The sequence below is a fragment of the Argopecten irradians genome, chromosome 10 (assembly GCF_041381155.1).
Source record: "Argopecten irradians isolate NY chromosome 10, Ai_NY, whole genome shotgun sequence".
Classification (NCBI taxonomy): domain Eukaryota; kingdom Metazoa; phylum Mollusca; class Bivalvia; order Pectinida; family Pectinidae; genus Argopecten; species Argopecten irradians.
In genome coordinates, this window is record NC_091143.1 from 5,613,259 (window position 1) to 6,138,838 (window position 525,580).

The window sequence follows — 525,580 nt, forward strand, 5'->3', positions numbered from 1 at the left end:
ACGTCTTACATAAGACCGTGATAATCGTCAGCACATACTGATACCAGTGTTTATAAAGTTTCCTGTATACTATATATAAGGCGTGCTGACGATTCTCACGGTCTGACATAAGACGTATATCCTACTTTACTGATACTGATTTCCTAAAGTTTCCTGTATACTATATATAAGGCGTGCTGACGATTCTCACGGTCTGACATAAGACGTATATCCTACTCTACTGATACTGATTTCCTAAAGTTTCCTGTATACTATATATAAGGCGTGCTGACGATTCTCACGGTCTGACATAAGACGTATATCCTACTTTACTGATACTGATTTCCTAAAGTTTCCTGTATACTATATATAAGGCGTGCTGACGATTCTCACGGTCTGACATAAGACGTATATCCTACTCTACTGATACCAGTGTTGTAAAGTTTCCTGTATACTATATATAAGGCGTGCTGACGATTCTCACGGTCTGACATAAGACGTATATCCTACTTTACTGATACTGATTTCCTAAAGTTTCCTGTATACTATATATAAGGCGTGCTGACGATTCTCACGGTCTGACATAAGACGTATATCCTACTTTACTGATACTGATTTCCTAAAGTTTCCTGTATACTATATATAAGGCGTGCTGACGATTCTCACGGTCTGACATAAGACGTATATCCTACTCTACTGATACTGATGTTGTAAAGTTTCCTGTATACTATATATAAGGCGTGCTGACGATTCTCACGGTCTGACATAAGACGTATATCCTACTTTACTGATACTGATTTCCTAAAGTTTCCTGTATACTATATATAAGGCGTGCTGACGATTCTCACGGTCTGACATAAGACGTATATCCTACTTTACTGATACTGATTTCCTAAAGTTTCCTGTATACTATACATAAGGCGTGCTGACAATTCTCACTGTCAGACATAAGACGTATATCCTACTCTACTGATACTGATTTCCTAAAGTTTCCTGTATACTATATATAAGGCGTGCTGACGATTCTCACGGTCTGACATAAGACGTATATCCTACTCTACTGATACAGATTTCCTAAAGTTTCCTGTATACTATATATAAGGCGTGCTGACGATTCTCACGGTCTGACATAAGACGTATATCCTACTTTACTGATACTGATTCCTAAAGTTTCCTGTATACTATATATAAGGCGTGCTGACGATTCTCACGGTTGACATAAGACGTATATCCTACTCTACTGATACCAGTGTTTAAAGTTTCCTGTATACTATATATAAGGCGTGCTGACGATTCTCACGGTCTGACATAAGACGTATATCCTACTCTACTGATACTGATTTCTAAAGTTTCCTGTATACTATATATAAGGCGTGCTGACGATTCTCACGGTCTGACATAAGACGTATATCCTACTTTACTGATACTGATTTCCTAAAGTTTCCTGTATACTATATATAAGGCGTGCTGACGATTCTCACGGTCTGACATAAGACGTATATCCTACTCTACTGATACCAGCATTATAAAGTTTCCTGTATACTATATATAAGGCGTGCTGACGATTCTCACGGTCTGACATAAGACGTATATCCTACTTTACTGATACTGATTTCCTAAAGTTTCCTGTAGACTATATATAAGGCGTGCTGACGATTCTCACGGTCTGACATAAGACGTATATCCTACTTTACTGATACTGATTTCCTAAAGTTTCCTGTATACTATATATAAGGCGTGCTGACGATTCTCACGGTCTGACATAAGACGTATATCCTACTCTACTGATACTGATTTCCTAAAGTTTCCTGTATACTATATATAAGGCGTGCTGACGATTCTCACGGTCTGACATAAGACGTATATCCTACTTTACTGATACTGATTTCCTAAAGTTTCCTGTATACTATATATAAGGCGTGCTGACGATTCTCACGGTCTGACATAAGACGTATATCCTACTCTAACTTATACTGATTTCCTAAAGTTTCCTGTATACTATATATAAGGCGTGCTGACGATTCTCACGGTCTGACATAAGACGTATATCCTACTTTACTGATACTGATTTCCTAAAGTTTCCTGTATACTATATATAAGGCGTGCTGACGATTCTCACGGTCTGACATAAGACGTATATCCTACTTTACTGATACTGATTTCCTAAAGTTTCCTGTATACTATATATAAGGCGTGCTGACGATTCTCACGGTCTGACATAAGACGTATATCCTACTTTACTGATACTGATTTCCTAAAGTTTCCTGTATACTATATATAAGGCGTGCTGACGATTCTCACGGTCTGACATAAGACGTATATCCTACTCTACTGATACTGATTTCCTAAAGTTTCCTGTATACTATATATAAGGCGTGCTGACGATTCTCACGGTCTGACATAAGACGTATATCCTACTTTACTGATACTGATTTCCTAAAGTTTCCTGTATACTATATATAAGGCGTGCTGACGATTCTCACGGTCTGACATAAGACGTATATCCTACTCTACTGATACCAGTGTTGTAAAGTTTCCTGTATACTATATATAAGGCGTGCTGACGATTCTCACGGTCTGACATAAGACGTATATCCTACTTTACTGATACTGATTTCCTAAAGTTTCCTGTATACTATATATAAGGCGTGCTGACGATTCTCACGGTCTGACATAAGACGTATATCCTACTTTACTGATACTGATTTCCTAAAGTTTCCTGTATACTATATATAAGGCGTGCTGACGATTCTCACGGTCTGACATAAGACGTATATCCTACTCTACTGATACCAGCATTATAAAGTTTCCTGTATACTATATATAAGGCGTGCTGACGATTCTCACGGTCTGACATAAGACGTATATCCTACTTTACTGATACTGATTTCCTAAAGTTTCCTGTATACTATATATAAGGCGTGCTGACGATTCTCACGGTCTGACATAAGACGTATATCCTACTTTACTGATACTGATTTCCTAAAGTTTCCTGTATACTATATATAAGGCGTGCTGACGATTCTCACGGTCTGACATAAGACGTATATCCTACTCTACTGATACCAGTGTTGTAAAGTTTCCTGTATACTATATATAAGGCGTGCTGACGATTCTCACGGTCTGACATAAGACGTATATCCTACTTTACTGATACTGATTTCCTAAAGTTTCCTGTATACTATATATAAGGCGTGCTGACGATTCTCACGGTCTGACATAAGACGTATATCCTACTTTACTGATACTGATTTCCTAAAGTTTCCTGTATACTATATATAAGGCGTGCTGACGATTCTCACGGTCTGACATAAGACGTATATCCTACTTTACTGATACTGATTTCCTAAAGTTTTCTGTATACTATATATAAGGCGTGCTGACGATTCTCACGGTCTGACATAAGACGTATATCCTACTCTACTGATACTGATTTCCTAAAGTTTCCTGTATACTATATATAAGGCGTGCTGACGATTCTCACGGTCTGACATAAGACGTATATCCTACTTTACTGATACTGATTTCCTAAAGTTTCCTGTATACTATATATAAGGCGTGCTGACGATTCTCACGGTCTGACATAAGACGTATATCCTACTCTACTGATACCAGTGTTCCTAAAGTTTCCTGTATACTATATATAAGGCGTGCTGACGATTCTCACGGTCTGACATAAGACGTATATCCTACTTTACTTATACTGATTTCCTAAAGTTTCCTGTATACTATATATAAGGCGTGCTGACGATTCTCACGGTCTGACATAAGACGTATATCCTACTTTACTGATACTGATTTCCTAAAGTTTCCTGTATATACTATATATAAGGCGTGCTGACGATTCTCACGGTCTGACATAAGACGTATATCCTACTTTACTGATACTGATTTCCTAAAGTTTCCTGTATACTATATATAAGGCGTGCTGACGATTCTCACGGTCTGACATAAGACGTATATCCTACTTTACTGATACTGATTTCCTAAAGTTTCTGTATACTATATATAAGGCGTGCTGACGATTCTCACGGTCTGACATAAGACGTATATCCTACTTTACTGATACTGATTTCCTAAAGTTTCCTGTATACTATATATAAGGCGTGCTGACGATTCTCACGGTCTGACATAAGACGTATATCCTACTTTACTTATACTGATTTCCTAAAGTTTCCTGTATACTATATATAAGGCGTGCTGACGATTCTCACGGTCTGACATAAGACGTATATCCTACTTTACTGATACTGATTTCCTAAAGTTTCCTATCTTATACTATATATAAGGCGTGCTGACGATTCTCACGGTCTGACATAAGACGTATATCCTACTTTACTTATACTGATTTCCTAAAGTTTCCTGTATACTATATATAAGGCGTGCTGACGATTCTCACGGTCTGACATAAGACGTATATCCTACTCTACTGATACTGATTTCCTAAAGTTTCCTGTATACTATATATAAGGCGTGCTGACGATTCTCACGGTCTGACATAAGACGTATATCCTACTTTACTGATACCTGATTTCCTAAAGTTTCCTGTATACTATATATAAGGCGTGCTGACGATTCTCACGGTCTGACATAAGACGTATATCCTACTTTACTGATACTGATTTCCTAAAGTTTCCTGTATACTATATATAAGGCGTGCTGACGATTCTCACGGTCTGACATAAGACGTATATCCTACTTTACTGATACTGATTTCCTAAAGTTTCCTGTATACTATATATAAGGCGTGCTGACGATTCTCACGGTCTGACATAAGACGTATATCCTACTTTACTTATACTGATTTCCTAAAGTTTCCTGTATACTATATATAAGGCGTGCTGACGATTCTCACGGTCTGACATAAGACGTATATCCTACTTTACTTATACTGATTTCCTAAAGTTTCCTGTATACTATATATAAGGCGTGCTGACGATTCTCACTGTGTGACATAAGACATAAAGATACTGATTTCCTAAAGTTTCCTGTAGACTATATATAAGGCGTGCTGACGATTCTCACGGTCTGACATAAGACGTATATCCTACTTTACTTATACTGATTTCCTAAAGTTTCCTGTATACTATATATAAGGCGTGCTGACGATTCTCACGGTCTGACATAAGACGTATATCCTACTTTACTACTTATACTGATTTCCTAACGTTTCCTGTATACTATATATAAGGCGTGCTGACGATTCTCACGGTCTGACATAAGACGTATATCCTACTTTACTGATACTGATTTCCTAAAGTTTCCTGTATACTATATATAAGGCGTGCTGACGATTCTCACGGTCTGACATAAGACGTATATCCTACTTTACTTATACTGATTTCCTAAAGTTTCCTGTATACTATATATAAGGCGTGCTGACGATTCTCACGGTCTGACATAAGACGTATATCCTACTTTACTTATACTGATTTCCTAAAGTTTCCTGTATACTATATATAAGGCGTGCTGACGATTCTCACGGTCTGACATAAGACGTATATCCTACTTTACTTATACTGATTTCCTAATGTTTTCTGTATACTATATATAAGGCGTGCTGACGATTCTCACGGTCTGACATAAGACGTATATCCTACTTCTACTGATACTGATTTCCTAAAGTTTCCTGTAGACTATATATAATGCGCGCTGACAATTCTCACGGTCTGACATAAGACGTATATCCTACTTTGCTTATACTGATTTCCTAAAGTTTCCTATATACTATTTATAAGGCGTGCTGACGATTCTCACGGTCTGACATAAGACGTATATCCTACTTTACTGATACTGATTTCCTAAAGTTTCCTGTATACTATATATAAGGCGTGCTGACGATTCTCACGGTCTGACATAAGACGTATATCCTACTTTACTGATACTGATTTCCTAAAGTTTCCTGTAGACTATATATAAGATGTGCTGACGATTCTCACGGTCTGACATAAGACGTATATCCTACTCTTCTGATACCAGTGTTGTAAAGTTTCCTGTATACTATATATAAGGCGTGCTGACGATTCTCACGGTCTGACATAAGACGTATATCCTACTTTACTGATACTGATTTCCTAAAGTTTCCTGTATACTATATATAAGGCGTGCTGACGATTCTCACGGTCTGACATAAGACGTATATCCTACTTTACTGATACTGATTTCCTAAAGTTTCCTGTAGACTATATATAAGGCGTGCTGACGATTCTCACGGTCTGACATAAGACGTATATCCTACTTTACTTATACTGATTTCCTAAAGTTTCCTGTATACTATATATAAGGCGTGCTGACGATTCTCACGGTCTGACATAAGACGTATATCCTACTTTACTTATACTGATTTCCTAAAGTTTCCTGTATACTATATATAAGGCGTGCTGACGATTCTCACGGTCTGACATAAGACGTATATCCTACTTTACTGATACTGATTTCCTAAAGTTTCCTGTATACTATATATAAGGCGTGCTGACGATTCTCACGGTCTGACATAAGACGTATATCCTACTTTACTGATACTGATTTCCTAAAGTTTCCTGTATACTATATATAAGGCGTGCTGACGATTCTCACGGTCTGACATAAGACGTATATCCTACTTTACTGATACTGATTTCCTAAAGTTTCCTGTATACTATATATAAGGCGTGCTGACGATTCTCACGGTCTGACATAAGACGTATATCCTACTTTACTGATACTGATTTCCTAAAGTTTCCTGTATACTATATATAAGGCGTGCTGACGATTCTCACGGTCTGACATAAGACGTATATCCTACTTTACTTATACTGATTTCCTAAAGTTTCCTGTAGACTATATATAAGGCGTGCTGACGATTCTCACGGTCTGACATAAGACGTATATCCTACTTTACTTATACTGATTTCCTAAAGTTTCCTGTATACTATATATAAGGCGTGCTGACGATTCTCACGGTCTGACATAAGACGTATATCCTACTTTACTTATACTGATTTCCTAAAGTTTCCTGTATACTATATATAAGGCGTGCTGACGATTCTCACGGTCTGACATAAGACGTATATCCTACTTTACTTATACTGATTTCCTAAAGTTTCCTGTATACTATATATAAGGCGTGCTGACGATTCTCACGGTCTGACATAAGACGTATATCCTACTTTACTGATACTGATTTCCTAAAGTTTCCTGTATACTATATATATAAGGCGTGCTGACGATTCTCACGGTCTGACATAAGACGTATATCCTACTTTACTGATACTGATTTCCTAAAGTTTCCTGTATACTATATATAAGGCGTGCTGACGATTCTCACGGTCTGACATAAGACGTATATCCTACTTTACTGATACTGATTTCCTAAAGTTTCCTGTAGACTATATATAAGGCGTGCTGACGATTCTCACGGTCTGACATAAGACGTATATCCTACTTTACTTATACTGATTTCCTAAAGTTTCCTGTATACTATATATAAGGCGTGCTGACGATTCTCACGGTCTGACATAAGACGTATATCCTACTTTACTGATACTGATTTCCTAAAGTTTCCTGTATACTATATATAAGGCGTGCTGACGATTCTCACGGTCTGACATAAGACGTATATCCTACTCTACTGATACCAGCATTATAAAGTTTCCTGTAGACTATATATAAGGCGTGCTGACGATTCTCACGGTCTGACATAAGACGTATATCCTACTTTACTGATACTGATTTCCTAAAGTTTCCTGTATACTATATATAAGGCGTGCTGACGATTCTCACGGTCTGACATAAGACGTATATCCTACTCTACTGATACCAGCATTATAAAGTTTCCTATAGACTATATATAAGGCGTGCTGACGATTCTCACGGTCTGACATAAGACGTATATCCTACTCTACTGATACCAGCATTATAAAGTTTCCTATAGACTATCTATAAGGCGTGCTGACGATTCTCACGGTCAGACATAAGACGTATATCCTACTCTACTGATACTGATTTCCTAAAGTTTCCTGTATACTATATATAAGACGTGCTGACGATTCTCACGGTCTGACATAAGACGTATATCCTACTCTACTGATACCAGTGTTGTAAAGTTTCCTGTATACTATATATAACACGTGCTGACGATTCTCACGGTTAGACACAAGGCGTGCAAACAATTCTCACGGTCTGACATAAGACGTATATCCTACTCTACTGATACCTTTTTCCGAAGCCGTTTATGATGAGAGTACACTCAGATTTTTGTGTGTGTTATTCATATATATTACAAATATGTGAGTTCTAAAATATCCTTGGGTGTAAATATGAGACGGACTGGCGATTCTCGCGCTCTGGCATAAGACTATGGCCTATTGTATTATCAATATCTGAGTTCCAAAGTTTCTTCGAGAGTCGATTTGAGACATGCCGACAATTATCACGGTTATAATATATAAGAAGGAAGAGAAATTAAGATCAATTTGATAATAAGCAGTAGTCATAATGAATGTGTGACGAGGAAAGTCTAGTTCGGTAAAGGATTTGTTAAGGTAAAAGTACCGTACGTACAGTATATATGTAATCTGTCCTTATATCATTGGTAAGTCAAATCAAATGATATAGCAAAGTTCATAATTACTGATGGTATCGTTTATCACATATAGTTTTACATGCAGATACGCAAACTTTGGTAATTATGACGAAATGAAATGTTTAATGATGTTTGACGTCAATATGTTCTTTATTCATACTTCGTAAATCCATTTGTGAAATATCTGAAGATGTAACATAAAATATCTCTCGAAATAAGCTCGACGTTCACGCGAAGATATGGGAAAGCGAACCATAATAAATATCAATTAACTTTGTAAACAAAGTATAAAATAAATAGTATAAATATGGTGTGTCCGGTCTGTGTACGTCAGTGGTAATGTTTTCGCTAGTTTAGTTAGCTTTCTACATGTATATTATATATATATACATTTATATATATAATTACCTACACGTACATGTACTTAAATAATCTAAAATATTTTCCATCTTTATCGAGAAATTGTTCTACACATGTAACTTTTATGACGCCGTTTTAAGCTTAAGCTGGTCGTTTACAAACTGTGATAGTTAGGGCTAAGTTAGGTTTTATATTTAAAGCATAGCTTGTAATTTAAATAAAAAAGAAGTAAAAATGCATGCGATAATGTGTCTAGTAAAAAACATGTATGAGGTATCCAAGTACTTTTATCCACGTAGAAGCAATCACAATAAATATTTACATAATATTAAGAGAAACAATCTACATATTTATTCAGGAATTAGTTAATAACTAACGTCACATTAAAAGTACAATTCATGAAATATTGCCTACATACCATAAACTTTTTAATATACCAGAAAGTTGGAGCACTGGCATAATTAAGCCAATTTTTAAAAACAAATGTGATCGTAAAGAATTAGATAATTACAGAGCTATAACGCTAGTCTCATGCTTGGGTAAAGTTTTTACGTCAATAATAAATTCCAGACTTTACACACTGTCAGACGAAATTAATCTTATTAGTTGCGCTCATGCGGGCTTTAGAAAAGGACACTCGACCATAGATAACATTTTCATTCTACATGCTCCGACATCTTTGTATTTGTCTTTGGGTAAAAGCTCTATTGTGCCTCTATTGATTTTAGGAAGGCCTTCGACTCGGTCTGGCGTATATATAGGTTTATGGCAAAAAAGATTACAAAAAGTAGTATAACTGGGAAGACATTAATGTTTTATATGGTATGTATTCAAACACTAAATCTTTAAATAGTGAATTCACCTCCAACATCGGTTTGAAACAAGGGGAAAATTGCTCTCCGTTTTTGTTTGCCCTGTATTTGAACGACTTAGAAACTTTTTTTATTAAAAAAACCGTTGATGGTTTGTCTAACATTTATGAACTGTGTTGCGACAATATTGATATGTATGTTAAACTGTTTATTATTCTATACGCTTACGACACTGTTCTAATGTCGGAAACAGCTACTGGTTTACAACATATGTTAAATATGTTGGAAGAATATTGTCAAAAATTGAAACTTGAGGTTAACACAAAGAAAATGAAAGTCGTAATTTTTGCAAAACGAAAACCGACAGGAAGAAACCGATTTTTTGTGTTCAATAAGCAACTTCAGATATTCAAGATACTTTCTCATCCTTAGGTGTACTATTTAACTATGTTGGAAGCTTTACAGCTGCCAAAAACAATTGTGTATTCATATATTCAAGCCAATAAAGCACTTTTTGCTCTTTACCGTAAGATAAGAAATATTAATTTACCTGTTGATATACAACTTAAGTTATTCGATTCATTAGTAACCTCAATATTATTATATTCATGTGAACTATGGGTGTACGAAAATACAAGTATGTTGGAAAAAATACATCTGCAATTCTGTAAAAGAATTCTTGGTCTACCAAAAAATACATCTAATTTCATGATTTACGAAGAAACCGGCAGGTATCCTATTACTGTTAATATTAAACTAAGAATGATAAAATTTTGGTATACTCTTCTATCCAATGAAAGCAAACTGTCTAGTTTATGTACAAATTGATGTATACTCTCCATGTAACTGGTCAGATTGATTTTATATGGATGAAATATGTTAAAAATATTTTAGACAGTGTTGGATTAAGTTTTGTTTGGATACATCAGAGAAACTGTTTACCTAATATTAAATATTTACATTCAACTATTACTCAAAAATTGCACGACCAATTTATACAAACATGGTTTAACCTAATCCCTATTGAGATTCCTCCTCTAGACTTGTATCAAACGTCCGAATATAAAAGAGTCTAGAGGAGGAATCTCAATAGGGATTAGGTTTAACCAATTAGAAAACGCGCCAAGAGGACAGACATACTCTATATTTAAATACCATTTTGGCTCGAAGATTATCTGGTGCGACTAAATGTAAAAGACAGGAAAACAATATGCAAATTTAGAACATCTAATATAAAACTTCCGGTTGAAACTGGAAGATGGACTGGGATACAACGTCAAGATAGAGTACATGTATGTCCACTTTGTAGCGCTGGTACTGGAGACGAGTTCCATTTTTTATTTGTGTGTAACAACCATATAATGTAGCCCAGTTGCGTAGTAAAATATCCCAAATTACTACCATAGAAATCCCAATTACTACAAAATGAACGGAATGTTCTCAATATTTTATAAAAAAAAAAAACCTATATATAAATGTCAGTTTATTCATCCAAAAAATAGTCAAGTTATTATAACAGACTTTTATCACCCAGCATTGTGATTATGTAGTAGATAAGTTTATTATATTTATAACTACAATTATGAAATGTTTAAATGTATTTTTCCATATTTTCTTTGCATATGATGTTACATTTTCCCTGTCATGCATTAATTCTGTTTAAAATTGTATGACCTGTTACACACTATATTGTGTGTCTGAGTGAATAAATACAATCTTGAAATCTTGACGTCTAATGTCATATTTTGAATTCAATTTACAGGATTTCAATGCCTAAAATTTTAATATTATAGAGGCACAAAGCAAAGAAAAGGTTGGGGGTCTGGGGGCCGCCCATTTTAGGATTTCATAGGACCAATAAAATGTATATGAACTTTTTTAAAGATACAAGATTTTACTTTTATGCATTATGTCAGATTAGATAATTTATTTTCCCTTGCTTACGCAATCTTCATAATTCGTGTAATAGACAAAAAGAAGGCTAGTGGTCTGTCTATGGCCAGACGCTGCCAGGAATCATTACTATCATCTGTTTTCAAATAGGAACACTTTCCAAAAATCAGAAAACAATCATGAGCCTTTTGTCATGTACATTACTTTTAAACATTGTTTGTAATATCATATAACATTATCGTTAAGGTATGTTTTGTCAAAACAAGAGGCCAAGAGGGCCTGTATCGCTCACCTGGTTTTTTGTTAGTAATTATCACAAGACTCTGAGTCTCTGACAATTGGAAAAATAAGCAAAATTGACTCCCAAAGTTTAATTTTGAATCACAACCATACAATGATGCTATTGATACCATACAAATATGCTATCCAATACATAGGTTCAGAGACAAAGTAATTTATATAAAAGTAGTAGCCTAATTGACCTTTTTGACCTCGCATCTATTGCCGTCTAAGGCCCCGGATGCTACCATTGCATTATAAGTGCTCTTCCATTATTAGTTGCAGAGAAGAAGTCGTTTATATGGAAATAGCTAAATTAACCCCTTTTGACCCCACCCTTCAGGCCCCCGGAGGGTCAGCCCCATCATTTGCAAAATTTTGAATCCAAACCCTATACGGATGTAACCATTGCATTATGAGCGTAATCCCATGTTAAGTTGCAGTCATTTATATGGAAATTGACCACTTTTGACCCCGCCCCTCAGGCCCCCGGGGGTCAGCCCTATCATTTGCACAATTTGGAATCCCCACACTATAAGGATGCTACAATTGCATTATGAGTGCTATCTCATGCTTAGTTTCTGAGAAGAAGTCGTTTATATGGAAATAGCCAAATTGACCCCTTTTGACCCCGCCCCTCAGGCCCCCGGGGGGTCAGCCCTATCATTTGCACAATTTTGAATCCCCACACTATAAGGATGCTACCATTGTATTATGGGTGCTATACCATGCTTAGTTTCAGAGAAGAAGTCGTTTATATGGAAATAACCAAATTGGCCCCTTTTGACCCTGCCCCTCAGGCCCCCGGGGGTCAGCCCCATCATTTGCACAATTTGGAATCCCCACCCTATAAGGATGCTACCTTTACTGAAACTCAAAATACTACCAGACCAACTTATACCACCATACGTGACACCACGCTGAATATGACGAACTGGTTGTATCTGCTGTCTGGGGTAATTTGTCCCGCCACAGCTCTGCAACAATTAATTCAGCACGAATAAACTGGGGATTACTGCCTCCCCTTTTAATGTGTTAAGTGACATTATGTCATATGTGAATATGTTCTTAAGATTGAGGAGAATGACAATTAAATTACGTTTGGCATGGAACCATGCAAGTCAAAATATATAAATGCTACCAGTACTTGTGTAAATAGGCTGTACAGTTTTTAATGCTATGCGCAACCGGAAGTGAAGTGACAGTTGAAACTGTAACCAGTAATTAAATGACCACGATGGATCTTCACAAGCTAGAACTAGCTTACAGCGATCCGACCACAGCGATACAGCGATACAGCGATTGCATTATGGGTGCTATACCACGCTTAGTTGCAGAGAAGAAGTCATTTGTATGGAAAAAGCCAAATTGACCCCTTTTGACCCCGCCCCTCAAGCCCCCGGGGGGGTCAGCCCTATCATTTGCACAATTTTGAATCCCCACCCTATAACGATGCTACCATTGCATTATGGGTGCTATACCATGCTTAGTTTCAGAGAAGAAGTCGTTTTTTATGGAAATAGCCAAATTGGCCCCTTTTGACCCCGCCCCTCAGGCCCCCGGGAGGTCAGGCCCATCATTTGTACAATTTTGAATCCCCACCCTATAAGGATGCTACCATTGCATTATGGGTGCTATCCCATACTTGGTTTCAGAGAAGTCGTTTATATGGAAATAGCCAAATTGACCCCTTTTGACCCCGCCCCTCAGGCCCCCGGGGGGTCAGCCCCATCATTTGTACAATTTTGAATCCCCACCCTATAAGGATGCTACCATTGCATTATGGGTGCTATCCCATGCTTGATTTCAGAGAAGAAGTCGTTTATATGGAAATAGCCAAATTGACCCCTTTTGGCCCCGCCCCTCAGGCCCCCTGGGGGTCAGCCCCATCATTTGTACAATTTTGAATCCCCACCCTATAACGATACTACCATTGCATTATGAGTGCTATCTCTTGCTTAGTTTCAGAGAAGAAGTCGTTTTATGGAAATAGCCAAATTGACCCCATTTGACCCCGCCCCTAAGGCCCCCGGGGGTCAGCCCCATCATTTGTACAATTTTGAATCCCCACCCTATAAGGATGCTACCATTGCATTATGGGTGCTATCCCATGCTTGATTTCAGAGAAGAAGTCGTTTATATGGAAATAGCCAAATTGACCCCTTTTGGCCCCGCCCCTCAGGCCCCCGGGGGATCAGCCCCATCATTTGTACAATTTTCAGTTAGTAGCCCAACAGGATGCTACCAGTCAAAATTTTGTTGAAATCCGACTAGCGGTTATGGAGAAGAAGTCCACGGACGCCGGACGCCGGACGCTGCGGTATCCCATAAGCTCACCTCGGTCCTTCGGACCAGGTGAGCTAATAAAAAACAAAAAGGGAAGGGAATTGGCCATTGGATGCATCCAGACCACTATAAGCTCTCAAAGACTTCTAAAAAACACCCCCAAACATCATGTATTTTATTACCTTGAAACCATCTTTTGAAAATCTAATAAGGTCGACCCAGGGGGTCAGCTCGACCGATATGGATGCTAAAATGCTATATCTCAGGTTCATAATTCTATTCAAGTTTGACTCATAAATGAAAATTGAGCAAATAATGTTCATAAATGTGTTTTTTCATATATAACCTATAGTAAACTTGACACCTCTTCCAGGGGGAAAACCCGAGACCCCAGGGTCACAGAATTCACAAATTTAAAAACACTAAAGACTTTTCCATTTAAATAGAGAATTTGATTCTACCATTTCCAGACCTTTAGAAGGTTTTTGAAGTTTTAGCCTATTTGACCCCGCTACCCTGTCCCTATGGTGTTGGCCAGGACCAATATAGATATGATGTTAAAATGCTATATCTCAGGCTAATAATGCTAATCAAGTTTAACTCATTTCATATGGAATTTGAGCAAAAAATGCTCACAAATGTTTTCCCTATATAAACTATAGTAAACTTGACCCCCTCCCCGGGGGGAAACTTGAGACCCCAGGGGTCATATAATTAACAATCTTGTGAAGGACCTTTCCATCTATGAAGAATATTTGATTCTAACAGTTCCACAATTTCACAAGAAGATTTTTGAAGTTTTAGCCTATTTGACCCCTTTTGGCCCCACCCCTAAGGCCCCTGGGGGTCAGTCATGGAAAATTTAATTTCATGATTCAATGGCCATCTCATAGGGATAATTCTGACAACATTTGACTAATTTCCTATTACAAATGACCAAATAATACTCAAAAATGTGTTTTCCCTATATAAACTATAATAAACTTAAAACCTTCCCCAGGAGAAAACCCCGAGACCCCAGGGCCATTATATTCACAATTTTTGTAGAGGGCGTTTTCTATCTATGACTAGAAAGAATATTTGATTCTACCACATTTGTGAGTAGAGAAGGTTTTTGAAATTTTAGTCAATTTTACCCCCTTTTTGGCCCCTTCCAGAGCCCCTTGGGGGTGGGGGTTAATAAAATTCACTATTTTGATTGGCCTTATACCTTAGAAATTTTCATTGAAATTGCTTCTGTGGTTTTGGAGAAGAAGTCGAAAATGTAAATTGTTTACAAACACACGACGGACGAAGACGGACAAAAGGTGATTACAATAGGTCACTTCGTCTCAGGTGACCTAATGAAGATGGGAGTTTACAGGTATTTTTAAAATTTAAGTAAACGATGGGGATAAAACCTTAATAGAAAAAAAAATGAAAATAATTATTCCATTAAAGGTATAAAATGAAGCTTTCTGTCTAATTCTCACTCTTTATCTAATTCCTTCTTTTTTCGCTTTCCCGTCCTCCCGTCTTTTTCTCTTTTCTGCCCCCCCCCCCCCCCCCCCCCCCCCCCCCCCTCCTATTTCAAGGGGGGGGGGGGGTACGCTGGGTCAATCCCCCGTAGATCCGCGCCTGAAAATGCACTAATTTTAGTGTATATCTATTTGATTAGATTACATAATTCGATCACTAATTGTTGTTTTATTAGGGTACTTATCATCAAATTTTACTTATCATCGCCTACAGGTAAATCTCATTGGTTACAGTTTAGCATTTGAAAAGCTACTATCCCTGATTTCTTTTTTTAAATATCTTCTTAAAGATAATATCTTTGGCCATTTTTTTAAAGATAGTTAAGTGTTGACAAATATCATTAGCATGTCAAATATGTGAAGCAACCCCAAAACCTTTAACATTTATCCTGTCAAAAATTTGAAATGTTTTGATTGAAAATCAGTTTGTAGTCAAACTAATTAGCAAATATATTAAAAATGAATATAATATAAAGAATGAATCCTTTTTCATTAGCAAAAATAATTTTAAACAACATTTGCAATTTACTGAACATTCTCACTATGGCATTTTTCTTGGTCCTATTTTTATAGATTTACATGAATACAATTTATATACCAAAGCATCTTGTAGGTATATGAAAGTAGATGTATGAGTACTTGGAATATGGGTGTGTGCTCTTTTTCTATACTTTCTACTCCTTATGGAATAACACTACTGTTTTGCAGTCACTGCGTCAATTGTATAACTTATAGAATTTGTGTGTATATAAATCTGGTATAAATAAATGGTGACGCATGCATGATAAATCTGGTATAAATAAATGGTGACGCATGCATGAGTTTGTACAAATGGGAATATGGTCCTACTTGTTATTGTAATACCTATTGTGTGAATCAGATGGGTTACAGTATGTAGTGAATTTCTTGTAGATAGTTATGATAATTTGTAAATTGCAATGATGAAAAACCTGAATAAAAAGAATATTATGGAAAAAAACTATTTCTGTTAATGACTACATTTTTCTGACATTAAAGGCCCACTACCTTTTTAAAAAAAATCAAAAAAAATCACAAATACGTTCAAAACGTGTATACAAGGGGTCCCCTGACACATACCCAGATTACTGTTAGAAATTATCATTCAGGCAAAAACCCGGAAAAAAAAATTGCACATAAAGGAAAAATACCTAGACCTTTATCACTGCAAAATTTGAAAGAGCTCCACTTTTAAAGTGAATAGCCAGACAAAGAAAACCAGTCTAAATGCATTCATTGGCGTTCCAAAAGTCCTTGTATATAAAAACAACAGTCAAGTTCTGCTTATGTTGTTCTGTGTTGACCATTGAATTTATGGAAAAGCCCAGTGTAAATTAAGCGCAGTTATAAAAATTAATTCGGCTAACTCTTTGAAAGCGAGGCTACCTGGAAATGTCAACATGGACGTTTTAGGATTCCTATAATATAAATGAATTTCTTCGTGTGCAGATCAATTTTGACAGGAAATTCTATTTCATAAGAAATTATACTGGATATATTAACACTACATGTATTATACAGACTTTAGTTTTCCTTGGCGAGACTATTCACTTTAAAATTGACAAATTTTGTCTCAAAGTTAAAATAAATGATGATTTTCGTAATGCGGGTCGTCTTTATGTTTCCCATCGTCATCCTAATTAACGCTTTAGTTTACTCTCACTGCACCAGACGGTAAAACAGGGAGATGAACTGTTAACATGGATTACACACGGCATTCGTTAAAAGGATCAAGATTATACCGGATGCTTATAAATAAATGCCTTTACTGGCAGTAATTATAAGATCCAAATTCATTTTGGCCAAAGAAGTTACTCCGACAGTGTAGACAAGATATGTATATACTGCTTCATATACCTTATCCGAAAAATCAATTATTTCATTTCTAAATATTTTACCTGAAATAAAAACACAAGACTGACATTCTTTTGAATGCTGTATTAAGCTGCTGGATATTTATTAGATGTGTAAAATGTACATATCTGAGTCCTAAGGGCTTTTGTGAAACCAAGCGAGCCACCCAACCTGAAAAATCCTGCAGTGCAGGTTAGCAGGAGGTGCACCAGCACTCAATGCTTAAGATTTCAAATGCTGGATTTTAGAAGGCTGCAAAAACAAATATATGACCGAATAAGATAGTCGTTATTAAACATGACCGAATTAGAAAGGCTTTATTAAACATGACCGAATATGATAGTATTTATTTAACATGACCGAATAGGATATACCGGGTAGTCTTTATTTAACATGACCGAATAGGATATACCAGGTAGTCTTTATTTAACATGACCGAATAGGATATACCGGGTAGTCTTTATTTAACATGACCGAATAGGATATACCGGGTAGTCTTTATTTAACATGACCGAATAGGATATACCGGGTAGTCTTTATTTAACATGACCGAATAGGATATACCGGGTAGTCTTTATTTAACATGACCGAATAGGATATACCGGGTAGTCTTTATTTAACATGACCGAATAGGATATACCGGTTAGTCTTTATTTAACATGACCGAATAGGATATACCGGGTAGTCTTTGTTTAACATGACTGAATAAGAAAGTCTTTATTTAACATGACCGAATAGGATAGTCTTTATTTAACATGACCGAATAAGATTTAGTCTTTATTAAACATGACCGCATAAGATTTAGTCTTTATTAAACATGACCGCATAAGATGGTCTTTATTTAACATGACCGAATAAGATTTAGTCTTTATTAAACATGACCAAATAAGATTTAGTCTTTATTAAACATGACCGAATAAGATTTAGTCTTTATGAAATATGACTGAATAAGATGGTCTTTATTTAACATGACTGAATAAGATTTAGTCTTTATTAAACATGACCGCATAAGATGGTCTTTATTTAACATGACCGAATAAGATTTAGTCTTTATTAAACATGACCAAATAAGATTTAGTCTTTATTAAACATGACCGAATAAGATGGTCTTTATTTAACATGACCGAATAAGATTTAGTCTTTATTAAACATGACCAAATAAGATTTAGTCTTTATTAAACATGACCGAATAAGATATAGACCGAATAAGATATAGTCCGAATAAGATTTAGTCTTTATTAAACATGACTGAATAAGATTTTATCTTTATTTAACATGACCGAATAAGATATAGTCTGAATAAGATTTAGTCTTTATTAAACATGACTGAATAAGATTTAGTCTTTATTAAACATGACCGAATGAGATAGTCTTTATTTAACATGACCGGATACGATTTAGTCTTTATTTAACATGACTGAATAAGATTTAGTCTTTATTTAACATGACCGAATAAGATAGTCTTTATTAAACATGACCGAATAGGATTTAGTCTTTATTTAACATGACCGAATAAGATAGTCTTTATTAAACATGACCGAATAAGATAGTCTTTATTAAACATAACCGAATAAGATTTAGTCTTTATCAAACATGACTGAATAAGATTTAGTCTTTATTAAACATAACCGAATAAGATTTAGTTTTTATCAAACATGACTGAATAAGATAGTCTTTATTAAACAATACCGAATAGGATATAGTCTTTATTTAACATTACCGAATAGGATAGTCTTTATTAAACAGTCTTAAAACAAGGAAACATCCAGTGGACATCTAAGAAACATCTGTAGACACTGTATAAACACTGTAACCTCCACCTCCAAATGGGACATCTCCGTAAAGTTTAAGGTCCAATGTATGCTGGTCCTCTAGAATCCTACACCAAGTCTAGAACATTGCAATTTATATGTACACAGAAATCATTCCAAATTCTACAACAGAGAAAACATCATTAGTTCCTGCACAAATTATCTATAAAAGTAACTAAAACTGATAAGGGAGAAGACTTATACAGACAACACCTGCTGTCTAATCACTTTGATACTTGTCAATAAAAGTGTTTGAAATTAAACTCGAACACTTGCAACTTCCTATAAAACAAACATTCTGAAAAAAAAAGCATGTCCATATATAGGTTGATAGCAATCTCCTCGATTTGAACCCTACAAATGCACACTTACTGCATGTGCCTACCGCATACATCTACCCGACTCAATAAATTTCATTTCGTTATATTTTGAATTACAATGACTTTATAATAGAACTTGATATTACATCATACATCTGGAATTTAAAAAAATCCAGAAATTTGCCATGTGTCGGAATCCCATTTTTTCACAGACGTCAGACAACTGTCATTCTAATCTTACCATGATCTGATAATTATTGAAATATTTAAAAGCTTTTAAGTAAAGTTGTTCTGTTGAAAAGCCATTTTTTTCCAATGACTTAACTTTTTTTCTAAAATAGATTTCTGGAAATAGGAGTTCATATCAAAGTTGAAAATGGAATAAAAAGAATATGATAGTGTGTTTGATTTTGAGCAATTACAACATTGTATGTATCGGATACTTATTTGATGGGAACTGTGGTGGTGGCATTAAAAGTTCATTCTATACTGAAATATTATTAGGGAAGATTTAGCACGTTTAATTTTTTAGAACTTAAACAATCCGAATACAGAAAAAGAAATTGAACTTGTATATTGCCCCTACCTGCTAAATTTTGAAGATGAATTTTCAGATTCAGCGCTTCACAGAAAAAAATTGCAGTTTAAAAGAAAACAAGTCGCTGTTTCTAAAACAATCATGAAAATCGAGTGTCAGTGGGCTTGATTTTTTAAAACCAATACAATTTAAAAAAAAAAAAAAAAATTCAGCTATTCCTTCTGAAAATCAAAATTATTTTTAACTTCATTAAAATGTAAAAATGAAAACCAAATAGTTTTGAAACAAAATAATAAGCTTTGTGGACTGTGGGACAGTACTTTGACAAAATATTTTCCAATTTAGAACATTTAGAATTTGTATAATATTGTGGAGACAGTATCAATTGTACAAAATAGTTTAAATAACAAGAGGCCCAGAGAATATGTACCACTGTGAGTGAAATTCCTATTTCAGATACTGTTCTAGTATTGTACGGAACCAGCCTCAAAATTCTCACTCATTGCCCATCTACATTAAACTACCATAATACTGTCTCGCTCTAAAGAAAATTGAAAACAAATAAAGTTTTGATTCCTTAAGATGGCAGGGTCATGATAAGGGAGACAACTTTGTTTTGTGTAGATGCTTGATTATTGACAGATGCCTCAATGCAAGCTCTACAAGCGCTCAAATGACATGCATGTAATTATGCTGAACAGGGTCATCTTTTGAAATTATTCATAAATTAAATGTACTTATTTCAAAATAACAGTTATAACCTCCATAATCTAATTTTGCGATTTTTTTGTTCACCATATATTGATTAAATGCTGTTATAAATTTAGGATTGAAAATATTGACATCTAGGTGATATATAGAAGGAAGATAACTTCTTAATTAAAAATTGTTATCAATGACATAATATAATAATTCTTGCTACATCTTGGTCTTTTATCAAAATTCCTATCATGTTGATAATTCAATGACTATTGTATTACCATGATTTTCTTGGAAAAAATTATTTTAGCATAAAAACAAATCTACAATTTGGTCTACAAGATAGTGGTCATAATTAAGCTCAAACCAGTATTTATAGAAGAATAAAATTTAAAATTAGCACTTATTTCCAATAAAATATTTTCAATCTATTAATTATTCTTTTTCAATTAACTTACTTTATTTCATTAAAATCTAAAATTAATCATTAAATAATAATATATACAATTTTGAAATTTATGGTAATATTATTACTAAAGAATATAGGAAAGAAGTCCTTTGAAGTGAGAATGTGAATTAGTAGTTTTAATGATAGGGTCAGTTCGTACGCGCCTCCCAAGTCAGTCCTGTCTAGTCGTTTGTGTCCTGTCAGTTGGGAGGTTTTTTGTCAATGTCTTGCAAAGTGAGTATAAGGATTAAAGAACTGTACTTTTCTATATTCTTTAATGGAATACTATAAAAAAAAATCTAGAAAACAAGTTACTCAAAAAACAGGGCATGATACCAGATAGTTTGTTTACTACACTGGTTATCTTTAAACTTTGCATAAGATAGGTTATGAGAAGCATTATTTTGAAAAATATACTGGTTAATGCAAGAGCAATAATGATCCTACTGGCTCTCATAGACTAAAACATAACATTAACAAACGTGTCGTTATTATTATAATCTAAAATTCTGAATTATTTGGAAAAAAACTACTACATAATTTAAAACCAATAGCAGAGAAAAGAATTTGGAATTTTATCTTCTGCAATATAAATATGATTTATTATAAAACTAAACCCGATTTGAAAATTATGGAGGTTTCTGTTTTAATGAAAAAGTAGGTTTTCTTCTTTTAAAGAATAAATGTGCTACAATGCTTCTTTCAGGTCTTCCTTGATAATAGTCAACTTTTGATCCCTAGCCAAGACACCATAGTCTGTAGAGTTGTAAAGAGAGTGGGAGGACTGGTTTGCCGTTGTCAGTATAATGTAAAAGGCTGAGTATGCCTGTTCGGTATCTTTAATGACATGCTCCAGTGAGATAGCACTATAAAAAGTTCCACAATTACTAAACGGCACAACATTTAACATACTGCAGCCTCCCAAAATACATGCGCTGTTCACACATGCATCACATTGTTTACATGATAGACTGCTCTCAGATGATTCTGGCATAGGACATAGATCTAATCAGACAACCAAACAACTAAAATTTTTGAAATGCAGCGATACAGATCCTCTGGACCATTCTGGATCTCTTGTTCCTAACTTGACAATATGTTACAAAAATATAAATATAAGTTGTTTTTTTTGTTTTGTTTTTAAATACTGGGAAATTCCATCTTAATCTTAATTCCAACTTAAGTCTCTTTATTTTCACATAAATCTATGAAAATAGTATTCTCTCTTGAAGAAAAGAAAATTGATAATGTGCATTGAGACCTCAGATCCCTATATAAAAACTGCAGTTTAATTTTAAAATTCAAATATAATCTTCATGGGAGTTTTATAGTAAATGATTACAGAAGAAAGATTTAGAAAATTTTAGAATTGTCTGTGTTATAAATATTTACAACATGTTTTCTGTCTTCAATAACTGATCTATTAAATTGTGAATGTATATCATTAACGAAGTTATTTATTCACCAAGTACATGAATATTCATTTGTCATGCCTGAATGTAACATAAAACAGATGTACTTACAGTTGCATGTTTAATAAACAAATTGTTTTGCAAAACATTTTTCTCATAATTTTATATAAACATCATTATAATGTGATGTTGTAATCTTTAGTTTAGAGGAAAGAAAGATTATCATTATTACCTGAATGGAGCTCTGTTCATCACTAATGGTCACTACCAAGGACCGCCTGCCACTGGGTGTCACTATCCTGGTGGTTGTCTCTTTCCTGTTGGTTGTCACTATCCTGTTTATTATGGTGAAAAACATATGATATGACAAATAAAACATATAAATAACAAAATTAATAATTTGGAAATCATTGTCATAATATAAACAAGGAGCTGCAAAGCATGACATATATATACCCCCACCCCCCCGACTTGGTATACAAAATCAAATACATCAAGGTCAAAGTAACAATTATTTAAGGATTGAATCTTGCTTTGGTCGATTTCATTGGGTAATGAATTGAGTTGCTCTTGAAACAAATTGAATGAACTGTGAAGCGGTTCATGTTGAATTTGTTTCAAGAGCAACTCAATTCATCACCCCATGACATCGACCAAAGCAAGATTCGATACTTATTTTTCAATTCAATCGTATTAGATTTTTGTTGATTTTTGTTTAAAAAATTGCGAATTTCTGGGCTTGTGCAAGTCTACAACAAGAGACGTAAGAAAATAGTGCGTCATTAGAATACAACTAATTAAAAATAAATAGCGCAAATATTACAATTTGTCATATATTTATTTAGAGCAGCTTTATTATCAATATAATCCAGATGAAACATAAAAACATTTACAATAGATTTAGAAGTGATTGCAAAAATCGTCCGCCAAAGACGAGGAAGGATAATGTCTAGACTGTGTGATACGGTTGTCTCCCACTTCGATTCAAAATGGAGAGTCACCGTACGCAACGTGATGGGAACGGTTCTAGTGGTTTATGTAGCCTTTAGCCTTGATACAAGTTAAACAACTGATTAAAGGTAAATCAACACTCATTGACTTTTATATAGAATTTCTTATCGCCGTTTAGGCTTCATGATTTGTTTGTAACCGAGACGTTCTAACTCAGTTTTGACATGCGTCACACAGGGACAATTTTATTGGCACAATACACAAGAGTAACGGAGTCAGTAAAACAAGAGTTCATAAAAATGCTTTTAAAATTGTAGAAATCTGTCCGTAATATTTGCATTTTTTAAGCCATCACTGTTTAGATCTATGCCTAGGCCTAGTAGGAAGCTTCTTAGGCAAAAGTAGGTCTAGATAAAATATTTTCTTGCGCGAAAACCGATGTAAAGATACCAAATTCATACTCAAGTTCATGAGTAAATGAAAGCGGATTTTTTAAGTAGTTTCATCGAGTCCAACTTCAGTGAAAATTGAAATATTCAAGTATAAAAAGTATAAAATGTATGTGAGTATTGTAAAACTGAAATAATAACAGCAGGTAATAAAAAGAAACAATAATTTGGTATCTTTAACTGGGTTTCCATGGAAACAAAAATAATCAAAAAATGGAAGGTCCGCAATAGAAAAACGCGCAACCTAGGCCACTTGTCTGATATATATATACAGGAAGTTTTCAGTTATAGCCAGCAAACAAAAACAGTAATTTGGTACATGTATTTTGACTAAGTTTCCAGTTTCAAAAAGGGTATTTGTTTGAAATATTCAGAAAGTTTAATGGAGCTGCGTTGAACGATTTTGGAGTTATAGTCTGAAAACAAAGGAGAGAGTAATTTGGTATTTTTGACCAAGTTTCCATGGTAACAGAAACAAGAGGCCCATGGGCCTTTATGGTCACTTGAGTTCAGATATAGAATGAAACAAAGACTAGGCCCTTGAAGTAGATCAGTGATTTTATAGATTTGACTTTTTAATTCAATGAAGAGTATTTGCTTCCATCAAACCTGTGAACTCAGATAAAGATTTTTTTAAATTTAGTCATTTTGACCCTGTTTGGCCCAACCCCTCTGGTCCCCCAGGGGATCAGCGAGGACCGATATGGATGTGAAAATGCTATATCTGAGACTAAAAATTCTAATCAAGTTTGACTTATTTTGAAAATTGAGCAAATAATGTTCATAAATGTGTTTTTTCTATATAAAATAAAGTAAACTCCCCAGGGGAAAGCGTGAGACTCCAGGGTCATATTGTTCCCAATTTTCATAAAACCCCTTAAGACCTTTCCATCCATAAAGAGTATTTGATTCTACTATTTCCAGAATTTTAGAAGATTTTTTTAAGTTTTAGCCTATTAGACTCCTTTGGGCCCCGCCCCTCTGCCACCAGGGGGTCGGCCGGGACCAATATGGATATGATGTTAAAATGCTATCTCAATCAGACTTATAATTCTAAGCAATTTTTACTAATTTCCTATGAAAATTGAGCAAAAACTGATCATAAATGCATTTTCCCTATATAAACTATAGTAAACTTGACCCCCTCCCCAGGGTAATTCACCAAAAGAGGTCCATAAGCTGGAGCTGCCATTGGGGAGAGAGTGAAATCAATCTGTATGGTGGAAAACATATGGTATACTGATTTAAACCAGCCAATATATTGTTTATTGTTATAGTTTCTATCAAAATTCTCAGTTACTATTAGAATCTGTGTCTTAATTCTTTTTGAGAAATAACATTAACAATAGTTATAATTATTTTTAATTGACAAAAGGACGAACGAACGCTGGACCACAGATGAAAAGTATAAATCTTGTAATCATAGCAACATTCTCCATAATAAGAAATAGAATCATGTTTTAAATGACCACATTACAAGTGATGATTAGAAACAAAGCAAAGACTGAATAAAATAACAGAATATACCAATATGGAGTTCATCAAATCTTACTGTAATTAATTGAAAATGATAATTCAGTTTTTACATCAGAAGTAAAGTACATCCTACCTGTAGTTTTAGAATTTATCTGTTTACCAAATTCTTCTAGACTCAAATATCAGCCTCAAACATCAAGCCGCGAACAAACTGAAAAAAAAAGAAAAAGACATAAAAATAGTGAATTGACAATGAAATCAGTTTATTGCAATTATCATATATGAATTACTGAAATACAAATGTAGTATTGATAACTTTTTGTTTTATATTGAGTATATATTTGATAATCTCTCTGATCAGAAACAGGGAGTATTGATATTATCAAGGGGAGCCAATCCCAGACAGAAACAGAATCACCTTGAAGAAACATTAGTGTTGCATGGAGGAAACCTCCACAGCCCTTTTGTTTACAAACAAGAGGCCCAGAGGGCCTGTATCGATCACCTGGTTTGTAAAGCCAAGTAATATTCTGAATACAGGTTCATTGTTTCTTTTCTGAAGGAATTTGAATATTTACCTAAAAATGTACACAAGTTCTGTTCCCCTTCTCCAAATGGATGTTTGTGGCCAAATTTGGTAACAACCCATGCAGAAATCTAGGACAAGTAGCAATTTATAGGGTTACCTCAAATTCCCCTGTTGGGCCCCGCCCCTCCTGCCCACAGGGGGTCAGAGCCAAAATTTATACAAGTTCTGTTCCCCTTTCCCAAAGAATGTTTGTGGCCAAATTTGGTTACAATCCATGCAGAACTCTATGACTAGTAGCGATTTAAAGGAAATGTTGACGGACGGACGGATGACGGACGCCGCGCCATTACATAAGCTCACCCAGGTGAGCTATAAATTGCAATATCACTTCTTCAACTTAACACATGTAAGTAAAAAATGTTGACGGACGCATGATATGATTTAAATTCTGCCAAAATCTCTCCTTGAAAATCTGTCTTGTAGTTAAGATTCACACTAATCCAATGATGAAAACATCGTATCTGGTTGTCATCGCAAAGAGACTACAGAACCAAATTATTTCTCATAGATGATAATGTTAACGTTTGCCACTGTCCAGGTTTATCACTAATTTTTAAGAAGGTCATCACACACACCAGTGAATAAATTTTTTTAAAGATATATCATCTTGCTAAACTTTTTGGCAGGAGATGCCATCTTGTGTAAAATTCCCCACCAAAAATTGACCAAAATTTTCATAAAATTCCAACCTTGATTACCTCCCCATGTCAGAAACAAATATTCTATATATGTAATGAGACATAGATTCATATCTTAGATAACCACATTGCAAGTGATTCCAAGAAACAAAACAGAGACTGAAGAAAATAACGAATTTTAACCAGAAATATTATGTTCACCAAATCTTACTGTAAATAGCAGAAAACGATAATTTAGTTTTTACCAGTCAGAAGTAAAGTACACTATTTAAGCATTAAATTGCCTTCTTGGGGGATATATGGTCCTATAATTCACCCAGGATAGCAGACATACTGAATAACATGCGTTAGTATTTGATAACTGGACCCAAACTTTGTGTCAAACATGCTTATTTCCTTTAATTTTCCCTCCATTTTCACTTGTGCTTTGTTCATTGACAATCCTTCATTAATGTAATTTTCACATTTCCTAACTCATTCCTCCTCATTAGCAAGATCTGACCTACCTCATTTTGGTATCAAAGGATTCTTGTTCATTATTTTTTCTTCCCTTGAGTCTTCATGTGTTCTCCATTGTTACAGGCCACAGGCTTGTCTTCTTCGCCATCTGATAACCATCTTCTTGTTCAGTAGATACTTATCTTATCGAATAAATGCTGTGTTGCAATTTTTGCATCTGTGTTTTCCACTTCATTTAGCACTGGAAGCCAACTTATGCCCACTTTCCAGCCTTGGCTTGTGGACTTTGGTCACAGGTGCCCCAATGGTAATCCAGGCAGGCTTTTTGTGATGGTACTTTCATTTTCTGATTGAAGGACAAAGGTTCTACAGTAATCGCACAGTCAAATCAATGCAGTTGACCCCAACAGCACAGCAGTACCCTTTTAAGTGTCTACGTTAACTATAAGTCGGAAAGGTTGCCGATAATTACGGGGACGAATTACTTATTTTCTGTCTTTCCGTCTAGAAAAGTAATCCCGCCCTATACCAGTACACTCTAGTCTTTGTTGATCCCTTTTGGAGTTGTGCACAGCGGTTAGTGACAAAGCGGTGAAATCGACTGGGATTGTAATAGAACCATTCTTCAATCAAATGAAATAACCATCAACAAGCCTGCCTGGATTATCGCTGTGACAATGATGATCAAGGTGGGCTTTCTGTGATAGCAGTTCAATTTTTTATTGAAGGACCAAAGTTCACCAGCAATTGCACTGTCAATTCAATGCAGTTGTCACCTACAGCGCAGCACTACCCTTAAAGTGTCCACATGAACTATAAGTCGGAAAGGTTGCCGATAATTACGGGGACGGATTACTCATTATCTTTCTTTCCGTCTAGAACAGTAATCCCGCCCTAATCGGTACATCCTAGTTAATGTAGACGCTTTTGGAGTGGTGCGCCGCTGTTGATGACAAAAACAATGAAATTGACTATGAGATTGTCATAGAACTTCTGTTCTTCAAAAAATTGAACTGCCATCACAGAGCCTGCCTAGATTATCATTGTGGCACCTGTGACCAAAGCTTTAATCACAAGTCAAACCTAATGGCCAATCTAAGCAGAAAATAAGGAGGCAAAAATGGCAACACAACAAATATTCGCTTAGATAATTTCCTACGTCACAAGAAGAGGCATCAATAGGTAGGAGGGGTCCCCTGTCTAACAGAAGAAGAGGCAATGTCATCTTTGCTTGAAAGAATATATGTGGCCTTATGATTTAAAGTGACAATTATTCCTTGACATCTTAAGACACAAACATTAAAATGGTGACAAATACACATATTTTGAAGCAGATGGTATAAGACAAATTCAAGCAGCAGCAGCAACAGCTGTAACTCAATGATGAATTTACATAGCAACATCAGCATCATCCTTTTGTATTTAACTCTCTTACTGAAAATGTATCTGGTACCTTCCTTTTTCCAGTTTTCAAGACCTTATTGCAAACCGAATATTCTATATATTTTGATAAGGCAAAAAAAGACAGTCTGTTTAGGGTTTTAAGGGCAAAAAAATAGGGTGGGTAGGTCGGATTTATTATTTTTTTTAGTGTCTTTCTCTGTAAAGTAATGGCTGGTGTCATATAAGATGAAGTATCCCCCATAGGATATGTACCTAGATACTTATCCTATGCATAGGATTTGTATCCGAGTACATATCCTATGGGGATACAAATCCCACATGACACCGGAACGGAAGTCTGAGATCGAAATCTCAACTTTTATTTTTTGTTCGTAGGAAAGCGGAAAAAATTAGGGTCAAGGGTAAAAAATTTGGATCTCGGTCAGGTAACCCTTAACAGACACATTTTTGTTTCTAGTCTAATGGATATTTTTCCTATAAAAGACATTAAATTTTCCTATTCTACAACATCTCTTCCTGTTGTCCTGGATTTAGATGGCACTGGGTGGGAGTGGCGGTGTTGGAAGGGCAAATGGAAAATATTTGAAATAATTTAACATGATACTTTATTAGGTCAGGATAACCTATATTGATCGTGTTTTTCTGAAAGAACTTTATGATTCAAATACAACTTTTCATGAGTCTTAAGTGAATGAGGTTTGCTTATCACAAATGGTCCCTATCAAGGAATGCCTGCCATCAGTTGTCACTAGTCTGATGGTGTCACTATTCTTAGAAGTTATCACTAATCTAATAGAGACATTCTTCAGAGATATTTACCATATGCCAGCAAGAGTCACCAAACTAAAACCTAGGTAGTCAGGATCCTCACAGGTCACCAAAAGAGGTACATGTACATATGCTGGAGCTGCCATTGGGGAGAGAGTGAAATCAATCAGTATGGAAAACATATGATATGCTTATTTAAACTTGTCAATACATCGTTTATTTTTAAGTTTCCAAATTCACAGTTACTATTAAAATTCTTTTCTTCTGTTATGAGAAATAATGTTAACAATAACTGTTAATGGACAAAAGATTGGAAGATTGCTGGACCACAAATGAAAAGGGAATTGAACAGCAATCATCTGATAATTGTTTATAAAACCTGCACATTTGCAATAGAACTGTAGTTTAATTTTACAATTTTATAATTAAAACGTTTCATGGTAGTTTTATAGTGAATATACCTTAATGAAGCTCTGCTACAATGTAATTACTAATGGTTGTTTATCAAGGATTATCTGCTATCGGGTGTCACTATCTCCATGGTATCCTGGAAATATGAAAATATATGAAAAAATTATCGTATGACTTCCTGATTTTTTATTTACAATTTTTTTTTTTTTATACAATTTTTTTTTTTTTTTTTTTTTTTTTTGTTTTTTTTTTTTTTTTTTTTTTTTTTTTTTTTTTTGGTTTTTTTTTTTGTTTTTTTTTTTTTGTTTTTTTTTTGTTTTTGTTTTTTTTTTTTTCCATAAAATTTTTTTAATACCCCAGAACATTTGAAAGCTGCCAAGGTTGGGGCCTTGGGGTCAGCCTTTTCAATATAAACAGATGTCCCCTCGCAGGGGGGCTTTCATTCAACAAACGTTGTTACTAGAGACTTTCTATCTCTCTTTCTTTCTTTCTCTCTTTCTTCTTTCTTTCTCACTTTCTATCTTCTTTCTTTCTTCCTTCCTTCCTTCTTTCTTACTTTCTTTCTTTCTCCCTTCCTTCTTTCTTACACTTTCTATCTTCTTTCTTCCTTCCTTCCTTCTTACTTTCTTTCTTCCTCCCTTCTTTCTTTCACACTTTCTATCTTCTTTCTTTCTTCCTTCCTTCCTTCTTTCTTACTTTCTTTCTTTCTCCCTTCCTTCTTTCTTACACTTTCTATCTTCTTTCTTTCTTCCTTCCTTCTTTCTTTCTTCCTCCCTTCTTTCTTTCACACTTTCTATCTTCTTTCTTTCTTCCTTCCTTCCTTCTTACTTTCTTTCTTCCTCCCTTCTTTCTTTCTCACTTTTTATCTTCTTTCTTTCATTCTTCTTATTTCTCTCTCTGTTTCACTCTGCCTTTCTTTCTTTCTTAATTCTACAACTTCCATCTCTTCCTGTTGTCCGGAATTGAGGTGGCACGTGGAGGAATTGAGAATGGGGGTGGGGCTGGGGGGGGGGGGGGGGGGGGTTGGAAGGGCAAATCAAACATACTTAAGATGACCACCATCTTATAAGCAAACTTTGAACTTCTTCTAAAGTTCTGTTGTGGTGGGGCAGGGCAGGGAGGGGCGGGGCGGGCCTGGGTGGGGCGAGGGGGTTGGAAGGGCCAATGGAACATATTTAAGATGACCACCATCTTACAAGCAAACTTTGAACTTCTTCTAAAGTTCTGTTGGGGTGGGGCGGGGCAGGGAGAAGTGGGGTGGGGGGGGAGGGGTGGGGCGGGGGGCTGGAGGGGCAAATCGAACATATTTTAAGATGACCACCATCTTATAAGCAAACTTTGAACTTCTTCTAAAGTTCTGTTGGGGTGGGGCGGGGCGGGGGCGGGGAGGGGCGGGGCGGGGAGAGGTGGGGTGGGGGGGGGGAGGGGGGGAGAGGTGGGGGTGGGGGGGGGAGGGGCGGGGCGGGGGGCTGGAGGGGCAAATCGAACATATTTAAGATGACCACCATCTTATAAGCAAACTTTGAACTTCTTCTAAAGTTCTGTTGGGGTGGGGCGGGGGGGCAGGGAGAGGTGGTGGGGGGGGGGGAGGGGCGGGGCGGGGGGCTGGAGGGGCAAATCGAACATATTTAAGATGACCACCATCTTATATAAGCAAACTTTGAACTTCTTCTAAAGTTCTGTTGGGGTGGGGCGGGGGGGGGGGGAGGGGAGGGGCGGGGCGGGGAGAGGTGGGGGGGGGGGGGGGGGGGCGGGGGGCTGGAGGGGCAAAATCGAATATATTTAAGATGACCACCATCTTATAAGCAAACTTTGAACTTCTTCTAAAGTTCTGTTGGGGTGGGGCGGGGCAGGGAGGGGCGGGGGGGGAGGGGGGGGGGGCGGGGCGGGGAGAGGTGGGGGGGGGGGGGGGGGGGTGGGGCGGGGGGCGGGGGGGAGGGGCATATTCTATTGATTTTGTTCAGTAATGTTTGTTTGAAAGCTCTCTTTTTAGTTTTTTCATCCTTTTAAGTTGTTTTGTATATTAGAGGAATTTAAACTAAGTGCGAGTCATATCTTGACTTTTTAAGTTTACTACCAAAGACTATTTACGGTTTTTCGAAGGCTGAACAAATCCTTATCAGTCCAAAGCGTCCTTTTAATTCGCTCGCTTGCATTTATCGTTTTTCCTAATGTTAACAGACATACATCGTTTTGTAGCTTTTCATACATGTTTGTAATTAAAGAAGTCGCGTTCTCAATTCCTTAAGGTATATTCATAGTTAGTAGTTGCACTATATCGTCTCTAAATATTACATCCCCCAAAATTTCAATGAGCTTTCCATAATACATAATTTTAACAATTCCTTCCATTATGTGATTTCATATCTGTATTTTGTAAAGGTAAATATTACATATGATTGAAAAAAATATATACGAGGAAAAACCCAGGATTATCTGATATTTTACAATCCAAAAACGTAATTGTTTGAACATGATAAATTTTGTTTGCAAATTGTGTGAATCCGCGGATTCTCACAAAAGTTTGCAAACACAATTTATTTCATACCCCGATGAAATTAAAAAATAGTGACTTCAATACTTATAATTAATTTCCCAGGCTACTTTATAAAATGAAATACATTTACACGTACGATTCCATTGATTTTTTCCAAGGGATTATTTTTTCCAAATCAATACGCAACGTCAATGTTTCTATTGTGACGTCATGATAACGTCGGGAATTCCGCGCCATTCAGCCGCCATCTTGAAAACACATTTTGAACTTCTTCTCAAGTTCTACCGGTGCGATTTGGCTGAAACTTGCATGAAATGATCCTGACATGGTCCCGACAAAGTGTTGTTATTTTTCGGGTCAATCCGAAATCCAAGATGGCCGCCAAAGCCGCCATCTTGAAAATACATTTTGAACTTCTTCTCAAGTTCTACCTGTGCAATTGGGCTGAAACTTGCATGAAATGATCCTGACATGGTCCCGACAAAGTGTTGTTATTTTTCGGGTCGATCCGAAATCCAAAATGGCCGCCACAGCCGCCATCTTGAAAACACATTTTGAACTTCTTCTCAAGATCTACCAGTGCGATTTGGCTGAAACTTGCATGAAATGATCCTGCCATGGTCCCGACAAAGTGTTGTTATTTTTCGGGTCGATCCGAAATCCAAGATGGCCGCCAAAGCCGCCATCTTGAAAACACATTTTGAACTTCTTCTCAAGTTCTACCGGTGCGATTTGGCTGAAACTTGCATGAAATGATCCTGACATGGTCCCGACAAAGTGTTGTTATTTTTCGGGTCGATCCGAAATCCAAGATGGCCGCCACAGCCGCCATCTTGAAAATACATTTTCAACTTCTTCTCAAGTTCTACCTGTGCGCTTTGGCTGAAACTTGCATGAAATGATCCTGACATGGTCCTGACAAAGTGTTGTTATTTTTCAGGTCGATCCGAAATCCAAGATGGCCGCCACAGCCGCCATCTTGAAAATACATTTTGAACTTCTTCTCAAGTTCTACCGGTGCAATTAGGCTGAAACTTGCATGAAATGATCCTGACATGGTCCCGACAAAGTGTTGTTATTTTTCGGGTCGATCCGAAATCCAAGATGGCCGCCACAGCCGCCATCTTGAAAACACATTTTGAACTTCTTCTCAAGTTCTACCGGTGCGATTAGGCTGAAACTTGCATGAAATGATCCTGACATGGTCCCGACAAAGTGTTGTTATTTTTCGGGTCGATCCGAAATCCAAGATGGCCGCCACAGCCGCCATCTTGAAAATACATTTTGAACTTCTTCTCAAGTTCTACCTAAGCAATTGGGCTGAAACTTGCATGAAATGATCCTGACATGGTCCCGACAAAGTGTTGTTATTTTTACGGGTCGATCCGAAATCCAAGATGGCCGCCAAAGCCGCCATCTTGAAAACACATTTGAACTTCTCCTCAAGATCTACTGGTGCGATTAGGCTGAAACTTGCATGAAATGATCCTGACATGGTCCCGACAAAGTGTTGTTATTTTTCGGGTCGATCCGAAATCCAAGATGGCCGCCACAGCCCCCCATCTTGAAAACACATTTTGAACTTCTTCTCAAGTTCTACCTGTGCGCTTTGGCTGAAACTTGCATGAAATGATCCCTGACATGGTCCCGACAAAGTGTTGTTATTTTTCGGGTCAATCCGAAATCCAAGATGGCCGCCAAAGCCGCCATCTTGAAAATACATTTTGAACTTCTTCTCAAGTTCTACCTGTGCAATTGGGCTGAAACTTGCATGAAATGATCCTGACATGGTCCCGACAAAGTGTTGTTATTTTTCGGGTCGATCCGAAATCCAAAATGGCCGCCACAGCCGCCATCTTTAAAACACATTTTGAACTTCTTCTCAAGATCTACCAGTGCGATTTGGCTGAAACTTGCATGAAATGATCCTGCCATGGTCCCGACAAAGTGTTGTTATTTTACGGGTCGATCCGAAATCCAAGATGGCCGCCAAAGCCGCCATCTTGAAAACACATTTTGAACTTCTTCTCAAGTTCTACCAGTGCGATTAGGCTGAAACTTGCATGAAATAATCCTGACATGGTCCCGACAAAGTGTTGTTATTTTTCGGGTCAATCCGAAATCCAAGATGGCCGCCACAGCCGCCATCTTGAAAATACATTTTGAACTTCTTCTCAAGTTCTACCTGTGCGCTTTGGCTGAAACTTGCATGAAATGATCCTGACATGGTCCTGACAAAGTGTTGTTATTTTTCAGGTCGATCCGAAATCCAAGATGGCCGCCACAGCCGCCATCTTGAAAATACATTTTGAACTTCTTCTCAAGTTCTACCGGTGCAATTAGGCTGAAACTTGCATGAAATGATCCTGACATGGTCCCGACAAAGTGTTGTTACTTTTCGGGCGATCCGAAATCCAAGATGGCCGCCACAGCCGCCATCTTGAAAACACATTTTGAACTTCTTCTCAAGTTCTACCGGTGCGATTTGGCTGAAACTTGCATGAAATGATCCTGACATGGTCCCGACAAAGTGTTGTTATTTTTCGGGTCAATCCGAAATCCAAGATGGCCGCCAAAGCCGCCATCTTGAAAATACATTTTGAACTTCTTCTCAAGTTCTACCTGTGCAATTGGGCTGAAACTTGCATGAAATGATCCTGACATGGTCCCGACAAAGTGTTGTTATTTTACGGGTCGATCCGAAATCCAAGATGGCCGCCAAAGCCGCCATCTTGAAAACACATTTTGAACTTCTCCTCAAGATCTACTGGTGCGATTAGGCTGAAACTTGCATGAAATAATCCTGACATGGTCCCGACAAAGTGTTGTTATTTTTCGGGTCGATCCGAAATCCAAGATGGCCGCCACAGCCGCCATCTTGAAAATACATTTTGAACTTCTTCTCAAGTTCTACCTGTGCGCTTTGGCTGAAACTTGCATGAAATGATCCTGACATGGTCCCAACAAAGTGTTGTTATTTTTCGGGTCAATCAAAAACCAAGATGGCCGCCACAGCCGCCATCTTTAAAACACATTTTGAACTTCTTCTCAAGATCTACCAGTGCGATTTGGCTGAAACTTGCATGAAATGATTCTGACATGGTCCCGACAAAGTGTTGTTATTTTTCGGGTCGATCCAAAATCCAAGATGGCCGCCACAGCCGCCATCTTGAAAATACATTTTGAACTTCTTCTCAAGTTCTACCGGTGCAATTGGGCTGAAACTTGTATGAAATGATCATGACATGGTCCCGACAAAGTGTTGTTATTTTTCGGGTCGATCCGAAATCCAAGATGGCCGCCATCTTTAAAATACTTCTTCTCAAGAACCAGAAGGCCCAGGGTACTGATATTGGGCATGAAGCATGCTGGGATAAAAGGCTACCAAGTTTGTTCAAATGAATGACCTTGATCTTCATTTTAGGTCACAGAGGTCAAATAGGCTAAAATCTTTAAACGACTATGTTGTATTGTACTAATAGTCAGATGACCGTTAAGGCCCATGGGCCTCTTGTAAAACTTACTTTTATAATATGTTATAAATTTTGTTAATGAAAAAGTGGACTCATTTTTGTTGAACAATATTCATTTTTGTCCACACAAAATTGGATTTCGTGTTCAAAATTACAATGGTCCCATTTGGCGCCTGCAACAACTGGGTTTTTAGTTGGTCAAGTTGCAGCTCAATATCTCTCTCTAAATTTGGTATAGATCTGGGTACAAGATTTGATTCCCCAAGTTTTTGTAATGTGCAACAAACTCTTGCCAATATTAGGAGGGATCTTCACAGTTATCATTGTTTTTTGCATTTTAAGTACTTGCTGCCAATAACTGTTTAGAATCATTAATTGATATTCTATTGATTTTGTTCAGTAATGTTTGTTTGAAAGCTCTCTTTTTAGTTTTTTCATCCTTTTAAGTTGTTTTGTATATTAGAGGAATTTAAACTAAGTGCGAGTCATATCTTGACTTTTTAAGTTTACTACCAAAGACTATTTACGGTTTTTCGAAGGCTGAACAAATCCTTATCAGTCCAAAGCGTCCTTTTAATTTGCTCGCTTGCATTTATCGTTTTTCCTAATGTTAACAGACATACATCGTTTTGTAGCTTTTCATACATGTTTGTAATTAAAGAAGTCGCGTTCTCAATTCCTTAAGGTATATTCATAGTTAGTAGTTGCACTATATCGTCTCTAAATATTACATCCCCCAAAATTTCAATGAGCTTTCCATAATACATAATTTTAACAATTCCTTCCATTATATGATTTCATATCTGTATTTTGTAAAGGTAAATATTACATATGATTGAAAAAAAATATATACGAGGAAAAACCCAGGATTATCTGATATTTTACAATCCAAAAACGTAATTGTTTGAACATGATAAATTTTGTTTGCAAATTGTGTGAATCCGCGGATTCTCACAAAAGTTTGCAAACACAATTTATTTCATACCCCGATGAAATTAAAAAATAGTGACTTCAATACTTATAATTAATTTCCCAGGCTACTTTATAAAATGAAATACATTTACACGTACGATTCCATTGATTTTTTCCAAGGGATTATTTTTTCCAAATCAATACGCAACGTCAATGTTTCTATTGTGACGTCATGATAACGTCGGGAATTCCGCGCCACAGCCGCCATCTTGAAAACACATTTTGAACTTCTTCTCAAGTTCTACCGGTGCGATTTGGCTGAAACTTGCATGAAATGATCCTGACATGGTCCCGACAAAGTGTTGTTATTTTTCGGGTCGATCCGAAATCCAAGATGGCCGCCAAAGCCGCCATCTTGAAAACACATTTTGAACTTCTTCTCAAGTTCTACCTGTGCAATTTGGCTGAAACTTGCATGAAATGATCCTGACATGGTCCCGACAAAGTGTTGTTATTTTTCGGGTCGATCCGAAATCCAAGATGGCCGCCACAGCCGCCATCTTGAAAACACATTTTGAACTTCTTCTCAAGTTCTACCAGTGCGATTTGGCTGAAACTTGCATGAAATGATCCTGACATGGTCCCGACAAAGTGTTGTTATTTTTCGGGTCGATCCGAAATCCAAGATGGCCGCCAAAGCCGCCATCTTGAAAACACATTTTGAACTTCTTCTCAAGTTCTACCGGTGCGATTTGGCTGAAACTTGCATGAAATGATCCTGACATGGTCTGACAAAGTGTTGTTATTTTTTGGGTCGATCCGAAATCCAAGATGGCCGCCACAGCCGCCATCTTGAACATTTTGAACTTCTTCTCAAGTTCTACCGGTGCGATTTGGCTGAAACTTGCATGAAATGATCCTGACATGGTCCCGACAAAGTGTTGTTATTTTTCGGGTCGATCCGAAATCCAAGATGGCCGCCACAGCCGCCATCTTGAAAATACATTTTGAACTTCTTCTCAAGTTCTACCGGTGCAATTAGGCTGAAACTTGCATGAAATGATCCTGACACGGTCCCGACAAAGTGTTGTTACTTTTCGGGCGATCCGAAATCCAAGATGGCCGCCACAGCCGCCATCTTGAAAACACATTTTGAACTTCTTCTCAAGTTCTACCGGTGCGATTTGGCTGAAACTTGCATGAAATGATCCTGACATGGTCCCGACAAAGTGTTGTTATTTTTCGGGTCAATCCGAAATCCAAGATGGCCGCCAAAGCCGCCATCTTGAAAATACATTTTGAACTTCTTCTCAAGTTCTACCTAAGCAATTGGGCTGAAACTTGCATGAAATGATCCTGACATGGTCCCGACAAAGTGTTGTTATTTTACGGGTCGATCCGAAATCCAAGATGGCCGCCAAAGCCGCCATCTTGAAAACACATTTTGAACTTCTCCTCAAGATCTACTGGTGCGATTAGGCTGAAACTTGCATGAAATAATCCTGACATGGTCCCGACAAAGTGTTGTTATTTTTCGGGTCGATCCAAAATCCAAGATGGCCGCCACAGCCGCCATCTTGAAAATACATTTTGAACTTCTTCTCAAGTTCTACCTGTGCGCTTTGGCTGAAACTTGCATGAAATGATCCTGACATGGTCCCAACAAAGTGTTGTTATTTTTCGGGTCAATCCAAAAACCAAGATGGCCGCCACAGCCGCCATCTTTAAAACACATTTTGAACTTCTTCTCAAGATCTACCAGTGCGATTTGGCTGAAACTTGCATGAAATGATTCTGACATGGTCCCGACAAAGTGTTGTTATTTTTCGGGTCGATCCGAAATCCAAGATGGCCGCCACAGCCGCCATCTTGAAAATACATTTTGAACTTCTTCTCAAGTTCTACCGGTGCAATTGGGCTGAAACTTGTATGAAATGATCATGGCATGGTCCCGACAAAGTGTTGTTATTTTTCGGGTCGATTCGAAATCCAAGATGGCCGCCATTTTTAAAATACATTTTGAACTTCTTCTCAAGTTCTATCGGTGCAATTGGGCTGAAACTTGCATGAAATGATCCTGACATGGTCCCGACAAAGTGTTGTTATTTTTCGGGTCGATCCGAAATCCAAGATGGCTGCCACAGCCGCCATCTTGAAAACACATTTTGACCTTCTTCTCAAGTTCTACTGGTGCGATTTGGCTGAAACTTGCATGAAATTATCCTGACATGGTCCCGACAAAGTGTTATTATTTTCGGGTCGATCTGAAATTCAAGATGGCCTCCATCTTGAAAACACATTTTGAACTTCTTCTCAAGTTCTACCGGTGCGGTTTGGCTGAAACTGGCATGAAATGATCCTGATATGGTCCCGACAAAGTGTTGTTATTTTTCGGGTCGATCCGTAATCCAAGATGGCCGCCACAGCCGCCATCTTGAGAACACATTTTGAACTTCTTCTCAAGTTCTACCAGTGCGATTTGGCTGAAACTTGCATGAAATGATCCTGACATGGTCCCGACAAAGTGTTGTTACATCTCTGGTTGATCCCAAATCGAAGATGGCTACCATGACACTATATCTAATTAACTTCCTACATGTTAAGGCCCTTTGGCCTCTTGTTTGAAAGAAAATTTGTTGAAAGAAATTGAAAATGATCCTGACATGGGCCTGACAAAGTGACACCATATGAAATTAAATTTACTATTGCCAAGGTAGTCAGATGACCGTTTAAGGCCCTTTAGGCCTCTTGTTGTAATTAAAAACAGAGTAGTTCCATACTTAACTTTGTACAAAATATTTTAAACGAATGTGGTCTGATGTATATATGGCACTCTCAGTTCCAACACAATTTGAATCCAAAATGGGTGAAGACTCAAGTTAAGCAAATATTATGTGACCAATTTTTACAAAAATGGAATAATGACATTTTTTTGTTCCTCAAAGTCAATTTGCTATTTTGGCGTGGTGTCAATCGGCGACTTGATAAACATCGAGGCCAGCAGTCTCGATGAGGAATGTGTATATGGCAAAAAATGCGAGGCCATGTATGGCAGGGATAGATATAAAGTAACTCTAGTGTACAGAGGTAAGTGCAACATTTCGTTTTTAGGTCATCTGACCCGAAGGGTCAGGATGACCTATAGTCATCATGTTTCGTCCGTCGTCGTGCGCTGTCCGCCGTGCGCCGTCCACCGTGCGCCGTGCGCCGTCCGCCGTGCGTTAACTTTTCACATTTTGAACTTCTTCTCAAGTTTGACCAGTGGGATTGAGCTGAAACTTACCTGAAATGATCCTGAGATGGTCCCGACAAAGTGTTGTTATTTTTCGGGTCGATCTGAAATCCAAGATGGCCGCCACAGCCGCCATCTTGAAAACACATTTTAAACTTCTTCTCAAGTTCTACCTGTGCGATTTGGCTGAAACTTGCATGAAATGATCCTGACATGGTCCCGACAAAGTGTTGTTATTTTTCAGGTCGATCCGAAATCCAAGATGGCCGCCACAGCCGCCATCTTGAAAACACAGTTTAAACTTCTTCTCAAGTTCTACCGGTGCGATTTGGCTGAAACTTGCATGAAATGATCCTGACATGGTCCCGACAAAGTGTTGTTATTTTTCGGGTCGATCCGAAATCCAAGATGGCCGCCACAGGCGCCATCTTGAAAACACATTTTGAACTTCTTCTCAAGTTCTACCGGTGCGATTTGGCTTAAACTTGCATGAAATGATCCTGACATGGTCCCGACAAAGTGTTGTTATTTTACGGGTCGATCCGAAATCCAAGATGGCCGCCACAGTCGCCATCTTGAAAACACATTTTAAACTTCTTCTCAAGTTCTACCGGTGCGATTTGGCTGAAACTTGCATGAAATGATCCTGACATGGTCCCGACAAAGTGTTGTTATTTTTCGGGTCGATCTGAAATCCAAGATGGCCGCCACGGGCGCCATCTTGAAAACACATTTTGAACTTCTTCTCAAGTTCTACCGGTGCGATTTGGCTGAAACTTGCATGAAATGATCCTGACATGGTCCCGACAAAGTGTTGTTATTTTTCGGGTCGATCCGAAATCCAAGATGGCCGCCACAGCCGCCATCTTCAAAACACATTTTAAACTTCTTCTCAAGTTCTACCGGTGCGATTTGGCTGAAATTTGCATGAAATGATCCTGACATGGTCCCGACAAAGTGTTGTTATTATTTGGGTCGATCCGAAATCCAAGATGGCCGCCACAGTCTCCATCTTGAAAACACATTTTGAACTTCTTCTCAAGTTCTACCGGTGCAATTTTGCTGAAACTTGCATGAAATGATCCTGACATGGTCCAGACAAAGTATTGTTACATCTCTGGTTGATCCCAAATCGAAGATGACTACCATGACACTATGTCTAATTAATTTCCTATATTTAAAGGCCCTTGGGCCTCTTGTTTGAAATAAAATTTGTTGAAAGAAATTGAAAATGATCCTGACATGGTCCTGACAAAGTGACACCATATATAATTAATTTTACTATTGCCAAGGTAGTCAGATGACCGTTAAGGCCCTTTGGGCCTCTTGTTAATATTTTAAAGCCGATCGTTCAAAATTTACAGATTTATTAGGTTTATAGTGATAATGTACGCAAGGTTTACTATCGGCTTAATTATTTTAAAAGTGTTCTAGTAATATTACATATTTTTTGATCTTTTATTCCTGGGATCGATTCTTTTTCATCCAATCGTAACTTGATTTTACACACATTTGCACGCTAATTTTACACACAATTATCGATCAAATAACTAAATATCACATACACGTAAATGATGTCCCAGGTTTGAATATGTATGCATTTTCATTGCAATTTCGTTACTTTTATATGTAGGCCTATATGATCGATGTATATGTTCCAGGTTCAGATGAAGATCCATTGTTTACGTAGACCAATTACGTAATGCATTGTGTAGGAAACAAAAGAATACAAAGGTTCAATAAGATTCTAATTAAAGAAGATACACATATGATCTTAAATGAGCTAGCTTGTTTTTATGAAACAAGTCTTATATAATTGTGCGTCTGGGCCTCTTGTTTTTTTTTTTGCAAGCTGTATGTCAAGACATGTTCCATAAACCTTGTATGACAGCACAAATTTAAGACACTTTTAATATCACTCAAAAAACCTACATATATATATATGTGCATTATATTGAAATCTTATAATAATGTTGCAACAATGAAATGGAGACAATTAACCATTTTGATAATGCGCCATGGTCTGCATGCACTAGCTATAGCTTCCTGATTGACCTCACCATGGGGGATTGGCTAACAGGCGGATGATTTGATAAATATTTTCAGAAATATCGGCACAAATAAAAAATGGAGACAATTTTTTATGATCCATGCCCTGACCGTACTGTGTTGACATTGGTATTTATTGCTTTACTTATCTCGATCTATATATAGGTTCAGGCAAAGAAGAGACAGACCAAAAAAAAGAGCATGGGGGATGACTTTGTTGTTGAGTCAGATCATGACTTACTGCCTTCTAATCAAGTCAAAGTCAATAGCTGTAAGTACTACCTAGCTATATGTATGTGGTGATTGCAACATTACAACAGTTTCATACCTATAATATTGTATAATGTATGCAGTTCAAGGAGAACATTAAACCATTAGATATCCATTTAACTGTCAAATATATTTTAAAAACTTTATATACATTAATAATAAGTGCATTTTTTTTGCTTTTCAAAGAAAACTGGCCATAGATAATATTAAACTGGAGAATCTGTCTGTTAAGTATAAAATGTTGTTCTTATTTTTGTGCAATACTTTACATATGCCAATAGCTGCTCTGAACTTTATATGAAATTAAATTTAAGTTAAATTTCATATCCTGAATCAACAATGGGAAATTATAGTACTTTACCTATGTGCATGGATATTATACAGGGACTTGTCCCTGAGGCGAAATATATTGATCAGTTTAATTAATTTTCATTTAATGACTGGATTAAGGACTTACACTGTAAATCACAAATATTTCACCATCAAGGTATTTATTTTCATGTTAATTTGTGAGGAAAGTCTATTGCAATTATGAATTCATGAATCCCTAATCTACAAATGAGAACTATGGACGGCGTCCATGTTGATTTCATCTTCATTGTTTCTTTTTTTAGCCCACCATCATCAGATGGTGGGCTATTCAAATCGCCCTGCGTCCGTAGTCCGCCATCCGTCGTCCGTCGTCCATCCGTAAGCAATGCTTGTTATCACTATTTCTTAAAAACTGCTGCAGGGATTTTGTTCAAACTTCACATGGAGGGTCCCCTTGGTCCATATTTGTGCCATACAGATTTTGAGGCTGATCGGAAAAACAAGATGGCCGCCAGGCAGCCATCTTTGATTTTGCCAGTTGAAGTTTGTTATCGATATTTCTTGAGAACTACTGAAGGGATTTTGTTCAAACTTCACATGGAGGTTACCCTTGGTCCCTAGTTGTGCCATACAGATTTTGAGGCTGATCAGAAATACAAGATGGCCGCCAGGCAGCCATCTTTGATTTTGGCAGTTGAAGTTTGTTATCAATATTTCTTGAGAACTACTACTAAAGGGATTTTGTTCAAACTTCACATGGAGGGTACCCTTGGTCCCTAGTTGTGCCTTACAGATTTTGAGGCTGATCGGAAAAACAAGATGGCCGCCAGGCAGCCATCTTTGATTTTGGCAGTTGAAGTTTGTTATCGATATTTCTTGAGAACTACTGAAGGAATTTTGTTCAAACTTCACATGGAGGTTACCCTTGGTCCCTATTTGTGCCATACAGAATTTGAGGCTGATAGGAAAAACAAGATGGCCGCCAGGCGGCCATCTTGGATTTTGATAGTTAAGGTTTGATATCCCTATTTCTCAAAAAGTGCTGAAGGGATCTTTCTCAAATTTAATATGTAGGTTCCCCTAGGGCCCTTGTTGTGCATATTGCATTTTTGGACCAATCGGTGAACAAGATGGCCGCCAGACCGCCATCTTGGATTTTGATAGTTAAAGTTTGTTATAGATATTTCTCAGATAGTACTGAAGGGATCTGTCTCAAATTTCATATATAGGTTCCCCTAGGGACCTAGTTGTGCATATTGCATTTTGGGACCGATCAGTCAACAAGATGGCCACCAGGCAGCCATCTTGGATTTTGATACTTAAAGTTTGTTATCGCTATTTCTCAGAAAGTACTGAAGGGAATTGTCTCAAAATTCTCAGAAAGTACAAAGGGAATTGTCTCAAAATTCATATGTAGGTGTCCCTAGGGCCCTAGTTGTGCATATTGTGATTTGGGACCGATCGGTCAACAAGATTGCTGCCAGGCTGCCATCTTGGATTTTTATATTCAAAGTTTGTTATCGCTATTTCTCAGAAAGTACTGAAGGGATCTTTCTCAAATTTCACATGTAGGTTCCCCTAGGGCCCTAGTTGTGCATATTGTGATTTGGGACCGATTGATCAACAAGATGGCCGCCAAGGAGTCATATCTTGGATTTTGATAGTTGAAGTTTGTTACCGCTATTTCTCAAAAGGAACTGAAGCGATCTGTCTCAAATTTCATATGTAGTATGTTTGAAAAAGTTTAAAAAGTAGAGAAAAGATCCATCTTTCCTTTGTCAGATATAGATCATTCTTTGGTGGGCGCCAAGATCCCTCTGGGATCTCTTGTTATTCATGCTATTCCTTTATATTGAATTCTAAATGCTATTCTACACAGCTTCATCATCAAAATCTAAAAAAAGTGGAAGAGAGTGCCCTGAACAACAGCCTGCAAAAAAGAAAAATCAGGTGAGTATATTAAAAATAACATCTTACCTATTATTTATTTCAAGTAGAATTCCATAATTTTGAGATTGTGTTGATTGATTGATTGATTGATTTATTTTAACTATGAATAAACAACATTGCTAATTGTTATATATATGTCTATATTACAAAAAATGTCCTAGCAAACTGTTCACAAAGATATAATTAAACAATTTAGTTATGTTTGTAAAATATGTCATCTCTTTTCATTCAGTATATTTTAATGCTTTCTCCTTTCACAGAAATTGAAGCAGAAAAGAGACAAAGGGAAGACAGTCGATCACTGACCCTGCAGAATGCAGAAAGCTTAAACTAAAGCATGTTGCGGTAACAGAACCGCAGTTGAATGGTATGTTAAACCCTGTAACTTTAGATAGCTTCACTCCCCCACTAGCTCTGAATTCAGTACCTAATACCCCACACCACAATTCTGTGTCTGGTAACTCTAACCCAGCACCTCTACCACTCATGCATGACGTGTCTCGATCTCATACCCTGTCAAGTCCCCCACACCACAATCCTGTGTCTGGTAACTCTAACCGGCAACTCCACCACTCATGCATGACGTGTCTCGATCTCATACCCTGTCAAGTCCCCCACACCACAATCCTGTGTCTGGTAACTCTAACCCAGCACCTCCACCACTCATGCATGACGTGTCTCGATCTCATACCCTGTCAAATCCCCCACACCACAATCCTGTGTCTGGTAACTGTAACCCCGGCACCTCCACCACTCATGCATGACGTGTCTCGATCTCATACCCTGTCAAATCCCCCACACCACAATCCTGTGTCTGGTAACTGTAACCCGGCACCTCCACCACTCATGCATGACATGTTTTCATCCCATACCCTGTCAAATCCCCCACACCACAATCCTGTGTCTGGTAACTCTAACCCGGCACCTCCACCACTCATGCATGACGTGTCTCGATCTCATACCCCGTCAAATCCCCCACACCACAATCCTGTGTCTGGTAACACTAACCCAGCACCTCTACCACTCATGCATGACGTGTCTCGATCTCATACCCTGTCAAGTCCCCCACACCACAATCCTGTGTCTGGTAACTCTAACCCAGCACCTCTACCACTCATGCATGACGTGTCTCGATCTCATACCCTGTCAAGTCCCCCACACCACAATCCTGTGTCTGGTATATCTAACCAGCACCTCCACCACTCATGCATGACGTGTCTCGATCTCATACCCTGTCAAATCCCCCACACCACAATCCTGTGTTTGGTAACTCTAACCCAGCACCTCCACCACTCATGCATGACGTGTCTCGATCTCATACCCTGTCAAATCCCCCACACCACAATCCTGTGTCTGGTATATCTAACCCAGCACCTCCACCACTCATTGCATGACGTGTCTCGATCTCATACCCTGTCAAGTCCCCCACACCACAATCCTGTGTCTGGTAACTCTAACCCGGCACCTCCACCACTCATGCATGACATGTTTCCATCCCATACCCCGTCAAATCCCCCACACCAAAATCCTGTGTCTGGTAACTCTAACCCAGCACCTCCACCACTCATGCATGACATGTTTCCATCCCATACCCCGTCAAATCCCCCACACCACAATCCTGTGTCTGGTAACTCTAACCCGGCACCTCCACCACTCATGCATGACATGTTTCCATCCCATACCCCGTCAAGTCCCCCACACCACAATCCTGTGTCGGGTTATTCCACGTCTCTGCATGATATGAATTCTGTTAACAACTCCACGTCCCTGCAGGATATGAATTCTGTTAACAACTCCACGTCCCTGCATGATATGAATTCTGTTAACAATTCCACGTCTGTGCATGTGTGGAGTCGCACACCTTTGCACAATAGCATTTCAAGACCTACACCCTACTACAATTTCCCTTACATTGATCAATGTCCAATTCAGTACTCTAGACCCACTACTAATACATATCACCCCAGTAGACCAGAGTCAGACTCAGTAAACCCCTCTAGTAATGCATGCACTGATTATCATCTTCCTAGTACCCCGGAGAGATCTTTCCAAGGATGTGAAAAAAGAGACCAACAGATAGAAAGCCTGAACATGACGTTGGATAGGGCCATGTTGGATAACGAAAAATTGCAGAGGCGAATCAGACATTTGGAGGAAGAAATAAGTAAGTCAAATTGTTTTATGAATTTTTTATTAAGATTTTTATCAAAAAGAAAAAAAAAATATGGCCATCTTAGATTTTGATAGTTAAAGTTTGTTATTGGTATTTCTCAGAAAGTATGGAAGGGATCTGTCTCAAATTTCATATGTAGGTTTCCCTAGGGCCCTTGTTAGGCATATTGTGATTTGGGACCGATTGATCAACAAGATGGCCACCAAGGAGCCATCTTGGATTTTGATAGTTGAAGTTTGTTACTGCTATTTCTCGGAAAGTACTGAAGCAATCTGTCTCAAATTTTGTATGTAGTATGTTTGAAAAAGTTTGAAAAGCAGAAAAAAAGATCCCTCTTTCCATTATCAGACATAGATCATTCTTTGGTGGGCGCCAATATCCCTCTAGGATCTCTTGTTATTTATTCATATGTGCTATGGCAATTGAATATAGATTATATTTCACCTTTTTATACTCTTTGCCTTAAGAACATAAAGTATATTGAGATTAAGGTGTTTGTGTAAAGTGAACGTCTTATCTACAGAATTAATTCACATATATAGTATAACTATGAGTCAATGGAATATTTCTTCTTTGTAGAAACAAGTTCACCCAAACAGCTACAGAAGACATTTGCCGCGATCACTATGTGCCATCAAGAGGCATTCAAGTAGAATTTGCAAATTATGTAAGTAAATGACTTTTACTATACTTTGATAATATTAACATAATAAATGATGATAATTTATATATATGTGAAAATAAAAATTGCACAGTGTCAGGTTTAAAATATGTGTGGTTCAGTTTGAAGACACCTATTAGTATCAGTTGAATATGTAAACACACCAAATAAAAGATCAGCACAGCCAATTAAGTTCTTTGTTCATTTTTTTTCAAGTTTTGATTGCAAATGCAGATATATAGGAATTGTTGGAATTAACTCTGTCTTAAATAATCGTGTATTGACCAAATAGGACTAATAAGACTATTGTATGAATTCAAAATTCATTTCAAATTATATTTTTATGTTATAAATTAGTAATAAAACTGTTTTTTTTTTTAACAATGCAGCGACTTATTGATATTGGTACCCCAACACCAGAAGGGTATGAACGACTGGATGAGCATTCAGAAGTGACAGTGCCAAGAAGTTGGATTGTGCAGTTACTGGCCAAATGTAAATCCAAGGGCCCTGTATTTACAGTGAAAAAAATGCTAGATGGTTTCTTTGAACCGGAGGAGCTTTCGGGACAGTTGACTCAAAGCTTGCTCAATCACAATAAAATTGTGAGGGCCATAATATGTAAGTTTGATTAACTAAATTTATCTATAATATGGGGCTGGTTTTTCACTTAAGTTAATGCAATTGATTTATATTGGTTCAAAAAAGATCAACAAAGCGTGACTGATGGGTAACTTATACTATGAGCATTAGGCATTGCCCTATAACTTGCAATTTTTCAATTGAATTTCTTTGGAAATGTAGCTGTAGTTTTGTAGTATTATCCTCTTTGTTTTCTTTTGTTCTTAAATACAAAATTAAATGCAATTTGTTTGCATTTTTCAGTATATGCTATCAACAAACTTTCAATGAAAGATTCACTGTTCAACTCTGCCCTCAACTCCAAGAGAGCAAGTCGGCGTGCGGCAGCATCAAGACTGCATAAAAAAGACTAGTCAAAAAAACAAATGTTTACAAACTGCATATATTTTGACATACATGTATTTTGATACATTTTCTTTCAGTTCATTAAATCGTAACTCGAGTAATGTCCATTTCCGAACTAATTGACATCGTTGTTCATGTCCATTATCAGCAGTATAGATACCTTTTGTTAAGTTAATATCAATTTGATGGGTAATGTTATTTTAATAAATATGTGTGACTTAACAGACACAAAATCTTGAATACCTCGTATTGATCAGCTGTACAAGTAGTCCCTGTCAACTTTATCAGTTGTATATATACACTGATAATTATAGTTTTTTTACATTTTAATATAACTGCATGTGTTTGTTCATATGTGTGTGTTGTGTATATATGCATATATGAAATTTAGTTAAATTGGATAAGGAGCAACTTTAGCTCCAAGTTTTTATGTTCCTACCACATTAGTGGAACATAGGGCATTAAATGTTAACTTGCTCTTTCCATCAAGTTAGAAATTTTCTAGTAACTGTAAAGTTTAAAGATCCCCCCCCCCCCCCATTTTTGTTGTTGTTAAAAGATATAGTCAATTATAAATTTGTTCTTATTCAATTTCATATTGTGATATACCTTTTACCAGAAAATCTAGACCATATTTTGCAAATATATAGAGCGCTTGCTTGAATATTTTCCTGAAAAGCTATTGTTTATGTTTTTGTCCCCTCTAAAATTCCAAAGCATATCTCAGAAAAGTATCATGCACAGACAAACACATCATTTTCTTATTACGTTTGAAAAAGAGGTCACTTTATTTGACCTTTAAATGAAGCACTGAAATTCATTACATATTAATTTCTGGAACATATCTGCATATTTTTTTTATTCTTGTTATGCACTGACATACATCAGCTGCAATTTTTAATTAATAATTCCTGCATATTGATAATTTTTTAAGGTGTTTTTATATCAACAGATATGCTGGGGGTGATCAGGGTATCCATTGTTAAAGTCAAATGTACTGGTATTTTTTTTTATTAGCCCACCATCATCAGATGGTGGGCTATTCTGGTATTTTTTTTATTAGCCCACCATCATCAGATGGTGGGCTATTCAAATCGCTTTTTGTACTGGTATTTTTTTTATTAGCCCACCATCATCAGATGGTGGGCTATTCAAATCGCTTTTTGTCCATGGTCCGTCCTTCCGTCCGTCCGTCCGTTAACAATTCTTGTTATCACTATTCCTCAGAAAGTGCAAAAGGGATCTATCTCAAATTTCATATGTAGGTTCCCCTAGTGCCCTAATTGTGCATATTGCATTTTGGGACCAATCGGTCAACAAGATGGCCACCAGGCAGCCATCTTTGATTTTGATAGTTAAAGTTTGTTATCGCTATTTCTCAGAAAGTACTAAAGGGAATTGTCTCAAAATTCATATGTAGGTTCCCCTAGGGCTCTAGTTGTGCATATTGCGTTTTGGGACCGATCGGTCAACAAGATGGCCACCAGGCAGCCATCTTGGATTTTGATACTTTAAAGTTTGTTATCGCTATTTCTCAGAAAGTACTTAAGGGAACTTTCTCAAATTTCATATGTAGGTTCCCCTAGGGCCCTTGTTGTGCATATTTCGATTTGGGACCGATCGATCAACAAGATGGCCGCCAAGGAGCCATCTTGGATTTTGATAGTTGAAGTTTGTTACTGCTGTCTATCAGAAAGTACTGAAGCGATCTGTCTCAAATTTTATATGTATAAGTATGTTTGCAAAAGTTTGAAAAGCAGAGAAAAAGATCCCTCTTTCCTTTGTCAGACATAGATCATTCTTTGGTGGGCGCCAAGATCCCTCTGGGATCTCTTAGTTTTTTTTATTGTGCTTCTAGTGCATTTATATGGATCAATGTTGCTCATAAAAGTATACTAAGGTTGTATTCTAGATGAGTTACCTTTGTCATTTATTCATCAATGGTTGTTGATTTGATTTAAACTTTTTACATTGATCTGTTTTAAATGAATATTTCTTATCTGTAAGTAATCAGTGTTCTCTGTTACAAAGATTCATTAATATTTGCTTCACTTAATAATTTTCAATAATGTGTATGATATATATGCAGCTTAATTTGACACAAAAAATAGATGGGCAGCCATTCATTTTTACATTGTCCTATTTGAGTATGTATATATTAACTTATTGTCATAAAAAGAACTGTGATTATATGTACAATTGTTATGAAAATGGTTTTAAATGATAATAAACTGACAGAAATGTAATATGTTTAAAAAACCTTGTCTTTCTGCGTTATTAGTGTATACCGGCTGTGTACATCCTAATTAATACATGTGCATGCATTATGATGCTATTTCGTTATATACGATTATAATCAACATTGCAGGAAACTTTTTTTCAAAAATGGCTGCAGGTTTGCGACAAGACTGATCCAACCTAAATTTGAAGCAGGTTTAAGACAAAGTTTGAGGCAAGCTTGCAGCAACTGTTTGCAAGAAACTAATTTGCATACGAAATATGAGCTTGTCGCAAGCTTGCTGCAAATGGTTGCGGCAAGTTTGCAGCAGGCTTGCTGCAAGTTTACTGCAATCGTTTGCAAGAAGCCCTATATTTCTGTAAGGGGCCTTTTCTATCTATGATTAGAAAGAATATTTGATTCTACCACATTTATGAGTGGAGAAGGTTTTTGAAATTTTAGTCAATTTTACCCCTTTTGGCCCCTCCCAGAGCCCCCTTGGGGTGGGGGTCATAAAATTCACTATTTTGATTGGCCTTATACCTTAGAAATTTTCATTGAAATTGCTTCTGCGGTTTTGGAGAAGAAGTCGAAAATGTAAATTGTTTACAAACACACGACGGACGAAGACGGACAAAAGGTGATTACAATAGGTCACTTCGTCTCAGGTGACCTAATAAACATGGGAGTTTACAATTTTTTTTAGGAATTTAAGTAAATACTTGAAGGGATTTAGCTTTTAAACCATGGGGATAAAACCTTAATACGAAAAAAAAATTAGAATATAATTATTCCATTAAAGGTATAAAATGAAGCTTTCTGTCTAATTCTCACTCTTTATCTAATTCCTTCTTTTTTCACTTTCCCGTCCTTCCCTCTTTTCTTTTTCCCCCCTCTCCTATTTTAAATGGGGGGGGGGTGTACTCCGGGTCAACCCCCCTTGGATCCGCGCCTGAAAATGCACTACATTTTGTAATTTTAGTGTATATCTATTTGATTAGATTACATAATTCGATCACTAATTGTTGTTTTATTAGGGTACTTATCATCAAATTTGAATTTAATGTCACCTACAGGTAAATCTCATTGGTTACAGTTTAGCATTTGAAAATCTACTTAATTAAGTGTTGACAAATATCAATAGCATGCCAAATATGTGAAGCAACCTCAAAACCTTTAACATTTATCCTGTCAAAAATTTGAAATGGTTGATTGAAAATCAGTTTGTAGTCAAACTATTAGTAAATATATTACATTAAAAATGAATATAAAATAAAGAATGAATCCTTTTTCATTAGCAAACAATTTTTTTTTTTCAAATCACAAATATGTTCAAAAGGTGGATACAAGGGGTCCTCTTGACACATACCCATAATACTGTTAGAAATTATCATTTAGGCCCTTTCTTCCTTTTTAAAAAAAAAAAGAAAAAATGCACATAAAGGAGAAATATACCTAGACCTTAATTTAAACACTGCAAAATTTGAAAGAGCCCCACCTTTAAAGTGAATAGCCAGGCAAAGAAAACCAGTCTAAATGCATTCCTTGGCGTTCCAAAAGTCCTTGTATATCAAAACAACAGTCAAGTTCTGCTTATGTTGTTCTGTGTTGTCTATTGAATTTATGGAAAAGCCCTGTGGAAATTAAGCGCAGTTATAACAAGAATTCCAAGGAAAGCGAGGCTACGTGGCAATGTCACGTGTTAGGATTCCTACAATATAAATGAATTTCTTCGTGTGCAGATCAATTTTGACAGGAAATTTATTTTTCTATTTCATAAGAAATTATACTGGATATATTAACACTACATGTATTATGCAGACTTTAGTTTTCCTTGGCCAGACTATTCACTTTAAAATTGACATGGCAAATTTTGCCTCAAAGTTAAAATAAATGTTGATTTTCGTCACACGGGTCATCTGATGTTTCCCATCGTCGTCCTAATTAGCGCTTTAGTTTACTCTCACTGCACCAGACGGTAAAACAGGGAGATGAACTGTTAACATGGATTACAAATGCCTTTACTGGCATGAGTAAGATCCAAATTCATTTTGGCCAAAGAAGTTATTCCGACAGTGTAGACAAGATATGTATACTGCTTCATACCTTAGGCCAAAAAAATTATATGCATGTTTCAGGTTACATGACTGAAAAATATAGGGTAGGTCGGTCGGGATTTTATTTTTTTTTTTTTTTTTTTTATTTTATTTGTTTAGGAGAGCCGGGGGAGGGGTTACAAAGTAATTTGTCATTCAGGGTTTAGGCTGGCTGGAGGTCTTTTATTTCTCATTACCGTATTCAAAATTGAACTTTATCTGGATAAACTTCAAGCCTGCTAAAAAATCTAAGCTGACAACTTCACACACAACATTGTTGTTTTGAAAAAGTATGATAAAATAGCTAGGGTCGGAAGTAAAAACTAGGGTAGGTAGGGGTACCTGAAACATACATATATTTTTTTAGGCCTTATCCGAAAATAAATTATTTCATTTCTAAATATTTCAATTGAAATAAAAACACAAGACTGACATTCTTTTGAACGCTGTATTAAGCTGCTGGATATTTATTGGATGTGTAAAATGTACATATCTGAGTCCTAAGGGCTTTTGTGAAACCAAGCGAGCCACCCAACCTGAAAAATCCTGCAGTGCAGGTTAGCAGGAGGTGCACCAGCACTCAATGCTTAAGATTTCAAATGCTGGATTTTAGAAGGCCGCAATAACAAATATATGACCGAATAGGATAGTATTTATTAAACATAACCGAATGAGATTTAGTCTTTATTAAACATGACCAAATAAGATGGTCTTTATCAAACATGACCGAATAAGATTTAGTCTTTATTAAACATGACCGAATAAGATTTAGTCTTTATTAAACATGACCGAATAAGATTTAGTCTTTATCAAACATGACCGAATAAGATTTAGTCTTTATTAAACATGACCGAATAAGATAGTCTTTATTAAACATGACCGAATAAGATTTAGTCTTTATTAAACATGACCGAATAAGATAGTCTTTATGAAATATGACTGAATAAGGTAGTCTTTATCAAACATGACCGAATAGGATAGTCTTTATTTAACATGACTGAATAAGATTTAGTCTTTATTTAACATGACCGAATAAGATTTAGTCTTTATAAAACATGACTGAATAAGATAGTCTTTATGAAATATGACTGAATAAGGTAGTCTTTATGAAATATGACTGAATAAGATTTAGTCTTTATCAAACATGACCGAATAAGATAGTCTTTATGAAATATGACTGAATAAGATTTAGTCTTTATTAAACATGACCCAATAAGATTTAGTCTTTATTAAATATGACTGAATAAGATTTAGTCTTTATCAAACATGACCCAATAAGATTTAGTCTTTATTAAACATGACTGAATAATTATAAGATTTAGTCTTTATCAAACATGACCGAATAGGATGGTCTTTATTCAACATGACCGAATAAGATGGTCTTTATTAAACATGACCGAATAGGATAGTCTTTATTTAACATGACTGAATAAGATTTAGTCTTTATTAAACATGACCCAATAAGATTTAGTCTTTATGAAATATGACTGAATAGGATGTATAAACATGACCGAATAAGATAGTCTTTATTCAACATGACCGAATAGGATAGTCTTTATTTAACATGACTGAATAAGATTTAGTCTTTATTTAACATGACTGAATAAGATTTAGTTTTTATTAAACATGACCCAATAGATAACTATCTTTATTAAACATGACCCAATAAGATATAGTCTTTATTTAACATGACCCAATAAGATTTAGTCTTTATTAAACATGACCCAATAAGATATAGTCTTTATTAAACATGACCGAATAGGATAGTCTTTATTTAACATGACTGAATAGGATTTAGTCTTTATAAAACATGACTGAATAAGATTTAGTCTTTATTAAACATGACCCAATAAGATATAGTCTTTATTAAACATGACCCAATAAGATATAGTCTTTATTTAACATGACCGAATAGGATAGTTTTTATTAAACATGACCCAATAGGATAGACTAGTCTTTATTCAACATGACCGAATAGGATAGTCTTTATTTAACATGACTGAATAAGATTTAGTCTTTATAAAACATGACCCAATAAGATTTAGTCTTTATTAAACATGACTCAATAAGATATAGTCTTTATGAAATATGACTGAATAAGATTTAGTCTTTATCAAACATGACCAAATAAGATATAGTCTTTATCAAACATGACCGAATAAGATAGTTTTTATCAAACATGACCGAATAGGATAGTTTTTATTAAACATGACCCAATAGGATAGACTAGTCTTTATTCAACATGACCGAATAGGATGGTCTTTATTCAACATGACCGAATAGGATAGTCTTTATTTAACATGACCGAATAAGATAGTCTTTATTTAACATGACCGAATAAGATAGTCTTTATGAAATATGACTGAATAAGATTTAGTCTTTATTTAACATGACCGAATAAGATAGTCTTTATGAAATATGACTGAATAAGATAGTCTTTATTTAACATGACCGAATAAGATAGTCTTTATTTAACATGACTGAATAAGATTTAGTCTTTATTTAACATGACCGAATAAGATTTAGTCTTTATAAAACATGACCGAATAAGATAGTCTTTATGAAATATGACTGAATAAGGTAGTCTTTATGAAATATGACTGAATAAGATAGTCTTTATTTAACATGACTGAATAAGATTTAGTCTTTATTTAACATGACTGAATAAGATTTAGTCTTTATAAAACATGACCCAATAAGATTTAGTCTTTATTAAACATGACCCAATAAGATTGAGTCTTTATGAAATATGACTGAATAAGATTTAGTCTTTATCAAACATGACCAAATAAGATATAGTCTTTATCAAACATGACCGAATAGGATAGTCTTTATTAAACATGACCGAATAGGATAGTCTTTATTCAACATGACCGAATAAGATAGTTTTTATTTAACATGACCGAATAGGATAGTCTTTATTAAACAGTCTTAAAACAAGGAAACATCCAGTGGACATCTAAGAAACATCTGTAGACACTGTATAAACACTGTAACCTCCAAATGGGACATCTCTGTAAAGTTAGGTCCAATGTATGCTGGTCCTCTAGAATCCTACACCAAGTCTAGGACATTTTACTTATATACACAGAAATCATTCCAAATTCTACAACAGAGAAAACATCATTAGTTCCTGCACAAATTATCTATAAAAGAAACTGAAACTGATAAGGGAGAAGACTTATACAGACAACACCTGCTGTCTAATCACTTTGATACTTGTCAATAAAAGTGTTTGAAATTAAACTCGAACACTTGCAACTTCCTATATATGTCTATATATAGGTTGATAGATAGCAATCTCGTGGATTTAAACCCTACAAATGCACATGTACTGCATGTGCCTACCGCATACATCTACCCAACTCAATAAGTTTATTTTCGTTATATTTAGAATTACAATGACTTTATATATATATAACTTGATATTACACCATACATCTGGAATTTATAGAAATCCAGAAATTTGCCATGTGTCCGAATCCCGATTTTCACAGACGTCAGAACACTGTCATTCTAATCTTACCATGGTCTGATAATTATTGAAATATTTAAAAGCTTTTAAGTATGGATGTTTTGTTGAAAAGTAAATTTTTTCCCAATGACTTAACTTTTTTTCTAATATAGATCTCTGGAAATAGGAGTTCATATCAAAGTTGAAAATGGAATAAAAAGAATATGATAGTGTGTTTGATTTTGAGCAATTACAACATTGTCTGTATCAGATACTTATTTGATGAGAACTGTGGCGGTGGTATTAAAGTTCATTCTACATGTATACTGAAATATTATTATGGAAGACTAAGCATGTTTAGTTTTTTAAAACTTAAACAATCCGAAAACAGAAAAAGAATAAAGAATTTGAACTTGTATATTGCCCATACCTGCTCAATTTTGAAGATGATTTTTTTAAAAACAATTTTCAGATTCAGCGCTTCACAGAAAAAAAATGCAGTTCAAAAGAAAACAAGTCGCTCTTTCTAAAACAATCATGAAAATCGAGTGTCAGTGGGCTTGATTTTTATATACCAATACAATTAAAAAAAAAATTTAGCTATTCTTTCTGAAAATCAAAATTATTTTTAACTTCTTTAAAATGTAAAAATGAAAACCCAATAGTTTTGAAACAAAATAATAAGCTTTGTGGACTGTGGGACAGTACTTTGACAAAATATTTTCTAATTTAGAACATTTAGAATTTGTATAATAATATTGTGGAGGCAGTACCAATTGTACAAAATAGTTTAAATAACAAGAGACCCAGAGAATATGTACCACTGTGAGTGAAATTCCTATTTCAAATACTGTTCTAGTATTGTACGGAACCAGCCTCAAAATTCTCACTCATTGCCCATCTACATTAAACTACCATAATACTGTCTCGCTCTAAAGAAAATTGAAAACAAATAAAGTTTTGATTCCTTAAGATGACAAGGTCATGATAAGGGAGGCAACTTTGTTTTGTGTAGATGCTTGATTATTGACAGATGCCTCAATGCAAGCTCTACAAGCGCTCAAATGACATGCATGTAATTATGCTGAACAGGGTGCATCTTTTTTATATTCATAAATTAAATGTACTTATTTCAAAATAACAGTTATAACCTCCATAATCTAATTTTGCGATTTTTTAGTTCACTATATATTATTAACTTAAATGCTGTTATAAATACAGGATTGAAAATATTGACATCTAGGTGATATAAAGAAGGAAGATAACTCCTTAATTAAAAATAGGATTGAAAACATTGACATCTAGGTGATATATAGAAGGAAGATAACTCCTTAATTAAAAATAGGATTGAAAACATTGACATCTAGGTGATATAAAGAAGGAAGATAACTCCTTAATTAAAAATAGGATTGAAAACATTGACATCTAGGTGATATATAGAAGGAAGATAACTCCTTAATTAAAAATAGGATTGAAAACATTGACATCTAGGTGATATAAAGAAGGAAGATAACTCCTTAATTAAAAATAGGATTGAAAATATTGACATCTAGGTGATATAAAGAAGGAAGATAACTCCTTAATTAAAAATAGGATTGAAAATATTGACATCTAGGTGATATAAAGAAGGAAGATAACTCCTTAATTAAAAATAGAATTGAAAATATTGACATCTAGGTGATATAAAGAAGGAAGATAACTCCTTAATTAAAAATTGTTATCAATGACATAATATAATACATCTTGGTCTTTTATCAAAATTCCTATCATGTTGATAATTCAATGATTATTGTATTACCATGATTTTCTTGGAAAAAAATATTTTAGCATAAAAACAGATCTACATTTTGGTCTACAGGACAGTGGTCACAATTAAGCTCAAACCAGTATTTGTAGAAGAATAAAATTTAAAATTAACACTTATTTCCAATAAAATATTTTCAATTTATTTATTCTTTTTTAATTAACTTACTTTATTTCATTGAAATTCAAAATTAATCATTAAATAATAATATATACAATTTTGAAATTTATGGTAATATTATTACTAAAGAATATAGGAAAGAAGTCCTTTGGAGTGAGAATGTGAATTAGTAGTTTTAATGATAGGGTCAGTTCGTACGCGCCTCCCAAGTCAGTTCTGTCTAGTCGTTTGTGTCCTGTCAGTTGGGAGGTTTTTGTCAATGTCTTGCAAAGTGAGTATAAGGATTAAAGAACTGTACTTTTCTATATTCTTTAATTGAATACTATAAAAAAATTCTAGAAAACAAGTTACTCAAAAAACAGGGCATTATATCAGCTTGTTTGTTTACTACAATGGCTATCTTTAAACTTTGCATAAAACAGATTATGAGAGGCACTATTTTGAAAAATATACCGATTATATTGCAAGAGCAAAAATGATCCTACTGGCTCTCATAGACTAAAATATAACATTAACAAATGTGTCATTATTATCATAATCTAAACTTCTGAATTATTTGGAAAAAAACTACTACATACTTTTAAAATAATAGCAAAGAAAAGAATTTAGAATTTTATCTTCTGCAATATAAATATGATTTATTATAAAACTAAACCCGATTTGAAAATTATGGAGGTTTCTGTTTTAATGAAAAAGTAGGTTTTCTTCTTTTAAAGAATAAATGTGCTACGATGCTTCTTTCAGGTCTTCCTTGACACTAGTCCACTTATGATCCCTGGCCAAGACACCATAGTCTGTAGAGTTGTGAAGGGAGTGGGAGGACTGGTTTGCCGTTGTCAGTATAATGTAAAAGGCTGAGTATGCTTGTTCGGTATCTTAAATGACATGCTCCAGTGAGATAGCACTATAAAAAGTTCCACAATTACTAAACGGCACAACATTTAACATACTGCAGCCTCCCAAAATACATGCGCTGTTCACACATGCATCACATTGTTTACATGATAGACTGCTCTCAGATGATTCTGGCATAGGACATAGATCTAATCAGACAACCAAACAACTAAAATCTTTGAAATGCAGCGATACAGATCCTCTGGACCATTCTGGATCTCTTGTTCCTAACTTGACAATATGTTACAAAAATATAAATATAAGTTGTTTTTTTGTTTTGTTTTTAAATACTGGGAAATTCCATCTTAATCTTAATTCCAACTTAAGTCTCTTTATTTTCACATAAATCTATGAAAATAGTATTCTCTCTTGAAGAAAAGAAAATTGATAATGTGCATTGAGACCTCAGATCCCTATATAAAAACTGCAGTTTAATTTTAAAATTCAAATATAATCTTCATGGGAGTTTTATAGTAAATGATTACAGAAGAAAGATTTAGAAAATTTTAGAATTGTCTGTGTTATAAATATTTACAACATGTTTTCTGTCTTCAATAACTGATCTATTAAATTGTGAATGTATATCATTAACGAAGTTATTTATTCACCAAGTACTTGAATATTCATTTGTCATGCCTGAATGTAACATAAAACAGATGTACTTACAGTTGCATGTTTAATAAACAAATTGTTTTGCAAAACATTTTTCTCATAATTCTAATTTAGCATATTATGTCTTTATTTATATAAACATCATTATAATGTGATGTTGTAATCTTTAGTTTAGAGGAAAGAAAGACTATCATTATTACCTGAATGGAGCTTTGTTCATCACTAATGGTCACTACCAAGGACCGCCTGCCACCGGGTGTCACTATCCTGGTGGTTGTCTCTTTCCTGTTGGTTGTCACTATCCTGTTTATTATGGTGAAAAACATATGATATGACAAATAAAACATATAAATAACAAAATTAATAATTTGGAAATCCTTGTCATAATATAAACAAGGAGCTGCAAAGCATGACATTTATATACCCCCACCCCCCGACTTGGTATACAAAATCAAATACATCAAGGTCAAATTAACAATTATTTAAGGATTGAATCTTGCTTTGGTCGATTTCATTGGGTAATGAATTGAGTTGCTCTTGAAACAAATTGAATGAACTGTGAAGCAGTTCATGTTGAATTTGTTTCAAGAGCAACTCAATTCATCACGTACCCCATGAAATCGACCAAAGCAAGATTCGATACTTATTTTTCAATTCAATCGTATTAGATTTTTGTTGATTTTTGTTTAAAAAATTGCGAATTTCTGGGCTTGTGCAAGTCTACAACAAGAGACGTAAGAAAATAGTGCGTCATTAGAATACAACTAATTAAAAATAAATAGCGCAAATATTACAATTTGTCATATATTTATTTAGAGCAGCTTTATTATCAATATAATCCAGATGAAACATAAAACATTTACAATAGATTTAGAAGTGATTGCAAAAATCGTCCGCCAAAGACGAGGAAGGATAATGTCTAGACTGTGTGATACGGTTGTCTCCCACTTTGATTCAAAATAGAGAGTCACCGTACGCAACGTGATGGGAACGGTTCTAGTGGTTTATGTAGCCTTTAGCCTTGATACAAGTTAAACAACTGATTAAAGGTAAATCAACACTCATTGACTTTTATATAGAATTTCTTATCGCTGTTTAGGCTTCATGATTTGTTTGTAACCGAGACGTTCTTAGTTTTGACATGCGTCACACAGGGACAATTTTATTGGCACAATACACAAGAGTAACGGAGTCAGTAAAACGAGAGTTCATAAAAATGCTTTGAAAATTGTAGAAATCTGTCCGTAATATTTGCATTTTTTAAGCCATCACTGTTTAGATCTATGCCTAGGCCTAGTAGGAAGCTTCTTAGGCAAAAGTAGGTCTAGATAAAATATTTTCTTGCGCGAAAACCGATGTAAAGATACCAAGTTCATACTCAAGTTCATGAGCAAATGAAAGCAGATTTTTTAAGTAGTTTCATCGAGTCCAACTTCAGTAAAAATTGAAATATTCAAGTATAAAAAGTATAAAATGTATGTGAGTACATGTATTGTAAAACTAAAATAATAACAGCAGGTAATAAAAAGAAACAATAATTTGGTATCTTTAACTGGGTTTCCATGGAAACAAAAATAATCCAAAAATGGAAGGTCCGCAATAGAAAAACGCGCAACCTAGGCCACTTGTCTGATATATATATACAGGAAGTTTTCAGTTATAGCCAGCAAACAAAAACAGTAATTTGGTACATGTATTTTGACTAAGTTTCCAGTTTCAAAAAGGGTATTTGTTTGAAATATTCAGAAAGTTTAATGGAGCTGCGTTGAACGATTTTGGAGTTATAGTCTGAAAACAAAGGAGAGAGTAATTTGGTATTTTTGACCAAGTTTCCATGGTAACAGAAACAAGAGGCCCATGGGCCTTTATGGTCACTTGAGTTCAGATATAGAATGAAACAAAGACTAGGCCCTTGAAGTAGATCAGTGATTTTATAGATTTGACTTTTTAATTCAATGGAGAGTATTTGCTTCCATCAAACCTGTGAACTCAGATAAAGATTTTTTTAAATTTAGTCATTTTGACCCTGTTTGGCCCAACCCCTCTGGTCCCCCAGGGGATCAGCGAGGACCGATATGGATGTGAAAATGCTATATCTGAGACTAATAATTCTAATCAAGTTTGACTTATTTTGAAAATTGAGCAAATAATGTTCATAAATGTGTTTTTTCTATATAAAATAAAGTAAACTCCCCAGGGGAAAGCGTGAGACTCCAGGGTCATATTGTTCCCAATTTTCATAAAACCCCTTAAGACCTTTCCATCCATAAAGAGTATTTGATTCTACTATTTCCAGAATTTTAGAAGATTTTTTTAAGTTTTAGCCTATTAGACCCCTTTGGGCCCCGCCCCTCTGCCACCAGGGGGTCGGCCAGGACCAATATGGATATGATGTTAAAATGCTATCTCAATCAGACTTATAATTCTAAGCAATTTTTACTAATTTCCTATGAAAATTGAGCAAAAACTGATCATAAATGCATTTTCCCTATATAAACTATAGTAAACTTGACCCCCTCCCCAGGGTAATTCACCAAAAGAGGTCCATAAGCTGGAGCTGCCATTGGGGAGAGAGTGAAATCAATCTGTATGGTGGAAAACATATGGTATACTGATTTAAACAAGCCAATATATTGTTTATTGTTATAGTTTCTATCAAAATTCTCAGTTACTATTAGAATCTGTGTCTTAATTCTTTTTGAGAAATAACATTAACAATAGTTATAATTATTTTTAATTGACAAAAGGACGAACGAACGCTGGACCACAGATGAAAAGTATAAATCTTGTAATCATAGCAACATTCTCCATAATAAGAAATAGAATCATGTTTTAAATGACCACATAACAAGTGATGAATTAGATAGAAACAAAGCAAAGACTGAAGAAAATAACAGAATATACAAATATGGAGTTCATCAAATCTTACTGTAATTAATTGAAAATGATAATTCAGTTTTTACATCAGAAGTAAAGTACATCCTACCTGTAGTTTTAGAATTTATCTGTTTACCAAATTCTTCTAGACTCAAATATCAGCCTCAAACATCAAGCCGCGGACAAACTGAAAAAAAAGGAAAAAGACATAAAAATAGTGAATTGACAATGAAATCAGTTTATTGCAATTATCATATATGAATTACTGAAATACAAATGTAGTATTGATAACTTTTTGTTTTATATTGAGTATATATTTGATAATCTCTCTGATCAGAAACAGGGAATATTGATATCAATCAAGGGGAGACAATCCCAGACAGAAACAGAATCACCTTGAAGAAACATTAGTGTTGCATGGAGGAAACCTCCACAGCCCTTTTGTTTACAAACAAGAGGCCCAGAGGGCCTGTATCGATCACCTGGTTTGTAAAGCCAAGTAATATGCTGAATACAGGTTCATTGTTTCTTTTCTGAAGGAATTTGAATATTTACCTAAAAATTTACACAAGTTCTGTTCCCCTTCTCCAAATGGATGTTTGTGGCCAAATTTGGTAACAACCCATGCAGAAATCTAGGACAAGTAGCAATTTATAGGGTTACCTCAAATTCCCCTGTTGGGCCCCGCCCCTCCTGCCCCCGGGGGGTCAGAGCCAAAATTATACAAGTTCTGTTCCCCTTTCCCCAAGGATGTTTGTGGCCAATTTGGTTACAATCCATGCAGAACTCTATGGCTAGTAGCGATTTAAAGGAAATGTTGACGGACGGACGGATGACGGAGTACGCCGCGCCATGACATAAGCTCACCCAGGTGAGCTATAAATTGCTATATCACTTCTTCAACTTAACACATGTAAGTAAAAAATGTTGACGGACGCATGATATGATTTAAATTCTGCCAAAATCTCTCCTTGAAAATCTGTCTTATGTTGACGGACGCATGATATGATTTAAATTCTGCCAAAATCTCTCCTTGAAAATCTGTCTTGTAGTTAAGATTCACACTAATCCAATGATGAAAACATCGTATCTGGTTGTCATCGCAAAGAGACTACAGAACCAAATTATTTCTCATAGATGATAATGTTAACATTTGCCACTGTCCAGGTTCATCACTAATTTTTAAGAAGGTCATCACACACACCTGTGAATAAATTTTTTTAAAGATGTATCATCTTGCTAAACTTTTTGGCAGGAGGTGCCATCTTGTGTAAAATTCCCCACCAAAAATTGACCAAAATTTTCATAAAATTCCAACCTTGATTACCTCCCCATGTCAGAAACAGATATTCTATATATGTAATGAGACATAGATTCATATCTTAGATAACCACATTGCAAGTGATTCCAAGAAACAAAACAGAGACTGAAGAAAATAACAGATTTTAACCAGAAATATTATGTTCACCAAATCTTACTGTAAATAGCAGAAAACGATAATTTAGTTTTTACCAGTCAGAAGTAAAGTACATTAAATTGCCTTCTTGGGGGATATATGGTCCTATAATTCACCCAGGATAGCAGACATACTGAATAACATGCGTTAGTATTTGATAACTGGACCCAAACTTTGTGTCAAACATGCTTATTTCCTTTAATTTTCCCTCCATTTTCACTTGTGCTTTGTTCATTGACATTCCTTCATTAATGTAATTTTTACATTTCCTAACCCATTCCTCCTCATTAGCAAGATCTGACCTACCTCATTTTGGTATCAAAGGATTCTTGTTCATTATTTTTTCTTCCCTTGAGTCTTCATGTGTTCTCCATTGTTACAGGCCACAGGCTTGTCTTCTTCGCCATCTGATAACCATCTTCTTGTTCAGTAGATACTTATCTTATCGAATAAATGCTGTGTTGCAATTTTTGCATCTGAGTTTTCCACTTCATTTAGCACTGGAAGCCAACTTATGCCCACTTTCCAGCCTTGGCTTGTGGACTTTGGTCACAGGTGCCCCAATGGTAATCCAGGCAGGCTTTTTGTGATGGTACTTTCATTTTCTGATTGAAGGACAAAGGTTCTACAGCAATCGCACAGTCAAATCAATGCAGTTGACCCCAACAGCACAGCAGTACCCTTTTAAGTGTCTACGTTAACTATAAGTCGGAAAGGTTGCCGATAATTACGGGGACGAATTACTTATTTTCTGTCTTTCCGTCTAGAAAAGTAATCCCGCCCTATACCAGTACACTCTAGTCTTTGTTGATCCCTTTTGGAGTTGTGCACAGCGGTTAGTGACAAAGCGGTGAAATCGACTGGGATTGTAATAGAACCATTCTTCAATCAAATGAAATAACCATCAACAAGCCTGCCTGGATTATCGCTGTGACAATGATGATCAAGGTGGGCTTTCTGTGATAGCAGTTCAATTTTTTATTGAAGGACCAAAGTTCACCAGCAATTGCACTGTCAATTCAATGCAGTTGTCACCTATAGCGCAGCACTACCCTTAAAGTGTCCACATGAACTATAAGTCGGAAAGGTTGCCGATAATTACGGGGACGGATTACTCATTATCTTTCTTTCCGTCTAGAACAGTAATCCCGCCCTAAATCGGTACACCCTAGTTAATGTAGACGCTTTTGGAGTGGTGCGCCGCTGTTGATGACAAAAACAATGAAATTGACTATGAGATTGTCATAGAACTTCTGTTCTTCAAAAAATTGAACTGCCATCACAGAGCCTGCCTAGATTATCATTGTGGCACCTGTGACCAAAGCTTTAATCACAAGTCAAACCTAATGGCCAATCTAAGCAGAAAATAAGGAGGCAAAAATGGCAACACAACAAATATTCGCTTAGATAATTTCCTACGTCACAAGAAGAGGCATCAATAGGTAGGAGGGGTCCCCTGTCTAACAGAAGAAGAGGCAATGTCATCTTTGCTTGAAAGAATATATGTGGCCTTATGATTTAAAGTGACAATTATTCATTGACATCTTAAGACACAAACATTAAGATGGTGACAAATACACATATTTTGAAGCAGATGGTATAAGACAAATTCAAGCAGCAGCAGCAACAGCTGTAACTCAATGATGAATTTACATAGCAACATCAGCATCATCCTTTTGTATTTAACTCTCTTACTGAAAATGTATCTGGTACCTTTCTTTTTTCAGTTTTCAAGACCTTATTGCAAACCGAATATTCTATATATTTTGATATGGCAAAAAAAATGTCTGTTTAGGGTTTTAAGGGCAAAAAAATAGGGTGGGTAGGTCGGATTTTTTTTTTTTTTTTTTTTTAGTGTCTTTCTCTGTAAAGTAATGGCTGGTGTCATATAAGATGAAGTATCCCCCATAGGATATGTACCTAGATACTTATCCTATGCATAGGATTTGTATCCGAGTACATATCCTATGGGGATACAAATCCCACATGACATCGGAACGGAAGTCTGAGATCGAAATCTCGATTTTTTGTTCGTAGGAAAGCGGAAAAAATTAGGGTCAAAGGTAAAAAATTTGGGTCTCGGTCAGATAACCCTTAACAGACACATTTTTGTTTCTAGTCTAATGGATATTTTTCCTATAAAAGACATTAAATTTTCCTATTCTACAACATCTCTTCCTGTTGTCCTGGATTTAGATGGCACTGGGTGGGAGTGGCGGTGTTGGAAGGGCAAATGGAAAATATTTGAAATAATTTAACATGATACTTTATTAGGTCAGGATAACCTATATTGATCGTGTTTTTCTGATAGAACTTTATGATTCAAATACAACTTTTCATGAGTCTTAAGTGAATGAGGTTTGCTTATCACAAATGGTCCCTATCAAGGAATGCCTGCCATCAGTTGTCACTAGTCTGATGGTGTCACTAATTCTTAGAAGTTATCACTAATCTAATAGAGACATTCTTCAGAGATATTTACCATATGCCAGCAAGAGTCACCAAACTAAAACCTAGGTAGTCAGGATCCTCACAGGTCACCAAAAGAGGTACATGTACATATGCTGGAGCTGCCATTGGGGAGAGAGTGAAATCAATCAGTATGGAAAACATATGATATGCTTATTTAAACTTGTCAATACATCGTTTATTTCAGTTTCCAAATTCACAGTTACTATTAAAATTCTTTTCTTCTGTTATGAGAAATAATGTTAACAATAACTGTTAATGGACAAAAGAATGGAAGATTGCTGGACCACAGATGAAAAGGGAATTGAACAGCAATCATCTGATAATTGTTTATAAAACCTGCACATTTGCAATCGAACTGTAGTTTAATTTTACAATTTTATAATTAAAACGTTTCATGGTAGTTTTATAGTGAATATACCTTAATGAAGCTCTGCTACAATGTAATTACTAATGGTTGTTTATCAAGGATTATCTGCTATCGGGTGTCACTATCTCCATGGTATTGCTATCCTGAAAATATGAAAATATATGAAAAATTATCGTATGACTTCCTGATTTTTTATTTACAAATTTTTTTTTTTTATACATTTTTTTTTTGTTTTTTTTTTTTTTTTTTTTTTTTTTTTTTTTTTTTTTTTTTTTTTTTTTTTGTTTTTTTTTTTTTTTTTTTTTTTTTTTTTTTTTTTTTTTTTTTTTTTTTTTTTTTTTTTTTTTTTTTTTTCATAAAATTTTTTTAATACCCCAGAACATTTGAAAGCTGCCAAGGTTGGGGCCTTGGAGTCAGCCTTTTCAATATAAACAGATGTCCCCTCGCAGGGGGGCTTTCATTCAACAAACGTTGTTACTAGAGACTTTCTATCTCTCTTTCTTTCTTTTTTCTTTCTCTTTCTTTCTTTCTCTCTTTCTTCTTTCTTTCTCACTTTCTATCTTCTTTCTTTCTTCCTTCCTTCCTTCTTTCTTACTTTCTTTCTTTCTCCCTTCCTTCTTTCTTACACTTTCTATCTTCTTTCTTCCTTCCTTCCTTCTTACTTTCTTTCTTCCTCCCTTCTTTCTTTCACACTTTCTATCTTCTTTCTTTCTTCCTTCCTTCCTTCTTTCTTTCTTCCTCCCTTCTTTCTTTCACACTTTCTATCTTCTTTCTTTCTTCCTTCCTTCCTTCTTTCTTTCTTCCTCCCTTCTTTCTTTCTCACTTTTTATCTTCTTTCTTTCTTTCTTTCATTCTTCTTATTTCTCTCTCTCTGTTTCACTCTGCCTTTCTTTCTTTCTTAATTCTACAACTTCCATCTCTTCCTGTTGTCCGGAATTGAGGTGGCACGTGGAGGAATTGAGAATGGGGGTGGGGCTGGGCAGGGCGGGGCGGGGGGTTGGAAGGGCAAATCAAACATACTTAAGATGACCACCATCTTATAAGCAAACTTTGAACTTCTTCTAAAGTTCTGTTGGGGTGGGGCAGGGCAGGGAGGGGCGGGGTGGGGGGTGGGGCGGGGGGTTGGAAGGGCAAATCGAACATATTTAAGATGACCACCATCTTATAAGCAAACTTTGAACTTCTTCTAAAGTTCTGTTGGGGTGGGGCGGGGCGGGGAGAGGTGGGGGGGGGGGGAGGGGTGGGGCGGGGCGGGGGGCTGGAGGGGCAAATCGAACATATTTAAGATGACCACCATCTTATAAGCAAACTTTGAACTTCTTCTAAAGTTCTGTTGGGGTGGGGGGGGGGGGGGGGGGGGGGGGGGGGGGGGGGGGGGGGGGGGGGGGGGGGGGGGGGGGGGGGGGGGGGGGGAGGGGCAAATCGAACATATTTAAGATGACCACCATCTTATAAGCAAACTTTGAACTTCTTCTAAAGTTCTGTTGGGTGGGGCGGGCGGGGAGGGAGGGGGGGGGGGGGGGGGGGGGGGGCGGAGGGGGAATAGGACCAAAGGATTGCGGGGGGGGGGGGGGGGGGGGGGGGGGGGGGGGGGGGGGGGGGGGGGGGTGGGGCTGGAGGTGGGGGGGGGGGGGGGGGAGGGTGGGGGGGGGGGGGGGGGGGGGGCGGGGGGGGGGGAGGGGGGGGGGGGGGGGGGCGGGGGGGGGCTGGAGGGCAAATCGAACATATTTAAGATGACCACCATCTTATAAGCAAACTTTGAACTTCTTCTAAAGTTCTGTTGGGGTGGGGCGGGGGGGGGAGGGGGGGGGGGGGGGGGGGGGGGGGGGGGCTGGGGGGCATCGAACATATTAAGATGACCCCATCTTATAAGGAACTTCTTCTAAAGTTCTGTTGGGGTGGGGCGGGGGGGGGGGGGGAGGGGGGGGGGGGGGGGGGGGGGGGGGGGGGGGGGGGGGGGGGGGGGGGGCTGGAGGGGCAAATCGAACATATTTAAGATGACCACCATCTTATAAGCAAACTTTGAACTTCTTCTAAAGTTCTGTGGGGGGGGGGGGGGGGGGGAGGGGGGGGGGGGGGGGGGGGGGGGGGGGGGGGGGGGGGGGGGGGGGGCGGAGGGGCGGGGGCAAATCGAACATATTTAAGATGACCACCATCTTATAAGCAAACTTTGAACTTCTTCTAAAGTTCTGTTGGGGTGGGGCGGGGCGGGGAGAGGTGGGGTGGGGGGGGGGGGGGCGGGGCGGGGCGGGGGGGGGGGGGGGGGGGAGGTGGGGGGGGAGGGGCGGGGCGGGGCGGGGGGCTGGAGGGGCAAATCGAACATATTTAAGATGACCACCATCTTATAAGCAAACTTTGAACTTCTTCTAAAGTTCTGTCAATGCTTAAGCTAAAATATGTCTGAAATAATCCTGTTATGGTCCCAACCAAGTGTTCTTACTCATTTTGAATTTCAAGGATGGGTGGAAGAGTCACCATCTTGAAAAACATTTTGTTTACATCTTTTCCGATTTTACTGGTGCCAGGATTGTCCAATGACCATTAACTAAGGGCCATTCAATTTTTGGGCAGTTGCCAGGTACTGACCTCTGGTCGGCGATTTCATTCCACCTTTGACCCTGGCATGTACATAAATGACCCTTGCTGTTAAATAAGACATAAAACTAATCAAATCAAATAATTTTTTTGCAATGTTTTGGAACAGGTCAACTGCGAGTGTACATGTAGAAAGTAGTTGTTAGAATGTTAAAGATAAATGTGTGCTGTGTTTGTGCTAGGGTATATGGGCAGGGTAATGTGAGTATTGTTAGGGCCAGGGACAAAAAAAAACAACCTATAGACTACTTTCTGTACACTTCAGTTGAGTCAAAATTATAACATTGAACACAAGTACTGATTGTAATTTGAACCATTACATACACACTGTATGTACCTCAAATAACACCAAAATAACCTTTAAAACCTTAACTACTAGTTTTTGTCTTTTTTTTCAGCGACGTATAAATATCGACCAATTAGAGGCCTCCGTATATCACCATGGCGGCCGATCTATCTGGTAACATAGACATACTGGGGGGGGGGGGGGGGGGGGGGGGGGGGGGGGGGGGGGGGGCGGCCTGTCAAGTTTCTGGATAATCGCTCAAAACCTTTTCAGATATAATGTATACCTCAAACAACCTCATAGTCGTATTACTGCATGTCTTATTAAGAGACTACATTTTTGGGTGAGGGATTGGGGTTGGGACAATTATTGAGGGGTTACCACATCCTCAAGCAACATCAGTCCATGGACTTTACAAGGATATTACAATACATTTGATTTTGACATCACATGATGTAATCCTTGTGCCAGGCTGGTGCCCTCCTCACACGGCCAGACCTTCGGACAGACGCAGGGGCCGGAGCGGGTGGTGTAGCTGGCTCCTCGACATCTGCAAGGCTAGGGCTATCCTCCCCTCTGCAGTCAAACGAAGCGGTGAAGTACACAACCTGTAGGAAGACAAGCTACATTTCAGTAAACAAACAAAGACGCATAATGCACAATATCGGTAGACATAGAAGTGAGAATCTGGCCTAAACAATGATCTGATATGTTTATGTGCACATGGTTAACTCATATCACTAATATATATATGATTATTAAGATTCTTGAATATGTTAATATAATAATTTTTATTTATTTGCATAGCCCATTGTATAACAATACATACATTTTGTGATCCAGAGTTCAGAATATCCCTATTCTTCATGTATCCATACAGTACATGCTATATGAAAGGGTATGGTTTCTATATCATACCTTGATTGACATTACTTTTACAGTACATATCAATACTATGACATTTTCGAAAACCACGAAGTCAAATAAATTCTCCAAACATGAAAATTGTATTATATTTTAAACATGAATCCAAATGATTGCCTACTTGACAATAATATCAGATTGGTGTCAAATCAATGTAATTAAAATACAAATCCTGTTACATCGATAGCTTAGAGAAAATTCACTTCCCAGATTCTGGAAGCAGCAATTTGACTGGACAATTCGAATGGTTACCAGAACGTGACCCCTAATGCGATGTTCCCAGATCCTTATTAAATGGAGTGATACATGTAATAAAGATATGCATTTTAATTGTATTGGTCTGAAATTGGAGTTCCAATTATACACAGAAAACTGTATATGGTATATGTATATGTACGTACCCAGCCTGACTATACGCTTTAAAGATGATATCATTATATGTCTAGAAGTCTTTCAAGCTACAATATTACAGCTGAGAGAAAATATTTTCACGGTAGAAAATAACATATTCTACACTTTAGAGTTAAAATGTAACATCTTACCACGGCCTCCGACAGAGACAGACGCTGGCCAGCCGCAATAGCAAGCGATGTTGCTACTCGGCTCACCAGGCTAAAGCCGCGGAAGGACACAGCCTACAAGAACAAGAGTGACAGAAGTTCAGTAAACAAATAAAGACACACAATATTCTGCAGATTTTTTAGTACGCTGAACAGATTGATCAGATATGTTCGTATGGATAAGATTAATTGATATCAATTACATAAGTGGATAGAGACGTTGGGGATAATCTACCCTATGATCATATTTTAGATGTGTACCAGAGGGTGGAATATCCCCATCATTCATATACACAGATAAAAGAGTTGTATAATCCTTCATTTCCATGATCAAATTGTTTTCAAATTAACTTCACGCTGAGAGATTACTTGAGATGAAGTCACATGATTCAGCTTTAAGAGTATCATAAGGAAAAAAGAGCATTGGGATATATAACCATATGGGAGTTTTTTTTTTGGGTGGGTGTAATCTCTCAGCGTGAGGATGATTTGAAAAAATTTAGATCAAACTTCATGTCTTTGTTTAATCTGTCAATTTTTTCAAATTAACCACGCTGAGAGATCCCACGAGATTTTAGAGTCAATGCATTTTGTTTTTTAACAACAATGCAAACATTTTTAAGATTCATCTGATTTTAGTATGTGAAATGTATCCAATAAAATCTAGATAGTTGTTACAAGTAATGCAGAAGTTTACAGTTAACAACACAAACAAGTACTTTCCTGGCTCCAACCTGCTGCTTCCATTATGTTCTGAACACCTTTACTAGAAGCTGTACTTAGTGGTAACTGGTTAATTGATTTGAAACAATAGGCCCATGGGCCTTAACGGTCACCTGATTTCGGATACAGAATGAAACAAGAACATATAAACACTATATAAATGCCAATCAGGCCCTTGAAGTCAGTCAATGATTATATCAATTTGACCGTTTAATCTTTAAAGAGTATTTGATTCCATTACACCTGTTACATTTCCTATAAAAACTGAGCAAACAAAACTCATAAATGTGTGTTCCCTTTAATAGGTAAACTTAAGTAAATTTGGCCACCAGGGAAAAATCTTGAGACCCCAGGGCCACAAATATGGTAGAGGGCCTTGAGACCATTATCATATGGAGAATTTAGTTCCATCATATCTTTGAATTCAGAAGTTTTTTTTTTTAATTTTAGCCATTTTGACCTTTTGGCCCCACCCCTCTGACCACTGGGTGTCAGCCAGGGACCTATATGGATGTGATGTTACAAGTAAAACATTATCTCAGGCTAGTAATTCTAATAAAGTTTAACTCATTTCTTATGAAAATTGAGCAAATAATACTCTTAAATGTATTATCCCTATATAAAATATAGTAAATTTGACCCCTCCCCTAGGGGAAATCTGAGACACAGGGTCTTGAAATTCACAATTTTTGTAGATGACCTTGACACCTTGGAGACTTTCAAATATATGAAGGGTATTTGATTGTACATCTGCAAGTTGGGAAGGTGATTTTTGAAATTTTAACCATTTTCACTCTTTTTGGCCCCAACCCTCTAGCCCCTGGGGGTTAGCTATGGTGAATATACAGCTAGATGGATATGATGTTAATACTATCTCAGGCTAATAATTCTGAACAATTTTGACTCATTTCATGTGAAATTGAGCAAATAATGTTCATAAATGTGTTTTTCCTATATAAACTATAGTAAATTTGACCTCCTCCCCAGGGCCAAGAAGAAATTTTTTTGAAATTTTAGTCAATTTTACCCCATTTGGCCCCTCCCACAGCCCATGGGGGTGGGGGGAGGGGTGGGAGTTATATAATTTACCATTTTGATTGACCTTGTGCCTTAGCCGAAGGTTTGTGCAAAAGTTTTGGAGAAGACAAAATTTTAAGACGCAAGACAACAGACAAAAGGCGATATAAAAGTCACTTTGAGAATTCGTTTCTGGTGACCTAAAAAAAGTAGTTTTAACTTATAACTCGATCAACAGACCACTGGGTATGAGCCAAAAATTATACAAACTGTGTTCCCTTCCCCCAAGGATAATTCTGGCCAAATTTGGTTTGTATCCATGCAGAACTCAATGACTAGTAGCGATTTAAAGGATTTAAAGGATATTGTCTACATATATACTTGTAGCTCCCATTCATTTGTGTAGTATGTATGATTTTTTTTGTTTCTTTTTTGTTTTTGTTTTTTATTTTCTCTGTCTTTATGGCTGCTGAGTAAAGTGAATCTGGGTTACCTCCCCTTACCAATATTATTATTACTATTAGCTGTTCATAAATCAATCAAAATACACGTACAAGTACTTACTTTTTTTCTTCTTTTTCTTTTATAAAGATTCTAATGGCCTCTAATTTGCCTACTGGGCCCCACTCTTTCTGCTGGAGAAGGTCAAAGCCAAAATTAATACAAATTCTGTTACCCAAAGAATGTTTCTGGGCCAAATTTGGTTACAATCAATGCAGAACTCTAGGATAAGTAGAGATTTAAAGGATTTACCTTTATTTCAAATATTGCGCCCCGCCCCTCCTGCCCCAAGGGGGGTCTGAGCCAAAATTTATACAAGTTCTGTTCCCCTTCCAAAAAGGATGCCTGTGGCCAAATTTGGTTACAATCCATGCTGAACTATAGGACAAGTTGCGATTTAAAGGATTTACCTTAATTTCCCCTATTGGGGATCCCAGGGGGGTCAGAGCCAAAATTTATACAAGTTCTGTTCCCCTTCCGCAAAGGATGTTTCTGGCCAAATTTGGTTACAATCCATGCAAAACTCTAGGACAAGTAACGATTTATAGGATTAACCTTTATTTCCCCTACTGGGCCACGCCCCTCCTGACCCCAGGGGGGTCAGTGCCAAAATTTATACAAGTTCTGTTCCCCTTCCTCAAAGCATGTTTGTGGCCAAATTTGGTTACAATCCATGCAGAACTATAGGACAAGTAGCGATTTAAAGGATTTACCTCAATTTCCCCTATTGAGCCCCGCCCCAAGGAAAGTCAGAGCAAAAATTTATACAAACTCTGTTCCCCTTCCCCAAAGAATATTTGTTGCCAAATTTGGTTACAATCCATGTAGAACTCTGGGACAAGTAGCGATTTATAGGATTTACCTCTATTTCCCCTATTGGGCCCAGCCCCTCCTGCCCCCAGGGGGTCAGAGCCAAAATTTATGCAAACTCTGTTCCCTTTTCCCCCAAAGTCGCATGTGGCCAAATTTGGTTACAATCTATGCAGAACTCGAGGACAAGTAGCGATTTAAAGGAAATGTTGATGGACAGGCGGACGGACAGACGCCACGCCATGACATAAACTCACCAGCCCTTTGGGCCAGGTGAGCTAATAATGAATTTAGAAAAAATAGTAACACTCAATCAAATATGTCTGATTTTATTTTCATACATTAAGATTATGTTATATGTGGAGACTTTAACATGATATTTGATCCTAAACTAGATTGTGATAACTATAATAAGAACATAAACAACCTCAGTACAAGAAAAAATGTTTTGGAATATAAAGACACTTTTGGACTAGTAGACACATTTAGAGAAAAGAACCCTGATACTAAAAGATATACTTGGCATAGACAAAATCCACCCAAACAGGCCAGATTAGATTATATACTGATTTCAGATTGCCTTTTACCAAGTCTCACTTCTTCAATAATTGAACCAGGTTATCGTTCAGATCATACTTTGTCAATAATTAACTTGTCATTTAATAACTTCAAACGTGGAAAAGGTCTATGGAAATTTAATAATTCTCTCTTATTTGATAATGAATTTTTAAACCTTATTAAATCTACAATAGAAATATCAAATCACAGTATGCAGTACCCATATATAATATTGATAATATAAAAGATATATCGTCAGATCTTATAGTATTTACAATAAATTACCAACTTTTTTTAGAAACTCTAATGATGGAAATTCGGGGTAAAACTATATCCTACTCAAGTCATATAAAAAAAAAAGCTAACGAAAGGGAAAAAACTTTAATTAATGAAATTAGGGCATTGGAAAAAACAGGGCCAAATAATGCATCAGTAGACAAGTTATAAGATAAAAAGAAGGAATTAGAAGAAATTAGAAAGCAAAAAATAAATGGCAGCATGATAAGATCTAGAGCAAAATGGATAAGGGAGGGAGAAAAACCAACTAAATATTTCTGTAACTTGGAATCTCGCAACTACACCAGTAAAATTATTCCATACATAACTAAAGAGGACGGAATGGTAATCTCTGATAAAAAAAAATTCTTGATGAATCTGAAAATTACTATAAAAACTTATATAAAGAAAACACCACACTAAATAATGTTAATCTTGAACAACTGCTAGGATCTTTTACTGTTTCTAAATTATCTGAGCAAGAATCTTTAAATATTGAAGGACCCCTTACTCTAAATGAATTAAAGAATACACTGCTAAAAATGAAATATGATAAAAGTCCTGGCTCAGACGGTTTTACAGTGGAATTTTTTAAAATATTTTGGAAGCAATTAGGACCATTTGTTTAAGATCACTAAATTACAGTTTTAGCACACAGAACTTTCAATAACCCAAAAACCAAGGAATAATTAAATGCATTCCAAAAGGCAATAAACCTTGTGATGAATTAAGTAATTGGAGGCCGATAACACTTTTAAATAATGTATATAAATTAGCATCAGGTGCAATTGCAGAACGATTCAAAAAAGTAATCAGTAAATTAAATAGCAATAATCAAACTGGATTTATCCCTGGAAGATATATAGGCGAAAACACAAGGTTAATATATGATGTTATGCAGTACACAGAGGAAAATAATATACCTGGACTTCTACTCCTAATTGACTTTGAAAAAGCTTTCAACTCGGTATCCTGGAACTTTATTGATAAAACTCTCAAGTACTTTAATTTCGGTCCAACAATAATCAAATGGATAAAACTATTTAGAAAGAATATACAGTCAGCAGTAAATATTGAGGGGAAATCTATTCCATATAGAGCGTGGCTGTCGTCAAGGTGACTCCGTCTCTTCATATATCTTTATTTTATGTGCAGAAATTTTATCCATATTACTAAGAAATAATGGAAATATTAAAGGTATACTTATACATGAAGATGAAATTCTATTATCACAATTTGCGGATGACACGTCTTATTTTAGATGGCTCTGAAAAATCTTTAGATCAAACTCTCAAATCACTAAATTTCTATGCTAATATATCTGGTTTAAAAATTAATTTCTCCAAGACCCAGGTAATTTGGATTGGCAGTATGAAATACAGTAATAATATGTTTAATGCTAATCTTAACTTGAAATGGGGAACCACCCACTTTAATCTATTGGGAATTGAATATGATGTAGATCTTAGCAGAATAATCCAATTGAATTTCGACAAAAAGCTTGCAAAATTAAAATCACTACTTTCAATTTGGAACAAAAGAATACTAACACCAATTGGCAAAATAGCTGTTATAAAAACTTTACTAATATCCCAGTTCAACCATTTATTTATATCGCTTCCTAATCCTGATAATTTGTATATTAAACAAATTAATAGTCTGTGCTTTGATTTTTTATGGAATGGTAAACCAGATCAAATTAAAAGAGATGTAATTATTAAAAAATATGAGTAAGGGGGGCTTAAAATGATTCATCTAAAATCTTTTATAACTGCTCTAAAAGTTTCTTGGATTAGACGAATTTATTGTAAAGTAGGAAACTGGGATACTATTTTAAGATCTCTATTTGACAAACAAAAATTAGCAAATACTGGAATTGAACACTTAAAAAAAACAGTCTAAAAATTGCAAAAAAAATGTTTTGGAGAGATGTTCTAGAGGCTTGGTGTATGACTTTAAGTGCAAGTAATATTTACAAAACAAATATTTCAGAAAACCCTATTTGGTTTAATAGTGAAATCAAAATAAATCATAAAGTTATTTTCAAGAAGTTATGGTATGAAAAGGGTGTACTTTTTATCTATAACATGTTGAAAGCAGACAAATCTATATATAGTCTAGAAGAATTTGGTGAAAAGTACAATATTCAGACCAATTTTCTAGAATATCAAGGAATAAAAAACGCCATTAACATTGTCATAGGAAACAATCAACAAAATTTTAACTTTGAAAAACAAGCCTTTATAGCTCTTCCCAACATACCAATAAATCTCAAATTAATTTTAAATTGTAAAAAAGGTGTTCAAAATATATATACTGTTCTTATTAACAAGAGATCCCAGAGGGATCTTGGCGCCCACCAAAGAATGATCTATGTCTGATAACAGAAAGAGGGATCTTTTCCCTGCTTTTCAAACTTTTACTACATGCTATATATGAAACTTGAGAAAGATCCTTTCAGTACTTTCTGAGATATGTAACAGTAATAAACTTCAATTATTAAAATCAAAGATGGCTACTAGTCGATCATCTTGCTGACCAATAAGTCCGAAAATGCACTAGACCCCTTCAGGAACCTGCACATGAAATTTGAGAAAGATCCCTTCAATACTTTCTGAGAAATAGCGGTAACAAACTTTAACTATCAAAATCCAAGATGGCCGTCGGTCGGCTATCTTGTTGACCGATCGCTCCCAAAATGCGATATGCACAACTAGGGTTCAAGGGGAACATGCATATGAAATTTGATAGAGATCCCTTCAGTACTTTCTGAGAAATAGCGTTAACAAACTTTAACTATCAAAATCCAAGATGGCCGTCGGTCAGCTATCTTGTTGACCGATCGCTCCCAAAATGCAATATGCACAACTAGGGTTCAAGGGGAACATGCATATGAAATTTGAGAGAGATCCCTTCAGTACTTTCTGAGACGGACGGACCACGGACCACGGACGAAAGGCGATTTGAATAGCCCACCATATCTGATGATGGTGGGCTAAAAACGAAGTTATACCTATTGCACAAAATAAATGGAATCAAGATTTTGAAATTGATCGAGATGAATAGGGAAATATTTATAAACACCCTTTTAATGCTACTACTAGCTCCAAACTTCAATGGTTGCAATTCCGAATTAATCACAGAATACTAACTACAAAATCATTTTTATAAAAAATTGCTAAATTAAACAACAATCGATGTACTTTTTGTAACACATATCCAGAAACAATCACTCATATATTACAAAATTGGTTAAATATATAAATAGTAACATTTTAATAAAAGTTCTTGAAATGTCTCTGACCTAGGTTTATCCCCTTTTTCTGTCTTGTCCTTGATGTACTTTCTCTGATTTATCAAGAGTTGTCTCCCTTATTCACTTTGTCACTTCATTGTAGGAAGGGAAACAACTCCCGATTGGTAGTCAATGTGTGCAGTCAATATGTGTGTACTGTGTAATGTTTAATAGGATAATTGTAAGTACAACTAAATATTTGATTTTGAATAATTTTCATAAGTGACATTTATTATATTTGTCTTTCATGTATCTCTTGTCAATGTTGTCTTGTGTATATTATTTGAAAAAATGAATAAAAAATAAATTCAAAAAAAAGATTATGTTTATTTATTATGTATAGGAAGGCTAGTTAAGTTATTACTCTATCATATATTCTTGCCAAATTTTTGAAATTCTCATGGGGGTAATTTTGCATGTTAAAACTTTTAACCTCAATAAAGTCTTAGCTTAGTAACCCTGTATGAAGAAATTAAAGGTTCATGTTTCCATATTTTGATGTGGTCTTTCTGATGGTATAGTGAGATTTTTGACATTTTGATATGAAAGAATTTGGACTTGTTAAAATGGGGGTTCAAAATCAGGAGTCGCAACCCTCCAAAATAGGGAGCGTTTGCAATTATGCTCAGTGAGTCTATATTTCAATAGTGTAATTGAATTCTCTGTTGTTAATTACTTTAATAAAATTAAATGATTTAATGAGATAAGCATTTATCTTCATAATATAAACACTATCTTATAAGATTTAATAATTAACATATCAAATGCTGATGAGTCCAATTTGCATGTACTTTTATTTTATTGATAGATATTTAAACCAGGGACTCTCCCTTATAATCTCTGTTTAAACACATAGTTCTACACAAATACAAAATATCTCATCATAACATTTGAAATATATTTTGATTGATATACATTTAATCTTGATTTATTCATTGTATTGTCATTTTGGGTAATTTACTTAAAGCATAACCTATATAAATTGAAATCAAGCAAAAATTAAAAGTTATAAATGTAAAAGATTACCTTAAAGCAATGATACAAATGGAGTGACATATATAAATCAAGGGACACTTCCATCATGTAACAGAACAAGTCTCTGCTTTGTTTTTGCATGCATTTGGTTCAACAAGCTTGCCCTCTCGACAGTCATGTATAAAGCTTACACATGTACAAAAAAAGTTTTTTTAGCAAGAATGAATAGATTAACTTCAAATCAAAAGTCTTGGTTGATGTTCTTCAGCTTCATGGCAGACTGTGAGACACTAGATACAGCAGTTCCTGTCAGCTTCCATTTTAGGTAAACATGTTTTGCTTAATTTGCATATTACAGATTTATCTGCCACTGCCCTTGAGACAAAAATCCAGTGCGAGTTATTCCCCTTAAAGTCAGATCTAAGAAAAGTTTGATTTATGAATGTATTCGTTTACTACGCATAGTAACGTGTACTATAAACAGTTTGTACATGTATATCTAAATTAAATCCACCGTGTGTATTTATTTTTCAACATTGTTTTCGGGAGATGTGGCGTCTGTAGAGGTACTAGGCTACAGACCGGAAAATTACTAAAAGATGGGAAAGTTTTTTTTTCTGTTTTACACTTATGACCTTCATAAAATGTTCAGGTAATTCATTTGATAACTTGATGTAGCCCTTCATCCAAACATGCTCCCAATCACAGGGACCTGGCACGATTTTTTTTGAAACTAACAGTATACATGGTATGAACTCCGCGGTCTAGAAAAACTGACCTATTTTTTTTAAAACCGTGATTATTTTAATAAATTGGTTCTATACAACATTGACGGATATCTTACATTAAAGAGAAATAATTTATCTTTCCATTGAGTGCTTGATGAACAAAATTGGCCAAGTATTGACGAAGTTATGACTTGATGAATTGGGAAATTTACGTCAAATATGCTAGGTAGACATTTCCCTGTCCGGTCGAAATGTCGTCTCGGCTCTAATGGGTACCTCAAAAACCAAGCCAAAATCACAAAATCTACGCTTGTGGTGGTAAACAGTACCCATAACTGTGTTAATCCACAATCTCCTTTGGAGGTGTCATGACCCGTACTTTGTAAAAACTTCATTTAAACATCGTGTAGCTCTGTTACTTAAACCGTCACCGCCATGTTCATTTGTTTTTCGGAACGCTTCTAAAGTTTACTCACAAGCACAACACTACATAATTTGCATAATGTAGTCACGATATGTAAATTCGAGGAGCGTTCCGAGAAAAAAAAAAGTTCATACCTTTGATACTATAATATATATATGTATACTATTGGTTAAAAATTTTCGTGCCAGGTCCCTGTGCTCCCAATTCATCTGATTAAATCGTCTGTCCATGGCCTCGTTTTCTAAGTATTAAATTCAGGGATTTTAACCTCAGAAAGATATTTTTATCAACATCAGTCCTGAAAAAATCTTTCTTTAAAAAAATCTTTGTATGCGTGTTTATGCAGAGAGCAACAAGACAACTTTGAACTTAGAATGGATCTAGATTTAGACCCCTAAAATGGCCACTTATCGTTAAAGAACGTTTTTTTTTTAAAAATAGTTTAAGGACACTCATTTTTACTATGTATAACTATGTATCTAACTTGTAAATATTAATTAACATGTTGATTGGAGAAAGCTTTGAAAGTTGTAAGAACTTGTGGCTAATCCCATGATTTTCTTATTCAGACAATAATTTTAAGACTAGGAACAAAAACTTAGATTACATACCTTGCCACGGACGATAGCATTGCCGATGCTATGGAACATCAGTTCCATGGCGACGAAGAGAGCGGTGAAAGACTCCATCATGATGATTCTTGGATCGATGCAAAATGCGTGTGTATGGTTGAGAGTATCTCGGAGAAATGGGCAGAGATTTGAATGGAAATTCGAAATGTGAACCAATAATAGTCTTCGTTTTCTGTCATGTGACCAGTCTAAGCGTGCAAGGGCACATACCGTCTGTGAACAGAAATCATACCACCACTTCACGCCTACCTACATTTGTATCACTTGTATCCAAATCTAAATAAAATAGGACACACATCCTCGACATTCCAGGGGATACTATCACAGTCGTTTTAATATGTATTAACGACAATCTACATGTAGTAACTCCTGGAGTATCGAGGATGGAGGGCACTAAGATGTAACTATAACTTAAACAAACGATTATTTAGATTATCATTAAATACGGGGCTCTTGGAGTCCACATAAGTTACTTTCTGATTTCTATTATTTTGCTTATGTTTTAATTAATATGACTTGAGCTAGGTTTACTCAATGAATTATGCATGCGTCTGTGATAGAGAAAAAATGTCTATATATATATAGAGCCAAACGCCTGTGATTGTACATACATGTGTATGCAACACTAAATAAAGTTTCATGTATCTTGTAACTAATAGCGATTTGATTCAGTTCAATTTATTTTTCTCTTAGCTGTGCCTTCAAACATCAAAGTTAATTATATATCTTTATAATGTACATGGTATAGAGAAACACAGACAGGTTGGGGACACTCGAGCTCCCATACATGTATATGCGGGATAGTCCTGCATTTGAGCAACAGTCCTGTATTTGAGGGATAATTTTGTTACAAAAATGCACGATTCTGTCAAGGATTTATCTCATATACGTCCTTTATTCTGTGAAATCAAAATTGAATAAGTTGTTTATAAACTTGTATTTGTATATAGACAAATAGAAGGGTACACGTGTAGAGATCGTAAGTGATCGGAAGCCCTGGATTATCGAGGGTGATAGGAGGACAAATTGTACAACCTTTTATACAGAACTTTGATAAGTTTTGTTATGTAAATAATAATTATAATATTTGAGGGATGAAATAATTGATTGATTATTGATTGCAATGGAAAGTTCCACTTGATCCAATAGGAAGGTTGATATAATATCTGATCGAATCTTGCAATAAGTTTACCATGCCGCTAACTGGCAGCTAAAGTTTAGTCAACATTTCAAGATATAAACTACGAGAACGGCTTCAGTATATCTAAGTTAAAAGATTTGTGTGCATGTTAGGTGTAATGTGTTTCAAGGAGCAATTTATGTTGATTAATCCATATACAGCCTCGTGTAGCTACCATAGACGCTGGTACTCCTGTACATAGACTCTGGTACCCGTACACTCATATAGACTCTGGTACTCCTGTACATAGATTCCAGTACTCCCGTACATAGACTCCCGTACATAGACTCCCGATATAGACTCCTGTACATAGACTCTGTTAATCCCATACATAGACTCTATTAATCCCGTACATAGACTCTGGTACTCCCGTACATAGACTCCCGATATACACTCCCGTACATAGACTCCCGATATACACTCCCGCCACTCCCGTACATAGACTCTGTTACTACCGTACATATAATCCCGTACATAGACTCCCGATATACACTCCCGCCACTCCAGCACGTAGACTCTGGTACTCCCGTACATAGACTCTGTTAATCCCGTACATAGACTCTGGTACTTCCGTACATAGACTCCCGATATACACTCCCGCCACTCCTGCACATAGACTCTGTTAATCCCGTACATAGACTCTGGTACTTCCGTACATAGACTCCCGATATACACTCCCGCCACTCCCGTACATAGACTCTGTTACTCCTGTACATAGACTCTGGTACTCCCGTACATATAATCCCGTACATAGACTCTGGTACTCCCGTACATAGACTCCCGATATAGACTCCCGTATATAGACTCCCGATATACTCTCCCGCCACTCCCGTACATAGACTCTGGTACTCCCGTACATATAATCCCGTACATTGACTCTGGTGGCGTAGGAATTAGAAGATGAAACGTAATGCCCCCCCCCCTCCCCGGCGCCCAACGCCCACATGAAGAGATTAATTCAACACATAACCTATACACATCTATAGACAGTAACAGAAAGTTGATGAATACGGAAATTGTGGTGTTTGGGGGTCCCCCCCGGGAAAAAATATCACGATTTAGAATGGCTGAGATGAGTTTTACTATATGTATTTTAATGATTTTGCGAGCGCCGAATGCTCGAGATATTGCTGAGTTTGGGGGGTTCGGGGATTTTTCCGAGTTTTACGATTAATTTGATGATTTTAAAGCGTTCTTAACATGGTCAAAAAGGGCAAAAAGACATATTTGCCCCCCCCCCCCCCCCCCGCTTCCTACGCCCCTGTGTACTCCCTTACATAGGTTCTGGTACTCACGTGTATCCACATCATTTTCATGCTCATTTTAGAATTAATACTGATTATGTTGGCCTAGAACGAATATACGTACCCGGCCAACTATATATCTTTCGGCCTGTGGCCGGATACGGAATGGTGCCTATGTGTCCTACTGCAGCAGTCCTCTCGGAAAATCACTCGGGCACAATTTTCGATACTTTTTTGTAGTTTTCAAACTATTTTGTTGTTATACCTGCATTTATATATTAATTTTGTCCAAAACAAACATAACTACCATTCTTAATATCTACCGTCCCGCTCACAAGACGTGAAAATCACAATTTGTAAACTTGCCGTATAAATTCCCTTCAGAAAGACCTTCATATGTATATGTAAAAAATAATGTCTCGCTGAGAATTTGATATGTCACACGGTTCAGTTTCATTGCCTAGTAGGTAAAAGATATAAAACAAGTATAATAAAACGCTTTTACACATTTCAATTGTTATGTATGACACTAAATACATGTAGTTATGAGATAAGGGAGATAACTCCTATAGCTTTATTATCAATACATCCTATAAAGGTCCATATCTAGGTTATAGAACTTGCTAGAATATTATCATGTATAAACAAATATGTTTGTAAACATGTTGATTAAAGTAGAGATCTAGAATGATCTATTTCCAGAAAGTTCTGTGTGTTTATTTGTTTACTGTTTTTAGTTAGATATTTCTAGAAGTAGAAGGTTCTCCAATATTCTTGAACTAGGGTTTAGCTATATATACTCCAACTGTCCAAAGCTAATCAGAACTGTAATGAGAACTGTAATGAGACCTGTAATTAGACATATCAAGAATTGTACAGCGCCATATAAGATTCTATTGGGAGAGCTATTGTGACTTTATCTGTGGATTATTACAACACTTTGTGTGGATTTATTCATATTGCCTGGAACTTTACAAATTATCTGTGGACATTCATTTTCCTTGTGGATTTGTGATTATTGTTAATTTGAAACCTGGAAGGATCAAGGATTATACCAGGACATTCACATACAGATAAGTAACACTTTAAATCATCGTATTACTCTTGTACCACCACCAATTACTTTAGATATTGTAAACCATCTCTGTATAATATTGTATATATAATTAAATTGTGTTTTGAATTTAGCTGCTGGTTTCTCATTTCTGTTGTTCGTTCATGTAACACAATAATGGTTTGCATAATCATTGCTTTGCTCCATTAGCAGTAATAGGCGCCAATTGTAGCTCTATTTAGACGTCAACATTATCTGTCCAAAAGTCTTTTGAGCTACAATATTGCGGCTAATGTTGGCCATCATTATCGTTTAGGTAACTCCGTCGAATACAACCCAGAATGAAGTATATCGAACTAGTGATCATATGATTTATGGTCTGACTCTACCAATAAATTAAATGTACATAAATATGTATAGAATAATATATCCAAAACCACATACCTGGGTGCTTGTACACAAACTCCTGATCCCAGCCACCACTCGTAAACCTACAGCATTACAACGCACAACGAGCACGGGTTACTTACCTGTTTGGAGCACGTGCGCGAGTCCGTGCATAGATATATGAGATATAGTACATAACCGAGACCACAGGGGCTTGGTACATCGCAAGAATAAATAGAAACGAGGGTTAATCACACTGGTACATGTTTTAGCCTGGGCTGTCGCATCAAAACCGGGCGCTTGTTTTTCAAACTCGGGGCTTGGAATATTGACTAAAATGTTCTCTTCCATTTACTTATGTCAATCTCATGGATTCGACTTTTAATAAATCTGAATCAGTACACTGAAATCTAGGGCGACTTTTTGTTACATTGAGCATTTCAAACATCTCGATCATTTCAGTTGTTTCCACTGTATCGTGGCTAAATATCGCTAGATTCCGTCTTTGGCCTCTGCTCGCCAAAGGGTTTATTATGTTAAACTTTATTGTAATACTTGTTTTCTTTCTATATTATTTACAGTTGATTTTATATCATCTAACGGCGTTTATTTTATGTTTGATAAAGGGACAGACAATATACAAGGTCAGAATTACTACCTTGTTCCGCAGTCTTTTCTAGCAATACACTAAATTTAGGATCTTATCTCTTTCTTCTTCCTAACGTCTCCCATGACACCACCTCACTTTCAGTCTTTAGTTGAGCGCTCGCCCCTGTGAGGAAGCTCTGGGTTCTGTCTCATGCAAGACCTGGCCGAGACACACCATAGTTTTTAAAAGTGGTAGTTTCTACTCCTGCTTAATGCTCATCATTATGATACAGGGATTGGGACGACTGTTTCGCTTCTTGTCAGTATAATGTGACCGGGTGGGTAGCTACTGTTGTAGAGGAAAAGACCAAAACACGAACCTCGCACACATACACGCAACACATCTAATACATGAGAGGCCGTCCTTACATGACCCTGGCTGTTAATAGGACGTTAAAGATGCTCCACCGCCGACAGAGCACAAATGATACTCATCATTTGAACATTAATTGGTGTTTAATCGTGTACATTTATGTCTAATTAACAAAAAAAAATGTATTTTACTTTCAGTGCATGCACAAACAGTACTTTATTCCATATAGGACATAGTGCCACAGATTTTTTTCGGGATGCAATTAATTATTTTTAATATTTTTAACTTGAAGTAAAATTAGAAGCTCAAACTTTTCAATGGTGGTAATAGTGTAAAGTAAGTAACTTTTGTAACTGAAGAAAAATGCTAAATCGTCTGCTCCTGTTTTTGATAGTGAAAAAATACCATTTGTCAGCGGTGGAGCATCTTTAATTAATCAAACAAACAAATAACCACTCACTTACCTGATTTTGTGCTAAAATGCTAAGTACGGTCACGCTAAAACTTAAAACCTAAGTCAGTTTCAATCAGCACATATATTATTGTGCAAACATGTACATGTATGGTGCTAAAGAATTGTCCGATGACACGAGAGCAAAACATGTATCCTAGTATTTTTAACTTCAGGTAAACAATGGTATTATACAATATAATGTTGTTACCTGTTCCTTGAATTTGGCGATTTGTAATTGCCATGTAAATCTAGTAACGAAAAAAGTAGTTCATATTTAAAGAACGGAAACAACGTGCAGTTTTTAATGACATATACATGTACCATATTACCTATATTATCACAAATCATTGTCTTTTACGGCTTCATTTTCCTCACGACTAACACCAATGTTCACACATACATAAGATAAGATAATATTAAGATAAGATTTATTCTGGTTCAGGACAATCATGAGTCCTCTATACCAGACTCGTAGATACATATTACATAAGTCATAAATGCATTTATAATCTGTCCACATCATACAAAATTGTGATATTATGATATTGTTGCTTCGTAATTGAAAAAATGTTCCTGATTCTTCCAGTGATTATCCAACTTATTCTTATACGAATTTACATTAATTGCTGATACAACATGTTCTGGCAGTTCATTCCAAATATTTACAGTTCTTAATAAATAGTTCTTTCGTATGTCCTCTAGTACTATTGCGGTCTGATGCATCTTTCCAAAGTAATATGGCATTGAAACATTCTTTATCGTAGAAATGACTTGTTATCTTATATAGTTCGATCATATCTCCCCTGATTCTCCTGAAGGCTAGCGTTGGTAAATTTAGTTTCTTCAACCTGTCTTGGTAGGTCATGTTTTCATTTCTGGGAGACATCTAGTTTCTCTTCTTTGAACACACTCTATTTTTTCAATATGTATTTTAGATGTGTACCCACACAGGCCTGGCATAATCGAGCTGGTATCTTACTAAAACATTTGTATACGGGGGAATAAATACACTTCTTTATCCATAAACTGGACAAGTTCTTCTGAGGAAGTGCGAACATAGAAATTTGCTTTCTTAACTTTTTCTGATATGTGTTTCATCAAAAGTTAATTCCGAGTCTATAGTTACTCCATTATGTCATTTTACATGGATGGTTGTCTGCATGTTGTTTCCGTATTGAGATGATATAAATTGTTCAGTCTTCATTGTGGTTCACTGCCATCGTCTTCTCTGCCTATCCTCATTTTAGCAGCCAGGTGTCCGCTCCCCACATTACACAAATGTCAAGGTCCTCTTCTGATGATCTAGGCTTTCTTGATTACTTTCAATTATTCGAAATATCTTAGTATCATCAGCAAATAAGAACATATCCGAGTCTACTGTTTCAGGGAGGTCATTCACGTTAATAAGAAACATTAAAGGGCCTAGTACAGAACCTTGTGGAACTCCTGATGTTACGTTGGTCCATTCGGAATCTACGCCGTTTACCGATCCTTTTTCCTGTCGACTTATTAAGAATGACGAAATCCTAGAGATTATTTGATTGGCAAAAATTATAAGAATGTAGTTTGTTGATTAATCTGTTATGAGGAACCGTATCGAAAGCCTTCTGGTAATCCATATAAATACAATCTATTACGTGTCCTTTATCCATAGCTTCAGTCCATTTATCGAGTACTTCAAGTAGCTGTAAATATGTTGATCGCCCTGATATAAAACCATATTGCTTATCCGAGAAGTAGTTATTTATCCTCATGAATTTAGTTATATGTTCTCTTATGATGGATTCTAGAACTTTACATCTATTACATTGTTTCACGCACAAAATAAGGAAAAATCAATCAAGCGAGCGCCCGTGGTTTGGCAAAAAGCGAGAGCCCCTGTGTTTGACGCCTTATTATGAACGCGAAAACTTCACTGAGTAAGTTGATCAACAGCCTGATACAAGTATTTATCTCTTATACATTCCAAGAATTTAGAACTGGCATCGTCCTTTGAATTTCAGTTTATATCAGGAAAATCAAAATCATCGGTTATTGCTATGTGCGAGAAAGATTTATTACACGCATTTGACAACAACTTGTTCAGATCCTAGACTCATTCCCCTTCTAGCATAGTATTATCGAGGGTGATAGGAGGACAAATTGTACAACCTTTTATACAGAACTTTGATCAGTTTTGTTATGTAAATAATAATTATAATATTTGAGGGATGAAATAATTGATTGATTATTGATTGCAATGGAAAGTTCCACTTGATCCAATAGAGGAAGGTTGATATAATATCTGATCGAATCTTGCAATAAAAAAATATAAGTTTACCATGCCGCTAACTGGCAGCTAAAGTTAAGTCAACATTTCAAGATATAAACTACGAGAACGGCTTCAGTATATCTAAGTTAAAAGATTTGTGTGCATGTTAGGTGTAATGTGTTTCAAGGAGCAATTTATGTTGATTAATCCATATACTGCCTCGTGTAGCTACCATAGACGCTGGTACTCCCGTACATAGACTCCGGTACTCCCGTACATAGACTCTGGTACTCCCGTATATAGACTCTGGTACTCCTGTACATAGATTCCAGTACTCCCGTACATAGACTCCCGTACATAGACTCCCGATATAGACTCCTGTACATAGACTCTGTTAATCCCATACATAGACTCTATTAATCCCGTACATAGACTCTGGTACTCCCGTACATAGACTCCCGATATACACTCCCGTACATAGACTCCCGATATACACTCCCGCCACTCCCGTACATAGACTCTGTTACTACCGTACATATAATCCCGTACATAGACTCCCGATATACACTCCCGCCACTCCAGCACGTAGACTCTGGTACTTTCCCGTACATAGACTCTGTTAATCCCGTACATAGACTCTGGTACTTCCGTACATAGACTCCCGATATACACTCCCGCCACTCCTGCACATAGACTCTGTTAATCCCGTACATAGACTCTGGTACTTCCGTACATAGACTCCCGATATACACTCCCGACCGTACATAGACTCTGTACTCCGTACATAGACTCTGTACATACTCCCGTACATAGACTCTGGGTACTACCCGATATAGACTCCGATATAACTCCCGTACATAGACTCTGGTACTCCCGTACATATAATCCCGTACATTGACTCTGGTGGCGTAGGAATTAGAAGATGAAACGTAGATGCCCCCCCCCCCCCCGGCGCCCCGCCCACATGAAGAGATTAATTAACACATAACCTATACACATCTATAGACAGTAACAGAAAGTTGATGAATACGGAAATTGTGGTGTTTGGGGGTCCCCCCCGGGAAAAAAATATCACGATTTAGAATGGCTGAGATGAGTTTTACTATATGTATTTTAATGATTTTGCGAGCGCCGAATGCTCGAGATATTGCTGAGTTTGGGGGGTTCGGGGATTTTTCCGAGTTTTACGATTAATTTGATGATTTTAAAGCGTTCTTAACATGGTCAAAAAGGGCAAAAAAGACATATTTGCCCCCCCCCCCCCCCCGCTTCCTACGCCCCTGTGTACTCCCTTACATAGGTTCTGGTACTCACGTGTATCCACATCATTTTCATGCTCATTTTAGAATTAATACTGATTATGTTGGCCTAGAACGAATATACGTACCCGGCCAACTATATATCTTTCGGCCTGTGGCCGGATACGGAATGGTGCCTATGTGTCCTACTGCAGCAGTCCTCTCGGAAAATCACTCGGGCACAATTTTCGATACTTTTTTGTAGTTTTCAAACTATTTTTTGTTGTTATACCTGCATTTATATATTAATTTTGTCCAAAACAAACATAAATACCATTCTTAATATCTACCGTCCCGCTCACAAGACGTGAAAATCACAATTTGTAGACTTGCCGTATAAATTCCCTTCAGAAAGACCTTCATATGTATATGTAAAAAATAATGTCTCGCTGAGAATTTGATATGTCACACGGTTCAGTTTCATTGCCTAGTAGGTAAAAGATATAAAACAAGTATAATAAAACGCTTTTACACATTTCAATTGTTTATGTATGACACTAAATACATGTAGTTATGAGATAAGGGAGATAACTCCTATAGCTTTATTATCAATACATCCTATAAAGGTCATATCTAGGTTATAGAACTTGCTAGAATATTATCATGTATAAACAAATATGTTTGTAAACATGTTGATTAAAGTAGAGATCTAGAATGATCTATTTCCAGAAAGTTCTGTGTGTTTATTTGTTTACTGTTTTTAGTTAGATATTTCTAGAAGTAGAAGGTTCTCCAATATTCTTGAACTAGGGTTTAGCTATATATACTCCAACTGTCCAAAACTAATTAGAACTGTAATGAGAACTGTAATGAGACCTGTAATAAGACATATCAAGAATTGTACAGCGCCATATAAGATTCTATTGGGAGAGCTATTGTGACTTTATCTGTGGATTATTACAACACTTTGTGTGGATTTATTCATATTGCCTGGAACTTTACAAATTATCTGTGGACATTCATTTTCCTTGTGGATTTGTGATTATTGTTAATTTGAAACCTGGAAGGATCAAGGATTATACCAGGACATTCACATACAGATAAGTAACACTTTAAATCATCGTATTACTCTTGTACCACCACCAATTACTTTAGATATTGTAAACCATCTCTGTATAATATTGTATATATAATTAAATTGTGTTTTGAATTTAGCTGCTGGTTTCTCATTTCTGTTGTTCGTTCATGTAACACAATAATGGTTTGCATAATCATTGCTTTGCTCCATTAGCAGTAATAGGCGCCAATTGTAGCTCTATTTAGACGTCAACATTATCTGTCCAAAAGTCTTTTGAGCTACAATATTGCGGCTAATGTTGGCCATCATTATCGTTTAGGTAACTCCGTCGAATACAACCCAGAATGAAGTATATCGAACTAGTGATCATATGATTTATGGTCTGACTCTACCAATAAATTAAATGTACATAAATATGTATAGAATAATATATCCAAAACCACATACCTGGGTGCTTGTACACAAACTCCTGATCCCAGCCACCACTCGTAAACCTACAGCATTACAACGCACAACGAGCACGGGTTACTTACCTGTTTGGAGCACGTGCGCGAGTCCGTGCATAGATATATGAGATATAGTACATAACCGAGACCACAGGGGCTTGGTACATCGCAAGAATAAATAGAAACGAGGGTTAATCACACTGGTACATGTTTTAGCCTGGGCTGTCGCATCAAAACCGGGCGCTTGTTTTTCAAACTCGGGGCTTGGAATATTGACTAAAATGTTCTCTTCCATTTACTTATGTCAATCTCATGGATTCGACTTTTAATAAATCTGAATCAGTACACTGAAATCTAGGGCGACTTTTTGTTACATTGAGCATTTCAAACATCTCGATCATTTCAGTTGTTTCCACTGTATCGTGGCTAAATATCGCTAGATTCCGTCTTTGGCCTCTGCTCGCCAAAGGGTTTATTATGTCAAACTTTATTGTAATACTTGTTTTCTTTCTATATTATTTACAGTTGATTTTATATCATCTAACGGCGTTTATTTTATGTTTGATAAAGGGACAGACAATATACAAGGTCAGAATTACTACCTTGTTCCGCAGTCTTTTCTAGCAATACACTAAATTTAGGATCTTATCTCTTTCTTCTTCCTAACGTCTCCCATGACACCACCTCACTTTCAGTCTTTAGTTGAGCGCTCGCCCCTGTGAGGAAGCTCTGGGTTCTGTCTCATGCAAGACCTGGCCGAGACACACCATAGTTTTTAAAAGTGGTAGTTTCTACTCCTGCTTAACGCTCAGCATTATGATACAGGGATTGGGACGACTGTTTCGCTTCTTGTCAGTATAATGTGACCGGGTGGGTAGCTACTGTTGTAGCGGAAAAGACCAAAACACGAACCTCGCACACATACACGCAACACATCTAATACATGGAGGCCGTCCTTACATGACCCTGGCTGTTAATAGGACGTTAAAGATGCTCCACCGCCGACAGAGCATAAATGATACTCATCATTTGAACATTAATTGGTGTTTAATCGTGTACATTTATGTCTAATTAACAAAAAAAAATGTATTTTACTTTCAGTGCATGCACAAACAGTACTTTATTCCATATAGGACATAGTGCCACAGATTTTTTTCGGGATGCAATTAATTATTTTTAATATTTTTAACTTGAAGTAAAATTAAAAGCTCAAACTTTTCAATGGTGGTAATAGTGTAAAGTAAGTAACTTTTGTAACTGAACAAAAATGCTAAATCGTCTGCTCCTGTTTTTGATAGTGAAAAAATACCATTTGTCAGCGGTGGAGCATCTTTAATTAATCAAACAAACAAATAACCACTCACTTACCTGATTTTGTGCTAAAATGCTAAGTACGGTCACGCTAAAACTTAAAACCTAAGTCAGATTCAATCAGCACATATATCATTGTGCAAACATGTACATGTATGGTGCTAAAGAATTGTCCGATGACACGAGAGCAAAACATGTATCCTAACTAGTATTTTTAACTTCAGGTAAACAATGTGTATTATACATGTAATTATATTTCTGTTGTTACCTGTTCCTTGAATTTGGCGATTTATGATATATTGTCTTTTTTGGCCTATACAGCCAAAGGAACAACTTCCATTTTTACTAGCCATGTAAATCTAGTAACGAACAAAATTATGTACCTTTAAAATACTAAATAAAGAATAGTTCAATTACGGAAACAACGTGCAGTTTTTAATGACATATACATGTACCATATTACCTATATTATCACAAATCATTGTCTTTTACGGCTTCATTTTCCTCACGACTAACACCAATGTTCACACATACATAAGATAAGATAATATTAAGATAAGATTTATTCTGGTTCAGGACAATCATGAGTCCTCTATACCAGACTCGTAGATACATATTACATAAGTCATAAATGCATTTATAATCTGTCCACATCATACAAAATTGTGATATTATGATATTGTTGCTTCGTAATTGAAAAAATGTTCCTGATTCTTCCAGTGATTATCCAACTTATTCTTATACGAATTTACATTAATTGCTGATACAACATGTTCTGGCAGTTCATTCCAAATATTTACAGTTCTTAATAAATAGTTCTTTCGTATGTCCTCTAGAACTATTGCGGTCTGATGCATCTTTCCAAAGTAACATGGCATTGAAACATTCTTTATCGTAGAAATGACTTGTTATCTTATATAGTTCGATCATATCTCCCCTGATTCTCCTGAAGGCTAGCGTTGGTAAATTTAGTTTCTTCAACCTGTCTTGGTAGGTCATGTTTTCATTTCTGGGAGACATCTAGTTGCTCTTCTTTGAACACAATCTATTTTTTCAATATGTATTTTAGATGTGTACCCACACAGGCCTGGCATAATCGAGCTGGTATCTTACTAAACATTTGTATAGGGGAATAAATAACTCTTTATCCATAAACTGGAAAGTTCTTCTGAGAAGTGCGAACATAGAATTTGCTTTCTTAACTTTTTCTGATATGTGTTCATCCAAAGTTAATTCCGAGTCTATAGTTACTCCTATGTCATTTTCCTGGATGGTTTTCTGCATGTTGTTTCCGTTGAGATGATAAAATTGTTCAGTTTCATTGTGGTTCCTGCCACGTCTTCTGCCTATCCTCATTTTAGCAGCCAGGTGTCGCTCCACTTACACAAATGTCAAGGTCTTTCTGAAGATCTAGGCTTTCTTGATTACTTTCAATTATTCGAAATATCTTAGTATCATCAGCAAATAAGAACATATCCGAGTCTACTGTTTCAGGGAGGTCATTCACGTTAATAAGAAACATTAAAGGGCCTAGTACAGAATCTTGTGGAACTCCTGATGTTACGTTGGTCCATTCGGAATCTACGCCGTTTACCGATCCTTTTTCCTGTCGACTTATTAAGAATGACGAAATCCTAGAGATTATTTGATTGGCAAAAATTATAAGAATGTAGTTTGTTGATTAATCTGTTATGAGGAACCGTATCGAAAGCCTTCTGGTAATCCATATAAATACAATCTATTACGTGTCCTTTATCCATAGCTTCAGTCCATTTATCGAGTACTTCAAGTAGCTGTAAATATGTTGATCGCCCTGATATAAAACCATATTGCTTATCCGAGAAGTAGTTATTTATCCTCATGAATTTAGTTATATGTTCTCTTATGATGGATTCTAGAACTTTACATCTATTACATTGTTTCACGCACAAAATAAGGAAAAATCAATCAAGCGAGCGCCCGTGGTTTGGCAAAAAGCGAGAGCCCCTGTGTTTGACGCCTTATTATGAACGCGAAAACTTCACTGAGTATGTTGATCAACAGCCTGATACAAGTATTTATCTCTTATACATTCCAAGAATTTAGAACTGGCATCGTCCTTTGAATTTCAGTTTATATCAGGAAAATCAAAATCATATGTTATTGCTAGGTGCGAGAAAGATTTATTACACGCATTTGACAACAACTTGTTCAGATCCTATAAATTATAACCATCTGACAATGGACTTTTATATGCATCCAAACAATAGTGACTCATTCCCCTTCAGGCATATCTTTACCTACACGCTTCCTCAACAGTAATTAGTCGGTTTGAGACATACATAACACGCAACACCTCTTTTACAATTTTATGGACATTTACTAGGAAACATTTCATATCCTGGTATCTGTAATTCGGATTTATCAATACTGTAGCGCACATTTTTATGGAGCACTTCCGTTATAGTTATAACGTCTGGCGGCTGATTTCCACATATAAATCTGCTTTTGAATTCTTTAAACAAATTTAAAAACTGTCAACACTTGTACTTAAACACAACAAACTTGAACTAACAAACTTATTTACACGTTTTTCAATCTTATCAGTATCTTCACATCCTTTACTTAATGCTCCCTTAGTGTTTATGAGAGAACTTTATTATTTTTCTGGTCCACAGAGGACCCCGTACTCTGTACTTGTCTTCCCCAAACGAGTTATCTTCCCTCTTTTTGCCTCATCTCTCGAGCGCACCAGCACAAACTTGCTCCTGGCTCCTACAACAATGTAAGTTCAGTAAAAAAGGTGATATTGCGAACTAACTTAAGGTTTAAGACCCTGTTTAAACTAGTGATTTTTGTATACCTATATATCACTTCTTAGGTGTGTTTGAAAATGACTTAGTTGATATAAAGTGTCTATGCATCCGTCCTAACCTTAAATATCACTGTTGACTCGTAGATTGTTGTGTTGTTTGTAAAGTTTGGCAAAATATGCAAGAAATAGTCCTTTTTATTGTTGCATGTCCACAGGGTTCGGTACATATTTCTGTCACCAAATAACCATGACATTATGTTTATTAGTGTTTGTAGCATGTAGTAGGAGCGCTGGTTTGATCGGATTCGACTTACATAGGCATACACACCGAGTCCTCTTTGACCTTGTCAGGAAAATAGCAGCTGTAGATTATATAATGCAAATAAATGATACAAAATTATCCAGGCAAAATTCAAAACAAAATGAAACGTGTTTTCGCCTTTTCGGAGAGCGAAAGGCACTGTGGTTTATATTTAATTAGTATCCAGTCGTATATCTTCAAACATATTCGGAGGTACCATTATTTCCTATCCCTAAACGGACCGAAGGTCAGGATGACCTATTTCTATACCCCGATTTGATTAAAGATTTTGACAACTCATAGCTTCATAAGGATCTACTCTAGTGAAAAGTAATTTTTTTTCAGATGACTAACTTCTTTTAATAGGATAGAGTTTTGGAAATTAGGAATTTATACCAAAGATAAAAATAGAATGAAAATGATATGGTGGTGTGCTTGATTTTGAGCTATTATGAATCAAATATAGCTATTGGACGTAAATTGCGATTTTACCGGAATTTCACTGTTTGAGCAAACACCCGACAAACTAAAGCAATGTGTTTGCAAATAAGCTGTCTGATAAGTGTGAATAAATTGACACACAAATATTTTCTTTATGAAACTAATAATACCAAACAGCCAACCAATTATTTTTGCTCAATACAGTTGTATATGTTACTCCTACCTCGTTTTTAACAAATTTTGACAGAATCAACGGTTCACAGAAAATGTTGTGATAACGAACTTTAAAAAAAAAAAAAGCAAAAACCATTATATAATTTGTTATTCTTGTGCCTTTCTTGCTAAAAATGCTTATCATTTTCATCTCAATCTACCTAAATTTAAGATTTACAGCAAAACTTAACTTGATATAGCTCGCACCGGCAAGTTAAGTAAGATATTGAAGTAAAAAAGGTGAATTTTCACCTCTATCAAGTGTAAGAATGCACGTTTACAAACTGGCCGCCAAATTGACCATTTCTTAAAATTCGTGTATAAAAATTTTACAAGCAATAAAAGTATTTTTTGTCATATTTCCTATATGGCAACTTGCTGCAAAATGTGATAATTAGTTTTTGAAAATTACGAAAATGTTGAAACGAAACTGAAAGAACTCACCAGAGCAGATCCATTGCTTGTGAAACACACGCGAAATTAAAATTTTGGTTGGTTTGTTTATTTTTACGTCCTATTAACAGCCAGGGTCATGTAAGGACGTGCCAGGTTTGTTGGTGGAGGAAAGCCGGAGTACCCGGAGAAAAAACACCGACCAGCGGTCAGTGCCTGGCAACTGCCCCACATGGGATTCGAACCCGCATCCCAGAGGTGGAGGGCTTGTGGTAATATGTCGGGACAATTAAAAAAACCCATATGTTTGCGGGTAATGAAAATTGATCACAAATACGCAGAAAATCATTTTGTTGGAGCGATAAGTTGTTAGTTATTTTAAAAACAAACACAACAGCCACATATATTCGTTTACATATGTATTTAAAACAAACAGAATGACGCAACATGATATGTCATATATAACAGAACTGAAAAGGTTAAAATAGATACATAATGACAAAGGCTATAGCCAGTGATCAAACTTAAAACATTCTTCATTAATCATCATATTATTTAATATATCACAATGAACTATACATGTAACAGTTATACACACTGAGCAAAGTACAACAATAATTTCAACTAAAATAGCATACCTTGGTCGCCAATACACCCCACTTTGTTATAGAAATTATCACAGACGATTTTCGATGGCACAACAGTACTAGTATCTGTACATTTATATTTGAAATTGTGTATCAAAATGTTTATCACGTTAATTAGTCCATATCACGTGATACATAATTCCAATACGTGTTATTTGCTCTGATTGCGACGATTCATATCTTCCACAGACATTTCTATTCGAGTCTCCTTTGACCTGTCTGTCGTAGACCCATTTCTCATTCTGGGAGGCAGTATAGTCAGAGACGTGCCACCGGGTTTTCTTCCTCCACTGAAACACGCATGTGGATTCATGAGGAATGGGTAATGGTACACATAGAATAGTGAATAGAATTATCTCTTCTGATAGAGAATCTAGGTGAATTCAAGGAAATGTGAACAAGAAAGGTGAAATAAGGACATATAATTACACATAACACTTGTAATGGGCGATAACAATATTCGGAACTAAGCACATATTCAATATCATTCTTGCATTTCTAATACATACGTGTATAATATTTTATTGTATATCCCTATACTAGTACATTGTTACATTTGTTCAAGTCAGTTATGAGTTTCCTGAGCTCACTTTTTTATTTCTATACAATGTATATCATTTCCATACCAATCATCTAAAATCCTCTAAATTCAGAGATTTCAAGTTTGCTAAGTTTCAGTGAAGAGGAAAATCTTCCGAAAGAAAATTATAGACATACATAGGCCAGTGCATGGTAACTTCCTAGCGTGATCCAGAAGATACAGCTATTTGTAGATGGTGGAACAACTTATATATAATCATACTATCTCTATCCTTGAGCCCGCATCACTAACAAAACGACAGCATTGCTTTAAAATATTAATTTGCGTTAAAAAAGAATGACACTTACACAAGTTCCACTTCAAAACGTCCGCCTGCTCCGAAACGGTACCTTCTTATTACTTTGTTCGGCCAGCGTACCTGTAATATGGAGGACATGGGGATGTAATGTAAACGACCTTCAGTCAACGAATGGTTCATTAACATAATACTGGATTGACATGTAATTACTACGGTGGCTGATTTGTGCCATTTCGTCTTTCACCCCGAAAAAGACGAAAATTGAATAACTTAACTCTCTTTTTTTGTCTTGTTGGGGCGAACGGACGAAAATTAACAAACGTTAGATTTCGTCTTTTTGGCTCGAAAAGACGGAAAGTCAAACACGAAAAGACGAAAGTTATGCACGCTAATTAGCGTCTCAATATTCTCCCGAAATTGCCCCAAAAAGACGAAAATTAAGAAACCTTAAGTTTCGTCTATTCTGGGCGAAGAGACGGAAAAACGAAATTTAATTTTCGTCTTTTGCCCGGACATGACAAAAAAAAGAGAGATATTTTTGAAGGCGAAAATACGAATATTTAAGTCGCTAATAAACGTGCACTAATTTCGTATTTTCAAGTTTTATTTTTCGCCTTTTTGTACCGAAAACACGAGATACAGAAATGGTTAATTTTGGGGCGAAAAGACGAAATGGCACAAATCAGTCACCGTAAATTACTCCATAATTTATTTTCATGTCATATTTTTGCTAATCAGCGACAGTTGATTTTCTATAAATTCTCAATGTTTAATAAGGATGATTTGGTCGTATAATGAAAACTTTGTCAACGTTGTTATAGTGCCTTACATGGACAAACTGTGCGGAACGAGTTCGACACACCACCCCTATGTTTCCTTCACCCCCATCCTGATCGCCATGTAGCCAGTCCTTGCCTACAATGTAAAACACTTCGTGTACTTAGTCCATAATCATGATTATAATGATCTAACAATTGAATATTATATTAGTTTTAATTTAAATTTCTTTATGTTCTACATTGTTTCCAGCAATGATCACCCTCGGAAACCCAGTATGTAAACTCCATTACGCTCGTAACTTAGTATAGGCTGATAACGTAACATTGGTAACCGACGACCATCAATGATTTATATACTCAAATTGTTGGCGAAAAGCTACAGGAAATAACATGGGTTAGAACAAATGCCGAAATGCGGACGAGGATATATCCATAGAGGATGAAATCTGACAACAGTAAACAGTTATACACAGTTATGTTGAATATGCATGTTTTTTTCGGATACAATTAAAACAATGCAAGTTCTAACAACTAGAGCAGGCATACCTCGTTTAACTTTACACCCCACTGCTATACGTTGGTGCTCCGTAAGTTCCCGCTCCTCGTCCACGACCATGACGTCATGTATCCCAGGGATGTAGTGGTACGTGTTCCGGTCACCATTGAGATCCCACTCAACCCACACCATGCCTAGGTACAAATAAAAATAAGTATTCTGTGGTCAAAATATTTCGCAGTAAGATATAATCTATAGGCCAGCTGTATATAGCTGGAGGTTCAAGGCGTTCGTTTTTATCCAGGATGCAATTTTAATTTACAAAAATACAGTATATATTAAAGCCCACCACCTTTCCGAAACGACTTCACATCTTTAAAATGGGAATGCAAAATGAGATTGATAATTTTATAGACTCCCAAAAATGATTAGCTTAACATTATTAATACTACACGTATTGTCACCTTCTGAACAAATTAATCAAAATAAATTAATTGTGAAGCAATTGCATACTATAAAATAATTCCAACTTCTACCATGGCAATTTATCATTTGGATTGAAAATATCAACAGCTCCTCTGAAGAAAACAAGAAAATGATTATGGATTTTCAAATTATTTGGTATAGAACAAGTACAAACAAGTGAAGATGTCATGACAAACTTACCTATAGAACAAGTACATACAAGTGAAGATGTCATGACAAACTTACCCATAGAACAAGTACATACAAGTGAAGATGTCATGACAAACTTACCCATAGAACAAGTACATACAAGTGAAGATGTCATGACAAACTTACCTATAGAACAAGTACATACAAGTGAAGATGTCATGACAAACTTACCCATAGAACAAGTACATACAAGTGAAGATGTCATGACAAACTTACCCATAGAACAAGTACAAACAAGTGAAGATGTCATGACAAACTTACCCATGAACAAGTACAAACAAGTGAAGATGTCATGACAAACTTACCCATAGAACAGTACAAACAAGTGAAGATGTCATGACAAACTTACCCATAAACAAGTACAAACAAGTGAAGATGTCATGACAAACTTACCCATAGAACAAGTACAAACAAGTGAAGATGTCATGACAAACTTACCCATAGAACAAGTACATACAAGTGAAGATGTCATGACAAACTTACCCATAGAACAAGTACATACAAGTGAAGATGTCATGACAAACTTACCATAGAACAAGTACATACAAGTGAAGATGTCATGACAAACTTACCATAGAACAAGTACATACAAGTGAAGATGTCATGACAAACTTACCCATAGAACAAGTACAAACAAGTGAAGATGTCATGACAAACTTACCCATAGAACAAGTACAAACAAGTGAAGATGTCATGACAAACTTACCCATAGAACAAGTACAAACAAGTGAAGATGTCATGACAAACTTACCTATAGAACAAGTACATACAAGTGAAGATGTCATGACAAACTTACCCATAGAACAAGTACATACAAGTGAAGATGTCATGACAAACTTACCCATAGAACAAGTACATACAAGTGAAGATGTCATGACAAACTTACCCATAGAACAAGTACATACAAGTGAAGATGTCATGACAAACTTACCCATAGAACAAGTACATACAAGTGAAGATGTCATGACAAACTTACCCATAGAACAAGTACATACAAGTGAAGATGTCATGACAAACTTACCCATAGAACAAGTACATACAAGTGAAGATGTCATGACAAACTTACCTATAGAACAAGTACAAACAAGTGAAGATGTCATAACAAACTTACCATAGAACAAGTACATACAAGTGAAGATGTCATGACAAACTTACCCATAGAACAAGTACATACAAGTGAAGATGTCATGACAAACTTACCATAAACAGTACAACAATGAAGATGTCATGAAACTTACCATAGAACAGTACATACAAGTGAAGATGTCATGACAAACTTACCCATAGAACAAGTACATACAAGTGAAGATGTCATGACAAACTTACCATAGAAAGTACAACAGTTGTAAACAAGTACATACAAGTGAAGATGTCATGACAAACTTACCCATAGAACAAGTACATACAAGTGAAGATGTCATGACAAACTTACCCATAGAACAAGTACATACAAATGAAGATGTCATGACAAACTTACCTATAGAACAAGTACATACAAGTGAAGATGTCATGACAAACTTACCCATATAACAAGTACATACAAGTGAAGATGTCATGACAAACTTACCCATAGAACAAGTACATAAAAGTGAAGATGTCATGACAAAGCAAAGACTATAAGATTCTTTCATATGTGGATATGATGAATAGAGATATGCTACACTCGGGACCATAAAAAAATGTTGTAAAACCCTCGGCAAACCTAGAGTTTTACAACTTTCGGGTAGAATATCCCTGTCCTTCATATCCGCACGTGAAAAAGTGTTTTTCTTCCATACTTGACAGGGTTATCATGTGGTTGCTAGGGGAAAATATAAGAATATATATATAATGTATTGTACCTGTGTAAGAAGACGGATAAGATGCGCTTTATACTGGCATGACGTCATCGATACACGTGAAGACTGTTTTCAAGGACGTTATTAATTTTAACGCATTGCAACGTCTCTATGAAGTTGACGCTATAACATAATTCTAAACTGAATTTTAAACTGAATCTTTAAAGTATGGGAAAACAATTCTCATGAAAGAGTTTGGTTGTCAACATTCGGCAAGCCTCATGTTGCCCAACCAAAATCTTTCACTCGGGTTGAAATATCCCTGTCACTTGATAGTCCCACAAGACAGACATTATATCATAAGAAGAAACAGACATTATACTATAAGACACACATTACATAACACTTACTTTCTGAATCATGTCCGACCACGGTCCCAGGACCTCCACTATCCTGGTTACCCCAGTGCCAGGTGGGACCCCGTCGGACACGTGTTCCAATACACGGCATGTACGAATTGACCTCATCCATGACGTCACCCTGACCGGAAAACATCAAGCTCATTTCCCGACGTTTCGTGTACTTCATTGCAAGTGTTAGGGTATCCATCTGATTCAGCAAAATTTGATATCTTTAGTGTATTTACTCGGGGGAAATATCTTCAGTGCATGTACGCGGGGTTGCTATCTAGTGTATGTACGCGGGTTGATATTTTCATAGTTTGACACTATGGTAGCGAAAATATGATTCTCGTAAAATAGAGAAATGAATGAAATTTCTGTATCTGCATAGCCAAAGCGCGAAATTTCAAAATCGATAAAATCTTATATGAAATTAATGGCGAAAATTTAAGATATACATTATTATATCATTTCTAATTTTTTTTATGAAATTATTAAACATTTCTGTTTTATATGCCTTGCTCTGTTCAAAGTTTGGCTCTCCTGGAGTGGTCGACTCCACGCCTATAATGGCCTTCAGGAAAGGCTCGCGGTCTACACCGGGCTCCAGATCTTTACATTCATGGACGTAGTTGGCGGCCGCGCTCTGGAAATGTTGAATAAATAAACAACTGATATGACCAACAAAAAAACTCAATGCCTACCGTATGTATAAAACATTTTGTGGACTAAATTTTTTCTCAATCCTTGTATTCCCATAGGCACATTGCTTGGGATTTTGATAATCTTTGCTCAAGATGTTACAAGTGGGTTCTGACTAGACTTCATTGCTACTTCGGACAAATGTGTGTGGGTGATGCGACATCATATATGTAACAGGTTGGCTTTGTTAAAGGATGAGTGTCAATTTGTGTCCTCTGGCGGCCATGACCGATAAGCATTATTTTTGTTTACATGGGTTAGGACATAGGATTATGGTCAGGTCAGCGTCACTTATGAGTTATAGGTTGGAGGTAAACATGGAAGGGGTCAATTTGTCAAATTTCTGTTTTGTCCAGTTTTGTTAGAACCAAATGGCATTTTTATTGATTTGTCATGAATTACAATATTATGCATTGATATGTTGAAAATACAACAAATTGGAAAATATACCTTTCTATAAAAAAAATAGGACAAATTTTTATTTTTCAAACTTTAAAACACCAAAAGATGTTTTGCTCTGTTCAGAAAAAGTATATTAACAGTATCATTGGTACAGTCTTGTTCTCCTGCGGTAGTTCATGTTATTTACATCGATTAATGTATGTCATTAAAGGGACAATTCGGTTTAAGAGTACATTTAAACATGCACATATTTCGAAAACAAACTAGTTCTAAGGGAAATTAGATTAGTTTGTTTAACTGTGATATGTCAGAAAAGCCCACTGTAGTCAAATGTAAGTGAAAAGTTCAATCGCCATTACACAGAGCCTTGTATGCCGAACCCTGACCCTTGCCTGTGTAGTAAAGAATTTTTTGTCTAGAACTACTCAAATCGCTCTTGCAGTTGCGTTAACATTATAAGATGCATGTTCTTGTCTAAAAATAATTTCATCAACTCCTCAGTGGTTATGTATTGCATTTGTTTAACGTGCGTGAATTTGACTCGGGTAAGGTTACAGCCTACATGTTGTACCTGTTTAATCGTATTGATCAACGATTTGGAATTTCAATGGTATTAATCAAAATACTTAGCCATGTTGTGGAATTTGTCACTATTTCTTGTTATATGTTTCATAAGGAATGTAGAACAATACATTTATGCCATATTTTGCTTCTTTGTTATGTAAAAGAATTAACCTGAGTGAATTGTCCCTTTAATTTTCTTGAGAATCTTATTTTGTGACATAAGTACTCTCAAAACAAAGCTAATAACATTGTAAATCTACTCTTTACGGCATAGTATACATTCTTTCTAACGAAACGAAAATTAAAAAAAAAAACTTTTATGTTAACAAAGGTTAAATTCAATTCAATTTCAATTCATTTTATTCCGAATGCAAACAGCATATAGGATTACAATAAACATACATATGACAACATATCAAAAATGTGCAAGATATCGGAGAACACAGCCAATGTAATACAACACAAAATATGATATATATTACAAAATGTAGGTGTGAATATTAATAAGTTATCAGGTTAAAAGGTTATCATGTGACTTAAAGGTCAAGTACCTACACTTCATCCCATACGCCATAACTGACCTGATGCTGTGCATGTTGTACAATTCTAGCGTGTATGTCACTCTTAATTAGATCCCCTCCAGACAGCCTCGCGATTAGTTCCAATGGCCTCTATAATGGTTAATAAAAGGAATACCGTTTATTTATGTATAAATGGCAAATGTCTTACAGATATTTTTGTTCAGAATTAACAATGACATAGGAGACATTTCTTTAGTGTAATAAAAAAACCACATATATATAAAATAACAGGCAACTAGGGCAACTTACTTCATCGTAATCTCCGACTGGGACACAATACAGGGTATTACCTGAAGTTTGCAGCAGTTGACCCGCGGCGATCATATTTGAATTAACCTAAAATGAAATCATCTTTATAGATACAAATATATGCAAATTGTACAAACAGGCAATGATAAAATCATTCCAAGTGGTAAGGAAAAGCACGTATTATTGACAAGGATCTTTCTTTGATCATCTCACCAAAATTTTGGCCTTAGGGTCATTCGGTCTGACAGTATCTCCGGAGAGACACCATTGATCGGGCGTCCCTTTACCATCTGATATAAGGATAATTCTGGAACCAACAGGAATTCCTCTCATGGTGACTCGTCTTCCTGAATATAATGACAAAGGAAAATAAAAAAAATCATACAAATAAACGATATCTACAAAGAATTATTAATTGGATACTACTGGAACCAGACGCTACAGAATCTCACCATTGCCTTCGCAAGCGCCATGTGTATCCCCTCGAACAATGGACTTGGACCTTCTGGCTTTAGAGACACTATCAAAAGAAGAACAATTAGGAAGAAAGAAATAACATTTTAAATATATGATGACAAAACTCCCCTAAATTATGGCACATACATCTTTAAAGGGTAACGTAGAGTATCGTAGTGGTGCGGAAATACAAGTGTAATTTTAATTAGATTGCCAGAAGAAGTAAACGACTACTGCTTTATCTCCTGATATCGATATGCAAACAAATCTCAATCTCGAATTAGTACACCACTGAACGTACTGTAACCAGCACAGCTAAATAGCGTTGGTGTGACTTGTGTGACTATGGGGTGATAAGATGGACATAGATACTCACATAAAACGTCCTTCACCTTGTCATATCGGTTGGTGAGATGAAGTGGCACGCATGGTTTCTTTCCAAAAGTTGCTATACCAACGTTTTCGTCAATGCCAAGGACGACAGATACATGTTGAATACCTAAAATAATTCAAGCATTCTGTAACGTAACATACTATGTCAAGCTTGTTCCAACGGCTGGGCTTTGCGCCTGGTTCATCGTTCTAGGAAGGACAAAACACAGTGTTTCTCATGGTGAGTATCTATACCTGTTTTGCTAACAGTAAGCATTCATATATGGAATATGGACCCAAACACTAAACTAGTGAAAATAAACAAAATATAGATTTTAACGAAAAATTCAAAGGAAATAGATAATGTACACGGGGAACTATCATGAGCTTAATATATTCCATTGGATATATTCGGCATACATGTATATTCTCCTACAAACCAAAGAAAAGTATTACAGAAGTTAAGGATGGTGTAAGGGTCATCTACAAACCAAAGAAAAGTAGTACAGAAGTTAAGGATGGTAAAAAGGTCATCTACAAACCAAAGAAAAACATTACAGAAGTAAAGGATGGTAAAAGGGTCATCTACAAACCAAAGAAAAACATTACAGAAGTAAAGGATGGTAAAAGGGTTATCTACAAACCAAAGAAAAGTATTACAGATATTAAGTCACGTTTTTCTGTGATACTTTCCTATAGAAGGTACAATGTAGTATGTTTGTGAAACTGAGCCCAGGGAGGGTTGATGTTTCAAGCTTCATCGCTCACCAAACAAATCAAAGTCAATCATAAACCGTAGTTAAATACTTATCTATTATATATATATCCTGACCAAGAATAGTAGTCCATGGGAATGCAGAAGAAATGCAAATTGTGTTAAATCCTTTAAAACGTTTTTTTGTATCTAAATAATATCAAAACAACGTCATGTTATTATAAGATTAACATACCTTCGACAAACTGTAACGCTAATACAATCATATCCCGGAACGCTGCACCTTCCATGCTGCCCGACGTGTCTAAACACAAAACCGTGTCGGGGCCAATGCCACGTGGTAGCTTCTCAGCTTCTCCTAAAACATAATTAATCTCTTAAATCAGCCTTGATTACATCGGATACAAAATTTTTTTTTTTTTTTTTTTGCATATTTCATTAATGTAATATAACTTAGATTTTCATTGACTGGAAATGCAATAATGCATTATTACGCCAGTAAACAATGAAAAGACGTCAGAAGTCGAGGACGTAGTGACAAAGTGGCGGACTCCGCTCGAGTTTTACGACACAGTTGATATAGACTTCATGTGATGAAAGTATGTAACACGCAAAAATAAAAACTTCTTAGACTAGTTTCATAAAATCTTATTTGGAATTGAACACTAATGTGTACGGATATCTATTGAAAATATACAGCATGTCTATTTAAAAAACAACAACAACAACAAAAAACAAAACAAAAAAACCACACACATCTTGGTCACAGTTAACTATCTGCTCTGGTGAAATTTCAGTCTCGTTGAAGTTTCATCTAAACATTAATCAAAGAGTTTTTGGGATTTTCAAATACTAATTGTCTCAATTTGTAGCAACCGGGTTGTCATTTAGAAAATATGTCATAACATTAGATTCTATTGTTTGTAGAATTTGTGTACACAGATTTCAAGAAATGAAAAAGGTGCATTTCTTACAGTATGTAGAGAGGTGAAATTTCACATTTTTCTCTTCAATAATTTTAATTAACTCGCCGGTGCAACAACATGTTTATCTATATTAAGTTAATTTTTGCTGTAAATCTTTTTCGGGTTATCTATTAATAGGTTAGCTATATATTATTGGTTTTCTTAAAGAAAACTTTGGGTTTTGTCAATTATGCGGATTTCCATACTTATCAGATAACTAATTTGTATTGGCTTCGTTTGTCTGATGTACGCTCAAAACAGTGAACAAATAACAATTTACGTCCAATAGCTATCTTTGATTCATAATAGCTCAAAATCAAACACATTACTATATTACTTTTAACATTTTTAACCTTGTTATGAATTCCTATTTCCAAAAATCTATATTAGAAAAAGTTAGTGATCAGAAAAAATAGACTTTTAACTTTTTTTTTCTCCATCTACCTTTACGTTTTTCTCTCTCTGCTCTTTCTTTAATCTCCTCAATTACTTCCGCAAGCTTCATATGGTCCTCCATCATAGTGTCAACAGCTTAAAAGGAGATATTACAGTAAATGAATCATCGATATCTATACTAAACAACATCAGTCAAGAGAGAGTAGTGACACGATCACAACATCGTAGATAATGACATCTATGTAGACGGGAACTACTGATCAATTCAAAGAACATGAAATCAATTTGACCGTGAAATTCCCTATAGTTTGCTAAACAGATCTGTATGTTTAAATTATTTTCTTTTGCGAGTAAATAAATACGTTGTATACAATCGTAAAGATGTATTGTACACTACCTGTTATCGAGCAATGATTGTTTGTTTATTTTACTTGTTATCGAGCAATGATTGTTTATTTTACTTGTTATCGAGCAATGATTGTTTATTTTACTTGTTATCGAGCAATGATTGTTTATTTTACTTGTTATCGAGCAATGATTGTTTATTTTACTTGTTATCGAGCAATGATTGTTTATTTATTTTACTTGTTATCGAGCAATGATTGTTTATTTTACTTGTTATCGAGCAATGATTGTTTATTTTACTTGTTATCGAGCAATGATTGTTTATTTTACTTGTTTATCGAGCAATGATTGTTTATTTTACTTGTTATCGAGCAATGATTGTTTATTTTACTTGTTATCGAGCAATGATTGTTTATTTTACTTGTTATCGAGCAATGATTGTTTATTTTAAAAATAAAACTTTATTTTAAAAATAAAACTAAAATTGAACATGTGTATTTAAATGTATCTTTCAGATATATGATATAGCGTAAATATACATACTGAGTTGTCCTTCTTGATGAACAAAATGTCCTATAAGGTCTGGTTCGTCCAACAATAGTTTCCACGACTCATCCAAACTAGTTCTTGTATATGAAACACATACAAGTAGCAAAACTATATATGTAATGGATATTTGTCAATCAAACTATTATATTCCAGAACTTGATATAATTATAATGTAATTATAGCTGAACTTTTACATCGCTGATTCTAACTTTGTATTGGATTATAATCATATACATTTCTATATAAACAAAGGCGTCAATATGAAGTGGATCAAATTCGCTAGCCAATGGTATAAACAATTTAATCATCGCATGACAAAATTAGAATCGGATGAAGATATATAGACAAACATGAAGTGAGCTGAATCCATATCATCATCAGACAAAACAAGTGTAGATAAAGACATATTACAGGTACCGCTACCTTTCCTGGGCAAAATTTAAAGGTTTCTTAAAGACATTAATAACAAAAGGAAATATATATCGATGGCCTAAGAGGAGATTACAACACCAAACATATGCAATATTTTCTGCGTAATATACGATAACAGTGGAACACTGTTTTGCCATCTGGCGCAGTAATAGTCAACTACCACGCGGTATTTAGGACATAAAATGACCCGTGTTATGAAAATTAACATTTAATTATGATGAATAAAACTGTTCAGAAGGTGATGATAGGTGTTGTAGTAACTGTAAGTTGATAACTTTTGCGACTCTAAAAAATTATTGATCTCGTTTTACATTCCCATTTTAAAAAGCTATTTCGGAAAGGTAGTGGGCCTTTTAAATGAAACACATGTGGATTAACCAATCAACGAGTCCATCAACAGATCAATGTTTCAAATAAGTCAGCAATATAGGGGAGACAATCCAAATATGCTAAAAAGACGACAACAAATCGCTCAATACGTGTATATAGATACAAGACATTTTTTTATAATTAAGATTGTTTACGAACGAGCGAGTCATTCAACAATCAGATAAACTCAACGTTGTCATGGTTACGTAAATACCTGACCATGTCCTGTCCTAGTCCATCCGTAGTCAAGCCAGCACTCTTCATCATATTTTGAGTTTGACGTGTCATTTCTTCTTTTACTTTCTCATTTTTCAACAGATCTGCAAAATTTCTTAAATCAAAATTTTCGTCTGTTTCCACTTCAGTCTTTTCACATAAACTGATGTTGACTGTTTGTTTCTTATCTCTTTTTTTCATTTCAATTTTTTTTGAATAGTTGAGTCTGTTATCATCTTCAGGTTTCGTCAATTTTCTTTTTAAACCGCCATGTTGTTTGGCTGCACGATTCTGCCTTTCACTACCAGTGGATGTCTTACTAGTAGTGGGTTGTCGCGTGGTATGACCTTCGGTTAGATTCTCAGGTTCAACGCAGTGTTGATCGGCGTCGTCAGCAAATCGGACTTTCTTTTTGCTCTTGCGTTTTTCTGTAGTATAACCTTTGATATTCACTGTTGATTCATTTACTTGACGTCCCGGATTATGTTTGGTGATGTTTGTCTTGTGTTTGCCTTGCCGAAGAGGTAGCTGCGAGCCTCCGTTCTCAGGTGAGTTGGATTGACTCTCTGTCCTTTTTAGATCGCGTCCTTGTTTCGAAGTGTGTGTATAATCACTCATTACTGTCGCTGCCCGCTCGACCTTCGATCCTAGATTACGGACCATGTCCTCTAACTGACGAAACTCATCGTCTCCTTTCCGTATACGACTCTCCAGACGTTTGAAGGAAACGTCTAAATCTAAAAATATGAACATAATGGATTAAAGAAAATAAAATACTATAAATATCACTCATTTTTGCGGTGAATTAATTTCGCTATTTTCATGTACCCACATAACAACCTCGCGGTATAGTGCGAAATGATTCCTAAATGAATATACACGGGAAATTATACCATATGCGAAAATAAAATGTTTTTTAATAATTGAAAGTACACATTTAACACATAAAGCGGTAAATTGATTTTGTATTGTTACGCAGAGTTATCAATTCTTTGGGAGCGATTATATGATCCACAAATCTATAGGCAAATGGAAATATGTCTAACCGTTTATTCTACGACTCTGATCTTTGTCGGCGGCCTCACTGGCGTCCCTACAAACAATGAAAACATCTGTATATGCCTCAACATTTCCACAATGCATATGTTGTGGTACAAAACTTCTAACGATTTCTCGTTCGACAAAAATGAGATTTTTTTTAACAAATTAATGTTACTACATTTAAGGTTTGATGGTTTATCTGGAGTGTTTGTGTCATTTTTATACGTTGTTTGTAAACAGTTTTTCAGCAATCTTATATCAATGCAGGCACAGTCATTTATCGGTAGGACATTTCGTGTAACATGTCAATGTAAACAGACAGTTTATACTTGGGAACGTCACACGTACCAACTCTCATCAACCCTTACCATTGTTGTAGGATGTGTAGCACCTTGTCATTGGTTTCAAAAAGACATGAAAGTTTTTCCTTCATACAGGTAATCTAAATATTAAATAGATACTTCAATGAATATAAATTTATAAATCAACATCCTTAAGCACAAAGTATCTCAAAATAAATAAATAAATAAAATATTGATAAATATAAACATAAAATACATGTGTGCGTCTCTTTATTGCCATAACGTAATTTCACAAACTACTTCTCATTTCCGATTCTATTATATCCCATTTATTTATCCAGTATATAAAGGTGCAATTTAGTTTTTATCCAGCTTGAATTTGTGGTCCATACAAGTTCGTTCTAATGTTTATAAAATATTTGCATTTTCAGATATTAGAAAAAAGCTACTGCATAGTGAAAAACGGAAAATCATTACATTTAATATTCTCTTCTCATTTTTATGTATTAAATGTGTTGAAAAAATTCTAGATAGAGAATTTATATATTATATGATTAAGTGTTGATGTTTTGATATAATACCTCTTCCATGGTGTAACTGATAACGGTTGTGTATCACACTGTCAGGGGAAACAACTCCAACATCTTATATGGTTTTTCCATCACTGTAATACATTTAAAAAAACAACTTAAAAACAAATCTTTAGGGCTGGAAATAACAATTAAATAGAATGAAGTTATACATCACAGTATGAAAAAATATAAAAGAAAAATGGAGATCACATGTAAAATATGTTGATCTACTTTCGATTTCCGTATTGTATACATAATGTAGTTATTGGCATTTCTACTTTCGGTTTGTCTAATCCATGTAATTATATCAACACTTTTCATAGCAGTGAATGCGTATAATGCAAATATCCCTTCAGGCCATGATTTTATATACACGATATAACAATATTAAACAATGGATATGATATAAAACATACCTTAATCAACCTGAACGACATCGGACACACAGTCGCTCCGGTTAATACCATAGTACACCATGACGTCAGATTTTGTAAACGGAAATAAAAGGATCAAAATTGTGAACGATTAATGAATGTGTCTTCATGACATTTTACATTTTAAAATATGCATAGTAGCATAATTACCCAAGATCCTACTATATCGATGTGACGAGGTACAGTGCACTGTTATAGTAACTGTAAAATTACTTCCGGGTCGAAATTAGGTCAGGTTCAGTCTATATAATACACCGATCAATAAGTAAAGTAGAAAGATCTTTGTTGTGTATTTGTCCACACATGTTAATGTGCACAAAGAGATATTCATGAATGGTGAGTCACGGACGTTCATATAATTATAGTATGTATGTATCGAAATGATACATGCCCTTTAATTTTCTATTTTTTTTTAGAAAAATATCATACTATATAGTTCGCGATGGTTTAGGTTGAGAATTACCTTTGAAACCTCTGAAAGCGTTATTCACGTGTTTCATGATTATAATTTTTTGAAAAAGATAATCTCCACTATTGGGGACTTTTGGATATAACGCCAATCATATAGAGTGTTTTATCTCTCTCTACTTTGTGGCCTAGTCGTCCCCATGGAGTAGTCAGAATGTAAACTAAATATGGATATCAGTTGTCACCGACTGCTAATTTGTTTTATTCATTTTAGAGTCCCCGTGTGTACATGTAAAGGTATTTATTTTTTCTCTTCTTGCAAAATCGAATTTTTAAGATTGGTATTTATTCTGTGATATATTAATTTTATATAGATGTAAATTACATTATGATGTTCACATAACATACCATCAACATTCAACTGTTACTACATACTTGTCAATAAATATTCGAACCATAAATATTTTGTCTATGCTTGATTGCCTATCTAATGATTTAAAATTCAATCAAATGTAACGCAGACGGAGTTGTCCCTCCCCAAACCAATTAGCATCGTTTGACTTGTAAATGTAATTAATCTTGAAGTAGGACTCCATGGTCTGTATCGTATTAGCAATAAACACATATTAAAAACGTAATATTTGAAAGGATTGTGATATTACTGTTTCGCGATAATTTGGTTGGTCATGTCATTTTATGCTATCAATACTATTCTAACGTTACTAAATCAGTGTTTTTTTCTGATTATTGCAGTAACCTCTATGGTAAAGAGTGAACGTACTGTTAAAACACAGTACAAAAAGGACAGTGGACAAATCATTATCCTCTTCATAGGACGCAGGTTAAGATCGATAATAATGTAAAATACGTAATGAAATATCGCTTTTAATTTTGTGAAATCGTTGATTTAAAAGGTCCTTAGAAGATGATGAAATATCGATTGACTTTGAAGATGTTTTATCCATTTTATTCTTTAACAAGCGCTTTTTCTATATCGTTTGATGGTATATGTTGTAATCACTCATAGTGTCATTATCATTTACCATAACAAAGATACTAAATAACTATGAAATTGTTATCTGTTATAACCTGTTATCTGTTATAACCTGTGGACTATCAATATTGTGGTAATAGGGTCCATGGTGGTATTCCATTATAACCAACATACCAAAACTTGATCACTATGGTAATGAGGTCCATGGCGGTATTCCATCATCACCAACATCCCAAAACTTGATCGCTGTGGTAATGAGGTCCATGGTGGTATTCCATTATCACCAACATCCCAAAACTTGATCACTGTGGTAATGGGGTCCATGGTGGTATTCCATTATCACCAACATCCCAAAACTTGATCGCTGTGGTAATGAGGTCCATGGTGGTATTCCATCATCACCAACATCCCAAAACTTGATCGCTGTGGTAATGAGGTCCATGGTGGTATTCCATTATCACCAACATCCCAAAACTTGATCACTGTGGTAATTGGGTTCATGGTGGTATTCCATTATCACCAACATCCCAAAACTTGATCGCTGTGGTAATGAGGTCCATGGTGGTATTCCATTATCACCAACATCCCAAAACTTGATCACTGTGGTAATGAGGTCCATGGTGGTATTCCATTATCACCAACATCCCAAAACTTGATCATTGTGGTAATGGTCCATGTGGTATTCCATTATCACCAACATCCCAAAACTTGATCATGTGGTAATGGGTCCATGGTGGTATTCCATTATCACCAACATCCCAAAACTTGATCGCTGTGGTAATGGGGTCCATGGTGGTATTCCATTATCACCAACATCCCAAAACTTGATCACTGTGGTAATGGGGTCCATGGTGGTATTCCATTATCACCAACATCCCAAAACTTGATCACTGTTGTCTATGGAAAATTATTTAATTAGATGGTCTGTATACAGTATAGCTCCACTGCTATTGGTCTTTCAGGACGTTTAATGACCATGGCTGTTAAGAGGATGATAAACTAATAAAACACAAACCCATTCATAATGTTTTTATGAAATCCATTTAATTGTTAAAAAATAACTAAGCAAAAAAAAAAAAAAAAAAAAATTGTAGAAATGGTCGATGATGATACAATACTGTTAGTGAACATCGTGTAAATTAGAACTGAGAAAACAGTTCTTCATGCATCAATAAAGCTTCAACTTCAAAATTGTAATTGTACGTCTATGTTGATAAAAAATTGTATCATAAAGTCCCATAGTAGACATTGGCTCAGTCAGTGCTAATACATATAAAATCCTTGTTAGACATAATCAGACACCAAAATCGAATTATTCGCAATTCTTTGTCTATAACACATTCGTTCCAGCTCGGGTTAGGTAAGTACAGAATACGCGATCTTCAGTCTTTGCATAACTTACTATTAGCTATAGGTACACCATGTATTGGGGCTTATCACAGAACTAATTTCTCCGTCGATTTGTTCACAGTTATTGTCTATTCGGTACATTTTGAGTGGCCCAAAATACCACAATTCTTTTTATCTACATTAAAGGGTCAATCTACCTTCTCATGTTTGGTCGTACATAGAGCCTTCATGTTTGCTATGAATTATTCTAGGGATATATATAACGACAGCAGCAGTAACCTCTGAAGCATCGAGGATGATGAATATATAGGCAGCCAACAACCAGTCTGTCTGTGTATGTACAATGATTAAAGGGAAGTAACTCTGAAAACCTTGTCAAATGTAATCAGTTCTCGATCAGATCTGTTGACATTCTCAGAGACGATTTTGTCGATCGCAAATCTAAAATAATCAAAAATAAAAAAAACAACCCTGACTCTTACTCTTAGTCTTAAATTGTTTTTTTTCTATCATGATATACAATATTCGCAGAGCATATAAAATTCCTTCTAGACTTGTCCTCTTCAAGATACAAATGTACACGTATCTGCTGTATTTGTGAACAAATTTAGTATAAGCGATTTCAAATAAAACGATACACTTCAAAACTATATATCCTAATTAAACGTTATTTCACATCGCCGTGCTCAAGGGGCAGGGACATTAATGTTTTCCAATTCACATGATTAATATTCATTTAAAATTAGTACATAGATGATAAATGGATGGTTCATGTAAATGTTTTAATAGTAAAGTCATATAAAACTTAACAAAATCTTACGTAAGTATTGTCGACAATTGTAAGTTAGCTTAGATCTTTTCGCTAATTTTATAACGAACCAATGGTCATGGATAAAAATACATTGTATCCAAACAATGAAACAACAAGCATTTGCATCCTCTAATCTAAAAAACCGTTACGATGATGATGGTGATGGTGACGACAATTATGACGACATCGACGAGGATGATAATCATGCTGACAAAAATAAACTAATGATTTCATATACAAATTAAACTAAGCATACATTTATGTAATCGAGAGAATCATCCGCAATTTCGTAGCCGTTGGTAAAAGCTCTTAGCTTTAGCCACATCCCATTTATGAATCCATTTTATACTGTTTGAAACATTGATAGCTTACTGACATAACTTTCTCTCACCATGCATTGATTTGTCACCGGTTTAGCTGTGAGAGATTTCTCTGTCAATATGACAGATTGCGATAAACTATTACATGTCGTCATAACTTCATCCGGTGTAGCCGTGGCGTGCATTGGCGATGATGTCATCATCAATTCTGACGTGCAATCGGTCGAACTATGTTCATGAAGCGGTGATAATGATTCTCTTTAGGCTGTTACTTCATCCTTTATCTCATCTTTTTCTTCTGTATATGGAGAATAACATCATTCCCTACCTATGAGGATGTAACAACGAAATTACAGCCCCAGGAAGATTTCTGAATGACCAGTCCTTGTAAGCCTTGGGTTGGACGTTCATGAATTACCCCTCGGTTTGTGATTTCGTTATCACACCCTCTAGGTAGGGAAAGATTCTTTTAAACTCCACATACTACTCCACACAAACATCGTTGCAACACTTCGAGGTTTTCAACGAAGGATGACTATAAGTTTTGTTTTACAATAAACATTAACTCCTATGTGACAGCTATAATTCCGGTTATGTTTCCATACGTCTATCTAATCATCATCCTGGATTTTATCAGAGGTCTAGGGAAGTACCACCAGTACTTTAATCCATTGAGGTCGGCTTGACTACAGGCGGTGAACCACCAACCTCCTTTATGGTTTTTAGCACAGTTGCCACCAAATTCATCATTGTCTTGGTCGAAAGTGCTGAAAAGCTTGCCGTTATGACTTCTCATCCCATCATCTGAAAATAAAAATTTCATGTCGTCATCAGAAAATATTTCATGCCATCGTCTGAAAATAAATATATCATCCCTTCTACTGAATATACACAGTTCATACGATCATAGCCAAATTCAATTATCTATGTTACGAAACTCCGCCCTTTTTAAACATACTTAATGCCTTAATCTTTGTTTTAGAATTACATGCAGTCAAAATTTAAATCCGCAATTTACGTTTTCAACTAATCGTATTCATTCTAAATACATCTTTACCTTAAACTTGTAAAATAATGCACTTACGAATGTCTCCAGAGAAACCTTGTACGAGGAGTTTGTATTTCTGATCTTCATTGGCCACTTGGAATTCCGAGTATTGGACAGATGCTGATCGTCCATCCCAACCCTCTAACTCTACACGAAGGATTTTCGGGGTTTTAGTCAGGAGATGCAGATTGTCATTTCCTGCACAAAGGAGAGCATTTGATGGCTAATATAAAAGCCAGATTGATGTCCTACCGAGGCGTGAGACTTTGGTACAGTTCATATATAAATATTGACCTATCTTCGAGTCCACAGATTCTGTTCGGACGTGTATATGTAGAACAATCAGTCCCGATTTCTGATCTAGACCCCTAAAACGTCCGACAATGATCTGTGGACACTAGGATCGGTTTATAAATTGTAAATAGTTCTCAGTTTGTTACTTCTCTGGTATTGTCTTTATTGATAAATAACTAACAATCTGACCTAGACAAACCCATACCAAGCGTCAGGGTCAGCCAACGTCACCAAGGTGAGTGTCGCGATTATTAATCATAGAAATGTATAAACCCGGATTTCCGTTTTACGTTTATATGGAATTGTTTTTATATTTTTTTTGTTTACTGGTGTGTAAACTGCATTTTTTGTACAGATATTTTAAATAATGCGCTTAAAAAATCCTTATATTTATATTTCGACAGACCATTTCATTAATATTAAATATTCAAATGAAATAAAACTCAATTTTTTCTATGTTATACGATTGTTGGAACAGCCGGTCGATTGATGGAATCCCGGAACAGCTGGCTTCAATTTAGCGGGAAATGTTGTCAAATTCAGAGAGTACACACAATATAGTTACACATCAATTAGTTCTTTTTATCATCCCATTGAAACAATATTTGTTAAATATTTTATTTTCCGATACATAATTTAATATTTACATTACATGCATACTTGCATTATATTGAAGATTAGTCAATACAGATACAATAGGCCTAATCGGAGCCGTATTCACACTACTTGCGGAAGTCAATGTTCATGTGTGTGTATTCTTGCGTAGCAACCACTGCGTTTACACAAGTGTAAACGATTTCGCAGTTGGTAACAAGGTTATATAGCAAAGAGAAAACGGAAATGTAAATATTTATGAATCAATGATAGTATTAGGATTATGAAAATGAAAAAAAACGTCAATCTTTGAATAGAAGAAATGCAAACATATATATATGGTTAAACGCATCAATCCTACTCGTACAACCTGGAGAATGTGTGTATCAAAAGATGACTTTAGAAGTTATTCTTGAAATTTAATTTAGTATGTTAAATGAATCAAGTAGTCCAAATTAACGTGATTTGTCGATACACATATTTTATTTATTTATTGAAAAGTTGTGGATATATTTGTGCTGCTCAGAATAAATTAAATTCCAATTAAATAAATAAATTTTCTCGTGCTCCACAAGACCTACCTATCCAAAAATCTCCGAACAGATCTCCAAAACCATGCTTGTATTCCGTCCAGGTGCGAGAGAAAGTTCCATTAGTTTGTCTTTGTATCACCTGAAGGGAATGTAAAGCTGCGGACATTTAATTAGGGAGAAAATGTTGGTAATGGTAGATCAATGTAATACATCATATTGGTATAATCAAGACATCATGATACCAAAAGATACGCTTCACGCAAAGTAAATAAAAAAAGCAACTTGGAATAACAGAAAAATGGCTAAATCAAAATAAACGTCTCCCAAACGATGGGTAGGTCAAGGTCATGTCGCGATCAGGCCTGGGACTAGCATGAATTCATATCAAAATGGGGACGAATAGAGGATTTTTTGAGTAGATAAGAAAATTAGAGAAATCTGAAAACGTAAATGTTATTAAAAGAAAAAAACAAAAATCTATTAAATAGAAATCGTTTATTTATTTCTTTTAGTTGACGGCCCATCGAAAGGGTTAGGTTATTTGCCAAAAATCTATATCACAAATTATTATCGAAATACAAAAACGAAATGGTCTAAAAAAAAATCGCCCATAAGTATATGTATTCCGATGAAAGCCATGATTTCCTCTGGAGACGTTTCATACCATCTTCCATCTGGTCTTTTCTGTTGAGCATACAAATTGGTCAGCTCGGAAATACTTTAAAAATGCTTCATATAGTATCAGAAAGAAATAATGAAGAATCGGGGAACCAGGGTCGATGTTGTGGATCACTCCAGTCGTCATTCTGATTAAACTCCGATCCATCTGAGCCTTCCACTTTGTCACTGCTTAAATCTTCTCGAAATTCTTCATCTGTCAAATCACTGTCACTCGAAACGCCCGCCATTGCATTTTGATCAATTAAAATTCATCACGTGATCATGATTTATTCTATTTTTAGCCAACCGGAGATGCTACATGTAACTTTCTATTAATAATCCAGATAATCATTTCCTGTAATTTATAAGTATGCTTTACTTAACCTGGTAACTCCGAAAAACTAAAGCCTTTAATAGATTTTCTTAATCACGTATTTTTTTAAACGTGATAATTGATCGCGCGTTTTACTTTTACACATAGTATGTGTGGAACACATGTATAAAATATACGTACACTATACGTGTACATGGAAGGACTGTGTACATGGTATTCCGATTTTCGATCAGTGGATTCTGTGTGTTTTACATATGTGTTTTTGACTATGAGTTTTTTCATGAGTCTGAAATATAGATAGAATACAGATATAAATGCACTTATACAGTAGTGAAAGTTCTGGTATGATGATAATGATTGAAGTGCATTGTTTTACGGCAGCAAAAACAAGACCCCAAATATTTTTCTGGATCGATTATCATGGAAACGGATGTGGTAAACTGTTTGTAAACTTTGTAAATGGTGTTGAAAGTGAGATATTTGCTAGATATTTAAGCATTGATGTTATTATTTTTAACTTCATAGAGGTATGAAAGAAATTTCGTTTGCAAACTGTGTGTAAAATGTGTCACAAAAGTTTGCAAACCAAATTTATTTCATAACCCTATGAAGTTCAAAAATAGTTACCTCAATGCTTATAATTAATTTTTCAGACTACTTGATGACATAAAGTACGTTTAAACGTATGATTTTCCAAGGAATTATTTTTTTCTAAATCAATACGCAACGCCGACGTCTCTATTGTGACGTCATGATTACGTTGGATTTTTCTTCGTAGTATAAAAGAAAAAGAATCTGCCAATCAGAAAGTTGGATTTAGTGTGAAATTAAATAAAAATTAATTATTGTGTAATGTGGGTAAACTGTGTTGTGTGTCATATAATTTAATGATTGTTATCGTCAAAATGCAACGTTATTTGACGACGTCACGAATAACGACCAGACAACAATACTTAACGAAAATAAAATAATATTGACTACGGTGATGAAATAACAAATCGTAATATAATGCTAAGAATTATAAATACGCTAATAATCATATCCGAGAATAGATTAGATAGAGAAGTAAAAAGATATAATTCCATAACGTCTACAAAGACCGCTTTACTGTGTTTCTATAGAAATTGAGATTCTCATTTACTCACCTAAGAAACGTTTGAAATAAAATATATTTCTTATATAAATATAAATCTATATGTTGTACGAATGTCTGAAATACCTAATTACGACTCTGACACTTACAGTCCACGGACCATCCTCAGTGTCCATATAACAAAACATACTAACAGTCCACGGACCATCCTCAGTGTTCATATAACAAAACATACTAACAGTCCACGGACCATCCTCAGTGTTCATATAACAAAACATACTAACAGTCCACGGACCATCCTCAGTGTTCATATAACAAAACATACTAACAGTCCACGGACCATCCTCAGTGTTCATATAACAAAACATACAGTCCAAAGACCATCCTCAGTGTCCATATAACAAAACATACTAACAGTCCACGGACCATCCTCAGTGTTCATATAACAAAACATACTTACAGTCCACGGACCATCCTCAGTGTCCATATCACAAAACATACTTACAGTCCACGGACCATCCTCAGTGTCCATATAACAAAACATACTTACAGTCCACGGACCATCCTCAGTGTTCATATCACAAAACATACTAACAGTCCACGGACCATCCTCAGTGTCCATATCACAAAACATACTAACAGTCCACGGACCATCCTCAGTGTTCATATCACAAAACATACTTACAGTCCACGGACCATCCTCAGTGTCCATATAACAAAACATACTTACAGTCCACGGACCATCCTCAGTGTTCATATCACAAAACATACTTACAGTCCACGGACCATCTTCAGTGTTCATATCACAAAACATACTAACAGTCCACGGACCATCCTCAGTGTTCATATCACAAAACATACTTACAGTCCACGGACCATCCTCAGTGTTCATATCACAAAACATACTTACAGTCCACGGACCATTCTCAGTGTCAACATCACAAAACATACTGACAGTCCACGGACCATCCTCACTGCTGTCCACATCACAAAACATACTTATAGTCCATGTACCATCCTCAGTGTCCTCTTCACAAAACTTACTTACAGTCCACCGACCATCATCAGTGTCCATATCACAAAACATACTTATAGTCCACGGACCATCCTCAGATCATCAGTGTCCATATCACAAAACATACTTATAGTCCACGGACCATCCTCAGTTTTCGTATCAGAAAACATACTTACAGTCCATGGACCATCCTCAGTGTCCACATCACAAAACATACTTACAGTCCAGTGACCATCCTCAGTGTCCACATCACAAAACATACTTACAGTCCACGGACCATCCTCAGTGTCTACATTACAAAACATACATACAGTCCATGGACGATACTCAGTATCCATATCACAAAACATACTTACAGTCCACGGATACCTAAGTGTCAACATCACAAAATATACTTACAGACCACGGACCATCCTCAATGTCTATATCACAAAACATACTTACAGTCCACGGACCATCCTCAGTGTCAACATCACAAAACATACTTACAGACCACGGACGATACTCAGTATCCATATCTCAAAACATACTTACAGTCCACGGACCATCCTCAGTGTCCACATCACAAAGCAGAGTGAGTCTACTACCATCCTTTAATACACTTCTACGAATCACTGATGGAGAGTCTGTTTCAACCTCTGAACAGTTCCTTATAGCTGATCATAAAATGTAGTTTTGTTATCGAAAAGGTTTGTTGTAAAATAACGAAAAATCAAAGATACAAAGAAGAGATAAAAACAAAACCTAAGGAAATCAAGTTCGTAATCGTTTACAAGGATATTATCTTCATTTTTCTCTAATTCATCCCGCCAATTCCAATTATCAAAACATCTGTAGTGTGTTTTTATCAGAATTTCTTATAGCAATGTTTTATGCAATACCAATATTCGTAGGAAAATAGGAGTACCATTTATAAGTTATAGAAATTGCTGAAGGATTACATTCTTTCGTCGATAAATTTATTTTTTACAGCAAACAGTACAGATCCGTTCAAGTTCTTTTAAATTATTACTTTCAGCCATCTGGCTTATTAGTTTAAACATATATACAATCACGTAATACAGGTGTGAAACAAAAGCGAAGACAAACTCATCCACCCACCCATCCACTCACCACCTGGCATACACTGCAAAGGAAATCGCTATTATATACTTATCAACTAATGGTTAAGTTGCTGTCCCTGCGATCTAATTAAAATAAGACTTGTAACTCCTCGCTCGGGGTCATCTTGTACTGAAGAGTAACGTAGAGCGGAATTACAAGTCTAACAACCCCTCGCTCGGGGTCATCTTGTACCGGAGAGTAACGTAGAGCAGAAATACAAGTCTAACAAGTCCTTGTTTGGGGTCATCTTGTACTGGAGAGTAACGTAGAGCGGAATTACAAGTCTAACAACTCCTCGTTCGGGGTCATCTTGTATTAGAGAGTAACGTAGAGCGGAATTACAAATCTAACAACTCCTCGTTCGGGGTCATCTTGTATTAGCGAGTAACGTAGAGCGGAATTACAAGTCTTACAACTCCTCGTTCGGGGTCATCTTGTATTAGAAAGTAACGTAGAGCGGAATTACAAGTCTAACAACTCCTCGTTCGGGGTCATCTTGTATTAGAGAGTAACGTAGAGCGGAATTACAAATCTAACAACTCCTCGTTCGGGGTCATCTTGTATTAGCGAGTAACGTAGAGCGGAATTACAAGTCTTACAACTCCTCGTTCGGGGTCATCTTGTATTAGAAAGTAACGTAGAGCGGAATTACAAGTCTAACAACTCCTCGTTCGCTATCATCTGGTATTAGAGAGTAACTTAGAGCGGAATTACAAGTCTAACAACTCCTCGTTCGGGTCACCTTGTATTAGAGGGTAACGTAGAGCGGAATTACAAGTCTAACAACTCCTCGTTCGGGGTCACCTTGTATTAGAGGGTAACGTAGAGCGGAATTACAAGTCTAATTTTGATTTCTGTAAACCAACTTTCGATTTCCATTTCAAAACAAGTTTGCGAAGATTAACAATCTCGCATTCGAAAAATAACTGTAAATTCCTATTAGTATCAATGATGTAGATGTGAGATCGCGGAGATAAAATATTTGGATTACGAAATGCACGAAAGTAAATCGGAAGTGAACGAAATTTGGTTTCAGTAGACGGCTGTCCCTGTTTACTAAAAATAACATATTTCCTTTGTTGTTTTCTGATTTCATAAATTCTAAGAAGTTTAAAATGAAATTCGTCTCCAATGTCAGCGGTATTACAACATAAACAAATTTGCGCATTTCTTTCAGCTGTATCTCTCTGTTTCTATGTTTAGTTTTTGTGATGATAGTCTAGTTTCGTTTTGATTCCAGCGACCTATTGGTTTTGTCAAATAATGATTTGCAAACAGAAGTTCTCACATAGATACATGTATATCGAACACTGTTGATTCTCAATATATTTGAATAAAAAAAATTAATGAATCGAACGTTTTTGTGTAAACTCAATCTTTGTATTCGAGATATATAATGGTACCAAAAGAATAATTCTATTTTTTTTTAGATTTTAAATGATATAATGTTGTTTCCTTATTATATCTAAGATAACAAAAACTTGAAGCATTTTTTCCTTTAAAAAATAGGGGCATCTGATATATCTTGTCGTAGGCTATTCTCGATTGTGTTTAGGGTTTACATGAAGTATTTTCAAACACCTAACATTACATTTCCTCCATCCGTTCGTCATTCAAATGTTTATACATTTTCATTTCCCCTCTCACATTACGTTTTGTCCAAATTACTTAAAACTTTAATTAAATGTGCTGGTACCTACCTCTGGAGAAGAACTTTTGTGACATAGATATATCATACTCCTTCTCGTTTATCATCATCCGTGAGTAGGTCTCACATCTCTTGGTGGCCTCCGTGTACGAAAAAGACAGACATTCCTCAGTATTACACAGCTTGGCGCACACTTCATGATTAGGGATTCCAGTGTTAGAACTTAGAGTATACGACGAATGGTTCGCTGGGGCTACACGTAATTCCTTGTAGAAAGACGCACATTTGCCATTTACTATGTCAACAGTTATAGCAACTATAACCAGACAAATGATTTTCATTTCTTTTGCGAAGAACGGTTGAAGCTACGGTTGATGTTGAATAACTTGTTTGAATTTGCACTGTTCTACGAATGTTGTACTACTGATGTGATTAAAGATAGTGGAATGATTGCTTTGGACAATTTTTGTCACAGTACATCGCATCCAATCGATGGCATGGCCTTGAATTGTTAATGAAAAGAACTGTTATTGGTTCTAACTAGAGACATGAGTTCAGAATTCATATATAAAGATATTAATTACAGTGTTATGAAAATTAACATTAAATATGTTTTAATTAAATTGTTCAGAATGTGATGATAGGTGTAATATTAACGTTAGTCTTATTAAATTTGCTACTCTATTAAATCATTAATCTCGTCATTGCATTTTCCTCTACCTTTTAAACATTGCAATCCTTAAATGACCCTGGATTTTAAACAAAACAAAACCAATCAACTCTATATAAATAATGTAAAACTTATAAAATTGATAATAGATTTTTTGTGGAATCACATGGGCAGAAAAAGGGTCATTCCCTACCTAGAGAGTAGGACAGACTAATATATATCCTCGGAGGAGATTCACATCAAGCAAGCCTCGGGTTAGACAGTCGTGATTTCTCCTCCTCGGGTAGAGATTTCTCTGTCCTACCAAGCCTCGGGTTAGACAGCCGTGAATTCTCCTCCTCGAGTAGAGATTTCTCTGTCCTACCAAGCCTCGGGTTAGACAGTCGTGAATTCTCCTCCTCGTGTAGAGATGTCTCTGTCCTACCAAGCCTCGGGTTAGAAAGTCATGAATTCTCCTCCTCGGGTAGAGATTTCTCTGCCCTACCAAGCCTCGGGTTAGACAGTCGTGAATTCTCCTTCTCGGGTAGCATGTTAAGGTCAAAAACCTTAGTTGTACAGTTTGGAAATAATAATAAGAAGAACAAAAAATCATATAATTAACAATCATTGATTCATTACAAGTTCCTACGTTTTCAGATGACTGTATTATTACTTTGCGCTAATGGTTATTTTGCGTATCACTCATTGTGATGGCAATGCGTTTGCTAATTACTGCGGTGTCGGTTGTGATCTCCGTAGATATACTAAGTATGATTCACCAGTTCGTTGTTAATTTAGAGGTTACGTGTACGTCAGCATCAGTAATTATATGTTAATGTTAACATTAGAGTTAAACTGAGAAACTCATCAAGTGTAAGATATATACTATCAACTTGGGAAATCAAACTCGTCATGTATGATACATAATTTATGGACCTATTTGTGTGATCATTGAATGGATGAACAGTAAGACATTAATGTTCATATTTGATGAGAGAAGACGGAAGATATTAACTGTTTTTTAATATTTGGTTCGTGACTTTTAAATAGTGTCTATCAGTAAATGCAATAAAGATCAATATTGGTGTATATTCAATATGTAAATGACAGGGCACGTGCACATATATTGGTATTTTCTTAATGGTTAATTTTTCCGCTTTTAACTATCATTAGCTGACTTTTGGTAATATTAAAAGAACATCCCTTATTAGAAATAGCTTAACACCTTCCCGTTCTCATCGGTACATTTGTAGAGATATGACTTTGATAACGTCATCGACCAAGTTGGAAGGTATTACCTTTATTTAATTCACCTTTTTATTCTTCGTAAAAATGAATGGTCATATAATTTCACAATTTGATTTGCTATAATGATAAAATCTTTTCTAGATTTCCGTCGAAAAAAAAGTCCGTTAAAAATGCCTAAAATGCCGTGAAATTTGGCAACGTTATTCGTAAACAAACCACTCGGAACTTGAAAATAGCATGTCGCAGCGTTTACTTTGGTTAGATAGCAAGCAAGAAAAGAATGTGTTTTTTATGTCTATAATTTTTTTTTCCTCAAAATTATCTAAAATGAAAAACACATGCGATGTTTTTCGTTACTTATAAAAGCGTTTTGCGTGTGCAGGACCGAACAATAAATATTAGTTTAGATTGCATTTTCATGAAAACACAGTGTGTTAAAGTCACACATACATTCTTTACAAATCAGCTTTAAATTTGAACATTGGTGACCTTGAAACGAAATTAAGGCGAATTCACTTTACCGTACTCAAACGACAAATCGTCACGTTACTTACTGAAATGTAAAATTATGCCCAAATGGAACAAAGTAGGAATACATGTACGCATTTTCCCTAACAATAAAAATTTTGTATGAACTCATTTGTGAAACGTCTTAAGAAATACATGTACAAACAAAAGATTTCATTACAAATAGAGCTAACTATCTGGTTAAGTTTTACTGTGATTCACAGTTTACATGAGATCTTGTTTACCTTGAATGACGAGGATCAAACCAGCTTTCTCACGGGGGATCGAAACAATGTAGATATTAGACGAGTGTGAGTGGAATAATGTTTTCTCTCATACCTGCACGTGTAATACTGGCTGGCCTCGGCAATACACTAAAGTCGCCTGAAGCTGTATTGCATGGCTACCCATGCAATAAAGCCTCGTGACGTCATAGCGATAACAAAATTACTATTCGCTCGGTGTAATTTTAACATCCTTTTTCAGAGAGTAGGCTGGATTTACTTTAAAAGATACAAACAGCAAAATTTCCGTTGAAAATATCACGCATATTTTCATGTATGGAGAATTGACTTGCAATCGCGTTTTTTCGGATATATTTCAAAATGGTTGACAATTATAGTAAAAATGCAATAAAGCGTCGAGGAATGAGAGAAAAATACTCTTTCATACGCTGATATGAAGGATATGGATATTCTACCCTTGGGATCACAAAATGTTATATAACCCTCGGCAAGCCTTATGCATATGAAAGAGTCTTACAATATTGACGGTAGTATTAAGAACATCAAACTGCTATTGAATAAAATGAACTCTGCTCTCCGATTCAAACTTACGACGCGTAAATAGTTCTCTCATTTTAGTAGTATTAATTAGTTGTGGTATCATATGAAAGAGGAACTAAATTATAATGAGGGTATCTATCTTTCTACACGTGCAACTGTTTTCAGATCTGTTAAACATAGATCTAAACTAGAAAACTATTTATCTAATAGTCATTATTGAAAGAAATTATATTTGATATTATAATATCTAAAACAGTATTTTTCGACATTTATAGTTTTACCAGAAACATGCTGTGTAAGTTACAGTATTTTTTTATCAAAACTTTATCACAGTTTAGTCTAGTAAACAATATCCTTGATAAACATTGTCACTGATTTTTTTTTCAAATACGATTTGTTGATTAAAGACTTAAAAAAAGAATATTTTACTTTCACTTGCCGAGATAACATGGTTGCTCGAAGTTGGTATGTTGGCGTTTTTCAGGGCTATTTTTATGTCCAAATTGAACAATATGTCTCACAATGCAAGAATTATTATTCATGCGATACCATGCGTACGTACTGAGATAGTTATCCATTCAAAAAGAGACCACTACAGTAAGATTTACACAGCTATAACAGACGTGATGTCGATCCAATCCTCACCTAGGGCACTTTATGCTAAACTTCTCAAATTGGCTAAGTACATTGATTGAAACACCAAAATTTGGAATATCTACCTTGTGACCAAATTTTGCCACTATATTGAATATATCTTTATTACGTATTTGATTATGTTAATGTATGTCGTGATCACTCAAAGTATCATTTAACATTGAGACTAAATAACTAAGAAACTGTTTTCAGTAAAAAAGGAATGGGGTCCATGGTGGTATTCCCAATATCACCAACATCCCAAAACTCCATCGCTGTGGTCTGTGGAATGTTATTTAATTAGATGGTCTCTATACAGTATCGCTACTTTTATGTGGGTCTTTCTTTACGTTTTTATTTATTCCAGTTCATTGAGCAACACTATTGTTTATAAAAAACAATTGCAGTAGAAAATTTGACAATGATGATACAACATCGTGTAAATTAGAACTCGTTTTTCATGTATCATTTAAGCTTCGTATAAAAGCAACACCGTATTTGTATTGGAATTTGTATTATAAGGTCTTGTTGTAGAACTCGGTTCATTCAGTATTGAGACATATAAAAAAGATATTCTTGTTAGATTTTATCAGACACCATTTCGACTATTCAGCAACAGTTAGTACTGCACATATATTTTTTGTAAATATGCTTACAGTAACTACATGAGGACTACAGAAAATCAATTTTTTCACAATTGTTTGTATATAACACATTCGTTCCCACTCTGGTTAGGAAAGTACAGAATACGCGACTTTCAGTCTTCAGGCTTTTACGGTTGTATACTGTTTATGTTAGCCTGTGTTATTTTATAAACAATATATAAACGAACATTGTTTTTTTCCTACTTAATATATTGGATAGCAGAACAGATTGCTCTGTCACTTTGTTCACAGTTATTGCATATTCGTTAACAACATATCGAAATGAAAGTACGTAACGCTCAACACACTCACTTTCAATTACAAAGGAGACATACGTACGCCGTTAGGCACTGATAACATTAATAAAACTAGGCTAATATTATAACTGATAACATGGCAATAGGATTTCTGTATACCACTTCCGGAGTAACCTGGACAATAACAAACATTTTGAGCGGCGCACAATACTACAATTCTTTTTATCTACATTAGAGGACCAATCTAACTTCTCATCTGTGATCGCACACAGAGCCTTCATGTTTGATATGAACTATTCTAGGGGTGGATATAATGGCAGTGATAGTAACCTCCAAAGTATCGAGGATGATGTATATATAGACAGACAGCAATCAGTCTGCATATGTGCGAAGACTGAAGTAACTCTGACAACCTTCTCAAATATTCTCGATCGTAAATCTAAAATAAACTGAAGTAAAAAAAAAAAAAACATAACACTTAGACTAGAATGTTTTTTTCCTTTTATTATATACAATATTCGCAAAGCATTTAAAATCCCTTAGACTTGTCCCCTTCAAAATCCATGCATTTGTTGCATTCGTGAACAAATTCAGTATATATAATTTCAAATAAGATAGTATTCCTCAATATAATATTTATTGATTATGTCTAATGTCTAAAATTGTTCTTAATCTGTACACATTGAATGTTGTTGATGGAACCTAGTGGGTTGTTTTATTCTTATTCCCAGGGATGTGGTTATTAATGTTATTCACACAATGATACATACATCATCATGTTTTTTTGGGTTTTTTTAATACTCATATATGTAGTTGGTTCATCGTTGACAACAAATAGTCAAGATATCATAGATGTATGAAAAATCATTTTGAAATATATATTTATGCTTCTGTAATATTACGTAAAATTGTTTATAAATCAAATAAAAAGTTACAATTGTTTTCATCCTGATTTAACACAATCCTAACTAAACGTTAATTCACATCGCCGTGCCCCAGGGGTAAGAATGATCAACATTTATTTAAAATTAGTACATTGATTATAAATGAAAGGTTTAGGTCAATGTTTTTTCTCAAATTACTCATTGTAAAATTGAATAATACCTAGAGTGTGTATTGTAGTCAAATGGCAGTTATTTTTTATCTTTTAAAAATCACACAAACAAACAAATAAAAAAAAACCCTAAAGAAATACCAATTTAAAGCCAATGGTCGTAGACAAAAAAATCCTTACACGATGAACTCCCAATTCAAACCCTCTAATCCCAAACACAATTGATTGTAGACAGTATGATAATGATGCTGCTGTTGTTGCTAAAGATAATGAAGCTTGGCCATTACGAACTACGACGTCAGTTTTGATTTACAATAAACAGTATCTCCTATGTGACAGCTATAATTCCGGTTCATCTGATGTTTCCACACGTCTATCTAATCATCATCCTGGATTTTATCAGAGGTTTAGCGAAGTACCACCAGTACTTTGATCCAGTGAGGTCTGCTTGACTACAGGCGGAGTACCACCAACCTCCATTCAAGTCTTGGGCACAATTGCCAACATACTCATCATTGTCTTGGTCGAAAGTGCTGAAACGCAAGCCGTTATGGTACCCCATGCCATCATCTAAAAATAAACATTTCATACCATCATCTGAAAATTTACATATTATCTAATAATTAAAAAAAATCATGATCATGTTATCTTCTGAAAAAAGCCAAACATTTCATGTTTATCACCGGAAAATAAACATTTGACGCCTTCGTCGGAAAATAAACATTTCATGTTATTATCAGAAAATAAACGTTTCGTACCGTCATTTGAAAATAAACATTTCATGCAATCATCACCAAATTCAATTTTCAATGTTACGAAACTCCACCCATTCAAAATTCTTAATGCCTTAATAATTGTTCTGAAATTGACTACAGTCACTTTTCAAGTCTGTCATCAACGTTTTCAACTAAACCCTTTTCGCATTCATTTATTATTCTTATAAATCTATAACTTAAACTTGTAAAGCACCGCACTTACAAATTTCGCCCGAGAAGCCTTGGACGAGAAGTCTGTATTTCAGTGTCTTACATATCAAAAAACATACTTACAGTCCACGGACCATCCTCAGTGTCCATATCACAAAACATACTTACAGTCCACGGACCATCCTCAGTGTCCAATATCACAAAACATACTTACAGTACCAGTCCACGGACCATCCTCAGTGTCCATATCACAAAACATTACTTACAGTCCACGGACCATCCTCAGTGTCCATATCACAAAACATACTTACAGTCCACGGACCATCCTCAGTGTCCATATCACAAAACATACTTACAGTCCACGGACCATCCTCAGTGTCCATATCACAAAACATACTTACAGTCCACGGACCATCCTCAGTGTCCATATCACAAAACATACTTACAGTCCACGGACCATCCTCAGTGTCCATATCACAAAACATACTTACAGTCCACGGACCATCCTCAGTGTCAATATCACAAAACATACCTTACAGTCCACGGACCATCTCTCAGTGTCCATATCACAAAACATACTTACAGTCCACGGACCATCCTCAGTGTCCATATCACAAAACATACTTACAGTCCACGGACCATCCTCAGTGTCCATATCACAAAACATACTTACAGTCCACGGACCATCCTCAGTGTCCATATCACAAAACATACTTACAGTCCACGGACCATCTCAGTGTCCATATCACAAAACATACTTACAGTCACGGACCATCCTCAGTGTCTATATCACAAAACATACTTACAGTCCACGGACCATCCTCAGTGTCCATATATCACACAAAACATACTTACAGTCCACGGACCATCCTCAGTGTCCATATCACAAAACATACTTACAGTCCACGGACCATCCTCAGTGTCCATATCACAAAACATACTTACAGTCCACGGACCATCCTCAGTGTCCATATCACAAAACATACTTACAGTCCACGGACCATCCTCAGTGTCCATATCACAAAACATACTTACAGTCCACGGACCATCCTCAGTGTCCATATCACAAAACATACTTACAGTCCACGGACCATCCTCAGTGTCCATATCACAAAACATACTTACAGTCCACGGACCATCCTCAGTGTCCATATCACAAAACATACTTACAGTCCACGGACCATCCTCAGTGTCCATATCACAAAACATACTTACAGTCCACGGACCATCCTCAGTGTCCATATCACAAAACATACTTACAGTCCACGGACCATCCTCAGTGTCCATATCACAAAACATACTTACAATCCACGGACCATCCTCAGTGTCCATATCACAAAAACATACTTACAGTCCACGGACCATCCTCAGTGTCCATATCACAAAACATACTTACAGTCCACGGACCATCCTCAGTGTCCATATCACAAAACATACTTACAGTCCACGGACCATCCTCAGTGTCCATATCACAAAACATACTTACAGTCCACGGACCATCCTCAGTGTCCATATCACAAAACATACTTACAGTCCACGGACCATCCTCAGTGTCCATATCACAAAACATACTTACAGTCCACGGACCATCCTCAGTGTCCATATCACAAAACATACTTACAGTCCACGGACCATCCTCAGTGTCCATATCACAAAACATACTTACAGTCCACGGACCATCCTCAGTGTCCATATCACAAAACATACTTACAGACCACAGACCATACTCAGTGTCCATATCACAAAACATACTTACAGTCCACGGACCATACTCAGTGTCCATATTACAAAACATACTTACAGACCACGGACCATACTCAGTGTCCATATCACAAAACATACTTACAGTCCACGGACCATCCTCAGTGTCCATATCACAAAACATACTTACAGTCCACGGACCATCCTCAGTGTCCATATCACAAAACATACTTACAGTCCATGGACCATCCTCAGTGTCCATATCACAAAACATACTTACAGTCCACGGACCATCCTCAGTGTCCATATCACAAAACATACTTACAGTCCACGGACCATCCTCAGTGTCCATATCACAAAACATACTTACTGTACAGTCCACGGACCATCCTCAGTGTCCGTATCACAAAACATACTTACAGACCACGGACCATCCTCAGTGTCCATATCACAAAACATACTTACAGTCCACGGACCATCCTCAGTGTCCATATCACAAAACATACTTACAGTCCACGGACCATCCTCAGTGTCCATATCACAAAACATACTTACAGTCCACGGACCATCCTCAGTGTCCATATCACAAAAACATACTTACAGTCCACGGACCATCCTCAGTGTCATATCACAAAACATACTTACAGTCCACGGACCATACTCAGTGTCCATATCACAAAACATACTTACAGTCCACGGACCATACTCAGTGTCCATATCACAAAACATACTTACAGTCCACGGACCATCCTCAGTGTCCATATCACAAAACATACTTACAGTCCACGGACCATCCTCAGTGTCCATATCACAAAACATACTTACAGTCCACGGACCATCCTCAGTGTCCATATCACAAAACATACTTACAGTCCACGGACCATCCTCAGTGTCCATATCACAAAACATACTTACAGTCCACGGACCATCCTCAGTGTCCATATCACAAAACATACTTACAATCACGGACCATCCTCAGTGTCCATATCACAAAACATACTTACAGTCCCGGACCATCCTCAGTGTCCATATCACAAAACATACTTACAGTCCACGGACCATCCTCAGTGTCCATATCACAAAACATACTTACAGTCCACGGACCATCCTCAGTGTCCATATCACAAAACATATTTACAGTCCACGGACCATCCTCAGTGTCCACATCACAAAACATATTTACAGTCCACGGACCATTCTCAGTGTACACATCACAAAACATACTTACAGTCCACGGACCATCCTCAGTGTCTATATCACAAAACATACTTACAGACCACGGACCATCCTCAGTGTCCATATCACAAAAACATACTTACAGTCCACGGACCATCCTCAGTGTCCATATCACAAAACATATTTACAGACCACGGACCATCCTCAGTGTCCATATCACAAAACATACTTACAGTCCACGGACCATCCTCAGTGTCCATATCACAAAACATACTTACAGTCCACGGACCATCCTCAGTGTCCATATCACAAAACATACTTACAGTCCACGGACCATCCTCAGTGTCCATATCACAAAACATACTTACAGTCCACGGACCATCCTCAGTGTCCATATCACAAAACATACTTACAGTCCACGGACCATCCTCAGTGTCTATATCACAAAACATACTTACAGTCCACGGACCATCCTCAGTGTCCATATCATACACAAAACATACTTACAGTCCACGGACCATCCTCAGTGTCCTATATCACAAAACATACATTACAGTCCACGGACCATCCTCAGTGTCCATATCACAAAACATACTTACAGTCCACGGACCATCCTCAGTGTCCATATCACAAAACATACTTACAGACCACGGACCATCCTCAGTGTCCATATCACAAAACATACTTACAGTCCACGGACCATCCTCAGTGTCCATATCACACAAAACATACTTACAGTCCACGGACCATCCTCAGTGTCCATATCACAAAACATACTTACAGTCCACGGACCATCCTCAGTGTCATCACAAACATCTATCAGGACATCCTCAGTGTCCATATCAAAAACATACTTACAGTCCACGGACCATCCTCAGTGTCCATATCACAAAACATACTTACAGACCACGGACCATCCTCAGTGTCTATATCACAAAACATACTTACAGTCTATGGACCATCCTCAGTGTCCATATCACAAAACATACTTACAGTCCACGGACCATCCTCAGTGTTTATATCACAAAACATACTTACAGTCCACGGACCATACTCAGTGTCCATATCACAAAACATACTTACAGACCACGGACCATACTCAGTGTCCATATCACAAAACATACTTACAGTCCACGGACCATCCTCAGTGTCCATATCACAAAACATACTTACAGTCCACGGACCATCCTCAGTGTCTATATCACAAAACATACTTACAGTCCACGGACCATACTCAGTGTCCATATCACAAAACATACTTACAGTCCACGGACCATACTCAGTGTCCATATCACAAAACATACTTACAGTCCACGGACCATCCTCAGTGTCCATATCACAAAACATACTTACAGTCCACGGACCATCCTCAGTGTCCATATCACAAAACATACTACAGTCCACGGACCATCCTCAGTGTCCATATCACAAAACATACTTACAGTCCACGGACCATCCTCAGTGTCCATATCACAAAACATACTTACAGTCCACGGACCATCTCAGTGTCCATATCACAAAACATACTTACAGTCCACGGACCATCCTCAGTGTCCATATCACAAAACATACTTACAGTCCACGGACCATCGTCAGTGTCCATATCACAAAACATACTTACAGTCCATGGACCATCCTCAGTGTCCATATCACAAAACATACTTACAGTCCACGGGACCATCCTCAGTGTCCATATCACAAAACATACTTACAGTCCACGGACCATCCTCAGTGTCCATATCACAAAACATACTTACAGTCCACGGACCATCCTCAGTGTCCATATCACAAAACATACTTACAGTCCACGGACCATCCTCAGTGTCCATATCACAAAACATACTTACAGTCCACGGACCATCCTCAGTGTCCATATCACAAAACATACTTACAGTCCACGGACCATCCTCAGTGTCCATATCACAAAACATACTTACAGTCCACGGACCATCCTCAGTGTCCATATCACAAAACATACTTACAGTCCACGGACCTTCCTCAGTGTCCACATCACAAAACATACTTACAGTCCACGGACCATCCTCAGTGTCCATATCACAAAACATACTTACAGTCCACGGACCATCCTCAGTGTCCATATCACAAAACATACTTACAGTCCACGGACCTTCCTCAGTGTCCATATCACAAAACATACTTACAGTCCACGGACCATCCTCAGTGTCCATATCACAAAACATACTTACAGTCCACGGACCATCCTCAGTGTCCATATCACAAAACATACTTACAGTCCACGGACCATCCTCAGTGTCCATATCACAAAACATACTTACAATTACGGACCATCCTCAGTGTCCTATATCACAAAACATACTTACAGCCACGGACCACTCAGTGTCCATCATCAAACAAACTTACTACAGTCCACGGACCATCCTCAGTGTCCATATCACAAAAACATACTTACAGTCCACGGACCATCCTCAGTGTCCATATCACAAAACATACTTACAGTCCACGGACCATCCTCATGTCCATATCACAAAACATACTTACAGTCCACGGACCATCCTCAGTGTCCATATCACAAAACATACTTACAGACCACGGACCATCCTCAGTGTCCATATCACAAAACATACTTACAGTCCACGGACCATCCTCAGTGTCCACATCACAAAACATACTTACAGTCCACGGACCATCCTCAGTGTCCATATCACAAAACATACTTACAGTCCACGGACCATCCTCAGTGTCCATATCACAAAACATACTTACAGTCCACGGACCATCCTCAGTGTCCATATCACAAAACATACTTACAGTCCACGGACCATCCTCAGTGTCCATATCACAAAACATACTTACAGTCCACGGACCATCCTCAGTGTCCATATCACAAAACATACTTACAGTCCACGGACCATCCTCAGTGTCCACATCACAAAACATACTTACAGTCCACGGACCATCCTCAGTGTCCATATCACAAAACATACTTACAGTCCACGGACCATCCTCAGTGTCCATATCACAAAACATACTTACAGTCCACGGACCATCCTCAGTGTCCATATCACAAAACATACTTACAGTCCACGGACCATCCTCAGTGTCCATATCACAAACATACTTACAGTCCAAGGACCATCCTCAGTGTCCATATCACAAAACATACTGACAGTCCACGGACCATCCTCAGTGTCCATATCACAAAACATACTTACAGTCCACGGACCATCCTCAGTGTCCATATCACAAAACATACTTACAGTCCACGGACCATCCTCAGTGTCCATATCACAAAACATACTTACAGTCCACGGACCATCCTCAGTGTCCATATCACAAAACATACTTACAGTCCAGGACCATCCTCAGTGTCCACATCACAACACATACTTACAGACCACGGACCATCCTCAGTGTCCATACCACAAAACATACTTACAGTCCACGGACCATCCTCAGTGTCCATATCACAAAACATTCTTAGAATTCACTTACCATCATCAGTGTCCATATCACAAAACATACTTACAGTCCACGGACCATCCTCAGTGTCCACATTTCACAAAACATACTTACAGACCACGTACCATCCTCACTGTCCACATTACAAAACATACTTACAATACACGGACCATCCTCAGTGTCCATATCACAAAACATACTTACAGTCCACGGACCATCCTCAGTGTCCATATCACAAAACATACTTACAGTCCAAGGACCATCCTCAGTGTCCATATCACAAAACATACTTACAGTCCACGGACCATCCTCAGTGTCCATATCACAAAACATACTTACAGTTCACGGACCATCCTCAGTGTCCATATCACAAAACATACTTACAGTCCACGGACCATCCTCAGTGTCCATATCACAAAACATACTTACAGTCCACGGACCATCCTCAGTGTCCATATCACAAAACATACTTACAGTCCACGGACCATCCTCAGTGTCCATATCACAAAACATACTTACAGTCCACGGACCATCCTCAGTGTCCATATCACAAAACATACTTACAGTCCACGGACCATCCTCAGTGTCTATATCACAAAACATACTTACAGTCCACGGACCATCCTCAGTGTCTATATCACAAAACATACTTACAGACCACGGACGATACTCAGTGTACACGTCACAAAACATACTTACAGACCACGGACGATACTCAGTATCCATATCACAAAACATACTTACAGTCCACGGACCATCCTCAGTGTCCATATCACAACACAGAGTGAGACTCTTCCCTTCCTCTACTTCAGTTTTATGAATCACTGATGGAGATTCTGTGTCGATATCTGAACAGTTGCCTATTGCTGATCATGAAATGTAATTTTGTTTATGAATAGCATGTGTTGTGAAATTGAAAAGATGAAAGATATAAATAGGAGATACAAAAAAAAGAAGAATCACGTTATTAGATCTCATTTGATTACCAACTCATTCTATGAAAATAGGTGATGAATTATGAACCACATGTAGTTAACTTTTAATCAAACTCGTAATGGTTTACAAGGACATTCTAATTATTTTTCCCTTAATTCATTTCGATCGTCAATTCTAATTATAAAAAATACATGTAATGTATTTTGATAATGATAATGTTTATTGCAATTCAAATATTCGTAGTAAAATATGAACACAATTTACAAAGGAGAGGTATCAATTTGAACCGTTTTACGGCCACCAGTGATATAAAAAATATTTTGACATGAAGATACATTTGGGTGAGCTGCATATTGTATGCAATTGAGATTATGCGGTTTTTTCTGGGCTCATGGTAATTTCATAGGTCAAATGTCAAGGGGTGAAAATTCACATTTTGATCGTTTACGTTTTGATTAATTAGATATTAGAATAGAGATAACATTTTTGCAAGTTTTTCCTGTAAATATTAGGTTTGTGATGGTTGGTTCAGAAAACTGATGAAAAATTTAAAAAGTAGGTCACAGTGACCTAATTGCATTTGTTCTCATTTAGCATGAAAAACTTTAATATTTCATATTCTTAATTTCGTGGTTACTGAGATGAAAATATTCTAAATTTTCAACCATTTCAAAGCTTTAGAGTAATGTTTAGCACTTGATCAGCCTCAGATCCTAGGGTAACATCAATGTTTTTGTTTGTCAACTTAGTATCTTCTGGATTTTCCATGTTTAAAGCAAAGGTTTAAGCTATTTAAGTTTGCTTTAATGCTAGGTTTACACTATGTTCCCGGCGGCCACGGCAGCCCCGTTTCGGGCCACCGTGGACAAAACGTGGTGACCGCGAGACAACTTGAGACAACGCAGAAGGACGTGATAGACAAACGTGAGCGGTCGTGATTACCGTGGATGCCGTGCCAGATTTTTAAACTGTCAAAAAATTTGCCACGGCAGTCACGGTACAGATGGTAAACGCCACAGGACGTCATAAAACGGGATTGACGTAACAAAACGTAACAATGCGTGCGAGGCCGTAACAAAACTTCCAGACGGTCCGTGGTGGAACGGGCAGCAAGCACGTTTCCCGGAATCTAACGGTGATTTCAAGTTTTGTGACGTTCTGTTGCGTTTTTTCCACGTTTTATCACGGTTGATGCAGATTGGCTGCACGTTTTGTGCCGTTTTGTCAAGGTTTGTCAAGGTTTTGACGGCAAGCCAAGGTGGATGATAACCGTTTCGATACGTTCTGTCAAGGCACATCACGGCTTGTAGCGATTGAAAGCCCGACGTGATACGGCGTGTTACGTCTTATTACGGTCTTACGTTGCAACCAATTAAGCATTGAACGTCTTTAAGTTGGCATTCATAACCAATATGAATGCAAACTGGACAGAGGCAAATTCCATGAAGCGCGCTAGCGCTTCATGTTGAATTTGCCTCTGTCCAGTTTGCATTCATATTGGTTATGAATGCCAACTTAAAGACGTTCAATGCTTATATTTACATTTGGTTACAATTTTATGATGAAATCCCAAGGAATTTTGCATATATCATGAATTAATCATTCGTTATCGTCATGGATGGAACAGCCATTTGAACAGCCGTCTGCCGTGATCGCTGGCACGACAATTGTGACGTCACAATGATAATGACGTCATAATAAGCGCTTGAAGTTCATTGTCTATATGACTGCCAACTGCGCTTGGTAAGGTTACATAGTGGGACTGCAGTGAAAATGTAAATATTATCTGATGAAGTATCATTGCCTGGCCTGGTACATATTTGCTACTTCATGGATTATTTGTATTATTAAATAGAAATAGTCATTATCAAACACATTAAAACCATCAAATTATACAAAAGCTATTATTGCAAAAGACAGATTAAGTGCTTAACCATTACAGAAAAAAATGGCGTAAAAACACTTGGCTATAATAATTAAATATTCATACCAAATATAATTTGTAATTAAAATGTGTTTGAAATGACATTTTCGGCAATAAATATTGTTTCATTTGCTTCAAAATATCCCGGTATCAGACTTTCATCCCTAGTAAGCCTTGGCGGACCGTGAAAAACGTATCGTAGCTTGATCAAAACGTGTAAAACGTGGCAGACCTCATCAGATCGTAACAGGCCTAGTGAGAACGTAGTGGTATCCTTGATAGACCGTGCTAAAGCCGTAGTGTACCTTTAACCTCCTGGAACAGCACTTTCCCGTATATCCACGGTCCATGACGTAATCCGTAAAAGACCGTGGCAAAACTTCACAAGACCTAGCTCAATTTGAATACAGAGACAAAAATAGCCAAAACTCCACGGCGCACCACGTTTCGGGCAAATGGGGCTACCGTGATCGCCGGGAACATAGTGTAAACCTAGCATAAGAGAAAATATTAAGCAACACCTACATTGCAAGCATAATGTTAGAATTGCGTGATAGTAAAGGCGACCAAATCTGGGATCTCAATTCTAGTGGTTACCTAGATCAAAATATATTGGATTTTTGCCTTAAATATCATAAAGGAGGTTTCTATCTCAGAAAAAACTTTCCTGTCACTGTAAATCAGTTAATAGTAATAAGATAATACGCTCTTGTGGTGAACACTTTATGTTAAATACATGAAATAGTGTGCTAAAGCCACGAGATAAAGGTTCCATATTTAGTCGCCTTTTACGATCATGCAATGGAGAAGCAGGCCAAATGCTAACAGTATGATTGCAATGAGAGGCCGTAAAACGGCCCAAAGTGATACCCTCTTTTGTAGAAAGTTTTGAAAGTGTTTATGAATTACTTTCTTTCCAGCTATGACACAATGGTATAGGCAATACTTTTAATTGTTTAACTGTTGTGAAAACTCAATCTTTGTATTCGAGATATATAATGATACCGAAAGGACAGCTTTGCTTTAAAATATGATATTATTTAATATATATATATATTATGATGTTCCTTATCATATCTAAGAGACTGAAATATAAAACATTACTAGTTTAAATAGGAATATCTTATATATCTTGCCGTAGGCTAAATATCGATTTCGTTTCAGGTTCTTCATGTGGATATTTCCAAACTCTTACCACTGTCCCTTCCCTACTTCGTTCGTCGTTCCGTACGGTCATCTTCCGTTCCCACATTACGATTCGTCCAAAGTACTTAAAACTTAAAGAGAAGAAGGATCTTACCTTTGGTAAAGAACATTTGTGACATGGCTATATCAGAATCTTTCTCCTGAACGATCAACCGTGAGTAGGTCTCACATCTCTTGGTGGCCTCCGTGAACGAAAAAGACAGACATTCCTCAGTATTACACTGCTTGGCGCACACTCCATGATTAGGGATTCCAGTGTTAGAACTTAGAGTATACGAAGTGTGGTTCGCCATGGCTACACGTAATGCTCTGTAGAAAGAGGTGCGTTTGCAATTTACCATAGCAACAGTTATAGCAGCTAAAATCAGACAGATGCTTTTCATTCCTGTTGCGGTTGAAGTTACGTACGGTTGGCGTTGAATAACTTTTGAATTTGCACTATTCTACGATTGTTGTGCAGCTGACGTAATCGCGGTGGAATGAATTATTTTGACAACCTTTTTCGTTGCACATCACATCACATGGCCTTGAAGAGTTAATGAGAAGAATTGTTATTGGTTCGAACTAAAGCGATGTATAGATTAGCGTTATGAAAATTAACATTTAATTAGTTTTAATTAAGTTCTTGAATAGTTATGTAGTATTAACGTTAAGCTAATATTAGCTTCTGTGACACTAGCAAAATTAGGAATCTCTTTTTACATTTCTATTTCAAACATTAAAAGCCGTTTTCGAAAGGTATAGATAGATAGATAGATACATACATAGATATTCTTTATTTCCTCATTTTTATGAGATTACAACTGCAAGGAACATAGAAAAAAATTGCAGTGTAGAATCAGTTCATGTGAAATACTTGGACGTTAATATTTACAAGTTCGAGCAACGTTGCTACGTTATGTCTGGTTTACTTATTGTTCATATTCTAGTTGTTTCTTAGATTCGTCACTGTCTTTTGTAAATATTCATAAATTTTTGCATACATTTTTGGTATCAATTTTGAGATGTATTTCATCATTTATGTCCAGTTTTCGTCTGACAAATCGATATCTTGTGATCGCCTGCCAAGGATAAATTTTGTTTGATCAGTTTCACTCATGATCGTAAATGTAACATAATCATTAACACGAAGAAAATTAACAATGATTTCCAGGATTAGATCCCTCTCAGCAAACAGAATATGGCATTCTATCAGAAAATGTACTAATGTATCAGTTACCGTTTTACCACGTAATTTGCAAATAACAGGAATAACTTCCCAGACAAAGGATAAATGTATAAGGTCACTCATCTGCCATGTATCCTTTACACTTAATTTAGAGATCTTCCACAGTGGATGTGTATCCAGCTTAGTATGTATGCTAGCAAAAATGTGTAGACTTTCTTTAGCAGCCAAAGATTCTCTCAATTTCTCCTCCTCGCGATTTTGTACTATCCGTTTTATGAACTGTTTCCATCGTCCCTTTGAATGAATATCGTCGTCAGGGTTGTTTAATCCAAAGAAAATCTCGATATTGTAATTTTTCATTATATTGTGCACGTCCGGTATAAATCCCAAGGAATTGATGTTGTTTGTCGTATATGTTTTCAGTCTGACATCAAATAATTGCTTCCATAGAAAGACGCCATCCCCTGTATAAAGCTTATTCCAGAAGAAGAGCTTGTACTTCTGAATTTCTGCATTTATCTCGCTAAGGCCTAACGATGATAGAGTTACAGCTTTCGGAGAGCGGGTGTCGAATCCTTGTATTCTGCGAGCGGCTTGACGCTGGAAAATTTCCATATCGTTTAACGTGGTGTTGGAAAAATTACTCCACAGTTCACATCCGAATAAGAGAGATGGTAAAATCACTTTTTTCCATATTGAAACACTTGAGATAGGGTTCATTCCATTTTTGTGAATTCCTATCGAAATGAAGCTGTTCAATTTCCTCCTATTCTTGGCAGTCGACTCCTGCATAGCGAGGTCGCTTTTGAGGTTTTCGTTGAAAGTAATGCCCGCGTATATTTTTGATCTTTCCATAGGAAGTTGTTCTTCACCAAGTGATACTTTACATTTTCCTAAATCGACTCTTCTTCTCTCTGTCCGAAATATTACTGCTGCACTTTTAGTAGAATTGTAGTTGAGCCTCCATTTCCGTTAGTAGTTGTATACGATATCGAGGAGTCGTTGCAGTGTGGTATTGCTTCCAGATATGACACAAGTATCGTCCGCAAAAAGTATACATGGAATATGTATATTTTCCACAACTATTCCATTTCGAGAGACGTCCAATTCATGCGCTAAGCTGTCAATCATGACGAGAAACATCCAGGCAGATATGATGCGGCCTTGACCGACGCCTTGTTTGACGAAGTAGGTTTCCGACATTTTCCCGCCATAGCTTTCATATTTTGAAAGGAGTTATACAAAAGTCTCCATGTTTTCGAGTTGACTCCGAGCTGGTATAGTTTGTAGAAGAGGCCTGCTATCCAAACACTGTTAAAGGCTTTTTGATTGTTTAAAAATGCTACACATACCGGAGACGACGTTTCCATATAGCTAGATATACTTTCATTTAGAATGAATCCTGCCGTAATACTACCACATCCCCGGCGAAATCCTTGTTGGAATTTAGAGGGAAAATTGTTAATCTCCGAAAATATAAGTAAACGTCTGTAAATTATTTTCTCGAAAAGCTTTTGAATTACCGACATTAAGGCTATATCCGTATAATTGTTGACGTCAAGTCTGTCTTTATTGTTTCGTTTATAAAGCTTTATAACTATTCCTAACTTGAAATGATCCGGGCAGACTTCGGTTCGTATAATGTTGTTAAATATTTTTGCCAATAATTCCACAATAATGTCTGACAAACATTGAAGATGTTCAACAGATATCTTGTCATGTCCAGCTGCTTTTCCTCTTTTCATTGATTTCAGTTCAAACAAAATGTCTTCACTAGTAATTGGTGTATCCAAGATTGTATCAACATTATCAAATGACTGCACATGAAGATTTGCCACTTCTGATTCAATATGGGTTTTAAACTCTTCATCAAAGTGAGCCCTGCTTATAGGACTACTTAAATGCTTATAGTGTTGGTACCAGATATCTCTGAGTGTATCAGGATCTCGTACTATCTCGCCATTAACACGCAGCTCGTTACATGATTCTTTTCGGATATTCTTTGAGCGCACTACCTTGAAAAATGTTCCGACGTCTAGTTCTGCGGCCGTCATAAGGTCTTCATATTGCTTGTTTAAGTAAGCTTCTCTTGCCTTATTCATCTCTTTCCTAAAGTTTCGTTTTGCTTTTTTATATTTAGCGTATGATGCATAGCAGAATCCGCGCGGTTGACCATGTGTGATCCATATGATACGTTGTTCTCGCATAAGCTTGTGTACTGATTTTACGTTACCGTCTTTCCAATATGGTTTCAAATAAGGTCTATGCGTCTTTTGCGGTAAACACTCCTTCGCAGCCTTACCAATTTGTTTACAAAACCTTTTCAGAAGTATATCATTGTCACTGAGATCAGCCGATACAGCGTCGTCTAGCGCTTTGACTTCTTGTTGCACTTGTAGACGAAAAGTGTCGAGTTGGTCATTTGAAACTCGTTTCCAGTTAACAACAAAACTGTCTGATCGGTAAGGGATCGCGTTTGCTCTATAATGCGGAAGAGTAAGTGTCAAGCCAATCGGCAAATGATCGGACGTATTTAGAACACACTCATCGATTACTCCACTTCTGTTAACCATATCCATTTCGTACTTTGGAAACAAGGCGTGGTCGATAAATGTTCTATAAATTCCATTTTTTGTCATATATGTGTAATCAGGTCCGAAAGACCATGTTTGACTATTTATTGAACACAGTTGTCTTTGTTGTATGAATGATTGAATAAAATTCCTTTTCCGTTTGCACTTTTATGGTTTTTTGTCCCAAAATCTTTACTGACGTGGGCGTTGAAATCTCCTATTATGAGTACGGTACCGTCATTTATGTATTTGTCGTAGCGACATTCTAGCGTTTCGAGAGCATTGATGTAATCGGTTTTACTACAGTTTGATGACGGCATCAACACACCAATTATATATATATTCGTTTTGTTACATGGAATCACAGCACATATTATCCGGGAAGTACAGTCTATGGAGATTGATCACTGAGAGACCTAGAGTTTTTCTCCACATTATGCCAATGCCACCGTAACCCGTCACTCGCGTCCGTTCTTCGATATCAGTAGGTATTCGGCTATCTGTCATATTGTAACTGCTAAATCGGTTATCTATGGTATAAAGGAAGTCGGATTGTTCAGGTAGTAGCCATGTTTCTGTGATAATCACGATGTCATTGGAATTTAAGAGTTCGCTCAAATACGGAGCACCATACATAACACCGCGTGCGTTCCAACCAACTATGTTGATACTTGTAGCAGTGGCCATCACTAACAACATCAATAAGAACATGGCAGTTGTGTTATCCATATCACGCAAATCCATCACTAAGTTATGTAGTATTAACGTTAAGCTAATATTAGCTTCTGTGACACTAGCAAAATTAGGAATCTCTTTATACATTTCTATTTCAAACATTAAAAGCCGTTTTCGAAAGGTATAGTGATCCCTTAATCTAAAGAAGTATATTGTTGATAAGGTTATCAGGTCGATTCCTATCTAATCCCATCCTATACGTTACTTTTATTTAATATAATGATTGTTGTCCGATATTGGTATAGCTTTGAACATATTAGGCTTGATATTGTGCATGAAATATGCTTAGGTAGTTGACTATTTAGTTTGAAACAATGAACGAGCTTGACCTTCATCCGAGGTCACAGAGTGCTTGTGATTTTAGAGCTATGAAAATGATCCAGTGAAAATACAGCTCATTGAGACAGCCTTAGCTCTTTATCCACAAAGCCGATTTCTATTTTTGGGGGGATATGTTATGTAAAGTAAAAATTGAAACAATTAACTTTGTTACCACTTTTCTGTAAAACGTCAACTTCCTGTTACAATTAAGGGTCAAAATTCAAAAGTGCAATTTTTTGACAAAACCGTTGAAAAATCTTTCTAGATTCTAGAAGGCCTAGAGACCTAATATTTAGCATGTAGCATGCTGACTTAAATGCCTACTAAGTTTGTTAATATGATTGACCGTCATCGATATTCAAGGTCGCAGGGGCCAAAAAACCTAAAATCTGCAAATGACGTTTACTGTTCTGCAAGGCCTAAATACCTCTTACAGGCATGATACTGAAATAAATGGCCACCAATTTTGTAAATATGAAAGACCTTGACTTCATTCAATGTCACTGTGGCTAACAATCTTAAAATCTTCGAATTACTTCTTGTGAAATCCTAAAATGGCAAAGACCTGGAATGGGACGTGTAGGACGTAAGACAAAACGCTACCAAATTTAATAATATGGATGACCTTAACTGGATTACTTTTTAGGTAAAAAGCCCGTCAAATTGTCCCGGTGACAATTTCTTGTTTAATATAATGATTGTTGTCCGATGTTGGTATAGCTTTGAACATGTATTCAAATCAATTTTGTTTAGAATACCATCGTCCGTAGAACAGGTATGCCTATCACAGAAGTGGACGAGTAGGTTACACTTTCGACACATTACCACTGGTTATCTAACTGGAATTACTAGTTCAAAAACCGACATTAGGCACTTTCTGTTCGTAGCCAAGTAGTTTTTCATTGTAATTGGACTTACCTTCACCTTCTAAAAAATGCACATTCTTAAATGACACTGGATTTTAAACAAAACAAAACCGATCGTATCTAAACAATAAACTTATTAAATGGATAATTTAGACACTGACGATAGAAACTCCAAATAGAAAACTGTCATTAATGACTTTAAACATATTTCATTTACCAAAAGGGAAAAGGTATCAGCCACAAGTTATAACAACTTATGAAGCCATCTCTTTACAAAGTTACATAGACAACAGATGACAGCATAGACTGACATACATTGACATCAAAAACGATAAGTTACATTAACATACAGATATATATAGTATATATATATATATATATATATATATATATACAAAGTAAACATGTTAAAATCTTCCACTGGATCTAATGAAAATATGTACTTCACTTAGAACATCTCAATTCGCTTCAAAAGACATGTGTTCATTTCCAAACAATAAAGCAATAGCAAATCAAGAGATTGCGGTACATTTAAATCTAAATTATATAACAACGAATGATCATGTTCCCCTGGCCGAGACACACCAAAGTCTATATATAAAAGTGGTAGTTTCTGCTCCTGCTTAGCACTCAGCATATCAGGGAGTAGGACGACTGGTTCGCCCGTTGTCAGTATAATGTGACCGGGTAGGGTTTGTTGCTTGGTGTCTTCGGCGGCATGCTTCAGTGATATAGCACTATAAAAGGGCAACAGTTCCACTATACAAGAAGACACAACATGAATATACCACAGTCTCCCAAAACACGCACCACGCACAACATACACGCAACACACCGCATACATGGGAGGCCTTCCTTACATGACCATAGCTACGTAATTAAAATTAGGACTGTTAATTAGATAGGGAGTTTTTATCAAAAATTAATTTCTTGCAGCTTCCTAGATGCATAACTTAATTTGTAATTAAAATTAGATCTCCACTGTCACTCTCCGTAGATAGTCCACTTCTACTTATATCGTCTACGTAATTAAAATTAGATCTCCACTGTCACTCTCCGTAGATAGTCCACTTCTACTTATATCGTCTACGTAATTAAAATTAGATCTCCACTGTCACTCCGTAGATAGTCCACTTCTACTTATATCGCTACGTAATTAAAATTAGATCTCCACTGTCACTCCCGTAGATAGTCCACTTCTACTTATATCGTCTACGTAATTAAAGTTAGATCTCCACTGTCACTCCCCGTAGATAGTCCACTTCTACTTATATCGTCTACGTAATTAAAATTAGATCTCCACTGTCACTCCCCGTAGATAGTCCACTTCTACTTATATCGTCTACGTAATTAAAATTAGATCTCCACTGTCATGTCCCGCTAGTAAAAAATATCTCCACTGTCACTCTATTCTACTTATATCGTCTACGTAATTAAAATTAGATCTCCACTGTCACTCCCCGTAGATAGTCCACTTCTACTTATATCGTCTACGTAATTAAAATTAGATCTCCACTGTCACTCCCCGTAGATAGTCCACTTCTACTTATATCGTCTACGTAATTAAAATTAGATCTCCACTGTCACTCCCCGTAGATAGTCCACTTCTACTTATATCGTCTACGTAATTAAAATTAGATCTCCACTGTCACTCTCTGTTCTACTTATATCGTCTACGTAATTAAAATTAGATCTCCACTGTCACTCCCCGTCTAGTCCACTTCTACTTATATCGTCTACGTAATTAAAATTAGATCTCCACTGTCACTCCCCGTAGATAGTCCACTTCTACTTATATCGTCTACGTAATTAAAATTAGATCTCCACTGTCACTCTCTGTTCTACTTATATCGTCTACGTAATTAAAATTAGATCTCCACTGTCACTCCCCGTAGATAGTCCACTTCTACTTATATCGTCTACGTAATTAAAATTAGATCTCCACTGTCACTCCCGTAGATAGTCCACTTCTACTTATATCGTCTACGTAATTAAAATTAGATCTCCACTGTCACTCCCCGTAGATAGTCCACTTCTACTTATATCGTCTACGTAATTAAAATTAGATCTCCACTGTCACTCCCCGTAGATAGTCCACTTCTACTTATATCGTCTACGTAATTAAAATTAGATCTCCACTGTCACTCCCCGTAGATAGTCTACTTCTACTTATATCGTCTACGTAATTAAAATTAGATCTCCACTGTCACTCCCCGTAGATAGTCCACTTCTACTTATATCGTCTACGTAATTAAAATTAGATCTCCACTGTCACTCCCCGTAGATAGTCCACTTCTACTTATATCGTCTACGTAATTAAAATTAGATCTCCACTGTCACTCCCCGTAGATAGTCCACTTCTACTTATATCGTCTACGTAATTAAAATTAGATCTCCACTGTCACTCCCCGTAGATAGTCCACTTCTACTTATATCGTCTACGTAATTAAAATTAGATCTCCACTGTCACTCCCCGTAGATAGTCCACTTCTACTTATATCGTCTACGTAATTAAAATTAGATCTCCACTGTCACTCCCCGTAGATAGTCCACTTCTACTTATATCGTCTACGTAATTAAAATTAGATCTCCACTGTCACTCCCCGTAGATAGTCCACTTCTACTTATATCGTCTACGTAATTAAAATTAGATCTCCACTGTCACTCCCCCGTAGATAGTCCACTTCTACTTATATCGTCTACGTAATTAAAATTAGATCTCCACTGTCACTCCCCGTAGATAGTCCACTTCTACTTATATCGTCTACGTAATTAAAATTAGATCTCCACTGTCACTCCCCGTAGATAGTCCACTTCTACTTATATCGTCTACGTAATTAAAATTAGATCTCCACTGTCACTCCCCGTAGATAGTCCACTTCTACTTATATCGTCTACGTAATTAAAATTAGATCTCCACTGTCACTCCCCGTAGATAGTCCACTTCTACTTATATCGTCTACGTAATTAAAATTAGATCTCCACTGTCACTCTCCGTAGATAGTCTACTTATATCGTCTACGCTGAGTGACCTGGAATATCCATATATAATGTAATTATATATTTTGTATTTTGATGATTTTTAAGCGTTCTTAACACGGGAATATTTCGATTTAAAGTCATCTGCATTTAGAAATGATAATTGTGAGTGTCGTCTTACCATTATGCAACCCAGCTCGATCTGAACATACCGGATTCACTAGGCACACCATCGGCACATTATTGTGTAACTCAAAATAATAATGAATTGATTGTCTTGCTAAGACATGTAAACAAATTATTTTTAAAGAAGCATTTTTAAAAATAGTATAATCCCTTGATGGACATTTTAGTCAAGTTCGTGTGTATTGAATTTCATTATTAAAGGTTTGAACATTACGTGTTGAACGTTTTAGGAAACGCGCCGCGCAGCGGAAAATTTTCTAAAATAAAGTACAAAAATGTGCAGTATGCCCCCCCCCCCCACTTCCTACGCCCCTGTGTACCAGTGACAATATGCAGGTAATAACTGTCTAATAAACGTTAGTATAAAACTTTTATCACAATAACCTTTCCGAAGTCTACTAATGTAAAATTTTGTATTTCATTCCGAAATTGTACTTTTTAATTCAACTATTAATAAGGTTAAAATTAATTTTATATATATTTACATAAAATAAAACAACAGTGTTTTTACACTGTGACAGTTCATATAATACAGCCAAGGATCTTGAATACAGCTAACTACCTTTGTCACCTTGTCTTGAAACCATGATCACATGTAGCTACCCGATAATTGCGACACGTTTATATGAAGCGTTATGAAACTAGGGTAAAACTGGAATGGTACATTGCGCTATTGAGACGATATTTAAAACAATTTAAGGATAGGTGACCCAACTACATGATTGGTAGAGAGTTTTAATTGTCATCCCTTATGTTGGTATAGTGCCCTCTGAGGTAAAGTCGTGTGAGATCATTATAAGATATTAGCAAGCGATCACTTTCCAATACTAAGCATTCGAGGTCGTCAACCAGAGTCTCTTCATTAGTAAAACTTAAATCTTATGTATAGATGGAAACGGACCTTTTTTATATCTGGTGGGTTGTTCTTCATTTGGGCATTCACGATACTCCAGTGATTACTCTCATTATCCAATAGCAAAACTGAAGGCAACAGAGTTGACACAGGTACATATAATTTGATCATTCGATGTACATCAAAGTAATTGTATAACGGTACACTGTGGTTGATTGATGTTGCTTTGAAATCGGGCGTCGCTCTTTCTATAATCTTCAAAAGAATATCTGTAGGCCTGTTATTGGTCAGTTGTTGTTTTTACCTCCTGGTCTGCATCCAGTTTTACTATGATATAGTCCAGGGGTGGATATAACATCAGTGATAGAAACCCCTGGAATATCGAGGATGACATGTTGGTAAATGAAGCAGTCTCGAACAATCCCCAAGAAAAGTATGTCAAAATGGTTTTCAGATGTGGACTGTTTCTATTTCTGGAATGTTCATGTCATTCACCTTAGTGATTAAGTTGAGAATTACAAATAAAAGTAAACCTAATTAGAAGTTCTTATCTGTAATGGCGATCGTTCCAATGTTCGATTATTATTACTCACAATAATGCCAAAGGTTTTGCTAATTACTTCAGTCTCTGTTGGATGTGTCTGCAATTCTCCACAGGTATACAATGTATAATTAGCCAGTTCATTGTTAATTCAGTGGTTACGTGACCACCAGTTGTCTCCAGACAGACATCAGACGGAAAATCTATAATATAACTTGGGAAATCAATATTTATATTAATTTTTCATGAATTATTCCTATGTACCATTTTGTTATGTAATTACTGCGTGACAACAGTTAATTTGTGTTAGATTTTGAAAGTTGTGTCAACGCGCCAAATTTCAACGTCGGGGTTTAAAACGTCGATTCAATGTTAAATTTTAGTGTTGTTGAAATGGTTACCTTTCATTAGTTATGTAACAAAGTTTGAACACGTCAGTGTTTCACGATTCAAGTTTCAAGAAATTTTAAGATTTAAAGTCACATATATATCAGAACAAAGAACAGCATTTACACCGCAGTGCTATTCTTGCAAATATGTATATGTACATATGTAATTTATAAATAAATAAATTATAGACACCATCATCTGACTCTAATGTTATGGTGTATATTGAAAGCTAGTCCGCTAAACATTCCTATAATGTATTATTAAGTTAGGGGTTTTGGCTAATATAGTAGGAAAACCTAATGATACAGGCAGGTTTAGGGATTAATATTGAATGCATAGTCACGGGGAATAACGATAGATTATAATAAGTTAATATTGAACACTTGTGTATCACACTGGTGTTACTTGTACATGTAACTTAGTAGTGTACATGTATATACCATAGAAATGTCAAAGGGGACAACTCATGGATCTGGTAATTAGTTACAGATCATATAATTATGGACCCACCAGAGTATTCTAAGACCATTTTAGGCGTCTTATGGGTCTAGATAAAAATCAGTAAAAATTATACTCAACATAGTATTATATCAGTAAAAGTTATCTCTACGCTTACATAGTACTCTAAGAAACACACAACGTATGCATGTACGTATATTTTTCTAGTACTCTAAATACGTATATAACACATAGTATGTACATTGAGTATGATTTTTACCGATAGACTACTCAAAAAGTCAATGATAGGGGATTTATAGTACATATTCTCTGACAGTACAAATGTTATATATTAGGCTAATGCAAGGGCCGAGACTAATATGGGATCGGAACTGGAGTCCGGATTGTCAAACCGGAGTTTAGTTATAACATTGAGTTTCCGGTTTCCACGCAGGCAAGAAAATCTGAAAACCGGTCCCGAAACAAACATCGAAAATGCGTAAGATTATCGTTATTGTTGTTACTCATTATCGTTCATTTATAGTGAATGTGTATTGTTTGCTTAACATTTGTTGCATTGGACACTAGACATACAGGGAGGGAGGGGTTAAAAGACCCCTATCGGTCATCGCATGCACGGAGCCCCATCACTGCCTCTCTACAACAGGTTGGGGACACTCTAGTATATGCAGGATAGTACTGAATTTGAGTAACAGTCCTGTATTTGAATAAAAAATTGTTACGCAAATGCAGAATTCTGTGAAATGAAAATGGATAAAGTTGTTTTAAAACTTTGTACCACAAAGGGCGTCATAGTTTTCAGGTAGCCATATAGCTGATTGAAGAATTATGTTTTTGTGTATGAACTATTGAATTCTATTATCTCACTTTGTAATAAGGCCATTCCAATTTGATTTCTTGTTCTTCGGATTTTGGAATTTTAAAATAGGACCGAGCGAGCGAAATTTTTTTAATTCTAAAAATATTTTGAAAGTAGAAAAAATTGGAGCGAGCGAATAATTTTCACATTTTCTTTTAGAGTTTTATGTTTATTCGTGAAATAGCTCTTAATTACCGAGTTTTTATGTAAAAAAATTAGTTTTGTTGTTTCCTTCAGTGTTTGCAACATTCATAACAGTATCAAAGATGTGAAAAAACCAGGAAGTCTACAGTAGTATTTGTGCAGCTATTGAAAATATGCTACACAAAATGCATTCAATACTATTGTATTGACAGAGTATCAGCGATTAGCATTAATTGAAAATCTTTTAAACCAATAATATAACCTCATCCGACATGCACATTCTTTTTTAGTTGTCACATAATAGATAATATTGTATGGAACCGACTATTTTTGTTTAGCATGTTACTTATTTAGTTGCTCATACTTAAAATTAGATAATGTTTATAATGTAACTACCAAAAATATAAACACAAAAATTATTCATTTTAATAATATTCCTTCATTAAAAAGTATATTTGTATAAAATATATGGACAGTATGGCTCAAAAGTTTCACTACATGTATATCAGCATTCATAAAAAAAATATTCTAAATTCATTTTTTATGATTTTCTCATGAAACAATTTTGGTAAATCAAACGCAAACTTTCATAACCAATCAACACAAAAATGAAGGCAAATGTGCGTGATAATGTTGTAGAAGTCAAAATGAAACATAAGTAACACTACGTTTGGATCCCAGTAAAGTTTGTAATTTACTACCGATATTTGACCGAATAGCAGACGAATCGTCACCTAGCTGTTACTAAGTCATGCAGTCAAAACATGTTGGCAAATACAAGCTATGTGGGCCACGTGTCAAAATACACACTTACCGGGTCTTAAAATATAAGGTAACTGAGGTGTTAATTAATTAGCGATTGCCATCAAATAATTAACATGCCTCATTACCTCATTAAAGAAATTTATAGAAAATAAACCACTTGAATGATAGAAAAAAAAAATCTGGGTGATAAATAACTGACTCACGTACAAATATGTAGAGAAATTATTCCTTTAAAGAATATAACGAAAATTGATGAAAAGCCATCAAGTTCTATATGGGGAGCTGTCATTTTTATTTCCAAATTATCTATGTCTCTGTTACATGCAATGCATTTGATTAAGAGAAAAAAACATCGAGGAAGAAAAATGTCTGCTGTTAAGAAGTTGACCCATGTCCATCTTTAGCTAATTATGATAGCATTTTCATCACTTACATTATGTTCTATACCTAAGCCATTAAATAAGCACCCAATCAACCGCTACATGACAACGTGATTTTACTACAAACAGCTTACGAGGCCTACAACAACGACGCTGGCACGTGCCAGTAAGTAAACAACAGTTACACCTATACTTATAGAGACTATGTAGTTTCTTAAACTGTATAATATATAGGTCTGTAATTCCCTGAAATGATCAAAAATAATGTTGTTGAACTGGATAAGAGTAATATGTATCAATGAAATATGTAAATGGAACACTGAAAACAAAATAAATGACCCGATTTTTTTCGGGATTAAAACACCCGGGCAAAAATTCTTGGGTACAAAAATGTCTCCGGTATGGAAATGTTTCGGTACGAAAATTCCAGACACCGTTCGAATATAAGGAGGAATTCCAATAGGGAATATTACAATGATCTAGGCCTAGCAATAGGATAAGTTAGTGTTGGGAATCGTTTGCAATTTTATGATCGATCATCCATTTTGTGTAACCAATCGATGATCGATCAAACACAATGCCTTCTTAATTTATTCCTCTGATTTTCTTAGTTTTTCTATCTAGTTGAATGGTACAAAATTGGTGCTATAAAAGATGTTTTATTATATTTGTTTTAATGATTTTTACAAAAAATAAGATTTTAATGTGCTTGCAAAAGTCTTTCATTTGGTTGACTTTGCGAACTACATCTGTTGCAATTACTATATGCTCTCTTCCATCTAGAGATGTGAAATCTCGAGTTGCCTTCCTTTTAACATCATTGCTATTAGGCTTTCAAATGATGGCTTTGACCCCTCCCGGGGGCAGGAGGGGCGTGGCCCCAATAGAAGAAGTTGAGGATTTTGTTTTGAAAAATCTAGCAGTCATACACTGTATAAAGTATAAACACATCATAAAATTTTGGCCAAATTTTATGAAACAACCTTTTGGGAATGAGAAAAGATTTTGTATAGTGACTTTGCCCAACAACGTTGTTTTTCTGTTTCTATTTCCCCAAATATTTGTTTTCCTCCCTCTTGTTATAATTTATTGAAATAATTTTCAAATGACCGTTTAGGCCCATGGGCCTCTTGTTACTACTTTTGGAAATATGTAAGCACATTCGTACAAGGAAATAAATAAGCACATTCGTACAATGCTTGCCTTAAACTAAGATAAAGATGATACCGCAACACAAGATTTTCGATATAAACTACTTGTAGTAAAAGTGATGCATTCCTGTGAATGTGACATAACTTTTAAGCAGGACTGAATGACGTTTCCTTCCAATTCTGGGTCAAGTTAGAAAAAGTTCTGTCAGATGTTGAACAAATTCATGTGATCATATTGACGGATAAAGCACAAGTTTATCCAGCTGTAGTTATCCATCAGTATGCACGGCACTTGCAGGATAATAGTCTATATACATTTTGTATCTAGCTTTTGCATATGTGGATAAGTGTTAATTCATGTTGGAAAGACAAAAACGTTGCAGAGGACAGTGATGTATGCTAAGTGACAAGTAGATCAAGTTTTATCAGACCGAAGCCAGGTCTTGACATATTAGATTCATATAAGAATTTAAGAAAGATAAGTCCTATTATTGAACTTTTAATTTCTAACAACATTATTTCTTTGTTTTACAGCTGTATCCAGCTCCGTCTCATCAGTGTTATCACTCACCTTGGGCCTCGGCCTGTTCGCTGGCATGCAGATGTTTAAACAACAGCTAGCAGCCACAGAGTACATGACAGTGATTGGAGGATTCATCGGCAGCTGGTTCTTTGTTTTCCTGTTAACTGTATCCTTATCATTTCATCAGTATCATAACTCCTAAACTAAGTAGGTCCGTAAATGATACTGCAAAAATAGGAAAATAAAAACAAAATGTGGTACCATAGCAAAACAAATATGTCATCACAGGAGACATTAAATTTTAAAACATTCATAGGCCATTTGATCCCTAAAACCTTTAAACAATATTTTTTACCTTGTATGTGGTAGATGAATTACAATACATATGAACGGAATAAAAAGATGTAGAATTGTCTTACAGTTAAACTTTCAAAAATGAATTCATTAATTTTATAATCACTCACTGGACTATAAACAGCTACATTTTGCTGTATGTACAATGTACATACAGTAGTACAGTATATGTACTGAGTTGAACTTTTTCACATAGATAATAACTTTACTGCATTGTTTGTTGAATTGGTTATCGAGAAATGATTGCAGCAGCAAAAAAAAATATATCTGAACCAAGTTGAGTAACATTTTGTAAATTTAATTTAAATCTTGTTCTGTAATAATATAAATCAAATATTATGCATCACCAAATGTATTAATCTTTTTTTGTACAGAGTGGCAGTACTATGACTAAGTGAGTAAGTCTCATAATTCTGCATTAGTACCATCTTGTGTTTACCACATGCATCATTAGTCAGTGCTCCAGATAATTTTTTGAGGGATGGGTAATTGTACTTGCCCTTTTGAAAGAGAGGAATGCAACTCGGACTTCTGTGCAAACCCAAAACCTAAGAGATATTTCATTAAAGTTATGTGGGTATAGTGTAAAGTAATCGATGATAAGCTAGCAATAATGCAAATATCTATCTGAATCAAGAATACAGTTGATGCAGACTCTTAAAAATAGCTGGAATTCATCTGATTTAACTAAATTTCTATTGATTCTATTTCTGGATGTAAGTTATAACAAGTATTGTACAGGTAATTTGTACACATTCATATAATTTTTACGGGTAATTGGCTGTTGACATAACACTGGAAATTTATAAGCTGTTAAATAAGTTATGAAAAGTTATTGAGATTGTTTCCATCAATCAAAATTTATTGAGAAAAACTCAAACTTTTTAATTATAAATTCACATCTTAGTTTTTGTAATGAACAAACTCCGACACATTATTTTATATTCCTTAATGTCAATCCCAGGGTGTGAGTAATTTAGAATCATCAATGTTTGGCCAAGGATTCCAAGCAAAATTATTTCCTGAAGGTGAGTTCAAAAGCAATATACTTTAAGAAATAAATCTTTAATTTCCTGGTACATTGTAGTTATAGTTACTAATTAATTACTAGGTTGTGTCTCGCCGACTGAATTCAGTGTTAATTCTGTCAGTGTGTTACTAAAACCAAAACACATTGTATACCAATCGATTTAAATATCATAGAAACTTAATTTAACAAAGTATAACAATTTATTGACTTGTGCCCTATCCGGGCCTCAAACTCACGATCGATCTACAGCACCCAATCTCTTAGCCTAACATACCTGCGCCTTCTACCATTGCGCCACATCCACATCCCCATCCTCAAAAAGGGATGTTTCTATGACGAAGTAATAGTCGGTTCGATATGCTGACATGATCATTGTGGAAATTGTCAAATTAAATCTTTGGATCAACAACACAGTGAGTATGACACATTGTGTTTAGTAAATATTAAATATCATAGAAATACAATTTAACAAAGCATGACAATTTATTGACTCGCACTGCCCTATCCCGGCCTCCAACTCACAATCTGTGGCACCTAATCGCCTAGCCAAACATACCTGCGCCTTCTACCACTGTGGCACATCCACATCCTCAAAAATGATGTTTCTATGACGAAGTGATAGTCGGTTTGATATATGCTGACATGGTCACTGTGGAAATTGTCAAATTAAATCTTTGGATCAACAACACATGGTGAATGATACATTGTGTTTAGTAAATATTAAATATCAAAGAAACACAATTTAACAAAGCATTTTAGCAACAATGTAAAAAACAGTCATGATAAATTCATTTCTTTATTTCTTTGTAGTTGTATTCTGTTTGGTGGTGGCCATGTTTGCCTCTGGTCTGGTCCACAGAGTCTGTGTAACAACATGGTGAGTACAGAATGGTTATATCACTCCTGGTATTGTGTAAAAACATGGTGAGTACAGAATGGTTATATCATCACTCCTGGTATTGTGTAACAACATGGTGAGTACAGAATGGTTATATCACTCCTGGTATTGTGTAACAACATGGTGAGTACAGAATGGTTATATCACTCCTGGTATTGTGTAACAACATGGTGAGTACAGAATGGTTTATATCACTCCTGGTATTGTGTAACAACATGGTGAGTACAGAATGGTTATATCACTCCTGGTATTGTGTAACAACATGGTGAGTACAGAATGGTTATAGCACTCCTGGTATTGTGTAACAACATGGTGAGTACAGAATGGTTATATCACTCCTGGTATTGTGTAACAACATGCATGGTGAGTACAGAATGGTTATATCACTCCTGGTATTGTGTAACAACATGGTGAGTACAGAATGGTTATATCACTCCTGGTATTGTGTAACAACATGGTGAGTACAGAATGGTTATATCACTCCTGGTATTGTGTAACAACATGCATGGTGAGTACAGAATGGTTATATCACTCCTGGTATTGTGTAACAACATGTGGTGAGTACAGAATGGTTAATCACTCCTGGTATTGTGTAACAACATGGTGAGTACAGAATGGTTATACATTGTGTAACAACATGGTGAGTACAGAATGGTTATATCACTCCTGGTATTGTGTAACAACATGTAACATATCATTGGTGGTGGTGAGTACAGAATGGTTATATCACTCCTGGTATTGTGTAACAACATGCATGGTGAGTACAGAATGGTTATATCACTCCTGGTATTGTGTAACAACATGGTGAGTACAGAATGGTTATATCACTCCTGGTATTGTGTAACAACATGGTGAGTACAGAATGGTTATATCACTCCTGGTATTGTGTAACAACATGGTGAGTACAGAATGGTTATATCACTCCTGGTATTGTGTAACAACATGGTGAGTACAGAATGGTTATAGCACTCCTGGTATTGTGTAACAACATGGTGAGTACAGAATGGTTATATCACTCCTGGTATTGTGTAACAAACATGCATGGTGAGTACAGAATGGTTATATCACTCCTGGTATTGTGTAACAACATGGTGAGTACAGAATGGTTATATCACTCCTGGTATTGTGTAACAACATGGTGAGTACAGAATGGTTATATCACTCTTGGTATTGTGTAACAACATGGTGAGTACAGAATGGTTATATCACTCCTGGTATTGTGTAACAACATGGTGAGTACAGAATGGTTATATCACTCCTGGTATTCATTCTTTGAAAAAGGGTCCTAAATGATGAGAAACTAAGATTCCAACAATAATATAATACAGTGCGCCTTAACGGTCACCTGATATTTGATACAAATTAGTTTATGTAATTTACTAGCAAACTGATATCTTTTGTTCACGAAATAGGAACATACATCCTACAGGTCTTCAATACAAAGGTAATTATTGAGCTTGGTGCTCATAGCTACTTCACGATTACCGTGTTTCAATAAGGTTCAATAATTATTATTGCAAATATACTCCATAAAATAAGTCGAGTCCAAGCACTGCTGATATTCAAACTTTTCAATGTTAGTCCTATATGCAAAGTTTCATTAAGCTCGGACCATATTTACTTAAAGATTGCTCCACCGCGACAGAGCATAAATGATATTAATCATTTGAACATATAATTGATGTTTAAATCGTGGATATATGCCTTAATTATACACAAAAAATAATATGAAATAATTGATTTCGACCTTTGGTGCATGCGCAATCAGTACTTCATTCAATATATGTATTATAGTGTCACAGAATTTTTTCGGGATGCAATTAATTATTTTGATATTTTTAACTTGAAAGTAAAAATTAGAAGCTCAAACTTTGAAATTGGTGGTAATGGTGTTAAAGTAAGAAACTTTTGTAAATAAGAGAAAATTACTAAATCGTCTTGCTCCTTGTTTTTTATAGTTAAAATAATACCATTGTCTCAATGCAGTGGAGCATCTTTAAGTTATCATGTTCACAAGATTCAAGATAATTATAATTGCAAAGGGCAATAAATGCCATAAGTTACCGATTGAATCAAGGTGTTTTTTCATACTCTTTCGAGAGCTTTCCATTGTTAGTCTACCTACATGGTTTCACATTTATGGCGCGAGGTGGCATATTTTACTCAAGTTATCATTGTTCATAAAGGATTCAATAATGATAATTGCAAAGGAATAATAACTTTCTTAATTTACGACCTATCAGGTTGCTTTTCAAACTTGTACTAGATCTTTTCAATTTTAGTCTAAATACAAAAAATCATGAAGCTGAGTGCATATTTATTCAAGTTATTGTTTTCAACAATTGGTGCAAAGGGCAATAATGAATTATCGTTATCTGATTTTTGCAAAGGGCAATAACTCTGTCATGTGTTCAATCATTATTATGCAAAAGGCAATAACTCTAGTAAGAATTACAATCGAATCAGGTCGATTTTGGGAACTTACGTCCTCAAGATCTATTGATGTTATTCGTACATACTAAGTTTTCATTGAGCTTGGTGCTCATTATTTACCCCAAGTTATCGTGTTCTACAATGTCCAATAACTAAATTATAATGATGTAAAGAGCAATACACCAGCGTTTTTCTGGTATTTAGCCAAACTTTGTTTGAGAGCACAGGATACTAAAACAGATATGTGGATATCTTTGTTAGTAAAACAATGTTACTTTGCTGTAAAACTATTACTTTGCTATAAACTAAAACGATAAATTGTAACTTTGTAAGGAGTCTAGGACCAGTAACTTTCAGTCAGGACCAGTAACTTATTAGGGTCAGGACCAGCTGGAAAATATACATTAAAGATGCTCACACGCTTAAAAGACTCAATGATAGTTTTTTCACTATCAAAAAACAGCAGCAGACGATTTAGTATTTTTCTTCAATTACAAAAGTTACTTACTTTTACACCATTACTATCGTTGGAAAGTTTGAGCTTTCTAATTTTACTTAAGGGAGAACAATGGCAATAACTCCGTAAATTACTGTCGAATCAGACCAAATTTTCAAAGTCATCTGAAATCTTTCCATTGTTAGTCTACACACAAAGTTTCAATAAGCTCGGTTAATATTTACTTAAGTTATTGCGTACACAGGGTCCAATAACTACATGTATTATCATTGCAAAGGGCAATAACTCCATAATTTATAATCAAATCAATCCAATTTTCCGAACTCGTTTGAGATCTTTCCAATGTTAGTCTACATACAAAGATTCATTAGCAGAGAGTATATTTACTCAAGTTATCATCTCCACAAGGTCCAATAATATTTTTCATTGCAAAGGGCAATCACTCTGTAATTTATTGTTGAATCATGCCGATCTTTGATCTCTGAGATCTTTCCAATATTCTACAGATAAAATTTCATTTAGCTCAGTGAATATTTACTAAAGTTATCCCACTCACAAGGAAATTTTAATGGACGTCACATGACGTACGACTACGGACAAAAGACTATCGCAATAGGTCACCATGATGAAATCAAGACGAAATCCGAAACTTCTTTTTTTTTTGCAAATTTATTATTTTTTTTTTAGCAAATTAATTATGTTGAACTTTGCAGGTTTTAAAATAAAATTTATATAGAAATTTAAATTTTCATTCCTCGTCTCTTTGAAAATTAGTTCTCAATTGTTTTCATTATTTTACTAGTAATAACACCCACAAAAACTTATAGACAACAAACATTTTATGTATGTCATACAGTATATATAATGATAATAAATATCTGACTTGTTATCTCTTTGTTTCAGTTTCATTTTCTCCATTGTGGCACTATACTACCTCAACAAAATAGCCCAGTCACGATTTGCTCCAGTCGTACAAGCGCCAGTAGTGAAAGCCCACCAGCAAAGAAGAAGAAATAGATGTACATTTAATCTCATATTTCATCATATTCAGTAATGCTTTATATTAGGGATAATTAATAAATATATATTTAAAAATTTATACATGTCTATAGTTATTTCTGATACTATCTGTGTGTTAAATACATCACATCCAGTTCTCCTGATTTGACTGCCTAGGTAGTTGTCGACCATCTTGTATTTGGATTGGTCCCAAAATAGCAGATGCATAACTAGCTACATATCATCCTCGACTCTCTAGGGGTAACTATCACTGTTGTGTCATATCCACTCCTGGACTATCCAGGAAAAAAACCTTACCTTTCCTGGTGACTTCTTTTAATAATTACAGAGAGAGCGGCACCGAACTTCCAAGCAACACAAGTAAAGTCAACCACAGTACATGCAACATTATATTATTTCATTGATGTACATGAAAGGATCAAATTTCGTGTGTCTTCTGATGGCTCCAGTTTTACTAGATGGTCCAGGGTGAATAACGTTGGTGATAGTAACCCCTGGAGTATCATGGATGGGCACTTATTAGAACCTTTGAAAAATCCTCTTTGTACATTTTTAGAAATGGGTCAAGATATTTAAGGATTACTTACAGATAAACCACGGATGAAATGTGATTTGAATAAAACTATTAAAACTCAGGCTATTTAATCATGAAACAATTAGTCTGACATCACTGTTTGCATCAGAATTATTTAATTATCTCTAGATGATTTGAAATTTTTCATGAAAACATTTTATGTTCTTTATAGGATAGCGTTTTATGACCTTAATAGGGAAAATATTTGATGATCTTGGAAAAACGCCATGATCTTGGCGAGCTGTTTCATGATATTAAAACCAGATTCTATGAATGCTATGCAAATTCCTGGATTGGGCAGGAAAATGATGTTAAAGATTGCATGAATCTCTAGACTTTGAAACAGCCCATCGCGACAACTAGGATATTTAGAATGAAAACATATAAAGGGACATAATCACCCTTGTCTCGCATTACAACAAGAGGCCCAAGGGCCGTAACACTCATCTGACTACTTCGCAATAGTGGTATAGGAAATTAACTTGAGAAGTTCAAAATATGTTTTCAAGATGGCGACTGTAGTGGTCATTTTGGATTACAGATCGACCCAAAAAATAAACACACCTGGTCAGAACCATGTAAGGATCATTCCATGCAAGATTCAGCTAAATTACATGGGTAGAACTTAAGAATTTCAAAATGTGTTTTCAAGTTTGGTGGCAATGACAAACAACAACAACTTATCTATTTGGAGCATGTCAGTATCATTTGAGGCAGGTTCCAAAGAGGCCCAGAGGGCCTGTATCGCTCACCTGGTTTGTAATGCCAAGTAATGTTCTGAATATAAGTTCATTGTTTCTTTTCTGAAGAAATTTGGATATTTACCTCTAATTCCCCTATTGGGCCCACTCTTTCTCCTCCAGGGGGGTCAAAGCCAAAATTTATACAAATTCTGTTAACCCCAAGGATGTTTCTGGCCAAATTTGGTTACTCAATCCATGCAGAACTCTAAGACAAGTAGAATTTTTTAGGATTTACCTCTATTTCCCCTATTGGGCCCCGCCCTTCCTGCCCCCGGGGGGTCAATGCCAAAATTTATACAAGTTCTGTTCCCCTTCCCCCAAGGATGTTTCTGGCCAAATTTGGTTACAATCCATGCAGAACTCTAGGACAAGTAGCAATTTATAGGATTTACCTCTATTTCCCCAATTGGGCCCCATCCCTCCTGCCCCCAGGGGGTCAGAGCCAAAATTTATACAAGTTCTGTTCCCCTTCCCCCAAGGATGTTTCTGGCCAAATTTGGTTACAATCCATGCAGAACTCTAGGACAAGTAGCGATTTATAGGATTTACCTCTATTACCCCTATTGGGCCCCGCCCCTCCTGCCCCAAGGGGGTCAGAGCCAAAATTTATACAAGTTCTGTTCCCCTTCCCCCAAGGATGTTTCTGGCCAAATTTGGTTACAATCCATGCATAACTCTAGGACAAGTAGCAATTTATAGGATTTACCTCTATTTCCCCAATTGGGCCCCATCCCTCCTGCCCACGGGGGATCAGAGCCAAAATTTATACAAGTTCTGTTCCCCTTCCCCCAAGGATGTTTGTGGCCAAATTTGGTTACAATCCATGCAGAACTCTAGGACAAGTAGCAATTTATACGATTTACCTCTATTACCCCTATTGGGCCCCGCCCCTCCTGCCCCCAGGGGGTCAGAGCCAAAATTTATACAAGTTCTGTTCCCCTTCCCCCAAGGATGTTTCTGGCCAAATTTGGTTACAATCCATGCAGAACTCTAGGACAAGTAGCGATTTATAGGATTTACCTCTATTACCCCTATTGGGCCCCGCCCCTCCTGCCCCAAGGGGGTCAGAGCCAAAATTTATACAAGTTCTGTTCCCCTTCCCCCAAGGATGTTTCTGGCCAAATTTGGTTACAATCCATGCAGAACTCTAGGACAAGTAGCAATTTATAGGATTTACCTCTATTTCCCCAATTGGGCCCCATCCCTCCTGCCCACGGGGGATCAGAGCCAAAATTTATACAAGTTCTGTTCCCCTTCCCCCAAGGATGTTTGTGGCCAAATTTGGTTACAATCCATGCAGAACTCTAGGACAAGTAGCAATTTATACGATTTACCTCTATTACCCCTATTGGGCCCCGCCCCTCCTGCCCCCAGGGGGTCAGAGCCAAAATTTATACAAGTTCTGTTCCCCTTCCCCCAAGGATGTTTCTGGCCAAATTTGGTTACAATCCATGCAGAACTCTAGGACAAGTAGCGATTTATAGGATTTACCTCTATTTCCCCTATTGGGCCCCGCCCCTCCTGCCCCTGGGGGGTCAGAGCCAAAATTTATACAAGTTCTGTTCCCCTTCCCCCAAGGATGTTTCTGGCCAAATTTGGTTACAATCCATGCAGAACTCTAGGACAAGTAGCGATTTATAGGATTTACCTCTATAACCCCTATTGGGCCCCGCCCCTCCTGCCCCCGGGGGGTCAGAGCCAAAATTTATACAAGTTCTGTTCCCCTTCCCCCAAGGATGTTTCTGGCCAAATTTGGTTACAATCCATGCAGAACTCTAGGACAAGTAGCGATTTATAGGATTTACCTCTATTACCCCTATTGGGCCCCGCCCCTCCTGCCCCCTTGGGGTCAGAGCCAAAATTTATACAAGTTCTGTTCCCCTTCCCCCAAGGATGTTTCTGGCCAAATTTGGTTACAATCCATGCAGAACTCTAGGACAAGTAGCGATTTATAGGATTTACCTCTATTTCCCCTATTGGGCCCCGCCCCTCCTGCCCCCGGGGGGTCAGAGCCAAAATTTATACAAGTTCTGTTCCCCTTCCCCCAAGGATGTTTCTGGCCAAATTTGGTTACAATCCATGCAGAACTCTAGGACAAGTAGCGATTTATAGGATTTACCTCTATTACCCCTATTGGGCCCCGCCCCTCCTGCCCCCAGGGGGTCAGAGCCAAAATTTATACAAGTTCTGTTCCCCTTCCCCCAAGGATGTTTCTGGCCAAATTTGGTTACAATCCATGCAGAACTCTAGGACAAGTAGCGATTTATAGGATTTACCTCTATTACCCCTATTGGGCCCCGCCCCTCCTGCCCCAAGGGGGTCAGAGCCAAAATTTATACAAGTTCTGTTCCCCTTCCCCCAAGGATGTTTCTGGCCAAATTTGGTTACAATCCATGCAGAACTCTAGGACAAGTAGCAATTTATAGGATTTACCTCTATTACCCCTATTGGGCCCCGCCCCTCCTGCCCCCTGGGGGTCAGAGCCAAAATTTATACAAGTTCTGTTCCCCTTCCCCCAAGGATGTTTCTGGCCAAATTTGGTTACAATCCATGCAGAACTCTAGGACAAGTAGCAATTTATAGGATTTACCTCTATTACCCCTATTGGGCCCCGCCCCTCCTGCCCCCAGGGGGTCAGAGCCAAAATTTATACAAGTTCTGTTCCCCTTCCCCCCAAGGATGTTTCTGGCCCCAAATTTGGTTTACAATCCATGCAGAACACTAGGACAAGTAGCGATTTATAGGATTTACCTCTATTACCCCTATTGGGCCCCGCCCCTCCTGCCCCCTAGGGGGTCAGAGCCAAAATTTATCACAAGTTCTGTTCCCCTTCCCCCCAAGGATGTTTCTGGTGAAGAAATTTGGTTACAATCCATGCAGAACTCTAGGACAAGTAGCAATTACGTATAACGATTTACACTCTCTATACCCCTATTGGGCCCCTGCCCCCTCCTGCCCCAGGGGAGTAGCCAAAATGTATACAAGTTCTGTTCCTCTTCCCCCAAGGATGGTTTCTGGCCAAATTTGGTTACATGTGAAGAGTCCATGCAGAACTTATAGGACAAGTTGCTAAATTATAGATAGGAGTTTACCTCTTTTTTTTACCCACAAAGTTGGGGCCCCATCGACCTTCTGCGCCCACGTGAGGGATCAGAGCCAATAATTTTACACCTTTTCATGGAATCCTCTTCTACACGCGAGCGATTGTAGTTCTGTGTTAGCTCACAAGATATTGGTATCTAGACCGATCGCATCAGACGCAGGATACTGTCTAAGGTCGACAATGATAGGCACTAAGAATTGTTATATCAGGACGCTTACACCTTAGTGTTTGCGCAGAAGTAGTACACACCGTATGTTGTGGGCCCCGCCCCTCCGTGCCCCCGAAGGGAGTAAGAGTCTCACGAATGACATATGCTAGATTTCCTCTGTTTCCCCGCACTATTTCTCCCCTCACGGATGTTTCTGATGGCCAAAAGTGGTTTTCTAACGAGTCCCAGCCGGAACACTACTAGGATCAAGTTGTGTAGCAGAGTCTTAATAATATGATTTTACCGTGTACTATATTCACCGTATTGGGCCCCGCCCTCCTCCTGCATCCCTGGGTGGACTAGAGAGCAAAATTTTAGCAACAGAGGAGAAAGTTCGTATCCTCCTTCCCCCAAGGATCAGTTCTCTACGCCAAACTCTTTGAGGCGTTACATAATTCCATGCAGAATAGAACTTAGGACCAAAGATGTGATGTTACAAAGGATTTTACTAACTGCTACTAAACCCTATTGGGACCCCTTGACCGCTCCTGCCTAGAAACATCAACGCCCGAAGGTGAGTCAGAGCAAAATTTTTGTAAACAAGTTGTCTGTTTCATCCCTCCCCCAAGGAGGCTACTTTCTGGCCTCAAAAGTTTGGTTTACGAGTTCATGCCTATACATCAGGTCAGGACACAGCTACAAGTGATGTTATGTAGGAGACTTTAGACCTCTGTTGAATACCCCCCTCCCCCTCTATTGAATGGGCCACTGCTACCGCCACGCTCTATTGCACCCTGTTGGACGGTCGCAGCAGAGACGCGCACAAAATATATATACAAGTTCTTGTCTCCCCTTACCCCCAAGGCTGTTTCTTAGTGCCGCAACATTGGCCTTAACGTAGATTCCATGCAGAACACTAAGCGGCACCAGATCTAGTCGATTTGTACAGACGAGTATTTACGCTCGTATATTCCCACGTGATTAGCGGCCGCTAGCCCCATCCTGACCCCTGAAGGCTGCAGAGACCAAACATTTATAACAAAAGTTCGTCGTTTCCCCTTCACCCAACGATGTATTTCATAGCCAAATTTGGTTACAGAAGCGCCAGCAGAATAATCTTAGGCAATAGTAGCGCTGATTTATCTATGTGTAAGTATTTTACTCTTCTATATCCCGTAGTGTGCCCTGCGCCGCTCACGAACGTGCTGCCTACTGTTTGGCGTCATGAGCCGCTAGAGAAGTTTATGTACAATGTTCAGGATTTCCCACCTTCCCCCAAGGTTCGTATTCTGCGCTCTCAAATGATTGGTTACATTCAAGTGACTATGAGAACTCTAGGACAAGGATAGCGGAGATTTATAGTGGATTTTACCTTCTATTGTTTAGCCCTCATCTATTGGGCTCCCCGCCCTCCTTGTGCCCCCAAGGGGGTCAGAGGCCCAAAATTTATTACAAGTTCGTGTTTCCGCCATGTGGATAATCCTGCAAGAGATGTTTCTAGGGACAAATTGTGGTTACGAATTCCATGCACGAAAAATCTAGGACTCAAGTAGCAAGTTGTTATAGATTACCTTTATTTACCCCTATTGGGCCCCGCCCAGTCCTGCATCCTAGGTGAGAAGGTCCAGCAGCCAAAATTTATACAAGTTCTATGTTTCCCTTCCCCCAAGGATGTGTTCTGCGCCAAATTGTGGTTACAATACCATGACAGAACTCTAGGACATAGTAGCGGATTTATAACGAATTTAACCTTCTATTACCCCTATTGGGCCCCGCCCCTCCGTGCCCACAAGGGGGTCACAGAGCCAAAATTAGATACAAGTTCTGTTCCCCTTACCCCCAAGGATGTTTCTGGCCAAATTTGGTTACAATCCATGCAGCACGAACTCTAGGACAAGTAGCAATTTAGAGAGATAGAAGTATTTACCATTCTATTACCCCTATTGGGCCCCGTCCCCTCCTGCTCCCCAGGGGCTTCAGAGCCAAAAAATTTATACAAAGTTCTGTTCCCCTTCCCCCCAGGATGTTGTTTCAGGGCCAAATTTGGTTACAATCGTTATCAGGAGAACTCTAGGACAAGTAGCAGATTTATATGATTTACCTCTATTACCCCTATTGGGCCCCGCCCCTCCATGCCCCCAGGGGGGTCAGGGAGAGCCAAAATGTATACAAAGTTCTGATTCCCTCTCCCCACCAAAGGATGTTGTTTCTGGCCAAAGTTGGTTAACAATCCATGCAGAACTCTAGGACAAGTAGCGATTTATATGGATTTACCTCTATTACCCCTATTGGGGGCCCCGCTCCCTCCTGCCCCCTGGTGGGTCAGAGCCAAAATTTATACAAGTTCTCGTATCCCCTTCCCCCAAGGATGTTTCTAGGCCAAATTTGGTTACAATCCATGCAGAACTCTAGGGACAAGTAGCGATTTATAAGGATTTACCTCTATAACCCCTATTGGGGCGCCCCGCCCCTCCTGCCCCAGGGAGTGTCAGGAGCCAAAATTTATTACAAGTTCTGTTCCCCTTCCGCCCAAGGATGTTTCTGGTGCCAAATTTGGGTGTACAATTCCATGCTGAAACTCTAGGACAAGTAGCGATTTTATAGGATCCGCTTACACCGTATATTTTCCCATATTGGGGCCCGCCCCTCTCCGTGCTCTCCAGGGGGGTCAGAGAGCCAAAATTCCTATATCTGGCGTGTAAATGTACTGTGAATATAAGGCTTGCACAGTCCAAGGATGTTTGTGGCCAAATTTGGTTACATTCCATCGCAGAACTTCTAGGGACAAAGTTAGCAATTTTAGGGGATCTTTCTCTCTATAAACAACCCATTATTGAGGGTCCCGCAACATCCTGCCCCCAGACGGGGTCAGAGCCAAAACGGTTATACAAGTTCTGTTCCTCCATCCCACAAGGATGTTTGTGGCCAAATTTGGTTACAATCCATTCAGAAGACGTCTAGGAACAAGTAGCGTGTTTATAGGATATTTACCTTTTTTTCCCCCTATTGGGCCCCGCCCCTCCTGCCCTACGTGGGGGTCAGTATCGCCAATCATACTTATATACACGTTCTGTTCCCCTTCTACCAAGGATGCGTTTCATGGCCTGGCAATCTTGGTACCAAAACATGCAGAACTCTAGGGTCAAGTAGCGTTTTATAGGATTTACCTTTATTTTCCCTATTTGGACCCGCCCCTCATGCCGCCCGGGGGGTCAGAGCTCAAAGTTTGACAGCCTGCTTTTCCCCTTCCCCCAAAGGAGGGTTTGTGGCCAATTTTTGTGGTACCAATTACATGCAGAACTCACTTTGACAAGTTAGCGAATTTATAGGATTTACCTCTATTACCCCTATTGGGCCCCGCCCCTCCTGCCCCCTGGGGTGTCAGAGCCAAAATTTATACAAGTTCTGTTCCCCTTCCCCCAAGGATGTTTCTGGCCAAATTTGGTTACAATCCATGCAGAACTCTAGGACAAGTAGCGATTTATAGGATTTACCTCTATTACCCCTATTGGGCCCCGCCCCTCCTGACCCCGGGGGGTCAGAGCCAAAATTTATAAAAATGTTGTGTCGGGATAAAGATGTATACGTAAAAAAATGAGGTCTATGATTGAAATAATAACATATACATTTATATCTTGTTGAAAGTTTGATATGAAAAAAAATAATTAATATATTAATTAAAGTTGGCACTTATTGCAGAATCAGTGTACACTGTACTACAGATGCATCAATGAGGTATATATGGGTATCATGACATTGATCATCATGGCTATCTTATGAAATTACAACGTACAAACATAGTCTATTCCATTCCAAAGGACATATAATTTATTCTAGTACATATGCATTTACATAAAGCGCAATATATTATGCCAAGTGTATTTATCTATAATTGATATACATTCATGCATATATATACCTGTATACAAAATAAGGTAAAAATACATCAACCTTTTACAAACATTTTTGGGTTAGTTTTGTAAGTGATAGTTTATCTGACTGATGCAGTCTCAATTCATCTGAAAAAATACTGCATCACTTATGCCACTAGCTAGTAAATTGTCGGTAAAATACAATCACAATACAAAAAGTCACATTTTTCTCTCTCAATATTATGAAGAAATGAAACACAGCTATAAAGAAACACTACATCCTCCACTCTTTTGGTAAATTAATCAGAGTTCATACATCACTCCTAATACATTATTTGGCACATTACATTTGATATGTCCACAAACATTTCAGCACTTGTACAAAAAAGACATGGGTCGTGTACATTTTAATTGGTATCTCTTAATTACAACATGAACATTTCAGTGTACAGGTACCTACATGTAGTATAATTAAGGACATTACATTGTAAATTGTTAACACTATCACTTCGAGTGACGCTTATTGATAAAATGGTTTCAAAAATCATAAACATGACTTAACATTTAATTGTCATAACTAATTGATTGAAAATAAAATTTGAAGTCCATCACAAAAGGAACATGCTGTAAGTCAACTGGTTTTTGGATTGTGATTAAATTCCGCAAATAATCAGAAATCATTAGAATTCCAAGTATATTAAAACAGAACCATATTATTACAAATCGTGAAACTAAATTGCCATAAAAGGTTGTAAGGCATGAAAATATTAAACAAAATGGCCACGAAAATAAGTCACATGTAGTTTTAATATGGTAAGACTGAGTAACCTGATGACCATTTTGTACATTTGGTGTTGTTAATGTTATACATGTCACAGTTCCTTATAATGGAATCAATACTACTATCACAACTGCAGCAATTCCTTATTGATACAACATAATTATTAAAGGTAGATAAAAATATGGGAGTTCAGACTAGAGAGCTAGTATATATCGTGACTAATACATGCTTTTTAAAAAGGACTTGAATTTATACATTGAGCTAAAAATCTATCAAGTATATTTCAACAGATGAAAAATATAATTTTCTTAATGTACTCTGATACACATGGGTGCCCTGTCTTATGTTTAAATGGCAAGACTTGATCAAAAACTGCATACCTGGTATAAATGTTTCATTTGAAAGTCCATATATGTCTATTTAATACAAATTTTTTTTAATTTATTTTGCTTGTGGCACATGCACAACCAATACTTCTTTCCTTTAACACATAGTGCCACGGAATGGTTTCGGGGTGCAACATTCTACTTAAAATGAGACTTGTAATTTCTCTCCACTACGATACTCTACATTACGCTCCAATACAATATCTAACAACTCCTTGTTTAGAGTCACATCAGCATGACCTCTATAATTAGCCAATCAGCATGTCACCCACGAAATCTTCAGTGTGGTTGATTTATTCACAAGTGTAAATGGCTAAGAGCACATCCCGAGGTGTTCCGATTCTAAGCCAGAGGTCATACTGAGGTGATCCAGACAGGGAGTTGTTCGATCTTGTATTGCAGCATAACGTTCAGCATCATAGTGGAACGGAATTACAAGACGTCTAATTTTGATTAGATTGGGGACGCAATTAATTATCTTTTAAAATCTTTATCTTGAAGTAAAATTAGAAATTCGAACTTTTAAATGGCAGTAATGGTGTAAAGGAAGTAACATATGTAACTGAAGAAAAATACTAATTTGTCTATGTTTTATTGAGAAAAAAATACCATTTGTCAGCGGTGGACCACCTTTTAAATTTTATATATAGGTAGTCTTAATTATAATAGTTTTTTACGATGAAATAATTAAATAACAGTTGTAGTCAATGGATTGCCTTTCACTTTATATTACTCTGTATATTTTGAGGCTGTATGTAACTTAGCATAAATTCAGAGATAATATACAAGCTCAATGAGGTGACTTATTGATGTATTTATCATTATTTCCAATACTTATGTGACAACAAAGTACCTAAAGCTGATTTTGTGCATGCTCTCCCATACCTTATATTTGTGGCAATGTTCTGGGAGTAAACATTCATCACATGCAAGCTACCACATGAATATCAGCAGGAAGTGCTCCACTATACACAGTGATTATCAGCTAACTTTACTCTGCCTTGATGTTCTATAACATACAAGATCCTACACAGTGAACATCAGCTGACTTTGTAGAAGTTTACTCTGCCTTGATGTTCTATAACATACAAGATCCTACACCGTGAACATCAGCTGACTTTGTGTAAGTTTACTCTGTCTATGATATTCTATAACATACAAGCTCCTACACAGTGAACATCAGCTGACTTTGTGTAAGTTTACTCTGCCTTGATGTTCTATAACACACAAGCACCCACACAGTGAAAATCAGCTGACTTTGTGGAAGGTTACTCGGTCTATGAACTTGTATAACATACAAGCTCCTACACAGTGAAAATCAGCTGACTTTGTGTAAGTTTACTCGGTCTACGATGTTCTATAACACACAAGCTCCTACACGGTGAACATCAGCTGACTTTGTAGAAGTTTACTCAGTCTATGATGTTCTATAACATACAAGCTCCTACATTGTGAACATCAGCTGACTTTGTAGAAGTTTATTCGGTCTATGATGTTCTATCACATACAAGCTCCTACACGGTGAACATCAGCTGACTTTGCTTGCCTGTATTTGAGGAAGTTTACTCTGTATAAAAGCAGCTACTACACTTATATTTCCATCATCATGACGCTGTATAAAGGGGTGAGTCTGGAAAGATAAAAAAATAGGATCATAATAAAGTCCAGTCGACATTTGTTTTTTTTACTTACTGCTTCATATAACACCTTATTAGAATAGATAAATTATGTAATTTTACCCTACAATTGTTCAGGGTCCAGTTTCAAGAACATTCCTTAACTTTAATATAAGGACTTTCTTAACTTAAGATTTCTAATAGGAAAACATTACAGAAGTTATCAATAAGGAAAAATCTTAAGTTAAGGAGCCTTCCTTTAAATCTGCAATGCTTTCCTATTGAGAATATTAAGTCAGATTAACCATTGTTTCAGTAATAACCCTTAATAATAAATCAACATGTTTAAAATCTTCTGTCAAACCTAAAGTTTAGTAACACAAAACCAAATTGATTTAAATAATTTGAACATGATAATATCTTGAAAGTCATAATTGTCTTTAGCCGTAAAAAAACTATTTACTTTCAGTAGTTCTGTTGTCAGTCTGTGTGCTGGGGACTTTCTCATGCTGGTGAAAGATGGAAATAATACACATCAATTACAAAGTACCATAATATCAAATAACAATATTTAATAAATGTAAATTTCACTTGAACTTGGATGACTCTAGAGATTCCAACAGTAGAAAATCTACAAATCAAGTGATCGAAAATGTATTCTAGAAGCAGATGAGAACAAAATAAATCAAGCTCTGAATGAGATGTCAATATTGATTTTCCTGCATTAGACTAATGATTAAAAAACCTCCATAAAAAGTTAAATTTGTTATAAATAAGAGCTGTTGGAGAACAGCAAAGCTCGCCTATTCAGAAGAAGTTGATGTTCAAGTATTTACTATTTAAAAATATCAAGCAGTGCCCTCAGTCTATATCATTTTGCCTCCAACAGAAGTTGAAATGTCTTATTTTGCAGTATAAATTTTTTTTTTAATTTTTTTTTATGGTAAACACAGACAACATGGATATATGACAAATTAACAGACTCAAAAAAACCCTAAAGGGCCCCAAATTGGTTGTATTATCACGTTCAGCATCCATACACATTAGGAAAATAAAATCATAAACATTGATGATGACTTAAGCTTAAACATTTGATGAAACAGAAACTTGCTCAAAAACTTTAATGTGAAATGGGACGCCAACCCTGACGCCGACGTGACAACATTAGCTCCCCCCATTCTTCGAATAGACGAGCTAAAAATGAATAATTAAAGTATTATTTGATTAACTTTAAATAATTTATTACCAGTTTGCCACGAAATGTACAAAGTCAGGGGAGAAGTTAGCAGTTGGCAATTCTGGTGGCTCCTGAAAGAAAATCAAACATTCAGAAAATACTTTTTTATTGCATAGACTTTTATATTTCTTGCAAATTGACAAAATTAACGACAGAAAAAAAAAAAGAAAAAAAAAAGAAGACATTTGTACTGTTTGAATTATAAATTTTCTCCCTTTTGAGGACTGTTTGAAAGAAATTATGGTAACAGAAAATCCAAATACGATTGCTGACAAAACGGTGAGGATGACTTTAACTCTTTTGTATAAGCATGCTTACCTCTGATACTATCACGTTTAGGAGGTGTACTGGCTGAAATAGAGACAAAACTAATTTATACAGTTTCACAATGTGTTGCTTATAAATTATGTACACATTGTAGTAAGTTGAGAATATGTGCTTTGTCAAGAATGATCTATGACTAAATGAGGTAATTAAGGTAATAATAGTGTAATTTGAAGTACAGTATATACTTACGGTAGCATAAGATTTTGGCTGAAAAACAAAGATATAAAACAGAATTAATTTGTAATAAACACTTTCAATAAATTTGATAGTCATTTTTGTATAAAACATTGCTTTATTGATGAATATAGATGTATGCATAACATTATATTATTGACTGATTGCTAGGATGGTAGTTAGAGAGGCCCATCCTTTAACGAGATACCTTCTACTAAATCATTCAATTTTAATAATGAGACTTTTCACAAATTTCAAAGTAACAGTCAAACAAAAGGGTATGATATACTTACATTTCCGTAAGGTATTTCACCAGTAGCCAGCTAAAACACAGAAAACACAATATTAAGAACTGAAAGTAATTCAGGGAATTAAAACTAGAGAATAGAGCAGGACCTTTGCACACCACATTATATACCGGGGTATTGTTAAAATAAAACAAGAGGCCCAGAGGGACTATATCGCTCACATGTTTTGTTTTTTTGAGTTATTCTCTATTTCAGTAATTAGTGATTAAAAAATTACAAAGAAAAATTGACGCCACAATTTTTTTAATTTTGAATCCCAACCATATAATGATGCTATATATACCACACAAATATGCTATCCAATACATAGTTTCAGAGAGGAAGTAATTTATATGAAAATAGTAGCCTAATTAACCTTTTTGGCCCCATGCTTAAGGCCTGAGGGGGTCAGCCCCATTATTTTTACAATTTTGAATCCCCATCCTATAAGGATGCTACCATTGCATTATGGGTGCTATGCCATGCTTAGTTTCAGGAAAAAGGTCATTTATATGGGAATAGCCAAATTGACCCCTTTTGACCCTGACCCTTAGGCCCCTGGGGATCAGCCTCGTCATTTGTACAATTTTGAATCCCCACCCCCTATAAGGATGGTACTATTGCATTATGAGTAATCTCCCATGCTCAGTTGCAGAGATGAAATTGTTTATATAGATATAGCCAAATTGACCTATTTTGACCTTGCCCCTCAGGCCCCTGGGGGGTCAGACCCATCATTTGTACAATTTTGAATCCCCACCCTATAAGGATGCTACCATTGCATTATGAGTGCTATCCCATGTTTAGTTTCAGAGAAGAAGTCATTTATATGGAAATAGTCAAATTGAACCCTTTTGCCCCCGCCCCTCAGGCCCCTGGGGGTCAGCCCCATTATTTGTATAATTTTCGATTAGTAACCCATAAGGATGCTACCAGTCAAATTTTGCTGAATTCTGACCAGCAGTTATGGAGAAGAAGTCGATTGTTGATATACAGACTGAAGACGGACAACGGATGACGGACGCCACGGTATGGCATAAGCTCACCTTGGTCCTTCGATTCCGACCAGGTGAGCTGAAAAATAATGTATATCTCTTTAAAGAATGGGGCCAGTGGTTGAGTGATTTTGTAAGATATCTTGAATATTACGACAAGTCCCCCATCTCTGAATTCAATACCCATATGAGGCAGTTTGACAGGTACTGATTGTAGGCCAGTGGTTTTTCTCTGGGTACTCTGTGTTTCCTTCACAGCTCGCTCACCTGGTATATCCTTAACAGGCTGTTAATAGGACTTTTGAAAATTCAAAAACCATGATCTTTAATACTAAATTAAGCGAAACAAAAAATAAGTTTAATACCTCAAACAGCATAAAGCCAAGACTCCAGACTTCTGCTGAAGAGCTGTATTCTTCTCCTCGTATCCTCTCTGGCTGTGGAATAGGTAAAAACAAAAATATATTTCTATTTCTCTTTTTTTTTTTCCAAAAACAAACTTTCTTGTTATGCAATTTACTTTTCAAGTTTTGCAATCAATGAAGAATTTGCGACTCCACAAACAAATCATTCCCCGACTTACTCCTCAATTACCAACATTTAATGCAATTAACATATACTAAAGTGTAATATATGACAGGTACATATCTGATTATCTTATTGCATTTTAGCTGGATTTTTATACAAATTCTCAATGAACAACTTACTGCCATATAAGCATTGGTTCCCACATAGGTCCTTGTAATGGATTCTATCAGCTGAAATCAAAATGGAAGCTGAGGTTAATTACACATTTCTAAACAAACTAATGACTACAATAACTTATTATACAAATTCTGCAAACTTAACATAACATACTTTGTATTTCACACACAAAATCTATAGGACTTTGGTATTTCAGAAATTTAAACAGAAAATTTATGACATGTTGTGCAATAACTTTGCGTTAACTTTCACTGGAAACATGTTTTTTGTAAAACTGTTGTTTGTTACATTAACCAGGTACAGAATCATGGTTGCAATACTGTGATACCTGGATAGTGATGTAAATCATACATATAATATTACAGATATAAGTGTTGTCCTGCTTCCTTCATTGAACAAGAAACTTCAAATGCATATTAATCTTATCATACATAAATTTCAAGAATTCAAGAATTAACTGTGTTTAATCCTCTTCAGGTCATCTTCACACTAACCTGAACACTAACACCAAAATCACAGAGTTTTACTTGGCCAGATGTATTGACTAGAATATTGGACGGTTTGATATCTGTAACAAAACAAATAATGATAAGTAACACAGTATGGCACTTCCGTAAATACTATACTAGAAGAGAGTTTAAAAGTGATGTACTTGTTATAAATAATCTCACATGAGTTGAAAGAATGTAACAATGCTGTGACATCAGGATTCCAGAAAGTCAAGACAACATGGCGGTTCAAGCTTGATATTTTGCAAAACATTTTTGATGTTGAAGTTTTCTTTGAAACCTAGGCTGTAGTAGTATTGTGATAAAAAGTATCTTGAGTTTGTGTGTCCTTGAAATTTGTCTAAAAGTTTTTATTTTTGCATACCATGACTCGTTAAAAAGAAACTCATATGACATTACTCCTTTAAGATGCTATATGTATATATACCTACCTCTATGTAGTATTTTGAGACTCCACATATAACACAGGCCTTGTATAATGTACACAGCCATACGGCCAAGAACCGGTTCTGGTATCCGGCCATAGCGGTCCAAAGAACCACCTGTAAATAATGTTGGCATTAGGTTGTGAACCTTTTTTTATATTTTAAATGAATAAGACTTAATGTTTACTTTTGACTCCAGATATTTCTAATGAGCAAAGTTAGCTGCCATTTATCCTAGAATGCTTACTTACCTGAGTGAAAAGTTTTTAAATACTTTTTTTGTTTTTGAAAAGGCATTTAGAGTCTTGAAAAGAATTCAAACTGATAATGGAAAAGAATCGATATCTAATGGCACTGCACTTCAGCTACTTACCATCCATATATTCCGTACAGATAGAAATTCTATTTTCCACAAAAAACGCTTTGTAAAAGTCTATGATGGCTGGAGAATTGCACTGTCAACAAAAGTGATTTATGTGAAAACATTTGTACATCAAAATCATTTTTTATATTAGTTCTGATCAAGTATATAAAAATAATGATATACCTTTGAGATATTCATATTGTAATTTTGGAATAAATTCAAGGGATTGTGTATGATTTTGAATGGAAAATTACCCAGTATCATTTTTTCTAATGGTAGTAGGTATTAAATAGTTTTTGTAAAGACCAATATAATTTGTAAGTCACTGTAAAGCTAGGTGGGTCAATTTTTCATCTTGACGAGCTTTTTCTCCCTTTTCCTATAATATAACACAGCATATTTGTGCATGTAGAGTAAGGTTTTTTTTCAAGTTTTTAACTAGACCCCTAAGACCCCTAAAATGTCTATGAATGGTTTAAAGACACTCCAAATGTGGGTCCAAATGTATAAAGAACTTAAACTAATTGTTAGATCACTATAAATTCCTTGGGATGCCTTAGCTTTTTCTCTGATCCCTAACCAAACCAGAAATCCTGGAATTCAGATACATGATCTGTTGAAATATGTTGGGGTAGATGTTTTGTGGATACATCCCACAGCTTATCATTTTCTGGCATTACCTTACTGAGTATTTCTAATTCTGAAATGATTTGTCTCTGAACGTCCACATCTACATCCAACTTCATCACCTGTAACAGAGGAACAACTATAAATACATTTTGCAGGGGAAACAATCTGTGATCTCCTATTTGATACAAACTAACAGGGAGAAATTTCCAATTCCAAACATTAAGTTAACAAGCTTTACAGGTCATGCAATTCTTTTCCATTAAAGCAGATTTTTAAGTCTGCTGAAATTTACTTGGCCAAGGATATATTGATATTAACTCCTCCCCCCAAAAGTGTTTGTGGCATTATTAATTTAAGGATTTTATTTGATCAGTTACATTCAAGGAATTATCTTTTATTAAATGTCAGCATCTGATTTGAAAATGTGATGTACACAGTATCTTTTTCCTTTCAGCAATTATAATGTCAGTTAACATGTTATACACATAATGATAGGAAAACTTACCTTGACCGCCATAATTTGCCCAGTAGGTTTATGGTAAGCCCTGGAAGTCACAGTAAAAGTTTTCATTGCATTTGCCACTACATTTCAAGAATCAAATGTCATTCAAAAATGAAAATATCATCTACCTGGTACTTAATTCTTTTTAACCTTAATTTGAAGTTTATTAATTCCTATGACTTTAATTATACTCTCAAATATTCTGATAATGTGAAGATGAAGTATGATATAACAGAGTCCCATTAGCTAGTTCACTTGTCACATTACATTCCCTTAACAGATAAGAACTATGATTTACTTTCCCTCGAAACTGTAATGAAGCTGAGCGTGTAAGTTATAAGCGTTCCGCTACCCTAGCCACACTGCAGAGTTAAATGTTAAAGATGCTGCACCGCCGACGGATCCTAAATACATTCATCATTTGAACAATAATCAGTGTTTAATCGTGTTTATATATGTCTAATTAACACAAAAAATATTAATAAAATAATTCATTTTACCTTTGGTGCTTGCAAAATCAGTTTTTCATTCCATATAGGATATAGTGACATTAAATTTTTTTGGGATGCAATTAATTATTTTTTATATTTTTAACTTCAAGTAAAATTAGAAACTCAGACTTTCAATGGTGGTAATGGTGTAAAGTAAGTAACTTTTGTAACTGAAGAAAAGTACTAAATCGTTGGCTCCTGTTTTTATAGTGAAAAATACCATTTGTCAGCGGTGGAGCATTTTTAAGTAAGGTTTATTATCTTACTTGTGCACCAAACCTCCATTGCCTTTGCCCAGTAGCTCCAACACTTGGAGATCAGAGTCACTTATCTCCATATTTGACAGTATCTGACGTAGACTTGCCCCACTTTGTTGCTGATAGGCAACAGGGTTTGTACGTTGTTGGTATCCCGCTGGCTGAACCTGTTGTTGTTGTTGTTGAGCCTGTGGTTGTAGAGGTAGATGTTGTTGTTGTTGTTGCTGTTGTTGATACTGTTGTTGATTATTTACTTGATTTGTGTTCTGTCTAAAAAATATGCATTAAAATACACCATAATTAATTCACATACGTGTACACAACTATCAAATTAAAGGGGAAAAGAAATCAATACAATTGTGTAATAGTAGTGGCAATATTTATGGGTACAGTGTAATAAGGGATATATAATATACCTAAAATGTAGGTTTCTTCAATTTCATAATCACTCCTACCAATAATGTTCTTTTTCTCTCTTTTTCAAAATGTAACCTGAAATATTATATGTTACCAGTAAATAAGGATTTAACAGAGCATTGACGTGATCTTGACATTTTCTTCTGAATATGCTTAATTATGTGTAAACCTTGAATTTGACAAAAATCTCTAAATCTGTCAACTTGTCACAGATAATACAAACTAATCGTTCATTCTCCACTAAATGTACAAATTCCATTATTAAGTGTCCTCTATCAATATCGGGACTTAAAAACCATGTTTGTATATCATGTTTGTTTCACACGTAAAACATATTGATTGATCTTCGAAAATAATCAAGTGTTGTTCCTCTGACCAATTATGATTTTTCTCAACATCACATTAAGTATGGCCCTCGTGACGAATTTCGACTGTCCTCTTAAGCTATAGTGTATTTCATAAATCATCTGTGACTGAGGAAATGGTAAATGTTACATTTTTTTTCGATCATATCATAGATATTAGCATACACAATGAGAATAGACAAGTATTGGCACACAAAATGCTTAGATATTTTTTATATAATTTATTTTATCATTGTCACAAACTATGCTGGCAGATACGTTACAAACAAATAAAATCATGTACACAATTGATATATTATCAAATGTCCACGTTTTTTTCGTGATAATGAACTTTAATATGTATACTTACTTTTACCTTAATGACAAGGACACATCCATTAACAATTAAATGGACAGGTGCGATCTAATCTTGAAAATATACATGTTACGCAAGGACATCAACAGATACGTTATTACTATGTACTTGATTACCTAAGATGCCACTTTCCCACAGAGATAAATTCACATCACAGTTTGAAAAGTATATAATACTAAGTGTTACAATGTTTGTGGTTTGGTCGACAAGTCACACGGTGTCATTTAAATGATGAGAGGGGTTAGTGTTGGTCAGTACGTTACCGACAGATACGTTATGGACAAATACCCATATCGACAGAAATTCTCACGCTTGTCATAAAACATTCGAAATAAGCTTAACCACGTGGCAAGAGTCCGAGAGTTTGTCAATAGTTTACAAGTGGGAAGATTCGTTGTGTTGCCAGTCTTGGGAAACTCGAAAGAAGAAAAACCTTTACTTTCCTTTAGTAATTACCTGTACATAGTAACATATATATTAGTTTCTGATAATAATCACGTGATTTCTAACACTAGTTAGCTGTATTGATTAAGCTATTAGGTATATAATTAATTGTTTAATGTATAAATAACATACACTGTATCAAAATAGTAACATATCTGGTATAAAAGATCACGTATCTGTTTGATGAAAGATGTACCTTTAACTCTAATATTTAGTGTAAAACCCTTAAAAATAGTGTTACATCGACTAATTCAAATACATTTTATAGCCAGATATTGTTAGAATGTTTGTTATACTAATGATACGGTAATGTGATATATAAACATAAAATAACGTATCTGTTTATTTGGTAACGTATCTGTCATATTTGGTAACGGATCTGTACTTTTGTACGTAAACCATAATTTGAGTGAACTTGGTTTCATTTGTAGCAATTTGTTTCAGACTAGATATGGTCAGAAAATGTAAGTTTAGGGTTGTTTGTGGCAATCAAGTATGACGGAGACTGATAGTTTCTCAGGTGAAGGAAGGCGAGGACAATGAGAATGAATTATTCCTTTTCTTCATGTCAAAAAACATCAACAAAGGACGAGTGAGGTTTCGTTGGCCAATAATATCATAGGAACTGTTTATCCTGAGTTATCACATCTACCTGTCAGCCGTGCGAGTCGTTTTTTCCCCAATTAAATGACAAGAACGCTGAAACCATCCGCAGTCAATGGGAATCGGTGTAGACAAATACGATGCCAATATGGTACAAACATAATCATCCCTTCATCGACGCCGCTTTCAATAGTTTTGATCTATCGTTTGATAATTTTGATGTTGTAGTTTTGACTACAATTTTTGAAGCAGATTGGTGTTATTGAATTGGTTTATTTTCTAATACTTCATAAAGACATATACCATATTGACGAATTTATGAAACACAAAAACATAATAATCCTGTCAGATTTCTACAGTCATATATTAAGCATGTTGTAACATATACGTTACTGTTTAAAGCAGGATTTTAATATCCTATACAGTAATTTGTGATTTATACAAATACAAAATTACTGACATGTACTGATGCAGATAAAGGTACAGTTTGATAATAAGGAAAAATATAGAAACAGAATACTTTTTTACTATTTTTATATGAAACTATTCGAACAGACTTATGAATCATACGAACCAATATTCACAAATGAACTTTTCATAACTGCAATTGATAAAGACAAGTTGTTTTCGAGACAGAAAAATGGCTTTGAATGGAAAGAAAAGTCCAAAACCAAAGCAAAAATTCAGTTAAAGTGTATATTTTGTGGCATTTCTAATGACAAACCTCAATTTAGTTCATTTTAACAAAGTCACGTATCTGTTCTTTACCAAAATATGATGGTTGACTGTAACAATTATAACTTTTCTTTGAGTAAAGATAGGAGCCAGCCCTTTTGGATTTAAAAAGTAGAGATATTTGCCAAACAAATGACAATACATAAGAACTTTGTTTTCAATTTTCATATTTTATGTTTTCATTTTGGAAACATGCATATTAGTGGAGAATGAACGTAATACTGATGTTGTACTGGTATTGATGTCTGTGATGACTTACCCTACACTAGGTTTGACTCCTGCCACAAGTTTGGCTGGTTTACTGGTAGATTGTTTGTCTGTTTTTATCTGTAACAAAAGTCCATAAAGCAATCACATTACAAAAACAATTTTAAAAAAAAGTTTGATAATTCTAATTAAACTATGGGCAAAACCAAGTGGGAATTCATTTCATTTCTACTCCTTTGATCCTTGTACAGTAAAACACAGTTATGACAAAGCTATGTGGACCTTTATAATCACAGTTCATTATAAAGCATAAACAAATAACAAACATCTTATGGGAAACTTGAAATAACGTCAAGCCAGAGAGACCATCAATAGTTGTCATAGGTGTATCAGTCTTCTTAGAGATTATCATTAATTTGTGACTGTCTGGTTCCCTTGCAGTCAGTATAATATGACAGGGAAACTTGAAGTATATCTCGAGACACTATACGTACATATTGTGACATGACTGGTTCAGTGTCCTGAGCAGTATGCTTCAGTGATGTAACATGTTTAACATGCAACAAATACACTTAGATACAGACTAATTACTGTTGACGCAATAATAGTGTGAACGGTTTCAGTTGATCACTACATCAGCCATCTGTTGCTATTGCCTGGCAGGCTGGCGGTACACTCTCGATACCTTGGTCACAGGTGTTGGTCATGTTACCTTGACGGTGCCGGCAGATGGCAGTGTTACGTCACACACACGTGTTGCGGGAAACACGCTTGTCAGTAGCTGAGCTACTGTCAAAATGGATGACTTTGTTGAGCGTGTTAACCCGGTACTGTCATTAAATACATTGAGAAGTTAGCCGTTGTTGTGTCCACTTATCTATATTTACGACCTGATACCAGTACAACAACTTGGTTTGATTGTTTTTGTCATATTTATTTGATCAATCAAGAGATCGAGGCAACACATTAGCTACAGTAGAATAATAAGCATCTGGCGTTCGTAACACGAACTGTACAATACGTCCTTGCTTAAGATAACTTTTAAAATATGTAATCATTATCTGATAAGAGTGTTAACATTGAATAGTTTGATATTTGAGATTTTGATGTCATATGAGTGTTCTTTTCCATTATATAGACTACGATAGTTGTTTAGGCATATTAAGCCTACTCCTTTTCCGGCAGTTCCAATATCCAAGTTAACAGTAATATAACGCTGTAGACAAGTCACAGCAAATTTAAGAAAGAGGTTTAAAACAGATACTAACATTAAGATCATTACTTGTATTACATATTATGTCTAAATCGGCAACACGTAAGCACTGATGTCAACATTGACTGTGCATTGTCATCTGAATATTGTTGATTCGGTTAATTTTTATTACAGCTGGAGATCACCTTTAGAAAGTTGTCTGCAGCACGATCTAGTTAATGTTATACGTGTTTCATCTCGGAAGTATGGTATGGAAGCACAATGTGTTGCAAACAATACAAACTGTCATACTTTGACAATACAGTATGTAGACCAACTCCTGTAGATATATGAGCATGGTTTTCACGAAAAAACCCCAACAACATTCCTACCATTCCAAATATTTTTGGCGTCGTTTTGAGATTAAATAATACTTTATTTGTTTAAAAAATCACCGAAAGCCAACTCACAGAAATAGCAAAAATAATGTACCTATAGCTTCTGTACATGAAGTCCGGTTTCCTAATTCATATGTTTAGTATTTTTTGGGTTACATTTCAGTCTTTGATTTCTCCATGTGTACCGACAGCCTGCCAGGCAAAAGCAACAGATGGCTGATGTAGTGATCAACCAAAATTTTAAACCGTTCACACTATTATTGCATCGACAGTAAAGCCTGGTATTCTCATAATTATTCATGATTCTTGAATAAACAAGTTTTAGGGTTCTGAAATAATAAAAATCCAAACAAAACTAATGCTATACTTAAATGTGGAGTTGAAAATGAACATTTTCAGGAGTTGAAAACCTAGCTTGCAACATAATATGGTTCTTTGTGTTTATCAAATATGGCTTCAGTTATATTGGAAGGTGGTTTTGAAATAAGAGCTAGATTTTCAAACAATTGCTGAAAAAATGTCTTTGGGGAAATATAATAAATAATGGAATTCTCAATGCGAGGATTTAAAAGCTGATAATCCTTATTTAACTCTAAAATGATGGTTGGTTTATCTTAGTGGAGGTATATGTTTTGAGAAGTTTACCTTTAATCCATGGATGTTTCTGTTTTTTGCTGTCTTCCCCACTGAAAAAATCACAAATAACTTTAAAGATAAACAGAAACTAAATCAGCTAAATCTATGAAATTCACATCAAGTGATTTACTTATAAATTAAATAACTTCTTTTATACATATATATTCATATGTTAATTAATTTTTCATCTCCTATTTAGATGACAGATATCGATGCTAGCACATGATCATGTCATGACACCGAAACAATCTGTTTTTATTTTACATTTTAATATCACTTCCTTGGCTGAAACAATAAACCCATAATTTACTACCAGACATAATCAAATATTTACAATTGCCACTGTTTCTGTATTGATAAACTACGTTGGGGCAGATCTGTTTATATCCTAAAATACTTGAGTGCAGAACGTGACCCGATTCAGTGTGTATGGATACATGTAAATATTGGCAGACTTCCTTTGACATTCCAAAAAATCATGTGTCAATGTTTACAAATAACACATGAACGAGACAATCGGAGACATGCAATAACACACATTTATTTTTTGAATGTATTATTGCTATTTGACGTCATCGAAAAAAAGGGCGGGATTAAGCTATCAGTCAAAGGGGCGCTTTTTTGAATGGCTGTTGTGCAGTATATATATATATATGACAGCAGTATAATTTTGATGGCGAATAACACAAGGTAAATGATTGTATCTGACATTTTGCTTGATTTCATTGTTTAAAGAAATATTGTTCAAAATAAGGATTAATCTCTTACTTTGTTTAGTTTATGAGATGATAAACCCAATGGAGCAGTCGGTAAATTGTACATGGGTTTATCATCTCATAAACTAAACGAAGTAAGAAGTTAATCCTTAAATAACAAACCTCTGGGGTAGATGATAAGTGGCGGTAACAATCCTCGAACCATGTCCTCTTCACTAAGTAAACTAAAGTACTGCAAATAACACACATTTTCTATTAGATGGAAAAAATATATATAGATGAGTAGTATAGGCATGCTGTGCTTCAGTGAAATACACATCAAGGTGAAATCTTGCATCAAAGTCCTAAAATACCACAAGGTGTACAGGTGTTTGAAATGGAATCTAAACCACATTTAAAATGATTTGAGTTATCTTTTCTTGGTTGTAAGACTTCAGTACAATGTCATTACTGGTACTTGTATGAGAATATTTTAGTGTGTTCATCAGTCATAAAAATGTGTGGCAGTAATCTATATATATATATAGCAAATATATACAAGAGTCCATAAATGATTACAAGGGCAGACAACTCTTTAATATCAAGATAAAAAGAAAATGAGATGATTACCATTTGGAACATTGTGTTCATCTCCTCATCACTCCTGACTGTGATTCTATCTCCTTCTTCATCTTCATCTGTTTATCATCAATTATAATAAAAACATTAACGTAGCAATCGACGAAATAAAACATTCAAATTTATTTTTTGTCTGAGCCTCAACCTTACAGATGCCATAAACTTAAACTGTATCTTGATCATGAGTCTTTTAGAATTAAAAGTCTGTAAATTTATGTTCAGAATTTCAAAAGGAACAAAAGAATTTATAGAAATTGGTTATATTAAAACAGATCAACAAATTATCATTTCTGGGTATATACTGTATGAATGAAAAGGATCCATGAAAATAAGATGTAAAATAATCACTGTATCGCACCAGATAAAATGAAATGTACATAATTAGCTTAATTATATATATATATATAGTTACATGTAATATATACTACTAGTAAACAATGTATCTATAGATATGCTAGATCTTTCAAACTTTTAACAAAATAAGTTATATATGTAAATGTATCTCTTTAATTCATGTCCATTTGGTCCTGAAGACATCAATTGAAATCCTCGACTTCACAAATTATATATAAATGTGTTGAACTTAATCAATTTGGCAATTTAATGATTATTGATAATATGTGAATCAATTCTCATGATTAAGATATGTACTTAATTGCAATAAAAGTACTTACATTCAAAAGCGGTGATAGAAGCTTGGGGTAATACTTGCGAAATTACTTCCTGAAACACATTTGACAGATGAGAGAAATTTGACACGATAGAAAATTATTTTTGGTTCTGTAAAGGAGCCAAATCATATCAAGGATGTAAATCAAATCTTATATATAAGCATCAATAATTGATTCATCCTATTCCTTTATCATATCAAGAGAAACTGCATGAAATTACAAGAGATCCCATAAGGATCTTGGTGCCCACCAAAGAATGGTCTATGTCTGACAAATGACAGACAGATATTTCCTCTGCTTTTCAAACTTTACTTTCAAAATACAAGATGGCGGCCAGTCGGCAATATTGAAGACCGATGTACATGTCTACCAAAATTCAATATGCATGACTAGAGCCCAAGGAGAACTTACATTTAGCTACATATGATGTCTACTTTATGTAATCATATATGTTTTGTATGTAAATGCCCTGTGCAGGACCTTCATTAGTTTGATAAACATTGTCTATTGTCTATGAAATTTGAGACAGCTTCGAATTCCTTTAGTAATTTCTCAGAAATAGCAGTAACAAGCTTCAAACACCAAAATCCAAGATATCGCGAACGGTCTGCCATCCTGTAGACTGATCAGTCCTAAAATTTTGCAATATGCACAATTATAAGCACTACGGAAACCTAAAAATGTAATTTGAATAAATTTGGTAGCCCATCATGAATTCATGCATGCTCATGATCACCATATTTCAGCCAATATGAGATCGCCTACCTATGCATGTACTTTCATAGTTAAAAATCACTTTCAAAGATTTTTGTCTTTTTGAATCCTGAATTACCACATTCAATATCATAACCGTTACTTAATTATAGTGAAAAGAGAATACATTTCATGGAAAGATGCATTATATGTCAAAACATATAAACGCTCTCTTTTAATATTTATACAAGCGTTCTAAGCCTGTCGTAAAACAGGTCTTCATCATATGATATGGGATATATTTAAAGATATACTTTATTTCGTCCAATGAAAATTATGCGAAATTTTGTGCTGAAGAGAACAACAAAAAATCACAACTTCCGGCATCATGTCGGCCGCACCGGTTTTGTCATTTCTGCGACGTTCATCAAGGTATCGGACGTGGAATCTACTACAGAGACTTACAAAAAATGTAAGTTATGACAACGTTTAATTGTTACGTACCTAAGCTTACTCAAATGTTAAAACATTCACAGAGGATGCCATACAAGACCTAGTAGCCAGACAAGTTGGCCCAATCACAGGGCCATACATGTATGTATTTCTGGCTATTTTTTCACGGAGAAACTATACATGGTCCTCTGGCCCAATGGGAGAAATAAATGGAAAACGGCTTTCCATCCTGGGAAATGGCAAGTCCTCACTGTCACTATGTACTTCATGGTCAAGAACCAGAGCATGTGACTGAGGCGAAATACTTGGGTGTCACTATTTATTCATATCTAAAATGAGACATATCCATACTAACAATGTCAGTCAAAAAGCTAATTCCACCCACAGGGCCATGTATAGTTTCTATATGAAAAAATAGCCAGAAATACATATAAAAATTTTCATATAGAAACTATACATGGCCTACTCCAACAATGTCAGAGGTAGGCCTATAGCACGCCGAGACACTTTTGATCATTACGTCTAGTGGTGTGCGGTATTATCGATATACCGATATATCCAGGTTCATTTTGAAAACGATACGTATCGCGGTACGATTTAGTCGTATCGGTTCACTCGGAATCATTCGGGGATTTTCCGTATATTTCAGTGAAAATTTCGTTTTTGACGGGAAATATTTTTAAAATGAGAATTTGTATAAAAATTAAAACTAAAATATATATTTTAACAACATTTCAGACAAATGTACAGGTTAAGATGGATTTTGGGATGTTATCATACGTAGATTATGATTGATCTTGTGCTTAGTAACGTTTCAAAATGGCTGCCTTCATAGGCACGAATGATAACCTCGTAAAAAATCCGAAGCAAAGGCGGTTGTATGGCAGCATTTTGGCCTTACAGTACGTAAAGGGGAAAGAAGTAACGAGGAAAGCATCGCTGGATGTCGATTGTGTACGGCAATCGTTAAATGTAGTGGCGGAACAAGGAACCTGACGACTGTCGCCATCACCCAGCTACTGAGTCCCGTCCAGTAGTAACGTTAAGTGTTTGCAAAACATCGAGCGGAAGTAAAACAAACATTATCTTGCATTTTATAGATAAAAACAAGAATAAAAGTGATATATTGACAAAACATTTATTTCATACTCTTTTTAGGTGATTGACAGAAAAAAAAACCATGTAATTCTTATTATACAAAAATAATACCAAAATATAATGATATGTATCATAATACACTTATGATGTATCGTGATATATCGCGATATAAAATTTTTCGCGATACCCATCCCTAATTACGTCGTGTCTAACCTCTAACAATCGAGGCAGGATTCACACGGTGCAGAAATGGGCTCGATATAAATTCAAAATTTCAAGGTGTGTTTACACTAACCTTTCATATCCTGAAAGAATTATATGAGCGCAGCTCTCTGCGCGGCCGAAGGTGTAAGCATATAGAATCCAATACATTCCAATACCCCCTTGGACTTTGAAATCGTGTCCCACGGGAAAAGTCTCGCCTGCGGGAAAAGTCTCGCGCCTCCATGCAGGCAGCCATGTTTTAATTCTCGTTATCAGCACAACGAGATTTAAATTTTTCTCTGTAGGCAAAACTTATCACCAGGATACACTTTGAAATTACTGTAGGTATGTTTAGATAACTACGTATACACAAGGACAAGAACGACACGATAAATGTACTGGTCAAAATGATATACTGTCTGTGTGTTGTCAAGCGCACGGCACCGTCAGCCGTGACGTCAGGTAGCTTGGTGATAAAGATGACGCCACATATTCTTGCGCATTTTTGATACATGGCATGTTGCCAAGTTTTCGGCATTGGAGAGAAACAAGATCGAAAAAAATGAAATAATCCAGTTGAATATTTCTTTCTGACCGGTATATGACGACTGCTAGACACAAATATTGAAGAATAGCATTTACTAAAAATCAATGATCGGACTACAAGTTTAAACAGTTTTAATCTCATTCTGAGGTTATAATCCTAACTATATTTACTTTTTTTATACGTAGCTGCATTCTTCTGAGGCTTTGCCTTAAATTCATATTCCCAAATCATGTTAAATCCAAAATTCAAAACGACACTATTGCACTTTTATACCGAATTTAGACATTTCTTTCCCCCACCACTATTTGTAAGTTTACCCGGTCGCCATTTTTACTCGGTTGTTACAAATTACGGAATGGTGACGGAAAGTAAAAGGATCATTATCTATAAAATATCTTGCAGTATTTCGACTAAAATGCATTAATTTATTTAAATATTTCCAGAATTAATCAGAACTGATAAAAAATACTTGTTTCCGTGCATATAAACACTCTTGGTTACCACTATTAATATCATCTTTCCACTTGATACATTGTACTATAATTTGATAAACCGGAAGTGACGAAAATTTGAATAGGAATTAACCTAGATTATACAGCAATGCACATAATTGCTATGGGTCAGCTCTTAAGATTATTCCATGGATTAATGTTATGTCATACATATTCTTATACCAGGATGTGTTCATGGATAACTTCTGATTCACGCTATACATGTTTTTTGACATTCTGGTTAGTTTTTCACTTCGTGATTAAGCGTCAAAGTTCCGCTCTAATTCGAGGGCGTAACTTACGAAGACTCATATAGGGGTCGGGCATTAGATCTCGGTATTGCACATCAGAAGTTTTTCAATATCGAGATCTAATATTATTGGATTATACATGGCCCTGTGTTCCACCCTTGTCTTCCTGAGGCGGAACCTCAAAGTATCATTGTGTTCCATCATAGAAAAGGCCTATAAGTCCCTGGTCTGCCCTCAGATTGAATATGCTAGCGCAGTATGGGACCCCTATTTAAAGAAAGATACAATTTTATAGATAAGGTGTAAATGGTACAGCGCCGAGTTGCCCGTTTAGTCTCCAACCAATTCCTTACACATGTAACTGTTACATCTAGTATCAGAAGTATTAAATGTTGGAAGTACTAAACTGGTGCAGTCTCGAAGATCGCCGTAAAGACCAGAGAATGACAATGATGTTTAATATCATCCACCAGAATGTAGCTATTACAACAAAGCACCTCATTCCAATAAAAAGACCCACAAGACACAACCACCACTTATCATTCCAATTAACATCATGCAGAACAACTTCAAGAACTTCCCAAGAACAATAAAAGAATGGAACCACCTCCCTACACAAATTATATCTTCTGAAACTGTACCCTAGCTCATTCAAATCCGCAATCTCAAAACACAAATATTAATTTCCAATTCCCATATTTCATGCACCATAACCACTCGACATAATCTTCAACATGTTGAAGTAGGTTGATGACCATGCAGTAGAAGTAGAGAAGTAGAAGGGGCAATGAATCGAAGGGAGTCAGCTGTCAGAGTCTGAGAGAGTAACAGAGAGAAAGACAATAGGATAGATATATCCAGACTTATGTTTTATCTTCATTTTTCCTGAGACATATGTTGGAGGCACACTTGTAAATTTCAGCTAATGTTAATAAAGAAGGCCTAAAAACATTCAGATTTGCTGCATTTTTGTAATATATAATCCCAACCGAGGCGTTAGCCAAGGTTGGGATGTTACAAAATCTTAGCCAAAGAGTGAGATACCTGATCTCGATCACTTACAGGTAACAGAGTTTTATTAGTCAAAATAGGTTTGTAATGCCTACTTAGGTAATAGATTTTTTTTTCTTGCACCTCTTATATATAACAAACCCATCTGTATGCGTTCATTAGTAAAATTATCCCGTCTTGGGCCTCCTGGTTCAAAGCTGATTAACCATTTCATCTGCGCTTCGAATTCAGTCATTACGTGCACGTGTAAAGTATAGTTCAGTAATATCAAAGAAAAACGATAAACTAAACAGCAACGCAACAACCAAACAGTGCATGGTAAATGACTGAATGCACATATTTCCTTAAAGTTTTCTGAAGGATGTGATTAACGCAATCTAAGTTTTCTATCTTAGATGTGCAGACGTATCGGGTATTTGGTTAAAGATGCCCCATCGCTGACAAATGGCATTTTTCGCTATCAAAAACAGGAGCAGATGATTTAGTATTTTTCTTCAGTTACAAAAGTTACTTACTTCACAGCATTACCACCATTGTCTAAAAATAAATGTTAGTAGTGCTGGTCAAAGCATCCATATAAAGCCTCTATTATGGATGTCTAATGTTAATGGACATCTTGGGGCCTCTTCTATCCTTTTTTTCCAGTTTGGATGATCATATTTATACCCATTACGAAGAGATGGTATATATTCCACTGAAGTAGCCTTGGATCAATCTTCTACAGTGGCTCATAATGTGATAATATAATGTATCATAGCTTCATTTCTAAGCATAATGGGATGATTACATGTATATACGTATATGCTTTTGCAAGATCTGTCATGCACAATTGGGATCTTGTTTCGATACTTGGATACGTCTAGTATATTCTAAGAATCCTGCGATTCAAGGTATTCCTCCTTTCCCTATGGATGTATCAATTTACTGGTTCTCTGTCATGTCAACCCCATTGCTAGAACAGAGAATATCTTCCCGTCTACATTCAGTAATGAGATGGTACCAAACTGTTTTATGCCCAAGACTGACTTTGTTCTTTGGTGCAAAATAGCCCACAGTCGTTTGCCATCAACATATTTCCTTTCCGTCGTATGATTTGAGTAACTTCTACAGAAACTTCAAGATCTCCATCCAATTCTTGTAAACTCTATACAGGATTTCATTGGACCCGGATGATGAACGAGATTTAGGCTTACTTGATAACGTCTAGTGACACTGACTCCTAGTTCTGAAATTGCTTCTGTCCTTTAACATGCCCTAATGGTCTTCACTGCTGTTTTAATATCTCTACGAGTTTTTTATAGATAGCTGTCTACCTCTTCTCGACACTTTCTACTTTCTTTCATGGTTTACTGTATTGTTTGGCGGTAGTACTGTTTTCCATTTGAATATCTTCGTGTTAGCACTTTTTGAGTGTTTCTTGCTTCTGCCTCATGCGTTCACGTCTATATATAACTGCGTACACCATTGCTGTTTGCAATGTTACCTTCATGTGTAACAGCGACCATTACAAATGCTTCCCATCGTTTGTCCTTTGAAGACAACTACTGTACTGCTTTCTTCTTAGTATTTCCGTCTTCCTACTGGTAAGTCTGAGTTCGGATATGACTACCTGCCTCCGTGTCAATATTGGCCTGATCTGTTTCCATGGGTAGAAGCTTTAAGGTCTACAGCAGTATGGTGTTCTGAAGTTCTCCGTCTCATCAATAGTAACTGTGAAGTCCCCTTCTGGCTCGCGTCTTCATTTGACTTTAGATCAACGAATCGTTAAACAATTCAGGTTCTTACACTATTATCCACAACACTCCATAGGGATGCATTGCAGAAGTTCCTTAATTACGGTTGTTTGAACTAAGAAATTTTGATGAATCTGGGCCTTGATAACGTACCGATCGAATTACATTGACATTCTGCCGGTAGTCAGTCTAGATAGTTCTGTCAACTCACGATTGCCTCCTGCATTTTGAATCTGATTAAAAATTGTTTTCAGCCTACGCTGAATCTATTCATATTTCACTTCCAACAATATGAGTTGTAGGAAAAGAAGATAATTTTCAGTTAATAGTGGCAGATGGAGAATATGCATTGGAAGTGAAGTCGTTTAGTATAAAAGTCACAAAAATGCGACCTCTCATGTGAATCGGATGATGTCGGACCGTCTTTATTGAACATAATGAGAATAAACAGATAAGGAGAATATGTATTCTAATCGGATTGCGACTTTTAAAATGTTTCTTTAAAAGCATAATAAGAAGACCTGATTTGTAAGACTTACAAATTAGAAACATCTTTAAATCATGTGTCTGTACTTAGGTATATGTATGTTTGTATTTTTCAGGTCAACAGTGGGACTATTTGTGAGATTACATCTACCAGTTACACATCGAACATCAGAAGTCTCCAATCTTGTTTCAGTGTCGGACACAGGGGCATCAGACATCACAGGAATTACTGCACAGACAGGTGGGATTTAGAAGTATTTTTCTCCCATACTTGACAGGGGTATCCTGGCATACCCATTGTTATACCATAGGTCTGTCAAGTGGACAGAGATGTCCCAATCGGAGTGGAAGATTTTGCTGGTCAACAAAAAGCTTGCCAAGTATAGACAGCTAAAATCTTGCTCCTAGGTTATGTACACAAGACAGTTCCATATAAAATTATATTATCGAGTAATTTATACAAGACCTGGATCATGTAGTAAACACTACTACAAAGTCGTGTTATACAAATTTTCACATATGGTAAAAGATCTAAATCAGTTCGATTTTTGTACAAAAAAAAAGAAGAAAAAGCTATCATTTGTTACTGTCAAATCGATCATGAATTGTTAACATCGGTATCTATTAAATTAATCGAAAACATAGTTCAAACTTTTGAACTACGGTGTACCTTCTTGACAGTTTTGTCTATGATAACTAACAGTATACCTGATCAGGTATAAGACTGTGATATTGTTTTGCAGTTTATCAGAGATGAAGTTTGAGGAGCTAGCTGAGGAGACACTTGAGCGACTTTCAGAAAAGTTTGACGATATAGCAGAAACTGTAGATTGTGATGATGAGTATGATGTCTCTTATGGGGTAAGTGGAACTGATCATGGAAATGTAGATTTTGATTAATGTAGTTCTACATGACAGAGAATGAGTAAGCAGTTATGATCAATGTGATTCTTGGTGGGCATTATCATTTAATATGTATTGTTTAAGTTAACAGACTAATCTGTGGTGGTGTTCAATGTTTTATGTGGAGTGAACATGTAGAAACTCAGCAAGCAATTAGGATTAATTGCTTTTGTAAAGTCTAGATTTCAACAAAGAGTCGCTTAAAAACTTTTCATAGAATGACAAATTATATTGTACTGAAGTATTTAATTCCTAATATATATTAAAGCATGTAATATTCTCATTCGACACTTTTATAAGTTGCCTATTTAGTCTTGAATAGGAATGTTGACTTTTTGTTTCAGAGTGGAGTATTGACGGCCAAAATCAATCCAGAATGGGGCACGTATGTTATAAACAAACAGACTCCAAATAAACAGATCTGGTTATCTTCTCCAGTCAGGTAAGAATAGTCCTTAGAATAAAACAGTTGATAAATTATATGTGTCACAAAAACACACTGCAATTACCATTGTCATCGTTAGGAGTGGCAGTATAACTGTTCCCATTGGCCGAAAAATTATACGGTTATTACCAAGAAAATTATATCGTATACAATGTCTTTAACTGTCTTTTTCAGTGGGCCTAAGAGATATGACTACGTCGATAAGCGATGGGTTTACAAACATGATGGGGTACCAATGATGGACTTACTAACCCAGGAACTGTCTGAGGCTCTGTCTACAGAAATAGACTTTAAATCGTGTGAAGTGGAGGACACATAGTGCCAATATCTTTTAGTTACATTATTGTCATGTGTAAAACACTTTGTTTATGATTACTTATGGTATATAATATACTCACAAATAAAAGATACTGACTATTTATCATGTTTAAAAACATGTTTAATGTGATGCATTCATTTGAGTATTACGTAAACAAGTTTTGTTTTGTTATAGCATAACAATGTATGAACAATTACACATGTACAAAAGTAACATCACCTCCAATAGCCTGGTTAAATAAGTACTGTACAGTATTATAAAGCAATAAGTTGCAGTTTCATTGTTCCCATGGACAGAAGCCAATTGCATTGGTTTATGAACACATTTATGAAAATTTACAGTTACATAGTACGGTACTTTCAATAATATTAGACAATAAGGAATTACTATATCAATAGTATTAGACAATAAGGAATTACTATATCAATAGTATTGGGAACATAGTTATATACAAATGTATGTTCACCCTAAAGCCTAATCGTTACCACTGTAAAGCTTTGATATATGAACCAGATTCAGTTGAAGAAATCTGCTAATACAATTTAAACAACAACGTAAATGAAAATGGGAAATCACAATAAAAAATAGAGAATGATGATGATGATGACGATGATGATGATGATGAAATGAGATATTTTTTCTGTATTATTCCACTTCTGAATACTAGATATACACTATACCCAACACTGTTTATGTCTTTCTAAGTAAAAATGACACCATTCTATAAGAATATATGAACTTTTACTTTGATACAAAGGGATCATATCCTTGTAGTCTTAATACTTTAAGTGCACAAAACAGCTGGTCTGAGGGTGGAAACTTCTCCCATTCTATCCACTGCCATCCTACAAAGAAAACAAATTGTAACAAGAATACAATGAGTTATTTGCATCGAACAAAGCATGATGTAATTCTTATATATGTTCAACTGTATGTCTATTACGTGTGTGCAATCATGAACTGATATTAATTTTCAATATATGTATCAAACTATAAAAGGGCAATAACGGTAATTAAAATGTACTATTTTTAATAATTTGACTTCATAAATTATAGAAAAAATATAATTACAGACATTGTAATACATGTACCTCTGAAAACTACATATAAGTTGTAAAACGTCATTTAAACTAATGTGATATAACAAGATGTATACAACTGTATCAGCACCAGTTAGTGAGTAACTATGTAAAGATTACCGACCTTCACAGAACTCCGGTTCGAGATTTTGTGGTTGTCCATTGTCCACCTCACCACGGACGAATAGAGTGATGTAATGGTAATCTTCTGATGGGTTTACGGCGTTCACAGCCCGACAAAACGACATGTTTTTGAGGACCAATCCCGTCTCTTCAAGTGTCTCACGTGACCCACATTCACACCAGTTCTCTCTATAATAGAAAATTAGGTTAATATTATATACGTAGGTTGAAGAGCAACCTTGTCATGTATGAGATTGTGCAGAATACACAAAACATTTTAGTACGAGAGTGGTGGACTGGTATTTGAATAGGTATTTTTTTCATGGAGAGTGGTGGTAAATGGGATTTCACTTGAACCACAGGTCTAGTATTTTTTAATATTTTTTTTTTGCGCGTCGTAAACCTGTGCTTGAACGCACAGTAAGGCTGTGCTTTTCAGCTCTCGCATACAGTACATGTTGCCATATTGATGCAATTATTAAATTGGTAGAAAAGCCTTAGTAAATATGGCACGAATATGAAACACAAATAAATGATTAAAATCAAGTAACTGTTACTCTGTCGAAAATCCTAACTAATTAAAGTATTTAGTTGGTTACAGTACATTAACCAAAATTATGCAAGTTTTCTTACATTACAAGATTTATATTGACCCACTTTGACGGGAAATGGCGAATTCAACCTACATTGTTAACTTTAAAAAAGTGGAATTTTTGGTGGCGTGAATTTTTCACTTATGTTGTCTTTGTTCAATCTCCGTAAAATTAGGAAAAGAACATTTTGATACGTGATCACTATCACTATAGTAACACAGAGCTCTCGAAAACGACCAAATCACTAACAGTTTGAAAGCTGAATTAGCGAAGACATCCACACAAATATATCCTAATTCACCCGAATTCTAGATGTCCACCCGGCAATGCGAATGTGCCACTTCCTGTGGACCCCTTCCGGACTCCCAGCAGGACACAGCCGGGTTTTGAGGGATCCGTCACCAACACGCCGACACCAACTCCGGGACGTTTGTGATGGTTAGGGATCCACGTGGATGGTCTGTCGGTAGTTTGTGGATAAGGTTCATTAGCTCCATTGAAAGGATGAAAGCCTTGGTTGATGAGGAGACGTAAAGGTAGGAAAAGTTGATCGTGTGGAGGAAGACTGTCCCAATTAAACCAGTCCCACCCTGTAAAGAGAAAAAACAGCATGTCAGGAAATAAACGAGATATGTCGAACTACAACATCAATTATTTTTACAAATTTACAAATTAATTCCTAAAACCTAAATAAATTAAGACACTGACAGTTACAGCAAATGAAAAGAAAATACCATTAAAATAAATCTTCAGTAAAGTAATTGGAACAGTGAAAGAAAAATAAGAATCAGTAGATCTAGATTATAATGTATAGCACTGATCGAAATGGCATGATAGAAATTTATTTTAGTCTAGTAAAATCCGGGTAACATAGCTACATGTTTTATGCAATGTTTCAGGACGGCTAGGAGCAATACAATGCCAATTATTATGTGCATCTTAAATAATTTCTTAAATCGTTTGTTATGGTTGGCCACGAGATTCATACGTTTTTCTTTCACAAATATTGTCAAAACTCATGAAAATTGGCCCGTCTTTGTAAATACAAGGAGTGAAAATAAGGAGAATAATTCATTCATTCAACACAACTAACAGACGTGCCAAGCTATGGTTCAATGTTAAATTATCAAATTCAAAATGAATGGCTGTTAATAATCCTTTGTTTGGTCGAGATAAAAATTGAATTGTAACACTTTGGGAAAACTACAAATAGTTTATTTAAAGTTTACAGTTTGTTGTTGGTGCCACAGCTTATAACTGGGATGCCGATTTCATTCGAGCTACTTGATTGTTGTGTACGACCATTGACCTTCGCATTTCTGTGGTTCCCGGTTTTCAGGTTCCTCCAAGCGAGTGATGTCCACTTCCCCGAGTACAAACAGGTCAATGTAATGGAGGTTCTCAGTGTCCATGACGGTGTTGACCACTCCACAATTACTCATATCCTTTAGGACCAACCCGGTCTCCTCCATCAACTCCCTGGACCCACACTCGCACCATTCCTCTCTATAGAAATATAGGAAAGTAATCGTCTAGCTACTTTACAACAACATAATATATGGTCTTATGGTCGTTTGTAAATTTTATGGATACAGAAAACTTTATTTTTTAAGCTTAAAGCCATTGAAACTTCAGTATTATAATGCCTATCATTGATATAGTCTACGCAAATCTGAATTATCTATACACATGTTTGTCATAATGTGTACTACATAATATTATGTATTTAAATATGTTATATTTTATCAAATTTTTTAAGTTTCTGTTGTGAGTAATTTTGTTTCCTCGGTGAACGCGTCTATGCTTGATTAGAGTGAAATTATGTGTTTCAATGCAAGCTTGAAAAAAAAAAGAAAAAAAAGAAGATTAATGCTAAATAAAGGCCGCGAAATGAGACCGACACTGTAGAGGTGTATAACTACATGCATATGGAACAGAGAACCCAGACTACTGTCTGTTTAGTATACAACGAAAAATACAGAGCCTAGATTTGCCTTTTTTCTAAAACCAGTTCAGTATGACGAATTTACGTTGTTTATTTATGCTTCAACTTGGCAAAGTTATCATAAGTCTAATCGTGTTATGTTTTAGATTAATATATTATCGGAAATGTGCTTTTAGTCTCTCGTGACGTATCTATACACGTAAATTGTAATGAATACTATATGATAAAAAATAAGCGAAACATCGTTAAAGGCCCACTACTTTTCCAAAACAAAAATAAAGAAATTCTTAAAAATAAATATTAACCTAAGATGTATCGATGACTTTAGATGAGTTTAAACACCAAACAAATACAAGAATACAGATTTAATTGTAACTTAAATAATGAAAGAGGAAGTTTGAATATGTCCAAATTTAGAGCAATCCAAAATTATGTGCAGTCTGTTGCCTGTTTTACGCCAAATAACCTGATAACATATAGGGATTAGCTCCCTTGTACCGTTCTAAGAGACAAACTATTTACATAATATAATCATGGCCAAGAAGTCTAGTTTCTAGTTACAATCAATATCGTCTATACACACTGATAATTGTCTATTTTAGGCATTAATGACAACAGACCAACGTGATATATATTTATCCTTCAAAAAGTGCAAAACGGAATGCGGACCTACCATTACTACGGATCTGTAATTGGTCACTTACCCAAATTCTAAATGACCCCCCGGCAACGCATACATCCCGTCGCCTGTCGAATTTTTCCGTTTACCCAGCAAAACACAATTTGGATGCTTTTTGCTAGAAACTATTACGCCAACACCGACTTTGGGACGTTCACGTTGTTTATCCATGGGCGCCGCCATATTGCTTTCCGCAGTAAATAACACAGTCTTCTTCCATTGGTTTCTATTAACTTCCGATTTCCTTTTAAAAAAAATCGAATTAATTCAATGTTGCCTTCGAAGGTCCTTTTTGATCCAAACTCATGTTCTCAAAAGTTTTATTTACTGCAAATATTCTGACTTAAAATGTATTGATTAAGTTTTTTTAAATTACAGAATTATACTATGTAACAAAGGTAATGTTCAATCCCATAAAAATTGCCCTCAGCCCATTTCAGTCTTGAAACTTTGCTGCATATCGAAATCATTATTATTTGTTCCTTTAAAATTACACTACTTCCTATTGTGAGACGGTTTTGCTCCTGCTGATAGAATAAAATATAATTCGTCAGAATCTCGAATCTTTTGTGTATTCCTTTTTATGAGACACCAGAAGAAATGTTAGATCTTATTTTGTTCATAGCCATGCGCGAGGATTTCACGAGTGTAAGAAATAAGATGATTTTGTCTAAAAGTTTCCAAATTTGGGCCTACAATTTATTTGTTATTTAATTTTGAGAATTGATGTTTGATGATGATTTTAAAGCAAATACTTTCTTATATTTGAAAAACAAAGCCATTCATTAGATCTCCATGTAATTTAATTGTCTTTATTTATCTCGATTTGTTATCTCTATCTCTATAATGATCTGCCTATCACAGACTATTGACATAAACCCTATGATCTGTTTGTGTGTGATGATAAGATACTGATGATCTATTTACATATTTATCGATAACAGTCACTTTGTCCCTCTGTGTTTATCATCAATAAGTCTATGTCATAATTAGTCAAATTTTTCTGTCCCGATCTTCTACTGCCTTTCTTTTCAAATTGTTTTCGTTTTTTGAATCACTTCCCTGGTCTCTAAATCAATATTGCTTGCTCGTTTGAAGTGTGATTATGGCCGCATTCAGGTCCTTCATTGTCCCTCATTGTCATGCATTTTCATTCTTTCTTTTTATTGTCCTTCATTGCCTTTCATTGTCATTCGTTGTTTTCATTGACTTTTTTATTGGCATCCATCGTCTCTCATTGCCTTTTATTGACATACAATGAATGAAATATGAATTAAATCGTATTTCATTTGCTCCCATTGTTCTTTGGTGTTCATTAGTCTTCATTGTCATTCATTATTTTCACTATCTTTGACTGTCTTTCATTGATCTTCTTTGTCTTCATTTACCTTCGTTATTCTTAATTGTCTTTCATTAGTCATTATTTTCTTTCATTGTCTGTCTTTTATATACGATGTTGTTAATAGTTTTTTCAGTGACCTTCATCGTCCTTCATTGCCATCTATTGTCTTTCATGAGCTTCAATTTGATTTCATTTTTGTTCACTCATTGCCCATTTCATTCACAAGTTATAGGTAAAACTTCTTAAGATATTAATTGAGAAAAATGATGTCATGTTACAAATAGCTAATATAAAGTATGTCCTCTGATACCATATAAAGAATATACTTATCACAATGGCCATTCAGGTTTATTGTCAGTAAGTATCGATGTATATATAACTACACGAACATATAAGCCTGGGTATGTGAATCATGTGAACATATTGATTTGTTTTATCCAAAGTTAACTGGCACTAAACTGTGACGATAAGTCAGACCTTGAAATGTTTTCAGTCGTTGATAAAACGTCTTTATAATCCGAATCAATATGTACGTTCTGTGGTACTTGTTCTCTTTCGGTGTACGATATAATAAATCCTTGCAAGGACTTCTAGTATTTTTTATCTATATATGTAAATGCATAGTAAAAAAAAGACGTGAATTAAAATCTCTAGTTCATGTGTACATTTGCCTTTTTCTGAATTGTCACTCAATACAATGATATAGTTTCATATAAAGATACGTCTATAATATATAATCATAATGTATATCATTGTAGAAAAGAAGAAAGTCAATACTTAAAAGTACCAGAGTAATACATGGCAAGTAGAAAATGAAGAATCGAACCTTTACAAGTTTCTTTCTGTTCAATAATACATATTATAAGATATCATGGATGTGTTGAGTTTCCTGATTTTAGCAAAGGGGGTATGGTAAATATAAGCTTTTGTACTTAATCTAAAAAGCGATGATAATAATAATAATAAACAAAATAATTAATGAACAACAACAACCCACTTTCCTTCAAAAAGAAAAAAAAAAAATCCATGCATGCGTATTAATAAAATCATGTGCAATATGGGATTAGCTATACACATCAGGAAGCTGACAAAGACCAATTCAGTATTTGCTCTTGTAAGACGAACATTTCAATCTTTAAACCATAATTCATTTATATCTCTCTTTTGGATCACAACTAACTGAACTACATACTATTTACATTGGACCATAACATTAGAATATTATTGTTAATTATAATTTTAATGGATACAGCGATTCCCTGAATGCTGTCCAACAAGTCAGCATGCAGTCAGAGATTATAATAAAAACTTTTAACATCACATAATATTAATCTACTAAATACGAATAAAGTTGACAATGAACGGTATGTAGTCACACTAGTTGGGAGAGGATGGACAAGCTGGATGTTTAGTATTATTACACACATATACTTGTTAAGAAATGCGTAACTTCAATCGCAACCAAACCGATATTGTATTGTAATCGAAATGAATATATCAAATGTAGTTTTCCTTGAATAATAGAAACATTTGTTGTATCTGGTAGTAAAGATTTGATACAGTTGGTTATCTGGTGTGGATGACGTAATGAGAGACCTTGCGTATCCTGGTGTACCCGGATGTAAGTACAAAAGCCGAATAATTTATGACAGATACTCGAGGCATACAGTGTAGGTAGATATACTCTAATGTTTCATGTGTGTGATATGTTTAGTTTTTATAATTATATTCAGATTTTATTTATGTCGTGTATGTTACATTATACAGACATTTGCGTGCAGTTGGATGTTTTATTCAGCAATTAAATATCCATGAAACGAAACCCAGTACTAGGTCACACATCACGGCAAATAGTTTGAAGCAAACCGAGGACGATACAAATGAGCAGATCTTCACTACATAATACATTTTGCAAAATAAACAAAAAATATTGTTCATTGTATAGTGATAATATCGGTAAAATGAACAACAGGGATTATCGGGGATGGCAATTCAGATTCATTCTACAATGTCGTTTTTTCTTCTTTCACGTCAATTTAAATTTTCTGTGGAATATTTCAGTGTGATGATACTATATTTATAAAACGTTCTCTAATGTATTCCAGAGAAATCTATAAAAGGTGAAACAGACGTTGACCTAAGCATAAATAAGCCGTTCCTTCCTTATGTAGGTACATTTAAATTATGAGTGGGTATTTTACAGAAGGGACCATTGTTTATATAATGGAGTAACTATGACAAAACACGTGTCAACGTTACGCTTGCGGTTTTATTGTTATACATTCTGAATAATAAAACTTTTTAAAGGTTTTTAATTACAAGTCATAAATGATGGATTTGGGGATGTTGGTGAGTATCCCTATCTAAGACTTTTTTGATAATAAAGAACTTTTTTTTATAATGATTAAATGTGTTTCTATTACTCTTGTATAACAAGGTAGCTATGGTAGTGGTACTCTATTATTAACTCTAACGTCATTTCACCCAACTTGATACTGTACCAAAATTGATACCCTAATTGAAAAAAAATACCTAAAACATTGGTGTTGTTAGAGTTTACCTCATTTCTCAGTGGTGATACCAAAGATGCATCGTTTATTGATAATTACGCTTCGTTGTATGTAACTATTTCTGTTATTTTCTCGGAAAGATAACTATGTCTGAAACGTGTTAGTCCCTAGAAATGTGGCCGTGCGACAATTACTATTTGTACTATAATAGTGTTTTTTGCAAAGCGTAAGGCCTCATCAAAGAAAATTTCTTAAATAATGAAATTTAAGATACAAACACTTAACAGAAATAGATAAAATATAATTACACATTATTTTTTTTATTAAGTCACGTGCAAATTGCTCTTTGTATAGCGTTATTTCTCCATCTTAATTTTTACTAAAACTGTTACTAGATTCAAGTACATGTATTTTGTAACTTGATTGATTCATAATTATTTTTGTAGTTTTTTTACATCGATATTTTTTTACAATCATTAAAAATGATTGATAGTGGTCTTTTAACATATAAACCACATTGGAACTATATATAAGCTTAGGTGAATGCCACAGAAAACTGAATTTAAATCATTGAAATATCACAAAGTCATTACGTGGTGCTACCGGGTACCAAATTAGCACAGGTACTGTTGTGAAAACACTTGTACAATTCTTACAGTAAAATGTATAACTGTATTCAGTATAACTTGGTATGATAAATGCAACTACGTCCTCTTTATAAAGTAAAATCACAAAATCTATTTTAATTAATTTTTCTTAATTTTATACATTTTTTCTTGCTGGGTATCAATTTGGGTAAACATCATGTGACAAAACTAGAAATTTCGAGACATGATATTAATCGTTCCAACAATGAAAATAAGCACTGTAATAAGAAAAACAAAGCATCAAAATAAAGTTTGTAAGCTCTTTTTGAAACAATCTAAACTTAAACACCAATACAATTTTCTTTCGTGTATTACGTATGTTGACTTAAATATATTAGATTTTGAATTATAACTGTTTTTATATGTTGTCTACAGCGGTGCAATACATTTATGGTGATTGATTTTTATCTAAACTTAAACACCAATACAATTTTCTTTCGTGTAGTATGTAGGTTGCATTAATTGATTGATTTGCACTAACTTTATCATCGGCCGATTCTCCTTCAAATCGAGTCCTGGTAGTTCAAAAGTGATAATCTCAATCACATAATTATTGATACTCTATCTTTTAAATTTATTTGCTGCAAAATCTGTTACTATATATCTGCTACAAAATGGCATACTTCAGAATACTTTTTTTTTTAAATTGTTTAAGTTATATGTGTCATAAGTGAGTGAAAAAAATTACAGGTTTTTTTTCTTCAGTTATCTATTAAAAACCATAAGGCTGGTGACTTTTAAAGCAGTAAAATTCATTCATACGGACAGTATCATGTTTGCTGCTTTATCAACATTAGTTAGAACACATTATGCACTATGATATTCTTGCTTTCGATGCTTAATGTAAAATTAGTTTGAAACATACATACAGGAATCACATGCGAAATATGAAATGAAACTGTAGACCACAACTTTGCTTCATGCTTCATGACTGTATATACTCATTTTACTGTACTATGGATGAAAATATAATGATTTTTGGCAGTAGTGATATAAAGAAAAAAATATTGACATAAGCCATAAAGATATAAACGATTCAGAATGGACAATAAGTGAAGCACACCAAGCAACAAATATCATATAATAGAAATGTACTTGTATGGTATCAATTTGGGTACAATGACGTTATATCATAACTAAGAAATAGTTTACATAATAAATGTGTTATAATATTAAAAAATAGGTAATAACTTTGACTTATAATTCTGTGCAAAAGCGTCATCAAGATTATTAGGTAAGGCTATTTGCGTTGACTGACCAGGTAAGCGGAATCCTAAGGTCAGTTCAGTTGACCTCATTACAAAAGTGACCATGAGTGTAAATATACTATCCTGCGTGATTCAATGACACAGATAGACCGTCTTTTATTTTATCATTTTATCTATCATCAAATAGACATCGCTTGTGTAAACTCGTCCAAACAGTTATGTATCATGCAGTTAATAATGTGCGCAGAAATCGGAATCTGACGTAAGTGATGCTATTTGAGCCGCTGCCGTAAATAATGCCGCAAACTTTTCATTGGATAATATGAGGATGCTGAAATGCTTTTTCTTTTGTGACCACAACGGAATAAAAAAAACCCAATAAAAACCTTGTAAATATTTCTTGTTAAAAGGTACACGTTCATACCCTAAAGAACTCTGAATTTCTAAAATGTGACTATAAAACAACTTGGATAATTTTGTTGAGTTAAGTACAGGCGTTATTACTTCCATAACAATTTAAAATAGATAAACGAAACTTTGATTTTCATATCGCGGGTCTCTCTGTATTTTCCGGCGTCTTGGTACATTATAATTACCTCGCGTTAGTTGGCTCTTATCACTGCACACCAAGTGGCGAAACAATAAAATGAACCTTCATCGTAACTAAGATTTACTTTTCTTGGTGCTCCATATTAGGCCATCGATATGCGTGCTCTGAAGTTGTAAAAGTTATTCATAAACATTTTTTTCTGAAATGTAGCGGGCCTTTGAAAATAAGAAGAAAAAGAGTTTTATCCGAGCTGTAATTTATCGTTCTGAACTGGTTTATATTGATATTTATAGTTCATTTGTAATATTTTGACAACAATCTAAACTTAAACACCAATACAATTTTCTTTCGTGTATTACGTATGTTGACTTAAATATATTAGATTTTGAATTATAACTGTTTTTATATGTTGTCTACAGCGGTGCAATACATTTATGGTGATTGATTTTTATCTAAACTTAAACACCAATACAATTTTCTTTCGTGTAGTATGTAGGTTGCATTAATTGATTGATTTGCACTAACTTTATCATCGGCCGATTCTCCTTCAAATCGAGTCCTGGTAGTTCAAAAGTGATAATCTCAATCACATAATTATTGATACTCTATCTTTTAAATTTATTTGCTGCAAAATCTGTTACTATATATCTGCTACAAAATGGCATACTTCAGAATACTTTTTTTTTAAAAATTGTTTAAGTTATATGTGTCATAAGTGAGTGAAAAAAATTACAGGTTTTTTTTCTTCAGTTATCTATTAAAAACCATAAGGCTGGTGACTTTTAAAGCAGTAAAATTCATTCATACGGACAGTATCATGTTTGCTGCTTTATCAACATTAGTTAGAACACATTATGCACTATGATATTCTTGCTTTCGATGCTTAATGTAAAATTAGTTTGAAACATACATACAGGAATCACATGCGAAATATGAAATGAAACTGTAGACCACAACTTTGCTTCATGCTTCATGACTGTATATACTCATTTTACTGTACTATGGATGAAAATATAATGATTTTTGGCAGTAGTGATATAAAGAAAAAAATATTGACATAAGCCATAAAGATATAAACGATTCAGAATGGACAATAACATGTTAGTCTTATTATAATGCATTCAGAAAGCTTTTCTATTTTACCTTGGCTACTCAGGTTTGTAGCCAGTGTAATCCCTTTGATTTCCGGATAGGAAGTATACATCCTGCTCCATAAATAACCATCGCCTTAACGGATGGCATTGCTTCCTGAATAAGCGGGGCCTGATAAAATAAGCAGAGTAAATGGAATTTATATGCTGTGCACATATTTAAAGCACCAATACTCTTATAGATATATTAGAACCAAGTTCATATGCAATTCATTTTGTTATTGCAAAATACATAATTTGAAAGGGATCAAGGATCAACACATCTGATTGTTGAAGGCGATTGAATCCAAAACTTAAAAAGATCAAAGATGATGTCGAGATAAGTCATAAAAAGATACACTCACTGAAAACCATTCATTGTATTATTACACTTCTATAGAGATAATTTCAGAACCTCATAAAAACCGATCCGTGTTAATACTTACCCTTGGCAATGAAAAAAATAGTAAATATATATATATATATATATAAAGAATTAAAAAAATCTGCTGTTAGAAACTTATGGAATATTTAAACCAACTGTTTTCTGTGAGAATTATATGGATTATTGATCATAATGTGTTTATAGAATAGGTATACCACCTTTTTCTGTGTGAATTATACGGGTTATTGATCACGATGTGTTTATGGAATAGGTATACCACCTGTTTTCTGTGAGAATTATACGGATTATTGATCATAATGTGTTTATCGAATAGGTAATACCACCTGTTTTCATTGAGAATTATACGGATTATTGATCATAATGTGTTTATGGAATAGGTATACCACCTGTTTACTGTGAGGATTATACGGGTTATTGATCATAATGTGTTTATGTAATAGGTATACCACCTGTTTACTGTGAGAATTATACGGGTTTTTGATCACAATGTGTTTATCGAATAGGTATACCACCTGTTTACTGTGAGGATCATACGGATTATTGATCATAATGTGTTTATGGAATAGGTATACCACCTGTTTACTGTGAGAATTATACGGGTTATTGATCACAATGTGTTTATGGAATAGGTATACCACCTGTTTACTGTGAGGATCATACGGATTATTGATCATAATGTGTTTATGGAATAGGTATACCACCTGTTTACTGTGAGCATTATACGGGTTATTGATCACAATGTGTTTATCGAATAGGTATACCACCTGTTTACTGTCAGAATTATACGGGTTATTGATCACAATGTGTTTATGGAATAGGTATACCACCTGTTTACTGTGAGGATCATACGGATTATTGATCATAATGTGTTTATGGAATAGGTATACCACCTGTTTACTGTGAGCATTATACGGGTTATTGATCACAATGTGTTTATCGAATAGGTATACCACCTGTTTACTGTGAGAATTATACGGGTTATTGATCACAATGTGTTTATCGAATAGGTATACCACCTGTTTACTGTGAGAATTATACGGGTTATTGATCACAATGTGTTTATCGAATAGGTAATACCACCTGTTTTCATTGAGAATTATACGGATTATTGATCATAATGTGTTTATGGAATAGGTATACCACCTGTTTACTGTGACAATTATACGGATTATTGATCACAATGTGTTTATCGAATAGGTATACCACCTGTTTACTGTGAGAATTATACGGATTATTGATCATCATGTGTTTATTAAATGATCAATAAGCAGGGGACATTTTGCTGAGGTTGGATGATAAATAAATTATGTTTTCATTTTTATCAAAACCAGTTATTTTATCAATTACTACTATAAAGAGTATGATGACGACAATTAAATTAGTTTTCATTATGCATGGATGAATTAATATTTTTATCGTTTGTGTTTGTTTACTAATGTTTCATCATTCAAAGTTCACAAAAATTATTGTCTTTTTAATGAGTTTCATTTCAAAACATGTTTATTGTATTGTGTTTTCGCATGGATGTAATACCTATGGCGCATAGTTTTACATGAATACCTGCATATCACTGCGTATCTTCACATAACATAGTACATGTAAAACAGTATGCACTTTAACCTGTGCACTTTATGCCACCGCTACGTAGGTGAATCATCTTCCCCGTCTATTGATGTTACTGCCAGACAGGTTATGCCCTATGTTCTTTACGTAGCATGTTACCTACCTACCTATGCAATGTTAACACTCAACGTCTGACTGACAACATAAGCCACATGGACTGCATCAGAATCTTTAAAATAGACATAAGTGTTAATTTCTTATTCAAAGTAGCAAAACTTGCAGGTAATTATCTAATTATTAGGTATTTGAATGACTACGTCTTCAATATTTCCTGTAACTTAAGAAGTTCATTTCACGAAAGGAAAGAGATGTAACTCCCTGATTGATCCATCCTCGGTACTCCAAGGGTTCCGATCACTTAGGATCTCTACACCCCTGAACTATGTCACAGTAAAATTGAAGGCAGCTCAGGGGAACAAATCTGAACCAATCATAGGCCCGCAAAAATCTCCTTTGAAGAATTCAGAGACAGAGACGCCCAACTTCAAAGCCACACGGCAGCCACAGTGTATCGTTAACGACTCTTTTAATGTACATCAACGGACTAAATTACCTGTTCTCTTCTGTTGCCTCCAATTTTACTATGAAATAGTCCAGGGGTGTAGATATCGTATGTAATCGGAACCCCTGGAGTATCGAGGATGTGATTGATCTGAATGGTCCGCCAGTAAAAGAAAGAGATGTTACTCCCTGATTGATCTAGATGGTCAGTCAGTAAAGGAAAGAGATGTTACTCACTGGTTGCTCTGGAGAGTACGTCAGTAAAGAAAGAGATGTTACTCCCTGGTTGATCTGGATGGTCCGCCAGTAAAAGAAAGAGATGTTACTGCCTGGTTGATCTGGGCGGTCCGTCAGTAAAGGAAAGAAGTGTTACTCCCTGGCTGATCTGGATGGTCCGTCAGTAAAGGAAAGAGGTGTTACTCCCTAGTTGATCTGAATGGTCCGCCAGTAAAGAAAAGAGATGCTACACCTTGGTTGATCTGAATGGTCCGTCAGTAAAGGAAGGAGATGTTACTCCTTGGTTGATCTGAATGGTCCGTCAGTAAAAGAAAGAGATGTTACTGCATGGGTGATCTGGACGATCCGTCAGTAAAGGAAGAGATGCTACTCCCTGGTTGATGTGGATGGTCTGTCAGTAAAGGATTAAGATGTTACTCCCTGATTGATCCTCAACTAGTGTGTAATCGTCTTAGCTTCGGAGTTTGAAGTGCGGGAATACATAACACCTGAGCTCGTTTTTGATCCGCTGTTTTTTGTGTGTAAAGAGATTAATTATATACGTCTCACCAGGATAGACAATGCATATTCAACATTACTAAATACATTTTACCTTCGACACCAGATGAACCGCTGAACCTCTTAAGGAATAACTACTTTCATTCCACTAGTTACATCTCAGTGGCGATTGATTACACGGATATTTGCTTAGTAGTTCAGACTTTTTGGACTGTATGGACGCTATAGACAAAATAACATTAATATATGAGTATAACCAATATCGAAATAACACGCAATACTAACTTTAGATTAATGGTATGTAAACATTCAGTCTTGGTTGTTACAGGTACTCCTGAGGAGTTAGCGTCTTTTACTTAAATCCACCTGTCTTACAAATCTAGGATAAAATAGTAAGAATGTGTTTTAACATAATGAGAATATTTATCTTCGTCATATGAAAAAGGAATATGATTGAGCATAGTTATGATGTAGCCTGTTTCATTTACAATTTATAACTCCATGCTGAATATACTCAAACCCAGACATGTTCTTCTGTGCATATATGAAACATTTCAACTGAAACATGATTAAATTTTAAACTCCCCTCCCCCCGCCCTTACAAAACAAACCATTCCAGGTATTTTGCGATTTATCAGAATATGGAAGCGTCGTTGACAATCAGAGACGTCAACCTAAAGAACACGATTGGAAGATATCTCACCGTATTACGACATGTATTTCGCAAAATTATGATTTTCGAAAATTTAAATTTTAGTGGAGTACTAGAATGAGATTTCGTAGAATATCGTATATTTTCAAATGAAACCACAGGTTTCGTTCGTTTATCTTATTTGTTGGGGTTTACCAACAATGATGTTGATGTACTGTCCGGTGAGTCATTGGATTTCGAAACTTTGTCGACCCTGTCACACCCCAGCAGTCTATCATGGTGGACAAACAGTGATCGGTCTATACATCCGGACAAGTTGATTGGTCAAACCAATAATTTGTCTAGCTCAGAAATGCGCCATGCTACGTTCACGTGGACGTGGGAAGAAGCACATTTGATTTGGCGATTTAAGTCTTGATAAGCTATTTATCTGCAACAATTCATGCCAAAATGCGGGTATTAGATGGTATCCCACGACGACGATCAGCTCTGCATTAACCAAGAGGTTGATGTTCTCATCTTATTCTCTGTATATGGATGATATATATGATTCCAGGTTTCGAGTTTGTTTGCAATAAGTTATATACGCATATTAGACTGACTATGATTTATGCATAAAGTAAAGTGAGAGTATAACCAAAAAATACCATTGTGTGAATTATCCTGAAGAAATAATTTCTACCGGCCACACCAGAACCTTTAGTTGGTTAATTACATCAATAATTAGAAAATCTAATTTACAAACAATTCATTTTGATTTGTATGCTACCGTTGTTGTGTTATTTACTCAGACATCTGATCAAGATGTCTACACACTTCTACAGCGGACGGCAAATTTTCCTGTCTCACTGGCTATTGTTTTCCTTGTCATATTTGGAGTTTCCTTTTTCTTTTTGCTTTCGTTGTTTTTTCACTTAATTTTGGTGAGTTTCATATCGGAATTATTAATCTGTTCTAAGCTACATTTTAATACAATTCAAAAAATTTCTTTAAGAATGCCAGATTAAATTGTTGTGAATTTTTTCGACTCATGATTGGTACCATTCTTTATTTCAAATTTTTGACACCAAATTATACTAAACACTCTAAAAAATGGCACGATTTATTCTGAGTTCAGTATATTGGTCATTTCCGTTGCTTATAAATGCAAAAAAAAAAAAAAAAAAAAAATCGCCTAGATACTAAACATCGTCACCAAATACATTTGAGGACAACAAGTGCAGACAAATATCACAATCCTAATACAAACACGGGATAAAATCAAATCTCTGTGTACCAGAAAATCACCTGAAACAATGACCTAGTTGATAGATACCAACACCATTGTGATTAAAGTACAAAAGTTGATCATAAAGTAAGCTTAGCTTCGTAAGCGAGAGCAATCATAATAAGATATTAGTTTGAATCTAATTTTCTAATTATCACTATTACTCGTAAATTGTCAAAGTTTTTTACCTTAGATACTTCATGTAATTACGATGATTCTTTGTCAACGCAAAAACCCACAAAGATGCCTTTCCTTGTGTATCTGGCTCAGCAATGAAGAAAAACAAAAGCTAAATATATAACATCACACTAAACATCTTCTATCAAGCGTTTATTAAACAAGACCATGAAGTCATTAAAATGGCAAATCATTCTGGTACGTGAGAAGTCATGTTTACCATCTCAAATAAGACTTTTGCTCAACAGTGAACGATATGGAAGCATATTTCAGTCGTAGCAACCACATTTTTCAATGAGCTTTAAATAATGACAATGATGATCACGTGTTTTTATATGTCTTCATAAAGTATCATGAAACGCAAATTCAAGTACAATGTTTTACAATACAAAGAACAGTTACGCTCATGTAGATAACCCATCGTCAAGGAAACCAATTCCAAACAGAAAAAAACTCGTTGCTTGCTGTAGTAAGACATATATTATCCTGGACCTACTTCAGGCACGATCATGTGGGTTTATAGAATTTGTTTCAAGAGTTCGACTGGCAGTGTATGATGATTCTATACTTACAGTTTTAGTTTAAAGGCTGAGCTATAGTGTGTTTTATCTGTGGCCAACGGAGTTAACCGAAAAAGTATGTCTATTTGTTCTATTATTACATGTGAATAGATTGTTCTCTCCGTTTGAATCCCTGCCAGCCGACACATCGGAGTGCATATACTAAAGTGAATGTATAACATTGTCAATAATTTACGAGTTCTGTTTCCATTCATGAATCATTCCCTCGAGTCATTGGGTTATCTACGTTTAGAATCCTCTCTAGCCTCAACACCATCTAAATGTTGTACAATGGATGCAAGAATGAGTTACACGCATCTTATACAAAAACATTCAAGGCGTTTGGCGAAATGAACATCATGCCTTTCAAGTCTTTGTCAATGGAAATACTACATGTATTACTAATGGATATATCATACCTAATTAGGATTATACAAAAGCTTCACAACAGTTATATATTTTATTATCAATAATCAGCAATGCAGCCTATTACCGACTCTTCACATCGGCGCCCTGATTGGGGGACAGGGCACGTCATTTTAAAGGTGGTTGAACTATCATTCTGCTTCAAAATTGTATAATACTATGGTATATATTAAACATAAATTTCATAGCAATCATACAAAAGTATGATTAAACATTTAGTGATTAAGGATGTCATGACCTCTATTTCACGTCAGTCCCCGATACTAAGACGTCATTGTAAAATAGCTGGTATGGTCAATGACAGTTTAGATCACGTGACCGCCTAGTCCAAGACGTCAACGTCACATCAGCGTCATCGAATGACGCGTCATTACTAGGTGACGTCATTAGCACAGAGTTGGCTCCCCGTGCTGGACTTGGCAGTGGCAGAATGACACTTATAAATAATTATTATAATTATAAATTATGAATACTGGATTTTCAAAGATTAAAACATCTCTATCCTTCAATTTAGTATGTCACTCGCATAACTATGGCAATTTGTCAGGAACTGGTACATACTCCCAACAATAAATCTTACAACATGATGTATCGGATTTATCACAGACAGAACATAGAAACAAGACACATTGTTTGGAAGTTTGTATAGAGCCCGTATTTGCATTTCAATGTATAGATATCAGAAACATTTCATTAACAAATCACCATTTACAAAATATGATATGTTCATTTTGTCACATTAACATTCACATGTCCCTCATAATGATGATAATACCAGAGTAGCATTATGATTATAACAGCAAACAACTATCGCAACCGTAACGTCATATACAAGGTTAAAAATTGTGTCAGTCACAGTATGTTATCTATGCCTTATTGATGCCGAGTATGAAATATCTCAACATTTGTTTTCTTTGAATCAGAATTTTTCCTATGCAAATCAATTCATGTGAGGCGACAATGGGAAGTCAATGTGAACAAAGTAGTCCGAATATCTCAGTATGGTTACAACAAAATAAGTACTGGCGAACCAGATCAAAGATTAGTAAGTGGCAAGCTATGGCGGTAATCAATGTTTTCTATTTTGTATCAGGTAGATTTAGCTATACATCTAAGGCACATTTGACGAAAGAGGTTTTATTCCCAATGTGTTAGGTCTTTAGCTTCGCTATGTTGGATTATTTGATTATACAAGATAATAATTCAAATCATTTTAGGCCAAATGTTTATCCTTAAAATCCCTTTGAATTTGAAGATGACAAAATTGGGTTACGGTCATTCCAAAGAAACGACAACTACGTTTTGTATGATTTGCGTTTGATTTTTCCTTATTTGTTTAAGATATTCGGACTAGCTGATACCAATAGTCGATCAATAATATACCTTAAAGTGTATCCGAGTAAGAACCGGAAGTGAGCAAAATATGATTATTCTTTTCAGCTTCATTTTGATCACTTCGTTCATTTCTTATTCGTATCAACTTTTAGCATAGCCTTTAAATACACGACCCCTAATTAAAGGGCCATTATGTTCGATGTACTATTTCACTGGCATTAATTGTACACAATGAATCGAAACCTAAAAATCATATACAAATAAGAGGTACTTATAGAACAATGTTCATTTTCTAGTTAAAATGCATATCAACTAATATCTGAAAAAAATCATCTTAAATTTTCTTCTTATCGTATAAACCAATGAAGCGTCAACATTTCAGAGATTAATCGCATTTAAAAAATCTTTTGATTGCATTTGATATCTTAAACGATGTCATGTTTTGATTAGCACATCCTAATGGCTTAACTTAAAGTTTCATATCTGAATAAGACTACTAGGATATAAGTAAGATATAACTACAGAATTAATTAGGATTTCCTTTTCCAAACACTCTTACTATTGTCTTTTATTGCTAGTATAAACATTTTGATTACAAATTACATTTCAAACCTGAGCATGATGGAAAAAAAATCTATCCAACATTCATATGGCCTTAATAACACATAGCAAAATCTACATTCAATACCAAATCTAAATATCACAAAATATGTAAATGTAAATAAAAACAGCAAACCTAACTGTAAAATAAAACTTGTAAAACTTGGCCATTAAAATCTAATTGTTATACACTACAAACGGGTGATGAAAAATAGAACATATAATCTATATTGAGAAATTAGGAATATCTAGAACATACCATTTAGAAATAAAACCGAGACAGTTTACCAGATGTTAGTCATGCCCTGATGGTAATGTTTACGTTAAGAGTGAAAACTAAATTAAAGGTAGGAGTCTAATCCATGGAACGTCATATTTGATCAAATATTTTGATTTCGAATGTCATATATATCATCCCAGAATATGTTTTGTTTAGGAGTAAAGTGGACTACAACGCCAAGTTTGCTTCCTTTGTATATACCCATAACGTAAATTTTGCAGTATTGAGAATTAGTTTTTACAAATGATTTAAATTATATGAGCCATACATAATATGAATTATGATGTTAAAATAACGTTTCATTATCAGAAATAGGTTTTATTATTAAATACCATACAATTATTTCTAGCTGAAAATTAGAAAATAATTTAAATCATTTAAAAGTTTTATCCAACGAGTTATATATAGTAGGTGGTAATTAATAATATTATATTAAATATATTCAGACATAGGTCGTTGATTGTATATAAAGTGGTCCTATTGAATCGCTTTGTCGCAAGGAATGCTGAAAAGTATATATACTAGGATTAGACCGAATAGACAACATCTAATTGTATTGGACAATATCATCTTCAATTTAAGATTTTTTGGATTGCATCTTACTTTAGACTTTTTCTCTAAATTTTGATTTCAATTCTAAAATCATTATCCAATGATAAAATGAAGCTTTAATGCATCACATGTTACGATATCTTCATATTAATATGTTTTATAGATCAATTCTTATTTTACGTATAATTTGTTATTTTCAGTTCGTTTTATGCCTAAGTTCTAGAAATCATTATCGATTGACAAATTCAAATTTTGAAGTACCTTTGCCTGTTTTAACTCATAAATTAACTACAGTTATATGAGACAATTTGTCTTTATGCAGCACAATAATAACTAAAACTCTAAGCACAACAGTATATGGAATTGAATTATATATTTATATATCGACACTGTAGAACATATCAAAACAAGACAGAGAATGGAATGACTAGCTGATTCAGATGCTCTTATTGTACTTAGTATCGGCTTTGGCAAAATCTTTGGTAAATCTAGGATGCTACAAAACTTAAACACAATATATGATACAATAGCTCGTAACAATAGATCGTATCTATGGGATACACATAAAGATGTTCAGAGCCTCTGTAATCCTAATAGTGAGTTAAATAAATTTAATTAATTAAATAAATTTAAAAAAAAACAATATAGTTACTCATTGTCTACCATGTATTCATAACACTGAGCATGGATCCACTTTGTCGCCTATTGTCTTATATTAGCATTAATGTCAAGAAAAAAAAACAGAATTTGTTGTGAATATAAACAAATAAATTAATTACACAATGACGTTTCTATGTAGAGGTTTTTAGAAGGAAAACATTGCCTTGAAACTCGAAAATATTGCCTTCCATTTCGACAGTACAACTTCTAACGCCACTGTTATTTTGTCATGTCGTTCTCAGTAACAGTAATGAGACAAACTTATAAAGATGATTGTCGGAGTTAGTTAATGGTATAACGTACTAGTAATTTTTGACGGATCTTTAGATATATATATATAATTGACATAATATTAAATAAGTCTAATTAACACTACCTTCTGTTCCTGTATTATATAAATCACTGTAAAATCTACAAAAAATTTCGACCAGTTTCTACCAGTATTATTGTTTGCTGTTGTTTTTTATTTTCTGATTACCAGATATCACTACTGTCTATTGAATAATTATATTTGAGGTTATTAATGAAATGTGAGTTAATTACTTCGCTTATTATATATATGTATATCTACAACACTTACAAAGTGTACTGTAGACAAACAGTTATACTAACGATATTATCTACGAAATTGTACGCCCATGTACATTCTCATAGTTACTAATGTTCCTTGTGATCGTTGTGGGTTGTTGTCTATTTTGGGCACTACATGCTAATGAGTAGATAGAGAAATTTCGACAGCCAATTATCTCCTACTATGTCTTAGCCTATACCCAGCAGGATAGCAGGCTGTCCATTGTTTCGTTTTGGATAATCAGGTTACAGTGGTCTGGAATTTTGGCATAATTTCGTGTGTAAATCACTTACATTACGTTCTGAAAATAGTGCTATTAATTTATAGTTCTATTTTAAGATCACCTAAAACTTTTCTACCAATGCATCCTTTCAAGTAAAACAGAAGAATTAACACACCAATTAAAACAAATAAGCGAAAAATATACTTGGATACACCATTACATAACAATTTCGGATTTTAAGTTATTGTATATTTCTATTGTAGTTCTTGTACTATTCCCTGTTGTAACGATATGACCTTATTTTTAGTACTATTCCCTGTTGTAACGATATGGCCCTAACCTCCAATGAAACATTGTCATTATCAAAATTTGCTCGAGATATAGTAATCGATCACATGCACCTTGTCGCGGTGCGCGCACACTTAAGATCACCTGATCAATAAGTCTACACGCTCGCGCGCACGTAGTCCACATATGTCCAAATATATCGCCCATATATATAGTCCAAAACGACCATTGCAATGGGAAGTATCGTAAGCTTTATCATAGATATTGATTGATAATTTAACAAAATTCATGTTGCATTTTAGACAGGAAGCATATACTTAATTATATCGTTTTTTCGTGGTAATGCAACACATGGCGGATAACGGATATCGAGTGATGTTTTTACAAATGTTACCAAACGGCAAATCAACAATAGGCGACAGGTGTTCAGTAACTCGCGTTACATTTGTGTATCACACATTTCTCTACAACATGCAACTCAGTATGTAAACTAGACGTGTATCAAATAACCCTCTACAGACACATTGCAGTAAATTGATTAACCAAACGTAATTTGAAAATACCCAAAACCTCTATATAACACATTTATAAGTAATAAGAAATTCTCAATACTGAGAAAATGTAAATATGGTTATAATACCTTGGTGAAGTGTTTTACATTATTTTCTTTGTTTCCTTGTGCTTTTGTTCATATTCCAAGAGGGATTTGGGCTTGACTCCTCCTGCTTGCATGGCTGGGCAAAACGTAGAGAACACCTTATCCCAGTGGTTGAAGAAAGGCTGAAAGTTGGTCATTGGCTTCAGATGGTGCATGTCGTGTTTTGGTGCACCGCCAATGACTCCGAAAGGGAACCAGTTGTGGAGACAGAAGGGGAAATCAAAGCCGATGTGTGCCTCCACGCTAATGATGATGCTCACAATCATGTAGGACCAGATCGTGAGAGGATGGCAGTTGAAGAACCAGGTGTTGGTGGTTGTGAGAAATCCAACCGTTATCAGCTCCCAGGGGTGCAGGTACTGTGTCACCCAGCAAAAAGGGCTGTGGTACCGGTGGTGAACCGCATGGATATGCTTGTACAGGAACCGGAAACGGTGATGACTCCAATGCCAGACGAAGTACTGAAAATCGAAAATCAAAAGACTGGCTACTTGATGCCATACGAATTCAAACACACTGGGAGCCAGCTCTGGTAATTCTGTATCCGGGGTCCATATCCACTGGGATACGGCGGCAGGGAGGATATACAAAACATGATTCCAAAATGTTAAACCCAAGGTGTCGAATATCTGCGACATTGTTACATCTTTGTTCGTCTGTAGTTTGAAACTTTGCATCCATTTCCATTTATTCCCAATTAAGTCGATGATCATAAAAGGTGTACAGAAACTGAAGTAGAAGCCAATAGAGAGAACAACCGGGAAGAGGGGAGAGCGAAGGAATTCCTCCCTGCCTAGCCGTAAATCCCAGATGGTCTGTAGTATCCGACTATTGCTTTTGCCGCTTGTGTTCCACAGCAATAGTCCGTCTGCTAGACTCTCGTTGATGTACACCCATGTTCTGCCGATATTTAGCAGATTACTGTCCATTTTGTTTCGTTTTTGTCCAATGTAAAACTACAAGGACTTCACAAGGAAGTAATTTCCCAATTCCTTTCCCTCTCTCCCGGTTGAAACCTTTAAAGCTTCGATACACACAGCATTGTCATTTTATACACCGGCTTCCAGCCGTTCGTCCTTGCCCTTCGTCATCATTAGTCACAGGGGCCCACGACGGGTTGGCGGAAAGATAATTTAAAATCCATTGATAAACTGTTCGACTTAGGCCCACATTTTGACCTCATTACTGCATAACAACAACAGTAAGTATGTACACTATGTGTATAAGATACACACCTCCACTACTGACACATATTTATCACAAAGTCAATGTTTGGTTACCCAAAAAGAATTATTGTCTTCCGTCTGACCAAATGGTCTTGTAGAATACGACTTAATTAATCAGCGTTGTTAACTTTCATGCAGTCAATTTAGCGCAAGAATTAAGACTTTAGTGTATCCATTAATATAAATTAAATGTGTGCACATGATATTGCATTGTTTGCCAGAGTGTTTATGAGATTAAAATTAAATACATTTGTATATTATATAATTTGAACTCATTATTTTAAAGTATTTTAATATTGTTTCTGTAACTTTGCATATATCTGCATCTGTACATTAAATCTAATTTCCGGGATAGAATAACTAGTCGAAAGATATTTACAAATGCGTGCACAGCTTTCGATAAAATGTTATCTAATTCAAATTAATTCTTGTATCCTCTCACCGTCAACCGCCCGCTCGTAGAAACTGTCGGTTTACGGGGAGCAACATAGAAAATGTAATTCAAACTAAATGGAAATAAATTGTAAATTAAACCTTCTCTCTAAAAACACGCATACAAACAAACAAAAATCACAGATTTATAATAAATGGAATAACAAAAATATGATAATAAAAATGAATAATCCTTCTTTAGTACATGCATGTAAGATTTTATCTACTTTTTGAACACATCAACAAGACTTTTGCTTTCTGATCCGTCTGCATATAACTTCTATCTAATATAAAATATTGGATCAAAAACAAGATAATGATAATGGTTATGTAGCTCTACTCTTCCCCATGTCTGACAATGGATTAGCAGTCAAACTAGTGGAGACATATAATTAGTTAATTGTTATCATTAACACAGTGAACTTGGTTCTTACATTACACTCACACAGAATGAAGAATGTTAACTACGATAATATTGTTAAAATTGTTGGTGCTGTTGGTAAGTATGCATGAAATAAAATAACGTTTAAAATATTAATACTTAAACTTAATGAAGTCTATTTCCTATTATGTTTCCAGGTCTTAACTATTTGATCTGAATTCCTTGTCTAAATACCAATGCTGCTGCCTGATAATTGATAACTTTATACTAATGTGTTAAATATTGATTTTTGGTCATGACTTGTCACAGAATTAAATAGTGCTACTGATCTGATATACTATGTTTGTAATATGATACTGTAAATAAAGTTATTTGTATCTTAAGATGTTTCTGTCTCCCTCTGACAGATTGTAATGGGATCTTATTTACAACATTTAACAATTGCTACTCGGTTAGTGTAGACTGTTTGTGACCTCAATGTTGATAGGCGAAAAGACCTTACGACCAGGAGCTAAATCTGATTATCTCCATTACCTGACTTAGGAAATAGCCTTTCCGCCAACCTTTTGACATGATAAATAGGGGTGCGATAGGGTTTTGAGGAATATATTAAGCTGACTGTCAGAAAGTCTTGTAAAAGGATCTAAAAATATGAGTTGAAAAATGATTTAAACTGTTCTTAACCTAATTACCGTTTGAGCAGCAATAACATGGCTTAGGGATTTACTGGTGTTTATACGCTATATGTACATAATCCTAGTAAACTGGGTCGTTATCGCGAACTTAGGAATAGTTTTGTCCTGATAATGTTTGGTCAGTGTACCGGTCATTCTGATAATAACTTGGTCACTTTATATGTATCTGTCAATGTTATTGAAAGGTTTATATCTAAGTATTTGTGTAGTTTCCTCCAATATTATTGGTAAAGAGAGGTTCACGTAAGGGTGCTAGGTATCTTTTCTGAAATGGAATCTACAGTGTATTATACATGAAGTAATAAAATGCATGTATGAATGTCTGAATGAAGGGAAATATCGGGACAACAACAGTAAATTAAAAAATTAGATGAGAATTATAAGCAACTTCCAAAATTTATATTCTCTTACATGAGTGAAAAAAAGAAGAAGTAAAAAATGATACCCAGCTGTAAAACAATACTTTGTAGGATTTTGGTAAAATTGCAATAGTTCCTTTTAAAACTTACTGATTATCGAGGATACCAATAAAGCTTTTAACAATAAAATTACAACCCAACGATATTGAGTGCATTTAACGTACATTAAATAGGAAAAATAAAAATCCTCATTGGAGCTCTAACATGTTTTCTGATACGGGGAGATTTGTTTATTTGATTCGTGGAGGTTCAGCTACCCGTATAGGAGGGATACAATAGAAGGACGCTAAAGGGGCGTAAGTTAGGATTTAGTATAGAAGGTTATCATGTATTCATTCATTACATCTAGGGTCCTATCGAAACAGTAACCGTTATGGTTAGGAAACAGCACACAGGGGTACCAACAACATCGGTTCTTGATGACACAGTACAGCTAAACAGATAACTAAAGTCATATTACTCTACTAGCGGCATGAAAGGACAACATCCTCCCCCGTTATATGTTATAATTGTGAGGTAAGGTTGGATAAGGAAACGCATATTTCGAGAGTAGTTCGAGGAAGCACTAGTGATTGCGGTAAAGGAATGCTGTGTAGACTACAATTCGAATAATAAAATATTACTTAGTATAAAATAGCATGCACAATAATAAAAAACTTGAGTTTTGGAAATTGCTATAATCACATTCAAACAATATACGAAATGAAAAATATGGTATTGTTTTATCAGAATGTATATATCAGAAAAAAAGTTACAAACAAAATATTTTAAACGACGCAGGGTTGTTTAGTACAGTGTTCACCTTAAGAGTTTAGTGACCGGGTACACCAACAGATAAATAACACAATGCTTGAAGTTTAACACGGCTTGATAGGTCGGTTATTGTGTTTGGTCTAATTGTACATGTAATAAAGGAAAACAAACTAAGATCAATATTTTGTCTTACTTAGTCGTGTTTTGTTTCTTTGTTTAGATGTGACATTGGGTACCCGTGCCTTAGTTACCGCTGTACACATGTCACGGAGTGAATTGACACACAATCTCTGATAACTTTGTAACAGAGGCCTTGACCTAAAACTCTAAATGGATTAGGGTTACGACAACAGATTTAACAATAATAAAATTTGAGAAAATTGATATTTTTAACCTGTTGCAAATGAACTCTTGTGTCTGTGAAGTTTATTGTTAGTTTGCTCATACTGTTTGTGCCGTTCAGAATATACGACACGTGTACTGAAACGATTTAAATCATCGTTTGTTGTTCGCTATAATGGTTTGCGGTTGTTGTAGAATGTTTTGAAATTCTTTTATGTTACGACATTGTGATACAGAATTATATAACAAGGACTAGTGTTTGACCTTGCAACAGCTATTCCAATATATGGCTATACAATGTGATAGCAATGACAAAACCAAACCGAATATCATCACCACGGCCATTACCACATGTTTGCCATGTATTTAAAGATAAAGTATGTTCAACTACACGAAAGGTTTTGAATTATTACATGGTAATAAAATTAAATAATAATTAAATTAGTAAATTATAACAGTATATTTTAGAAATGCAATGATGCGCTCTTTGACAAAATGAATTATAATTTTGGAAAACTCCTACCAAAAGTCGCAAGTTGCATGGTCATGCAACTTATTGCAATCAACAAATAACTCCTCTTTCACAAATTAAAAAATTATCATTAAAAAAACAAGAAGTAAGATAAATCATTAGAAAACCCAATAAACATCAACAAAATCACCGAATATACTATTCCGAACGCTTATATATTGACGTTAATGAAGAATGAAAACCTTCAACAAGTATTGATGAACACTGTGAGAAACATTTTGTCTACATTCTTTATGTGTTACTTCTTTCTGTTTTAAACCTCACGTGTGACACAGATCGATTGTGCAGTGTATCGGTTGCAGACAACTAATGTGATCTTTACGGTGTTATTGTGACATTCACATTAGTGATAAAAAGGTTAACCCTAGTTGTGTTATTGTCGGGATTAACTGAGGTGTCAGATACAGATAGAATCGTACTTCACCTACGTAACTTACAGTTTAAACTCAATTTAATCGGTGATCTTATTTATTTACCACTAACAACGAATATCATTTGGTGATTATGTATTTGGAATATTAAACTATACCTCCTATTTCTCTAGTATCTGTCAATAGTTTTTATTGACTTGCATATGCCAAAATGTGGAATGTTTGTTAGGATGCTGTTTGGAGAGACAAAATAAATACCAAATTTGTTGCTTCATTGGACCCCTATGACGTCCATCCATTTTCCCCAAATCATTGATGACAATCTCATTCAGAATACATTGTAGATGTATTGTTTCTGAGATCAGCGGTTACTTTGTTAGGTGTGTCATCAAAACCGTGTCCTATAAATACAATAATACGCATAATTAATTCTGTTATACTGCAATGACATTTCCTATTGCATGTCGTAGTAATTGAAACAAAGAAGTTGTATATATGCATTACCAATTAGCATTGTAGTTAGGTGGTCGGTTACATCTGTGTTAGATCTACGTCTACTCACCGACATTGTGGACAAAGACCCATATGTTACCTAGTGTCGTGATGTATGATAGACAGGTATAACAATCACCCGGACCACACTGTTTGTTTTAGGGGTTGTGGATCCCTCATTCTCATTACGCCGTCCGCAAGCTAATTACCGTCTGTGGGTCAGCTATATGTTAGATAATGTTTGTCTATGAACTATGACTGGCTCTATTTGTCATAGAAATTATAACTATAGTGTTCTGCATATTTGTTAGAGCAAAAACTACATGAGGTATCACTTAATAACACACTACCTTTCAGAGTTTAAAAATGGGAATGTAAAACGAATTTTATCATTACTACACTTATATCCATATGAAGCAGTTGATCAAATAAATGTAATTTTAATTTCCATAACGCAGGTCGTATTAGTATCCCGTTGTCGTCCTAATGACCGAGTGCTACATGTTGTTAACGCGCCAGACGGCAAAACAAAATGAAATGAACACGACTTGCTTTTGATTGGTGTGTTAACCAGACCTTAGACTATGACACACATTTTCTGATGTTATTATTCTTTTTAAGAAACTTTCACTTTGTTTCGGAAAGGTAGTGGGCCTTTCAGAATCTTTTTTAAATTTGTCTCTTTTTGTCGTTTGGAAGTTGATTTTGAGTTTATAAAGCTTTAATGACAGTTAAAAGCATTAAAACAGCTATATCTATCAATTTTCATGTATATTTTCCAAAATATATTTGCATTACCAATTTACATTTGAATATTTTTTTTCTGACGGAACGCATGCATTTGTAACGTATGAACAAGTTATAGTAAGTCCCAAGTGTAATGGACATCTACTGTTATTTGTACAAAATTGGCTTTACAACCAAAGCGCTGGCAGTCTATTCATATAGAAAGAAGGGTTTTTAATCTGACCACTTAAAATATATACCAACTGATCTAACCCAGGTAGAAAAAAGTGTTGATGATGTATGTTATTAGCTCAGAGTAGTTTTAAGAATGGTTAAGTTAAAAAATGTCATATATATATTGTATATAGACAGTGTGTTACCTTTCAGGATTTCATATAATGGAACGTTCATAGAGTAACTAAGTTTTTTATGTACTGATGCAAATCAAGGGCATTATGCTCGTGATAGTTTTTTGAGGATAAAAAGCCAGAATGCACATTTAAACACGTTGATTCTTTCTTTAATTAACATAATAATTCATTTAAGAAACTATACTTCAAAAATATATTTTTCATTTAATCTATCTGATATATATGCAATATAATATGCAGAGACAATTTTCATTTGCTCGAAATCCATTTTGACGTCATAGCTCGACGTCATTAAATATGTCGTGTATTGAGGAGTCGAGAAAGTTGTGAACAAATGGCGGCCTCCTCTGGAGATCACCGATGAGAAAATTATAAACACACCTTGGACTTTATATATTTTAAACATATGTTGTATTGAAATAACACAAAAAAATAACAAATGATATATGGGAAGACTTATCTAATTACGAAGATGTTAATTTGGAACTTATTCGACAAACAATCAGATATTCAATAACAGATAAATACGATATTCCAGTGAAAACTTATACAAAAAATAGCCAGCACAGAATATAAATATAAACAGATGAATAAATCAAATGACCTATGTATATTCTGCAAAAGACATTTTAACTAATTGATAGTATTCGTGTCCAAACATTGAATTAATGCGGCAAAAAATCAGAAACATCATCATAAGTCTACTTAACTTAGCCACAAACTTTGTTCTGGAAGAACAACCATTTTTTAGAAGTATTATCAGCTTCATTATAATAACAACAATATGGTGGATTTGTAAAAAAAATGTAACATTTAATATCAAAACATTGATCAAACATACGATGTAGCTGGTAATTGTAGTTATATGTCAATTATAATTTTAAGAAAACTTTGAACAAAAGAGGGATTCATCTATTTTGTTTCATTGCTAAAAGGCTCCTAAAATTAAATTAAGATATTTGACAATAAATATTTAAGCAATTGCAAGCGTGGGCCATAATTGTGTGTTTTGCTGTATAAATATGTCATTTTCCTCGCCCAAAACTAAAACCTTTTCACGTAGACTATAGACTAAAGTTTAACAGTATATTTCGCGAGAATTTACATGATGTCACTCGAAACGATTTCGGCTGTAAGAGAAAAAGTGATTTCATAAAGCTTAATATGTATTTTGTAACAATGATCTTAATCAGTTGGATCTTTACAGTATAATGGTATGGACTTTGTTGGTTAACCTTCTGATTACGCTGTTTATAGACTGTTGGCTGTCTTTAACGACATTCCTGATCGTTATCTCCACGTTACCTGACTGACTGTCTTCATACATATATCATTGTCTATTGTTCTACAGACATATCTTTAAATCGGTATATTATTGTTATTAATGACTTTGTATATTTGACCACATTAACACGTAGGTATTGTCCTGAACAATGATAAATTATGATAACTGAACTGCTTTAAAGTATGGAAAAAAACCCATATTTACTTATAATCGTCAAACGTATATACAAACACCATAATATGAACCAATGAATGACCAATCACTTTTATGTAGCAGCCTAAACTCTTATTTTCAGGAATGTGTCTTTCAAAATTAATTATTTTAATGGGAAAAAAAGAACTTCTTTTGCATGATTACACTAGAATTTGACGTTTCTTACACACATTTATCACATGAATTTGTCAGTTATTTTTTGTTGATAAGTTTAATCTGTTAATTAATACCGCTGTAATGCCTATTCTGAACATACTTCACTTTATGGAAGTTTCGATTGAAGCCATTTACGCAAATGCTCTTTCTTTCCTTTTTCTTTTGTTCTAATTTTGTCATCTTTAACTATTTGTCATACCTCTACTCTTAACTTTTTTCTGTAACTGCAGTAATTAAGAAGTTTGGGATATGTTATCTATATCAAAAAATGTTCTGTGTTGATGGTACAATGTAATCTAGATATGCATATTAAGATCAGTTGTAATATACTTCGAATGATTAAAACGTATCATTATGTGCTTATTTCAATGTAATCAGTCTGATAAAAATAGTTGTTTTCTTTTGACTAAGAAAGTGAAATAATACAAATGTGATTGGTTGTACACAACAAACCAATTTAACATAAAACGATGAATGAAATAAATAATCGTTTTGATAAAGTGGTCATCATATTGAGCTCATGTATACTATTATTTGTTTTATTTATGTCTTATTGTGTGAGTTCGTCACAAATGCTACATCAAAGGGCTTCTGTTAAAAGTTAGACTCTCACACATGTTGAAAAGAAGAATACCTTCAAATATGACAGAGTGGACTCCCTTTCATAGAGACGGTCCCTGTTCCCTAGCTATTACTATTGGGGTAACGGATGGCGGTCGATAAGTCGGGATCTGCTTCACTTAGAGTGTCCTATCAGGGGGAAACAGTAACAACAAACCAATTTAACATAAAACGATGAATGAAATAAATAATCGTTTTGATAAAGTGGTCATTATATTGAGCTCTTGTAAGGTAAGCCAAAGGATTTTATAATGTATACTATTATTTGTTTTATTTATTTCTTATTGTGTGAGTTCGTCACAAATGCTACATCAAAGGGCTTCTGTTAAAAGTTAGACTCTCACACATGTTGAAAAGAAGAATACCTTCAAATATGACAGAGTGGACTCCCTTTCATAGAGACTTGAACAGACATCCCGATCAGCGGATTTAAACAAGCAGTTAAGAGTAGTCTCCCTTTAATGATACTCTTGTCGACAAACGTTCTGTAAAGGGTATATAGACTAAAAGAAAATAGATCGTTTACGATATTTCACGTGTATAAAAAGCTGAAAACAAGAAAAGAAGAAAATAAACAGTATCATTATCAATAAGTTTGTGCATGACATTGATCATAAAGTCCATTGTTTAAACTCAAGAGATTTATTAATTTACATGTGGTTGCTTACAGAGGATTTCAATCATCCATCTTTTTGTAAGCAGAAGTAAGTAGAACAATCATTGTTTTGTAAAGCATAGATTGAACTGTAGGTTTGCTAGCCTAACCCTGAATTTTTGTTTTATTTAAAAAAAAAAAACACACAAAAAGTAAACAAACTACACTCACGCACATCACAGCATACTATATGACCTACTTATAAACAATTATTTGAAGTATCCTAAAATGAGTAACGTATTTTGTGACATGTAAATACTCTAGAAACAGACAATTCACCATATAGATATGGAACATTACAGCATACTGGACTGCGTGGTTGGAAAGAAGGATTAGCACTTACAGAAAAGTTATAGCGTTTGGTCGCTTTACAAAAATATCAGGTTTTGTTGGAACTTTTGATTCAAAAGATCAGTTGAAACAAGGATTTATAAGTCCTTGGTTGAAAGCTTGGATAAGGAATTATCGACTATGTTGAATAAATTATTTCATCAATATTATGTTTCGTTATTCTTAGGATAAGAAAAAATAGAGAAACCAATCAAATCAGAAATTGCACTTGTATATTGGCATTCATTCGTATGAATAAAATCAAAACATACTTGACAATTGACAGCATGCTTTAGTCGATGGTGAAATCGGTTTTCCAAATGCTACAATGTTACTTTCAATCATTTCCTGTTACATAATAAACATGTACCTGTCAATAACTGTAACCTAATCTACAGGAAGAATTATTTGGCGAATTACCTACATAAAGGGACAGTATACATATACGTATACAGATATATTACAGCCAGCGATTGCTTGTTTACAAAAAAGGATAGATAAGGTGTCTGAGATACTGGTAACTTATCAGACCAAACAATTACAGTATGCAACTAATATGTCGATATTAATTATAAAACATTTTCGCAATAACGAAACAACAACACTATCATATTGGACTTTATTTTTCAGTTACGTCAAGTTTTAAAGATAAATAAAGAATCTTACAATAAGTTTCTTAAATCACAAAGCAAATTAAGGATTGTTTCTGATACAGTATTGTATTGATTCGATGTAAACACAATGAGTATGACTGGATTATTGATTACCACGGCAATTTGATCATCAAATCATTAGAGACATTTTACGTCAAATACTCCAGTATCTGTTCCTGAATACTATAATGAATACTGTCGGTTTTTATAATTACAGGTGTCGAAACCTAAAATATTCTTTTTCCTGATCGTCTCCTTAAAAAATTACCAAATTACGGTAGCCATTCTGAAATCAATACTATACCTATTAATCAGATCATTATAAACGAAGTATCCGTGATTTTAAAACCAGAGAGACCAATGGTTTTAGGCGAATCTGGCTCCACCAGGCCGAAAACATTAAAAAACCACAGATCTATGTATTGCGATATATATTTCCCTTGATAACAAACGCTGCCTTATCGACTACTATTGGTATTTGGTACTGATTTCAGTGACAGACAATTTGTTACAACAGCCATACAAATCTATTCATTCACCATTTGTTGAGCGGCTGGAGCTTAGAATGTATAATTAATGGTTGGTGCTGATTTTAAGCCCTACTCCCCGTGGAAGCTAAAGACGGTCGCTGTTCCCTAGCTATTACTATTGGGGTAACGGATGGCGGTCGATAAGTCGGGATCTGCTTCACTTAGAGTGTCCTATCAGGGGGAAACAGTGACGGATGCAACAATGTATTATCCGGAGTGTTGATGGCTGAATAACCATGATTCATTTGGGTCTGCTATTGATCAGGCTTCCGTGTGTTCCGAATGTCTGGCCAGACACGGGGTAAGTACAGTCGTCTGGAATGGTTTTAATACTTATAGCCCTGTCATGACAGCCGGAAGTCAGCTCAGGAAACTCTCAGGTGAGTATCCAGGTATTCCAGATATACATATAAAAGAGATAAGGTGTTAATGATGCAGAAGACAACCAGGTGTTTTCTGACAGGTATGTGGGTAATGGTTTGTCTAGGAACGAGAAAATATTTTGTGTAAAGTCATTATCGATAGGTAAATTTGCATTCGTAATGAATGTACATGCATATAATACAAACACATACACATATTCTTCTTTTTAAATCTAAATAGCTTCAAAAGGTATGTAAGCTGTCTGTTCGCTGTCTTTAATAGTTACTTCAATATAGCATATCAATGGTTGGCCCTGTCTCTTAACATTCAGACAACTTCAACAACGATGCGTGTTACTGGTGTTAGATGTCCCTTGGTACTCTGTTATAACACAGTGGCTTATTCTAGTTACAGTACATCGTGTATGATGTTAGAAAGCATTTAGCCATTCCACTATAGTCCACATCCACAAAAGCATTCTACACCCCATAATTCTCTTTCAAAAGTCATATGTTGGGATGATTTATGTCTATAATTCTATAAGTATTAATCAGATATTATCACATCTACCTATCTGCAAATGTAACTTTATCAACAATAGGAAGTACATTTGTTGTGATATGTAATTATTAGGAAATGTATTGATAGATTCTGTAATATGATTCCTTAAATACCTTTCATCGACCATGGTTTTAAATATGTACTTGATAGCTATTCGGAATGCCCTATTGTATGATTGGTAAAGCTACCTCAGGGACGGATGGTTGATCGGTCTATGATCTGTAGCTCTTGTTTCCAAGCATTTTATTGGCTTAACAATTATCTTACAACCCATAACGTAAACATTTTTCAACGTCTATCGCTGGCTGAAACAACTGCGCATTGATTTTATAGAAAAAGATAATCTCTTATGAAAATTTGGAGTTTCACGTGCGCAGATTGTATGATAAGAATTGACCTAGACATATGCTCTATGTTTTAGAACATTAACACAAAATTCAGGATGTTCTCATATCATCTCAGCGGTTTATGGTGAGTGTACACTCAGAGTATTGTGTTATATCTCCTTAATATAAACATATATCAATAATGTCCTATTTTTAAAGATGGTCAGTAAACCAACATCGCGTCGCTCTCGTTTATATGCCCCGATTCCTAAATGATCATCTAGTTATTCATTAAACATTTACATCTGAGTAAATCGTAACTACAAGACGGTGTATCCGTGGTTATGGAACTAAAACATATCAATAAATTGAAACAATCGATCGGCTAGAAATAAAGGAAGCAAAAATCGGAAAACATTCAATGATATTAAATTGGACAGAGTACAGAAAATAACGTGTTTTAATTTCCTTAAACTGTTAACATAAAAGCGTAATATGATATATATGGACGTCATAATAGAACATATTTGTATGGTCTATACTGAATATCCTCGATTCTACGCACTAGCATAGAGGAAGAAAGTGAACGAATCAAACTCTAATCCATGTCTCTATACATGTATATATATGTTATTAGATATCTAGACGCAGGTAAAAGGTACTACTCGGCAGTATAATTAGTTAGAAATGATATAACTACTGGCAATTCATCACAACCTTAAAACAAAATTGTACAATAAACGTGGACATTAACTCAACGTGTATATTAACGCGAGCAGCAAATTTATGCTGATTCCATGACAACATCCCTCGTAATCTTTGGTTTATATATAAAAGTATGTTGCAAAGTCAATGAGTGTATTTATATCTATCGCGAATACATCGGCCAAAATGTTACCAAATTTATCACGAAAATGTTACCATAGTTATCACGAAAATGTTACAATAGTAATCACGAAAATGTTACCATAGTTATCACGAAAATGTTACCATAGTTATCACGATGAACATGTATCATCCTCTTATGGATAAAGGAATGGCAAATATGAACTTCTTGACTTCTTTTCATAGTCACAAGGATCAAATCGCATAAAACCTTGGAAATAATGAAGACACTAATGTGACCAAAGATAAGAAATAGGGCATGTATCATGCTAAGATAAACAGCTACCATATTTTTGTAAATGAATGATTTTGACCTTCACTTATGGTCACAAAACAAAATATGGCAACATTTCTAACAGCAACTGTGTTAAATGTAGTCATATGAGCGTTAAGGCCCTTTGGACCTCTTGTTTTTAATAAATTTTATTTGGAGAGTAATCCATTTGGTAATGACCTTGTTTTTCATACATGCCATATCGCAAACGGATAAACAATAGAAAAGGTAAAGTATGTTGTGTATGATTTTACCCAGTAATTAATTTTGTTTGACGACAGTGTTCTAACACTGATGACAAAGGTCAAAATGAGTTGGAAAGAATGAAAAAACTAGGGGTCATTTCGAAAGTTGACGAACCAACCGAATGGTGCGCGGGCATGGTTGTTGTATTAAAACCAAGCGGAGAGATACGCATTTGTGTTGATTTGACCACATTAAATGATTCAGTCAAGAGTATAATCATCCATTTGGTGGATGGGATTCAGCAAACAACTGGAACAAGTTGTTAAATCATGTCAAAAGTACATTGAAATAAATAATGATCAGGTCGAACCAATGATTCCGACGGAATATACTGGTCAAAGATTTGCTAAAGACTTGTTTGACTGGCGCTATATAGAGATAGCAAAATTGTACGAAATCAAATTCAAACACTGTCATTAACCATCTCCGTTCTATTTTCGCTAGACACGGGATACCTGAAGTGTTAGTATCGGACAACGGTCCACAGTACTCCAGTGCCAAATTCAAACAGTTTTTAAGAGAGTATGGATTTCACCATACAACAAGTAGCCCTAGATATCCACAAAGTAATGGGATGGCAGAGAGAGCCGTGCAAACTGTGAAAAAGATGCTGAAGAAAGCAAGCGATCCGTATATAGCTCTGTTAACATACAGATCAACTCCGCTACACAACGGATTCAGTCCGGCCGGGTTATTAATGAGTAGAAAAGTACCAGTCGCTCCAAACACGTTAGAGCCGAAACTTGCAAACGAGCGGAAACTCAGAACCTTCGAAAACGCCGGAAAACCCCAAAAGTCTTATTTTGACGGAAGACATAGGGCACGCGAGCTTAGAAATTATAACCCAAATGACCCTGTTTGGATAAAAGATAGCAAAACTACGGGACATGTGAAAAGGGAAAGCGGAAATCTGCGTTCGTATATAATCGCGAGTCACCGTCTATATGACTTGGCCTATTGACAGATTTGGCTCGTTTACTATCACGGTAATTATGTGATCTGCGTGATCATACTAAGTAGACGATGGGTATTTGTTTCCTCTGAGAGATGTGTATAACATTGCAGATAAACCTCTAGGGATTGTTTAAGTACACATGTACCCATACTGACAAGATTTTATTGGCCGTGTTGGCTATGTGTGGCGTTAGCCAAGTTAGAATATATGTATGTGCAATATGTTTTATTTTGTAGGAAATATCGACTGCGCATTTCATCAATTCCAGAATATTAATTTGTCTAGAAATAGAGCCCCGTTCATCCTACCGAATGTATTGAGACGCTGGGCAAACATGACAGTCCTGTAATTGAACAACACCTTTAACAATTAATTTCAAGCTAGACTTCATACATTTCAAATTATCTGTATGGACTTTTGGCCTACTTCATGGAGCTTTGATGTATCTTGTATGAGGAAGAGGTGCACAGTTATCCTCTAAGTTATAACGCATTAAAACAATTAGTGATTGGTTGGTTACTAAGTAGATGGAGCGCTTGAACCAGTACATTGTATACATTTTATTTACTTTGCTTTGTTTTCTCTACAATGCCATATTTTTAATCCCCGTGCATGTGCATCTTTTCAAGCTATAATATATCAAATCTAGATCCGCGCGCGTTCCGGAACGTCTGGATATTTTTACTATTAATATCAGTAAGTTTCATGAACATTTTTAATATTTTTTTTTTAAATTTGTAATATTGGCGAAATGACGCACTAATTAAAGGACCTGTTACACCTTCCATAGCCAATTTGGATAGCCAATATGAATACCAACTGGACAAAGGCAAATTCCATAAACGTGCTAGCGCTTCATGTGGAATTTGCCTCTGTCCACTTTGCATTCACATTGGCTATGAATGCCTACTGAAAGACGTTCAATGTTTATATTTACATTTGGTTACAATTTTATGATGAAATCCCAAGGGATTTTGCATATATAATGAATTAATCATTCGTTATCGTCATGGATGGAGCAGCAATTTGAACAGCCGTTTTCCGTGATCACTGGCACGCAATTGTGACGTCACAATGATAATGACATCATGATATGCACTTGATGTTCATGGACTATGTATATGAATCCAAACTTTGCATGGTAAGGTTATAATTACATAGTGGGACTTCAGTGTGAAATGTAAATACAGAAGTAAACATTACTTCTTGTGACATGATAAGAATATTTCACCCTATCAGATCATTATGACCACAAACATTTCTCAAAGTTGTTCTATTACGTTGTATTTTCTTTCTGGAACTAAATATATGTTAAATTCATTTCTGAATTTTAAATGTTAACACATGTTTTCGATGATTTTAAACCACAATATGCTCAATTTGCGAGCAGATGGCTAAAGTGCTTTAGACTTTGTCAGTTGGGCATAATAGCCCAGGTAATACAGTATGAATGCCACATGAGCACACATTCCTGATGTCTTCTGCCAGCAAGACTTATGCAAAAGTAGGTCGTCACAGGGTCATCAATTGCATCATGGTTAAACTGGATGAAGACATCATACTTAGTTTGAGACTTATGGCTAGAGTTAATTTGATATCAGATGATGATGTTTGTATGTTGGTACACCCATGCCTCATAATCATTATTGTTTGTCTGTTCTGTAATGTAAACTGGTGCAAGTTTCAGCTGATAGGTTCCACATGCAAGAGTTTTTAGGTAATCCAAATCTAGCTTTGGAAAAGAAATCTCTGAAGCCTCAAGCTTCTACCATTCGCTCTTAGCTCTTCGAGACATATCTTGATCATCTGCAACACGCTTGGCCATTTCATTGTCAACATTTGACAATGATTTCTCCATATTCAACTTAGCAATCCTTTACCAATGACAGATTTTTTTGTCTATATTTTGACCAAAGTATAATTGTTACCTGTTCTAAAACAGTATTAATGCTTTTCTGGTGTACACGAACCGGAAGTAATTAAAACTACTTCCGCTAAACCTCTGTTTAGCTTAAAATATTCTATAGAAGAACCCTATCTTTTGGGGTTTTAGATAACATTTTTTTAATGAATTCACTAAATTATAACATGTCAGTGCCCAAAGTTATCAGGAATTCATTCGTGTAATGAAAAACATATCATGTCAATAAAAATATGATACTTTGCACCCTTTGCTTTATCATTCTATGAGCAAAATAAGGATATATTTTTCTTGAAAAAACTAGCCCACGGTAAAATACCATTCAGTTGACAACTTTACCGATCATTTTTTTTTAAATTTTAAACATAGGTTTCTTACATAGTATTTTTGGTGTACAAGAACCGGAAGTAGGTAAACTACTGTTAAAACTCTTTTCAGCTATAAATCCCCATAAGATAAGTACCATATCTTTTGGGGTTTAAGATTTTTTTTTCTTACATACGCTAAAAAATAACAAATAACATTTCAGAGCCTCACATTATCAGAAAATCATTCCATTAATTAAATACATATCATTTTAATAGAAATATAATAGTTAGCATCCTTTAATTTATCATTATATGAGCCATATAAGGATATATGATTTATGAACTACCCCAAAGTAACTTGTCTTTTAGATGACAACTTTACCAGTCATGGATTTTTTTTTATTTTGAATACAGTTTTCTAACATTATGTGTTAAAAAGTTACTTTTTTGTTTACAAGAACTGTAAGAGGGTGTACCACTTGGGTGAATATTAGATATTACTAAAAATATACCTCCAAATTTTGCCTTTTTTGGGTCCAAGAACCTGTAAAAAATATTCCAAATTTTTAAGTTACATAGCTTCAGTCGAAATTTGCGGAAGTGGATACGTTTGAGAGCATGACATCGGTTTTTTGAAATTGAACATTAGTTTGATATAGTTTTGGACTTAAAAACCCTGGTGTACACCTCGGGATGGCAACATTAAATCACCCCTTGCACAGGCCCCAGGGGCCTATTGATTTTTTAAGGAATCTTTCTGGTTCACTGTCATAGTACTACAAAATGCACACTGGGCTAGCCAGATGATGTTATAAAAACATTTGATACATATACTGTATAAAAGGGATATTCGTTTCGTAGACACTTTCAGTGTTTTTGTGACACTTTTGAAACATAAGGATATATTTTTCTATCCTATCTTTTATGAATCGCTGTCGAAGTGTCTCAAATACCAACCACCTATATGTCTAACTAAGAAATATTGTAAAAATTCTAAGTCACGGAAAAACATACCTACGACCATTTTATATTATGTTATATTAAATGTGTATGCCGAGTTTATTATAATAGTAAACTACAAATGACCACATTTCCATGAGGTCATGAGGTTCAAGATTCTCATCGGAGCAATAATACTTGCTGATGCCTTCGTGATCATATTCTCCGGATTATTCACTTTTTCACCATGACCCTCTGCCGCCATGACGGTGTTACATTTTGTTCATAAATCCCACGAAGAAGTCTAGCGCTGCCAACAACAAGTACTCTCCACAGAATTTCGACTACCATATTAGGCATTATCCCTGGTTAAACAGTCGAGCCCATTATTTAGGGGTCCATAATCGAATCAAATATCACAGCTAGGCGATGAGTAATGGATTGCTGAATAATAGCGGATCCAAATCTCGTGATAACTTGCTATTTTCATTATTTTGATGCTCAGTGGAATGGTACTACTAACACGCGTGGTGTTTACAGCTTGTACCTCACACCGTGTCCCATTGAAGTCGTGAGGAATTGTGGCTATAAAGAACACGAAGGTGCCAGAAATGTAGCTTCTCTGATCGTCACAAAGAGAAGTGAAAGCATTCAATCATTTGTCGGAATGCAATACTTTTTTTAATGAGTTCCAAACGAGGTTTAATTACATTTCGTAAGCAATATTAACGAGAGTTTTATGCACGTAAGAGTAACGTAATGGCTTTGTCAATGCAATTGTAAACGATCCGGATTTATAAAAAGATTATGTATAATGGATTCCAATGCTTTAACATGATTATGTATAATGGATTCCAATGCTTTGATATGATCAAGGTAATAAACAGTATTACCTAGGACATGTGACTTCTGACCTGGAGCTACGATATGACGATATCGTATGGTATTTAATATCAATAGGTTTATATATTTAAAAAAAAAACAAAAAAAAAACAATCGCAGATGGTTTTTTTCATTGTATGTTGATTTTGGAATATTTGTTATTGATATAATACCCTTTAAATGTAACAAAGATGACAGATTTTTGACTGGGTTATTCCGCGGTTGCTATAGAAAAGATAAATCTGTCTTTTACTAGGGAAGGTTAAAGACAGTCAACACGCCCTACACAATGCTGTGACGTCATCATTACAAGTGCGACTATTGTCGACGACGTCATTCATTTTGACGTTCCTGTGATGATGGCGCTTTGAAACACTACTTTATTTTTACAACTTTTTTGTTAAAGTATGGGAGTGAAACAACATGGATGTGAAAGGTCTCAACCTTCGTGAAAGATTTTGGTGGTTGACGTACAACCTCCTCCCTCCAACCTCCTGTTCCCCTGACAGGTCCGTGTTAGTTTCTATTAATCTTATGTGTTATTGGCTTGGCAAAATACACAGCGCTCTTCCTCTCTTCCGCATGGCTATGTTGACATTTAGTGTTGGTGATTTTCTTCTGTATGTCCATTATTTAAGTAAACTCAGTTTTCTCAGCGTTCTTTTCCCTACTGAGGAATTGCTTAACGTTATAAATGATACGGTGTTAGTAATCACTCTGATTGTCAGGAGAAATAGTCTGTAAAACTGCACAACATACACAGTGGGCTCTAGTTCTAGGTCGTATTTCACTATCATTAACATTATTGCATACTAAAGTTACATATTAAATTGTATTGGACATGATTTATGTTTTTTGTTTCTTTATTTCATTTTTCTACGATGGCTAGGAGAATTAGTGCCCTGCATTTCAATGAGGTTATCTAATGGACACATAGTGTTGTGTTATGATAACTGTTGATAATGAAGATTACATATTACTGCTACAGTTATAGTGATATCTAACACTGTTTCTAGTAAAAATGACATGAGCTGTACATATAAAAGAAAATCTGTCACGTAAAATAATCCGTGCCTTATGCCAATAAGTACCTGCATATCAGGAGATAGAACAGGTGTTCTATCGTACAATACAGGCTTAAAGATTCTCTGTTATAGACCGTTACTTTTAAAAGGTTTGAATCGATAGCATTATCGAAGGCATCGTGCGCTAATATCAATGATGTTACGTTGGAGGAAATCCATTTATCCTTTGATCAATAGAACACAGTTAGCCAGTCAAATGGACGATGTATTGCTTATAAAGGTACATATGAACAGTTCAAGACAATTACAAGTAGAAGACATATGGCCAGAATGTCTGACTCCTTCGTGATTCACAGTATACATTGTATTATGGTAAGTGTTAAATCACGCAAACGTCACATTCGTCATATGGATTTTGAATGCTTTAAACTAATTACATATTTTTTTAGATACAATGCATATTATTTGATATAAATTCTATTTAGTTTGATTGAAGTGTTTGCGGTAGAAATCAATAATATCTTGTCGTTTTCAGTGTAAGCTGTAGTATGGCAGAATAACGGAGGAGCCGATATGTAATTTGGGATCCGGCCGCCACGGGCAGGTTGTATTTTGGTGAGTGTTGCTGAGACTGAATATATAGGCAGAAACGTGTGTATACATATACACACACAGGCCCCGCCATTATGTGTGTACCCTCCCGCATAGCTGGTGTAGCACATGCTAATGGACCTGTGGCAGGAGTTTGGTAAGTTCTTCATACTCATTTAAAATGATACATAAACACGATGATGAATTAGTACAGATTTCCATATCATGTCACGATAGTATAAATATCTGTTTTACTGATTTATGTAGTGGGTGAATTAGATCCAAACATGACTACAACATACAAGTATACTTCCGGGGGTCATGGTAGTAAATAAAGAGTGACGAAAGTCAATAATGTTAAACGTACGCCTATATTACTAAACAACTTTGTCTTTTGTTTAAAGGAAGTCAGGTACATACCAGAATACATCATGCTAATTACATCATTTAGCTGATACTGTACTGATACATGTCGGGACATTTGTACAAAAAATGTAGTATGATCTTCAACTTCTGCAGGATTTAGGTCTCTTTGTTAAAAAGTCAATGTAACTGAGGAAAGCTGCTTGATAAATGTTTAAGTTGTTGTTTTGATCTACTGTGTGTTATGTACATGTATGTTTTGCTATCAATCCCTTTTGTATGGATGTAAGGAAGCAATAAAGTTGAACAGAATTGAATTAAACATGTCAACAAAACATCAGGTACATGTAGAACGCATGTGTAAAACATGTCAACAAAACATATGGAAAACATGTCAACAAAGCATCACGTAGAACGCATGTGTAAAACATGTCAACAAAACATATGGAAAACATGTCAACAAAGCATTACGTAGAACGCATGTGTAAAACATGTCAACAAAGCATCACGTAGAACGCATGTGTAAAACATGTCAACAAAACATCACGTAGAACGCATGTGTAAAACATGTCAACAAAGCATTACGTAGAACGCATGTGTAAAACATGTCAACAAAACATCAGGTAGAACGCATGTGTAAAACATGTCAAGAAAACATATGGAAAACATGTCAACAAAGTATTACGTAGAACGCATGTGTAAAACATGTCAATAAAACATATGGAAAACATGTCAACAAAGCATTACGTAGAACGCATGTGTAAAACATGTCAACAAAGCATTACGTAGAACGCATGTGTAAAACATGTCAACAAAACATCAGGTAGAACGCATGTGTAAAACATATCAACAAAGCATTACGTAGAACGCATGTGTAAAACATATCAACAAAGCATAACGTAGAACGCATGTGTAAAACATATCAACAAAACATATGGAAAATATGTCAACAAAGCATTACGTAGAACGCATGTGTGTTTACATGTCAACAAAACATATGGAAAACATGTCAACAAAGCATTACGTAGAACGCATGTGTAAAACATGTCAACAAAGCATTACGTAGAACGCATGTGTAAAACATATCAACAAAACATATGGAAAACATGTCAACAAAGTATTACGTAGAACGCATGTGTAAAACATGTCAACAAAACATATGGAAAACATGTCAACAAAGCATTACGTAGAACGTATGTGTAAAACATGTTAACAAAGCATTACGTAGAACGCATGTGTAAAACATGTCAACAAAGCATTACGTAGAACGCATGTGTAAAACATGTCAACAAAACATCAGGTAGAACGCATGTGTAAAACATGTCAACAAAACATATGGAAAACATGTCAACAAAGCATTACGTAGAACGCATGTGTAAAACATGTCAACAAAGCATTACATAGAACGCATGTGTAACACACATGTCAACAAAGCATTACGTAGAACGCATGTGTAAAACATGTCAACAAAACATCAGGTAGAACGCATGTGTAAAACATGTCAACAAAACATCAGGTAGAACGCATGTGTAAAACATGTCAACAAAACATATGGAAAACATGTCAACAAAGCATTACGTAGAACGCATGTGTAAAACATGTCAACAAAGCATTACATAGAACGCATGTGTAACACACATGTCAACAAAGCATTACGTAGAACGCATGTGTAAAACATGTCAACAAAACATCAGGTAGAACGCTTGTGTAAAACATGTCAACAAAACATCAGGTAGAACGCATGTGTAAAACATGTCAACAAAACATATGGAAAACATGTCAACAAAGCATTACGTAGAACGCATGTGTAAAACATGTCAACAAAGCATTACATAGAACGCATGTGTAACACACATGTCAACAAAGCATTACGTAGAACGCATGTGTAAAACATGTCAACAAAACATCAGGTAGAACGCATGTGTAAAACATGTCAACAAAACATCAGGTAGAACGCATGTGTAAAACATGTCAACAAAACATCAGGTAGAACGCATGTGTAAAACATATCAACAAAACATTTGGTATCTAAAGCAGTACACAGCTCGTAGTGAGGGGATCTATTTTATTAACAATGATATGGCATTCCTCAATCGGGGATTCCGGTAGGCACTGCGCCAACCAACAATGTCCTGAAGATAAACTTTCTTGTTCGATTTACATCTTTTGAATGCTTTAACGAATGTCCGCATCCGGTCAGTGGGCAGTGTGGTGCTTATATATTAATTTACATAATCATGTCACATAATGTTATGGTCACATCTTCCAGTTTACTTCTTCTGTAGGGTGATTGACCTTTATATCATACTAAGCTGACAGTTTTATGATAGTTGAAGATGTGGTTTGTAAGGAAGATCGGGAAACCAGATAAAGAGCAATTAGAAATAGACGATAGGCTATAGTTAATTGTTATTGCAGTTTAGATGACCAGGACCACACATAGGGTCATTAGGACTCAAAGTGGTCAGGAGTGTGAGAAAGTGTCTGAGGTTACTGAGTTGATTGTCAATAGTGTGAGTGGTCAGGAGTGTGAGAAAGTGTCTGAGGTTACTGAGTTGATTGTCAATAGTGTGAGTGCAAGGTTCATTTATAATAACTCAATATACATGTAATATTGATCCAGAGACAGGCGGTATGATCATCAACAGAGTTGTAAAGAGCTACACCTCCTAAAGATGTAATTAACCAATAGAATTAAGATAAAAAAAATTAAGAACCCATATATATGAAAAAAACCAACAAAATATTGAGAGTGATGGGTGGTCAGAAAGAACAGATTAGAACGTCAGATCAGAATGACAGAGTGACAGAGACAGATGAGGAAGGAAGAAAACAAGCGAGCAGTGAGTTGAAGTATGAGATTACATCCAAACTGTAATAATGATATTAATACCATCTTAAAAGTTAATGAAACTAACATATGTAGATTTTACAGATTCAGAGTCTTCCTCCACAGGAAATAACCACCCTTTCCACTAAATAACCTATCACACAAAACCGTCCAGTGATAGTATTCCCATTTCTCAAAACTACTATGTAAGCATTTTACTATACTATTGACAGGATAAATGCATAACGTACTCGGTATCATACCCATACAGATTAACAATATTTATTTTAAATATAATATGGAGTATATAAATCGTTTTTCTATAAAAATATTTTTACAATGGATATAAATGTTCTAGAAGTAAAAAATAACATTGTACACTGTACATTGTATACTTATTGGATGTGATATAAAGATATATCTTATTCATAAAATTTGTATGGGTTAATATTTATCCATTTATGTGCAAACTACGGATTATTTAATAATTTAATTGAATAATCATATATTGTATTATTATATTATAGTTATTATCAAAATGCCAAATACATATGTATTATTCAAGTAAAGTTTGCACTTTTTTGTTTTATGTTGTAAATAGCTACCTTAGAAGTGTCCATTTTCATTTATATTTAATAGTCTTTTCACCAAAATTTAAGTTATAGGTCCGTCTTTCCAGCTGATGTTTACCTCTGATGAAATCGACGAGATAATGCGAATCACGTGACGGCAGTTGTTAGGCAATACATTCCAGAATTTCCTATGTCATTCTACAAACCAATGCTGGTTATCGAGTCATTGTTTACTTTCCCTGTAATACCATGGTGATTGAACGCGATCCCTCTATCTGTTAATAAGGATAGTATTTATGGCTGACGATACTTTCAGGTCTATACTTTATAAGCTAGGGGTGTAATATTCTCAAAGAAAAGTCATCTTATCTCTCGGGCTATTTTCTTCTCATCTTTTTTCAAACCAAAATGTACATTTTGATCATTATGACGACCTGGTCCTGATTTCTCATAACAAAATGCACCGACATAAGTGAAAACTTATGGGAATTGAATTGCTCTATCTACAGACAGTTTTTGACTTCAGTTTGTTTTAAGAGGTCCGACAGCATTAAATTAAATTTGATAGTTGATTTTTCTCTAAAATGGAACAAAAATGCAAATTGATTTTACGGTATCAAGTCAATGCTGTCAGGAGCATTATCACTTATGAAACTGTTGTATCCATTAGATTTAATACGTTTATAGATATTAAAACCCTAGAATGTTCCCAGTAGTGCATAATCCTTTACCTATTTTCATATTACTAAAATTGCATTTGTAAATAAATTAACATTTTTTCCTGCTTCCGCTTTTAATGTTCTCTTTGTCAGAAAAAAAACTCTTTAACTAAGCTCTGATGAAGTCGTATACCTTATCAAAAATAATAAATGTCAGTCAATGTAATTATAAAGCATATTAAAATGTCAAATTAAAAAATTCGTGGTTCGTCATGAATCATGTCATCACAATTCAAGGTGAATGTTTATAACTTCTAAAGGTGATTACACCTACATAAAGACATCTTAAAGGGCGATCAATAACGGCCTTTTTTAATTGTGATGATAAATCGATAATACTCTTAGCTAGAAAGAATAATATGACAACATCTATTATGTTTCCTTATGCAAATTGAAGTTAGACACCTTCAATAAATATGTCATATCTTTATTGTAGCTAATGATATTGTACTCAAGAAATAGAAAATGCTCTCTTTCTGGAGCGTCTGATCGTCATATCGTTTATTTTTATATTATATTTATGGTATATATCGTAACACTCCTATTGTAATCTTTCATTACTTGATTTTTTATTGTCAATTACGACGACGTTTTAATCCATCTGCTATTGTACATGTACATGTAGTTGCTTGGTCCCAATGTTTCTTAGTATATATAACCATATGCAATTTATTATCAAATATTCAATGCATTATCCTGATAAGTTCTACATATTACCTGGTGGCCCGTTTTGTTTTATTATTTTCATTTGCTATCTGATAGGTTTATGTAATTGTTGTAAAAATAGAAAAATAGTGTAGGAACGGTGAACTCATCGGTTGATGCTTTGTCGTCTACATTAGGACACTATATTGCCATTTGGATGATACATGTTTAGTATCTATTGGAGTAGTAAGATAATCGTAATTACACTTACAGTTTTTCTGCACATAAGACAAAAATAAATTTAAAAGAGTTACTTATTTCCTACTAGTAGTTCTAGTTTCTTCTTTTCGCTTCTGTCAATATAAGTTTTCTTCTGTTATCCCTATCAGTCATGTTGCTTTAACATTTATGGGCTGGTTTAAAGTATTATTCATTTTTATCTAGATATTATTTTTTCCTCTTTAACGACACGTATTTATAAGACACACGACGCATGGCTTACATTTGTACCTATTTTATCACTAGATCTTCAGGGCTTTTCGAATTAGTCACTGTCCACCTGGCGACGGGATACACTGGCCCGGGGTTATTTCATCGTTGGTCGGAGTTGACCTGTACGTCATTGTTATGAGTTTACCTGGATGATTACATGGCCTAAGGAAGAAGACAGTGTATTTTAAGTCTGTAGAACTCCACTTAGTAGGAAATCATCGTTGATGTTGGCGATCTTACAACACTGATATTACTCTTAGCTATCAGTTCCATAAATCATTTGATTTCGCTAAGGCATTGCAGCTTTGAAAATAATAAGTACGAGGGATAGACGTTATATATATAATGATGGAAAAAAATCTTAGAAATATAATTTTCCATACTTTTTTCACATATATTTTATCAGAGGCGATGAGATTATTTATTTCTAGTATATGAATCATCGCTTAACTTTAAACATTAATTTGTATCAATTAGATTTATTACTCCACTTTATTCTTTATTATGCTAATGTTATGCTGATTGTGTTCCGGTATATCAAAATGTGATATACTGATTTAACCTCATGTTACACTCGTAAGTGTGTAAATGTGTAATAAAGGAATCTGAATATTAAAAAATACATTGACGTAACCTATCTAGTTCTGATTAATTTCTTCACACAGGGAATGGTTCTTAGTGATGGCTTCCCGTAATTCTGGTACTGTTAAAGTGTACAAAGAGTTTCAAATAATTAATTCTTGGGGTTAATGAGAAGTAATTAACATAAGAGAGATAATTAACCACGTATGATTATTTACGACTCACTACTTTGAAGGTAAAACATAGCATTAGTTCAGTGTGTCGTAAGATACCAGACTGTCTTACTATATTATATTTAATTGTTAAACGAGTTTGTGTGATAATTATGTTCATAACATTATAGTGGCGATAAAAAAGTGAATGTTAATCTGATATCTGATAGCAATAGCCAAATGCCGTCGATCTGTCCATCTGTTAATTTAACGAGAACAGATAGACGTTCCATATATGGAAAGCGATTATTAGCTAGATACAATCGTAACACATTGTCAAGTTTTTTGTTTTGAAATATTGTGTATAATGGGTTGTGTGGTTATAGAATAATATCCCAAATAATAAAACACAAAATTAAAATTCAGGTGGATATTGCATTTCTGAGAAGGTCCAAATTGTACTCGCAAATGTCAGGTTCATATTGCTACATGTCGCTTTATTAAGTTTTTTTGTCAGCTCGTTATGTTCATTTTTTGGTGTTTTGGTTTCGTTATCTTTTCCACCATTGTGTAGGCTGATCAGTACAAATGTCTGTACGTCGATATACTTAAATGAACTATGTATCATACAGTGTCATTTTAGTGGAAATACGAACTCTTCTAAACTTGTGTCATATAATTATTGCGTTAATGAATTGTTTGATTAACATATATATTGGGAAAAGTAGACACAGTTTCGAATTTAAATATAAGAACATTATGCAAATATGTCCTTCATCCATTCATATATTAGACAAGATTATCGACACACACACATTGATTGATGTGACATACAATGTAATACCTACAGGTTAGGAATTATATCGTGAGGAGAACGTTTGTTTTGTGTATAAGGTAGCTATGTAACATCTGCATAATTTGGTGTCCAATTGTTATTGTATTTCAGTAAAACACAACGTTTGATATAACACCCATACGATAAGGAACCTGTAGCTACATATGTATGCATGGCAGTGGTAGAACATTAACATACTTTTGGTGTTTATATAGGTGTACACCTGGAGTAAGCCCCTGACCTGTGTGACGACTGGAGATGACACACCAAGATAGTTCGTTATCTACTTAAGCTTTACCTGTCCAAGTTTACCTGTCCGACTAAAAGGGCGACCTTAACGTCCGGACCGACAGCATCAAACTATATACAATCTACAGACAGGCGCTATTAAAACGTTTTATGTCGTATTTACAGTCGGATTCGGGATTTAATACTGGATGCCTGAAATGACACTTGAAAATACTTGCCGACCATTGGTGCCAGCGCATTGTGTATTATGGAATCGGACTACTGGTTGTGATGGGAACGCAGCACGTGTGTTGTAGTTGGATTTCTCCCACAGGTGGGTGTTCCCAGAGATTGTGTAGACTTAAACGTTTCATTTGATTATCTCTCTCATCCGTGTGTGGAATAGGTGGAGTTACAATATCGATTTTGGTTTAAATCATCACGATTGGGCCGGATACTATCTATATTAACAGACACATATCCAGGTAAGTAAACTGTCTGTACGCGCTGAGGTGTCCATCATATCCGGATACAGGTATGGCTAACTTTGTAACAGTCTTAATCTGCAGAATATTGATAATGTTTTGAAGACGATCTTGTCTTTATTTTTCTAGCAGCCAATTGTCAATACGCTTCAATCCAAAACTGATTGTATATACTGTTTGTAGAGTAATTAGTAATTATTAATTTCTCAATATATTTGTTTTTACAATTCTACTTGGATTTGATAGTTCAATGTGCAATGATTACGGTCGCGCTCAAATGTATACGGTATTGGTATACAAAACGTTATATTTAGATCTCCAGCTACATAGCTAGATGTTTTATTTTCCTGTTACAATTGTTTATGTGTAAAATAATTTGAACCATGGTATCGTAGTGTTTTAGGTAAACATTCATTGAAAATTATAAACTGTTGCAGTTTTTTTTGATGTATCGAAAAATGATTTACCTACATTGTACAGCCTGCAATAAGCACTGTGATGACAGCACTGATACCAGCAACTAATAGTTCAAATGAGTAGTTCGTTGGACAGTTTTACACACACTGTAAAAGCTGAACAACTATCTGTCCTTATATGACCTTCGCTGCGAATAGAATCTTTAACACTAAAAACATTTCTGGGGGAAAGCTATGAAATTTACGATTATAATCGAGATCAGTTTTTGAAATGAAACATTTGTAAAAATAATTTAATGGTTTGTTTCGACGCAGCCTATCTTTTAGTGTGTCTTAGGGAGGTGTGTGGGTGTTTTTGAGATTAACTGATAAAGCTACCACATTTTGACAGTACATTATAGCACCACTCATTTTACAGTAACTAGTATTCTTTTGTTTTTGTACGAACTTGATAGCCTATAGTATACATGTGCATATACATGACCTTGATTAGCTAAATATAGCTGCATTCGGAACCATAAAAACCTACAGTAGCTGTCAAATGTACACACAGACAGGTGTAGTAGCTCGGCAGTCAACGTCCTGTATGATTTAAATTTCTGTCAATTTCCGCAAATAAATGTCAGATAACATGTATATAGGGTTGTACGTTATATAACATTTGTACTTGAGCTTTGAGAGATTACTGCAATCATTAACTAATATTTACAACATGACGAGTTACATTTGATTTATTGTTATAGCAAGACAGTGCTGCATGTAGGCGATATCGGTGTTATTTTGAATAAAACCAAGAAGATATAAAAGACAGTATTTAAAAGGGATTTACGGGGTATATTTTAAAACTTAGCCCTCGATAAACATATAATGGTAGATTTGTACTGTTACAGGTACGCCGTCCACACAGGTGTATTGTTAGATGTGTATCCAGGGGTATTCATCCGGAACAGCTACATGTACTAGGAGTGTAAACACACGCGTGTACTAGGAGGAGGTAAACAAAGTGGTGGGATAGTGAGGACCTTGTGTCCAACCGATGTCCGAATTCTGCCCAGCATGAGACTAAGGACACGGTATGTCGCTACCTGTCTTGGAATATTCTTTCTGATATGTACCTATGAGCTCTATTCGAACTCCGGAACCGCGCGGGATTTCATGCGATCGGTCTCCGGAGACCACTTCAAATTCGAGGACGATGATTTCCTTCACGGGGGGAAAGGGATCAGGCGGAGGGTCCAGGTTAGACGAGAGGACACTGTTCAGTACACTGCTAAAAATCATCAACCACCACTGTCTCTAAACTCAAGTAATCAGAGGCTGGTAACGGTAACAGCAGACGAATTTAGGAGAAGTGTAGATCTAAAGACCGGAAATCCACTTATTGACGATTACGGTTCTAATGACTTACATCGTACAGGTGAAATGGGACGAGGGGTGACATTCGTCGGCGCGGAAAAGAAAAATGTGGCAGCAGCTATTGAGAAGTACCGTCTGAATGTGATCGCCAGTGACCTGATTCCTCTGAATAGGATGGTACCGGATTCTAGACTGTCGAGGTAAATATTAAACTGAGATCTTTCTATTAAGTCGCTCCTCTTGCTGCAATAACGTAGCTGTGTAGGATGGAAGTATTTGACAGATAGTCCTCGTCAAGTGAAACCAGGGTATTATCATTAGAATCTTTTACTATCTCGAGGATGAGACGGGAAAATCTCAAATCGAGGAGTATGCTTCTTAAGCTGCCAAACACGAATGTTTAACAGCTTTAGAATTATACCCGAGTGTTGAAATTTATCTTGTCTCACTGCTCTTTAGGGCGTCAATAATTATTATCACTTAAAGATGCTCCACCGCTGACAAATGGTATTTTTTCACTATTAAAAAAAGGAACAGACGATTAAGTATTTTTCTTCAGTTACAAAAGTTACTTATTTTACACCATTACCACCATTGAAAAGTTTGAGCTTCTAATTTTACTTCAAGTAAAAAATATGAAAAATAATTAATTGCATCCCGAAAAAAATCTGTGTCACTATATCCTATATGGAAGGAAGTACTGATTGCGCATGCACCCAAGGCGAAATAAATTATTTTATATTATTTTTTGTGTTAATTTGACATATATATATACGTGATCAAACACCAATTATTGTTCAACTAATGAATATCATTTATGCTTTGTCGGCGATGGAGCATCTTTAAACTGTTCGCTTGCTGAGGTATTTACTATTGAATAACTAAAATACAATGTTGGCTTGAAGCATTGGATCGTTATTGTAGTGACATCATACGTTGTGTACATCCATACTATCTTGCCTTGAGGTGATATTATGTTTGTAAGACTCGTCCATATGTGGATAGGAATAGTCTATCCGAAGATCATGCAATACAGTAATACCGGTGGCTTACACATATAGTGATCCCGATAATACACTTTCCCTATCCTCCCTATTCACATATGACATGATTAATTTATTTATCTCTCGTACCTCGACGTAATCATTACAGATATATCACATCATTTGTATTTAAAACCGGTAAAAAGTTCTAAGATAACAGCAACTCCAAATTAGTTCTCTAAACAGGAAAAGTGAACGAAATCTTAAATGTGAATCACAAGTTTGTTTGTGTCCTTTGCAATAATACATAGATAATATTCCTTGTTTCTTGATGAATAACAGTTATAATGACGAATCACGAAATAATCACGAAAAATTCCACCTCACTTATTTGAGTCATTAAAAGATATATTTTGTAAGAAAAATAAAACCTTATCATAATCTATAAGCATTGCTTTTGCTCATATCTCAGTCCAAGTATATAATAGTTATTTTTAGCGACATTCTTGGTCGGTCATACGATGATATATCCTCTTTTGCCCCGAATCATATCAAATCTAACTCCCTGCTATTTTCTCTACTTTTACTGATCAGACTTCACCCTAGATTGAAATTGTTTTTGCTTAATTATCAGAAGAATATGATAACGGAATCCTTACGCGGTATGTAGATCTCATTGTCCCGACCTTGGCTGAAGTCCTGGACAGAGATAAGAAAACATAATCCTATGTTTCTAGATGTCTGTGACGGTTGTATAGATGACAATAATGAAAAATAGAAACACTCGTAAATATACTAAAAGAATAAGTTATGCGTAAGGTTATAATCGATACTTTCTATATCCATTTGAGATAGTACATCGCTGGTGGAAGATGAATATCTGACCCTTTAATCTGATTGGAATGTTTGATATTAGTGTGCGATTTTATCAAAGTGTTATTCAGCGTACAGAGGCAATAGTGTATGACCTAAGAGTGAAACAATAGAATATAAAACTATATAGTAAAATAATAATTCGTTATCTAGACACAAATATCATCGCCAAATATCCACAAAGTGTAGACATGATAGACTTCTTATTGAGATATCTCTTAATGTAAATACACTACAGTCACCAGGAGATCTAATTATGAAAAATAAAAAAAGATATCACTTTGTCTCCGTTATATTTCAATTCTTGACGTTTTCTTATAACACTTAGCATTAACAGTTCCCTTAAATAAAACAGATATTGATTGATGAATTGTTATTTCCGTGAAACACTTTAAAAACAAATCCTCGGTAAACCTGTACACGAAATGTTGAAGTTCGCTCTTAGTACATCTTTAAGACTGCTATTCGTATCGTACACCTAACGTTTACATATCTATTTAGCATGTAGACATTTCCCTGTTTATATAGTTGAATTATGCAAAGAACAAAACGGGACATTTTCAATGTATGTAAATTTATTTACCAATACTTAGGTCCCTGAATCTTCGGACACACATTACGTAAATGTTTCTAGTGTAAACATTCCTGTAAAAAAGGTTTTGTCAGCTGAGTTCTGGCTCACACTTGATATTTTGTTGAAATACTGTTTGAATTTGCTCCTCATTGACATCTTTTGACATTTTTGGGCATATGTTTCTACTCTAAATAGTTTAATCGTGAAGGTTTTGGCAAGGTGTGCACTACGTTCATGTATATTTGGCTTTGTGGTATTCACTGTTTGAGTTTTTATTTTCGCTCTTTGCTCATGTAGATATATCATGATTAACTGCACCATTGAATGCTTTTTGTTTGTTTGTTTGATTAAGTAACGTCCATTAAATAGCCGGGGTCATGTGAGGACGGTCTCCCATATATGCGGTGTGTTGCGTGTATGAAGTGCGAGGTGCGTGTTTTGGGAGACAGTTGTATATTCGTGTTGTGTCTTCCTGTAAAGTGGAACTCTTGTCTTTTTAAAAGTGCTTTATCACTGAAGCATGCCATCGAAGACATCAAGTAACATACCCCACATTATACTGACAACGGGCAAATAAGTCGTCCCACTTCCTTAATGCTGTGCGCCATGCAGAAGCAGAAACTACCACATTTTTAGACTGTGTTGTGTCTTGGCCAGGGGACAGAACCCAGAACTTACCTCGCAGGCGCAAGCTCAACCGAAGGCCAAAATTGAGTCGATGTCAAGAAGAAAAAAAGTATTAGAGATAATATCCCAAATTTGGTCGTCTTTTACGATCATACAATAGGGGTAGCTGGTAAAATTCTTACGCCCTATCTGCAAGGCAAACAAGTGAGTAAAACCTGGGGCAGAATTTCACGATAGATAAATTAATGAATAAATGAACAAATAAATATTATCAATAATATAAGTAGATAAAGAAATAAATCATTACATAACAACTATTTTGGTATAACTTTTTTGGATTTGACAGTGTCTATTTCAAATTTTATACGTTTTTCAAATGTAAGTAGAGAAATGAAGTATATTACATCATGTTGTTTTGTGTCTCATTGCAAAAGCAGAAACTCTCACCTTTATAGTGCTACACACTTTGCCTACCTTACCCGTTAATACATTCCTGACATTGAGCAAATCAATTTGTTCGGCTTAACGAATTTTGGATGCTAAACCTGAATACAAACTCCCAACCAGACGAAAAAAAACCTCTTACGAAATCATATACCTATCACCGTGCTTTTATTGTTCCGATACATTTCCTTTATCATATACCTATCACCGTCCTTTTATTGTTCCGATACATTTCCTTTATATGGATTCTGATGGACGAATTATGACGAATGGCGTTGCTTGTCCAATCGACAAACAGTTCCATACATACAAATGTAAGACAAATTCGGGCTATCTTACAATCGTAATCAAGAATTTGACTTTGGATCAAGTAAGCAGTTTGACCACGAAACCTCCAAAAGTTAAACATTGAGCTGGCCTGGGTAAGATGTGTAGTGATATGCAAGCTTTGACAAGTCATTATCAGTATCAGTACTTATTATATAATGTAGATGTATTTTATCATTTTGTAAATATAAAACTTTTTTTTCTTTTCTGTAGTGTCATTGCATAATCTATAAATGAAGTTTAGATTATCTTTAGTTGTAGAACGTACTTTGGCACGGTACATTTTATTTACCTTATAAACATTATACAATTGACATTACGCATTCTTAACAGTGCAATGATATTCATAGTAAGGTGTAGTCTGTGAAATAAAAATTGGTGGAAATGAATTGATCCAGTTGAATGTTACATAACATCAAGTCATAAATGAATTTTTAGCTTACGAATGTAAATTGAACGTTCTTCTCTGTAAATATTGAGATATATCATAAGACATTATTACGTGTTGCATTTGAGTTGTAATGTATTTTGGAATATAAAAATACATACAACTGATTGACTGTTTTGTTATTCATGTTAAGAAATGAATTTGCAATACATGCTAATATCACCAAAATTTAAAAAATCGAACACAAAAAAAAAAAAACTAAAAAAAATTGTAAATGGCGCATAAGGACAAAGAGGAAACAAACAAAAAATCACTTTCAATTTTGATCATTTATATTTTCAGATATTTTATTTTCTACAACCTCTAATATATTTTGTCTTTTCGTTAATAAAATTGAATAAGTACTTCAAATACTTCAAATATCCCGTCGACGGCATTTCATCATGCACAAGAAATTATATATCTCTGTTCCATTTACAGATTTAACGTTGGTTTTCGGAAAGTGCCATTGGCTAATGCTTTGATCATTACTTAAAAAATCAACTGACTAATCCGTCAACGTCATGTCATGCTAAACTAATTTCAAAACCTTTCTTAATATAGTTTTTATCTTTCTCAGAAATACTAATAACATTGACGTTACAATAAGTGTCTACAAAACTCTTTTGAAATAATTTTTTGTAAATGGTTAGCTAATGCATTTTAATTTTCAAATCTTAATGAACGAAGGAGTGATTTTGAACGTGCATTTTCTATCGAAATGAGATCTTATTAAAACATGAATTCAGATAGCGCCCACTATGTCTTGGGATTTACAAAGTGTTTTTCCCGCGTGATTGGTATTATTTTTCCTTTCTGCCGACCTTTGGGCACGGATATGGCGCGTCGACTGGAGTCTTAGACAGACTGGAAGCACGCGCATTGTTCGACAAGGGTTTGGCTTTTCGTGTGTCAGATTTTACCTTCATTAACTCAAGAATAAATCCTTCAATAAAAAACAATTTTACAATCTTATTGAATTTTTTAACCGCCACCAACGTAGAAGTATAAAATGTTCATTGAATTTTGACATCCAGTGAGGCATTTTTTTTCGGTGCATTGTTTATCAAATGGAAATGCCTTATGAGTGAAATGATGAAGTAACAGAAGTTTTCGATTTGACCCTTACGACAAGAATACGACCTTTTGGCATTGACGTATGACAAATTGAGGTTTTATTCTGGTAAGTCAGAGTACAGATATCATAGGCGCTGATCTAATGAGCACGACTTTAAACTTGATGGTTAAATATTGAGGAATATTTAAATTAACAGTTGTGTCCTTATATTAAGTTCTACTAATGGAAAACCTTGGAATTTTATCTGAACTACTGGTGAGTTTTATTTGCTTTTTGGCGTCCTTTATAATCTGAGTTTGGCATTAAAACCAACGCCAAACGAAGAACATCCGTACATGTATGATAGAGTATAAAACATGTTTAACTCTTGCTAGGATTTTACTTTGTTTTGTTCTATTGATTTACGAATCTCTCTTTAAAACGTTAGTTGAGAAGATACACATCCGAGAGGAGTTTAGCTGACCTTTGACTATTAATCCCTACTATCACTGCAGATCATAATATGCAAATGTAATGAACTCTATGTCTGACTCAACTTAATTATACATTGTTTTATTCATGTTTGGGACAGAGTCTTTAAAGATGCTACATCACTGACGAATGGTATCTTACTCTTATCAAAAACAGGATAAGATGAATCAGTATTTTTCTCCAGTTACAAAAGTTACTTACTTTTCACCATTACCATTGAAAAGTTTGATCTTCTTATTTTACTTCAAGATAAAAAAAAATAACAATAATTGATTACGTGCCGAAAAAAGTCCATGCTCGACACGGCTTTCTTAAGTCTCGCACCAAAATAAACATTGAATTGTAAGATACTAATATGTATTCTCTATATGTTATTCTTTTGTTAATAAGACACGAGTAAACACCAGTTAGCGTTCAAATAATGATTGTCTATGCTCTATAGGAGTGGTCTCAATAGACTCTTCTTATTGTCAGCTTCCCTACTAGAATGTCTTGGGAATATCAATCCTACCTTCTCTGCCTGTCAGTTGTTGTTTTACTTTCGTTTGTAGACTGAAGTCTAACTTGTTTCTATGGATATAAATGTACAGACATCAAACCGTAATGGATTATCCGTCTAAATGCTGCCATGTATCAACCTAATCAAGAGCACCTGAAACCTGGATGTGTTCTAGTATACTCCGAACATGTCAATAATTTCACAGCATATATTGTTTCCTTAGCCCACTAAATGGAAATCTTGATGGAAATAAATGGGCGTGTTCCGTGACGAGATATATAGTCTGATATACGTTTGCTATTGTGCAGACAAAAGGAAACACAACATATGTTTATTTTCATTTCCTTTCTTTATTGACAGTCTAGCATGCTACCTCGCGCTGGAGTTATAATAAATAATGATGTAACATGTACGTGCTACTGGCAAACTACAAACAGCTATGCTAAAATGTCATTTTAGGGGTCAAAACTAAAACGAAAATTGCTTAAGGAATAATGGTATTGTAATTCAACAGTTTTTGAATGCCCTTGGAATTTGATACAAAAATGTATTAATTTGATATGATTTAATTTCTTACTCTTGAGATTATTACCTGAAAATGATATTAAATGATTCCAAATGAACAAAGTTTTAGTAGAATACATATGTACCAGTTTTTCAACTAAAATGACATCACCGTCCTCCAGAGTTACATTCTGTTTATCTGATGAAGTGTAGATTTATATACCAGGCTGCCTAACTTTATGTAATAATGTGATTAAACTATCACGTTTGCATTTCACTTATCTAAACAAATCTCCAAATCAAATGCCACACAGCGAAGAGAAACTACCTGTATTTGCAAACCACTTACAGGGTGACACGATTTTGACCTGATGATATGTGGTAACAGCCATGCGCTGCTCCACAGGGTGCTTTCTCACAAGTCCGAGATTTGGTATCAGGACTCTGTTGCACCATGTAATTACACCAAGTGATTTATTAAATAAAATAAAAAAATAAAACAAAGATATTAGAAGATAATTCTGAGAGTGTATATAGGAGACAAACTTTGGAATGATTGATTTATTAATGTTATTCATATTTCGGTATCCCGGATGTTTGTTGAATCGTATCCAATGATTACACATGCTTGTTTTCTTCATATTTATTAAGTAAATTATCTTATTTTGATGAATGATTCTTTGTGAAATATCTTCTTGACAGTTTTTAATTATAACTGAATTGCAATGCGCTATACAACAATTTTTTTTAATTTTATTTATTACTTAAAAGAATCTCACGAAGAAATAGACAATATTATATATAAAGAAAACGATCTTGATATCGAAAGGATACCTTACTCGAAAATGACAAGCACTGGTTATGGATGTATAAATAGAATTACATTTATTAATGAAATCGTTTATTTATATTTTGATGAGACTTTACCTTACGCCATATAGTCAATACTAACACTTCAAAATAAAACATATCAAAAGTAATAGAAATAAAAAAACAACACCTTCAACATTTAAATATGCACATTCATAATGCCACCACAATCGAGTTTACAGTGTTCAAATGGCACCACCCAACTGATTGAAATGGGAAAGCTTATTAAGCAGTAGTTGTGTTTATAATGTCTATTTAAGTACAAATGTACATGTATGTCACTAAATCCTATTGTAGAGGAGACCAATAATTGTGGTGATTATTTTATACCCTTACATTCATTACAGTAAATGTTTAATTTTAGTTGTGCCTCCAAGAAGTATGAGCATGACCTCCCTACCACCAGTGTCATTGTGCCCTTCTTCGATGAATGGCCGTCAATCTTAATACGAACGATATATAGCATCGTCAACAGGACTCCACGCCATATTCTGCAGGAGGTCATCCTCGTGGACGACGGCAGTGAGATGGGTAAGCGGTAAAATTGAAAACGACATGTACCTTTAACATTCCGTAAGATCGCTGTCAAGATCGCTGTTAAAATACACTAGTCACTGGTCAGTGTGTCATGTTATTGTGGAAGGGACATCTTTATTCATTTCATTATATTAATGATATTAATTTATTGTTTTTATTGTCTAGCGCCGTGTCTGTACGTATTCGCGTCCGTATGCCAGCTGTGATTGTTGCATGGTGTCGTGGTGATCTGTTATGTCATAGTGGTCATGCATGCTTTGATTGGCCACTTGTGGTCTTGTCTCTATGTCAAACGGGTAGTTAGCGGGAGTTCAACATGTAGAGCATAGTGGATTTTGTTTTTAAATCTCTTTTTAAGCAGAATCACCACCGTTTTCGGACTTCTATGTCACATTTCAGAAGTTTGTACTCTTACAAAGTTTTGGTGAAACAATACGTCATTCCCATTTGGGTAAGATGTTATATTCTGTTCACATGACAAACTTTACTGGTGATACAGTCTATATTTATATGGTTGATTACCTGAAGAAGTTGATAGAGTGTCGTCAAATGTACACAGTGCAGGGCGTAGTAAACATGTAAATGATAAGTGCGGACATGTGTAATGGACATGCCTTGTCATTATAAATCACACTACCGAGGGACTGTAGTTAGGGATTGCACCATCAGCTACTTTTATGTAAACCGGTACGTAGATAAAAACATCTCTGGTTGTTCAGGAAGCATTGGAGTCCACCAACCGATTAGAAACTACAAATTAAAGACAGGTTCGGCAATATCACTTACCGCACATCTTAACACATGTTGTTACTGCTGAATAAGCGTTATACTTCATGCACCATTTAAAACACCACAGATCTCACACAGCCCACGGATATCTGGGTATCACTGTTCGGATATCAATAGGATCCATACACCATAAAGTGTAATAGTAGGTGTGTGCTTTATCATCCGTATAGATAAGCTTCTCGGTTATATTTGTGTCTTGAATTATGCGTCAGCAGTGATTGAGACTTGTTAGGAAGTTTCTTACAAAGACGCGTTAGATATATAAATATGTTTCATGTTTGTTATTCACATTGTATTATATTCATTGTATTCATGGTTCAGAAGATGTTGAAGTTGACACAGTCTATCCTAATCGGAATCCAGTCATTTAATGTCGTGTCTCAGGATATACACATGTACTTAATTCCCAGTTCACTTTTGAATATATACTGTATCTATTGACCTTCTCATCAAGCATCAAGTTAAAACATTGTAGTTGTACAGTATCACGTGTCTAAGATGTCAGGTCCATTCCAAAAATTCATGTTTACAAACTTTCTATTTTGATTATCTAACAATCCAAACCTAACGCGATTTTCCACTAGCGTAGATATTATAAATGTCATTCCATATTGTAAAAACGATCTAGAATTTTGTTATGTCACTTCTGATTGTCTGTTTCAAAATTGTAAGTTGTTTTCGTAGAAAATAGTAAACGTACTTTGAACCAAGTCACTGAATCACGTTTGGTCACGGAATGTTCAAATAAGATGAGTTAAGATGAATTTAATAAACTATTATAGGTTATGCAGCTATAGCGTAATACTCGCAGTATAAAATCATATATTACTTGAATTTCAACGAATGGGAGACAGCATGTAACACACTGTAAACACATTTTGGAAACATAACGTTTTATTGTGCGCATGCTCTCTTTGTTTCTCAATAATAGATATGTATTCTTTTGCAGAGGAGCTGAAGAAGCCTCTTGCAGATTACATTAAAAACAACTTCCCATCAGGCCTTGTGAAACTTATCCGACTTCCTGTCCGTGTGGGTCTAATCAAAGCCCGGATACAAGGATGGAAAACATCGAAAGGAAAAGTGGTCGTGTTTTTCGACAGTCACATGGAGGTCAATATCGACTGGTACGTACAATGGAAGTTACAGACCGAAACAATAGAAAAAATGTAATAGTGTCAAGCAGCGTTTTGTCACGTGCGATTATATTTCGCGCGTTTCGCAATCGATTGCAATTGCATATCGCATTTAATTATTAACTACAAGTACAATACAGAGAAAAATAACCAATTGCTATTTCGTCTTGTGCAAAATACTTCAATAAACCAAAATTGTTTTTCCTTCTTTAGACAGGTGATAGCACGTGCAGTCTAAACAAACGTACCCCAACCTTCCAAAAAACACAAACATAACAACCTCAAGTACTTATCCCGTACATAGTACATCATCTTTATGTGATAAAAATGTAATGAAGAACATTTCAAACAAAAGAAAACAGAATAAGAACACACCAATTGTATCAGCGATGTAGCATTTTCAGTGTGGACCAGGTGAGGTGTCCTTGTTCGGTGTCTTCGTCGACATGTGAGAAAGCACTACACCAAGGACGGGAGGACACAACACTAATATACCACAGCCTTCCATAACATATAGACATTCATACACCGTAACACATTACATGACCCTGAATGTTGGTTTTGTAGGGTGCAGCCGCTTCTTACGGAGATCAAGCAAAACAGGAAGACTGTCGCTATGGGTGTTCTGGACTATATAAACAGTGAGACGTTCGAATACCGCTTCAATGAGGGCTATCTGACACGGTACGGGTTCGACTGGAGATTGGTCTTCTTTGAGACATTCTTCAGGCAGGACCAAATGGGCATAACCGAGGACGCGCCCCGACCGTAAGTAGAGGACAGGGGCATGGCCATAGTCTTAGTTCTGGTCAAAACAGTAGAGGATACTGAGGTTATCATTTATAGATATTTAAAGATTAGTTAAATTTATTATACAGAAAAAATTCAGACGATCGAAGTATGTCGTTTGGAACCTGTTCAGTATATATTTATGTCTTGTCAATATGTTCGTAGTGAGCGAAGAGTACCGAATGCTTTATATCAAAGTGAAATGTTGTATAGGACCATTGGAAATGTTTCACCACATTCGGTGTTTTCGTATCAGTCCATTACACGCTGTATGATACGTGTTTATAAAATCATCTCTATTTCCAGAGGTGCTGTAATGGTTGGGGCAGCATACGCCATCGATAGTAGATACTTTGGTGAAATAGGGACTTATGACGAGGGTATGAAAGTATGGGGAGGAGAGAACCTGGAAATGGCCTGGAGGGTAAGTTGATCACGGTCTGGCCTTTTTAATGTCGATATACTAACGTACATGTATCTTGTGTGCGTTTTAAAGCATAATAAATACCGGCAGCACAAAATCAAATCAAAACATAATCACTTGTTCAATGAAACAATCTGCTTGAAACAAAAAATTGTGAGACGAGACTCAAGAAACACAAAGACACGAAAAGATGCTCATCAAGAGTAAACGTCTTCTGCTTCATAGATATCTGTACATCTACGGAAAAACAATACTTAAATAGCTAAATAGAAAATATCATCAATGGTTAAATAAACCGAGTAATTTGGAATGTTTTGGAAAGGTGAGAGAGGCATGCATTATATTCCAATTCATACTGAAAACATATATTGATCATCTGCCATTTTCACCATTGCTATATTGTTAGGTCAGCTATGATACCAGCGGTGTTTGCACACCACAAAAACCTACACTTCGGTCGAAAGGTTTTTAAGGTATACATAGAAACCACGGTTCCTACGCTTTTTTAACCGTTGGTTTCTCGTAAATAACAAATCCACTTGTGATAAAAAGGCTTTGTACTTTTATTTTTCTCAATGAGCACGACTTTTTAAAGATTCTTGATATATAAATAAATCTTACTTCCTTGAATAACTACGTGCGTTTTTTGTCCTTTATCTACACTTGTCCTAGGAAATGTCCTCTCTCTGAGCTAGAAATAAAATAAGACATGTTCCCTACTTAGCGACATATGGTAAATGTCCAATTCTAAGTTTACATTGAACCTTCACTTGGGAGTGACCTAGATTTGTTTGATGTGTGACGTCGATGAACGCTACACTTCCGGATATCCTAGTTTAGTTTTTGTTCCTTCACGAATGCCTTTATGTACTTTTACTGGCTATTGATGACGACTTATTGCTATATTTTTTGATTTTGAATACTTCTGGCATTGTGTATTCAGTGTGTCAGTGATGTACATAAAACATATATTTTCTATCAAGATTATCTAACTTGTTTGCATATTGCCACAACCTATGTCCTAATACGATATCATTACACAATAATTTGTTTTCAACTGTTTTCTTAACCGTAATGGAATTATGAATGAATTTTCCGGTCGTTTCTTATTTTACGTTATTCACTACAAAAGTATTAGCCTGTTACACTAAAATAAATATATTTCACGTCATCTGTCAATTCATTGGTTGTATTGGCGGTGTATCAATGCATTGATGTTGGTTATAAATCGTCGATAAGGCGAGCGAGTTCACAACGCGACTATAGTTATAATCCTAAGTGATATCAAACGCTCCTTGGCATTGCTGCGTAAGTGTTTTATGAGTATTCCTGGACACATGTCTCCGTCTCTAGGCACTCTCAGCTACACTCCTGTACAAAAAGCCAAACATTCACTGAGTCAAAATCAAACTAAGGTTATCGCTCTGTAAACAGAGACCCGTGTTGAAACGTACTGTTTTAAATATATGAAGTTTCATTGTAGTTAATATGGTTGTTTGATGTTTTAGGTAAAAATAGCGTAGGGACGTGTTCCGGTATATCAATATTATGTGAACTATACAGAAAAAAGCTACGTCTAGTGTGTCGACTCTATGTTGTTTGACAGTTTTATATGTACCAGACTTAGAGCAGCAATTTCCCCTAAAACAGGCTTCACTCTCCCACCAAGATGCCGGATATGCAGAAAACTGTAAACTCTAGGAGGGCTTTCAATTCTGTAAACTCTAGGAGGGCTTTCAATTCTGTTATAATTCTGTCAGATTATTTGTGCATTTCTGTGAAATATAATTAAACCTTTAGTATGAAACCAAGAGAAATTGTCAAAATAATGTTACTTCTGTCATGGTTGTTTCAAGTATGAAACAGCGTCTTATTTCAGCATTAGATAGTAAAGGAATCATGTCGAAGTAAAAGCCGTATGTTACATTATCAGGTCAACGTAAATACTCTGCTCTTAATACGTTCACAGTTGTCACAGTTTTAATACGCCAATGACAAATTGTGCAGACAATTACAACATCTAACGTGTAATGGTATAAGTAATACGAGTCGATTAATGTCGGTGACAGTTGTATAAATTTCCCTTGCGTGTGACGATAAGATAATTGGTACATTGGTTAACAGGTCTAATGACATGAAAAGCTCATTTGTAATTATATAGCACTATTAAAATGATATTTTCTCTAATGGAATGCAACATAATGACATAATTTTACAATCTGTTACAGCATCATTCATGTGAAGAGGTTGTGTATTGTAATTAAGCTGTTTCTTGCCTTGGCACAATACAGTTTTCCTTTCCTTTATCTTGATGTTCGTGTATTTCCTTCATTAAATGTACCTAGCTAATGATAGAAGCGTACTCATTATAAATTTCAGAGGAAAGACAGCCAATCATGTTCTGTAGTAGATTTCGCTATATTTCTCTGTATGTGAAAACGTCCTCTCTCCCCTTCTGTACTATACTGATATGTTGATGTTTTGTGATTTGTTTTACATGTTGTGTTGTTATTATAACCGTTTGTTCTATATCGGAATAAATTATATTTATATATATGTTTGTTTTGTAAAGATTTTTTAATGATATATAAATATAGTTTTGCGCTCATCATTTTTTTTATTTCTGTGTTTCGTCTCGATAGGTATGGATGTGTGGAGGGAGGTTAATACACCTGCCATGTTCACACCTGGGACACATAGCCCGTACCCAGCCTTATAGTTTCCCCGGGGGTCGACACCATATAGAGGTGTATAATTATAGACGGGCGGTAGAGGTGTGGATGGAGCCCCGCCATAAAAGCTTCATCTACGATCACTTCCCAGACATGAAGGTAACATTAACGTACATAGTGTTAGAGGGGCCAACACTACCGTAAAGCTCTTTATGTTTGAGAGATACAAAAATGCACGTAATATCAAAAAACTTTGTAGAATAGTCAGTAGGGGTCACTGATCGCGGAGATGTTGGACATTCGAAAATTATAACGACGCGAAATCTTCAAATAAAATGACTTTTAGTATCTAAGAAAAACCAATTAATTGTAAAAGTATGTATATGTGTGTTTTAGATTAATTTCCTTAGTAAACATTTGTATTTTTTGTATTTGAGTTTAAAAAAAAAGTACGGCGATTAATCAATATGTAAAAATTGTTTTCTGTAATGAAAATATAGAGCAGTCAAATCATTGACCCGCTAACTGGAATGCATTTTTATTATAATTATTGCATTTCCAATATGCAAACTTTCTTCTATCAACGTAAAGGACGCGCTTGATATTGATTCTGATAGCTTATTGTGTTACATATTCTAAATCAATGTAAGATAAAAGGTGTTTTTGAATGTCAATTGTCTACGTTTGTAAATGGAATTAGGTAGCAAAAGTTTTTTTTTGTTCTGGAATAATAAGGCAGCCTATCCTTTATATGGGCCAATTAATATTATTTACTTTTGTCTTGAAATAAGGCCTGAAAATTGACCGATCAATTGTTTGCTGTTGTATTAATTAATGATTAATTTGCTTAAACTGGCCTCGAAAGCTTTGGGATCTTTACATCAAATATGTCATCGCTTGACAACAAAAGAGATTTAGAAATCAATAGTTTTATCTGCACAAAAAGAAAAGAAAAGACTTTTTGCATTGTATATGTGCACCCGATTAGCCATTCCAATCTACCCTAGTAACGTCCCGTCGCCAGTACTGACGGAGTAATACGAGAGGAAGTCACTTTGGTACACTAGAATGTTGGAGTATAGATTGGTATCGATTGTTACATTATTTATGTGCACAATTTCGCTATTTCGTTATGTATAAGTGAGCAGAATACCTAACATTACACATTTATGTCTGAACAAACATTTCCCGCCACCGACAAGAACATTCGTATAGTCCTTAAGTAATTCCATTCGTTAAATCGACGCCTTATGCTATCCAAGACATATTATTCGTATTTGTTAGTAGAATATGATATTTGGTTTCGACAATAGATTGCACCGAGAAAGATGAAAAAAGTCGTGTGATAGTTACTTCTGATGGCACTGCCAACATCATTGAGAAATCGTCAAGAATTATTTTAGACTCAATATTGTTCCATATTTGGCCACTAGCAAACAGTGTAACTTATGATATCAACCTACTTGATAGATGACTGACCAATCCACAAATGTAGAGTAAGAGTTTCTATTATAACCATGATACGACCTTGACATGTTACCTTGTCATGATATGAGACCTAGCTAGACTGCCTACAGCTATTAATGTCTGCTTCCGTCACGTAACAGACCTAGCTATATAGATGGTTTACGATTACTATAGACTGTATTAGACTGACAAATCATCGTCCATCTTGCATACTTGATTGGCAACATACACTCGTTGATGTCGTATATCAAATATGTGCATTTATGGTTGAATTGATGATATGGTGTGGAAAAAAAACATTTACAAACACTTTTTTATAAGGTTACATTGAAAATTTGCAATATTCTAAATTATTTTCAGAATATGGATTCTGGGGATTTATCGGAAAGACTAAAATTAAAAGAAAGTTTACACTGTAAAAACTTTACATGGTACATGGACAATATCTGGCCGGAGTTGGCTGTGTTTGACAAAAATGTATTTGCCTGGGGATCGGTATGTATTGTTGTGTCATGGTGGTATTTTTCATAGCACTTTTCGGTAGATTATCAGTCACGGATGATTGCTCTATCATACGGTCCAAAGCATCGTAGTGAAGCGGAATAACAAGTCTAACTTTAATCAGATTGCTGATGGTGGTATATACGTTTGTAGTAGCATTGTATGGATCTCCCTCGCTTTTATTTATAATTTTGAGTATACAAATTCTCAGATCAACAATGCTCAAATAACAAAATAGTAGTTAGATATAGTATGGTGGGTGAGAGTATTGTGTCTTAACGTACATCAGGAAGATGAAAATTTACGTTTTCAGACAAGGAGATGTCATCATTTTAGTAGCAATTGACACTATGTGTTTATAAAGCTTAAAAAATGTCCATAACACCTTCCAATAATCTCACTCTCTAACTATCGTAACGTATAATCATATTGATACATACTATCTTCTCAGGAAGCTCAATCATGTCTTTTAATATATTTTAGGCCAGAAATCTCCAGGATAACCGTTGCTTAGACAACCACCAGTATTTGTTCCAGGCTCCTGAAAATCTATTTTTAGAACCATGTCATTATAAGTTAGCAGCACAGGTAAGCAAGGGGTTCTATTTTAAATATTATAGATAATCTTAATCTGTCATTTTGTTATTAAGAACTTATATGCAATTTATTTCGTGTGTCGCCACCACCAACAAGTGTACGGAAGGATTTATGGATGTTTTGTGACATATCTTGATGATAAAAAGTATAAGAAAGTTCAGCAAATGTATTGTTATTCAATGAGTATTTTTTTATTATCATAGATCTCACAGATACATATCTATTGGTGTGGTAGATTGATTTATTGTGTCTTATTGAAGTGTAAATTATGGGGCTGCCTTGTTGAATTGTGAAGTAGAATTTCCCTCTTTGAATAGTGAATTAGATGAGTTCCATGTTGAATAGTGAATTTGAGGTGTCATTGTTGAATAATTAAGTAGAAGTGTACCTTGTTGAATAGTGAATTAGAGTTGTCCCCTGTTAATTTGGTGGATAAATTCCTTATTAATTATGTAATAAAGGATTTATATGGACTCTATGTTTGTCCTCAGGGGTTCTCTTGGAGACAGGACAAGCTTCTCCAGACCTCCCTACAGTGCGTGGTACTAAAACAGATGTTTGACGGTGTACGGCCAATGCTTGAGGACTGTATCATTGGTCCCAGGGATACCTGGCTACACGAGAAGGTAGGTATACTGATGTATATATTCATGAGAATCTTATTTGTTTGCTCCATCTATTGCCTCGCCACTGCCTTATTATATGCTGTAGCACATTTCATTGGGAAATATCGACATCTCCTTTAAAATAAATGGTCAGAAAATAATGAAGTCTTCATGCGATTAAATACGTATATTGAGGCCGATTAGAATCCGAGATAACAAATGACCGCTAAAACTGTTCGTCTACCATTACGATAGAGTTTACGAAATCATATTGTCAAGCATGTAGTAAGGAATGACAACGCGAAACTAAACCACCTAGAACGTTTGTGTAGTTGATCGAAATGAGTGACTTTACGCGGTAATAATTTTGTATGGCAAGTGTAGTCGGCATTGAGGGAGAAATCGACTTTTACCCATAAGAATCTGGACCAACACCAAATAACTTTTAGGAGTTGAGTTCCGTTTTGAACCAACCAACATTACTTGTAATTGTTTGTTTACTCGTTTTTCGCTGATATTTCCGATATCATTCACACAATTTTTAATTAAGAATGTAGAAAGTGAAGGATGGTACATGTTCTAAACAATCGTGTAGTCCTAACGTGTCTTCTAGTCAATTAACGTGTCTTTTTCTATATTAATTACATTTAGCTTTTAATCAAATATTCAAATCCAAGGAAATAGTTTATACAGGTTTAACTTGTTAATCAGTCCTTTTGACATAAGATCTCGTCAATAAAATTTGTTGAAATAAAAAATTTAAAATCCCTATTTGCCAAATGTATTTATGTTTTCGATACCACAACCGTAAGACTGATCTACTTAAGTCATTTTAAAATAACATTAGCAGCCCCTTATTGATAGCCTTTTTTGCCTGTAAACATTTTCCGTTTCATGCCTGATGCGTTTGTTTACGCTCCAGTGACCTTCTCTGTACTGCATGTAGTTTTTACAGATTTTAACGCCTCGCACGCTTACGTGCGTATGGGTGATAAAACAGACTGTTAAATTTCACAGCCTTGTTGTAAAACACGTTTTCCCCGTCTTTAGATTAAGGTTCGGTGTATCATAAACACGGACAGACGTATGGTAAAATTGGGTTTTCATAAAGACCATACAGAACAACTAGAGCCTACCTGACAGTTCAGAGTATTCCGTTTATTTCATTTATCAAGTTTAGCCTTACGGCCCATCGGCACATGAACATTGCAGTGTAATTAAAAATACAACTGAATTCCAAACACATTGTTTGCAGCAGACGGTGATGTATGTAATGTATGATGTTATGTGATGTATGCAATCCAATAAAGCATACACATGTGATTTATACTCGAGCTTATATTGCTTATGAAATTTTAAATATGTGATGTAATTATATTTACATTTAATGTTTTTTTTAGAATGGATTCATAAAGCATGAGAAAAGCGGGCTATGTCTAGATATGGACCAGCAAGGACCAGTGATGAGGTCATGTCAGGCAGAAATAATATCTCAAAAATGGCAATTCAATAATTACAACTATTGACCACCGTCCGGCATAATCACTTAACATGGAATTCCATAGCATACTTAAAATGCCATCATATATTCAAATGTTGGTTTTAGTCTTTTGGTAATAAGTTATGTATTCGTTAGTTTTGATCGGCTGACTTGAAGGCGTGTAAGTCATGACAGCTGATAGTTTATGTCGAAGTGATTCTGTGTGGCGAAGTCACGTGGTCAAAAGGTACTGCACACGCTGCACGTGAGAACCTGCGATGAAATTAACATTTTAATACACTGATTATTTTACGGTTTGGTTCATCACTGTAATATTCTTTATTTTCCTGAACAACTATTTATTTAAAAACTGTTGTTTTACGGCCAACTTCGATACTGTGGAGACGTTCATTACTGTGAATATGCTCGGTTACTGTGCATACGATCGGTAATGTAAATACGCTCGTAGGGTAATGTACACGTCAAAATTAACAATGCAAAGAGTCGAAAATGACAAAACTGCACTATTTTGTAAGAAATGGTTTCCCGGTAATATATAGGTTTCTACTGCTTGATCAGCGTGCAAAACCATCGGTTCAGTACAGTGTTAGTTAAATCTGAAGCAGGTCGTGTTCGGTACTACTGGATCACGTGATCACCACACGCCGTGTGTCGGTTGGTACGTGTATTCTGTATATGTACATTGCAGAGTTATCTGCTCTTATAGAAGGTATATGTATTTATTGTGATGTCACGTCTTTTGTGAACACAGCCTCCAATCAAGCCCAGATAACTCTGTCATACAATCTCTGCAAGGGTTCAGTGCGTTCCCCATATTCACCTCTGTCAACGGCTCACGACCAACCCGTCTGTTGAACCCTCGGGTCACAGAGTATTGCGTCATGACGATTATTAAAACATTGCGCCTTATTCATGTATGACGTCACAGTGATTTTTTTTTTGAAAAGGCGACGTCGTATGCAAAACTTGACTATTTACTTACAAGTAAATCTAGTGTATCCGCAAAAGAATCCGTTATTTTTTGGTTTGATATTGAATGATCAAATTATATTATGTCAGAACTGATAGTCGTTTACGGGAAAAGGATACAAAAAGTAACTTACAATATGTTTCTAAGAAATTAGATTGTGTCCGAAATATGTTTTTCAAGAATCTTGAAATTTCGCTGGGCCGTTCACAGAGGTGAAATTGTGGGGACCGCAATGCACCCTGGGAAAGATTGTCTGTCATATACAACATTAGAATGTTCACGTTGTACTAGACTTTTATGTTTCACCTTGGAGACTCTGTGCTAGCCATAATGATAGTCTTAACGAAAAAAATGTCTAGTTATAATTACTGATGGATCTGAAGTTCAATCATTTATTTTTATATAATGGATAAATTAACAGCAAAAGAAGTATTTGAATTGGTTTTTTTTCTAAAGCAAGGAATTCCAAATATGTGTAGTGTAAGTGTTACTATGTCTTCAACATTTGTCCCTTATAAATGTGTGTTCATTATTTTGTAGACAGACATAAACAGATAATGTTTATTGTTTTAATTATATTCATTATATTCTGTATGTCCGTTGAATGTTTAGCCAATCCGAGACCGTTTGTTCTATGTTTAATATGGATTTATCAACATGTCTTCTTTGAATGGATGAAAGACAGTGATTATAAGCCTATGTTGTACTCATTTCATCGTTTATTTGCTTGTGGTGATTTTAAGGGAACGCAATTTCATTTATATTTTCATATTGAAGTTAATTACCTTTCAATTCATATCTTTATATGTATAAAGTCCGAGTTTCCTTTGGTCTTGGTCCCAGACATAGAAATTCTGATTAACATCCTCAGTGAAATCATTGTCACCAGTCACAAGAAAATGAATGTATCAAATGCATCGTTTAAATTAGTTTGTATTTTAAATCAGGTCAATGATGCACCTTTGCAGTTTTATAGGAACACGATTTTGTTCGTCAAGTTAAGAAGTCCTTTCAAAGTGAGTCATTTATTTGAGTAACAGTTTCTCTGAAACACCATATATGGTAGCATGTTCATAAGCTATGTAACGAACACAAATTATCCTTTCTATCCATTTCATGATTTACAAAATGTATATGTTGTAACAATTATTTTAAACTCACTAAATGATATAAGATTAATACATTATTTCAGAAATGGCCTAGATTGTATTTAACAGAGTAAACATTTTCCCGGGAGTGTAGCAGATTATACATAGAATTTTTAATTAGATTTTCAAATTATTAGACTGTCTCTCAGAAATGTCAAGTAGCTCATTATTTAGCTCATTAACGTTTAAATGCCAAGTTACTGTGAAGTTAATTGGACATTTACAATCGTGTATAACATGAGCAGGTTATGCCTCAACTTCATACGTAGAGCAACTTTAAAACAAAGCTACAGTGTATGCGGGACTCAGACGGTTACCTCCCTTCTTTTCACATACACATTGCGAAATCGGAACATTACACTAGTTATTGCTAGGGCATTAAACGAATGAGAAATTAAGAAGAGGAGATATCGTAAACTAACAAGTTATCTCTTAAATTCTTCAACATAATTCACTTTCTCCCTTGAGTTCTTTTATTTCAAAATTTTGAGTTTTATGAGGTTTTCTTCAAAATATGACTGATTTTATCACAGATCTTAAAGACGTTGTTAATCACAAGAAATAATTGTTTACTTTTATTTCCAAGAGTATGATTATTTTTGTCAATAAATACACATATATGCATGACTTTTATTGATAGTGATTTTGATGATGCTATCTGTTCTCTAATGGCAATAGATGAATGATTGGTGAAAGTTTCATTTCTATCAGCGGTGTGATCTCATTGGGGAAATGTTGTTTCGTATCTTACTGTGTCATTACACGTGTGGCTCCATTTGTCATTGTATGTTTTTATCTATTGTTGTATTATTACGTGTGGAGCACTGTATACATGACATTGTAATTGATGTCTAAGTAAAAGAATATGTTTTTAACAGGGTTATAATTGATATGTCCCCGCAATAGTACCGCTTTATAGTTCAGTAAGGATATGTTATATCACACGCCACTTGAATGAAGTGTTTGTAGAGTGAATGTCTTCATTCATTGTATATAAATGAAGAAAGTGTTTTGAACACTTACGTAATCGCAGTATCATATGTTATAAAATATCGTAACGTTATTGCTTTGTAGTATCATAACTGGTAAATGTGTCATAGACAATGGTCGTGATGTCATACACTCCGTAATGATGTCGTATACACCTAAAATCCGTGATTACTGACTGTGGTGTCATATATTCCGGAATGGTGTCAGACATAGACAGATATTTCAGATACTCTGAAATTATGTCACACATAGTGAATATGATGTAATACACTTTAAAATTACGCCATGTACAGTAAATATGATGTCATATACTCTGGAATTACGTCATGTACAGTGAATATGATGTCATATACTCTGGAATTACGTCATGTACAGTAAATATGATTTCATATACTCTGGAATTACGTCATGTACAGTGAATATGATGTCATATACTCTGGAATTACGTCATGTACAGTGAATATGAGATCATATACTCTGGAATTACGTCATGTACAGTGAATATGATGTCACATACTCTGGAATTACGCCATGTACAGTAAATATGATGTCATATACTCTGGAATTACGTCATGTACAGTAAATATGATGTCATATACTCTGGAATTACGTCATGTACAATAAATATGATGTCTTATACTCTGGAATTACGTCATGTACAGTGAATATGATATCACAAATTCTGTTTGTAAAAGCAATATTTTCAATGAATCGAAATGTCATCTATTATATGTACTATGTTGACAAATACGAACTATTTTCGGGTACAGGTAAATAGCAAAACTTTTCGCTCTCAAAGGTGCTTAGAGATATAAAATAAATTCTTGTACATTTTTGACGGACACACAATACCATAAGTAACGGATAATTCGGTTGTCTCTATTTATATTGAGATATACAAGACGTTTGATTTAAAAACGAAGATACGATAATAACTATTTTGGAAGCAAATGTTGTTATTCAGTGAACGCCTATGTTTTAAGGCATTCCATCTAACCTATCATTTGGTAAGTGTAAGTTGCATTTTACCAGGAGTCATAATAATGTTGCCGTGCGGTCGCGCCACGTTTTCTAAGAAATAGTGGCATGTTGTATTTTGATTTTAATTCCGTTAATAGTTTTACTGCATTTGTAATTGTGCCATATTTTAGAAGATGCCCTTCTCCTATTCTTGTGTTGTGTTCATAGTCTCGTTGATAGCAATAAACGTTGAAGTAATGTAGATTTTCAACTGTAATAATGATATACCGTTGTAACTACCGGTACTTACCATTTCAGAAACAAGCTTTTAACTTAAACCTCATTATCTCGAAGGAATAGGGATAGTAAAGACCTTGGATATCTCGCGAATTATGAAAAAACAAAGGGCAATTATCTTCTTCGTTATTTGTTGAGCAGGGTCTAAACTTTATCAAATATAATAGTTTTTTCCTCGTCTGTGTTAAATGGCATTCCTGAAAACCATTATAATAAACTAGCGAAAGGGGTAATGTAATTATCATGTAACTTTTAACGACTTATCAACATTATAATTGGTATAAAAGGGTCTTATTGAGTTAGACTATAGCTTGAAGTATTAACCAAGTTAGTTCCGACATTTATAAACAGAGTACTGTGTTATCAGAGCTCGAGATAAAGAGGTTTAGCCAACAGTGTGCTGTTCTTATCCTCGATTCCCCGGGGGTTACTATCACTGTCGTTTTATCCACCTCTCTGTGAAGGACGGTGTGTGTACGAAATGTGGCACAGACGATCAAGTTGACACTCTGTGCAATCGTGCGAGTCTGTTGATTGTTTTTCCCTTGAAATGACCTCCGTAATATATATGTAAGTGATAGTGACACCAGGAGATCGAGGGCATGCTGTACTTGTCTGATCAGTTGTACGTATAAAACGAAAGCCACCATGTCATTAGTTTATTTATTTATTGAACATGTAATACGAATCTGAATCAGATTATAGATAAACCATGTTATATTTGTGATGAAAACCAGTGTGATTTTGTACAATTTGAATCGCATGAACCATTGAAATAATATTTTTGAATTGTTGATATTGTTATTAAAAATTACCATGTTTGTTACGAGTTGTGTTGATATCATGATATACTAAAAACAATAATATGATTCCTTTATTTACTTCACCATTAATCATCAAGCTTTACTGGAGGCTGACCTTCGATATGAAATCTTTTATATTTTTATAATACATTGTAGATAGTGGTCAGCTTGTCTGGTCCGACTGTCTGTCTGTAAAAAAAACTCCTACAAAAATTAATTAATTGCAATGAAATTTGACGGCAATGTTGGGGAATGTGTAGATAAGTATGGAAGTTTTTATTTTGTTTGGTTGTCGTAGCAAACAGGTCACTATGCACAGGTGTTTTTACTGGCTGTTACTTCTAGTTTATTTATTTTACCTTTTCTGAAGATGTACCAGATACATGATAATGTATGTACTATCGATGTCAATTATATCTTGAATCTTCCTTCTAATACACACAAGAATGTCTCAATCACAAATCAAACCTTTAGACAGACAACCGTTTATTTTTGTTCCGACTTCTCGTGTTTATAATGCATCATACATGTTTGTCTGTCCACGACTCAGTTCATCCAACTTTTAGGTTTTCAATAGATTACTGAAGGAAAAATAATCTCTCAAAATTTTCGCCTAGTTATGGCATATTTCAATAGAAGTTATTAACATTTTTCTTATGAAGTTTACGATATGGCCACAAGACACAACTATAGTAAAGGACGCCTGATCTCAGAGTGCTAGATACTTCAAAAAGAAAACACGATGTCGTTATTTTCAAGTGTTTATTGTTCACTTGACATATCATGCACATTTTGACAGTTGACTTAAACTTATTCATAAGAGGAAATTTATGCGAGATAGGAGTTAAAACATGTACATATATACATCTGTAACCTTCCCTACGGTCAACGAGTTCAGGTCAGAATAATTAAACAGGTGTATACTTACAAATACTCTTTAATGACCGTAAAATGTCCTTTTCGTTTCCAACCTGCATAATGACATTTATAAAACATGCACCGTGATGTTTTATTCTTCTGACAATATCCGCCTTATGTTAACTATAATGTTATTAAATGTCCGCCTTACATTAACGAGAACATTAAAAATTTGTATATATATCGGAAAATTAACTATAATGTTATTAAATGTTCAATACGACCGTGTATAAAATGATGCAACACACAATCATATGACCTCTTTATTGTTCATTTCCCTTCTAACTTTGGAGATGTTTTAATTAAAAATGTTTGACGAACAACATTGAAATTAATGCTCGTCATCTAGTATAAACATTAGCAAATAAATTTCCTCTTATAAATTATAACTTAAAGATAAACTTGCCATGAAGAATAGATATGTGTGTGAAGTTTTATCTTTGTGATATTATTGATTTGTATCGTAGGTTATCAACATTTCTACCACAATAGGCGGTGTAATTCAACTGTCGGGACATTGAATAAACACTGCAGATGTTGATTAACAATTTGTTTATACCACACGTGGTATAAACTCTGTACGCATTCGGATTGGCTGACACGGTGAACTTTGACCGGACTACTTATTTCTCAGTGTCACGTCATCATCGTCAACGTTATCAATAATCGAGTGACGTCATGCTATGCTGTGATCGCCGCTTGACGCCAAAACTGCTGTTGGAAAGCGTATGCGTCGTGGTCGTTACATGTCAAAATACGTGCTGCTTTCATACATGTTAAATTGACCTTCAGTACTAATACTGTATCTTGACGGTCAATAATTTTACCGATGAGTTTCGTCGATTTAACGTGTATGAAACAAATTTGATCGTGATGGTAATATGGCTTGATGATTATCTGACGGGAAATTGACGATGCCGTGTCGTGCGAATGCTTTTACATGTATACATGTAGTGCGACATTCACTTTTATTTTCTGGAAGCAACTATGAAGATTTGAGCTCAATAAGACGTTAAATGATTATTATTTAACCCTAAAGATTTTTCTAATTAGAAGAATTTGATATCGATGGATTCTTTATTAAACGACGACTTTTGAATACTAACTAGTATCTGTTTGCTGAGAAAAATATTACTACGCCTTATCTGCATATTTAGGTAAAAAATATACGTTACCGTTTCCCTATCGTGTTTCTATCTATTGAAAAAACGAATATGATTGTGGTAGAAACAAGTCTCACTACTCGTGGTTGTTGAATATTGAATTTATTCCACACCCGTAGGTTATTTTCTAAAAGTTACAAGTCACTTTTAAAAATAACTCACTCGTTTGGAATAAATTCAATATTCCACAACCACTCATTGTGTAACCTCCATACTCATAAATACTGTAATATGTTTCAATGTTACAAGGGTAAAAAATCTTTTTAAAATCTATAGCAAAATTTTTTTTACGTTAATGTGTCAAAATGGAGGTTGGGATATGGTGATGATATCAAAGAGAACTATGTCCCGAAACAAACGGATTGGGCGATTACCTAGCCCCGCTCACTATACGTCACTGTATCTAAACACTATTCAACATCGACGAATCAGGAGATTTGATCAATACATTCAAGCTTATAAACAATACGTTTGATATTTGTATAACACAAAATTGTTCCCAATGGATGTCAACAGTAGAACCAGAGGCCATACGATGGAAATATTTAATAAACGATGTCGATTGGAGATACGGAAATACTTTTTTTTTTTTTTTTAACTTTTGTATGATTGAAAAACGGAACTGTATAACCCGAGATGTTGTCAATGTCAAATATGTCAATAAAATGGAAATACTGCCGGATAAGTACTGGCAAAATAACAATTTAAATATAAACACTGATATAACTAAGTACACATACTGAATTAGGCAGTTGTACATCCGAAGTTATTGTTAATTGATAACTCTGTATATGCAGCCTACGTTCATCATCTATCGTATTAAATACTAAGTCTACTCTGAACATTCGCTGTCACCTGACGGGTATCATGCTTTAATAATGTACTTTACGTATGCGACTTCTAAAATATGTAACCAATTCGTCTTTGGACATTGGAATTCATCACAAGTTAGCAGTGGAAAATGTTCGTTTTACCAATTTTAAAGCAAATATTGCTTTAACATTAAAGCTTAATATCAAATGTTAAGCTGATTATTCATAACGAAGTATTATTTAAATTTAAATACTTGTTATGAATGAATTAATTCACTTCTCTATACACTGAGCCACTTTGGTGTCTAAACATGAGTTAATGTTTGATGTTTGCATATCTAAACAGACAAATGTATTTGTAAATGGTATGTATATACGGTACATGAATGTTCGCAGCAGACTATAGAGCAATGTCATACCTGTAATTAGAGTTACTCCCCTTGTTCAAAAAGATAATTTCCGGTACAGGTGTAAATCACACACCTGTACATGTGTAACACACACTTGCATTGGTCAAACACAGAAACATTCGTGACGATGTTTGTTTACGAATAACAGACAGTCAAGAGGATGTTACATTTTATAAGATGGATACACTTTTCAGGACTGGTACGTGTAAATAACATGTATACCTGTGTTCTAGTTGTAATTCCGGCTTTTTATATACCCAGACGCTTCATAATCTCACATACTAAGCGGATTGGTGTTATGGTTAGTATGAACTTTAATGGATCAGTTGTGTAAGTCATGCAAATAATTCAAAACTTTTGCTTCAAATTTGAAAGAAGAAAATCTGAACCTCTACAGCTACAGTCGAGTGGCATCATGAGACTTTTGTACAGGTACGTGTGTGCTGCCTGTTTGTTTTTAACTGTCGTGGTGTTGTTTATTAACTGGCAATTTTCATGGAAGAGATACGCAGACATTATGCCAGCCCGAGACTGGGGCCCTGGAGCCGTATTCTACAATCCATTAGGAAACGAATCTAAGCAAGCTAAGAAAATCTCCGACGAAATCCAGTTCCCGCCCAACCCCCAGGAGATCGGGCCTCAAAGAGACCACGCTCAGTGGATGATTGATTTAAGGAAAAAACATAACATCAACATTCATATGAGTGATTCTATTCCAGTAAACAGACCAGTACCAGACTCGAGACCCCCGGGGTAAGTTTGGAATGTCTTCAGACATTCAGATTGGCATCTGAACCTAACACCGAACTTGAGCACCTATTCCACCATATTGGCCTTAAATTACGTATATATTGTCATTAATGAAAAAAACTTCTATAATTTATAAATAAAACTATAAACTTTAAACGTTCATACATGTACATCTGTAGACTATAATACAAAAAACTAATCGTGTGAATATTTGTTGAAAAATATTACTGCATGTCATTTCCATCGTATGACATTAAATCACAAATCTTTGTGATCAATATGTATACACTTTACTGTGGACCATAATATAATCTTCCACCCCCCTCTCCCAAAAAGATAAATTGTGAGAATAATTTACTTGCTGTTTTTTTTTTCCTTATATTAAAGGCACACTGACAATGTACTATTTTCTAATGAATACATGTAAAAAAATCGCTTTCGAAGTTTCGTTTTGGTGTATTTTACAGTGGAAGGGAGATAATTCTCGTAAAGTTGTGACAAAGAGAAGTTCTCCTGAGTTGACGCTATGTCTGAGTTTAAACAAAATGCTGACAGGGATCACTTGTTTGTTATATAGCATTTGTTTGTTGTCCTTCATATGTATTTTTAAAGTAAAGTTTGTGTATCTAACATTTAAAACAGTCGGCAACATACTTGACATTAATATATGATGCATGTAAAACTAAATCTACCTCTATGCCAGGTGTACCTCCCTGACCTCTAACCTACCGACACTTAGCGTGGTGATAGCCTATCACAATGAATGGCCATCCCTGTTACTCCGGACAGTGTTCAGTATCGTCAACAGGACACCACAGTCCATCCTCAAGGAAGTCATATTGGTGGACGACGCTAGTGAGTCAGGTAAGTGTTACAGACAATATAAGACATAGAGGGTAAACTAACGAGTGGTTAGGGAATTTATTAAATACGAATGAGTTATTTTTTACACGAGCTTTAGCGAGTGTCTTTTGTAACTTTTAAAAAAATAACTTACTAACGTGGAATAAATTCCATATCCAACATCAAGAGTCGTGTAACCTTTTTCTACCACAATTATATCTGTTTTAGCCGATACAGATACGACCAGGATAAGATAACATGTGTTTGCCGAGATATGCAAATAAGAGATAGTGATATTTTCTGTTTGCCTAGATATGCAAATAACATGTAGTGATTTCTCATCATCAAAAAGGCTCTAATTAATATTCAAAAGTCATATTTTAATAAAGTATTCATTTATATAAAAATCTTCTAATTGGGAACAATTTAAGGATGAAACATTTCTCATTTAACTATTAGTAAATCGAATTTTTCAAAGTTATTCAAACAATATATCACTCAACTGTCGGACTATATAAGAACATGCGCACGGTAGAGCCGTGTCGTTTACTTCCCATCAAATAATCACCAAGCCATTGTTATCAAATATCACAACATAGCATCAGGTCACTCGATTATAGATGACGTTGACAATTAATGATGTGGCACTGAGAAATAAGTAGTTCGGTCAAAGATCACCGGGTCAGCCAATCAGAATGCCACGTGTGGTTTAAACAATTTGTTTATCAACAGCTGCATCGTTACACCGCCTATTGTGGTAGAAATATTATTTGTGGGGGTGTATTACTATATTGCACACGGTATTACAGGAGATATTGTTAAAGATATAGAGGTCCGTGGGGATCCAACTATTACTCCTTATAATATTACATTTTCTGATAATTATGCCTAACGATTCGTTTACTCATAATCAATATATAATAGTTCTCTTTTGATGTGTGGATTGCCATGATCACCGAAACACTACAAAACTTACTATGTGGCGTATTATCGTATAAAAAGTGGTTCCATTCCTTGTGGAAAAAAATAGCAAACCCTTGCTCGCGATTTCAATTGATATCTAAGATAGTTCTAGTAATAGGATTTAGCGGACACATGTTCGGACTGTGTAAGGTTTATAGAATACACCTGTCCACTTGACTGGCCCATTTAAGATTCTTTTTCTCCCATACTTAACCAATTCTGTCGACTTGAACGTCGCTGTGCGTAAAAAAGGTCGCTGCATGTATTGATGACGTGCATGTATTGATGACGTCACTATCTAGAGCGTGTGAGCTGTTATTACCCTACCCCGGTAAAAGACAGAGTTATCTTTTCCCTAGCAACTGCGGGTTAACACTGTCTAGTATGCCCATACCCTGAAAAAGTTCAGAAATGCAAGAAAAGGCCACAAATGGATTTGGATATCTACGTTGTTCATTATCCTGCGTTTTACGGTATATGTTCATGTTATCAGTGTATAAGAGTGACTATATTGTAAGAATATATACATTTTCTAACAACAGATGACTATCAGATGGAAGTATATAAATACATCCGACAGAACTTCGATGAAAACCTCGTACAGTTGGTGACATTACCAATTCGTTCGGGACTGATTCGTGCACGATTGGAGGGCTTCAAACACGTAACCGGACAAACTGTGGCGTTCTTCGACAGCCACATGGAGGTGAATGTGGACTGGTAAGTCTCCTTAGTCTGCCTTAGTGCACGTGATACATAAAAGTCAAGTTTGGAGTATATCTGTATGACTATAAGGTTTTATTCTAACGTCAACTTTGAAAATATGTTGTGTTCTTTGCCATATCTAAGATCCATTTCCTATACCTCGAGCACGACCAGCAGATTTGATGAGCTTGTTTACGCCTTAATACTCGGCTAGACGCTATAATTTCAAAGAACGAAAATGATAAAGATTATATTTTGAAGAATCCAAGATGATTTATCATCACCTTAGATTAAATGTATTCTATGAACATTTTTCTCTTTCGTGGTAACGAGGTGTTTGTGCCGAATTTATCTTTGTGGAAGACGCGTTTCACAATATTAGTTATATAGTCAGTTACTGACCCCCTATAAAGGCATAGAGGGTCAGTAAGATTTATAGGGGGCGAGGGCGTAGCCCGAGCCTCCTATACTTCTTACTGATCCTCTATGCCCGAGCGACAGCCGCCATCTTGCACCATAATAAAATTTACTGACCCCCTATAAAGTATTAGGGGGTCACCACGTGACGGCTCTCCGCCAATCATTTGGGGACATTTCTGTCCGAGGTGCGATAAGATCTTATAGTGATTGAATGGCGTGTCCATGTCACTTTGTTTTCCCCATAAGGGCACAGCCACTGTTACAAGAAGTAATGGCGGACAGTCACACTATCGCCATGGCCCAACTGGATTATATAGAGAAGAACAGTTTGAAGTACACCTTTACCAAGGGTTACCGCACTAGGTATGGGTTCGACTGGCGGCTACAATTCTTCGAGACAGAATTCCGACAGGACCAACTGGAAGGGAAATCCGACACCGATGTCCTTCCGTATGTACAGCTATAACTAGTATTTGCCGCTTTTATAATATAAAGTTATCGAAGACATAAGGAATAACATTATATTGAAAAAGCTGCTTTTCAGAGCAACTAATCCAACTTTTGTAAGCTTCTTGCATTTTGTTATAATTTTTATATTGCGAACTTGGTTGATGATTTTGCAAAGCAACTCTGTTTTGAAATCCCATTGCTATGTTTTTGGAACGCAGGGGTGTAGTTATGGTCGGTGCTGCGTTTGTGGTGGATGTGAAATTCTTCACTGAGATTGGTACTTATGATGAGGGAATGAATATTTGGGGAGGAGAAAATCTGGAACTTTCGTGGAGGGTATGGCATGTTCTAAGTACTAGTGCTGCTTTACTACGTTGATTAAAAACCAATCGTGTGAAACTAATTGTAAAATGGTATTTAACGTTAAGTTTTCTAAACACAAAATGGCAAAATTATTTTGACTTATAAACTGCCAAATGGAAACTTTTTTATCTTGGTATTCAAGTTGTAATGAGTATAACTTTAATCAGGATATGGTTTAAGATTGACGTCGTCTAAACCGCGTTATTTACAGGTTATTTATGGTAAAACTAAAATAACATTCATGGTCTTTATCCTCGTAGGCTTGGCTATGTGGAGGTCGCCTTGTGCACGTGCCATGTTCTAGGGTAGGCCATATCGAACGTGCCCAGCCGTACGACTTTCTTGACGACAGAAGAAAAGTGGAACTGACCAACTACAGACGGGCGATAAGTGTGTGGATGGACGGATACTCCAAATACGTGTACGCTTTCTACCCGGAAATGAAGGTAAGACAATCGGATATTACAAATATGTGTCGCTTTCTACCTAGATATGAAGGTAAGAAACCCGAATATTAAAAATATGTATACGCTTTCTACCCCGAAATGAAGGTAAACCTTTCCATCTAGAAAGACAGACTTGTAATCCTCTGTCATCCCTAAGTAATAAATTGATACAAACAACAGTAATTGTTAAAAGTCATTTCTTGTCTATCACTTTACAGAGTTTCTCTCCTGGTGACGTGGATGAAAGATTTAGGCTTAAAAGCAAGTTGAAATGTCGACCATTCGATTGGTTTTTGACAAACATTTGGCCAGAATTGTTTGTATATGACGTCAACGTGACCGCATCAGGTGGTGTGGGTGTGAGTATTTATTATAGAGAATATGTCTTAAGTAAGTCCTTACTTGGCACGACGACTATAATTACAGTGTAAGATGCATCAATGGGTATGATACATGTATACTCTTTTACCTGACAATTTGTTCCTTGCATAATAAAGTAACAAAATAAACAGAAATGTTTCCACAAAGTTGGTAAATTTCAAGTATATTGTATAATTCTTTGTGGTTAGAAATATCTTAGCACAAGCACTTATCAGTATTCACCTTTGGTTAACATTTCAGTTAGAGAACTTCCGGCCACCCCGTTGCCTTGACAACAACATGTACCTGTTTTCATCTCCCGTTATGCTCCATGTTAGTTACTGTAACTACCACGTCATGAGACAGGTTGGTAACCGTAGTTAAGAGTTCATATCTGATATGCAGATGACTGTAATCATTTTCAAAAAACATTAGAAATGTAATGCCAATTTTTGTTTCATGATTTGATGGGTTGGTTTCAATCTCCTCTTTGTCTTAACATATCTAGGTTACTTGTATTTGAAATGCATAAATGTGTATTTGTAGTTTTGGGGTCGTCTTTTGCTCCAAGTGAGGATATCCCTGAAAGCAATGTGATTATATGTATAAACTTAGTCAAAGTATATTTCTAAGGGTATTTAAGATTTCTAAGATATTGGTTTGATATGAAGTACATACAGCAGTACCTACTATTTTGTTTTAGAATTTTGCACTCACCACCACCAAACAGCTGCGGACTATCCTACAATGTGTCAGTGTGAAGGTTGACGGTATGGACTACATCCCCCGTCTGGCCAACTGTAAGGACGTACAGGACCAATGGGAACATTCCAAGGTAAAATAGCAGTCTCCTTTGGTGTTTGTCACATTTCCTTCTCACCACCAGTTTTTGTAGTGGATTTACTCCTCGGAGGCAAAGCTTAGGCTGTGTCCTTTGGCCAAAATACACTAGAGTCAATAATTTCTAATCAGTATAAAGCTAGCATCATGTAGTATCAAGATATGGGTTCTATGGTATTTCTTGAGAGAAAAGAAGTGCAAATACATTGTACTGGGCACTAATTGACACTGGGAGATCAACATATGTGGCATGTTAATTGTGTAAAATGAATCAGATCATGTTAACTTGTTGTTTAAAGACGTGGGGTTGTGATAGTCCACAGTTGATAATGGTTTTGTTGTAGGAAGGACATCTTGTACATTTGAGTACGAAGCTGTGTATGTCCATTCTCCGTAACACCCTCATCCTGCGGGAGTGTACACCCAATGATCCTAGTCAAGTATGGACGTTCGCTAGTCAACACCAGGACGGTAGGAATGCTGCTAATTGGTGACACTCAGGTAACCGTAGATATGGCAGTATTTTTGTGGTGTTACTTCTTCAAAGCATTACCCTAACATCGGATGTCTTCCAGGATTTGTCCTTCATGTGCCAGGCATGTCTGTTCCTTCTGATTTCCGAGCACAGGTAGAGATATAATGGAGACCAAACTCAACATCTTACAGTCGGACGCTTGGGAAGAGCTGCCAACTGTTAGCACTAGAACAGATGGGGCTAATATGAAATATCAAACTATGGATCTGTGATGTATTGTTTCATGTTTACAATGGTTGGTTATAGTACATTGTACATGTATGTTATTACGAGAATCAGCTACCAATCAAACGGCCAGGGTACCGCACGTGACTTTGCATTTCATAATATGTATACTATGACGTCGACGTTAACTCTGACATTGAATGAAAACACGTGCTGTGTGTAATCCTATGACTAGACTACATAACGCCTGACGATCAAGCAATTGTAACTAAAATCGATTAATTAAAGATTATACATAAGCGAGCAATGTTAGCCACACATATTCCAGATATTGTCTTAAGTTACCTGATATAATTTTCTTCCTGTATTATTCGAGTATCCGTGAATTTATATATAGTTGGGTCTGCCCCATATGTCCTGTCATGACCTGGTGCTAATGTAGTGTATTTTAAACCATCCATGGTATAGTTATAAACTGTTAAAGATTATCTAAGGTTTCTTTGGGAATATAAAACGGATTCAGTAGAAGAAATATTATCCTTTTAATTCAAATGTTTGTCTTTCGTTTTTTTCACCAATCATTGCATTACATTAGAAACATTTCATCTGTCCATTTATCGCCTACACGCATGCATGATGCATATGATTAGTATGACAAATATATCATCCTCTACCACACATAGACTATGTACTCTCTGATTAATTGATATGGAATGCCATTAAGTTTATGATGTATTAAACTGATGTTGTTTTGATACAATGTTATTTTACTATTTTTGTACAATGTTTAGGAAATAAAATGTTTTATACTCAACGCGGTGTCTGTGTTCTAGTGCGAATTCTTATTTCAAGCCTTAGATATGGATCAAATGCAGTAATATTCATTTTACCATCTAGTTGTAATCTGCAATTTTCCCTCTCAAGGTTATACTTTCATTATTACTTTACATTACAAAAACATTCCTCAAAGGTCAATTCTACTGCCAGAAACAACATCCAGACAACCGACTCGGAACTACAATTTCCGAGAATCAATTCATGTCAGAACTTAACGCTCAATTATATTTTTACTTACTTGGCAATCCCTTTGTGAAGAAGGACAGATGTATGTGTACGTATAACGACTTCACACCCCATATACAGCTATACAATCTTTTCCGTTGCAATGTTTACCAATTCTTTAATGTTATTTTATTTATCTTATACATCTTTTTGTTATTATCTATTCCTAGCTGTATCTTGCGTAAATATCAAACCATTATTAGCATATCAAATATAAATGCTACATCAGCGACATGTTTTTGGGGGGCAATTGATCAAAACTTGTTGATTCTGACGCGATAGAAAAAAAAAGTCGTTTACGAGTTTCTTCCCTTTAAACGTTGCGATCTTAGGCATTGTGTCATTGTTTGTTTCATTTGGCTATTGCTGTAAGACTATACAGAAAACAATTCAGGAATGTTTAGGTACGAGCTGAGTTCCACCAGCATTGTTTGACTCTGCAGGTTTGCATATACAGTCAAATAAAAAAACTTTACTGTTGCGTTGACGCGGCTATCACAACAGTATCAATATAGTACGTTCTAGATGTAGTATCATTACATTAAAGGATACCTGGTGGAGAGGAGACATCATCAATGATATCTGTGATAGATTTACAGGTTACATCAAACAGAGATGTCCCAGAGCAGTTGTCATTGATGGCTGTTCAGCAGGCCAAAGAGATCAGTCACAGGAGGCTATCTAACTGAATGTTGCCACCAAGGTTTCTGTTCATAGCTGACATGTTTAATTAAAAAAAAAGATCCGTTTTTGTCCAATGTGGAAAACAAGCTTGTCAATCTGCTGTTCACAAAGCTGACTGTGACGTTGAAGTGTTGATCATAACATGGCCCAAAGGAGCGAGCGCTCAACTCTTGGCCAGCATGAGGCGGTGTCAAAAGAAGTTTGGTAGTTAGTTGAGAAGAATAAAAAAGATAAATCCCAAGTTCAGAAGCCTTTTACGATGTGTGGGGTTCAACAGGAATAATTCCAATGACAGAAAACGACCACTGCTTCAGCCTGCATTCAGGCCCAGGATCTCCCTCCTTCATTTGAGGTACCTTCAAGTTTTGACTGGGAGTAAGGTTCAGTTAGATCCACTGGAGTTTGAATCGCTAAACTTATTCTGTCGCTTTTACATAGACACAATAACGTCTCTCAGAGAAGCTCATGAATGTCATTAAGTGTAACTGTGTGTAGATACGAGACAGAAAATTGCACATGCCGAACGCACGGATTAGAATGGGCAATTATTCGTGGTTATTGTAGAGGCAATACCTGCCGTAAATCAGATCAACCTTCAAACGAAGATGGAATGCTGGACGAGAATGATATCCACAAGATCTACATGATAATTCATGAGGATAACGTCACTTTTTTCACGTTATGACTAGAAAGAAGCAATGTTATCTTCATAACCACAACTTATTTTAACTAAGAGAGAGAAAAAGAAGGAAAAAATAATACTCATTGACAATGATGGTTGAGCAAAATTGTAAAACTTACAGAGTATCTGGAGTTTGATTTTTAAATTCTCAATGTTTATAAGAAAAATATGACTGCCATTTCACCATTTTTCACATAGTTGTTCATTAAATCTCAGTTTAAATAAGCAAGAGGATCAATTCTGGCTATCCCCGTGATCAAAGTTTCCGAGACCCTTCGAGTATTATGTTTTATTACACATTGTATACAAAAATAATTTTGTCCCAGTAATACATTTGTTGGTCTAACTTAACTGCATTAATTGGGACTCCTTCTGCATATTAACTTTTCATATGAAAATGGTTGTAAATATTAATATACCGTAAGGAAATAACACAAATCGAGTTAAAATATATTTTTTTTATTTCGTGAATCTCAATTCCTTCAGTAGTTGATACCCATACACAATATACACTTTTAACCATAGATCTATTTATAATAATGGTATATATATTATGCTATAATAATGCACTTTTCATATTTTTAAATGTGCAATGAATTGCTATATAGTGCATTTGGTAATGCACCTGCACAAAAAACAGTTCTTTTAAATGAAACAGGTCAAAATACTTTAAATAACACATAACTAACATGGAAATATAGGTCACAGTCACCGGAGTACCTATATCTTAACCCTTCTTACTTGTAAAAGACCAGTTTCACGACCTATTTACCTCGTATTAGATTACAGACTTATAATGAGGCTATATTGATCTTACAGTAAGAGCATGCTTAGTATCGTTCCCTGTACTTCATTCGTACGGAGTGAAATTGGACATTGAGTTCCAATTTACAGTAATCCTAATAGGAATCCCTGAAAACATGCCGCAGTCTAGGTGGCTTCATTTGTTCCCGCTGTCGAAAAAAGTATGTGGACATGTCTATTTGCCCAGCAAGCTGTTTACAATATTTTTATGTTGGGATGTTAAACTTTACAATGACTATGATTTTGTGAGAAATGTAATGTAGGTGACGATGTAAGAGAGACCATATTATTGAGAATAAGGTTTTTGCAGGATAAGTGTTCTGGAGTCATATTCACATAATGCTTCTCGTATGACATATTGTCTTGTGGCAATGTCACGTGACGCTTTGTCGCATTGTCGCTGTTCGCTTGGTGCATTGTCGCACTGTCGCATGGGGTCGCTAATGCGGCAGTGTGGCATGGCCGAAATCAGCCAGCTTAAGTTCTGTAGTTTGTAATTGTGTACATGTTGTTTACTGTCGGTGCATCTTTGTACAGACACCTTTAATCATAGACTGACTATCACTATAATGGTTTAATATGGCTTTGATGTTGTTATTTAATGTGTCGGTGTTCTAGGTTGGTAGATGTCGACAACCTTCGTGCACTCCGCGAAGTCTTGTTTGTGCTAAGATGCGTGTATGTATTTGAGTTATGCGATCATTTCGGGAAATTCAATTGAAATGGAAATTGTTAACATACTAAGCATGATATCGTCTGATAAGACAGGACAATATATGGTTTCTGATGATAGAGGGCCGCCATACACAAGATTTCTGGCGTGTTGATTAATCAATGCCTTCAACGTCACCGATGAAGTCATTATATTAGGTAAATTTACATATATAGTACTTGAGATCGTGACCCAACACTATCTATACAATCCTCTCGTCTCTTCCGGTCGGAATCTATTCCATATCAGATATTCTCATGGCTTCATGTTTAATTAAAATGTATATTTTCGGAGCCGATTTAAGTTTTCAATTCCATATGTTTTTCCTTTAGCTACTTCAGTTATAACCCTGCTTTCGAGGATACGTCTTTTTCGCTCAGAGTTCCCGAAGTGAAAAAAGGTTTTAGAATTTAAATGAAAATCAAGAACTACATGCGCATACAAAACTTATACCTTGTAAGAAACATCAATGGCATTTCTTGTTTACGAAACACATCTAATCCCATATCACATTTCTACAATGTGAATGGTGATTTACGTAATATTAATAGAACACATCATCAAACTTCAGATTGATATTGAGAAATGGAGAAAACGGAACTTCTATGTTCAGACAGTATAAATCGTTTGTAGCATGTTACGCTTTATGAAGATCAGGGGAAATACTAAGACCAATATACATATCTATCCCTCTATATCACAGAAGACATGCCATGTAGATATCTTCATTTTATCATTTTATATATTATATAGTTCACCACTACGCTGTCAAATTCTATATAGAATTCTATGTATATTTCCATAAAGCATGAGAAATTCTCACACTTCAAAATGACATTGTCTTGGAATCACGTAAGGAAATTCCCATGTGAAGGTTTTCGATTAAATTCAAGCACCAAATAATATTTCAATCGCGATTTATTAGACAATGGATTCTACAGAATAACCTTCCTGTAGACTTCGGTCTGTTTACTAAATTCTTTATCTCCAGGTGGATATTGATAAAAATTCTATTATCTGCAATGTTCACTGTATATTATATACACTTGTGTATAGAAGGACGGTCGAGTATAATCATATCAATCCTTCAGTTATTCTGTTGGGTCTATTATAGTTCATACAAATCCATTATTTTAAATAGCGATTTTATGTTAAGGTGTTGTGACAGGCATTGTACGACAGATAAAACGGATATCCGGTATCTTAGGACAATTCCGTCCTCTTCCGGCGATGAATTTCACGTAATCATTGTTTTAGATATTTTGTCACTATCATTTATTAAAACGTTCATACAAGTGTATTTTTCGTTCTTTATTGCTGTTAAGGATTTCTCTTTCATTTAACTTGTCTTCTCAACTTTATAGACAGAACATTCTATTGGCGAATCAACAATGCTACTTGACATGTTGCTAAAGACCTTAATTCTTGTCGAAGAATGTTCTTACACAACGTGCCCATTGTTAAATACTTACACGATTTGTATAACACAATTACGCCAGAACTTGTCATGTCGGTGACTGAATTAAGCATTTAATATGTGGGAAAAAGGTTGATATTTTCATTTACTGAATTAACTTTCACGTGAACCTTCAGTCCTTTTACCATTCATAACACAAGGAACATCACAATTGGCCATGGTCACTTGATTAGCCATTATAGAGCCAACGTAATGCAAATGGCTAAATATAAATTCATAGATAACCGAATTTATGGAATTAAGAACAATAGAATGTGGTGCATGTTGATTATTATATTTTTTCTATAAAATACTTCCGGCACAATGCACAAATGTAATAAGCCATTACTGATGGAGGAAGGGCAATTGTCTTATACAACATCGATATTGGAGTGGAGTAGAATGTCAGAAAATGTCGGAAGCACATTTGATTTCGTCAAATATGTCGAGTAAATTACTTAATAGCGAGACAAATACCCTTATAGCTCTGTTTTTGACTACGATCATCTATAATACATGCACTGTTATGTTACCAGTGTGTGATACCTTGGGCAAGTATCCTTGTTGTCCACGCCTTATATCAAAGGTCATTGACATGACGTCATTTTTTATGGATTCTACCTGCTTGAATGGTCATAAAAAGCGTCTACAATTAGGTTGTAATCTTTCATTTTCTTCCAAACTTATTTTCTTCTTCCTAACGTGTCCCATGACATCGCCTAACAGAGTTTAGCGCTCGCACCTGTGAGGAATCTTCTGGGTTCTGTCCCCATGCCGAGACACACCAAAGTGTATAAACGTGGTAATTTCTACTCCTGCTTAGCGCTCAGAATATAATAGACTTCAATTCCTTGACCGTCGGCAGTATAATTTGAACGGGTGAGATGTGCTTCTGTGAGATAACGCTATACATATGTCAAGACTCGCACGATAACAAGAAGAAACAGCACATTAAACCCAATTAATCAAACAAACCGATCAAACATCTCATTCTAAAATATTTAAAGTACTTTGTTTACCTACTTGGTCCTACTTTGTTATGTTACGTTCATGTATCTAGTTTTTATAGGAATTTATTGTTTTATACTCTCTCCAAAAACTAAACCTACTATCATTGTTATAGCACCATTTTACTGAAGTATACTCCTCTTGGTACAGGTGTTGTGTAGCTGTTTATCCCATAATTATGCATGTTTCACAATGGAAAACCCATGCGATAAATTTCATATTGAGGTTCCTACGGCGCCTCTGATTGGTGTAGATGTTTATCTCAAAATTATGCATGTCTCACAATGGAAAACCCATGTGATAAATTCCATAGCAGTTGATTTTCATTTCTGTTTACACACCCCAGTGTTTCAACACCTACGGCGCCTCTGATTGGTGTAGATGTTTATCTCAAAATTATGCATGTTTTACAATGGAAAACCCATGTGATAAATTCCATCGCAGTTGATTTTCATTTTTGTTTACACACTCCAGTGTTTCAAATCCTACGGCGCATCTGATTGGTCAACTCCAAGATCTCTTGATTCCGATTGGCTTTCAACTTCGGGCTACTTTTCATAACGCATTTTCTTTTAAACCGCGATGCCTTTACTCTATAACAATGTGTTACTTATTCCAAGTATTAAACAATAGAATATTGGCTCTCTATTAGGCCTAAGGAATTACATTTTATGGCGGGAAGATATCACTACATATTGTGTCGTGGTAAGCTTCCCTGAATGAGACGAGAAAATTGTCACCACGGTATAAATGTAGAGTTAAAGTTATATTGTATTGGATAAATAAGTTCCTCAACGCGTGACTGTTGTTTAGCACGTTTATCTAAACTCTCGTTAGTTAATTTTCAATTCTTTAAAAAACACTCGCTAATTAAGCTCGTGTCTTTTCAAAATTTGAAAAATTAACTAACTCGAGTTTGAGAAACATGATAAACAACAGTCGCGCGTTGGTCAATCTCTATATATTACATCACATTATAATCACCAATGATAGACAATGAGTAGCGAATCACTCATCCGATTCCTACCCCAGTAATCACCAACAAAGTGCCAATGAGTATGATATTAACATGTATCCTGCTAAACCATAATAAATGTAGCTGATAGCGCCCTGGGTAGTGGTTTGGTTATACAGATATCATAGGTTGACGACATAGGCAGATAAATTGAGCGTTTTATATTTATTACAAAATGTTCAAATCACGAATGACTCAAAAACGAATGTTGAAAGGACAAAATTCCAATCATATTCCAAATCACAAGATGTTATATTACTTTTATGCATAAAAAGGGATATTCTATTTATAACATTTGTTTTCTCGCTTCCATTTACAAAACACCATGCCAAAAGTTATTCCGCCATTGTATTTTACACTTGTTTCCCGTACGACAATATCTCTACACAATATGGCAAATGTCAATTTTGTGTACAAACTAATGACAATAATCAAAATGATATTGTCACTGTCAATGCTGCGTTCCAATTGGTCAAAAGCGAGTGAAAATATCAAAATTGAATTTTCACTCGAGTAATCGATCATTTTTATGATTACCGTAAAACCTTATATTTCACTTCGAAAAATGTAATAAAATAGATTATCACCCCCAATGTGAGATAACTATTGTTCCTTTGTATTCTATATACATTTAGTCCTTCTGTTATGTTTTACTACTCCTAATTCTAGAATATTTAATATCATTTTTAAATTAACCTGATATATGTTTCATAGTGAAAATCTGTGATTTTTGTAAAAAGTTTTATTTTAGACTTTTCTTTATAATTCTCTGTTTTTGTAAATAAAAGGTCATATTTAGTAAGAAAAAGGAATTAGAAATCAAAATGCATTGAAGAAATTATTTCAAGAATTTAAAACAATTATGTATAAAGTATGTGATACAATCTTTCTCAAGAAACATGTGTGTCAGCTTTATTGTATGTAATTCCTTTCCTTTGATCATTGTAATAATATCCTACCCACGCCGTGTGTTATTAGTGTTGGCTAGTTAACAAACAAAGAATATCTACATAGCTAATTGCAATTTTAATTACTCTATGGTCACTTGAAGTAAACACCTGTTCCTCCAGATTTATCTTCCCTTTGTACAAGTTATGTCACCATCATGACATTTACAAGGCACCTGTGATTTTACCTGGTCAGTTAATTATCTGACAGCCGTGTCAGGCATTAAGTATCAATTAGCGACAGTGTGATTAGATGCCAGTGCGCTGTGTCGCAGTAAACGGTATTGTCTGATTGTCTTACCTTGATCTTAGATCTGATTGGCTGACCAATCAGAATACGGAAAAAGTTCTTCGGACAGTCTGTTTAGATTTGGTTCATCGTCCAGCTCTTCACTCAGAGCTTGGACAAGGAATAAAGAACATCGGATCTAAACAGCTGTCTCATTTTATTTACAGGTAAGCAATCCTTTATTTTTACTATCTTTGTTATTTTTAAAAATCATTTATTCGTCATCAGTCATATTAGCTAATTGACATTATATTGTTAAATGATTTATGTTTCATTTTGATTTAAAAGTTATTTAATTTTTCAATGCTGTATATAAATTTTTCATTTGTATATTTTACGTACATGTATGTATTCTGTGTCGCAGTCTTTCTAACAAAAGAAACGAATTAACAAATGCGTAAATTTGAATGTTCGGAATCTAAGCAGCATTATTATCTGTTTTACCTATAACTTAACTCTAGGGTAGACCATGTTCTGTAAGAAATCAGTTTACCTTAAAGTTATCAGTATTATCTATGCGAACCTTTGTGGTTCAGTGAAGCGTTACCTTAAATTACAACTTTTGTTAGAGTTATCTCCCTTGTGAGATCTTCCGTAAATAAAATGACTGCCGACATGTGCGAAATACATCTTTGTGTAAATCATGTTCCTCGATTCAATATCAATTTCATCATTGAGGTAACTGTATGTAATATTACTTTATGATTTTTGTCTTTTTAATCTGAAATGTATACTTTTCTCTACTAGTTTAATCTGATCTGAATGAGCGAGTTTTAAACTACAAGTGTCATAAGTTTTTGTGTCAGTTGCTAACGTCAATGATCAGTAAATTTAAGATGTAAATATTTTTATTATAATCTTTGAATAACCATTGATCCATAATGTACATTTTCATTATAAGAGCTTAATATTCAATCTCGGATTTAAGCTCGGTGGTTATTGATGATTACTATCTATCTAACGAATTTCGGTCTGACCGGAAATGACCACTACATGCCGGAAGTACAGTATCAAAAGTGAAAGTAGAAGTTGTCAATGTAAACAGAAGATAGTCAAATCTTATTCATGGGTCGTGCTTATTTTATAAATGTTGTGTAAATGAGTTTTCTTCTAATTGTTCTAATGTCTGATATTAATGTGTTGTTTTTAATATCAGTATTGTAAATAATAGATCCGCTTGTTCATTTATCTATAGGCTAAATGTACTTCTCATAGCCAAGTGAATAGACTTTACCTTAGCTAATCCCCATTCCCCAAATACAATATGTTTAACGAAAGTCTTCAGTATAGTATATATTTTCTACAGTAAATTATTTTGATGTACATTGTAGTTCAATTTAATATAATTGTAACTCTTATTTGACAAATAGATATTTCTGTATTGTATATCTAAGTCGATATCAATTGTAGTTTACCTTTGTACTGAATGATTGTTTATCATATTCATGTACTTGACTCAGAGCTTGGACAAGGAATAAAGAACATCGGATCTAAACAGCTGTCTCATTTATATTTACAGAAAATCTTCAGAAACTATAGAAAAAGAAAAAAACAACATGAAATATGTACCGTTTACTGTAAAGGAAGATCTTGTTACAGTTATTATTATAGAGTTACGAATTCGTTCATTATATAAACCATAAAATAGGACGGAAACAATACAAAGAAATCAAATCGTAATCACTTTGATGTCGCTAATTTTGTATATGAACGACGCCATGAGTACTCGGTAAGGCCACAGAATAAATACCAGATTTAGATAGACGTTTTACTTACTCGCTCCTAATTACCCGTTGAAAACATTGGACTTCTATATAGCTCATCCGACTTATATTGTGCCCGAGAGAACAGTGTGTTATGGTGGTTTGTACTCTATATTTTGATAGGCCTGAGGGTAATTACCAGTTCTTCCCCTGGTATATGATGTGGTATCTGGTCGCTGATTGTTTCCATAGAATGGTTTTGTAATTTGATCGTGAACTAAGTACATCAGATTCTATACTCTATATTGCTACTAGAGGTTAACGATGGTTACTTTACGTGTTCCCGCGTCCTGATTTGCCAATACTTGTAACTTTTGTTTTAGAACTTATCTGTTATTTCAGAAATAAAAATAAAACATTCGCGATGAATAAAAGTAAGGAATAATGAGAAAATGTCAACTTGGAGGATAGTTTAGGATATCCATCGAAAAAAATCTTTTAATCTCTATATGGTATATTTTTCAAGGTCACCTAATCCGACATGAGATTAGCCTTACGATTTTCATCAATTTGGTGCAACCAATAGGAATGTTGTATACTAGCTCGGTGTCTCGAACCAAGCTAGGTAAAACCAAAGTAGAAAGTTTTACATAATTAAGTAAGAAAATACGGTTTTTTTGTGTGAGAGGATTCGGACTACAGGAGAGTAAACGATGAAATGACCACTCGTGCGATATAAATATAGATGAACTCTTCGAGTCGAAAGCTCCTACTCAGTAACAGCAAACATTCGATGTGTAGAAATGTTTTCGTGGCTATATCGAACCACTATTACATAACAAGGAAAGAATTATTATTTATAGAGGTTCCCCAATACGTGACTGTTAATCATGTTTATCAGACTCGAGTTAATTTTCTACAATTTAGCGGGTGTACAGTCTTTTCAAAATTTGAAAATTAACTAACGAGAGTTTAGATAAAGTTAGGGAACTTGTTTATCACATAACTTTGTATTTACACTGTGGTGATCATTTGTTTCTCGTCTACTTTCAAGGAAACTTACCACCATACAATGCGTCATAATGTATCTTTCCGTCATAAAATATAGTGCCAAATAGAAAGCCAATATTTCATTGTTTATTACATTGAATAAGCAACAACCTGTTATGCAGTTTATACAATGTTATTTGAAAGAAAATGCGCTATGAAAAGTAGCTTGAAGTTAAGAGCCATTCGAAATCAAGAGATGTTTGGGTTGACCTATCAGAGGCGCCCTACGTGGTTAAGCTTAAACATTAACAAACTGCTATGGAATTTATTCCATAATTTTTTCCATTGTGAAACATGCATAGCTATGGGATGCATTTTTTTTTTTAAAGTACTATGACATCAACTAGCCAGGAATATTTTAAGTCAGGAAATGCTTTTAAGTTCAAAACTACGAAAGAAAGTGTATACGAACATTTTTTGTTGTAAAATATCGGACTTCTAAAAAGCATGATAGTGATTTTGGTATGTATCCACTAAAATGTAACATAAATGACACAAAAAGAGGACTATTCACTCACATAATTGTCACTCACCGAGGGCTTTAATACCAAACTGTCAGACGACTACATGTTAAGTCTGAACCATAGCTTTGGGTCACAGACAGTTCTCCTTTCTAAGAACCCGGAGATTAGTCCGAGCAATAAAAGGAAACTTTCGGAACAATAACCATCTTTAAATAATATCTAGGAATTGTACTTTGATAACTATACCCAACAAGCGCTGTCTGTGGCAATGTCCCCTGGGATGTAATAAAAATCGAGCTCATGTCAGATATAATCTGCTCTCAGAGATGTCTTATTAAGTGACCATCATTCTGCCCTTAAATGTGAAAAATTATTCTTTACTGTATTCCCCTCCTAAGGGTAACCTACGTAATACGTCCGTCTCAATTTTGGTATAGATTTTGGCTTAAATACTGGATTATTGTATGCATTCACCTTCCATTTCCAACGGTACAATTTACCCGACAAAATGTTCCCTACGGTGCATGTAAGCCTTCCGGACTCCATCTCTTGTTAAGGAGTCGTGCCTTGGCGACACTCTATGTTATGTTTCATTTGTATACATTGAAAGTACCAAATATATTTGAATTTTACGAAATATTCTTAAAAGGTTATTTGTGCCAATGACGCATTCTCCGCTCTGTCTTATGGGGAATAAAAGACCTAATTTTCAGACTAGTTTGCAAATATTCATTTGCATCGATGTACAATGTCGATTTTCAATTCGAAAAACCGTAGTTGATGGACATCTACACATCATTTGTTTCCATTTGGTTACAATATTATAATCATACTGAATTTCTGCACGGAACCTGCCGACTTGGTTCTTGTTGATTTCCTATTATCACACAATGTTTATATATTTACATCATGGCAATTGAACGAAAATCTAATAATTTAAAGAATAAATATATAAAGAATTTCTTTGATTAAGTCAACTGTTGACTTATAAGGTTCGACTATTTCAACAAAAGAATAATCTGTTTTGCTAATTGATTTTTCATTTGCTAATTAAAACAACAAGTACTACATCGTAATGGCTTCATATGGTTCCTACTTCTCTACTTCAAAAGAGTGGCTGTCAAACAGGAATTTGCAACCCAAATAGTAGAATCATTAGTGCAGTTAATAGATTATATTCTGTTCAAGTAGCCTCTCTGTGGGCAAAAATGTTTAAATTTTGTTTATATAAAATTATTTGTCCATAAAATAACGACTTGAACGTAAATTGTCCTTCACCAGTATCACATTCTCTTTACAATTAACATAGAGCGTTTGTCTATACAATATAGATATATAACAATATATAGATAGTATATATATATTGGGACGATGGCTGAATGAAAGAAGTCAAATGACGCGAGGACGAACTAGGGATCCCACCCTCGGTATCGCCTCAAAATTATGACGATAAACAAATCCCCAACCAAACATGATATGTAATAAGTATTCCTGTGATATTCCTATCAGACGTGTTGAACAAAAACAGATATTTACCATTAGAATATGCCTATAAACTATGTCAATATGAACATCATTCTTGGTATAACCACATGGGGCTTTGGACGAAGACTTGTTCCTACGGGCGTCTCTGTCAATGGGATGACTAGATATATGCGACCCGTTGTTTCACTTTACGTTCCTAATTTACTTCTGCTTTATGGCCGGAAGGATGCGGGGTATTTTATATCCTTGTCTCTATGGTGCAATAATTATATGGTAATATTTTTAGAAAACCATCCCTTGTAAGCAGGCGAGAAATAATGTTTTATTCAATATACACATGTATTTCATTGATTTCACAAATGCACCATTTCTTACATCTGTTTCTGTCGTTATTTCAATTTGTGTTTTGTAAAGTAAATATGATACAAAAATAAGAGTGTACTCTCAATAAACCGCCGTCTATGGTTCACGTTCTCCTATAGCGAGAGTACACTTTGGTTTTTTTTCTTCATAATTTAAAATAATCTATTCAAGTTATGGGATCATAAAAAAGTTTAAGGACAATGGATTTATTCGTTACAAGCACGATTAAAATATATTTAAGATAAAATTTGACATTTAACATACCCAAATCAGTATACCTTTGACCTACATTAAACATATCCGAATCAGTATGTCATTGACCTACAATAAACACACTCAAATCAGTATACCATTGACCTACATTAAACATACCCAGGTCAGTATACCATTGACCTACATTAAACATACCTGGGTCAATATGCCTTTGACCTACATTAAACATACCCGAATAAGCATACGATTGACCTACATTGAACATACCTAAATCAGTATGATATTGACCTACATTAAGCATTCCCGAATCAGTATGTCATTGACCTACAATAAACATATCCAAATCAGTATGTCATTGACCTACATTACACATACCCAAATCAGTATGTCATTTATCTGCATGTACATTAAACATTCTCGGGTCAGTATGCCATTGACCTACAATAGACATATCCAAGTCAGTTTGTCATTGACCTACATTAAACATACATAATCAGTATGCCATTGGCCTACATTAAACATACATAATCAGTATGTCATTGACCTACATTAAACATACATAATCAGTATGTCATTGACCTACATTACACATACCCATATCAGTATGTAATTTATCTACATGTACATTAAACATTCCCGGGTCAGTATGCCATTGACCTACATTAAACATACATAATCAGTATGTCATTGACCTACATTAAACATACATAATCAGTATGTCATTGACCTACATTAAACATACATAATCAGTATGTCATTGACCTACAATAGACATATCCAAATCAGTATGTCATTTATCTACATGTACATTAAACATTCCCGGGTCAGTATGCTATTGGCCTTCATTAAACATACATAATCAGTGTGCCATTTCCAGAATTTAAGTTTTTTCCCTCGCCACTAGGGTACAGATAATGCCTTAGACTTGAGAAGGAATGCTTTCATTTAATATAAAATAAATCATATTAAAAGACTATTGCAGATGAATTGGATATTTTCGAGTTTATGAATTCTGACAACAAAATGATACGTCCAGACAAAAAACATGCATTACGACAAAATGAATCAAATATTTTGTCACATGTCGTGTTCTGTCTCAAAAAATCAGAAAGTTCCTCTCGAACTGTTTTCCAACTTTTATTACAGATGATCCAAATATAACTGGTACATATTGGTGCATGTAGTGGCGTATAGTGGAATATATATAGTACAACCTGAAACACAAACAAGTAAATATTGTTATTTAATGACCTCTGACTTCTGTAGTCATTCACTCTTACAGGTACGAATATTAATCCTAAGTATTAAACTTGTTACATATGAGCTAATTTCAAAAACACCTAATAAAGTAGTTATAATAACAATTACACAAATAAATACTGTACTGGACTAGATCACACTTACACTATGGATTAGACAATATAATATTTCAAGAGGAATATCAAAAATGTACTTGTTAACTCTACAGTAAATATGCAGACACAGATATTTGATAACTTGACATTTGGTATATTATCTGCGAGTATCAAGATAGCAATTCCTTATCATTATAGGATATAACAATTAAATCCTTTAGCATTATATTTTGACACATGAAAATAAGAGAAAGCTGTAATTTACATGATTAATCTCTCTACCACGACGACCTGCCTAAATCGACAACCTGTTTACATCGACAACTTGCATACAGCGACCTTTGCCCATATGAAGTTTCCTGTTATGCATACCGACTAACAATGATTAAACCATGTGAACGAGTAATTAACATTAAGCTAAGGCATACGTGTTATACCACAAAGATGCATGTATCAAATAATATATTAAGACCCTGTGCCTTCTGGTTCTTGAGAAGAAGTTGTTTAAAGATTTTAGCTTTTTTGACCCCTGTGACCTTGAGTGAAGGTCAAGGTCATTCATTTATAACTTGTTCGCCCTTCATCCCAGCATGCTACAGGCCAAATATTAGTGCTCTGGGCCTTTCGGTTATGGAGAAGAAGTCGTTTGAATGAAACGTTTGAATGGCGGACGGCGCTCGATGACGGACGGTGCATGATGACAATAGGTCATCCTGACCCTTCGGGTCAGATGACCTAAAAACGACATCACACAAAAAAATGTCAGAGAATCAAATTGACAAATTGCACGATTTGCGGTGAAATCAAAACATCGCTTCATGTGAATTTATACAAAAAAACCATCAAATACATGGCACGCATTTAGCTTCTAATCACAATTCTAAATTTTCACAAATGAAATAATTGACACATTTTACATTAAAACTATACACTTACAACGTGTGGGGCCACATAGTTGTTACATTTTGGCAGTGTGTTCTGTTTTTATCTCTCTCGAGACCATGCTCCCTTTGTGAGAGACAAGGGCAGGTAACTCTAATACCACAACTTAATTATTACGCTATCAATTGAAGGGAGATAACTCCTGGTTCCATCACATGTCGTTACCAGCAGGCAAAAACAAAGACATATTTTGTTCTTTTTAAAACCAGAATGAACATTTTGTTATTGACTCGGCCTTACATAATTCAGGAGGGGACCATATAGCGCCCGCGTTGTTTAGTTCTTTCGAAATGAACTAGCCCCACAATTTCACAATTGATTGTATAAAAATGAGTTAAGGTAGGGAAGCCTACTAGGTTCTTGTGAGATTTTCTGATGTAATTAATTGTAACTTGTACATGACTAATTCGAAGCTAGCAATAATGTTTAAAACTAACGCTTGGGGACAATAAAGACGTAACCTATTTTTATTTTAATTCCTAAAGTCGGAAATAAAAGTTATTGTTGGAATTAAAGGAATATCAAAATGTCATGACGGGTTCTTTATGTCACTTAAATCACCAATATTTTACAAAAACATAGCTTAATTATGAAGCAACTGATTTGTAAATGATTAAATTATGTGATGTGTCACGATAGCCCTCTCTGCTTTCTTTGCATCGAATGTTTTAAACTACAAACGTTTTGATCGGCTCTGAAGCATTTGATCTTCACGAAAGTCACATTCCAAATTTTTAAAGTTGACATTTTTATGAGATGTCCCTAAACTATCTTGTACACAACACACGTTTTTTTGTGCTCCATGACATACCGTTGGTATTAATAGAGATTTATAGAGTTTAACGAAAAGTTATAAAAGGTAATACACTTATATCTTTTCATTTTTTTTGAGGTGCTGGAAGGTGAAGACTTTAATTAACCTTAGTACCGAGTGAAGACATTTTGAATCTTGGAGTTAATATGGAGCAATTAATTTGTGTATAAAATTTTATATCGTAAATTCCATTTTTAAAGATATTAAACGAACTACATAAAGTATGTAACACAGCGATTAGGCAAGAGATTACAATCTATGAGCAGTGCTACTTAACATAAAGTATGTAACACAGCGATTAGGCAATTCAAGAGATTACAATCTATGAGCAGTGCTACTTAACATAAAGTATGTAACACAGCGATTAGGCAAGAGATTACAATCTATGAGCAGTGCTACTTAACATAAAGTATGTAACACAGCGATTAGGCAAGAGATTACAATCTATGAGCAGTGCTACTTAACATAAAGTATGTAACACAGCGATTAGGCAAGAGATTACAATCTATGAGCAGTGCTACTTAACATAAAGTATGTAACACAGCGATTAGGCAAGAGATTACAATCTATGAGCAGTGCTACTTAACATAAAGTATGTAACACAGCGATTAGGCAAGAGATTACAATCTATGAGCAGTGCTACTTAACAACGTACTCTGTGTAAACTAACATCTCCTCACTATCGAAAGTATAAAATAGACAAACAAATAAAGAAATTGATTAATTCGATTAATAAAACAAAATATGGTCACTAATTACAAAGACAGCAAAATCTCACACTTGCACAATACGTTGTGAAAAAAACCCGATCAATTACGTTTTTGCTTCCTGGAATATAACTACATATAATATGATATGTGAACTTAATTTATTATGTATCCAACTGTATATCAACGATATATGATCTCAAAAGACATTTTTAGGCTTGATTGATTACATTACATATTTTTACTGTGGTGACTAATGATCTGGGTTGAAATAAGCGACATTTTGATAAATTAATTTGTGATTTCTATGAAAAGATAGGGATTTTGAAATATCATGTGTACACTATCATCTTATCTGGAGTGTTATTCGTCATAAGGATAAGAGCAATCAGGGACGTGATCCTGAGATCAAGTTGTTTTTATGATCAAAATCGATAAATTATTAGATACTGAGTGTTGAGGCCAGATAACCGACCATAACGCTGATAGCTTCTAATGTCTTTTGAAATACTTAAGAACTTGAATATGTATAATCAATCTGATGTTGGAAAACGTGATAGAAATTTAAGTGATAATCTATTTAATCCTATTCACCAGTCAGGGCCATTTAAGGACGGCCTCCCATGCCTGCAATGTGTTGCGGTGTGGGTATGTCCGCATGTTTATGTTTTGGGAGACTGTCGTAATGTCATTTTGTGTAATGTATATCATTGTACTTCTTTTATTGTTTTTCACTGAAGAGTGATACTGAAGACACAGAATAACCGCCCCATCCGATAATATTATATTGGCAACCGGCAAAGCTGTCGTTCCATTAACCTTACATACTGAGCGCAAAACAGAAACTACCACTTTAACAGACTATAGTTTGTCTCGGCCAAGGGACAGAACCGAGAGCCTAGATCACATGGAAGAACGCTCACGTAAAGGCCTAAGGTGAAGTCGTGTCAATGGAGACTTTAAGAAGACTTTAAGAAGAACTAAGGCAGTTAAAAAGAAGAGAAAAGACAAGTACTTAAATTGGGTCATACAATGGGGACAGCAGGTACCATTCCAATGCCCTACTTTCAGGGTACAAGTAACTTAAATTGGGTCATACAATGGGGACAGCAGGTACCATTCCAATGCCCTACTTTCAGGGTACAAGTAAAAGAATGTTTTTTGTTTTGTTTTTTGTTTATAAAAAAACACCAATCATTTGTGATGTAATTCGTTGCTTTCGTCAACCGTCAGATCTGTTATATTCCCGATCTTCTAAATACCCATGACCATCTAATTGTAATGGTGGATTATTTGGTAACCAAGTATAATTCCTACTGATGACAGATTCATTAAAAGCAAAATGACATTCACTGCATGCAGATACAAGCACAGACATCAGCTATGGTGTTGGGAATTACTTACATGCCATGTTGATATAACTCAGTGATAGATTATTGGTACTTTTGTAAGTAATAGAATAAAAATCAAAAGGAAGTGCAATTATTTCAGCGATTTTAATTATCGCTATTTGATTATCTTTTCTTCCCTTCACGTTAGCTTTACAGTAGTAATAATGGGTAATTTTGCGAAATTGTCATCTTTTATTGAAGTAAGCATTCAACTGTATTAGCAATTGGATTTCTAACTAGGATAATATACGAAAGAGTGTATATTTCAAGGTAAAAGACCCTGGAGTCTAGTTTTGATTACAGGATGTTTGTGTGATGAATGACAGATATCAGCTGACACGTCCTCGGTAAAAAGCTCGCTCAGTCAGAATAGATCAGGTGTAGGTAGTTAGAGCAGAACACATGTCAACGGTTTGTGATGTACATTATCTACAAATGACTGCTCATCCAAAGTAAATGGAGCGGTGACACCAGCAATCAAAGATTTCTGTGGCCTAGTCTGTCAGACTAGAGTAACACATTACCGTGAACAGACGGAATCAATGGCTGTCAGAGTAGCAGTATATGGTCTCAAAGGAATATAGGATAAATATACAACCATTATCAGATATCTTGTTGATTAGGTCCAGGAAAAGTTTCATTTTGAATTTAAGATATAATTTTTTTCTGTGTTATCTGTCCCTGATTAGTTTATTAAATATTATCTCGAGATAAAACGTAATGATTTTGATGATTTTGTAATTGCAGCATTATGACAGTACACTTTAACGTCGTGGATGATAAGGGTCCAAAGAAATCATAATTAAAATCACCTTATTTTTGAAAAAAAGATCAAACGAAATAACAATTGCATGATTGCAAAATTGTAGAAGAATCATTATGGGATTTTTGAAATAATTTATCATAAAGCTCGTACTGCTTTATGTGGAGCAGTCGGAACTGTGTCACCTACAGTTTAGAAATGTTTGACACTGTGAGAAAGTAACTATACGTGATGGCAAATGACAAGCCGTCTTAGAAGAAGTTAACCCATTAGATAAACCATTACGTTATTTCTCTTTGACATCAACGTTTCAAAGAAGAGCAGTAGCCAACGGTTACTTTCTGGACGACAAAAGAGGCTAATCCCATGCAAAGAGACAAAACGAAAATAACCCTCAAACACGACAGTAGTTCAGCGAGTTTCTAAGCACAGACTTCAAATCTTCTGTGTGCGATTATATGACTATAACTAAAAAACAGAAATCTGCCCAGGACTGCACAATGCAGCACTTATATGTTTAGGGCAATCAAGTTTACACTTAGCGAAACAAATTAAAATTCCGATTTCATGGTTGTGTATCTTATTCATTGTTTTAAATATTTGTCGATTAAACGTACTCTTTACAGTTTTTTCCTTTTCACATGTTTTGCATTGTAAATCGATTTGCCCGTTTCTAGAATATGAGTCTGGACATAAAACTGAAATTCCCACAAATATTTCAGCGCATTACGGGATATTACGAGTAGTTGACCTTTTCATCTTAGAAATTATTAAATTGAATATATAAAAACTAAGACCCCATGAAACTTTCTGCTCTGTCCACGCCGCGCATTTCATTCGCAATACGTCATCAATGTGTACTTATATTTCATGGCATCTGCACTTTAGTAAACCACGAGACATAAATATTCCCCGCTGTACAGACTCTGGGGCTGGAAGCTATCTAATGAAATGTTAGTAGCAGATAATCTCTGAGGTAGGAATCCATAGAAAAGAACGGGGAAACAGGGACGTATTCAACCGCCACATGTACTCTTTATCACATAGTCCGCCTGATATCCAATGCAACTTAGCGCGGGTATGTTTCGTATAGGCCACCAGTGTAATATAACCTCGAGCGATTTTCATTGGCTGGAAACCCATTGTTGCGTCATTACTTGACGTCAGTGAAAAAATGACGTGACGTAAGGGTTCGAGTACATCTAAAAAATGGCTACCTACACTTGGAATGGAAATTGTTGGAAATATTATTATGTGGTAACAAGTGTCTTAAAGTGTTCATTTCATATGAGCTGTTTTGAAACTCCTTTCGAAGTATATTCTTTCCCTGTCATAAATAGAAACGTCTTAAGATCGTTTCTTAAAATCCTATTTGAAATAAACAATCAATTGAGATCCTATAGATCATAACCTACTGGTTAATACGACGATGTGGAGCTTTTGTCTGCGGCTCATAGATAAATATATAATTGGCATGTTGACCACAGGAGGACGGTTGGTGTGAGATGTATCTATTGTTTCGGGTAATCACTACACAAATCAATACTATTGTACGGAAAACGTATTTCTGTGCATTATTTGGTTTTAAAAACGAGTTATAATCGGTCAGGTAATTTAGCTGTAACTTGTGAACTGTTAATGAATTCAAAGCATATACTTATTTCAAACAGGTATGGTGGCATGTTATCGTTAATCGTCCTGTTATTGGATGTTGTTAAAGCTAAATTAAAGTGTTGTCCTACCACAGCTCTGTAGATGACATCTCTTCCATCTTTACATATTACAGAGTGTCTAGGTATTGATTGTTACATTGATTATTTTGTGAGCGAGTCGTTATTGATTGTGACGTCATCATTTTGTGAGCGAATCTAAAGTCGTTAGTGATTGTGACGTCATCATTTTGTGAGAAAATTTAAAGGCGTTATTGATTGTGCCATGACCATTTTGTGGGTGTACCTAACGTAGTTATTGATTGTGGCGTCATTATTTTTATTCTGTATTTGAATATTACAGAGTTATCTGGCCTTGTGGGTAGGTATTGATTGTTACGTCATGTGTTTGCGAGCGTAACGTCACACTTTTTGAAGAAAACGACGTGAATTGCGCTCACAAAATAATGACGTAATAATCGATAACTACCCACAAGGGAACTAACTCTGTAATATGCAAAGACGGAATTGAGCGAAGCTAATGTCGTTTTCTATGAAAGTGTTATGCTACGTCACAATCGAAACATACCTGAAAGGGAGATAAGTCTGTAATATGCAAATATAAAATAACATCTCGCCAACAACTCGTAAAAATGTACACTAATGGATAGGCATTTTCTTGATTAGGAGTAATTATAAATATGTCAGGCGGAGTTTCTAAAATATAATCCCTCATTTTCAAGACTAATGGGCACGATGCTTATTTTTGCTTATTTGTTTAAGATAATAACTAATGAGTAATTTATAAAGCAACACGATGGTTGTGATAATTTGTACTTTTATTAACATGTATCATACAATGTACCAGCGGGTTCAGCCGCACTAAACAAGCTGCTGATAAGGGCCAACACATTCATTCAAGTTAGGAACTTTGCGGCAATAAAGATAGGAAGATAAAGAAATAAATCATAATTATAAAAACATATTTCAAAGAAACCATAACGAGTAACGAGTGTATGGATTTATTCTGAAAAATTCAAGTCGCTATTGGAACGCTTGGCTTTAATGAAGCTTCTATAATGAAATAAACATGGAATAAATTGCGTCATTCATTTAAAAAAAATATAAGAGATATATGCATCGAAAATATTGAAAATACAGTTAATTATTAGTCGATGAAATATGTGTTTAGCCCTAGAACACCATATAATGCATCGTTTATCTTATTGTGTTCCATGAACAATGACTCTAGTAATATAGCGTTGTATTCGCGAATACCCCTTGTTTACGTTGTGAAAATCACCAGACGAATAAAGAATAGGCGTTAACATCGAGACAATAAGCTCTTCTCGTGAAGCTTTATCTGTAAGCTTGTAGGGGCTTGAACTGAAGTAAGAGACACTTCAGTATATACAAATTGAACGGCATATTACTGACATTAAAACTAAAAAACAAATATGATAAAACAACAATACGAAATGCAACAAATACAACAGATCTCTAATAACTGATTTTTCAAAAAAAGTGGTTATGTTTGAATTGTGTCCACTTTGCGATGCTTTTAACTTGCTGTCGATGTAGACTATTTGTTTCCTGCATTTCCTGAATACATGAAGATAATTAAAAAATGCCAACAAAGGAATATAATCGTTACTCAAATACATTACTAATGGACCACATAGGCGTAAGGTCAAAGTTACAATGTACACGATATAACATGTTCTGATAAACCGCCTCTCTCAACTTTCGTTACACTCGCATGCATTCACACTAGCATGTCAGCATTGTAATTACGGATTGAATTTTTTTTCTAAACATACTGTGTTCTTAAACATAGATATTATCAAATGCCTTATTCTATTGACAGTCGATCAAACGTGACTTAACAGACGTAAATCCGATAGTTATAACAGATTATGTGTTCTTAAACATTCTTAATTAAGGTGCCAAACTCATTCAATCAAATATCAATCAGGATAACTAATAATTTGCAAGATAAAACAGTACATAAGCTCAATCCGTAAAACTGTTACAACTACAAGACGTCCCTGTGAGTGCGCATTTGCGCCCAATCCCGCGAGAAATTGTGTTCGAGTTAGCTAATGTGGAGCTAGTATTATTATGTCATAAAAAGGAAACATGAAATTGTAATATAAGTGTTTTGAATGAAAGACATGTTTTGTTATATCTATGAAAATAAAATGTATTGTTTACAGACTTCCATGTTAACATACATAATGGATATGCTAGGGACGAGTACAAATTAGGAAACAGTTGTTCTTATGCATGTAACAATTACGAGGATGCAACCTGCATTGCCACATTTACAAGCCAGCGATGACCAATAGCATGCATGAGTAGGACTATAATTAACATATATGGCATCTTCTGTCATACATTTCATATAATTTTTTATAGCTAACCGACTCAAAGACAATGTTACAGATTGTTATTGCATCAATGACCGAACTCTTTATGAAGACCACTTCTACCTCCGTGTCTGTCAATTAGATCTACCAACAAGACAAGATATCAACAATGTGATCTTAGTAAAACGTTAGGTACATGTTTGTAGCAAATAATAAATAGAAATCATCAAAAAGTGGAGTGTGCTTGTGTGGTGTTTTCAACATCATGTAGTGAAATAGAAGTATCAAAAGGGCAATAATTTTATTATTACAAAGAGATACAACACGAAAATGTTACAGCCTCCCAAAACTTAAATACATATTCAAATATCAACACACTATACACACGGTAGACCGTCCTTAAATGGCCCTTATTGTTAATATAGTATTATCTTGATTTAGAAAATTTGGATTACCAGAATTTATACAAAATTATATTAAATTGGATTCCTTATCTTTTTATTCATAAAAAATACAATATCCAGATTTAGAAAAATATTCCTAACTTTATTTTCACTCGTTTTATGTAGAAATAAATGCAAAGATAACTTATAACCTGCTAATCATCGTGGTAATTTTACTGCACTACGGATGAACACGAATAATTAAAATGATATGTTTATCATTGTAAAGATGAGTATCAATATTACAATAGGGATTATTGTAAGGTTCAGATGTTATTGTTGATGTATGGTGATTGTTTAAAAAAAATCTGAAATTGTATCGTCACACATTAAAAAAACACCTTTAGACTGACTTACTCTATATACAAATCAGCTTGTATAGCGTTTATTCGACTTTTGATCATAGATAATTATTTGTTAATAGGGTTTCTGTTATCTACCATTATGAAGAACGGGTTTATTTTGTTTATCAGGCAACTTCATGATTAGTGGTAAATAACATTTTACATACTTGTAATCGAAAGACACACTCGCAATTCCCGAAAATCGATTAACTGAAAAAAATGTTTACAACTGTCATCGGTTGGGACCTCATTATTATGGCATGTATCTAATTTAATAATGAATAATATAAATAATAATAATGTTATGATATTGTGGCGAGTTTCGCCTCTTCCCTTCAACTTTAAAAGAATAATTTACAGTTTCCATCACAATCATTGTTGTCCACCGTAATAATATTATATCGGATGTTAGATATGGCGGCTAGAATTTTCCAGATTTTCACAATAAATGAAAAAAAAGAATATTAGCGGTTTAAAATTTTCACGTTCCAGTTTTTTAAGAATACATATTCAATTACTTTCAAATTTCGCTGAACAATTTTTCGCGATCCTAGCTTTGTTCGCGAGGTCTCAAAACCATCTCCCCTATTCGATATGACAGAAGACACCAAAGGAACATGTTTCAAACTGAAAAAATCACTAACATAAGACCGTACATCTGACGTAAATGTTACAAATGGTTTGGCATTATCATATTCTGGTTCATTTGGAGGCAGGAGTAATGACAAGAATAATTAACGTTGACGAAAACGTCCCAAAGAAAAATATCCAGAACAACACTCGGTCCACCACTTGAGCAACTCGCCTCCAATCCTGTACCACTTCGTAGTCTTTATCCTCCTTCTCGTGTTTGTCTAGTATTCGTTTTAAAGCTTGTATAATTTCATCGTGTGCTTTATTATTCGAATGTCCCCTTGTTAAGGGCGGTCGGTGATGGCGCCTGAGGGAGTCACTGGAGCCCGCGTTATAGCGTCCATCACTATTGAATCGTCCGTCATTAGACCTGTGATCGTGTATTGTGGTACCTTCTCTCTCTGTGACCACTGTGTCCGCCATACCGTTCTCCATCTGTATCTCATTTTGGAGTTCCTGGGCGATATTGTCTAAAGTCACCTTTAGAGACATTGTTCGTATGAATTTTGACTCTCTCGGAGTCAGATAACTATTACATTTTTTATCGTCGTTAATGCAGAACAGAGATTGCATTTTACCCAGACAAAGCTTCCTTATCCATGGCGGTACCTCCATTCTGTTAGGACCTCGGTGGTGGAGGTTCAACACAAACACTGTCATCATTACGGACAGAGAAGTCAAGGTCATCACGATGGTCAGGTATATACCTACAACAAACCAAAAAATAATTAGGTTATAATTATGCTCATACAATGTATATGTATAACAAGATAGTGAGATGTATTTAATCCTCCTGGTAATATATCTAGTACATGTAAGTTTAAAAGGGCGCAATCACTTCTACCGCTAACACATATCTGAAAACACTGGCCTTTGATATAAGTTAACATTTCATATGGTTAGGATATAATGCTTTACAATTTAAACGGCGGTCTGTTCCTGAGGACTGAAATCGCAATTGCATTATGGATAAGATCCGGTTGAAGCGCATCTTACGATTTATTCTCTATAATACGTGTAGCTTCATAAGTGCACATGACAACATTACAAAGCATTATTGTCTCGAATGCGTTCTCCTTTGATAACGACAAATGAAGAAGTTATTATGGTGATAATAATGGAATGTGTGTATTACTCTTGCAAATATTTCGCAGCTCTGTCTCTCTCTATTTCCCCACTTATGACCTACTATATATAGCGCAGGTAAACAACCACAAGTAAGCACAGGTAAAATTAATATGGAACTGACTATAATTGGTTTTCTATTGTTCACCTATACAAACGCTTTTCTTTGCTCTTTAAAAAATGGACAAATGGATTACACACCGCGGATCGTAACCATTGGCTAGCGAAGATGTCGGCGGCACTGCCAATTTACTGATTACATTGGAAAGTAGTCCGTTTCTCTTGGAAATCAAAATCTGACACGTTCAATCATTTATATGCTTTGTGGGTCCAGTTATTTCCCGATTTCAAAGAATCATTTATATGCTTTGTGGGTCCAGTTATTTCCCGATTTCAAAGAATGCCTTAATCGATCAAGATTTACATGACAAGAATCGGCGAAGAAGCAGATACGACAATAATGATGTGGTCTCCATGCAAATGTATATACGGTAGTTTCGGTATAAATCAGTTTTATGGATAACAATCCCTGGATTAATCGGGTTTGTCTTTGGATTCAGACTTGATCAATGATCAGAAATAGAGATCTTAAAGCCGTATATGTGCTGCGTCTATAAAATAGGAAACGTCTTATAAATTACATAGAATTACATAAACCAGATACCGTTACAAGCCAGGAATTATCAATAACAATATCTCACCTTTTATTAGAATGATTATCACACAGCTTAGTAAAGGATAGGTCAGAGGGATTACGCCATGTTTCTTTCTGATTTCCTTTTGTTGAAGTTGATGCTTCAGGCTGAAACATTACAGAGAACAAACGGTAGAAATTAGGTTCTGACCTGTATTGCTCGTGGTCTAGGTAGAGTAGGACAAAACGACAGAGGTTAGGTTGGGATGTTTAATGCTCGTGGTCAAGGCGCATAGTGCTAAAATTTCATACAATATATCTAAATCGAAATTTTAGTGAAATAAGTACATAAGGTCAGACTATGAAGCCAAACTGTGGTGAAAAATTTCATTAACATTTTTACAGTGTTATTAGTAATTATAAAATGATTTCTGTCGATATATTTCCATCTAAACAAGCATAAGGCATAAAAAAGACAAGAATTTTACGGTGCATATTATTTTTTTTTGTGTTGTAATGAACGTTTATAAGGCATCATAGACACTACATATGTTATGGATAAGTAAAAATAACATGTCAAAATTTTCCGCAAATTTTTTTTTTTTAAAGTTTTCAATATTTAAAAGTTACATTAGACAACAGCACGCAAATCATTCGTTATCTTCATTCACTCATTCGTCATAATCATCATCATACATATTCTCACTCAATATACAACGTCACTCAGCAATCACAATATCCCACAGTAGCAAATTATATTTGATTATCATTGTCACTATTCAATAAACACATCACTGTACATGTAGCTACAGTTATGCACATTAACATCATCACTCAATTCGCATCATTATCACCATGATCATCATCACTTTGTCAATAATGTCATCACTAGATTATCTTAATATAATCATCAATAACTCTCGTCAATGATATCATCACTACATATATTTTAATATTATAATCAATGTAATCACATATATCATTCTGTATCAGAATTATCATTATTAGAACTTACATTCAAACAGTTAGAAATCAAGACCAATTTTGTAAGGATTATATTTTATTATTATAAGATACTACATGTAAGTTAATTTCAGCGGTACTGATATTATTTGACCTTCTTAAACAAACGGTTACTCAGTATTTGTTCTCGGTGTTGACGCGTGGTTGGATTTGTCATGCGCATATGCATGAAAACCTACTAATCGTAGTGCAGCGACATGCATTGCCGATGGGATTACTGAATCTGGTGGTGCATGGCATTGAATAAAGGAACAAAGTATTAATGTTTCTGCAGATCATGAATAATGACTATGTTTACACTGTTTATGCTCCACCGCTGACAAACGTTATTTTTTCACTATCAAAAATATGTGCAGACGATTTAGTATTTTTCTTCAGTTAAAGAAGTTACTTACTTTACACCATAACCACCATTGAAAAGTTTGAGCTTCTAATTTTACTTTTAGTTAAAAATATAAAAAATAATTAATTGCATCCCGAAAAAATTCCATGTCACTATATCCTATATGGAATGAAATACTGATTGCTTATGCACCAAATGCAAAATAAATTATTTTATTACATTTTTTGTGCTAATTATACATATATATACACGATTAAAAACCAATTACTGTTCATGTGATGAATATCATTTATGCTCTGTCGGCGGTGGAGTATCTTTAACAGCCACTTGTGGCTAAATGCTGGATTTTTGACAAGGGATGTAATACGTAAGAGAATGGTTGTAACCTTATGAAAAATTATGGATACCCAATTTTACATTCTACTATAACTTCAAAGATGTTGGTGGTCTGATGTTGTTTTGAATAAAATATTTAGTACTTGTTTGTTTGTTTTATATGTTTCACATCCTATTAATAGACATAATCATTTAGGCCGTGTCAGGTGTATCGGGCAGCGAAAAGCATGAATATCCCGGAAAAAAAACAACCGAGGGAGGTACAGGGTTATTTGTAAGACAACGTATATTGGAAGATCTTATCCACTCGGCCACCGCGGCCACAAATATCATTTGGTACAACTGAATGAGAAGCATTTTATTTCCCAATTCGGGACATATAGTGTTCCAGTAGAGATCAGGCCCTTTGGGACTTTTATATTTCAATAGAAAATATTATTTAGAATGATTGAAACAGGCCCAGTAAAACAAGGAAAAGTGGATTGGTTTCGTTATTAAAATTCATGGAAGTTCATGAAAATATTTAATAACAAATAGTTCAGAAATATTTGAAATATATCTTAAAATAAAGGAAAATGTATTGATTTTGTTTGTAAAACACATGGCAGTTCATGAATATTAAAAAAGAAATATTTAGAATTGTAAATTATACTTAATTGTAGATATAAAACGGAAAAATTGATTTTTGCTATAGAACGGAGTTCCCCAGACAAAACCAGCGATTTACGAACCGTATCGCGCCATGTTATAGGCATTGTTCTATAGAATGCGTGTCCTATAGGGACAGTCAGTTGGGAGATGGATATTTGATGTCGACCCATCACCTAGCAGACTACCTAGGGCAGGCACGTGGTAACACTTAGCTTCTGATGAGAAAACGCCCTAGGACGCGAACGACATGACTACAGTAATTATTCCATTATGTTACATACATCCGCCTCATGTGTTCTCTTCTCTGTAAACGTATGTAATTAGCAATGACAACAATTTTGCGGAAATACATTTTTGTAAATAACTGAGTACCTAACCTGCGTGACATTTGTGAAACGAGTTTGAAAATATGATATTTTTTTTTTTGCGCGATCCCCCTCTCAACTCCCATCTTTGTAGCCCTAAGTATGATTTTTTTATGATATCTCTGGATGGATAATTTAAGTTCCAATTTATTGAAATTGTATTAGTATAAGATATATAACGACAACGGTTAGCCTTTAGTTTGTTGAAAAAAAAAAGAAAAAAAATCGTACACCTAGCTTCGTTCGGTCAGAAAGTGACCGATATTTTAGGAAAAAGTATATATTTTAGGAAAAAGTATGATAATGTGATGTTTATTTTGTAATGTTAGAAACATTGATGGAAACGTGTTAAGACGGGCATCACTCGAAATAGCGGGAACAATCTCGCCCAAACCACGCATCCTTTCACCTTAAGACTCTATGTGTGACAACAAATAAAGCAGATAGTTTGGCTCAAAATAATACAATAATGGTACACCATATGGTTTTGAATTTGAACGTTGCACTATGTAATCTTCAAAAGAAGTCTTCGTAGTTCAATTTTTCCTGAAATGCCTTCAGTTACGATATGGTGAAAATAACCCTTGGAATATCGCGGATGTCAAACCAGCTCTCTACTTCCTGACCTATTTCATTTCATGTTTCGGAATTTATTTTGGACCAATAACCAATTCCAAGAAGGTTATTATATACAGACTATATACATTCAGGAATTTAACACTGATCATCCTAATTATCTTGTCTCCAAAATAATCGATTTTGTCTCTTACTACATAAATAGAATATATTCTAAAATATTGATCCGACGTTCTACCTTAAAGATGCTCCACCATTGACAGGGTATTTTTCCTCAGTAAAAGAAAGGAAAAGACAAATAAGTATTTTTCTTCAGTGATAAAAATTACTTTACACCATTACCACCATTGAAATGTCCGTGGCACTATGTCTTGTATGGAATGAAGTACGGATTGCGAATGCACCAGAAGCAAAATAAATTATCTTATATAACTTTTGTCTTAATGAGACATATATACACATTATTAAACACCAATAATTGTTCGAATGATGAGCATCATTTATGATCTATCGGCAGTGGAGCATCTTTAAGAAATGTGTTTTAAAGCCGCTGTTTTTCCCCCCACTTTGATGTGCTGGTGTATTCATATATACATATACATCTGGGAAATAATTCCACACAAAAATCAATATATAGTTATAAATTCAAAAGTGACTTTGTTAGATCGTAACCCTGCAGACAGATTCGGCTTGTGCATCTTTATTTCCATCTTCTATCTAAAAGAGTTTTACCTGTGATTTCAGAAGCATAACCTATTAATCTACCCGTACCTAGTTGACCTAAATGATATGCAATTAAGTAAGATAAAATTCTACATAGAATACAAGTGAGTTGATGTATTGTTTGGTTTGGTTTTGGTTCGATCAGTTAAACATCCTATATGTTAAAGAATTTTTAAAAATACATATAATTTTGAAAACTATTTAGATATTTTAGAGAATAGAGACAGAATAACGTTTTGCAAATTTCGTACAACGAACCATAAATTTATTGTTGAAACAGGCCGATTGCAACAAATTGTATACTCATGCCATGGGCGAAGTAGTTGAGGAAATGTCGACATCAATATTGTAATAGCCATCAAAAAGGCGATGGATTTCATTATCTACAAGAATGTAGTACCTTATCCGCCCTAAGAACTATGTATATTGAGCGATATTTTGGCAACGACCAAATGTGATAAAGTTTAATGAACTAATGAGCACTACTTACATAAAACACTGAAGAAATTATGTACGTTTATTAGGATAATTAATAATAATACTTGTTCTCCTATGTTATTCGTATAAACAACTGCGGTAAAATACCTTTATCGAATACTAATGATTGTATATATCATTATAAATATGTTTTCACTATGCATGTATTATGAAAAAGAGAAATAAGATGAATTTGAATTTGAATATGAACAGCCAGGGTCAAGGGCGTGTCAGGTTTTGATGGTGGGGGAAAGCCGGTGAGTACCCGGAGAAAACTACCGACCAGCTATATGATGCTTTGTACCAGAAGACAGGCGGTCCTTCAGAAAAAGGTACCGAAATGACATTGAAATTATTAAGTCAACCGTGTCTTAATGACCATCTCTGAAAACGTTCTTTGTCCCATATGTGGTCTTTATATGTAGATTTATATGACTGTATATTCTAAAAACACTTTAATATGAATCGTATTGTTTTAAGAGTCTTTACCATATCTTGATGTATTTGAAAGAAGCAATCTACTTAAAATTAGACTTGTAATTCCGCTCCACTACGATGCTCTAAGTTACGTTCCATGTATTGGAGCGTAACGTAGAACTTTCGTAGTTGAGCGGAGTTACAAGTCTAATTAGGGATTTCCATTCAGGATGGAAATCCCTATTGTTTTTGTTCTGTTTTTTCTTTTTATTATTATTATTATTCTTACAAGCTAACCGATACTTACATTATATATATATATATCATTGGCTTCTTAGGTAAAATATGTGTGTTCGTTTAAATATCACATACAGTGTCTATAACAATAATGACAATAAAAAAAGCTAACCGAGTTTTATAACATATAGGTATAATTCTTTTTCACAAAAAATAATACGGGCAGCCACTTGAAACGTCATGATATACACGTGCATATCAAAAGGTCTCCAATACTTTTAAATGACATACATGTATGTATCAAATTACTAGTAAACGTTTCTGTCATAATTTGCGTGCCCCTATGTTTTGGCTGAGATGACCAAGATTGCATTTTACGGTCTCGGAATAGCAGTTGAGACTGCTTGTTTTACACGTGTTCATAGATATTAAATGTCGAAAACAGATATATCTAGATTTAATATCCCATGAAAAGTTACACAATATAAGACCATGATCGAGAGCATCGTGGGTAGCGATAGGCCAAGGACATCTCCTTGCAGGCGGCGTATGGGATTTGCAAATTATTAAGTCTAGATGAAATAAATGATTATTCTAATTACTGGTTTATGTAAATAATGAATGTACTTGCAATATTTCCAACGTTGGACATTTTTTATTTTGCTATAATTAATATCGATGCTGCTATCGTTTGTGCGATGAGGAGGTTTTGCCGAGTCATCTCGGTTTTCCCTGTCGACACCAAAATAAAACTTGTATTGTAAGATAGTGACCGTGTATTCTGTTTATCCTGCAACTTTTTCATTATACATACAGAAGATGGTATTCAAAACGAAAACAAATTGCCTGTTATTTACACGATTTCGCTTAAAGCGAAATGCTTCTTTGATGATCAAGAAAAGATGTTTTTACTAAATCGAATGAGTGTGTACTCCTTTTTACTAACGTGGGAAATATGTAAGCGACGTCATTCCGGTGATTGTGACGTAACTGTTTGGCGGGACTGACTGCCGTTTCATTCACTCCTACTAAAAGTGACGTCACTGGAATGTTCGGGATCAAGTCATCAAATTTAGAAATTGAATCAAACGAAAGAAATTAAACATCTATTTACTGACATCGTAATATTTTTCTATTTCAACTATTACAGGAAATTCTTATTATCTGGTATCTAGTTCTGTGCCCGACTAATGTCGATATTAGAGCTGAAAATGCACTGTTTCTTTATATTGTTCCGCTTCTTTTGTTGACTTTAAATTCGTAAAATGAACTTAACCCGCGAAGGGCATCAGAACGTTTGTTTTCAACGGGAATAAACACCGTAGTGATAAAGACCTTCCAAGTATGGCAACAGTGAATATTTGCATCAGGAAAATTGGGACACAAAAAGTCGATTTTCTCCAAATGTAAGTAAGTTACACTACATTAATTTTGCTGGAACACTTAAAAAATCGTTCTGATTTCAGAACAATTGGAATTATGAAGATACATCTTACAGTATTTTTAGGGATTTCCATTTACGGATGGAAATCCCTATTGTAATTGTTCTGTTTTTTCTTATTATTAGGGATTTCCATCAGGATGGAAATCCCTATTGTTATTGTTCTGTTTTTTCTTATTATTCTTATTATTTCCACGAAACCTTCTTAACACTTTTTCTCACGAACGGAACAAGGTACGACGCTCAAATTTGGACACGTTATGTAGGTACATGAGTGCTTGAAACGTACGTTCGATTTTGTACGATAAAGGTCAGGGTCAAGGTCACAGACGTAAAAAACTACTAATTTCGAACGAATTTTAAATGCTCATAACTTCATAACTATACGCTATACATCGTCCATATTTAGTTATTCAGGTAGATCGCGATATTGAACGTTTTCTTCTCATTACATGTTATCAGAGATTATGTCTAGGTCATGAGTTCGCTAGAGGGTCAAATGAGGTCAAACAAAGGTCAAATATGAACTTTACCATAGAAATGTTTCGAAGGGCGCATATGAAAGAACATGTTCTCAGGTACATAAAATGACCAATTTCAAAGTCATATGATTCAAAATGGCGGAGATATTGAACATCAAAAATCGAAATTTTAGTTTATATTTGTCCCTGCGCGAGACGTTTCAGCGCTTTTAAACCTGTATGTACAGTGTTGATTTTTTCAAACCTATGTTGTATGAACACTTGTCTTTAAAAGTTACGGATTTTAAAGGGGTTCTATAAAAAAATGGCGGAAATATAGCTCTCCAAATATGTCAATTTGTTCCATTTCCTTATTTTTTTCCGAAATTTGTGAGCTCGTAGGGCCTTTATCATTAAATGTAGGGTGTTGATTTTTTGCAAATGCAGACTTTGGCATATTGTCTGTACAGGGTGATAATTTCAAAATCATGAATTCGAAAATGGCGGAAATATAGCCCTCCAAATATGGCGTTTCGTTCATTTTATTAACGTAAATTTTACCGAAATTCATGAAAATTCAAAGAGAAATGTTTTGAATTGGATGTGAAAGAGCATGCTCTCAGACACATAAAATGACCAATTTCAAGGTCATAAGATTCAAAATGGCGGAGATATAGGACATCAAAAATCGAAATTTTAGTTTATATTTGTCCCTGCGCGAGACGTTTCAGCGCCTTTAAACCTGTATGTACAGTCTTCATTTTTCGTACCTGTGTTGTAGGAACTTTTGTTTTCAAAGGCTATGAATTGCAAGGGGTTATATAGAAAAATGGCGGAAATATAGCTCTCCAAATATGACAATTTGTTTCATTTCCTTATTTTTTCCGTAATTTCTGAGATCGTAGCGCCTTTATCATTTATTGTAAGGTGTTGATTGTTTGTAAATATAGACATTGGCATATTCTCTGTACAATGTTTTAATTTTAAAGAAATGAATTCGAAAATGGCGGAAATATAGCCCTCTGAATATGGCATTTCGTTCAATTTTTAACGTAAATTTACCGTAATTTATGAAATTTCAAAGAGAAATGTTTTGAATTGGATGTTAAAGAGCATGATCTCAGACACAGAAAATGACTAATTTCAACGTCAGGTGATTCAAAATGAAAACAGAAAACATTTTTAATTTTGAAATTCATAATTAGCCAGCCAATCAGCGGCCGGGTTAAAATTCTGTCCTGGGCTCAATCTTCGTTACACACGGGCCGTTTCGAAGGTCTTTTTTTTTCATTTGGCTGGTTGTTACCTATACCCAACTTGAATACTTTAATTTTCGAGATGTTTTAAGTTCTACACGATCAATGTACACAATCGCCATGTTTGCGTTAATACACGTACATGTACATGTGTAGCTACACCGCATGCATGGGAGGCCGTCCTTACGTGAACCTAGCTATTAATAGGACGTACATTTAATCAAACAAAGGTAATGCACAAACCCAATAACTGACAGGTTCAAAACCTTGTATGTGTGTGGCAGAGCTGTCACCTGTGACACCGGATGTTTAAGCAAAACCGTTGCTATGTTGGGGAAAATACCCGGCAGTTTTGAAACCACAGAACTAAACAAATTCATATCAAAAGTCTTTACAAATTTTACATCTACATGTATTGCCCGACCCACACATTAACCATTAATTGATGTACCCTGAATATATCCAATCAGCAGGCTCCGATATATTCACCTCTCTATGAAATCTTCTGCCCCTTAATCTGTTTACGGTTGGACCAGCCTAGTTTCGTAAGAAACGCTTTTTGAATAATATTGAGTGAGATCGTCCGTTCGTTTATTCATTCGACCAGAAGCGAAGGAAAAGAGTATTAAAGCAATCGTCTGTTCGCTAACATTACTTATATCATTACATATGTGGAAATCCCGTGTTTTGATCGCGATCAAAACGAGTTATTATTTCTTTTTTTTCCCTTATTTCCACAAATCTTGTTAGCAGGATATCTCACGAACGAAACACAGTACGACGCTCAACTTTTGACACATTATGTAGGTACATGAGATCTTGAAACGTACGTTCGATTTTTTTGTAAAAAATGTTCAAGGTCAAGGCCACAAACGAAAAAAAAACTACCTTTTTAGACCAAATTTTAAACGTTCCTTACTTCATAACCGTACGCTGTACGTTGTCCCCGTTTTGTCTTTAAGGTAGATCGTGACATAGCGCGATTTTTGTTCATCACATGTTATCAGAGATTATGTCAAGGTCACAAGGTCAAGAGCTCGCTACGGTGTCAAACAAATGTCAAAAGCGAAAATTGCCACAGAAAAGTTCATCGGAACCAAAATGGCAGAGATATAGACCTTGGAAAACAGCGATTTTGCCGTTTTCCCGCCAAAAATGCACAAGATTTCAGCGCCTTTAATACTTAACATACATGCCTGAATTTTGCATAGACATAGCATGGACAGATATCTACAACAGTTTTACGCCAAAACTTTGTGACTATGTTACGTCATCAAACTCGATTATACATATTTCATATTTCATACACCTATGGCATACATGTGTGCCTGCATGAATTAAGATTAAAATTAAAAATTATGGTCAAGGTCATACAAGTCACATATGCTACATCAGTACAATTGTTGTAGAACATCTTTACATCAAAGACTGATTGCCGCATGTCAAAATAAGTTTTTGTTGTATGACCTTAATCACTCTTGAAGGTCACGGTAGTAAAATGTTGAATTACAATGTATATGCTGAAATATCATTTTACATTAACACAATTCCTTTGAAACATCAGCTGAGCTCATGTATGGTATAAATGTATACGCTTACAATCGAATTACGTTGACATGAATTCAAGGTCACAATGGTCAAATCTTGCCCCAAGAGCACAACATAGTTCAAGTTATATGTGTCGTAAGTTTCATACTCACGAAACAAGAAGAGCTTTTAATATGTTATTCACCACCAATAGTTACCAACATTTTGAGAATTGCAATATTTACAATGCACAGGATTTAATTTTACAAAGTCAAATAAGTGTTCAAAATTAATTTTTTGCGGTATATTTACTGCCTAAAAGTGATGATATTTGCCACTTCAGTGCAGAAGAATAAATACACACGGTCCGACCATGAGCTAAGTTGTGGTCTGCTATTTTATTTTACATTTTTACAATGGTATCAGTAATTATAAAGTGACCTTTTCACGTATACTCTCATCTAAACATACATAAAGCATAAAGACAAGAATTAATATGGTGCATAAATGCTGTGTTGTAACGAGTGCCTATAAAGCTTCATGATTTTCACGGGATCTCAGCGCATTTACAATTTGGTGTATAATGGTCATTTTTTGCACATACATGTAGGTATATACTGTACTATGGAACGATGTTTAGAACAGTTTTTGTTTCAATGTTATATCATACAAATTGGCAGAGATATTGGCTCATGAAATTGGCAATTGGATCATCAAAGTTAAATATGATTGCGACAGTTCGCCAAGATCATCTCGAGTTGTGTCTTTTTGACCATCATTTAACTTGCTTACTAGTTACTGAAACCAAAGGTATAGAATTGCATAAGGACAAAAATTTTCATAATATTAACATATACATGTACATCGTTGTTTGAATGCTGTTTGATCTGGGCCGCTACTGAGACGCGCAGTGTTACGTGTTAATAACCACATATGAAATACATTCAGAACTTGTTTATACAAAAGTGGCGGCTTCATTTCACATAAACCACACAAAATGTTGAGGTTTCATTTATAGATATAGTATATCTTATTACCCCATCTTAGGCAGTGATCTGTTCAATGCACATGTATGTTTCACAAAAAGTTATATACATTGTAATTTGTCCTCTATCTATGTTACATTTGTTGAATGTTGTAAATATGTTTCTGTACACAGTTGTCTTTTGAAAATTGACTAATAATAAAGTTTGAAGTTTGAAAGTCCAGAGACACGACAGGAAGTGATCCATTCAGTTGATTTTATTGCATCATTTCCATTAAAGTGCAATTTAAAGAATCTTTTAAAACTTAGAAACATTTAACAGATAACTAAAAACTAAACCACAATTATGGGCACTGTCTAGACCCAGTAGGTAGCTAAATCGACAAGTTTGTCGGTCATTTTACACACATTTTTCACAAAGGCTCTCATCTTAACATACATAAAGCGTAAAGACAAGAACTAATATGGTACATACATTTGGATGATTTTAACGGGAACTCAGCGAATTTACAATTTGCTATTAAATGGCCAATTGTCGCACATTCATGTAGGTATATTCTATGGAACGATGTCTATAACAGTTTTGAGTTTCAAGGTCATATCATACAAAATGGCAGAAATATTGCCATCAAAATACTGTCATCAAAGTTATCATGTAGGTATATACTATGGAACGATGTCTAAAACAGTTTTGAGTTGCAAGGTCATATATAATACAAAATGGCAGAAATATTGCCATCAAAATACTGTCATCAAAGTTAAATACACGATCGCGCCCGGTCACGAAGACAACTCGAATTGCGTCCTTTTGGCCATGAAACTAAAGGTATAGAATGCATTTACAAGACTGCATAAGGACAAAAATAAGCACAATAAAGATGTGTTTTCACGTTTTGAAAATATTAATATATAATCGTTCTTTGGATACTGTTAGATTAGGCCGCCACTGAGGCGCACAGTGTTACGTGTTAATCACTAAATATATTGTAAAATATACAGAACTTGTTTATACAAAAGCGGTGACTCTATTTCGCTTTACACACAATACAATGAGGCAAAATTATATTCCAATTGTTTTATTACTGATACATCTATCTAATTCAAAAGCAATTAAATCATACTATGAAATTTACAAATAAAACCCTACAATCTAAACTATGACTAAATAACCTAGCATGTGGCTTCTTGGGAGTTACTCGTATGACTACAAACATACTTGTTATATAGGTAGACTTCTACTCTTAATTTTACCAGGGATGACCCATCTGGTATCAGGTTATGCTTTAGAAATATTGCAGGTAGACTTCTACCATGCATTTAGGGGTGACCTTATTTACCAGGGGCGGACCCATCTGGTTTGAAGTCAATTTTCCTACCGGGGACCTTATTTACCGGGGGCGTCCCCACCGGTATCAGGTTAAGAATTTTTTTCTACCAGGGACAACTTTATTTACCAGGGATAGCACCTCAGCCGGTATCATCAGAAAGCATATTACAATAAAATATAATTAAAGTTATGTAATTAACAAAACAACATAAACTTAAGGAGTATCTGGGACAATAACAAGCAAATGACTCTGTTCCAAGAATTATGAAATTGACCAGAGCCCAGCTACCTAGTACCTAATATTCCTGTCACATAAGATTTGCCCAATCATAATTGACTGTCTTGGTCATGTGACTAATCAGCTTAAGCTAACTAAGGACGCTGTCGAAGCAAGTGTCCTCTACTGCTTGGTTAAAGGCTAGATCCCCTAAACTATAATACCCTAAATTATGTACACACACCCACACCACGTGTAAGACCCCACTCAATTTCTGACATCACTGCCCTTCCTTATCCAGACCCTAATAAACACCCCTCCCTTAGATATTCACAACAATATAATGACATTAGCCCTGACTGCTTGACCTCAATTGAAATGACCTGCCAAACTCCCATAAATAAACAAAGGCCTTATCTGACTCCCTCATCCAACTATATTCCCTGACCAACATATTCCCCCCCCCCCCCCCCCCCCCCTCCTCTTCCCTATGTGTCTGCATTGATGCCCTGATTACAACCTAAGGTAAATTCAGTATGAAATATAAATCACAAGAGCAGAAAGCTTGTTACAGAAAAATATGAATATAGGTATGTGTATTGTGTATAAACAAAAATTAAACAAATTTACATATAAATCGCACAAAATATTGAGATTTCATTTACAGATAAAGTTTTAAATCCCATCTTAGGCAGTGAACGTTCATCAAATTATACCAAAGCTATTATTGCAAAAGGCAGATTAAGTGAGAAAAAATATTTGCACTTGGCTATAATGATTTTATATTTATACCAAATATACGTAATATTTTCTGTTCTTTTAACACATTTTATTATTAATACGAGTTTGAAATGACATTTTCGGCAATGAATATTGTTTCATTATGCTAGGTTTACACTATGTTCCCGGCGACCACGGTAGCCCCGTTTGACCGAAACGTGGTGCGCCGTGGAATTTTGGCTATTTTTGTCTCAGTATTCAAGTTGAGCTATGTCTTGTAAAGTTTTGCCACGGTCTTTTACGGATTACGTGGTGGACCGTGGATATAGGGGAAAGTGCTGTTCCGGGAGGTTTAAAGGTACACTACGGCTTTAGCACGGTCTATCAAGGATACCACTACGATCTCTCTAGGCCTGTTACGATCTGTTGAGGTCTGCTACGTTTTACACGTTTTGATCAAGCTTCGATAAGTTTTTCACGGCAATGTAGCATCAAATTGAACACGGCGGCGGTACCGCGATGTATTAGAAATATGCCGCTGACGTAGCGTAGGCCAAATCTTTCATACGATTTCATGTTTTAAGAGGCATTGCGAGCTAACTATATATTAGGCAAACACATTTTAAGAGCCTAGTGATATAGGCAGGTTTTGCGAACTAACACACGCAGTGTTGTGTGTTAATAATCACATATAGTTGTTGAAATGTGGCGTATGGAAAGCCATTACTGTCTTATGCGGTAAATCTCTAATATATTATGTGGTTTTGTCGTTATATTATGTGGTTTTGTCGTTATATTATGTGGTTTTGTCTTTATATGATGTGGTTTTGTCTTTACATTATGTGCATACACCAATATATGATGTGGTTTTGTCTTTATATGATGTGGTTTTGTCTTTATATTATGTGCATACACCAATATATGATGTGGTTTTGTCTTTATATTATGTGCATACACCAATATATGATGTGGTTTTGTCTTTATATGATGTGGTTTTGTCTTTATATTATGTGCATACACCAATATATGATGTGCTTTTGTCTTTATATTATGTGCATACACCAATATATGATGTGGTTTTGTCTTTATATGATGTGGTTTTGTCTTTATATTATGTGCATACACCAATATATGATGTGCTTTTGTCTTTATATGATGTGGTTTTGTCTTTATATTATGTGCATACACCAACATATGATGTGCAAACACCAATATATTATGTGCATACACCAATATATTACGTGGTCATTTCTTTATATCGAAACACCAATATATCAAACGTTTTAATGATTCAGTTGGAACTAAATTTCTGGGGTCGTTGTTTGACCAACACACATCTAAACGTCTTCTTGAGAAATATTTTTTCTTCAGTGGAAGCTGAATGATTTTGCTGTTTAAAATTGAAATATTTGCAAGTATGGGTGCAGAAAAAAAATAAAATGGGAAATATATGTACAACACTATTTTCCCAAACTATGAATGGTATTATTTGCACACAAATGCTACAAAAGATCTCGAGTTAATCGATAGCTATTAAGTATAAAACACTCAAAATTCATAAATCGACCCGAAGTGCCACTTTATTTACTGCAAAAAAAAAAAAAAAAAAAAAAACAACAACAAACACAAAAACGATAGCATTTGAACAGACAATATTTGCTATGCTACATCCATTTCCGACAACATTCGGTAATACTTCTATTTTTACTAGTGATGGGAATCGGTTGGAAATTGATAATCGATCAATCAAATTAACCGATTGATTTTCAATATTAAAATCGGATACGGATATTTTGTATTGATCTAATAACTCTGTTATTTAACATTCAACAGTCTTTTTCTAAATTACTCTGTTACCTACTGATGGTAAAAAACTGTTAACTGTTTTGGTCATATAAAAATTTAGCTTAGCTGTTGGAACCTTAATGTTAATAAGTCCGAAGAAGGGATAACTTATAAATTTCATTCCAAGGATGGTCATAGGTTACCGTTTCCACCCCGCCGTCCTACGGCCTCTCTGAAACGCACCCTGTCTCCGATTGTCTGTAACCAGAGGGTTATTAGCACTTTGTCAGATAAACTCCGACATAGATTTGTATCGTATTTGTTCGTTTAGAAGTTAGGATGTAGGGCTGTGAGATCGATTTCTCATAGTAGCTTCTCTATTTTTTCGCGGGAATTAAAACAGTCTCTCTCAAGAAGACGTTTGAATGCATGTCGGTCAAACACGGCCCCGGACATTTAGTTCCAACTCAATCATCAAAACGTTTGATATATTGGTGTTTCGATATAAAGAAATGACCACATAATATATTGGTGTATGCACATAATATAATGACCAAAGCACATAATATAAAGACAAGGCCACGTGCACATCATATAAAGACAAAAGCACATCATATAAAGACAAAACCACATCATATATTGGTGTATGCACATAATATAAAGACAAAACCACATCATATAAAGACAAAACCACATCATATAAAGACAAAACCACATAATATAACGACAAAACCACATAATATAACGACAAAACCACATAATATATTAGAGATTTACCGCATAAGACAGCTATGGCTTTCCATAGTGGCGGCTTCATTTCACATACATCACACAAAATGAGATTTCATTTAAAATATGGTATATATTTTTAATATTCCATCTTAGGCAGTGATCCGTTCAATACACATGTATGTTTCACACGACAGGCAGCGATCCATTTAGTTGATTTTATTGCATCAGTTCCATAAAATTGTAAATTGAAAACAAAATTTCAAAACTTAAAAACTTTGTAAGTGATAACATCAACTAAAACACAACTAGGTGCTCTGTCTAGACAGTTTATGTGTCGAAGTCTAGATGAATATAACTTTTTAAGATAGTCCCTTCATCTTCAACTATTTGAGATTTTACTGTATCGTTACAGCAGGCAAAAAATATGCCAGTTCATGTATGTGTTACTATGTGTATATTTATTTCATCGTAATGCGTTCTAACTTTCAACTTTTTCAGCGCTGTTTGTTCGCCCATGTGTGCAAATTGTGATCATCGTATCGCGTGTGTCTTTCCATCTGTCTGTCCATTAATTCACGTGTTCGATTGTTTGTTTATCTGAGTTAATAAAATTATATCTGGAAGTATGTTCGTGGCAAATGCAGTGTGTCCTGTCTGTAAGGACGAGTGCACAGGCCGATTAAAAGACGGATGGAAGGAAGGACATGTTGATACCCGTGTTCAACCAGATACATTGTGTATGTAATCATTATATTCGTTCTTTCTTTCTTTTTGTTCGTTTGCTATTTTCGCTCGATAGTTATTGTTTTCTTTCTTTCTTTCGGGTGTGCGTTTGTTCGTTCTTTCGACCGTTTGTTCGTTCATTACAGATAGTTCGATTTGATGCGAAGAGAAAAATTATCAAAGCGATCGTCTGATCGATAACATGATTATTTCCTGGATGGAAATCCCGTGTTTTGATCGCGATCAAATCTAGTTATTATTCTTATTATTTCCACGAAACCTTCTTAACACTTTTTTCTCACGAACGGAACAAGGTACGACGCTCAAATTTGGACACGTTATGTATGTACATGAGAGCTTGAAACGTAAGTTCGATTTTGTACGATAAGGTTCAAGATCAAGGTCACAGACGTAAAAAACAATTTTTTTGGAACGAAGTTTAAACGCTCATTACTTCATTACCGTACGCTGTACATGGTTCACGTTTAGTTATTCAGACAGATCTTGACATTGCGCGTGCTTTTCCCATGCCATGTTATCAGAGATTATGTCAAGGTCAAGAGTTCGCTACGGGGTCAAACAAAGGTCAAAAACGAAATTTGTCACAGAAAAGTTTTGAATAGCGCATATGACAGATCATGCTCTCAGGAACATAAAATGACCAATTTCAAGGTCATATGATCAAAAATGGCGGAGATATAGGACATCAAAAATCGAATTTTTAGTTTATATTTGTCCTTGCCCGAGACGTTTTAGCGCCTTTAAACCTGTATGTACAGTGTTGATTTTTCATACCTATGTTGTATGAACTTTTGTCTTCAAAAGTTATTTATTTTAAAGGGGTTATATAGAAAAATGGCGAAAATATAGCTCTCCAAATATGGCAATTTGTTTCATTTTCTTATTTTTGTCCGTTGTTTGTGAGCTCGTAGGGCCTTTATCGTCTCATGTAGGGTGTTGATTTTTTGTAAATGTTAGCTTTAGCCTATTGTCTGTACAGGTTTTTAATTTCAAAGACATGAATTTGAAAATGGCGGAAATATAGCTCTCCAAATATGGCAATTTGTTTCTTTTTCTTATTTTTGTCCGTTATTTGTGAGCTCGTAGGGCCTTTATCGTCTCATGTAGGGTGTTGATTTTTTGTAAATGTTAGCTTTAGCCTATTGTCTGTACAGGTTTTTAATTTCAAAGACATGAATTTGAAAATGGCGGAAATATAGCCCTCCGAATATGGCGTTTCGTTCATTTTTTAACGTAAATTTTAGCGTAATTCATGAAAATTCAAAGGTGAAAAGTTTTGAATTGGATGTGAAAGATCATGCTTTCAGACACATAAAATGATCAGTTTCAATGTCATATGATTCAAAATGGCGGAGGTATAGAACTTTCAGCGATTTTGAGTTGTGATTACATGATGTGGCATGTGGCCAAAGGGAGATAATCGGTATCTAATACTAAAACTCTAATCGTACGTGTTATTCCGCATTGGTCCAAGATCTTCATAAGAAAAGGAGAATTTTTGCACTTTTAAAAAACCTGAAATTCTATTGTTTTTACCTATTCATTATCAAAATTGATATTTTGAACCTAAATCTCAATCTGAATTTCCAAATTCATATCATGGTTATCAAGGAATGATTACCTGTCAGAAAACATTTTTACTTTTGAAATTCAAGATTAGCCAGCCAATCAGCGGCCGGGTTAAAATTCTGTCCTGGGCTCAACCTTCTATACACGAAGGTCTTTTGTTTTTCATTTGGCTGGTTGTTACCTATACCCAACTTGAATACTTTAATTTCGAGATGTTTTAAGTTCTACATGAACAATGTACACAATCGCCATGTTTGCGTTAATACACGTAAATTTACATGTGTAGCTACACCGCATGTATGGGAAACCGTCCTTACGTGAACCTAGCTATTAATAGGACGTACATTTAATCAAAGAAAGGTAATGCACAAACCCAATAACTGACAGGTTCAAAACCTTTTATGTGTGTGGCAGGCTGTCACCTGTGACACCGAATGTTTAAGCAAAACCGGTGCTATGTTGGGAAAAATAACCGGGAGTTTTGAAACCGTAGAACAAATTCACATCAAAATTCTTTACAAATTTTACATCTACATGTATTGTCAACCCATACATTAAACATTAACTGATGTACCCTGAATATTCACCTCTCTATGACTCTAGTGCCCAAAAGGGGATTTCCCTAAATCTGTTTTTCGGTTGGACCAGACTACTTTCGTAAGAAACGCTTTCTGATTAATATTGAGTGAGATCGTTCGTTCGTTCAAGCAATCGTCTGTTCGCTAACATTACTTATATCATTACATAGGTGGAAATCCCGTGTTTTGATCGCGATCAAATCTAGTTTTTCTTTTTTTTTCTTATTTCCACAAATCTTGTTAGCAGGATATCTCACGAACGGAATAAGGTACGACGCTCAACTTTGGACTCGTGATGTAGGTACATGAGTGCTTGAAACGTACGTTCGATTTTGTACGATAAAGGTCAAGGTCAAGGTCACAGACGTAAAAAACTACTTTTTTCGAACGACTTTTAAACGCTCATAACTTCATAACTATATGCTGTACATCGTCCATGTTTAGTTATTCAGGTAGATCGCGATATTGAACGTTTTTTTCTTATTACATGTTATCAGAGATTATGTCTAGGTCATGAGTTCGCTAGAGGGTCAAATGAGGTCAAACAAAGGTCAAATATGAACTTTAACATAGAAATGTTTCGAAGGATGCATATGAAAGAGTATGCTCTCCGGTACATAAAATGACCAAATTCAAGGTCATATGATCCAAAATGGCGGAGATATAGGACATCAAAAATCGAAATTTTAGTTTATATTTGCCCCTGCCCGAGACGTTTCAGCGCCTTAATACCTGTATGTACGGTGTTGATTTTTCATACCGCTGTTGTATGAACTTTTGTCTTCAAAAGTTATGGGTTTTAAAGGGATTATATAGAAAAATGGCGGAAATATAGCTCTCCAAATATGGCAATTTGTTCCATTTCCTTATTTTTCAACGTAATTTGTGTGCTCGTAGCGCCTTCATAATTTAATGTAGAGTGTTGATTTTTTGTAAATGTAGACTTTAACATATTATCTGTATCGGGTTTCAATATCAAAGACAAAGCACTGAAAATGGCGGAAATGTAGCCCTCCGAATATGGCGTTTCGTTCATTTTTTTAAAGTAAATTTTACCGTTATTTATGAATTTTCAAAGAAAATTGTTTTGAATTAGATGTGAAAGAGCATGCTCTAAGACACATAAAATGACCAATTTCAAGGTCATATGATTCAAAATGGCGGAGATATAGGACATCAAAAATCGAAATTTTAGTTTATATTTGTCACTGCGCGAGACGTTTAGCGCCTTTACACCTGTTTTCTGAGCTCTTAGCGGCTTTATCATTTATTGTAAGGTGTTGATTTTTTTGTAAATGTAGACATTGGCATATTCTCTGTACAGAGTTTTAATTTCAAAGTAATGAATTTGAAAATGGCGGAAATATAGCCCTCTGAATATGGCATTTCGTTAACTTTTTAACGTAAATTTTACCGTAATTTATGAATTTCAAAGAGAAGTGTTTTGAATTGGATGTTAAAGAGCATGATCTCAGACACAGAAAATGACTAATTTCAAGGTCATGTGATTCAAAAATTATTTAGGTTGAATGCGATGTTGAACGTTTTTTTCTTACTACATGTTATCAGAGATTATGTCTGGGTCAAGAGTTCGCTAGAGGGTTCAATGAGGTCAAACAAAGGTCAAAAATGAACTTTACCATAGAAATGTTTTGAAGAGTGCATATGAAAGAACGTGCTCTCAAGCACATAAAATGACCAATTACAAAGCCATATTATTCAAAATGGCGGATATATTGAACATCAAAAATCGAAATTTTAATATTTATTTGTCCTTGCGGCAGACGTTTCAGCGCCTTTAAACCTGTATGTACAGTGTTGATTTTTCATATCTATGTTTTATGAACTTTTGTCTGCAAAATTTATGGATTTTAAAGGGGTCATACACTGTATAGTAAAATGGCGGAAATATAGCTCTCCAAATATGGCAATTTGTTCCATTTCCTGATTTTTTGTAAATGGAGATATTGGCATATTGTCTATACAGGGTTTTAATTTCAAAGTCATGTATTAGAAAATGGAGGAAATATAGCCCTCCGAATATGTCATTTCGTTCAATTTTTAACGTAAATTTTACCATTTGTATGAGATTTACGATAAAAATGTTCTGAAGATTGTACATGTATATGAAAGAGAATGTTCTTAGATATATATAATGATTAATTTCAAGGTCATATGATTCAAAATGGCGGAGATATAACACTTCAATGGTCATAATATCACCGTTATCAACGTTATTTATCAAAAGTTAGAGTTTTTGTCACTCACATTTCACACATCACCGTGACACGCCGAGTACGGATACTGAAACATGTATTGCAGTGAGAAGGCAGCAAAAACACTTTTCTCTAACTGTTTTCTTTCTTGTTTATTCTGCATCAAAGCTCTTTCTTATCTTAATCACGCATGGATAAAGTTGTGTAAGCCCAATTTTATTTTATGTGAGGGCATGTTTTGTATGTATGAATGTGATAAGATTACATTATGTGGTCAAAGGGAGATAATTTTAACTCTAATTGTACCAGTTATTCCCCTTGGTCTTCATATAAAAAAGAGAATGAAAGTAGACTTGGAACCAAATAGATGTGTTTTTTGTTGTTGGTTTTTTGTGTGTTGTGAAGATTAAAGAAATGTAGACTGAGTTCTCCAACCCAACCTCACGTTCATGACACAGCTGTAATTTGGTAAAAGATTCGGAATACATTTAGAAGTTCAAAAGGTACATATAAGGCGGAGCCAAAGAGTCAAATTAAAATTCAGATTCAAAAAATCTTCTGAAGATCCAGATAGAGCCAGAAACCTTAGGTCCTATATACATTTACTGAAACATTATAAAAATCCCAGTATAAAAAAAAATCAGTAGTTTCTGTATGTTTGAAATATAGGATATGACAATATGAAAATATCAATACACATTTCCAAAACTTTTCAATTCAAATTCCACTAAATTAGGGAACTTGTTTTTCTCACCAGACTCCCGCTGATTGGCTCAGCATTTACTTGTCAGCACTGTTCGTACGTCCTTGTGTGCAAATTGTGATCGTTATCGTGCGTCAACTTCGCTAGCCAAGGGTAATACACTTGGCTAGCGAAGTTGATCGTGCGTGTCTGCCTGTACATCCCTCCATCCATCATTCGTTTGTTCGTGAATCGTGTGTTTGTTTGTTTGTCTGTATGACTTAATGAAATGTATCTCAAAGTAAGCGCGTGCTGTACGCAGTGTGTGTCCTGTCATTTCGTGCCGGCAGACAGATGAATAGACTGTCTATTGAGAGGTAAACAAAATGCCAGCCACCTGAAGTTGTTATAGTGGAATCATTGTCAACATACACGACATTTTGTCAAATATATTCAAATTGAACACGAACATCGCTGGTACCGCATCACATTCGCGATATCCACGTTGCATATACATGTAGCATACACGTGGCTAGCATTTTCTTTACCTCTCAACTACACGTGGCTTCAAATTTACTCAACTAAATATGTAGTCGGCGGCCATCATTGCAAATGTGTGAAATAGAAGGGTCCAGAAGTATTTCATTGTGCAGAGTTGTTTAATTTCACAAATGAGATATAATATGGGGACAGTGGGGTACATATGATCCCGATGAATAGGTATCTGTACGTTTTCCCGGCATTGTATGGACGATGTATTAGAAATTTGCCGCTGACGTAGCGTAGACCAAATCTTTCCTACGATTTCACGTTTTTAAGAGGTATCGCGAGCTGACTATATATTAGGCAAAAAACATTCTAAAAGCGTACTAAGACGCGCAGTGTTGTGTGTTAATAACCACATAAAAACTAAATTTGTTTTAAGTGGCGGCTTTATTTCACATAAATCACACAAAAAGTTGAGATTTCATTTATAGATATATTATACTCTAATATCCCATCACAAGCAGTGATTCTTTCAATACACATGTATGTTTCACACGACAGGCAGCGATCCATTCAGTTGATTTTATTGCATCGGTTCCATTAAAATGTAATTTGAAAAAAAAAATCAAAACTTAAAAACCTTGTAAGTGATAACATCAACTAAACGACTACTTGAGATTTTACTGTATCTTTACAGTACGCAAAAATATGCCATTTTATTTATGTGTTATTTATGTGTATATTAATTTCATCCTTACTTTCAACTTTTTCAGCGCTGTTTGTTAGTTCATGTGTGTAAATTGTGAACATCATATCATGCGTGTCTGCCTGTCCTTCCATCTGTCAGTCTATCCATTAATTCATGTTTTCGCGTGTTTGTTTGTTTGTCTGACTTAATAAAATCATATCTGGAAGTATGTTCATGGTGTATGAACATGATGAAGTGTGTCCTGTCTATGACCGGACGTGTGCACAGGCCGACCACAGGTGGTCGTTTCTAATATAAGTATAAGTATAATACTGGGTCAAGGTCTATAACTCGGCCGGCCATATAACACTACCCAATTTCAGAAAAAGTATGATTATTAACAAACCGTATAGGATATAATAATAGGAATACTCTCGATCGACAGCCAGATAATTTATCTTTATTTTGGTATATGATACAATATATATCATGCCGTATAAATGTCACTAGGTATCCAAAAACATCGGAAAACAGCCAGATTTCAACTGGTCGGACACTGGTGTCCTCCGATGAACACGCCAGGGCTCTAATGGGTAGCTCAAAAACCACTGCATGTCAACACTTCAGCGTCATAAGAATGAAAGTTTGGTAGAAAACAAACTTACCGGTTAGTAAATCCATGGATAAATACCATCATTTGCCTAACGTAGCCCTTTGAAATTTCCGATTGAAAAAAATTATGTCTCTAGCCGCCTTGTAAGTATGTGTGCAGTAGATTTCTTTTGTCGGCGTTGATTGGCTCTCGAAAATTAATTGACCAATCAACGCCGAGAAAACAAATGTACTACACACATATCAACATGACGGCTAGAGACACACATTTTTTCAATCGGAAATTTCAAAAGGCTGTATTGAGCAAATGGATGGTTTATAGTTAAACACTAACATACCGGTAAGTTTGTTTTTTACCAAACTTTAATTCCTATGAAGCTGAAATGTTGACATGCAGTGGTTTTTGAGCTACCCATTAGAGCCCTGGCGTGTTTATCGGAGGACACCACAGTGTCCGACCAGTTGAAATCTGGCTGTTTTCCGATGTTTCTGGATACCTAGTGACATTTATACGGCATGATATATATTGTATCATATACCAAATTAAAGATAAATTATCTGGCTGTCGATTGAGAGTATTCCTATTATCATATCCTATACGGTTTGTTAATAATCATACTTTTTCTGAAATTGGGTAGTGTTATATGGCCGGCCGAGTTATAGACCTTGACCCAGTATTATATATACTTATACTTATATTAGAAACGAACACCTGTGGGCCGACTAAAAGACGGGTGGAAGGAAGGACACGTTGATACCCGTGTTCAACCAGATACATTGTGTATATAATCATTATATTCGTTCTTTCTTTCCTTTTTTTGTTTGTTTGCTCTTTTCGTTCGATAGTTATTGTTTTATTCCTTCTTTCGGGCTTGCGTTTGTTCGTTTTTTCGACCGTTTGTTCGCTCATTACAGATAGTTAGATTTTATACAAAGAGAAAAATATTATAGCGATGGTCTGTTTGCTAACATTACTTATATCATTACATAGGTGGAAATCCCGTGTTTTGATCGCGATCAAATCTAGTAATAATTTTGTTATTCATTATGATGCATTATCAGAAACATTCTGGCCTCATTAACCAATATTGATCCATCGATATTAAATCAGTCAACTGTTGGGTGAAAATACCGTTTAGAATAACTTGAAGGCAGACCTATTCAGTTTAACACATAATTGTCAAAGCCATGTCTGTTGTTTTCCGCTATGCAGTAACATAATTATTTTTGTCAATATTTACAAAAATGTCGTCAATGAAATCAAAATTTCCTGACACTATAAATGAAATCCATTCACTGTTAAACTATTAGATATGTGATTTCAGTCTTCAAATCATTAACTTTTACAGTAATAATATTGACTGCACTCACCGCGAACTGCTTGCTCAAACTGCAGTCGCATAATAGCTGATCAAACAATCCATACAACTAGGCCTACATTCATATGTTAAACAGGACAACAATTTAATCATACAATCAAGCAACGTATAAACAGAAACTTACCCTTAAAACGTCATCTGTAGACTGTAGTCAACTGTCAGTTTACGAGCCTTTTTTCAAATTTTCAAACCATAATTTGAACGCTTGCTTCAATGTTGTCAGGGAGTCCCGATCATGAACAGACAAGATTCGTTACAAAAACATTCATAATAGGACGACCACAACATCTATCTCCAAATATTATATCTAATAATATATTAGGCCTAATATCCACCGATTCACAAGTAATTTATTAATTATTACACATCTACGTACCTGATACTGCCGATTGAAATCGACCATCGGGGCGGTTCCAAACGCCCAACCGGATACACACATTTTCTTTCATACCTACAGGTGTAATACTGGCTGGTCCAGGGCAATACACTCATGTCGCCTGCGGCTGTATTGCATGTCTACCCATGCAATAAAGCCTCGTGACGTCACGGCGTCAACAAAATCTCTATTTCTTCGGTAAAATTTAAACATTTTGTTCACAAATATGACTGGTTTTACTATAAAAGATGCACACGATGAAATTTGTGTTGAAAATATCACATAAAATGTCATGTATAGAAACTTGATTTCCGGTCGTGGATTTCTTCGAATTTATTTCAAAATGGCGGGATATATTAGTTGTAAAATTGCAATAAAACGTCGAGGTATGAAAGAAAAATACTCTTTCATAATTGGATATGAAGGATAGGGATATTCTACCCTCGGGATCACAAAATGTTGCAAAACCCTCGGCAAGCCTCGGGTTTTACTGCATTTTGTGACCCTCGGGTAGAATATCCCTATCCTTCATATCCACATATGAAAGAGTCTTATAACACATATCTGGTAGGGGTGCAATAGTCGTACGGCATGTCTTTGTGCGATCGAGACGCTACAAACAGTTCATTTGACTGTTTCACTCTTTGGGTGCAATCCCTAACAACTATTAATGCATAAATTATAGATGTATTTTAAATTATTTAGATATTTCAACAGAAAAAAAATCATGAATATGACTTATCTTTAAATGGCAAATTTGCCTGTTCAATCGGTCAGAATATCTCTGAAGGAAGGCGTGCAGGACCTCGAAATGGCTCGTCTATTGTTGTGTTTTACCGATAAACTTGGAAAATACCACCATTATTCAAGGCTGTATTAATAAATGATTTACAGGTATTAATATTAAATTTATTTACATTTGTTATGATGTCATCTAGTTGATCAAATAAACCAAAAAAAATATGTCTAGATGTGCAGTGATAAAAGCATCATTCAGACCCGCAATATTCGCTGTTTTGTAATCCCATGTAGTTCTTTCTTAGGACTGTTGTCTAGGCACTTTGTATTTTAATTTACAGTGTATGGTACAATGATCGAGCTCGCAGAGCGGGGAATTAACTCCACGATTTACAACAAAATGTGGTTTATCAACAAAAAATAGATCAAGTATGTAGGCAGATGTATTTGTGTAATGTGAGTTGGTTGGTCTATTATTTGGTACATGCTATTTTGTTTAGATATGTTTAACATGCGTTGTCCTATTTCACTATTGGTGTGTTGACTGTTCCAAGATAAACATCTGTTATTAAAGTCACCGACAAGGACAATATTTAACGGATTTTCAGACTGCATGGTTTGAAGGTTGTCAGCAAAATAGGTAAGGAAAGCATTTTTAGTTTTGGCATCTTGGTTGGGCGGTCTATGTAATGTGCCAAGGAAGATATTACCCGACTGGTGGTATATTTCTAGGATAATACATTCGATATTATTCGAATTGGAATCTACACGACATTTACAGGTAATGGTTTCACGAATGTAAATTGCTACAGCTCCACCATGTATTTCTATAATTTCCGGTGTATCTCAGCCAGGGGAAAGAACCCAGAGCCTACCCCACCGGGGCGAGCGCTCTCTCTTGAATGCAGTGCGTGGATGTCTGTATGCTTTATAACGCTGCGGTTATTCGTGTTGTGTCTGTGGGAGACACTAAAGCGTATTGAAATGTTTCAGCGATTCATTGAAGATATTGAATAGGAACAAACCTCACTGGTGGTCGGCGGGGGGGGGGGGGGGGGGGGGGGTTAATTGTTCGTAAATTTGTGATTTGTGAGCTCGTAGCGACTTTATCATTTGATGTAGGGTATCGAGTTTTCGTAGATATAGACTTTAGAATGTTGTCTACAAAGGTTGTAATTTCAATGTCATAACTTTTAAAATGACGTAAATGTTACCATGATTTATGACATTTCCGATAGAAATGTTTTGCAGATAGGGTATGAAAGAGCATGCACTCAGGCACATAAAGTGACCAATTTAGAGGTCATATCAATCAAAATGGCGGAGATATAGGGTATTGATTTTTTTACCTTAATGCAGATATTGTCAGTGCCTTTTAAACTAGATGTCGTGTTGATTTTTCGCACATTTATTGTTTAACCTTTTTTGAAGTCATCTGACCCGTGCGTAAACTTTTCATTCAAACGACTTCTTCTCAATAACCGAAAGGCCTAGGGTACTGATATTTGGCCTGTAGCATGCTGGGATGAAGGTCTACCAAGTTTTTTTTCATATAAATGACCTTGCCTTTCATTTAAGGTCACATGGGTCAAATAGGCTGCAATATTGAAATGACTTCTTGTGAATAACTTAGAGGTCTAGATACCTGATATTGAGTCTGTGGCATGCTGGGATGAAAGGCTATCATATTTGTTCAAAAACATAACCTAGACCTTCATTCAAGGTCACAGGAGTCTAAGATTTGTTTATATCTATCAAAAACTAAACTAATATGTTTGATCGTGTGGTGACAGGGATCATAGAAACCATGTGCAGCTGGATATACAATCATCATTTTATTCGTCCTATTGTTCTTTATTTCGTTCGTACATTGCTATTTTTAGGGATTTCCATTGAGGATGGAAATCCCTATTGTTATTGTTCTGTTTTTAGGGATTTCCATTGAGGATGGAAATCCCTATTGTTATTGTTCTGTTTTTTCTTCTTATTATTATTATTCTTTATTTTTCTTTTTTATTCTTATTTCCACAAATCTTGTTCGCAGGATATCTCAGGAACGAAATAAGGTACGACGCTCAACTTTGGACACGTTATGAATGTACATAAGATCTTGAAATGTACGTTCGATTTTTTACAAAAATGTTCAAGGTCAAGGTCATAGACGTAAAAAACAATTTTTTTTGGAACGAAGTTTAAGCGCTCATAACTTCATTACCGTACGGTGTACATCGTTCACGTTTTGTTATTCAGATAGATCTTGACATTGCGCGTGCTTTTCCCATGCCATGTTATCAGAGATTATGTCAAGGTCAAGAGTTCGCTACGGGGTCAAACAAAGGTCAAAAACGAAATTCAACACAGAAAAGTTTTGAAAGTTGGATATGAAAGGGCATGCCCTCAGAAATATATAATGACAAGTTTTAAGGTCATGAAATCCAAAATGGCGGAGATATAGGCCTTTGAAAAAAGGCTATTTTGGAGTTTTCCCGCCAAAATTTTTTAAGGTTTCAGCGCCTTTAATACTTAACACACATGCTTGATTTTTTGTATAGACATAGCATGGACGAATGTCTACAGAACTTATGCTGTTTTATTGACCTTGACATTCATTCAAGGTCACAGGGTTCAAAAAGCTTTAAATCTTTAAACGACATCTTCGTAATAAATAAGAGGTGTAGAGCGCTGAAATTTGGAGACGTTATGTACGTACATGAGTTCTTAAAATGTACTCTCGATTTTGGAGGATAACGTTCAAGGTCAAGGTCACAGACGTAAAAAACTGCTTTTTTCGAACGAACTTTAAACGCTCATAATTTCATAACCGTACGCTACACAACATGTACGTTTCATTCTCCATGTAGATCACGATAATTCACGTTTTTTTCTCATTACATGTTATCAGAAATTATGTCAAGGTCACGAGTTCACTAGGGGGTCAAATGAGGTCAAACAAAGGTCAAAAATGAACTTTACCATAGAAATGTTTCGAAGGGCGCATATGAAAGAGCATGTTCTCAGGCACATAAAATGACCAAATTCAAGGTCATATGATCCAAAATGGCGGAGATATAGGACATCAAAAATCGAAATTTTAGTTTATATTTGCCCCTGCCCGAGACGTTTCAGCGCCTTAATACCTGTATGTACGGTGTTGATTTTTCATACCGCTGTTGTATGAACTTTTGTCTTCAAAAGTTATGGGTTTTTAAGGGGTTATATAGAAAAATGGCGGAAATATAGCTCTCCAAATATGGCAATTTGTTCCATTTCCTTATTTTTCAACGTAATTTGTGTGCTCGTAGCGCCTTCATAATTTAATGTAGGGTGTTGATTTTTTGTAAATGTAGACTTTAACATATTATCTGTATCGGGTTTCAATTTCAAAGACAAAGCACTGAAAATGGCGGAAATGTAGCCCTCCGAATATGGCGTTTCGTTCATTTTTTTAAAGTAAATTTTACCGTTATTTATGAATTTTCAAAGAAAATTGTTTTGAATTAGATGTGAAAGAGCATGCTCTAAGACACATAAAATGACCAAGTTCAAGGTCATATGATTCAAAATGGCGGAGATATAGGACATCGAAAATCGAAATTTTAGTTTATATTTGTCCTTGCACGAGACGTTTCAGCGCCTTTAAACCTGTATGTACAGTGTTGATTTTTCATACCTGTGTTGTATGAACTTTTGTTTTGAAAACAATTGAGTTGCAAGGGGTTATATAGAAAAATGGCGGAAATATAGCTCTCCAAATATGGCAATTTGTGTCATTTCCTTATTTTTGTCCCGTAATTTCTGAGCTCGTAGCACCTTTATCATTTATTGTAAGGTGTTGATTGTTTGTAAATATAGACATTGGCACATTCTCTGTACAGAGTTTTAATTTCAAAGTCATGAATTTGAAAATGGCGGAAATATAGCCCTCTGAATATGGCATTTCGTTCACTTTTTAACGTAAATTTTACCGTAATTTTTGAAATTTCAAAGAGAAATGTTTTGAATAGGATGTGAAAGAGCATGCTCTAAGACACATAAAATGACCAATTTCAAGGTCATAAGATTCAAAATGGCGGAGATATTGGACATCAAAAATCGAAATTTTAGTTTATATTTGTCCCTGCGCGAGACGTATCAGCGCCTTTAAACCCTGTATGTATGTAGTAGGGTCATATTTTATGTGAATTTATGTAATAAATAAAAGTGGTATAAAAGTGTATTTGAAAGATGTTTCAATATTTGCAAATATATAATTTGCAGTGAATAATAATATTAGTATGTATCTCTGCCGTGCCGTGTTTTACTCGCGTGCGTAATATATCGTATATATATTCGCGAGCGCTGCGTTTGTCTATATGTGTATGTACGTACAGTATATGTTTGTGTACCCGTTAGTAGTGTTCACTGACGGACTTTTATGACGGACAGGACATGTGACTGTTACGGACATTGACGAAGTTGTTTGATTGGTCAGTGTGGTCAGTTTAACGTATTTGATATATATCTTTTTGTATTTCGGGATATTTGAATTTCGTCCCTGTGCTTGGTTGGACGTTTCGTTTTCCCGGTCGAGAAATTCATTAATTTTGGTAAGTCTTGCTTTTCGGTTGTTCTAGTATTTGTTCTTTATCTTGGTTAATACATTATTCTATTCTCCCAGTATGAAAATGGTTTGAATGTGATTATTATAATTTAGATATTTTTAAAATATGAAATATATACGGATAAACATGTATTGTATACATGTGATCCGATTATTGTAATTGTAAAGTGTGTAAAATGTCTAAGTTATATATTTCTGAAATGAAGTAAGAATTGTGTGTTCTTTTATATTGTAGTTCAATCTGTTGTGATTGCATGGTCGTACTCATGACGTACGGAGCTAGTATACTTTGTAGTGCATACATCAATTACATTGATACACCATACGTGTTGTACATTAGTTGAGATTACATGATGTCACCAAAGGGAGATAATCCTCTAATACTAAAACTCGTACGAGTTATTCCGCATTGGTCCAAGATCTTTATAAGAAATGGAGAATTTTTGCACTTTAAAAAAACCTGAAATTCTAATGCGTTTACCTATTCATTATCAAAATTGATATTTTGAACCTAAATCTCAATCTGAATTTCCAAATTTATATCACGGTTATCAAGGAATAATTACCTGTCAGAATACCTTGTTGATTTTGAAATTCAGAATCAAACAATCCAATCAGCAGCCGGGTTAAAATTTTGTCCTGGGCTTAACCTTCTATACACACGGGCCGTTTCGAAGGTCTTTTTTCATTTAGTTTTGAATACTTTTCGAGATGTTTAAGTTCTACATGTACACGTATATATGAACAATGTACACGTGTTTGCGTAAATACACGTACATGTGTAGCTACACCGCATACATGGGAGGCCGTCCTTACGTGACCCTAGCTGTTAATAGGACGTACATTTGAACAAACAAACAACAAAAGTAATGCACAAACCCAATAACTGACAGGTTTAAAAACCTTTTATGTGTGTGGCAGAGCTGTCACCTGTGACACCGGATGTTCAAACACAACCGGTTCAATTTGAGAAACTACCCGGCCGTTTTGAGATCTCAGAACCTATAGAGGACCGTGTTAACGTTTGCTACTATTCAGGTTAAATGAAGTTATCAAAATTCTTTACAAATTTTACATCTACATGTATTGCCCGACCCACACATTAACCATTAACTGATGTACCTTGAGTATATCCAATCAGCAGGCTCCTATATATTCACCTCTCTGTAATAGGAGCGAGACGGGCCCAGTTTGTTAATAACTACAAACTACACCCGGCTCACTACCTGTGTGTTTCAACCCAGGTTCGTAGGGTTTTGCTTGATTTTTGCCGGTGAAGGAAAACGAGACAAATACTTTTAACACGTAACAATATTTATTTATAATGACATATTACACGATATTTTACGCAAGACGTAGGGCCCAACAACGACGAGACTAACACATATATTTACAATATATCCCCCGTCAACCCCTCCATGCCCCACTTACAACCCTACCACCCTATACCTTCCTTCTTCCTATTACCCACCTCTATTTAAAACCTATTAGGTTCAGGAACTCAATCCTTCAGTACACCGCAATGAAATGGATAGAACACCCCATATATATACCCGACTATAACAATACATGCACGATCGACCAATACGAAGACGGAACACAACACAGGCGCTCGATACAATGACATATTGTGCACAACAGCTCTACGTGTACAAGATACACCAAGTGGCCAAAGGGAGATAATCCATATCTAATACTAAAACTCTAATCGTACGTGTTATTCCGCATTGGTCCAAGATCTTCATAAGAAAAGGAGAATTTTTGCACTTTTAAAAAACCTGAAATTCTAATGTTTTTACCTATTCATTATCAAAATTGATATTTTGAACCTAAATCTCAATCTGAATTTCCAAATTCATATCATGGTTATCTAGGAATAATTACCTGTCAGAAAACATTTTTAATTTTGAAATTCATAATTAGCCAGCCAATCAGCGGCCGGGTTAAAATTCTGTCCTGGGCTCAATCTTCGTTACACACGGGCCGTTTCGAAGGTCTTTTTTTTTCATTTGGCTGGTTATTACCTATACCCAACTTGAATACTTTAATTTCGAGATGTTTTAAGTTCTGCATGAACAATGTACACAATCGCCATGTTTGCGTTAATACACGTACATGTACATGTGTAGCTACACCGCGTGTATGGGAGACCGTCCTTACGTGAACCTAACTATTAATAGGATGTACATTTAATCAAAGAAAGATAATGCACAAACCCTATAACTGACAGTTTCAAAACCTTTTATGTGTGTGGCAGAGCTGTCACATGTGACACCGGCTGTTTAAGCAAAACCGGTGCTATGTTGGGGAAATACACGGCAGTTTTGCAACCACAGAACCAAACAAATTCACATCAAAACTCTTTACAAATTTTACATCTACATCTATTGCCCTACCCACACATTAACCATTAACTAATGTACCCTGAATATATCCAATCAGCAGGCTCCGATATATTCACCTCTCTATGAAATCTTGTGCCCAAAGGGGGATTCCCCTAAATCTGTTTTTCGGTTGAACCAGACTACTTTCGTAAGAAACGCTTTCTGATTAATATTGAGTGAGATCGTCCGTTCGTTCAAGCAATCGTCTGTTCGCTAACATTACTTATATCATTACATAGGTGGAAATCCCGTGTTTTGATCGCGATCAAATCTAGTTAGGGATTTCCATTGAGGATGGAAATCCCTATTGTTATTGTTCTGTTTTTTCTTCTTATTATTATTATTCTTTATTTTTCTTTTTTATTCTTATTTCCACAAATCTTGTTCGCAGGATATCTCAGGAACGAAATAAGGTACGACGCTCAACTTTGGACACGTTATGAATGTACATAAGATCTTGAAATGTACGTTCGATTTTTTACAAAAATGTTCAAGGTCAAGGTCATAGACGTAAAAAACATTTTTTTTGGAACGAAGTTTAAGCGCTCATAACTTCATTACCGTACGGTGTACATCGTTCACGTTTTGTTATTCAGATAGATCTTGACATTGCGCGTGCTTTTCCCATGCCATGTTATCAGAGATTATGTCAAGGTCAAGAGTTCGCTACGGGGTCAAACAAAGGTCAAAAACGAAATTCAACACAGAAAAGTTTTGAAAGTTGGATATGAAAGGGCATGCCCTCAGAAATATATAATGACAAGTTTTAAGGTCATGTGATCCAAAATGGCGGAGATATAGGCCTTTGAAAAAAGGCTATTTTGGCGTTTTCCCGCCAAAATTTTTAAGGTTTCAGCGCCTTTAATACTTAACACACATGCTTGATTTTTTGTATAGACATAGCATGGACGAATGTCTACAGAACTTATGCTGTTTTATTGACCTTGACATTCATTCAAGGTCACAGGGTTCAAAAAGCTTTAAATCTTTAAACGACATCTTCGTAATAAATAAGAGGTGTAGAGCGCTGAAATTTGGAGACGTTATGTACGTACATGAGTTCTTAAAATGTACTCTCGATTTTGGAGGATAACGTTCAAGGTCAAGGTCACAGACGTAAAAAACTGCTTTTTTCGAACGAACTTTAAACGCTCATAATTTCATAACCGTACGCTACACAACATGTACGTTTCATTCTCCATGTAGATCACGATAATTCACGTTTTTTTCTCATTACATGTTATCAGAAATTATGTCAAGGTCACGAGTTCACTAGGGGGTCAAATGAGGTCAAACAAAGGTCAAAAATGAACTTTACCATAGAAATGTTTCGAAGGGCGCATATGAAAGGGCATGTTCTCAGGCACATAAAATGACCAAATTCAAGGTCATATGATCCAAAATGGCGGAGATATAGGACATCAAAAATCGAAATTTTAGTTTATATTTGCCCCTGCCCGAGACGTTTCAGCGCCTTAGTACCTGTATGTACGGTGTTGATTTTTCATACCGCTGTTGTATGAACTTTTGTCTTCAACAGTTATGGGTTTTAAAGGGATTATATAGAAAAATGGCGGAAATATAGCTCTCCAAATATGGCAATTTGTTTCATTTTCTTATTTTTTTCCGTTATTTGTGAGCTCGTAGGGCCTTTATCATCTCATGTAGAGTGTTGAATTTTTGTAAATGTAAGCTTTAGCCTATTGTCTGTACAGGTTTTTAATTTCAAAGACATGAATTTGAAAATGGCGGAAATATAGACCTCCGAATATGGCGTTTCGTTCATTTTTTAACGTAAATTTTAGCGTAATTATGAAAATTCAAAGGTGAAATGTTTTGAATTGGATGTGAAAGATCATACTTTCAGACACATAAAATGACCAAGTTCAAGGTCATAAGATTCAAAATGGCGGAGATATAGGACATCGAAAATCGAAATTTTAGTTTATATTTGTCCTTGCCCGAGACGTTTCAGCGCCTTTAAACCTGTATGTACAGTGTTGATTTTTCATACCTATGTTGTATGAACTTTTGTCTTCAAAAGTTATTTATTTTTAAGGGGTTATATAGAAAAATGGCGGAAATATAGCTCTCCAAATATGGCAATTTGTTTCATTTTCTTATTTTTTTCCGTTATTTGTGAGCTCGTAGGGCCTTTATCATCTCATGTAGAGTGTTGAATTTTTGTAAATGTTAGCTTTAGCCTATTGTCTGTACAGGTTTTTAATTTCAAAGACATGAATTTGAAAATGGCGGAAATATAGACCTCCGAATATGGCGTTTCGTTCATTTTTTAACGTAAATTTTAGCGTAATTCATGAAAATTCAAAGGTGAAATGTTTTGAATTGGATGTGAAAGATCATGCTTTCAGACACATAAAATGACCAATTTCAATGTCATATGATTCAAAATGGCGGAGGTATAGAACTTTCAGCGATTTTGAGGTGTGATTACATGATGTGGCATGTGGCCAAAGGGAGATAATCGGTATCTAATACTAAAACTCTAATCGTACGTGTTATTCCGCATTGGTCCAAGATCTTCATAAGATAAGGAGAATTTTTGCACTTTTAAAAAACCTGAAATTCTAATGTGTTTACCTATTCATTATCAAAATTGATATTTTGAACCTAAATCTCAATCGGAATTTCCAAATTCATATCACGGTTATCAAGGAATAATTACCTGTCAGAAAACATTTTTAATTTTGAAATTCATAATTAGCCAGCCAATCAGCGGCCGGGTTAAAATTCTGTCCTGGGCTCAATCTTCGTTACACACGGGCCGTTTCGAAGGTATTTTTACATTTAGTTTTCAATACTTTTCGGGATGTTTTAAGTGCTACTGTAATAGGGAGGGTTTTCCACAAGAGACCCGGAGGGGCGATCCGACTGTAGCTCCCGTTATATGTATAAGTCCCAAATCGTGATCGTATAGTATTTTTAGTATACAACAGAGTCCACAGTCGTCACAAATCCTCTCCGGATCCCGTTTCCTCCACAGGTTACAGGCCTGTATCTCAACAGGTTCGATCTCTAGGATGTAGCGGAAGCACTGACACTAATCCAATAACTCAACTAGGTAAATACAGGTACAAATAACTATTTATTATATAAAAGACAAGTAGATTAATTATTACATAGAAGATTCACAATAGTGCCCGTTAAGACAGATAACAATAAGAGATATATAAGTGCCGAAGCAGTTACAATGTATCCAAGATTAACTATAGCCAAACTTTAGGCCTAATTAGCTAAGTCCTGTGTGATTACCACGTTCCCTAAACAAAGCCTAACACCCTACGGAGCCAACTAACCACCTACAAGTGTTCTTAACTCTAGAGGTATATAAAACCAACGGTGTAAACTAGGATACCTTAGGATGCCTAAGCCCTAAGCCCCTGACAACCCCTAATTATACACAAACCCTACGTTAGCTATAGATACACTCTAAGTAAAGACCCATCAGCCCCTTTTATAACAACTCATCAACCCAGTACCCCAAAGTGACCACTGATTGGTCAATGTCCGGACAGAGACACCATATTTAGGTGAAACCGTTGCTACAACAACCCACCTACACACTAAATATATCTTCCGCTTAAAACAGACAAGGCTCAACTGACTGATGATAAAAACCTCCCACGTGTACCACACGTGTACTCCGGCCAGCGGTCATCATCGGGGTGATCATGAGGACAACTAGGTTGATGAATGTGACTGCTAAACAGCAAACACACCCTAGATAAGACCTGTTCTCACGGTGTTCCCCTGAATTTGGGTCCAAGATACATAAACAGATCACTGAAGTGAAGACTTAGAAGAGTGCAATAACAAATATACATACTGTAGAAATAAATGCAACAATGATAGAAACCCGTTCTATCACACTACATATACACGTATATATGAACAATGTACACGTGTTTGCGTAAATACACGTACATGTGTAACTACACCGCATACATGGGAGGCCGTCCTTACGTGACCCTAGCTGTTAATAGGACGTACATTTGAACAAACAAACAATAAAAGTAATGCACAAACACAATAACTGACAGGTTTAAAAACCTTTTATGTGTGTGGCAGAGCCGTCACCTGTGACACCGGATGTTCAAACACAACCGGTGCTATTTTGAGAAACTATCCGGCCGTTTTGAGATCACAGAACCAAATAAATTCCCATAGAGGACCGTGTTAACGTTTGCTACTATTCAGGTTAATTGAAGTTATCAAAATTCTTTACAAAATTTTACATCTACATGTATTGTTCCGACCCCACCATTACTGTACCATATATCCAATCAGCAGGCTCCTATATATTCACCTCTCTATGAAATCTTCTGCCCAAAGGGGGATTCCCCTAAAATCTGTTTTTCGGTTGGACCAGACTACTTTCGTAAGAAACGCTTTCTGATTAATATTGAGTGAGATCGTCCGTTCGTTCAAGCAATCGTCTGTTCGCTAACATTACTTATATCATTACATAGGTGGAAATCCCGTGTTTTGATCGCGATCAAATCTAGTTAGGGATTTCCATTGAGGAATTAAATTATTGTTATTGTTCTGTTTTTTTTTCTTTTTTATTCTTATTTTTCCACAAATCTTGTTCGCAGGATATCTCAGGAACGGAAATAAGGTACGACGCTCAACTTTGGACACGTTATGAATGTACATAAGATCTTGAAATGTACGTTCGATTTTTTACAAAAATGTTCAAGGTCAAGGTCATAGACGTAAAAAACAATTTTTTTTGGAACGAAGTTTAAGCGCTCATAACTTCATTACCGTACGGTGTACATCGTTCACGTTTTGTTATTCAGATAGATCGTGATCAGGAAATCTGAAGCGGTTACAAACTACTTAACTATCAAAAATCCACTGATGGTGGCCTGGAAGCCATCTTGATTGACCAATCGGCCCCACAATTATGCAGTGATGCACTCATCTACAGGAACCCCGCAAGGGTAAACCTTCATTGATAAAATTTTCCGAGGAGAGATCACTGTCACGTACATTTCCTCTGGAGGAGAAAAAGCAAGTTACATACTTTAACTAATCAAAAATCTCAAGATGGTGGCACCTTCGGCAGCCAATCTTGTTGACCGAATCCGGTCCCAAAATTGCAATATGACACAACAAGGGGGGTTTACCGTAGGGAAACATACCAATATGAAATTTGAGAAACGATCTCATTTCAGCTCCACTTTCTGAGAAATGAGTCAGTAACACAGAAAATAATTGACTGGACGGACAGGATCGAACAGACGAAACGAAAGAGACGATTTGACAGGTACAATTAGTTTAAATTTAACTCATACAAATGGCACATGGGCCTTAACAGTCACCTGAGTTTGGATATAGAATAAACAAAAAACATATAAACACTATTATAGATGACCCTTGAAGTTGGTCAGCAATTTTATTGATTTCAAAATAAGAATATTTGCTTCCATCAAACCTGAGAGAACTCAGAAGAAGATTTTTTGAAATTTTTCGTCAAATTGACCCTATTTGGCCCCACCTCTGGTGTGTGGGTTACACCAAATGATGATAAACAAAAAAGGTGTCCAAAATGAACAAAACAACTTTTATTTTCAATCAAACCGATGAAAAAATTAAAGGGATAAGCATACACATATACATATTATGGATGTAAATGTGCCAACATCTCTATTTTCATCTCAGTCAGTTTTTCCTCCTTTCTCTTACTATTATAACCATGAAGAGTATAAATTTTGATCTAGACAAAGTTTAAAGTAAGCATTTTCAAACTCCTCAGAAATATTTACAATGTTAGTCTACATACAAAGTTTCATTAAGCTAGGTTCATATTTACTCAAATTATCGTGTACACAAGGTTAAATATATTATTATTGCAAAGGGCAATAACTCGCAAGTTACGATCGAATCAGGCTAATTTTCGAACTCATCCAAGATCTTTTCAGTCTTTATACAAAATTTCATTAAGCTCAGTGCATATTTACTCAAGTTATCATGATCAAAAGGACCAATAATTATTATTAGTTCAAAGGGTAATAACTCTGTAATTTTCCGTCGAATCAAGTCGACTTTCACACTTGTTTGAGATTTTTCCAATGTTATAGTCCACATATTAAGTTTCATTAAGCTCGGTGCATATTTACTCAAGTTATTGCGTTCACAAGGAAATGTTCACAAGGAAATGTTAACAAACGTCGCACAACAGACAACATCAAACTTAATAGTCCTTCATTACAGCATGCTACAGGATCTGTTAAATGTGATGTTTTCTGGGATACCTGGTATTTTAGATAATTTTAGATAATTAATGGTTAAAGGTTTTGGTCTTCAGAAGAAGTTTAAAATGTGAAAATTTTATTAGACAGGAGCATAAGTCAAATGGCCATGAGGGAGGCATTAATTTCTATAGGGTCATCGTTAATTTTGTTGAAGATTGAACAGAACCCATGACAGCTACCAGGTGTGAACTTTGCTGAATTGTACACCTCTGGGACCTGTGGGACCTTTTTGATTTTTTGAAAAGCTGTATTACAGGTTCACTGTCATAGTACTAATAAAAGATATCAGTCAAATTCTTTTATTTGGTACATGGGCAAAATTCAATGGTAGCTGAAATAGGCTGATCCTCTAACTTACCATCAGAGAAAAATTTCCAGTGGGTCTCCAGTAAGGCAAAACAACATGAAATATGTGGTTTACATGTTGGAATTTTCCAGCTGAGGTCACAGCTATATCACCAACATTGATTCCATTTGGAAATTTTTTATCACATTCTGTCTGGATTTTTTTCCCAGCAATACCCAATATGGTTTTTGAAACAAATCCATTATCTAAATTCAGGTCTGCATTAGTTGAGTTCACAATAGCATCCACCTGAAATGAAAAATATAACATGTCAAATAATTTACAATATACCGTATTCGACCCCAATAATTAAAGCGCCCAGGGCCCCATAAAAAAATTGAAGCAACTCAGGGGGCACTTAATAGAAACAATTATGGACTTGCCTTTCATAAAAAATATTCTACAAAGTAAGCCATAAATCGATTTGCAAAAGAAATTGCTAAGAAAAGTTTTCATATTTTCAGTTTGCATTTAATTCAAAAGTAAAGTAAAATTGAAGCCTAAAAACAGGAGGGGTGCTTATAGTGATTGAGAATGCTTATTGGGTCGAATACGGTACTATTCAATTGTACAAAACTTTGGACTATTTTTATTTCAGCATTTTTTATTAACAAGAGATTCCAGAGGGGGTCTTGGCGCACCCACCAAAGAATAATCTATATCTGACAAAGGAAAGATGGATCTTTTCTCTACTTTTTAAACTTTTTCAAACATACTACATATAAAATTTGAGAGAGATCGCTTCAGTACCTTTTGAGAAATAGCCGGGGGGTAAACAAACTTCAACTATCAAAATCCAAGATGACTCCTTGGCGGCCATCTTGTTGATCAATCAGTCCCAAATCACAATATGCACAACTAGGGCCCTAGGGGAACCTACATGTGAAATTTGCGAAAAAATCCATTCAATACTTTCTGAGGAAATAGCGATAACAAACTTTGAATATAAAAATCCAAGATGGCTGCCTGGCAGCATTTTTGTTGACCGATCGGTCCCAAATCACAATATGCACAACTAGGGCCCTAGGAGAACCTACATATGATTTTGAGACAGATCCTTCAGTACTTTCTGAGAAATAGCGATAACAAACTTTGAATAACAAAATCCAAGATGGCTGCCTGGCGGCCATCTTGTTAACCGATCGGTCCCAAAATGGCAATATGCACACTAGGTCCCTAGGGGAAGGAACCTACATTATGAAATTTTGAGACAGATCCCTTCAGTACTATCTGAGAAATAGCCATATAAACTTTTAACTATTGAAAACCCAAGATGTGGCGGCCTGGCGCCATCTTGTTCACCTTTCGATTGGTCCAAAAAATGCAATATGCACAAAACAAGGGCTCTAGGGGGAACCTACATATTAAAATTTGAGAAAAGATCCCTTCAGCACTTTTTGATAGAAATGGGGATATCAAAACCTTAACCTATCAAAAATCAAAGATGGCCGCCCTTGGCGGCCATCTTGTTTTTTCCTATCAAGCCTCAGTAATCTGAAATGGAAAAACTCGTGACCAAGAGTACCCTTTATGTGAAGTTTGGAACAAAATCACCTTCTGTAGTTCTCAAGATATATCGATAACACACTTCAACTGCCCAAAATATCAAAAGATGACTGCCTGGCGGCCATCTTGTTTTTCCTATCAGCCTCCATAATCTGTCATGGCATCAACTAGGGACCAAGGAGGTACGCCTCCATTGTATAAGATAGAACATAAACCCTCTGTAGTTCTCTTGAAACCAAATAGCCCAAATCAAAGAAGGCTGCCTGTCGCCATCTTGTTTTCCAAACCAGGCCTCAAAATCTGTATGGACTAGGGACTCCCCCCCCAAGGAAACCTCCATGATGTAAGTATTTGAACAAAATCCCATTCTGTATTTCTGAAGAAATATCGATAACAATACTAACCGACATTCCCAAATCCCAGATGCTAGCCTGGCGCCATCTATGTATGTTTCCGATCAGCCCTCAAAATCTGTATGGCAAGAACTGATGGACCAAGGGTACCCACCATTAGAATTATTGACCAAAATCCCATCTGTATTTCTCACGACAATATCGATGGCCAAAATCAAAGATGGCTTGCCAGGCGGTCCCATCTTGATTTTCGATGAGCCTCAAAATCTGAATTCATAACTCTGTTACCAAGGTTAACATCCAATTTGAAGTTTGAACAAAATCCCATTCAGATAGTTTCACAAGAAATAACTCAACAAACACAAACTGCCAAAATCAAAGTGAATTGCAGCCTATGCGTCCCTCTTGTAATTTCCCGATTAGCCTCAAATCCTGTATGCACCATCAGGACCAAGGGTACCCTCCATGTGAAGTTTGAAACAAATCCCGATTTTTAAGAAAAAGTGATAACAATGCAATGTTAACGGACTGACACTACGGTACTACGGAACCCACGTACCCCTGACCGCACGGAACTCCACGGACCCGCAGGATGCAGGGTGATTTGAATAGCCCACCATCATATGAATGGATGGTTCTAAAACAATGCGGGCCCATAGGCCTGTAATCGCTCACTACCATGCTGTATTATTTTTTTAAGTAATTATCACAAGACTCTGACACTTAAGAAAAAAAAGCAAAATTTGTGACTCCATCCCAAAATGTTATAAATTAAAAGAATCACAGACCAAACAATGTAATGTCTATTGATACCATACAAATAAGCAATAGCAATACCTAAGTGTTTCATAGACAATGTTATTTTATATGAAAAAATAGCCAAATAGACCTTTTTGCACTGTACCCGCATTCGAATGCCCGTCCAATAGGCCCGTGATGGGACACCCTATCAATTTGATACAATTTACAAATCCCAGCCCTATAAGGAGGCTAACCATTGCATCTAAGAGTGCACAACCATAGCTTAGTTTCATCATTTGCAAACTTTTGAAATCCAAACTCCAATAAGGATGTAACCATTGCATTATAGCTTAAATCCATGTACAGTTGCAGAGAAAAAGACATTATCTGGAAACTGAACCATTTTTGATCCCTCCCTCTCATTCCCATCCGTACATATAAGTATGCTAACCATTGCATTTATGGGTGCAATATCCATGCTTAATGGAAATAGCCCATGCTTAGCACAACTGTTTCAGTTTCAGAGAAGAAGTCGTTTATATGGAAATAGCCAAATTGACCCCTTTTGACCCCAACCCCTCAGAGCCCCCCGGGGGTCAGCCCCATCATTTGTACAATTTTTGAATCCCCCATCCTATAATTATGCTACCATTGCATCTGAGTGCTATCTCATGTGAAAGTTTCAGAGAAGAAGTTGTTTATATGGAAATAGCCAAATTGACTCCCCTTTTGACCCCACCCCTCAGGCCCCCGGGGCGTCAGCCCCATCATTTGTTACAATTTTGAAATCCCCACCCTATAAGGATTGCTTACCATAGCATTTGGGTGCTATCCCACGCTTGGTTTCAGAGAAGAAGTCGTTTATATATGGAAGATATTCAAATTTACCCCTTATGGCCCCGCCCCTCAGCCCTCAGGCCCCTGTTGGGTCAGAGCCCCATGCATTTAGTACAAATTTATATTTAGTAGCCCATAAGGAAGCTACCATAAAATTTGTTGAAATCCGACCAGCGGTTTATGGAGAAGAATCGATTGTTGACGGACAACTTACTCCGTTAACGAATGGACGTCCGGACGTCTGCGGTATCCCATAAGCTTCACCACGGTCCTTCTGGACCAGGTAAGCTAACAAAGTGTCCAGAGGCCTGTATCACTAACTTGGTTTGTAAATTGTCAAGTAATGTTCTGAGTACAGGTTCATTGTTTCTTTTCTGAAGGAATTTGAATATTAACCTATAATTCCCCTATTGGGCCCCACTCTTTCTGCTCAAGGAGGTCAAAGCCAAAATTTATACAAATTCTGTTATCCTTCATCCAAGGATGTTTCTTGGCCAAATTTGGTTTCAATCCATGCAGAACTCTATGACTAGTAGGGATTTAAAGGATTTTCTTTTTCTTCCTCTATTGGGCCCCACCTCTCCTGCCCCCGGGGCAGTAATAGCCAATATTTATACAAGAGGCCTATACAAAGTTTCATTAAGCTTGGTGCATATTAACTCATATTATCATGTTCACAAGGTTCAATTATCATTATCGCAAAGGGCAGTAATTAAGTTAAAGTCAAATCAAGCTGATTTTCGAACTTGTCTGAGATCTTTCCAATGTTAGTCTACATACAAAGTTTAAATCAAGCTGGGTGAGTATTTACACAAGTTATCGAATTCACAAGGTCCAATCATAATTATTAGTGCAAAGGGAAATAATTCCGTAAATTATTGTTGAATCAAGCTCATTTTTGAACTTGTCCAAGATATTTCCAATGTTAGTCTACATACAAAGTTTCATTAAGCTCAGTTCATATTTACTCAAGTTATCATGTTCACAAGGTTCAATTATTTTTATTGCAATGGGCAGTATCTGTGTAAGTTACTATCGAATCAAGCTGATTTACAATCTTGTCTGAGACCTTTTAATGTTAGTCTACATACAAAGTTTTATTAAGCTTGGTTCATATTTCAAGGTCCAATAATAATTATTAGTGCAAAGGGCAATTATCTGTAAATTACCTTTGAATCAAGCTGATTTTCAATCTCGTCCAAGCTCTTTCCAATGTTAGTCTACACACATTAAGTTTCACTAAGCTCGGTTTATATTTACTAAAGTTATCGCGATCACAATGCCCAATAATAATTATTGGTGCAAAGGGCAATTATCTATAAATTACCTTTGAATCAAGCTGATTTTCAATCTCGTCCGAGCTCTTTCCAATGTTAGTCTACACACATTAAGTTTCACTAAGCTCGGTTTATATTTACTAAAGTTATCGCGTTCACAATGTCCAATAATAATTATTGGTGCAAAGGGCAATAACTCAATAAAAAACTATCAAATCACACTGATTTTTAAACTCGTCTACATACAAAGGTTCATTCAGATTGGTGTATATTTACTCAAGTTATAGCGTTCACAATGTCCAATAATACATTAAAACTTTGTTTGATATGTTATTTTACAGGATTCTGTCTATCATACAGCTGTTCTAACGAACTACAATTTCATATTCAGCCTGTACCATGCCCAGGTGCTGTTTTTAACATGAAAATCGCATGGTTTTTCTTCAATAGATTTTTGTTTAAGTGAGGACAGTAATTATATATTGCATTTTTAGAAACTGCAATCATTTTGTCACCGAAACGCAACATTTATAAGAGTGTTGCATGAAGCATAGAAGAGGCATGAGTGATTTCCCAGTCAATGTTGACACTCGAAGCGAAGCTTTCGACGCCATATTTGCTTTGCATACCAAATTACACCTTCGCATACCAAGACACGTTCGACCCCCTGATAAAAAGAAGAAATAATATGCCACCAAGAATCGAAGTTTCTTTGAAGAATGAATAAAAAAAGATAGTTAAATGCTTAAATTAAGCTGCATGACCATCGAGCCGAGATATAATTTGTGCTATGTTTATATTTTCATCTAATTATCTTGTATAATTTACCATTTGGTCAACTAATGACCCTTCCAATATCTCCAGCTGAATTGGTGATTTCTTCTCCCTTCCTGTAACATCTGTAATACAAAATATTTTCATGTGAACCACAAGGGTCTAAAGGCGGCCATACTTGCGCTAATAGCATTATGAGAATGTACAGGGCTAAAACGTATGATAGCGTGCCTTAACCTACAATAGCATACTGTAACATACCAAAACGTGTCTGCGTATAAAGAACCTAATTTTACCACTAATTTAAGGTAGCAGGATTTAAAATTTTGAACATGCAAAAAATTGGGGTTCATGTAATCATTTTTGAATATGATAGGCTAATTCAAGTATGACCGAGCCTACAGGGGAGTCTACACCTGAAAGAGGTATGGTGCACATCGGCTCGTTTCGACCTAATGCATGACCATTTTCAAAATCCAAAAATGAATATCAAAAAGATGAAGGTTCTGAATACATATACTTCACATCTGATGTATAATTTAATGATCTTATTTGGGGGAAACTAGTTTGTTAATTGCAGTTTATAATTCATTAGATGACCACAAATTTGAATCATAGTGCGATTTGTGACTTTTGATGGGGGTTTTCCCGTATTAAAATCCACTTTTGACATAGAGCTCATCAGAGGACCAACTTTTACTTTGGCTCATTTTATTCAGCATAGTAAAATACAACTGTGTTACATTCATCCTATTCCCAAACAAGAGGCCCAGAGGGCCTGTATCGCTCACCTGGTTTGTAATGCCCAAGTAATGTTCTTGATCACAGGTGTCTCACTGATTCTTTTGTCTGAAGGATTTTATATTAACCGTCCATATATCCACTATTGGAGGACCCAACCATCCCGCCCTAGGGGGTACAGACTAGAGCCAAAAGTTTATGAAAAGTTGTCTGTTCCCCTGCCCACAATGGATGTTTATGGCAAGCATTTGGTCGACAATCCAAGAAAAAATGCTAGGACAAGAAGTGTTTTGCTTAGGATTATTTACCTCTAGGACCCCTATTTGGCCAAACCGTACCCTGCCCTATGGGGTGGGACATGAGTCTAAAAGTTATACAAGTTTGCTGTTCGCCTGGTCCACAAAGGATGCTTGGTGGACCAAATTTGGTTAAATTTTAATTACAGAAATAAGGTATTTGGGGTAACAATATTGATGAATTTACATAGATTATACAATTTTGGGCAAAGAAAAATAATGAAAAACGGGTAATAGAAATATGTTGAAAAGTTGAAGTGTAAAATTAAAAATTGGAGGTTTGTGGAAAAATGTTGGTTTAATTCAATTAATGGAAATATATGATAGTAGAGTGTTTAAGGTTTTGATAATATTTGTAAATATTTGGTGGTGGGTTGGGGAAAAGAAAATAATGAAGAAAGGGGGTAATGTGTAATAAGGGTATATAGTTATGTTAAAATTTAAATATTAGTATGTTTGTTGGAAGAATTTGGTTTAATTTAATGTAGTAGTATTTGTTAAGGTAGAGTTTTAAAGGGAGGGTGAGATTGGACAAATATTTGGGGTGAAAAGGTAACTGATGACCCTGGGTGGGATCCAGAGCCATAATGTTATACGAAGTTCTGTTCCCTGCCCCCAAGGATGTTGTGGCGCAATTTGTAAAAGTTACATTCCCATTCAGAACTCTAGACTCAGTAGCGACTGCAAGGAAGTAACCTCGTATTTTTGCATATTCTACCCGCCGCCCCTCCTGGCCATCGGGGGAGCCATAGGTCCACATTTACACAAGTTCTGTTCCCCTTACCCATAGTATTTTGTGTGGCCCTTATTTGGTTACAACTCCTGTAGAAGTTTATTACAAGTAGCGATATAAATATGATTTATCGTCTATTCACTATTGGGTCCCCGCCCGCTCCCTGCCCGCCGGGGGGTCCAGAGCCAAAAGTTAAACTAACAAGTCTGTTCGCCACTTCCCCCTTCCCCAAAAGTGACATCTGTGGCCAAATGTGGTGTCAAAGTCTAAGGTTTGCATTGACGCTAATATGACGAGAAGTGCGATTTAATAAAATGATTTACCTTTATAACCCAAGCGTTTCGTGGCCCCCGCCCCTCCTTAACATCAAAGATACACCGTATCTTATTCACGGTTCTTTAACACGTACCCCAAAGGATGCTGGCGACTGAATTATAGTTACCGTATTCATGTTAGGATCGGTATTACACTTGACATATATCAAAGATGTACCGTCTATTATCCTCGCCTGAGTGGGCCTCCGCCCCCTCCTGCCCTGGTGAGATACAAAAGCCAAGAAATATATACAAGTTCTGTTTCCCCCTCCACCCCAAGGCTGTTTGTTGGTCAAATTGGTGTACGAAATCCCAATGCATAACTCTAGGACAGAAGTGCTATTTATTTGGATTACCTCTATTTCTTCCCCCTATTGGATTGACCCATTGGCCCGCCTCCTCCTAGCCCCGGCGGGGACAGAGCCTAAACTTTATATACCAAGTATCTTATTACCCTTCCCCCAGGATGTTTTGCGGTCCAAGGAGTGTGATATACAGAACCAAGGCATAATTATTTTTCTAAGAGTAGCGATTTAAAGGTCATAGGTTGCCCGACGGGTAAGTGAAAATAACTGTACGATCCGAGTTGGTTCGACGCACCATGACATAAGCTCACCGGCCCTCTGTGCTGTAGCCCATGAGAGTACTAAGAAATTGTGTTCCTTCCGAACGTGCAACTCAGCTTAAAAAACTACCGAGTGCTAAAAGAATTCACGTGTATAGAAACATTATACTAGTGTTCTGTTATATTTAATTAGACAAAAAATCTGCTGCAACAAAAACTACCATTGGCATGTCAAATAGAAATCTTTGAATACACATAGTGAATCATCTAAAGATAGAATAAAATCACAAACCAAAGATGATCCTAGAGGGATCTTGTGGTCGCCCACCGAAATGATTATAACTGATTCTGACAATTGAAAGAGGGATCTTTTCTCTCTTTTTTTCAAACTTTAACAATTAAAATCCAAGATGGGAGGTCTATCAGCAGCCCAACTTGTTGACCAATTTTCAGTCCCAAAATGCAATATGCACAACTAGGGCTCTAGGGGAACCTACATGTGAAATTTGAGAAAGATCCCTTCAGCAACTTTCTGAGAAATAGTGATAAAAGTAAATGTTAACAGACTGATATGATGGGATGGACCAGGGACGGAAAGCTATTTGAATAAATATGAAACGAAAATACCTAGAATGATGTCCTTATGACGGATAATAAACTAATGGTCTCGTGTAAATTGTATGCATTTTGTCACATCAACACTGGTACATGTAGAGAAAGAGTCATTTAACTTATGGATTAGTAATTATCAATTTCATGTAATGCAATATTATAAAGTTTATCAATGGCCAATAATGAAATATGACTACTAGTGGCAATCTATTTTGGACATGGAAATCCTTAATACATCATGTGACATTTAATCTGTAGGTGTATTTTTAGCTAAAAGCAAGAGCTGTACGCGACTTAGGTCTTTGGCAGGCGGAAAAGTGACCATACCATCTTTGAGGCAGAAAGGTGGATTTGTACACCAAAAACATTTAGCCTCACTATGCCAATCTGATTAAAATCAGCTGTTTGATACTGCCGCTAACTTCGTGCTCTGCTACAAAACTTTGTATGCGAGCACGGAAGTTAGCTGGAGTATCAAATAGCTGAATTTTAATCAGATTGCTCACTTGCCCTCTTAATGCGGCTAAAATAAGCTAGTCCATGGGGTCTGAATCTCGTATCCTCTAAGACTCTGGCGTCCATTATAACGTGAACTCTCCTAATTCCTCTCTTAACCTTGAGGATCATTTAGTAACGCTAGTAACCATTTAATGCAAGATAAACTTCCATTTTTTCAATATTTTTTTTAACCAAAGTAGTGTTAAATTGATTTTGTAAGATTGACGAACAACAATTTGAAGAAAATATTGAAGGATAGAAGGGCAAATTAAAACTACAGGCTACTAAAAATGATTATGTCCAGTAAATAATTGTGAGTAACACTTACCTTTTGTGTTAAGGGGAGTGAAATCAAGACTGAAGAAACTTTTTCTGATATTGTGACATTGTTCAGGATTATTCAGGCGTATTTTCGGTTCTTCTTTTTCATCACAGTACAGGTATATTTTCCTTCAAGGTAGAGAGAAAGTGGCCAGCAAAATCACTCAATGGACGAAATCAGTCTGGTGTGCGTTGCAATACATATAGTGCTCTCTGTGCACAATATCACAAAATATCCCAAAGGGATAGGCAACAACTGAAGACTTTTGTGTTGTGTGCCAACCTCCTCAGTTTTCCAATGTTAGTTTATAATTCTTGGAAACAAAAAAACAAGACCTTAGAGACAATGGGACATCATATCATGACTTCCCCTTTTTCAACTTGTGAAGTAAACTCATGAGTAGGATGATGTTTTGAAACAGCTCGTGAAGCGCCCTTGTTTCTTTCTTCACTGTATGTGATAGACACAAGGTAATCATACATTGTGTGTTAGTCAACAGGGTATGGATCTAAGATCATTGTTTGTAAAGATACTGCTCCCAAAGTAAGTTACTCCCTACTAATAAAAATACAAGCATGTACTTCGAAAGATGGGAAGTAATCTATTACGAAGGGGAAAACTTAAGAAATAGCAAGCAAAAACTGCTGCGAAAAAATTCAATCAACATTGTAGGGTATTTATGTCCTTAATAATTTTCTGCTGAAAGCTGAGTATATAATGTACTTAATTTCTTGAAAATCCTATTTAAGGACAAAAAGCATGGGCAATGGTAAAATAATAAAAAAAAAAATTATTCTTTTTTGGGTAAATTAAATATCTCAAACAAAAAAAACAAAGTTGGATTGAAGACAATTTCAAATAAGGAAGGAAACAGTAAAGTATCGAGTGAAAATATCCTACATTCAATCATGAAATTTTGCAAATTAGTACATATAGCCTTGAATGAAATAAATACTTAATAAAATTATACACTGAATACGAATCCAACGAAGGATAGATGTTATTAATGAAAATATAGCTATGGATAAAATAGTTTTATTGGCTAAAAAATCCGGACAATAAACTGTAAATCTATTTGTATTCTCTACAACATTTGATTTTAACTGATTTCCAGAAAAACTACCTAGATATTTGTTATCAATTCAGGTAATTCAACACATAAGGAAACTCAAGCACAACCTTGTAAAGCAACTATAATCCAAGAACAGAATAAGAGTTCCAGCTCTATAACTTTTAACATAAAACATAAAGAGAATGTGGTAATTATTCTATAAGGGTTATGTTAGTACTACATATAAGCCCCTATACCCCTTCGTGAATAGATAGAATTCAGGGAGTCAGGATATTGTATTCTTTTCTACAGCGGCATTTATTGTTCCCACAAACAGATCCAATTTATGCAGATATAAGTTTTTCGAGAAAGAATTTGAAATGTAATCCTACGCAGTCTAGGCTGCAAACTGTCAGCAACTGGCAGTTATTTATACATGGCAAATGCATTAAATGTGGATTGCCATAATGTTTTTATCTGCAAGTATCAGTGGGGGCGTAGCTTGCTCTTTAAAAAAAGCCCGGGCTTGCACATGAAAAAATCCAAGTATGGGTTATCATCATTGTCTTGTAAAAGTTAAAACATCTATGTAGATCCGTCAAAGTCTTGAATGTAAATTAAAATCAAAGTTAAAATAACCTAAACGTTTACGTAGATGATTTATCTAAAATTAATAATACTGAAATATACGTTATGCGTTAATATGAATCTTCTATGACACAAGATGGCTATGTTCAAGATTAAAACGAAAGACACGAAAAGTCAAAGGACGACAGATGAAATATCGAAAGTGACACCTCGCAAATTATAGATGACACACAGTACATTCTACTTAGATAGTCCGCTAAAACATGCTTATATTATTATGCTTTTTATTTATTTTTTTGCCAAATATAAAGTCTATATATTAGACCAAAAAAAAAACAACAACTTATAATATAGGCAGGCTTAGCGGAAAAGATTCTATTTTGTAAATGCACAATATACTGACACATATACTCTTGTTGGAGCGATACATTGTATAGAGAATTAAAACTTCCCGTCAAGATAGACTTTAAGAAGACAAATACTATATTTTTTTCAATCAGTGCGACTTTTATTCCTTACAATATGAGGCGCTGTTTTTATATTCATTCATTTTTTCACATATATGTATAAATCGATTTTTACACATAAAAAAATTCGATAGAACGTAAGAAAGTTCCGGTCAATCTTATCGATCAAATCCCACTTAGAGTCACTCAAATGAAGATACATGCAGGACTTATCAAGAGAATTTTCATATGACTATTTGTCTAAGTACTAAACAATAACACTTATAATTACATCACAGCAGTGACACAGTAGAAAACACAGATCCTATGATTTCTTTTTTTTTTTTTTTTTTTAACATTTTTTTTTTTTTTTTTTCTTTTTTTCTTGCAATAAATAGCTTCTAGCTTCAGTCAATCACCAAGTCCAAGCTATTATCTTAAATATCATTTTTCGTCGGTTGCCTCCCATTTCCCTTAATAAATACGACATCTTCTTCCCTGTCGGCGGCCTATCGCCCGCCTTGAAGCCTCACCCTCTAACAACCCGGCCGGCGTCTGCCCGAGGACCTTTCCGCTGGGAGCCTAGGCGGCCCCCAGACCCCTCGCCTGGGCTTGCACATATAAAAGACTCTAGCTACGCCCCTGACTCTGACACGTCGCTAACAAGGAATAAATCCCTTTTGGGAAAATTTTAAATATTCAGTGGAGAAAGCCTTAGAAATTTCATCCAATGTGGTAATTGTTGGCGATATTAATGTTGATCTACTTACCTTATCACATAATCATGTTTTATATCAAATAATGTTAGAACTAGATTTGACAAATGTAATTAATGAACCAACCAGGCATGGATTAACAGGACACAGTTTACTAGATCCAATTTTGATAAGTGATATTTCTAAATGTAATGATTCGCATGTCATTACAATTGATCGTATCATTAGCGATCATGACGCTTGTGTAATATTTTTGTCTGTGCCAGTAAACCTTTCTCATACTTATACTCGTGAAGTTTGGTCGTACAAGCATGCTGATTTGAATAAGTTTAACGTTTTGATAAATAATTTTGATTGGACCTCATTTTTTTCAAAATTTTGATTCCGTTGATATTGCTAGTGTTAAATTTACCGAACAGTTTTTATCTTTTGCTAAAGAATGTATCCCAAAAAAAACCAGTTATTATAATACCCCATGATAAACTTTGGATGAACTCTGAACTTAGGAAAGCTATGCGACTACGAGACCGACTTCATAAAGAATTTAAACGTGTAAAATCAACCTCCATCCAAGTCAAATATAAAAACCAAAGAAACAAGGTTAATAACACGAAAAAGCATGCGAGGGAATTATACTATGATAATGTTGGTGATGTAATTGATAAACTTGATACTAGTAACCCTAAATCATATTGGAAACTCGTTCGTAAATTATTTAAACAATCTAGTTCACAGGAAGTTATTCCACCATTAATAAACCCAGAGAACGGAAATGTTGAACTTGATGACATTGAAAAATCTAATATATTGAATAAATATTTTTGCTCTGTTTCAACTATAGACGATAGGGATATTCCATTCCCCACATTTAACTATAGAACAAATTCTTACATTGATTCTCTTGTTGTTCGATCTGATGAGATTTGTGATATCTTAAAAATTCTCAAATTAGGAAGAGCGTCTGGCCACGATATTATAAGTCACCACATGTTGAAATATACTGCAAATTCCATATGTAAGCCATTGGAAATTCTATTTAATATGCCATTTAGCCAAAATGTTTTTCCTTCTATTTGGAAGAAAGGAATTGTTCTACCCTTATTTAAGAAAGGGGACAGACATGTGGTGTCCAATTATCGCCCTATTACTTTGTTATCATGTATCGGTAAAGTTTTTGAAAGAGTAGTATTCAAGTATATTTATAATTACTTTCTTGATAACTCCTTGTTTTATGAAAAACAATCTGGTTTTATGTCTCGTCATTCTACAGTACACCAATTAATAGAAATGTACCATAATATATGTTGTTCTCTTGAAGAAAAAAAAACACACCTGTCTTATTTTTTGTGATATATCAAAAGCATTTGACCGTGTATGGCACAAGGGTTTATTGATTAAATTAGAAGCATATGGTATTAGAGGTAATCTATTACTTTGGTTAAAAAATTATATATCAGGACGGCAACAGCAAGTTTTAGTAAAAAATGTGTATTCTGATCAAGGCTCCACAAATGCAGGTGTTCCGCAGGGAAGTGTCTTGGGACCACTTATATTCTTAATTTACATAAATGAGATTGTTGATAATTTGAATAGCGTTTCACTTTTATTTGCCGATGATACTTCCTTAATGTTTTCTTCATCATCTTATGAAGATATTCAACGATCTTTAAATAGTGACCTACAGAAGCTTCATCAATGGTCCCAAGACTGGCTCACTAAATTCAACCCGCAAAAGACTGATGTATTATTCATTGCAAATTCTAAAAACGTGCCACTTTTGCAACTTACTTTTGGTACTGAAATTTTGAATTGTGTTGAAAACCATAGATATTTAAGTGTAACTTTTAGTTCAGATGCAAAGTGGTCTTTACATATATCAGAAATCCAAAAGGCTTGTATGAAAAAAATTCGGTATTAAGAAAATTTAAATATTTGTTGAATAGAAAGACACTATTGCGGATATACAAAGTATTTGTGTTGCCAGTATTAGAATATATGAATATTATGAATTATGGGATGGTTGTTCACTGACAGATGTAAATAAGCTCGAGCAAGTCCAACTTGAAGCAGCAAGAGTTATCACAGGCCTACCTTCTTTTTGTAGTAAACAGTCTCTGTATAAAGAATCCCATCTTCAACCATGATCAGAAAGAAGGAAACTAAAAAAAAATTCACTTATGTATAAACTTCATAATAATCTAACTCCTTCTTATTTAAGATACATTTTCGAAATAGTAGAATCCCTTGAAGGACATTTTTAGTTTAGTTTTTCAAAATAGGAGGACCCGTTTTTTTCTTCAAAATGTGCATTTTTAGAACATTTCAGTCGGCGAAAATGGGGGTGGGGTGGGGCAAAGAGCAATTACACCCCCCCCCCTGCCCCCGCTTCCAACGTCCCTGCAAATAACAGAAACAGTACAACCATAACAGAAACAGTACAACCATGACCAGCATTATAATACTTTTGTTTAGAGAAACCGATGTGGGTTTCGATCACAAGATAATATAACGTCAGATATTCAATCGACACCTTCCTGCGCTTTGTAAGTCTCTTTTATCTCTACTTACTAATGAGGTACACATCGTTCTTGTTACTGGTTGTTGTCCGGTTACATTATATAAAAACAGGGATAACACATAAAGGGTACCTTTGTCAGTCGGTATTTAGATTCAAATTTAGAATTCATTTTATTCTCTTTTTCATGATACAAGCATATAGAGAAAACATATTTACAATATTATATACAATCTTAAGTATTCGATAAGGTATACAACTGTTGTTTATATGAATAACATGAGCTAAATGAGACCAAATAATATCGTTAAATATCCCGATAAACATATAATTTATTCAATGATTTTATGTAAGTAGAATTTATCAGTTCATTAAACTTTATAATATTTGGCCGTAGCCAAAATATTGATCAATATACAAAGTTCTTTGGACAGCAAAGTAAGTACTACAGTACATTCTAATAGATCATGAAATTCATCGCCAATTTGCTGACTATTGCGATGTGGACATTTTCTTTCAGAGTATACAATCTATTGCCATCGGCCTGTTTCAACAATAAATTTTTGGTTGGACGACTTTTGAAAGTGTTAAAAGTGCGGAACTTTAACTACAAAATTAGGTAATATTATAAGAAGTTTAAAGAATTATTTTGTTTATGTACGTTTATATAAAAGATCAATATCCAAAATTATCGTAACAGTTGCGTTACTGCGTTTAGACTTGAGTTGTCTCTCCTTCCCCATTATTCGCAAACCTATGTAGTTGTAGTTTAATAAGATTGTGAGGGTGTGTGTGTGACACTATATATAAATATATACTGTATATTGTATATGTTTCGTTGCTGCACAGCTAAAAGAAACATATATGTTAAAATTACTAATAAAACGCTCTGTTATGCATGAGGGATTTATATTACCTCATGAGTCCTGCCATTCACACCTTCTGTAACGTATTTCATCTTCAAAAGGAGGACCATATATCAAGCCAAATGGGACACATGGAATTTTAAACACAAAATTAAATTTCCAGATCAACACTTTTTCCAATGTAGGATTACATATTCTTTCACTGGAAAGAAATGTTTCACAAATAGCTAGACAACATTAAATTTCATATTGAGTTAAAAAAAAGGTATAAAGCTAGTATAGTAATAATTCGAAATAAAAGGCCAAAATAAATTCGAAGTAAAATCAAAAATGATTTCTATGGATATATTCAGCCACTATAGTGTTATTGTTTAAAAAAAATTAGCCATCCATGAACAGAAATTAGTTTTGTGAAATAAAATTGACCTTTGTAGTTACAAAATGATTTTTGTCGTGTAGATGAGCCCCCTTTTGCAATTACATGAACCAAAACAAGAAGGCGGACGCGATCGTGCAAAATGTCTTTTGTACAAAATCGTGACTAGAGGGCTCCCTTACATCTCTGTAGCTAATGTGCGTACAAACATGAATTTTGTGTGACAAAAATGAGTTTTGTAACACAAAGCTGGTTTCATATTGAATTTTCACTATTGTCTCACAAAACTCATTTTCATTCTCACAAACTCGATATTGTTTCGAGAAACAAATACAAAACAAAAGTTCTTTTTTTTTGTAAATAAAATTCATTTTTATGTGACAAAAATAAACTTTATATAAAAAATAGATTTTCTTATCATAGAAAACGTCATTTTGTTCACAGAAATGATTTTTGTCCAAAAAGAGTTAATTTTGTGAAACAAAAAATCGATTATGTTGTGACAGAATGATTTTGATTACAAAATGATAATGTCCTATTTAGCGCCCCTGTACAGACAGCATTTCATAACAACACGATAATTGGTCAGACATCATTGGACGAAATAACTGTAGTCAGTAAGAGGATTATACTCCACAAAATGTTTCTCATAGGCAAAAGTCACATTTAACAGTCCAGAAGGCAGCAATCTAATTGGCCAATCGAAAAGATCACCAGCTAGGACGTCACCTGATATTGTTTGGGTGTTTTCAGGACATTTATCTATTTATATAATTAGTATCTACAGATGTGGGGATGAAGCTAGATAAACATTTATTTTATTTTGTTGATACATTATAACACACGATTATTTTATCCACGTTTATGTAGTTGGAAACAGCTTTTGAAGTGATGTTCTACGACAGAATTATTAAAAAAAGAAATCGCCTTTTTCGGCGGTCTATTAATCCAAAATATCTCACTTCGAGTTATACGAACATTTTATGTATGATTTTTGTTACTCGGGGCAAAAATACACATCGTATTATCCGAGAATTCCCAATTCAAACAACTTGGATAAAGAAGAAATTCAGCCAGGACCGGCCAAGTAATTCGTATTGAACGAGGTTGTCAACTTAGCCGAGTTTGTATAAACCAAATTCCACTCTCCACATGCACAGAGTAATCCAGACTCATTTTCCTGCTCAGTATCTACTATAAAGTATATCTCTTTGTGATGTCTTGTAGGATAACGGATTAATGCTGAATAGTCACGATACAAAAAGAGAGCATTTTCTACTTTCCTGGATGCATAGAACACACTAGAATGTCCCGAGGTAAATTGTTTGTAGAAAGTTTGGATTGACTTATAAGCCAAGACGTATGAAGGTATCTCAAACATGATGATTGAGGTATCTTTGCAAGTTGACCGCATTTCTGAGCATGTCGGCGACATGATGTAGTTCAGTCCCTGTATACAACATGTTTTGATGGATATGTTGCCAAATACTACAAGCTGACAAAAAACAAATAGAAGAAACGGCTATCTTGGTTGTGGTGAATGGAAGAATATAGCCTCAGAGGATCCTATGTGGTCAACGTTACAGGCAGTCAAACTGGCAGACACAAAATCTAGATGACTTTTCAGACAAAAGCAGAGAAAATAGAAACTGTATAATTAGAGACAAAACAATAACGAACAGTGCCGGATCGCCATGCTGACCTGACAAAAAGAGGAATTCTTTAAAGAGGAGTGAAAACGACAATATGGCGGTTAGAACTATCTAACGATACTGATCACAGTAGTATCCAGATTTCAATGTCACTATTTGGTAAATGGAGTGGAGATTAGGCGATACACAAGGACCAACTCTGTTGAGAAATCATCGTTTTTCTATGACTAAAGTGATGCTAGACAAATTGGTACGCTACTCAAAATGATACTTTTAATACACATGAAGCAGAATTTTCCGTTTACAATCTAAACGGACAATAACTGTCGTGAACAAAAATTAAGATGATTTTAAAACAGTAACTGTGACATTTTCATACGTCGTATTCTTTCCTATTGCTTATTATATCTATTTAAACTTGACAAAAATGATATTCTGAAAAAAATCCAGAAAACCCTAAAAAACATCAAATATCTAAAAACAAGAAAAACAACTGTTGGGCGAGATACTTTTAAGATATGTAATTTAAATCAACTAAAATGTTTGAACTTTCCTTAATGAATTCAAGCATTTTTATCATGTCTAGGCATTTATTAATCAAATCAAATTTAGGAGGTGTACCATTTTTGGTACTCGAATCTGCTAAAAAATCGGGCTAGACAGGGTATGCTTCAAAGTTTTATATTTATAAAAATATATGCACTGCTGAGAAACAAAAACAAAATTATTAAATTAAATATTAAGACAAACATTTGGATTAAGTTAAACAATCATATCAATTATCTTCAAAAAGTGTACCGATTTGGGTAGCGTCACGTTATAACATACGTCTTTGGAAAGAAGAGTCTATACCATGGTTGAAATAGCAATAACACTCGTATGACAGTGTTTCTATTTGGACATAATGTGAATCAAAGAGGTCCTTTTGACACAAGCTATGAATCAACACAAGATAAACTGCAGCTTAATGATATCGTCCAAATTGTTTGTTTGATAAGCATGACTGTCTATCTTTTGACACATTTTTCATATGGCATCTTACAAATAAGGTTTTGAAAATCACAAATCTCTTTAACAAAGGTTGAAACGAGATATCAACGAGCCTTAGGTTTATTTGAATGAAGGTTTGTTAATGGCTTGTAAGCTGCATGCTACAATAAAAAACATACAAACGAAAAATCACATCAATAAAAAGACATTTTGTTCCTGCTTAAGAGACATTTCAATGGATATAGCAACTAACGGCAGTGTGCAATGGGTAACTGTGAAGTTAGAACTAACAACTTGAGGTTGTCTTTCTTCGTCTGTTAGAGTCCCGTGAGCTTGTTCTTGTTTAAAACTGGATGACCTACTTAGACATGGGTTTGACAAACTTTGACGAGCAACCCTGCCGATCTTGTTGATTTAATCTATGATTACTAAATTCTTCAAAACTTTCACGCCTTCCAACTAGTGTCGGGCTAATTGTACTAGAAACTAGGAATACACAATCTGTGTAGGAACAGGAAGTCAATCTGGACCATTTGATATGTCACTTCATCGGAAATCAAAACCAACTATTAAAGTAATATCAAGCTTTTAAGAAAATATCGATTATATTCATGTTGATAACAATTTTGAACCTGAAGACGCAACCGGCCGAGAGCAGCTGATAGGTCTAATCAGCGAGCACAAAGGAATAGCGACATGAACTGCGACAGTCATATTGGTGGGAGTTTTTAGATTGATTTTACTACTTTTATACTTGTATGCCTCCAGGCAAAACGGTGAACATTCCATTAGAGCTTAATTTGGTCATGGATACATGTATGATCATATTGAAGGCATTCGTTATACAAAATCACATATTAGTTTGAGAATAATTGAAAGCGAGGTTAGAATGAAAAATATTTGGCTCTTGTTTATTTCAGTTTGTTTCTCACACGCGAAGCGCAGTGTACAATTTGCGTTTCTGATAATTCAGCCTTGTAGGCAACATCAAGTCATACATGTTGTAATATAGTATAGATTATGACCTCAGGGGTTAATTACCAGATACAACAGTCTATGTCCAAAACACCCAATAGGGCATCAAACCTATTAATACTGCATTGTTGTCAGACAAACAGACGGATAATTAAGACCTAAAACACTTGTTAGTTAGATGGGCGTGGTATAATTAAACAAAGTTTACGAAGTATTTCGTCAACTGCCGTCAAAGGAGATGGTACATACTTAGTCTGCAGCATTGTTGGGAGCCAGAGGGATGAAGCCAAAAACGGCAGTTATTGAAATCTTTAGCACCGCCAGCATACATGTATTAAGAACTAATTTTGTACAAACGGTGAGCTTGAGCTTCGAGAAGCTGAAAGGATGGTGCCGAGGTGTTGGTGAGGTGTTGGTGGATGTGAGTTGTTGGTGGATGCGAGTTGTTTCTTTACTAGAGGAATTAAAGAAATTGCTCGCTAGTATAGGTTTACAGAGTTATTCTTATCTTGTTCATACTTTGTGTCTAGGTATTTAGAAGACGAAGGGACGACTTCAGGATAAGCAGAAAGTAACTGATATCTATTTGTAGCATCCTTGTGCGTATCGAAATATATTGAATAAACAGTGGGCTTGGTCTACAAGGATCAAAGCGAAATAGGAAAAAGCTTATTCTTTTTAATCTATCTTGATCTCTAGAAATGGAAATAAGTGGATCGTGTTGGTCTGCAATATCCTCGGGTAAAAGTTAACCTGGCTCGATCATAAAGTGAATGAGAGGAGAGGACAGGTTCTATATTTGACACACATGTGATGCCGACTTAATGTAGCATTTTCGAGCAGGAAGAGAAATTCAATCAATACCTGTGCATACTTAGGGTTACGAAGTAGGTAAGAGGTACATGTCTTCAGATCCATTTACTCTCGTAATACTGGTGTATCCGATGCAATACACTCCTTCGTTTGAAGCTGTATTACATGGCTACCCATGCTATACAACTTCGCGACGTTACTGCATAAACAAAATTACTACAATGTATTTCCTCGGTCAATTGTAACGTCATTCTCAATAACTATACTGGTTTAAGATAAATAATGCAAAACAGACTTGGCGTTAAAAGTATAAGGCAATTGTCATGTACGAGTACTTGATTCGCAGCTGCGAAATGGTAGGCTATCATAACTGTAAAACTGTAATTAACACATGAGAAAGAAATTACTTTTTCATGTGCGATATGAAGGATAGGGATATTCCACCCTCCACCCAATGTTGTAAATCCCTCGACAAGCCCTGGATGTTATTACATTAAGTGACCTTCGAGTAGAATATTCCTAACCTTTATATCCATATATGGAAGAGTCTTATAGTATTTACGAGTGACCTCTCGAACTTAGATATTTACTTAATTCCAAGAAATTGCATATTAAGGAGTTATCTTACAGACATTTTACTTCGTGTCCTGTAGGCTATACAACGACATGATCATCATAATACGATAAAATATCCAGATATCTAGATATGAGACAAATAGACAACAGGAAGCATGACAATCGATGTGCATATCGTTTAATATACTTGATATATGGTTAAACGATAACAGATTGAGTAGCCTGGGCGACATCTTGGCTGTGACTACCGGAAGTCGTGAACTGTTAAAATTCATCATTTATCCGACTGGTCAGTCGATTCTCTGACATGAAGGCTGTAATGCTCGTGCCACACGTGATCTCTGGGAAGTTTGTCGTCGCCTTTTATTACTGGGCGGAGTTTATTGGCATCCCATCATACCCCATCCATCATGTTAACGTCTGTACCCAATCCAGCCTCCGGTAACAGACGCTCAGCCCCTGGATATAGATCAACGACAAACAAGTTAGAGATATGATGGATGATTAAGTAAACGTAACACGACGCTGATTAATTCACATGAAATATGAATAAGTTAGTGGTATAAACATAAAAATGGTCTTAAAGCAAGAAAAGATAAATTACACAAAAAATTAGACATTTTGATAGATAACTCGTTATCCTCGTTTGACTCAGTGGAGATAAGAAGCTTTCAAATTTTTATAGACACATTAGGACATTCAACATGAAAATTATATTTGATATTTCACAGTCGTTTTGTTCAATAAATGTTCATTTTATTGATAGACATTTAGCAAAAGAATTTTATTTGATATTTCGACGACATTTTCTTCAATAAATCTTTTTTTCACTGATTAATGCAACGATTTCAATACGATATTTTAAAAATTGCAAGTGGGATAATGAATTGTACTGACAAAGCTTACTTCAAATGTTATAATATTTTCCGTGTCATTGTCATTGTAAAGTCTATCAGTGTATAATTACGTCTGTGATATTTTGCCAGCCATTTAATTGTTATATTACAATATACTTATGTTTGTCGCGAGAATAGCACTACAGTGCTAATGTTGTATTTGTTTCTGATATGGGATGTAAAATAAAATTTCTTGAATCTTGAATCTTGAAAAGATGTGTAAATCTTATCTAAAATCTTATGAATAACAAAATAAAACAGACAAAGAACAGAAATAAAATATCATTGGTTTGTATGTTAAAGCTAGAGCATTTACACATGTAATAATTGTTGCATCACGTACTCGTGAGCATACCGTCATCATTTCTTTGTATTAGTTTGCACACTAACTAATAATCAATAGCTTTATTATCTTCTTTATAGACGACCTAATTAAATGTGTATATCACGATGAAAATCTAGGATTATTGCTCCACTACTGATAACATGGACCATTTGTTCTCGTCAGTAAAACACATTTACATTGTTTGTAATTCATTTCATAATATAATATTCCAGCTGATGTAAATGCAGTCTGTTTGAAATGCAACATCATAAAATCATAACCGATTGAAAAGCTCACTAGATGTAAACTTAGAATTATTGCAACAGCACACCATTATAACTACATCATTATAACTAAGCCAGCTACAGTGTATCTTTGTTGTGGTCCGCTCTTGATAACTTCTGGCTCGTTTGACAGAATAAGTAATATTTAATTGTTGCGTCAGTCGTGTATCCACAGCAAAAGTAACATAGAGATCAGAAGTTTACACCAAATTGAATACTTATGATACACGCGAATTCTTTCTGTATCCTTCTTTTTTTTAAATGCTATCGTAATTTACGAAATAAGGGAAACTGTTCGAGGCGCATGTATACCCTTATATCACAGTCTCTTAGACAAAAACACACATATTGTTGATATTTTAGCCAAAGATAAGAAATAAATGTATGTCTCCTATCATCCTCTGCATGATATAAACTTAGTGTTTAGGATCGTTTGACAAACGACAAAAAGAACAAACATTTCTCCATAACATTGATATCATGTATGTGTATGTAATGATAGCAGTAAGAATTTGACCAGGGCTCAGCAAGATTAAATTGTGATAAACTTTTAAAGAAAGTAGCATCTAACACCGACTTTTTCTTAATCAACCATAACGTTTAGTTTATTTACCGTAAAATGCTAGAACTTGGATAGATACTTTCCCATCTTTATCATTCATATATGTGTAATAATAGAGGTAAATAGTAACTTTACTGGATTTTAACAAATTCTAAAAATCAACTCCTAAGTATAATAACCTGGTCATTATATCTTTAAATCGTTGCCAATACTTTTATATGTCCAAATGGATTATAAGAGTTTCAGTTTAACTGGATGTGAATAACATTGTAAAAAGTTGACTTTAATTTAAATGTTGATGCCACTGGAACACTTTTCTCCCGTCTTTCTTGAATATGTCTTTGAAGACGTGACGAAAACTGCGATTAACTTCTATGTTTAACACCGTAACTCTAATAAGTCCTAGGACATAAAATAACATATTTCAATTGAACAAGAGTTTATATACAAATCTAATGACAATGTACGGAGCCTTACATTGCTGTCTCTTCATGATGATAGTCATCAAGTTTATCAAGGGAGATCCTATCAATGTTCCTCGGCAGCCTATCTGTCACCGTGAAAGACCTATTTGTGAATGAGGAAGTCTTTTTGCATACTTTTAAAATTGCTATATTTATACCGAAAACATATCTATCACATAATCCGCCAGATGTACTATGACTTTACTCGTGTAATATTTCTGCATATCTCACAAGTGCAATTTGACCTGTAGCGATTTCCATTGACTGGGAATTCATTGTGACGTCAGTAAACAATGACGCGATGCAGATAAAATGAATACTCATTTAATAACATTTAATGAACAATGTAAGTAAGTCCTACGCAATGTATAAGTCAATCTAGAGGCATTAAAAAATCAATCATTACCACATTCACATGATGTATGTTCACACATAGTAATGTACCTCTGTGTCATATAGTCTGAATTTCACTTCGAATCTTACACACATTGTGCTATTTTTTCTTTCGGTTTTCCTTCTCATGACAGTAATACAATGTACATCGAATATATTCATTCGTAACTCTTCACCTTTTGGACGAATAATTGAGAAGTGAAGACATTATGTCTCTTATATACATTTTTTTATACTTATCAGATAACGCTGGTAGAATTAACATTTATGTGAGAAGTAGCAATCAACATATCAAGTACTATAGAAACTAGTACCAATGAAAGCCAAATATCTTTTTCCAGATCCTTCAGTAGTAGAGGAAGACTGTTATTTATCTGTGAATGTCAGAAGCTGAGAGGTTGGCCATCTATCACGAACAAAATCAATAAAGACTACTGATATGCTGATGGAATATCTTAAATCGTAAACCAATTATGTGATAAGATATCACAAAAGAAAATAGATTTAATATCCTAAATCATCTATATCCATTTCAGAATGTGACAAAATTGAATTTAAAACATAAGTATTACCTTTGAAAGTATATCACCAAGACATGTGCTCTGTATGTGAAGGCTTTGCACACCACTAAAATGAAATTATCAACATAGTTATCATTCATATTCGTATTCTAATATACTAAAGCAAACAAACAATCAATTATTTGAATAGATAACTAAAACATCCTATATCAAAGCCAACGGAAATATAAATATCAATGACATACGATATCGAATTACAAAGAAAATTGAAAATAATACATTTGTATTTATATACATTCATATTTTAGTATGTATTAATACATGGTTTAAATCTACGTCTCGTAATTCAATATCAGCCCATAGACAGAAAACATATTATCCACACAACATTATCTCAAGAGCCTAATGTGTTCCGGGAAACGTAGTTTATAAATGAAATATAGCAAGGGAGCTTTGCTATATCACATACATTCAAGGGTATTCACGGATGATTTATCAATAGATCAATACAGGCCCATTAATATCTACAAAACGACCTTGGCCAATGTAGTTTGTTCAATGACCGAATCAAGATATATGGCGGAACAATGGAAATCGTTAGTCTTCACAGCACCATCGACCTTATATGGCGGAAATATCAAACCTGTGTGTACTTGTAAGTGGTTTGAATGTCTTGGATTACAGAAAATACCACATACAATATCAATCGAACAGTAAACACCTAATTTAAATGGTTTAACTCTGGTATCAATAAACGTTGTAAGCTTGCACTCAAACATTATCGCGAGGAAATATTAGCGTTGTACTGTAATTATCATAATGACAAGTCAGTTTGGAAGCTTTTGTCATGAAGCTAACTCTAATACGTCTACGTACAGCAATACTATTGTTATCATCCAAAGCCTTAGCCACAGAGACCAAGGTAAATACTAACAAAATGTAGGCTTGTTAAAAGTCATGAAAAACAAAAATCAAAGAGACTATATTTAGGTGAGTTTTGTCTACTTAGTAGACTTCACTGGATCTAGGTGATATTCAAAGACAATCGAGTGTGAATACAAGGAGCCTTGCGACTTATACGGAACCACGAAATAGACTGACTTTATATAATTGCCAAACATGTCAAATTGTACAAAACTCACAAATTTATGTCTACCAGAAACATCGTGACAATCTTGGGAATATTTGTTTGGTGTGGGACAAATCTGAAAAAAAGGTCTTCAGTAAATAATCATATAAAATAAACTAGATTATAAAAGTTAAATAACCTGAACAATAATTGTGTTTAAATGTGTATACATATCTGTCTAATTAACACAAAAACACATACACATGTAAAATACTTTTTTTTACATTTGATGTATGTGTATTCAGTACTTCATTCCATATCATAGTATATAGTGGAATGGGGTTTTTGCGGAACCTTATTTATTATTTCTAATATTTTTATCTTTAAAGTAGAATTAGAGGCTCAAACTTTTCAATGGTGGCATTGGTGTCAAGTAAGTCACTGTAGTAACCGCCTACAAATTTAAGTTCTTCTTCTCCTGTTTTTGATAGGGAAAACAATGCCATTTATCATCGGTGTGTCATCTTACAACACTCAGATGAATCAGTATGTTCATGACGTGAACAATCGAACTCCTAGATGTTCCTACTGACCCCACATATCAGATTGTGATTTCCACTTCAAAACTCTTGACAACGTGCCGATTCTCCATAAAACAAGTTAAGCAGGTCTCTAATGAGCTAAACGACAAAAATGTGCGTGTGTGAAGTGCAGCACTATGTAATACTAATTAGCATTTACGTGCGCCTTCATGTTACAACCAATCCGTGAAGATCAACTGACTTTTGAAAACAAACTGCATGTCAGCTATCAAAGGAATGTCGATTGGATGACAACCCGGACAACGAGGGATGAGGGACTGGTACAGATATATAGAGGGAGGTAGACACAATGATGCAAGCTGTTTGTTAATTAGGCGGTTATTACTGCCTGTCGGAGTTGTCAGATGGAATCAGAGATATACGGATAACTAGATTAGACTCACTCCGACTAAAGTGTCGCTAACAATTCTCCCGGACGATCGATAAGGATTTCACCACTACAGTAGGAAGTGTAGAGCCGGAAATCACTTATATATTACTCTTTCTGCATCGACATATCATTTAATCCTTTTTATCTTGACAGCTGTGGTTATTGAGATCGATATTCAGAGGAACCTTCGACTTATTCAATTTACTCGAGATAGTGTAATATACTGTATTTACACAAAAGTGTAAGCTTTTTATAATAAGTTCCATATACCATTAAGAGTTCTTCGTCGCTAATTCAAACTTACTTTATGTTATTAGAATAATTTTCAAATATATGACCTGTATCGTATCGTTATTTGAGGAAATTTTAAACTGTTAGGATTAACTTGAATATATCTTTATGTTATGCAGTTAAAACACAAAATTTTCAGAATGAAGTTTGAATAAATTAAAATGATAAAAAAGAACGTCCTTAAATACATTAAAACACTAGTAAACAACTCTGCATAAATACTTTTCTAGGATTTCCAATGTCAAATGTTTTAATGTCAAATGTTTTAAAAGACCACTTTACCTCTGTCCCGTGGGTAGACATAGATGGACATGTTGGACTCTAAAACCGTTTAGCTATATGTAATGAGAGTACATTCTGATTTTCCATAACACGAACACAAATATTAAAATTAAATCTAATTATTCAATCTACTTTACATGACTTTGTAAAATTTCATTTTTACAAGCCAAGCGGAGACTGTCTGCAATATTGCAGCTCAAAAGACGTTTAGACAGAAAATTGTGTCATCTTCGAAAGGTATAGTAGGCCGGGTACGACATTTCGTTCTAAGTGGAGACAATATTGCAAACGTATTTTATTTTTCATTTTTCGCAATGGCAAAGAACATTTTAAGTCAATGAAAGTACTTGTTAAAAAGAAGATTGAATTATAAATGAGGCATTCATATATTTAATTCAAACTTGAGAAATTTTACTTTAATGAATGATAATGATATACTTTTGTTTGTGTAATCTGCTCATCATTATTCTCATTCTTCTCCTCTAGACGTACATTGTTCAATGATATGATAATAACGTATGTTCTTGACATTCTTAAAAAATCAGTATTCCTATTGAAAACCGCTAAGTTCAATATATCGGCGATTGTTCCTGGGATAACCCATTCATAACTAATTGGGCGAAAGGAAACTACCATAAAAATAGTATTGACCTGATTACAGATATTATCATGCGTTAATAATATCCACTTCCTATGATAACGTCTGATTCCTTCACAACAGTTATTAGCTAGAGGTTGTAATACTTTCTAGGATTCTTCACTGCTTGAATTGCCCAACGGTTCCAGTAGGTCGGCCAGTTAACGATATGAAACTCCATAGGGTCGGCAGATATTTGGCTGAGGCGATGATCGCGATGAGGAATGGTGATCGAAATACATAAACCATCAACACTAATATGGACGATCACCCCCAAAGGAAAATTAGTTTTGATGCTTCCAAAGAGGCACTTCCGTCATTTGAGAATAGTCCTTACATATGATGAATGTCGTCACTTTTTGTGACAGAAGATCTAAAATATACAACGCGGTTCACCCACACAAATATTGTGATGCCTTAATTTGACCTTGTTGTTCTAAACTATTGATACCGAGTTTGATAATATCGTAATATCAAAATCTTAAAGCTTCTACTTCTTAAAACGTTTTAAAGTTTAAAATAGAAAACTGACAGCGTTCATGATAAAATAAGCTAGGATTAATAAAATCTTACATGGGTCTGTCAAGTGGACAGGAATATCTCAATCCGAGTGAAACGAAATGGCTCGTCAACTGGAAGATATGGAGCCCATATAGGTCTGACATAGTCCAGTTGCCACTTTACAAGACTTTTATACAGAGGAATACATGACTAATGACTTAAATAGTGCCATAAATGCAAAAATATATGTCCTTAGTCACTAGATATCATAGGGATTGTGTGACAAAATATTTATATGATAAAAAAATTGCGATATTTTAGATATCAAACATTGTGAAGTGTAGCAACATATTTATTATTACATTAAATTTTGCGATATGTTCAATTTGGTATGAAAATAAAGTCGCAAAGTTTTTGTAAGCAGTGAAATTTTTTTCACTTTATGTTTGTTTTCTTCACTTTATGTTTGATTAATATGTACTCGTATTAACACGATTCTCTCTTGATCGTAAGGACATTACAGATAGTGAGTCCTCCTGTAGACACACATTGTGTGTTTGATAACGGGTCTTTAGTAGAACCCCCAGAGAGATAGATCGTCCCTGCTCAGGCATTGAACAGCATGGATCACATAATGCTTGGTGTTTGTGAGTCCCACTTGGTCTATGATGTTTTATGTGACGATTCGGTAGTTGTTCTTGTGGCGTGAGTTTTATCACCTCACTGTTCGCCACTGAAATACATTGACTTCAAATAGCATATGTTGACAGTACTATAGTTGTGCTTCATCGTTGCTAGGTGACTTTTCTCCACGCATCAATAAATGTCTCTTCCTTTCTTCCCATACGGGATACAGTAATAGGCTGAACAAATTTTAGAATCATGCAGAGAATTATCTGTTTGTAAAGTTTAAAGTTCAACCAAGCCTTAACAAGTTGAGAGTTAGTGATACAAATATATCAAAGAGTGTCAATTTATTTAGCACCAGACACAAGAAGTGAATGTCACAGATACATTAAAAGTGGGGACAGACTGTATACATGTACAGGAAACAGATTTGTTTCAGGGTCCTTGAAAAAGTTCAAGGAAAGTAAATTGTAGTAAAGTACACCACAGGGACACTGTCACCGACAGCACACAAGAAAGTAATGGACGGCACATCAAACGAATCGTATTGACACCTCGACTGTGGTCACATTGTCTAAACGAGAATATAACGGTGGAATAGCAAGCCAAATAATGAGTAAAATCACATACTTCAGAGGCTTAGAAAGAAAATCCTATGGTTTTTTAATCATATGACGATGCTTAGTGCCAAAATGTCATTGGTTTCGCTCAAACAAATCCGCGACACATTAATTGATTTAAAGTTGAGTATGACTATTTATCGATTATGTTGCAATTGCCTCGGGGTCAGCAGGGCTTTAAATACTGCTGTTTGTTCATATGAAACAAATGATCAAGGAAATATTGAAGTACAATCATTTTTAGAAATTACGTAGACGCAACTCTTAAGTACAGTTTGGAATATGAACCATTGTCGTCCCTACCACTAAGGACCAGAGTGTCACAAGGGTATCTGCACCTTCAGTAGTAAATGTCCATATTTCCATATTAGATAATACATAAGATGTTGGTAAAATCGTAGTAAAATTGTGGGTATCCAAAGACTAAATTGGTACGAGGTAGAAAGAAAAAATGTGAGTTATCTGAAACATATACAGCATTTTGGTTTACATATGCTCTTCAGACAGTTGAGCTTGAACTAACCAATCCCAAATATACTTACTGACATCGACAATAGGTGCTAGATCACCACACACTGTAGTTTATGTAGTATTACATACACAGGATTTATCTTTTTGAAGTAACACACTTTCCTTTTTAGATAGAAAAAAATGATTTGTGTTCTTTGCGAAGTCAAACAATGGATGTCTCGTTATCATTCTCCTATTGCAACCTGGTCAGACTGTCATGTGACGTTAAGGTTTATAAACAGCACACTACGTCGTTTACTCTATAGTATGCATAATATGGTTATGGCAAATTCGCAGTAGTGGTCGAAATGAAAACATGTTATATTTAGAATTGATAGCGTCTTATAATTAGAAACAAACTGATAGAAATAATAAATCCGTATTTACCATTTTATATCGAATTCTCCATCGATAAATCAAACCTGATTACGTAAGCTGAAAACGATACGAAAACGAAAGTAGTATTTTCTATTTAATCTGAATCCTGGTCGAATGGGAATATACATGTAACCGTAGGACGAACCGGATTTGGAGACGGTTGACCGCCATTGAATGCGTATACCAATAAATTGAATTCCAAAACCTTTGAAGAGAGGAATGTGAAGTGCAGTGGCAGCGTTTTGAAGCCCATTTCTCTATTCCCAGCTGAGTACTTGTTCTTGATTACGGAACATTTGCAATCTTTATAAGCCCAGCCATTCGTGATAGTCGACATTTAAATGATACTCAGTCTATTAAGCTAATCGGCATTTTCTATCTTGTGTCCAGTAATATGCTTTCATGTTCATCAAACGAATTTGATAAAATCATCAGTGACTTCTTTTTGGTTTTACTTTTCATATTTTCGTTGTATTAACTGTAATAATTGTTAGGTATTTAACCATAAAACTTTCATAGAAATTTAAGATGTGGTGGATCTAAAGAGGAATCAGGGAAGGAGGTTCACTAGATAATTTAATCTAGACTGATGCATTCAATAAACAGTTTAGCTATAAGGAATCTGTTGGTCTGGAAACTTCGTTGATCAGCGAAGATACTGCCATGTGTATTTTACACTAAAATAATATAGATAATTTACATTGTGTAATCTACCTTGCAATATTTAGCCATGTGAAGGTACTGATGATTAATTGAAAAGAAATGACGCGGAATTGAAAGGAGCCGCCACCGACCGTCGCCCCGTTATTATACGGGTACCATACGCTGATCACAGAGGTCATTAAAATGCCACGAGGGCAATTATATGTACTGTTTCCTCCATTATTCATGCCAACGTTTAAAAAGTTGAAAACCGAAAGCCATCGTTTTCATATTATTATGTTATAAATACTATTTTCTATGACAATATGCGAGACAATGTAATGACATTGCATCAAAAATAATTCATTCGGGCTTGTTACATTATGAAACAGCCTGAGGGAGTCCAGCAGCCTCTACCCTCACAGAATGAACGAAAACGTTAAACGAAGGTTTTTGTAAACGTTAATCGCAAAGAATAAGGGCTGCATAGACTTAGTAAAATCTTGCGTAAACTATATTTTGACTCCCTACTCTTGATGTTAATTACTTTGAAGACCTAAATCATCAAACACTTTACTCATTCTGTTCAAAGGTTTTCACTGTGTTCATTCATTTATAACATAACAAAATAGTCGCCATATCCGATTTATTCATTAGGGACAGCCCCTACAACTATAATCCAAAATTTCAACAAGTCTATCAACCTCAGATATGTGGTTAGAAATGTGCATCGCTCACAAATTGCTATCTTGAGTGAAGTGCCCGATGGGAGTGCCCGAATGAAGAATGTGTGTGATATATTTGATGCATTTTAATAATAAACGACATACTCATGTACACCTTCCTTTAAACAATCTTCTACATGCTATACTCCTCCTAAAACAATCCGCCTACCTAGTATAATCCTCCTAAAACAATCGCCTTCTTGATATACTCCCCATAAAACAATCTCCTACCTGGTAACTGTCCTCCTAAAACAATCTCCTACCTGATATACTCCTCCTAAAACAATTCCTACCTGGATATACTCCTCCTAAAACAATATCCTACCTGGTATATCTCCTCCTAAAACAATATCCTACCTGGTATATACTCCTCCTAAAACAATATCCTACCTGGTATATACTCCTCCTAAAACAATATCCTACCTGGTATATACTCCTCCTAAAACAATCCTCCTACCTGTATATACTCCTCCTAAAACAATATCCTACCTGGTATACTCCTCCTAAAACAATATCCTACCTGGTATATACTCCTCCTAAAACAATATCCTACCTGATATACTCCTCCTAAAACAATATCCTACCTGGTATATACTCCTCCTAAAACAATATCCTACCTGGTATACTCCTCCTAAAACAATCGCCTACCTGGTATACTCCTCCTAAAACAATTCCTACCTGGTATACTCCTCCTAAAACAATATCCTACCTGGTATACTCCTCCTAAAACAATCGCCTACCTGATATACTCCTCCTAAAACAATCCTACCTGGATATACTCCTCCTAAAACAATATCCTACCTGTATATACTCCTCCTAAAACAATATCCTACCTGGTATACTCCTCCTAAAACAATCGCCTACCTGGTATATACTCCTCCTAAAACAATATCCTACCTGGTATACTCCTCCTAAAACAATATCCTACCTGGTATACTCCTCCTAAAACAATCGCCTACCTGGTATACTCCTCCTAAAACAATCTCCTACTTGGTATACTCCTCCTAAAACAATATCCTACCTGGTATATACTCCTCCTAAAACAATATCCTACCTGGTATACTCCTCCTAAAACAATATCCTACCTGGTATATACTCCTCCTAAAACAATATCCTACCTGGTATACTCCTCCTAAAACAATATCCTACCTGGATATACTCCTCCTAAAACAATATCCTACCTGGTATACTCCTCCTAAAACAATATCCTACCTGGTATACTCCTCCTAAAACAATCGCCTACCTGGTATACTCCTCCTAAAACAATCGCCTACCTGGTATACACCTCCTAAAACAATACCCTACCTAATATGCGCCTTCTAAAACAATCGCCTACCTGATATACTCCTCCTAAAACAATCGCCTACCTGATATACTCCTCCTAAAACAATCGCCTACTTGGTAACTCCTCCTAAAACAATCGCATACCTGATATACTCCTCCTAAAACAATCGCCTACCTGATATACTCCTCCTAAAACAATCGCCTACCTGTATATACTCCTCCTAAAACAATATCCTACCTGGTATATACTCCTCCTAAAACAATCGCCTACCTGATATACTCCTCCTAAAACAATCGCCTACCTGATATACTCCTCCTAAAACAATCGCCTACCTGATATACTCCTCCTAAAACAATCGCCTACCTGATATACTCCTCCTAAAACAATCGCCTACCTGATATACTCCTCCTAAAACAATCGCCTACCTGGTATATACTCCTCCTAAAACAATCGCCTACCTGATATACTCCTCCTAAAACAATCGCCTACCTGGATATACTCCTCCTAAAACAATCGCCTACCTGATATACTCCTCCTAAAACAATCCGCCTACCTGGATATACTCCTCCTAAAACAATCGCCTACCTGATATACTCCTCCTAAAACAATCGCCTACCTGATATACTCCTCCTAAAACAATCGCCTACCTGGTATACTCCTCCTAAAACAATCGCCTACCTGATATACTCCTCCTAAAACAATCGCCTACCTGGTATACTCCTCCTAAACAAACTCCTCCTAAAACAATCGCCTACCTGATATACTCCTCCTAAAACATCGCCTACCTGGTTATACTCCTCCTAAAACAATCGCCTACCTGGTATACTCCTCCTAAAACAATCGCCTACCTGGTATACTCCTCCTAAAACAATCGCCTACCTGTATACTCCTCCTAAAACAATCGCCTACCTGGTATACTCCTCCTAAAACAATCGCCTACCTGATATACTCCTCCTAAAACAATCGCCTACCTGGATATACTCCTCCTAAAACAATCGCCTACCTGATATACTCCTCCTAAAACAATCGCCTACCTGATATACTCCTCCTAAAACAATCGCCTACCTGAATATACTCCTCCTAAAACAATCGCCTACCTGATATACTCCTCCTAAAACAATCGCCTACCTGATATACTCCTCCTAAAACAATCGCCTACCTGATATACTCCTCCTAAAACAATCGCCTACCTGGTATATACTCCTCCTAAAACAATCGCCTACCTGATATACTCCTCCTAAAACAATCGCCTACCTAATATACTCCTCCTAAAACAATCGCCTACCTGGTATATACTCCTCCTAAAACAATCGCCTACCTGATATACTCCTCCTAAAACAATCGCCTACCTGATATACTCCTCCTAAAACAATCGCCTACCTGATATACTCCTCCTAAAACAATCGCCTACCTGGTATACTCCTCCTAAAACAATCGCCTACCTGATATACTCCTCCTAAAACAATCGCCTACCTAATATGCTCCTCCTAAAACAATCGCCTACCTGGTATTCTCCTCCTAAAACAATCGCCTACCTGATATACTCCTCCTAAAACAATCGCCTACCTGATATACTCCTCCTAAAACAATCGCCTACCTGATATACTCCTCCTAAAACAATCGCCTACCTGATATACTCCTCCTAAAACAATCGCCTACCTGGTATTCTCCTCCTAAAACAATCGCCTACCTGATATACTCCTCCTAAAACAATCGCCTACCTGATATACTCCTCCTAAAACAATCGCCTACCTGATATACTCCTCCTAAAACAATCCGCCTACCTGATATACTCCTCCTAAAACAATCGCCTACCTGATATACTCCTCCTAAAACAATCTCCTACCTGATATACTCCTCCTAAAACAATCCTACCTTATACTCCTCTAAAACAATCGCCTACCTGATATACTCCTCCTAAAACAATCGCCTACCTGGTATACTCCTCCTAAAACAATCGCCTACCTGATATACTCCTCCTAAAACAATCGCCTACCTGATATACTCCTCCTAAAACAATCGCCTACCTGGTATACTCCTCCTAAAACAATCGCCTACCTGATATACTCCTCCTAAAACAATCGCCTACCTAATATGCTCCTCCTAAAACAATCGCCTACCTGATATACTCCTCCTAAAACAATCGCCTACCTGATATACTCCTCCTAAAACAATCGCCTACCTGATATACTCCTCCTAAAACAATCCGCCTACCTGGTATACTCCTCCTAAAACAATCGCCTACTACCTGATATACTCCTCCTAAAACAATCGCCTACCTGGTATACTCCTCCTAAAACAATCGCCTACCTGGATATACTCCTCCTAAAACAATCGCCTACCTGGTATACTCCTCCTAAAACAATCGCCTACCTGATATACTCCTCCTAAAACAATCGCCTACCTGGTATACTCCTCCTAAAACAATCGCCTACCTGATATACTCCTCCTAAAACAATCGCCTACCTGATATACTCCTCCTAAAACAATCGCCTACCTGATATACTCCTCCTAAAACAATCGCCTACCTGGTATACTCCTCCTAAAACAATCTCCTACCTGGTATACTCCTCCTAAAACAATCTCCTACCTGGTATACTCCTCCTAAAACAATCTCCTACCTGGTATACTCCTCCTAAAACAATCTCCTACCTGGTATACTCCTCCTAAAACAATCGCCTACCTGATATACTCCTCCTAAAACAATCGCCTACCTGATATACTCCTCCTAAAACAATCGCCTACCTACCTATATACGGCTCCTAAAACAATCGCCTACCTGGTATATACATCTCCTAAAACAATCGCCTACCTGATATACTCCTCCTAAAACAATCGCCTACCTGATATACTCCTCCTAAAACAATCGCCTACCTGGTATATACTCCTCCTAAAACAATCGCCTACCTGATATACTCCTCCTAAAACAATCGCCTACCTGGTATACTCCTCCTAAAACAATCGCCTACCTGATATACTCCTCCTAAAACAATCGCCTACCTGGTATACTCCTCCTAAAACAATCGCCTACCTGTATATACTCCTCCTAAAACAATCGCCTACCTGGTATACTCCTCCTAAAACAATCGCCTACCTGGTATATACTCCTCCTAAAACAATCGCCTACCTGATATACTCCTCCTAAAACAATCGCCTACCTGGTATACTCCTCCTAAAACAATCGCCTACCTGATATACTCCTCCTAAAACAATCGCCTACCTGATATACTCCTCCTAAAACAATCGCCTACCTGATATACTCCTCCTAAAACAATCGCCTACCTGATATACTCCTCCTAAAACAATCGCCTACCTGATATACTCCTCCTAAAACAATCGCCTACCTGGTATATACTCCTCCTAAAACAATCGCCTACCTGATATACTCCTCCTAAAACAATCGCCTACTTGGTAACTCCTCCTAAAACAATCGCCTACCTGATATACTCCTCCTAAAACAATCGCCTACCTGATATACTCCTCCTAAAACAATCGCCTACCTGGTATATACTCCTCCTAAAACAATCGCCTACCTGATATACTCCTCCTAAAACAATCGCCTACCTAATATACATCCTCCTAAAACAATCGCCTACCTGATATACTCCTCCTAAAACAATCGCCTACTACTGATATACTCCTCCTAAAACAATCGCCTACCTATATACTCCTCCTAAAACAATCGCCTACCTGATATACTCCTCCTAAAACAATCGCCTACCTTATATACTCCTCCTAAAACAATCGCCTACCTGATATACTCCTCCTAAAACAATCGCCTACCTGATATACTCCTCCTAAAACAATCGCCTACCTGATATACTCCTCCTAAAACAATCGCCTACCTGGTATACTCCTCCTAAAACAATCGCCTACCTGGTATATACTCCTCCTAAAACAATCGCCTACCTGGATATACTCCTCCTAAAACAATCGCCTACCTGATATATACTCCTCCTAAAACAATCGCCTACCTATATACTCCTCCTAAAACAATCGCCTACCTGGTATACTCCTCCTAAAACAATCGCCTACCTGATATACTCCTCCTAAAACAATCGCCTACCTGATTAAAATATAATCCTCTCCTAAAACAATCGCCTACCTAATATGCGGCTCCTAAAACAATCGCCTACCTGATATACTCCTCCTAAAACAATCGCCTACCTGATATACTCCTCCTAAAACAATCGCCTACCTGATATACTCCTCCTAAAACAATCGCCTACCTGATATACTCCTCCTAAAACAATCGCCTACCTGATATACTCCTCCTAAAACAATCGCCTACCTGGTATACTCCTCCTAAAACAATCGCCTACCTGGTATACTCCTCCTAAAACAATCGCCTACCTAATATACTCCTCCTAAAACAATCGCCTACCTGATATACTCCTCCTAAAACAATCGCCTACCATATCTAATAAATACAATCCTCACTAAAACAATCGCCTACCTGATATACTCCTCCTAAAACAATCGCCTACCTGGTATACTCCTCCTAAAACAATCGCCTACCTGGTATACTCCTCCTAAAACAATCGCCTACCTGATATACTCCTCCTAAAACAATCGCCTACCTAATATGCGGCTCCTAAAACAATCGCCTACCTGATATACTCCTCCTAAAACAATCGCCTACCTGATATACTCCTCCTAAAACAATCGCCTACCTGCGCCTCCTAAAACAATCGCCTACCTGATATACTCCTCCTAAAACAATCGCCTACCTAATATCCCTCCTAAAACAATCGCCTACCTGATATACTCCTCCTAAAACAATCGCCTACCTGATATACTCCTCCTAAAACAATCGCCTACCTGATATACTCCTCCTAAAACAATCGCCTACCTAATATGCTCCTCCTAAAACAATCGCCTACCTGGTATACTCCTCCTAAAACAATCTCCTAAAACAATCGCCTACCTGGTATACTCCTCCTAAAACAATCGCCTACCTGGTATACTCCTCCTAAAACAATCGCCTACCTGATATACTCCTCCTAAAACAATATCCTACCTGGTATACTCCTCCTAAAACAATATCCTACCTGGTATACTCCTCCTAAAACAATATCCTACCTGGTATACTCCTCCTAAAACAATATCCTACCTGGTATACTCCTCCTAAAACAATCGCCTACCTGGTATACTCCTCCTAAAACAATCTCCTACCTGGTATACTCCTCCTAAAACAATATCCTACCTGGTATACTCCTCCTCCTAAAACAATATCCTACCTGATATACTCCTCCCCTAAAACAATCGCCTACCTGGTATATACTCCTCCTAAAACAATCGCCTACCTGATATACTCCTCCTAAAACAATCGCCTACCTAATATACTCCTCCTAAAACAATCGCCTACCTGGTATACTCCTCCTAAAACAATCGCCTACCTGATATACTCCTCCTAAAACAATCGCCTACCTAATATACTCCTCCTAAAACAATCGCCTACCTGTATACTCCTCCTAAAACAATCGCCTACCTGATATACTCCTCCTAAAACAATCGCCTACCTATATATCTCCTCCTAAAACAATCGCCTACCTTATATACTCCTCCTAAAACAATCGCCTACCTGATATACTCCTCCTAAAACAATCGCCTACCTATATACTCCTCCTAAAACAATCGCCTACCTGATATACTCCTCCTAAAACAATCGCCTACCTGATATACTCCTCCTAAAACAATCGCCTACCTGATATACTCCTCCTAAAACAATCGCCTACCTGGTATATACATCTCCTAAAACAATCGCCTACCTGATATACTCCTCCTAAAACAATCGCCTACCTGATATACTCCTCCTAAAACAATCGCCTACCTGATATACTCCTCCTAAAACAATCGCCTACCTGATATACTCCTCCTAAAACAATCGCCTACCTGATATACTCCTCCTAAAACAATCGCCTACCTGATATACTCCTCCTAAAACAATCGCCTACCTAATATGCGCCTCCTAAAACAATCGCCTACCTGATATACTCCTCCTAAAACAATCGCCTACCTGGTATATACTCCTCCTAAAACAATCGCCTACCTGATATACTCCTCCTCCTCTCCTAAAACAATCGCCTACCTATATCCCTCCTAAAACAATCGCCTACCTGATATACTCCTCCTAAAACAATCGCCTACCTATATACTCCTCCTAAAACAATCGCCTACCTGATATACTCCTCCTAAAAACAATCGCCTACCTGATATACTCCTCCTAAAACAATCGCCTACCTGATATACTCCTCCTAAAACAATCGCCTACCTGATATACTCCTCCTAAAATAATCGCTTACCTGGTATATAATCCTCCTAAAACAATCGCCCACCTGATGTACTACTCATAAAACTATCTCCTACCTGTTATTCCTCTTCCTTAAACAAACATTTACCTGCAGCTGGTATAATTCTTCCTAAAATGAGTATATTTATCAGTATGTCAAAACTACACTGTGCTAGAACAGACCATGATTTACAACTGTTCTATCAAGACGAAAGAAATTGTGATGAAATTCCAAAATGCTCTCTTATATAAAAACGTTCAATGATTTGAAAAATGTTACATTACATCTAAAGTGTTTTTTATATCAAAAGTGTTCCCTTATATAAAGAACGTTCCCCTATATCAAAAGTGTCTCTTATATCAAAAGGGTTTTCTTATATAAAAAAATGTTCCCTTATATCAAAAGTGTTCCATTATATAAAAAAATATTCCCTTATAACAAAAGTGTTCCCTGATATCAAAAGTGTTCCCTTATATAAAAATTGTTTCCTTGATTTGTTATAGATCATCGTCATTAGGTTAACTCTACCATTATACAAAATTTCTAAGTTTGGTTACAAAAAACCCCCTGTATTGGTCAGCAGTGCAACTCAAGTTGTGTTTATAAATGCCCCTTAATAGTGGTTTCCTTGGTATTGTTATGTTGTTACTATATTTATCGTAATCATAGTAACTCCGCAGATCAGTGTTGTTGAAAATTGACAGAGCAATTGTACTCCTCATTAATACATCAAAATTAACGATCTATAGTTTGGTAATTTACAAAAAGTATCCACATGGTAACATTTTAAGAAACGTAAAATATAATTATGGTTTCTGTATTCTCAAATAACACCGAACAGAACTTTTGGGAGTCTAATTTCCCAAGAGATTCAGTTTTAAAGACTTTGATTAATTGCTTTACTTGAATATCCAGAAGATATTTAGAATTTCCTCAGACGAACCTGCCTTCGATGACAATGTCGTATTTTTGGTGTAATTAATGTGTGAAACTCACGAGTGAGTCGATAGGGAAGAGAAGACGCTTAAGTATTCCAAGTAATTGGCATTGGTGATTTACTCTGTTTATCGACTAAATAAGGCGAATTACGCCTGATAAATTTATTTCTTGCTATAACGCTGTTGGCCAATTATTTATAATTTATTAGGTGAGTAATTATATAACATAACTACATCTCTAAACACATTAATTGTATTTTATTCAGAAAACATAGCGGCCGTCAAAAATAGCATCATAAACATCCTATGATGAATTGGATCAAGGAAACACTGACAAATATTGTGAATCGATCAGAGGCAATCATTAACCAGTTGACTAAAACACCCTACTTTAAATTTTCTGTACTTGGTTATAAGCTAGAAACAACACACATATATATCTTCCTAGACGGAAACACAACTATAGTTACGCAGTATGTTAAGTGACATATATACCTTCTGCGTTCCCTTGAAATGTCACAGGAAGCTTCATATATCAATGATTCAATTAGTTTATAATATGATATCGGTAGTATATATTTACGACACATAATCAATTAGCGTTCCCTGTACAAAGATTTCAACTGAAAACCTTAATTTATCAAACTACAATACAACGTTCCAAACCATCGCTTGTTTAATCCGAACACCTGTCTAATCTGACTTATTTGACTGGAATTTACTCCTTCATTTATAATGATTAAGAAACCTGTATAATATGAAAACCTGGTTATATCGACCAAATATACTGGTCCTGGTGGTATTCGGTTTAGACAGGTTACACTGTATACAAGTAAATGTCCTAATCGCAAAAACGCTAATTGTTAATGTGCAATACAAAGTACATATGAACATATGTTTATACTTTAATTTTTCCGTTACACCCAGACATTTTTTCTCAAAAATGAACCATGAAGGAATGTAAAAAAATAATAAAATGTTCCGAGATTTGACAAGGTTCTGAAAGTGAGGGACAATGTTTAACAAGAATGATATACAATAAAGACAAAATTTAGCAACGTGTGTTTCAAAAGTAAAAGTAACGTTACAAATATTTTATATAGTACATATTTCACACTCTTCTCTGCCTACCGTTGCATATATATACGTATCCTGAAAAATCATCACTTCATAACATTGGAAAAAATCCAGAGATAAATGTCGCGAAATAAAGCATCATTGTCCACTAGGATATATAGTAGACTGCCACTGCTGCACAATTGTGTTATGTTACTACTAAACCACTGTAAGAAAATAAGTATTCACGTTCAGTTGTAGTTAGAATCCTGCGTAGTAATATCCTCATCAGAGTGAAAAAGGTAACGGAAATATTGGGTATCGGATAAATAACTTGAAAATTATAATTTTGTCTTACATTGTATGCAAAGTAATGTTATTAAAGTATTGGAATGGATTGTTGTAGTTATCTTTGTCTATCAGGTTTATCGATGTGACTATTTGATTAACTCTTTCCGTTTAGTCGGTTGTCCATGGAAACAGCTAGAAGTGGTCGGAATTCTCTGGAATTCCCCGCAAAATTATCGGTTGTTCCATCAAATAATTGTTTTCTCAATGCGGAAGTTTTGTTTCATCTTTTGTTTTTCTTTTTATTTAACTATTTTCATAACGAGGTAAATGTAAATGTAAGCGTTTGTTAATCATACTAGATATGCTAGAACTACCAATGTATACTATACACCAATACAATTACAAATATCACACCAGTATTTCACAGCTAAATCAAATTGATGACCTTGAGTCATGAAGAAGAATCCATCTACCAGGAGAGCCGAGCATTGATTTCTCATGACAGGTTAGAACATACCTTCACCCCGCCGATCACAGTTTCTCGTGACAGTTCAGAACATACCTTCACCCCGCCGATCACAGTTTCTCGTGACAGTTCAGAACATACCTTCACCCCGCCGATCACAGTTTCTCGTGACAGTTCAGAACATACCTTCACCCCGCCGGTCACAGTTTCCAGTTGGTAAAGTGTGATCCACACTTTAACATTTCCGTTTCCGCTCCAGTGTCTTGTCATTTCCTGTGGTTGACGAAAATTCGGCATCATTAGGGGGTTTCTCCGCTAGCTATTGATAGTTTGGAATTATTCTGACGTGGTACAAAAGAAGTGGTTTATAATTTAAAGTTATTCGATGACATCAGAGTGAAATGTATGCTTGTCATTTTGTTGCTCATTAGATGCTGCCCCCGATTGACTGACTGACGAGTAGTTTACTACTGCTGTTTAGGTTGTGTAACACACAGAACACACATGAATATAGTATAACCGTTTAATATCGCGAGTCACAAGTCTGATTTCTTCTTTGACTCTGATTCGCGGGGAGTAATGTTCAAGCATTTGTCATTTTCTTATTGTAATAAGCAAAAATATTCATCTAGGGTTAGATACAAACTCAATGTTATCATTTTTACATGTGTTTACAAGTCCATTTATCCTCCCTGTTAATCTTTCAGGTATCTTAAACTTATTTTTTTAAAAGCAGAAATGTGTTGAACCACATTGTTCTCCGTATGACAGATATGGCAGACCAAACAATAAAAGAAACCAAAGCTACAGATTGTGTATTTTTCTCTGTCCTTTTGTTTCAAAACACTACGAATACGCACTGGTACTGTATAAAATGTAACATTTATAGGTATAATCTACTTTCTTTTTCTGATTTGGAACTTTCCAATCATTAATTGAATATAAATAATATACGTAAGTCACCGGTATGTTAATGATAATAATAATAAAACATAATTAGTTGTTTTATAGTCGTAGTGGAATAGTAAGCACGTAAACAGCGATGACTTGTCACGTTTATACACGACATACATGTAATAAGCGTCAGTGTTCACTTCTACAAATAACAATATATACCTTGCTTCGACCCACAGTGTAACGGCCATTATGACGTCATAACACTTTTGCTGACATATGTCCTTTTGTTGACGTTTGGTATTAAGTTCCAAAGGAAGACTATAAAAAGCTAGCGATGTATGGTGTCTGGTATTCTAAAGCAGCAAAGGTCATATCTGGTATCTTAGAGAGAGACACCGCTGTAATTAAATTGTGATCAAACGGGCGTAATTATATCCCTAATCTACAGAATACAAGTCGTGTGTCCGGTGAACATAACACTCCTACCTTCCTAGTTTTATTGCGCTTCCACAAAACGATGACTTAGCTGCACCTACACGGTACTAAAATTTACAGGATTCATAAATTGAAATATTGAAAAGGAAATGTATTATGTTGACAATGTATGGAAGAAATATGTTGCGAGATAAAACGAAAAACGGCAAAGAAAATTAACCGCAATCTTTACACAAAATTGATCAATGGGGAAAAAATCCGGCTCATATCATTCTCTAAAAGTAGAACAAGACTCGATAATTAAGCTAGAAGATATATAGAAGAACTCCTGAACAGCCTTAATTTCGATATATGAAAGGTAACATATATCTGTTAACCGTAGGTGTTCTTTCTCTCTTCTACTCTAATGAGGCAGCAAAAATAATTTCCGAAATATATAACAGAAAAACGATACATTACAGAAATAATTGCTGAAGGGGGAAGTTATATCTGTGTTTCAAATACCGCCTTAAATTGAAACCTCGAGAGTATTTTTCATTTTTTTTATGATTTATTTAATCTAATCTAATACTTCAGTAGTATATACGATTGGTATTATCTTCCTTTGGGATGCAATTGCTTTACAATATCTTTGTATATCAGTCTCAAAAGATTTTTTAAGTTGATACATGAAACCATAATTCGTTTGAAATATACAAACTAGATTAAATGGGAGTCTTCCTTTAACATTATTCTGTTGTGTACGATAGCCACAAGGAGGACAGCTGTACTCTGCCTAAGTTTCGTTTCCACATTTCACGCCAGACAGTAGATACAAATCTTATATATTTTGAAATAAAAGAAACTACAACCAATAATGATCATGAATTATCTTAAATTGCTGCTGCTTCAATCTTTGAAATATATGTCTCCATGTCTGTAATCCGTTTTAACGCCTGTATTACTTTTTTCAAAAGCCGTAAACGATTGTAATTTTACTCCTTAAAAAGCACATAATTCCGATTGGGAACATTTACTGCGATGTAATCACACCATAATCTGATAATTCTGACCTAGTTAACTATAATAAGAGCTGTGTTTGCCTTTGGTGGATGACGCCGATGAACCATAGAAACACTACTCTCTACTGGCTCAAATTTTTCGAAACAAAAAGCAGACTTAAGAAGTACAAGAGGCCCATGGGCCTTAACGGTCATCTGACTATTAGTACAATACAACATAGTCGTTTAAAGATTTTAGCCTATTTGAACTCTGTGACCTTGATTGAAGGTCAAGGTAATTCATTTGAACAAACTTGATAGCCCTTCATCCAAGCATGCTACATGCCCAATATCAGTACCCTTGGCCTTCTAGTTCTTTAGATGAAGTCATTTAAAAATTATAGCCTATTTGACCCCCGTGACCTTGAATGAAGGTCAAGGTCATTCATTTGAACAAACTTGGTAGCCCTTCATCCCAGCATGCTACAGGCCCAATATCAGTACCATGTGCCTTCTCGGTCTTGAAAAGAAGTTGTTTAAAGATTTTAGCCTTTTTGACCCCCATGACCTTGAATGAAGATCAAGGCCATTCATTTGAACAAATTTGATAGCCCTTCATCCAAGCATGTCAAAGGCCCAATATCAGGTCTCTAGGCCTCTTAGTTATTCACAAGAAGTTGTTTAAAGGATTTTAGCCTATTTGACCCCTGTGACCTTATATGAAGGTCAAGGTCCTTCATTCGAACAAACTTGGTAGCCCTTCATCCCAGCATGCTGTAGGCCCAATATGAGTATCCTGGGCCATTTAGTTCTTGAGAAGAAGTCATTTAAAGAATTTAGCCTATTTGACCCCTGCGACCTTGAATGAAGGTTAAGGTCATTCATTTGAACAAACTTGGTAGACCTCCATCCCAGCATACTACGGGCCCAATATCAGAACCCTGGGCCTTCTGGTTCTTGAGAAGTCATTTAAAGATTTTAGCCTATTTGACCCCCGTGACCTTGAATGAAGATCAAGGTCATTCATTGGAACAAACTTGGTAGCCCTTCATCCCAGCATGCCACAGGCCCAATATCAGGTCTCTAAACTTCTTCATTATTCACAAGATGTTGTTTAAAGGATTTTAGCCTATTTGACCCCTGTGACCTTGAATGAAGGTTAAGGTCATTTATTTGAACAAACTTGGTAGCCCTTCATTCCAGCATACCAGAGGCCTAATATCAGGTCTCTAGGCCTCTTAGTTATTCACAAGAAGTTGTTTAAAGGATTTTAGCCTATTTGACCCCTGTGACCTTGAATGAAGGTCAAGGTCATTCATTTGAACAAACTTTGTAGCCCTCCATCCCAGCAACCCATAGGCCAAATATGAGTACCCGGGGCCTTCCGGTTATTGAGAAGAAGTTGTTTGAATGAAAAGTTTACGCACGGCGGACGGCGCACGACGACGGACGGTGCCTGATGACAATAGGTCATCCTGACCCTTAACAGTTTTTCTCCTTATGTAACTTACGAGAACATTTTAATCTGTCAGTTTTTTTTTACTATTCACTCTAACAAACTGTTGTAAAATATACAATGTGTGAACATGGATACACAGATTGATATAGTGGGTAATGGTGGATGAAACATCGGCGATACCCGTATAGATTGGGACAGCTTGAAGCCTTCCTTCAGAGCTATTTACAACGTGTACACAAGTAAAATGTAATATACATACTTTACCTAATTACTTGATAACTTTACGAACACGAACTTTGCAAAAGTCGGTAAATATAGAAAATGGTAAAGTTGCTATAAATGTGGAGAAAAAAATATGTATTTAAAAAAAGAATTATTCTATGGTAACAAGAGAGCCTATCATTGACCATACAAGTTTAAGGCTTAGAGTGTAGATATTTCATCGCGTTTACAATGTTTAGATTGTATGGGTACACCAAATCATGTGGGTGATATTGTATGTAGATTTCTATAATGAATATCCCAGTAACTGATATTGATATGTGACCAGTTTTACCATGCACGCCTATATACCCGTGTTGTACCTAAAAGATTACTGTACCGCATACGTACGCTAGGGATGGCTACACCAATTCTGTTGGTAATGTTACAAGTCATCAATCAAGAATTTGTAATTTGCAATTTGAGTTTCTATCGGAAACAATTTATACAATGTATAGCCTTGCTGATAGTGTTCCATTTTAAGCGCTTCATTTTCCAGTTTAATATCCGTTTAATCTCTCGTACATTGTTCTTCCTGTCATTTACATGGGATTGTGCAGCCTACGCGGAGACTCTGGAACTGTTACAGAAAATAATTCATTTTCGTCAGAAGATAATATCAAATTTAACAGTTACAAAGTGTTCTTAAAGAGATATATTTATCAAAAGTAGTGGTGAGATTCTAATACTGTATGCACACTTTCATTTTATGTTTATTAAACAATCAAAATGAATTGTAGAAACTATGAATATATTGTTCTTGATTTTACTTATTGTAAGAAGTTGAATTTTGTTTGCTGCTGCTATGACGAATCCTCTAATACTCCATTTTCAGAATTACAATCATTGAGTATTGATAACGTTATCTTATCGGACACCATCACCGCATAACTAATTGCAGTTGATTTCAACAATGACGGAAATCTACGTCAGTTTCAATAGTCTACTTCTGGATAAAACTGAAATAAATGCTAGAAATATGTTACATGTATGGCTCGGGATGATAAGGCATTAATCTTACGCTCATCTCACCAACCTACAACTTAGGATAATGTTATCCCTTTACAGTATGACACAATGTGAGTTAATGAAATGATGACAATGCATTATAATCAGGTCATCAGATATAGGTCACCGTTCTCTCAGTCAAACCTATCACGTTATATGTGAGGAAATTACGGAACTAAAACATTAATAAAAGGTCTGATAGGTTACCTCAGGAACAGCAAATGACTATACTTTATACATAAGGGGAATATTCTCTTGTTAATGTATTCTTCGTTATCCGTTGTGATGTATGGACTTGCTTAGTACGTAAGTTATTGTGAATATCCTCTAAATAGTAAAATTGGTACCGTTTTTTGAATTCCAGTTAATTACGCTTTAGTTATCTGTGAATTATACAATGGCAATGATATATACATACGTAATGCAGGTAAAATTGAGTTAAATATAATAAGCATTGGCCTGAATTTCATTTAAATTTCAAGACAAAGCTAAGATGAAATTTAGCTAAATATCAGATTAAATGTAATCACATAAAGCTGACCTCATTTTCATGTAATTTTCGGGTCAAATTAAATTCAATATATGTTCATATCTGTAACACTAGAATGCCATCAGATAAGGTTTGGGTCTATATAGGATTATAGAATAGTTTGGTCTAGATAAGGAACATGAAGTCAGACATTTCAAACGAATAAGCGTCCTTTATTGCATGGAGATGACCCGAAACATAGCAAAGTCAAATCCAGGTTATCCAAGCTATACGAAAGCCGGACGGTAGGTAAGATATATCGAAACCCCTCTAAAAAACCTCCGAACAAATGTATCAATGTATGTTTGAATATGAGTTTGTCTGTATAGACAAATATTATAACAACATTTTGTTGATATCGCTTCGTCTTATTTGAACATACGACACACCCATTCCACTGAATGGACGAGAAGACTTATGTCGTGCCGTGAAGGGACAGCTTTACATGAGGAGATGCCATCTGTCACATAGAATTAATGGAAAACCTACATACAGAGGTAGTTTTTGTTCGAAATCGGACAAATGGAGAGCAATGCTGCTCTACACACTTCTGGGTATATATATATATCGCTGCCTTAAAACTACAGAACCCGCCTTTTTCTGTTTACAAATTGTAGTTCATTGTTACATAACACGCATTTGCCATGAAATCTACATTATACATTGAGTTTATCCACGAACGCAAATAGGTGATAGGGAAAACGAAATCCGGACTGGGGATTTCCGTCTTTCTGCGTGTAAAGACATCCGGTAGACACAAGCATATTCAGGCGATAATTATGTTCTTATGGATGAATATCAGATGTACTGTTAAGGCTAGTTCAATGACTAGGTAGAACATTGTTCTAGTGTTCGGAGGTCCCTGGTTCCAGCACCAGTCTGTCCGCTAAATCTATTCCACTCCTGTAACATATTTGGCGAGTTTTCTAACCTTCCTTCAAGCATTAGGAACTCTTAGCAGGGCACATGAGAAGTCGTGTCCTTTGAGCGAAGAAAGAGTAGGAAGCTGGGGTGAGGTAGGTGTAGCAGAAATGGCCTGGGCTGGTCATTCGATAACCAGGTATCTCAATAGGTAGCGCAGGAGATTGTTAAATTTGAAACTATAAAATTCAGTAACAAGAGGCCCAAAGGGCCTTAACGGTCATCTGACTACCTTGACAATAGTAAAATTAATTATATATGGTGTCACTTTGTCAGGATCATGTCAGGATCATTTTCAATTTCTTTCAACAAATTTTATTTCAAACAAGAGGCCCAAGGGCCTTTAAATATAGGAAATTAATTAGATATAGTGTCATGGTAGTCATCTTCGATTTGGGATCAACCAGAGATGTAACAATACTTTGTCGGGACCATGTCAGGATCATTTCATGCAAGTTTCAGCCAAATCGCACCGGTAGAACTTGAGAAGAAGTTCAAAATGTGTTTTCAAGATGGCGGCTGTGGCGGCCATCTTGGATTTCGGATCGACCCGAAAAATAACAACACTTTGTCGGGACCATGTCAGGATCATTTCATGCAAGTTTCAGCAAAATCCCACTGGTAGAACTTGAGAAGAAGTTCAAAATGTGTTTTCAAGATGGCGGCTGTGGCGGCCATCTTGGATTTCAGTTCGACCCGAAAAATAACAACACTTTGTCGGGACCATGTCAGGATCATTTCATGCAAGTTTCAGCCAAATCGCACCGGTAGAACTTGAGAAGAAGTTCAAAATGTGTTTTCAAGATGGCGGCTGTGGCGGCCATCTTGGATTTCGGATCGACCCGAAAAATAACAACACTTTGTCGGGACCATGTCAGGATCATTTCATGCAAGTTTCAGCCAAATCGCAGCGGTAGAACTTGAGAAGAAGTCCAAAATGTGTTTTCAAGATGGCGGCTGTGGCGGCCATCTTGGATTTCGGATCGACCCGAAAAATAACAACACTTTGTCGGGACCATGTCAGGATCATTTCATGCAAGTTTCAGCAAAATCCCACTGGTAGAACTTGAGAAGAAGTTCAAAATGTGTTTTCAAGATGGCGGCTGTGGCGGCCATTTTGGATTTCGGTTCGACCCGAAAAATAACAACACTTTGTCGGGACCATGTCAGGATCATTTCATGCAAGTTTCAGCCAAATCGCACTGGTAGAACTTGAGAAGAAGTTCATTTTGAATTCCAGTCAATTACGCTCTAGTCATCTGTGAAATATACAATGGCAATGAGAATATGCATACGTAATGCAGGTAAAATTGAGTTCAATATAATATGCATTGGCCTGAATTTCATTTAAATTTCAAGACAAAGCTAAGATGAAATTTAGCTAAATATCAGATTAAATGTAATCACATAAAGCTGACCTCATTTTCATGTAATTTTCGGGTCAAATTAAATTCAATATATGTTCATATCTGTAACACTAGAATGCCATCAGATAAGGTTTGGGTCTATATAGGATTATATAATAGTTTGGTCTAGATAAGGAACATGAAGTCAGACATTTCAAACGAATAAGCGTCCTTTATTGCATGGAGATGACCCGAAACATAGCAAAGTCAAATCCAGGTTATCCAAGCTATACGAAAGCCGGACGGTAGGTAAGATATATCGAAACCCCTCTAAAAACCTCCGAACAAATGTATCAATGTATGTTTGAATATGAGTTTGTCTGTATAGACAAATATTATAACAACATTTTGTTGATATCGCTTCGTCTTATTTGAACATGCGACACACCCATTCCACTGAATGGACGAGAAGACTTATGTCGTGCCGTGATGGGACAGCTTTACATGAGGTGATGCCATCTGTCATATAGAATTAATGGAAAACCTACATACAGAGGTAGTTTTTGTTCGAATCGGACAAATGGAGAGCAATGCTGCTCTACACACTTCTGGGTATATATATATATCGCTGCCTTAAAGCTACAGAACCCGCCTTTTTCTGTTTACAAATTGTAGTTCATTGTTACATAACACGCATTTGCCATGAAATCTACATTATACATTGAGTTTATCCACGAACGCAAATAGGTGATAGAGAAAACGAAATCCGGAATGGGGATTTACGTCATTCTGCAAGTAAAGACATTCAGTAGACACAAGCATATTCAGGCGATAATTATGTTTTTATGGATGAATATCAGATGTACTGTTAAGGCTAATTCAATGACTAGGTAGAGCATTGTTCTAGTGTTCGGAGGTCCCTGGTTCCAGCATCAGTCTGTCCGCTAAATCTATTCCACTCCTGTAACATATTTGGCGAGTTTTCTAACCTTCCTTCAAGCATTAGGAACTCTTAGCAGGGCACATGCGAAGTCGTGTCCTTTGAGCGTAGAAAGAGTAGGAAGCTGGGGTGAGGTAGGTGTAGCAGAAATGGCCTGGGCTGGTCATTCGATAACTAGGTATCTCAATAGGTAGCGCAGGAGATTGTTAAATTTGAAACTATAAAATTCAGTGAAAATCATATGGTTCGTCGGTCACTCAATCACCTATCGAATGTGCACTTCTTTTAAGCGATAACCTGATAATTTTAGAATGCATTTTCATCTTGGTATGACATGTTGTCGTCCGGTATATTGGCTGTTTTCTGTTGTGCTCGTGCATATCGTCCTATGCACAACAACGTCCATATCAAAATGAACGCCATGAATCTATGGAAGGGATATTTTGAGACATGTCGCTCAAAAATTATGGTGTTATACACTATCGTCTCCGTCATTCATTTTCTATATTTGAAGTATCAAATATTTGTGCAAATCTTATTCGAATCCAAAAATGTAACCAACTCCAATTAATACAGCAACAGTTGCTATCACTGTAAGTATTTTTATTCTCATAAGAGTTACCCAGTATATTATTTCTTCGCCTTAACTAGCTAATTTATAAAATAGTTTGCCGTCAAGGAAAAAAATATTCATGAAGTGATCGTATAAATAGAAATACCATAATTATTTTCATAGCATAGGTCCCGAGAAACAAGATGGCTGTACCCAGCCGGGCGCGTTCGAACATATCCCCGACTCCGTAATGTTTTATGTCATTACAAAGTGTCTGACGTCAGGAAAGAGACAAACTATGACAAATATCGACAGAGGAGATACACAGCGATACTTTAACCGTCTCCAGTCTCCATACAACTCTTTGTCCAGCCACATCCATCACTGGCGAAGGCTTACTGTTAGTTCCCTCGGGCCCGCTGGTGTCGTTGAAAAAGACCTCTCAATTCTAATGTTATCAAACGCTATCAGACCGAATAAAGTCAGTTGTTGTGGTATTTAAACTTTATGGTCATCATTATCTTTATGGTGTTATATGATAACCGCTAGTATCTGATGTTTGTTTTATGTAAAATGTCAATTAAGTTTCCAAAATCATTTTAATGCTATATGTGTGTGAAAATTTGATGATGCAAAGTTACAATTGTTTCAATTTAAATATCTGTTCTATAGCATCGCGACTACTTCACAGTTTTGTTTGTCCTGGTTATTTGAAATGACAGATTTTATTGGCCAATATATCATAACTTAATCGTCGTCATTATAGAATTTGCAATAAACGTTCTAGGTTATAGTGTCCTAATGTAATATCCGATCAACTTTTAATTTTCTGTCAAATAAGATCGAAAACAAAACTGAATACGATGCAATCAAATAACGGATCAGCTGGTTCGTTGCGTCCTTTTCCGGGATACACTAAACGACATTTGACTATCTTACGGTACAGAGAATGACTCGACACGTATTCTACACAACAACCACCTACTCGCGCGCAATCCTACATGATAGACAATTTGTAACTATGAGGGCCGCTGGCTAAATATAATGGAGGCATGTGTCTCTCACGGTGTTGATAGATCTAGCACTCAACATTGCGGAATACAAGAACGGGAGAAAGGGACGTCGAATTAGTTCATTTGAATTGGACAATTGTCAGAACTATGGCAGGTCCTAATTAACTATTTCCACGTCATTTACTCTGTTCAACTTGGTTAAAGTATGTAAGTGACGTCTCAAAGAGATAACATTTTGTTGGAAATTCTAAGCCCAGCAGAATTCCTTTGATAATCAAAAAAAGTGGTGCCTGTTGTATTCTGACTAAATGATATAATTGTGTAAGATACTTCATTCAATAAAAGGCATATTTAACACATCCGAAAATATTTCGGTACAGTGCAAATTTATAATTTCCCCCATTCCTATGAGATATTCTAAAAAGAGACATGCTACGCAGCTGATAACTAAGTATATATGGCGATCTATCCCGTAGTCAACCATTCAGAGTTCAAAACAGAAGGAACACCATGATAATATCACGAGGTTAGACCAAATGTTTGATTTATAGAAATATTATGTTTAGACTTATAACAATTATATAATAATTATATCAATAATGTAATGTTTTGCATACTTTGTATCCTTGTTTAGATTGCAATGAAAGAAAACTTCCTAATTACAGGCACTGTAAGGACTTTAAAGGTGCCTTTCAATGACATTGTCTTATGCATTGCTGACCTTGGATATATATGATAATGGTAAACAAAGATGATACCTTTTTTTTTATCAAGATGCCGGATTTGAAAAACAAAAGGATAATGGCATTCCAACCAAATGCCAATACCTGTGGGCACATTAGAACTATACTAAGAGAATAGCGACAAATCCTGATAATTTACACAGACAATACACTGACGTGGATTGTGTGTCTCTGACAATCTGGACAAGTTTGGCATACGGGCGATTCTTCCAGGAGAGTTGACTTGGCCGCGTAAGGCTCTCTCTGTATGTAAATAAGATCTATATTGCTCTCGAATGCTCCAATCTCATCCTATCCTACGGGAGAACAGATGCGTGGCTTTAATGTATATATAAAGAACTGACAAACATATTCAGCTTTAACCGGTTACAATTAATTTTCCTGACACTTAGTTTTCAAAACAAACGCCAAAGGATACTGAAGAGCTAGTTTTCGACATGTGCCGGACATATGGGCATACTCCGACTCTATACTACAGCCGATAAGCTTCAATATTGACTTATGCAGCCGCCCATAGGTACACATTGATTTCGCCACAAATGTGAACGCTATGTAAAATCTCGCATGTACCATCGGCCGTGTAGTTATAGAAAGCAATCTACCATTATCATGTATTTGAGTTTTAACAGCTCCTAAACGGAGTGCTGTTGGTTAATGGACTGCTGAGAAAATATTCAGAATATTGCGGATTACCATTGAAGAGTGTTTGTTCCACAAGTCATCGGGCACCTGTGACAATGCTAGGCTTCAGGTGGGAAACGGCGTTTGTCAACGTACTTATCATGATTGGATTGACAAAGGCTTGTAGAACAGGTAAGGTGACAATTCTAATGTAAATAGTATGCTTTTATTTACACAATATGAATAAGCCGGGGACGATAACTTGAATTATACATGCAATGGTTTAGAAATTCGATACATGAAATTTATGCTTTGGCAGAAACTGTTGTCGTGAACTCAGTGAAACGCGTTTGCAATGCAAACGAAGTCATTGATTTTATTTCTTTCCGACTTTCGCCGAAATTTTCAATTTAATCTAGAGCTTAATGTCATATCATATATTCACATCAGATATTTATTGTTAATTAATCTTGTTGTTTCAACAGAAACCTTTCCGTAATTTATTCTATATTCGCCTTCTTTGATAGTCGGAAATCACAAATCAAAACTACTTAAACTCATTTATGTATAACACACTAAGTTAACTGTCACGTGGTCAAACGTTGGATATAATCAGACTCACGTGGACAGATGGGTCCCTGGAGAAAATGTCCTTTTGTACAGATTCTAAAGTCAATGAGACCATTTGTTCCGATGTTAGTTAACAGTTATTTTGCTCCTGGGCCAAATAACACTAGGCTTAATGACTTCTGAGAGCAGCATTGATATATTTCACAGGACCTGATAAAATATCTCAACTTAATTTGTCGGCAAGCGTTTGTGCAAGTGAAATGTACTGTCAACCACATTCGCAATAATTCTGGTCGTCTTTTTCGGCGATTGGAATTTTCAAAATCCACAAAATCTCCACGAAGTGTTTTAAATCATAGGTAGATAAGAACAATAATATATCGCGAAAATGAATGTGCATTGAAAAATAACGAAAAATGCGAAGACAAGTTTACGTTAAAATAAGGATATCACAGTATCTGATGCTTTGTCTGCCACACACAAAAGCTGATAGGCACAGACAAGCAGTCTTTGAATTCTTTTATATCCAAAGCAAAAGGACACACTCTATGTCTAATTCAGTTGCAATATATGTTTACTTCAGGCCAAGAGGACAATATTTTGTGATTGCTTTCATCATGAATAATTTGCAGGATTCCAATTATTCATTACGACTTGCTAACATTTCCCAGATTGAAAAGGTTCTGACACATCTTATTGATACACAAATAGGCAATTAATATTTATTTACGCAGTTAGTAAAAAGTTTGTAAAATAATATTCCTTACGTAACATAAATTATGAATTATATTGGACACCTATTTAATGACGTCAATGCATCCTTTTGTTTTATATATGGCGGTTAATCTAGTTACCAGCTGTCAATAGTTCATCACATTCTCCCATTGTAGTAGTCTACATGCACGACCTGCAGCACGTGTTCACTTTTAAGGTCACGTTCACGTGGATGGAGCGTGTGAACATGCCATTATTGTATGTTCGAACATCCCGACTGTTTCAGACAAATGCATATTTGCCTTTGAATATATCATTTGAAGTATATTTTATTACTAAATACCCTTGTTTGCACGTGTGAAGCACGCAATATGAACATATAGAGTTTAAATGGTGTGATACATAAGAAAACATTCATGCAATGTATCTATAGATATATAGAATGTAATATTCTTTGCTTTTTCTAGCAAATTGGAATTATTCATGCTGCAGGTGGTCCTTTGCTTATGATGGCTAACATGCAATGATAATGGCTATACCATGCATGTGTCAATAACTCGATTGCTCATAAATTTACTTTTGTTCCAAAATTAAGTTCATCGAAATCATACAGCTGTGTCGTTCAGCGCATTCAGGGTGCCGCTCAGGGGACGTATCTTTCAAGGGTTAGCATTAGTTGTCAGTTTATCTCTTGACCTTGACTATGAACATATATAATGATTTTAATGACAATGAATATTCTGAAACATAGAGTTTAATACTATAACCGAAATTACGATTTAATGAAGGGATATATCACTGTAATTCAGGCTTATCAGATATGTGTAGGTATATTTTTAGCGTCAACTTGGATGAATCGATTCGATGCTTCAAGAAATCGATTGACTGCGAGTTTATCCCCTTGGCATAAACTCGTTTATCTTATGAACTGTGTATTAGGTTTTTATGTTCTATGTCTATGTAAAGATACATAACCTCGTTTAATACTGTACCTATAATACTAAAATAGATTTGACGTTACATGGACAGCACTTTGGCTGGCTGTCTTCCGAATACAATATGTACATATTTGGATGAAGATTGCGTCAAGGTCAAACAAAGAGAAACCATGTACATGTATGTGTTTTGTTGTACTTTAAAGCAAACTCTTAAAACCTACCTGCTTTACATTTCCTAGTCTGATTATATCGTTACATAATGAAATCTTCATGATCCACTGTTTCGTTATTACATGTTTATCATTTTTGTAATTTCTCAAGAATATGATGAAAAATACAAACAATTGTTAAATTGATGCTAATGTCCACGTTGTGAGTGCTACGACAATCATAATACGCACTCATTTAAGGTCATACTTGGTGGTAAATCATCAACTCATTTAGATAAAAACAAATGGCAATTCCATGGTTGTACATTTTAATAAACAGATCTGCACGGAACATGCGACTCATCCTTACAGGAATTAACAGAGATGGCTATGATAATGGGAGGAGAATGAAACACAAACAGCTATCATTCTCCATGGCAGTACATTAGCAGTATGAAAAGAGAGAGCAAAACATTTATTTCGAAAGAAACAGAGCTAAAACATAGGTTAATGCCTCTTGGCAAATCCTTGTTTATTTCACTGAATTCCATTTTGTTGTTATACAATAGATTATTCCAATTACATTAATGCTGTTAGAAAAATGAATTGGATGACACATGTAAAAGTATAATGTAACATTGTATTGTCATTAATGCCTTCCTAAGTCATTGCACTTTTGTCCTCCAACTTCATATATAGTTTTTGGTATTTATATATATCTCTACAATCGCATCTTTCAGTTTTTATAATAATTAGAAATAATGTCATTCTTGCTCCATTGCTAAATTCAAATTTGTTAAGTACTTCAACTTATATTTTGATTGTTCTACGTATGGACTGAACTTGCTTGCCTATATTCATATCAAGCCATATTTTCCGTGTCATTGACCAAGTAAGGTACATATCACAATAGTGTTTTCCCCAATGTAACGTAACAATCTATAATGTTTGCATGAACCGTAACTTCCCGACAAAACTGTGTCATGTGTTGCAGAAATGATTTGTTCATACAGCTATGAATCTTTCAATAAGTAGCCTTGACCTGGTATTCACTTTGTGATTGACGACCAATGAAGCTCGCAATGGAATGGATCGTGTATATGTTCTAACAGAACAATTGGGATCATATTCATCAATAGGAAATGCAGAACCTGTTATATATTTGCTTCGTCATTAAAGACAAGTGTTAAGTACACTGAACTTGAAATGATTGTAATAAATGTAATTACGGGGGAAATAATGTCAAAAGATACCTTTAATCACATCTAAATCCCTGTCTGTGAGTATTAGGTATTTCATCAGCTCATCTTGATATCGCTTTCTAAATTTGAGGCGATTTCAAATATGATTAACAAATAATAACCATTCGCTTATTAGGTTATTAACTAATCGTCTCTCGTGTTCTGTACATTTGCTGTCAGTAATCACCCGCATTGAAAATATTTATTTCATGTTTCTACAACACTGATGAACATTTCATGTCTACCACATGTATTTACGTAGAATAATTCAAATCCATGGTGACAGACATTCATAGTCATAAAAAAAGCTCAAATACATTATAACGATAAAACAAAGATGGGTAGTGAGGAGTACCGATATTGTGCAATAGGCCCAGTAAACCAAACGATTCGGACAGTTCCGTCCCCAACCAATCCCCTCGTATAAAATTCACTAGTGTGATGCTTAAGAATGCCTATATATAGGGTAAACTAATAATGTAATATTGTACACATTTCTACAAATATCAAATTGTCTTCTTTTTACGATAACTATTTATATTTTATAAACTAATAACATTTCAATGTAAATACCACACGCAGGCTATATTGCATACAGGGAAGTGTGACCTTACATGACCTTTTAGCTGTCCATAGGATGTTACACAAGCATAACATAACCAAACAATAAATATCATGGATAACTGGCCTATTGCAGTACAAAGCGAGCGGAAACATGGAGACAAGTTTGTAATTGTGACATCTTCATCCTCTCTCACCGACACCGTGTCAAATCGTAACAAAGAATTTAGCGAGTTGGAAAACATTACAAGAATACACATGCCATCGATCTGTTTAATAATGAATGCATTTCATGACAAAATTCTCTCGATATTTCTACCGATCCAAATCGAGTGCTTTGAATATAACAAGGAATCGCAACGAAGCTTTCATGATAGTTATGTGATTCAGTCTTATTCTGTATCTACTATCTAATATTCACATCCGTTCACTTCAGTCAAATATTACGCTGATATTTTTGAGATGAAACTATTTTATTGTGATTTCAAAGCATTGGTCGACAAGAGATCGATAAAACATATGCAACAGATGAATTGTTCTGATTGAAATAAGATATAAATTCTAACTTCTAATCATTAATTACATTCTGAAAGGTTTAAGTATAATGTGTTTCATGGTCACCCATTATAATTTATTACCTGTTTCTTTCCTACTTCTACTTTTAATCGTTTATACAAATCCAACTTATTAACTTAGTCACACACTCGGTAAAATAAATCTTTGTTATTTAATTTACTCTTCCATCTCATTTAAATCGTGTCACATCAACAATGGTAGCTCAATATCAGTCGTTATATGTGTATCAGACTTCAGAAGAATGATACTCTGCTATCATGTCTTTATTGGAATACGAAGCTAAGGCTGTGATATCATTTTCACTTCTTTACATTACATGAAATCATAACTTTCACATAACAATAACTATGAAAGAATACAAAATCAATGTAAACTATTGCATCAACATTACATTATATTTTGGCGGATATTGTTTCCGGAAACTACATTAAAATAAGCTCTCGATGCACTTTTATGCAAAAATGACGGCCTAATAATGGATTTTATTGCAAAGCATTACAGTTTCAGCTAACACCCATAGTTGCCTATATACTATATTTTATCTGCTTAAATCGATTGTTAACAGTGACGAGCAAAAATGTGTGCCTTCGTTCGAAACAAAAATAATACGTTTAAAAAACTCAAATGCTGAAATCACAATCAATATTGTTGTTAGTTGAATAGGATTCGCCTGGAATGCACATTCTAAATCTGTTTGAGGCAGACAAACGGGTTTCCTAAAATTGATCTGAATTTTGTCATAAGGTAAATTCCGATAGAGACAGTATGAAGAGAATTGGGACACGTGTGTTTGGGGAGTTGTGTCTACATATTGATAGAACTTTGGTGAGATTTGTACCGGTTACACAATATGGCCCGCGTCATTGACGTGATATCTGATACTACCTGACGGGGTAGAAAATTCCTGATGGAACCAACAGTGCTATAACATGACAATGCTCCCAAGGGTTCTACCGTCGATCGTCCGAGAGGCCCATATTTTCATACTATCGATAGACCTACATAGACATACTGCCATAGTCCAATGTATCACGGTAACACGAGCACATCGGGCATCTGGATTAGGCTGACTATTTTTAACGTATCTCTGATATAGATCTATCAAAGTACTACTTATATGCGACTTGCAGGAGATGTTAATGTGAAAAATGGGCTGTTAGTCAAAACGATCTCAGTTAAGATAGATGTTTCAAGGAGATAAAATGTATTGAATTGATATGAGTAAATATGCTTAACTTCTTGAATATTAATACAATTGAAAGGAATAAATAAAAAAAATATTCATTTGCATATCAGTGACAGACAAATATTATATAGTCTATCATATCGACCATTAAGATTTGCGCGGATTAGGAATTGATTTAGGAAGCTTAACATTCAAATTCGTAGAGTATGTCTGGGAGACGAATAATGTGATCATGTTAATGATGAAAAATACACAGAAAATAAAACTAATTTTGAAAGCGGGTAACAAATATGAAAAAAGATAGAAAATACTGTTAATTTTCACAAAGTATTACCTTAATAATTTACTTATATTTCATCAGAGGCGTTCGCCGATGCAGAATATGACACGAGAAATAGGCGGGGTATATCTTCGCTAAATAATAATTATATATTACATGTAACAGTTGAGTTAGAACAATATTTTATCGACGAAAACATTTACTAAAAATTCATATCAAATAGCATTGGCTAAAATCTAACCGAAACTTGTTTCCTTCTTTACACATTGTTTACATATTTTATTGTCTCTTCATTCAATTAAATATACACCGTATGTTAATGTACATTTCGTGATTTTGAAATACAAAAATGTACTGAAACAAAGCACCTGAATTATACAAATATTTGTAATTATGCAAGACTAATACCTGTTCTCGTAATGAATTATGAATGATGAGATCAAATGTTGCATACAGAGACGGCGATGACCACACGACCTGACTCGAGACTTTATAAAGCTTCATCCCTTTAGACCGTATAAACACTTACTGAAGAGTCTATCGGTTTGTAATACAACCTTAGCATTATAACACATAACAATGGGCGGTGAAGACCTATTAAATACAATCGAAACGTGTAATGGTTATGGCTGTCTGGCAGGGCTTGGACAGTGAATAGTTTTACTTCATCTGTCACATCAATGAGCGGGTGGAACAATAGAGTAAGTGCATCTGTCGCCTCATCATTTAACGAGACAGCAAGGACATGTGCTTTCAGCATATTTGACTATCATAACAACATTTTTTTTTACTGTAAACCGTTATTTCTAATATATTTTCAAATATAAAAATTACGAACAAGAACTCTTATTGACAATAACGCATTTGTTTGACGTATTTATGGTTATTTTCGTTACATTTGGATTCGCATGTGTATGGCCCTGCACAAGACTTTTGAGTACGTTTGACTATATTGTTATAGTGTGATGGACATACTAATCGTCCCATAAGTATAACGCGATAGTTATATCGTCCTTGGCGACCTATCATGTATTTCCTACACCATCACCTGATTCACATTATTGCAATTTTGTTGTCATTAAATATCGATTTACATATAATGATACGTGGCATACCGAGATAAAGACACTTGCTCTTCTGGAACACATGGGGTTACTCTCTAGACTCAATCTGGTAATGGATTATGGCTTCGAAGAAATATTGGCATTCTTTGTTGATTATCGATCAAAATGTGGAGCTATACCTGGTATGTTAAATCTAAATGTATAAAAGAACCAACTATAACTATACTTGATCAAAAAGACACATACCGACTAATTTATTGAATTTTCATCGATTAGCTTCATGTAGACCCCCTCAAAGGATGGAGCGACAAGGTAATAATGTTGCCAATTTAATGCATGAAATAATGCCTTTTAAATGAATTAAAGTTGTTAGAAGTATTGGAACCAAACATGTTGAGTATGTCAATGTACACTATGGGACACTGGTCATGTTCTTTAGAACGGATGCAACAGGTTAATAGGTCGTCATTTGCAAGTGATATACCAATTCAATGAGAGGTCTCAGCGGACTGAAGTTGTATATGTGTGGGCGGACTACTAAGGTTAAGGTGTCTAATAATCTGAGATCACTAGCGCAATACCTCGGTGTCCAAGTGGGGAGTGGTTAAGATGTTTGACATTCTGCTACGACTAGCCTTCTACCCTCGACATAATCAAGATATCTTTTGTTTGATTGATTAACGTCTATTAACAGTAAGGACGAGCTCCCATGTATGCGGTGTGTTGCGTGTATGTGTGCGAGTAGCTGCGATGACGTAGCTCTGAACGACGGACGGATGATTTCTGACAGATGGTCGTCGTCAGAGCTACGATTCCGTCCCATTGACCGTAGTGTTGCAAAACAGCCAGCGCTGAAAATGTTGCATTTCACGTGTGTCATGTAATTTTGTAATTAAATTCAACAATATCAAACATTTTAAAGATAAACTGATTATTTATTTACCCACCTCCATGTCTAAATTATGTTTTAAAGCACTTTTGAATGGCTCACATCTCCGACACGGCTCACTTGGCCGCCATGATGCTTCTCGTTAGAAAGTCTCGCGCTCCAAATATGGCAGCTAGTACCATATATGGAATGACCTACACATTTTCACAACGAAAGAAATGTAATGTCACAAAGTTTTAAACATGAACTTTAAAAATTCTTTTTCGCTAAATTTTAAATAATACTTACATTTTTTCAGTTCCACCATGTTTATTCTTAGTTTGTTGGCTTTTAAAAACGTTTAAACATATTTTACCTGTTGAATGTTTCATTTCGTCACGGTTTCCGGTAAATCAAACATGGCGGCGTATTTGAACAGAATTATACATGTTTTGTGTTTGCCTTGGATTTTACCACTAATAGTTGATGAAACATTATAATCGAAAGGTTTGTGAATTGAATATTGATAATAGTTGTCATAACAATACAGTTACATAAGGATATTATCCGAAAATATATTTTTATCAGTCTCAAAGTGCGCATGTGGATCACAGCGGGGCTTGCAACACTAGCGGCAACGGGGTGGAATTCATACCCTGCCGGGAACCGGAGTGGAGGCAGGGTATGATTATTCGTTCTAGTGTGCGAGGTGCGTGTTTTGGGAGACTGTGGTATATTCGTGTTGTGGCTTCTTGTATAGTGGATCTGTTGCCTTTTTTTTATAGTGCTATATACCTGAAGCATTCCGCCGAAGATACCCAAGCAACACACCCCACCCGGTCACACTGTACTGACAACGGGCGAACAAGTCGTCCCACTGCCGTTATGCTGTGCGCTAAGCAGGAGCAGAAACTACCACTTTTATGGACTTTGGTGTGTTACGCGGCCAGGGGACAGAACCCGGATCCGTCCTCACAGGGGCGAGCGCTCAGCCAAAGGCCATAAGTGAGGCGGTGCCAAGGGATTGCATTAGGAAGAATAAAGTCAGTTAGGAAGAGGAGATAAGATAATACCCTACATTTAGTCGCCTTTTACGATCATGTGATAGGGGCCCAGATACCATTCAAACGCCCTACCTGAAGGACATTTAGATATCTGATATTCTGATATCATAAGCCCTCAACCCTTGAAGTTAAGGGGTCTGACATTCTGCTATTTATAATTTCTTCCTGGGGATCACATGGCCTTTTGAACACTTGGCGTGTGTCGGCTTTTGATCTGTATATTTGATATCCTATAACTTTCCTCTGACCCTTAAAACCTAGAACGCCATGAAATAGTCAAGGCTGTGTAGGACTATTAATTGCTTACTCGTAATGATCAATCATTAAATCAATGTATGAAAGTATGCTACATTAATTTACTATTCAGTTTTGAATTCGTAAACAATTCGAAAATAGTTTTGAACACTCTTCCGCTATTTAATTCTTTGACGACATAATAAGTCATTGTGTTAATGTCTTGTCCATGCTTGATCAATCATTTGGAAATGTCTAGGTATCCATCATCTCTGGTAATGGTATTGTATATGTTTACAGAAACTGTCTAATTCCAATGACTATATATATATAGCTAAATATACAATCTGAACGGTAGTTGTTTCAGAGCATTAGCGTTGTTGAATGTTTGAGATATAAAATTGATTTTATCAGTAGGGGTGTGTATATGACTCTAATGAGCTATACAAAAATCATAAATGAAGACGGAACATCTCAGCATGTGTTCCATTAGCCCTGTTACACGTAAACACTTGGCCACCTCCTCTGGTCAGCTATGTAAATATCTGACCGTTAAGGCGGCGATTTGCGCCTCATACTGTGATACGTTTACAAGTGTTGATATCAATTGCTTTTCGGCTGTACATTGAGCCGGCAAATCTGTTTTTAATGGACTACAATGTAGTTGGTTTGTGTGTTGTATTTGTTCAGAAATGTTATTTGAAGCAATTGCAACGCTTTCTCTGTAACTGTACGGCCTTGTAGGTGAGGGTTTGAATTGTGTGTCTTGCCCCTATTGCATGCGTAAAAGGCGACTAAATTTAGGATATTTTATTTTCTTCCTAATTGACCTTGTTCTTCTTAATGTCTCCTATGACACCACAGCTCTTTTGGATTTCAGTTCAGCGCTCGCCCTTGCGAGTACTGTTTTCGCTTCTGTCCCCTAACCGAGACATACCATAGTCTGTCTCTGCTTAAAGTCCCATTATGCTTTCACCAAACTTTGCTAAAATATACATTGACATCCCTTATGAAAGGTTCTTCATTTGGTTTCTTTCCAATGAAGACAATTACGCAATAGTCAATTAGTAAAGAATTCTTAAAATAGAACGGGTTGATTTGCATAGTTAAAAATACCTCGTGTATACGTATATGTTCGATACCCGAATATAGTAAACAAAACAAGCATGGCCGAGACAGAGGGCAGTTTTGAGGAAACGGTGAGCAATACAATGTTCTATAACTGTTTTAGTATATGATACATATTAGATTTCACAGATTATAAATGTGTCCTGTCAAAGGTTACATATAGTTTATATAAAGCTTAATACAAAATACGTATTAATCGAAAAATAGTGGATGTAAATAGTGAAATGCATACATGGGGCACCATATGGGGTATTTTATCGTACAAATATGGTGATTATCGGTAAATTTTCTTTCCTCTCGTGTAATAATTTGAGATAAATACAGTATTAATCCAAAACAATATAAAGATAAATAAATACCATGATGCTACTAATCTATTCATAATTTGAGAGTAAGGAGACCACAGTATATCTAAGTACTTAGAACATACGTAAAGAGGTGGACTAATAGCTTACTATATACATGTATTATAACTGCTTTCTATTTATTCTTTGGGTATTTTATAACGATATTCGTCTATGAAATATGTTATAGTACATGCATGTACATATAGATGAAAGATCACTGGAATCGACGCTAGTCGAGATACATCAATCTGTATGTTGTATCTATATACCGATATCGATACCTGTCGAGATTTCATTTCTGTATAATTAACTGATTAATTTTTTTCGATTACGTTTCGTGTATTTAGAAAAGGATCATTATATACATCAAGTAGTGATTACCAGGTGCATGAGTCTTAATTATCGTATGGGCATTTTTAAATATAGGCCTACAATTTTATGTACACGGAGCGAATTAAACTAATCAAAGACTCGCATTTATATTAGTACAAACGTCAGTATTAGAGTGAACTAAGGGGATATAAATATTGTCAGACTATTGGAGTTTCATCATTAAAAAGACACAACATATATTATTTTGACCCTTGATACTACCTGGTGGACTATCATTTGCCGTCGGTACGTAATTCTTACATGTACGTAGTAAAAAGGAAAAGGGAATTGAAACTGAAATTTCTCTAATTTCACGAGTGTGCATTTCATTTTATGCTGAACGTGAATTATGTTTATTAGCGTTCAGCCCATTTGTTTTCATAGGAAAAGTTCGATTAATGGAGCAAGTCTAAAAGTTTATGCGCTAAATAAAATATGTGAGAAAAAATAAGTTCGTGATGACTGCTAGGACTTTACCAGTCTTATTTAAACGGATATTTTCCCCATTTTCTCTTCTTTTAATGAAGGACTGATCCAGGTTTTCTTTAGCTGTTTTGGTATACTTTTCTACCAGATCTTCTTCACTTGATGAACTGTATAGAAATCATTAAAGATGCTCCACCGCCGACAGAGCATAATGATATTAATCTCTTGAACAAAAACTGGTGTTTAATTGTGTATATATATGTTTAATTAACACAAAAAATAATATAAAATTAATTATTTTGCCCTTAGTGCATGCGCAATCAGTACTTAATTTCATATAGGATATAGTGCCACGGAATTTTTTCGGGATGCAATTAATTATTTTTTGTAACTTTAACTTGAAGTAAAATTAGAAGCTCAAACTTTTCAATGGTGGTAATGGTGTAAAGTAAGTAACTTTTGTAACTGAAGAAAAATACTAAATCGTCTGCTCGTGTTTTTGATAGTGAAAAAATATCATTTGTCAGCGGTGGAGCATCTTTAACGGACTGTTTTTATTCTCAATTTTTTAATTAGTACTATTCAATCAAACCAAACTATTTTACATTTTGTACATGCATTCCTTTTCCTGTCCCGTGCATGCAATGAGTTATGAGATAAAAATGAATCACATTGGCCTACATATGTGGTTCATCCTCTGGTGTTTGGCTCCATAGACATTTTTCTCTCTTTATATATTGACACAGTATTACATATACATTTGTACATGTATATATTTATAGAGAGAGAAACAAGTCTATAGAGCCTAACACCTGTGGTTCATATACATGTATCTTTACATGTAGCATAAACATATATTATGTATATATGTTTTTGCATGTAGTTATTACAAAGTTCATAATAATGATCTTATGCTACAATGTGGATTGTACTCAGTTAGTAATACATGATCATGATCACTTGTCATTGATATATCCGATAATTCCGATATCGTCGTTGACCCTGTTCTCTCAAACACTGGTCTAAGTTTCATGTACATGTTCGCGATCGGTCTTCGATGGAGTAGAACATGTAGAGTTCTACTCCAGAGTTCGTATGTATGTATGTATACATCGCTGTATTATTATAAAAAGAAACAAAGTGTAATATATATATAGCAGGTAACGACATGGCGTGTTTGTGTTTACTTACATTTGTTTACGAGTTTGGCTAGTCACCCCGTGGGAGGCCTCATCAGGTAACACAAACGTACGTGTGTTCGATTTCGATGAACGTGTGTTCGGTTTCAATGTACATTTCAATAAAGCTAGATTAGACATTATAGGCATCTATAAATCTTTATTACAAAATACATAAGATCAGCAAATACCATTGTAATTATAATTTTGTTAATTGCTTGCTTTCCATTCAAGAACAAACACTTTTTGAATAGTTTTAGCCTAGTTTTATATAGAAACTACATGTAAATACATGCATGTACAACATGTATTTGTAGGTCCACGCGTGGAATCCGTGGCCGGGATCGTAACGTGCAGTCGATCGCGATCGAGCAATGCAACTTGACCGCTAAATTGTCGTTGTTTGAAGGAACGTGCACGTGGTGAAGAACGGACCCATGTGTGTTCGCTGACACGTATTTGGCGAGTCTTCAGTGCGTTCGCCATGCACTATATGTTGAAGTTTGTTAGTGAAATTCCACTTTTTTTGTGCCTACGCATGCGTACTAGATTATTATGGCTCTGGGGCGGAACTACGGATTTCCCCCTCTCCGAAGAGGGTTTTTTATTGTTTTTTTTTAAAAACATGGAAATGTTGGACATTTTTTATTAGCGGATATTTTCATAAGGATATATGCTCTACTATTCAGCAAAGTTTGGTACTTTATGACGATATTTTTTCACCCCAAAACATAATGGGGCTTTAACACTCAACAATACAGGGTTGGGACGACTGGTTCGCCCATTGTCAGTATAATGTGATTAAATGGGATTTGTTTCTTGGTGTCTTCGGCCAAGGATTTACGGCTGAAACTTATTACTATCCATTTTTCCGTTAAATATGGCGCAAGTCAGCGATGTGTAAAAGAACTTTCAAAGTGCGTTGAACCAGCACCGTAATGAACTCACTCATTGAAATAAGTCCACACCCAAATTAATTTGTAGGTCTTCGGGAAATTGGAAAAAAATGGAGCGAGCAAGCGTAATTTTTTTTATGTTTTAAAACAAATTTGGAACAAAATATTTTTAGGAGTCGAAGGGTTTTAAAGTCGAGCGAGCGTTTTTTTTTAAACCATGGAAGTACATGTAGCTATTAATAAAAAGAACACCGAAAAAACCTGTTTACTGTGTTTTTCAATCATCCTGGATACGTCTGTATATATATTCCGTCTTTGCATATTACAGAGTTAAAGCTCCCTTGGAGGTAGGTATCAATGAGTTTACGTCATTATTTTGTGAGTCCAATTCCCGTTGTTTTCTCCGAAACATATGATGACGTTACTATAACTCTTAAACAAACATGACGTCACAATCAATACCTATACCTGCAAGTGTTAAAAAAAAAAAAATTGTTAAAAGTATCACAAGAACAATCACACATGTACATTAAAGGGTACACCAAAGTTGACTAGATTTAATAAATATTTTTTTCCACCATCAATACATGTAACATTACCTATCCATCATTTTTTTGAAGTATAATATAACTATAGATAGGCATTTTTCTACATCAAGAACAAAGATACAAATGATTTTCCAAACTATCAGTAATTTGATGCATGCACTCATCCATGGATATCAAAGACACAGGTTCAATGTATATATTATTGTCAAAAATATCAAAATGAACACATACTTTCAACTGAAAGCTATCAATGCAATTTACCAGGAAAATCATTTACTTTTGCGCAACACATACAAATTATGTTTCATGAGAATCAAATGATAGAAGGATTGACTGATTGTGAAAAATTCAGTTGTCAGGTTTTGACTATAGCTTCACAATCGACTTGCTTTAAGCAAGTGGTATGGATGAAACGGGGAAAAAATGTTTACCGATTCATGATTCTGTATTAAAAACAATGTTCAAAAAAAAATGATTGGCACAATATTAAGTGATAAAAAAAATCTTAATGCAGACTAGTATGTACCTTCAGAAGCAACAGTTACATGTAAATTTCTATCAAAACAGTCTCAATATCATCACCGACAGTTAAATAATGAATATTTTCCAAGAACATTCCTAATTTCAATACCAGTCTCTACAAGTCATATAATAAATGAAAACATTATACATGTACTATTGAACATTTTTTATGTATGAAATACTTAACGTTTTTAAACATTTTGAAGTTTCTTGGTTTGGGATTATATTTAAAGCAGATTACTCATCTTTGGTTATAGAACAAGATACAAATGTGCAAACATTTAACGTTGACAATCAATAATAAATCATCACCCTCATAACATGACACATTAACCTACCATGTTTATCAATATATTTTAGATGATTTGTTTTCTACAGTTGACCAACCATATACATTTCAGCTACATTTATCAAAAGAAAAAAAATGTACCAAACATCCAAACTGTTAACACACAAAACAAGCATCACATAGTACCATACAATCATACAATCAGTACAAGATTCCCAATCTCTCATTATATGGACACAGACAAGTACAAGAAAACAGGGAGACAACAAAAACCTCCAGTAAAAACTAGAAGTGGATATGAGGTGTTCACATATTGCTGAGCATCTTCGTCCCTACATTCACTCAAGGACACTTACCGAGTTAAACAGAAATACCTACTGTACTTATCCTCAAATAACCCCCTCAACTGTGGAAAATATCGATACTGATGTTTGGGGGAAGGCTTATTTGAGAGTCATTATAATGTTACCATTTTAAAATTGGAGATCTCGTTAATCAGTTAATTCATCTGTGTCAGACAAAACCTTTACTGTCTCCCTTTCCGCAAGGTAATTCAAGCGTCTGCAAGCGTCAGTAAAGCACTAATTAACTCGGATGACGGATCATTACAATGATACTTGAGTAGATTAGTAATTAGGAAATTATATCAAGTATAAGACATCAAAACGGACGTAAACTATCTTTGAATTAATGGTGTTCGTAGCTTTTGTATACCAGTTTTTCTGCCTATGTATGAAGGAATCAGACTTATACATTACAAACACCAACCAGCACCATTACCTGGAAATACTAGGAAAGTTAAGATAATGGAATTGTACTAAATATGAACGGATATATTTTTCCTTTACTCATGCCTGAAATAAACTTTCATTTGGTATATTTCGATACTAAGATAAACTTCGACAATGCTTCATCCGCCGTACGTAACATGTCTATTTCCTGCTGAAGGGATATGAATATAATTCCGTTTTAAAGGTGATTGTCCTGTCAGAAAATGCTGCTCGGTGTATTGATTGATGCACACTACCTAACATTGTAACACTAGGCTGTATATTACTAGATCCTTTACGGGAATCTATCCAATTTAAAGAGTTCTTTGTCATCCATCGACAACATATTTGTCGCTAACGTTATCAGTACCCGGTTAATGTCATCCCTGCTGAGAGATGTATGTAGACATATCACATTATTTTAACACTATACTTCACAGCGACAATACAGTGGTGTCAAGCTGACGTTATAGTCCTATAATGTCCGTATTTCGTCTTTCTCAAAGAAGATTTAAAAAACATCCATCATCACCAACAGTTCATACTCAACCTTTCTCCGAGAGTGACAGATCGGTTATTTTGTGACTTTTGGAGTAAACAATTAAAAAACTCCATAACCACCACTATTTGCATACCGCTCATTCACATTCTCATGGAAATGTTTTTCCTTCATTTTTCCCCTTGATTTCAAAGAATTGACTTATTTTCATCAACATGATTTTTATAGATTAGTTAAGTGGTTGTCATCATTAAAACATATAAAATGTAGTAATCTTTCCGTCGGAGCCATGTATTATAAGTGTATATCTATTCGAATGCTTAATTGGTAGAAAGTATCTTCTGAAATAAGTTTGGGGCCGCGGTGGCAAGTGGTTAAGATATTACCAAAAGCCCTCTACCTCTGGCAAGCAGGTTCGAATCCCATGCGGGGCAGTTGCCAGATACTGACCGCTGGTCGGTGGTTTTTTCCCACCTCAAACCTTGCACGTCCTTTTATGACCCTGGCTGTTAAGGACGTTAAACTAATAAAACCAAACCAAACTGAAATAAGCATGTTACTGTCCTTCAGTTTTATTATTTCCTTAACCTATACACTAATAAGCGGAGAGAGGTTCATTCCTCACTAGCAGATAGAGGTTCCATCCTCTCCGTCAGATTCGATCTCCATGATAGCCAACGGTTTACAGTTACAATGTAAACTTCAACTATCAACCAATCTCTCGACATGCTAGTAAATACCTATTACAAGAACCATAATTTCACTTCCTCGATATCTCCGCCATCTTTAAGGAACATATCTTATCGGAGCTACTGGTAAATTGACATTTACTTCTGCCAGTCATCCAGAAACGTTTGCCACCCCCTGCAGTATACCGACATAATTACTATCATTATAGAATGCGTGAAACTACAGTGTTCCAAATCATCGGCTGTTACTTCTCAATTTAGTGATAGAAATCCGTGTAGTTCGAGTCTAAAAGGATGGTGGTTTCATAATAAGATCATGTTTAACATAAATACTACAGATTTAGGTAAAGAAGGAAATGTTAAAGGTTGCTGTCAATGACTTTAATATATTATGCAATGCATGCTACCATTTCTTTATATTTACATTTTCTCTGCAGTCCTACTGTGTAACCTTACCAAGCACAGTAGGCAGTCATTTAAGCATTGATGTCACTATTTTTTTTTTAAATTTTATCGGGGTATGAAAAACAAATGTTTGCAAACTGGGTGAATCCGCGTAACGGATTATCACAAAAGTTCCTATAGATCCCGATAACAATAAACACATTAAGAGAAATAACAAAATAAGATTGGATAAAAAATAAAACGAACAACAACAACTCAACATATTTGAGTCATTTTAATCATGAACATGATTATAGTATTGAACTGATATAGAGTACCTGTCCCACAGATGATATCTGTTCAGACCTTGCCCATTAACGATGTAGAGTACCTTTCCCACAGATGATATCTGTTCAGACCTTGCCCATTAACGATGTAGAGTACCTTTCCCACAGATGATATCTGTTCAGACCTTGCCCATTAACGATGTAGAGTACCTTTCCCACAGATGATATCTGTTCAGACCTTGCCCATTAACGATGTAGAGTACCTGTCCCACAGATGATATCTGTTCAGACCTTGCCCATTAACGATGTAGAGTACCTTTCCCACAGATGATATCTGTTCAGACCTTGCCCATTAACGATGTAGAGTACCTGTCCCACAGATGATATCTGTTCAGACCTTGCCCATTAACGATGTAGAGTACCTTTCCCAGAGATGATCTCTGTTCAGACCTTGCCCATTAACGATGTAGAGTACCTGTCCCACAGATGATATCTGTTCAGACCTCGCCCCATTAACGATGTAGAGTACCTTTCCCACAGATGATATCTGTTCAGACCTTGCCCATTAACGATGTAGAGTACTTTTCCCACAGATGATATCTGTTCAGACCTTGCCCATTAACGATGTAGAGTACCTGTCCCACAGATGATATCTGTTCAGACCTTGCCCATTAACGATGTAGAGTACCTTTCCCACAGATGATATCTGTTCAGACCTTGCCCATTAACGATGTAGAGTACCTTTCCAACGGATGATATCTGTTCAGACCTTGCCCATTAACGATGTAGAGTACCTTTCCCACAGATGATATCTGTTCAGACCTTGCCCATTAACGATGTAGAGTACCTTCCCACAGATGATATCTGTTCAGACCTTGCCCATTAACGATGTAGAGTACCTGTTCCACAGATGATATCTGTTCAGACCTTGCCCATTAACGATGTAGAGTACCTTTCCCACAGATGATATCTGTTCAGACCTTGCCCATTAACGATGTAGAGTACCTTTCCCACAGATGATATCTGTTCAGACCTTGCCCATTAACGATGTAGAGTACCTTTCCCACAGATGATATCTGTTCAGACCTTGCCCATTAACGATGTAGAGTACCTGTCCCACAGATGATATCTGTTCAGACCTTGCCCATTAACGATGTAGAGTACCTTTCCACAGATGATATCTGTTCAGACCTTGCCATTACGATGTAGAGTATCCAAGATGATATCTGTTCAGACCTTGCCCATTAACGATGTAGAGTACCTTTCCCACAGATGATATCTGTTCAGACCTTGCCCATTAACGATGTAGAGTACCTTTCCCACAGATGATATCTGTTCAGACCTTGCCCATTAACGATGTAGAGTACCTGTCCCACAGATGATATCTGTTCAGACCTTGCCCATTAACGATGTAGAGTACCTTTCCCACAGATGATATCTGTTCAGACCTTGCCCATTAACGATGTAGAGTACTTTTCCCACAGATGATATCTGTTCAGACCTTGCCCATTAACGATGTAGAGTACCTGTCCCACAGATGATATCTGTTCAGACCTTGCCCATTAACGATGTAGAGTACCTTTCCCACAGATGATATCTGTTCAGACCTTGCCCATTAACGATGTAGAGTACCTTTCCAAGATGATATCTGTTCAGACCTTGCCCATTAACGATGTAGAGTACCTTTCCCACAGATGATATCTGTTCAGACCTTGCCCATTAACGATGTAGAGTACCTTTCCCACAGATGATATCTGTTCAGACCTTGCCCATTAACGATGTAGAGTACCTGTCCCACAGATGATATCTGTTCAGACCTTGCCCATTAACGATGTAGAGTACCTGTCCCACAGATGATATCTGTTCAGACCTTGTCCATTAACGATGTAAGAGTACCTTTCCCACAGATGATATATGTTCAGACCTTGCCCATTAACGATGTAGAGTACCTGTCCCACAGATGATATCTGTTCAGACCTTGCCCATTAACGATGTAGAGTACCTTTCCCACAGATGATATCTGTTCAGACCTTGCCCATTAACGATGTAGAGTACCTTTCCCACAGATGATATCTGTTCAGACCTTGCCCATTAACGATGTAGAGTACCTTTCCCACAGATGATATCTGTTCAGACCTTGCCCATTAACGATGTAGAGTACCTTTCCCACAGATGATATCTGTTCAGACCTTGCCCATTAACGATGTAGAGTACCTTTCCCACAGATGATATCTGTTCAGACCTTGCCCATTAACGATGTAGAGTACCTTTCCCACAGATGATATCTGTTCAGACCTTGCCCATTAACGATGTAGAGTACCTTTCCCACAGATGATATCTGTTCAGACCTTGCCCATTAACGATGTAGAGTACCTGTCCCACAGATGATATCTGTTCAGACCTTGTCCATTAACGTCCCATATCGATATATATGATATTCCAGGTTCTCTTATTAAATCCCGACTAATTGTTCGTACCCGCACTACCATATACAGGTTACACATTTTGTTTTGTATCATTAAATGTTGAACAAGGTTCCTAATATAGGGCGATTACTTCTCTAACTATCATTATGTCGGCAAATCTCGTTATATTCTGACTTCTACAGCATCTGCAGCTGCCGTGCGAAACCTTTTATTTATATTAATAGACACAAAGAATTATCGGTCTTGCTGTTTTTAAGTGGATTTTTTAAAAGCCTTTCATTACAAACAAATAGAGAAAGAAACAAAGAATCGCACAGAAACAACAGCATCAACGCCGGTATATGATTAAGAGTAAGATTAGGACATACTGTTGTCATCCTGCTCTAGTCGGATGATTCTTTATACTATTCATTTTGATTACAAATGTGAGATTGATCACGTCATAAATTTGTTAAAATACCAATATAGCCTTCGCAAATATTTTTGTTCTATTACGGATTGGTTTGAATGAAACTCTCACACAATACAAAGCATAAGACTTTAACTGAAGCAATCTTTTGATTTGTTCTTTTTTCGGAGACACAATAACAACATGCTTGATTAAATTTATTTGATGTATCTAACGAACCTAATTTGCGGAATCAGACTAGACCTATCACGACTCGAACCATTAGTTATATAGAGACAAATAAATCCTAATGAAATGCGTAATCACGTGTTATCCCTGTTAACTCCCCAGTAATCGCGCATGCGTACAGAAAAATCGGCGTCAATGTACTTCTCTCGATGCCCATAACTGGAATAAATTGCTGAAGGTCATATTATCACAAAAAAATCTATTAAATGAAAGTAATTTTGTTCCTTTGTGTTTGTACTACTACCAGTAGTACTTTTGTATTGGTGTCACAGTCTTTGTTTACAAAGAAAACAATATTTATGAATGCTCCACATAAAACTCGACACAAATGTGTGAATTGAAAATGGCCATTTTATAAAGATGATAACATCTTATATAAGATGACGGTTTATTAAAACTAAACCGTGTTATATGTGTAAAATCACATGAAAGATATCAATCAATACATACAAAATAATTGAATGGTCATAACATCATAATAATTAGTACTCCATATTTAATTAACATATACATTGTAACTGGAGACTCTAAAAATGACCATTCAAATAAACATAGCTGTTCTCTTTTCAAATAGAGAACAATAAAGATAAAAAATCAAAATTTAGAAATTATAACAAAATATTTTCCCTATTGTGGGGATTCGTCAGAATTACGCCTCAAAGTGAAAATGCTGACAATCTTGCACTTGCACTTGAGGTCACTGAGAGTTCGTTATAAGCGAGTTTTAATGATTAATGTAGTTTTAGTACACGTATGTTTACCTAATTATAAGTTTTGACGCCTCGGGAAGATGCGTTGCATCTCTTCGATCTGTTGCGGTAGAAAACGAATACTAGGAGCAATACCGGGTAAACCATTCGATGGTAACTCGGTCGGTTGCGCATTTGACTAATCTATTGTTCACTATGATAAAATGTACTAAAAACTTTCTTTTTTAAATATATTTTATAATTATTGTTGTAAAAATGTAAATCGGCAAACATTGTGTGCTTGATTTCGTTCAGATGTCACTAAGTGCAATGCATTTACAATATTGACATAGCTTAACTTGTAACAAATATGAACCAATTTAATGCCCTTATACTTTGGCACTTTATCGAGTCTTGAACACAGAATTCCCCAGGGATTTGATGATGCCCTCGCAACAAAACTGTTTATAGCCATACATAGCATTTGAAGAGATACTATAAAATGTGTACCGGTCTCTGGATTTTTTTTTGGTCCAAAACGTAGTACACATAAATTGATCTGTAATATACATTTGATTCAATATTCCATTCTTAACAGCTGGTATATCTACAAATTTAGCAATAAAATAGTTGTGTGGGTTCTTACGTTGACAATCGACAGCACTTTTCTTGACCAACACTCATTCAATTTATCTTTAGATGGTTCGAGATATTTGATTAATACTTTGGTAATAAATAGCGGTAACTACCAATTAGAATCCTACCGAGTCGCTCACAAAAAAGAAAGCAAACAAAATATCACCTGATTTATCGGTTAAATTGATATTGGAGTTAATTATCAGATTTTAATTACAATTTGTAGAACAGTCAGATTTTATTGGAAAATGAACATGGCACAACAAATTGCCACTTTTCCAAACAGTTGAAAATGTCCCCCGTCAAAGTAATTTCCTTTCCTAGAGAAGACCATCACAGAAATATTGCCGTAAGCATCCATCATTGATCGATATGATTGCATCAGCATTGCCCATAACACACTGCTTGATAGCTCGCCATTTCTCTTTCTCAGTCTATTTGAGAGTTGCATTAATATGATTATTCGTTAGATGTGAACACCGAATGGAATTATCGACAATGTTCCACCTGCATGTGATCGAGTTAGCACTCAAGAAGTACGGGTCTTGATCAAAATGCATATGACAGGATGTTAATAGGTGATATTCGTCCTGATGGGTGATAAAATATATCACGTTGTATCTATACTGAGACTACAAACAGCTCTGGTATGACGTTTCTCTCAGTACAATATATAGTTATGCGTGTACAACGTGACCCTAATTTCCATTTGGTGTATTTTGGTGTTGTTGCATTGTTCAACCTGATTTGTTATTCAATCGATATTGTTGTCGGAAAACTATACATTGATAGTATGCAATATTTCCGTATTTCAATTTGAAGCTGTCTGAACAATCTCAATAGTTTTAAATCCTTGATGTTTGTTTTCGTTTATGTAAAAAATGATGCGAATGAGATCAACCATGAAACAACATTTCTACACCTCTACGCATATTATATTAAGAATGCCATTCAAATGGATGTCGTATGATTGTTTTTGCCGTACTTCACCCGATTTCTCGAATCAAAATTCATGAAAAAGTGTAATTAAAAATTGACTTTTGTTCTGTATTGCATTGACATGTCATTGACTTCGCCTGGACCTTTTTTCTCGAGAAATTCGGATCTGTGCAAAATTACATGCCAAACAGCTCTGCATGGTTTCCAACCGTATCAATCATTAACCCTTTGATCACTACACAGCTTGGACAGAATATCTATAAACGCTCTGAATATACTTGTAAGGAGTGTGTCGTGAGGTCATAGACGAAAGGTTTCTTTTTCACAATTACTAATCATGTACGCCAAAAGCCAGTTTTGAAATTTGCTCCTTACAAAAATGCATTAATGGGCATAGAATCGACCAGCCAAAACCAAAAGTATTCTATGGTAACAATTTTACCCATGACATTTATAATTTCTCAGAAAAGCAGTGATGTGACAATACCTTCTGAGATTGGGAACAATCGTTTTCGGGATCTTAAATCTGTTGAATCCAGATTTTTATCAATACGCTGAATGGTTCTGTCGATGAAGCATCTGACTATCGCGTCAGCCTAGACTGGACAGCATTATTGAGTACAGATCGCCGTGCCAAGGTTAATGGTGACCAATGGCGAGTACCATGGTCATAGACAACATAAACCACTGGAACAAACAACGTGATAGTCGGTACTAAAGTCTCACACCGGCAAGATTTATACATGGATTAATTACTATGAGAACAATATTCGCCGACATTCTGATCTCATTAGGAAACATGACATTTCTCATAATGATATGACGCAAACCATTCCAAGCCCATAGTATATGTCATCACCCCATAAACAGCACATCTTTTTATCTTTTGGTCGAATAACATATGTTATATAGACTATCATAGATGAAAATGAAGAGAGGTACAGTCTATCTATTAAACATTTAATTATTTTCCTCCCTGACCATCATAAAATATGTTTTTGTCATTAATCACTGTAAAACTGTCTTTACTATGCTTATCATGATACGCTTTGATACTTGAGTGATTCTCCTTATGCTGTAGGACTTGACCATGACTTTACTTAGTTTTTTATGGGATTCATTGTTATAGAAGATAAAACCCTTTCGGGAATTTTGTTCCCTTCTCCTGTTGATTGATTCATAAGGCTCCGAACAAGACTTGCTTATGTAATGCAATATCAAGTCGTTCTGTAAGCAATATGTCATTATTTCAATAATTGTTTGTAATGATACTTTCTACAATTTAAATAGTTTTCAAATATATTTTGTTAATCAGTTTAATATGATATCGGTCGACAATTTGAAGCGTTGAAATATGCATCAAATTGCACAACCACTGCAACATCTATTAACACATAAAAATGAAAAATGAAGAATGCTTAATAGTAAATCCAGGTTGTGCCATTGTTAACATCACAAATAATTCATCATATTGTACATGAATTGATTTTTTTCTTTAATTCTTCGTCTGAATCCGGAATTTCTTTTTAGCAGCGAGTGTAATAACTCGTTATACAGTTACATCATTGATCAAACAAAGTGCCTACAAACAATGAAATCGCTTGTAAACTACGTATAATTTTGCTTTTTCCTTTGTACTTTGTACCATTGTCGCCAATCTCACTAAAATCTACTTGGTTCAAGGTCAAGTATAATTTAATACAGAACCATCAGAACTGACTCGAAATCGTGTGCCAGACATATCCAAATATCGATACATCACATCTATCTATATACCACCGAGCGGACAATGAAATGGTCTATCTCTCAAGAACCATTCTTAATGTAGAATCATTGTAATTAAATCATTTGGGTAGTTACAGCTTGGTGGTGCTATATCCCAAGTACCATTCTACCAAAACAAGAAGATTCTGTTCACACGTTAATTGTTGACAACAAGTAAATCTCTATTATTGAGTTTAATACACATCGGTATTTTTTGACCAGGAGACGGGACCAAATACCTTCCTCTCATGGGAAAACATTTAACTATAAAAGCCCAAGAGGCGGTGTCAGAGAGGACATAAGGGGCAGGGGAATGGTTAAAAGACGACAAAAATGTTCTTGTAGCGCTTAACAATCATCCGATGAGGACGGCAAGCATGTGTTACGCCCTTTTACATAAAAGAATAGAAAAAATAGCAATGGAATGGTTCCACTTCATCTGACAAAAATTTTAAAAATCAAATATGTCATCTTCGGCCCGTAGTAACGCAATAATCTTAACATTTATTTTCAATATTAAAACAATTCTTCATTTCGAAATAATAAACAAGACGACAGTGTTTTTGGATGTGTTTATTACTCATCTCATCTGATGATAACTAAAAGTGCATTTGATGTACATTGTAACATCTTTTTAGGAAATTGGTACGAATAGACTACTTCATATTTGCTCGAAGTTGTGGAAAAGATATTCTGCTTTCAACACACGATCTTACGCTCAAACAAGTGCAAAATGTGATGTGTTGTCAAGGGAACATAGGACATACAGAATAATTTGAAATACAATGTAAGAAAATTGAATTTAATCTTTTTATGAATGATACAAGGAAAGAAGGTCTGATTATTTTATGTCTGGCCTACAGGACGTGTTTATTTAGCTTTCAGAAATAGGAAAAAGTAAACAATGTGTCTGGAGGGCATCACCAATCAAAGAAGTAATATGAAAGCACAAGAAAAATTCAAATCAGGATATACAGCATTTGGAGGAGGGCGTGATGTGCTAGTGTATTCATGTTTTAACTTGGGATTGAATCAATGATGTAAAAGACATAATATCGAAAGTTTAGAGATTAGAAAAATAAATTTCAGATTCTACAAGATTAAATTTTATTCGAGTTGACTCCGATTGTGTACAATTGACTGGAGAATAATATCAACATTCTTGAAGAGCTTTGAAACATTCATATATCAAACACAAATCATACTCTCTTTAGAAGGATGAATATGTGATGTAATTGTTAGTTCTATTTATGGTTACTACGTTCCATATTCATATCCAGTTATATTTGCATGTGTGCGGATCGACTTCCTCTTTTAATTCAATAATTCCGGATTAACAATAACAAAATTTGATTATTTTCAACATTATGGCTTTTAGTTTAATACGCCTACATTGTGTTCCCGACTATTATAATTGTAGGTCCCGGTTTATTCCGGGAGTATGATACCCTGGGGTAGACATGTTGTACGGATTTACGATCTCGTATTAGCTCATGGATGATAACTCAGCTCGTTAAAGAAAATTTTACATTTGTAGAAAGCCGTTTATTTAGTGCAATTATTTGTACTTGCCTACTTGTGTTCGGCATTCGTGTGAATGACGATAGGTTGATTGAATTAGCTGGCCTTATTTACATATGGAATGATCATTAGTCACTAAGTCATGATAACTATCTAGCCATATGAGTCGAGGTAGAATAGTCACTAGTAAAGGTCAACATTGTGACAATGCTTATAGGTTTTTATGGTTTGATTTAGAAATAGTAGTGTTTAAGAGGCAAACGAGCGAATGACGGGACTGGATGAAACTAAATAAATAAAAGAAAGAAGTAAATATTTTATGTTAATGTCTTGCTAATGACTTACGTAAATGGAAAAACATTTTTTTTTCCAAATGAATGTCAGATGTAAGCCGCAAGGTCATGTGGGTTGAAAGTAAACATTGAATTATTGGAATGTTCAGTGAAGGAGAATACAACCTCGTGTGAAATAAAATTCTTTCTTGTGCGAAAATGTATTTATAACATCGCAAATGCATGTTTGCTAAAACGAAACAAAAGACGATTTGCTATCATTTTAAGATACACATTCCTATTCTACGTTTGTTATCCACATCTTTTACCTAAATTCTCCACGTATTTTACTATGGTGATGAACTTTTGGACACATCCAGTCGATCATATAGTTTTAACCATTACGTGATTGACAGGTGCGAAAATTCTTTCCAAAAACAGTCACGCTAAACTCCTTAAATATATTTTATGTATACCTAAGATAAATAATCAATGGGCGCTGACGTCATATCCAGTATGTCGTGAGAAACCTTGTTACATTAACTTAGTCACGTAAGTATGGTCAGTGCCCAGGCTCCCTGGAATACAATAAATCAACCAATCTTAAATGATTACTTGTTTTATAATAAATCAAGAGAAGTGATAGTTAGATTATTCACTTTTAACACATATTCTGACATACTCTATGGGGTACTCATCATATATTTATTTTAAATGAGCCTTTGAGTTTATTACCCTAGTGTTAAAATGAAGACAATTCATAGTATATGAAACTTAAACACAGTCTCTATACAGCAAATCTACTCATGTGGAGCTTTCGGCATTTATACTGGCCTTACGGAAAAATTTAGTGCTATAAATGGATAAGTGTAATTCTCAGTAGATTCATATGCACGCCATATTATCATCATACCAAACAAACATGAAATAATCTCATGAACAGGTGGTACAAATAACAAAGGGATAATAATAAGGCCAGATAAAATATTATGAAGGACTATGTAAAGGTTGTAGAAGGTTACACAATGCTAACTACTGATGAAGATTGGGAATTTTTATTTACCAACTCTGCCATTCCGAATGTCAAACTCAGAGAAAATCGTTACTAAATTTTAAGGCAGACATTCTCACTAGAATTCATTCGATATTATCCAAACGACAACATTTTATGTATAGTCTTTCCTTAATTTCTACCAGTGCTGATAAAGAATCTGATATTGATAAACAAATCATCTCCGTTCCCACGGGAATGTGTCAATAGAATGAGCTAGCAAGGAACAGGAACCGATTCCCAGCTCATTTCCGTGGAGTTCAGTACAGGATCCCGATAGGTAGTTTCTTCGATAAACATTTAGAATTGTATTTGCAATTTCGTTTCGGAAATACGATACTGAAAGCAACGCGAGCATTCTGTGTCTGATATATACAACTAATGGATTGGTACGGAAAAGTCTTGATACCTTTGTGTAGGCAATGGAATGGCGTAATCTAGTATATATTGCATTATTAGTAAGATTGCACGGCTGGTACAGATGGGGGTTTTGTACGAGGTGATTTAAGCTGATTACCACAGGCACCTTACGTATAGGGCGATAATGTATTGGGTTTTCCTCAACACACAGTAAATAACTGCTCATGCGTAAGCCATATTTGTGTATATATATGTATTTGAGTATAAGGATATTTCTATTTAATTTAGAATAATAAACATTTTCCGTTTCTGTTACAGAATAAAATCTTTATTCAAATGTAATAAATTGTTACTGTTACAGTGTAAAAGGGCTATATTAGGTTTTAATTACAGGCCAGAGTAAGCATTCACCTCGATATCAACAGTTAAATCTTACTTTAAAAAAAAATCAAATAGAGATACAGTGTACTGGTCTTGGTGAATTCAGGGTTCAAATATTAGAAAGAAATTTAAATTTATAAGACGCTAATTCGGAAGCTGCCGACGTTGTTTTGAATTCCAAAATGGTTTCCGATACGCTACGACATTCCACTTGGATATTTTTTCAATAGGTGAAAATTGTCTACATAAAATATTGAACATTTAAAATCATTGAATAAATCAAATAAAAGCAATGATATGAATATAAGATGCTATCTCTGAGGTTTTTGCAGTCTCTGTTGTAAACATCGGAAGTAATGTTAGTCGCAATAAATGATAAGAGGGGACCCGTCCGGACTGAAATTCTGGAATTAAAAAAGAAATAGCCTCCGGATTTCATTAAAACACAAAATTTGGAGAAAATCATAAAAATAAAGAGAAATAAAGTAGATATGATATGGCAAAAACATATGAACTGATGTAGAATGCTTTTTGTGGCATTATTTTTAAGAAAATAGTGAAATATGACCCATCTTAACCCGGATAAAATGGGGGTAGGATTTTGAGTTACAAACTTTAAGCTTACAAATGTGAAAATTTGATCGAGGACCCCATGTTTTATGTGATATTTGAATCATATGTAGTTTTTGGTATATCATATACAATTATTGTGAAATTGACATGGGTTTTCATTTTCTTTTTTGCGAATTCATTGATTTTTAGGGGCGAAAATATGGCAAAACATGATGATTACGTATAGAAACGGTCCTTGGAAATAACGAAAATAGTTCGCATTTGTAAAAATACAATAGTTTTGTATATTGTTCTATCGTTAGAAATTAAGGGCAAAAAATCAACAGGATTGAGACTTTATTCAACCTAATATTACAGAAAACATATTTTTATGAATATTCTTTATTCGGCGAGCAATGTTGTACGAAATATCTCGAAAAGTAACTCGAGAACACATTTATTTCTATACAGAGTTTAAATCTGCATGAAAAAAGCAAGAAAATAAGACCTGTTAGAAAAATATGACATGGGTTTTACCAAAAGTATGGAGCTACCTTAACTGGTAATAGAGTTCTTAGAGGCATATGGATTCCGGTATATACTGTCTTAGGATTTCAGGAGTATTTTGCAAAATACGTTTGAATGGTACCTGTGCTTTTGATATTTTACTGTAATTCGTTTGATAACAAAACCACAGTAACAACCCCAAGTCAAATATAAATTTATACAATATAAGGTGAAATTCTAAACAAAATCATTGGTGATAAGGTCATGGTATTATGCCTTATATATGCATTTATGATAAAACATTATAAAGGTTCATCCATATGTAATGTTTTACTGCTATTTCGTTTGACCAGTATTCCTACCCTCTATTTTATAATCTTTCAAAAGCTATAAAGTATGCTCGCTATTTGATAAATCAATTGAAGCAGTCTGTATACTGGTTTTCATGTCCTTAGATTGATTTTACTGCTTGATTTAATATCTCAAGGTTGGCGTCTTCTATGGCATGACAAAGTCACGATTACAGACCTAGACATCGCGTCCATACCTGATGTTAGTAAAGATAGATTCATATGCATCTTCAAAGATTTCTACTAATTGCATTGCTGTGTTTGACATTTTTGATGTGATATCTGTCCACAAGGACAACCAGATACAATCTTAATCTTCCCCATAGGTATTTAGTAAAATTTGTTTTAGTTTTAATATTGGCCTTGATCTCTATGGTTTCAGATAAAGCCAAGAATGTTACCCAAGGGTAGAAATTAAAATGGAATGATGGTGTTCTAGACAGCGATTTCGTATCTCGTCTGAATGTACACTATCCCGCCCGTGTCGTGGTTTTAGGATGTAATTTAAAATACCAGGAATGGTTAGGTTGGTGATGTTATCAAATCATTAATATAGGTGTTACATTGTACCAAATGTTAGACTTGTGATTATCACTATATGCCTCAGAATAATTAGGACTAAACGGCTTTGTAATTCAAATAACCATTGCAGTCATGTACGCTTCTTGGGTTTCCTATTTCAGTTAATCTCACATAGCCAAACTAATCTTATAATTTTAGAAAGCAATATAGTTTTTATATATACCTTTGTGAATGCTGTAGACCGCAGTTCTAATATGGAGTGCATCGTCTGAAATAAAAACATATAATAATTTGTGTCTAACCACTGTATATTCATAATTCTGTATCAACTAGGCGACTTTTACTCGTAATGTAAGTCTTAATGCATATACATCTGGATTTTTGTTTGTTAAATAATTCATATTTATAAGCATATTAAACCTGTCCTTACACATAAACTCCTTAATTTATGATTCTGCAATAGCAAATGTGTCACATCGTAAGACTATCGTGGTTGTGTCGCTACAAAAACACGTTTGTGTTTTCTAGATGATGGCTTTACTAAGAAGACCATAATAGCGAAAAGTGTAATGTTCCTGAAACGTTGAACCGTAAAGGCAGAACACGTTTACGTTACGATTTCGAGATTGTTCTATAAGATATGTCGTAGGATATCATTTAAAGATTAGCCATTTCCTTGAGTTTGAATCACTCCAATGCAACCAGTACGGGCGTATATTGTAATATAATGGGTGATTGCGTAATTTCTGGAGTGCGTGAGGCATGCTTCAGTGTCCGTACAGTAAGTGTGTTTTTTAAGTAGAACATGCAATTAGTCTACTTCTATTATACAATGAACATGACAGTATCTACTGGGATAGACTCCATATGGAACTCTCCAGAGGGCGCTGTACAACAGTAATGACGTCATACACAAACCTTTAAATATTTTGAAGAGGCACATTCGCGTAAAATCATGTCTATGCTTAAATTCGTTTCTATAAAGGATGGAAATTACAAAACTTAGTGTTTCGGGAACTTTTGGGTGATGATGGATTTCTTAGGTTAAGGTCAATTCAGAAAGATACTGCTCCTTCGGGACGGTCACCACAATCCGTTAAACGTTTATGGCGGATTGCGCACCAAATAAGCCGGATGAGAGCCGGCAACGAACTGAAATAGTTAGATTATCGAATAGAATTCGTTTCTTCTTTGGAATGCGAACTATGCGGAGAAGAATGATGTTGTATGTTTCATTTAAACACCTGGAAATCTTATACCCAGGGATGGATACAGAATTTGCTTTCTTTTATCAAATATTGTATGTACTTACATTCCTGGTACGTTATTCTATTTAGCCAGGATATTAAAATATCATGGCGTAACTTCAGTTTCCCCATAGCAAGACGGCAACATAATTAATCCTTCAACTTCTATATAACAAATATTCTAAACAAGGTGAGATGATTTATTCTTTTATATGAATGTATTCACAAATTTTATAACAAAACGAGTGATGGAAAGGTTACAGCTCCCAAATGACAGCTCTACCAGTATATGATACAAGGAGTGGTGAAAGACATGGGCTGATTGTGAAATCCCAATATATTTACAAATTGAGTTGACACGAAAATAACGAATGATGATATTTATTAACGTAAATACTTAATGGCATAGACCTGACAGTAGCAATGTGCAGATGATATATAAAAAGAAATAACATGAAGTGCAGATATAGTAAGTGAAAGAACGTTATTGTATAGTACTAAATGGCAGCTCCGGCGGAATCGCTTGTTGGGAGTTGTGAACTACAAAATATGATTGTAAAAGGCACATTATAACTCTTTCACATATAAAAAGCATATGCTCGCTTTTACACTCTCTAGAAGAACGATATAGACATTACGCCGATTCTCCAATAAGGACTTTTTAAAAACCAAGCATGTCCATAATACAGGACAAGATATAAAACAAGTGTAGAAATGCATCATCAAGTGTGAACCTCGTATCGACACTTAAAGGTCAACTGGGTTTAAGTATCAGGGAAATTTGTTCCATTTGAGAAGATTCTGTGGTTTTGTACCGGTTTTCTATTGTCTCAAGCCTCAGTATAACCATTTAATATACTGTAACACAGGAACAAACGATCCCGTTGGGATTTCTTGCTGTACGACAGAAGAAACAAATAATTTATCTGAGTATGACCTCTCTCATAACGCCAATAAATACGTACATTACCAGGGAGTAATGGCTCGTGAGGACCCAGCCAGGACCCTAGGGAACACGTTCTGGCTATGATGGGAGCTATACTGGTATCAACGCGACTACCAATCATCCGAGAACTCATTACATCATCTCTCTTAGATAACAAAGATAGAGCCATGATGGTACCGTTTGTTACAGCCCTTATCTCAGACCACCCAACTCACGTCTGTTTAAATAAACACGAATACATGTATTTGTTCAACCAATTATCCGTCTAGGCTTACATAAGTTAGAAGTATTAGATTCAGGCAATATCATATATCTATTGTCTTAATGCATTATCTTAATTACCTTTAAAGTGTGCACTTTCCATTCACTTAATGCCCTGTAAATACTTTTAACCACAAACCTATAAATATATTATGTAATTATTCATAATGTTATGATATAATCAACTTACATGCTATCCAATTGACGTGACAAATCGATTAAGCATCCCGTTGTTGAGAATAATAAATTATCAATTGTACTGTACTGATTTTGTTAAAATCAGTCTGCATCCGCCATAAGGCAATAACTAATTCTGAGAAAACCTGCAGAAGAAAAAAAAACTATATTTAAACGATATTATTTAAGTGGAAAAAAAGTATCTCACTCGCAAACCGTTAGAATTATTTCCATATTTTCAAATAATGCTTATTCCTGGTAAACCCACATCCTCTATAAGTGTCTTCATTTAAGTGATATTGCCGTATTTTGCATACCAAAGAATGAAGGAGAGCTTTCAATGTGTTATACACCAACAAAAGTTACAAAATTATGAGTACATACGGCCAGACCATGAAGCCAAGTTGTGGTCTACAATTTCATCCCATATTATTATAGTGTTATTAGCAATTGTAAAGTGATTTCAACGATTATGTTTCTATCTTAACATACATGAGGCATAGAACGGAGAGGAATTTTATAGTTTGAAATTTTGTGTTGTAACTAATGTTGATAAGGCATACGATATGAATGATTTTTACAGCTTTATTCAACAAAACGTATTGTTTTCAATAGATTGCTGAAAAAAGAATGTCAAAATGTTCGCCCAGTTATGTAACATATAACTGTGAAGTACCTTATGATTTGATGGAAGGCTAGTTAATGAATTTAGATGATGAAAACTATAAAAAGTTATACACCCGTTTTGCCCAGCTTTAGCGGTGTCTGCCTTGAATTGGTAGCTGGCATTAAATTACTTCATGAGTACTTGAGTAAATATTTTAGTATCATCTCTGGTGAGGTATCGCCAATGTCTCATTTCGTCCTTGATCATTTAAGTGGTTTTCAACGAGATCGGTCTCAATTTATAGAAGATAGTCATATGAAAATTGTGCAAACATTTAGGTTTCTACTTTTTGTGGAATTTTAAAGAAGGATTTTAAGAACTGAACTAAATAACAGACATTTTGAAAGTAAGGTGTCTGGGAATGAACATGAAAAATAAACAAATAAAAAATGAGTTATTGCGTGCGAACGCGATTCTTTTGCGTTGAAGGGCAATACTATGGAGTATGCTCAAAAACGTATGCATTTGAACGCAATATTATTGTGTAACTGATAATTTATATCGTGTTAATGACAATATCGTTTGGAATGTAAATAGTAGTACGTGGTTCATGGATATAAATTGATATCCAATCTATAATATGCTATTCGAAGACCGTGGACAGCTTCAGTACTTTATACTATAAATGAAATCAAACAGTTTTGCTATATTTGCGTTATCGACTCCTAAACGGTAGTCATTAAAGTTAAGGTTTGATTGCCAAGTATACAACATATATAAATATAATCAATTACGTATTATATAGCCAATTATCAAATATATAAGTAATTATAAATTACCACGGGGTAGTATAGTCCCACAGTTTTGTCGTCATGGATTGTGTGTCTCCATTCCCAGAATCCACTGATAAGTGTTTGCAGTGTTTATGTTTACATACTTGGTAAAACAATACACAAAAATCGCTGACGTCAGCTTGTTTCCTTATATCGAATGCGACAGGGGTTTTATTGAATCACTACATAAGCCAAAGATCTAATTATATAATGATAATAGTAGATGTCACTAAAACAAATCTATTCCAAAACCCTGACTGGTCAATTAGAAGCTACATACTTATCTTACAATACCATAAACAAATATTTTAACATTTGTATTCATACGAAGTCTTCAAAGCGTTTTCCTTCCTGCTACGTGTGTGTCTTACAATACCCGACACCTCCGTGTAGATCTAGTCTACGATAAGAGGTTGCAGCTATTGTGGATTTGATGATATGTATACAGTTTGTCCACAGGCAGCCAATTAAATGGCAATATAACATAGAGAATAACAAACAAACTTATTGACATAATCTGGTATCATTTAGGTTAATTGTGTTGATTTGACCCCATTCAAATAATAGTTTAAAGTACTCAGTTAGTCGATGCCGTTTCCTGGTACACTGACGGATGACTGTTAAAGAGTTTGATTTAAATGTTTGTAAGCTGAATGGTACTGACAAACTATTATTCTTTTCAGATGTGCCAGTAATTGTTTTATTCTTTTGCATACAAACTGTAAGATCATATTGGCTCCAGCGAATGACTTGTGTACCTCACGCACTCCGATTAATAAAATGGTCTCGTTTGTCTTGTCGAAGACGCACACCATCTGGTATTGAAATATTTCCTTTATGTAAAATACATATTACGGTATATAAAGGAAAAATAACATATTTCAAGGTATGCTATGCATGTACACTTTGACACACGAACGGCATTAGTGATATCAAGGACTGGTTTAATCCATTGCAAAGGCTTGCCCTGATTACAGATAAGAATCGAAGGTAATTTTGCTAATGTTACATCTGCTAGGTTACGGAGTGGAGTCAGTGAGAACAAGAACTCATTGTACTACTGATTTGGTATAGTGATGGGGGAGTTTGATACCGTTTATAATTATGCAGATAAAACAAAAAAAAGGAATATTTTACTCGAGGTTTGCCGAGAGTTTTAAAAACATTTGGACAATGAGGTTGGAATATTACTATTCCCCCTATATACTTATGTAAGTGAATTTTGACGTTATTATTAGATATTATAAAATACCAAAACTGTTCAGTAATAACAAATAAGTTCTAAAACACCGTCACTGAAAGTGGACTTTCCATACATGAAAATTGTGCAGTAATGATTTCTGTTCTACCAAGAAAACAACTTTTTTTGTTGACGCCGTGACGTCACGAGGCTATACATGTGTCCTATTGGGTAGCTGTGTGATACAGCCTACAACGACACTAGTGTATTGCCTGAGCTAAACCAATACTATCAATCAGAGAAAATGCCATATATAGGATCTTAAGGAGTATTCATTTCATGAGATTTTATGAAACGTGTCTAAGAAATTAAGAGAATTAAAACTTCATGACGCATATGCAATGAACACGAATTTAAGAAACTTTTTATCACAAAATTACAACAACCTACATTTCGGAGAATCACGCGTCAAAATGTGATGCAAAATTCCAGTGAGGCCGCCATTTTGTCCAGCTGTCGAAATCCTGACTTCACGTAATTTGGCTGATATCATTTTATTGTTTCTGTCTTGACGTCACAATGAATTTCTAGCCAATGAAAATAGCTCCAGGTCATTTACACTAGCGACATAGCAAAAATATTAACGAGCAAAAATGCTGGATATCAGGTGGGTGATGTGGTGAAATTAATGTTTACAATGATATACTTTACTACGCGTTTGGCAATAAATAAAAGACACACAGAGAGTCTTCAAATGGGCTGGCGGACAACCACAACAGAGGATTAATACGAAATGTAGTGATTTTATAATAAAAAAACAAAAACATTTATGTAGTAGAGTAAATATATTACAATTAAAACCATATGAATACCTTATATGTTCCTAATTCAATGCTATGAAATCACTAAACACAGAGGCTTGGTTGGTTAAACACTTCAATCAAGTGGATGTAAATAAACGTCTAGCCGTTGATTGAATTTCGAATTAGATAACAGCTTCCTCCTTACGGCGGCTGTCTAACACTTTGTCACGTCGGTGGTCCTCCTTCGGCACCACGTATCTGTAGAAATGTTTTACATATTGACTGCCTAAGAACCGCTAAGTGAACACGATGGTCACCACCGTTTGGCGGCATTCAGACATGAATAAAACTTCCAAGGTTTTCTAATTATTTTAATATATTAATTCTGCAAACAAAGGACCATATACATGGGTTACCTTAACCGCCACCTGAATGATACGAACAATTGGATAAACTGTCAGTAATTGGTGGCAATATATACTTACAAAAATATGAAAGAAAGAACATGTCTAATTTGAATAAAATGGTTACGAATCTTCAGTGATGGTCTTTTGTGTCCAATAATCTGACGACAAATCTCAATCCTAAATAAGTCGGTAGATGTCACCCAAATCTATACAGGGTTCTTGTGTAAATTGAAAGTACACGGATTTCAGTGAAAGACAAATATATATATATAAAAATGAAAACTCATTTCAGTGCCTTAAGTATAAAGGGATTCACACTAGAAGCACACACAATGGTCGGTGTGGGACTTGTCCTCCAAACAAACTCAATATATTTTGACATATTAGTGGAAATTTCCTAGTGAAAGCTGACTTAGATGACACATTGTTCCTTTGAGGGTCTGCAATGGCATTTCAACACGAAAAACTTTGTACTACAACTCGGAAGAGTACACGAAACAGTGGATGGCGACATTTGAGTCATGTAATTCTCATATGTGAACACAGGCTATTCTACAAAACACACGCCGTGGGGGAATTTCGATCAAGGCGTTTTATTTAAAAGTGACATAACTCATAATAAAAATAAATCTATTTTCGAAGGAAATTTAGTTATCAAAAGCATTAAGACACTGTCAAATGACAAAAACTAGTGTGCACACCGGAAAGCACATAATTTTAACTAGACTATATTGCTGTTATTTGCAATGAAAACAACCGCTGTCCACGACATCCGTGGTCCGTTCTATCCTGCTGTGATAAACACTGGATTTGAAGCATTTGATTCCTCCATGAACACAATATGACCATGTTCGACTGAAAATTATCTTTCAAAGAGGCGCCATGTAGTTTTTGTAGAATCGTACACCGATAACCTTGATAGCCGATGTTTCTACGTGTGTTTCGTTTCAGTCTGTAAAGCTGGCCAATATAGACACTTGGTATGTAGATAAAACATGCGGCGACATGTAACTGGACATGGTATTCAACTAGTGGTGTTTAAATATGGCCGTTAAATGGGAACCTAATGTTTACAGAAGATAACCTCGGGATGTAGCCTGCTACATTGTACCATGGAAAAAGGTTCCGTGGGGTGGAATAAACAACGCCCTTGGTGTTTGCTGTGGTCCAAAATGTATATTTTAATTTAAACCAAGACATTTGTTCTAAACACGAGTATGTACTTTTTTCTGTCTTGATATGTTGATACGTTATACATAAACATATACGTATATTCAAATGTAACGTTACCCGTCCCAATTAAATGAATGTTTGGATAAATGGTCATTTAGGTTAAATATCAATACAATCATACTCTTCCAAATCTTAGATATCTGCAAATGCTAACAATGAAGGGAAAGAGTGAGTTTTAATCGTTCACACTGCATCCTTCCTTCAATGTCTGTTATCGCTATTTATCAGAATGTACTACGGAAGGGATCTCTCTCAAATATCATATGCATGTCCATTTTGATGCCTAGTTATGCATTTGCATTTTTTGATTAATCTAATAACAAAAGGGTAGACGGACAGTCATCTTTGATTAGTTTGACACTTTAAGTTTGTTACCGCTATTTCCCAGACAGGGGCAAAGGTAATTTGGTCAATTAATCTAGTTTTCTGCTGCATTGTTGACGTCGAAGATAGTATTTCCTGTATCAAATGCTATGAAGAAAATGGATTAACAAAATACATTGTAGATCATTGAATATTGGGCGCCAAGATCACTCAGGATCCCTTGTTTATATTAAGATGTAAACAAAGTAAGCCTTATTGTGATTACTGTTTTAGCTATTGATAAGATAAATTAATAGAAAAAAGAATAGTAGGGCGATTACATTCATTATCAAGTATTTGAAATAAGATTATGAGGATATTGATAGCAAAGCAAATTGTGACGCACCTGTTAATCTACTTTATTCCTACATTACGACACCGCACGCTCATCCATCCGGGCCAACAACAATTGATAACATTAGATGTTATAATAAGTGAAATTTCCTTTTCTTACTGTATTCTTGTTATGTAGATATAAAACTAAATGCTGCTGTATACTATTATCTGATACCGTCTGGAGTTCTATGTAGAGTACATTTTTATGTTATATCTCTATAAAATAAGTTATATAAAGTATATCCTAAAATAACTATATTGCGGTTGCTACAGTATGGTTTCCCGCCCAAGTCCATTTCCCAATAAATTACATGTAGAGACACGACAAGCTAATCCGCTGTAGAGTACATTGCCCCGTGAAAGTGTATTTGATTAGAATTACATTTCCCCGAATTTTCTCTCACGCTCTTACCAGCTTGGTGTACAAACACACGCCAGATCTTAGTTTGTAGGACAGTGTCGGCCAGGAGGAAATTAAACCTAATGATCTGTATAAAGTAAAGGAGTGTCACAGGAAGAGGGATGACACCGAAAAGGAGTATCAACTCATGTTAGATTACACACGGGCATCAAACAATGGCGTTTGTGTTGTGTTGAATGTAATAATGTCCGACAGTGATGCCAAAGAAAGACACCGAAAGAAATATCATGTCGTCCTTGCCGGGCCTTAAGATCATGGACGTCTTAAATTAATGTCAATTTCAGTCTAAATCGAGGGTGACTTTATATAAAGGGTACGCCATTTTTGATCGGACAAACGTCAGTCTAGGAATTTTTTTTCTGTTGTCTCCAATCATGTACAGGACGATGATACGGAATTTTGCCAGGTTTTTTTAAAAGAGTAGTTTTGAAAACCAAGATGTAACCCTTTCGGCAATGAAAAACCATAAAATACAGCTGACCATTCATGATTGTGAAATGTGTATATTTCTGTATTCGCTGGTATATTCCTGAAACCTGAATAGAAAGTCCTTCTCTTGCACACATATTTCGAAAATAAAGGAAATCATGCATAGTTAACATCAAGACGCATGTTTAGCTATGTACGGTTTCCCACCAGCCGCGACTCCTTGTTATAAAACAGGTCTTAGTTCCATTTCCATGGGGACGTTTTTGAAGCTTACCACCTATCCAACTATATTTGTTTATCACGTCTGCGTTGTAATATTACTCCAATAAAGATCAAATAACTGCTTTAGTTTCTTGATTTAGGAAATATCAGAGTTAGCTCCCATGCAAGTTTATTGCAATTTCACTAAAGGGATCAACCCCTAAGCTTGTTTATAGGCCTGAATCGTTGGTGACATTCAGATCCCGTCCCTTATATCAGGTTTCTAAGCACATGTTCTCCCAGAGAACATTACAAAACGAGACATGCTAAATTGACACAAGTTCAACTAAGTCCCAAAACGCCCCAGCATCAATATCACAATAAATCAATTTTCTCATAACCATTTCTCCCTCCTCTCCTACTCAAGTGTCAAGACCTACAATGGATTTTATTGCAATTAGTCATGAAATACTGAAAACAGTATTAATAGGTTGTATTTGTATACAAACCTAGGATTAATTAGTACATTGATCCCGGATGTCCTGCTATAATGATGACCTGTGTTAGGTGGAAGCTCCCGTTAATGGACTAGACCAAACTTACAGGCCTTTATACGTAGGTCAAGTTTAAAGACATCTGAACTGAGTGGTTAAAATGAATCTGTCCGTCACTCACAGATCTCTTTCACGAAGAAATGTCGTTTATCAATCTTACGAATCAACCTGTGTATGTATTCAGTGATACGTTTACAAAAGGTCTGTCATTGTCATTTTTACACTTGATAATGTAGGTCAGTTGACAGTTTTAAAAGTTTTTGTTTATAAGTTCTGCATAGATCTATCGTAGTCAGCATGAGGAGATCTGAAAATGGCATAGAAACCGCAATAAAAATACATAACTATAGCTACATACTAATGTATCATGCTGTGTTGAATCGTTGATTGACATGTTACACTGCATTTACAAAATATTTTTATCATTCCAACAGTTATGGATGATAATGAAAATACAAAACTTTTGTATATGGAATTTATGTCTATTTTAACTATTCCTTTCGTCTATGTTTCCATTGGGTGCAAGGACGGTTGATATCATATTTGTTGTTGCAACAACATTACAAAAAGAAAACGACAATTTTACCACACTAATCTTAGTGATGTTAAAACCCATTTCGTATGCGGATACGAGAATTCATGATTCCTTCTCTCGTGATAGTGGGAACCTTTAAATGGACCGTGTCTATTAATATAAGGTTAGAGGTAGAGGTCCGCTCCGATTACAGTACTCCGGCAAAATTGTCTTGATATAGAAAAGTACATTAATTTCTCCATCGGCTACGTACCTATAATGTGCTATTGTCTTACGTACATACGTGTGATCATGCTCAATAGACATCCAACATATATTCTGTAAAATGTAGTTAGACATTTAATAGGTAGGCGGAGTCTGCTTTATTATATAGACACCATGTATTTTACTTTATGAGATACCGACCAGTACTATTCTACTTCTTGGGGGGTGTATTTGGACCAGTCAAATCAAATGAATCCGCTAATGGAAAGTGCCCCAAAGAAAAATAGAGAGTACTTTTTGTCTATTGGGATAAGTATACTTTGGGTTTCCATATAATGGCAGGGATCCCGTGTCGTGTAAGTGTCTCGGCAAACCAATAATGGGAATCATACATCTTAAGACAGAATTAGTCTCCAACAATTCTCAAAATCAATAACATTAATACTGGTTTGAAAGATATGAAATTCTAACTAAGTTTACGTATATAGAACAACTACGTGTACATGGGGATATATTAGAAGGAAAAGCCTCGAACAGGATGAATGATAGGTAAGATAAAACAATGGCATTTTGTTTGGAGTGAGAGGAGTGAACTGTTGACTATTCATACATGACAAGAGATAGAAGCAATGGTTTGATGTTACCGTAAGAATACATAGTTCATAAAATTTTCAGACAGATTACACTTGCTGGAAACATTAACAGATAGGGATTACGTATTGGAAGGCACCGAGCTGAATCTTGTCCATGTGCCAAGGTTTGATAAAATCGATCCAGAAGGTCACAGCGCCCAAAGGATGCAAGTAGTAATAATTCGACTTAATTATTACATAACTGCGCTGCAACATGTGAAGTTTTCATTAAGAGATAAATACTTGTACAACAATACTACACTTCAAGCGTACTTATTCTAGAGCAAGCACATTTTAGAGCACATTTGATTTGAAACCTTAATTTCACGAACTGATGTATAAGCAGATGCTCACAATTAGATATCGAATGTCTGCATAAAAATGTGATTAACGTCCTCATAATTTAACGTACAGTTTCTGGCGCTTAATGTTTCAAAGTATAATTACTGCTGAAATATTGACGTTAAAACTAATCTTTTAAAGAAATTTAACAGTATTAACACTTTTCCCATCAGGTCTCACAGAAATGTAATATTGAATTGCTATTTCCCTACTACTGAATATAACACAGGGTAATCAATTGTAAAGGGTTAATCATTGTGTTGCAATGTCGTCTGGAGTGCAAGACGAATTGATGTAGATATTTGGATACGTTTGTTTGCTTTTCCCTGTAGTCTAATTGAAGTTAATTAGTACATGATAGGCTTCATCGTCACTATAACAATCAACAACCACAGGGTGCGGAACTTAATCTATAAACTTCAATGTGGCATACAGTGCAGCAACTAATGATTATGTATCTATGTGTAGTGCTGCTCTTAAGTTCAGCGTTAAAATTGTACCCGATACATAGTTAAAGGCGACTTAATTTGGGATTTTTATCTGTTCTTCCTAACTTGATTTCTTCTTGGTAACGTATATCTTGGTTGACATCGTCTCAGTTAAATCTAACCTGTGAGGAAGGTTGAGTTCTGACCAAGACACATGAACCGTCTTCTATAACATTGGCAGTGTCTGCTCCTGCTTAACGCTCAGTAGAAAGAGTGTTCTGTTCGGTGTCTTCAGCCTTTGTGAGAGAGCACGATAAAAAGGCAATAGTTCCACTATAAAAAAGAAACATTATGTTAAATGATAAATTCTCATATACGCCACATCTTTATTAATTTGTTGGTATTTTTCTTCCAAACGATGGTGCCGGAGTTTTATAAGAAATCTTACTTCGGGAAATTAATAACTTTACCTCATGGCATATAGCAGAATCGATAACAACTATGATTTAAAGAAGGTTTAGTTTGTTGTTAGATACTATACTGAATACCTATTGGTAGTATTTCTACAACAGCATGCGGTATCATTTGGTAATTTGGACAAATCCAGATACTATTGATATGTATTATCATATGTCTATCTAATAGTTTTCTACCGGGACGGACTGACCTGTGATAATATTTCTAAATTTTTTAATCTAAATTGTCAAATTCAAGATGTGTGTTTTGCGCAGTGAAAATGTTACATTTTTGGTATACAACTTCCGTATTTAGACCATCTTACTATATTCGAAGTATTAATGTATATTGAGCCTACCAGACCGTATTTTATACAAGTCTTTCTGTTTCAGACCGAGACAGCCGTGGTATATTCGATCCAAAAAATATTCCCGAGAAAGACATGACAGAGGAACAACGGCTATTGTATCGGATAATTAAATCATACGATCGGTCATCACGCCCTGTCTTCTCCGCTAAAACCCCGGTCGTCATCCGCTTGGGCATCACCCTAACCCAGGTCCTTGATGTGGTACGTCATAGTAGGGTGTTTTTAATACCAGTCAGTGAGGACGTATGACATGTATTCTAGTACAATTCTAAAGCTTCTAAGTTCGGAGACATCTTTTGTTGCTAACCCTTGGTCCCGTGACGGTTCATTTTAGAGCAATATGAAATGGGCTTTAGCGATAAACAATTAATAAAAGATGAAGTGAAAACAGTCTATATGTAAAGTGTGAGTCATTCATATTGTTCAGCTCTATAATATATAATCCTGAAGTAGAAAATGACAGACAAAATCCGTCCTACTTAAACCTCTTCCAAATCCATGGCAGTTCAGCAAGTGTTACAGAATGTAAAATCAATTAGTGGAAATACACTGCTATTCAAAGTGTTCAAAAATTTGCTAAGGTTGAAATTCTTTTGTTTGTTTGTTTGATTAAATAAACATCATTTTAACAGCCAGGGCCATATAAGGACGGCTTCCCATGTATATGTGTTGCGTGTATGAAGTGTGTGGTTCGTGTTATGGGGGACTGCGGTATAATTGGTTGAAACTATCCAAAGCAGAAATGTTTTAAAAGGTTGAGTAAGAACAGTTTTACTGGTATTGGTTTTTAGTTTTAAGTATAAAGATATTGCTTATTATGGTGATAGGAATGCATTATTTTTGACGTATATAATATATGTAATGTTCTGGTATATAAACCTAGTACATTCATCTGAACTATTGAATGTTTTTGTGTCATTAAATATTGATTTATTTTTGTTTATCATTTAGGATGAGAAGAACCAAATACTTACAACGAATGTGTGGCTAGATCAGGAATGGGTGGACGAGAAATTACAATGGACGAATATCTCAGAATTTGCTCATATCAAGATTTTCAGGATTCCGTGCGATTTAATCTGGTTACCAGATATTGTATTATATAATAGGTAATTAATTAGATATATATATAATAGGTATGTAATTAGATATGTAATAGGTAAGTATTAATATACCTCTACTTTGTTTACGCTATATAAAAGTTACCTGGTTAAATTGACTAGCTCCCTACTTTTCTCCAAAACCAATTGGGCGAAGCTAGTTTCGGATCACGCCATCTCCTTAATTGTTAAAAATGTAATGTGGTCAGATAACATTACCTTTTATATGTACATGTACGTACAGTTGTTACTGTATATACATTTTAGGCTATCGATAAGTGATTAACGTCTCGGAATTTCAACAATACATGTCTATAAATTTAGTATTATGCCTAGTGGTATAAAATGTTGAAATATTGAGAACGCATAGCGGAATCAAAGTAGAGCCTGGGGGTTGAATAGAAGCAAAACAAAACGGACGTGGAATCACAATTATCTCAAAATAATTTGAATGTTTGAAGCTTATATTATGTAGATATATTACAATGCAAAAATCTCTCAATCTGTAATGACCATGGCTGTGCGCGACAGGAATATGAGCGTATGAGGGAAATACATATTCATGTCTAATCATAGCTTTTGTATGTATCGGTATATTAAAACACTTTAAAGTATGGGGTTGAGGGACATAGCAAGTTTCTGGTTTCCCTCGAACTTCGCCTCGGGAAATAGACAAATCTCGGGAAACCAGAAACCTGCTATACCCCTCAAACCCATACTTTATCTGTATAATAAAATAGATAAATAATTAGAGGTATATATAATAGGTAAGTACTTATATACATATAATAGGTAAGTAATTAAATATTTTACATTTACAGGTAAATTGATAAATGTATGAATATTTAAAATAATACACAACAGTGTATAGACGTTCTTAGAGGAGGCATTCAGAAGCTATAAATTCGACTATTGTATAAAAAAGAGAAGTAATTTAAATATTTTTTCCCCTCATAAATATGTAAGTTTGAAGTGCTTAATACGATAACTAAATTGCGTGTATTATATAAAACGTAAAGTTAGTGATTTAAATGTTTCATTAAATAAGTTTAAACTGTTTCTAATTTAATCGTTTTGTAGAATAGCTAAGTGATTGAATTGTTTTATATAATAGTTTAGAACGTATTGTTTAATGTAATAGGTCAAATGTTTAACAAAGACATAATGCGAATACGTTTAGATTCTGTCACCATCAAATGGTGCAGTTAGTGAATATTTCACAACACGTTGCCTTTAATGGTGGTGAGCATGAACGTCTGTTTATTTTGTCAGTTTGCTAAAGTAGGTCAAGGTTGTTTAGGTACTGCTCTGATTATTCATATCAAAGCATTTGATCGCGTGACATGATTTCAAAATGTTTCCGTGACCTTGTATGAATACAAATAGAAACATAAAACTTTTTAATTAAGACAAGTAAAATTGACTAATAAACACTTTTGATGTTTATGATATTTTTCATCACATACAAAAACAATACAAATATACTTTTGAAGAGTATTTTTCCTATAGAAACCTTTTATTAGTTGACATAGATGGTATCACGAGATTTTATTAATTTCAAATTCCCAAGCCCATGTCAATCACACGTAATGTAATTGAACTTTTTAATTGCATTTTGGATATAATTCGTCTGAAAACGGAAAGGCAAAATGATAAATGGTCAGTTGGCTTCATTTCACTTTATCTGATGGTCAGTTGGCTTAATTTCACATCATCTGAAGGTCAGTACCCTTAATATTCTACATCATTTTATGGTCAGTTCCCTTAATTCTACATCATTTTATGGTCAGTTCCCTTAATTCTACATCATTTCATGGTCAGTTCCATTCATTATACAGCATTTGATTCCGTTCGCTTAATTCAACATTATCTTAAGGTCAGTACCCTTTATATTCTACATTATCTGATGGTCAGTTCCCTTAATTCTACATATCATGGCCAGTTACCTTAATTCTACATCATTTGATGGTCATTTTCCTTTATTTTTTACATCATCTGATGGTCATTACCCTTAATTCTACATTATCTGATGGTCAGTTCACTTAAATCAACATCATTTGATGGTCATTATCCTTAATTCTTAATCATTTGATTCCATTCCCTTAATTCAATATTATTTGATAGTCATTTCTATTAATTTTAAATTATTTAGTGTTCATTACCCTTAATTTACATCATTTGATGGTCATTGCCCTTAATTTAACATCATTTCATTTTGTTCCCTTAATTCAAGATCATCTGATGGTCATCATCTGATGACCAGTTCTCTTAATTCTTAATCATTTAATGGTCAGTTCGAGTGATTATGCATCATTTGATTCCGTTCCCTTAATTCAACATTATCTTATGGTCAGTACCCTTAATATTCTACATTATCTGATGGTCAGTTCCCTTAATTCTACATCATTTCAAGGTCAGTTACCTTAATTCTATATAATTTGATGGTCATTTCCCTTTATTTTCACCATCATCATATGATGGTCATTACCCTTAATTCTACATCATCTGATGGTCAGTTCACTTAAATCAACATCATTTGATGGTCATTATCCTTAATTCTTAATCATTTGATTCCATTCCCTTAATTCAATATTATTTGATAGTCATTACCCTTAATTTAAATCATTTGATGGCCATTGTCCTAAATTTAACATCATTTCATTTTGTTCCCTTAGTTCAAGATCATCTGATGGTCATTTAATTAATTCTACATCATCTGATGGTCCGTTCTCTTAATTCTCAATCATTTAATGGTCAGTTCGCGTGATTATACATCAGTTTCCTTAAAGATGCTCTACCGCTCACAAACGGCAGTTATTCACTATCAAAAACAGGAGCAGACGATTTAGTATTTTTCTTCAGTTACAAAAGTTACTTAGTTTACACCATAACTTAAATTTTACTTCAAGTTAAAAATATAAAAAATAATTAATTGCATCCCGAAAAAAATTCTGTGGCACTATATCCTATATGGAATGAAGTACTGATTGCGCACGCTTGTTTGTTTGTTTGTTTGATTTATTAACGTCCTATTAACAGCTATGGTCATGTAAGGACGGCCTCCCATGTATGCGATGTGTTGCGTGTATGTTGTGGGAGGTGCGTGTTTTGCGCACGCACCAAAGGCAAACTAAATCATTTCATATTATTTTTTGTGTTAATTAGACATATATATACACGACTAAACATCAATTATTGTTCAAATGATGAACATCATTTATGTTCTGTCGGCGGTGGAGCATCTTTAATCAAACATCATTTGATGGTCATTTCCCTTAATTCTACATCATTTGTTGGCCAGTTTCCCTCATTATTCATCATCTGATGGTCAGTTCCCTTTATTTTACATCATCAGATAGATGGTCGATTCGCTTAATTCTGAAGTATGTGTTGCAAGATTTGTTTGTTTGATTAAATTAACGTCCTTATAACAGGCAGGGTCATGTAAGGACGGCCGCCCATGTATGCAGTGTATTGTGTGTGTTTTGGGAGACTGTGGTATATTCGTATTATGTATTGTACAGTGGAACTCTTGCCCCTTTAGTGCTATATTACTGATCGCAGAGGCATTGATTGCCAAGTATATTCCACAGTGTTTGATGGCCGTTGAGTTTCTGGCTACAACATGTATCTGAAAGGTGTACTTCTTTCTACAATGAAGATGGTCAATTTGCTTGTTTTTCAACAGCATCTAATGGTTGGACTTAATGCTACACCATCTGATGCTGTACTGCTATATTCTAGGAATCAGTGCTATCCATCAAACAGGTCTGAAATCGTATCCCAGACATTATCTAAAATCTACGATTGTCTATTGACATTGGCATGTCAAGTTCACGCAAGAGTTAATGGGTTGTCTAGGCATACTTTGTACAGTACAAACTAGGTTCATATAATACTATACAGGCCGGCTACGGTTGATGACCTCAGACTATAGTATCGGAATCAATTGTTGACTTAAAGTCATCCGGGGTCGCCATGATGAATTGGCTATTACATGTCATGCATTTGATAATATTAGAGTAATCAAATTAGATTGCAGTGGTCGTTAATAAGTATTGATGCAAAGTAAGGACACAGAACTGGATACCAAACAAATGATGCACGTGTGTTGGCCAGGCAAGGCAAAAATACCTTAAATTGTTACTTATAATTTCTTAGCTGAATTCTAATATCATCCAGCCAAATGTTAGCGATTGGTTTAATAATTTAGAGAGTGATGACTGTGTGCCATCATAAATTAAGGTAAATATAAAATAATGATAGAACAAGGACCTACGGAAGAAAATATAAGTCACCATCAAGACAACCGGTATAGAAGCTTAGGTCAAATTCTGATTGAGCGCAATAACACTCAATAGTGGACATTTGATGGTGATTATCGATTACGAAAATGTCATCACATTAGCAGGTTTCTAATTATAGTTAATGATGTTGATGTTTCATTAAAATAAACCTTCAGCCTAATGCAGCCTAAGTAAGTGATCATCTTCGGGTTTGTTCATTGTCTCTTAAAGGGACAATTCAGTCTAAGAGAACATGAAAATTTGTACATATATCGGAAAAAACCCAGTTCTAATGGAAATTAGATCAGTTGGTTTTACTGTGATATGCCTGAAAAGTCCATGGTTGTGACATATGTGTAGATGTTCAAACTAGCTCGTGTCCGCCATTAAACATTGTGGTCGAACTTCTTGTATGCCGAACCCTGTCCCTTGCTCGTAGAGTAATGCAAATTTTGTCTAGAACTGCTTAAATCGCTCTGACAGTAGTGTGTTAACCTTATAAGGTGAATTGTCTTGCCTAAAAATAATTTTATCACCTTCCCAGTGGTTATGTAGTTTATTTGTTTAACGTGCCTGACTTTGGCTCGGGTATGTGTACAGCGTACATATTGTACCTGCTTAATCGTATTGATCAACGATTTGATATTTCAACGATATTAATTAAAATACTAGACTTTGACGTGGAATTTGTTAATATTTTATGTTATATGTTTCATAAGAAATGTAGAACAGTACATTTATGCCATATTTTGCTTCTTGGTTATGTAAAAGAATTGGCCTGAGTGAATTGTCCCTTTAATGCTGCATGATAAAATATTCTGAAACTAGCGAGTCATAATATATCATTGTGTATTAAAAATATGTGGCATTTACTATTGTAAGATACTTTTTATGAATATTTGGAAGCACACTCCATTACGCTACTTTCTACTTTATTGATTTGATAAAAGTCATTAAATGCATTATATCTGACGCATGTCAAATATTGTTCATATTCAGAAGAAGTTTATGATTTATCTATTTGGCATATGTCCGTCAATATCGTTTATGTCAAAAATGGAGATATATTTTTTTATCTTCCCTCAGTCCTGGAAAGTTAAATCCGTTCCCACCGCCACATCCCACGAGAGATCCATACGGTATTAGACCAAAGTCGATAGACAGGCTACTCAGCTTGAGGTGTCCCATCCAGCATACATGTAATGGACGACAGCCCTCAATGTATCCCACTGCAGCCATACCGGCAGACCGGGGATACATTTTCAAAAACAGATATACAAAATTGGCCGTAACACGCAAGACTACAATCATTAACCGCATGAGTAGGCGCTTAGTTTACGATTATGGTAGCAAGTAAAAACTATAAACCGCTGCTTATTCCCTAGTTAGGTTCCCTGGTAATGTACATGTGAGATAAATGTTCACTTTTTATGAATCGTTTCTTAATTATGCGTTACGACATATAGACTATGTGTCTTATTCGATTTAAGGATTGCTAAAAATACGTAATAGCTACCAAGCTAGCTGATGATTGCATAATAATTCAACGTTTTTCATTTGAAATTATTTCATCAGACACAACGAAGGCTGCAACATTTATAAAATTATGAGAAATATTTAGTATTAACCAATTAAAGATTAGCTCGCTATTTACCTGTAATTCTCCTGTTGTTCCATGTTTGTTTTAATTGTGCTCCAGTAAACCATTTTATCATGTTGACCTGTTCAGTTCGTGGCCAATACAACAGTTTCGGTCAAACAATAAACAAACATACCATTTAAAAACATTAACGCATTTTCGGGTTTTATGTGTACAAATTAATGTTTGAGCGAAATAGACAACAAAATGAGTATTTTGCAACGGAACGTAACCTGGCTAAAAATTATATAGGAATGCTAGAGATATATTGGCTTCTCTCTCAGAAATTCTCATTATGAAATCGTGCAAAATATTTTTTCAATTCGGTTTTTTGATAATATAGACACATTTTTATGATATATATGACTACTTTAGCAATGCATTGCTTAGTTGTTCGAATTACATTCGGATAAACAGAGCTGTGTATTGTTGTAAGCTGTTAATACGAACTTATTAATTTACATAATAATAAATACTAATTGATTCGATAAATCGTTGTTTCCTTGAAAATCCTGACCCTTCAATCTGGCCGAACTGGTCTATATGTTTACGAAGCCATACAAATATATCAGGGAGATCATGCTCATTATCCATACTATCAAAGACATAAAACGTGTATTCAATGGAAACATGGATGACATGAGTAATTTGGCGATGAGTTAATAAGACACCTATGGTTCTTTTCTTACACTGTAATCTATCCAAACGGGTTCTTCCATCTCACTTGATCACGTTGTAGACGTTTGCCAGTGAAGATTAATGGAGCAGGAATATGGTTTCTTGAAACATCATAGGGAAATCAACCCACATATTATTTAGTATCCTGAAATACAAACACTTTACATGAAACGCCCCTTCCATTGTTCTTCAGATATTGATCTAATGCGTCATAAAGGTAATCCTACAAAACTCGATTAATCAAAGTAAATGTAAGGAGAGAACGTGAAATAAGGATTGGGCCAAGACGCTACAAACGAATGAGCGTTACTTGCTTAATGGACGACGCAACACTCATCAAATATCTCTAGGTCAAATCTGCATTAAAGCTATTTGAATTGTATTTCTAGTATATGCCTAAACTATAAAAGATATCAACATTTATAATATACAGGTATGTTTTACAGCCTATAAGTAGAGTTATAAAATAAGGTTTAATAGTCAACACTTTTCTTATGTATGTACATAACTTGTCAATTACTTGTCTTATTTGTTTAATTTTAGTGTCGACAATCATAACAAAGGATACATGAAAAGCTTGGCAATGGTCGAACAGAATGGAAATGTGTTTTGGCCTCCTATTGTGCGTATGCGAAGTTCATGCAAAATGGATATCACCTATTTCCCATTCGACGATCAAGTATGTATACTTAAAATGGGATCCTGGGCTTACGATGGATTCCAAGTTGACGTCACAAACAGGAGTACGGAGGTAGATTTGTCAAATTACGTAGACAACGGAGAATGGACGCTTATTGATACAAAAGTAGTTCGGAATGTGAAATATTACCCATGCTGCCCTGAGCCATTTCCGGACGTGACGTTCTACATTCACTTGAGGAGACGAGTGCTATACTATGCCTTCAATGTCATTATCCCGTGTATGTTATTGTCTACTTTGACATTGACGGGATTTCTACTTCCTCCTGATTCCGGAGAGAAAGTCACTCTGGGACTAACAGTGCTGCTGGCCTTCTCCGTCTTCATGTTACTAATTGCTGAGAATATGCCTCCGACGTCAGAATATATACCCCTCATCGGTAAGTTGATAAAGATAAGATTCATTTTGAAAATTAACAATGCCTATCCCACGTCGTTATATGAATCGGTATCCGCGAGATTTTATTATGTTTGTTATTAATTATGACAGGCGTTCGTTTCGAAACGCGAAGCAGGAATATATTCTGTCAGACAAAAATGATAATATGAAATAAATCAATTACACCGGATGAAACTTAAATTTCTATTCTCTTACATACAAATACCTGCACAGCAGGTTTTAATTGTAAACAGTGTAAGTGGTGATACGACCATTTTCTAGATTCTCGGTAGGGGAATTTCCCCTTAATTTAGTTGGTAGCTCAGCTGACAAATAATCCCGTGGTCTTTGATTTGATCCTGGTTGGCTGCACACTGCTCTCGGCTTGCTACATTTGTAATTGTGGATATACCAAAGAACAAAACAAAGTGTCTCGAAGAAATAATCCGATGCAAGTAAATGGTTTTAGCTAAAATATGATTATCGACATTGAAGTCAAAATAGTGTACAGTAAAATACGTTTATAACGAATATACCTACAACGAATACATGGTTATTGTAGAAACGTTCATGCCCAGCCAAGGTTCCTTTAAGATGCCTTCAATATACGTATAACGAACGATACATATTAGTAAGTGATTTTGTTCGTCCCCAGAAATTCGTTTTAACTGTCTGTTACTGTATTAGCTTTTCGTCGTTTTTATGAACATAATCTACTTATTAAACAATAAATACTATAATGTAGTATCAAATAGAATACAAACAGTGATTGATGTTATACAAAATTATTCACAGAATAATTGTTCATTTATGAATAATGTCGAATCTTGCTTTAATCAAAGCATAATTTGTATATATAAGCTTTCTTGAATGTTGTCATAAAATGATAACCCAACCATCCAGCTTAGGTATGACATTCTCTAGTCGCCTTATATCCCGATATTAATGGCCCAGTCTTTAATGCATACCGAAATCCTATCGCTAGCGCTGAATCGCAGAGTTGTTCTTTCGTTTCACAAATCCTATCACTGGCTCTCTCTGCATCTCCAGGTTGCTCTTTGTCGCGTGTTTAAAGCGTTCCGAATATCACCATAGCCCTTTTTCTTAATTAACCCATGTGTGTTTAAGCAATACACTGTTACCACATTGGACATACAGTTGATATGAAGTCCATCCGTCAGAAAGATAAATATTCATGGCGCCCTTACGGGTGCCATTCTATATATCTTCCTTCCGGATGGACTTCATATCAACTGTATGTCCAATGTGGTAACAGTGTATTGCTTAAATACACATGGGTTAATTAAGAAAATCACGCCGACTCATATGACGTTAAACCGGTATTGTTTGTTTGATTAATTAGCGTCCTATTAACAGCTACGGTCATGTAAGGACGGCCTCCAATGTATGCGGTGTTGCATGTATGTTGTGCGTGGTGTGTGTTTTGACATGCCGCTGAAGACACAAAGCAACACACCCCACCCGGTCACATAATACTGACTTGTAAAATGTTTGTTTATTTGTTTGATTAATTAACGTCCTATTTACAGATTTGGCCATGTAAGGACGGCCTCCCATGTATGCGGTGTGTTGCGTACTTGTAAAAAGACTAACCACGGATTCAGTTGAAAGTTCCAAACCAGGACAGAACTCGAATCTGTAGTAGATCCAGACGAGTACATTAAATCCTGATATTCATCATAAAGCGACGATTGCACTAGCTGTATCGAGTAATACGTTTATAGTTAACCTTAGATAGGCCAGTAGCTATTACCCCCATGGGGGCTATGAGAAACCAAGGAAAATTAATTTACTGAACCATATATATGAATTTTATCTGTAATCATATTTTTCTCGTGATAAATAGGTGTTGCTAGGCAACATATCTCAAGGCCAGACGAACTCTCTTTAATCTGGACATTTTTAGATATGTGTCAGTTTCATTATGATATTTTGGTAGAGATCTAGTATAGATGACGAAGTCTGGGACACAATTTCCCCAAAACATTGTGCATTTCACCAAATGCATTAATTTATCATACTGAATAAGTTAAGGTACATGTAGCTCCATAATGTGGAAAACCCCATGTCATTTATTTCTTACAGGTATTGGTTTCTTGCATATTTGCATGCATATTTCAAATCAAAGAAAAATGGATGTTCTCTTTATATATATATATGGATATCTGAGCTTGAAATATACCATCCGTGCAAATTTTTACGGACCGTAAATAGAAAAAAAATCATAAAATTATGTTTTCTGTTATATTAGGGTGAATGTAGTCTCAATCCTGTTGATTTTTTATCTTAATTTCTAACGATACAACAATACACGAAATTATTGTATTTTTATAAATGCTAACCAAATTCCGTGTTTTATTTCGTTTTCCCATATTTTCGCCCTAAAAATTCAATGACTGGGCAAAAAAGACAATGAAAAGTCATTTTCATAATATTTTTGATATAATATGCCCAAGGCTATATTTTTATCAAATATCATATAAATAACTCGATCAAATTTTCACATTTTTTTTCATCAACCATTTCATCCAGTGCTAAGATGGGTTATATTTGACCATTTTTTGAATGTCATGCCCCAAAGAACATTCCACATCGGTCCATGTGATTTTGTGATATTATGTCTGGTTTATTTCTGTTTGTTATTATAAATTTCTCGTAATTTTGTGATGTAAGGAATCAGTTTGCGATATTTTTAGAATTCCGGAATTTCGATCCGGACGGTTCTTCTATCATTTATAGCGACGAACGTTACTTCCGGTGTTTGAAAATCCATTTCCATTAACGACAGCGACCGCAAAAACCTATAGATATCATCTAATTTTCACTTTATTGCTTTTATATATGATTTATTTAATTATTTTAAACATTTGATATTACATGTAGACAACATTCACCTATTGAAAAAATATCCAAGTGGAATGTCGTAGCATCGGAAACCATTCTGGAATTGAAAACAACCTCAGCAGGGCGTTACATAATGCCTCCTTTTTTCTATTGCATGATCGTAAAAGGCGACTAAATTTAGGATATGATATTTTCTTCCTAACTGACTTTATCTCACCTAATGCCTCCCTTGGCATCGCGTCACTTTTGGCCTCAAGTTGAGCGTTCGTCCCTGTAAAGAAGGCTTTGGGTTCTGTCCCCTGGCTGAGACACACCAAAGTCTATAAAAGTGGTAGTTTCTGCTCCTGCTTAGCGCTCAGCGAACAGGGAGTGGGACGACTGGTTCGCCCGTTGTCACTATAATGTGACCGGGTAAGGTGTGTTGCTTGGTGTCTTCGGCGGCATGCTTCAGTGATATAGCACTATAAAAAGGGCAACAGTTCCATGATACAAGAAGACACAACATGAATGTACCGCAGTCTCCTAAAACACGGAGCTCTAAAAAATACACGCAACACACCGCATACACGGGAGACCGTCCTAACATGACCATAGCTTAATAGGACGTTAATTAATCAAACAAACAAACATTGTACATGTAACTGTCATAACATTTCATAGGAGTAATGTCAACGGTTGTAGTCGAGATAACACTGGATCTTTGTAATAGTATGTTCATAGGATACGAATTACTTATTTTATATTACGAGATTGTAATTCTAACAGTACATAAATATAAAACATAAATATTTCGCTGTGTTTTACAGTCGTGGTTTCACTTTAACTACGTGGACAGCGTTAGCTTAATCCCCAATATTCTGTGAGGAACAGTTCGACTATCGCAGTTGTCTGGTGTTTAAAGGCAATTAAGTTTTTAATCCTATCTTTGCTTTTCGTCCTATTTACTTTCGTCTATTTAACCTCTCGCTTTACCTCACCTTACTATTGGCCTAAAATTGTGCGCTCATCACTATGAGGAATGGTATAGATTTTGCCTCTGACTAAAACACACCATATTCCATAAAAGTGGTAGTTTCTGCTCCGGGTTAGTCCTCAGCATGATATGATTGGGACAACTGATTTGTCCATTTTCAGTATGACGTGATCGGATGGGATCTACATGTTTGGTATATTTGTCCGCACGGAAAAAAGTGTCTCCTTTTTGTACAGAGACACAGCACAAGTACATCGCAGCCCATTATGTAAGACAATCACACAAAACAAACCGCATACTGATGGGGGTTGTCCTCTTACAGACTCGCTGTTAATAGGACGTTAACCGAATCAAACTTTAACGAAACCATACGTTCCGGGATGATCGTTTTTTTCACTGGCGTTATCCCGTATCTCGGTCGAATATCTAGTGTCGCACTAACGTATGCACGAAGTCTTTAGAATCAATGTTCTGTGTTCAGTGGACCATAAATCATAGAATAACTCGTTCGCAGCAATATCAATAATTCATTGAAGATTTGACAGAAAAAGGCAAGCATTCAACATTTAATTTATTTTAACGTCCAAATAAATATTGATTTCAACAGAGCCACGTTTATGTCTGCATTCTCCGTGTAAAGTACCAAGTCAATTATCTGTATTTGGAAATATGTTATAAAACGTCATTGATGTTAATATATTTTGTTCTCCTTTAAAGGAAGCGAAATGTTTCATATAAAGTTTGAAGACGGCTACAGCTATCAGTTATCTTATTAATTTTGATTTGTGTAGAATGTTGATAATACATGTTGTTTGTTATGTATATCAATGTTTTTGTCTTATGCAGGCGCATAGGAATGCTTTAGCGATTGTCAGTGTGGGTCGGAATATTATATTCATACTGTAGTGTAGGTTATTTTCGAGGGGGGAAATTGCGCATTTCATTCAAAATGAGAACATTTATTTCAGCAAATTATTTTTTTGCGATTCGGCGATCAGATATATTGTTTACCTACGATATATCATTGATCCATGCTATATTATTTAACCATGCTATATTATTTAACCATGCTATATTATTTAACCATGCTATATTATTTACCCATAATGTATTATTTACCCATGATGTTTTATTCACCCATGATATATCATTTATCCATGATGAATTATTTAACCATGATATATCATTTACCCATGATGAATTATTTAAATTACCCATGATACCTGTATATTATTTACCCATGATATATCATTTATCCATGATGAATTATTTAACCATGATATATCATTTACCCATGATGTATCATTTAAATTACCCATGATACCTGTATATTATTTACCCATGATATATCATTTATCCATGATGAATTATTTAACCATGATATATCATTTACCCATGATGTATCATTTAAATTACCCATGATACCTGTATATTATTTACCCATGATATATCATTTATCCATGATGTTTTATTCACCCATGATGTATCATTTACCCATGATGTATCATTTAAAATACCCATGATACATGCATATTATTTACCCAATGATGTATCATTTACCCATGATATATTATTTATCCATGATGTATTATTCCACGATGACATTTTTGCGACCACCTTATATCGCGAAAATATCATGTCCGCACAAATCTACTGCTATATCGTCTTCTTGATAAGTTAAAACTATTTTATAGCATGCATAAATACATGACTTGATGGCGAAACACCAAGGTTAGCTGTATTAATGTTCCTAATGTATCAATTAATGAGTCTCTGAATTGTCATTTTAATACCCGACACAAGAGTAAAATGTATCGACTATATTCTATCCTATTATCAAAATGAACTCGAGTTGAAATATTCTGGTCCTCAAGGGGATATCGCCTGGAGCTCATTTGGTTGTTGGTTCAGAGGCTTGAGTTGAATGATGAAAAAGAGTATCCATATGACGTAAAATTGGAAAATTTGTTTAACTGAATTTTCTAAAATATTTTCATTTTGAAATAAAATCGTTAGAATTGTACCTGCTGTCCCTATTGTAAAAGGCGACTAAATTTGGGATATTACATTTTCTCTTCCAAACTAACCTTGCTCTTCCTAACGTTTCCCTTGACACCGCTTCACAATTTCTTTAAAGATGCTCCACCGCCGACAATTGGTGTTTAATCGTGTATATAAATGTCTAATTAACACACAAAAAAAATAATATAAAATAATTTATTCCGCCTTTGGTGCATGCGCAATCAGTACTTCATTTCATATAGGATATATTGACACAGAATTTTTTTGGGATGCAATTAATCATTTTTCATATTTTTAACTTGAAGTCAAATTAGAAGCTCAAACTTTTCAATGGTTCTAATGGTGTAAAATACTATATATGTTACTTTGTAACTTTAAAAAAATACTAAATCGTCTGCCCCTGTTTTTGATAGTGGAGCATCTTTAAACGGGAACACTTAAATACTTTACTCGGATAATTATATTCAAATCTTCGTAATAAATGTAAGCTTTATCTAGGTAAAAACGTACGTATTAAAGTTCAATTTCATTTCTTCATTATGTTTTGGGAACCTGTAAATAAGCCATTGACCATTTTAAGAGTTCATTCTATTGATACAAGATATGTTTTAATAAATAATTAGAATTTATGTTAACCCCAAAATTCTTATTTGATGCACAAGCGTGATGACCGTACAGTAGATCTCAAGCATTCCAAAGGATAGATTTTAATTTACTATTTACAGAACGCAGTAAAAGCAAAGGAGGTGTTGCATACAGGGTGAAAATCCGCCCACGATATTTTTTTTATTTTTGAATTTAAATTAGTTAATTGCATTAATACACATATGTCTATAATACTTAAAACCCGATTGGACCATTATTAGGACTACAGCGCCCCCTACATTAACACTGGTAAATTTAATGTCCATTGGGCCTTTTACCTAGCATAAGTCATAGTAAAAATACTTAAATCACGTTTTTCTTGTGATTTAAAATACCACATAAAATTGCCTTTTTAACGACATATCACACTTGGCTGTATCCAATATCATTCGATCACAAATCGAACGTAAATATCAAATTTGACAGAAAATACGACTTTTTGAAGTTTTCAATTTTTCGTTCGAGCACCAGAATAAGTAAGGCACTACTCGAGTACCCTAAAATTTTGATGTTTAAAATTATATTCAGGTTATCATCGATTTACCATAAACAGCTCAAGTTGATGAATCATTGGATATGCCACGTTTTTTTAGGTTAATTTCGTCTACCCCTGTTTTTTTGCATAGTATCAAAGTACTGAAAGTACACTGTCTAATATTACCGACTTTACTGTTGGAGTAGAATGTGATGATGAGGTGCGTATTTCGACCAAACCTTGAAATAATCATCATAAACTCATGTTTAAATAATATTTTTCAGAAATACTACTTATCCGTTTTGAAACAGTGGGACACATAAAACTGACAGTTATGATTTAACATATACACAATGCCATGTTGCATTCCAGAAACTGTATAAGCATTAAGGTAATAAATACGACAGTATGTGTCCTTTGCCCATTGTTATTTAAAGGGAACCATCAATGTTGCCATCGTCTCATGTAGGGCGTTAGAATTGCACCTGCTATACCCATTGCATGATCGTAAAAGGCGACTAAATTTGGTACCTATTTTGCTGGCGTCAATCAGACATCAGACGAGGCGCTATGTCTCATTTTACCTTTAGTAACCTATAGGTATCGCGAAATTATGTTTACCAGGTACTGATTACAAGTTATAAGTTTGTTTCTCATCCAACAACCTTCATGAAAGTGCATGATTTCTAGCAGCTTCATTTTGCTAGATATTTTCGTCAAACTTCTTAGAACAAAAGGAGACCGAAATACCTATATCAATGAGTTTATATTAGAATTGGTCGGTCAATGTTTATATCAGATACACTATTTAAAAAAAAACTATTGTTATTAAATTAATTATGGGGAAAAAAACTTTGATGAAATATCTTGGTTCTGTCCTTTGATGGGGCAACACCATAGAATATATGAAAGGACATACACGGGATGCCGTCCTTAAATGACTATAGCTGTAGTAGTACGTCAAAAAAATCAGCGAATTAACCAGTTTACTTTTGCAGTAGACCAATTTCTGCATTCTTGACTCTATAAAATTGTTTTCATTGTTTGTTTGATTAAATCAAAGCCCTATTGATAGCCAGGATCATGTAAGGAAGGCATCTTATGTATGCAGTGTCCTGAGTGTATGAAGTGCGTAGTGTTCGATATGGGAGACTTCGGTATATTCATGTTGTGTCTTCTTCTATAGTGGAACTCTTGCCCTTTTCATAGTGCTGTATCACTGAAACATGCCACCGAAGACACCAAGCAACACATCCCCCAGTCACATCATACTGACAACAGGCGAACAAGTTGTCCTACTCCCTTAATGCTGAGCGCTAAAGCAGGGTGTGTCTAAGCCAGGTGACAGAACCCAGAGCCTACCTCAGGGCCTACCAGGGGCGAGCTCTCAACCGAAGGCCAAATGTGAGACAGTGTCAAGGAAGACGTTAAGAAGTATAAATTAAGTTAGGAAGAAGAGATGCTATGACACGATCCTAAATTTAGTCACCTTTTCTTATCATGCGATAAGGGCAGTAGGTACGCCCTACCTGCAGGACCGCATTTTCATCGTTATTTCATTTTAATGTCATAAGGTTATCTAACCCGAAGGGTCAGGATGACCTACTGTCACCATGCTTTGTCCATGGTCGTGCGCTGTTCGCATTTCGTCGTTCGTATAAACTTTTCATTTAAACAACTTCTTCTCAATATCCGAAAGGCCCAAGAAACTGATATTAGGCATGTAGAATGGTGAAATGATGTACCACCAAGTTTGTGGAAATGAATTACCTTGCTCTTCATTCAAGGTCAAAGAATTCAAAAAGGCTAAATCTTTTAACGATTTCTTGTGAATAACTAAGATGCCTAGATACCTGATATAAGGCATTAAGTATGCTGGCATGAAATACTACCAAGTTCATTTAAGGTTACAAGGGTCAAATAGGCTAAAAATTTTAAACGACTATTGTGAATAACTAAGAGGCATTGGAATCTGATATAGGGACTGTAGAATGATAGCTTAAACGACTACCAAGTTTGTTTAAATGAATGACCTTGACCTACCTTCATGGTCACATGAGTCAAATAGACTAAAATCTTTAAACAACTTCTTGTGGATAACTAAGAGGACTAGACACCTGGTATTGTACATGTAGCATGTTGGGATGAAGGGCAAATGTTCCTAAATCATCTTGCCCGATAGGTCAGGGTGACCTTTAGTGATCGTACCTCGTGCGCCGTCGTTCATAAACTTTTCATTCAAACGACTTCTCAATAATTGGAAGGCATCAAAACATGATGTTAGACCTAACATATTCTTAAATAAAGGGCTACTAAGTTGTTTGTCAAATGAATGACATTGACGTTAATTGAAGGTCACAGGGTTCAAATTGGCAAACATAAACGACTTCTTGACAATAACTTAGGCGCCTTGCAGTATGCTGGAATAAAGGGCTTCAGACAAGTCAAATATATGAAAATCTTCAAACAGCTCTTCAATATGTGAAAGACCTAAAGAACTCAGATAGTGGTTCTGTAATATTCCGCATGATTTGTTTACCTTACCTACTTTCATAGTAACCGATTTTAAATATATCAGACACCAAGAACGTCAATTGAAGAGTTCCTAGAGTGAAATATCTTATTTGGTGCCCCAAAAAGTTAAGCAATTTCAGTCCACTGTATTCTTTTTTCATTATTGTATAGTTTGACCATGTTTTATTGTGTGAATAATAGTTCGAGATGGGCTGTTTGGCTGAAGAATGAAATCCAAATTATCCATGACATGTTTATGACATCAAAACAACATTATATTCTTTTGAGAAATATCTAAGGTTAACATATAAGTTACACCGATATACCATAATATGTTTCGCTAAACGGAACATTTGCTTATTAATAAGTAAATAAACCCATGAAGACAGAAATACTTCTAACGATTGGTGTAGGAAATATTATAGGACCCTATTTAACATATTGTCTAGTTCAATATATGACCCTAAAATTAACATTTTGTGATATAGGCAAAAGAAGATTTTATTTAGATGTAGGTCAAATGTCAATATATAAGTCAGTTTGACCGAGCTTTGGTACACCAACTTACATAGGATACGTTTTACTCAAGTATGACGTCGCTAAAGCGGCTTTTGATACATGATAGAGCTGAGAGAAGGGCAGATTTCGTTTAACATTTTTAACTCTCAGTACTCTCAGTACTTTGATATTTGGTAAGAAATAAAGGGGGTAGCCGTACAAAAGTGCAAAAAAGTCGGCATACCCAGTGATTCATCGACACAATATTTTTTTGAGTCAATAAATGATATATGAAGATTTTTTGATTGCTGAAATTTTAGGGTACTCGGGGTTTGCCATTGTTATCTAAGGAATTTATTAAAAACTAATAAAATGAAATTCCTCTATTTTCATGAAAAATTAAGAGCAAAACTGGAAATTGCAAGAAAACCCCAACAGATCTAATGACATATTGTATATCGTTAAAAAGATAATACGAAATGCTATGTTATTACACCAAAATAATTTATCTCTTGGTTTTGTATGTCTTAATATGATGCATTAAAGGCACACAAGTAGGAATCGGACGTAAAACTTACAAAAGGTGGCGCTGTAGTCGCATGATTAATCTATTCATGGAATAAGTACTGGTCCGATACGTATTATGTGCCGATTGATGTATTTGCACCAAAAAATTAAAAATCGATCGTGGGCGGCCATGCAACACCTCCTTTAAATTAAAAATACAAATCGAATATTGACATCAGTGAGATAGCACAATAGAAAAGGCAAGCGTTCCTCTATTTCAGTCACAACACTACACGTAATATACCGTAGCATCCAACAACATACAGACATCCACCACACATTGGGCCATCCTTACCTAATAAACCAAAACAAAGTAGTAAAGATTAATTTACACACTCGCGTGGAAAGTGTGCTAGTGATTTCTAGATGAATAACTGTACTCAATATTATTCCAGTCACCACAACTCAAGAAATTGTAATTGAAACTTAATTGTGATGCAATGAAATGACGTAGTAGGCGAACATACGCCAGAACATTACTTGCTGATGAGCAATATAAATCAAACAAGAAAGACATTTTGTGTTGGGCATGAAATGATGTACATAGGTCCTTTGAGAACAACTGAAACTGAAATTTAATCTAAACCGAGAACATGTATTATTCAATTCCATAATCGCCGATATCACATTCCATTACTAACAAAAACACGTATTGGATGTACGAAGGCAATTATAGACAGGTTATAAGACATTTTCCATGCAGATATTGCTCCAGTCATTGCCTGATATATTGGACAAATAATAATCATGTTTTGACAGTTGAAATTACTTAATTAAACCAAATATTGGACCAAACAGAACGACGGTACAGCAGTTATCAGGAATAACGCAACAAATCATTTATATGTAAATAACATATAGAAACGATGTTACGTATAATGCGCCAATTCACTATCATTTAATAATGTATATCAAATATTGACAAACTCACGAAGTCAATCTATATAAGGTGAATAAGTAGACATTCGCAGGATTATTTTTACAGTGCTCATGTGTGCCTGTCTTCCTGACTGATTGTTCAAATACACCTGAATGACAACATTGTATTTGTTTTTCAAAAACATGTTGCTATAATCTGATAATTTGTACGTCCAAGTATTGTCCAGCTCCCTGTAATCAATTAGATATTGGGTTAGACATATAACAACGACTCGTATTTCTAAATTGTTTGTAAAACTGTGATTCATATGTGTGGTGTCCAGTGGTTGAATCATTGTGTGTTCGCTGATGATTGTGAGTCATGACTAGGACGCCAAGTGTAGTAGCTTGGATTACTTGCACTACACTAATTAAAATTAACGATTAAAACATTTGTACGTCCGCCTCATTAAGTCCTAGGTGTGTTAATTTACTGTTCGTGGCAAAGCAGTGGATTATAGTAATGACAATAGGTCATATAAAAGGCGTGCTACTTTTGTCATACCGTAAGCGAGCTTTCCTCTGGACGGTTTACTGTTTTCAAATATAGTATGTCCCAGGACTGTGTCAAATCATATCATTAGATCACTGGTTATAGGGTCGCTTTCGTTTTAACTCTCAATGTAAATATGCAATGATGCCATTGGTGTCGGTTTCGTTAAAGTAAAAATATATTTTTATAAGTTTTTTTATTATGTATTAAGTATAAAATCATTTTGCTTTGGCTATTTTTACAACTCGATATTAACTAGGGCTACCAAAAGGGGAGGACTTATGATGAATTCTCAGACAGACTCAGCCTCCTTAGCTGTCTGTATTTCAGAGAAAAAGTAACATCACATGTTGATAGTATAATTGTGTATATTTGATATTTATTTGATTCCATTTCTGTTTCAGGTATATATCTGACCGTGATCATGGCAATGAGTGGTCTCTCTGTAGTCTTTTCTGTCTTCGTACTCAACATCCATCACAAAGGCGCCTTGTCCAAGGGTCCACCTCGAATCCTAAAAGGGATTGTTCTTGTTTTAGCCAAGGTGCTTTGTTTAAAGGTTAAATTCCACGACGATAATTCTTACTCGAACCACACCGGAAGTTACACGTCAAATTCCGCCTACGCTGCGTTTAAGGCAAGAGACAACGAGTCGCTTTTACTAAACAATAAACATGACAAGATCCATAGCGACCTTGGTGACGTCAGTGATGACACACTGAATGACGTCATGAATCAAAATATCAACATGACGTCATCAACGTCGAGTAGAACTACTTTTGATCGAGAAGTGGTGACATATTTTAAACATGTTATGTCAACATACGAGCAGACCATAACGGAAAGGAGAACAATACATGATTGGCAGGAAGTAGCCAGAGTAATGGACAAATTCTTTTTCTGGTTGTTCCTTAGCATTACATTTATTTCTTCATTCATAATCCTCGTGATAAGTCCAATGACAAAAGAAATAGATCTTAATAAGAGTTAAGATATCAGAGAGGTATTAATGTAATTGTTTGATAAGGTCATATTTTCTTTTGTTTTTAATATTTTAGTACGATTTCTTGTTTGTGTCCTATCAGTCATAACAGACTCCGCCCAATGCATCATTATAGCCTCACAGAAAAAATGATCAGTACTTAAGTATGTCATATATATCTTGTTACCAACTTGTTACTGACGTACATAATAGTTGGGTTGATCACATTACTATACAATGTCTAAAATAGCATTTAATTCATTAAAACAAGAGCCATGCCATTTAAATTCTAGCTTTACTTTCAATGGCGATTTATTATATTTGAAACAAACAGAAATACCTCATTTCATGTACTATCTTGATTGTTAGTCTTAAAAGTATTCTACTAGTTTTTACATAAGCCATATATCATTTGGTGTACTTGTTGTACATACAATTTATACATCCACTCTATTGCTTTTGAAATATTTTTTGTGAAAACGTTTGGTACAGGTATTTAAAGTACTTATTCAAAGTCCGAGAGACAAAAAGCCAACACAAATAAAGTACCATATTTCATGTATATAAATAACACCTTGGGTATCGCCAGAAAAAAACAAATATCAGTTTGTCCTTGCAACGTTAATTATGTGTTCTCCAGCTCAACGGCATTTCATGTGGATTGATATTACGCAAGTTCTTCTGTAATTGTAATTGGCACCAGTTTCTGGCGATGAATTTCACGATAAGTTATCGAAATTTATTATGAGCAAAGACGATTCGGTTTTAGACACGGATATTGTATGCCCTTATTGATTCTAATTTTCCGTATCATATGATCCTTTCTCCTTTTGAATTTTAACAATATTATGTTTTTTTTTTGTGTAAATAATCGTATTTCTGGTAAGACTACATGTGTTTTATGTCGATAACTGTTCTAAATCATAGCATTGTTTGAGAGAGTGTGGTATCGGCCTGACAACTGTAAGACTGGTGTAATGTACGATACTTGTATTTGATACCTAAACAGAGACAGCCTTCATCGCTAAAATGTATGGTGTATTTAATTCCTCTCACTACGTTATTTCATTGTCATACAGCGCCTCATTCCATGATGGTTAAAAAGACTGTTATAACACAATACGTTAAATGCACATTACCTGTACTCAGTTTCAAATTCTAACGGTGTACTCTCTTGTGAATGCAATGCGTTTTGTGTCGTTCTTCCATTATGATGCCAAAAACGAAACTGAAATATGGTAGACCAGTCCATTGTAATCACTTACAGTACACTGTCCATTGATTTAGTTTTTTAATTAGGTTTTTCATGATGAAATGCAATTATGGACATGGCTGTGATCATTTCCAAAAAGAAACAAATGAATGAATTTAACATTTAGTGAATCGTTCGATTTTTATTCATATTTATATTTGTTACAATGAATCATTCAGTGCTATAACAATGCAGAGAAAATAGTCGCCTTTGAGTTGCATAAAATCATTTGAGGAGCTGATATTCCTAAACAATGATACATTTGTATCTGTAAATTATCAAATTCTGTTATGTCACTATACAGCAAGAAATATGTTCAACAAATAAATTACCATGGATACAATAATTCCGTATTCAATTACATTTTGAAATACTACCGTTCTAATAAACTAACTAAGATAAACAGAAACAAAATAATATCGTGTCAATAAGTCATACATGCTGGTAGCACAAAAGACTGAAGTCAACATTTGTACTCAAACAAATGTATTTGTATGTTTTCATAAAAATGTTGTTTCACAATGGTTGACAATGTGTATGAAACTACAACAACAGGAAGGAGTTTTCTAAATAAGCCGGACATCATCATGCTTGATATGAATTAAAAGTATAAAACAAAATGGCTTTACGAGTTGTCATTTATGAAAAGAAAATAACCCAAAAATCAACAAAAATACCCAAATGTACCTTAATTTATTGTCTTGTTATATTAGTTGAGTGAAATCACTTCGACTTTGAATATTTCATGACATTATTTGTAGAACGTCTGTCAATGTTGCCGTCTTCACATATGACGGAATATAGTGAAAGAGTAACACGATCAAAAACTGCATAATTGCCTGATTTAAGGTATACATACTCCGGCGCAAACATAAATCACACATTATCTATACATACATGTAGCCAAATGACATTATACAAGATTTGGCTTCCGGCAGAATGCTAGAATCAACTTTCACACTTATTCCTGTAAAGTTCTGTTGATAACCTAATGAAATACACAGCCTTGAGTGATGGTGATATCAATATAGCATTTTGTAGAATTCATAATTCAAAATGTACTCGCCAAATTGCATTCAAATAGCAATTACGATTTATTTGTATCACAGGATTTTACAAGAAAACACGAAACTTTGCTATTTATATTAATGACACGTCATTCAACAAACAAGCCAATGGTCAGTAGTACAATAACATTACACTTTAAAAATAAATATCATGTTATCTTGCCCATATGATAGTGTCACGGAAGCAAAATACAGATGCATCCAAATGTTGCTGCCTCCCAGTCATCGCATGCACCCATCTCTTACCATCCTTACTGTCAAAATAATCTCTGAACGGACTGGAATTTGTAACATAGATGACATTGAATCTGCATGTGATAATCGTAATAATCGTAAAACGTGCAAATAATACAATTAGTGGACAATAGCATTCACAAAAGCAATTAATTTTAAGTTATTAAATTAAAAATAACTTTTTCCAGGGAGACAATTCTAGATGTATCACGACACATAGGGACATATTTTTTTTTATTATCCCGAACAAAATAAATTTTTTTTTTAAAAACTCTGATGAAAAAAAAACCTCATGAAGATATTTCCCAACAAAAAAGTTGCTTAATTCGTTGGGCTGCAAAAATTAAGCAACAGCGTTGCCATTGTTGGTTGACGTTGCAGATAACGTCAACTTCCGGTCACGTGCGGAGCTTCCTGGGGTTATTTCCCTGGGGTTATATCTTCAATGTCATGTGGTCAAGTCCACTCAGAACACCTAATCAGAACATTCTAAATGAAAGTAAGGTATAACAATAAGTAGACAATGACACTCACACAGACAGTTCATTTTCAGTTGTCAAATAATACAATTAGTGGATAATGACACTCACACAGACAGTTCATTTTCAGTTGTCAAATAATACAATTAGTGGATAATGACACTCACACAGACAGTTCATTTTCAGTTGTCAAATAATACAATTAGTGGATAATGACACTCACACAGACAGTTCATTTTCAGTTGTCAAATAATACAATTAGTGGATAATGACACTCACACAGACAGTTCATTTTCAGTTGTCAAATAATACAATTAGTGGACAATGACACTCACACAGACAGTTCATTTTCAGTTGTCAAATAATACAATTAGTGGATAATGACACTCACACAGACAGTTCATTTTCAGTTGTCAAATAATACAATTAGTGGATAATGACACTCACACAGACAGTTCATTTTCAGTTGTCAAATAATACAATTAGTGGATAATGACACTCACACAGACAGTTCATTTTCAGTTGTCAAATAATACAATTAGTGGATAATGACACTCACACAGACAGTTCATTTTCAGTTGTCAAATAATACAATTAGTGGATAATGACACTCACACAGACAGTTCATTTTCAGTTGTCAAATAATACAATTAGTGGATAATGACACTCACACAGACAGTTCATTTTCAGTTGTCAAATAATACAATTAGTGGATAATGATATTCACAGAAGCAATTCATTTTAAATTATCAAACAATTCAATTAGTGGACAATGACACTCACACAGACAGTTCATTTTCAGTTGTCAAATAATACAATTAGTGGATAATGATATTCACAGAAGCAATTCATTTTAAATTATCAAACAATTCAATTAGTGGACAATGACACTCACACAGACAGTTCATTTTCAGTTGTCAAATAATACAATTAGTGGATAATGATATTCACAGAAGCAATTCATTTTAAATTATCAAACAATTCACTTAGTGGACAATGACACTCACACAGACAGTTCATTTTCAGTTGTCAAATAATACAATTAGTGGATAATGATATTCACAGAAGCAATTCATTTTAAATTATCAAACAATTCAATTAGTTGACAATGACACTCACACAGACAGTTCATTTTCAGTTGTCAAATAATACAATTAGTGGATAATGATATTCACAGAAGCAATTCATTTTCAATTATCAAACAATTCAATTAGTGGACAATGACACTCACACAGACAGTTCATTTTCAGTTGTCAAATAATGCAATTAGTGGATAATGATATTTACGGAAGCAATTCATTTTAAATTATCAAATAATACGTTTAGTGGACAATGATATTCACACAAGCAATGCATTTTAAGTTATCAAATAATTCAATTAGTAGACAATGACATTCACACCAATCTGATTAAAACACAGATCCTTATAACCACTCCGTTCAATAGAGGATCTGACAATATCCCATAAGGGGTCACGTCAAGATGATCTTTATACCACGTATACTTCAGAGCAAATGCAGTTTCTTCACATTACAACATCAATTGAAATCGTCTTTTCGCCCCAGTATACATATGCAATTAGCTTTGTTGTGCACTTCGGGCGAGATGACTACATCACGAAAATAATTTGGACGGCTTTTTCAACCTCTTTCGTCCCCAGTCAAGATTCTGGCAGTGCCAATTTGATTGGCCATTTCACAAGGTCATCTTGACGTGACCCCTAATGGGATGTTCTCAGATCCTGTTATCCAACGTAGTGATAATAAGGATATGTATTTTAATCAGATTGCATTCACACAGACAATTCATTTTCAGTTATCAATTACACGTAATACAATAAGTGGACAATGACATTCACAAAAACAATTCACTCTAATTATCAAATAATACTATTTGTGAATAATGATATTCACAGAAGCAATTCACTCTAAGTTATCAAATAATACTATTTGTGAATAATGATATTCACAGAAGCAATTCATTTTAAGTTATCAAATAATACAATTAGTGGATAATGATATTCACAGAAGCAATTCATTTTAAGTTATCAAATAATACGTTTAGTGGACAATGATATTCACACAAGCAATGCATTTTAAGTTATCAAATAATTCAATTAGTGGACACAGACATTCACACAGACAATTCATTTTCAGTTATCAAATACACGTAATACAATTAGTGGACAATGACATTCACAAAAGCAATTCACTCTAATTTTCAAATAATACTTCTAGTGGACAATGACATTCACACAAACAATTAACTTTATTTTTAAAAAAATCAAGGATACTTAACAATTTGGAAGCAATAAGTTTCATCATAATAACCGCTGAGTCAACCAACACTAAACATTTATCTCGTTTTTATATTATTTTGTAGGAAATATCAAAAAAGGTGCTGCTTCTCTAAAATTATCAATCAATCAAAAGTGACGTTACAAAATATTTTTATTAGATTTCTCTCTTTTTAGAGTGTCATTGTCAACCCGAACATTAGACCACACTCATAAACGAAATATAAAAGAAAAACAAGTAAAAATATTAATCAGGAGAACAAATCACATAACGACCTACTTCGGAAAAGTAAGCGTTTTGTAAAACCTGAATAAAACCCCAATGCCTAAAAATATAGAAATTGTTGGTAGCCATGGTCGCAGATGGAATTAGTTGACTAATTCGCAACTACAAGAGCAATAAAAGCTTTCATATCACAAAGGAACAACTAATTGTCACGAGGTTGTCCATTGAGTGCTATAACGATTGAATAGTCTTGATAATCCAGTCATTTTTATTCGCACATCAGCTAGGAAAAGACTTGTTTGATGTCAAAAGGGAAACATTCACTATGAATGGATACCCACCTCCTAGCCCACCAGTACAATAATAGTGCAGCAGTTATTTGTGTTCGGATTAATACTAGCATAATTACAGCAGATACAATCCACGATATCACGTGTTATTGCATTTAATCTTATTGTAAATCAACAAATTCACGCAAATAAAAGTTCAGAAGCAACAAGAGTAGTATTTGACCGAGAAAACGAGACACTATAGCTGATGAAAGCTTATCGCAGGCTGTTGACAAAACCCCTGAACGGCAATGTTGGATGTTTTATACTTAAACTAAAAGGCACGTGGCAAGGAAAATTATAAAAGCTCAATTCCACTCTCGAAGAAAAATTGAAATTCGCATGATCAGCATGTGAAAAGATAATGGTAGGATAACGAATGACGCAATAAAGCAGGTGTCAATAGCATTATAGTGAGGCTATTTTAAGTATTCATAAATATGTAAGACATTGTGATTATTTTCTTTTGAAAACTATCTCAAGTATTATATAATTTCCGTCGTCGGGATTAGCCTTGCCACAGCCATGTGTGTGTAACCACTTTTTGTATTTTATTTGACAATACAACTTCCATGTCAGCTTATTTACATATAACCTATTCAATAAAATGTCTTCGGTTACAAGTAAGATGCATAGTGTTTGTCATCATATCGACACATTACGACTTTGATTACGGCTTACTGTCGATATACTTGATGGTATCATTAATGTATGCCACTTACAAGTCTGTGGCGTAATTACATGTCAACACCGTAAACCTGCTTGGCTATCGGTGTAGTCTATCGATATCTCGTTTGTGTAGGAAAGGTTTTACCAGTCTTAAAGTGCAGTGTGTCCAATGATTGATAATGTGTGATAAGCGGTTACAACCTCTCATTGATTTACGTCATACAAGACATCCTATGAATGATCGAATAACGTCCTATTGATACCCAGGACATCCAGCCATTACATGTTAAGAACGGCCAGGATATACATTATAAGATAGAGCTATGTATCATGAGACGACATCGAGAGTCCATCCTCCGGAAAGGCAAAACATATCGTAGGGGACACTGTAAAATGCAAGTTAAAGTCAACAGCCCAGCATATCGTAGGGAAGTCTGTGAAATGTAACTTAAAGTCAACAGTCTAGCATACCGTAGGAGAATATGTAAAATCTAAATTAATGTCAACAGCCTAGCATACCGTATAAACTAGATGTGCCTGTTTATGAGACAAGTACAATATATACAATCAAGGTGGCAGAGCAGGAAATGAAGCAATATATGGGGATTGCATATCGAAAAACAATATAACAATACTGTTTATATGAAGGGTAAGGATATTCTACCCGAGGTTCTAGACAAAATGTTGTAAGGCTTGCAACATTTCATGATCCAGAAGTAAGAATATCAATACCATTTATATCAACCTATGAAAGAGTATTGTCTCTCATACATCGAGGTTTTATTGAAATTTTACAATTTGATATATCCCACCATTTCTTAAGTTCGAAAAAACAACGACTGCAAGTCAATTCTCCGGACGTGAAAATTGCGTGGTATTTTCAACACAAATCCCTTGTTTGCATCTTTTAAAGGAAAACTAGTGTAGGTTTTGAAAACACCAGCGTATGATTGTTCGCGTGGGTTTTAATGTTGCAATTGCGGATTTTCCCCTATTCACGAAGTTCATGGTTTTAAATATTTGGTAATTCCACTTGAATGACGTTTTAAAAGGCTGCAAGGGTGAGTAGCGAAGATAAATAACCCCAATAAGACGCAAAATTTAAATCACAAAACCTTTACTCCCCCGGAGTTAACAAATAGATAGTATTCAGTCGATCCCTGAATGGTACTGATCCTACATATGACGTTAAACATATGAAAAATATGCAACTTCATATAATATGCTGAAAAGGTCAGTCGATATACAAAGATAATATATTAAGTTTACATTTGTTTGTTGTTTGATATAAAGGTGTATGAACGGCATTTTCCTGATATTCTAGATAATACACATCAGTAAACAACAAAGAGTAATATATTACGTAAATAACTTTATGCATCTACACACTGTCGCAAGAATACCACAACGATGAATATGAATGATAATAGCCAACCTAAAGTAGGCTGACTTAGAATTTATTAATATGTATATTCAACACAAAAAAAAACCCAATATAATCAAAAATACATGGTACAAATTTTAACAATATACATATTGAAAAAGGGGGCCAATGTGGGTAATTTTTGTGAAAAAAGTCTGAATAAAAAGTTTTAAAATTTAACCCTTTTCTTTAAAATCCAATATGGCTGACTGATAAGTGGGGCTCCAGCATCCCACCATGTAATTGACCAATCAGCGTGCGAGTTATGTGAAAAGGGGGCGCCCGATTTACAAAGGGGAATAACTCTAACAAACGAATATTGCCAATTAAGGGAGATAACTCTAAACACTCAAGTACCAAAAATACGAAAATACTAGTACTCTTGCTGTGTGTTTAAGATGCATAAATTAAGCTAAACATTTAGCTGCCTTTTATGCATCTACACACTGTCGCAAGAATAACACAACGATGAATATGAATGAAAATGGCCAACCTAAAGTAGGCTGACTTAGAATTTATTAATATGTATATTCAACACAAAAAAACAATATAATTAAAAATACATGGTACAAATTTTAACAATATAGATATTGAAAAAGGGGGCCAATGTGGGGTTACCAAAAAGCGCCAAAAAGACATGAAATGTCTTCCCCACACATACGAACAAAACTATGACCAAAGACGAGAACACGGGGTCTAATGTCAGCCATAGCGACACGCGGATAAAAGCAGAAAAAGAAATATACTTAAATAGTAGATCTCCGAGTCTTCAAATTACTTCGCATGTGCCGCACTCCTCATCAGAAGGTATAGATGTAGTAAATCAGCGGAGAAAAGGTAGTCCAGGATCACTCCCTGTACACTCCCTCATCAGCATTCAAAGTCGTTTTGAAATCCGCTCCAATCAAAGTTTTTGTGACACCATCGGATCAGTCTTCCTGCCGCAAGGCGATCAGCACATGTTTCTCAATCTTAACAACAAATCTTGACTCTACACAACAATTAATTTTTGTGAAAAAAGTCTGAATAAAAAGTCTTAAAATTTAGCCCTTCTCTTCAAAATCCAATATGGCTAACTGATGAGTTGGGCTCCAGCATTCCACAATGTAATTGACCAATTAGCGTGCGAGTTATGTGAAAAGAGGGCGCCCGATTTACAAAGGGGAATAACTCTAACAAACGAATATTGCCAATTAAGGGAGATAACTCTAAACACTCAAGTACCAAAAATACGAAAATACTAGTACTCTTGCTGTGTGTTTAAGATGCATAAATTAAGCTAAACATTTAGCTGCCTTTTACATATTGCCATTAACTGTGATACACTCTTTATCAATACAGGTTTAGTTGACACATGGAAACCCGACACTTCCAGTTCTGGACACTGCATAGAGATATTTTCTAATTAATTGGGAATTTGTACTCCTTTTGCGCGCATGTCATTTGACTTTGCCTTTTTTGAAATGATCAATTTACCACAAAAGATATTTTCTTTGAAATTAATATGGCATGTAGAGCAGTCTCTTATTAGATATTAACCCTAGTGCATTAATGTTACAGGTTTGTACAGCGCGGGTCTCGCTACGTGACTTACCTGAAAGACGACACCTGTACATTTTGTCATTGGGTTATATTCATATACAATAATTTATTCTTGGATACGACATTCATGTTCTGTATCATATTAACATAACTTAATGCGACACACTTGGCAGACGACACATCAATCAAGCATTGTTATCATTTTCTAGATTGTAGTATATTTGTAGCTTAAAGCATTATCATTATCATTTGCTATAGTCGTATACATTTTTATTCGATGATATGACAACGACTCTAAAATAGAACTATATATTTTTTTGTTTTGAAAATTGTTTAGTTATAGACTAACTTGTTCGCCCCTGTGAGGAAGGCTCTGGGTTCTGCCCCCTGGCCGAGACACACCAAAGTCTATAAAAGTGGTAGTTTCTGCTCCTGCTTAGCGTTCAGCATACAGGGATTGGGACGACTGGTTCGCCCGTTGTCAGTATAATGTGACCGGGTGGGGTGTGTTGCTTGGTGTCTTCGGCGGCATGCTTCAGTGATATAGCACTATAAAAAGGGCAACAGTTCCACTATACAAGAAGACACAACACGAACATACCGCAGTCTCCCAGTACACTCACCTCGCACAACATACACGCAACACACCGCATACATGGGAGGCCGTCCTTACATGAACATAGCTGTTAATAGGACGTTAATAAAACAAACAAACAAACAAATTAAACAAAAAGTTACGAAGCATAAAGAGAGTATTATACATTTTGTTGTATTTCTTATCCGATGTAAGAGTCCAAACGTTACCAAATCAACAAATTGCAGTCGATGTTTTAAAATAAAAACTAAGGCCTACTTAACTATTGTTTTACTAACAGTAATGTACCATACAGCACTTGCTCATTGAATCGTTCCGTTACGATTTCTTCTCTGAATTGAAATATTTTTAATCAATTATATCATATCACCTCATTAAAACCTTTTCTTAATCATAACAATTAATTTATAATAAAATATACCTAACACCATAATGTCATGATGACAATCAAACGCGTTAAAACAAAATTCTGGATTAATACATTGTTTTGCTTTAAAGAAACAGTTATTTGTAACAGGCGTTTATTGTTTATATAAATAAACAATACAAAAAAAAACCAAAATATCGAAATATATTACTTTGTATGTATAAATCTATGTACAATTGACTGCCAGATAAGAACTGTAAATTTATCGTTAAATAAAACCCGTCTACGCGTTAAAAATCATTTACAATAAACAAAATATTGACAGCCATTCTACAACACGCAGATTTCCTTTCATCAGAACGATTGAACGGTATACTAAGGGAAGCAATTCATACTTGTGCGGATGTCTATCTCCACCGTTTCATCATGCTCCATTGTCACTCAAATTATTCCTATATTGATCAGCATCGTACCGATTGTGAATCGTGATGCTTCGGAGAAGCGTTTCTGACGTTTCATTTATACAAGTGTAAACAAGCAATTAATGTTCAATTCGCAAGACACTCGAAACGTCCAAAATTCAATAATAATGATAATAATATGCAGATTGAGGAACAAATACAACTTGCTATAAACTCTGATGATATAACTTATGAAATGATTTACTTGTCACGTAACCTCCTATAGTTAAAAATATATATTTTATTATTTTATAAGCTTAATGTTTACTAACTCATCTATCATTAATCTTGTTAGTGCTGGCTGATGTCGTCAATAGATCAGTATTGAGATAATTTAATAGGTTTCCAAACAAACTTGGTGGTATTAAACTATTTCAAAGACAATATTGCAAAAGTTTGTAATATTTAATTTTCTTTTCATCTTTTCTTGATTGAATGGCCATATATTTTGAAATATTATCAAGATCCCGTTTTTCATGGACACTCGTTTTTATTTGAATCAGTCTTTATTTTTTTCGAACTCATGGCACCCAAGGTTTACGCACATATATGTAAGTATATCTAGGGACGTTATGAGGATAAAATCATATTCAAATGAACAACATACGGTTGTCTTCACCGATATGAATATATTCTGCCCAATCAGGAGTTACATAGTCACCAATGGTATAGGGTGTTTAAGAAATTTATTATCTAGAATATACATATATGATCATTACAATAATATTTATCCTTTTATATGTTTAAAATACTACCATTACCCATTAGTTTTTGTTTGATGCTAAACTTATCCCTGCAGGTAGGTCGTTAGAATTATACCTGCTGCCATTATTGCATTATCGTAAAAGGGACTAAATTTAAAGTGAATAGTCGGGCAAAGAAAACCAGTCTAAATGCGTTTATTGGCCTTCCAAAAGTTCTCACATATTAATACGACGGCCAAGTTCTGCTTAGTTTCCCAGTTCTGACCATTGAAATAAAGAAAAGTTGAAAGCATTGAAAGCGAGGCTGCGTGGAAATGTAACCACGGACATAGTGAGCCGGGAGGACGTTTTAGAATTTCCATACTTTAAATTAATTTCTTCGTACGCAGACAGATTTTGACGAGAGATTTTATTTTTTCGATTTCATAAGAAGTTATACTGGATACATTCAGACCATTTTTACCGACTTTAGCCATCCTTGCCCGACTGTTCACTTTAAGATATTATCTTTTCTCTTCTTTCTAAATAACTTTATTCTCTAATATAAACAACACGTATACACCGCGGTCTACCAAAACACGCACATGACACTTGATACACGCTTTTGTGTTTGTTTGATTAATTAACGTCCCATTAACAGCTATGGTCATGTAAGGACGGCCTCCCATGTATGCGGTGTGTTGCGTGTATGTTGTGCGAGGTGCATGTTTTGGGAGACTGCGGTATATTCATGTTGCTCTTTTTATAGTGCCATATCACTGAAACTTGGCGCCAAAGGTACCAAGCAATTCACCCGAGCCGGTCACATTATACTGACAACGGACGAACCAGTCGTCCCACTCCCTGTATGCTGAGAGCTAAGGAGGAGCAGAAACTACCACTTTTGTATACTTTTGTGTTTACAATTTTTAACCCAAGAGTTTCAATAAATTAGAAGACCACAGTCTCTCATAACACGCAACACACACCCAGTACACGCAACACATCGCTTAGTTACGAAGCCGTTCTTACATGACTCTGGCTGTTAATAGGACGTTGATTACTGTATGCTATCGTATACATCACACCCAGTGTACGGAGAGATGAATAAACAGATATAGATACTTGCAGTCTAAATTCAAAACGATATAAACATGAAATGTTTGATGAGTAAAATCGTTCGATGTTTCCTGTGATCTAGGTCTCATTGTAGTTATTGTTCCATTGGCTAACCACGAATGTGTCTACCCATGACATGGAATATGATCTTCAACCCACGAAAAATAACACACACGAATAATTGATGTTTCACAGTACAGAAGTTATCACGTGTAATCCAGAAACACTTAGGATATAAAATGTAACAACTTGATATTCTATGAAATTAAACAATTCCTACTTTTCGAAAACACTCGCGACATAAATAATATTTGATAAGTTCTAGTTCTGTTTAAGTATTCATGGTAGTATCAAATAAGTTTAGGATGGCGAGCACAAAACGCTAAGACCATGGTAAAGTCAGCAGAGATTTCAAGAGCAGTTTTCTGACAATATCATGATATCGGCCGCACAACTGTTCCATGATTTTCATGATTAAGTCCAACCCTATGTAGTAATCTGAATTCGATCGTTTTTGGTTTGTCATAAATACCACAAAAAATGCTTTCTGATTTAGAAAGATAGTGTCTTTTTTATTTACATGTTCACACGTTAGCATGGCTATTTTTCACATATATAATGGCTGTTTGTTATCATGACACTATTATGAAATAAAAAAATTATACTTTCGATTTGTTCTTCTACATTTCCTAAACGTATGTATTGGTATTGTTTTCATGTTTCAATGTGCTAATTCTAATTTACCCGAAATAAATATTTCGAATTTGATTTAGCTTCACAAATGAAGACATATGTTACTTAATGCCTATTATAACGCTAGCCGTAAAATATCTATTCGATAACCAGACGCCGCTCATAGGCAGCTTAAACGATTTCACTGTATACCACTTTATGAACGTATGTCTCGCCTAGCCTTCTAGTGTTGGCAGATTACATATAGAATCTGTACAATTTTCAGCTATCAAACAAAATTTGTATGCAATATAATGGATTCGGTTTTCATTAACCTTCCATCAATCTAAGCGGTTCCTCTTCCGGAATGATAAATCCTGATCGATCCCGAATAGCTGATTGCGTTTGAAGCGAGTTGGCATTGTGCGCTATAGTTAGCTACAGTAGGCTACATGTATCAATCAAAAGGAGCAGAGAAAAAAATCTATGACCAGGGGTCAACGGAATTACATGCAACTTTCAGTCATTAGGGATTGTCGGGGAAATCGTTACGGTGCGGACGTGCAGTGCCCGCTGATAAGTGACTTCCGGTCAACGCTGGACGCGCGTTAGCTGTTCCAACTTTCGAAGAAACACAAAAGTATTAATTTTCATGCATTTCTATTTTTGTAGAGTAAAAAGGGGCAAAAAACCAACCCCGTTTTAACTTAATCAATTGAATTTCTGACTTAAAGGCAATGTAGCAATATATTGTGAAATTAACTAGTTACAAATGCGCCATAGAGAGGTCGAAAATGAGATCACCTGTTCTTCCCGACCAATTTTAACAGATGTATCTGTCATTAGTAATAAATGTTGCAATAATTATTGACCATGTGACTCGTTATACTAACAAATCGATATTGTAATTAACCAGTGATTATTGAGCATCTCGAGAAATAATGGTGATACACTTTGTTAATGATAGTGTTTCTTTCACGTTTTGAATTTCCATCCCCCCATTCCATAACATTATTGAGGTGAGGTTTAAACATGCCGTGGCAATCGAAAATTTGCCAAGCCCTTAAGGCATTTGACCTTGTTACAAGTTTTAAGAAAATCGGTTAATATTTATTAGAGTTATTGTACGGAAATAGCAGAAACTTACTTTTTTTGTTTAAGCAAAGGGCCATAACTCTGCTAAATAAGGTCCGTTGAAAGTTGCAATCGAACTTGGCCGAGTCCTAAGGCATTTAACCTTGTTACTAAGTTTGAAGGAAATCGGTTTATATTTGTCACACTTATTGCACGGAAATGGCATAAAATGACGTTTTTAGTAATTCAAAGGGCCATTACTTCGCTAAATAAGGTCCATCGACAATCGTGATCGAACTTGGTCGAGCCCTTAAAGCATTTAACCTTTTTACCAAGTTTGAAGAAAATCGGTGTACATTTGTTAAAGTTATGCACGGAAACAAAGTGTTACAGATAGACTGACAAACCCAAATTAATACCCTCCGTTTCGAAAAAAGCGGGGGATAAAAAGAAACCCATCATTGTATTTAAGACTGTTAAAATTTGATCAAAATGTGTTAAGATTTAAATAATGGCTAATGTTCCAATCAGACGTAGAAAGAAAACCAGATGCAAATTAAAGTAATATAAAGAAATGACTTGCTTTGACACGCGTACGACTACATGTGTTATTCCGTCTCGAGCTAAAGGATTTCTCAAAAGAACACACAAGGTATAAACTGGGATAAATAAGCGATGACTATTTTCATTAATTTCGAATCATCAGCTTGTGGAAATCCAATCTTTAAGTGATGACTATTGAAACTATGTTTATTTGGACTTTATGTAAAGACCTTGGAATGCAAGTGATGAAACTGGAAATAAGAGTTTCAAAGCCAGAATATTTATCAAAAGAGCTGGGTTCGATCGATCAGCCCAGACTACCGGTATCATATAACAGTTATTTAAGGTAGAAAGTGCACACTTGCATGCCGCTATCGACGACTCTATTTCTAAATATTGGAACTAAATGCTGAAAAGGCATTAGGCCGCATTGTCATTTATCACAGTAATTTACATTTTGCATTTTAATCATTATTCGGTGCCAGAGTGCCGTCTCTACTATAGGGCACAGTAGTTTATATCTTCAATTGAATATATTTTAAGATATAATTTGCATTTAGATGCACTATATATATATCTATATATATATTGTAAAGTAGTTATATAATACAAAATCAACATAGTTTAATAACATTTGACGTAACAAATAACACACCATGAATTACTATGACGTACTTTTTTACTTGGTGGAGATTGGCTGTATTTTATGGTCGATTGCAAATTCCTGTCGTAAGCAATAGCTCACCCTTGAACTGATGCTAGTTAGTTCGAAACCTGGATGGAACAGTTGCTAGGCATTAATCGTAAGCCGATGTGTTTTCTTCAGCCCCTCCGGCTTTGATCTAACATCGTTACCTCCTGGCACGTCCTTAAAGTTGTATGGTCTGTGACTTGCTATATTTTTGGCATAGAAACAGTATTTAAAATGTTCTACATATTTTTCTCCGCTCCTCTAAGTTTTATACTTTCCATATGTACCGACGTTTGTAAAATTCGTATTCTCAAAATTATTAAACAAATAAATTTAAATATTGATTTTTAACGTGTACACGTTTACAATAGCTCGGAATGTCCAAACTGTTTCGATCTGTACGGGTATTGCCGATGTTGACCACGTGAGACGACTCGGGAGGTTCCGATCTATACGGGTACGATGTTGACCACGTGAGACGATCGGGAGGTTCCGATCTATGCGGGTACCACCGATGTCAGTCACGTTTTGCAATTCGGTTTTCCGATATTACCCCAAAATTTGAAACATGGTGTTGACTGTGGCGGTACTTTCAAAACGCATGGTATTTCATGCGACATTTTCCACTATATCAATAGTATATTGGTGCTTTTATGGTTCTGAACCAGCATATATAAGCACCTATATTCACACATTGTATGTTTTACGATAATTTGTGATGGTGAAAATTACAAGACATACAACCCTCGACAAGACAATTGTATCATTTATCGCTATCGTAGGATTATGTATAAGAAGAGGCTCGTTCCCCGATCATAAGTTTTTATATCAAATTTAGAATTAACAACTTTTCTGAAAACATACGTTCGCTCCAAATACAGGAACAAACATGATATGTTTCTTTGACATAGGGATATAAAGCTGAACAGCAAATTAAAGAAGTTATTCGTTATTTGCTTTGCATTGCTTAGTCGGCCGGGTTTATGAACAGAAATAATCAATGCCTCGGGAGTATCACAGGATGGCAAGGGTCCGCACTGGATACTAGTACCATTTCATATATTAAATACCCAATATATATATTGGTACCCTGATAAAAACAGTTTACCCTTTAATGGTCTGAAGTTGAAATATTGCAAAGTAGTTAAACAATCTAGGATTTTTCACAAGACTTAACGGCAATTTTATTAGTAGGCATCTTATAAAACGTAAAATGTACAGACACAATATAGACGTAATCCCATATGGGACGTAACACGTCATTAAAAAGCCAAGCATTCACCGAAATGAGAAGTTACTATATTATATGTTCCACTGATACATAACTGTAAATTATGGAATGACATCGTTACACCACACTTGTCCCCGAAGGCCAATTATGTCTATTGCTAAAGCACCGGGAGTGCGTAATCGCTTGAGTGATGTAGAGGCTGCATTGGTTCGCTGGACTGCACGGCGGACCAGGGTATTAAATGCTGCATTTATTTCCATCAGTCGAATGAACACTCGCCTTGACATATCCCCGTGGTAGCACGCGCAGGAGTTCTTTGCAGGGCGTAACGCGCGGGCTTTACGGTGAATTGGCGGACATCACCGTCTTTCCGCCTTCATACACAAGTGCTAATTAAGTTAGTTCGGTTTGAAATAATTGTCCAATTATATGTAAAGTTACTCATGAAAGGGCAGAATGATTCCAATATGTCTCTAAGAGACATGAAATGACCCACAAGTGATGGGTGGTCAAAGAGAGCCGTATGTCATGCTACGATCACTTCTGACCGAACGTCCATCGAACAATACTCATCACGCCAATCGGCCATTCGGACCACCCCCGGGGCTATTTCAATAACACGTAAATACATGAAGATTGTTTATTGGCGCTGGGCAAGACATTGTAAGTGAGTAGACGATGGCTTACGAACGACGAAAGAGACCATGTTCGAGCACGAAATGGACACATTGTATACAAATATCCACTTATGTTTTACAATAGAGAATTTAACACAATAAAGAGGACACCTACTAATTGACCTCTTTCCCCAAACTCGGTTAGTGTACTTTGTTTTCTCTGGTACGAGGAGTCGACATGCAAAACAGCACCATTTACATTTTGTAATTGATCTTTATTTCTGTTGTTCTAGGAAGCTTCAACAACTCATCAATTGTAAACAATGTTTATAATATGAAACGGTTTGACCTTCGTTAACCTGGACAGTTGTCTGAAACTGTTCCTACAATCCGAACAAAACCCACTAAAAGGGTTACCATTGTTATCTGGTGGTTTTCTGTACAGCTTCTATCTGGCTAAGCCTATTGATTTAAGCTAATGTTGGAGTAACCTGATCCACTATGGATTTTCATAGTTTCTACCATACAGAGCAAGGCGGATAGATTTAACACTTCCTGGCGACCCGTGAAGAACACGCGACTTTGCATTGTAAAACATTAGTTCACGGTTACTGCTAGATAATAAAATACAACAATGACACGCGGACGTGATGGCTTTGAATTATTGATATATACATATCTATCAGTTATAGATTAAAAACAACTTGTAGTCGCCCTACATCTAAAGCAGAAGATTGATATGGTACCCGTCTACAAATAAGAGAAAATAAACCACTCCAAAAAAATGTCGGTGTTTCCAGAATACAGGAATGTTAAATAGTCATTGCCGAAAAAAGATTTTTTTTTAATCAACAATTAATGCTATTAATGTATGATCTCTGATTCAGTATGCAACATATGACACAGACTCTAAAACGTGATTTTGGTTTTGCGATCGACTTGACAGGATTAATGACGACCCTTGTAAAATTTTAACATTGTCCCCCGCTGTCAAAAAAGGAAAGAAAATCCGAAATTACTTTGTTTATGATCAGAGTAACTGGTTTAAAACAAAAGAGCAATTTTTGTTTGTTTGATTATTTTAACGTCCTATTAACAGCCATGGTCATGTAGGGACGGCCTCCCATATATGCAGTGTGTAGTGTGTGTGTGAAGGGAGACTCCGGTATGTTCGTATTTGTATAGTGGAACTGTTGCCCTTTTTAGTTCATCTGACCCGAAGGGTCAGGATAACTTTTCACATTTTGAACTTCTTCTCAAGGCTGAAACTTGCATGAAATGATCCTGACATGGTCTCAACAAAGTAATTTTATTTTTCGGGTCGATCCGAAATCCAAGATGGCCACCACAGCCGCCATCTTGAAAACACATTTTCTCAAGTGCTACCGGTGCGATTTATCTGAAACTTGCTTGAAATGATCCTAACATGGTCCCGACAAAGTGTTGTTATTTTTCGGGTCGACCCGAAATCCAAGATGGCCGCCACAGCCGCCATCTTGAAAACAAACCTGCGTGAAATGATCCTAACATGGTCCCGACAAATTGTTGTTATTTTTTGTGTAGATCTGAAATCCAAGATGACTGCAACAGCCGCCATCTTGAAAACACTTTTTGAACATCTCAAGTTCTACCGGTGCGATTTGGCTGAAACTTGCATGAAATGTCCTGACATGGTCCCGACAAAGTGTTGTTACATCTCTGGTTGATCCCAAATCGACGATGGCTTCCATGACGCTATATCTAATTAATTTCCTATATGATTATTGTCAAGGTAGTCAGATGACCGTTAAGGCCCTTTGGTTTCTTGTTACAGTGCTATATCACTGAAGCATGCGGCAGAAGACACCAAGCAACACACCCCACCAGGTCACATTATACTGACAACGGGCGAACCAGTCGTCCCACTCCCTTTTTGCTGAGCTCTAAGCAGGAGCAGAAACTACCACTATTATAGACTTTGGTTGGTCTCGGCAAGGGGACAACACCAAGAGCATTCATCTAAGGGGCGAACACTCAACCCAAGGCCAAAAGTAAGGCGGTGCCAAGGGAGGTATTAGAAAAGATAAAGTCATTTAGGAAGAAGAGAAAAGATAATATCCTAAATTTAGTCGCCTTTTACGATCATGCAATTGGGGCAGCAGGTACAATTTTTAACGCTCTACAAATTTAAGTATATTGTGTACCTACATTGAAGTTTGTATTTTATTAACAATTAAAGGATTGTTAGATTGCATTTATTGTGATACGTGCAATATGTTTGTGTTATTAAGAAAATGCTAAAAATAGTTAGAAATATGTGAATACTTGATAACAATTATGTTGTATATAATAATTGAACAATATAACGTTAACGATTGATAATAATTTGAGTACTCTTTTTTGTGCCGATTTCCAATAGACCACCTAAATGATATTGATATTCGATGTATTTCGTGATTTGTGTAATTAACAAAGTACTTATAACATTTTAAAAAAGTATTTTAATATAATCATTTGGCGTGGTAAGCTTCATTACCGCAATCTTCAAATACGTCTCTCTACATCTGTGATTGATCAGATGTTCTCTGCTGTGAGGTTTTTCATGTCTGGGTGCAAATTAAAAGTCATTGATAGTAACCTCCAAACTGGTATTCAGACAGTTAACTGTTGCCGTTGATTTATTTTGTTAATTCAATTTAAAAATAATTAGATAGCCTAATGATGATAATAATAAGAATAATTTTAAGTGTCTGAAATTTACAGACTGTTCGCTGTGTACTTAGGACTAATAGACAACAAAAGTCTCAGAAAATAGGTTGTTATGCATTTTGGTACATGCTCCCACTGCATGTTATTCCATATTGTGGCAAATAGCCAAGGGATTATTGTCGGGTGCAAACAATTATTTTTTAATTCAAACACTATTTAAAACAAAACAAAGAAGTTAACACGTGGGAAGTAAAAGTGTGTATTTCTGGAGAAACAAAACTCCTCAGCTTTTGTTTTAGATACAACATCAATCATCACATAACCTGTGATAAAGCAAACTTTGAGAGTAGTCCGTCTACACACATCAACACAATTAAAGACTGCAAAATTTGTTACTAGTTTTGTAAATATAATCAAAATTTAAAAAAAAAGATATGTTGATTTGTCATACGAGTAGCTCAGACCACAATTTCTCGAAACAAACTTAAATAAGATACGGACTTAATTAAGTCATAATATTTCATCAATCTAATTAAAATTGGACTTGTAATTCCACTCTACTAAGACGATCTCCGATATTCTCCAATACAATTTGAGCGTATCGGAGAACGCCGTAGTGGAGCGGAATTACAAGTCTAATTGTAATTAGATTGGATATTTCGTATCAGTTTAAGAAGAGAAAAACTTCAGCTTGGACTAAATTCTACACTTGGTGCCTGTCAGAAATTATATTTTATTTTGTTACTTTATTCATAGTTTTACAATATCTGAGTATTCAGTCTATTGAATTGGGATGAAAACACCCATTGATTCTGATGTTGTCAAGCACTTCACATGTAGGTGTCAAATGTTTGATTTCATAAGAATATTACTTCGATGGTCTAATCCATTTCATTGAATATGCGAATTTTCTAACGCCATTTCAAACAGGTTGATTGATATCAATACAAGTTTTATTTCATCATAAATACATCTTGTCTGACACGAGCATTTTACTTTTTTCAGTGCATAAAGTATAAAATACCATTGTCGTTTGTAACGTCGCTTCCTTTATCTGTTACAACTACGTAATGACTTCGTAGGGAAAACGTATCTAAATAAAGTTTAAAGAGATTATCTAAAATAGATTGATTTTTAGAGGTAAATCTGATCGTAGATTATAGCATGATATTTGTGTTATATATTTCATAATAACATTACTGTCAGTGAATCCGTAAATATTTCGTCGTGATATTATGATTTGTGTTTTCATTCTGGTCGTACCATTATTTTATCCTGAGCTTTGTAGTAATATTCTACCTTAGATTTCTTCGTCTTATCCTAGGCCAGGTAAGGGAATAATCGTCATTGCAATGGTGATTGTCTTGTCAAAGATAAGATCACACACTACTGAAACTCTGCAACGTTTTGCTCCCCGTGTCCATTTATTCCGAGTGCCCATTACCGCGAGTAGTATTACATGTCGTTTATGCTTAGATTTTTTCTCACAGCTTTTCGTCCTCCTTATATTCTCCTTCCAGACACCTCATTAAGCTGTCCCGCTGGGTTTGGGTAAAACTACATGAATTATGTATGGCTGTTCGTCACCTGTCCCGGAGTGGGCGAGAAGAGTGCTAAAACCCAAACTTTTTATGTTGTCCAGTGTGTCATGCCGTCACCAGGCATTCGCATTTACAATCGAACTATATTTCAGATTTTTTTTATTTCTATTTAAGGCAAACTTAACTTGTGATGGTGATTATTTTGACATTTGCGTCTATTATTTCGTTGTCATTTAATTAACCTGCGAAATTCTACAAGTATATAGTTTCTGTAACATTTGGAGAAAAAATAAAATTGCCATAAGAACCGACTCGGCATAAACTGTTATAATACAGTTTACCTCATGAGTCTTTAAAGAAAATGTCACATTGCTGGATATTCCTGAATCGTGGAGAATTATAAACTTTATGAGCATGTACATGTCACCGTTTTGTCAGTTATAAGATTCCTTCATGGACTTGTTCTTGAAAGATTGATATATAAGTCGGTATGATACCAGCATCGGAAATCTGGCAAGAGATTTAAGATGAAAACAAACCACTATGAAATTGACCTTTGAACTTTTAGTGTTCTGATGACTGTTCCTGACAATCATCCAGGTGGCATTAGTATAAAATGAAATCACTTCTTTTTCTAAAACAGTGACAAGACTACGAAAAAGGAAAGATATTTGACGGAGCAATTAAAGTTCCTGGGTGGCACATTAGAAGATCATGGGCAGAACAATAGGTTATCATGGACCTGGACAATGGGATATCATGGACAGACAATGGATGGACCTGGACAATGGGATATCATGGACAGACAATGGGATATCATGGACCTGGACAATGGGATATCATGGACAGACAATGGATGGACCTGGACAATGGGATATCATGGATAGACAATGGGATATCATAGATAGACAATGGATGGACCTGGACAATGGGATTTCATGGATAGACAATGGGATATCATGGATAGACAATGGGACATCACGGACGGACAATGGGATATCACGGACGGACAATGGGATATCATGGACAGACTATGGGGTATCACGGACAGACAATGGGATATCATGGACAGACAATGGATGGACCTGGACAATGGGATATCATGGACAGACAATGGGATATCATGGATAGACAATGGGATATCATGGATAGACAATGGATGGACCTGGAAAATGGGATATCATGGGTAGACAATGGGATATCATGGATAGACAATGGGACATCACGGACGGACAATGGGATATCATGGACAGACAATGGGGTATCACGGACAGACAATGGGATATCATGGACAGACAATGGATGGACCTGGACAATGGGATATCATGGACAGACAATGGGATATCATGGACTGGACAATGGGATATCATGGACAGACAATGGATGGACCTGGACAATGGGATATCATGGACAGACAATGGGATATCATGGATAGACAATGGGACATCATGGACGGACAATGGGATATCACGGACGGACAATGGGATATCATGGACAGACAATGGGGTATCACGGACAGACAATGGGATATCACAGACAGACTATGGGATATCGACACACAATGGGATATCATGGACAGACAATTAGTTTAATCGGAAAGAGGATTTGCCTGCACCCCCGGAAATATTTTTTTAACTGGTGTTTCTAAACGGGAAAATATGCGTAGAATATGATTTTTGATGTTCCCAAGCTCAAAAATTTCCCATGTATGTTTTTTGGACGATTACGTCTCACCACCTAGGAAATCGCAACGATATCGAATTAATGGGGAAGTGGTAAACTTTTCGCGATAATTTTTACTAATTTCTTATTGTAAATGATTGCATATATATACAGCATTTCAGAAAAAGCTATATCTATTCAATATTATGATTTTATTTACCGAAAAGTTCCAAAAGAGTTATGCCCCTTGCTGAATTCATGATTTTTCCCCTCAATTTACCAGAACAATCATTTTATTAATAATTTAAATGAAAATTCTCGGAAATTGATGTTTGTTTGCAGTCCTGAATCTCTTGTATGGTAAATGAGTGCATATAACACTACATATATGCAAATAACTTAATTAACAGATCTTTTCATTCACCTACCCCCTGAAATCGGTCAGGTCAGAAACGTGACAAAATTCAATTTTGGTATGATCATTTCATTTTTGACAGTGTTTTCGAGAAAAATGGTTGTCGTTAAATGTTAGGAACGTGTTATTCATTTCTGTAAATATAATATAAATATCCGGGCTCCTATTTTATAATAAAATAAGTGACCCTAAAGCTATGCATATTGGCAGATACTCTATGTCTCTTTTGTTGAAGTCGTTTTTATTATCGTAAGCTTAACCAATTATGATGATATCAAAAGTAACTGATTTTTCATTATTTCAGATAATGTAATAAGATTTGTTGATATGTAAAAGATCATGTTGAAAGGAAAGGAGAACACGAGTGTAAAATTTGGCCCCAAACATCCCAGGCAAACATGTATTCTTCTTAGAGATTCTGTTTCGGAGAGCGAACCCTTCACCCCATTAGCAGAGTGAAGGGAGCTGCGAGTGATAAATAATAGCAACTTCACGGAATAAGGGATCGTCGCCTGCAGCAGACGTACGATTCTCCATATCGAATGCAGGCAATATGTGACCAGATTCCTTTTTCTCTTCCAACTGATCTTTAATGTGTCGGGTATCATCGTCAATGTTATCAACATTTCACAAGGAACCTGGATCGTCTGGAGGAAAGTTAGCAACCAGAGGCTTTGGCATCATGGCACCATTCTCCTCGTTAAGCATCCAAAGGCCCCATTTTCCCACCACATTGTTTGTTTGTTTGTTTGATTAATTAACGTCCTATTAACAGCTATGGTCATGTAAGGACGGCCTCCCATGTATGCGGTGTGTTGCGTGTATGTTGTACGAGGTGCGTGTTTCGGGAGACTGCGGTATATTCATGTTGTGTCTTCTTGTATAGTGGAACTGTTGCCCTTTTTATAGTGCTATATCACTGAAGCATGCCGCCGAAGACACCAAGCAACACACCCCACCCGGTCACATTATACTGACAACGAGCGAACCAGTCGTCCCACTCCCTTTTTGCTGAGCGCTAAGCAGGAGCAGAAACTACCACTTTTACAGACTTTGGTGTGTCTCGGCCAGGGGGCAGAACCCAGAGCCTTCCTCACAGGGGCAAACGCTCAACTCAAGGCCAAAAGTGAGGCGGTTCCAAGGGAGGCATTAGGAAGGACAAAGTCAGTTAGGAAGAATAGAAAAGATAAGTTCCTAAATTTAGTCGCCTTTTACGATCATGCAATAGGGGCAGCAGGTACAATTCTAACGCCCTACCTGCAGGGCCACATTGTATTTTTTGTGACAAAATAGAAATTAAAGATAAAGACAGGAAAACTAAATGGGATGCGGTGTTCCCCTCTTGGAAGGAAAGGAAATTGAGACACGAACTGAGAAAATGGGACTACCTTCACTATACCGAAAGGTCAAGGGAAACGACCTATTCACTGGCGAGGCTAAACGTCATGTACATTTATCTTGTCTCAAAGCCCGTACTCTCCCTGCATTCGAGAAAAGTCAACAGCGAAGTTTTAAATGTCGCCACCCCGGAAACTCTCCCACCCTTACACTTTACCTGCACGGGTCATAGTTTTCCGGATGGATCGTCGTTCCAGCCCCCTCCAGAGAATGATTACAGTTTACAAATCGGAACTTCTACATTACTGTATCCCAGCAGCCACATTGGAATTAACGGAACACAGCCAGGCCTCGGGGGATTCACGTCTGCGACGGGAAAACCACCACAAAGGAAACAGTTGATTACTTCTCTCCTATCCACCAAACTATAACCGACAATGCCGTTGTTCGTGAGCTACTGAAAAGATCAGAACTTGCCATATCAGAGGTAGGTCAGAAGTGGGTCCTTCATACATTTAATTTGGGAGTTTGCATGAAAGCTCTATCAATCATCTGGAGATGACCAGACGAATACGTCATTCATGTTGTAAAGATATGTCCCTTCCATACGGCCATGACTTAAATCGGGATGATAACAAACCATGAGATGTTAGGGTCCGGATATGCAGAGATTCTAGCAGAAGCGCAACTCGTGTCGAGTGGATCAGGTTTACTCAGTGGAAAGGCATATCCGAAAGTGTCAAGACTAAGTGAAACAATGGGGAGGTTGTTGATTGAGAGGTTTGTCAAAGATGAGAACGTTCCTGTCACTGACCCGTCTGCATTTCTCGGGGTCATCGAGCGTTGCGATCGTCAGGGAAGCCCTTTTGGACCGATTGGTCTCATCGAAGAGTATCAAGCCTACCAGGAGAAGGTCTCCACTGGATTCCTCGGAAAAATGGGTGCGTTCTGGATGTCCTTCCCAACACATTGCCATCTCCTCTTCATACTTCTTCACGCGGTCAAGCCAAACAACATACAGCTGTTTCTCACAAATTTGTTTCGCCCCAAACTATTCGAGGTAAGTGGCAGTAAAATACCATAAATGACACCGCCCATAGGTCCAAATGATAATGAATCATGGTATATAGTGACGAATGGATAATCTATACTTCCCACAGGTATCTTGCCTGGCTTGAGGTGTTTTCGCTAATATGGTGAAGACACACCCTGGTGCTAAAGACCTACTTTGCAAAGGAGCAATAGCAGTTGCCCGCTCAATGATTCCCGGGACACTCACAGCAGTTAATAAGACAACGGAGGAAGTATTTATGCGCTTCGCCAAATCATCTGGTAAATAATTTCAAAGCATAGTATCTGTGTACTTCGGACATGTGTGAGAAGATCTATATATAATGGACTCTCAATTTTGTCTAAATTTACAGGGAATATTCCGGGCTGTACAGCAAGTTTGGGGCATATCAATGGACCCTCGAGATGGTCCTCATCGACGATCTGGATAGTCCAAAGGCGGGAAGGACTCGCGAATTGGAGTAAGCAGAAATGAGTAAAAGCGAGGACGTTATACAGCGTGTCTTACTGCCATCGAGAACTTCACGAATTCGTTCAACATCCAAGACAAGAACCGACTCTACTCATTATCCTCTGGTGCACCTGTCACTTCGGAATGTGAGACTGATGAGCTGAACGTGGAATCTGTTGGGGGAAACGGCTAAAGCAGACTTCCTCAAACGCATAGAGAGCGGGGAGACCGGTAGCTTTTTCGATCCAAGTTGTTCCTGACGAACGACGACAACAAACGACAATTGTGTCAGCTTCTGTTGCGTGTATGGAACAGTCAACAAGCAGCAACACGTGAGTGAGTTTGAGTTCACTTGAACATCATTTGAAAATAATGTCCCTAGTATGTATACTTGCATCCTTACCTGTTATTTAATTCCAGTGGAGAAATTCAGTCTAACTTTAAAATATGGTTTATATTCATTACACGTTTTTATTTCGGGTAGATGTACTATATACGCGAGTTACCGATGATTTACATTAACCATCAATAAACTGACTCGCGTGTGGTGCTGTAACTCCATAATGCTGCTTCCATCGGAATGCTGTGGTGAGGACTCCGAACACAGATATCTTCGCCATTATTCTGTACCATGCACACGCCATTAAGTTGAGAGTATACCTTGATACTGCATCAGGGAAAGACCGAAAGTGGATCTTGCGCGCCTTCTTCCTTACCAATCAGCTTTGAAACCTCACATTGAACGCGTGAATCACCACGTAGCGTTATACAAACGCGCCCACGAGCAGATTGTGGAAAGGCCGAAACCGTACGACGATGGCCAGGGTTTGATAAAAAATGGCAGTGGCGTACTAGAACCAGTGTAGTGCTACGGACCTGTTCTACCTACAAAGCTGGTGGTGATATTGGAAAGTAATTCTCGCGACGATGAGGAAGAGAAAAGTGATGAGAGCGATGATGGTAATCCAGAATTCGATGATTGAATCAGTGAAATCGTGGCGTGTGCGCTCTTATCCTATGTTGATTGATCAGTGAAATCGTGGCGTATGCGCTCTTATCCTATGTTGATTGATCAGTGAAATCGTTGCGTATGCGCTCTTATCCTATATTGATTGATCAGTGAAATCGTGGCGTATGCGCTCTTATCCTATGTTGATTGATCAGTGAAATCGTGGCTTATGCGCACTTATTCTGTGTTGTTTTTGAATCAGTGAAGTCGTGGCCTATTTGCATATATTATGTGTTGTATACAGCTGAGATACAGCTACAAGCGTTCAATAATGTACAATAAATGAGTTATGAATAAAATAGCGGATATATTTTATGTCCTTACATCAATTGAGTTTTTTACTTGTTTCACTCCTTAAAATATTTCAGGGGTTAGGGGTGAGAAAATTCATACAAATTCCACAAATGTGGGTTTCTATAGTATTAACAGCTTTCATTTACCAAAATATTAGTCTAGGGACACCCGGAAACATTAAGTGTCATCAAGTTGTATTTCATTTTGATATGAAAACAAAGTATTGGTGATATTTATGGAAAATACTTCACAATTTGAGCAGGGGACATAACTCATTCAATTTTTTAGTATTTCTGTAAACAAATGTATCCCAAATTTATGTTTCGGAGATGCTATACCAATATACAATTGGTAACAGTAACATTTAGTTCATGGCACACCCTCAGTGGAAATCAGAGAAGGAAGTCTACTCCTACCCCTTGTCTTTGAATTTTCTCGATATTTTGGGGTAAGGGAACTAATTTGCATAAAAATCATACATGGGACATTTTTTGAGCTAGGGAACATGAAAATTCATTTTCTACACATATTTTACAGTCTAGAAATGTCAATTAAAAAATATTTCAGGCTCGGCCTCCTTCCGACTGAACTAAATGAGATATCATGGACAGACAATGGGAGATCATGGACCTGGACAAGGAGATAATGGACGAAACAACAATATTCACGGGCGAAATAACATAGGAGTCATGAATAAAACACTACGCGTGATTTTTCTTTGACATTTATCGCTGGGTGTTAATAAAGATCGTGCAAGCCACGAATGGAAATGTGAAACATGGACACCCGTATACAGTCACGAATGGAAATGTGAAACGTGGATACCCATTACATCCTCGAATGGAAATGTGAAACGTGGACACCCATTATATCCACGAATGGAAATGTGAAACGTTCACACCCATTACAGCCACGAATGGAAATGTGAAACATGGAAACCCATTACAGCCACGAATGGAAATGTGAAACGTGGACACCCATTACAGCCACGAATGGAAATGTGAAACGTGGGCACCCACTAACAAACAATTAGGGAGCTTCGTAACATTGAATGCTGCTAAGGGAAACATTATAGAAAATGGGGAAAAAAACAGTCATCAAATGAGTTGCTTGATAAATTCCATCATTAAAATAGATACTTTTAAAACCTATCTTAGTATAAGATTTATAATCTCTATCATACATTTACTTTGAATATTTGTGTTGCGGTTATTCGTTGGGTTTTGCGTACCCCGAGGAACGTCGTGAAATGTGATGCGAGCAGAACAGGTACTTTTTGATCAAATATTCTTTAAAGAAACTAAATTACATTTATAGGATTATAATCTAATATAACTCGAAAGAGTAAATTAATACTGACAGATTGATATATTTATGTTTTAAAATAAAAAAAATATATTTTCACTAGTATGTTTCGTTAGTGGAACCGTGGAGTTGCACTACCCTTGATTGATGTTATATTTTCCCCTTAGCCGTAGATCACAATCTATTTGCTTTGACAGACATATATCAATATTAATAAAATCTTCCGACCTTGTTTGCGTGAACGGGAGTGGAACAACGATAATCTATAAAACGAGGTGTGTAGGCGTAGGATTAGGGCAATATGTATCAGAGACAGAGGAACAGGGGTGGTAAGAGAGATCGTCATATTGCAGGACGGAGTCAGACAGTTATTATCATTCTGAATAACACAATAACAATTAAAGCCTAATATTACCTTTACCTTTTTTAAATGTAACATTGATATATGCGGAGAGACGTATATAGTAAGGATGTTTTTTTCTGAGATTTTAGTTTCCTGAAAGTCAAATGGTCATCCTTAATAAAGTCTGCAGACTATTACGATTAACAGTTAAATAAAATCTATATCTTTAGAAAACTATCATGAGCAAATTTTGACATAACGTAGACTCCTATTGTTTACAGATTACTTTTTATAACTTACAGATTTTTATGAAATACTAGCATTTGCTTCCTTCAATCAGGATTTTAGAAAATCCTAGTATTTGTTTCCTTCATTCAGGATTTTAGAAAATCCTAGTATTTGTTTCCTTCACTCAGGATTTTAGAAAATCCTAGTATTTGCTTCCTTCACTCAGGATTTTAGAAAATCCTAGTATTTGTTTCCTTCACTCAGGATGGATTACAGTATTCTCCACTATTCTATTTTGATACAATTATATTGATGTGTCATGGTTAACGTTTGATACATTGTGTTAACTTTGTAACTACAGTACGTGGACAAAAGTACTTAAACACTACATATTTAATACTTAATATTTCATCATGTTTTACGTGTTTTCTATTTGAATTTTCCTGATCTTATCTGTAGATGGATTTTAAAGGTAGGTTTCGCCCAAGGAAATGTAAAGACTACGAAATTGATATTTTCCTCTACATATATATAATCATCAGATCATTTCAATGCATACAGCGAACAATATGGGTGGTCATTTGTCTAGCTTGACCAGGAAAATACTCCTCTAAAAATAGAGCGAAGTTAAGCTTTACATATAGAACAGGATGTATTTTTCTCTAAAACGAGCCCGTATTAACTAATTTTCAACAGAGACTACATCGCATTGACAAAACTGCATACATGTAACTTGGTCTGACCGGAAGCGTGCAAAAAATGTCAGGTAGCAGTGACAGTCTTGCCACGGTATGTTAAGTAAAAAAAAAACCAACAAGTAATCGAATTGCGATTAATTGTTTATACATATCATAAAATCTAAAACATTTCATATTACTGACATACACTTGCTAGATTAGTCAAACATATATGTAGTTAGTCTGCCACTGCATGTCCGCTTGCATGTGTGTTGAAATTTAACTCACCACGTGCAACAGAATCCGGGCAGGCAAGTTCCGCTTGAGATGTGACTTCTGATTATTCTGGTGGTACATACCATCTCTGACTTTCATGCCCTAAAGATATCTTAGGGTACTACCGATCCATTCTAATTTCCTCCTCTCCTGTTGCCGATTCAGACACATTTTTGCTCACACGCTTTAGTTTAGCCATTTTGTTTACTTTGAGTACGTAATAATACGCATGCGCGAGACTTCAACAACACAATCCACCGCAGCGTCATTTGAATACTATCCTGTCAGTCTGACATCGTAATTATTCAAGACACATTTGGTCAATATCATAATTACATTACACATACAGAAAATAAATTGAGGTATTTCAAATGGTTTTTTTTTCATATTTTCTTCCGCTTGTCGGATTTTACAAAAAATATTTATTTGGTTGGGCGAAACCTACCTTTAACCGAAAGACTATGTATAGTTTGGGCCTTTTCTATCAAATTTAAAAGAAAACTGGTATTTAGTGATTAAATCGTTGTATTTCAGATATTTAGTAAATTTCTTATTCAACTATAATGACTGTGTTCTATGTTTACAGCAGACGTTTTGATGGTTACTATCCAAGATATGCATAAGTTATGACAATGTGGAAATTTTGACAATTTTGTGCTATGTTTTTTGTCTATGATTTAAAATGCGCATCCTTGAGCAAACTTTATGTTTACTGAGAATATGTATGCACTTGCAATACATGTTCAGTAGAAATATAAAGTTTGTTCAAGTATGTGCTCTATTGTTTATCAGACAAAGACATAGCAACAAATGGCCAAAATTGTCAATTTTCACGTTTTCATAATTAATGCATATTTCGAGTGGTTTCTATGGCAACTGAAGCTGCAGAATTAGAAAACTAGCATTACAATTAAATTAGGGAGGTACATGTACTAAAGATTTCAAATATCAAACACAAATTTTGAAAATTTGATGGATTTGGGAACAAAAAGGGCCCAAACCATACATAGTCATTTGGCATGCTTGTCGAAAATGATCTACACTTTCAGCTCATAATATTTCAATAATTTTCCGAAGATTCTTTTCCAAAATGTCACTATTTTACCACTTTAACTTGAGTTATTCACTAACTGCTCTAACCAAAATGACAATGTTTCCTTAAACAATACATGAAATGAAATTATGAAAATTTTATGAGCTGAAAGTGAAAACGATTATTTATAAATATACCGAATTTGGTTGAAATCCGGCAATAGATGAGATCAGTTAAATGCAAAAAAAGTAATAATGCATAAAATGTATAGTTAAAAAAATGAAGTCTTCAAGTACCTTAGTCCACATACTGTATATTCAGTAATGTATAAAGAATAAAAACAACCTGTATATTCAGTAAATGTATAAAGACAAACAACAACAAATAAAAAAACAATTTGTTTCCCGATGGCGATATGGATCTAATGCGTAGATTAACAAACAAGGATGTATTAATCGTCAAGTCAAACACAACCAAAACAAAAACAAACATAAAACTCTAGACTTCGTATCAAGGCCTTTCTGCCTTCAAAGGCGTCTTAAGATGTATTCAGTAATGTATATGTGTTGATATTTCAATTACCAATTACAATGACAATTCTAGGTAATGTAAGTCAGAGGAATTATTATTATATCTCTATGAAGTAGTGCTCTACTTTGTTTTCTTTTGCACAAAATGATTGAAGTATAGATTGATTAATTCGTGATCACCTGTTCGCGTGTTTAGGTTGATTAAAAGCTAAAAGTTTCGATGAACGCGCGACGCTTTTCTTCACAAGTGGTCATCAATATGTACTTTGCGGAAATAAAACCAATGAAATACTAAATCATTTTCCTACCAAGTTCCTATCTTTTATTTTAAATTCTACAAAGAGCCTATACCGCTATATCTTAAATGAAATGTGGCTTAGATATGATACTAGCGCGATGAATAATTTATTGTTATCTCGCCGTAGATACTGAAGGTGAAATATATAGAACAGTAGCTACGCCTGCGCTTGGCGATAATCTCCACCAATCGTAGCGTGCAGCACTCTGTACCAGATTCCTATTGTGACATTGTTAAACCCATTGCAATAGAATAGTTTTTGAATGGAAGCGATAAGGTGCATTGAAAAATGGTTTTGGCTTGTATAACGGTACATGTGTTCTTTCAAGTCTATGTTTTAATGCCGCTAAACAGACAGTTATAATTATTAATTACAACTTGTATACATTATCATCTGCCTATGGTGAAAAGTTCCGTGCCTGCTACACATTCAAAAAAATTATCACGGGCTTTTAAATCTGATATCATTTTTCATTGAAATAATATTTAAACATCACACGTCTTATCACTTTAATTCCCGTTTTATTTTGTACTCTCTACAATTTCACTATTCACACGAATGTCCCATGGCATCAATATTTCATACACAGACAATTCTACTTAACGACATGAAAACAGCAGGACGTTAAAATATAGTATATTTACATGTATTATCAAATAATACGTGTATATTGATGTTTTTGATGGATATGAATTTTTTTAACAAACTGTGTGAATGCTTATTGTTAATTTTCCAGACTACTTGATAAAATAAAATTTGTTTTAATATTGATTCCATTGATTAACAAAGGATTTTATTTCGAATCCTGTACGTGAAGTCAACGTAACGATAAAGTCGAGTTTTGTGCCGTCATCAGTTTTTTTTTCCGTAAAGATATGAAAAAAGAACTGGCCATTCAGAAAGTCGGATTAAGGGCCATTCAGAAAGTCGGATTAAGTATCAAAACAAAGAAAATTTAGTTGTAACATTGTAGAATGTTTTAAGATATATTTACCACTTATTTCACCTTTTTGGAGTTAATGATATATCCAAATTTCACACAATTTGATGTGATATCATACCCAGTCGGATGTGATGTTGTACCTTGAGAGTGATATCACACTCCCTCCTTATTTTTTTAAAAAATAGTTAGTGTAAACAGACGTCAGAAGACGTTGTCTACCAAGTCAAAAAGCTAAAAAAAAATTCAGATTGATGTCTATGTCATCACAACAAATGTATACAGCTTTCCAATGTAAACCATTATTTAAATATGTATAAGTAATTAGCCTATGTTTGACCATCACTTGAATTCCAACAAATCCGCGTCGTTCTAATGTCATTGCTGACATAAACTTACACGACATTTTGTATTAGATTTAGTGTTGTTACGCCTCCTTAGGCCCTGATAATATAAATCTTGACGTTATAATTGTTTGATATTAACTTTTAAGTTTTACTTCGAAACTGTAGTTGGTGTTCAATAAATGCTATTACTTTTTGGATACGAGTCAATGGTGTAATTGTGATGGTAATGTTACCTTAAAAATGTTAAAATTTTTATGAACAACTATGAAGCTAATATGTTTTCCCCCAATAATAACACTATAATAAATTTGTCACATAACTGGCCCGTCCAGCCATGCCATCGTTAAATATCGTATATATATATATATCGTTAAATATCGTATATATATATATATATGACGTCATAATCTCTTTATGATGTCGCATGATTGTCTCAGGAGACGAAGCGCGTCACATCACAGCCGGATTTCTATCGTTTTTATAGAGACGAAATTAAAAAGTTTCACTTATATTTCTATGAATGAAATTCATGTGATGAATTTATCAAACTCGTTAAATAATCCGATATGCCACTCGCCTAAAGGCTCTTGACATATCACATTATTAGACTCGTTTGATAAATCCCATATCACATAGCCACGCATGTCAGACCCTCTATCTATAACATGGTTATACGATGTTACATTTATAACCAGACCTGATGTCTCGATATTTGCACGTTCGGCCCTTTGTCTTAATATCTGAATTGTCCGGCACATAAGAGGTCTGATATAAATGCTATAATCTCTCAATACTTTTACAGGAAAATTGTTTTAACTCCATAAATCGTTGTGTTTTTAAATAAAAATAACAATGAAAAAAAGGACATCGAATACACTTTCCTTTTCTAGCGGACTCTGGTGACATAGAATTGCCGCTTAATGGAATACGCTTGACTAATTGATTAAAGTGTTCTGGAACATTTTATTCATAACAATAAACCATAGGTCGCTGTACAGATTATCATTTATAATCATTTGCTTCTGGCTCTATGTAATGCCACCTAAATTATTTATGAAACTGTCGTCAATAACATTAATCACACAAGTCTTGTGTTTAACAATAATTTTGTTTATGAAATAGTTTACATTTGTCACTAGAAAAATGACATTCGTCAGTCACGATATTGAGATTAATGTGAGGTCCACCTGAAATTACTTCAATACACAAAATAAAATATTCAGTATTATAGATTTTGCATAACCTGCATACAATGTATAATTGTGTATCTACTATCACGTTCATTGTGTAGTACATGTACTTAAAAGAGGTTTACATGTTTATATTGAATATCCGAGAAATTGTCACATAATGCTAATCTCTTGCTTAGCAAACTCAGGGGTTTCCTGTTTGCAGAGAGTTAATTGAAAATTCGTGAATGTGAAATCTATAAGACCTAAACTTTGTCTGCTTCATCTTCAGAAGACAAAGCACTTCTACAATTAACATATAATGGAAGTTATATCAATTTTTCATTTTCCGTTATTTGGGGTTTTTTAATAGAACACCAACGCAACATACAAATGCACAAATTTTAGCGAAATCAATTTTCAGCGCTACAAGAACCTACATTCAAAAGGATTTTAAACTAAGAATATGCTTCAGCGGAGGCAGCGATTTGTCACATAAAAGTCTCGAGGTCTGACGTCATTTTTCAATTCTGTCACGTCATCATTTATAGTATGACATTGCAATGGATTGCGTGTCCCACAATAGTCAATGGCAAACACCTTAAATCATATTACACGTGTAAAGTTAAGTCACATAACATACAGTATAAATGAAAATATCTTTGTCAACTACATCATCCATAATTTCTGTTTCAATAGGTTGAATATGTTAAATGTACATTTCCTTGAAAACCTTCCAAGGAAAGGCTTTGAGAACAATATTTATGTGATGGGGTAGAACACACCCTTGGCAGTTTAGTTATTTAACCAGGCATAGGAATAAAAGAATAGATAAATAGATTAAATGAGGGAAATGAAAACTAAATTAATCTATTATTACACAGATAATTATTTCTATACAGGGAATGAGTTAGCCAATACACAGAACTATCCGCAATACAATAGTAGAATACATTCAAATAACTGTTATTGCTGTGTTTAGATCTGTTATCCGTTTGAATCATTACAACGGTGAGAATCGATCCCAGAAGTCGACACATAGTATGTACTTCTAACTGTTTAAAGGTTAGCAGCTCTGTAGACAATAGATAAAAAGACATATGGCTTCATTGTGGGGTTACAGTAGGTCAAACACTCTACCAAAAGTGCAAAGGTCCTCGTGCAGGCGTAGCTTATTATTCTTCTATTATGTATAACAAGTTTTATGTGTCAAACCAATATACATTGACGGACATTTATAACTTCTAAAGTATCATTTACATTTCCATGAGACATTACCAGCACTTAGTTACTGTCGCTGCAAAAGTGTTCTTCGCTTTCGATAGCCCTCAGGAACTGATCGTTATGTTTGAAATATTTTCATAACTCGCTTAATAGATTTCATGGTAGCTACTGTAGAAGATTCATGTCAAATTATTAAGGATTCATTTGTACTTAATTCCCTACGTTTCTGGCCTAAAAAGTTTGACCCAAAAATTCATTGGCAATCACGCGATACACTCATCTGAATTAGTTTTATTACACATTCTGAAGAAAAAGTTCATTACAGTTACATCGAAAAGAACAGTTTGCGATACCAAGCTGTCAACTAACCTCATAGTAAAGTGATCAATTTTGCCAGTCGTACGCTTGTCGTGCAGAACTGTACCGCCTTATTGATTTAATTAGGGATCCATAAGTTGGAATATTAGTGATTATAGAACCTATCGGCGGTCTACCACCGGCAGGGGAAATGGCAATAGGATAGCCACTTGTAATGCTCCATTGTTGATGTATAGTGAGGGCTTCCGAATAAACACCATCCAACTTGTAGGACTTGACCTCCAATACAAAAGAGTTCTCATCTAAACGTGCGGGTTGGTCGTGTGACGCTAGTGTAGAAGACACTCGAGGGAATAAACTGTGTCATACAAACATTTCTAAAGTAGAAAACGATAACCATGATGATTCAATGACGCGGATCAATACTAAATGTCTTTGAAAACAGAGCATACTAAGTGTAGACTACACTGCTGGTGTTGAAAGAAGACGATGACCAATTTAGTTCAAGTGGATGGCTAATTTATCAGCAAGGACGATATAGTGAGACGCATAAACTAATCTATTTGACAAATAAAGGCCTTTATTTCATGCAATAGTTGCCCCTCCTTTAAGTGACACATATTAGGCCATGGACTAGGAGGGTCCCACATGCACCCCCCCCCCCCAAACCTCCGAACCAATATTTTTCTGAACCCTTATGACCCACTGATCACAAATCCAAATGTTAACATTGCATAAGTTGGGAGGAACTGCCGGTTATGACGTCATCAAAATGGCCGCCATCTCGAATTTCACTAAAAATAGAAAAATAGCCATAACATTAACATTTTTCAACCGAAGTAGACAAATGAGTTATCAAAATGACCACAATAGAACAACAAACACATAACAGGACCAAAAAATCTAATATATGTAGTGATTTCTAGGCAGGAAATGAAAAAATCGGATTTAAAGCTCAAAAATGGTGATTTTCAGCAAATTTTTCATATTTTGTTTGACGCAGCAAAAATGTTTCCCAACAGCAATCTATTATTTCTAATAAGTTTTTTGACCACTTGTCAATCAGTTTAAGCAACAAAAACAACCAAAGCCAATGTTAACATCGTATAAGTTCTGGTTATGACGTCATCAAGATGGCCACCATCTCGAATTTCACTGAAAAATGAAAAATAGTCATAACATTGACATTTTTCAACTGAAGTAGACAAATGAGGTATCAAAATGACCACAATAGAACAACAAATACATGTCAGGACCAAATAATCCAATATATATAGTGATTTGAACGCAGGAAATGAAAAAAAAAATATTTTAAGCTGAAAAATGGTAATTTTTCAGTTTAGCTTGACGCAATTTTTTCATATTTAGCTTGACGCAGCAAAATTGTTTCCCAACAACATATTATTATTCACAATCAGTTATTTGACCTCTTATCAATCTGTTAAAACAACAACAACAAAAATATATAGAAATGCAAAAGAGAACTGTTATACCATCATTTGGTTTACAAAACATCACCGGATGCGGCATATGATTGCTATTTTTTCCAAACCGCTAACACTACAGTTTCCTGGTGTCTTGGAATTTCCTGAATATAACATTGGCTATTGACGATTTATATCTTAACAAATTTGAATTTAAAGTTGGCCTAATATCTAAGTGGGACTTCAAAATAATCCATTTTCATGTTCGAAATTTTGTAGACTAGTAGCCTCTCAAACTGAATTATTACAGCAAAACGCTAACTAATAGCTATAGGGTATCAAATTAAAGTTCCGTAAATACCATGACACTTTTCGAAACATATTGTGTCTTTTAGAATGAGCACATCCATTGTTTATTTCCTGTGTATAACGCAAGGAAATATAAGATGGTTACTACAGTGTCACATATTTCTTTCACTAGTTCTTAATGCTAATCATTTTCGTTGTGGGGGTTTTCTCGCCAGAGTGTCGTCTTCGACCTCGGTGACCTGATGTGACATTACCGGGTTACCATCGTGGTTCTAACTTGTCAACTGTCCATGGTCAGAGTTAAGATCAGAAACATCGGCTTCAGGGATGTGGGAGCTCTTCCTGTTTCCAACCTAGTTTCACCTAGATTCACATATGGTATATGATGTTCCAGACTTCCCCGGCATGATGGAAAAGACACCAGATCAACATTCTGCGGAGGGTTGAGTTGGTTCTCCTTAATTCGTATGAAGCACAATTCCTCATTCTTGTGAACCTCAGTGACCATAGGTGGCACAGGTGGATTCTTTGAGGTCATAAATGAGGTCTGCAGTGAAGTTTCACTCTTTGCCAAGTCTGGAAAGCACGTTAGAGAACTTTTTGCTGGAGAGTCTTCAATGGTCTCTTTGCGCATACACCAGATGTGACACAACCAGCACCTTCAAGGGAGTGGGAAAAGTCAGACCAATGAAAAACATTTAACATTTATGCCCTCATTAATGACCTCGATGATATCACCTGTGCCATTTATGGTGGCACGAGGGTCCACAAGATTGATGAATAGTACTTCATACAAATTATGGAGTTATGTGCTAAAGAGAACCAATTCCACCATTGGAAGAATGTGCATCTGGTGTAATTTCCATTATGCCGGATAAGTCTGAAACAGCATATACGTACGATATGTTAGAATCTGAAAGAGATCCCACATCCCCGAACCTGTTGTTCCTGATATGAACTCTGGTCATGGATGGGTCATAAAAGGCTAGAAGAACACTGATAATGCAGTGTCACATGAGCTCATCGACATCTAAGACGTCGAACTGGCTTTCGACAAATTGGATACTGATATCTCGAGTACTCTGATTCGGACTGCATGTACCAGCTACCAGATATGCCGAGTCTCTTCAGTGGATAGGTCAGTGAGGCGAGAAAGCACGCACAATGATAATGGTTATCATTGAGAACCAGTTAAAGACATATTAGTGGCATTGTAGTAACCATATGACATTTTGCTTATGCTATGCATAGGAAATAAACAATGAATGTGCTCATTTTCAAAGACACAAACGCTTTGGGAACTGTTAATGATATTAACGGAAACACAGGCTTAGCTTAGGTTACATTTGTTACGCTATCAGTAGGTGTTGTGTTATTTTTGAGACGCTGCTAATCTACAAAATTGAGGGTATAACAATAATTCTTTTTTTGCATTTCTATATATTTTTGTTGTTGTTTTTGTTTTTACTGATTGATAGGAGTTTAAATAACTGATTACGAGTAATAATTTGTTGTTGGGAAACATTTCTGCTGCGTCAAGCGAAGTATGAAAAATTTGCTGAAAAATCACCATTTTTGAGCTTTAAAAGCTTATTATTTTTATTTCTTCCGTACAAATCTACACACATAATGGATTATTTGGTCATGATATGTATTTGTCGTTCTATTTTGGTCATTTTGATACCACATTTGTCTACTTTAGTTGATCAATATTAATGTTATGACTATTCTTCATTTTTTAGTGAAATTCGAGAAGGTGGCCATCTTGATGACGTCATAACCGGAACCTATACCATGTTAACATTGGTTTTTGTTGTTGTTGTTGTTTAAACTGATTGATAAAAGGTAAAAAAAACTTATTAGAAATAATAGATTGTTGTTGGGAAACATTTTTGCTGCGTCAAACAAAATATGAAAAATTTACTGAAAAAATCACCATTTTTGAGCTTTAAATCCGATGTTTTCATTTCCTGCGTAGAAATCACTACATATATTGGATTTTTTGGTCCTGTATATATGTATTTGTTGTTCTATTGTGGTCATTTTGATACCTCATTTGTCTACTTCGGTTGAAAAATGTTAATGTTATGACTATTTTTCAATTTTTAGTGTAATTCGAGATGGCGGCCATCTTGATGACGTCATAACCGGAAGTTCATCCCAACTTATGCAATGTTAACATTTGGATTTGTGATCAGTGGGTCATAAGAGTTCAGAAAAATATTGGTTCGGAGGTTTGGGGGGGGTGCATATTTTGGAGATGTCACCCAATTCTGTTTACCACGCTGTCCAAAGTAGTGTTTTTATTCATGTACCGAAGTATGTGGTTAAAAGTTTTAAAGTTTTATAGTTTTTTATTCAACTATAGCGTTTTCATTTCTATCTAGATCATCGACTTCGGAACCGATATCCTTGATGTATTCTAGATAAAGTGAAGAGTTCTTTACAGTGAGTTTCGTTATACAATATAAGATTCATCAGTAGTGTCTTAAGGATGCTGACATAAACTCGATAAGCATCATGAACAGGCACTCTTTGGTGAACGTTTATTTAGATTCTGGTATCACATTAGACCTCCGTATGGGACACGTGGATCTGTTATGACGTTTTACATTCTGATATCACCCCAAACTTCCCTATGGAGCACGTGGATCTGTTATGATGTTTTACATTCTGAATCACCCTTACCTTCCCTATGGAACACGAGGATTTGTAAGTCGTTTTACATTCTGATCACTGAAGCGTCAATCACTGAGTGTTGATCAGCCAAGCAAAGTTGTATTCCGATATTACTCAGTACGGACGTCTGTCGCGTAACTACCAAGTTGTAATCAATTGGAAGAGAGGCGACAGGCCAGATTAGGTCTAATGGAAGGGGGAGGGGGGGGGGGGCTGAAGTCGTAGATTGACCTCAAGATGTTCTTGGGTTTAAAGTTTATGGGTGGGTGTTCCAACAACCCTGTTCAAATGTTATTATAGAAGTTTCTTAACAATAGTACGAATGACGTGATGCATTTAGGAATTTTTAGCTATGTAGGTCAAAGGTACGGTGGCTGGGAGCGGACATGAAATAAATAAAATTATTGCGTGGGAACGAAATATTATTGCGTTCGAACGAAATATTATTGCGTGGGAACGAAATATTATTGCGTGGGAACGAAATACTATTGCGTTCGAACGAAATATTATTGCGTGCGAACGAAATATTATTGCGTTCGAACGAAATATTATTGCGTTCGAACGAAATATTATTGCGTTCGAACGGAATATTATTGCGTGGGAACGAAATACTATTGCGTTCGAACGAAATATTATTGCGTGGGAACGAAATACTATTGCGTTCGAACGAAATATTATTGCGTGCGAACGAAATAATTATTTCGTGGGAACGAAATAATTATTGCGTGGGAACGAAATATCAACGGTTTACCTTTGGCTATTTCAAATGTGGAAGTCTGCAATTTCATATCAATATTCTTTGTAATTGGTCATTTAATGTGGTTTTGTGTAATCTTAATAAGGTATATTTTATAAAGTATATTTTGCTTCGAAACCATTAATTTAAAGTTTTTTGCATGTATTATTTGGATTTGTATTCTATTTCAGCATTTGCTTTCAATGATTTGCATTAAAATTTTAGAGAAAGTCATGTAAATTCATTGTTTTACTTTTTAAAATAGTTGACTAAGTATTGATACAAAACAACTTTCGTTGTAACACAATTGCACACATTCAAATGGAAATATTGAAGCATAATGTATTAAAGTCATATACACAGTAATATAAAAGCACATATAATGCTTTTATTTACGGCAGCGTGTTAGGTCTAATATATTGTTTTATCATGTCCATACAGATTATTATCTTGTACGTTTAACTTAGTATCTTTTTAGTATCTAGTGTTACAGTATCGTGTACATTTGTACGTACGTATGTACAAACACTTATCTTGTACGTCTGTACGTACATCGTTGTATCATGTACGTACAAACTAGTATCTTGTACCTACAAATTATTATCTTGTACGTACAACTTCATATCTTACAAATTATTACAGTATCTTGTACGTACAAATTATGATATAGTACATTTGCACGCACAACGTAGTATCTTGTACGTACAAGTTTATACACTAAGTTGTTCATATGTACAATATACTATATATATATATATGCTGTACGTACAAGATAGATACAATTATAGACATGTATAGTGTCCCCTGTACGCCATCATAGGTACGTGTATTTCATTAGATATATAAAGTATAATACAATAAACAAGACTTTAAATCGTTAAAAATAAGGAAAACATCTTTTTTAGATAAGGTGCCGTTTCATAAGTTGTAGGCCATATCTTAATCATATTACTACGGTGGCATGATTACTGTCATATCATCCATGTATGATAATGAGTTCAATAGTTATTTCGTTCGCACGCAATAATTATTTCGTTCGCACGCAATAATTATTTCGTTCGAACGCAATAATATTTCGTTCGAACGCAATAATATTTCGTTCGAACGCAATAATTATTTCGTTCCCACGCAATAGTATTTCGTTCGAACGCAATAATTATTTCGTTCCCACGCAATAGTATTTCGTTCGCACGCAATAATATTTCGTTCGAACGCAATAATATTTCGTTCGCACGCAATAATATTTCGTTCGAACGCAATAATTATTTCGTTCCCACGCAATAGTATTTCGTTCGAACGCAATAATTATTTCGTTCGCACGCAATAGTATTTCGTTCGCACGCAATAATATTTCGTTCGAACGCAATAATATTTCGTTCCCACGCAATAATATTTCGTTCGCACGCAATAATATTTCGTTCCCACGCAATAATATTTCGTTCCCACGCAATAATATTTCGTTCGAACGCAATAATATTTCGTTCCCACGCAATAATTTTATTTATTTCATGTCCGCTCCCAGCCACCGTACAAAGGACATTATGTCTAGATGCCACACAAATCTGAGATTCATGTTTATTCTTTCACAAGATAATTGATGTCACAAGTTTCCCGTTTTCCCGCAGCAGTAGTTATGTAGCTGAGGTGTCCCACTTTTCGAATTCTTTGTAGAAGAACAAGGAAAATATACATTGAGTGCCTCGATCAGGAATCGAACCCAAGTCTTCGGTGTGAAACACTCTACCGATTGAGTAAAGAAGCATGCTCTGTCAGCTGAGTGACCGTATTTAACACCATGAACAACCACATCGACCCGCTCCTATTACTCATTTAAAGGTAGGTTTCGCCCAACCAAATAAATCTTTTTTTGTGAAATGCGATAAGCGGAAGAAAAGATGAAAAACATATTAAATTATCTCAATTTAATTTCTTTATGTGTTTGAGATTGAACAAATGTGTCTTGAATACAAAATTGAAGGAAACCCTTGATTTATTTATTAAAATAATATGCAAATGAAGCTGCGATGGATTGTGTTGTCGAAGTTTGGCGCATGCGCATTGTCACGCACTAAAAGTAAACAAAATGGCTGAACGAAAGTGTGTGCGATGAAAAAAATATATCTGAAACGGCAACAAAGTGGAGGAAATTATAATGGATTCGGTAGCACCCTAGGATATCTATAGGGAATTAAATTCAGAGATGGCATGTAGCAATAGAAGAAACATAAGCCACATCTCAAGCGGAACTTGCCGGGATCTGTTGGGACTCGTGTAACAACATTGCACGTGGTGAGTTAAATTTCAACACATATGCCAGCGCACAAACAGCCGCAGACTAACTACATGTATATTTGGTGTACAAAGTTAGTGAGCGTATGTAAGTAACATGAAGTGTTTTAGATTATATGATATGTATAAACAGTCCCTCGCACTTCGATTTGATGTTGTTGTTTTTAACTAAACATGCCGTGTCAAGACTGTCACTTCTATCTGACATTTTGTTGCACGCTTCCGTTTGTTGCTGCGGTCTCGTTTTGGAAAAAATACGTCATGTTCTATGTAAAGCTTGACTTCGCTCTATTTTTAGAGGAGTATTTTCCTGGTCAAGCTAGGCAACTGACCACCCATATTGTTCGCTGTATGCATTGAAAATGATCTGAAGATTATATCTATGTATAGGATAAATTTTAATTTCGTAGTCTTTATATTTCATTGTGCGAAACCTACCTTTAAGGCCCCATTGTTTAAGGTACAAACCGTGGGTGGTCCTTCTCATCATGTATTCCCTCTTTTCTTTACTTTCTATGTTTGATGTCCTTGAGGGTGACCCAAGTTCATATCGACATCTTTGTTGGGTTTATGGTCCACATATTGCTCTACTAATTCGATATTTTGATTGGAGTTTTTAGCTCAACTGGCCCGAAGGGCCGGTGAGCTTATGTCATGGCGCGGCGTCCGTCGTCCGTCCGTCCGTCAACATCTCCTTTAAATCGCTACTAGTCATAGAGTTCTGCATGGATTGTAACCAAATTTGGCCACAAACATCCCTGGGGGAAGGGGAACAGAACTTGAATAAATTTTGGCTCTGACCCCCAGGGGACAGGAGGGGCGGGGCCCAATAGGGGAAATAGAGGTAAATTCTTTAAATCGCTACTAGTCATTGAGTTTTGAATGGAATGTAACCAAATTTGGCAACAAACATCCTTGGGGGAAGGGGAACAGAACTTGTATAAATTTTGGCTCTGGTCCCCCGGGGGCAGGAGGGGCTGGGCCCAATAGGAGAAATAGAGGTAAATTCTTTAAATCGCTACTAGTCATAGAGTTCTACATGAATTGTAACTACATTTGGCCACAAACATCCTTGGGGGAGGGGGAACAGAATTGGATAAATTTTGGCGCTGACCCCCGGTTGGCAGGAGGGGCTGGGCCCAATAGGGGAAATAGAGGTAAATTCTTTAAATCGCTACTTGTCCTAGATTTCTGCATGGATTGTAACCAAATTTGGCCACAAACATCCTTTGGGGAGGGGGAACAGAACTTGTATAAATTTTGGCTCTCAACCCCCGTTGCAGGAGGGGCGGGGCCCAATAGGGGAAATAGAGGTAAATCCTTTAAATCGCTACTTGTCCTAGAGTTCTGCATGGATTGTAACCAAAATTAGCCACAAACATCCTTGGAGGAAGGGAAACAGAACTTGTTTAAATTTTGGCTCTGATCCCCCAGGGGCAGGAGGGGCGGGGCCCAATAGGGGGAATAGAGGTAAATCCTTTAAATCGCTACTTGTCATAGAGTTTTGAATGGAATGTAACCAAATTTGGCCACAAACATCGTTGGGGGATGGGGAACAGAATTTGTATAAATTTTGGCTCTGGTCCCCCGGGGGCAGGAGGGGCTGGGCCCAATAGGGGAAATAGAGGTAAATTCTTTAAATCGCTACTTGTCATAGATTTCTACATGGATTGTAACCAAATTTGGCCACAAACATCCTTGGGGGAAGGGGAACAAAACTTGTATAAATTTTGGCTCTGGTCTCCCGGGGGCAGGAGGGGCGGGGCCCAATAGAGGAAATAGAGGTAAATCCTTTAAATCGCTACTTGTCCTAGAGTTCTGCATGGATTGTAACCAAATTTCGCCACAAACATCCTTGGGGGAGGGGGAACAGAACTTGTATAAATTTTGGCTCTCAACCCCCGTTGCAGGAGGGGCGGGGCCCAATAGGGGAAATAGAGGTAAATCCTTTAAATCGCTACTTGTCCTAGAGTTCTGCATGGATTGTAACCAAAATTAGCCACAAACATCCTTGGAGGAAGGGAAACAGAACTTGTTTAAATTTTGGCTCTGATCCCCCAGGGGCAGGAGGGGCGGGGCCCAATAGGGGGAATAGAGGTAAATCCTTTAAATCGCTACTTGTCATAGAGTTTTGAATGGAATGTAACCAAATTTGGCCACAAACATCGTTGGGGGATGGGGAACAGAATTTGTATAAATTTTGGCTCTGGTCCCCCGGGGGCAGGAGGGGCTGGGCCCAATAGGGGAAATAGAGGTAAATTCTTTAAATCGCTACTTGTCATAGATTTCTACATGGATTGTAACCAAATTTGGCCACAAACATCCTTGGGGGAAGGGGAACAAAACTTGTATAAATTTTGGCTCTGGTCTCCCGGGGGCAGGAGGGGCGGGGCCCAATAGAGGAAATAGAGGTAAATCCTTTAAATCGCTACTTGTCCTAGAGTTCTGCATGGATTGTAACCAAATTTCGCCACAAACATCCTTGGGGGAGGGGGAACAGAACTTGTATAAATTTTGGCTCTCAACCCCCGTTGCAGGAGGGGCGGGGCCCAATAGGGGAAATAGAGGTAAATCCTTTAAATCGCTACTTGTCCTAGAGTTCTGCATGGATTGTAACCAAAATTAGCCACAAACATCCTTGGAGGAAGGGAAACAGAACCTGTTTAAATTTTGGCTCTGATCCCCCAGGGGCAGGAGGGGCGGGGCCCAATAGGGGAAATAGAGGTAAATCCTTTAAATCTCTACTAGTCATAGAGATCTGAATGGAATGTAACCAAAGTTGGCCACAAACATCCTTTGGGGATGGGGAACAGAATTTGTATAAATTTTGGCTCTGGTCCGCCGGGGGCAGGAGGGGCGGGGTCCAATAAGGGAAATAGAGGTAAATCCTTTAAATTGCTACTAGTCATAGAGATCTGAATGGAATGTAACCAAAGTTGGCCACAAACATCCTTTGGGGATGGGGAACAGAATTTGTATAAATTTTGGCTCTGGTCCGCCGGGGGCAGGAGGGGCGGGGTCCAATAAGGGAAATAGAGGTAAATCCTTTAAATTGCTACTAGGCATAAAGTTCTGAATGGAATGTAACCAAATTGAAACCACAAAAATCCTTGGGGGAAGGGGAACAGAACTTGTATAAATTTTGGCTCTGGTCCCCCGGGTCCAGGACGGGTGGGGCCGAATAGGGGAAATATAGGTAAATCCTATAAATCGCTACTTGTCCTAGAGTTTTGCTTGGATTGTGACCAAATTTGGCCATAAACATCCTTGGGAGAAGGGGAACAGAACTTGTATAAATTTTGGCTCTGACCCCCTGGGGGCAGGAGGGTTTGGGCCCAATAGGGGATTTAGAGGTTAATATTAAAATTCCTTCAGAAAAGAAACAATGAACCTGTATTCAGATCATTACTTGGCATAACAAACCAGGTGAGCGATACAGGCCCTCTGGGCCCCTTGTTTGTATATTATTATTTGGCAATCTGGTTAAAATACAGATCCTTATAACCACTAAATAGAGGATCTGACAACATCCGATAAGGGTTCATTTCAAGGTGACCTTTAGAAAAGGCCAGTCAAACTGCTACCATCAGAATAGTGAATTTGAATTTCAGGGGACGAGGTAGTTGGAAACAACTGTCAGAATTATTTTCGTGTATGTAGTCATCTCGCCCATCTTACCATCATGTTTATAACACCAAGCCAATAAACCAATCACTACAGCAATGAAGAAAATTCAGTAAATGTTGTTTCCAATGTCATCAATTGTAAAATGGTAACATGCCGTCCTGTTGTGATTCCGTTCGGGATAACTATAAATCATATGTTTGATGGTATGAGGAATGCTCTCCGTCATGTTTGTCATGGTAATCAACGGTACGGCAGGCGAATCAATTATGTCACATCGTCAGCGATTCCGAAATAATTGAAGCCTTGCTTTTGGTTTTTATTTTGTAAAGAAGTAATCGATATTCTAAGGTATAATTTTGTTCATATGAAATTGCTGAGTGAAACATGCAATATCTTAATGGTTGCAGCACCATACCAAATAGAACAATCGTCTAATGGTATTACCTTGATAAGATAGTTTGTTTCACTACTTTTACACTATACTTCATATCTGTATTCAGAGAGCATTGCAGTAGTTATATAATTATCTAGACAGTTTTAAAATAGAGTATATATATCCATATCTTTGTACACTGTATTTTGAAATTGTCTTAAATCAAAAGGCAAGCAAATAATAATACTAAAATTGTATCAAATAATAGAAAGTTGTTCGAAACAATGGTGATCTTACATTTCACGTACGGTGTATGATCGTATGTGATTGTTCATCTTCATGAAATTGTTGAAACGAACCTTTAAGATTTATTTTGTATTTGTGATACGAGACGGTTTTCATAACTTCTCATTTAAAATAACTTTGAAGTACTTTGTATCACACGAACTGCAATTTACCAAATCATGAAGAACATCAAAACCAGCCAGTAAAGGAAGCTATTATGTTATACCTTCATCGATCTATATACAGAACAGAAAACAACGTAATTTACATCATATCAACAAAACAGCATTTTCCAGAACCATCAATATTCAACATGTAATGTTATGTTTACAGCCGGTTATTTACTGTGGTAGAAATTCACACGATTTTACTTCAAACTAAAAAAACTCCGCGGTTTGGTTTTCAGGGTTATATGATTTAACTTTTTTCTGAATATTTAGCGGATGGAATTTTCGCGATCATAGCAATGCATCACAGAATCGTGTGCGAAATTGACCAACTTCCCAGTATTTGTTATTATCATAGTTTGGAATGGAGTGCCCCAAGTTCAGTTTTCGTTCAATGGTTTTGAATCAATCACGACATGTCGGATTTTATATTGGATATATTGAATCAAATATATCACGAGCACTCCATTTCAATTAATCCCTTATAAGGTTATGAATATGTCATATAATATAACAAAGATCTATTCTGCTGCCTGGTGGACGATATCAGTGGTGTAAACACGACTCTGAGGAATCTGATCGGTGGCGATGATTAATCGACAAGTACAAGATCTCGTCATGATTCTTGGTGCGGACATTTATCATAGAGGGCGTTTACTCCTCAGGACTGAATATAGAGCATTTAGGGCAATCATATTGGTTAAATGATTTATTTATTTTGTCGGAACCAACTATGGCAAAACGTATAGACATTTACTGATTAATTTAAGAACCAATATTTATCTGATATTTAAAGCTTGAATTGCAATTTTAAACCAACATTATTTTCCACGGCGGGTTATAAAAGATTGGAAAAAAAAACTTAGCTCAGCTCTTCCACTCTTTTAATCAACTTAGAGCAAACGGAGATATTTACTTTAAATTCTACTGATTTATTAAAAGATGCAGTCTATCTGATATTAAAAAAATCACACAAATAAACAAAAGAAATTCAAAACCATTGCACACAAAAGAAACCAAAAACACAGAAAAGAAACATGTTATAATATGAAACTCATAAAAGAGGAGTTAATTAGAATAATGAAGATGTAATGGTAAAGTATGACTAGAAGTTCAGACCAGGTGTTCCAAGATGACGATCACCACCAGTCACTTAACGTACCTTTAGTGAGTCAAATGAGGGTGTCACTTTCGGCCTTTGTACAGCCAATCACATCCCGGGGAATTCGTCACACTATCGCCTACCAACCCCTAAGACCATATGCCGCATTTGCCGTCGTATCATGAATAATTCATTACCAAAATTCTGGTCATTTGATTCGCTCCGCATAAATCAGGAAGATGCAATAAAAGTTCGTGTCTCAAAACATATACAGACAACGATCAAGTGGTGTTTCACTTAGTCAATCGGACGAGTTACGAAAAGCATTATGGAGTAGATAGTGACGTAATTCTTGTTCATTTCCTTATAAGTGATCGGCTCGACCTGCACACGGGTACCGAAAATTTGAACACTCCTGCTCATTGATGGGCAGTTTTATGAACATTTATTAGAACCGCAGTATATGCGGTATATGGTCCCAGATGTTAGTAAGCAATAGTGCAACGAACACCTGGGATCGAGGATGGACCACTTACGGTTATCAGCATGAGCGTCAAGTAACGCGCGGTAATTAGGACGACGGCGGTAAACTTAATACGACCCGATCTATGAAAATTAAAATTATTCAGAAGGTGACAAGTGTAGTATAAGCATTAATCTAATAACTTTTGCAACTCTACAACATCTCATTTGCATTTTGATCCTTTGATTTAGGAAAGCGGAGGGTATAGGCTCCATAAATTTGCTTGTTAAATCAAAAGCGGTTTCGGCTTAACTCCTGCAGGTAGAGCGTCAGAGGTATACCTACTGCCCCTATTGATGATCGTAAAAGGCGACTAAATTTAGTATCTTGTCTTTTCTTTTCCACATAACTAATTTACTTCTTCTTAACGCCAATTTGATTAAAATACAGGTCCTTATTATCACTACGTTTGATAAGAGGATCTGACAACATCCCATTAAGGGTCACGGTGACCTTTGGAAATGATCAATCAAATTGCTGCTGCCAGAATTTTGACTGGGGACAATTTTGTTTGAAAAAGCTGTCATAATTATTTTCGTGTATATGGTCATTTAGGCCAAAGTAAATGTATATGTATACGGGGACGAAATGGAGATATCAATTGCATTAGCAATGTGTAGAAAATTCATTTTTCTAAAGTACACGTGGTGAAGAGGTCATCCAAACATGACCCATTATGGAATGTTGTCAGATCCTCTATTGAACGGAGTGGTTATGAGGATCTGTATTTTAATTAGATTGTCTTAAAGTTAATAAATCATTAGATTTACATAGATTTCTTAGGGGTTTTGACTTCCTACAAACGTTCTTATACCTGAAATTAGAAAGTTTTCAAAATTACAACATCTTATTTGAAATATTGGCAATGTTTATCAACGTTAAAATATTACCAAACACAACAAGAAACTGTATCTGTCGGCATTGGCTGTTTATAACGGAAAGAACCGGGTGCAGCTTTGAGTTCAAAATCGGGATCGCTGAAAATCTCATCCATGTATATCTTATACAGGTGTATATGTGCTTTATTAAGCAAACATATACATTTTACATAGGTCTACAATGTATATGTAAGGTATATTTTTGCTTTGAATACATAAAAATACCCATACAATTTAGAAATATAGTTCCGTTGATTTTTTAAAGATGCTCCATCGCTGATAAATGGTATTTTTTCACTATCAAAACAGGAGCAGACCATGTCATTTTTTTCTTCAGTTACAAAAGTAACTTACTTTACACAATTACCACCATTGAAAAGTTTGAGCTTCTAATTTTACTTCAAGTTAAAAATATGAAAGATAATTAATTGCATCCCGAAAAAAATCCGTGGCACTATATCTTATATGGAATTAAGTACCGATTGCGCATGCACCAAAGTCAAAAGAAATTATTTTATACTATTTTTTGTGTTAATTAGACATATATACACAATTAAACACCAGTTATTGTTCAAATGATAAATATCATTGATGCTCTGTCGGCGGTGGAGCATCTTAAGTAAATCAGATCGAAAAAGGTTATATAACTAGTGACATGTAGCTATATAGGGGAAATTCATTAGAGGTATAGACATTATAAATAGGGATATATATATATGGAATGTCCATTAGACGGATAGACGTTATAACTTGGGATATATATAGAAAATTTCCATTAGACGGATAGACATCATAACTAGGTATATTTATCACATAATTTGTTTACACCAATTTATATTTGAAAAATAATATTTTCAACTATCAATAATTAATTTTCTCTTTGTTTCTGGCTTTCTGATTGGCCTATTCATTTTTTTTCATTCCACGATGAAAAAATCCGAAAATGGCACGGAAACCCGACGTTATCGTGACGTCACAATAGAAACATTGACGTTTAGAATTGAAGTCACTATTTTTTAATTTCATCGGGTTATGAAATAAATTTTGTTTGCAAACTTTCTTTCATACCTCGATGAAATTAAAAAATAGTAGCTTCAATGCTTAAGTAATAAACTGTTACCAGATTGGACATACAGTTGATATGAAGCCCATCCGGAAGGAAGATAAATAGAATGGCGCCCGTTAATCCGGAAGGAAGATAAATAGAATGGCGCTCGTTAGGGCGCCAAACGGGCGCCATTCTATTTATCTTCCTTCCGGATGGGCTTCATATCAACTGTATGTCCAATCTGGTAACAGTTTATTACTTATATTTCCATTACGATCCTTCGAATTCAAAACTACACACATATATCCTTTAAATTTCCCGCTTGCGCTAGTGTTGACGTCGCCAAGTTCAATAGACGGAACAGCAATAGCATCAACTTCTGAATATAGTTCAACACAAAACGGTTTGAAACAAGCGAACAAATGAAAATTATGCGATGACGTTTTTTTTGATACAAGTGATTTTGTCAACACGATAATACTATTAGATTTCATAGACTACACAACTTTAAAACCACTTTTGAAATTATTTGACCGTTATGTATAGGCGTAAGTATACATTGTCAGTGACGCGGCGGAAACGTTAGATATTCATACGCTTGACCAGATTGGAGTTCATAGCCAGATATTGCCCATCTGATTTAACATAGATTAAACGGGAAATTGAAAGTAGAATGGAAATATTTATATATAAACTTCCGAGGAATCGCGCGTAACAGTGAAGTTATTATGACGTCACAAAGGTTCACGCTCAATTTCGCGCTAGCTTTATAGATCTCGAATCAGGCACGTCATGTACATGTAGACGTTTATCGAGTAGAGGACGGACACGGCGAATGTATTAGATTAAAAGGCTGTATGCAGGTAATGTTAAAGAAGACAATAAGACATTCAAACCGGAGTAACAACGTTAACGTGACGTACGTGGGTAATACGTCAATCTTCAATAGGAAGCTTCTCCGTACGATACGGTGCTGGTGATTTTGTTAAGTGATTGACGTATTCGTTTTATAAAATATTCAACTAAAAATAGTGATTATGTAATAAAACAAATATTTCATGGGTTTTTGTGCACTAGTTCATAATATTCAACCCGAGTTGGTGGTAATCAACAAATGTTATATTGCACGAGGCCGCCACCTACTCGGGTTAAATATTTTGAACTAAAGCACAGTAACCCATGAAATGTTTGTATAATAGAGAATTTCCATTAGACGGATAGACTATAACTAGGTATTTATAGGGAATATCCATTAGATGGATATATATTATATTTAGGGCTATATAAGGAATAATGTACATTAGACGGATAGAGACTATAACTAGGGATTTAAAGGGAATGTCCATTTGAAGGATATATATTATAACTAGGGCTATATAAGGAATGTCCATTAGACGGATAGAGACTATAACTAGAGATACATAGGGAATGTCCCTTAGACGGATATATATTATAACTAGGGCTATATAAGGAATGTCCATTAGACGGATAGAGACTATAACTAGAGATATATGGGGAATGACCATTAGACGGATAGACATTATAACTAATAGGCTATAAGGATATATAGGGAATGTCAAATATTGATATAATGATAAAAGGAATACATGTACCTCATTAGTCCGCTAAACATGCCTATATTATTAGTTTTTCCTTATTATAAAGTTTATATATTAGGCCATTTTTTTAAAATCTAATAGTACTAGTATTGGCAGGTTTTGCGGACTAGTACCTAATATCATGACAAATGAAAATAAAATAATGGTGAAGCAAGTATAAAACCATATAATATAATGAAAACTCTTTCTAAAGCTGCAAAAACCTGTACAATATATGAATATTTACACTTAAAAACTCTTCACAAAACTTCTGAATACTTTTAACGTTTATTAGATTTTAACACACTAATCAGGAACTTGTATAGTAGTCGATAAATCGGTGTTTTCAGTCGATAGCAGATATGTCCATTATACAGATGAGATTTCCTTCGGTGAATGTTTCCACATCGCGCATGCACACATGGATTGTTTACCTCGCCGAAAGATAATAATATGAAATAGTGACTTGGTCGTTTCTATTTATTTTCAGTTTTTTCTTCATTTTGAACAAAATTGTTATACAAACTTTTAAATTTCGTTATTAACACAAAGTACACAACCATTATTTTCAGTTCAATTCGTTTTATCTTTTATTACATGATTTTTTTAACGATTTAGTCCCTTTAACGTCTCCCTTTTGGCCTTCGGCTTAAAGCTCGCCACTGTTAGGTTCTGAGTTCTGTTCCAAGGCCGAGACAGACCAAAGTCTATAACATGGAATGGTAGTTTCTGCTCCTGGCTCTGCAGGCATTGCGTTAGAACTGTATCTGCTGGTCTTGTTGTAAAGTCGTAAAAGGCGACTAAATTTAGGATTTTATCTTTTCTCATCCTTATAACTAGTTTTCTTCTTCCTGACGTATCTCTTGACACTGCCTCAATTTTAGGTAGGCTCTGGGTTCTGTCACCTGGTCAATGCTTGTTTGTTTGTTTGTTTGATTAATTGACGTTCTATTAACATCTATGGTCATGTTAGGACGGCCTCCCATGTATGCGGTGTATTGCGTGTATATTGTTCTGGGTGCATGTTTTGGGAGACTGCGGTATATTAATGTTGTGTCTTCTTGTATAGTGGAACTGTTTCCCTTTTTATAGTGCCATATCACTCAAACATACCGCCGAACACAACAAGTAACACACCCCACCCGGTCATATTATACTGACAACGGGCGAACCAGTCGTCCCACTCCCGGTATGATGTGCGCTAAGCAGGAGCAGAAACTACCACTTTTATAGACTTTGATGTGTCTAGGGCAGGGGACAGAGCCCAGAGCCTTCCTCACGGGGGCAACTCAAGGCCTAAAGTGAGGCGTTGCCAAGGGAGACATTAGGAAAGATAAGGTCAGTTAGGAAGAAAAGATAATATCCTAAATTTAGTCGCCTTTTACGATCATGCAATAGGGGCAGCATTTGCCAGCATATTGTGATCGGGTGGGGTTTCTTCTGTAGCACACTTTAGTGATACAGCCCTACAGGTAATAATGATATGGCGTTAGATTGAACCTACTGCCTCTATTACCAGATCGTAAAAAACGACTTAATTTATGATATAATTCTTTCTATCTTCCTTACTGCCTTTGTTCTTCCTAATGTCTCCTTTGACACCGCCTCACTTTTGGCCTTCAGTTGAGCGCTTGCTCCTGTAAGGTAGGCTCCAGGCTCTGTTCCCTTGCCGAGACACCATAGTCTACACACGTGGTAATTTCAACTTAGTATCCAGTATTAAGGGAGTTGAACGACTGGTTCGCTCATTGGCAGTATAATGTGGAGGTGTTTCTTGGTGTCTTCCGCAGCATGCTCCAGTGATAAAACACTAAAATTAATAAAGGGGGAATGGTTCCATTATACAAGGCACAAAATTAAAATACTGCAGTCTCCCAAAACACGCGTCTCTTTCTTCACACACGCACGACACAAAAAAACACGGGAGGTCGTCCTTAAATGACCCTGGCTGTTAATAGGACGCAAATATTAATAAACCAAACGAAACCTAATCAATAAGAATAAACACCATCAAACATTCTTACAAAGGATACACAAATAGATATTTACCATTAAATAGACATATTCAAAATATTATTTTACTCATGTACGTTATGTTTTTTACCTTAAATGGCGATTGAAGTTCTTCGTATTATATGGATGGCCCTTTAACGATCATAGAATCTTTAAAACGATTACTCAAACAACTGATGACCTATGCGATTATGTTCATTCAGGAATGAAAAGTGTCAGCGTAGACTATATCGGTCTTGCAATGGCAGTCGAAGTATACATATCAAATCTGTGATCCACGCATGTTGCCAATTAAGTAAATATATATAAGTTTGACAGATGATTGATTGGTAAAGAAACTCACATGCGCGGACTGCACTTGA

At 35.5% G+C, this 525,580-nt stretch overlaps 11 protein-coding genes and 5 long non-coding RNA genes across 32 annotated transcripts; 7 read left to right on the forward strand and 9 right to left on the reverse strand.

The window, feature by feature from the left end:
• Positions 1–17,636: 17,636 nt before the first annotated feature.
• On the reverse strand, positions 17,637–31,192 carry LOC138332968 (uncharacterized). Of its 3 annotated transcripts, XR_011209912.1 has the most exons (7): positions 29,985–31,192; positions 29,575–29,662; positions 27,399–28,551; positions 25,799–25,876; positions 23,022–23,124; positions 19,282–19,451; positions 17,637–17,813 (listed from the first exon to the last, which is right to left on the reverse strand). It is a non-coding gene; the product is annotated as an uncharacterized lncRNA (long non-coding RNA). The 3 variants fall into 3 exon arrangements; XR_011209910.1 differs by having other exon boundaries at positions 17,637–19,451; XR_011209911.1 differs by having other exon boundaries at positions 17,637–19,495.
• Positions 31,193–41,530: 10,338 nt separating this feature from the next.
• On the forward strand, positions 41,531–44,625 carry LOC138332982 (uncharacterized). Its single transcript, XR_011209917.1, has 3 exons — positions 41,531–41,782; positions 42,263–42,368; positions 44,559–44,625. It is a non-coding gene; the product is annotated as an uncharacterized lncRNA (long non-coding RNA).
• A 260-nt stretch (positions 44,626–44,885) lies between these two features.
• On the forward strand, positions 44,886–368,045 carry LOC138332983 (uncharacterized). 2 transcript variants are annotated; one of them, XR_011209919.1, is made up of 6 exons: positions 44,886–44,996; positions 46,660–46,793; positions 47,382–47,469; positions 47,853–48,084; positions 48,349–48,417; positions 368,036–368,045. It is a non-coding gene; the product is annotated as an uncharacterized lncRNA (long non-coding RNA). The 2 variants fall into 2 exon arrangements; XR_011209918.1 differs by lacking the exon at positions 368,036–368,045 and having other exon boundaries at positions 48,349–49,489.
• LOC138332969 (uncharacterized) lies at positions 55,563–67,911 on the reverse strand. Of its 2 annotated transcripts, none has more exons than XR_011209914.1 (6): positions 66,872–67,911; positions 66,464–66,551; positions 64,288–65,441; positions 62,635–62,712; positions 59,849–59,951; positions 55,563–55,829 (listed from the first exon to the last, which is right to left on the reverse strand). It is a non-coding gene; the product is annotated as an uncharacterized lncRNA (long non-coding RNA). The 2 variants fall into 2 exon arrangements; XR_011209913.1 differs by having other exon boundaries at positions 55,563–55,870.
• Positions 69,917–85,282, reverse strand: LOC138332970 (uncharacterized). Of its 2 annotated transcripts, XM_069281049.1 has the most exons (4): positions 85,047–85,282; positions 81,104–81,337; positions 71,168–71,260; positions 69,917–70,309 (listed from the first exon to the last, which is right to left on the reverse strand). In XM_069281049.1, the coding sequence occupies exons 2-4, from the start codon at positions 81,182–81,184 to the stop codon at positions 70,148–70,150; spliced, it is 336 nt and encodes a 111-aa protein (XP_069137150.1). In that variant the 5' UTR covers positions 81,185–81,337; positions 85,047–85,282; the 3' UTR covers positions 69,917–70,147. The 2 variants fall into 2 exon arrangements, with proteins under 2 accessions (XP_069137150.1, XP_069137149.1); XM_069281048.1 differs by lacking the exons at positions 81,104–81,337; positions 85,047–85,282 and adding an exon at positions 79,392–79,711.
• On the reverse strand, positions 97,275–112,439 carry LOC138332971 (uncharacterized). Of its 8 annotated transcripts, none has more exons than XR_011209916.1 (12): positions 112,130–112,401; positions 111,723–111,805; positions 111,208–111,281; positions 110,845–110,891; positions 109,797–110,535; positions 108,776–108,858; positions 107,936–108,022; positions 106,762–106,884; positions 105,816–105,938; positions 105,436–105,503; positions 105,197–105,330; positions 104,735–104,824 (listed from the first exon to the last, which is right to left on the reverse strand). XR_011209916.1 is itself a non-coding variant. In XM_069281054.1 (11 exons), exons 3-11 carry the CDS (start codon positions 105,314–105,316, stop codon positions 97,669–97,671), a joined length of 1,065 nt encoding a protein of 354 aa, XP_069137155.1. In that variant the 5' UTR covers positions 105,317–105,330; positions 105,436–105,503; positions 105,816–105,886; the 3' UTR covers positions 97,275–97,668. The 8 variants fall into 8 exon arrangements, 6 of the variants coding, with proteins under 6 accessions (XP_069137155.1, XP_069137156.1, XP_069137154.1 ...); XR_011209915.1 differs by lacking the exon at positions 104,735–104,824 and adding an exon at positions 104,984–105,070 and having other exon boundaries at positions 112,130–112,400; XM_069281054.1 differs by lacking the exons at positions 106,762–106,884; positions 107,936–108,022; positions 108,776–108,858; ... (3 more) ...; positions 111,723–111,805; positions 112,130–112,401 and adding exons at positions 97,275–97,807; positions 98,406–98,476; positions 99,186–99,271; ... (2 more) ...; positions 103,003–103,131; positions 104,984–105,070 and having other exon boundaries at positions 105,816–105,886.
• On the reverse strand, positions 114,299–119,003 carry LOC138332973 (angiopoietin-related protein 7-like). Its single transcript, XM_069281056.1, has 3 exons — positions 118,548–119,003; positions 117,115–117,276; positions 114,299–116,834 (listed from the first exon to the last, which is right to left on the reverse strand). Exons 1-3 carry the CDS (start codon positions 118,663–118,665, stop codon positions 116,638–116,640), a joined length of 477 nt encoding a protein of 158 aa, XP_069137157.1. The 5' UTR covers positions 118,666–119,003; the 3' UTR covers positions 114,299–116,637.
• On the reverse strand, positions 129,880–131,149 carry LOC138332518 (uncharacterized). Its single transcript, XR_011209840.1, has 2 exons — positions 131,109–131,149; positions 129,880–130,700 (listed from the first exon to the last, which is right to left on the reverse strand). It is a non-coding gene; the product is annotated as an uncharacterized lncRNA (long non-coding RNA).
• LOC138332974 (keratinocyte-associated protein 2-like) lies at positions 152,842–162,604 on the forward strand. Its single transcript, XM_069281057.1, has 5 exons — positions 152,842–152,989; positions 156,345–156,499; positions 157,652–157,715; positions 158,528–158,594; positions 162,409–162,604. Exons 1-5 carry the CDS (start codon positions 152,986–152,988, stop codon positions 162,557–162,559), a joined length of 441 nt encoding a protein of 146 aa, XP_069137158.1. The 5' UTR covers positions 152,842–152,985; the 3' UTR covers positions 162,560–162,604.
• On the reverse strand, positions 170,691–188,156 carry LOC138332975 (dual specificity mitogen-activated protein kinase kinase 5-like). Its single transcript, XM_069281058.1, has 19 exons — positions 188,012–188,156; positions 187,329–187,396; positions 186,882–186,951; positions 186,013–186,053; positions 183,830–183,897; positions 180,661–180,921; positions 179,907–179,946; positions 179,452–179,520; positions 178,781–178,862; positions 178,414–178,524; positions 177,968–178,041; positions 177,476–177,526; positions 177,134–177,205; positions 175,780–175,809; positions 175,502–175,519; positions 175,304–175,336; positions 174,995–175,056; positions 174,212–174,257; positions 170,691–173,762 (listed from the first exon to the last, which is right to left on the reverse strand). Exons 2-19 carry the CDS (start codon positions 187,347–187,349, stop codon positions 173,661–173,663), a joined length of 1,251 nt encoding a protein of 416 aa, XP_069137159.1. The 5' UTR covers positions 187,350–187,396; positions 188,012–188,156; the 3' UTR covers positions 170,691–173,660.
• Positions 188,936–196,742, forward strand: LOC138332977 (frataxin, mitochondrial-like). 2 transcript variants are annotated; one of them, XM_069281062.1, is made up of 6 exons: positions 188,952–189,173; positions 191,681–191,734; positions 195,092–195,216; positions 195,719–195,836; positions 196,223–196,320; positions 196,498–196,742. In XM_069281062.1, exons 2-6 carry the CDS (start codon positions 191,717–191,719, stop codon positions 196,640–196,642), a joined length of 504 nt encoding a protein of 167 aa, XP_069137163.1. In that variant the 5' UTR covers positions 188,952–189,173; positions 191,681–191,716; the 3' UTR covers positions 196,643–196,742. The 2 variants fall into 2 exon arrangements, with proteins under 2 accessions (XP_069137162.1, XP_069137163.1); XM_069281061.1 differs by lacking the exon at positions 191,681–191,734 and having other exon boundaries at positions 188,936–189,173.
• On the reverse strand, positions 197,040–201,280 carry LOC138332976 (uncharacterized). The gene is made up of 5 exons (XM_069281060.1): positions 201,087–201,280; positions 199,747–199,943; positions 198,739–199,027; positions 197,846–198,033; positions 197,040–197,487 (listed from the first exon to the last, which is right to left on the reverse strand). The coding sequence occupies exons 1-5, from the start codon at positions 201,242–201,244 to the stop codon at positions 197,384–197,386; spliced, it is 936 nt and encodes a 311-aa protein (XP_069137161.1). The 5' UTR covers positions 201,245–201,280; the 3' UTR covers positions 197,040–197,383.
• LOC138332978 (cholesterol 25-hydroxylase-like protein 1, member 2) lies at positions 213,948–221,148 on the reverse strand. Its single transcript, XM_069281063.1, has one exon. It carries the CDS (start codon positions 220,889–220,891, stop codon positions 219,959–219,961), a length of 933 nt encoding a protein of 310 aa, XP_069137164.1. The 5' UTR covers positions 220,892–221,148; the 3' UTR covers positions 213,948–219,958.
• On the forward strand, positions 231,425–273,978 carry LOC138332979 (polypeptide N-acetylgalactosaminyltransferase 13-like). Of its 4 annotated transcripts, XM_069281065.1 has the most exons (13): positions 231,425–231,447; positions 240,367–240,446; positions 247,828–248,325; positions 249,632–250,297; positions 258,139–258,305; positions 260,050–260,227; positions 260,804–261,004; positions 261,332–261,449; positions 264,092–264,280; positions 265,949–266,083; positions 266,573–266,677; positions 267,178–267,312; positions 268,692–273,978. In XM_069281065.1, exons 4-13 carry the CDS (start codon positions 249,798–249,800, stop codon positions 268,815–268,817), a joined length of 1,854 nt encoding a protein of 617 aa, XP_069137166.1. In that variant the 5' UTR covers positions 231,425–231,447; positions 240,367–240,446; positions 247,828–248,325; positions 249,632–249,797; the 3' UTR covers positions 268,818–273,978. The 4 variants fall into 4 exon arrangements, with proteins under 4 accessions (XP_069137166.1, XP_069137165.1, XP_069137167.1 ...); XM_069281064.1 differs by lacking the exons at positions 231,425–231,447; positions 240,367–240,446 and adding an exon at positions 240,457–240,579; XM_069281066.1 differs by lacking the exons at positions 231,425–231,447; positions 240,367–240,446 and adding an exon at positions 240,457–240,579 and having other exon boundaries at positions 247,828–248,174.
• LOC138332980 (polypeptide N-acetylgalactosaminyltransferase 13-like) lies at positions 277,299–284,917 on the forward strand. The gene is made up of 10 exons (XM_069281068.1): positions 277,299–278,016; positions 278,717–278,877; positions 280,362–280,539; positions 281,191–281,394; positions 281,613–281,730; positions 282,018–282,203; positions 282,422–282,562; positions 282,825–282,929; positions 283,267–283,398; positions 283,748–284,917. Exons 1-10 carry the CDS (start codon positions 277,601–277,603, stop codon positions 283,895–283,897), a joined length of 1,791 nt encoding a protein of 596 aa, XP_069137169.1. The 5' UTR covers positions 277,299–277,600; the 3' UTR covers positions 283,898–284,917.
• A 79,692-nt stretch (positions 368,046–447,737) lies between the features above and the next one.
• Positions 447,738–471,301, forward strand: LOC138332984 (acetylcholine receptor subunit alpha-type acr-16-like). The gene is made up of 4 exons (XM_069281069.1): positions 447,738–447,907; positions 448,658–448,815; positions 455,953–456,488; positions 468,862–471,301. The coding sequence occupies exons 1-4, from the start codon at positions 447,779–447,781 to the stop codon at positions 469,446–469,448; spliced, it is 1,410 nt and encodes a 469-aa protein (XP_069137170.1). The 5' UTR covers positions 447,738–447,778; the 3' UTR covers positions 469,449–471,301.
• Positions 471,302–525,580: the final 54,279 nt, after the last annotated feature.

What these genes read in the sequence shown, in the direction of transcription:
- LOC138332970 (XM_069281048.1), bottom strand. Translation starts at nt 79,481, where the DNA reads ATGCAAAAACAAAGCAGAGACTTGTTCTGTTACATGATGGAAGTGTCC. An exon ending in ATTTGTATCATTGCTTTAAG is followed by an intron (nt 71,261 to 79,391) that starts GTAATCTTTTAC and finishes TTGTTCTTGTAG; the next exon opens with GCTGTGTCCTTCCGCGGCTT. An exon ending in TGTCTCTGTCGGAGGCCGTG is followed by an intron (nt 70,310 to 71,167) that starts GTAAGATGTTAC and finishes GTCTTCCTACAG; the next exon opens with GTTGTGTACTTCACCGCTTC.
- LOC138332971 (XM_069281051.1), bottom strand. An exon ending in TCAGAGTCGTAGAATAAACG is followed by an intron (nt 110,536 to 110,844) that starts GTTAGACATATT and finishes TCATATTTTTAG; the next exon opens with ATTTAGACGTTTCCTTCAAA. An exon ending in TCATCAAGAAGGACAACTCA is followed by an intron (nt 108,023 to 108,775) that starts GTATGTATATTT and finishes TCTCCTTTTAAG; the next exon opens with CTGTTGACACTATGATGGAG.
- LOC138332973 (XM_069281056.1), bottom strand. Translation starts at nt 118,665, where the DNA reads ATGTCCGCAGCTTTACATTCCCTTCAGGTGATACAAAGACAAACTAAT. An exon ending in GTTCGGAGATTTTTGGATAG is followed by an intron (nt 117,277 to 118,547) that starts GTAGGTCTTGTG and finishes TCCTTTGTGCAG; the next exon opens with GAAATGACAATCTGCATCTC. An exon ending in AGGTTTCTCTGGAGACATTC is followed by an intron (nt 116,835 to 117,114) that starts GTAAGTGCATTA and finishes TTTTATTTTCAG; the next exon opens with ATGATGGGATGAGAAGTCAT.
- LOC138332974 (XM_069281057.1), top strand. An exon ending in TCTTTGTTTTCCTGTTAACT is followed by an intron (nt 156,500 to 157,651) that starts GTATCCTTATCA and finishes TGTCAATCCCAG; the next exon opens with GGTGTGAGTAATTTAGAATC. An exon ending in AGAGTCTGTGTAACAACATG is followed by an intron (nt 158,595 to 162,408) that starts GTGAGTACAGAA and finishes TCTTTGTTTCAG; the next exon opens with TTTCATTTTCTCCATTGTGG.
- LOC138332975 (XM_069281058.1), bottom strand. Translation starts at nt 187,349, where the DNA reads ATGAACACAATGTTCCAAATG. An exon ending in TAAACGTGATAGTATCAGAG is followed by an intron (nt 175,057 to 175,303) that starts GTAAGCATGCTT and finishes ATTTTCTTTCAG; the next exon opens with GAGCCACCAGAATTGCCAAC. An exon ending in GTACATTTCGTGGCAAACTG is followed by an intron (nt 174,258 to 174,994) that starts GTAATAAATTAT and finishes ATCTTTCACCAG; the next exon opens with CATGAGAAAGTCCCCAGCAC.
- LOC138332977 (XM_069281061.1), top strand. Translation starts at nt 189,090, where the DNA reads ATGTCGGCCGCACCGGTTTTGTCATTTCTGCGACGTTCATCAAGGTAT. An exon ending in TACAGAGACTTACAAAAAAT is followed by an intron (nt 189,174 to 195,091) that starts GTAAGTTATGAC and finishes TGTATTTTTCAG; the next exon opens with GTCAACAGTGGGACTATTTG. An exon ending in AGTATGATGTCTCTTATGGG is followed by an intron (nt 195,837 to 196,222) that starts GTAAGTGGAACT and finishes TTTTTGTTTCAG; the next exon opens with AGTGGAGTATTGACGGCCAA.
- LOC138332976 (XM_069281060.1), bottom strand. Translation starts at nt 201,244, where the DNA reads ATGGCGGCGCCCATGGATAAACAACGTGAACGTCCCAAAGTCGGTGTT. An exon ending in GGTGGACATCTAGAATTCGG is followed by an intron (nt 198,034 to 198,738) that starts GTGAATTAGGAT and finishes TTTCTATTATAG; the next exon opens with AGAGAACTGGTGTGAATGTG. An exon ending in CGAACCGGAGTTCTGTGAAG is followed by an intron (nt 197,488 to 197,845) that starts GTCGGTAATCTT and finishes TTTTCTTTGTAG; the next exon opens with GATGGCAGTGGATAGAATGG.
- LOC138332978 (XM_069281063.1), bottom strand. Translation starts at nt 220,891, where the DNA reads ATGGACAGTAATCTGCTAAATATCGGCAGAACATGGGTGTACATCAAC.
- LOC138332979 (XM_069281065.1), top strand. Translation starts at nt 249,798, where the DNA reads ATGAGACTAAGGACACGGTATGTCGCTACCTGTCTTGGAATATTCTTT. An exon ending in ATGGAGGTCAATATCGACTG is followed by an intron (nt 260,228 to 260,803) that starts GTACGTACAATG and finishes TTGGTTTTGTAG; the next exon opens with GGTGCAGCCGCTTCTTACGG. An exon ending in ATGTATTTGCCTGGGGATCG is followed by an intron (nt 266,084 to 266,572) that starts GTATGTATTGTT and finishes AATATATTTTAG; the next exon opens with GCCAGAAATCTCCAGGATAA.
- LOC138332980 (XM_069281068.1), top strand. Translation starts at nt 277,601, where the DNA reads ATGCAAATAATTCAAAACTTTTGCTTCAAATTTGAAAGAAGAAAATCT. An exon ending in TCCGACACCGATGTCCTTCC is followed by an intron (nt 281,395 to 281,612) that starts GTATGTACAGCT and finishes TTTGGAACGCAG; the next exon opens with GGGTGTAGTTATGGTCGGTG. An exon ending in CTTTCTACCCGGAAATGAAG is followed by an intron (nt 282,204 to 282,421) that starts GTAAGACAATCG and finishes ATCACTTTACAG; the next exon opens with AGTTTCTCTCCTGGTGACGT.
- LOC138332984 (XM_069281069.1), top strand. Translation starts at nt 447,779, where the DNA reads ATGACAGAGGAACAACGGCTATTGTATCGGATAATTAAATCATACGAT. An exon ending in GATATTGTATTATATAATAG is followed by an intron (nt 448,816 to 455,952) that starts GTAATTAATTAG and finishes GTTTAATTTTAG; the next exon opens with TGTCGACAATCATAACAAAG. An exon ending in AGAATATATACCCCTCATCG is followed by an intron (nt 456,489 to 468,861) that starts GTAAGTTGATAA and finishes TTTCTGTTTCAG; the next exon opens with GTATATATCTGACCGTGATC.